Raw genomic sequence first — 534,766 nt, 5'->3', positions numbered from 1 at the left:
TCCAAATGGCCTTTAAGCCTTCTGATCCAAGGAGTTTCTTATTTGTATTTATAGCCCTAGAAACCACAGTAGCTGGCATATAGCTAATCAATAAATAGCTATTAAAAAGATAAGCGTTAAACCTGGTTTCTTAAATTTCCATCCCTTTCCACATTCTTGGGAAGAGGACTGTTTTGAGTCTAGAGCAGGTCCTCAAGTGGAGGTCAAATGACTCTAACTCAGGCACGGAACTGATCTGTCTTATCAGGCAGATCCATGTGTAAGAACCAAAATGCAAAGGGGACTGAACTGACTTGTGTTGGTTTCTTTAATTTGGTGTTTCAAGTACTCTTTTTTTATTTTTGAATTTTATTTTATTTATTTTTTATACAGCAGGTTCTTATTAGTTATCCATTTTATACATATCAGTGTATACATGTCAATCCCAATCTCCCAATTCATCACACCACCACCACCCTGCTTTCCCCCCTTGGTGTCCATACGTTTGTTCTCTACATCTGTGTCTCTAGTTCTGCCTTGCAAACCGGTTTGGTGTTTCATATATTCTTGTGATGAAGAACCAGTTGTTTTATTTGTTTGCTTGTTTATTTGTTTTGTTTTTAAATTTTCAAACCATCCCAGATGATACATGGTCCCATTTCGTGTGACTAGTTTAGGTATTATGGCGACATCAAATTGCTAGGAAAGTCTCTAAGTGCTTACTTTCAATTTCTGTACTTTTCTCATCAGCATTGGTCCACAGACTATAGAGCCCTGCTCTAATATACTTCTTTCTGCAATTCAAGCTGGCTATAACGGTTAATAGGTTTCAGGTTTACATGACCTATCTGGAAAAAAAAAACTACATATTTTCCCAAGACACAAGCTGTAAAACTTCCAGCAGATGAATTGTGTTTTCAGTCAAACTTCCTAAGCTCAAAGGTGAGACCGAGCAGGAAAAAGTTACCGAGATGAGCACACAAGTAAATCTCTGATTGTGCTCCTACAAAATACATATTTGTATTAAAGGAGTGATATAAATTATTTGTCTGTTCATTACTAGAATATATAGATGATACATCACAATTTAGAGCAAGATTTATAGAAATATGAACACTTAGGTACAGGCTGATAGTTTTTCCATATACTAAACTGCAATTATCATCAATCATAGCTTAATCTAGCTTTGATTCTTGCATTATCTCGTTCATTCTTCATAGGATCCAGTCTTTGTGTGCTAAACAACTTCTACTTCCCTATGCAGAGGGCAGGCCAATCTATCCATGCCAGCCTAGTCTAGTCCCTTGAGCAATGTTTTATATCGTAGAAGTTCCTCTCTTCCATGAGATTCACTGTTTCTCAAGTTGACCTTGCACAACACATCCAAGACAAGAAATCTTTCTAGCAATGCAGATGAGCCCCCTTTGTGTGTGTGTGTGTGTGTGTGTGTGTGTGTGTGTGTGTGTAACCAATCCATTTATTACTGATCAGGCTAGAATATGCTTCAGTAACAAAGAATGCCCAAATCTCAGTGGCTTAACAAAACAAAGGTTTAACTCTCACTCATGCTATGTGTCCACAAATAATCGGCAGGATCTCTGATTGAGGTTCCATTTGGACAGATGCTTTCATGATTACTTGGAAAAGGTTACACGTTAAATCACATCCTGGTTCTTTTTTTAAATTAATTTTTATTGGAGTACAGTTGATTTACAATGTTGTGCTAGTTTCAGGTTGAGCCACTTTTCTTTTGTGAAGTAAAACATCTTTCTTTCCTGCTTGCAATGTTTTACTTTGTTTCTGCCCCATGGAAAGAATGTAATTTCATTGGGTTATAGAATGTTCTTTGGGGTTTAGCAGGAAAAAGAAAAAACAAAAACAAAACTCGAGGATAGTTGTGCTCCAATTGAGAAAAAAATTGCCTTGACCATGAGTTTTTATGTCACCATAATCTTCTAATCATCCCTCCTTTATTGAAGAATGTCTCATTATCACTCCATTCATGGGAATATGATCCCAACAGTTTTTATGACATATTTTGATCCCTTAGAATCAATTGATTTTCTCAGATAACGAGTGATTCTTTTTTATTTCTTTCAGATGTTTACAAAATGCATTTCAGCCAAGTGAAGGATACACAGCGTTTATGCACGGGGATTGTTTCTCTCACGCTGGTTGCTAACTGGGTTTTATATGTGTTCAAGGCAGGAGACTGTTGCAGACAGAAACAAGAATCCCAAGCAAGACAAAATAATAGGGGCCAGAGAGTAAAGATGGGGAACTGGGCCAATGGTCAAGCCCATGTTGACGGACCAGATTTAGCTGAGATATTAGAGGAATAAGAAGGAAACTTACTTTATGAACTTCTTTCTGAAGAAATTCTTTATCTCACTCTCATCCACCACAGTCAGTGACTCCAGTTCAATCAACCCTTCCTTTCAAATACCTGTGGAGATGGGGGCGGGGGGTGGGGGTGGGGGGCTGGCTTCTGAGGCTTCTGAAGTGCTTTGAATTGTTTGCAAAACATTCTGAAACATCAAAATGCAAACTGAGAGCCAGCATGTTCCTCTCTTTTAAGAATGATTCAAGACTTTGTAAAATTGCTGAGCTCTGAAGTGTCATATAATCTATTAGGTTCCCATTTAAATTTCGTGTCTCATGATCAAAACATTCCCCCCTGAGACCGTGTGTGATCTGTCAGAGGGGAGTGACAAGCACATTGAAGGGGAGATGGGGTTGGATGTGTAAACCACGTGCAAGGTACTGGACGAGGTTGCTGTAAAATATTATCTCATCAGATTGTTATCATGATCCTGTGAGCCATTATCATAACCTCCATTTGATGGTGAGACTTAGAGGAAGTAACTTGCCCAGGTCACAAAGTAAAGTTGGCGTACTCTCTGAGCTCCTGGCTGGGCACCTGGCCTTCACTCCCTAGGGATTCCATCTGGTCCAAGGATTTGCATTCCATTTATACATAGTTTACTCTCAGGATCTCAGTGATCTTTCTAAGTACGAATCATGTTATATCATCTTCATACTTAAAACATCCCAAAGGCTTCCTTGTGCCTCCACAAAACCTTACTATCACTCATGAAACTCAGGTGACCTGGCCACTAACTACCTTTCCAAATGCATCTTCCTCCATTCTGCCCCTTGTTCACTACAGTCCAGCAACCATGACCACTCCCCATCATTCAAACACACCCTCTCCTCCAACTAGATATTTTTTTCCTCCATAAAATTGATCAGTACCAGAAAGTATCTTTTTCTTTTGTATTTATTCTCTAAACACTTTGCTCAAATATAAGTCCCTTCAAGGCAGAATCTTCGTCTCTACTCATACTCAAGAATAGTGATCAGCACAGAGTAGAAAATCGCTCTCCACTGACAGATTTTTCAGATGAGATTGTTTGTATATGCTCTTCCCTCTGCTCAAACACTCTTCATCTTTGCATGGCTAACTCCCATTCATCCCTCTGCTTTCATCTTAAATGTCACTACCTTGGGAGACCTTCACTGGCTTCTCCAAGATTGCTCCTGTTTTATGTTCCATAATACCCCTTCCCTCACAGCTCCTACCAAAATCTGCAGCTATGGATGAGTGATGGTTCTATGATTTGTATGTGGCTCCTCTCCCAGATAGCACTACAAGGAAGGAACCATGTCTGTTTTATCCCATGGAGAACCTGCTGGGCCTAACAACGGGCCTGGCATATAGTAGATGTTCAATAAATGTGGAAATAAAGAATGAATAAATGAGTGAGAACAGAGGAGGCAGATTCATGGAACAGTGTGGAGACTGCCTACCAACAACCTTAAAGTAAGTCTTCAATTGCAGCTACAGTCATCTAAGTGGGACTGCATGTCAAGAAGGATAGTTTTCAGAAGGACAAAAGATTTTCCACAAAGTAGCAGAGATGAAGGATGAGGAAGGGCAAATGGACAAAGAAGGTGTGGCATGAGTAGGATGACAGTTTCCTGTGCTATGCTTTTTGAGTCTCCACGTGTGGAAAAGAGACAAAAGCAGAAGACCAGAAGCAAAAGATAAAAAGGACCAAGAAAGAAGAGATGGAAAGAGGTGTCAGATTGGAGAGGCAGGAAGGGCAGGTCAAATGTTGAGGAGAAGAGATAGAGAACAGACAGAAGCTAAGTGGCTCATTAGATAGAGCAGGGTGGAGTATTAAAGGGCTTCATGGGCCCAAACACAATCAACTGACAGTAACTAAATTGTCACACTGCTTTTTCTATTGGGATTTTGCAACCACATGAGAAACCTCTAAGCTTCTCTTCAAGAGTGATAGCTGCTACTGTGGTCTGGCAGAGATGGCTGCTGGCTTCTTACGGTACGTATTCCTCCTTCCTCCTTGATAACAGTAATACTCCCAGCCAAAAAATTACATTTCTTAGGCTCCCTTGCAGAGGAATGGCCAATCATGTGTAAGGCAAAGCACTGAAATGGAAATTCCATTGGAGTTACTTAACCATGAGCTGAAGCAAGTAAGAGGTAAGGCCCACTTCCTTATCCCACCCCATTCTTTCTGAGCGACTTGATGGTTGGAGCTCTAGCTGACTCCATAGGCCGTGAGGCAGCCTTGAGATGCAAATAGGTACTAAGGAAGGTTAGGTAGGATAGAAGGAGTCTGGACCTCTGATATCCTTGTAGTCACTCTATCTACCTTGGAGTTGATTTATGTGCATTAAAATGGAAGCCTTATGTGTTGGGTCACCATTTGGGGGTTTTTCATATATGCAGGCATACCTGATTCCACCTGATGCATGAAGAAAATAAAATTTGGTTCACATCCCATTCTCAATGCAAAATCACATTCAGAGCAATGAAAAAGGACAAGCAGTGATATCAAACAGATTTACTTGTTGTTTGACCATCGGCAAGGGTCTTAACCTCCCCGAGACTCTGTTTCTTCCTCTGTCAATTATAGTTAATAATTCCTTTGCATGGCTTTTGTAAGGATTAGATCAAAGCATAGAATGTGCCTTGCACAAATGAGTAGCTCAATAGTTATAATTAAACAAAATTTCATTCCGTGGAAATAAGTCAATATACATTTATTTATTCAATCAATATTCTGAACAGTTATTTTGATGCCGAGCAGACAGAATTACAGTCAGGATTATTAAGGCAAATAAGGCTGATTGGCTGAGACCAGATATTTTGAGAGATGCCACTGGCAGTTGGTAAACCGAGAAGAAAGAAGGAAATAGCCAAAACATAATTTTTGTATTTTAATACAATTTCATGTTTGCTAAGTTAGCCATAAAACTGAAAGTGTGGCCCCCAACCTCATTTCTTGACATCTGTATCTGCGGTTGCTTCTAAGTTCCCAATCCCATGAAGTACAGCTTCCTCTGATATTCACTTTAACCTGAGTTTCAAAACCTTGGTGTACTTGATGTCTTGTTTGATAATTCTGTGTTGTGGGAGCTGCCCTGTGAGGGCATTACAGGATGTTTAGCAGCATCTCTAGGGGACCTCTTCCCCCTAGATGCCAGGGGCACCTCCTCCAAAAATCCTGACAATAAAATATGTCTTCAGACATTGCCAAATATCCCCTGGGCGGGGGGCAACTATGCCTCCACTGAGAATCAACACAAGGTGATTTAAACTCCCCCAGCACAGGGAAGTTTTGCACTGGGGTTGTATGCTTTGTGCTGGGGTTAAAACTTCACTGAGGAATAGCTTTGATTCACAGGTAGCATAGCTGCCAGAGCCCAGTTCTTCCCTCACAGCTTTTGCAGGATGCTTTCCTGAGACCTATTGTTTTTACCATCAAGGGCATCTTAGACCATTGTCTTTGAGTATGAGCTACAAATCCCCACACAACCTGACCACCTTCATTCTGCTCCCTCTCCGCCTTGCTTTCACCCACCTTCCAGCCACAGTGGCCTGCCTTCAGGTTCTGGACAGTCTCAAGCTCATCTTCTTCCCCAAGACTTCACATGCCTTGCCCTGGTCCCACCTCCCCCTTTGCTGAGCTAACTCACACTCCCACACGCTCCACCAGACAACATTAGGACTCGCTGTTGCAAGATTTCCTAGCACTCGATACTTCCATTTCATAGCACTTATTATAATTGGAATTAATGCCTTGAAAAAGATTTGCAAAAGTCCAGTTACCCTGCTTAATGTTCAACCTTGCCATGGGCAGAGCATTATGTCTGACCTGGCTTGTGTACATCTTGCCCATGACCTGGCATGAAGCAGGTGCTCAGCGAATGCTAAATGTTGAAAAGACTAATTTTATGAGCAAAAGAAATTTCAAGTAAAAACAGATGTATTTATAGGAGACAAAGAACTTACTATACTTATCACCCTATGTCTTTTTAAAGAGTCCTTACATGTCAAAGAGAGATCTGAGCAACTGCAGAGCTGGCATTTGCCAATCTTCCTTCTGTCATCTCCTCTTTTTTGTTCTATGAATTGAATTGATGGGAAAAATCAGAGACAAACACATCTGTCAGTCCTGGGAATATCACAACACAGTGCAAGTTCTGGAAGCTTCTGGAAGTGAGCCGATCCTGAAATTCACAATACGTTCATTTTAAATGTCCATCATTTGGGTTCTCTCTAAATTGGAATGTGTGAAAAGAACTCATCATTCAGTAGTGTTGTTTAACACTTGATGTTTTCCGAAAGTTCTGTGATGTTCGGTTAATAAGATCAAGGAAAATACTTCTAGGTAAGTCTCTGTGAAATTTTTGTTTCAAAACAGAGATCACCAACTGAGATGCTCAAGGTTATATCCAGCCAACCTTAGTGTTTACTTTAACCAGATTGAGGCTGCCTGGAGAATGGTAAAATCAGTTGCCAACATGGAAAACACCAGAAAATCCCACATGAAGACCTAGATTTCCAGTTTTTCACAGAAAATCACTAGATCAAACAGTACTGGGACTACCTTCTCTCATGCCAACATTTGGCTAGACTGGAGTGTCATTGCTGCCGCTTAGCTAAGAAGCATTCTAGTTCTACTGAAGCCAGGACGTCTGCTGGTTACCACCTGGCCCTTAGAGGCAACCTCCATTTTCTACCTTGTCTTGTTCTTATCACTATGAGGTGTACCTATTTTTAATATTCATCTCTGATATTAAAAGCCATGCAAATGTGAATTCACATAGGCTTTATCTATTTCAAATCACAGAAATGACATTTTTCACTTTCGATGAAGAATTGGTCTCACTTCCCAATGTATGGAACTGTGCTGTTCAATGTGGTAGCCGCTAGCCACATGTGGCTATTTAAATTTAAATTAATTTAAATCAGTTGAAGCTTAGTGGTAAAGCATTTCCTCTTGGGCATTTTAAGAAGGAATTAGATGCCATCATTACGAAAGAAGTGAAACCAGAATGCGGGTCCAAGCCAGGGTCTATCACAGGAGAAGTCAGATGGACCACTAGGCCCAACCTTGTATTCCCAAAGGCCTCAAAGATACATGCTTTGATGTCGTCTCCAGATGAGGTCAAACAGAGTCACGGAGCACACTGATAGGACAGAGAGATGATGCTTTCACCACGGAGCATCAGACATATAGGCCATCAACAAGCCCATGGTATAGTTTGAATTAATTCTTTACAATAGATTAGTTATAGAACATTTTTGTATTAGAAGTATTCATTTGCTAAATGCAGACTTTAAAATATGATCATTTTTGCCTAAAGGATTAATTTAAATCAAATGAAGTTGTTTTTTTTTTAATTGGAGTAAAATTGCTTTACAATGTTGTGTTAGTTTCTGCTGTACAATGAAGGGAATCAGCTATATGTACACCTATATCGCTTCCCTCTTGGACCTCCCTCCCACACCCCCTCCATCCCACCCATCTAGGTCATCACAGAGGACCGAGCTGAGCTCCTGTGCTATACAGCAGGTTCCCCCTAGCTATCTATTTTACACATGGTAGTGTATTCAAGTGAAGTTTAAAATTCAATGCCTCAGCCACCATAACCACATTTCAAGAGCTCCGTGGCCACATTGGCAAGAGGCAGTCATGTTGAAAAGCTCAGATAGGAAACATTTTCCTCATCACTGAAAGTTTTATTGGACATTGCAGCTCTAGAATATTTCAGGTAAATGGAGAACGTAGAAGAATAAAGAAGAACATATGGAGTTTGAGAGACGACTCATTGTATGGGTTGAATGTTGTTCACTCAGAAATTCATATGGTGAATTCCTAACCCCCAGTACCTCAAAAAGTAACCTTTTTTGGTGATGGGGTCTTTATAGAGATAGTCAAGTTAAAGTGTGGTCATTAGAATGGGCCCTAGTCCAATGTGATTGGTGTTCATATAAAAGAGGGGAAAGTTGAACACACAAACATGCATAGAAGGAAGTTGATATGAAGAGACACAGGGAGAAGATGGCCATCTACAAGCCAAGGAGAAAGGCCTGGAACAGATCCTCAGAAGGACGCAACGCTGCCGACACGGTGACTTTGGACTTCAAGCCTTCAGAACCGTGGGACAATGAATTTCTTTTGTTTAAGCCATTCAGTTTGTGGTACTTTGTGACAACAGACTTAACACACTAAGACACTCATGGTTCATTCATTTGTTGACTAAAACAGTGGCTGCCACACACTTATTCAGTACTAAAAATAGCAGTAGGCATTTGAAGGAATATCAAGATAATTGGATCCTTCCTCTAAGAGACTCAAGCTTAGTAGGGGTGATAAAAACATTATCTAAATAACTATAACAGACATAGAAAGAGATAAAGGCTTTGTGAAACTTCTTGTGGCTCCTTGAAAGTAGCTAGAGGATTTAACAGGATACCAGTTCTCCAGACCCTGCTGTAAGTGCTTATTATGATGAAGGTTAATAATAAGCTCTTCAAAAGAGTAAAATTTATTATTTGTTTTAGTGGACAATGCATGAAGTAGTAGCGCTACCCCTTCCTCCCTGCCCCAGTCTCCCCCACCCCCCATCTTTTCACAGGCTGGGAGACCCCATTGTCTTCATATTCTCCTACACAGTGGATGCAGCAGGTGACAAATGATAGCAATCCTGCTCAGTCCACAATCTGCTGCTAATGGGTCCTCACCAACAGTGCTTCTCCTTAGCAAGTCCCCAGATATCAAGTGGAGCTTTCACATATCATCCAATTAGTAGGATGAGCACTGCAGGAAGCCTGGTTATAACGAAGGCTAGGCCTTGTCAGATTTCCCTGTACCCCAAAACCTCCTGGAAGCAATAGACTGATCCTCACCAGTGCATCTCCTCCAAGGTTGTTTCATTAAAATCAAGGCCTTGTTTCCCATTACCTCACTTATTTCTAGGACCACCTTCTTAGAATTAGGACCTAATCATCATTGGTTCAACTATTGGTTTCATTTAGAAAGGTAATTCATTTTCTCATCAGAGTGTGAAAGTTTATAGTCTGACACTCATTTGCTTTTTCCTCTCAAATTCCCAGACACAGTCACAAATAATAATGTCACTTGCTTAATTAAAGTCTTGTATCCTGTTCAGCCTCTCACTGTGGGCAGCGGCCATGTCTGTCATTGTCTATGTATATTCCTAGCAGGAAGTGCATACAGCAGATGATCGTTGCATGTTGAGTGGTTGAAATAATTTTAGGAACCAAGCATTTTTCATGAGAAAAGTTTCTCATTGTTAATACGTCAGTTTTATAGACTACAAAAGGACCACCTTACTTAAGAGGATGGAAAAATGACTTCCTGCCAAAATGATCATGAAAAGCTTTGCAGAGGAGACAGTATAGGAGTAGAATCTTTGAGGATGAGGGGACTTTATATACGTGAAATTGGAAGGAACAAATGATGCAGAACAGCAAAAGCAAAACCCTGAAGGCAGGAATGCATGAAAGAGAATTATAATAAGTAAAATTGGAACAGTGAATTGTAAGCCAAATTGGGAAACAATTTTGAGATTTTTTTTTTCTGTAAGTCATAAGGAAATATTGAAAGATTTTGAGACAGTGATTGATAAGTTCAAAACTTTTTTCAGGAAAATTAATTTGGCAGTAATGCTTGAGATTGACTGAGTAGAGCAAAACTGGAAGCAGAGAAAACAAGTATGAGAGAAGGATGTTTCTATGCCTCTATGTTTATATATTGCTTTTCATACACTTGCTGTGGTTATTGTGCAGTATGGGCACATTCATCTGTCAGACTGGAGAAAGCTGACTATCATAGCATCAGAACGATGTTTTTGTACTTCATGTATTTTATGTTTATTTCCCTTCTATTTAGTATTTTTTAAAGCCTTTGAAAATTTCCATCCTGCATTAATATGCAAGAGCTTCACCCACTCTTCCAGTAAGAGTAGTGGTGATGGGTATGTCAATCAGAGCAGAGAGTTGAGTTCTCTTGGTCTAGTTTGGTGGTTCTCAACTTCAAGTTCACATTAGAATCTCGTCTACACATGTTTTGAAACCCCTCAGTGCCCCAGGCCACACTCAGATTAATTAAATTAGAGTCTCTTGCGAGTAGAACCTAGGCATCAGCATTTTCTAAAGCTCTCAGGTAATTCCAATAGCAACCAAGATTGAAAACCGTTAGTCCAGAATCTCCCTCTTCTCCTGGAAAGTCTCCATCAAGAGATAAACCTTGGAGGTCCGCTTTTGCTTTATAAATAGCCATAATGTTTTCCTTATGACTGAAAATCTGTTACTTCTTTGAGAGAACAAATGTGGACCTGAATTAAGGTAATGGTAGGAATGACAGAAGATGGCATGAATGATATCACAGTGGAAGAACTAACAAAAAAGAACTGGATTCAAGGGTAGGGAAAGGAAAGAGGTGAATCGAAGTTAGCGCTGAGCCTTAGAGCCTATATCACTAGGTCTAGCAGGGAGCTATTAACAAACTAAGAAGAGGGATGGTGAACAAGTTTTGTAGGAAAAAGATGAGCTCAGAATTGAAGAAATTGAGTTAGAGGTGTCAGCAGGACATGAGGTAGAGATGTCACACACGAATTAGATATATATGGATGAAGCTTTGGAAAGAAGCCATAACTGGAGGAAGAGATTTGGGAATCAGCCCCATTGAGGTTAGTAGAAGATACAACCCTGGATGAACTACTAAGGGGAAGGCCCTAGAAAGAGAAGAGAAAAAAGCCAAGGACAAGTCCTACTCACACTTCATCACCCCAACCCATAAAGATCATCACTTCTGTTTCTATGGTTTTTAGTACTGTGTGCTATGTCAGAGAATTTCTCACATTACATTGATCTAATAATTGTCTCCCAGCTCCATATTCAACTTTGTCAAGGGCAAGGCCATGAGCAATTAATCTTTACATTCACTAGTGTTGAACCAATGCCCAACAAATAGTTGGCCAATGAATGAATATAAAAGTGAATTAATAGAAACTATGCAGCCCAGAGCAGGAGCCACAGTGACGTCGCATAGTAGCATCCTTGTATTAACCTGGCCTGTCACCACCATGCTTACATTTTCTTACCAGCCTTTGCTCCAGTCACCCAGGGTTCATTGTAACAAATAACATTAAGCCAGGGATTTATCTAATACTTACTGAGCGCATGTTACCGTGCTGGGCAAAATGAAGAATGCAAAGTTTTTAAAAGACCTGGTTATTTACTTCAAGGAGCTTATGATCAAGCAGAGGAACAAAGCCACCTCCTCTGTGATGACTTTCCTGATACAGCCAGGCAGACCAAGGCACTCCCTCCTTCACTCCTTTAAGACTTGGTACATATTAATACAGTAGCTTAACACATTTTCTTCTGATCTTCTGATACATTTTTCTCCTTTACAGAAGATGAAACACTACTCAAGAAAAATAATTGTCTAATTCATCTTTATACCCCAATGTCTAATACACCCACATTGGACTACCTTTTGTTTCTCAGAATGCTGTTGTTTCTTCTGCTTTGGGGTATTTGCACATGCTATTCCCTCTAACTAAAATGTTCATCCTCAATTTCATCTAGTGTTAATCTATTTTATCTTAAAATGTTCAGCTGATGTATCATTTCCTCCAGGAAGCCTTCTCAGGCTCCAGGTTAACTCTGGGTTAGCTGGCCCTCCAAAATGATCCATGGCTCACAGTTCCTGTCTATGCCAGCCATATTATACTGCTTGAATATTTATACAGCATTCCCACCCATTCACATTGTATCATAAGCTTTTTTAAGATGAAGATTTTGTCTTAGTTTCATTGTGTCCCCAGAACCTAATTTAATACTTGTAATCTATTAAACTCCCTGAAGAAGTGAAATGAATGAATGAATGAACCCACACAGTAGGCTTTCAATAGGTTGCTGAATAAAGTGAATGTACAGATCTGCAAAATTCAAAGGTATAACTAGAGAAGAACATGTGACAGTGTGAAGGTGAATAATGGCTATACCATGGGATACAGATCAGGAGTAAAACAGGAGTCCAGAAATAAGGCTGATCAATGGAAATAACAACCAGTTGTGCATGGTACTCCAAATGACCTCAATAGTGGCCAATAATAATTTAGTACATCTTCTATACTTTTGATATATTTTATTGTGATCACAATTAACAATATTATTCTTGTCTGAGGTAACATCTAATGAGTATACTGATAAAAGTCTTGAGAGATCAATAAAAAGTTATTTATAAGCAAACAAGATTTTGGAAATTTTAAGCAGATTTTTAAAAATATAATGAACCTAGAAGGTGCCACAATTCTTATAAATGCTTCTGTGAATTCCATTAATTCACAAAATTCCACGAATTTTGAGTTCAAAATATACAATGTGTTTAATAATACATGTTACAGAAATTCTATGTTTAATTTTAAAATGTTAGGTAAATATATCCTCAAAAATAAATATAATTTTCCCTGTCATTATCTACTTGCACTTATCATTGTCAGACTTTATCGGTAATTATAGTGTTAATGTGTCAATTAAAGACTTCTTTGTTCATTGCTTCAAGATCATCTGGAAAACATAGTGGATTGACTTTGACTAACCATACGTAATTGTGAGATAGACTGATGAATGGATGGATAGATAGATAGATAGATAGATGATAGATAAATGAGAGACAGACAAAGGTATAATTCATTAACTGCCTCCTATGGATGAGGTACTATATTATATGCTTTGTACATACAAGTTAATCTACTCTCCATTGCCATGCTGGAAGAGGACATTGTTATTCACTCATCATTAATTAGAATACTAGGCTCAGAGCAATTAATTAATTTACTAAAGATTGCTAAACAAAGAGGTAGCTGTGGGTAGGCTTAAACCCACAATTACCTGACTCCAGAACTTTGGAACATTCTGTGCTGCATTGCTGTGTTGTATTTTAAGGCTAAAAATCTATTATTGTTGGGGTCCACTCACGTTCCCTGAATGAATGAAGCCCGATTATAGTTTTCTCTCGCTCAACCCTCCTCACTTGGCATTACTAAGGTCTTCTATTGTTGCAGTAATTGTTCTTTTTGTTCCTGTTCTGGATCCCTTTCGGCTGTTGCCTGGTTCTCATCTAATTTCTTTCTCCATCCACACCAGTCTCAGCCCACGTCCACATATGTAGGACTGCTTCCTTCCATGAGAGCTTATTACGTACAGAGAGTCCTCAGGCTGCCTGTCTGCAACCACTCAGCATTCCATCATTAAGCTCATCTTTTGCCTTGAACTAAACCGATTTTCTTTTTATTATTCCAGGTCCTATTCCTTGAATTCCTAATAGCACTGACCTGCACAACTCCGACAAATGCCCAGGACATTATTGTCCTCCAATGTCAATGGGTTCTGCTAATACTGTCTGCATAACGCCTACTGCAACATTCCATGTCTGTGAGTGCAGTATGCGTAGTGCAAAGAGCCCTGGGCTTACAGTCAGATTTCTGGCATAGATTCCAGGCTTTCCATTTCTTAGCTATGGGACCTTAATCAAATTACTTCAGCTATCTAATCGACAGTAAACCCTTCTTTAGAAAAGGATTGTTGAGGGGTTAAAGAGAATAGCACTTATGGAAGGCTCAAACACAAAACCTTACAAATATTATATCCTCAGTAAATGGTCTGGGTTTTGACTTGAACCTACAATAGGAGATTTTGTAAATCTCCATTGCTTTGGACAGAAAAAGAACAACTTCCGTACATACTGTTACTCAGAATATTCTCCTCCTCTTCTAAGAAGACCATCTCTACGTGGTCCCTACAGATGTCCTACAATCAAGTCACCTTGGCCACAACTGTTGGAATTTAAAACACTCCACTTGTTCCCTTGCAAAGATTTCTTTTTTGACTACTACTTGCTTACATATGGCTTAAAACTATACTGCAGACTACTCCCATTTTGGATACAGTGAGAAATGTCTTTAGTTTATAACAGCAACAAAAAGATGCTTTCTATAACGTTGAAATAGAAAAGATTGTCTTTCTAAATCTCACGTGAATAGAGGGATGTTGTTAGGTGTAACTAGTCCCATAGGCTTGCCCCTTGTGGTCACAATCAGAAAATATCCCAAAGGGACCAGTGGAAATGAGAGTCCAGCACAGGCAAGCAAGGTGGTGAGCAATGATGGAGCCAGTGTGCTACATGAATAATGGATCATTCGGTCACAGCTGGCTAAGGGTTTCAGTTCCACTCTTGTGGCAAAATCGCTGATTGTAACCTTTTTTTTTTTTTTTTTTTGCAAGAACTAAGTTAACAGATCAAAGAGAAATGTCAGTGGTTGTGTGACTTGCCATTAAGTGAAATCTCTTTCTGCTGAGGAAGAGCCTTGTCATTTTAGTAAAAAAAAATATTGCTGGAAGGTCATTTTAGATATGCCATAGTCCTCTGTTGACATGAAATACAGGACACAGAGGAAGCCCGCTGGGAGAAAGGAGCACAAGATTTTGAGACAGAAGAGCTGAGTTCAAATCCTGGCTTTGCCACTTACTTGCTGTATAACCGGGTACTGTTACTCAGTCTCGCTGAGCCTCACTCGCATCGTCAATCAAATGGAGATGGGAATCGCTTCTTGGAAGAGCTGTTGCAAGGATTAAATGGAAAACATTTCTGCTTCCATAGAACACATCTGTTATTTTGGAAAATACTAGTACTTTCCTCCAACCCCATATGTGTTCCAATACAGTAAAAATCAGGAGACAAATACAGATCAACCACATTCTGGCGAGTGTTCTCTGTGCCCCAAAGTTTATATATCAAGCAAGTACTAAACACAGAACTTCTCTAAGGCTTAGTGCCCTCACTTGTTAACTGAAGGTAACAAGAATAATGTGTGCTGTTCTACTTTACAGAGTTATTTTAAAGCTCTCATCAGATAATGATAGTGAACACTCTTTGGAGAGAAGTAAACCACTTCTTGCACTCTTATTTTCTCTCTTCCTTTGGTAGTTCCCGGTAGGTATCGAGAAAGACCACACAAGTCCAAACACCATGGCTCATATTCATCTTTCTTGTTTATGTTCCTCAATTTCTTGGTGTTTCTCTGCCCTAAGACAACCTAACACAAGAGATTTTCAGCCCTAAGACGACCTCTTTGGAAGGGTAGACATTCAAGTGTAATTGGCAGTCTGACTTCTATGGTTGTGTTTAGTTCTAAACAAGACCATTCCAGTTCAGACTGATGAGTACATAAGGAAGGAATCAGCCAAAGAACATCCCGATGATATCCCAGAGCATTTTAACACCCATCTCCTCCACCTACCCGTGGAAAAGATTTGTTTATTATCATTTTTCAGATGAAGGGAGCAAGGTTCGGAAAGTTTTACAGCTGTCCTCAAGTCATAGAGCTGTTAAATCATAGCACTAAGAAAGTTTGTTTATTACAAATCTTAGGTTTTATCCCCAAGGCACCCTGCTCCTTATTCTACAAGGAGAATAGAAATGATAAAAAGCATCAATGAGAAACTTCGTGGTACTATGAAGGCGAGGGCTACATTCAGGATAGGGAGTTGGGACAGAATTTAAAGTATAGATAGGCCCCGGGGAAAGAGTGGAATTGGGCTCTGCCTGGTCTAGTGGTCCCCTGTGGAGGGATTCATGCGTCAGGATGAGCAACCAACCAGAAGCAAAGCCTACCTTTCTTCTAGCTGCGTTTTGATTGGTATATGTTCTATCGTTCTCCCCACAGTAATTATGCCTTGTTCTGTGACTGTTTCGTGAGCTATCCCCCAACTTTCTGGGAAACCTGCACAATTTCATGCACCAATTATTACCCTTAGAGAAACAAAATATACCAAATATGCAGCGGGAATTACACGGGGAGTAGAAAGATCATGAGTTCCCTGAAAGGAAGTCTTTTCAAACCACTCCTTTGGACAGATTTTAACCAGGCAAATAAAAGTCTTGCAAGTTTAAGACATTCACAATTCTGTATTATTTTTTTATTATGTTTTTGTCAACCAAATGTCTCCAACCTTCATTAGCCTATGGACTCAAATTTAAACCCAAATTTTGCTAGCTGAGTTGCTTCCACTTTTCTAAGTTCATGACCTTATTTTTCTCTCAGGGATCTCTCTCCTTGGCCTTTTGGTCCCCTGTGAGTCCCTAAGATTGACTTCCATGCTGCCAGGAGCCTGTCTAATACTTTTGAGGAGGCCATTCTTTTTTTTTTTTTTTTTGCGGTACGCGGGCCTTTCACTGTTGCAGCCTCTCCCGTTGTAGAGCACAGGCTCTGGACGCGCAGGCTCAGTGGCCATGGCTCACGGGCCCAGCCGCTCCGCGGCATGTAGGATCTTCCCAGACCGGAACACAAACCCGCGTCCCCTGCATCGGCAGGCGGACTCTCAACCACTGCGCCACCAGGGAAGCCCAAGGAGGCCATTCTTGATGTTCCGCTCAGGCCAGTCACCCTCTGCTCCAGGCTCCTGGGTCACTTGTCTTCTCTCAGTGAGAAAATGCTTCTCACTCTTTCGTTCCTCTTTTCAAAAGGGATCCCACAGCAGCATTGCTCAGACTCTGAAGGTGAGTTGCAACCATTTTATTTTCTCTTCAGAGGCAAGTGTCCTTCCCCTGTGGTTGCTTAAACATTACAGTCATGGCAGTAAAGCCATCATCAAGACCTAGTCCCCTCCAAACCTTGGGTTGAGTTACTAAATCCATCTTTCTAGTAAGAGACTTTCCCCACAAGACCACTGGCTTAATCTTTGAAATTTGGTTTCTATTGCCTCTCCCAACTACCCCCTCTCCATTGTTCTCTGTGAGTAAAGTCCAACATGCATATTAATGGGGGTTCTTTCTCAGAATGCTTCTAGCCCATATTCAAACAGGCCCTTAGAATAATCACCTGCGGCCCCTCCCCAGACAACTATTTCCATCCCCACCCTAAAACAGTGGCAAATCAAAATGTTGCCTATTATATTTCAGGAAGCCGTTCAACATTATAACAATTTATGATTTTCTTCGAGATTCATGGCTTTTATGAATTATTCTCTATAACACAATTTTTACTAATCTTTTTTCTCCTAACCTCTAAAAGTATGAAAATTCAACAAATATTAACAAGTGCCTGTTTTGTGTCAACTGCTGCATTAGGCACTTTCATATATTTTTTCTTGTCGAATATTCAAAATAACTCCATATCATAGGTATTACCATTATCTACATATACAGTTAAAGACCTTAATGCTCTGAGAAGTTAAGAAACTGACCCAAAGTCATTCGGATAGTAAGACTTGTGATCTTTGTGATTTAAATGCAGTGATCTTCAAGGCCACTGTAGTGGCTTCCTTTAATGATCATACTTACAAATATTTCGTTTTGCATTTTCTCTTTTCCATCAATGAGGTCTTTTCTTATCAAGACATTGTAACTTGTCTAAGAATATCTGATCCTTTTTTGTGATCACGTATCAGTGCAAAACAAATTACCCCAAGACATAGCTAAAAACATAACCATTTATTACATCCTTCAGTTCTACAGAACAGGAATCCAGGCAGGACCCAACTGGGCAATTCTCTGTCACTTTGCCCGTGGTATTCCCTTAGTGGATGGGCTGTTCTCGAGAGTCCAAGAGAATTTGCTCACATGGTTGATCCTTGGCAGAGGTGGCTAGGAGGCTGGACTTCACTGGGACTCTGCACCAGGCCACCTGCCTTGGACTCTCCAGCATGGTAATCTTAAAAAGCCAGCCTTCCCACATGGTATTTCAGGATTCCCATAGAGGCTGTTCCAAGAAGCTGCTAGTTCCAAAAACTGGCATATCGTCACTTACACCATATTTTGTTGTTCAAAGTGGTTATAGAACCTGCCTAGGTTCAAGGAGAGGTGACAGGGATCCCACATCTCAAAGGGAGGAGCATCAAAGAAATTATAGCCATTCTTAATGAGCCAGCTTCTTCCAGATTTTCTAAATATATATTCAGAATATAAGTGGAAAGTTAATAGTTACCTATTAACTGTTAATAGTTAACAGTTACCATTTTTACTGCCTCCAGATGCTCTAAGGCAGATTTTCTCTACCTCAGCACAGTTGGCATTTTGGACTGGGCAGTTCTTTGCTGTGGGGCAGGGGGAGTCCCGTGCATTATAGGATGTTTAGCAGCAACCTCGGCCTCTACCACGTCCATGCCAGTAGCATGCTGCCCAATTGTGACAATCAAAAATGTCTCCAAACATTGCCAGATGTCCCCTGGAGGACAAAATTGCCCCTAGTTAAGAACTACTGCTCTATGGTAAGCAACACTTGGATACAGTGAAGTATCACATATAATCCTCAGTAGGGCATAAGGCAGGTACTGTAATTATTTCCATTTTATAGAAGGGTAAACTGAGGCCCAGAGAGTTTGTGATTATCCATGGTCACTCAGTAGGAAAATCCAAATCTGTCTGATTGCAAGGCCTAGGTTCTTTCTACCTTGCCATTAATCTCTACTTTCTATTTCAAAATGTCCTCTACCCAGCTAGATATCATAGGCCAGATAACCAGTTCTCCAAAGTCAGAGGCAAAACCCCAATCGCACGCCTCCAGCACCACTGAGGACCAGCTGATTCAGCAAGGGGGCATGGCTTGATTCTTGACCTGCTTTAGGCCATCTCCAGCAGAGAAGGCATTGATCCACTCGAAATTAGCAGGCGCCTCTGTTGCCGGCCCTGCTGTTTGCTTATAGAGGGAATTCAAACCTAATCTGGATCGGCGCCTGACTCTGGGCCATGTGCCAGGACTGGCATGGGAACACTGGCACACACACTCTCACCTGGTGTGCGGTCTATTTCAGGACACGTCCTCAGTTGCCGCAGCTGCAGGTGCCTGACAGAGGCAGAGCATCCTGCATCCAGCCTGGGCCGGAGATGCACTATTTCCGGTGCAGGCTTGTCATCGCAGCCTTCTTCTTTTCAGTCCTCTCACTCGGTGCCATTAGGACTTCTGGCCCCTCCCCTCCCACTGTCTACCATCCTCACCCACCCAGACCCCCGGTCAATTTACTATATTTTAGGGGAAGACAAATATACAACTGGCAATTAGGAAATGAAGGGTAGAACAGAGCTGGGGACACAAAGAGGGGACCCACACTTCTACTTGGAGGCCTGGATGACTGGTCAGGGATGGCTTCACAAAGGAAGTAAATATGCAGAAGTTTTCCAAGAAGAACAAGTGTGGGATTTCCCTGGCGGTCCAGCAGTTAAGACTCCGCACTTCCAATGCAGGGGACACGGGTTCGACCCCTGGTCAGGGAACTAAGATCCCACATGCCATGTGGGCAAAATAAAGAAGAAGAACAAGTGTGAAGAAGACTTCCAAGCAGGAGAGGACATTTCAGGCAGAGTTCAGGTAGAGGGAATCGCATCTGAAAAGACAGAGATGCTCTAAGTGGTGCCGTGTCCTGGAGTCACCCCGGTACGCTGGGATGATGAGAGCTTGAATTACAAAGAGGAAAAACCAGAGGCTGAGAATGGGGAGCTGGGATATTCCTTGTCTGTAAAGGGAAGAGCAGGGCTTTAAGGAAAGGCGTGAAAAGTTAGACTTGTACTTTAGAAAGATTACTACAACACCTCTGTACTTTAGAAAGATTACTACAACACCTCTGAGCTGTATGGTTTGGGGAGGGGTAAAAGTGAGTGCAAGGGACTGATGGAAACCCATTAGGAATGTGTTAAAACAATCTGCAGTTTAATCATTCAACAAATATTAATTGAGTACGTACCCTTGCTAGCCAGACACTTGGCTAGACAACCAAAACGGAGTGGTGAACGAGACTGACCTTATCGCGACACATGCTGATCTCCTGTGCTGGTAAGGGTGACAGATATTAAACAAAAGGCACAGTTAATCACGTCGTTAGAATGAAACAATCTAGGAAGGAGGTTAGTGGCCTATGAAAGTGGACCACACCGGATCCCGACACAGTCTGAGGGTGGCAGTCAGGGATGGGGGCAGTCTCTCCTTTATATTAGATCAGTTAGTCCCCTGACAACCTTGTGAGTTATTAGTCATCATTTTACAGAAACAAAGGCTTAGGGCAGGGAGTCAAACCTCTTCCCTGAGGCACAGTTCCCAGCTTCTGAGTAGTGACAGCAAGGTCAGAAAGCAAGGAGGGTGATTCCAAATGAGATGTCTTCACTCTGCCCGGTCATGCCAGATATGTGACCTGGAGGACTCAGGTTTCATCCCTGAGTTTAAAGGATTTCTTCTTCCTTCTCTCCCTCCCTTCCCACCAACTCTAACTCTCTCTCTCTCTCTCTCTCTCTCTCTCTCTCTCTCTCTCTCTCTCTCTCTCGCTGTCGGCTAAATTGTTTTGTTGAACTATGCGGACAGAGCCAGTCAGCGAGGTTACATGGACGCAGACATGGAAGCTTGCTGTCCCTTGCATCAGAAAGCAGAGAGTGCCCATCTGGCAACTGGCCGCAAACACAAAAGAAGCTCGCGCCGAAGATGACTCAGCTCTGGCCCTCTCAGCAAGGCTGTACCATTAGCTCTTAAAAAAGAGACCAGGCAGCTTCGAGGAGACCTCAAACCGATTCCACAGCAAGCCACTTCCCACTCGGAAGTGGTTGGGCAGACACCGCTGGCTCTTTCGTGAGCAAAATGGCAGAGTGCGTCCCAGGACTTGAGCGTAAGGCCCGCTAGTCCAGGCAGGTCTGTGTTTAGGTCAAGTGTAGCATTTGTCTCGTCACCCGGAAGTTGGCCTTGGGAGCAGGCTTGTGACTGGCTGACTCATTCTGCCTGGCCCCAAAACAGCTATTAGGTGAAGATGGCTTTGAGAGAGAGGGAGCGTTTCATATGAATGCAAAGACATCTTCCAGGCACCTCTGACAGAAGCTCTAAGGCCCAGTGGAAATGGCACAGGACTGGGAACCAGCTGGATGAACTTGGAAGCCCAGCCCAAGCCCTCCGCAGCAGTGTGACTAGCCCGTCTCGGCACCTCAGTGCCCAGTGACGTGGAGGAAGGGAGAAGAAAATGGAACGCGTTGTTATCGGGCCTCTTCTGTGAATCAGGCACTTCACTCATCTCATCTGGTTTAATCTTCCTTCCCCCCATAGAAGACCATCTAACAGATGATCCTAACACCTCCCTCCCTAGGTGTCTTGAGAAATCAATGAAATACATAGATGAAGTGCTTAGCATTACAAATCTTATGTATTGTCATAAGTATTATTACTACAAATATTAGCCCCATTTTATAGATGAAAAGCCTGAGTCCAGGAGGCCACATAGCAGTTGTTCTAATCCAGCTCTGCCTGGTTCCAAAGCCCGTCTTCTTAACTCTATCAGAATAGTGCCAACCTGCCTCTTCCCTCTTGCCGAGGGGTTGGCTAAAAGTTGGAAAAAGAGAACAAGAGGAAAAAAAATTAGTCAAAATGTTTCTTGAACAAATAATTTAACAAGAATTCAAATCATTAAGAAACTATTAATAAATAAAATTCATGTATGAATAATTTAAAAACATTTCATAAATATTTACCAATGGCTATTTATGTGCTAGTCATTGTGCTGCTATGGAGATAAAAAAGAATTAGATATGAATTCTGCCTGTTTACCTATAGTCTAGTGAACATGCAGAAGTCACTCTAGTGACAATAGGAGTAACTAATAATAATAAAATAATGCACTAACCTGCATTGATGTGCCCTATATTCCAGACATAATAATCGGCATCTTGCCTGCATCATCTCTTTAGCATTTTAAACAATCTTCTGTGATAGGAATTATTTCAGTTTTACAGGGGAGAGACCAGAGCTCAAGAGGTTATGTAACATGACCAAAATTATATAATTTGGAAGTGGGACAGAACCAAGAGGGAAACCCAGGTCTTTCTAACCGAAATCCTCCCTCCTAACCATCATGCTGCCCTTCCTCGCTCTCCCTAACCAGCCCCTCTACTCACAACTGTGAAAACAAACTCATTAGCCTGAATGGCTTTAATAAAAAAGCAGAATTATACCAATTAGCACTAATAGGGAACAACACCAAATAAAGTCATATGAACTCCCTTTTGACTTTCCAGTTTCCCATTTTGGTACAGACCTGTTACTTTCTACTGCCTCTGGTCCTCCTGTGTGAAGAAAACGCAAATCCTACTGCAGTGATTCCAGTCACACTGCAGTTTACAGAAGCCTTTGCAATGCATTCAAGACTGTTCTGTGACTGCAGGTGAGCTCCTTCCTAAAAACACAGGCCACCATCCTGTCACTTTAAACAGCCCTTAATCAAACAGTAACCATAGTTTGATCCTTCTCTAAAGGGTATATTTGAATGACATTAATGGAAAATAAAATAATCATGTCATATCTCTCTCATTCTTTTCTTCTAAGTCGCTCCAAGATATCCAAGTCAGACACAGGTAGGCTTGAAGTCATGCGAAGGATATATTTGGGGACAATATTGAGGGCAAGAAATTAAGTGTAGTTAATGGATTCTTCCCCCTCAAAATCACACCAAGGAGACAATTCTCAGTAGAAGCATTACTCTCTTTCTAAGTGTCGGCAGAGGGGGAAATATACTTTTTCACTAGATTCAAAGTATTTGGGGAGGCGGACATTCTCTCCACACTCCATCATTCCAAACTCTCCCAGATCTGGCCACAGCTTCCTACCAATTCATCCCTCCCTCTTTCATCTTATAGACACCGTACTTCAACTGCACAGAGATCCCTGTGTTATTCAACACACTGAATAGCTCTATCCCGTATGCTCCATCCACAGACCACTTCAAGGTCAAGTTCAAGGCTCAGCTCAGAAGTCACCTTACTGGTGAAGACTCCCCTGACCTCCTGGTCTTGGAAGCTCAAGGACCTCTCTCCTTATGCCCTGCTTCCCTCTGACATGGTCATTATCATTGCGTATCTGGGTCGTATCTTGGAACATCTTTCTTTCCCACACAATTGACAATTCTGGGGACTGGGCTTTAGTTAGATCTTTTTTATGGCTGTCTTTTCTCGTGAAAAAGAAAAACAGCTCACGTTTGAGTAGGGGAGACAGTCATTGAATGAGAAAACAAACCAATAAACAAGTAAAATATGTGTTATAGATTATGATAACTTGTAGACTGGAAGATAAATGGGTACTACAGTAGAGAATAAAGGAAAAAACCTACTAAGCATGGATGATCAGGAAAGAGCCCTCAGAGGAAGTAGAATTTATGCTGAGACCTAAAGGCAAAGAAAGACCCAGGCCCACAATGAGCTGGGCCAAGAACAATCCCATAGGATTGTTCCCTAGCAAATGCAAAAGGTCTGCTATGGCCAGAGCTCAGTGTGTGCAGGGGACTAGGACACCCGTGTGATGGGAAGTGGTAAGAAACAGGGAGACAGAAGTGAGACTAAGTAAGTACAGAACAGACACAAGTCCAGACCAGATCAGGCTGGACCTTGCAGCCACAGTAAAGAGTTTTGGTTACTCTAAACACAATGGGAAGGTATTAAAAGGAATTTAATGAGGAAGTGACATTATTTGACATGTTTTTTAAAAGACCATTCTGACTTCTATATGGGAAACAAATGGATTGAGGACTTAGGGGAATAAGAGTGGAAGTGGAGAGTCCAGTTGGGAGGTTATTGCTCCATGACCAATCTCAGTGTCTGATATGGGTAGAGGTGTTCAGTAAAAGAGAATGAATGAATAAATGAATGAGTTAGATTACCCTGAGGCTTCCAGAAAGACTGTGGCCAGCCAATGCTTTACCAGCTGGTTGTGATTATATCTCTTCCTTCCCCTTAGCACCTACAGCACTTGACTTATTCTGAAAAACTTCCAAAAACCACATTCTGGAAATTCCTCATTCATCTCAGGCCCAGATTTCCCATGTCACAGGGTTGTAAAAATCACCATCTTGTCCCAGTAACATTTTATCATGTCTGACATCATTTCTTGCCACTGTTCTTCATTCCTGAGAACAGAAAACAGCCTCCTATTTCTAGCAAAAAAAGAAGGAAAGAAAGAAAGCAAGAAAGGAAGGAAGAAATGAAGGAAGGAAGGAAGAAAAGAAGGAAGGGAGGAAAGAAGGAGGAAAGAAAGAAAGAAAGAAAGAAAGAAAGAAAGAAAGAAGGAAGGAAAGAAAGAAAAAGCAGGTTCTGCTCCAACCAGACAGAGAAGAAAAGGTGAAGAGAAGCGGGGGAAATTCTGATGGGGACTTTTATCCCCTTTTCAGGAAGCTGGCTGTGAGCCATAGCTGTAGTTTTGACTCTAAACCTGTAAAACCTCAGCATCCCCAGCGGAGCCAGGAGGGGCAGGCTCTTGACACGCAGAGTTCCTGAGCAGCACAAGTATCCACTTCTCCTCAGCGATCTCCTGCTTTATGAGCTGGGCTGCTCTGAAGCCTGGATAGACGCATTTCATGCCGAGTTTAGGGTGAAAGAGATTTGGCAGGTTCTATTCCCAGGGTGCTCCGGAAAAAAGACCAGGATTGTTGAACATAAGCTGTGCTGGACTCATTCCTAAACCAACAGGAATCAGCTGCTCTTTGACAGTGGGGTCTGCTAAGAAATGGGAAATTCTTCAAGGGGAACAGAAATAAAGGGAACGAAGAAGGCGCTGAGTATTCCATACCGATATGACTCCAGCAGAGCTTTTCCCCCACTATCCTCGAGCTCCTATGAGGACCATTACAAGGGACATAGAAGTAGTTCTCCAACTGACAGACTTATAAAAAATGTAAAGGCAATAAAGTTAAATGAATTTTTGAGCTAGAGAATTTAATGATCAAATAGTCCTGCTTCTCATGAGGAAGTTGACATGCAGAGGTAGGGAGTGACTTCTCAAATCTACCAAGCTATTAAGGGCACAGCAGAAAGATATCCCAGGTAACCAAATTCCAGTCGGTCCAGCCTCCTTCTGTCACCACGCATGCCCTGTATGTTTTTCCAGAGACACTGGAAAGTGATAAAGGACATTGACTCATCCTACAGACCTAAGATGGAATCTCTGTGAGACACTCACCACATCTGTGACCCTTTACAGGTTTCTTCCCAGGAAACAAATGGGAATAATATCACCTACCTCATAAATATAATAAATGAGACAATGCCTATAACGTCTGTGCCCATGTGTTCACCAAATAGTTTACTTCCTCCTGGATATTGAGGAAAACTCTTTTTCCAGCCCTTTGCAGCTGGGTGGGACCGTATGATGAGTTCTGGCCAAGAGAATGTATACAGAAGTGGTATGTCTGTTCGCTGAAGTCCACACACACACCATTTTCTTCCTGTTGTCTTTCCACAGTGACTACATTGAAGATGGCAGCATCTCAAAATAGTAGGAGCTGGATTCTTAAATCACTGTGTGAAGGAAAGCCGCCTGACCAATAACATCCACGTTGAATTCTGTGAGTGAGAAGAGAACGTTTTTGTGTTGATCCATATTTTAGAGGATTGTTTGTTACAGCACCTACTGTTATTTACTCTGACTAATATAGTAAAGACTCATTAAATGATAGCTATTATAAATGGTATATTTTGCTTTATTTAGAATCTATGCTAGCTACAGATTCTTATAATCAGAACTTATTTTAACAATACTAGGATGACCAACTCTGCTGAGAGACAACACTAGATTCTGAAGCCTTCGGTTTGTGAACCATTGAAGAATTCCTCTGCTCTGCATAATGTGCTCTGTATAATCTCATTGTATATAGCATTTTAATTTATCAAAAGTCAGCAGTTAAGGGGAGATCTCATTTTTTAAAAACATTCATTTAAGTGATTAGTAAGTTCCAGACATTGCTCTAGGTATTACCACATATGTTGTCCTATGCTAGCCTCAAAGTAGCCCTTTAAAGTTGTGAATAACTATTATTCCAGCCATGCCCACTCCCACCTCAGGTATCTTACACATTCCATTCTTTCTGCCAAGAATACTCTTGCTCCGGACATCTGCATGGTTCACACCCTAGCTTTGTTCAGGTCCGTGGCCACTCTGTCTGAAACAATGTCCCTTTGCCACCCACATGACCAATCCCCATTCTTCTCTATCTCCAGTGTACATATCTGGCTGTTCATTCTCAGCACCGTTCAGGCCTGGTGGACCAGAGCCCAGCCTCTGATGAAAAGGGCGCTTCTTAACCAAGGCCACACTGGGTTCTCATGTTCCCTCAAAATTATTATTTTAAGAATAGGAAAGAAAAATATTGAAGGTTATATAAAAAATCAGTATGTTGAAGGTTACATAAACAACATAAGCAGTAGTATGAATCACTATTTTTTAACAAAATGAAAAAAAAGATATGCCTTTAGGCAAGTACGAATGAATACTCTCAGATTTTGTTATGCATTTTTTAGACCATCCTTTAGAGATCTTGCCCCTTCTTTCAATATCTACATGTTAAAATGTTACGATGACCCTTGCTAAAATCAAGAGCTATTGCCAGTTATGTTATTGATGGATCTGGGCACTGACACTGAAAACCAGTGTCTCTCCTGAATAAGGACAAAAAAACCTGGTGATAATTCTTCTGGAGAAGTTACCAGTATTTGCAGTTTATTAAGAACAATGAATAAGGATCTTCTGAAGATGCCTGTAAAGAAAAGCAGGCACTTGGTCCCCACGGAAGTCATCCTTTTGGAGCAGGTCTGGTGACTGATGAAATGGGTTTTGTGTAAAATGTAAATTCACATTTTGTGGAAACTGGAAGTTCATTCATCTTAATCATGTGTGTTATAGTCTATGACGGCTTCCGAAAATTGCCAGAGTAGGTTTTGTATTTGATCTTTCAACATTATTGGAGGTCATGTAAACAGGATTATATGAAGTCTTTCACTGCCCATTAATGTAATTCTAAATCAACATTCTGTCAATGATGTGCAGATTTTACAGCTAAGGAAGAAGAGAGACGAGCTCATTTTTTCCTTCCAATGGATTTCCCTGCTTTTGGTTAATGCTTAATTAAAAAGAGGGGGAGATGGGAATTCCCTGGCAGTCCAGTGGTTAGGACTCGGTGTTTTCACTGCCAGGGCCGGGTTCTATCCCTGGTCGGGGAACTAAGATCCTGCAAGCCGTGTGAAATGGCCAAAAAAAATAAAATAAAATAAAATAAGAGGGAAGAAGGAAGGAAGAAGAGATGGAGGAAGGGAGGGAAAGGGGGGAGGGAGAGAAGGAGGGAAAAATTCTACTTAATTCATTTTAAGATGTTTTGGGAAATTAATCCTTTCCTTATTTTCATCTTAAGAAAAAAACTTAAGAGTTATTGAAAGGTTAAAAAAATCCATTTTCTATGAAATTGAATGTCTAAATGGTATTCTAATTTTATAATCTAAAATGTGACTCTCTCTGAACCTAACATGTAGGAGACTTATTTTTAGCTAATAGATCTAGCACGGGGAGCTAATTTTTTTTTCATGGAAATGAAAAACAGACCAAATTTCATTTATTCATGGAATATCAGCCCTACCATTAAGTGTAATTTGCTCTGAAGGATTTCAGAGCATTTCTGGGACAATACTTTCCAAAAGTCTCCACAGATATAAAAAGGAACTGCTTTCGTGTGAAAATCTTTATAAATTCTGGATTAAATTTTTTCCTTCCCCCTTATAACTCTATAGGAAATCTCCCAGAGATGTATGAGAGAAATTTTAGTGTCAAGTAAATTATCTCACTAACTTCTACAACATCCTTATTAAAAAAAATGATACGCTTCAAGCTAATAAAGTTAGAAAGAGTCAACAGATGAAGTAGAATAATCCAATGAATAGGTAATTTCCTGATCTAGCCATCTGTGATCTACAGAGACTGCCTTGTTTCAGGAGCTTCATGTTTTGCGCTCCAGGATACATTCGACCTCTAGAGTTAGACCTTCGAGGTGGAATCCCAGTCTGTCTCTTACCCTCTGTGTGACCTTTGTCCTCATCCTTAAAACAGGGGAAATGACATTCTCTACCTCTGGTTTGCGAAGAGAACTAAGTCACCTACTATATGACAATGACCGTCTCCGTGTCTGCCACACTACCCCCATTATCCTTGTCATCTTCATCTACCACCATAGCTTCAAAGTTAACCCTATGTCTGATCTTGCCTTCTTTAAATCTATCCTCGAAATTGCAGCCAGAGTGAAGTTTCTAAAAGAGAAACTTGATCATATTTTTCCATGCATTAAATAATTTAATGTTTCTTCATGGTCCGTAGAATAGTGTCCAGAGCCCCTAGAGTGGCAGATTACCCCTTTCAAAATCCAACCTTTGCTTCCTCTCTATCTTCCCCCATCCTTCTTCTCTCTTCTCTTATTTCCTGTCCTTGCTCTGAACTTTCAGCCACACAGAACCATTTGATAAGCATGAAGACTACCTTCTATTTACTTGCACTCCTCTGTACTTCCCTCTGCCTAGAACTTTCTTTCCAATCTTATCTTCAAAAGCTTGGATCAAAAAATTTCTTTTTTCTTAAAGCAGAAAACCCCAGTCTCACCAATGCACAGAGGAAGGGAAACGTAATCTGCTCCAGTGATGTTCCAAGAGGAGCAGGTGCCAATTTGCTTACCAAAGAGAGGATCCATTATGAACTCATCAGGCCTGCTGCTTTGCACATTCCCACTGTGGCCTAATTGCTTGCACTGTTAATGTAGTCATAATCGAAGCATTCCCAAAGTCATCCTGGACAACTCACAACACATCTTAAGAAGTATCTGCAGCACAGATTGAACCAACACTTTAAAAATATTGGGAAATGATAAACATAGGATTCTGTTTAATTAAAGACATGGCTGCAATTAAACTTGAAGATAATTTCTTCTTGTGCCCTGCTAAACTGTACTTGTACACATAGGCAATAAGATAGCTACTTCTCAATTAGCTTTGGTAAGTGAGTAAAAGAACAGGACAGATAGCTTAAATATACTGATAATTTCTATTTGGGATTATGGTGCATTTGGGGATACTATAGAGGTTATTTATAGGACCCATGACTACCCACACCCTGCCAAGGCTTTATCACCCCTTCTTATGAAGTCCTGGAGAGAGATAGATGCACAAGAGAAAATAGAAAATAAAAAACCAAGTGCCACTTTATTTAATTTATTTATATATGATAACTAAATATTATATTTATTACAATTAGGTGGGCTTTCACCTGAGACTCCAATTATAAGTTCTTTGGTTAGTTGGGCTGGAGACATGACTTGGATCACATAATACACAAAAGCCTAAGGAGCTTTACCTACCCTCCAAGTCTAGGCATGAATCAATCCACCGTTCTCTGGGTGACCCCATGCAAAAAGAAGACTTAAGAGACTAACAACTACAGTATATATTTAAGAATAGTAGAGAGAGTCTCATTTGGGGCTTCTTCTATGTAGAATTGTTAGATTACTACTATCTTTGTCTTTAACAAAGATAAGACAAAGAAAGAAGATCATAGCTATGTAGACGACCTTATAACAGTTATCCTGCCCACTAGTCTACATAGTCTGGATAGTGTCCAGAATATCACTTTGCCTGTACCCTCCAACTTACTTTTGCTTATAACCTTCTGGGTCAACACTCTGGCCTTGAAGCCATGGGGTAAGTCAGTTCCAGACTCTAAACTTAGTTTCTTCATCTTTCAAGTGTTTCAAGTGATGTTTAGGCAAGAGGCATCTGCGGTTCTTTCCAGCTGTGATGTTATATTATGTGACCATAAATAAACATTACCTTCTCTAAAGCAAGAGTATTAGTGAACTCCAGTACTTCTCCCAATAGCGAAATGAATTCCTTTTGGATGTAAATTTTATTTTCACAGTCCACACACTTCTATCCCTAGGCAACTCTTTTACAGGAATCTGATGAGAGAAGATGATTGACTCAGCAAACATCTATCCTCACTCTCAGAATGCCCTCAAATACTTTAATTCAGAAAGCTCAGAGCATAAAAAATTAGGAGGTTTACTTAATCTGCTTTCTAGAGAATTCTAATGAGAAGTAACATAGTCAAAAACAAGGACTAAGAATTTCCCACACGAACATGATGGGATAGTCAGCATTTTTTCACTTCTCTTCCAAGAAATCATGTTTCTAAAGTACAAATATTTATTTAAATGCTTTAAACTCTGCCACCTGCATTTTCAATATAATGCAGATATGACATTATAATCCACAAAGTCCAAAATACATATAAAAAACTGCCCAAAACTGAGATTGGCAGAAGGTCCATGGGAGGGAGAGATGAAAAGAAGCACGATGAGCGACAAGAGGGTCCGACACTGAAATCTCAGAAAGCGTCATTAAAGGTACATTTCCTAAATGCGAAGATGATGATCTAACGTGCAAAAGCTATCACCCTTCTTCACAAAAGGTGAGAGAACTGAGTGAGCATGTTTGCCGGGGAGACAGAGAAAGCTCCACTGACAAAGAATCAGACAGGTCAGTGATATTTGCAGGGATCAGGGTAACCAAGGACAAGGAGAGAGCCTCTAGGGTGTGAACGTTTTGAGGCTATTCTCCCACCCATTGGAATCACCTGAAAATAGGTGGTCTGAAAAAAACCTATTTCATTGAGAGATGAGTCATACAACAGGAACAAGGCATCATTCAAGGATACTATTGAAAACTAAGGACAAGAGAAGCAACATTTCCCAGGAGATGAAGATTTGGCATAGGAAGAAAGCTATGAACAAGCATGGCATGAGTCAAAACATATTAATAAGGCAGTTGCTGTTATTAAAGAGGACCTCGAGCCAAAATGTAGAAGGTATGATAAGACCCCAGGTAGAGGTTAGAGATGAGCTGACCTCACTGAGGGGAGATGTAGAAGAAAGAAGCAAAGCCATCTGACACACACACACGGAGAACACAGAAGGAAAACTAAGGGACTAGATATTACAGAAAATATAATGAGTTGTAAAAGATAAAAGTAAGGAAAGCAAAAAGAAGTGAGGGAAAGAAAGAGATAAAGAAAGAAGAAAAAGAAAGAGAAAGAAAGAAAGAGAGAAGAGAGAAAGAAGGAAAGAGAAAGAGGGAGGGAGGAAGGAAAAGCATTTTTAAAGAGTAAAGAAATCTATAGTAGTAAAAAGCAGTCAGGCAAAGGGGAGCATATATATATATGCATATATATATATTTATATTCATATGTAAAACACTAGTATATGTTTATGCTCTAGTATATGCATAACTAGTATATGTTATGTAAAACACTAGCATAAAGAAATTTTGGTAAGAGTCATAAGATTTGAGGGAAGACTTTTTATCAATACTAGACAGCATTTTATTTACTTTTAATTTCTGAATTACATGAATTATTCCATGTAAAGTTTTTTAAAACAGAAAAAAAGAACAAGATAGAAACATACTAGGAAGGGTGGAAAAGTAACAGGCTTAATTCAACCATTTACCTATTCAGATGTATTCAGCAAACATTACTGAATGCCATTCTATGTCAGGCACTGGTCTAGTACTGAGTATGCAACAATAAAGAAAGCAGATAGAAATCTCTGTCCTTGTCAACTTTCATTCTGAAGAGGGGAAATGGACAACAAACAAAAAGACAAATAAAAGCATATTATATATCAAAAGATAAACTATGGAGAAAAATAAAACACAGTAAGGGAGATAGAGCATGCCAAAGGAAAGAGAGGTTGCTGCCTTAGGTAGGGTAGTCAGGGAAGGCTTCATAGTTTCCCTTGAACACTTGGACACAGTGTCCCTTGGACACTTGGGCAGGGACCTATAGGTGAGGGAGAATGCCATGCAAATATCCCAGGCAGAAGTGGGGGAAACATTAAAAGACAGAAATGTCTTGGCTTTTTCGAGACTGTATGGAGCCCAGCATGGCCAGATTGCTCGAAGATAGAGGTGAGCAGAAGGAAATACAACCAGAGATTTTAACGGGGGCCAGTGTATACATGGCTTTGAATATCATTTTAAGGATTTTATCTTTTTCTCTGAGTAAGAGGAGAAAATGTTGAAGAGTATTAAGCAGAGAAGTGATAAGATCTGATTTCTATTTCATTTTAAATGATCACTCTGGGTGCTGTGTTAAGTTAGCTACTACTTAGAGCTAAAGCCGAAAGAGATAGTCACTATTTTCATTACGATAACCACTGACGGCTGCAGCTTCTTAAAAGTTTATGCAGAGCTAGAAGTTAGAGAATCGACTTCTCCAAAAACAGTGGCCTCCACTCCCTCTCCACACCTGCCTTGTCACTATAAAGGGGAGTCCAGGACAGGAGAGTGCTTTTGGGAAGTGAAGGGAGAAAGACTTCCGAATTATCGTGCAAATTATTGGGAGGGGTTCTTTAAAGAAGGGGTTCTCATTCTCTGATTTGTTACCTGCCTAAGTATAAATTTCTAGAATTGCCTCTGTGGTACCAGAAAAGCAGAATAGAGGATTGGGAAGAGATGGCATAGTGGGGACCAGCCTGAAGGACAAAAGGACAAGACAAGATTGCCTCCAAACTCAGTTTCAAAAGGTACAGAAGTCAAATCCCAAGAATTGCCTTCAGTCTCAAGAGTTAGACAGTGAAAGAGATTGGGGAGGTATGGTGTTGTCAGGGTCACCCCAGGGGCTTCCAAACCAAGAGGGTATCGGTGAGCGGTGGTAGATATAAGGAAGAGAAGCTATCAGAGGCACTTTCTTGGCACCAGCTGTATGTCTGCCAGAGCATGGCACCAAATCTTCCAAGAGTGTCAGTGAGCTAGAACACAAGTTTTGGAAACACAAAGAAAAGACTTCCAGTGCCTCTTATAAAAAAGAAGACATTTGTGTTTTCTGTCTCCGTTTATGGAGACAGAAAACTCTCAGAACTGGAGAAAACAGCCTTCCCTCTCTATACCAACTTGCATGCTGTCTGCATAACTCTGTGATTACAGTGATTTTGCATGGTGCATAGGGAAATCCTTTTTTTAAATTAATAGTACAGATAACTTGCAAAAAGGGCCCCCCCCAAAATGAGGAGATAACAAAATGGCTGAAATTTGGAAATCTGTGATCCAATTCAATGCACTTACTTGATATACCATGAAAGTGAAGGAGGGAATATGACTTTCACGAGGTCACATAGCAAGTTAGTAGTAACGCTAAGTTTAGCTCACAGCTCCACTCTCTTACTTCATTGCAGGATCTCACAAAGCTGACCAGAGAAGCAGACAGCACAGTAATCATGTGACACGAGGATGTGGGCATATTTATGTCCACAGCAACTTGTACCATCTCCAAAAAATAAATGGTCGCACCCAGAGAACACACAGAACCATGAACCAAAGCTCTGGCGCACTTACTCCACGGTGTTATAACGATAATTTACAATGCTATTGCAATTACAGCAGAATTATGGCACGCCCACCACCTAATAGACCTGTGCATAGTCTTGAGAGAGACAAATGTGCTGGCAGGTCTAGCTGCAGAAATGAGATTAAATGGCTCCCATCCCCAATCCTGCCATTGATTTTTGTAGCCCTCCCATTAACACGATACTTCACATACCACCTCGCCATCATTTCTCAGAGGTGGAGATGTAGTTTTAGAGTATAAATAACTAGACCCTCAAAATCCAAGGTGACAAATCTTACACGCCTCCCGTTGCCATGATTCAGGACATGTAAATCGGAGCCTCTTTTGAGGATGTGTGCGTGAGAAGACGTTTACAGAATGATACTGCTTTGTGTTTCTCTTTCTTTCTCTTTCCTCTGTTTGCCCACTATTGTCATTGGATGTGAATCAGTTTTATAGGGTCACTGTATAAATCAGGATCTTTCTGTAAAAAGTTAGGGGGGGACTCTTACACAATGACAGTTATACCAAACAGGGAGAGTCCCTGGCAAACAAGGGCATGTGTTCATCCAAGTTTGAGGTCATAATCCTTTATATCAGTAGTGTTGGTCTGTGCTTTCTCGTCTCTTATAAAATGCTTTTTCTATGGGTTGCTAAAAGTTGCCAAAGAGATAATGCAGTAAGAGGTAATAAACTTAATACTTACAGTGGCTACCTTTTATTGAGTACCTACTCTGTGGTTCTAAGAGTCTAGAGTAGTGATTAAGAACATTAGATTGATTGTAACAAGCTGGTAGATTGATCAACCACTCTGTGCCTCAATCTTTAATAAATAAAGCACTGGTACAAACTAGCACTCAAAGAGGTGGGCTTTGACAACTGTGTGCAGAGTTCTTTGTACGTAATACTATCTAATGCTTTCAGGAGCCTGATGAGGTCAATACCATTAACCTAATTTTTCATATGAGAACCCTGAGGGTCAGCAAAGTTAACCTACTTTGCTGAAGTCACAAAACTCTTTAGAAGTTGGAAAGTTTGTATTCAAACTCAAGTCTATCTGACATGTCTTCACTCTTGCCTATTTTACTGTCCCCCATGGTTAGTCCTAAACTAGTGCTGGCTGAACAAAAGTTGAAATGCTTTATTTAACCTAGGCTTACATACTTATTAATTTACTCACCCATTCCACACTCTTAAGGCATTTTATGTTTGTATTTACTTATCTGTTTGCTGTCGACTTATACAAACTCATCTCATTCCAGAAGATTTAGGGTAGTTTATAAAAACGCATGCATTCTGTAAAAATATATTAAGAATTCAGGAAGAAAGGGAATAAGAGTAGAGAAAAAATAAGAGGAAACCAAGGATGAGGCTGGTATTCAAAATGTGAGCAAGCTTTTACTGAGCTGACACCACGTAGGAACTGGGGATTTCGAAGTAAAACCACAAGGTCCCTTCTTTTCATAAGCTTGGGTTCTGATGGAGCTTGGGTTCTGATAAATACACAAACAATTACAGGGTACAAGGCAAAATTGGAAAAAAAGTACAAGACCCACCGGGAGCATATCAGGACGACGTGCCCCATCAAAACTGGGTACCACTCATCACAGTCTGAGAGTCTCCTAGTTTGTCTGGTTGTTGTCTGTCTTCCTGCTATGTTGTTTACAGCTGTACCTCCTCTGTCTGCCACGTTAGAAGTGCTTAATGAATGAGTGGATGAAGGAAGCTCAATGAGGAATTTTTAAAAAGTGTTTTGTGCACAGCTTGTAAATTGCAGAACTCTCTCAGTTCTGTCTGCTTCCCCTAGACCTTGGAAGTGACCTGCTCAGGTAATTACATCCTACAAACACCGAAACGAGGCAAAGATTCAAAAATAGTTCATGGAGAGTGGGTCAGTGAGTACACATCGACCCTCAAGCAAAAAAGGGGATGGACATTACTAAGGTAATAATGGTACATCTAGAAAAACTAGCATGTCACAGATGAATGATTTGCCCAACTTGACATACCCTGTAAGAGACCAGTGAGGTGTTTAAATTCAACTTCCTCTGGCTGCATGTCTGTCTACATTCCACCAGGCCTCCCTGCAGAGATGAAATTGGGCAGGAGATCTGAGAAAATACCTGGATAAAGAGAATAAGAGGGAGCGTAAGAGGTTTAGGGCACAAAGAAGGACAAAGGAAGGTGGAAAGTCAGAATATACAAACACTTATCGATTCACTTTAAAAAAAAAATTTCAGCAACAGAGAAAAATACTGTGCATTAATCAATGCATCATTAAAATGCATTGAGACAGACCGATGGCATTAGCCTTTTGAAAATTTACTAGTTTAGTTCCTTTTTTAGTTTCTTCACATTTTCTTGTCTAGAAATCTCACCGTGTGCTTTGGAAACTGGTTTGAGAATCAGGAACGAACTCTTGGTCAAGTTCTAGAAATTCCTTATTCTAAAACTAGTTTTTTTTCATCTGTAACAGAAAGCTGAGGCAGTAACTTCCCTTCCTTTGGGCTTCGGTTTCTGCTTGTGACAAGTGAAGAATGTGGAATCAGTTTTTCCCCAGGATCTTTCTAGAGCTGTCTGGACAATAACAGGAGACCTGATTCAGAGCCCAACCCTGTATCTTGTTTTGTCTCATCTCTTTTGTGTTTCTCAATTATTTCCTGCTCTTAGAAGTTGGGATAAAATAGAGAAAATGTACATAAAGCTTTAGAGTTTGAGGATCTATTTATATTAGCTTGTTTGAGGCAGGACTGTCATCTGCCAGCCCTATCTTACAGGTCTTTGCAGATCCATTGAGGTCATGAATATGTAAGCACTCTAGTAATTACCATTGGCAATAACATAAAAGAATCAGTTGTAATAATACTATTTTTGCAGAGACCTAGGAAGTAGTCTGTTTTCAAGAAAGGTTAAAAGCCTTTTCCTAGAAGACAGATTAGACATAAGTAGAGGCAGAAAGTCTGCCAATATTTTCTTTCAAACCACTCTGTAGTAAACTCTGTGGCTGATTAAGAATAAACTAATACAAAATAAAACGAATGGAAAATATAAAAGGAAATAAATTTAATTAAAATATAAGATATGGTCCCTCTTATGTGGTTGAGAAGATAGATTGGGGCCCAGAACACTAACAAGAAACAATGTAGTAAATGAGGATGTAGGAAGTACCCATTTTGTCTTGTAACTTTCATAGCAACCCTATGTGCTAAACCAGATATTGGAAGACTGGACTGGGGGGGCTTCAGTTTCTTCATCTATAATAGTGGTCAAACTTGGTACAGGGAAAGGAGACAGAGGGCAAGTTCCCTGTCCCTAAAAAGCCCCCTGATGTCAGGAAATGGGGAGTCCAGGAAGGGAGGGGGGTGGGAAGCTGAGAAGCTGCAATGTATGTGTACTTTGTAAAAGAGGCATCCCCCTCTCAGCTCTGTTTGATATTTAGTCTGCACAATTTACTTGGAACATAGGCTACGTTTTGTAAAAGATGCCAGAAACCTGTATTATGAGATTTTTAAAAATCTGTGGATTTTTAATGCTGATAAATGAATTTTAAAAAAATATCTTCTAGGTGGTTAAAAAATATTGGCAGTTTTCCGTCTTTGGACTAGATGATCTCTAACATCTTCTACTGCTCTGACATTCTAAGATGCTATGAGATGTACATTGGTATAGAAAACTGCCTCAAAACAGATCTGTAGGTCATGGGGTAACACTGGGTAGTAATAATCACAACAGTATCGTTATCATCTTATACACACTGATAAATAACCACTTGCAAACCACTTTAGCACCCATTTTGTCTTATAACTTTCATAACAACCCTATGTGCTAAGCCCGATATTGGGGAGACTTAAATTTAAAGGCTATTAAAGAGCTGGTATATGATCCCGTGGTAGGTTAATTACAAAATTAGGACTGAAGGATGTTGTCTAAAATGGTACGGATGAGCATTGTCTTACTAGGATGACTAAGCTATAACAGGGACCATGTTCTCTGCTGATATCTGGGCCTCCTTTGAACAACAAGCACACTGGGATAAAGGAGGGTATGACAGCCACTGCCCACTGAGTGGCAGGTTGCAGGGAAGTGGGTAATGGAACTTCTCTCTTGGTGTTGCCCACTCCACAGAGGAGCTCTGGTAGGGCAACAAGCCTGATCCTGCCGAGAATCTGGCATTGCTTGTGAAACCAGTTTTTGTGAGGCTCACTAGCATGGCCATCAAACAGCTGTAATGAACTCTCGTCACTGGGTTGGGCAAGATATCAGTTCTTTCGCTGCTGGGTGTTGGGAGGTCTGAGAGTCCTGGAGAAGAGGTTGGTGGAGCCAGCATGGTGGTGGTGGGCACCTGGGAGGCTCAGGCCAGCAGCCACTTACCAAACAGGATGAAAACGTCTCAGTATCTGAGCAACCAGTGGGGCTGTAGTGTAACATCCAGCCTGGCTATAAAGGACAACACACTTTTAAGTAAAAAGGCTCAAGTTGTCCAGTGATGTAAGACTACCCAGAGAAAATGGCTAGAAATCCTTTTTGTGGTTTTCTGTTTGTTTGTTTTTTTACTGTAAGGCATCATTTGGATTGACAGGACACGTGCTTCCCCCACAAATCAATACCAAAACCTAAAGGAACGAATTGATGAATTTCAAGTCCTGCAAAGGATTCTGGGTAGGATGATCACATGATCTGGTCTGCCCTGAATGGTCCCAATATCTGGACTCTCCTTTGAGTCTCAAGAATGTCACAGTTTGCATGCTAAATGCTGTAGCTGAGCTAACTCTATGCTGTTTGGCCAGCGGAAAAAAGTGAGAGAGTAACTGAGAATGAGAGGTGAGGATAAATTGTGAACTCCTGGCTGACAGGACTGTGACTTGACATGATTATGTAGGCATGAACAAGACAGATGAAAGTAGAAATGTCCTAAACAGAGAGAACCTAGAAAGGAAGCGGTTAGACTCATTGTTTTGTGAAATTTTCAAACAAAATTGTTTCTATAGAAGTTGAAAGCTAGTGACAAACAATGCCAACAACAAAGACAACAGTAGCTACCATTTAACCAGTGCTCGTTAAGTTCCTGGAACTTTGCTAAGGGGCTAGATTAAAATTGGATTTCACCCTTACAGCCGCTGTCCGAGGTAAACAAAGTAGCCCCAAGTTAAAGATGAAAAACTCTGGGGTTCAGAGAATTTTAATGACTGAACAAGGAACGAACTGGTAAAATCATGGGCTTTGCAATCAGCCCGCCTGGATGTGAACTGTGGTCCTGCCACACACTTGCTGTAAACGTCCTTTTTAAGAGGAGAATTTCTACGACTAAGATGAGAGTATCAAAAGCGTTTGGAGCTAGGAGTAGGAAAGCAGGAAAGGAGTGTCCATTTGCTTCCAGCCCAATAAAACTTTCCATTAATCAACGTATATTGAGTTCCAACCATGTGTGCAGAAGGTGCAAGTTCCTCCAGAGAATACAGAGGAAAGTATAAAACATGGTTTTCCACCAAGGAAAATATGATCTTTGGTTGGAGGGGTGGAACTGTTGTCACAGGCACTCTGGCATAGTAAGAAGCATGCCTGTCTCGAATTGGATGCTCTGAGAATGATTCCTAGCTTTGCTCATTACAAGTCACATGGCAGGGGTACGTTGCTTACCTATTCAGAGCCTCAGTATCCTCATGTGTAAGCTGGAGATGGAAATAAGGCAAAACTCATAAAACTATGAAAATCAGATAAAGTAATATAAATGTATCCTAGACACTATAAAAGGATATTCTGAAATAAACTGTTATTTTTGCAGGAAACAGAGGAAATTAAGCAAGAGATGTAAATACAACAAGCATCCAAGGGAAGCTGATTTCCAGGAGTGTTTGTCATCTCTCAATGGACTTAGTGTCTCAGTGCCCAGGTCTCCCAGCTACCTCTCTTTGTGCGCGTTCTTTCTCGCTCTCCTTTTTAATTGAGAAACTTCATTTCCTTATTCCCTTTAGCTGTTTCATAGGTCATTGCTCTTTAGCGACGGAGGCTATTTCTGCTCTTCTGTTTCCTTTTCATTCAACCATGCAATACTTGTTCCATATCTGGCTAGCTCACTCTGGAAGGGGACAGCAAATTATATATCTCTGGGTGCTTGGTGGAAGTCACTTACCTAAATTTAAATCCCCAATAACGTTTGTGGGGGGGGGGTTGTAAATAAAGTTTTATTGGAACACATCCACCACATTCTTTTATGTATGTCTGCTTTTAAACTACCATGACAGAATTGTAAATCTCCAATAACACTTTAAATACTTAGTATTAGCCAGGTCCATAAATATGTCTGAGATAACCACCATCATTTCTGTATGAACAGTGATATCCAATAAATTATAGAATCTGTGAATTGCTTGCAATACAAAGTGTTAAAGACAGAAACAATTAGTTGTTTGGATGTGCAGGTCTGAGAGTCTGTATATATACATATGTGTGTTTAGTGGAATCTTCCTGAGAGGAAATATTTCATTGTCTGTCTTCTTAGAAACAGTTACACCAGATGATGCCAAATATCACTTTTCATGGTTTTTGTCTTCATAACGGAATAAAAGAATGAGATTTATTGATTATTTTTGTTAAAATTCACTATTGTCTTCACTAGGATAATAAACCAAGGGTCTACTTGTCAAGATCTGCAAATTTTTCTCTGCTGAAGTTCCTTTCATTCTTATGCTCCAAACATCTATGTGAGTAAATGCCAAAAATGTTGGAGAAAAGGGAAGAAAGGGTTGTGATAAAAGTAGGAATAGTGTCTTTTCAAAAAGAGGATAAGGGAAGAAGAAAACAGCGGGTTTACCACCTTCCATGAACTCTGTGTAAATCACTGACCCAGAGCTACGTGTTTTTATTAATAACAGCTGCAGGCTTTACTGAACACTCATCCCCTGTCATGTACTGGACTAAACACTTAGAAAGCATTGCTTCATTTTATTCTCAATAACATAATGAAGTTAAGCAATTTGCTCAAGATCATGCATCTAATAACTGAAGAGCTTTGTCAGTGACCAAATGGGTAATTCTGCTTAATTCCATGGTTCTCTGTTAGAGGCTTCATGTGTCCACAGATACGAACCACATCCTAAGAGATAAAGGAAAATTTTGATGTCCAGGCATCTTAACACCTTTAACGTATTTCCATATTAGTTTAGATCTTGATCGAGGATGAGTATGGATACTAGTTACTAGACACTTAAATTTCCACAATCTACACACCTTACCATGGCCCACAAGGACCTGCTTGATATGAGCCCCAGCACATCTCGAGTCATAGCCTCTTCCTGTGGTAGATTTTTAAAAGACCACAAATACTTTGCAATGCCCCCCAACAAGAAGTGAAGTCATTTTCCTGATCTCTTGATTCTGGGCTGGTCTGTGACTAGTTTGACCAGTAGAATTTGGTGGAAGTGATACTGTGTGTCTTCTGAAGCAGGGCCTCAAGGGACATTGTAGCTTCTCCTTCATTCTCTCAAATACTGCTTCCACATGAAGAAGCTCAAACTAGCCTATGAGAGCCATGGCCCATCCAAGAACCAGTAGCAGCTGCCAGAGCTGTCCCCATCCAGCCCCCAGAATGACTACGGTGGCAAGACATATCTTAAGCCACTAGTTTTGGGGGTGTTTTGTTAAGTGGCAACAGATAACTGGGCTACCATCACGCTTCAGGCTCTGGGCTCCAGCCTCTCTGGTCTTCTCTCAGTTCATGGTACATGCCATTGTCTTTCCCACTGCAGGGACTTTGCATATGTGAGCCCTATACATGGAAAAGTTCCCCTCCTGTCTTGTCCAAGGTTTACTCCTTGTCATCCTTTAGGCCACAGTTTAAAAGTCACCACTAGAGAAAATCCTTTACTGACCATCTATGTACAGTAGATTTCTTATCCAAATCAGCCCCTTGCTTAGTTTTTTCACTGCATGTATACCAATCTGCTATTGGTTTGTCATTGCCTATTTTCCTCCTACCCAACTCTAAGCTCCATGAGAGGAGATAGAGAGAATGTTTGCCCTTTCCTCCATTGCATCCTGGGAGAGTGTCTGGCAGAGGGTCTCATCCACAATCCCTTAGATCCCTTTACCATTTTTGTGCACACATCTGCCCAGAGGCCTGTCACTCTCAACGGCCAGCACTTGCTTCTCTTTTTGGAGGACTGCGCCCATGGCTGCTGAAAGCCAGCTGGATTTACCTGTAATGAAGAGAACTGAAGACTAGGAATTTGGATAGCCCAGGTCAATGACCAGGGAGTGGGGTCGTGCGTATAAATACTCCAGCCCCCTTATCCCCGGACAGGACAACTCTGGGGTATGATCTACACTGCCTTCACTACTCACCTACAGGAGTGAGCAAAGTTCCCCTCCATGGGACCATCTTAGCTTATTTTCTTATTGTGTCCAAAGTAAGCGTATACCCTTGATTGGCATCCCTCCTTTCCCTGTCCCGTTTCCCCAATCTCCTGCAGGTTTTAACGTGAACACTCCCTAAAATAAGTCACTTTCACACAAATTCTAGTGTTAGAATCTGCTTCTGGGAAAGTCACCCTAAGACAGTGTGTTGACTGAATAAATTCATTGCAGCAATTCTGGATTTCTACATATTTGCTTTGCACATGGACATCGTTCACCCCACCTCATAATCGGAATCCAGATACATTCTGCAGCATCACTGGCCTTTGCAGCCTTGTTTGTGCAATTATTTCAATGTTTTACTGCAGTTTGCCCTGGTGTTTTATAAAGATGAGTGGGAAGTGCAAAAACGTAAGCACTGACACTAGCTGCTAAACAATTGAGACAAAGATAAAAACCACTCGGTGTGCTGAAAGCAGGGAATCTTTGATTATATCGGAATCCCCGGTGGACTGAAGCTGGTTGTCTGGATGTTCAATTGTGAAGAGTGAGTACCAAATTAAAGAGCATGTGGGAAATTCTGGAAATAGATCATCTGGGACTGTATTGAAAAATGAGGCTTATTGAAAGACATGGAGAAATCTTTAAAAAGTATGGAAATTATGAAAATTGGCACCAAAACCCCTTCCAGAGTTCCAAAGACTAAGAAGTTTATGGAAGCAGAGAGCAGTTATCAGAGATGAGCTTGCCTTGTGTTCCCTTGTCAAGAAGAGAAATAGTCTCATACGCAAGTCTCACCTGACAAACGTTTCATGAAATCCTGTAAAATCCTTTTAAAGTCACCGTCGCTGTCTCCTGCTGAATTCCCTACGCAGTCTCACGAAATCACCACCAGCAAGTCGTTCTTCTGCATTTTAAAATAAATTTCTTCTTCTTACCGAACGTCACTTTAAGTAAGCTAAAAAAGTAGGTTTTGGAGGCAAGCAATTGTATAAGACATGAGTTCTACTATTTTCATTTAATGTTCAAACCAATTGTTAATGTTTTAAATAATGTTTAAATAATTAAAAACTTTAGGGATGCTTTTGGATTCGTGGAACAAAACTCCTCTATAACACATGCAAAGTTTTGGGTTTCTTCAGTCCTATTCATTCAGCTTTTATATGGATTTTTTTTGGAATTAATGTATTATACATGACAGAAGAAAATTCCACAGTCTGATGGAATAATACAAATCGCAGCTCTGCCACTAATTATGTAACCTCCTGGAAGCTGATCTTTCTAGGACTCAGTTTATTCAGCTGTAATCATGCTTCCTCTGTAGAGCTGTCATGAGGATTAAGTTAGAGAAACTAAATAAAGTATACAGGGCTTAACCTGCATTCGGTGAAGCTTGATTCTCTTCCCCATGCTTCCCATCACAAGACAGTTGGTATGAATGATTTTGCAGACTATTGAATTATCTTGGCTTGAAGACCAAGTCTGAACTCCTTAGCATGACACACAAGGCTCCATGTGATCTGACCTCCACAGTTCTCCTGGCTCATCAAACTCCGGCCCCTTTCCCCACCCGTCACTCTGATTATAAAGGAGCACATGGAGCTACCTGCACCCAGGAAGTGCCAAGCTCTTCTCCCCTGCAGGTCTTTCCTCTCCAGAATGCCCTCCCCAGGACTTGGCTCAGATGAGTCATCTTCCTGGACTCTTGGAGTCCCCACTTCCTCCGGCCTGGGTAAAGTGTCCTGTATGGCCTCCCAGGACCCTGGGTCTCCCTCTAACATGACACTTGGCACTTAGTTTTTAAAATATCTCTAATGCCAGTTTCCTCCATTAGATTATAACATCCTCACATAAGAGTATTATATTATCTTATACTCACTAGTCACTCTTCTAAGACCTTTCCATATACAACTTATTTTATTATTACAACAACCAATCCTATCAGATAAGTGTTCATAGCTGCCCCATGTTAGAGGTGGGAGAAAGGAAAGGAAAAAGATGAATTACGTGATTCTCCCACGACCGAATATCTAGTAAACAACAGAGCCAGCTGTTACCTCTGTGCTAAAATCCGGAATACGAGACCAACAAGCACTCGGTGAAAACTGAGCACACAGACGGTTCAATCTCAGGGAGGAAAGCAAGATGTGACCAGGAATGGAGACCATTTTAGACCAAAGCCCACACTGTCATAGTTTATTTTTAAAAAGCAAAGAACTAGCAAATAAAGCCTAGAGTTTGGAAGAACCTCTTCCAGCGTCATGAATTGATTCTGGAATAATGGAGCGTGCACTGCCTTGGGGACCAGGAGACCTGAATCCTAATATCTAGCTGGGTGACATGCCCCTTGATAGACATCAGTCACCTCATCTATTAAGTAAGAGCAATGAATGAAGTGGATTCAGAAGCCTTCCCAAGATGAGATGTTCATGTTATGTGATTCCAACAGAGGAGTCCTACTTTAGGGACAAGGACTTGCTGCCCCTCTGCCTGTCAGTGGTCACCTCCACATCATCATTTTGTCTCAGTGTGAAATCCTGGCTTTGTAAGTTCTAAGCAATGTGATCTTGGAGGTTCCTTAACTACTGCCTACATCATTTTTGCATCTCTGTCTCCACTACTGGAAAGAGAACTGACATATTACTGCTTAATTGCCTAGTGTCTACAGAGACTTGTCCCTAGTAGGCATGGCCATGGGAGGGAGAAGGAGATTGATTTGCAGATTTTTACCAAGCCATGATATCAATACATTATTATTTAAAACAATCCTAGTGAATAGATAGATAGGATCTCAGAGGTAGTATTGTCCTCTCTATTTCCAACCTTTGAGTCAATGATTGATTGAAACAGCTGACAAAGGAGAAAATGACTGCTTGCCATCACAATTTTGAGTTCAGGTTTGAAGTGAATTAACACATGGGATAAATGCAATGTTTATACAAACCATGGCTGGAAACTATTGGCAGAATACGGAGGTCAAGTCCACTTAGCACAGAAACTCTGGTAACAATCAACAATGGTCAGTTCAAGTCCACAAAAGTACAAATGCAGGGAAAAGTTGGAGCAAGATTTAATTTCCTTTTAATTTTCTTGGCAGTTGTTTGGCGTGATATGAAGCCTAGGCTAATTTGCATACTCGTAGAGTCACATTTAAATTCCTAGCTCCTGATTTACGTTGTGTGAACTAACCCTCATGGAGTCAGTTCATTTCAGGTGTCTCTTCAGCTGCTCAAGAAAATGAAAAATGAGAGAAGAGGAGAAACAGGAGGGTAAAAAGGAGAATGAGAGGCAGGAGAAGAAAGAGAAAAAAATGAATCTCAGATTCAAAGCTCACAGTTTCAATGACAGCCACAATATCAGACTATTTTGCTCCTCGCGATGAATAAAGCCAGAATTTCCTGAGATAAGATGGACTTTATACATCTCCCAATACACACAAATATATGTAAACATAAAATATTTACCTTTCAAGGTATGCTGTGTGTGGTATTAAACTAAGGTATGTAGAGTATTACTAGATAAACACTACAAAGAATTACCAAGCTACTAATGTATAATGATTCAATACTCCCTCTGTTTTCAACTCTGTGTGTGTGTGTGTGTGTGTGTGTGTGTGTGTGTGTGTGTGTCTAAGTTGATGGATAAATGGGATCAGAAATTTGATGAGTCAAATAAAGACCCAACATCTTTTAGCTTTCATAAACTTTTAGAACCATAGAATATGTCATCTTGAGGTCAAAGCCATCATTTTAATATTAAAGAACTGAAGCTCAGAGAGTTCTGTCTTCAGAGGGGCAGAGACGGCTGGATCTTCAGCTATGGTTCTGCTCCCCTTCATACTGTAGAGTTGTTGCTGGAAGGGGACAGCACATTTCTCATTGTCTCTGCATCCAAATGAGACCATGGGATCACATCAATGGACTGAGTGGGAAAGCCAGAAGTGTCACTTCCAGGCTTTTCAGCCACCTTAACTATCTCAGGTTAAGAAACAGCTGTGCCTTTTTCCAATCTCCCTTTCCTCCATTTCCTGACTAGACACAGAGGTTCCTGAGGCCCTTGAGGATGATGATTCCACAAGATGGGGAAAGAAATCTACATCACTGAATCATCAAGTGGCAAACATTCCCTGTTAACCAAGAATACCTGTACAGAACAGTTCTGTGAGAAAAAGCAAAACAAAACAAAACTAACTTTATGCTAAACCACTTAAATGTTAGAGATTTTACTTGTTCCTGTAGCTTAATGTTGCCCTAGGTAGCAGAGGTCATTAGTACAAATCAGATTTCCTGGTTGGCCACCCCAGTATTCCTACTATTATTCAGATATGTTTGTTGCATCCATGCATCCTTGTGTTTCTGGATGCAACCCAGATTCTACTCCTGGCTGTATCTTTTTCCTCTTTATTCCAGGAACCTAGCACAATGCCAGACTCACAACAGGTTCTCAATAAATATTCATTGAATGAAAGGTCAGCAGTTACCTCAGCTGTAAAATGGGAATTGAATCTTTTAAATGCTTGAAATCAAGACACTGAATCATATGATTCTGTGAGTTCTTAATGCTCTGAAATCTGCAAAATCTCTAGTCCAATAAATCCTCCATATTCTTCTGCTTTGGTTTGTTTTCAGTTTATCCTTAGTTCTAATTTTGTAAAATTCCATTCTTGTGATTTTTTTCTGTTATCTATCTATATTTAATATTGTACAAACTGTCTGGCCCTGGATTGAAGTGGGGAGAACATACTTCTCTTTGATTTGACAAGGTACACCAGAGCAGCTAATGTTTATTAAAGAGTGGCTCATTTTTTCAATACCTTTATTATCCCCATTTCATAGGTAAGAAAACATACTTGGCAAGTTTAAGCAGCTTGTCCAATGTCACATACTTAGTAAACAGCAGAATTGGGATAAGAAGAGAGGTTCATCTGATTTAAGAGCCTGGGTTCATCTGATTTAAGAGCCTGGGTTTCCAATCTCCAGGCTCTGCCACCGGGTTGCAAGCAACAGAGACAGACTCTGTGTAATCTAAGCCAAAAAAGAAATTTGTTAGAAGGAATAAAGATGAGTGCAAGGTTTTCTTCCTCGGCTCCGAGGTGGTGCTGGATCTGTGGTTGTGTATCTTCAGGGAAAGATTCCTACAAGTGAAATTGCTAGATTAAAAGGCAACTACAGTAGGTACACTGAATTAGAGTGGAAAGATGCCTTAAAAATGCTTTAATGTGGGGAAAATGGCAGGTGTCTCACGCAGGCCTGCAAGTGGCCTCACAGATGGCATGATTTTCAGCACTGGGAGTGTGTCGCCAGGCACCACCAGATGAGGCATAAGAATTATTGAATCATAGTATCTGACCTCAGATTCACAGTTTTGTGGAGAGCCAGGGCAAGATGATTTCTGTGGTATCTCCTGGCTTCTCAGAAAATACCCCAAGCTTCTGGGAAGTAAAGTTTCAGCCATGTAGCTGACAGGGTCTTGGTGCTCTGGCCAGGTGTCAGGTCTGAGCCTCTGAGGTGGGAGAGCCAAGTTCAGGACACTGGTCCACCAGAGACCTCCCGGTCCCTCATAATATCAATCAGTGTAGCTCTCCCAGAGATCTCCATCTCAACCCTAAAACCCAGCTCCACTCAACGACCAGCAAGCTCCAGTGCTGGACACCCTATGCCAAACAACTAGCAAGAGAGGAACACAACCCCACCCATTAGCAGAGAGGCTGCCTAAAATCATAATAAGTTCACAGACACCCCAAAACACACCACCGGATGCGGTCCTGCCCACCAGAAAGAAAATATCCAGCCTCATCCACCAGAAAACAGGCACCAGTCCCCTCGACCAGGAAGCCTACACAACCCACTGAACCAACCTTACGCACTGGGGGCAGACACCAAAAGCAATGGGAACTATGAAACTGCAGCCTGTGAAAAGGAGAGCCCAAACACTGTAAGTTAAGCAAAATGATAAGACAGAGAAATACACAGCAGATGAAGGAGCAAGGTAAAAAACAACTAGACCAAACAAATGAAGAGGAAATAGGCAGTCTACATGAAAAAGAATTCAGAGTAATGATAGTAAAGATGATCCAAAATCTTGGAAATAGAATGGGGAAAATACAAGAAACGTTTAACAAGGACCTAGAAGAACTAAAGAGCAAACAAACATCGATGAACAACACAGTAAATGAAATTTAAAACTCTCTAGAAGGAATCAATAGCAGAATAACTGAGGCAGAGGAACGGATAGGTGACCTGGAAAATAACATAGTGGAAATAACTACAGCAGAGAAGAATAAAGAAAAAGAATGAAAAGAAATGAGGAGAGTCTCAGTGACCTCTGGGACAACATTAAATGCACCAACATTAAACAAGATGGACATAATTGATATTTATAGGACAGTCCATCGAAAAACAATAGAATACACTTTCTTCTCAAGTGTTCATGGAACATTCTCAAGGATAGATCATATCTTGGGTCACAAATCAAGCCCTGGTAAATTTAAGAAAAATGAAATCGGGCTTCCCTGGTGGTGCAGTGGTTGAGAGTCCGCCTGCTGATGCAGGGGACATGGGTTCGTGCCCCGGTCCAGGCGGATCCCACATGCTGCGGAGTGGCTGGGCCCATGGGCCATGGCCACTGAGCCTGCGCATCTGGAGCCTGTGCTCTGCAACGGGAGAAGCCACAACAGTGAGAGGCCCGCGTACCGCAAAAAAAAAAGAAAACTGAAATTGTATCAAGTATCTTTTCTGACCACAACGCGCTATGAGACTAGATATCAATTACAGGAAAAAAATTATAAAAAATATAAACACATGGAGGCTAAACAGTGTGCTACTAAATAACCAAGAGATCACTGAAGAAATCAAAGAGGAAATCAAAACATACGTAGAAACAAATGACAATGAAAACACAATGACTCAAAGCCTATGGGATGCAGCAAAAGCAGTTCTAAGAGGGATGTTTATAGCAATACAATCCTTCCTCAAGAAACAAGAAATATCTCAAATAAACAACCTAACCTTACACCTAAAGCAATTAGAGAAAAAAGAAGAAAAAAAACCCCCAAAGTTAGCAGAAGGAAAGAAATCATAAAGATCAGATCAGAAATAAATGAAAAAGAAATGAAGGAAATGATAACAAAGATCAATAAAACTAAAAGCTGATTCTTTGAGAAGATAAACAAAATTGATAAACCATTAGCTAGACTCAACAAGAAAAAAGGGAGAAGACTCAAATCAATAGAATTAGAAATGAAGAAGGAGAAGTAAAAACTGACACTACAGAAATACAAAGGATCATGAGAGATTATTACAAACAACTATATGCCAATAAAATGGACAACCTGGAAGAAATAGACAAATTCTTAGAAGAGCACAACCTTCTGAGACTGAACCAGGAAAAAATAGAAAATATAAACAGACCAATCACAACCACTGAAATTGAGACTGTGATTAAAAATCTTCCAACAAACAGAAGCCCAGGACCAGACGGCTTCACAGGCGAATTCTACCAAACATTTAGAGATGAGCTAACAGCTATCCTTCTCAAACTCTTCCAAAATGTAGCAGAGGGAGGAACACTCCCAAACTCATTCTACGAGGCCACCATCACCCTGATACCAAAACCAGACAAAGATGTCACAAAGAAAGAAAACTACAGGCCAATATCACCGCAATGAACATAGATGCAAAAATCCTCAACAAAATACTAGGAAACAGAATCCAACAGCACATTAAAAGGATCATACACCATCATCAAGTGGGGTTTATCCCAGGAATGCAAGGATTCTTCAATATACACCAATCAATGTGATAGACCATATTAACAAATTGAAGGAGTAAAATCATATGATGATCTCAATAGATGCAGAAAAACCTTTTGACAAAATTCAACACCTATTTATGATAAAAACCCTCCAGAAAGTAGGCATAGAGGGAACTTACCTCAACATAATAGAGGCCATATATGACAAATCCACAGCCAACATCATTCTCAATGGTGAAAAACTGAAAGTATTTCCACTAAGATCAGGAACAAGACAAGGTTGCCTACTCTCACCACTATTATTCAACATAATAGCCAAAGCAATCAGAGAAGAAAAAGAGATAAAGGAATACAAATCAGAAAAGAAGAAGTAAAACTGTCACTGTTGGCAGATGACATGATACTATACATAGAGAATCCTAAAGGTGCTACCAGAAAACTACTAGAGCTAATCAATGAATCTGGGAAAGTAGCAGCATACAAAATTAATGCACAGAAATCTCTGGCATTCCTATACACTAATGATGAAAATCTGAAAGAGAAATTAAGGAAACACTCCCATTTACCACTGCAACAAAAAGAATAAAATACCTAGGAATAAAATTACCTAAGGAAACAAAAGACCTGTATGCAGAAAACTATAAGACACTGATGAAAGAAATTAAAGATGATACAAACACATGAAGAGATATACCGTGTTATTGGATTGGAAGAATAACATCGTGAAAATGACTATACTACCCAAAGCAATCTAAAGATTCAGTCCAATCGCCATCAAACTACCAATGGCATTTTTCACAGAACTAGAACAAAAAATGTCTCAATTTGTATGGAATCACAAAAGACCCCAAATAGCCAAAGCAATCTTGAGAAAGAAAAACGGAGCTGGAGGAATCAGGTTCCCTGACTTCAGACTATACTACAAAGCAACAGTAATCAAGACAGTATGGTACTGTCACTAAAACAGAAATACAGATCAATGGAACAGGATAGAAAGCCCAGAGATAAACCCATGCACATATGGTCACCTTATCTTTGATAAAGGAGGCAAGAACATACAATGGAGAAAAGACAGCCTCTTCAATAAGTGGTGCTGGGAAAACTGGACAGCTACATGTAAAAGAATGAAATTAGAACACTCCCGAACACCATACACAAAAATAAACTGAAAATGGATTAAAGACCTAAATGTAAGGCCAGACACTATAAAACTCTTAGAGGAAAACATAGGCAGAACACTCTATGACATAAATCACAGCAAGATCCTACTTGACCCACGTCCTAGAGAAATGTAAATAAAAACAAAAATAAACAAAATGGGACCTAATGAAACTTAAAAGGTTTTGCACAGCCAAGGAAACCATAAACAAGACCAAAAGACAACCCTCAGAATGGGAGAAAATATTTGCAAACGAAGCAACTGACAAAGGATTAATTTCCAAAATATACAAGTCGCTCATGCAGCTCAATATCAAAAAAACAAACAATCCAATCCAAAAATGGGCAGAGGACCTAAATAGACATTTCTCCAAAGAAGATATACAGATTGCCAACAAACACATGAAAGGATGCTCAACATCACTAATCATTAGAGAAATGGAAATCAAAACTACAATGAGGTATCACCTCAAACCAGTCAGAATGGCTATCATCAAACAATCTACAAACAATAAATGCTGGAGAGGGTGTGGAGAAGAGGGAACCCTCTTGCACTGTTGGTGGGAATGTGAATTGGTTCAGCCACTATGGAGAACAGTATAGCAGTTCTCTAAAAAACTAAAAATAGAAGTACCATACGACCCAGCAATCCCACTATTGGGCATATACCCTGAGAAAACCATAATTCAAAAACAGTCATGTACCACAATGTTCATTGTAGCACTATTTACGGTAGCCAGGACACGGAAGCCACCTAAGTGTCCATCAACAGATGAATGGATAAAGAAGATGTGGCACATGTATACAATGGAATATTACTCACCATAAAAAGAAATGAAATTGAGTTATTTGTGCTGAGGTGGATGGACCTAGAGTCTGTCATACAGAGTGAAGTAAGTCAGAAAGAGAAAAACAAATATCGTATGCTAACACATATATATGGAATCTAAAAAAAAAAAAAAAACAAAATGTCCTGAAGAACTTACACGCAAGACAGGAATAAAGACGCAGACATAGAAAATGGACTTGATGACACAGGCAGGGGAAGGGGAAGTTGGGACGAAGTGAGAGAGTGTCATGGACGTATATACACTACCAAGTTTAAAATAGATAGCTAGTGGGAAGCAGCACACTATAATAGATAGCACAGGGAGATCAGCTCAGTGCTTTGTGACCATGTAGAGCGGTGGGATCGGAAGGGTTGGAGGGAGATGCAAGAGGGAGGGGATATGGGGATATATGTATATGTATAGCAGATTCACTTTGTTATAAAGCAGAAACTAACACACCATTGTAAAGTAATTATACTCCAGTAAAGATGTTAAAAAAGAAAAAAAAGATGAGTATAAGAAAGAAAAGAACTAAAAAGAAGCAGACGTGGATCAAAGCAGTTCCTTGAATTCAGGAAGTAAGGACTAAGGAACAGTCTCTTCTCCAGAGAGGGCTCTGGTTTGCGATGCTTCAACACCATCTGTTTTCAGCAATTGTGTTCCTCTGCTCAACCGTCAACCTCCACGGCAAGACTCTGAATGGCCTTACTCATGTCACCTGCCCACTCCTTGGCCAGGGGAGAGTGCGCACCATGAGTGATAGTCTCACCAAAAGTATAGTCATCAGGATGAGGTAGCCCCCAAAGTGAAATAACGATGCTATTACTAGAAATAGGGGGAATGGGCACTGGAAAGGCTAAACAAGAGTTATCCCCTATGGCAGAATGCAAAAGAAATATATGGCCTATCCTCAATCTGCCAAAAGCTACAGTGGCAACACACTACCAAACAGGTACTTCTATCCTCTCGCTGCACTCAGCAGAGCCCAAGTTTAAATCCCTCCTTTGTTCAATAGGATTGTCTCTCGCTTGAATTTGGGCTTGAATCTTGTTGTCCAACTTATCAGCTATGCCTTTGGGAATCTACCACACCTGTTAAAGTCTCAGTTTCTCCACCAGAAAAAAAGATGTAGTACTTAGCCCATGTGCCCAGCTTACGGGGTGGCTGCGAGAATTCTACTCAATTGTGAATGAAGAGCTTTTGGCACAAACAATAAATGCTGGAGAGGATGTGGAGAAGAGGGAACCCTCTTGCACTGTTGGTGGGAATGTAAATTGATACAGCCACTATGGAGAACAGTATGGCAGTTCCCTAAAAAACTAAAAATAGAAGTACCATACGATCCAGCAATGCCACTATTGGGCATATACCCTGAGAAAACCATAATTCAAAAACAGTCATGTACCACAATGTTCATTGTAGCACTATTTACGGTAGCCTGGCTTGACTTTAGTATTGTATCAAAGCTATTTTCCAAGTTTGATGTCCTATTCCTGCAAAATAAGATGCTACGCCGTGTAAGGCAGGGAACACATCCTCTCCTCCTCCTACATCCTGCTGCTGCAACAAGCACAGCCGGGATGAGAGAGGATGCCCCACGAGCTCAGTGCAGACAGCTCCATCTGTCAGTCACAGGAGTCCAGAGAGACCTGAGAGGGATGAAGGCAAGTGATTTGACTTAACCTCCGTGTTACTCAGTTTCCTCGCTGTAAAGTGCGTATAACAGAATCTCTATCATAGAGTCTTTAGGAAGAATAAATATGTCGGTGCACCTAAAGCACAAAGCAGAGTAACCGCCTGAGTTAGAGGCAGCCCTCAAGAAGGGAGGATACTGGGCTGGGGTTGTGAGTCCAGGTCCAGGTACCCTAAGAAACATTTCTTCACCTGTCTGTCTTCACTTTCCACATCTGAAAAAGGAAAAAATAGCACAGAGCTAGTTCCCACTCTAAGACTCTTTGTATCATTTGTATTCATAAGTCTGTGGGTGTCGATGCAGAAAAATACATCCTTCTCCTGATTTTTATATTCATCCCTTAGAAGTTCCTAACAGCCAATGCTCCAGGATTACTGGGGAGAGATTGTTGTCTCAGTAATTTGTAAAGTGGGGAATAAAGGAAGGAAGAAGGGACACAGGGAGAGAAGGAAGAAAAAAAGGAAGAGAAGAAGGGAGAAAGAGAGAGGGATGGAGACCCAGCTCTATTTAATTGGCCCTAAAAGGTTGATTTGCCCCCCCTTTGACCTGGGAATCTGCTCTAGAAAAATAGATAGATACATGATAGATAGATGATAGATAGATAGATAGATAGATAGATAGATAGATAGATAGATAGATAGATAGACATAGACAGGCAACAGATAAATAGATGGGTAGATAATGGATTGATGATTGAATGTATGGATAGATAGATAGGAGATGAATAGATGGGTGGATGGATGGATAGACTGATAAAGGATAAGTGGATGGACAGATAATGGATAGATGGATGGATAGATAAGAGTATTGACTGAAAAAAAATGCACAACCTGAACGATGAGAATTATGTTTTATTCAGTGGACTTGCTGAGGACTCAAGCCCAGGAGGCAGCCTCTCAGGCAGCTCTGAGGGACTGCTCCAGAGAGGGAAGAGGGCAGCCAGGATATATAGGAGTTGTTGCAAAAAAACAAAAACAAAGAAGTAGTCAGAACATCAAAAGATTACTGTTAATTAAAGAAAACCAGATATCTCTAGTTAATGAATTTAGTGCTTATCTATGTATGGAAGATGCATGAGCCTGGGCTTGTTTAAATCATTCCTTTGATATGTGCCTTTACTATCTAGGGCCAGTATCCTGTCTTTCTCCATCCCAAATCCCCTCAGTGTGCACAGCTGGGGGCAGCTGCAGTGGTCGATGGCTTGATGGCTGCAACATCCTTTGTTTACTGACATGGCAGGCGACATTCTTCATCTAGAATAGATAGATAGATAGATAGATAATAGAAAGATAGATAGATAGATTTTTTTTTAAGTCTTCAGGCACAAAGATGTTCTTGCCAGCATTACTTAAAGAGCAAAGAAGAGCGAACAATCCACATAACCAACATATTATGCTGAGGTAGGTTAACTTATAGCGTAACTCCTCTGCAGAATTAAATAATGTCTCAGGATTATCCAGCAACATTTTTTAAAAGATACTTATAATGTTACATTTTTAGAAACAGACTATAAAACTGAGCAAATAGTATGGTCAAGGAACCATACTTCTTTCTAATTTTTTACATTGTCCAAATATCCTCTTACCCTCTAACATATTTTATAACAATATACATACATACTGATGTGTGTGTGTATGTATTTTTTCCCATCAGGATCCAATTTAGACCATTGGGTTTGGAGGTCGCTCAAGTCAAGAGTTCAGGTTCCCCTCAGCTGTGCTCAGTGCCTTTTCTTCATTTCTCATTTAAACATGAGCTGAGAGCTGGGGATGCCAACATTCTTGCCATGGACGGGAGGAGGATGGTTCTTCGTTGCCTGGGGATTCCAGCCCCATCCATCATCCAAGACAGATCCATTCACATTCCTGAGAGAGAGAGAGAGAGAGAGAGAGAGAGAGAGGAGCATTGCAGAGCAAGCAACTAATGGCCAACTAATCAACTGTCTTAAAGATTACCAGTCACACTACAGACAAATTGATCCAGCCAGCTTTGTGCAGTCGACTGCCTGAAATTCCCCTCAACCAAGAGCGTTTGGTTTGCTCGGATGCCCTGTCACGTTAGAAAGTGACTCATTTGCTCTCTGCCTCACTCTGTGATGCAGACCCAGTTGTTGTGGGTTTTCTTTAGACTTAAGATTAAACATGATTGAGGGGAAAGGTTGGGAAGTTGTTAAGGATTAAAAATTTGGCCTAACTTCCTAATGGTTCAACTAACTTTTAATTAACACCAGAAAAAAAAAAAAAGGAAAGGAAGAGGCTGTACCAGCAATCCGTCCAGATGTTAGTTGCCATTTAGTTGTTAACGCTTATTTTTTTGTTTCACCAAAAACTCCCAAGATATATTTTGACATTATTTGCCCTCCTTTATAATTAGAGTTAGCAAGACCAGCACCTTTTAACGAGAGAATGTTCTTAAAATACCTGACATCATTTTGAAGTCTTCTCCCTTTGTGAAACCTATAATTATAACTTTCACTGTATTATGCTGCTAAGTTTATTTTAGATGGAAAAAATCCTTTGACTCTTAGTCCAGAGTCACTGAAAACAGGCTGTAAGAATGACTGAGGCTATAAAGGCACATCTACTTTTTTTTTTTTTTTTTTTGCGGTACACGGGCCTCTCACCGCTGTGGCCTCTCCCGTTGCGGAGCACAGGCTCCGGACGCGCAGGCTCAGCGGCCATGGCTCACGGGCCCAGCCGCTCCGCGGCATGTGGGATCTTTGCGGACCGGGGCAGGAAGCCGTGTCCCCTGCATCGGCAGGTGGACTCTCAACCACTGCGCCACCAGGGAAGCCCCTGGCACATCTACTTTTATGATGCAAACTTAGTGTGAACGAGGCTCTGTACTACAGGGGGAAGGCCCTGACCCTTACAAGTAACCAGCTTGTTACAAGTTACTTGTACAAGTAACCAGTAATGGGTTAAACGGTGCCCCCCTCCCCCCCAGAATGAAATGTCCCTGTTCTAAGCTCTGGGATCTATGAATATGACCTTATCTGGAAAAGGGGTCTTTGCAGATGTAATTATGTCAAGAACATCAAGATGAGATCATCATGGGCTATACGGATGGGCCTTCTATCCCATGACAAGAGTCCTTGTAAGAGACACACAGAGAAGACACAGGGAGAAAAAGGAGAAAAGGCAGAGACTGGAGTTTTGCAGCCACAAGCCAAGGACACCTAAAGCCTCCGGAAGCTGGAAAGCCGCCAAGGACAGATTCTCCCCGAGCGCATCCGGAGTCTCGCGGCCCCCTGACACCTTGATTTGGGACTTCTGGCCTCCAGAACTGTGAGTGAATAAATGTGTATTGTTTTAAGTCATCCAGTTTGTGGTAATTGATCATAACCACCTTAGGAAACTAACATACCATCTGCATTATCTTGGATGAGTTACTTAACCAGCCTGGGCCACTTTTCCCCTCATCTGTTAGATAAGGACAGGTACACCTAGCTATAGGATTTTAATTGGGATTAAAACTAAAATCACATAAAAAACCTGGTACTTAGTGGGTGCTCAAAAAAAAAAAGTAGTTGTAATTATCACATTGTTGTTACTAATACTATGAATTTCACAAAAATTGAAGGGAAGCAATAATCAGAGACCTTGGAAGGCTTGCAGCCTTTTTATTTCCTTTCCCCAAGATACGTGATGAAAGACTGGCCTGTTTTTAATGGGAGGTTTAAACTATTGAAAGTTTACATTCAGGGATTTTCTTTCAATGGCCTCACCCTATACTGAGATAATGATAAATGCTAAGCTGAGTAAATATTAAACTAAAGAAGTGGTCTAGGAAACAGGTATAATTAAGCTGGTGTTACAGTCTATTAACCCCCTTTATAGGAAGAAAACAATGGTCTTTCCATAATAGAAACCCAGCTTGAACCACAGGCTGGAAAATCTTGTGAGCACGGAGTCTAATTTGATTAGCCAGTCATGTCTCTCCTCTCCGTAAACTCTATAGACTCCCCATTTCAGAGAGAAATCCCATCTCTCTGTCTTGCTCTTGTGTCCTGTTGTTACCCTCCCTCAATTATGATCCTCCATCCTCATTTCCCTCATTTCCACCACCACTAGCCTGGTCCAGGCTTCAAAAATGCTTCCCTGGATGACAGCTGCTCTCTCCTCACTGACCTTATTCTTCCAACCTGGGCACCTCTGTAGACCACTTTCATGCAGCAGCCAATTGAGTAAACCTTTAAAAACACAAAGTACTCCCTGCAGACTCACAGCAATGGCTTCTCATCTCACTTGGAACAAAATCCAAGCATCTTGCCCTGAACTCTGCAAGCCTGACATCCCCCAGGTCTACTCGCCACCTCTCCTTTTAGCCCCTGTCTCACTCCAGCCTCCTCCTTGCTCCCCAAACGCTCTGAGCTCATTCCTTCCTTTGAGACTTCCCTTCAAGTCGTCCCTCCTTCCGATGGTCTCTGAGCCAATCCCTCCCTTCCCTATGGCTGGCCCCTCTAGATGCTCAGGTCTCACTCCCATACCACCTCCTCAGAAAAGCTATCTTTGACCATCTACCACTTTCAATCCCATCACCCTGTTTAATTTTCTCCTTAGTGTTTACCACCATCTGAATCAGTGTGTTTGTTAATTTGCTCCCTTGGTTTCTGCCTGTCTCTCCCTATACAATATAAACTTCTTAAGAGCAAGAACTTTGTCCACCTCATTTACTGCTGTGTCCCCACCGCCTAGAATGGTACCTGGCTCATTGAAGGTGACCACAAATACCTACTGAATGTTCAACAAGTACTGACTCAGAACAGTACTAAAGGATTTTGCCCCTCAGGGGATATTTGTCAGCACCTTGAGATTGTTCATACTGTCACATCTGAGGTGGGTACTGCTGGCATCTAGTTAGTGAGTAGAGACCAGAGATGCTGTTGAGCATCCTACAATGCACAGGATGGTTCCCACAATGAGGACCTGTCCAATCTGAAGGGCCAACAGTGTCGAGGTTGAGAAATCCTGACTTTTAGTCCACAAGTTGTCTACCAGACGTGGTACAAAGTGCCGACGATCAGTGCTTGACACAAAAGCTTTTAGGAGGGAGAAAACAGTAACCACAGTGTGTGATAACTGACTAATTACAGGTAGGTCCACAGTATATGGAAGCTAAGAACTGGCACATAAACCAGCCAGAAAGAACTCAGAAATTGTTTACGGAAGGGGAAGGGGGGCAGGGGACAGCCAAACTTCCATGACCACGTCCACGTACCACCTGTTCTATGATGTATACAATATTTTTCTCTAAATCCACTCAGTTTTGAACTAAATACATTTAAGATGTTGATCCCGCTAGTTTTATGTAATTGTCATTTTCTATTAAATCATTTTTTAAAGAGCCTCATTGAGATGTAATTTACATGCCATACAATTCGCCCACGTAAAGTGTGCAAATAAACGTTTTTTCCAAAAAGAAGCAGACTCACGGATATAGACAACAAACTAGTGGTTACCAGTGGGGAGAGGGAGGGGGGAGGGGCGATATAGGGGTGTGGATACAAGGGGTTATTATAGGATTATATGAAATCTTGTGTGAAACTTTTGAATATTGTAAAGCACAGTAAAATTTAAAGAGGTTTTCATTCAATTAAAAAAACACTGCTCACTCCCATGAGGAAAAAAAAAAAAGAAAGAAACCAAAACACTTTTCAGTGTATTCACAGATACGGGCAACCATGACCACAGGCAAACTGAGGACATTTTAATCACGATTAACTCCCTTTTTAAAATGCTCATCCAGATGTTTCCTGTGGGCATGTTGCTAACTAACAGTGCTGGAAAGTCCTGCCCTGGGCTTCCCTGGTGGCGCAGTGGTTAAGAATCCACCTACCAACGCAGGGGACACGGGTTCGAGCCCTGGTTCGGGAAGATCTCACATGCCACGGAGCAACTAAGCCCGTGTGCCGCAACTACTGAGCCTGTGCTCTAGAGCCCGCGAGCCACAGCTACTGAAGCCCGTGCGCCTAGAGCCCGTGCTCCGCAACCAGAAGCCACCGCAATGAGAAGCCCACTCACCACAAGGAAGAGTAGCCCACCTTCACTTTAACTAGAGAAAGCCTGTGCACAGCAACAAAGACCCAACACAGCCAAAAATAAAAACAAATAAATAATTTTTTAAAAGAAATCAACACATTAAAAACACCCCACATAAAACAACAAAAAAAGAAAGTCCTGCCCTTTTGGAGACACTGTTTGACACCCAGTCTCTGAGGTGCAGCACAAGCCAGGTGTGGTCAGGCATCTCCCGAGGCACTTGGCCTATGGTTTGGGCAGACAGGAATGAGTCAGAAAGGGCTAAGTCCTAAGGAGTAACATGATAGGGCTTTGCGGTCTGTGGAGAAGCCTGAGGTCGGGAAAGGAGCCAAGAGCAAAGTCTTTCGTTTGAGGTCTCGGGTGCCCGGATCATGGTGAGAAGGTCTGGGGAAGCATCAAAGGTTAGGACCCAAGGGTGAGAGCAGGGGTTAGCAAATGCAGGAAGACGATTATAGCAGCAGAGAGCAGAGGACTCAAGCAGGGCAGCCCAGCCCCTCTGCTCAGGCCCACCTTGCCTGGCCAGCCTCCTGGAGTCAAGGGTCCATCCCAGGTCTTCTGACTGCACTTCCTCATTCCCCTCAACCTGCAACAAGGTGACAGGTAGGTGACAATGCCGCATTCCCTAGAAGGCCAGGACCCAAGCCCTAGCTGTCTCCTTATCATCCTTTGTGTCACCCCTGAAGGTCCAGCATGATCTGTTTTTACAAGGACCCTGACAGCTCCATTCAGACAACCAGAGACTTTACAAGACAAAAATAGAACACTCAACCTTGAGATGTGAAAATACTGATAGAAACGGCACGATTTCTACATGGGCATTGCCGTCTGCTGAGAGATCAAGCCCTCTTAGCCTTGTAAGAGGCGGCACGATAGGCCTCACGTCAATACAGAGCTGGCATCTGAAGCTTTCATTTCTGTTCTGACACCAGACAGTCTGTTGCCATGGAAATGATTCTGTCACCTTGCAAATGCAGCTTTCCTTCCAGAGATGCAGAACAACCAAGCATGTCTGCATTTGGTAACCGAACACGGCCAAGGGTTGTCATTCCGCCCCGTAGAGAGCATACCACTTGCATCTCTCACTTTGAGCCTTCTGACCGCATGGTCAAGGATTTTGTCACATTAAGGTAGTTTAAAAAAAAAAAAAAAAAAAAAAGAGTAGTTTCCCCTTTACTGACAAAATCACCTCCATCAGTCTTATCTCCTCTCAGCCATCAAAAAGATGCCTGGTACCTCATTAACCTCAAGGAACCCAGCACCAACTAGCCTACTTCTGAGTCTGGGGGAAGATGCTCTTGAGATGTTTTAGAGCTATTTGGCTACTAAGAAGACATTTAGTTGTCTCCTAAAAATATTCCTTCGATACCCATCTGGTAAGACTGCTAATTCCCAGGCACAGTTCAAAAGTCATGAAGTTCACTAAGATCATCTCAGCCCACAATTTGTTTCAATGTGTTTACACACCAAGGTGACAAACTTTGTAAACCATGCTTCCAGTAACAAAGTACTAGCTGCATGTTTTCTGCTTAGGTGTCACAAGATCACTGAGGAAGATAGCACCGCTACTGGTACCACTTACCCAGTGAGTCTGGGAGAAGTCAAACCGGTGTCTTCTGACTCCAAATCCCTTGCTCATAGAACATCACACAGCCTCAGAAAACCATGGTGCCTGGCAGAATCGGATCAATGCAGAGAATATTACAGCCAGGTGGCTTTGGGATATAAACGAGGGGGGAAAAAAGTCATATTTCAGGAGAAATGAGAACTACTTCGGTGGAGGAAGCGGTATTTGATGAACAAGAGGTTTGCAAGTGGAAACCAGGAGTAAAATTCTTAGTCAGAAGGAATATTTACAGGTTTCCCCAAGGCTGGCTTCTCCATTATGGAGTGCGGAAGTTTGTCTTAAAGGCTTTCCACATTCTTTACTCCTGTGCTTTGCATTCATGTTTTGAGGATTAAATGAGTTAATCCAATAAAGTACTTAGTACTATATCCAATGTGAAATAAGTGTTAAGATGTTACCTATAAGATGGATCTGTGATTCTGACTGATGAAAATAATAGATGATCACTGAATTTCTTCCCATACTTGTCACTATTTGTTTCTTAAGAGAAAAACAAACTATTCAGGAAAGGAATGAGTTTATCTGTTTAACCTAGATTTTATGTAGTTGGTGCTTTACTTGTTGGCTGGAGAACGGGCTTCGTAAGGTCAAGGCAGTGAGCTGGTTTATAAACATTTGCATAATCTGCATAGATAGTAGGCTTTGGCCACTCCCACCACAGACTCAGATGCAAGAGCAAAAGCTTTTAGGCTGTCATAAAACCCGTGCACATTATTACCTTTAATTCTTGTCAACTGTAGCTTCAATGTTCATATTATTGCTTTAGTACAGAACAACTCATAGAATTCTTAGGACCTGACTTGTCTCCAATATGAGAATTCTCTTTTGGTTCACAAGGGGAAGGGGAGGGCCTTGTACCTTATGACTAAGACTCAAGTATCACCCCGATTTGCTTTTGCCTATCACTTCCCTTTTAGAATACAATGAAAATAGAAGAGCAATGATGATTAGCACACACAATTAATGTTAACCAAGTACACATTAACACAATCACAGATAAAGGGCCATGAGCAACACAGACGTCAGCGCTTGGTATGGTCACTTACCTCCTGACATCAGGACACCTCTGTCCTCGGAGGCTGTGGAGAACGTCTTCTCAACAGCTTCAGTCTGGAGAGAGGTTGCACTTCAGAAGGTATTGATTTTTCTACAATTTATAGAGTTCTCCAGAAACTTGCTAGTAGCATTTAGTAGATTAATCCCCTTGGATCATGAAACAGGTTCTTCAAGATCTGGTTTCCTCTTGAATATAGCAGACCAGAAGCATCATGGCAGGAGGACTTCTCAGGAAAGTCTTGACAATATCACCTAGTAACAATTAACAATGAAGGAGAAGCATTCCCATCTCAGGGGTAGGGAGTCACTGTTATAGAAGATTTGGCCTTAATAGGGGAGACACTGACTCTTTGCAAACAGCTAACTCATGTTCAGAAACAGTATAGTGTAATGCTTAAGCCCTTGGGTTCTGAGACCAGATAGCAGAGTTGAAATGCTGAATCTATAACTTAATCACTGTGTGACCTTGGGCAAGTCACACACCCTCTCTGTGCTTCATTTCCTTCATCTACAGAAAGAGCTCATTACAAGGATCAAATGAGTAAATTCAATAAATCACTCATTACTAAGAGAAATAAGTACTGAAAATCTGATCTATTATTATTTAAGCTCTGTTTAGGAACTTAGGGGATTGGCTAAGATATTCTAAGGCATTTCTAGCACACAAAACGATGCACGTACTTGTATTTGTTTGGTTTTGTTTTACATAAAGGAATAAGCACCACTTACACAGGATATTAGTAGTTCAACTAAATAAACGAATAATGGTTAGTACATCCTTAATACATGCCAGGCATAGTGCAGAGGAAAAACAAAAATAAAAAATAAAATCATATCTGCTCTCATGAAGCTTACAAATCTGGGGGTGGGAGTGGAAACATGTAATAATCAAGATAAATAAGGAAAATGGGTGGAATGTCAGGGAGTATCAAGGACTAGAGAGGAAAGATGATGCAGGGAAAGGGGGCAGGAGATCTCCTGCATTTAATCATTTAATCAACCAACTCGGCTAAACCCCTAAAGAAAGTCAGGTCTATTCTGGCCTTTTAAACAGAAATACATGTCCTGGTTTCATGGACTAAATAAGGTAATAGGGTAAATGTATACAGCTCCTGGTTGTAAGATGGGACCAACTGCGGTTGAATCGTCTGAGGTTGTGTGTAGGAAGCTCCAGCTATCTATGTCCAGCCATCCTTGGCCTGTCACGCATGTCACACATGTCTCTGTAGAGAAAGCGCCATTTTTAGACCGCTGTTTTGGAATGACCTCTTACCCCTTCCCTGAAGTTAGACAGAAACCCTCTAGCCCTGAAGGCAGCACAGCTGTTTCACCTGTGTTGATTCAGCCTGCGGTGCTCCAGTCTCATTGTATTTGCCTCTTGCAAGTCCTATGGTGCAGTGCTGGCTGGTCCAAGTTATCCTCTGAACTGCTGAACTACTCATGAACTCTACCCCAGAACCTAGGAGGGGGACGGACAGTAGCGGACTCAGGGGACTGGAATGAAGATGCCAGTAGCTACAATTTCTAATATTTTTTATAAAGTAACGAGAATAGGTATGAGACAGAAAAGATTAACCTCTGAAGATCTGCAGTCCGTCATTTGTTTAGAAAACATTAACGGAGCACCTTCTAGGTGCCTGGCACTTTGCACAGGCACTGGGTATGCAGCAGTGAAAAGATGGAGATGTTTCCTGTCTTCCCTGAGCTTCCAGACTAAGGCAAGAGAGAACACACACTGTCACAACAATATCTAACATTTGAATAGATTTAACATTTTAGAATGCCTTCCTTTGATCCTCAGATGGCCCTATGGAAATAAGTATTATCATCTCCATTTTAAGTGAAGTAATCAAGATCCCAAGACTAAGTAAGGAAAGCCAGAAGGTAAGGAGACCATTTAAGACATCCTTATAATGGGAAATTGACAGCTCCCATTATTTTTATGCTAAGAGGATTGACCTCCCAGCCCCTCTGGAGCTGAGGAGATATGGTACTTTAAAAACCAGGCAAGGGCTTCCCTGGTGGTGCAGTGGTTGAGAGTCCGCCTGCCGATGCAGGGGACGCAGGTTCGTGCCCTGGTCCGGGAAGATCCCACACGTTGTGGAGCGGCTGGGCCTGTGAGCCATGGCCGCTGAGCCTGCGCATCCGGAGCCTGTGCTCCACAACGGGAGAGGCCACAGCGGTGAGAGGTCCACGTACTGGAAAACAAAACAAACAAACAAACAAAAAAAAAAACAGGCAAAAGCAACACTTTAGCCCACACATAACATGCATGGGCCAAAAGAAAACATGAAAACAAAGAGTTTCTCAGGGAGGTTGATGTGGAGGTATGGGAGGTGAAAAGCAGAGAGAACCTATACAAGCTCCCCAAGGGTGAACCTCTCCCATGGATCACCTGCTACAGGGACGGGGGCAGGCAGTCGGGGACCCTAATTCCCAGTCACCAACCTTGGCATCACTCCCCAGGGGACAAGATCTAGTGGTGACATGAGTTTCATCCCCTGCTGATGTGAGACAAGGGAGAGAAGGAGGTGGGAGGAAATGGAAGGGAAATCCCCAAGTCCTCCATCCTATGCCAAGCCCTGGGAGAGCAGTCTGACTGTTCTCCATGGGTGATACTATCAGCAAGACACATCGATGAGAAAGCGCAGGCTTGGAGAGATGAGGCAACTTTCCGTAACAAAACCACTTTCTTGTTTACACTGGGCTGGTCAGATGGCAAATGGCAGTACACCTGGATTTCTTGAGTTTCTGTTATTCACCACCACTGGACTCTGTCTGTGGCATGTCTGCAGGGCAGCCACCACCCTAGAGGATGTTTCCACTGTCACCTGAAGGAGGGGAAGACCCTGGTTCAGGGAACACTTGGAGCCTCTGACCATGGGTAGAGCTCAGAGGAAGGGAGAAGCCATCTGCATGACCTCCAGGGTGCCAGGAGCATTCCCTAAAGTGCCTCACTCTCACCGAAGCTCAGCAACCACCAGAGCGATTAGTCAACATGATTTTAATGGAGCCAAATACCATCAAAGGAACAAGCTTCCCCTCAAGGTTACATCCATCAATTTTTCCCATGTAATGACAAGAGAGGGCACGAATCCCCAAAGAATTCACTTTGGAGTAGGAAGGGGGAGGTGGGGATTGGGGAAGTGGCGTTTGGATTTGTCTATAGCTCCAATTTCCTTTCATGAATATTTCATATAAATCCTGTATTAATCATTAAGTAGTAATGACTGTCTCTGTCTCCCCTGCACCCACTCTCTCTGTCACTCAAACATCCTTTTCTGTCTCCCATCATCTTTCCCTCCCTCTTCTCTGTCTTTTCCCCTATCCATTCTTTATGCCACATCTCTGATTTTCTTTCTGTGTTTCTCTCTCTCTCTCTCTCTCTCTCTCTCTCTCTCTCACACACACACACACACACACACACACACACACACACACACACACCCCTTTCTCTCCAGCTCCATCATCTCATCTCACCTTTGGAATCAAAACGTATCTAAAGCCACTGACTTCTTAGCCACATGTCACATATGACAAAGCCCATTATAAAAGATGTGTGGGGTGGGGGAAGAATGCCCCAGCTCCAGAAAGCCAGGAGCCAGAAAAGTCATTCTAGAAGATGCTCATATGTATGGGAGGGCTCAGGGCCTGATGGTTCCAAAGTCTTCCAAGGGGCAACCCACACAATAATCCAGCACAGCCCCACAATTTATTTTACAGGAGAGGACTACTCACTCTGGCCCAACAATTCCACTGGGGACGGAAGGGCGCTCAAGCTCTCTGTTCTCTTGGCTATAGGGAAAGTCTGCCTTTTCCTTGGCAAATCATGTCAGTATGTTTGAGAGAACCGATAGTGATCAGGAGGTGAGAGAGCAAGAAGAGAAGACAGAAAGTTAAGGGTTTATGACTTTCCTTTAAAAAAAAATGTAGGAAGGGAAAACTATGGGTGCCTTTGCATACAAAACCCATCTGAACTGTCTCCAACTTCTGATCTTCTGCTGCATTTTCCCACCCCTGTGACCCAAATGCTGTCCTTGCTCAAGCCAAGCCTCTGTGTTCAAACAATATTAAATGACCAGAAATTTCTTTCTCTTCTATTTCACCAAATTAAGTTATATATGATAAAGATTTCCCAGAAATGTTAACAAGCATTGTTTCTGAGTGATAAGACTAGAAATTACTTCAATTTTCTTTTTTATGGTTTTTTCCCCCAATTTTTCACAATGAGCATGTATTACTATTGTAATGTTAAGATAAAAACTTAAAAATCGGCAAAAATCCAATCAATCCCTGGTGCCTATAGCCCACCTTCTCCTCCAGAATCTCTGGTGACTCCCCATCACATTAACCGCTCAGAATCATCAGCATTCTTTTGTCTTTATAGCATTCACTTTATACCATTTCACTTTAAAGACTTTGGTCTTTAATTGGAGACTTTTATGCCTATTTTCTCATCTAAACTTTATAACAGCCCTGTCAACAAAGGCGATTGCTCCCATTTGACAGATGACGAAAAGGAGACTGAGAGCGATGAGTGATTTTCCTATGTTCACATATTTAGTGCCAGACTCAAGTCTCCAATTCATCCCTTCTAGACTTTTCTGGCTGCTGCACAGTTGAGAGAGTGGCCACAGGACTTTTCTTAATGGTTCTCCACTGATCCTGATTTTCAGGTGTCAGGCACTCGCTAGCTCTGAATATGCTGAACATATTCACAAGACAAAACAACATCTCTGGACTCACTGCTCTCTTAGCCCTTTCTACCTCTGAAATGAATGACCCTAGAGTAGATGCCAAACACCAGTGACACACAAGCCCAGTCCAGCAGTGCACACACTCCTTTTGCCTGGGCCTCAGCTCTATCTACTGCCCACTGCCTGGGATCCTCAATTACAGGGCCCCCTGCTGCATCATACTTGCTCAACATATGTAATCATCATGTCACTGGTGTCTCCACAGCCACAGGAAATTTAAATTGCATCTTTCGGGCCTTGATATGATGTTTCTGGACTCTTTCTCACAAAGCTCCTAAGAGGAAGCCATTTTCTCGGCATGCGCAGCAGCTACACGAATAACAGGGGTGTGGGGGCATGCCACTGTTTATAGCACAGGCACAGCTGCATCTCTGTGAGCTGCAGGTTCTCCCTAGGAGCGGGCAGGAAGGTAGGGAAAGGGCCCTCTTCGTGTGAATGTCACTCACCTCTGTGGTTTTGTGAAGACATGGGGAAAAGAATTATAACTTAGATCGAGTCCAGATACCCTGAGATGTTGGGAGTTGGTTTGTTAATATATTTAATCATCAGAAGGAAGAGAGGAGGGAAGAGAGATGCTGTCACAAGCCTTTAGGATAAACCCAAACTCCAAGCAAGGCGTCAGAACTTCTATGATCTACACTCCATCAACCCCAGCACCAGCGCTCCCCCATTCTCCTTTCCTGGTTCTTAGTACCTTTCTTAATGCTTGCCCTATGCCCCAGGCAGGCTGGGCTAAGAGCAGTCGTCTGAACAGGCTGTAATCTCTCAAGACCCCTTGTATTTGCACATGCTCTTTTCCCATCTTCTTTGCTTGTTGAATTCTCCCCATTCAGTACCACTTGCTTGGATGACACCTCCTCCAGGAAGCATCCTTTGACCACCCCAGTAAGCCTTATCTAGATTAGGGATCTCTCCTTTGTGTTCTTGCAAAATGCAGGCTCACTATCATCACTGCACCTCTCATGATACAGGGCCAGTCTCAATTATCTCCAACCCGATAGATGGTCATCTCTTTGAGGCGGGAAATTATATCTTTATCTCTTCATTCCTAGCACACTGGGTGGAATATGGCTAGCTTAATTTGAAAAATGAGGGACAGAGGGATATATGAAGGGAAAGAGGGAGAGAGAGAGAGAAGAAACATTTACTGAATGAAGTATATGAATGTTATGGATTGAATTGTGTCCCTCCCAAAATTTATATGTTAAAGCCCTAACTCCTAATGTAACTGTATTGGAGATAGGACTTTTAAGGAGGCAATTGTAATTAAATGAGGTCCTAAAGGTGGGGCCCTAATCCAATATGATTGGTGTCCTTATAAGAAGAGAGACACCTGTAGTGCACACACACACAGAGAAAAGACCTTGTGAGGACACAGGAAGAAGAAGCCAAAGAGAGAAGCCTGACAACACCTTGATCTTGGACTTTCAGCCTCCAGAACTGTGAGAAAATAAATTTCTGTTGTTTAAGCCACTGAGTCTATGGTATTTGGTTATGGTAGTCTTAGAAGACTAATACAGTTAGTGATAAAAATCTTTAGCCCCATTATATGAACAAGGAGAGAAGAAAGAGAGGTGTATGGTAGCTATGGCACTGTGCGTCCAGGTGTGCCCTCCACAGAGAATCTGCTGGGAGGACGTTCCAGCTGCTACACCCTGAGAATGCTTCCCAGCTGCTCCCAGCTAATGACTGAGCCAGCAAGGAGCCCAGAGCCAGGCCACTTACGCCCAAGGCAGGATGCCTCTAGTGGACAGTCTTTGCTCTGGGCTTCCCCGCCTGCTGGTTCAGACTACCTCAGAGTAGGTGTGTGGTCTCAGGCTCTTTGTACCCTCCTCCTCCTTCCCAGGGGCCAGACCCACACAGAAGTCTGAGCCTCTCTCCACCTACCCCTCTTCCCTCTTCCTTTCTTGCACCAATATTCCGCATCAAACTTCTTACCCATTTAATTCTGTCCTGACAGCGGCTTTCCGGAGAAACACAAACTGACAAAGCGTGTGGGAAAGGGGGCCCCACTAGTGCTCTTTGTGTTAGAATCATCACCTATTTATATTCTCTTACTTTGAGAGGACAGAGTTTTATTCTCACTGTACAAAGAAACTAGGTGTGGTGCAGGTGAGCAGCTCGTCCTGCAGTCACAAGGCTGGTAAGGGAGCAGCATCCTGTCTCCAAAAGTCAAGCACATGTGCTGTACCGTCTTCTAGTTCCCCACCTGCCTTTGGCCTCACAAGTACTGCTTCTTCCTGAGCCTGTGATCTGCTCCTTTCCATGTTGGGCATCTCTTGTCAAGTTCCCGAGGGGATGTCTCTAGTGGTTTCCACAACGTCAGGCTTCAACCCTGGTAAGAAGCCGGGCTGGTCATTCCTCGAGATAAGACTAGAAGGGTAAAGAGATGTTTAAATGGCAGACCAGGGTACAGCAGGACCTTGTGAACAAATACCAGAGCATGTGCCAAGGGCTGTGGTCAGAAGGAGACTAGCTTGCAGTCTGATGTGGGGGGAGAATAGGAGTGTAACAGGACTAATCATGGAGCCCAGAGCCACATTGCGGAGAGAATGGTTGATTCCCTACTGCCCGGGTGATATTGATGCCTAGCACTTGGCAGGCACTGGATAAAAATGCATTATAGTAATCAGACAAGAGACATAACCATTGAGTTTATCAGTATGAATTTGACTCCTGGGTTAAATGCATTCAGTCTAAAAATGAACAGTGCGTTTATCTTCTTTCCTTTTCCTTCTTTTTTCTTCATTCAGTATCATTGAGTTTTGGGGTGAATGCAAGGCAGATCTGGGTCAGGAATGGGCAGGGCTGCTCAGGAGAGTATCCTTCTGATAACTCCCTGCCAATGCTCCCTCCCTCCTGTTCTGAAGCAGTGTGGTCCCGCAGCTCCCAAAGAGTTAACTCCTGGTAGATCGCCAAATCTGCAGCCCTGGGGTCAGCACTTCCTCCTTCTCCACCTCTAAATCAATCTCACCTGAGATTTTCTGGAAGCCTCACTCTAAGTTTTCCTTTGATCATTATCTTATCCCCTGTTATAAACCCATTCTCTGTCTTGCCCCAGCAGCAGGGGATACAAGCTGTATGTTAGCGGACTGACTGGGGAGACCTTGGAAGAGGCCGCCTGCAGCTACTTTCGCCCTGCAGGACTTCAAAAGGGACCACTGTACTTTCAAACACCGTTGGGGAGAAATGCTGGAAATAGATGTAGACCCTACCTAGTGAGGCCTGGCAGTGTTCTCTTTCAGCTTCTGGCAGAGCCATTCCCTAAGGAGCCACCATGATGAAAAGAATTGGTTAAGTAAAGTGGGAGGTAGATGCAGTGAGCAGAAGTGGGATTTTAACCAGCACTGAGTGTCTCTGGGCTAGAGATTTCTCTCAACTGGGTCTCAATTTCCTAACCCATACAGTGACTAGATTACTGACCTTTTAAGTGTCCTTCAGTGTGGCGGGGTGATATATTTATTCCTGGGGAGACAGATGGATGGATAGATGATAGATAGATAGATAGATTGATTTTTTAAAACCCAGAAAAATAAATTACATAAAGACAGATGATAGATGATAATAAACATGATGATAGAGATAGATGGATGATATAAGATAAGAGGGAGGGAAGGAAGGTAAGAAGGGAGGGAGGGAAGGAAGTTAAGAAGGAAGGAAGGAAGGAAGGAAGGAAAGGGGGGAAGTTCATAGCAGAAATGGCATAAGAAGATTTAGATCCAGACAAGAGCAAGACCCAGGTTTGAATCCTTGTTTCATCCTTTATTAGCAGATTTTTACCTAGTTCCAAAATCTATGCATTATCTCAGATATTTATAATAACTTCTCTGGCTCCCAATTTGCTCAACCAAAATTAGAGAAGAACATTTCACTGCCTATTAGTCCTAAATAATATTTAGAAATTGACTTGTATCGCCTCATAGATGCATATTAGATGTAAAATAACTAAAAACTACTCAAGTAGTAGAGAAGCTCATTGGCTCTCAGAATCTGCAGAAGAAATGAGATATATGCAATTGCCAGATTTGTCTATTTAACTGCCTACTTGACATCTCCACCTAGACATCTCATAGCTATCTCCAACCTGTTCCAAACTGACAGCTTCATCTAACCCCCAAACCTCCCCTTTGTCCCCCCTCTCTCAGTGATAGGAGCTGCCATCCATCAAGATTCTTAAGCCGGAAATCCAAAAGACATTCTCCTTCTCATTAACACTCAAGTTAAGTTTTTCACCAATTCTTATCAAGTTGACTTCCAAAATATTTGAATCACCCACTTTTCAACTCTTCAATGACCCTACGTCAAGGTGCCATCGTTTTTTTCTGGACCACCTTGGGAGCCTTCTAACTGTCCTTGCTTCTACCCTTGTCCTCCCACTTCTTTAATCCGTTCTCCATACAGCAGCAGAGATTCTCTGGATGTGTTCATCGATCAGGCCACTTGCTCTCTAAAAACACTTCAATGGCCCCTTTTGCATTTCAGATATTATCCAAAGAGTTCACCGTAGCCAGCAAGGCCCCCGTGCCATGGCATGTGATGTATCACACTCCCCCTAACTCCCGGGCCCTAACCACACAGCTCTTCTTCCATATCTGCAAACACACCAAGTTTTTTCTCACTTCAGGGTCTTCGTTGCCATACTCGCCTATTCCTCTAATCTAATCCCACCCATCCCATCCTGTAGGCTGATTAGTATCTACCCATCCTCCATCGTGAACATCACTCAAAAGATTATCTCTGACTCCCTGATTAAATTAGGCCCCCAGTTACACCCTCTCTTTGAAGTCTTGATGTCTCTTTATGAATCCCTATTATAGTTTGGAACTCTGTGTTTATGTATGTGATTCCTTGTTTGAAGTCTGTCTCCTGAATCAGATTATAATGTCCACAGGGCAGAGATTATATATAGTTTTTGCTATTGTTGTTCATCACTGTATCCCTAGTACTTAGTTCCAAATCATATAAATATTTAATATCATGAAATATTTGTTAAATTGTTGAATAAATGAAGTTATTGTATCTACAATGGCTTCTAATAAAAATCAATGCTAAGGTTTAATGTTAATAATATTTCATTACTTTTTTCAGAGTTAAAGCTCAAAAATATTGGGAAAACAAGATATCTCCAAAATGAATTTTCTAGGTCCTTGGAATCACGGGATTCAGAGTTGGAGGGAAATGGAAAGTCTTCTGATCCAATCCCCAACATGGAATTAGCAGTTTTTAATTTTTTTAACCTTATTGTCCTTCATTATAAAAAGTATCTGTTAGTGATGAAATGGTGGAACTACAGGGTTTTTTTCCTTTTTAACTATTTTCCAACTGATTGTTATTTTATTACTGCCATAATGAAAATCATATGTATAAATGCATCTTCACTTCTTTGGTTTATGTAGTAAAGAGGACTGAATCTGTGTGATAAGGAGAAGGTTTGCCCAGATTTTGTGTTACTATCAGCATCATTACCATAAACAAACATTTACTAACCAGGGTCCTATATAATGTGAAGTTCTGGGTTCTCTTTATGCAATAAGGTAACTGCAGTCCAAAAAGTTTGAGGTATTTCCCCCAGGTTATACAACTGATAAAAATAACCTAACTTGAAAGTCTCACTTCAAAATCCACACAGTGCACAGGCTTAGAAACTAAGGCCAGTCCCTGAAGCAGTTTATCAATCATCACACAGATTACCACCAGGTTCTACATGCCATCTCTAGATTCTCAATTTTCTACCTACTCAGTTGCCTCTTTCCCCAATAACATTTTCTTTCTTAACAAGTTCATATTTTGTCCCATTTTTAGTGATTATAAAATCAATTTTCTACTCCAGGAAAATTCTTGCAAAATGAAGAGATATTAACTCATAATTCAATCAACCAGAGGTAACATCGTCCATTTTAATAGTCCAGATGCATAAAGTTTCAAGCTTATAATGTCATGTCTACTATAGAGATTATTTGTGGTAACATTTCTTTTCATGGAAAAAGCAGATACCAATGTTTTTGCTATTTTTGAAATCCTCAAAGACTAATCAATAACCTCCCTTGAAATGTTGATCAAACAATCCTTACTGGTTAATACTGACCAACTAATTTAAAAGTTTCAAAGGAGATGTACACAATTTTCCCAAGTTGACTTCGAAATGCTGCCCAATCAGGTTAATGTTTACATCCACAAGGTGCTCACCTCCACTAAAAACCAGCCTTCCACATCGGCCCCACAGGGAAGGACAGCTCATGCCCGAGTTAGAGGAGGGCTTCAAGATAAAGAGTAACCCAGCCGGAAAGCCGAGGTTCAAACACATCTGGTTTCCATTAACTGGGACTGCAACAGTCTCTTCAAAGGCAAAAAACATTCCTTCCTCCACACCTAAAATCTCGTGCTTCCTCCAAGATGGTAGATCCAGAAAAAGGTCCTGAATCACAGAATTGAGCTCCCAGTAAAAGAATTAAACTTTCATGCTGATTTTACTTAAGGTTTTGTTTAATGACACAAATAACACTTGTCACAAACAAAAAATAGAAAACACCACTCATTATGAACAAGAATTAACTGATATTCCAACATTGTTAATGTTTTTGAAAATATATAACAAAACGAAGTCATACTGATGGTTTCACATATCGCTATTTTGCCATCATCCTTTTTAACACTTTAAAGTTGCCTGGTTTCCAACTGAAAGGATGTATATTAATGTTGTCAATCAACCCCTTTTGACATTTGTACATTTAGACTGCTTCCAATTTTTCCCTATTATAAACACTTTAGCAATGAGCATCCTTCCGTTCAACAACTCATTCTACAGAGATTTAGCACTCCTACAATGCCAGACACAGTGCCAAAATATTTTGGTCATCTTCATAGTTACTTCTTTAAGATAAAGTTCCCAAAAGTGGAACTTTTCGTTAAAGTATACTTTTTAGATTTTCATTGGAATCGCCAGTTGCTCTCCCAGAGAAGTAGTACCAATAGACACTTCTATCATCACTACTTGAGAATATCTACTACTTCACCTGAACTTCACCAAGGAAAGCAGAAGTTCTGGCTTTAGAACAGTGCTACTGGGGTTGGTCTTTCGACCAGCAGCAACAGTATTACATGCAAATGCAAATTCTCAGGCCCTACCCCTGAGACCTACTCAATCAGCACCTTTGGTAGGTGGGATCCAGTAAGCTGGGTTTTAGCAATCTCTCCACATGATTCTTATGCTGATTAAAGTTTGAGAGCCGTCCATTTAAAGCACAAGAAACAGAGCTATGAGTTGACCAACCAACTAAATCACATCTCCCTGACTACTCTCACTGATGTCCTGTCTCAATAACACTTTCCTGAAGCTGACTGACAGCTAACTCTTCAACAGAGGCCCCGGGGGTTTACAAACTCAGCTTTGCAGATCTTTTGGCAGGAGAGTGAACTCCAGAACTGAGGTGGGCAAAATATAGGGATAAGTAGAAGGGAGAGAGGGAAGTGGTCCCCTGAAAGGGAACCAAGAGGAGAGACCACAGGGTTTCTGTGGGAGGGGCAGCAGGTAAAGCCTAGAACTTCAGCTGGAAGACTGGCTTTAAAGGTTGCTCCCATCCCACTTTTAACTCTATAATCTTGCACGACCACTTAATTCTCTTGATCCTCAGTTTGCTGTTTGGCTTCTCAGGAATAAAACATCCCATTTTGACCGTTGTTGTGAGGTTCACATACACTAAGCTATGTATTTCGAAATGCTTTGGAAACTGTAAAGCTCTATCTGCATTAGAGGGTGATGTTATTATCAGCAACCTGGGCTTAGGGAAAGTTGCCCTTCCTGTGCAATCCCTTTTCCCCATTCTGACCATGAAATTCACTTCTTCCCCAGCCTTCAAAGGCCCCATTTATCAGCCATGAGAGCAAAAAGCAAACTGCCTCCTTGGCCTCCTTTTAAGGGGTATCACTTACACTTCCCAGTTGGAATATTATCTTTCTTATCTCCAGACTGCAGAAATGCATGGCCCACCAGCTCTCTAAGTTGCATGGAAAATTACTTAGATGGAGAACCCTAGTTACAGAGAAGGAAAGAGACTGTGAAAGTTCAAAACACTGTTGAGGAAGGCAACATGATGTTTGGAGTTCAAAGACAGGAGCTCAGATCCTGACCTTCTCACTAGGATGAAGTGGGGATCTCTGGGCATCACAAGAATAATATGGCCAAAGGATAACTCTAGATTTCCCCCTTGAAAACCTGCTTCTCCCTGGATTTTCCCATCTCAGGAAATAACACCATAGTTTCTCACACCTAAAATCTGAATTATTCTTGAGTCTTTTCTTTCTCTCACCTTCCAGGTCTAACTGGTCACTAGGTCCTATTGACCTTACACAAGTTGCTTAACCTCCCTGAGTGTCAGTTGTCTCCTCTGAAAAATAAAGGATAATAACGTATCTCATCTCAGGCTGTTCAAGAATTAATTTAGACAACATCCTTCAAGTCCTTGACCATCTACCCTTCTGGATATACCAATGATCACTATTGAGTGTAAAGTGACACCTCTGAGATCCATGGCATAAACATTCATTGGGCTCAAACTGTAGCAGGCAGTATACAAAGGACACAGCAATGAAAAAGACAGGAGCATCCCTGCTCTCCTGGAGTTTATAATCCAGGGGTTTAAAGTGGATGGTGGAGGGAGAAATAGACAGAAGAAACAAGACAAATTTCAGGATGTGTTGTCTAATGAGAGACTTAAAACATGATAATTTGAGTAGAGTAGTTATGTGACTTCTTAAACCTGGTGGGCCTTAAAAGAGGGATGGCCTCTCTAAAGAGGTCACATTTAGGCTGAGATTTGAGTGACAAGAAGAAGCCAGTCATGTAACCGGGATGATGGGCTAAGATGCTCCAGACAGAGGAAACAGCCAGTGCAAAGGCCCTCAGTGCAGAGCGAACTTAGAAAGTTTAAAAAGTATCAAGAAGGTTAGCACGGCTGGAATATGGAGAGCGCTAGAGAAGACTGTCAAAGAGGGTGGTAGAGGCAGATCACAGAAGCTTTCACGAACCATGGGAAGATTTTTGAGGGGTTTTTTTTTAGTGATAAGGGGGGCCGCCAGCAAAGAGTTCTAAGCAGAAGAGTGATTTAGTCTTATTTGCCTTTTTTTCTTTCTTTTTTTTTTTTCTCTCTTTTTGGCCATGCCACGCAGCATGCAGGATCTTAGTTCCCCGACCAGGGATCAAACCTGAGCCCCCTGAGCCCCCAGCCATGCAGTGGAAGGGCAGAGTCCTAAGCACTGGACCACCAGGGAATTCCCTTATTTGTCTTTTCAAAAGATCATTCTGAGTGCTTTGTGGGGAATGCATTGTAGGTTGACAAGAGTAGAAGGGGGACCAGTGAGGAAAATATTTGCTGTGGTTCAGGTAAGAGAAGATGGTGGTTTACACTGGGGTAAAAAGGAGGAAATCAGAAGTGGAAAATTTTGGATGCATTTTAATGGAAAGTCGAGAAGACTTTGTGGCCCATTAGACTCAGAAGGTGGAAGAAAGAAAAATATCAGAGATAACTCAGAGCTCTGGCATGAAAAACTGTAAAGCTATTTCATGGGCAAAATCCAGGGGAAAGCAGGTCTGCAAAGGAAAATCAAGAGTTCTGCTTTGACCATGTTATTGTTATGATGCCTGCAGCGTCCATGTGGAGATGTCAGGTTGGCATTTAGACATATAAGTCTGAAAAAGTAAAAATTCAAGAATCATTGGAATCCCAGATTCCATTCAAGGATTCATTTCTTAAATGTATTACATATTTATATGTTTTAGACTCTTTGCCGCATCTTAGGAAAATACAGGTGAAAGACATAGTTTCTGCCTTCAAGATACTCTCACCACCATGAGAAAAAGAGACAGGTAAACCAAAAAGGATACCGTACTATTTGGTAAGTACTAGGATGGTGGTGTTTATAGGGTGCTGATCTGTATGGCCTTCAACCACGCTCTAAGCTCCTCTGGTCCTCAGTTCTGCCACTCACAAATAGAGATAAAACCACCTGTTTTTCCAGCAGTACAATAGGCACATCTCAAAGGAAATAATGTCCATGGAAGTAAGTGGAAAACAAAAAGTCCAAATTATTATCCCACAGCAAAAAAAAAAAAAAAAAGAGGAAAAAGCTGCCATGAAGAGCTTATTCACAAACTTACCAGCAAAACACAGGGCTAAATTCTGGCTGATAGGACTTAAATGAGTCTGTCTATCTAATCACTGCAGCAGGAAATGTAATTCTTCACAAAGCCAGTGTTGCTATGAGGGAATTTACATGAGACCTAAGATAGGATGGAAAAGTTCCTCTGCCGTTCCTGCAGCTGAGTGATAGGTCCTTAAAAACACTCACAAAGGACTTGGGGCTGTTTGTTCCAGACCAGCTTACTTTTGACCCTGAGCAAAAGTTTATCCTTCAAGCTTTCTACCAATGACATCACCCTGTCCGATTGTGAGAACCGTGAGCCACAGAGTGGATATGCCCTGGGTTAGAACTTTGACACCGTCCCCTAATAACTGTAGTGTGTGACCAAGTCCCTTAGCCTCAGAATTGGAACATGGTTGTGAAAATCATCTTCTAGGTAACTGTGAAGATTTAGCAAGACAATGAAAGCACGTAGCATGGTGCGTGGTGCCTGAGTGTCCTAACAGTGGAGAGAAAAATGGCATATGAGTTTATTTACTCTTCACTCACTCAAGGAGGCCACAGATGGATTTTGCTCATCCAGATATTGCCAAGCAGAATGGAGGCTCTGTGTATGTTTGTGGAATAAACAAATGGCATGCAGAATAACTACATGAAGTACTTGAAGGACACAATAAGAGACCTCTGGCCAAAAATGCCTTCCCCTGTACAAGAGACCCTTTCCTACTGAGCCCAGTTGGTGCCCAGAAGTTGGAAAAGATCAATCTTATGATTCATAATTTCAATAACACCTTTGTTTGAGAAGACTGACATTGGCGCTCAGTGGGAGAAAAAAGAACAGTTCCCATCACTATATAATGACTTCCATTTTCTTCCTCTCCTCTAACTAAAGGCAAGGCTTACTTTGACAAAGGAGATGGTGAAATCTGCTTCTGCTCTGCCAGGTTAAAAAAAAAATGTCATTTTAAGGTTCCTCTGAACATGATCAGCTCAGACAGCAGGGAAAATATTCATTGAAATAAATTGTCTTCACCTTGTAAAAGTTGAATTACACAAAAAGTAAAGGTCTGCTTAGGCTAACATTTCTCAAATTGTATTCATTGAGACATTGGATCCGTAGGATGTTAGTAGATCTTAGTGGGAAGAGAAGGCCCCATGGTACCTAGGTTTGGGAAAGTCATAAAACTACTGTAAAAGTTGAAGAGCTCTTTCTACTGTCAAGGAGTTTCATCTTTAGAATGCAACCTCCAACAGAGAGTGAATCGTTCCCCAAATTGACTGGCTCTCTAGAGCATCGTACAGGACTTTGAGAAATGTTCCCTGGAGTCAGGTGAATGGACCAGATTAACTTTCCAAATCCCTTCTGGCCCAAATCAGCTGTTCATTTCCTGCCATATAAAATTCAATTGGAAGCTACAAATAAGCTGCGAATGTTTGTATACTCTGGGAAATGTTCTCTCAACAGACTCATGACTCCACTTATGTATTCATGTAGGGATTCCTTTATTCATCCAAATTACGTTAGAAATCTGCTACGGACCAGGCACTGTGACGAAGGCAGAGAGCTGCTCTCTTAGAAAGACAGTGCTCTTGAATCATAGAGATGAGAGAGAGAAGGGAAATCCAGGTAGAATAGGATTTTAGGATGAGAGAAAGCCTGTAGAGGCAGAAGGGTGCAAAAGAAGAGCCTCCAACAGATGGAGAGGTGAGAGTTGAATTTAATTATATACATAATTGTTGAGAGATTCTTGTTAGAGGCTCCTTGCTAGGTGTCAGGAGCACAACAGTAAACAAGGCACTAGGCTTGTCTTTGAAGAGTTTGTCTGTTAAGACAAAAAGGATCGGATTTTGCTTTAGAAAGACAATTTTGGCTACCATGTGGAAGGGGCAAGACCATGACTGGGATGTAGGTAGTGTAATTCAGGCAAAAATTATAAAAGCCTGACCTACAGCAACGGCAGTGGAGATGGGGAGAAGTAGATACACTGAGAAAATACTAAGGATACAGAATGGACAGAATGAGATAAACGATTGGATTCGGAGATCAAATGAGAGATAAAAATCGATTAAGATTTTTAGAAAATTAGATTTCAGTAATTCAGTAGAAATTGGTGCCCATCCATGAGCAGAATGAACACATGGAGGGGTAACCAGTGCACGGTATGAGATGGTGAACTCAAGGTGAAGGGGGATATTCAAGAGGAGATATCAGACAGGCAGCGGAAGAGTTGGAGATGCAAGTCGAAAGTTCAAAGAGGGAGCAGGCCAGAAGGAGAGACTTGGGAGTCATCAGCACAAAGATGGTAACTGAGGCCATGGATGTAAAAGGTATGATCCGGGTAGAGTGTGTGGAGTGAAGATGGAAGAGCCTCCAGAAACGCAATCCTACTGAAATGTAGATTTTACCCAGTAAGACCCATTTCAGACCTCTGACCTCCAGAACAGTAGGAGGACAATTTTGTGTTGTCTAAGGTACAGGTTTGTAGTAGTTTGTGACAACAGCAATAGGAAACTCATACAGGTAGTCACAGAGGTCCATAATCCAAGTTGGGACCAACATATGGTGAACCCCAAGCGACCTCAACCTAGAAAAAGCCAGGTATGGGTCAGCATATGCCTCCTCTCCTAGGGGCTCCCAACTGTGTGGCTGGAGAAGATGAGAATGGCCTCCCAGTTTTTGTGGCCTTATGCTAAGCACTGCAACATACACAGTAATTGAGAGGGCAGAGCTCACATACTGTATGATTGCACTTACATAGAGTTCAAAAACAGGCAAAACAAAATTTACAAGCAGCTCATGCAGCTCAATATCAAAAAACCAAACAATCCAATCCAAAAATGGGCAGAAGACCTAAGTAAACATTTCTCCAAAGAAGACATACAGATTGCCAACAAACACATGAAAGGATGCTCAACATCACTAATTATTAGAGAAACGCAAATCAAAACTACAATGAGGTATCACCTCACACCAGTCAGAATGACTATCATCAAAAAATCTACAAACAATGAATGCTGGAGAGGGTGTGGAGAAAAGGGAACCCTCTTGCACTGTTGGTGGGAATGTAAATTGATACAGCCACTATGGAGAACAGTATGGCGGTTCCCTAAAAAATTAAAAATAGAACCACCATACGACCCAGCAATCCCACTACTGGGCATATACCCTGAGAAACAATGTTCATTGCAGCTCTATTTACAATTGCCAGGACATGGAAGCAATCTAAGTGTCCATCAGCAGATGAATGGATAAAGAAAATGTGGCACATATATACAATGGAATATTACTCAGCCATAAAGAGAAACGAAATTGAGTTATTTGTAGTGAGGTGGATGGACCTAGAGATTGTCATACAGAGTGAAGTAAGTCAGAAAGAGAAAAACAAATACCGTATGCTAACACATATATATGGAAGCTAAAAAAAAAAAAAAATTGGTTCTGAAGAACCTAGGGGCAGGACAAGAATAAAGACACAGACGTAGAGAATGAACTTGAGGACACGGGGAGGGGGAAGGGTAAGCTGGGACGAAGTGAGAGAGTGGCATGGACATATATACACTACCAAATGTAAAACAGATAGCTAATGGGAAGCAGCCGCATAGCACAGGGAGATCAGCTCGGTACTTTGTGACCACCTAGAGGGGTGGGATAGGGAGGGTGGGAGGGAGACACAAGAGGGAGGGGGTATGGGGATATGTGTATATGTATAGCTGATTCACTTTGTTATACAGCAGAAACTAACACACTATTGTAAAGCAATTATACTCCAATAAAGATGTTAAAAAAAAAAAGGCAAAAACGAATCCACAATGTCAGAAATTAGAGTGGAGGGTTATAATTGGGGTGGAGGAACAGTGTTTGGGAGTGAGCACATGGGGGACTTCTTAGGCGCTGGTTATGTTCTGTTTCTTGACCTGGGTTGTAGCTCTACTCATAATGCGATCACACAGGGATTAAAAAACATCCTTTTTTTCTCATCCAAGTATAGCTGATTTACAAGGTTGTGTTAATTTCTTCTGTGCTGCAAAGTGATTCAGCTATACATATACATGCATTCTTTTTCATATTCTTTTCCAAAATGTTTTATCACATCTTTTGTAAAGGGCCAGATAGGAAATATTTCAGGCTTTGTGGACCATACGTCTCTGTCTCAACTACTCAACTCTGCCATTGCAACACAAAAGCAGCCATCGACAGTTCATAAATGATGGATATTCCTGCATTCCAACAAAACCTTGTTCACCTAAACACGTGGCAGTCTGGAACGGGCCCACGGGCCATAGTTTGCCAACCCCTGCGATAATGTATTGAGCTGTATGTTTAAGATTTGTGCACTTTTCGCATGTATTTCACTGTTCAATATTTTTTAAGTTTAAAATCTAATAATCAAACTATAAAGAGGGCAGGATTCTAGATTCATATTACCTGGATTCGATTCCTGACGCTGCTACTCAATTGCTGTGTGACGTTGGGCTGCTTGACCTCTCTGTGCCTCCGTTTCTGCATCTATAACCTGGGGACAATAAAACCACTCACTTCATAGAATTATTGGGACATCGAAATGAGATAAAACATGTACAATGTTTAAAGCAGTACGTGGTTTATAGACAGCGTTTAATCAATATTTGTTATTATTCTTACTACTGATGTTCTCAGAAATCGTATAAATGCTGGCCTTGTTAGCCCTGGGTTACAGATGAGCGACCAAAACAGCCATCCTCTTGCCACAATCTTTCAGTGACCCCCAAACTCTCTTCAGATTTTTTAAACTAATATATGAGGCTTTCTCAGGCCTCCAAGTCTTATTTCCATACCACGTTCTTATGCCCCTGAACTTTGGGCAATGCTGTTCTATCTGCCTGGAATAGCCTTCATCTTAGTTACTTGGTAATCCCTTATTGTGCTCTTCAAATCCTGTTTAAATGCCATCTCCTCTGTGAAGCTTTTGAGTCTTAGGTACCAGGGATTAGTAACCTCAGAACTTGAACGTATGCATCAGTTATCATTTTTCTCATTCTTATTTGTCTCTGTTTGTCAAGAGCCAATACATGTCTGCTGGATGGACTGCATACCCGTGTTCCCCTGCAACTGTGAGCACTTATGTACCCTTCAGTCCCCAGCCCCTAGCACAGTGTCTGGCACATGACTCGTGTTCAATAAATACTGATCAGATGGATGAATAAATTGGTTGTTGGAGCCAGCCCCAAGGCCTGGGCATCCCACAGACAAGTAGAGCCCAGATGACGAGAAGCAGGGTCTCAATCTCACTGAGCCCCATGGAGAATTTCAGCCATCACACATTTCAGTTATCAAGGGATAATATTATAAAAGTTATAATTCTCTGGATGTTTCCATAATTATTGCTCACATTTTCCAGTCATAACAACAAATAAAATACATGCCCACAATTTCCCAGGGAGAGAGAAATACCCAATCGAGGCAATTATACTCCACATCTGCCATCCACAATTGTCTACAACTCCTGTAGAATCCAAGAACATTACATGAATGCTGGAAGGAGCCTCAGAGAACAACTAGTCCAGCCCCATCATTTTACAGATACGGGAAAAAATAACTTGTAAAGTTTTCTTTTTTCCACATCATTTTGCTATGGTGTTTCCTACCGCCCCCCAGACTTGATAAGACATGAAACTATTTACAAATATTTTATTTTACTTCTAAGAAAAAAAGAACCTGGGATAAAATTTCACCATTTGTCAGTAATGACAGTTCATGATATGGAAATCATTTTACACAGAAATGTCTATCAGAGTCATGATAGCACAATGCCCACATTTGAAGGAGAACACGGTGTTGTAGGAATAAAATAATAAATTGCTTTGTTATATCACAGGTAATTGGCAGAGGGGGAAAAATGTGTTATCAAGAGTATTCATCACTCTTAGGGGACTTTCCAGAGGCATCTAGAGTTGCCTCCTGTTCTGACCAACTCCTACAACTCTGGAAACTGGTTTCCCATATTCTGAGTCACTCACCGCTGCTGGGAAGAAGAAATGAAAAGCCAGATGAGGACTGCCAGACCCAGTCTTAGAATCCGCTCTGGAAAACAAGAGGCAAAACCTGATTAGAAATAAGGTTCTTCGTTGTCTGGTCTTATCTTGCTTCTCTCATGCCATCTCCCTCTAGTGCCCTGTGCAAACCCTGTATCCTAATGAAACCAAATGTCTCCTTTAACCTGATTTGATGGCCCTCACATGTTTCACGTTGACTGGATCTCCTTTACTCGACCATTGGTCTGGTCTAGTCACAGTTCTGAAGAACTCGGTTCAGAGTTACTTCTCCCACACGTTCCTGCAAACAGTTGCTGCTCTACAGCCCCCAGAGAGTGCCTATCTTAGAGGTCTCACACCTGTCCTGTGTATCCACCATTACTTATCTATCCCCCCAGTAGACCAGAAGCTACTGAAGACAGGCTGCGACCTCCACCTCAGTATCCAGCACACTGTCAGGGAACACAAATTTGCCCATTGAATGGATGAAGAAGTAAAGCTTTGGGGAGAAACCACATTCAAACAGGTTAGGAATGGGAGATGATATTGCAAAGTTTGCCCAATAATTTTTGAGAACACAGTCAGCTAGCCTTCGTTATAAATGGACTTCACAAAGCTTTGGTTTTTAACATCTTTATTGGAGCATAATTGCTTTACAATGTTGTGTTAGTTTCTGCTGTATAATCAGAGACTTTCATATGCATATATGCTTAGTAAATATCCAAGGGTGTGATATTTCCTAAGTACTTAGTAAAAATGTACTTCCCAACATACTCGTCCATGGAACACTGTGTGTGTGTGTGTGTGTGTGTGTGTGTGTGTAGTGCTTCTGTTAACATCTCCCAGAAATGATGCTCAGAAGTCAAATCTTTAGGGCATCCCCAACTGGACCATTTCCTTAAGGGTGAAACCATTATCAGAAAGTGTGTTGTCTTTGTTATAAATCCCATGTGCAAGGCTATAACCACTATAGCCAGTTGAGTTGAGTTAAACTCAAGAGTACTTCAAGTCAACTTTGAGGCTGAAACTCTCACAAAGAAGTTTTTCCTCTGAAGTTCTGAAAAATCCACCTGGACTTTGGACCCAGCAACACCTTGCACATTTTCCATGGAAAAACAAAAGAAATAGCTGAACAAAGTTTCCTAGCTTCTTCTCTTCTCATCTTTAGATAAGAAAAGGGCACCAGAAATAACTTCTCACCGTTACATTAACATAATATATTTCTGGGGTCTCTATATGCAGTGTGGTGAAAATAAGAAACCAAAAACCACCTTTTGAAGCCCTGCTAATTTCCCCACAAATGATATTTTTGTGGGCATAAACTTCTTGCCAATTATTTATGCATGTTTTGAATCCCCCAGGTATTTTATACATGAATAAGGTAGAAAGGCAATATGATTCCAAAATCCATTCAAAAGCCATTTACTGACCAATGACTCTATGAGTGCTGAAGGTACAAATGTCCAGTTCTAGGAGATGAGAAAATATGATCTACTATCAAGAAGGTTGCTGTACCTTTACAAAGATTAATCATAATTTTCAAAAAATAGCTATGACAGGAATGTTATCTGGTTTACCAGGACACTCTTAGCATAAAAGCACATGGTAGATGCCCAATACATATTGAGGAAATAAGTACATAAATGAATGAATATATAGACAGCATTGGAACAAATGTCTTGAGACATCAAGATCGGCCTACACAAGGCCTGGGATTTGAGAGGGACCTTGCAAATGAGCGCCCTCAAATGGACATATTCTAGATGTATGGGGAAGATGGGTGGGAATGTTCCTAAGTAAGTAGGGAAGCAGGAGAAAAGGGGTGTTCCAAGGGCAATGACTAGATCTGTTTGACCTGAATGGGGCGTTTGGGTTGGGACACAGCACTCACACTGGAAAGTTACATGGCGTTACATCTTAGAAAGACTCTAAACACCACATTATGGATCTAGAATTTTATCCTAAAGGTGAAAGGAAACCACAGAGAGAAGCTTTGACCTGAAGAGTGATATAGATAAAGGCTATTTTTAGGAAGGAAGATGTCTCATCATGAATCACAAAGAGGGAAACATTCATTGGTTAGGTATTGAATGAAAAGACCCTTTTCAATCAGAAGTCCTAGGGAACAGAGGTACAAACCACTGCTTCAGCATTCCCTTCCTGCAAGGAATTGAGGAGACAACGCCACAGAGCCCCAACTATGACATCAGACAGAGCAAGTGTCCGCTGCTGGACAGCCATGAGATTTAGGGCAAGTTACTTAACCTTGCCAAACCTCAATTTCCTCCATTGCAAAACAGGGATAAGAATAGTATTGACTTCATAAGGTTGATGGTAAGGATTAAATTAGATGATGAACGTCAACTGTTTACAAAGTACCTGACCTAAGTAGATGGTCAAAACGTAGTATCCATTAACATTAGACTTGAGATTGCAATTAACATTTCATCCCCTCAACAGGTCCTTGCTAAGAACATCATAAACCAATGAGCAAGCTTTACAGATGTTAATTCTTCAGTCTTCTTGTGAGATTTTTGGAACATGTTTTGAGGGGCTGCTGTAAATCGGTTAATATTTTTGTTCCTATCATTAATATTTTTGTCACATTTGAGTACCCATTATTGTGTAGTACAGTGATGTAATTTTTTGTGACATCACAGGCCTGTTTGTGGCCAGGCTGCTTCTTGCTATTCTAACTCCATTTCCATTTTCTGGTGACAAAGTTAGAAAACAGCAATGTCAACTCATTCTCCACGTCCACCTGTAGGGGTTGTCTAAGGTCACACAGCTACCAGCCAACGAGGGAGCAGGAACCTGGAATGCAGGTTTGTCTTATTTTCAGGATGGTCCACTCACACCCATGAAATGGCTTTTTCCATCCCCACTAAAGTGTGCCAACTAAGCAGTGATACTAAGGTAAGAGCAAGTACTGAAGCATCCACTTGAAGAGATACAGGATGCAAAGATGTTTGCTGGCATGTGACAAATCTATAGCAGTCACTTTCCAAATGAGTCAGATACACATTCTAATGGCTTCATTCAATTTTTGCATTAAATATAGGAAATCTTATACAGCAACCCACATGCAAATATTTGAAGTGGTGTTTTTACCTCACAACATTTTCCCTGCACTTTCTAATCAACCAACCAGAATCAATGTGGAAAGAGTATAGAAAACTTTTATATTTTGGTATCAGAAATTTCCACGCTGTCTACCACATCATCAGAGGGTCTCCTCCTGACATTGGTACTCCCCCGGCTGATACACAAGGCTCTGCTTTTACAGGACAGCTCCATGTTGCAGGGCACATGCCTAAATATAGATCACAGGCTCATACCTCTTAATCCCTATTAGCAGAAGTCATCAAGCACCAACCAAAAATAACCCTCAATGAGTTGGTCTTGGTTTGGTGTCAGAAGGTATGTCTGGTCAGAAGGTATGACTTTGAAACTTCCCATAAAATTTAGGAATTATTATGCCATTTTATGAATGCTCCAGTAGCCTGTCCTTAGCACTAGGTACTACAGCTAGCTCCAAGTGTATCCTGTACCGCAAAACTCAGCTTAAAATCCTCTTGGTAAGAGCTTCCAAAACTGGCCTCTACGTTCTCAAATTGCTCTGCAAATGCCCTTCCTATTCCATTATTTTTCATAATGCAGTGTGTATTGATATGTTACCATATCACTTTCACAACAGGCTGTGGTCCCCTTAGAGGTAGGAATTGTCAAATTATGTTTTCTGGAGGATGAGAGGCATCCAGCTTTGGGGGAGTTCCCACTCCTTGGATGCTGGAGCAGACCAGGTGGTTACCCACAGCAGACTCTATACATAGGCTAAGCGGGTAAATGCAAATCAGAACCAAGGAGGGTCACCACAGCAAGACCAAGGCAAGAGGGGCACGATCAGTGTTAGTTCCAAAGAAAGAGTATAAATCCAGAGGCAAAAGATGAGGATAGATGTCCTTGACCAGGGTGATGAAGAACTGGCAAGAAAGTGAAGTATGATGTGGAATGTGGTAAAAAGGTTTAGGACAGAGGGAAAGTGGAGTATCAGAATGGGAGGGGGTCATTTCCAGGGATCTTCAGCTCTCTGGTGATGGCTTAGAGATAAAGGAGAAAGTTGGCCAATGTAAAGGAGAAGGGTTAGACTAGAGATTGTTCCTTTCTGCATCTCCTGTATCTGGCACACTCCCTGGAACAAATCACATATTTGATAAGTGTTTACTGAATAAATGGATCAATCAATCATTCAAAGAGTCTTCTAAGGGTTGACCTACATATTCCAACAATAATCTCTGCCTCACTTATACAATAATTTGACCATCTTCCTAATAGCCGTTCTCATGCCTTGCTTTTATGTATCTGTGGGTCTCCCCCAATTAGATGACCATCCCAAAAAAGCAGCCAGCAGTCTTAGTAGAAAGAAGAATGCCAAACCTTGCACGAGTAAGTGTTCTATAAAAGTCTGTGGAGTTGCACTGAACAATCATGAATTTAAATGAATTGCTTTTCAGGACAAATTAGTTTAGTGGTTCAAAAGAAGAGTTTATTTTAGATCAAGGGTAAAAATAGAAACAGGAAAAAAACAGAATAAGCACATAAAATGATTTTAACATCACTAGTCATTAGAGAAATAGAAATCAAAACCACAATGAGATATCACTTCACATCCACTAGCATGGATATTATAAAAAACAAAAACGAGGGCAAAAAAGCCCAGAAAATAATAAATATTGGAGAGGATGTAAAGAAATTAGAATGCTGTGCATTGCTGATAGAAATGTAAAATGGTGCAGCTGCTGTGGAAAATGGTATGGTGATTCCTCAAAAAATTAAAAATAAAATTACCATAGAATCCAGCAATTCCATCCTGGGTATACACCCAAAAGAAGTAAAAACAAGGACTTGAACAGATATTTGTGCACCCACGTTCAACAGCATTATTTATGATAACCAAAAGGTGGAAGCAAGCCAAGTGTCCTTCAACAGATAAATGGATAAACAAAACGTGGCATACACATACCATGGCGTATTATTCAGCCTTAAAAAGGAAGGAAATTCTAACGCATGCTACAACAGGGATGAACACTATGAACATTATGCTAAATGAAACAAGTCAGTCACTAAACGACAGATACTATATGAATCCATTTATCTGGGGTACCTGAAGTATTCAAGTTCATAGAGACAGAAAGCAGAATCATCATCGGGGCTGGGGGTAGAGAGGAATAGGGAGTTGTTGTTCAGTGGTACAGAGTTTCAGTTTAGGAAGATGAAAAAAAGTTCTGGAGATGGTTGTACAACCGTGTAAATATATTTAATGCCATTGAACTGTACACTTAAAAATTATTAAAATGATAAGTTATATGTTATGTATCTTTTGCCACAATTTAAAAATATATATCTTATTAGCAGAATTTTTAAAAATTGGGTAAATCACTCTAACTTATTAGAGGTTTACCATTTTATATAGCTCCCTTTTCTCTCAGTTTTAGAAGAAAATAACTATGACCACCAAAATGCATACAATCACATACAGACCAGCACCTCAACCGCAACCGTATTCACAGACACTCACACACATATACATTATCTTATAGTAAGGTTTTTTATAAGCCAGATTGCCGATTCTAATAATAGAAGCCAGGATATCTTACCTCTTGGTTAATTATCTTCCAAATGAGCAGACAGGCTTGATTCACTCTTCATTGCAAAGGACTCCTTCTCACAGGATCTCCCACATCCTTTGTGTATCAAGACTCAAAAAGCAGAAATAAGCCTAAGGGTAAGGTAGAAAAGGACAGAGAGCATTAAGTCTCTTCCTAGTCTCGCAGAGAAAACAGGTGTTTCTCTTCCCCTCCTACAAGAGATTCCTCTACAGTAAAACTCACTCAGAGGCAGAAAGAAGCTAGAGAAAAGTCGTATAGGCCACCTGCCCACCCAAGATGTCGATGGATGTCATACGTATGACCACATTACTAAGGCAATGAGACATCTGGCTCTGGTGCCAACCAATCCTGGATACTGGATTCAGATCTATCCAAGAACTCAGAGAAGGTCTGTGCTTCTGATCATGGGTTTAATGAGCAAATAAACCAGTGCACAGAAGTGGAGGGTGGAAAGAAGGGTCTCTCAATCCCTGCTCACTTCAGAGGTTTTCCTCTCCTCCTGCCCAACATTGTCACCCATCCTGAGAAATCCAATTCAAGTTCCACCTTGTTCGTAAACACTTCTCCCAATTAATCAAGTTCTCAGGGATTTCTTCCCTCTCAATTCCTAAATAATGGATCTGAGATGCCCTTGAGAGTGAGACTTTATGTAATGGAGTCTCTTCAGAGCTTTTATTGAGTTCCTGCTCTGGTGTTTGACCCTCAGTTAGGCTGTGATTCCCTAATTAAAGCTCACTGCCCTGACTTTTCTTTCACTTCCACTTGACATCAACTACATCATAACATATTCTTGGGAATTGGTTAAGTGATTGAAATACTTCAACAACAGCTTTATTGGGTAGAAATACAGCCTTTGCAATACCATCCACTTTTAGCAGACCTTGGTACATAGCAAATGCTCGATAAATGTCTGTGAACTGACCATCTTGGGACAGCAAGGAGTACTTCCTCTGAAAATCATTTTTTGTGTCCATTAAGCAATTAGAAGGCAAAAGAAGGATGCTCATGAGCTGGCGCTCTGAGTGGAGGAGAAGACAGATGGACTCCTCCAAGGATCAGAACTGTAGGGGAATTTGTGCAATTAACTAGCATAATCTCCTTTTCCAGAGAGGGAATCTAAGTCCAGAGAAGGAGAATGGTTTGTTCAAGGTCACGGTGTGAGTTAGGGGCAGCTCTAAGACTGGAGCCGAAGTCTCAGCCATGGGGTAGGCGCAGAATCTTGTCGAAGGGTTTGTAACAGTCCTTTGGAAAACTACTTCCTTTGATCTCAGAGAGAAGTTCTCACTGAGCTATTGCACTGGAGGCATTGTGGATTCATAGGGATGCTTAGAATCTCCCCGCCTTTTACAAAGTTTTCCTCCAAAATCATTGTAATTCCAGGAGAAAAAAATAAATAATGGCGTTCTAAAGTCACAGAAAGTAGAAAGTTGTGGGAAGGAATTTAGAGTGAGGATGGTGATCCCTCCACATTTAGATATTTGCTGCATTTTATTATACTTTAAGGTAAATAAACCATCAACCCAGGAATTTTCAGAAAAGTAGAGGTCAACCACCCTCCTCTACTATGGTGTGGTTTATTTCTCTCCTTTGTAAATTATTAAACATATATGTCTCATTCAAGTAACTTTTATTCAGCACCTACAAGGTGCCAGGTGCTGTGTTAGGTCAGAAAATACAGAGATGAATTAGGCAAGGTCTCAGTCCTTGAGGAGTGCCAGAGACAGGCAAATAAACAAATAATTGAAAAACTGTACGAGGCACCATGACGGGTGTATTTAAGGTGCTTCAAACATATCCAGGCATAGAAGAGACACTCAATAAACAATTGTTGAATGAATGCATGAACTAATGAAATAACTAATTAATTAGAATTTGCCCGAGGAATTTAGGGAAGCTATTTGCACTTATTTAGGGAAGATTTGCATTTCAATTGGGTCTCCAAATAAATTTTTTTTAATTTTTTTAAAAATTAAAAAAAATAAACTGGGTCTCCATTCATTCAAGTGCTCATTCTTTTATCCATGTATTGAGCACCATGATGGATTGCTAGATGCTGCAAAAATCTGAAATGAATAAAGCAAGGCTCTTGCTCTCAATAATTACAGAACAATATAACAACAAACATTTCATTAAACATGTTTTATTCTGATCTCTGCATGTTCCATTAGAATGTAAGTTCCATGAAGGCAGGGTCATTCTCTGGCTTTCTCTCTGCCACGTTTGAAACCCTTACAACAGTGCCTGGCACCAGGTCAGTACTCCACAACTAGTGCCAGAGTAAATGAATGAGTGATTGAATGAACAGATGGATAATACATTGACGATATTGTGCGAGCATGGAGGAGTGGCATCTCATTAGCAACATTTCCAGAGCAGACGGAGGAAGAATTCAAGGACGAAGCAGAGAAGGATCTGGTAGGAGGAAAACCAGAAGGGTGCGCTGTCATAAAAGCCAACAGAGGACAGAACTTCCAAAAGGAAAAATGATTGACTTGCCTTCATCCAAGAATCTTTTTTTTTTTTTTTACGGTACGCGGGCCTGTCATTGTTGTGGCCTCTCCCATTGCGGAGCACAGGCTCCGGACGCGCAGGCTCAGCGGCCATGGCTCACGGGCCCAGCCGTTCCACGGCATGTGGGATCCTCCCGGACCGGGGCACGAACCCACATCCCCTGCATCGGCAGGCGGACTCTCAACCACTGTGCCACCAGGGAAGCCCAAGAATCATTTCTGATCAACCACTTTGGGCCCCAGGGTGGGGACTAGGATGAGACAAGCTAGGAGCCTTGGGTGCAAACTTTAAAGGGACACTCACTCTCAGAATCCTTCAAGTTCAGTGTCAGCACCTGAAAGCCACACTCCCTTAATTGTGTGTCCTCAGTGCCTCACTTGCCTCACCCTACACCCAGCCCTGTTGGGCCCAACACTGTGCCAGGGGGATAATAGTCATTAAGACACAATCCTTGCTTTCAAGAAACTCAAGCTCTGATGGGCAGACAGACCTAAGGCCATCGATTGTAATGCAGAAGATGAGTTTGGGCAGGAAGAAGCAGAAGAAGCAGGGGAATCAGACAGGGAGCACCTCAGGCAGACCATGGGCTCAGAAAACACAATGGTGCTTGAGCTGAGACGAAGAGACAATCAGAAACTCACAGCGAGAGAGGAAGGAATAGCTTTCCGGGCAAGGGAACAGCATCTACAAAAACTAGGGGGCTTGAAAGTACATAAAGTGACTTGAAATGGTGACATGGGGTAGCGGGAAGCGAAAAACCATTGGTAGTAAGTGAGGTTAGGGATGTAAACTCCCATTATTCATTCTTTCAGGCTGGAACTCCATCTTTATTTTTACAGTTATATTAGTATCTGGGGCAGTTTTCCTTGGAAACGAGGTGCTGCCTAAGGTAATTGGGAGGCCCATCAATCTGTTCGTCCTGCCTGGTCCTGGCCTCCGAGAGAACAGGGGGGAGGCCCCATCTGAGTCTTTGCTGCTCAGTCAGATGTATTTTTAGCCCCAGCAGAAAATAACGGCAGTGTGCATTTAATAAAAATATCAAGCCCTGGGAATGATCTAGTGCCAGTGTTGGAGCAACCAGGGACAGAATATGTTTCCAATTGAATTACTACTGTGTTCATAGTTATAAAAAGAGAGAGGGAGGAGGAAAATGTTAGGCTGGTCAGTTTCTCGGGAGCATTTAATCTTGGTTCACTCTAATTTTAATGTTCAAAGACACATGCGCCAACTCTGCCCTTAGGAGTTATTTCAGGGGGACTGGCCAATGCCCACAACTTGCAGTCGACACTGGGTAGCCCTACTCCCTGAAGCTTTCTTTTTTCTCTTCCTTTCTTTCCTCCCTCCCTCCCTCCCTCCTCCCAGTTTTGGCCTCCACTAGTTCTTCTGCTCACAAGCTGATGAGACACAGCGTGAACAGTTACCAGGAGGGTAAATTTAGACTGATGAAACCCAGGGATTTGAGCTCAGAAGCTGGGCTCAGGGAGGAGTGGAGCCAGTGCAGCATCAAGAAAGAGCCTAAGGGCTTCCCTGGTGGCGCAGTGGTTGAGAGTCCGCCTGCCGATGCAGGGGATGCGGGTTTGTGCCCCGGTCCGGGAGGATCCCACATGCCGTGGAACGGCTGGGCCCGTGAGCCATGGCCGCTGAGCCTGCGCGTCCGGAGCCTGTGCTCCGCAACGGGAGAGGCCACAGCAGTGAGAGGCCCGCGTACCGCAAAAAAAAAAAAAAAAAAAGAAAGAGCCTAAGAGGTACAAACTACCGGTTGTCAAATAAATAAGTCCCAGGGATGTAATAATGTGCAGCACAGGGAATATGGTCAATAATACTATAATAACTTGGTATGGTGTGTAATCTATAAAGGTATGGAATCACTGTGTTGTACACCTGAAACTAATATACTATTGTAAGAGAACCATACTTCAATTTAAAATAATAATAATTTTTAAAAAGAGACAGAGCCGATGGGAGTCGTGAGCACAGTATTGTGCTCCCCCATGGCTTCCAGGAAAAAAAGTCTCCATTTTCTAGGTCGTTATAAACTACTCCTTCCAATCTGATCACAATTTACCTCCACAGCACGGTCTCCGTCTCTTGGTCCCCTCACACCCTTCATCACATTCTTGAGCGAAAAAAATCATCATGATTAGCTGCTTCTTATTAAGGGTCTCCTTTGTGCCTGGCTCTGGTTGAGCAATTACAGAAATGAAGTCACCTCATTCTGAAACTGACATTAAGAAGCAGAAACCATTAGCTATGTGTTACTGGTGAGGAGGCTGCAGCTTGGACAGGGTAAGTCACTAGCTAATAACTGGCAGAACCTGGATTTTGGATTATTCTAGCGCCCGTCCACCCTCTGCTCATTGTCTGACCCCAATCTCCAATCTGAGCTAGTACTTTAGAATGTACATCTACACACCCCTCATATCTTACTATGCTGCCGCTTTCCTTGAAATGCCTTCCCACCCATTTTCCTAGAATTCTCCCTTAAATATCTTATTTTCTGTCCATATCTGTTGTAGCATGTATTACTCTTAGTATTGGTAATAATCACTATTATATATTCAATTTATATTGTATGCTGGGCATTGTTCTAAGTGCTTTGCATGTATTATCTGATTTAATTATCACAACATACTTGTATCATAACAGTATGATACCCATTCTACAGCATGGAAACTGATGCATAGAGAAATTAACTAGCTTGCAGAGCTGGTAAGTAGTAAAACTAGAAAAATAGTTATCATGAATTGAGTTATTACTATGTAACAGGCACTAGACTTAGCACTAAACAGGTATCTCTGCACGTGATCCTCACAGCAGTTGTACAATTAATAAAACCCCATTTTACAGATGAAAAGACTGAGGCTCAGAGAAAGTTTTAAGCAAATTAATCAAGGTCACAGAGCCAGGATGGAAACCCGGGTATGAGAACATGCCAAGCCCTTTGCTCTTACACACAGCACTTTGACTTGCTTCTGTCACTGTCTTCTCAATGAATCATCACTCCTCTTCACACAGGACCCTGGTACACACTGGGCACACAGTAAATGTTGGATGAGAGGATGAATAAATACAGGGCATCAGCAACGCGTTTCAAATATGATTTGTTTAAATGCACTGGGAGGAAAAAGAGCAGAGTAGACATGCTTGTGAAGGACAGTCTTAGGACAGAGGACACTCCCAGTGTGTGCAGTTCCTGCCAGCTGGTCTGGGCTGTCATGTCAAATCAGACTCACATGAAGGAAGGCCCTTCCCTCGGACAGATTGGTCGCTGCATGAAGAGAGGCCCAGCCCTGCCCCTCTAACCCCTCTTCACTCTCTGTCCCCTGCCCGCTCTAAGCTGGCCCTCCCTCACAAGGCCTTGACCCCAAGTCTAGGTTGTCTGCTGGCCACCTGACGATAAAGACTGGACCACTGTTTGTTCCTCGCAGCATGCCCTGGAATCCAGCTGTCCTTACTGGCATCCTTCACTGCACCCCCTTCCCTGCTGCTTTGTATCATGCCCAGGGTCAGAAAGCCATAAAGGCTTTCTGGAATAAAACATTAAAGGGCTTAAGATGAAATTTCACTAGGGACTCTTGAGACCAGAGCGTAGAGTCCCCAGATAAGCCACTGCTTCTTCTTCACACCTGTTAGTACTTACCTTTCAACTGGACTTGTACAGAAGAGCCTCAGAGCCCGAGAGAGCTGGATTCCAAACCTGCCTCTGTCTCTGCTTAGTCATTAGATACTGAGCAAGTCATTAATCTCTCTAAGCTTCCATTTCCCCATCAGTAAACTGGATATAACATCCCAAAATTACAACCTGGTTGAACGATCAGAAGATATCATGGGGAAGAGGCAGGAGAACGCAGTTTATGAGGATGCTCTTTGCAGTAGGTGTAGAATCTCAGATCCGCCTCAGGTGACCAGATATCCCAACTGGTCCAAGACTGAGAGATTGTGAGGGTGTGGAATTTTCAGGGTGAAATCTGGGGATTTCCCAGACAAACCAGCAGACATTGGTTATTCTAGTCACCTACCACAAAGGAAAATGGGAATAATAAGTGCTCCTTCCTTACAGGGTGGCCACAGGACTCTATGAAAATGTATGTAAAGTGCATGTTTGATTTCCTTCTGTTCAGCATAGTTCTTCTCTGGGTCTGCCCATTGATCACTGTTATTTTCTAAACCACAGCAGATGATGACTAAAGAAAAATCATGCTGCCCTTGATAATCCTTGAAAGAAGGTCTCCCTCCTGGGACTAGTGGCTGCGTAGGTGACTACTTTGTCCTGAGGATGCTGAGTGGTCCCCAGGAGTCCACTGGAACAGATTTCTGTGATGCTAAATTTAAGCCAACTTCACTCACCTGCTTCATGCCAATCTGGTGCCTTGCAGCTGTTGGCTGGGAGAAGGCCAAAACAGAATACTCATGTAATGAAATGACTCGGGCCTTGAGCTGAGAGAATAGAGCAAGTAAACAGGTCAACTGTTCAAGTTGCTCCCAAGAAGGACGCATGATGACACGGCATCACTTATGGGTAGAGTTCATGTCAAGTCTGCTGACAGTGCATGGTCAACTGGACCAGTGGCTGGCACAGAGAAAACACTCAATAAATACATTTTAAAATACGTGGCTTTGAAATTACTTTGACAACCTCATTTGAAATATTAAGCATTAATCATATTCTTATTTCAAATGTATATGCCTACTGATACCTCTTGTTAACATATTCTTCCTCCGAAATGGAAGAGCACAACCTAGAAAACTTTTACTTTAAAATCATGAAACCTGTTTTCAAATCCCCTGAATTGAATGGAAACATTCCTCACCTCCACTAGCACCTGTCTTGTATTCGCTTTGTGACCCCGTGTAGGTCACTTACCCTTCTGACCCTCAGTTTCCTTATCTGTAAAGTGGCAACAATAATCTTTGCCCATCTATCTCACTGGGCTGTTGTAAGACTAAAAAATCGTTCAATGCGATAATGTTAAATACATGTCAATTGTACTGGGTATGCGTGTTGGAGCTTTTTATCATTAATCTTGTTCACTGAATAAAATGGACATGAACTTGTGAAAAAAAGTCTCATTCACTGTTCATACCAGTAGCTTCATCAATTGTTCAACTCTTTGACCTTTACTTCTCGTCTCTGTATGTACCTAAAATAAGTCAGAAAAACCATAGTCCAAGGATAGAGCATGGGATTTCTAAATCAACAGAGCTGGGTTCAAATCCAAGGTCCATCACTGACTGTCTACTTCCCTCAGTAGTCTTAGACTCCTCGTCTGTAAAATGGAGATTGCAATATCTATCTTACAGAGTTGTGATAAGAATCAAATTAAGTTCTGTGTAAGCCATCCCAATAAAGACAGGTTCACAGCAGAACCAGAATTCAAAACAAGACCCTTGCTGCCCAAACCAGTGATGTGAACTTGAGCAGGGTAACTACTCCAGAACTAATAACATTTCAGGGGCCACATTGCCATTTCCTAAGCAAGTTAGCTAATGCGGCTCTTATGCGGTAGAGCCTTGGTTTTGACCTGGTATTGGATGCATATGTTAACTATCTCTGACATGCTTGGTTTGTGACAAAGCACTAGAATAGATAGAAAGATGGAGCAAGCACAATGGGTGCTGCCACTGAAAATCTTACAATCTACTTGGGAAAGTAAGTACATAGAGACACATCACCAGGGAATAATCCCAAAGAGCTCTGAACAATAGAATGTTAAGGTCTAGAATATCCTCTGAGGTCAACTTACCAGGTAGAAAAATGGAGATGAACACCTTGCTTTGGTGACTGGGTCCATACTACAGCCAACATAAGCATGTATGATGAATTGAAAATAAGAATAATAAACATCAGAATAAATAGTAACTACAGTGGCAAGAGTTAATATCTATGGCGTGCCTGCCAAGTGCTAGGCATTGTTTTTAATCATTTTATCAGTCATATTTTCTTTAATCCTCTCAGCAATCTTCATGGGTTCTACTTTAAGTACACAAAAATTGAATCTCAGAACATTATCCTGAGTGAAAGAACCTTATATCAAAGAAAACATACAGTATGATTCAATTTATATGAAGCTCTAGAATAGGAAAAACTAATCTATGTGGTTGCTTCTGGTGGGGCATGGGGGTGAGTACAGGGGTTGACAGATTTGAGAGAACTTTTTGGGGTCCCAGTAATGTTCTGTAACTCATAAGCGGTTTGCATTACATAGTCATATATATTTATCAAAATCATTCATTGTAGACCTGAGATTTGTACATTTTATTGCATTTTTTAAAATGTAAGCAGTATTGAACTTTAGACAATAATAAAAATGCTGAAGTATTCAGGGGAAAGTGTTCTGATGTCTGCAACTTACCTTTAATTTTATAAAAAAAATAAGATACACTGGTGAATAGATTGATGACTAGATCAATGGATAAATATGTAATAATGGAAGTAAGTAATATGACTGTGGTAGAATCGTAGTGATTGGTGTATGAGTGCTTTCAACATTTCTGTCCATGTGACCACGTTCATAATAAAATTTAGAGGAAAGAATGTAAATCCACAGATGCAAAGATAAATTCTCATCTTAGTTCTCACAAGGAAACAGAGAGGTTTAAATTGGGTCACAAATGGCTGAAAGGTGTGACTTCATACACCTGGATTGGCAAGGGGATGCAGCAGGAACATTTGCCCTGAGAAAACCAGGCCCCTCTCCAACAGAGGAGCAAAGTCTCACCCTTACTGCGTCACTCCTAAGCTGTGAACCTGCAGCATTAGGGAGTGAAAGTCAAGTGCATGTGATAATGGGCCCGCATGCCCAAGGAGAGGCTGATGTCACCAGAGCCTCATCTCTTGGATCATCGGAGTGACCTGTTTGCTGGGCCTGGAAGAGGGAGAGGTAGCCAAGGGCTCCCCAAGCCAGCAAATGAGTAAGCTCAGCCTTGGCAAACAATGACTCCATTCTCCAATGTGATCATATTTAGTCCTCCAGTTAGCTTTTATTTGGTTAGTTATATTCAATAATCCCCTTCGGTCTGGTCTCTGGGTAGCTTTTGTTCACAATGATGTAAACGGCCCTGCTCTTTTCTTAGAACAAGAGCTGCTGGTTCATGGACAAAGCCATGGATATAATATCATGAGGCCTGGTTATGGAGATAGAGAGATCGATTAGATAGATAGATAGATATAAAACTAGTTCTGGGACCCCATGTGAGTCCCTTAAATTACCTGGGCTCTGGTTTTCTCCAGGCACCCTGGTACTATGTAAATACTGGTCATAGATTCACTATAAACTCCCCATGAGGACCAGATCTCTATCATATTTACGTCCTCAGGGGCTAACCTAGCAGCCAACAATGCTCTCGGTGTGTAAACATTGGCTGAACAGACATGAAGGACCAGCCATCTTACACTTGCCCAGTATTGTGACTGCTGAGATTCTGAATCTGGTTTTGTTCTTTCCCGCTACATATGGTAGTCTCTCTACACATCTGATGCTTTCAGAACTATTTTTAATCCTTGCCACAAACGTATAAGGTACCCACCATCACCCTGATTTTATAGTTTGGGAAAACTGGGGCAGAGAGGAGTTTGTCATTGAGCCAGGTCTGAATCCACAGTGACTTAACTTCAAAGCCCACATCCCCTGACTTCTCACGCAGTGATGGCTGGTCAAGTCAGCGTGCATGACGGTCTCTCAGCGTTGCATCTCATCCTTTCCTCGTGGAAGACCGTAAGCTGCAGCTTTGTCCACACTTGACCAAGCAAGAAAAACTATGCGAACGCAGGCAAGGGAACTCTTCCTAGGGAAAGCTCCAAACACCCTTCGCTTCCAGCTGCCATGAAAGAACAACGAAACGAATAAATCTACTCTTCACTGTGGGCCTGCTGCAAACTGCATCACACTTGTGGGTCACCCCATCGGATGAGGAGTCCCTCCTGGGTGACACGAAAGGGCTGCAAGTCACTCAAAAGTGAGAGCAGAGGGTCCTCAGTACAAGGGGCCTGATTGATCCAGGCGCAGGGAGTACGTACTCTCTGCAGACAGAGACAAAATGGCCGCGGCCATTCATTTTCCCTGACCACGGCCTTTCTCCGCCCCACCAGGGAAAATGGGGTTCTAATCCAGAGCACGGCTACACCTGCCGCATTTGGTTTCCATGGCTGTGGCTGCCCTGAGATTACTCTTTGAAGAGGAGATAAAAGAATGTTCCAGCAGGAAGAATGATTCCTAATATCTTTATCCTTGAATGATACCTCTGACTTGCAGGAGAAAGGGAAAATCATGCAGTGATACCAGAAAGTGTATTCTGATCATTACATCTCATATTCCACAAAAACCACATGATTTTCATCTCTCCTGCCTGAAGAGACTCGGAGTGAAGTTTCTAGGCAAATGGCGTCCAGCCAGTAGGACCACTTCATCACCCAGATTGTGCCAGATGCCATGCACAGTACATCACATACCTTGTTGCCCCTTTTCCTCACAGTGACCTTCAAGCTAGGCATGCACACTGGATTTACAGATGAGGGAAATGGGGTTTACCTCTGAGTTTAGGAGAGGGTACTGGACTGTAGTTTTGAAGGAAGAACACAATTTAAATAGGCTTTGCATAAGGAGCATGGTGTCATGTAAGGGGACGATGGTACTTAGATCAGTCACTCTGGGTTTGAAGTCCACTTACCAATTGTGTGACCTTGGGCAAGTCGCGGAAACTCACTTGCAGCAGTAATGGGCATGATAATGTCTTTACCCCAGGAGACTGAACTGAATATTAAATAAGCTAATATATGGGACAGTGCTTGATATATTGAAGGCATTCAATAAAAGTCTGGTGACTCTTAATGAAGAAGAGATGGGATACAAGAGAAGGAGAAAGCAAAGCAAAGGAGGTGAAATAGCACTTCACCTGCAGTAGGTTAAGACACCAAGGAGCGGCTGAACGGGGACTGGAATGGCGTGGGGAAGAGTTTGGACTTGACCTGGAAGAGGAAATACGGAGCCATGGCAAGGTCTTGAGCAGAGGAGAGGCACGGCGAAAAGAGAGGTATCTGGAGACTTCCCTGGTATCTGGGACATGATGATACGTTTGACATCATCTTAGTTGCCCAACTGCAGTGAACATTTTTCTTCATTGTCTGATGCTTATAATTCTACGGTAGTTTTTCTCAAAGTAAGGCCAGCCAGCAGCAGAATTCCCTGGGGAGCCTGAGAAAATTATATAGTCCTAGGCCCAGCCCAGACTTAAGAATTCAGACACTCTTGGAGATAACGCCCAGGAATTCACATGCTTACAAATGCCCCGATGGTTCTGACTCACGCTGATGTCTGAAAGCCATTCATCTAAAACAAGGGGTTTCAAACTTAAAGTAAAGAAGAGTCCTCATCAGAGCCAGTTATACTATCATCACCAGGGCACTGGGTTTCCAAGGGCCATTCATAGTATAATAATAAACCAAAGACAGTTGTAGCCCTCTTTTAAATTGCCAGACACCTAAAAATAAAGTCAGCAAGGATTGTGAGTTCAAGCCTCAGAAAAGTGGCCAAAGGAGGAATTACAATTAGTAACTGACCCCCTGTTACGGGGAAGGACTTTTTTTAGGCCTGTAGCTCCTGCCAATTCAGTGGCCTAAGATACAGCTCAACTGAAGTGCTGCTTACACTACTGGCTAAACAGAGTCCTAGAAAGTGACCGTGACTCTTGCCAGCTCTGAGACTTGAAGCAGGGCTGCAGAGCCGGTGGAGAGAAGTGGGAAGAGATTCAAGTCAGGTCAACAGCATTGACTCAGCAACTCGCACGAGGTAGACATTCCAGGTAACTTGGTGGACACTCAGGTGAGAGCACGGAGGCCTGCCCTCAGGGGACTGCAATCCGGGGTAGTATAAAACCCAAGAATGTGATACTATAGTAAAAAAAAAAAAAAAAAAAAAAGATTAGGGGAACAGAGAAAAATAAGAGGTTGATTTTAAATAGGTTAGGAAGGAAAGGTTCTTGGAGGGGCCTGATGATTGAGCAGGGTCTGAATAGCATGAGTGGGATTGCAACAGGCAGAGATGAGGTTGAGCACATACAGGCAGAGAAAAGGCTACATGCAAAGAAGTAGTCAGGAAACTAAGCAGTGCTGAAGATTCTGATATAGTGGAGGTGTTGGTTTCTTTCCCAGAAATAAAGGGGCAAGAGCTTAGAAAGAGAGATTGGGGGCAATTCATGAATGCCTTGAATGTCAGACGAAGACGTGGGAACATTAATTTGTAGGCAACATGAAGAACTCTATTAAAATAACCTTGGTGACAAGATGGAGAGTAATTTACAGTCAGAAGATGTAGAAGAATTTATCAATCTTCCTTGTAGGTCGGGTATGTGTATATCCCCTTAGAGGCTGTGGTCCAGGAGAGAAGGACTGTATTCTTAGAACATCTGTTTCTTCTTCTGAGCTTTACAGCACTGGGGAGACAGAAGGCACTAAGCTAATGTTTGTCAAATTGGTCTGGAGGCAGGCAGATGAGTTTAGAGCTACCATAGTTCTCTAGGCAGCAGAGATCATGAAAGTCTTTCTTCGGGCAGTGTCAGGGGGCAAGGAGATAAGAGAGGAGAGAATCCACATTTTTCCTTTTCTTGGTTTACAGCATTAAATGACTTTCCTAGCCTAGCTCAAAGGTTATTTGATATATTGATTGCAAACACTCTGATTTCTATCCTCCTTGTGTCTATACCACTTGTAATGTGAAGTCTATACTTCTAACCCCCAAATCTGGACTAGCCTTATACACTGCTCTATAAAATAGAATATGGAGGAAGTGGACCAGTTCTGAGCCTAGACTTCAAGAGGCCTTGAGCAATTCTGCCGTTCTTTGGAAACATGCTCCACTGTGAATAGAAGCCCAGGGTAGCCTGTTGAAGAATGGGAGACATCCCATCGGATGGCATCTTATACCAGCCCTTCCCCAGCTGACACACTAGCTAGCATCTGATGCATGAGAACAGACAAGACCTGTCAAGCCCACTCAGATTCGCAGAACTGTCCAGCTGACCCACAGACTCAAAACTGGGTGAAATTAAAGGAGAAAAAAGAGCCATTACAATAAATGCAATGCATTATCCCTAAGTATTTAGATGTTGAACTAGGAAAATGTACTATGAAAGATGTTATTGGGCCAACTGATAAAATTTGAAAGTAGACTGAAAATGATTCAGAAAAAATAATATGAGAGAGGAAGGGGAAGAAAAGAGAAGAATAATGCAGACATAGCAAAATATTTTAAAAATTGGCAAACCTGAATTAAAGGTATATGGGAATTCCTTGACTATTCAAGCAAATTTTCTGTAAGTTTAAAATTATATAAAAATAACAGTGTACACAATAGGTATAATTTTCAATACTTTAAAATTAACCAAATGACTAGGAATAACATAAATAAAATAAATATTTTAAAAGTCCCCCCAAAATAATAATAATAATAAATGGTTGGAGTTTTTTAAGTGTGAACTTTGTGGCGGCTGGTAGGCAGCAATAGTTAACTGACACAGGGATCCCCTAGATGAGAGTTTTTCATGATCAAGGAAGCCAGACCCTCTCCAGTGGTACACTGTAAACCAGGTTATGAAAAGAAAAAGGAGAATTTTTGAGCATCTAGCTGAAGAGGATTTGTTAAATAACTTTTTTTTTATTCTTTCAACAGGTATGTTGACCATCAACCATGTGGTTGGTAGGCACTTAGTACTTAATTAAGTACGAGTACTCAGTCAGTGGTGACCAAGACAGGTCCCACCCATGCAGAAGTTTTGGGTGTGGTCCCTTTACAATTTACAAAGCACTTTCATAGTCACTAGTTCATTTGATTTCCACAACTTCTAGAGGAAGGCATTCTCGGTAGCCCCCATTTACAAAGGAAATGGAAGGCTCAGAAAGGTCAACTAACTTTTTTAAATGATGCAACCAGTTAGTAAGTCTGCATGTCCCACTGGGCTGGGAGTTCATTGTGGGATGAGAAGACAGTCTATGGTTGTCTCAACTCCTGGGATCAGAGCAGTAGATCCTATAATTAGATTGTAAAGGAACCAATACAAGGACTAGGCTTCAAACCCCCAGCTCTGACTCCAAAGCATTCCACTTGCTCTATAATATCAGCTGTGCCTCCCAAAGACGGCTCTGGATCTTCCCTACCCAAGTCAAAGTCAGAGAAAGGAAAGGAATTCATAATCCTCATGTTGCCAGCTCCCAGCTATAGTGTTGCATGCAGTGAGGGTGTCTGCTCAATGAAACTACAAAAGTTTAGGGATTCAAGCAGGGCAGGATCCAGGTGTTCAGCTATTTCCTCTCCCCGTACCTCTCAGCTCTGCTCTCCTCTGTCTCGTCTTCCTTATCAGGTGGACTGTCTCAGCACGATGGGTAAAATGGATCCTGGCAAGCCCAGACTTTGAAGAGCTTTTAAACTCAAGATCTAGGAGACACTTTCTCTCTAAATGTCCATGTAAATTCTTGACATTGGACTTGCCCAGCTTAGGTTATCTGCCAAACCCTGAACTAAGTATTCTGTCCAGGAGAATGGAGTCCTCTGATTGGCTACCTTTCTGTTCAGGGTGAACAAAGAGAATAAATGTCCATCAGAGTTACCAACAAATATTTTTGAAAGAAAGAAAGAAAGAATGAATGAATCTTGGATCACAATGATTCAAATATATATCTCCACTGCTAAGAGACAAGCCAACATTTTTTTCATGCATTCCAAGAGCTGAGTGTCATCTAACCAATGACCCTTCCTGGGAAGCAAGATATGGCCTGCAATTCTAGAGGCATCTGTACCCTGAGCATATAATTAAGTCAGAGGCAAGAACAGCTGGTGAAAGTAGGAAGGCATGCATAAACTTTTCAATCTAGGAATGTTGGTGAACCCTGTCATTACATACCCCACATGCTAATCTAGCCCACCCGGACTCCATAAACTCTGTGACTCTAACTGTTCTCCAGCTGAAAATGCATGAGTCCTCTTCTGGACTGTGGCTTCCCTCCTCCCTCCCTTCATTGAACACCTTTTGAAATCATCATCAAATTGAAGATTTACCAGTCGTTGGGGAAGGGGTTGATCTAGGTGATAACTAAAGGTAAAATGTTAGCATTGGGAGTGGGGGGAAGAGTAAGTTTTAAATAGAAAAACTCTATTCCACATATTCACTGTGTGATCTTTAGCAGATTACTGAACCTCTCTGAGCCCCCATGTCAGTAACAAAATCTGCCTCCTATGGTCACTGTCATTAGGAATACAGCAGGCCTAGCCTGGAACATGACAAGTGTTTGATCAATGTCAATCCTCCCCTTCTTTATAGCTATGAGATGCTCTGAGTTTGCTAATCAAAGAGAGTTAAAACAAAACCAATAAACCAAAAACTCAAAAGAAAAACATGAAAAGAATATCTTTTAGAAATGGTCATCTTAAAGCAAAAGCAAATGACATACCTAATTGTCTAGACTACTTATTTACCTGCTAGGTGTGGAGATGCAGTTTTGGGTAAGCACAGACAGGCTCTAGGCTCAAGGAGCTTAAAGTCTCGTGGGTATGATTGTGATCCAATAAGGGATACCATTAATTTGAAAGTATAATTGCACTTCAGCTAATGAACATTACACTTAAACTCTTGCATTGTTATTGAAATTCTGGACATTTTATTCTGTTTCTCCAGATAAATTATAAGCTAAGCTAGGGAAATTTTTTTATACTTTCCACATTGGAAAATAAGTGCAAATGTTTTTAAGTGATTTGAAAAGAGAAGTGGGGATGAGAAAGGAAGTGTTCTTTCCGTTTTTCCTTTGATTAACAATTTTCCTGTGACTAAATGCTTAAAATAAGGATGGCCAAGATCTGGGATTCTTCTTTTAGCATAGCCACCACATCACAGTGCCCATTTAAACAAACCACAGCACTTTATCATGCCTGCTTTTCCATCTGTAAAATAGACATTGTAGTACTTACCCATCTAAATCTCATTGTGAATGCTTGTGGCCCATTTGAAAGCAGGGATCTTATTTTATTCATTGTGTTCTCTGCATTGAGCAATTTTTGGCGCACTGTATAGAGTCAGCGCATGACCATGGCATAAACAACACACATTTCTTGTTTCTCTTGAGCTGGCAGGTTGGATGTGCTGTTCTGATGTAGTCTGTGCTCAGCTCATCTGGACCGGACTCCCACAGGCATCACTAATCAGCTAGTGGGTCAATGGGGGCCAGGGGCTCTCTGGTCCAGGAAGCCCTCTGTTGGGATCACTGTGTTTTGCTCTTAGAGACGATGGGATCCTCTGAGAAAGAGAGGGTTAGCAGGGCAGCTTTAAACTTATTTAAAAGCACTAAGAGCCATCCTGGGAAAGCTACTCCAACAGACAGGTCCACATGAGCACAAAGACAAACGATAAGAAAATGGATGTTCTGACTCCGCATTCCTTTATGTTCTGCTGGAGGAAAGAAACAGCCTTTCTAGAGGGCGACTTGGTGATCTATGTCAGAACGCAGCCTGGCTGCTCATTTGAGCTTCTGGTTGAAAAGTTTGGAGAAAGACTAGGCGGAGAGTGGTGGAGGTGGGGAGAGAAAGGAGGAGGAGAGGCGTGGGAGAAGGGATGGGGGCGTAGGCAGTGTGGGAGGTAGAAAAGTGAGAAGGTATCCTGCATCCTAATGTTCCCCCCATGCCTCCATCCTGAGCTCTTCCAAAGACACTTGACACCCTACAACTGAGCCATGAGTCTCTCCTCACTTCCTGGAGAGAAGAAAAATGTGGGCAATTAAACACTTAGGTAGGAATCCAGGTGGGGCAAACACAGGCTGACTCCAGGTCATCTCCAGCGGATGGGGGTAGAGGGCAAACTCTGTGGTAAAGCCCCAACCCTCCTGGCAAGGAAAACAGTTATTGAAACTTGCTGAGCACTGAGTATCAAGGACAGGTCATCCCGAAACCATGAAGTGGGTGCATAATGTAACTGGATTTCTTAGCTTCCCATCTCTGAAATCTCTGCAGGGAGAAAATAAATAAATAAATAATTGCCTCTTTTTTTTTTTTTTTTTTTTTCCCTCCCTTATCTGTTCCTGTGTCTGGCTGCTGGGGTTAGTAGCAAGCTCTCCAGAGTCTGGTATGTGTTCTCCATTGTGTTCTTTCTGTGAAGAAAATTACAACGTGAAAAGGAAAGGGGGCAGAGAGGAACATTACATTCTAAACAGTCTCAGGGAGATAATTGCAAAGTCTGCTTTGCTCCCTCTTTCCTCCCCCTCCCTCCTCGGCTTCTCTGAATTTCTTCCGCCTCTAGAATCTGGTGAAGGAACCGCTGTAGAAACTGCGGCTGCAGGTGGACCAGACAAGCTTTAGCTGGTGCTTCCCCGTGATGTGACGTGCCAGCTGTCCCTCCTCATATTCCTGGAGCAGCACGGTACCCACCCCTTGCTGCCCTCAGAGGACCATTTAGAAGGTTGTATTTAGGGAAAGATGGGCTGTTTGTTTATGTTCTTTTTCTCGGTGGTTTGGGTTATTCCTTTAGTTCTCTGTCTGCTTGGCCATGATTCAGTTCAGGTGGGTTCAGGAATTATTGTGTAACTACTTCATTGTTCTGGGCGTTTCCAAGTACACAGTATCTATCAAATATTGATTCTTTTCTGTGTGTTCAAAAGCACGTCAAGCATCTATGTCCCTGCTTTCATTTAATCCCCACAGCCATCCTGGAAGGTCAATTGTGTTCTAATTTCCAATGTAGGGATGAGATGTTGGGTCTCAATGAATTCAAGTCGTTTGTCCAAGTTCACAGGTGAATAAGTGGTATAGCCAAGATTTGAACCTAGTTCTGTCTGATTCCCGACGTCTACGTTACCACGTGCCCGTCCTCACATCCCCAGATTGATCAAAGACGGTCCCAGTCCTCCACATTCTTAAAGTCATAAGAAAAAGAAGGCAGACACCTTAAATGAAGGTGGTTCAAGGGGCAGCAACGTGATCCATTTCTTCCCAATGAGATGCAAGCAGAAGAGGTTTCCAAGGGAGCGAAGGACCTCCCCAGGGTCACCTAACTGTAGATTGAGGTTAGAGGAAGCAAACCATAGAGTTTCTTCTAGCACAGAGATTTAAGGAATTGTGATTACCAGGTCACTTAGAAATGCTTGAAATCGTGCTTAAAGTGGTCATTCTCCCTGCCCTCCTGAACACAGTGTGGAAGAAAATGCCTCAAACAAAAAACAAAAATAAAACAAACCCAAAAAGAACAATCTTGGTTTTCTTTTTTCCTTCTTTTTTCTTTTTTTTTTTTTAATCTGAGCACTGGGTTTGTTGGGTCTGTATGTCCCCATTTCAAGGATGAGGAAACTGAGGCTCAGAGATACTGAGTCACCCAGCAGCACCAACATCACTTACCAAGGGACTCGTGGGAAATGCACATTTTTGAGCTCCACCCCAGGACGACTGAATTAGAAACTCTGGTGTTGGGGCCCAGCATTCCAGATTTTAACAAGTCCTCCTGGTGATTCTGATGCAGCTAAAGATTAAGAACCACTGCTTTACAGTGGTTGGTAGCTAATAACAAAATCCAGTTGTGTAACCCTACATTTTAAAATGTCGCTGCTTTAAACTACAGATGTTCTGAATGCAGCTTAATTTTGACCTTGGAGAAATCAGTTGCAAGAGTAAGATGCCAGCAAACTTTCAGAAATCTAATCAGCTATGCAGCTGGTGATATGCTGGCATTTGGCGTCTGGCAGGAAGAGCAGGCTGCTGCATGAAGTACAAAGGTGTGGTTAGGAGAGGGTTTCTCAAGTTCTCATCCCTTCTTTTTTGTTTGTTTGATTGTTTGAGAAACACAACTTCTTTGCCTCTTTTTTTTTAACATCTTTATTGGAGTATAATTTCTTTACAATGGTGTGTTAGTTTCTGCTGTATAACAAAGTGAATCAGCTATACATATACATATATCCCCATATCTCCTCCCTCTTGCGTCTCCCTCCCACCCTCCCTATCCCACCCCGCTAGGTGGTCACAAAGCACCGAGCTGATCTCCCTGTTCTGTGCGGCTGCTTCCCACTAGCTATCTGTTTTACATTTGGTCATATATATAAGTCCATGCCACTCTCTCACTTCGTCCCAGCTTACCCTTCCCCCTCCCCGAGTCCTCAAGTCCATTCTCTACGTCTGCATCTTTATTCCTGTCCTGCCCCTAGGTTCTTCAGAACCATTTTTTTTTAGCTTCCATATATATGTGTTAGCATATGGTATTTGTTTTTCTCTTTCTGACTTACTTCACTCTATATGACAGTCTCTAGGTCCATCCACCTCACTACAAATAACTCAATTTCGTTTCTATTTATGGCTGAGTAATATTCCATTGTATATATGTGCCACATCTTCTTTATCCATTCATCTGTCGACGGACACTTAGGTTGCTTCCATGTCCTGGCAATTGTAAATAGAGGTGCAATGAACATTTTGGTACATGACTCTTTTTGAGTTATGGTTTTCTCAGGGTATATGCCCAGTAGTGGGATTGCTGGGTCGTATGGTAATTCTATTTTTAGTTTTTTAGGGAACCTCCATACTGTTCTCCATAGTGGCTGCATCAATTTACTTTCCCACCAACAATGCAAGAGGGTTCCCTTTTCTCCACACCCTCTCCAGCATTTATTGTTTGTAGATTTTTTGATGATGGCCTTTCTGACTGGTGTGAGGTGATACCTCATTGTAGTTTTGATTTCCATTTCTCTAATGATTAGTGATGTTGAGCATCCTTTCATGTGTTTGTTGGCAATCTGTATATCTTCTTTGGAGAAATGTCTGTATGCTCATTTGGGGCTGAACTAAGTGAGGTTCTTCCCAGCCATCAATGTATAATAAGCCTTGTTAGAGGTGTTCTCTTTCAAGGGCCTCGTACTGAGGAGAAACCACACCAGAGGTGAAGTGACTTGCCCAAGGTCACCCAGCTGCAGAATGAGGTTGGAGAGGCAATCCATGCAGTCCCTTTTAACACCAATAATGAGTCTGACTGCCAAGTGGTTTTAGCAGATGCTGAAACACTGCGCTCAGAATGATTACTCATTCTGCCTCCCTGCAAGGATTGTCACACAGCTCAGAAGAAAATGCCGTCAAAAATCAAAGAACCACCTTCGAGAGGGTTTCTTTGCCTCCTATTTTTAAAGCTTTGGGTTTGTTGCTTTTTTAATGTTTTCAAGATTTTTCAGTGGTAAAGTGATAAAGTGGTATTATAAAAGGACTTACAAAATCCCTTCAGAGCAAACAGAAACTGAGCAATGTTCAGTTTCATAGCAATCAGAAACTGAGCAACGTTCAGTTAGTCCAGAGTGGAAGGAGTTAGTTGCAGCCTCATTGCTCTCTGTCCTTCTGCATCTGCATTTGCTGGTAGCACTGACACCCCTCTCACCCCAGCTTCACCTTCCTCTCCACTCTATCCGCCTTTCTGCTCCACTTCACTGCAATTTCTCTGCAGCAACTACCAGTGATCTGCTACTCCAACCATTCACTGGTTTTGAATCCTTCCCCTGTGTTTCCTCTGCCTTTCTCATCCTTCCGACTCTATCTCCTCCTAGAATCCGTATCCTCGGCCTGACTCCCAAATGCTGGTGACCTCCAAACCCTTCAGGTTTCAGTCCACACTCTTCTGGGCTGGTCCATCTGCACATACCAATATCTCAAATATATATCAGTCATGCGCTGGCTTCTTTTCTCGACCTCAGACTGCAATATCCAACTCTTTGCAGGACTTCTTTTTTTTTTTGCGGTATGCCAGCCTCTCACTGTTATGGCCTCTCCCGTTGCGGAGCACAGGCTCCGGATGCGCAGGCTCAGCGGCCATGGCTCACGGGCCCAGCCGCTCCGCGGCACATGGGATCTTCCCGGACCGGGGCACGAACCCGTGTGCCCTGCATCGGCAGGCGGACTCTCAACCACTGTGCCACCAGGGAAGTCCCTGCAGGACTTCTAAGTATTTCAAACTCCACATGGTCCAAACTGGACTCATCTTCACCTCTCCAAAAGCTGCTCCTTCCATGTTCCAAGACTACACGTACCACATTGTTAAATGTCCAGTTACTCAAGCCAGGAACTAGGGAGCCATCGTTAATCCTTACTGATTCTCATAAGCATCACCTCCGTAACATACACACACAGCACAAACATATACACACAAACCAGACACATGCTTTCTCTCTTACACATATGTGCACACACGTATACATGCACACACATAAAAAACATACACATGCATCATTCATGCACACACAGGCACAACCACCCATATGCTTTCTCTCCTACACACACATACACATGCACACACTTGAACCCACACACACATATAAGAACCCACACACACATAAACCCCATATGCAGTCAAAGGCCAAATCCTGTCACTTTTGCCTCTGTATCCCCCCCACCTCTCCAACCCTGCTACCATTGCCCTTGAGCTGAGACCCACGTCATTGCTTACCTGACTCCTGGGAGAGTTTCTTGACTGTTTTCCCTCCTTCCTTTGAATCCAATCTCCATATGACAGCCAGAGGCACGTCTCTGAAATGGAAATCAACCATAATTCTCCCACTTTGTGCATTTCCACGTCACCTATTGCCTGTAGAATAAGGTTAAGCTCTTACTCATGGCCATTGCAATCCTCCCTGACCTGACTCTGAAGTCCCTTCATCAATTTCCACAAGAAATCATCCACCAATGAACACCTGGATACCCTCAATTACTTCACTGAATTCAGGCACAATTCATGTCAATAGAAAACTAGTAATTAAAGAAAAAACCTTTGGTGGAAATGCAATCTATGAAAGAGAGATTTGGAACACATCATTTCGTCATACCAAACTACCCTACCCTCCAATGCCATAACATTTAACTAAATTGAATGACATCAGTGAGAGAGGGTATGCGACCATAATAAAGAATTGGGAAATTCTTTATGCATTGACATGGACATAACAGTAATTTATTTAACCAGCCCCCTACTACTGAAACTAAAGGTAGTTACCAATCTTTCCAATCAATATTATTAGAATATCGGTGTGTCTGTCTCCAGGAGAAGGGATTAAAAGAAGGGGGAGCATAAAACTGGGAAGACCAGTTACAAAGCAATAGACCAGCTAAGAGACCAGCTGGTGGCAATGGAGATGGAGACGAGAGATATTTAAGGACCTAGAGGCCTTGGCCTTATGAAATTTAATGTTAGGGAAGAGACACAATAATAAGGCGTTCATCTGGAGGCGTTCATTTTGTCCACCTGCTATACCCTTGAGGGTGTGTCAAGCCCGGCAGATTCAGTGTGGAATAAACATGCAGCCAGTCCCCACCCTTATGGACTTTTTAGTCTAAAGAAGAAAGATAAGGGAGTATTTCAAGAGGAGCTAACCCAGTCTGGTGTATGGGGTGGGGATGGGGGCTGGTCAGTAAGAAGACGCACTAAGCAAGTGGTTCCAGAGGTAAGGAAATGACCGACTCCATGGTTCTCTAAGTGTGGTCCTGAGCAGCTGCAACAGCACCACCCGGGAACTGGTTAGAAGTGCACAGTCTCGGACCCCACCCCAGACCTCGTGAATGAGAAACTCTGGAGCTGGGCAGAGCCCACAGTCTGGGTGTAACAAGTCCTCAGGGCCATCCTTACATCGTTAGTTTGGGAACCACTGCCTAGAAACCCAAAAGATGCAGGACCATCTTTCCTTGGCTGGTGACAGTCTAGAAAGGCTTAGGACAGGAAGTGGCCTTTGAGCCAGGTCTTCAACGGAGAGTGAGAGTTCTCCAGGAGGACACGCAGACCTGGCAAGGAACATTCCAGGAATTCCAGGTGTTTGCATTTCTGAGCCAGCTTACAGTATCACCACCTTCGTATTCTCTAAATGAATTTACAACGAAATCAGGGGAAATGACTTATGCACAGTTATTCATTGCATTTTGCAAAGAATTTAAACACTCATCAACAGATGACTTCTTGAATATACTCTGAGTCATACATATACATGAGTTCTATCTCCCCGTTTAGAAAAAGAAAGGGCTGTATCTACTAGTGTGGGGCTGAACTTCAGAATACAGTAGTGAGTACAAAAAGGAAGCTGCAAAGTCATGTGTATATCATCCTACTTTTGTGTGAAAAAATATAAATGTGTATGTGCTCAGAATACTGCAGAGAGACACAGGAAACGGGAAATGGGCTCTCAGGTGGAGAATGTAAGGTGGAGGACAGGAGTGGGAGGGAGATTCTCACTGGATACCACTTTGCACCTTTCTATTTTTGATCTATCTGCGTAGATTACCAATTCAAAGAAATGGACAAGGTATCTCCTTTCAGACATGAACAAGTAATGGAGAAGGAGACGTCTTTTCCGAGGGCCCCCCAGCTCCCAAGAACCGTCCTCCTACCAGTCTCACCCCTCTAACACCTCCTGGGGAATTTCACAGATTGGGGTGTGACAGGGAGTGGTGTTCAGTGTTATAATTACTGCTTTCAGTACCTATTTTTTTCTAACAGGATGTGCCGACTGGGGCCAAAACCCTGTGCCAAAGTAATAGCGAAGTTGCTGTTCGCGGTAGTCCGTCTGAGTTCCCGGTATTTGGGAAATGGTCACTGAATAGCACCGGCTGGGGTGCAAGAGTTGAGGGGAGGACCCCAAGAACCACTGTGGTGGGAAGGGGGGGTCCACGGGGGCTCCATTCAGAAAAAGAACAATTGGTGGTTTCAGGCAGCTGAGGTGAGGGTAGGCGGGAAATGAGACGGCCTATTAGGGAGAAAACACTGACCCTTGCCTCTATCCAAAAAAGGAAAAAAAAAAGTGGTCTTTAGTGCACAGTGCTTCTTCCTTTAGCAGCTATTTGGCACTCTCAAAAAAAAAGGTTATCTCACCATCTCTTGTCTGCCTCAACTTCCTCACTTCCCTGGAAGGAGAAGGAAGTCAGCTTTATCAGGTGCCCAGCATACACCCAGTTTATTTTAGGACCCCTTCTGGCTATCACAGTTAATCTTCTCCAAGCCCCTTCCAGGAGAACACTCCCCTTTGCAGATACGGAAACTGAAGTTTAGAAGAGCAGCTTGACTTGCCCAAAGTTACAAGGGTGGACCCATGATCAGAATCCAGTTCTGACGCCACAATCTCTGCTACACTGACTCTATGCTACCCTGAGCTACAGAAAGACCCCTTCTCAGGCTCGGAAATCACTCATCCTTGAGCTACATGGGCCCAGACTTAGACCCCCGGATTTGAAAACCACAGTTGAAAGCAGCAGAGAGCACAGTAATATTTGCAAGAAGACAAAAGAATTCACCCAAGTAATCTTGTTTAAGACAGGGAAAGGATTCCTAGGATTTATCTGCTTGGGTAACCATGGTTTGTATTTGCTTCTGTAAAAATACCGGTTTATCAAGTCAATGGACTTGATGGCAATCTCCCTCCCGTCCATCATAAGAGTTTTCTGTTTGCACGTTGCCCAGCAGCCAGGTCTACACAACTCCCCAACTGCATGAGCTCTGTCAAGATAAAAGCTGGTTTGGAAGGGATGTGACCTTCTCTAGGGTTTAAAAAAAAATCTTGCAGAGGGCTTTACACTAAAAGGTACCTTGACTCCAATAAGATAAGGAGTTTCTGGGATTCGTTTGTTGAATCGTCCAGCAAGGTTCATTGAGGACCTACTACCTGCCAAGGATACCAGGACGACAAAGAGATAGTTCCAGTCTTTACAGTCTTTTACAGTTTAGACACTGAGAGACAAAGTCTGAAAGAGTTGCCTCAACAAACGCTAGAGGGTAGGTGTGCTAGAGTTGGTCTCCTGAACAACTGAATTTTCATATAGGTCCCATCAGGCCTGCTTGCTGTCTTTCTTTATCTAAAGGTAGCCCTGAAATCCTTTCTCAAACTTTCTCAAGTATTCTCTTTGGAAAGAATAATTATATTAGGTGTCTGATCCATTCCAGGGAATTTAATCACTGTGATCTTAACCAATTGCCGGCTCTTAAAAGACGGGAAATGTGACCATTAACTTCCATTTACCCAAAAGTCAGGGGATGGAATAGTCTCATTAATTTAATAGTCTGGTGAATTTAAAAAGACTAGAGATAACAAAAGATGGATTTCTAGATTTCCAGAATACAATAAAATGTAATACATTTAACTTCATATGAAATAAGAATGCTTTACAGCTTAGAGAGGACTCTGAAGAACACTGCCAAAGATGATACAACAACGCCATGAGGGAAATAACAGGATTATCTGCATTAGACATAGAAAAGCTTGGAGAGATTTAATTATGTTTCCCAGATCACCCAGCAAATAGGAAGCAGAACTAGAATCTGAGCTGTGTCTCTTAACTCCTCACTCAGTGAGCAATGTCCTGCCCCACATTTTTGATCACTCTTCCTTTCCACCCAAGGCAAGCATTGCCAACATGGATGGACAAACTGAACTTAAAGACAATGAGCAAACCATACAGAAGTGCAGTTAGTCATCTGTCTTAGTATAAAGTAAATGTGGAATTTATTATGGAATACAGATGGTTTATAAGCTCCTTGAATGCAAGGGCCATGTCCTGTTGACATTTGTATGCCTAGAGCTCAGCACAGAGTGAATGTTTGTTGAATTCGACAACTAACGTGTTACTATTCTATTTGGATAACAAAGTGTTTGGGGGGAGTCCTGAGCTATGAGTCAACTTTCTTCCAATTACTCTATCAAGTCAAATCAAATCAAGAGCTCATACTTGGGCTGAAAATATTCCTGAACATAATCCTTTGCAACCTTTCACCTAACAACATCATCAGGTGCTGTCAGGAGATGTCTCCTTGAGAGCAATAAAAGAAGCACTAAATGACATCAGGCTGATGAAATCAGAGCCTCGTCTAGATCAGCCATTGGGTACCAAACCAAGGATGGATGTCCTTAAGAGAACCAGAAGATCAGACTAGAGTTATCCCCAGCCTCCTGTAGATGCCCTCGGTCATGGAGGCCTGACAAAGCTCCCATGAGGCCATAAGACAAGACTACATTTTCAGAGATGACCAGTTACCCGTCCTTGCTGTTGCCCACTGACCGCTGCTCATGCCTGTTGCCCACAGCCCAGATAGGTCAATGCAGATGGGAATGAATGGCCAAAGGCTTGGGTTTCAGACGGTTGTGGTTATAAAATCTTGATTTTGCTAGCTGTGTGACCTTGGGCAAGTTGATTAGCCTCCTTCAGCCTTAAATTCCTCTTTTGTAAAATGAATGGGCACAAAGATTACATGAAATAACGTGTGTAGAGCATCCAACACATAGTAATGGAGCTGAATCTCATATGACAAATAGAAGTTACATATAGCTCAAATTACCCTTGAGACTCCCTTAAATTGCCCAGAAAGGGCCATATACATTTTCTTTTATATTTAATCTGCCACAATAATATAAACATATAAATATATGATGTATACAGTAGTCAGTATGTATGTAAAATATATGCAGATATATAATTTTACAGTATTATAATTATATACAAAAGAGTATGTAGCTGAATTTGCATGGGTTAAATAGACATATGGGAAAACTCCACTCTAAATAGAAGCTGAGCATTTATGATATTACTGTCCTGGGGGTAGTAGAAGCAAAGAAACATAAAACTACTAATAATAGTGAATTAAGTGTATTCCCTAATCAGGGTTCTCGTCTAAGCACTGTTTCATTTTTCTTCATTTGATCTTCACAACAATCCTACAATGTAGTTTCTATTAGTATCCCCATTATTAAGATGAGGAAACTAAAGAACAGAGAAGTTAAGTAACTTAAATAAGTCAACATAGAGTCTGGCCCACAAGGGAGATTGTGACCTAGTTAAATAGATGAACTAAAACTGAAATCAATACTCTCAGTACATAAATACTTACAGGATGACAGCCTGGAGGGATAAAAATGAAGGACAAAGGAGTGATACACATGGCGCTTCATAAACTTAGGGTCTCAAAGCTGGAAGGGCCCTGAATGCATCTGTTCATGTAAGGGAAGGAGGGTTCACTGCGGGGTCAGCAGTTCAGAAAGGACATTCTAAAGGTGAGACCTAAGCTGTGCCTTAAAGGATGGTGTTTCCTAATCAGGCAATAAGAAAGTGGAAGCAAGAGTACGTATGTTGATCATGGGGTGAAAAACTGGAGACAGGCACATGACCTCTTGTTTAGTGGATATATATAGAAAAGCCTAGTTGTAGCTATGATGGGAAAGGATAGAGGTGATGTGAAAAATAGACCAAGGTCATATTATGTTGGTCTCTGGGGTAACACTCCAAGGAATTTGACTGTGGGCCTTAGGGAGCCACTGAAGACTCCTGAACTGTAGAACAAGAAGATAAAAAGGATATTTGGGGAAAATCAATTCTACTCCTAACCTAACATGTTTGGGCCATCAAACTCGATGGGCTGCCCCTCCAAAAGACACAGCTAAAAACAGTTCCGCAGAGGTCATTTTTACTCAGCAAGCACATAACTAAACAAATATGTCTTCTTTCAGGATGAATCTGGACTTTCCGAGCCCTTGGGGGACATCTTCATACACAACCCACGGGGCCTCTGCTGAATGTCCTTTGTACCCTAATGACAAAGCCATTCCTGGCACTTTACAGTGATGTTTTCTTTTTAACGTGCCTGGTAAATTAAGTCTCCTGGAAAACACCTTCCCTGAACCTTCTCCGCCTACACTTAATTCTTTACATTTTCACCGCTTCCCCAATTTGAAGTTATATGTATACTTGGAAGATTGTTGGCAGTGATGTAAACCTTGTCTACAGAGACATCCTGACTTCTGGTGCATAGAGATTTCGTAGTAAAATAAAGTGTTTTGTCCCCAATGTCTTCTTAGTCTACTCATCCCACTTTTAAAATGATCCGTTGATTTAGGCAAGTTTATTTTGCAAAGCTAGGAACACAAAAAATTTAATCAAATGGAGCTCCATTCATTTTAAAGAAATTGAAGGTAACTCAGCATTAAAGTGGCTCCTGTGTTGTATGGCAGTGCCTAGTGGCAAAGCGTGATGTTATAATCGGCCCTGTTTATTTGAGAAGAAAAAATGTAAATCCTTTGGCCTGGAATTTCAGGTTCTTTATGTCTGATTCCAGCCAACAAGTCAAGTCTTTTTCTCATTGCTGCCCTTCGTGAAACTGACTTGACAAACAAAACCATTGTCCACTGTTCTTCATGGAAGCCCAGCATTTGCCAAGCTCTGTGCACCTGTTTAATCTAGTCCTTCTGTCGGGCATGTTCTCCAGGCTGCCAGTCTCATCTCTACACATGCAAATCCTTCCCTCATTCTTTCCATTCATTTAGTATCCACTGTATGTCAACTTTCCATTCAGTTCAGCATTTACTGCAGTAAGTATTCTGCCAAGATAAGTACAGGGTTGTGGGCGACAGCACAGAGGAGGGGCATTAGGCAATCAGGAATGCCTTCCTGGAGGAGGTGATGGCTTGGTTGAAACCAAAGAAGTTAGCAGTTAGAAACCATCTCCCTTTACTCTGAACATCCACAGCATTTTTCTTGATCTTTCTTAAGATGCCACTGTCTCCTTTATATTAATAGGGTTTTTTTTTCATCTATTTTATGACCCCTGCTACACTGAGAGCTCCTGAAGGACAATATCTGTGCTGTTTCATCTTTGAATCTTTTTTACAAAATAAGTCCTCGATGGTGGGCAGGAACACAGACTTTGGAATGAGCAAATGAGTATTAAAAAGGCAACTCCACCATTTATGATCTAAGTGACCTTGATTGGACTAGTTAAATTACCTCTGTAAGACTCCTTTCATTCCCACATGTAGCACAAGCAAAATCTCAATAAGTGGTAGCTTTGAATTTCTGATACATAGTCAGTGATTATTTACTTATTTTACATACTTCTTAGCCCAGTACACAAGAATAGCCCCATGTGAACACGTACGAACTTGAATTATTTTATTCTAGTCCAAATCTATGCATATAAGCATAATCGCCATATTAATTAAAACTGTATCACAGATATTTCTCTTGCAAGGCAGATTTTTTTCTGACCCCAAAACTAATAAAGAAACAGCATTTAAGGTTGAAAAAGCTAGTGCTTAATCATATACCACCTTCTTCAGGGTTTATCAATCACTAAACAAGTAAGCCTAGTAAGTGATTCATTGCTGTCAAATGCAGGTATGTGTGGCAGGAGAGGGAGATGGTGTGGGATGGAGGAGTCATTTAATCAAAGAAAGAAAAGGAAAAAAATTTAAAGAATCCAAGCCTAGTGAAAAGTTAAAATCACGTTATTCTTTCTAAGCGGCGACTGTGGTTAGTTCTCAGTTTAGATGGTGGTGCTTTTAAATTACCCAAGATACAGGAACACTGATCGAAGAAAGGAAATCCCATTAAATATTCTCAAGTTAACCTCCTTAATTCAGGCTAATAGAGAGGGAAGGGCAGATCATGAATTTGAAGTGTTTTCCAAAAAATGCCATTGTATTACCTTCAAGTGCACACGGGGACCTCAGCTACCTCACTACTAATTAAACAGATTCACGCTGAAATTCCCTGGATAGAATATATACTAGATTAGAACACTGAGCACACAATATGTGCTATACCACTCTAGGGGGTAGGGGAGAATACACTCATGAAAGAGACCTAAGGTCTTCCCTGGCTGGGTGAAAGGCGTTCAAATACCTAACTTCATTTTAAGATAGAGTGAAGTAACACAAAATGGAGGAAAACTGCAGACTGTATGAGCTTCCAGGATGGAGCAATTACTGTAGTTGGGAGTAACCAATTTCCTATTTTAGAGGAGATACCATTTTAGCTGGGCTTTGAAGATGAAACTCACAGGAAAAGTTAAGGCATTCATCTTTGTTGAGTACTTACTCTGTGCCATGTATTTTATATGCTATACTTCATTTAATTCTTACAGGTCTCTAAAGTAGTTATCCGTATCACACTCTCATTATAAAGAATTATAAGAAGGTGCTTCCCCAAGGCCGCACCACCAGAGAGTAGGCCTCAGGATCCTAACATGGGCCTGGATGATCCCAGAGCCTGCGATTTTGCCTCCCCTTTTGCCTTGTAGTTCCTGCAAGTCAGTATGAAGTCAGCTCCACGGCAGACAATGGTTAAAACCATAGTACCAGAGTCTCTGTCCTTGTAGGCAAAAGAGTGAATGACTGAAAGCCTTTGTAAGCAGTTCATTCCTGTAAGTAGATTATTCTCACTGCCAGCACTGCTTATACTATTCATTACCCAGTATAGATTAACTAATTTACAGCTAATTTATACAATGAATAAGGATGATTGGAGTGAATTGAATGAATATCTCTCTCCTCAGAGACAGTGTAAAGGTTAGCTTTAGCCCAGTTCAAGGCGAATTATAAAACATTTTACAAAATACTGAGTTCATCAAAGGTCTAATGAGGTATTCCCAGGGCTTCGATTAGGGCATCAGACCACCAGGTACTAACAGAGCTGATGTCTGTGTGAAAGACCAGGGAAATATAAGAAAGCATTGTTAAAATGTGGGTAGTAGAAATCTTAAAGTGCTTATAGAAATAACAACTCAATGCCTTTCCCCAGTGGAATGGCTAAGTAATTGTATTTCCTCCATACAGTGAAGTGTTAGGTAGCCGTTAACTACATCATTGGACACTATTTTTCCGTCTTTTCTACAGTCTCCTTCTCACCTCTCCAAAGAGGAGTCTTTGATCCTTTTACTAATCTACTCTCACCCATTTAATCTCACGGATTTTAACACCGTTCAACGCTCAAAACCTCCAAATTTATATCCCTATACCTCTCTCCTGCACACTAGACTTATATATCCAACTTTCGGCTTGACATCCCCACTCAAAAAGGTCTGATAAACATCTCAAACTTAACATAGTCCCAATTGAATGATTCTAGAAGTACTGATTTGGGTCTTTCCTTGCCTCCTGTCTGCATCCCTGATCTGTTCCTCCCTAAGTTTTTTTCAGCCTCAGTTAATGGAAACATCAGGCATTCAGTTGTTTTAAGCTGAAGGAACTTGGAGTCAACCCCTGACTACTCACTCTCTCTCATACTCCACATTCAGTCCATCTATCTCTACTATTATCTCATCTACTGTCAAATGCTATACTATCATCTCAACCTATAAAACAGATGCAGAAAAGGAGCACTTCTGGCCACATTTCTGCTACCACCCTGGCCTGAGCCACCATCATCACTTGCCTGTATTTCTGCATTGCCTTCAACGATCTCCCTGCTTCCATTCTGGTCCCCTACATTCTATTCTCACAATAACCTGAGGGGTGATGATGGCTCTCCATCTCAACAGAGTAAAAGCCCAAGTCCTTGCTAGTAACTGTAAGGCCCTACATGAGCTCATGAACACACACACACACACACACACACACACACACACACACACACTTTCCCTCTGTCCTTATATCCTTGCCATCTCTCCCTTGTCAACTACAGTCTAGCTACACTGATCTTGTTGCTTTCCCTAAAAATGACACACAAGTTCTCACCTGGGTCCACCATCACATAGATTAGTAGGCCTCAATATCCTCACCTACTAAACAAGGTAATTGAACCAGATGATCTCTTGGGTCCCTCCACAAAGATATTATGACTTTGTAACTGTTTTCATCTGCAAAAAGTGAAGACCGTGAAACCCCAAGGCCTAACGATGGGGCAATATTATGAGTTCTGACCAATGGCAAAGAAAAATGTTCATTTCCATATCTCTTCACCATTGGCTCTGCAAATCAAAATTAGATCTAATAAGCCATTTTTATAGTGAGAAGTGGAAAATTAACAATGGTCTATGGGAATAGTATTTAACTATCGATATTAACTGTTATGGTCATTGTTACTGTATTATAATAATAAGGAAAAATATTCTGTTAAAATGCTAAGGGAAGGGAGGGAAACTGTTTTACAAATACTATTATAATGAAAATGTGAAAATAAGTAGGAAGATTTATAAAGAAAAATCATCAATGTGCTAAGAGTAACGGGGCTAAAGTCATGGAATTAAGGGTGATGCTTTTTTCTTTTCAAACTTTTCAAACTTTTCTACTATATGGTTTCTACTATGTGGTTTACTTTATCACCAATATAAATAATGAAGATGTGAGTGTTATGTGTATTTAATCTTTTAAATATTTAAACCGGGAGATTTCTCTCCAGCTAGAAAAAATACGTTATATTCTTTCAATTACTGGGTCCATACACTACAGGCAAATTAGACACAGTGTTCTTTGAACAAGAACATGGTAATAGGGCTTCCCTGGTGGTGCAGTGGTTGAGCGTCCGCCTGCCGATGCAGGGGACATGGGTTTGTGCCCCGGTCCGGGAGGATCCCACGTGCCGCGGAGCGGCTGGGCCCGTGAGCCATGGCCGCTGAGCCTGCGCGTCCGGAGCCTGTGCTCCGCAACGGGAGAGGCCACAACAGTGAGAGGCCCGCATACGGCACAAAAAAAAAAAAAAAAAGAACATGGTAATAAAAGATTAACAGGCAATTTCCCTACATTGATGTGAATCAGCCATGCAGTCAACTCAGTTGGCAGCCAAGAGCCAAAACACATGGACTCGGGTATTTTCTTATCACATAGACAAGGTTAGTGGCGGATTCAAATTGATGGACGCGCTCAGAGGCCCTCGGAGGGATTCTGTATTCTTTTTCTTTTCAGTGATGCCAAGATGCTATTCTTAGGTAAGCCTCATCATTCAAGAATATTCACTGAGTCCCCCAAATTGCCATCCAGTCTATCCAGTACGTTCAATCTGTATTATGGATTGAGGAATGTAGAGTCCAAAGTTGTAGATTCAGGGTTTTTGATACAGAAACTCTTTGACTTTGGCCAGGTTACTTAATCATGGGTCTCAGTCTTCTCATCTATAAAATGGGGAAAGTAAGACCTTTGTCGCTCTTGAAGAAAGAAAAAAGGAAGGAACAAGGGAAGGAATGTCTTCGAACTTATGGGGTTGTTTTGTGCATTCAATATTATAACAAGTTAGCATAAGATTGGGTTCACAACAAACACACAGAAATTCAGTCCTTTGTCCATTCAACAAGTGTCTATTAAAAACAGGACGTGCCAGGTCTATGCTAGGAGATGTGGATACAACAGTGAACAAAGCTTATTCCTCTGCTCTAAAGACGTGTCTAGGCTGGAAGGAGAATTCAAGGAGAAAAAGACTATTACAATCCTTTATGATATTCATTAGGTGCGCAGAAAGCATAGTGTGACAGGGGCAGAGGTGAGGATGGGATAGTAGGGTGATAAATAACCTCTAAATACACTAAAAATTGTTTTTAATATCCACAGTAACTTGAGTGTTCATTAAATGCCAGGCACTGTTCAGAGCTTATCAAAACTTTTTACTTGTGTTATCTCATTGATTGTATTCTATTATTAATCCCTATTTTAAGATAATTGAGTCACAGAGGGGTTAGGTAACTTTCTTAGAATCACACAGTTAAGTAATCATTGGAGCCAAGATTTGAAGCCGGGAAGTCTGACTTCCAGTGTGCATTTCTAAGCACCATGTACACTGCCTTCTCCATTGGCTATTGTGTTTATCAAGTGAGGTAACAAATGTAAAGTTTATAGAATACTGCCTGTCACACAGCAAGCGTTCAATAAATGTTAAGTAGTGTTAGTAATAGCAGTAGTAGCAAAAGCAGTAAGAGTAATAGCAAAAGTAGTAATGAAATAGTAATAGCGGTACTCATAGTACTAGCAGTGGTAGTGGTAGTAATAATAGTAGTAGCAACAGCAAAATATAAAGCACTCTACAAATGCCAGTAGTTATTATTAGTCTGGACTCAGACGCATTCTAAGAAGGAAGGTGAAAAGTGTTCTTTACTTCTGTGTCATATGGTTTCGCTCTCATGAAACCCACTTCTTGGTACAGAAGAAGGACCCACACACATCATACAGCTGGCAATTTAGAATAAAAACTATTTAAGTTTCAAATCCAAAAGTTGCATTTCCAAGAACCAAGTTATTTGTGAAAATGTCATCTTTTAGGGTCAGTGCGGAAGAAACATAATAGTTAAGTCTTATGAGCACAGTTAGCACACCCAAAGCACTATAGCAAGCACATCACAAGGACAAGGTCATTTATTCCTTACAAGTGCTGTGTGAGATAGATACTGATTTATCCCCTTTCCATACATGGGAACACTGGGGTTCAGACAAGGTAAACTGTTTACTCGAGATGACACATCGAGTAAGTAGACAAGCCAGGATTTTAACCCAGAGCTGTTAATTCTGCTCACCTGGCCACTGGGATGAGGGTAAAGTACAACCCAGGTGGAGATGGATCAGACTTGGACAAGGAAGAAGACAAGCCAGGGCACACAGAGAAGAGGGGCTGCTGGGGCAGAAGGCTGGATGGAGGTGCATCCGCAGAGATGCGGGCAGGGAGGAGTGAGCGGGGCCAGCTGTCAGGCGGGAGCCTGGCCCTGCCCTCCCAGAGCTCCCCACCCAAGAAAAACCACACAGAGAGACTCACACGTGTTTACAATGTCTTGTTTTGAAGTTGCATTTTGTTTTGTCATCTCTGCCAAGGTGTACAAGACAGAAGACAGAACACTGAGAGAGACAGCTTTTGGTTTTTATTTGGTTTCTTCCAAAGTGCTCCTCCATAAATAAAACTTTTTTTAAATGCTACTTTGTGTTTGGGACAATATTTGGGGCCACATTTATACACCCATTTGCCTCCCCCCCCGATTAGTACTCACCTGAAGCAATCACAGAAGCTTTAGAATGACAGTCACTCATTCAATCAACAAACATTTATTGAGCACTTACCCTGTGTCAGACCACGTGCCCGGCAATGTAGACATGGCAGTGAACCAGAAGAAGCACAATCCTTGCTCCCCTGGAATTCACATTCTATTTGGGAGAGGTGGGCGATAAATGTGAAACCAATAAATAAGATGATATCAAATTGAGACACATCCTTGGACGGATATTAAATAGAGTAACATGAAAAAAAGCTATTTGGGTAGAAGGTGTATAATAGGCTGGGTGGTCAGGGTTGGCCCTGAGAAAGTGATGCTTGACCTGGGAAGGAACAGAAAGAAGGGGCCCTCAATGTGAAGGTCTGAGGCCAAAGGGAGCCAGGGGGAGGGAACAGCTAGTGCAAAGACCCTAATACTGACAAAAGTTTGGGGTATTTGAGGAACACAGAAAAAACCAGTTTGGCTGGACCACAGTGCATCAGGGAGAGTATAGTAGGTGATGAACTCCAGGAATCAGATCAGAAAGGAGCTTGTAGACATGGTACGAGGAGCTTGAATTTGACTCGAAGTGCTGTAGAAGCCATTTGAGGTAAGAAGTAAGCAGTCCAGAGAAGGGGCTTATTTTTACTGGGGAAAGCATCTACTTGACAACTGTGTAGAGAATTGATTATAGGGGGCAAAGGAAGGTGGAAACCAGTGAGGAAGGTATTACAGCAGTGAAGGTGGGTGAGGATGGAGCATGGACTAGGGTGTTTGGGTTTATTTGGAGCAAAGCAGAAAGGTCTGAAAAATGTTTTCAAGGTAGAGGTAAGAGGTCTCACTGACAGGGTGGATGTGGGGAGGATAAGAGAATTTGTCAAATCCAGGAAGATCCCTAGGTTTGGCCCTAAGGGACTGGATATGTGGTGGTGTCGATCAATAAAATGTGGAAGTTGAGTGAAGAGGCAGTTTTGGGGCCATTGGGAAGGGAAGTGAAGGGTTCAGTTTGGGCATAATAGGTTAGAGATGGTTATTAGACATCTAGGTAGGAATGTCAAGTAGGCATTTATATGCAGGAATCAATCCACAGTTCAAAGGATAGGACAAGGCTGGAAATAAAGATTTTGGCCTTTTCATCATATAGATGGTAAGTCTGGCATGTGACTGGATAATCACCCTGGGGGGAGAGAGAAGGGGAAATTAGGTTCAAACCATCTCAAGATGGCCACTGTGAGCCTCAGTGTCCTTATTTATAAAATAGAGGTAATAGCTGACACCCCGAAAGGTAGTTTTACAAATTAAATTCTATTTGTATATAAGGCCCTTATCTGTATGACCCCAAATCCTTGGTCCAGTCCAATGTCATACTAAGGTCCCAGAAAGGCCAATTTCATAAAGGTTAGGCTTTCTAAAGAGACAGAGATAATTAGTTGATTTGCAAAGCCAAGATCCTGTGGTCCTGAGGTCTCCACCCACCCTGCTTTCTTTCTTCTTTCTCCTTGACCAACTGCATCTCCAACATGTTTTCACCTAGCACACAAACATGCACATTACATTTGGGCCATTTCCCCTGGGCTGCTGAATCCCAGGTCCTCAGGAAAGAGAAGACCTTCAAGAGTGCTGACCTAATGGCACATGACCCCAGGAAGTTGTAACTGGCATGGGTGAAGCCCCATTATACAATGTCAAGTGGCAGCTAATCCCCCTTGGCTGGCATAAGCAATGGCTATCCTTAGAGCTCGTGGTTGGTGCCCAGTAGGGTAAGTGTCAGGCAAAGGAGTCTTCAGTCAGTGGGATCCTTGAGGACACCACCATGTGTGTGCCCTGAGCTACCCTCTCTGCCACACCTCATTGTCCAAAACAAAGAGTGACAGTGTCCACAACAATAATAACTAACTTTTATTGAGCACCTATTCTGTATCAGGCACTTGTGCAAGCACTTTCCACATATTACCTTATTTAATCCTTCCAGCAATCCAGGAAGGTTGATATTATTAGAACTCCCAAGTTGCACATGAGCAAACTGAGACTCAGGGATGATAGGTGATTGTCCAAGGTCAAACAACTAAGAAGTGATGGAGATTGAATGCAGGTCTGCTCTCAACCACTATGCACTATCATCTCTTAGCAGTATACAGTATTTACCCTTTTCAGTTTACATTAGCAGCACTGACCTCCCAGGCTTACAGTGGGAAGAGCCCTGGATGAGGAGTCTGGATGAATTATAGTCTCAGGTCAGTTACTGATGAATGACGTGGCCTGGAGTAAGTCATTTACCTTCTCTGAGCCTTAGTTCTCCTATCTTCAGGGCAGAGAGAGTAACCTCTGTCTCCTCAGGAGTACTGGGAGCACACAATGTGATAACTGACGTGAAGATCATTTGCAAAGTCTCAGGGGAGGATTGCACATAAAAGATTATGAGGAAATAATGGTAATGGTGAAGATATTGATGCTGATGATAATGGTATACACACACATAAGAATGAACACATCTCAGAAGTCTCAGAAGAAGTTATTAAAACAATTAGAATAGAACCTGGCCCCTAGATAGTGTTCAATAAATATTATTAAATAAGTAAGTAATGAAGAGGAAAGGGAGAGAGTTGATAAAGGAGAATTCAGTAGATTCAATGCTCTTCAAACATTTGGGTTTAGAAATGAATCACCTGAATATGCATAAAGTTGGGGTCAGCATAAAGTTCAAGGTTCAAGGTGTTAAGAGCAAGATAAGGATTCTGTACCTCTGTTCAATTGTAACCTTCTGGGACTTCAGGAAGGCTCCACCATGGCTAAAGAACATCCCCCCATCTAGCAGTTAGTATAGTGTTTAGCACACAATAGTTTCTTTAAAATGGTATCTTTTCATTATCTCCCTTTTCTTCTTTCTCAGTGTCCCTCCCTTCTCATTTCCCTGCCTTTTCCCTCTCTTCTTACCTCTCCCTTTTTCTTTCTTCCCCCCTTCTCCCTCTCCTCTCTCTCTTTCTCTCTCCCTCCCTTTCTCTCTCTCTCCCTTTTATATATTTTCAGACTTTCCTTCAGTCATTTCCTCTTGTCTCAAATTTTTTTCTCTTCTTTCAGTCCCTCCATATTCTTTTCTCTCTCCTCTTTCTTCCTAGATCTTCCTTTCTCTTTCATCCTCCTCCAATCATTTTCCCTAACCCACTATGTAATAAACATTTTTCTTTGTCTTTTGGGTATCCACTAATATGTGAATCCAGCAAGTGCTTTCCTCCCAAGTTTTGATCACATTAGGTAAGAAGTTCAACCTCATGGGCAATGCAGAAAGACTTCTTCCAGGCAACCCAGCCATTGTCATCTTTGAACAGCTGAAGTCTAGTTGCAATATACAATCCGTAGATCCACACATCGCCAAGGGCACCCTAAAAACCACTGACATGATCAGGGTCACTGTCTCCATTAATACAGTAAAGAGAAACTTGTCAGTTCCAGGAAACGTGTGTCCTTTTGTGTTGCTATTAGCCTGTTGTTTTAAAGAACCAGCTATGTGGAGTTTTGTCTCCCCCTCTGAATTTTGACCCTCTGGAGGACCCTATTCACATTTATCCTTTCATTTAATTCCCACAACAACCACATGGGAGGACCCTACCACACCCCTGGCTGTGATTTAGAGATAAAGAAACTCAAAAGAAAGAAAAGGGAGGGAAGGAAGAAAGGAAGGAAGGAAGGAAGGGGAAAGAAAGAAAGAAACAAAGAAAGAAACAAAGCAAGAAAGAAAGGAAGGAAGAAAGAAATCTCCAAATCACATATTTATTATTTTATAATCACATATTTATTAATTTATTATGAAGAGAACATAGAGTTCAAGGCCATGTCCCCTGACTCCAGTGGTGCTGGGAAGGCACAGCTGAACCCCCAAATCCTTATGTAAATTTCTGAAAATTCACCATCAGAGTTATTCAGGATAAAGAGAGTACAGGTTAAGGTTGTAAAACCAGATTGATCTGGGTTTATTTCTTAGCTCTAGGACTCACTAGCTTTGTGACCTTGGGCAAGTTATTTAGGCTCTCTGTGTCTCATTTGTCCCAAGAAAAAAAAATTATCTTCCTTGTAGAGTTAAATGTTATAATGCATGTAAAGCCCTTCTCAGAGCTCCTGGGAAATAGTCAAGGAAAGTTAGCTATTGTTACTGTAAAGTTTTGATCCCTGGAAAGAATGGTCCCTTAAGCCACCATCAGAAGAGAGAATATGAGGGGTCAGGATACAGACTGGAGGATGCCCAGAGATGAAGTTGAAGCAGAGTATCCTCCCACCAGCTCATGGACAAAAAGAATCAATTGAGGAGAAGCAAGCCCCCATGGTCCTGGTGTCCAATTTTCTAGAAATCATCCCAGTGGCCAATACCTAAAGGCATCTTGTCTCGCATAGGTTTTCTGGAACATCTCACTAGAGCTAATGACAACGTGATCCAGGCATCCCTGGGCTCAGAGACAGTCATCTCAGGGGCTCGATGAGACTCAGCCCTGGGGAGGCCTGGGTTGCACCAGGTCTTCCTCCTCCAGGGCCTCGGGGTCTTTAAGACAGTTACATAGTGAGGTGTCAAAAAGGGGATGGCATCACCAGGCCTCATTCTCCTGTTGACTAGGAGGTGGATTCAGTATCTACGTTCATTCTCTACAAAGCCTACAGATACAACTGGGGGTTAGACAGGAGATCAGCTACCTCAGACACCCTGTGAAAAAAACACAGGCTCTGGATGTTAGAACTAAGGAATGACCTCATACTCTTCACATTTCATATCCCTGATGGTGCTTCCTAGACAGGGACTCAGAAGAACCTCACAGCATTACGTGGTAAGTTAAAGCCAGAGGTTCAAACCCAGCACAAAGTTTAAAGTATTCTTGTGGGTTCTTCAACACTATCCATCACACTTAAGCCTTTTATTCCTTTAGATTATTAAAGCTACTATGAGCAAGACATTATGGTAGGTATTGAAAAAACAGAAATGCACCATCTGTCTTAGTTGGCCAGGAGGATTGTGGACGATAGAAATGGCTTGTTGGCTTGGTTTCTCTTTCATACTATTCTGAGAAGTTAAACTGATCTCCAGAGAGACATGTGTCACCTCTCCTTAGATCTTTCCATGACCCTACTTCTGTGACTCATTCAAAAGCTCATGGAATGGGCCTTTTGGAATATTGGCAGTTGCTTTTTGTGTAATTGTCATTCTGTTCAAGGTCAAGATATAATGTTCCTTCCTTTCCTTAGCCCAGACATCACCATGTTTGGCCATTGTAAGGTTGACCTCCAGCACTCTGTTAGTTTCATTGAAGCCTTTACTCATATTCTTTTTTTTTTTTAATTTTATTGGAGTATAGTTGATTTACAATGTTTGTTAGTTTCAGGTGTACAGCAAAGTGATTCAGTTATACATATACATATATTCATTCTTTTTCAGATTCTTTTCTCATACAGGTTATCACAGAATATTGAGTTCCCTGTGCTATACAGTAGGTCTTTTTTGTTATCTATCTTATATATAATAGTGTGTATACATTAATCCCAAACTCCTGATTTATCCCTCCCCACAATGTTTCCCCTGTGGTAACTATAAGTTTGTTTGCAATATCTGTAAGTCTTTCTGTTTTGTGAATAAGTTCATTTGTATCATTTTTTAAATTAGATTCCACATATGAGTGACATCATATGATATTTGTCTTTCTCTGCTTGACTAAACTTCACTTAGTATGATAATCTCTGTTTCTTTGTTGTTTATACTGGGAGTCAGGAAAAGGCAAAGAACCTCAGAAAACCCCTATTCTGCCATCTTTGAACCAATCTTGTCATTTTTAAGTTAAGTAAATGGGTCCAGAGATACAGAGTCAAGACGCCCCAAGCAGCAGTGCTGTACCAAATCCTGGTGTCTTGGTTTCAGCTGAGTGCCGGACAGCAATGATTGGGAAGGAGGGCTCCCTGGCTTGATGCCGTGATGATAACTCAGAGGCAATGCTGAGAGTGCATTGCCTCCAGCGGTTTACCCCTCACTCTCATGGCTGTCCCCAAGAGACCTCAGCTGGTCTCAAACACTAGGAAATGTAGTTTGTCCAGTAAGTTCATTACATGTAATTTACTATCTCATTTGGTGTGGAGAATCAAATTTGGTGAGAGAATTGTGGTCCAGTCAATTAACATTTATTAAGATCCATACTATATTTGATTCATTTATTCATTCAATATAATTTGTGTCCTTTTCACACGGGAGAGGCAGCAGCATGTGGTAGTCTTAGAACTCCAGATTTAAAGTCAGGCAGCTTTAGTTTGCCTCCTGGACCGGTTATTAACTAGCTATTTGATTTGGGGTAAATCCTTTAATCTTTATGAACTTGACTTTCTGCTGTATAGAACTTTTTAAGTAAAATCATGGTTAAATAATTCACAGTGGGCTTCGCTGGTGGCGCAGCGGTTGAGAGTCCACCTGCCGATGCAGGGGACGTGGGTTCGTGCCCCGGTCCAGGAAGATCCCACGTGCCGCGGAGTGGCTGGGCCCATGGGCCATGGCCACTGAGCCTGCGCGTCCGGAGCCTGTGCTCCGCAACCGGAGAGGCCACAGCAGTGAGAGGCCCGCGTGCCGCAAAATAATAATAATAATAATAAATAATTCACAGTACATGGCACATTAATTGTAAATAATAATAATAATGTGTGCTAGATTAGGACTGGACTAGAGTATTTTGTATGAGCAGGCTATTTCCTATCTTATTGAGGAAGAACATTTGAGAAATCCTTCAGCTGTTTATTTTGCATCTGAAACAATGATCTGTTAGTAAAAGGGCAGTATGTTTGCATGTGTGTCCTACTTGGGCCAACACACATTGACACAGATGAGTTTCACTCTTGCATCTGCTCAGTCTTGTAATTTTTTTCTCACTCACAAAAAGATTTTGACTTGACCATGGTGTTTCCAGGAAATCATTTATAGTAAAAGGGCCTTCTGGGACATCATCTATGCCTTCATCTCCTTTTTGCCAAATTGGAGTTTATAGTCCATTGGAGTGGACTCTTGTAGTGGTAGTGTTTTTCTGCTATGCGCATCCTGCAGTGAATTTACATCACACACAGGAAAGATCACCTCTTCCAATCCAGCCGCCAGAAGTAAAGAGGAAGTGAAATGAAGTCAATGGATTATTAATGTGAAAAGTTAATGTGAAATATCAAGATGTACAATGTAATTTCATATTAACTCCCCTTTTAAAACTGTATTCTTACATAGCAAAACCGTAGAAAAAACATACATTCGATTCATAGTGGTAAACTCTAGAAAGTGGGGCTATAAATGATTTCTTCTTATTATCTCTTTTTTGGTATTTTCAGAAAAGACTCAATATACCTGTGTTTTTTGTATGATAAGGAAAATAGCACGGTAAAAATTAGGTTTAAAAAGCACCTACTGAGTGTAGTACCTGGCAAATTTTAGATACTCAGTAGATGTCCAGTGATGTAATGAATGGTCCACGATCTGGGCAATTCCTGATGAGCTGACAGTTCAGCTGCCCCGGCATATCGATCATCCTGGCTCCACCACTGAGTGATCTCTCCAAGATAGCAAGAGAAAGAGGAAGGAGAAAAAAATGGAGAAGAGAATGGAGGAAAAAGATTCAGGAATGAAGTGCAATAAGGGACAGGTTACATCCCTTGATCATAGCATATTGTACCTGGAACACATGCTATGGAAAATGGACCCCCATTTCTTGGGCACTATGCAGGCATTTCATGGAGAACACAGTCTCCCACACTTCTGCAACTCTCATCATGTAGATGGGGAATTACCCTGACCCATCACAAGTGTAGTTAGTAGCAGTGATTTGAATCAAGGCCTCCTAACTCCAGCTCAGGGTTCCTTCTGATAAAGAAGTACATCTGTGAAATATATGAGTATATATGCAAACTTACTTTAACTTAGGAGCTCAGAAGGGTGATGGGAAATCAAAAATATCAGGAAGAATCAGAACACTGAAGAAAAAGAAACTTAAAGGCATATTTATGAGCCCCAGTTAAATATATACAACCTTCAGTCAAAAAATATTTATGAAAGGCATGAATGTTTTAGGAGCTACAAGAGAATCAATCCACAAAGATGAAAGAAGTAACTCACCCAGGGCAGAGAGCACCTCATCAGCCCAGATACAACAGAACAAAACAAAACAAAAAAAAAAACAAAAAAAAAACCCCAGAGAGCTATTTAGCAACAATCTGTTGCAGAAGAATCTCCATTGTGCATTTAGGATGTCATTCATTGCTCCGCTGAGTTCTTGTGTTCAAAGAAATAAGGCAAGGTCTATTTCTCTTTCCTAAATCCCTGGATCCTTGCCTTCTACCCACCCCAACCAAACCCCTACACTAAAAGACAGAAATTGGTAGCTGACTACATTATTGACTCAAATCCCCAAAATTGTACTCCCAAATGCCAAAGGGATGATTTGTACGTACACCTGATGCACCTTGAGAATATAGTGTGCAGTCAATGGGAAGGAGAAGAATTGTGCCTCCCACCTTACAATTCTCTACTTAAAGGCAGTCCTTTTTTCAGAATACTTTTTTATTTTTAATTCAGGAACAAGACACTGAATTTTATCCAGGATCTCAATGCACTTCATGGATGTTATCTAGAGGCCAGTATTAGTTTTGTCTGTTCTTTAGACCCTTCTTGTACACAACAGTTTAAATAATAAATAAAAGCTTAACGTGATATGGAGGGTTTACATTTTGACAGAGATAAAGGTCAAAAACAGAGGTGATATTCATTCCTTTCCATTCCAGGCATTAGTTCTCTGGCTGGGGAATGGCTTGGGAAAGGCCGTAAGAACTTTGGAAGCCCTTGATCCCACCTTTCTGAACCTCCGTCTCTCCCGCTGCATGGGCACTGACTGACTGTACAATCTGAGAGACAACTCTAGGCAGTGATTGTAAGAAAATTTTAATCCCCTGGAAATCAACTCATCAAAAACATGAGTTAATTGAAATTTAGGTTTTGATCTTCCTTTTATTAATAAGTGATAATATTCATTAAAGTATCATTATCTGCTATTATAAACAGATTTCAAAAATGTGTATTGTCCCAAACAGTAGAAAACTTCACAAATGTAAAAGCCAAAATGGGTGACATCGATCAGCCGTGGTCCTCTTCCTGATTCCAGGAAACAGGTTCCTCCATCTCATGGCTCCATCATCTTCAACATGGGGCTCCCCAGGTTAATGGCTCATCTGTGTCTGCACCAGGCTGGTCAACAGGGAAGAGCATGGAAGGGACCATGAGAAATCCTTATGTGCTGGACCAGGAAGTGAGACATATCACTTCTGATCACACTCTGTTGGTTAGAGTTCAGTCACATGACCACACCTTATACAAGGGAAGTTGGGAAATGTAGGCTGTGTGTCCAGGAAGAAGAGGAAACAGGTGAGTTTTATTGCTAGACAGTCTCCATGACAATAGGAAAATAAATTAACATCAGCACAATAACAACAAAATTGCAGTTTCCAGAGTATACCCTGGAGGCTACAGAAGTGAGACCTAGTCTCTAATAACTACATCTTCAGTCCTACACAAGATCTCTGTGTAGAATAAAGATCTTGTAAGCTTTTTTCTTCTCTAAGAAAATTTCATCACCATGATGGGAAAACTCCTAAGAAATGAAAACAAAGATGTATTTTAAGGAAGAAAAAGAGTTTCAGCATCAAGAGTTGAAGGAGAAAAAAAATCATTGAAATATCCCTAATTAGTTTGAAATTTTAATTTACCAAAAGGTACATTCTCATTCAAGCTAGTTAATTGGGGGGTTACCCTAACCAGTTAATAAGCCATGGTTATTAATAGCGATATTGTAGTATTCATTATACTAATGAATTCCTATTTACATATAGTCCACCTGAGATTAAATAGAAGCTGAGGGAAAGGAAGGAAGGAAGAAAGAAAGGAAGGAAGGAAGGAAGGAAGGAAAAGGGAGAGAGAGAGAAAGGAAGTGAGGAGGGAGGAAGGGAGGGAGAGAAAAAAGGAAAGGAAGGGAAAGAAGTAGTTCCCCTCTGTGTCGGTGTTTTCTCCTTCATTTGTTCACTGGACAACTACACTTAGCTTTGAAAATCAGTCTCCCCTGCTCTAATTGCAATGACAAAAAGTAGCTCTGAGTGAAGAAACCCAAAAGTATTTGAAACCAGGTTACAACTCCCCTCAGTAATTTGGTTCTATAAGAAAATATACATGCCAACAAATTATCTTCCACTCCTGCAAGAAGAGATCCAGTTCTTTTGGGAATCTGAATTTATTTCAAGAGTGGGATGGGAAGGAAAGCACTCATTTAACCAGTTTTTAAAACAGATTTCATGACTATAAGCTTGAAAAAAGTCTCTGGCAGAAAAACACCTTAACTCTAATCGAAGCTAAACTGATGTTCTTGATGTTGGAGGGGTGCAGAGTGAAAGACAAATGGGTTGTGCTCCAGTGTCATGCATGTCTGTGAAAAACCAAATACGCATACTAGCCTGTCCCCTTCAATCTGAGCCATCATCCAAGAAATGCAAATACTGAGGCTCAGTATCAACTGATATTGATTAGAGTAAATGAAATAAATGCACTCAAACATCACTAATGGAAATACAATTTGGAAGGTAGTTTTTTTGGAAATTTTGTCAAGGTTAGATGCATTAATATTTTTCAAACCAATGATTGAATTTCTAACCTCATTTCAAAGGAAATGCTCTTAATTTCAGGGGGAAGAAGTCATATATAAGATGTTTGTTGGGCTTCCCTGGTGGCGCAGTGGTTGAGAGTCCGCTTGCCGATGCAGGGGACACGGGTTCGTGCCCCGGTCCGGGAGGATCCCACATGCCGCGGAGCGGCTGGGCCCGTGAGCCATGGCCGCTGAGCCTGCGCGTCCGGAGCCTGTGCTCTGCAACGGGAGAGGCCACAACAGTGAGAGGCCCGCATACCGCAAAAAAAAAAAAAAAAAAAGATGTTTGTTGCAAAGCTATTTATGACAGCAAATGCCAACAATGGGATAGTTTCAATCAATTTGGCATATAGACTATAATGAAGATATTTGAAATTATGCTGTAGTTTTGGTCCTATGCAACTTATTACCCGTCATGAATCAGTAAACTTGTAATTACTGAATATTTAGAGCTCTTAGTGTCAAAGTAATTGAGACCTCAGTCTTTAGCTTTAAGTGAATACTTTAGTTTGTGCTTTCTGAGCGGCTAGAATATTGTATTCCTGTTTCTAGGTTTGGGGCATTTTAATGGCATTACATTTGGGAATGAATGGAAATTGAATGCCAGGATCACTTTGAAAATGACGTCATTTTACAAAAACTTGGAGACAGGCTTAAAAGATAATGTTAAGCGAAAAAGCAGGAAAGGAAAATTGTTGGTAGAGTCTGGTAACAAAAAAATGAAATAGGAATGAACATTTTGAAATAGGAAAAAAATCCTATTTTTTTTTCCACTTTCCTTCATCTTTTCAAAATTTCTTCAAAAAAAATTAACATTTTCTTTGAGAAAAAAGAAAAGATATATTATATGTATAACTTAAAAAAAAAATTACCTCTTAGGTCTATACCTTCCCATATCTTGACTGCAACTCTCAAATTGTAACAATCATGTAGGTTACACGAAGCCTGATATTAGCCAGGCGACTGCAATACCTCCTAAGAAACTGGGCGGGCCTCATTCCCAGAAGCAGTGTGAGCCCTAAGAGGGACGGATGTCCATGTAGCCAATCAAGTGTCTCAGGTCCACAACCACTTCATATGGAGCAAGGATGATGACACTGAACACAAGCAAGAATTCCATTCTTCCTCAACTCTGCAGCTCTCCTTTACCCTGGATCTAGAAATGACTTCTCAGGCTGAGGAAGTATAAGGCGGCAAAAGGACCAGAATCTGCCTCTCCCACTCCTCTTTAAGGTGACTGTACCACCGATAAAAAGACAAGCTATTAGAAGGCAAGCTGAGTCAGGTCTCGTAGCCAGCAATCTCCTTATTGCTCTTGCGGGCAGAATGAGGTTTTGTTTCTCTTTCGGTGACAGCGACACTGAGCCTATCTTGGTCAGGGCCTTCTGCATCATCCTAAAATGACTTTTTTTTCTTTCTCCTGCATTTAATCGTATTCTCTGCCACTAAACTTTTTAAGAAGCGGTGCTTAGATCCTGTTGAGCTGGGCATGAAAGAGCCCCTTTGCTCCCAGGGTTCTGATGGAGGAGACTTACCTTTAAATTGTGAAGAATCTCAAGGATCCCACTTGCCTGTGATCCCACTTTAGCCTTAAGTTCTGTCTCCTCCCCAGAATTCAGATATAGGGTTGGGCTTGAGGAGGTAATGGTGCAAGTTGACCGTGTCACTGGGTACAATGGTATTTCCTGAGAACCAACTTGGGTGTTCGGTAGCGCATTAGCTGCTGGATTAGGACAGTGGAAACATGCTTTAAACAAATTATTCCAATAAGTTACTAACTAATTAACCTGTCCAGAATGCTATAGGAGTGTCTCACAGGGAGACATACCTCAGCCTAAAGCAGTGATTTTTTTCAACCAGGGACAGTTTTACCCTCCAAGGGGACATTAGGCAATGTCTGAAGACATTTTTGGTTGTCACAATTTGGAGGAAGGTGAGGACAGGAACGAGAGTATTACTGACCTTCAGTAGGTAAGAGCTAGCATGCTGCTAAACACTCTACGATGTCAATAGTGTCTAGGTTGAAAAAACCCTGGTAATTTTCAAACTTGCCCAGTTTCTGATTCAGGAGGTATGGGGTGAGGCCTGAGAATTGCATTTCTCATAAGCTCCCAGGTGATGCTACTCTCTGTTGGACCAGGAACCACACTTGGAGAACTCTTGGTCTGCATTTTCAAAGAAGTCATCCCCAGAAAATGACGTGTAAAGGCCTAGCGAGCATTAGCTGAAGAAAAAGGGAAAGATAAGCTTTTGCATGCAGTTTGTCCAAAAACGCAGGAGTAGGAAGTTTTGTCATGTTCAAGTAGCTGAAATAAACAAACATGGGGTTGAATGAAGCTGGAGAGGGAGCCAGAGAGATTGTGCAGGGCTATTGTAGAAGCATGGTCTCTATTCCATTGAAAGCTATGGAAAGGCACTGAAGAGATTTTTAGCAGGGGGTTGGGGAAACTTGACTGGGCAGTTGGGGTGAAGAGTAAAGTAAAATATGTTGCCTGTAGTTTAATATAATAAAAGAGCATGGCCTTTGGAACCAGACAGTCCTGAATTTCAATTCTAGTTAAGCCTCTTTGCTAGTTATATGATCAAGGGCAAATCATTTAACTTTCTGTGAGCCTCTGTTTCCTCTCTGTAAAATGGAACCATTCAGACCTACGTCACTAGATTGTTGTGAGAATAAATGAGATCATGTTTGTAAAAGTGTCTGGCACACAGGAAGGCTCAACAAATGTTAATTCTCTTCCATTAATCATCAACGATGAAAGGATCAGGGTCTCCTCCAGAACCTAATTTGCATCTCAAAAAGCACACAGTAAAGCATGATGTCAACAACACAGGTCTGTCCAAAGAGTGCTTGTATCACCTGTGTGTGCCAAACGTATGTCAGGGCCTGCTGCTGGCAAGTTTAAGGGCAAATTAGGCAACCACCAACCCACGCAAAAAGGCTGCAAAGCTAATGCTAGGTTTGCAGATACCATCACAGAACTCAGGCCAAAATTACCTAATTTATTGACGTTTGCATACTTCCAGAGGCTCTTTTACCAGGTCCCTTATTGTTTTGTAGCCTGACAATGGGAAGGAGAAACAGTGCTTAAAACCACAATAAATAATAATAATACTTAGCACTTAAATAACCTCCGCCATCTTCAAAGCCATTCACAAACACTCACAAATTAAGACTCACCCAGTCCCAGCCTTGGGAAAGTATCATTATCTTGGTTTCTTCCATACAGCACAGAGGATGAGCCAGTAGAGTTGTCCAAATTCTGGCCACTTGGCTTGAGAATCAGCTGCTTTAATTCAATCCAGGCATCACTAGTGGGCCCGTTCTAGAAGAATCTGGGCATTTCTTTGGATCATAGAGTAGTACAGAATATTTGATGAGAAGAGTAATTCCACTTTCCAAGAATCCTTTAAAATAATAAATAAAGAAGGTAGAGGAAATGCTTGGAGGAGATGCGTAGGTTTATGGCATAGATTGTGGTATGGTTTAACTTCATCAAGTTGTAAACATGTGTAGCTTTTTGTATGTCAATCACACACTCAGTGAAGTGATTTTAGATAAAAGAAAAAATCCCTTGTGAATCTAATTTTGCACAGAAGTACCCAGCACAATCTGAATTAGACTTAACTGGAAGGTTGGCTTTTTGGCCAACAAAGTGCTGTCTCTGAATCCCCAACTCTCTTACTCTACCATCTCCCAGAAAACTGAGTGAATGTCAGGATTTTTGCATGTGTTTGATAATTATATAATTAATAATGATAATATCTCAAAGTTTCCTCATCTGTAAACTAGAGATAATGGACCACAGGGTTCTTGTGAGGACAAAGTATGAAGAATGCCAGGGTGGCAATCAACACAAGAAAGCTTTCCTTATCATTGTTGTGGTTGATACCATTGCCATTATATTTTTATTATTTTCCATATATTTCCCATATGCTGTGTCTTACAGGGTTCATCACAGTCCTCTTGTAAAGGTAAGCAGGTAATATTACCCTCTGTGGAAATGTGGGCTCAGAGAGAGAAAACAGACTCACCTAAAACCACAGAGCTCATCACTGTCAGAAGAGGGAGGAGCCCACGTGCTGTCTTTATATCATCCCTGCTTCATTCATAATTCCTCTCTTCTTTCTTCTGTGCTAAGCACTCCATTCCATTTTCTCCTTCAAATCCTCCACCCACAATATTTAATCTCACTTTTACAGGAAGCTCAGCATCTGAGAAGTTAAGTAAGATGTACAAGGTAGCGCTAATGTGGACCTTAGGATCTGGGTCCAGGTCTATCTGGCCCTAAAACCTGAGCACTTAATCAGTGCAATAGACCAGAAAACATAATCTACAGAAAAAGACTTTTTAAGTCTAGCATGTTTGCATTCTCTCCCTCTACACATTCCAGGCAAAGAATGGCATCTCTTATTTTTGCCCCCGTAACTCCACAGCAACTCTAGACATTTATTGAGCTCCTATTATGTGCCATACACTGTACCCAAGGTCTATGGAATATCTTCAAGGATCTTGTACTCAAGAAGCTTCATGTCCAGTGGAAAAGGTGAGCATCAGCTCTTACCATTGCTTCTCAGAACCAAGATTCAGAAAGGATCATTCAAAATGGCCATGGCTACAATTCTGGATCTCGGAAATGCCAACCATCCCCACCTTCACCCCTACTCCTGTGCTACCAAGGGCATGATGATTTAGAAACAGAATCAGCCAACTGCATAAGACGGTCCTCATTTGTCTCAAGGTATAAGGTATTTGTTCTCAAGGAAGTCCTGTATGCTTATTTCAAAGTGGATTATGTTTTCTAGTCTATTGCACTAAGTGCTCAGGCTTTAGGGCCAGATAGACCTGGACCCAGATCCTAAGGTCCACATTAGCGCTACCTTGTACATCTTACTTAACTTCTTAGATGCTGAGCTTCCTGTAAAAGAGAGATTAAATATTGTGGGTGGAGGATTTGAAAGAGAAAATGGAATGGAGTGCTTAGCACAAAACTGGGCACATGGTAGGTCTCCATACATAGCAGCTATTGTCATTACTGTTACATTATTGTGCTATTGTTGTTATTATTAAACCTCTATTCTTTACACAAAAATTGTATTAAATCCGAATGCAAAGTTTGGCAATGATGCTGCTAATATCTCTCCTATAGATAATCTTAGTGCAAACTCACTGGTTATCAATGAAGTCCTTGAAAATAATACAACTATCCATGATATAGTTGCAGAGATTAAATTTTTTTAATTCTTTGTGCTTTTTGGCAGAACTGCAAAGCTCAGAAATAAGGAGCCAACTCAAAGGAACGGAGTTGTTAGAATGAGAGAGAGTGGAAATCCCAGCTCTGCACCTTACTAGTTGTGTGATCTTGGGGAACTCAACTCTTTAAAGACTCTGTTTTCTCTTTTGTAAAATGGGGACAATAAGATCAACTTCCCTGGGTTATTGAAGAGCTAATAAAATAATGTGTGGCATTTTACAAATCCTAATAAAATACCTATGATTAGGTTTTTACTGTTCTTAAAACATGGATGGCTTTAGGTAAAAAGACACTGGAGAATAAATTAATAACTATTTTATAAATATAGTTATATTGTAGATAAACTCTTTTAAAATAGATAGACAATTGCTGATGGAAAAAATAATGGAAGGGCTGCTTGTAGCAAAAGGGTGGAAAGGAATGCATCATAATCATTAAATGCCTTTTGTGTGCCATACAAATAGCATGATATTAATTGCATGATATTAATTGCATGATATTAATTGCATGATATTAATAGCATGATATTAATTGCATGATATTAATTGCATTAATTGATTAATAGATCTAGACAGAACTGGGTTCAAATCTTAGTTCTCCTGTTTCTTGGCTGTGCAGCTTTAGATGGTTACTTAATCTCTCTGAGCTTCCTGATCTATAAATGAGATAACCAATATCATCTACCTCATAATGTTTTGGTGAAAACTTAGGGCATGAAAAGTACTTACACTGTACCTGAGAAATATCAGGCACTACATAAATGTCCCCTTTATTTTGACTCTTATACAAAAAAGAGGAAAAACAACCTAGTTAAAGTTCTCTATGTCTTTTAAGGGGTAGAATACATTTGTCTCAGGCAGAGCAGCAGTTACAAGAGTAACATCTGAAGATGCTACACTAAGTGAGAGAAGCAGAGGCATGGAATTGAAATCCTCAGTGCCTTTATATCAGAGAACTGCAACAAAGAAAGCAGAATCAAGGCTGGGTCCAACATGAGGGTAGCAAGACACTATACTGCCTGAAATGTCACTGCAAGCAGGGTGATCTTATATCCCAGTCTGCCCAGGCATTACAGTTATCTTTTGATACATAACCAAGCACCCCAAATTTATGTCTTAAAAGAGCATAATTTTGTTCAAGCATTTGCAATCTTGGCAGGGCTCTGCAAAAAGAAAGGAAGGAAGAGGAAGGAGGGAAGGGAGAAAGGAAGGGAGGAAGGAAGGAAGGAAATAAGAAGGAGAGAGAGAGGAAGGGAGGAAGGAAGAGAAAGAGAGAGAGGGAGAAAAAAAGAAAAGGGAGGAAGTGAGATAGGGAATAGACGATCGGTTGAAAGATAGAGATAGATAGATGATAGACAGATAGGTGATAGGTAAATAGGTAGATAGATAATTGAAAAGTTACAGAAGGGCAGAATTGGCTTGAACTCAAGAAGAAATTCTGAGGACTACCCCAACTTTGGTGGGCTCCAAAGGAAAGAATTCCTCTAGGGACCAGAGGTTGAATAGTGACCTCTGACATCCCTTCCAGCTCTCAGATTCTGTGACCCTCTCCAAAGAACAGACGTGGTGGTGATTAACATTCCCTTTTTCCCAAGATGGGTGGTGCACGCTTTCATCTTCCAATGTTTATAAATGCCTTTGAAGGTGGAATGTGTCACATACATACTAAGAGCTATTATTAATATGGTGCCCAAACACCTCTCTCCACGATAGTCAAAGAACAAAGCATTAGGGGTGCAAGTAAGCATGTGTGTGCACACACTCCAATTGAGGAATGTTCTTTATTCTCACCCTGCCTTGGGAGAGGCAGGATATTTCACAGAGGCCAGAGATGGAGCAGAATCAGGGACATGCAAGTGTCGAAAGAGAGAATTCGATGACAAGCTTGGAACATAATTGATCAATGCAGTTATCAATGCAGTTTTTATTTCTCCTATTTGCTATAAGACATGAGCTAAGCACAATAGAAAATGTAAAAATGTCATGGATACAAGGTCCTGCACTGGAGGACAGAGACATTGAGTCAGTATCTTCTGAAGTCTACTCTCAGAAGATAGACTTAAAGGCCAGTAGACCAAGTCCCAAATGCAGATAACCCACCAGGACTGAGCAAGGAGAGATCTTGTTTATAGAACACCAGGGGTAGGTCATCTAAAATTTTTGCTGCAATTGCAGAGGTCATGTTTCTAAAACATTTTTGTTCATGAATACTTTAATCCCATGAAAGTTATTAACCCCCTTCCCAGAAAAATACACATGCAAATGAAATCTTGCATGAAGTATGTGTGGAATTCACAAATTTCCAAAAGCTCTGTCTTCCCTGGGCCCTTTTCTGTAGGTCTTGTGTAGCTGTATACTCTAAATTTTGAAATTATCTAACTCTGATCAGATTCAAAGCAGACAACAGATCTCCACCTCCGGATTCTGGGCATCCAGCTCAGTGCCCGGCAAGTCATGCACCTAAGATAAGTGCTTGTTTAATAGATAAACACGGAATTAAAGTATTTAAAAGAACAAGGAATCCTCCTTTAGCTGTATCTCTAAGGGTCTTTTTTATTTGTTTTATTTTTGGGTTGTTTTTTAATACTTCTCAGGCATTTGACCACCATAGGTTAGCAAGCCAAGAACAAATAAATGAATAAGTGAATCACCCAGAATTATTTCAAGAACAAAGAAAGGTTGAAACATTTGCTCTCTTACCCCCAACACAGGATGCAAACTCTGTCTTGAAGAGCTCTAAGGAACTATGTGTAAACTGCAAAATTCACACCTAACATGGCAAAATTGAAGAAGTCTGTTTTCAGAAATCCCAGAAAAATAGCAAAGCAGAACAAGTCAAGCCCTTGATCTATCTGAGCAGAATCAGCCACGGTAGACTTCTTAAACTTTCAAAGGTTCCTCCATCGTGAAGAAATGGGAGTAGGTTGCGCTTAAATTCACCACCAGCTGTAAATGTTGCCAGGATAAACCCTTCAACAAGACAAGCGCCCCTGGCAACCATTCACTGGAAGAAATGGATCCTATCACTCAAGCAAGGTCCTCATTTACAAAAGTCAAGATGGCCAGAGAAAGAGAGGCAAAGACGAGAGAGAGTAAACGATTGAGGGTAGCAGGGCGAGAGGGACAGAGGAAGCCTTCAGGTCAAGTCTTCCGGCTTCCTCTCTTTCTAAAGTAGTCATCCGCTTTCAAGAGGTAAATAAAATAACACCATATGGGTATGACATTATGCAAATGAGAAGTCGGAGAGAAGACACCCTAATAGCTACTGAGAGCCAGATACCCAGATGGGAAGCTGTGCGGTGTCTCATCTCCGGGGGCCCTCACTCCGTGCCCAGCACCTTTGCATGCTGGTCCAGGACTTCAAGCCTTGAGGGCTTCCAACTTCCGGCCACCTTGAGGGGCTTTTTAGTAAAGTGCCACGAAGATAAAATTAGAAACCGGGCTTCCTTTTTTTTCCCGTCACTCTATTAGTTACACATAAATCAGCATCAACTGAGAAACACGCCCTCCCAATTTTCAATGACAGACACAAGAGTAGGCTGGGTTTTAGCCACTACCTCCAGGCTGCCTCTCAGATCCTCTCCACCTGCCACCCCCAAAACAAAAGAAAACCATGCCCCTCACCCCAGCATTCTCACCATTTCATCTGTTCCCTCTTCTTTCTAAATGTGTGACCCGTGGAAAATAGCTCAACTTCTTTGACCCTCATCTGTGAAATGAGAATTAAAAAAATCTCTCCACTACAGGTACACAAAAAAGATGATCAACATCGCTAATCATCAGAGAAATGCAAATCAAAACCACAATGCGATATCGCCTCACACCTGTCAGAATGGCTATCATCAAAAAGAACACAAATAACAAATTGTTGGTGAGGAAGTGGAGAAAAGGGAACCCTTGTGCACTGTTGATGGGAATGTAAATTGGTGCATCCACTGTGGAAAACATTATGGAGGTTTCTCAAAAAACTGAAAATAGAACAACCCAGCAATTCCACTCCTGGGTATGTATCTGAAAAAAACAAAAACACTAATTGAAAAGATACATGCACCCCAATATTCATAGCAGCATTATTTATAATTGCCAAGATATGGAAGCAATATAAGTGTCCATCAACAGAAGAACGGATAAAGATGTAGTGTATATATACAGTGGAATGCTATTCAACCATAAAAAGAATGAAAATTTGCCATTTGCAACTTGGATGGACTTGGAGAGTATTATGCTAAGTGAAATAAATCAGAGAAAGACAAATGCTGTATGATATCACTTATACGTGGAAGCTAAATAATACAACAAACTAGTGAATATAAGAAAAAAGAAGCAGACTCACAGATATAGAGAAGAAACTAGTGGTTACCAGTGGGGAGAGGGAAGGGGTGAGGGGCAAGATAGGGGTAGGGAATTAAGAGGTACAAACTATTATGTATAAAATAAGCTACAAGTACAACATGGAGAATATAGTCAATATTTTATAGTGACTATAAATGGTGTATAACCTTTAAAAATTGTGAATCACTGTATTGTACACCTGTAACTTATATAATACTGTATAGCAACTATACTTCAATAAAAGAAAAATATTCTTAAAAAGGCTGTCCACCTGCAGAGTTGCCCTTATAACTGGGTGAGGTTTGGCAGCAAGCTGGTCACCAACTGCTTAGTGAAGATTGTTGTATGCAAATCATCATGAGTCCAGTTGGTTTATAACCCCAAATTCAGCCTCAAATATGATCCCCAAGGGCAAGGTCTTGTCACTCACTATAGGGGCTTTCAGTCTTGCAGGTGATCAAAAAATGCTGCAGATGCCAGAGATGGGAATAAAAGATTCATTGATCCTTTTCTTTCCTCAAGGCTGCTTTTTGTGCCATTTATGTTTATTGAGAGAAGAAAATGAGGGCAGAAGTTTCATAAGAGTTGTTTTTTTGTTGGTCATTTTGTTGTTTTTTTCGTAAGGGTCAAGGCTTTGTTCATTTGTATGTGATTTACATTTGCTTTTTGGAGACCGTAATTTTGTTAAGTTAGCCTGAGATGGAGCAGGGTGAATCATGGAACCCGCAGCATCTATGCAAAGCCTGCCTCTGACAGGTGAGGTCTGCAGGACGTCCTGCTCAGCTTCCTCAAGTGTGACCACACTCAGGAGATGCTCCTTTGTGAATGTTACTAGATGAATGTTATTGTTCTGCTGTAAAGTTTAGAAGTGTATTTTAAATAATTATTGATAAGTATTGATACCTGTTTTCCATTTAATGTAGAAAGAGCGACTTTTCTTCTGTCATATTTCTATTTAGGTTTTTAAAAAGTTACTCTAAAGAAAATATAAAATGAACAGTAATACAGATGGTATCCAACTGAGTCAAAAATCTTGAACTGGTTCTCCAATGATAATTTGTATTTGAGAAACCATGGGTGAGTAGAGAAAACTTTGAAGAAAAGAAAAGCTATCTGGGCTCCAGTTCTAGCTCTAGTGATTTTTCTGTGAAAATGTAGGCATACCATATTACATCTCAGTTCACAGATTTTCCAGTCAGTGACAGTGAGGATGATGCTACATGATGGGAGATAACTTCTTCTCTCTCCTTCATTCCACTCATGAAAAGCATCCTTATTCTTTAAGAGTTACCCTACCCAACGACTCTTTGTTCAAAAAATGTATTAACTAACTTATTGTGGTGATCATTTTGTAATGTACACATATATCAAACCATTATACCTTAAAATTATGCAATGTTATATCTCAATTTTATCTCAGTACAGCTGGAAAATAATTGTTTAAATATTTTAAAATACACACACACACACACACACACACACACAGTAAGGGGTTGAATGACGATATGAAAGACTTGCTTTTCCAAGAAAAGCATACCATCAAGTTTCCAGAAAAGAGGAATTTGTTGGAAACCCATCACCCTCTCTTGTAACATCAGTCTCGATCAGAACAATATCAGTTTTTATCGAGGAGCTGCCATTTAGAGCAGAGATCTGTAAACTACAGCCCATGGGCCACATCTGGCCAACCACCTGTTTTTGTAAGCAAATTGTTATTGGAACACAGCTACATTTGTTCAGTTACATATTTTCTATGAGTGCTTTCATGCTACAATGGCTGAAGCCTGACTCAACTAATACAATAGACAATATAACTGGCTTGCAAGGCAGGAATCAGTCACCTCCAGCCTGTGAATTCCTCCTAATAAAGAAGAAAGCTGAAGGGTCAGTAACGAGGGGTAGTTTATTCGGTGCACGCCTCCTCATTTTGCCTGTTTGACATTCATGAACCAATGCGGTCAGAGAGAATATTACAGCTGGTATGGGAGCAAGATATATCATAGGACCTACCCCCATTCATCAGAAAATAAATCCCCACTTGTAAATGTTTTCCTAATTCCATCAAGATCACAAAAGATTACTAATACTACAAACCAATGTTATTAAAATGATATTTAACTCAGTAAATTGCATGAATGATCAGTAATGCTGAAAACCAATATCTTAAGCCCTCAAAGGACCTGCAGTTTGACTTCTGAGTCTAAAAGAGGCATTAAGTCTACGCTTAACAGCCAGTGAACCCAGGGAGGGGATGAGAAGGTAAGGAAACTGGAGATTCGTGAATAAGACTCTGAGTAAGTGAAAAAGAAGACTCTTTGACTCTTCTTAAGTCTTTGAGGTTGCACTCATTGGGAAATTGCATTATTGGTCAAGAGATATTCACTCTCCTTGCTCCAACACCATGGACAGGGCATAATTCCCAGCCTCCATGACTGGGCTTGGCCATGTGACTTACTTTGGCCAGTGGGCTGCAGGTGGGAAACGATAGGAGGTCAGTTTCAAGCTTTGTGTATTTCTAATCTATCTCTCCCACTCCTGTATTCTCCGTGAGAAGTGGATGTCCAAGTGTCTGCTGCTGCTTCAGCCTGGGTCCAGGAATGAGAGCCACGTAGAGTACTTCTGAACCTGAAGTGCAGACAAGACCCAGTCCACAGACCGAACCTGACCAGCAGGCCCATAAGCAAGAAGTAAATCTAGTAGTGAGAGGCCACTGATATTGGGGGTTATTTGATGCTACAGTAAATCTGACTAACACAGGTCACTTCTTTGCCAATGAGGCTGTGGAAATGGTACGTTTATTATCAAATTTGTAAATTAAACACTTATGAAAGCTTGAACAGTAACTAAATGCCCATTATTTCATTTTGCACATAAGGAAGCTGAGATCGGAGAGTGAGTTGCCCAAAGGCTCTAACAAGTCAGTGGCAGAGCAAAGAGAACAGGATTCCTGCCTTGTAATACCTAATTCTTACCCTGGAAGTTTGAGGATCTGAAAGATCTGGTTTAAAACCCCACCTCTGCAAAGAACTAGTGCATGCCCTTGAGAAAATCATTAAATCTCTCTAAGGCTTGGGTTTTCCATCTGTTATATGGAGATAACACTACTACTACTTCAAAAGATAGCTCTAGAATTAAATTAACACAGATAAAGAACATGGTACAACATGTGGGACAATGAAAGCATGCAATAAATATTAGCCATTAATATCATTATTATTATTACTGGATCCCCAAAAGATGGTCATTTGGCCTACTTTTTGAAAATCAACTTTATTGGGGAAAAGTATGCATGCAATAAAATGTACCCCTGTTAAGTACATGGTACAGTTTGGTGAGTTTTAGCAAATTTATACATTCATGCTATCACCATCACTATCACGATATAAAACGTGTCCATGACACTAGAAAGTTCCTTTCTAACCGTTTAAAGTCCATCTGTCCCAGCCCCAGTCCCAGGCAACCGCTAGTCTGCTTTCCACTAATTTGGGATGTCATTATAAATGATTGTTTCCTGTTCTAGACTTTTATGTAAATGGAATACTGGTATATGTGTTTTGTGTCTGAATTCCTCTCCTCAACGTATGTTGAGATTCTTTCATGTTGTCGAGAATATCAATAGTTTATTCTTTTTTATCGTGAGTAATATTTACCATTGCACGGGTATATTACCATTTCTTTATCCATTCACTTGTTAACAGGCAGTTGGCTTGTTGTTCCATTTGGGGGCTATAATGAATAAAGCCGCCCTGAACATTTGTGTACAAGTCTTTTTGTGGACACATGTTTTAATTTCTCTTGGATAAATATCTAGGAATAGGATGGCTGATTGATGATATGTGAGTGTTGATCTTTATAAGAAATTGTCAAAGACCCCTTCAAAGTGATGATAGTATTTCATGCTTTCACCAGCAAGGCGCAATAACTCCAGTTGCTCACATCCTCACTGATACTTGATATGGTCAGTCTTTTTAATCCCAGCCACTTTAATAAGTACATTGGTAACTTTTTATGGTTTAAGTTTGCATTTCTCTGATGACAAATTAGGTAGTGTATCTTTTCTGATATTTATTTGCCATCATTATATCTTTTGTGAAGTGTCGGTTCAAAACTTCTACCCATGGAGAGAAAAGGGCAGGTACTTTATAATTATTATTGAGTTGTAAGAGTTCTTTATATATTCTCGCTATATATAGTTCTTTATATATATTCATATATATATGGCAAAGGGCTTTTGTTTGATTTTTTATATATATTTTACTTTTATATATATTTATTTTTATGTATATTTATTTTATATATATTTTATTATATAATGTATGCCATATATATATATATATAAAAAGAAAAGAATATTTTTCTCCAATCTGTACATCCAGCCTATTTTAAACATACTAAGGAAATGTCATTCTCCTCCAAGACAATTCTGAAGTTTGATGGCTCTATGTATTAGGAATCTTGGGCTTATGTAGAAAAAAGACCATTTCTTTATAGCAAGGATTGACAGACTACAGGCAAGGGCCAAACCTGGCCCACAGCTTGTTTTTGTGAATAAAGTTTTATTGAAACACAGCTATACTCATTCGTTTACATATTGACCGTGTCTGCTTTTGTGCTACAAAGGCAGGTTGAATAGTTGCAACAGAGACCACAGGGCTTTAAAGCCTAAAGTATTTGCTATCAGTCCCTTTACTGAAAAAGCTGGTCAACTGTTATTTTATAGCATTGGCCTGTTTGTTCTAATGCAGCTTTTGGATAACAGAAAAGAAATCTGTCACCTCCTTCAAGGATTTAAGACAACTTTTCTGTCTCCCCTTCTTTTCTTCAGGCTTAATAAATATCTCTCACCTTTTCCCAAAATAGGTTTTCAAGCACCAACATCATCTTTGCCTTCCTTCAGCTTGTCAGTTCCTATTAAATTGCCAACCCCAAAGCTATCATAGTCTTCCTTGTGATCAAATCATTACAGGAAATGGGAAAACCATCTACTCCTTTAACTTGGACTACACAGGTTTTTAACAACCTCAACCTATGGCTTCAATTAGAAATGTGGTCAGTTATAACCCCAAGTGTTATTCTACTGAGAGAGATCTCCCCCAAGATTCTTTACTCATTCGCCCATCAGTTCATTCAACAGACATGTGAAGTGACTCTTGTGTTCCATGCATTGTATAAATGGTTATTTAAATCCAGATGCAAGATGCTGGATTCATACCTGTTCAATTCTATGAACTATGACTCGCATTCCAGCATGTCATCTATGGCGTGGGCTATTGTTAAGATTATCTGTTATTCTGCAACAAACTGCTCTAAATGCAATGTGTAAATAAAACGGTAACAATTTACATAGTTCATGAATATGCAATTTGGACCAAACTCAACAGAGAAGGCTCATCTGTTCTATGTGGCATCGAGTAGGGTCCTCAGGCACCTCTCTCTCCACGTGGTCTCTCCAGCATGGCCAGGGTAGCCATCCAAAAGCCATGTCCTAAGAGACAGCCAGATTGAAGCTGCATCACTGTTTCTAGCCTAGTGTTATAAATGACTTAAGGTCGCTTCTCTCACATTTTATTTGTCAAGGTGGCCATAAATTCCTGCCCCATTTCAAGCCAGAGGGAGAACTAGACTTCACCTCTTGATGGCATGTGAAAGAAGATGTAGACAGGTCTTAAAACTGCCACAGCTACCATCACTCTAATTGGAATGATGGTTCTCAAACCGGGGCCATAAGGAGCTCTGAGAGTCCACGAACTGAATTGAGTTTCTCCACTGTAAGGACAGAACGTTAACATCTATTCTCCTAACCATCCCTCTCAAGAAGTAAATATTTATTTCTGTGGATCTGCGTCCACTTAGGAGGCTCAGAAGCAAAAAAACAAAGCATTCCACTGGCCTGTGTAAAACAGGCTCTTTCAAGTTACTTTTCTCCAGTCTGGAATCTGTGGCCTGGAGCTCAGCCTCAGGAAGACGACCTTGATGTCTTTATGGTTAAATTCAAAGAGGAGAATAAATGTTCCTGCTCTCCTTGGGCCTCTGAAAGATGCCGTGAAATTTTGCCGATGTAACTGGATAAAAGGAGCTCTTTATAATACGTAAATTTTGCCAGCACTGTCTCCTTAGACATCTTTTCAGGCTGGCAGAGAGGTAATGCATCCTGAGTGCATTTAAAGTGAACTGGGCTTTTCTATTTTTAACTAGCATTATTTTTTTAAATGTTAAATATGAATCCTATTACATTACTCAAGGAAAGGTGGATGGAAGTTTGAAATAGACCCCAGAATTGTTAACTTAGAAGCAGTGAGCGTGCTAAGGAGTAGAGGCACGTGAATTTTGAAATTAATATCCCAGCTCCAATGACATCAGTATGAAACCTGAGGAAATCATGTAACCTCTTTGTGCCTCGGTTTCCCCACTGGTCAAGTAGGAAGAAGCCAATGATAAATACCAATGTTCCAAGTGACTTTCAATAAATGTGGAGGGCAGAAATGCTTCGGGATTAACTTCTACCCTCCGGGCCCCAACAAGGAAAAAGAAAGTGCAAATTAGAGCAAACGTGGGACTTAGAACTAAAAATTCTGCTTCCAAATAGCTTTATGTAACCTCTCTGAGCCTCTGTTTCCTCATCTATAAACTGCAGGTGGCCATCCTTGTATGGCCCATATCCCAAGGCTACTGGGCTAATCAGATGAGATAATGCATGCAAAAGAGCACCATAAACCGTAATAGCCTCTGCATCTGCATCTGTCAATGGCAGTGTTAGAAAAAAAAAAAATGTGCGAGTTGATCAGGTTCTAAGGTAATAATATTGAGAAAGTGGGAAGAAAGGGCAGGAGTTGGAACTCAGCTGAGCTCTCGCCTTTTGGTCTGAAGCGATAAAACAAAATATCTGGAGCATGCAGTGATGTGATTACTGGACATGTATTCTACAAGACAGCAGAAAGGGGAGAGGAGGAAGGGTAGGGTTAACTCGCTCGGATGGAGGACCAGCTCTATCCATACCAGGCAATGGTATGAATCCCGTTGCCTGGTTCGGATCCTGAATACAGCACTTCTAAGCTGCAAGACCTTGGCAAGATAATTAAACATTCTGTGGGGCTTCCCTGGTGGCGCAGTGGTTGAGAGTCTGCCTGCCGATGCGGGGGATGCGGGTTCGTGCCCCGGTCCAGGAGGATCCCACATGCCGCGGAGCGGCTGGGCCCGTGAGCCATGGCCGCTGAGCCTGCGCGTCCGGAGCCTGTGCTCCGCAACGGGAGAGGCCACAGCAGTGAGAGGCCCGTGTGCCGCAAAAAAAAAAAAAAAAAACCATTCTGTGCCTCAGTGTTTTCATCTGCAGAATTGGGTTAATAATTGTGCCTCTCCATGGAGTTGTCGTGAAGATTATATTAGTTACTGCAAGTGCTTAGAACTTGAGTGCTTCCGATGAATACTCAGTATATGTTATATTTATTCATTCATTTATTCCACTCCATTAACACATATCTATTGAGTGTTCAATCTGTGCCAATCCCTGTTTTAGGAACTGGGCGTATAGTCATGAGTAAAACAAAATCCCTGCCCTCAAGTAGCTTGGAGTGTGTTCTAGAGCATTTCCAGAAAGACAACAGATGAATTCTTATACAGGATGTCAGTTCAGGGCTCACCTGGCAGTCCAGTGGTTAAGACTTCACCTTCCAGTGCAGGGAGTTCGGGTTTGATCCCTGGTCGGGGAGCTAAGATCCCACATGCCTCGTGACCAAAAACACCAAAACATAAAACAGAAGCAATATTGTAATAAATTCAATAAAGACTTTAAAAATGGTCCAATCAAAAAAATCTTTAAAAAAATGTATGTTAGTTCATGATAAATACGATGGATAAAAGTAAGATGGGGTACAGGGGATATGAGATTAAGGGGTTGCAATTTCAGGTAGAGTGGCCAAGGAGACTTCCTTGATCTCTGATATATTGAACATGTAGGCACAGGTACGGTGGGCTGCCCAGATACACCTCAGGATGTAGGCACTCATCCCGCCTACTACCAGGACCTCTAGCTGCTGCTGCAAGACTCAGTCAAAGAGAGCTTTCATCCCAGACCATTTCTCAGAAGGCAGCCTGCATCTATGACCGGCCAACATGGAAGTACAAAAGCCTAACCATTTGTCCTCAGCTGGGACAACTCTGAAGGGCCATCCCAGCTCCCTGTGGGATTGCTGGACATCTCCATTGAAACTGCATCATGGTACAGCTTCTCCCTCTGCCCAGTCTAGCATCCCTCCCCATGTTGTCGTTGTTTCTGAGCTCACTCCCCAGTTAGCCTCCTCCACACAACCCTCAGAGACCTAGACTCTCTTTCCCAGGAAATCCGACCTATGACGAAAGCTAAGTAACTCGTACAATATCTTTCAGCGTGAAGCGGTGGAGCAAGGATTTACCCCGGGGCTGCCTGCCTCTGTGGTTTGGGGCCTCTCCTGTTGTTATCAGCGGTGGTGCACATTCCATTCTGTTCCAGCCAGTGAGGCAGCAGGAAACTTGGAATTTCTTGGAATTTCTGAGCAACCCAGAGCACGAGGGTGGGTGTAGCTGTGGATAAGAAAAGGAGAGGAGGTGTTAATTTCAAGAGCAGAAGACATTAAATTGAAACCCAATGACGATGAAAATGCACCAACACATTTTGAAAAGAAACTTGTGATATTTTAGAATTTGACTCATTTTTTGCTATAGATTCCTAGTGCTTTTGTAATAGATGTACAATGGTTTAGTTTATATATTTGAAAAATAAATCTCTTTCCAACTAAGTTCTAGCTTTAGTTTGGTTTTCTATCAAGTCTGTTTTCATACATTTTAGAATGCCATTTATATCTTGGGATGAAGTTACTTTGGGGAGCCCCAAAATGTGAACTTCCTCCTAATCTCAACGAAGTACTTATTTTTATATCTGGATGCCTTGAAGGATACCTGTCTTTGGTTCAGCCTGCATCCCAGACACAACAGGTCCAGAAGCTGGCAATACGGTAAGTAGACATCCCAGGCTGGGAAAAGGAACATAGAAATTCTTCAGGTGTTGGGAAAGTCTTCCTGAAGCAGTGTCACAAGCCACTGGAGAGGAATCTAGCAGACAAAAGAAAATTAGTCACTGTAGTAAAATCTTATGGAGAACAAAAACCAATAAAAACATCCAGGACCTGAGGAAAAGAACTAATTCCAAATTTACATAATTTTTTATAAGTACTTTGGACCCACGCTAGATGTATGTTTGCAAACTGCATTCTCACAATACCTCTATACGGAAGGGGATATTAAATTTACCTTAAAGTTGTGTAAACTGAGATTCATGGCAGGTAAGTGACTTCCCAAAGTTTATACTTGTGAGTTGAGAGTGAGTATTTCAACCCTGACTGGCCAACTCCCAGTGCCATGCCCAAAAGCAGGAATTCGTTTTTATGATGGTTGGAAATACAACTCAGGGAAAAAAAATTCCAGTTCTTTCATTGTCCTACTCTTTCCTGCCCTGAGATGCAACATTGTAACCCTTGTTAAACCTGAGCCAGGCAAGTGGATTCACCCTCTCTGGAGGTACAGTTGTTCCCTTTATCTGTGGATTTACTTTCTTCGGTTTCAGTTATCCATGGCTAACCTTGATCCAGAAATATTAAATGAAAAATTACAGAAATAAACAATCGATATGTAAATTTTGTGCCATTCTGAGTAGCTTAATGAAATCTCGTGCCATTCCACTCCATCCTGCCTGGGATCCCCAGCCATCACCATCATCTGCTCCTGGCATCCAATCATCAACATCGACACAGTTCAATGATCCAGGATCACCCGAAACAGATGATCCTCCTTCTGAAGTATCATCAGAAGGTCGACAGGGGGCTTCCCTGGTAGCGCAGTGGTTGGGAGTCCGCCTGCCGATGCAGGGGACATGGGTTTGTGCCCCGGTCCGGGAGGATCCCACGTGCCGCGGAGCGGCTGGGCCCGTGAGCCATGGCCGCTGAGCCTGCGCGTCCGGAGCCTGTGCTCCGCAACGGGAGAGGCCACAGCAGTGAGAGGCCCGCGTACCGCCAAAAAATTATAATAATAAAGAAGGTCAACAGTATCCTAACACTATGTCATAATGCCTACATCATTCACCTCACTTCTCATCATAGGCATTTTATCATCTCACAACATCACAAGAAGAAGGGTGAGTACCGTACAATAAGCTACTTTGAGAGAGAGAAAGAGGCCACATTTCCATAACTTTTATTATGGTTCTATTTTATTATTTGTTGTTGTTGTTAATCCCTTACTGTGCCTAATTGAGGAATTAAACTTTATCATAGGTATGTGTATAAAGGAAAAAACATGGTATGGTTCAGTACTATCTGTGGTTTCAGGGCAGCCACTGGGTTTCCTGGAATGTTATCCCCCATGGATAAGGGCCAACTACTGTATTTGTAAAAACTAAAATCTCTTTTGCTCTCCCAGAATCTTTTAGACCTCCACTGTGGCATTAACATCAGTGGATGAACTCTGCATTAGCAGAGCTGACACAGAAAATGTTACAAAAATTTTAGTTGCACACCCACCTTTAGACAAGTTCCAGCCTCCCCTAGAGCCAATGAAAAGATACATTGGTTCTAAGAAATGATTAAAAGAGAGGCCTAATGATATCTCTACTAATGACTGAATTTTACTTATGCAGTGTTGGCCTCTTTCCATTTCAGAATCTTGGATGAATGTCTAAACCCTGGTAATGCCTCAGAGCAAATGTTACCTAATCTCAAACTGAAGTTTATAAGCATTCAATGGAATCCTATCCGGCGGAAGTATGAATTATTTTTATCTTCTGTTTTCCTTGAGTAGTGTGTCCTTGAACACTTAATCTCTCCAAGCCTCAGCTTCCTCATCTGCTAAATGGGGAGATCAATGGTCGTTCCCTTATTATGCAGGGCTAATGAGAGCAACAAATGATCCCTTTGGTCTCATACTGGGTGTCGACTGCTTAATGGAAACAAATTCTAATCATGTTCCCTCCCCACTTCCCCATGCTCAGCAGCCTTTGGGAGTTGCCAGTTGCCCAGAGCAACCACTTGAGCTTGGTCCTCCAGACTTTTCACGAGCTGGCTTCTACCCCCTGCCTCTCCAGGCTCCACAGCACAACCTTCCTTCTCACCACAGTCAAAGATGCCATTCCTGAGACCCTTTACCGACTTTCACTTTGCATTGCTCTGTCCAGTCAGCTTCCTCTCTCTGAAAACCCCTTGCCCTTTCCTCTGTCTGCCTGGTGAAGTCAAGTTCATAATTGAAAACCCTACTCTCAAATGTTCCCCTAGAGAAACTTTCCCTGCCCCTCCCTGGCCAAGCCCTGAGCTCTATGGAACTTTGTCCATACCACCAGCCACGACCAAAAGTGTTCTGGCCATACTCAAGGTTACCCCCTGGGATTAGCAGAATCACGATCCAGCAACTCAGGTCTCCTGGCTCCCCTGCTCTCTTTCCACAGATGCTTCTGTGAAAAAAATACAAAATTATTCTAGGAATTGTGGGAGACTCTGATGAATGCCCAAGACACTTATTCCATGTTTTACAGAGCTAATCTACCCAGTCATTCTAATAAAATTGTAGAAACGCAATTGACCAGATCCTATGACTCACCCATCGCTGGCTCTGGCTCCCTCAGATAAGGCAAAGAGAGCTGGGTACGGAGCTTATCCAGATAACGAACTCAGGGGCTGTAATTCCATCAAGGGTCTCTGATAGTGACAGAAACCCCCAGAGCAGGTTTCTGTGGTCACAGGAAAGACCACCTCCGTGAAATCATTAGTCCCTGCCATATTTGGCTTTGATTCTGACAGTGACAAGACTCACCAGATAAGCCCATTGGCTGCAGTAACAGATTGGGTTTGGGCAGCAAAGCTGTCCACAAATGAAGGATTCACTTTACGTCAATGAAAGCACATGCATCTCCGTTTAGTGGCGCCTTGAGTCCACAACCTCGAAATAGAATTGCATCTCCTCCAACCAGAAAACCTTCCTGTATGCAAAAATTGAAATACATCAGGATGCATATAAGTCACAGGGAGAGAGCTTTGGCTGTTACATCCAACTAGCCATAAATTCTCATCAGGTATGGGATGCCAAGAGAATCTGTAGGCAAAGAGAAAGTGGGAACAAAGTGATGACTCTGCCTTAGAATAATAACATGGAGTCTTTTGCATAACATTGTACAACAATTATCTTGATAGAGCCTCACAAAATCCATCAACGTAGGTGAGTAAGCAGCACAATTGTCCTCATTTCACACATAAGAAAAATGAGGCTCAAAGATTCTGAATGAATTTCCCAAAGTCACGCAGAGGAGAGGCTCAGGGCTAGAAACAGTCCCCAGTCTGACCCTTTTCCACTCCACTAAACAGCTTTCTACCCAGGGGCTTTCATGCACCATCAAATAGAGAAAATCAGAACCACTGAGCTTCTATAAAAGAAAATGGAAAGTACTACATTCCAAAGGAACCTGGTTGTTTCTGAAGCTATCAGGTGATAATATTTTGTATTATTAATAATAAATCCGGACTAGGTTTTCTTATCCAGACTTTTGGTCTTCACTCTCCATGGAATGTGTTTTACTAGGAAGAGAATATAATGTATCTGGAAATGCATGGGATTTGGCATCAGAAATGGATCCAAACACTAGCTCTGCTATTGACTAGCTGTGTGACTGAGGACACGTTAATTGCTTTGAATCTGAATTTCCTTATCATGAAAATAGGGATGATAATAGATTCATCAGAGAAAAAGGGTAGGAAGTAAACAAAACAGCACGTGAAAAGTGCTCAACAGGGTGTACCTGGCACATAGTAATTCCTCAAAAATGTCTGAATCTGGAGAAACAAACTCCTTCACCACATCACATCTGCTAATGATGAACAGAGCACTCACAAGCTCTTTTAAAGAGTGGCTTCAGGCAGTGCGGCCCCACCAGGGCACTGCTCTTTGCTCAGCATCTCACATTTTGTGAAGCAGGGGCACGTTCACGATGAGGGAATCAAATCATTGTCTTCAGATCTCTGTCATTGGGCGAGGAATTAAATCAGCCTTTTCATCCACCAGCAAAAGGGCAAGTCTTTCTTTTCTTTATTAATGGAGTTGCTGACTTATTAGTTCACATGTCCTAAGCATCTGAAATAAACCCCAATACTGGGAAAGTGCTAGATGTCAGTTAAAATTTTGTGAGCACTGCTAAGTGCCAGTCTCTCTGTAAAGCACTTCCAACCACATTGGCACATTTGAGCCTTGCAGGCATCCCTACAAGCAGATTCTCTCCATTTTACAAGTTAGGAAGTGGAGGCTCAGAGTCGCCCAAGGTCACACAGCACCTGCAGTAGCTGAGCCAGGGTTCCACCTCTAATGTTCTTCCTCTTTCCTTTAGGACAAGGGGCTAACTGCCATACGGCTGCCAAGTCTCCATCAAAGTCAGCATCCAACAAAAAGTACCAAGAGTGAGCAGGGACAGTTGAGAGTGAGAGAGGCCCCCATCACTGACTCACGACCAGGGGGAATCCGTGTCAGACCTTCATGCCCTCTGCCTCTTTACTTGTGAAATGGAACAGTACCTTACTTGGTTTAGATTTAAGTCAGTCTCAAATTACTAAGTGGCCTGATTCATTTCAGAATTTCGCATGTGTAGTATGTTTCCCAGAAAGCCATTTGGAAGACTAGCCTTTCTTTAGGTTTGCTTTTTATTATTTTACTAAGAGAAAAATCTTCATTGTTTTCACATTCACCCAAAATTTATGAAGTGAATGCTATGTGCCTGGCATTCTAACTAGGTTCTGGGGATAGAGAAGCCAACCAGAGAGACTCCATCTCTGCCCTCACAGAGCTGAGAGTCTACTGGGAAAGATTGGACTACTAACCACCCAACTGTAAAAGTGATTATATAATCAAAATTCTGATGACTGCCCCATTTAGAATGCAATGAGTGCTATCAAGGGACATACCACAATCTCGGGGTCAAAGAGGGCTTCCTGAGAAAACGATGCTTCAAGGGAAAGCAGAAGGATGAGTACAAGTTGGCCAACTGAATGAGGGTAGTGATACTCCAGGCAAAGGAAACAGCATTGCAAAGTCATAGAGCCAAGAAGGAGCAGCTCTTCTTTGAGGAACTGAAAGGAGACCAGAGTGACTAAAGCACAGAGACCCAAAATGGAAGGAAAGGATATGAAAACCGGGCCAACAGAGGGACGGCATTGCTTTCAAAAGCACTCATCGGTAATGGCTTTAGTCATTGTGAACATACATACTCGGCCCCACGCACATGCTCTTGAATATAGCTGATATTTACAGATGTTAGACCTAAACAGAGGAAGGGTTCAAATGATGAACTTTTTTTCTCCCTCTGTTCCTCTTCCACCTTCTATTCTTCTTGATCATGATCCTACTTTCTAAGTGTGGTAGGAAACATAGAGACAAGGAATTTCCTAAGAAACTGTAGGTGTTCAAAGGGTACAAAGTTCCAGTTATGAGATGAATAAGTTCTTAGGATGTAATATGCAGTGTGATGACTATAGTTAACAATACTGTGTTGTTTACTTGGAAGTTGGAAGAGAGTAGATCTTGAAAGTTCTCACCACGCACACCAAAAAAGGTAACGATTTGAGGTAATCTTATTGTAGTAATCACTTCACAATATACACACAGAGTGAGTCATGACGTTGTGCACCTTAAACTTACACAATGTTATATGTCAATTGCATCTCGATAAAGCTGAAAAAGAAAACAAAATTCAAAAACAGTGAAAAAAATCTGTTTTGCACAGCCTCACGGATGTCTCTAAGGGAACACGGTATAACCTTGAGCAAAAGCAATACATTTCAGGGATTTTCCCTTTCTTCTGCAAAACTGGAGCGTTCAAACATCTCCGAGCACTTACAGGATTAAAGGGGGTGAGGTACAGAGATCTACTGAGTGCAGTGACCGGCACAGATAGCTATGTATTAACGCCCCCTTCTTTCCTACCCACGTGAGGTAGGAAACAGGAAAGGTGCGTTGGTTACGTGGGACTAACCGCTGTAACAAAGAAATTCTATGCACAATGGCTCAAACATGAGAGGAATTTACTTTTTGTTCACTCATGTCTAAAATGGGTGTTCCTGGCGGATGGCCAGATCTCTTCTGCACACAGTCCAGGGACCTTCATTCCCTCTCAAGTCTCCATCAGGTTCTTCTGCCTCAAGTTGGCAGAAAGGATAAAATGTGAAGGAGTACTGCCCGCACATCATTCAGGCTTGACTATCAGGGCCCTGTTGCATGGCCACACCTAACCGTAGGAAATCAAGACCCGCAGGATACCTGGGGGAGGAGAGGGAACGGGTGTAAGTGACTGGCCAGTCGTCTTGGCCACCCCACCAAGATGTGAGGGAGCCCTTTGTTACTAGCCTAAGTAAATTAGCGCACCTACAAGTAGGTACTACACACCTCCTTCCTGCAGCACTTCCTTGAAGTCTGGGGCAGGTGTGGCAATAGCAGTGAGTAGCGCCATTATGTTCCTCCCAACCTGGAGGCTCCTGAGAGCGTATATGCAGCCTGACTTCTCCCTCTCCTTATCTCCACAAGCACCCCATCATCGGATTTGTTTGCTTTTCTCTCCTAAAATATGTGAAAATCCTTCCTCTTCCTGTGATTACCTCCACTGCCCTTTATCTTTACTCCCCTGATTCATGGCAACAGTTTCCTTACTTCATCTCTAGCCAGACTGGCTCCCGTCCATCCCATCGATTTCGGACTCCAGTCCACCCTCCTAGCCGGGGCCACCAAATGCAGTTGACACTGGCTTGCTTTAATCCTATTTGGCACATCGAAGTTTGCAGGATAACGTCCAAAGCCTCTAACCTGACAGCTGACAGGAAGCGGCCCTGCCTCCCATATAGCCTAATCCTTCTCTGAGTCCAGCCTTGTACCTACCTGTCCAGCACATTCTGTATGGTGTCCTGCACACAGCCACCAGGCTGTTTCTCTCCTCCAAGGCCTCTTTGCTCCTGTTAACCTTCTACTGGTATGCATGTATTTAAAGTCCATCCCAGGCATCCCTAACTCCTGGAATCCCCCTGTGACCTTCACCTTGCTCCTCTGTGTTCTCAAGATACCCTTTGTATATATTTCTTGCTGAACTATCACTGTAGTGATAATGTTTATTGGTATTTCATCCACCCATCCCGCTATCCCTGAAACTCCAAGCAAGTCAACAATTTTGAGAGCCTTGAATGTCATTCTGAGGGCTTGGAGGTTAACCCTGGAATGTAAGAGGAATTGCTGAGGATTTTTGATAAAGGGAGCAATACAATATAGTCAATATTTTAGGATAAATCTAGGGGGAGACCACAGGTAGATTATGGGAAGGACTAAATGGATGCAGGACTACTTGTATGGAAGGGAGAAGACCAATTCAACCAGATGTTATCTGTGTGACCTTGAGCACACCACCTCTCAGAGTCTTGTTTTATTTATGAACAAAGCGGAAATAATAAATCATGCCGAACCGTCTCACCAGGTCAATGTGAGGTCACTGCGGAATAATGTATACTAAAGTGCTTTATAAAGTCCAGTGAAATTATTAAGGCTAGTGGTTAAAATCCAAATAAATCCAAAGTGAGACATGCCTACCATGTCTTCAGTGTCGAATAGAGTCCCTTCTTGAAGTCAGATGCGTCCCCGGACTGCCCAGTATTCCCCTGTGCAATGCGAGGCTAAAATTATCCCTACTTGCCTGTCGCCCGTGAGCTGACTTCCAGTACCTGAAGGGTTGTCAGGCGAAAGAACGGGATTAACTCCATAGAGCTGTGTGACGGTTTCCAGGAGACAAATACTGACTCAACCTAAGGAAAAACTTTCTAACTGTCAGAGCCGCCCAAAGGCTGCCTGGGGCTGGGAGTGCAGGTGGGCCGTGAAACCCTTGAAACTAGAGATGATGAAAACAAAGCTGGGAGACCATGGAGGCAGAGTCCACACATCAGTGAGGTTTGGACTGGTCGGCTTCTAACTGTCCTTCCAATTCTAAAACCTCATTGTCTGCTGCCCCTGGGGACGCCTCTATAACTACGTGTGTTGCTCACATTGTCAGTTTATGACACGAGACAGTTGATTTAGAGTTTTCTCTCCTCCACTAGACTAGGGTCATCCAAGAGGCAAGGACTGAGCCTCCTCTAACTTGAGATTCTCAGTGCCCGCAGCAGCTTCCGGAGCACAGTAAACCCTCAGTAAGTGCTGGTGGAATGACTGGATGGATGAATGAATTATGCTGGGGGTGTTGGGATGATGTCTTTAAGTTCCGGCTAAGATGAGTATTTCATAGTGAGGCTTGTGTGTGATGATGTTGGTCTAGATTGATACTTTCCAACTTGGAGTCTTTCAACTCCTAGAAGTCCTATTTTCAGTATTAAGAAAAAAGCTAATAAAAGTCTGGTGTTTGTCCATGTTACAGAGTGCCCCAAATTCGAAACCACCCAGTTTCTCTGCATTTAGCTGGGAATTTATCGACTTGGTGTGGTCACTCTTTATCTCCTATAGCAAACCATCACACCGGAACTTCAGACGTATCATCTCATTTAATCTTTTTGTGAAACCTGTATGTTAGGGCATGCTGTCTCTAGCTTATAGACAAGAAGATAGGGGCTCAGAAGGGTTTTGTGACTTGCTCAGTAATGGAGGTTTAGAGCGTCAGAGGCAGGATTTCGACCCAGTTCTGCCTGGCCTCTAAACTCATGCTCTCCCCACGTAATACTCGGCTTCGTTTCAGAGAAGGAGGCTTCTCTGATGTGTGTGTCTTTCACTGAGGTGCTTCAGATGGGGGTCAGTCTTGGCCATTAGCATTTCCTTCCCTTTGGTGAGAACAACGGGTGTTCTCATCTTCCCTTCTGACCACTCAAAACCCCCTGAGTTTAATGAGAAGGCAGACCCACCAAATTATACCTGACCTCATAGATTTCCCACCTCACAAACCCCCAACACCACAACCCCCGCTTCCAGCTGAATCTCCTTCTTACCCTCAGATGTTATTACATAGAAGAACATGCAGAGGTCTCCCAGGCCCTCTATTCCGGACCTTATATTTTTCTCGTGTTGACAACTTAATACATGTCCACACTTCCTTTTATGGGGAAAGATAAGACTCTGATGGTAATCAGAGCACCAGGGTAGGAAATGCCACATTCCTCCGTGTAAATATTTGACTAAGCTTTCTCCAGGCCATGCATCATTATGCCGAGCCCCCAGAAAAACTTCAGGTCCACAGATCTGCAGGTGAGATACCTTGGCAATGAATTATGAGAGGGCTTGTTTAAAAACCACGGCCAGAGCAATGTATTTCTGGAAGGGGTAAGGAGGCCTGCTCTACGTGACCAAAAGCTGTTCTGAGAAAGCCAAGAATAGAGGCTGGGTCTCAGCTGGGCTGGAGTTTCTCCTTCAGTCAACTAATCCCTGAAAAGAGGGACCTGTTTGGATGGTTTTTAAAGAAAGAAATGACTGCAACTATGTAGCTAATGTCCATGTAAGTGAAAAACCGGAAGCAACCTGAAGGTCGATAAAGAATTACTTACATCCACCAATGCAGTGGGCAAACAATAATAAAAGTATTGATAATCATAGCTAACATGTATTGATTGCTGACAACATGCCATTATAGGTTCTTCTCATTTAATCCTCACAACATTCTCCTAAGGTCTCTTAAAGTGTTCATTATGCCATTTTACAACTGAGGCAGAGAGAGGTTGAGGAACTTGGCCAGGGTTGCACAGTAAGCAAGTGATGGAGCAGAAAACTACACAGACGTCAGAAATTCTATTATAAATGAATATTTGTTGACTTTAAAATATGCTCATGATATTAAAGGGAAAAATGCAGTTTCCCAAATTGTGTGATTCCATTTTTTTAATTATGAGAAATGGAGAATGATGGCTACTATTAAAACACAAACACACACACACACACACACACACACACACACACACACACCAGAAAATAAAAAGTGAGGAAACTGGAAATGTAGAGAAATTGGAACTGTTGGTGGGAATGTAAAATGGTGCAGCTGCTGTGAGAAACAGTATAGCGATTCCTCAGAAATATAAAAATGCAATTATAAATTTTTTGATCTTTACATCTGGAAACTATATATTGTTGCTGCAATAATTTCTTCTTATATTTGAGACCAGATGTGTTGGTCCTAAAGGATGAAAACATTGCCATCAACATGCTGTCCATCTTCATGGAGGCTCTGGACAATAATCTATTTTTGACCTTATAAAGGTAGACATTACTCACACCCAAATTGTGCGCTGAAGAGCATATCTTGTGCACCTAGTCATCAGAGGCCAAACTCTTCTATTGCAGGCATTCAAAAAATGGCTTTCCCTATTTTTCCTTTTGTTGCCTGTGCTTTTGATGTCCCACTTTTTTTTCTAATGGCCAACCAATTCTAAAGTTCAGCTTTCATGAACATCATTGAAATAAACACTTCTGTGACAGGTTGTGGCTCATTGCAAAGCTGTTGTGAACAATTCCACTTTGGGGTATATACCCAAGAGAATTGAAAGCAGGATCTCAAAGAGATATTTGTATATCTCGTAGCAGCACTGTTCACAATAGCTCAAAGGTAGAAGCAGCCCTAGTGTCCATCCGTGGATGAAGTGGTCTATACCTACACTAGAATATTACTCAGCCTTAAGAAAGAAGAAATTCTGATACAACGTGGATGAACCTTGGGGATATTATGCTACGTGAAATAAGCCATTCACAAAAAGACAAATGCTTTATGATTCCACTTATACGAGGCATCTAAAATAGTCAAATACACAGAAACAGAAAGTAGAATGGTAGTTGCCAGAGCCTGGGAGGAGGGGGCATAGAGAGTTATTGTATAATGGGTTCAGAGTTTCAGTTTTGCAAGATGAAAAGAGTTCTGGAGATTAGTTACAGAACAATGTGAATACACTTAACACTAACGAACTATACAGCTAAAAATGTACCTGTAGTTAAGGTTCTTTAAAAATACCCCCATAACGAGAGAAAAGCAGTGAGGGAGAGTGGAAGCTGGAATACAAGGAAAGGAATCAGTTGTCTGCAGAGGAACAGCGTTCACCATGGCTTCTGCAGGTACCAAACAGGCAGGCTTTGTGCACTCCTCAAATTAGGCCCATATGCTCAGGTGCTCAGCCTTTGTGAGTGAGGGGCTTACAAGGGGCCTGAATAACCAGAAACAGGGGGTCTTCCTCCATTAACGTGCGTGGATGGCAGGAGTAGGGAGTCAGAACTGTCATTCTGAGCAGAAATATACATTGCCTGAGTGAGCGTCTACAAAGAAGGTTGAAGGTCTTAGAATCCAACTGGAGGCAGAAAAAGTTTGCCTGCCCCTGCTTTAGGGTGTATGTGGTATTTTATCTGAGGCTGATTGACGCCTGTCATTTTCCTCCCCAGATCTCCAAGATGAAGTGGTGTATGTAAAATGGCAAGAACAGCTGAAAGAAGGAGGACCTCATATTCTAAAGCAGACCTCATATTCTAAAGCAGATCATCTTTTACCAAATTCCTTCCACCTTTCTTTATGCTAGTGAGTGGTGTCAAGTTCTGCAAAACCAGAGTAATGTGGTTGTCAAGTGGCAGGCGGTTGGGAAACTTATTGGTTTTCCACTGGTAGATAAATTTGTTGTATCCTAAACACAGAAAAAACCAACATTCTAAGAGGCCAATCACAAAGAGTCACAGTGTATCTGAGTGGTTAACCCTGCGATACTGAAATGACTCACCGGGGTCTGTGAACTTACTACTATTGATTTCACGGGTTTAGGTCCCCATTCCATATTCATGGTACTCTGTTAATTCTACAAATACTGCTGAAAACTTCCATGCCAGCGTTAGCTGCGGAGGCTCTTGATTTGCCCTCACATTTTTAAAAATATTTTTTTGGCCACACCATGGGGCTTGCGGGATCTTAGTTTCCTGACCAGGGATGAACCTGTGCCCCCTGCGGTGGAAGCGCAGTTTTAACCACTGGACCGCCAGGGAAGTCCCACCCTCACATTTTTTTTTTTTAACAAATTAAAATTTTTTTATTTGGTTAACATGAAGAGAGGGAAACATCTGAATGTCTTTTCTATCATGAATATATATATATTTTTTAACTTTTTATTTTATATTGGAGTATAGTTGATGAACAATATTGTGTTAGTTTCAGGTGTACAACAAAGTGATTCAGTTATACATATACATGTATCTATTCTTTGACAAGTTCTTTGCCCAATTAGGTTTTTTGGGGTTTTTTAAGAGCCTTTGGCTTGTCTCAGCAGCTGAAGATGCTGTGAACGTTTCTGCTTTACTCCACAGTCCGTGGACTCAACCTCCAAGCTGTTGATTTGTGTCAAAGGTGCTAAAGAACTGTCGAGAACAGAGTGCTTAGCTCGGTCTGGTGTTTCTAAGCTTGAAATGGAAGATGGGAGGCTTTCTGGGTATTTCAAGAAGAAAGGGACTTAGTACAGGGAATTAAAAGTTTGAACAGTTGTGGTACGGGTTAGAGTCATGTCAGTAGGGAAATCTTCAAGGGCTGGAATCCAGGAAGCTGCTACCCCCGCAATCCAGGCAGTAGTGCTGAAGTGGTGAATTCTCAAGAAAATGACTGGGAGGAAGCCATTGGCAACATCCCGCACGTACTGACACCTACTCTTTGACAGCTGCTGCAGCAGATAAGAACTTCTCCTTCTCGGCCTTCAAAACACCATCCCAGCACCTCTCCTTAGCAGAATCTAACCCTAACCCCTGCCGGCAAAATTCTAGGGAATGTGCTTCCAGGCTAGCTTCTCCCATGCAGAGGAGAATGTAGAAGGAATCAGGGAACTAGGTGGGGTTGATATTAAATAACCCAGCTTTGGGGGAGATTCAGGAAGACTTCCTAGAGAATACAGTACCAGAGACCGGGTTTTGAAAGACCAAGGTTGGCCAAGGCCTGGCCTTGGTCAATGATTCATCAAAGGAGTTTCCCTTTCTAGGCTGCAAGAGCCTGAATTAGGGAAGTACCATCTTCCCAAGAAGCGCTCGTCTTTTGCAACCAAAAGAATAGGTAGCTATAAATAGCCTGAGTTTCTCACCATTCTGTGTTCAAAATGGATAACTGCAAACAACTTCCTTCTAGAGGAAAAGATTTAGGAATGATAATTAATGCATCAAACAGCAATACCTTCCTCATTGGAAATGTAAGTGGGGGAGGATTTCTCTCAGAACATGTTTCATAGGCAGTTTGGAGTTGTGTCAAGAGAAAGAAACTGTCAACTACGGTGGCCGTCAGTGCAAGGCACAGAGTGAGATCCTAGCCTCTCCACCTTGACCTTGTCCTCCATCTCCCTGGTAGCCCCCTCCTAACCCTCCCAGAGACACATCAGAACTCTCCAGATCACCAGCCCACTGACTGCCCATCTTTCCCTCAAAGTTTAGATTGACAGAAATATTGAAGTGCTGGGAAGGTAAAGGTATGCATCAATTAAACACCTACACTTTCCCTTGCTACATTAGATGCGTTATGTACCTAATGTGTTGAAATCCTCTAAGGGACCTCTGAGAGAAACCTATTGCCCCCGCTTTCCAGATGAGGAAGCAAAGATCAAGAAAGGTAAAAATAATATTTCTGAGGTCACACAGCCACTGCTCTCCTCCAGAGAAAAGAGTGAGACCCTCATTCTTCTACTATAAGTGAATCCTGAGCTCCATGGAGTGTTCCTGGGTCACACGGAGGTTGAAACATCCTTACAGCTTTGCAAGACTATGGAGAAGCTTGAGCTTATCCCTTGTCCTTCCCCTCCTTCCCCCTTCATCCCAGGAAAACGTGGGACAGCCAGATCTCAACATTGTCAGTGACATTAGCCACAGTAGGGTTCCACTTCCACCCTAAGCTCTCTCTGTATCATTTTCCCAAAGACATGAAAAAAAGAGAGGGCTCCTTTGAGACTAGAGCCCATGTAGATATTCAAAATTTCAGGTCACATTCGTCTCAGGGAATTTAATTTTTTGTTAGCTTCTTTATCTTCTACTGTTTCTTTATGAATCAAGTAAATACTTATCTGAGTTAGGAAAAATAGAAGATACATGTACACCTAAAGAAAACTAAAATCTATAAACACATTACAAGGATGAAATCACAGGTCCTCTGTAAGACAATAAGTTCAGCACTTTACTTTTCTTTTGCACACACCATCTCATGTACTTCCCAGTCTTTTTTAATAATTCTTTGAAGTTTTGGGATCCAGCTCATAGTTATGACACTATTATTTTATATATTATAAGCATTCTGCATCCTGAATGAACTTCAGGCTTTAATTCCTTTTTATAACCATAATGGTGACATTGAAGTTTATCTCTTCTTTAATTGTTATCACTGCTCACTGTGAGTCCTTCTATATGGTGACCATCTAATTCTGAGCTCTTGTGTTTCATTACTCAGTTTGCAAATGTGTCTTAAAGAAGTTTTTCAAGGAGGGACTGCAGATAATATATTTTGTCTCCTTTGCACATCCAGTGATATCATCCCATTCACTGCACACGTGAATATTCACTGGAACATATATGGAACATTCCTGGATCACATCCTTTGCTTCTTGAAACTCTATAGATGCTACCAAATTATCTTCTGTCATTTAGTGTGCTGGAAAGAAGACGAAGGCTAGGTTAATTTTTATTAATATGAAACAACCCCATTGTTTCACCTCTGCATATTTACGGGATTTTGTATTTATCTCGGGAGGCTAATCCTCTCACGCCAGGCTACATAGATTTGAGGCTCTTATTTTGGGGTTTTCTTGAATCAGGGCTACTTGTTCCTGCCTCCCATGAGCCTTCTGCGCCTTTAGCTCAGCAATGCTAACTGGTGTCACACAGCTCTACATTTTCTGGCCAACATTTCTGAAATCTCACTTATTGTTACTCTCGTCCTTTCAACCCTTTGTCTCCTTTTCCCTAAATTCTGAGGGACTTTCTCAGATATGTCCTCCACACCCGTGGTAAACCTTCACACAGCAGGAAATGGCGATACTGCCCATTGAGCACATATATTTTTCTTGCTTTCTCCCATCATGATTCCTCCATCTAATTGCTTTGCCTTTTTCCCCTCTAGATCTTTCCTCCAGACATTCTGCTTCCATTTCAGAGAGACCTTCATGCAGTATGTGGGAGTACCATACAGTTTTCTGAAATGACCATCTGGATTCTGTGATAAATTGTTCTCAGTATTTCTCTACCTTATTCCTCCCGCCCACCTTTTTGGGGGGCAAGATTTGTCATTGTCCCCTTCTTTGTATTGATAGTGATATTGTTTGTTTTACTCATCCTCGGACAGGACAAGGTTGGTTTGTCAGTGTTTGTTAAAGCCAGGAAGAGTGATTTGCTCCATGCATGCCCTAAGGGTCAAATTCTCTTCTCCAGTTCACAATTTCTGCTCACAGATTTCAGTGCACTCCTTGCTTAATAGCTGGCTCTCCCCTGGGATGCCATGCATTGAATATGCTTCCCTCTTGCTCAGATCTCAGCCCAGCCTCTGCTTCTCAGAGACAATGCAGGATGGGACCAGCCCAGCTCCTGCCAGGTAGAAGCCACCAGAGACTTCATGCCTTGTCAGCTACTTCACAGCTTCCGCAGGGTCACTTGCCTCCCCACACTACTTCAGTCTCTCCCTATTTTCTGTTCAGGCTTTCCTGTGATTCCCAGCATCTGGCTGGACTGGGAGAAATGGGAGAAGAGGGGGAGATAATACTATTTTCAAGGACAACTCCTGAGAAGGGGAATTTTCTCATGAAGGAAAGCAAGAGCATGCCATATGCTGGAGTCGAGGTAGCTGATCCTCAGTCCAGATCCATCTACCCCATGATGACCGTGAACCATTCTAGCTTCTGTCATCAGGCTGTACATTCAGTCTTAGCATTCCATCTCATCTACGGTTTTCACAAGAAGAGCCGAACGGCTTAGCTTCCGGACCCACCAGACAGCTATCATTTGGAACCGGAAGTCAGCAGGTAGTTTACTTCAATCTTTTTCCATTTCCAAGCAGCTATTCATTCAAAGGGTCAAAAATATGTATAAGCCCCAAACTGAAGTCCGTGGGGGCCTGTCCTTGTCTCCTCTACACAGTCTGGGTGAAAACTTGGCAGAGCAAGAGAAAAAAGGTGACAAAATTTTAGTTCAGTTTGGATTCGTTTATTTTATTTTGTAAATTTTCTTCACAGAATCTTTCAAACTGCAAGTTTAGTTTTCACTCAACCTCTCAGCCTCTGTAGGCTGTCCCAGTGGAGGGCTCTCCACTACTCTGCTGAGTGCCCCAGGCCGGGTCGGTGAAGTCCCTTTTCTCATAGCCAGTCATACAACCTCCAGAAGTGCTTTCTCACTTAGAGGCCCGCAGGCTTCTTCCTGGGCAAGGTGGCTGAACTGGAGCCCCAGAGCCAGAGTCTGTTCTTAGAGAAGGGGGATGGAATTCCCAGTTACCTGCTGTACACAAAAGCATCTTTAGGAAAGATCCCATTGAAATCCTGACACCCAAGCCAAGCTTTGAGGAATCTAAGGTGAAGCCATGAGGCTATCTGGGAAAGAGGGTTCTAGGCAGGGAGAACCACTGCTGGGAGCTTCTTAAGGAAGATGCGGGCCTGGCACACTTGAAGCTCAGCAAGGAAGCCAGTGTGGCTTAAGTCAAGGGAGCCAAGGGTTGGGATGGTGGTACCAGGGGGCATCACGCTGACGGCCCAGTAAAAACTGGAGGACTATGGCTTTGAGTGAGTGAGATGGGAGCCTTGGGAGGATTTTGGGCAGGGGCGTAACACGATATGACAAATAACACTAAACAAGAGTTATCACACTTGCAATGAAAATAAAATACTGGTGAGGCACAGAGGACTCAACGGAAACAGGAAGAGCCACTGGGGACCAGCTTTTTCTGTGGCTTCATGCTGAGATGGTGGGATGAACAGGAGACACACCTAAATGGCCGGTGGAAGGCCCCAGAACAGGATACTTTGTGGGACCCTAGAAGAAAACCCATGTCAGATCAACCAGAAGCTTCAGCCAAGCTCTCAGCCCATGCCCTGCATCCTCTGATTCCAGAAGAGTGTTCAGAAAGAAACATTCAGCCTGATCAATTTAACTAAAAGTAACAAGGCAAGACCACCTGATCAAAGACAAAGCCAAAAAGGAATAATAGTATCTTTCCACATTGGATCAGAGCAAAGAGAAGATCTGGGCAGAGCTCTCCATGCTAAGCGTGAGAAAAAAGGGAAGAAAATGGCATTTCAACTATGCAAGCATTCTAGAACACAAAAGGGAAAGGAAAGACAATCTGCAAAAGAACAATAAAAAACTCAGTATGAAGTCATTTATACAAGACTCAAAAACAAGATGATGAAGCAATATGCTGGGTTGAAAAGGCAGATTACCAGGTTAAGGAAACAATTGCAGGTCAAAGCAGCATCCTTATGGATCAAACAAATAAATGTAAACCGTGGAGAACAGACTAGGCACAACTAAAAATTCAAACGACAAAAAGAAAAGGCTTTAGCACCTCACAGTGAATGCAAAGGAAAAAGATAAATGAACAAATCAGTTACAGATGATGATAAATAGACTTCAAAGTTGGCCCACATAAAGAATCATTTATATTTTTTAAGGAGAGCAACTAACAAATGGGAGAGTGTTTCAGAGATGTCATTTCATATATATTTGTGATACTAGAAAAATACTAAATCTGCAAATCATAAGAAATTAATATACTAGAAAAAAACAGTACAATTTACAAGGAGGCACTGAACTTATCCTGATCAACATTATCTATAGAGGAAGACTTTATCCAGACAGATAAAAAGGGAGTGAGGTGGGATCCAGCTGGCCTCAGACTTCACCACAGCAACATTCTTCGAGAAGAAATCAGATTTATGTCCCAAAGCCCTGACTAAAGGCAAATGTAACTCAAGAATATTAAAACTGAAGACATTCTGAAACATGAAAGAACTCAGAAACTATATGAGCCCTCTTGCAAAATATACTGGAAGACTAATTCAATCGCAAGATGAATTTATTAAAACACACACCTCTAGAGTGAAGAAGTTATAGTTCAAAGAACTAGTTATGGGGATCACATTCATTTAAATAAGGTTAAACAACAGCACAACAGCAAAATTTTTGATTGCCGAACACAATGTGTTATCAATCATTTTAACTTTAAAATTGTAAAAGTAACAAAACTCAGGACTAAAGAAAGGAGGTGGGAGAAAGTCAGAGGATGAATCACTTATCTTTTTCTATTTTATTGAAGTATAATTGATGTACAATATTATAGAAGTTACAAGTGTATAATACAGTGATTCATAATTTTTAAAGGTTATACTCCATTTATAGTTACTAGAAAATATTAGCTATATTCCCTGTGTTGTACAACATATCCTTGAAGCTTATTTTATACATAATAGTTTGTACCTTTTAATTCATTACCCCTCTATTACCCCACCCCTTTCCCTCTCCCCACTGGTAACCACTAGTTTGTTCTCAATATCTGTGAGTCTGCTTTTTTTTTGTTATATTCACTAGTTTGTTGTATTTTTTAGATTCCACATAAGTGATATTATACAGTACTTGTCTTTCTCTGTCTGACTTTTCACTTAGCATAATGCCCTCCAAGTCCATCCATGTTGCTGCAAATGGCAAAATTTCGTTCTTTTTTATTGCTGAGTAGTATTCCAGTGTGTGTGTGTGTGTGTGTGTGTGTGTGTGTGTGTGTGTGTGTGAATGTATATCTCACATCTTCTTTATCCATTCATCTGTTATGGACACTTGGGTTGCTTCCATTTCTTGGCAATTGTAAATAGTGCTGCTATGAACATTGGGGTACATGCATCTTTTTGAATTAGCATTTTTGGGCTTTTTCAGATATATACTCAGGAGTGGAATTGCCAGGGAGAAAATATTTGCAAGTAATATGACTGATAAGGGGTTACTGTCCAAAATACATAAACAACTCGAACAACTCAACATAAAAAAAACAAACAACCCGATTAAAAAATGGGCAGAAGACTTGAATAGACATTTTTCCAAAGAGGGAATGCAGATGGCCAAGAGGCACATGAAGAAATGCTCAACATCAATAATCATCAGGCAAATGCAAATAGAAACCACAATAAAATGTCACCTCACACCTGTCAAATGGCTATCATCAAAATGAACACAAATAGCAAATGTTGGTGAGAATGTGGAGAAAAGGAAACACTCGTACACTGTCAGTGGGAGTGTAAATTAGTGCAGCCACTGTGGAAAACAGTGTGGAGGTTTCTCAAAAAACACTTTATCTTTTATAGTAGGAGGTTATTTTTAATTAGTATTGCCTGAAAAATTGGAAGATGTATATTAAAAGAGGAAAATGAAACATTTGATCTCATCAAGTTTTTACTTAACCCTACTTAGAGAGATATTTGAGGAAATACTATCACTGGCAATGGAGGAAAAAAGAAACATGATCTAAATTTCAGCAGTTTCTTCAGTTTCACTTCAGTTCATTTTTCTTTAGTTACAATCAAGTGTAATTACACAACGTTTTTATTTTAAAAAGCATTATGATCTCTAACTAGTTAGCTAGCTTTTTATCTACCTAACTAGCCTTCCATTCTTCCAACCCATCCATATACGCACAGGGATGTTTGGAATGAGGTCCACCAGAGTTAATGTTGGTTATTTCTTGCTGGTGGAATTCTGAAGTGATTTGCTGATTTCTTCTTCATACTTAAAAAAAAATTCTTTAAAATTATTTTATTATGAACATTTATCATTTAATAAGAAATAAAGTTGTGATATTTTAAAATACATATGTTGGGAATTCCCTGGCAGTCCAGTGGTTACGACTCTGTGCTTCCACTTCAGGGGCACGGGACTAAGGTCCTGCATGCTGCACAGTGCGGCCAAAAAATATTATAATAATAAAATAAACTAAATATGTTTACTTAAGTCTTATATAGTAATAAGTCAATATTTGATGGTGTTCTGAAATCAGAATTATTACTCAAGAGTAATTGATGTATTGAGGGTTTGCTATATATGCTGAGCACACTGTAAACGGGCCTCATATAGACAATGCTATCTTTTTTAAACCTCACAACTTCATGAGCATGTCCCCATTTTAAAGATGAGGAAACTAAATCTCATATATGTTAAGTGATGACATCACTCACTTCCAATCAGCTGAAAAGGAGCTCAAATCCATGTTCTTAATTCCAAGTCCACTCATTCCTTTATCAATTTTGTACAGAGGCCCCACTCTGTCCCACATATTATATACGCTCCACTATGGCACAATCCCTAGACTTCTTCCCGAGGACAAAGTTAAGCTTTTCCTCTTTAGACAGTTAAAGAAAAGTGCATAAGAAAGATTTTACAAAAGAAAGATTCAGAGACCCTGATTCCTAAACCATCCTGAAATGGTACCCTCTATTAGCTTGCCTTTTATCTTCTCTTCTCTTTTATATTCTCTTTGGAGATGATATCGTGACTGATTTTACATATACCTTGCAGATTTATTTTATTTAAAATATAAAATACACTGAAATTGGGACCAGGGTGTTTGTGTATGATTCTTTCAGGTGCACGTGGATACCTTGCGTACTTTCTGTATGTGGCTATATTTCACAATTTAAAAAAAAAAAAAAGAATTTTACAGCCTGTTAGCAAGGTTTATCAGCTTGTTTAACTCAATAAATTAAATATTGACCTGTGATAAATAGTAAAACATAGATGATCAACCATATTTAGATAAATGTCTATAGGACAGTGTATTATTTACCTATTGCAATATATACAAAATACCCCCCAAATTACCACTTTAAGCCAGCAAACATTTGTTTATCCCACAGCCGCTGGGTCAGGGCACCAAGCGCAGCTGAGCTGGCTGCCTCTGCTCGCTCTTTCTCACACACAAAAGCCAGAATTCGTGTGTTGATGGGGCAGCCATCATCAAGCTCGACGGGAGAGGAGTTGCTTCAAAACTCACCCATCTGGCTATTGGCAGGCCTCAGGCCTTTGCTGGCTGTGGATCAGAGTCACCAGTTACTTAACCACAGGGATTTCTGGATAGGTCTGCTCACAGTACGCAGTCTGCTTCTCCCCAAATGAGCGATCTCAGAGAGAAGAAGAAAAGGAGACTCAATATGAAAGCTGCAGTCTTTTTATAACCTCATCTCAGAAGTTATGTTCAATTGCTTCTGCTTTATTCTGTTCATTAGAAGTGAGTTACTAGATCTAGCCCTCACTCAACAGGAGGGGAGTACACAAGGGAGTGAATGGCTGGAGGTGGGGGGTCAAGCTAGAGGCTGTTTACCATAAGCAGAGACAAAAAAGCCATGTACAAAAATGGTAGCAGTAGCTGCCTCTAGTAGTGGATCGGAACTATGGGTGCTCTTAATATTATTTTTATTGTTCGCCTTCTTTTCTAAATTATCAATGGTGCAGAGGTAGAAATGGTTGAAAGCATGGGCTCTGTATTTAAATTCTGCTTCTGTCATTCACCACCTGGATAAGACAGAGCCTTACTAAGACTCAGTTTCCCCCGTGCCTACTTCTCATGTTCTTGTGCAGATCGATGTAATCTGTCTGAAAAGCACTCACAAGTAGCACATTTTAAGAGCTCATTAAATGTGGGCATTTATCACTGATGAGTATATAATTTTTGAAATATGAAGAAGAAGGTGGGTAGAAGTTATAATAATACAAAAAATTATTATCCCATTTATGCTTTCACTTATTTTCATTAGCAGGGGAGGGATACGAACACATAAAACACAGGAAAAGTGAGAGCAAATAGTATAAGCAAATGCTAAATTATGTAGATCAAACCACAAGTGAAGTCATTAAAAATAAAGGGAAAATGGAAGATGGAGCAATTGTGGAGAGGAATGCATTTCAGAAGAGGCAGGGCAGGCTGTGGAGAGGCTGATGGGCAGGATTAGAGGATCTGAAATTCTGGTCAGTTCCTCATTTACTGAGTGCCTCCTCCATGCCAGCCACTGAAGATGCAGCGCTGAATAAGGCAGAATGTCTTCAGAAAACTCACAGTCTAGAAGGCAAGGACATCAATAAGAGATCCTTTCAAAGTATTTGGTGACTTCAGAAAGAGAAATAAGCATTTAATCAACAGCTATTTATTGAGCAACTACTATGTGCAGGCATTATAGGAGATACCAAAACCCACTGTCCCCAAAGAGCTCATTGCATAGTTCAGGAGATGGACAATTAAACAGGCAATCTCAAGGCAACGTAACAAATGCTGAAATGAGAACAGCATCCTTTTTTAAAGAGATTACATGACATGGAAGAGCAGAGGAGTGGTTCAGGGAGTCAAGGAAGGTCACATATAAGCTGAGACTATGTTAGCCAAGCCAAGCATTTAAAGAGAGAGTTCTAATTGAAGGAACATCCTAAGCACAGGGTTCTGAGACAGCGTAGAGAAAGATGACATAACTGGGAGACAAAAGGCTGGCAGGCTTAGGCAGGTTAATCAAGGCCAGATTATGGAGTATTCAGAACTGCAGACAACAGAAAATAGAGTGCACGCTTAAAATTTGCAGAGAGCAATGACATCGTGGAGGCTCTATTTAAGGAGGAACTTGTGTTTCCCTCAGAGGAAGTGTGGATAAGTGGTGAGCTCAGAGTCTGGAGAGGAGGTGACCTTGACCTCAGAGGTTCATTTCACCTGGAGTGTTCCTCTCAGGATGACTCCCTTAAATTCCAATGACATCTGATCTGGAAGTCCATTGTAACTCCGTCTAAGCTCTGCAGAACCACGTGATGCTTGAAGAAACAAGTAGTCTCATGCGTCGCAGACAGTGCCGGAAAGAATGACAGAGAAGAGAGAGCTTTCAAAACAAATAAAAACACACCAGGACTCAGCTGGGGTCTTCGTGGAAGGCATATTCAATGGGGGACGTGCCCGCAAAAGCAGAGTAGAGCCAGAAACAGGATGGGAGAAGTTCTTAGTTCCCGCCATAGTGGGACAGCCATCTGATTTTACTGTTCTGGAGCAGGGTGACGTTGGGCTAATCCCCTAATCTTTTTGACCCAAGTTTCATGTCTGTAAAAGATAATAACCTCTATTTCAAAGGACTGCTGGAGGGATAAAATGAGATTATCTCTATGAAAGAACGAAGAACAATCCAACGGTAAGGTAATTTTACTATTATTTTTAGATAGGGAAGAGAGTATCATTCTTAATGCTAGAACTCTGGAGTTTAAGCCTGGGTTCAAATCCCAGTCTGGCAATTACTAACTGTGTGATCTTAGGCAAGTTCCTTAACTTCTCTGGGTCTCCAGTTGCTTGCTCATAAAATGGAGAAAATAATAGTAGCCACTTCCTAGGTGTTTTAAGAGACATAAATGATTAATTCATGTAAAATGCCAAAACAATGTAGATGTATAATGAACTCTCAATAAATATCAGCTAGTAATAGTAGTTGTTGTTATTGTTGCTATAATAGTAGCACCAGTTGTAACAGTGTTAGTAGCAGTAGTATTTTTGGATTCTATGACCCTGATTTTTATGATACAGATGGGAATAGAAAAATAACATATTAATGCAAATGAGATTTAATTAGCACCTCAACGTAAGTTCATGTATTTTGTGTTTTTCAAATCTAATAGCAAGGCTGCAGCATTATTTCCAGATTAAATTTGAGGAAATAGACTTGAAGAAGTTACATGAATTTCTTATGATCACACACCCAGAAAAGGCTATGCAAGGAGTTGGCCTCAAGTTTCCTGATGCTAAATTCAGTGTTCCTTCTGACAAGATGAGCTGTCTCTCTTTGCTATGTATTGCATGCTTTAAAAATAATAATTTTCAGGCATCTCAGCAGGAATTTCCTTTAGGTTGAACTAAAATCAAACTGTATGGTATTAGCAAGTATTGCTGTTCTTTCTACAAAGCTTTTGTCCTTTCTGGTATTGTCTTCCAGCTTTCTCCTCTAGGAAGAAATTTTCAATTAGCCATTAGCTTATGTCACAAACATTTGTTCTTAAATGCACACATTCATTCTTGTAAGTGATTAAGGATGATGGGTATACAAATATATAAGTACATAAATGACAAGCCAACCATGTACATATGGTAATTTAACTTTGAGATGACTACCATGTTTATGCACTTCTATCAGGCTGCCTACTTTTGATGAATGTGCAATTTCTTTCCCACAATTTTATCACTGCCAGTATTTAAGTAAATATTCTAAGTGCAGGACTAGAGAAAACCGTCTATGCCATCCAGATAATTTGCAGCTGGGAAAAATAAGCAATAGGGTTCTGTTTAGATTCTGAGTCTGGGTAAGTTGTTGCTCCCCACAGGTGTCCAGTGATTTGGAATGTGCCACCACTCTATGACCACCCTGAACGCACCTGATCTCATCTGGAATGTGCCACTGAGTGAAAGAGCACTGATGCCAGATGGGAGTATAAGACTTAGGATGAAGTTCAATCATTTGACTGAAAATTCCCGAGAATATTTCAGACATTATCACAGATTACGGAATTTTAGAGTTACTTAAGTAGACAGAGTGGGTACAAAATCTAGCTAAGTGAGATTAACCCTGGATAAAAGAAGAGGAAGCACACTCCAGAAAGCAGGAACTGGATGAAAAAATAGGATGGTTCTGTACAGGAACCCATAGGAAGTTTGGTGTTGCTGAAGACAAAATGGCAGAGATGAGGCAGAGGTGGGCAAATGTCAGGTGGTAGAGGGTCCTGAATGCTACACAAAGGGGTGTGAACTTTACCCTGAGGCCACGGAAGGTTTTAGGGAAGAAGTGGCACAGCTCATGTGCATTTCAGGTCAATCACACCAGTGGAAATATGAAGAGGATTTGGCAGGATGGTGTCATGTCAACAGCAGGCTGGAACTCCCAGCATTCCTTGCTCTTCACTCACAGCTGAATATGTTCTGAAGCTTTCTGAGCACTACTCTCCTCCCTCCACAGCAAGGAGGCTTGGAGAGGATTCTGGGAAGTCAGGAACATTCTGGGTTGTCAAGGTCAAAACTGAAAAACCATTCCTGACCAAGAGCAAAGTTGAAATGTTATTAGGCTTCCTAGAGGCCAATGCTGAGGGATGGGAGCCCTTCAGATATAGTGTGAAACCAGAATTGAGACTCTGGGTGGCCATTCACTTTCCTAGTGCTTTGTTGCATCCTTCAGGGTGTTGGCTGGAGCTGAGTGACCGCACAACCGTGGGTTTTGCAAACCTGAGCTCCTAAGTTTCTTTCCTCAAGCTGCCTCTTCCCTGTACCTCATGCTGCAACTTCACCCTTCTATGAACCTCTGACATCTCAGGGTTTGAAGTAAAACTGAAAGTTCCAAAAGGACCACAAGAGACCTTTCCTCCCCAAACTTCTCCTGCCCAAGTATACCCTTTTCTTTTTACTGCATGTCTGTTTCACAGATGTTGGGTTTACTCTGAGTCTGAACTTTGTAGTGAAAGGATGTGATGCTTGGAGTCCAGGCACTTGGGTTTGATTCTGGTTCGGCAGTTTTCTGACCACCTGAACTGCCAATCCATTTAACACATTGAGTCCCAACTTTTCCATCTGCAAAATAGGAAATTAACTAGATGATGCCTGAGGGAGCTTTGAGCTCTCTAATATTCTGTGATTGTAAGAACATCCTGTTACCCATCATTGTCCTGGATGCTGAGGAAAAATAAAATGAAACAAGCCCCAAGCCCACCATCACCTTCATAATATAGCCGTGACACCGATAATAGGCAGATATGCAAATGATGTTGTAGGCAAATGCTCAGGACATGGAAAATTCTTCAGCTCTATTGTCAAGTGAGAAAAAAGGCTACAAGGAAGTACAGTGTGATCTCATTTTTGTAAAATAAGTAAATACATAGAAAAAAATACCCAAAAGGTGATCTCACAGTCATCTCTGGTCATGAAATTTTCTGTGTTTTTGTTCTTGTTTATTTTTATTTTATGATTTTTTTACAAAGAAGGTACATTATTTTTGCAATAATAAAATAAATCTTATAAAATAATAGGAGTATTATCTGGAGGATCATGGATCTATTGACCATTCTTATGAGGAATTAATGAAAACTTTCCAGATGGCCTGACATTTATTCTAGAACGCGATGGTCAAATAAGAGTAATTCATTTCTCAGCAACCCCTCCATCCATCCCTTTCTTTTCTCCTGAGTACGTGATATGGTTTCTCATGAATAAGCATTGACCTCCGCCTCTAAAGTATACACTACTTGAAAGCAAAAGACAATTCTCCTGGTTCTCCAGTATCCTCTCTGAATAAATACCAAGCATTTGTCCCACAGAATATACAGAGTAAATAAACTTGCACTTACGATGCGGATTTTTTTGAAGGCAGAGATGTTGATTTATACTCTGCTCACGCTTGTGCAAAAAATCCTCCATCTCTGGTTTCTCAGTGGTTGGTGCACCAGTTTCCTGAATCTAAGGTCATGAGTTTACTTCCTGCATCACTTAGCTTCACTGTCTCCTTCTGTGGCTTGGACCAAAATCCCAACAACATGTGGCAGTCACTGCACTGGGAAAGCTGAGTAGAGACAGAAAAATAAACCAGCAAAGTACAAGGGACCTAAGATGTGAATGGATGGTTCTATCCTATGAGGTATCATGGAGTTATTGGGGTAGAGCAGAGGTAGAAGGAAGAATGGAGGGAAGAGAAATTAGGGAAAACCCCACTTCTTAGACCTAGGCTAAAACAAGATGAAATCAATCTTGGGAAAAGAGCAGTTGTCTGCTGCACTGCATCTCTTTAAATACCGTCTATCTACATGCCAACAATGCCCAAATTTATGTCTCTAGCCCAGACCTAGCTCCCAAACTCCAGATTAAAATTCAGCTCTCAACTTGATATGTCCACTTGAATACCAAACCAACCTCTCAAACTCAACATGTCCTAAACCAAACTCCTGATCGTTCCTATCCAAGCTTAGGCCATTTGCTGCTTCTCCATCTCAGAAGATGGCAATCAGCTTTCCAGTTGCTTAGGTGAAAATCTAGGAATAAAATACAGATGGCCAAAAAGCACATGAAAAGATGCTCAACATCACTAATTATTAGAGAAATGCAAATCAAAAATACAATGAGGTATCAGCTCACACCGGTCAGAATGGCCATCATCAAAAAATCTACAAACAATAAATGCTGGAGAAGGTACGGAGAAAACCCTCCTACACTGTCAGTCGGAATGTAAATTGATACAGCCACTATGGAGAACAGTATGGAGGTTCCTTAAAAAAACTAAAAATAGAGCTACCATATGAAGTAGCAACCCCACTCCTGGGCATATATCTGGAGAAAACCGTAATTCAAAAACCACATGCACCCCAATGTTCATTGCAGCACTATTTACAATAGATAGGACATGGAAGCAACCTAAATGTCCATTGACAAAGGAATGGATAAAGAGGATGTGGTACGTATATACAATGGAATATTACTCAGCCATAAAAAAGAATGAAATAATACCATTCGCAGCAACGTGGATGGACCTAGAGATTGTCATACTGAGTGAAGTAAGTCAGACAGAGAAAGACAAAAATCATATGATATTGCTTATATGTGAAATCTTTTAAAAAAGGAAAAAAAATGGTGCAGATGAACTTATTCGCAAAACAGAAATAGAGTCACAGATGTAGAAAACAAACTTATGGTTACCAGGAGGGACAGTGTGGGGGAGGGATAAATTGGGAGATTGGGATTGACACATAGACACTACTATATAAAGATTAGATAACTGATAAGGACCTACTGTATAGCACAGGGAACCCTTCTCAATACTCCATAATGACCTATATGGGAAAAGAATCTTAAAAAGAGTGGATATATGTATATGTATAACTGATTCACTTTGCTGTACACCTGAAACTAAGACAACATTGTAAATCAAGTATACTCCAATAAAATTTTTTTTAAATAAATAAAATAAAATCCAGGAATAGGAATTACCTGTGCTGTCTCTCATACCCCACATTTGTCAGGAAATACTCTTGGCTCTATCGTCAGAAAATATTAAAATTCAGCCATTTCTTACCAACCCACCACTACCACTCTGGTCCAAGCCACCATTATCTTTCACTTGCATTACTGTAATAACCTCCTGACTTTTCCCCTCCTGCCTTAACCTCCTACGATCTATTCTAAGCACAGCAGCCAAAGTGATCCTCTTAAGATACACATTATTTTATGCCTTTCATGCCCTGCTCAAAATATTGCACCGGCTCTCCATTCCACTCAAATAAAAGTCAAAGTGTTTTGTAGACAATGGGTCTGCAGACCCGATGTGATATGGTTCCCACTAGTTCTCTCGCCTCCTTTCAACCACTCAGCTTTTACCACATGGCTCTCCTTCCCACTCCTACACAATCACCCACTGCTTACTATTCATGTTTGTGTACATCTTATCTAACTGTTGAGTAATAGGAATAGCTAATCTTTGAAATCTCATATTTGCATAGCAGTTAACAAATTACTTCCATATATAATATTTCATTAAATCCTCACAATAGTGTTGTAAACTAAGTGTTCCTTTTCCCTTTTTACAGGTAATCAATTTAAGGCTCAGAGAGGTTAAGCACCTCACCAAGCTTCACATGGTTAGTAATTGGTACACTTGTATTCAAATATAGGTCTGTTTGACCCTAATGGGTGAAAAGAAGACTTAAAGTTGATTGATTCCTCTTAGATTAAGGTCCTTTACTTAATAATTTTATTTAATCTCCTTAATCTATCATCTTCTCTCCTTCCGTTAGGCCCTACTCCGTTACGCAAGGTGTCTTGTACGTAGCAAATGATCATAAAATGTTGATAAGCATCATTGTCGTCCTCATCATCATCCTCATCCTTACATTACAAACTCTATCTTTTGAGCCCTTGCTTCAGTCTTTATGGGTCATGTTCTTTTTAGTTCTTCATTCATGAACTAAAGAAAGAGACTTGTGGGCAGCAAGGATGGATAAATTCGGTAGGCAATAACTGTCTGTGTTTCTTTTTCTTCTTTCTAAAAATTGCTACCTATTTGTTCCCACTGTCTGTGACCATTCCCAAAGAGATGCTTGGTTCATTGAGTTCCTACCTAATTCCCTTCCCACCAGCAATGCAGTTATTCAACTTGCCAATTGTCTGTTTCCAAGTGGCCTCACAGTTCCCATTTGTAAAAGTCAATATGGTCTAACTCATCATTATTCCCTAAATGGTTCACTTATATCCTGGGATATAATTCCTTTTCTTCCTTTTCAGAAAGTGTTCAAAGCTTGTTCAGTTATCTAGTCAACAAGTATTTGTTTAGCAACTAACATAGCCCAACCTCTGATATAGGAATTGGGAATAGACAAAGAGACAGGTCCTTGGCCTTCTGATGGTGTAACAATGGACAAAGATAGGAACTGAGGAAATTTTAATCTGTACCTAGGATATAAATATCTGAGATTTACCTAGGAGATCAATCAATCTCCATTTTACGGATTTTAAAACTGAATCCCAATTTTTAAAAACAGTTTTCAGTTTTTTATACTAATTATTTTTATCCCAACAGGCTTTAAGTTTTTAAAAGATCATGTACCCATTTTTTAAAATACTATTTTTAAGTGATTTTGATGGTTCACAGTTTTCTTAATTGAAGATGCCAGTTAAGGCTTCTAATTAGCATGAGGCTGTGTTGCTACACTAAATTGATTTCATTCCAGCAAAATTAGAAAAACTTGACATTTTGCTGAGGCTGTGCATTACTAATAAGTTTAAATATATTTTTTCTATTATAATCGTCACAATTTGTGTGTGTGTGGATTCCTGGGGATTCAGGGAGAACAGTTTAAGAAAATCTGCTAAGATAGGAGAATAATGATGCCAGCATCAAGACCAGGGCCCGAAGTCTTGTTGTCTACCCATATTTCTCCATTGATCATTCATTCAACAACCATTCCTTAAACCCCAGCTGTGCTCTGGTTTCTCTGGTATGTACTGTGATACAAAGAGCTACAGAAGCTCTCAGATAAGAAGGAGGCTGAGAATTGTAGGCTTGTGAGTAGTGAACCATTCAAAGAAGTCAGACTAAGTGGAGGAATAGTGAACAGAAGTTTGGAAGAGGTATGAAGGGATCTGGTTTTAAGAATTTAACTCTATTTCTGCTTTGTTTCAGAACTTTTCTCTTTTGTTGTGTTTCTCCTTTTAATTATTGTTCAAAATTCTTTATACCAGCATGTCATAGTTTATTCAACTTGACCCCATCATTAGATATTTGAAATTTTTACACTGTTAAAAATAATATGTATGACCTTCATTTATTCCATAAACACTTACTGAGCATCTACTAAGTGTATGACACAATTCTCTCGTATGTGGTTAGGAAGTTGATTCAGGCAGAATGTCTGAATAAGTTTTCAGCCTAGTAGAATATAGCTAGATCATTAGGTAGATCTACTCATGCCATAAGAGGAATTGCACGAGTGCTGTAAGAGATGCCCAGTTACACTTCTAGAACAAATGATTCTATAATTCAGGGTCAGTGAATTATAAAAGACAGGAAGATTAAATTAGAATAGTTAGGGCAAATCATTCAATGTCTTGAGCTCCAAGCTAGAGAGCCTGTGCTACTTTTAGAGATCAGTGGGTTACCATCCATTAAGGCATCATAGAATAATGGTTAAAAGAGCACAGATCCAACAATAAAACGTTTAAATAAATCATGATATGTACAAATAAAGGAACACCTTGAAGCCATTAAAATAAGTGGTAGAAGAATAACTAGTGGCTTGAAAAGGATTTATAATACTATCTGCATAGAAATGTCAAATCATAAAGCAATATATCCAGTATGATCCCAATTTTGTATCAGAAACAAAATATAGAAAAAAGCTGGAAAGACAAGCTCAGCAATTTCTTCCTGGTTATTTCAGAGTATAGGGATTATGAGGGATTTCATTTTTTTCTCTGTGTTTTGCTTTCTTTTTTCCATTTTTTCAACTGAGCACTTAATACACCCCTAATTGTTCAGTATTTGGATTGTTTCCAGTTTCCATTATTGGAAGTAATGGTTTGCTGAACATCCTTGTACATAAATATTTGTATGCGTACCTGTCCATTCATGTTAAGTGGAATTTGGGATCATGAGGTGTGCCCACAGGACACATGTTAGTTTGGTATTTAAATTTTTAACTTAAAAAATAAAAAATACATGGACTCTGGAGCCCGACTCCCTATGTTTGAACGTGAACCCCACTGCTTCCTAGACTGTAACCTCCAGCAAGTTACAGTAGTTTTCTGTGCCTCATTTCACTCTTTTTAAAATGAGGCTATTAACTGCACCCTCCTCATGGGGTCGTTGGGAAGATTAGAGGCATTATTTCCTACAAGGGCTTAGAGCAGTGCCCGGCATATGGTGAGTGTTTAATAAATGTTAGAAATCATGGATTTTTATTGTTGATAATACGATAACGAGTTTTCTTATTTTGTTTCTCCCTGGTGCTTTTTTTTGGCGGGGGTGGGGGATTCATTTAATCTTTTCTATTAGGACAGTATCTCATACCTGCCAAGTAATCTTTTACTCTCATCATTTCTTCCTATAACCACTTTAGAAAACGCTTTTTAAGGATAATCCCCAGGTCACACAGCATACAAACCATTTGTTCTTCTGCTCTTGATATGAAAACTTATTTTTTTAATATTCTTTCAACTATCCAAACACTAGTCACAACATATTTTGGCATGGAAGTTAGTTAGGATGTAGTTCTACAATGTCAAAATCAATTTTGAAAGAACACTGGGCTCCCTAAAGGATTTCAAGCTTCACTTTTCAAGGGAATATTACAGCTTGAACAAGCATTTGTTCCCAACATTTCCCTCTGGGGCCTTACTGAGATATCAGATGAAAGCAAGAGAAGGGGTCTTTTTTTTTATAAAGTAAAAGACGTTCCTGCCAGAAGCAATTACTTAGCATGGAAGAACGCATCCTTTAAAATGTGGGGGTTTTGTAGAGGATAAACCTATCACACAAAATGTTCCGTTAAACAAAGCCTTCCTTGCAACGTGAAGCTCCTTTAGGATCCAGACTATTCTATACGGTGGCAAAAGAAATAAGCCCCTTCCAGAATCCTTTGCACCTCCCTCCCTACATATCTGTAACTGATAGAAAAATAATACGTATGCCTCACAGGAAAGGAGTACTGCAATCAGGATACCTTGTGTTTAGACCCGCTCTGCTGCTAATTACATGGGTGACATTGCACTAATGGTTACAATATAACTTCTCTGAATTTCCATTTTCTATCTGTAGAAAGGAGGCATAGAATCAGCTGATTTCCAAGTTCCTTTCGGTCCAACATTCTAACTTGCTTTTCCTTCTTTTGTCATTTCCTTCCAGACTTGGCTCAGAATTAGGAATGCATTAAATATTACAGCAGAATTCCCCTTAGCGCTTGGAGAGAGAGGGTGAAAATTCCTAGGCTAATATTTTCTTCCTTAACACACAACCCATATTTACAAGAAGCTATTAGGCGTCAGATACTGTTCTGTGGTGGAGACACATCGTGCACAAAATAGAAACAGTCGAAGTCCTTTGAAGTTTACCACAGCTCAGACAGTGAAGCAAGGGATGACAATTAAATTCGATAGGTGCTCTAACTTCGAGGATAGCCAGCTTTGAGATGCTGTGATTTTAAAGCTGGACCAACAGGAGAGAAGATTCTCATTGTACCGAGGTGTCAGTTTCTTCAGTCAACCCTCCCTGGCCCTTCTCACAATCTTTAGTCCAGACTGAGGAGATGTTCCACCTCAGGGCTCCCACGGCACCTGTGCTTACTGCCATCTGACCCTTTAATACATTGCTTTCACAAGGTCTGTGGATCTGTGTCTACCCCAATAGACAGCAAGGACGTCAAGAAGTAAGACGATTTTCATTTCATTTCATTCCTCCACCTACTTTAGCATACAGCACAGTTCTTGATGCCTAGCTGGGGACCAGAAAATGTTTGCTGACAAGAATTAAGAAGTAATCCATTTACCACTTGAGAAAAGCTGTGATAGGTGGTGGGACTCAGGATCTAATTAGAGTCTGATCAGCCCAGGAGTCAAGGTCCATCTCTGGCCAACATAATACCGTCTTACATAGAAAATGTCCAAATAAAGGTAATTCTTTGATTATCTTCATTCTCATGTACAGTTTTCTTTTACTGCTCAGGTATCTGTAATTCCCACGTTTAAAAAGCCATCTGGGAGCATGACATTAGCAAAGCTCTATGATTTCTCTGCAAGAGGTGAACACAGGTACACACAGAATAACTTGACATTTCTCTGGCTTTTTCTGTTCAGTATTGGGGTCTTATCAGCAAGGGGTCCCTAACTCTCATTTCAGGGTGCACGTTTCTAATAAACTCAATACAAGTCCAAAATTAACAGAAGTATTTTAATACAGCTCTAAAGTATTGGCACCACTGTGCTGATTGTCTAAAAGCAGACAAGCCACATTCTGATGAAGTTCTGGGGTACCCCTGCCAGGCAACCTCTTTTGCCAGCTTGAATCAGAAGGAAAACTTTCTGAGTGTGCAGCTGGCTTGTTGTCTGGGGATCTGCGGGTGAGTTATCAGCTAACACCTTTGCTTCCTCCGCCACCTGGCCCTGATCCATCTTTCCTCCTTTTATTTCTTCAGCTCCTCTCGCTCTTCAGAAGCGGAGTCTCTTTGTTCTCTCTGAAAGCCCAGCTCTCTTCCACCTCCTTGGCTTTACGTGGAATGAACTTCTGGCATCAACACTCTTCCACTTTCCAAACCATCTTCACTTATTCAAATCTTTCTCGTTTCCAAGGTCCAAATCACATAGCAAATGCTCCAACATGTCTTTTCTGATTGCTCCAGCTTAATATAGCCTTTCCCTCCTCTGAGCTTTATACGGAACCCTCTATTTATACATATTCTTCTTATAACTTCCTGCCTGGTGTTCTGGGAATTCATGGACTGGCCTTATCTTCCCTGCTAGCTGCAGGCTCACTGAAGGATGATTCATTGCTGTATATTCCCAGCACCCAGTACATTTGAGACTGTAGCGTGGATTGGTACTCCCACTCTTGGATTTCTCATTCTTCAAAATAATAGACGAAACTGGGGTTTGAAAGGAGTGAGGGAAAACTGAGAGACTTGGTGGCTATAGAACTTCCTCAGATTGCATCCTTTGTTCCCTCTGGTCTGCGCTCAAGGTAGGCTGATTCTTGGATGGAAAGCATTCAATTCCAAGGAAACAGTGTGAAAGAAGGCATAAAGATGTGAGGAAGCATTGACTCCTGTAAACTGTGGAGTGACTTGAGTGCTGAGTCCACAGTGGAAAAGGAGATGTAACTGGAAAGGTAGAGAATCTTCAGATGGAGAGCTACCCAAGGATGTTAAGCATGTGTGCTTCTGAAAGATGACCCTGAATGTGGTTTGATTAAAGACTAGGAAGGGGCAGGGCAACCAGCTAAGGGAAAGTTCATTGCGATTCATTGACAATACAATTTATTTTGATTTACCCTGGGGTGGAAGAAGAAGAAATGGTACATTTGGAGAGCATGCAAACACCTTTTTGACAATTAAAAAGACTTGCAAAAAACAAATGAGCTAACTGTACATGGAAGCCTTCAAAAAACCAAGGCAACACACAAATGTAGGATATGTATTTCCCCAGGCTAAGGGAAGAAGGCCACTTCAAATTAAGCTCTGTTTCCAGGCACATCCTATTTATTCATTTTATTTGCACAGTGATTTACACCTATTTTTATTTGCCACATCCATTGTTCCCTAGAAAATGAGGAGGACAAAGGTACTACAGAAGCTGGCTGAGCTAAGAGAGGGGAGCAAAGCACAGACCATTAAATTCAAAAATGTATTTTAAACTAACACAACATTGTAAATCAACTATACTCCAATAAAATTTTTTTAATGTATTTTAAAGTAAAAAAATCCAAAACATACTCTTTTCTTTTAACTCTTCATACTTATGTGTCTCTGGGTAAATTTTGGTTCATTTCCGTCCTGGGATTAATGGCCGAATTCAAAGTAAATAACTAGTGTTCACTGAAAAAGGTATTTCCCTTCATCTTAGTTCCTTTTTTCGTCTGTTTTGGATATTCTGCCTTCTTGGGGCTGCCATTTTGAGAGTTCTAAAAATAATATGTAAAGAGAGATGATAAGTGGAGAGAAATTCGAGGGGAGGAAGGAACCCAGAGTTGGTTACCTTGAATTGTGCCCTTCTTCCCCCTTCACTGGGCAGAGCACTTGATGAAGAGCCACAGGACTGACATTCTTGTCCAGGGTCTTTTATGAATTCTCTAAAGTCCATTTTCCTATATGATAAGTGGGATTAACAATAATAACAGCTAACCTTTAGAACCCTTTGCTCTATAATATATCTCAGGGGCCAGCAGCTATAGTTTGTAGACCAAATTAACAAATCCAGCACACCACTTGTATAGCCAAGAGCTAAGAATGATTTTTACATTCTAAATGATGGGGGTAGGAATCAAAATAATAATGATGTTCTGTGACATGTGAAAATTATGTGAAATCTAATTTTGGTGTCCATAAATAAAATTGTATTACCATACAGACATAACCATTCATTTATCTATTGTCTACAATGCGTTCCACATTGTCCTAGTTCAGGCTGCTATAACAAAATACCAGAGACCAGTGACTTAACAGAAATTTATTTCTCAAGGTTCTGGAGACCAGGAAGTTCAAGATCAAGGTGCTGGCAGATTCAGTGTCTGGCGAGAACCCTTTTCCTGGTTCATATACAGCTGTCTTCTCACTGTGTCCTTACATGGTGAAGAGCAGAGAGAGATTAATTCTTTGTCTTCTTATAAGGGCACTAATTCCATCAGGTGGGCCCCATACTCATGACCTCATCTAAACCTAATTACCTCCCAAAGGCCCCGCCTCCAAATACCATCACATTGGGCGTTTAGGGTCTCAACATCTGAATGTTGGAGAGACACAAATATGCAGGTCATAACACACTGCAGTGGGAGAGCTCAGTAGCTACAACAGAGACCACATGGCCTGCAAAACCTAACGCATTTACTATCTGATCCTTTACAGAAAATGTTTGCTGACACCTGCTCTATGCTTTCCATAGTCGTACTAGTGAGTTTCCCCCATTTTCCCATTTTACAGGTGAGGAGACTAGGAAATAGAGTGATTTCTCTAGTTAACTATTACACAGGTAGGAAGTGGACTCAGAATCCATACCACCCAGGTAGTCAGACTCCAAAATGTTCATTCTCCTACTCTATACAATGCTGTCTTCCTACTCTTCTGTGTTGTTCCCCAAAGCAATCATTCAAAATCCCTTGAATGAGTTTGAAGTTGAAGTCCATGGGCTCTGAGAAGTCTTCCTCCACTACTTCAGCCCCTATGACTCGTTTTCTCTTCCTAAATTTTCATATCACTTTTGGTTCCATATTTGGTGGCTCTTAGCCACCCACTGCAGTCACTGTGTTCCTCTCCCAGTAGATTGTGAAACCCATTGAGAACAGGTGATATGCCTTTATTCTTACACCCCTGCCATTAGCACAGCGCTGACTTGTGACAGGAGCTCGAAAACTGCGAGTTGATTGAACAAGTGTGACTTAATAGGTGAGCATGACTCTTCTCCCCTCTACTGAAGTAAGATCATTTAGGCCAGGGATCAAAACCTCAGCTTCCTATGTTTCTCCCCACAGGGAAGAGAACAATTCTAGTTCCCAATGGTCCACTATTAGAGAGTCCCTGCACTGATTGAAAATGAAATTAAAGATGCTATAACCCTCGTTTATTGACAAAGGTGTTTGACCCAATCCACTGAGAGGGACTGCCTGCTTTGGGGCCATTTCAGGGTTTTCTTCTCAGTTCATCCTTCCTATTGCTAGCCGGGTCATTTCTGTTCTCTCTTCAAGAGCCTTTATTGACTCACCATTATCTACAGAATCAAGTCCAATTTCCTCAGCTCGGCAGTCAGAATCCTCATGCGTTTGAGCTCAACCAACTCTCCAGCTATGTCTTTCCCTCTGTTTTCTCACACCCTAGATTCCTCAATATTCCCCAAACCGCTATCCTCTTCCTGTGACCATGCCTTTTGACCATGCTGGTTCTCACCCACACGTCTCCATCCACCAATATCTTCAAATGCTAAATGCCATGTTGAAATGCCACCTCCTTGAGGACAAGGAATATGCCTCAGTCATCTCCACTTGTCCTATAGTGTCCTTAACCCAGCAGCTGCACACAGTAAGTGTTCAATATTGGCTTGTTTGCTGTTAGGTTCCAATCCTTTATCCATCTACCTAATCTCACCTGGATCCGTTATGGCTAGATAGGGGTAGGGGCACCGTGTGAGGGCAGGGAAAGGAGCAAAGGCTTCTCTGTCTTCCTCAGGCTCATTCACTCATTTCATCCAGCATTTATTAAGCACCTACAATGTGCCAGGCAACATGCTGAAATTTTACATTTATTATCATTCTGTCACTTACATTCCCATGTGAGAGGTACTATTATTAGTTTCGTTAGGCAAAAAAAGAGAAACCTGGGCTCAGAGAGGTGGTGCAAATTGCCCAAGGTCACACAGCAAATTTATGTCTGATCATAGAACAAACCTATGGTCTTTCCATTATATGTCATCACCCTAAGACAAAAACCCTGACAGCAAGGAGCTCATAGACTTAGAAAGGATTTGAGTTTTATAGCCTGTTCATTGATATATTCATCCATTCATTCTACAAATATCGCACCAGGCATCGGGACCACAGCTGTGAAGAGCAAGCAGGGGTCCTGCCATCTTGGACATTACATTAAGTGGGAGATGTGTAATAAACAAAGAAATAAACAAAATAATTATAGACTGTGATAAGTGCTATGATGAAGGCCACCATTTGTGGTAGACTTAGGGCAAGGTTCTTTGAGGAACAGACGTTAAACTGGAGACCTCAAGAACGAGAATGAGATTCGTCATGGGCCAGGAGGAGAACTTTCAAAGTAGCGAGAACAGCTAGCGCAAAGGCCCTGAGACTTGCAATACACTGGGCTGATTCGCAAAACAGAAAGGAGGCCAATGTGGCCCAGCAAGAGAGATGGGGGTGATGCCAGGTGAAGTTGGAGGGCTGGAAAACCGCCATGTGACTCCATGTTGTGGAAAGAAGCCGTCCATCCGATGTGATCATAAGCACTTTGTGAATGGTAAACACCCCACAGAGGTAACTGATTAGTACAGTTCTAAAAACTCGAATCCTGGTGTATTATTCATCACATTTTTAGATTTTAGAGAGGTAATGTAGTGAGTATAGAGAAGTTACGAAATACCTTAGCAGGGACTAGAGTATACCCCATAACCAAACACATTAATATTTCTGCAGTGAAGCATGTGAATACCCACACTAAGGGGGATAAATAAAGGGTACAGATAACTTCGTGGCAATTCAAGGCAAGTGTTACTGACAAATAAGTTTGTCAGCTCAGTTTTTACCCAAAATGGGTGACAAAATTTTGCTTTTCACAGTATATTAGATTTCAAGGTTATACATAAGGGATGGTGAATTGGTGTCGGTCTCATCCCTGCTCTTCTCTTTTCCTCTCTCTGCCAGAAATGCTCCCTGCACAGCTGCTTGGGTCCTTACCCACCTTGTTAATCTTCAAAGCCCAGGTCAGGTGCCACCTCTGAGAATCCACTCCTGTACCCCATTCCCAGGGGAAGTTAATTTTTCTGGCTCCTAGCTTCTTCTGTACATTGCACGAATAGCTGTTGCCTTGTCGAGCTGTACTGTAAGTCTGTATCTATAGCACTGAGCCCTTGAGGGCAGCAAGCACGTCTCACCCACCCTTAGTCTCAAGACTGAGCACGGTGCTCCACTCAAGATGTTGCTCAAACATTGCTTGCCGAATTGAGCTCACTGACCTTCCACCAGGTCTCCCTTCCTTTGGCATGATTCTTCATCAACAGCGTCCACACACTCTCTGTTTTATCTGGATAAGACAACTGCTTTGACATACTCAAAAATTCGGCTGTGGGGCTTCCCTGGTGGCGCAGTGGTTGAGAGTCCACCTGCCGATGCAGGGGACACGGGTTCGTGCCCCGGTCCAGGAAGATCCCAAATGCTGCGGAGTGGCTGGGCCTATGAGCCATGACCACTAGAGACCCTGGCTCCTTTATTCAATGGCTCTGACATTTTCTAGGACCTTGGAGTTTCCACTGGACCCTCTGCATCCAACCAGCAGGCAAAGGATGGGAGAGAACATGAGAATTTCCTGGCAGGGACAACAGATCTGAAAGGGATATTCACCATTTCTGCCCATTTGTTATTGGCTGTAACTTGTTTACACAACCACATCTAACTATAAAGGAGGCAGGAAATTTCATCCAGTGGTATGCTCAGAGGAAGAGGAAGGAGGTCTAGGGAGTGTCTGGCTAGTCTCTGAAACAATCTCCATCAACAAAACTTATTTTTCAATGGGAAAAATAACCTATTTTCTGTTGAAAGAAGGCAACCACTGTTCAAACATCTAAGAAACAACCATTTTCTTTGACTCTAGAGTCAAAATCCTAGTGCAGTCCCTCAGTGATCACCCAGGCAGTATCCCATGATGATGACATATTTCAAGAATGCTGTACGTTCAGCAAAGCCTACAGACACTTCCAGTGCCTCCCTCTCGTCATCTGTGGATTACCTCCTTAGAATTCTTCCCTTCCATCATACATCGTTTTGGATGATCTGCTTCTTGTCCAAACCCTTTGGATAACTGGGTCCATTTGGTCCGACTGGAAGGCAGAGAAGCAAACTGACCTCAGTGACCTTTCCCATCTAAAAGAGTGATGGGTGTGTAAAGAGGCGGAAAACATAGGAAACCCAAGAAAGTAAATCATAATTCATTGAGGAGGTAAAACAAAGGAAGTTCATGTGACTTATTCACATACAGATTTTTTTTAATTGTCAAATGAGGAACTCTACAAACCTGGGTGGGGTTTTCAACATGATTGGTCTAGCTGAAACAGAGGGGGAAGTGAAAGTCAAGGGACAGAATGGAACATTGATTTGGGGTACAAAACCTACACTATCACAAATGTTTGGGTTTGTTTTTCAAACACCTTAAGATCTGTGTTGCAAAGAGAAAACCTCTGACAATCTGGTGGGTGGCCATGAAAACGTACTGCTCAACTCTTCCGCGATGAGAAGCATAGTTGACTAAATGCCCTGTTGCTGGGCCCGCTACTGCGTTCGTGCCAAGACCACACACACCCCCCCAAAGGATGCTCCCTGCAAATGACTGAGGATGGCAAGGTGACTAGCCGCAGCCCATTTCTGCAGGACAGAGAACTGCTGTCATGGGCAGTTTGGGCTCAAGGACTCCCACTGGCTAGCCAAATACTAGATTTTAGATGTGCACTCCGATGTGAGATTCTTTCTCCCCAATTCCTCCTTCCCCCTCTCCTTTCGCAGGTGTGAGACCTGCACTGGGGTCTGAAAGCTCTCCCTGCCTCCTCTACTTCCTCCTCTTTCTTCACAGGTGTTTCCTCCAACAAATCTCTTGGGCATTTCCTCCTGTCCTAGTGTGTGCTTCTCAGAAACCAAACTTCCACATTAGTCCATTCAGATTTCCAGGTGATCCAGTCAGAGATATTTTTTAATAGCTCCTCTTACATTTAGTGTGAATTTTATCCAGATAGTTGGAAAGAACTGATCATAGAAAGACAAGTGTTCTCACAGTCCTTGACCCAAGGAATTTCTGGCATCTGAAGAAACTCTCCTCTCAGACCCCGCTGAGTAACAGTAATAATAGTTACCACAACAAAATCCTCTCATCTTTACTCTGCAGTAACCAGCTAAATTATATGGGTGGGTACCAAATTCTCACTTTAGAGGTCAGAGGTCCCAGAATGCTGAGGTGACTTGATGAAGTGACCATGCGTTAGTGGACAGCACGGTGAAGACCGACATCGTCCAGCCCCTGGTCCTCTATGTCTCCCATGCTGCCACATTACATAACCTCATCTTTCACACCCAACCGCAGGACGGAATCAACTCAGGAAACCTGAAGTGGCCATTTGACTGACATGATTAGCCAACTCAACCTAAAGAAGCTCATTTACGCAAAACAAATAGACATCAATTCCATGGGTATTTTTCAACCACCCTTAGTTGACTGGTCAGAGTCACTCTCAGCAACCTGAAAGGCCCCATCAGGTTCTGAATAGAATCCCAGTGCCCAGAACCATGCCAACAATACAGATGTATTCTTTGCCTCACAATTATTGGACTGACATTGGGGTTTCCCAAAGAGCAATATCTGTTTTTCAAATATGACAAAGTTACAGCTGTCTTTGTAAAAGCAGCTCATTTCGATGGCAGACTGAAGACCATACATGTTGTGGCAAAAAGCAATTACCGATAATAGCATTTATTGCACCCGTACTTTGCTGCAAACACTGCGCCAGAACACCCTCAATTATTGCCCCATTTTGCAAATGAGAAGATTGAGGCTTGGAGATATTAAGCAACTTACCCAGTGAGTCACAGCTAATAAGTGATAGAGATGAGATTCAACTGAGATTAGACAATCACTCTATCATTCTATCTCCTTCCCAAGAATACTCTAGAATCGAGCATAAAAGTGCCCATTTTGACCCAATAATGGGGGCAAACAAGACTGAAATCATGAAAAATCCAGGAGAATCACCTACTTAAAAGAAAATATTTTCTACTGCTTCATTCAAACTGGATGAACTAAGTGATACCTAGAGAGGGTGTTCAGACATTTTGAGCTATGAGCTCAGTGGAAGAGGTTTATAATTATCTCATTAAATGCTTAATAAACTAATGCTTCCAAGGTGCTTGGTGACTTCAAACCATCTCTCTGTAATATTTTCTGCAGATCTCTGTGATTTTGTTGACATTCTAATAGATGAGCTTGAAAAGCCATAGGAAATTGCCCAGAGAGAAGATGAAAGAGAACAAGGTACCGTGATTTTTCATTTTGCTGAGAATGGTCTTGGTCATGCCCGTGCAAGCAGGCCTTGAATGTACCTTCCAGTCCTCTCCTTGACCACAATGATCAACCCACACCAAAGGCTGCAAATGAGCACTGTCATAGGTCAGATTCATTTCTTACCATGTTACCAAATTTAGGAGGGCTCATCTTCAGACAGGAAGAATAGCTCCAGGACAGCCAGACTCAGAGAAATGAGGAAACCAGAATAAATGAGAAAAAAGGCCAACCTAGTCAGTATATTCATCCATTACTTTATTCATTCCCCAACAAATATATATTGAGTGCCTGTTTTAGGTCAGGCACTGCGTTAGGAACTGTGAACAAAACAGACATGTTCTCTAGCCATGAGAAGGAAAGAGAGATGCCAAAGAAAGTACTGCCTGCCCCATGGCCATGACCCTTTCCTTGTTCCAACCCCAGTGGATGAATCACGATGCTTTACAGCTAATCATAGTAACTGCACTCGCCTTGCCAGAGACGGGTTTGGGGCTAGACATGTGACATGCTTCTGGTCCATGGCACGTAAGGAGGAGGACTTCTTGGAAAGATTCCCTCCCTAATACATGAAAGGAGCCCTTTTCGCACACATTCCCTCCTTTCTTATCTGAAACGATGTCTTAAGAAGAAGACATGATGCTTGAAGCTGAGGCAGCCATGTTGCAACCATGAGGAGAGTCATTGTCAAAACTCTAAGGACGGAAGAACAGAAAGGTGTGCAGTGCATGGGCCCTCGGTGATGTGCATCAGAGTCTAGCAAACATGTGATCAGCTCAGATGGGCTTAATCCTTCTTAGGATGTGTGACGTGTCATGTTTTATACATAATTACAATAAAGAAACGTGAAAACCTGTAGCCTCCATTTATTCCAGCTCTATTTTGTACCAGGTGATGGATAAGATGCTTTTCACAATATCTTTTTTCATCAGCACAACAGAGGTGAGCTGATGCTCACAGGAAAAAGGTGAGACAGCCACCTCCTACTTACCCACACCAGCTGCAATTTTTAATCTCTAGCATCCCTTCCCCCCTTCTTCTGTTAACAGCACCTCAGTTTTCCTGTGGGGAACCACATTCCATGTAGTTCTGGATGAACCATCAATCATGGTATCCTGGTCCCTCTGCCACATATCTGACACTTAGTAAGGCCTGAAAAACTACTAACGGCCTCTCTAAAGCAGACTTGTCTTGTTTTCTTGACTCCATTTTATATATGTTTATATGTAAAAAATCTGTCCTCTTCCAAAGACTTGACTCATTTTTTTTCAAGTGGATCATTTCTTTCATATCTTTTCTAGGAAACCACTTACTCTAAAAAGATTTGCTATATAACAAAGTTTCTACCTGAGAGACAAGTAAAGTTCCGGTCTCCCAAATTCCAAGTTTTCTCTCCACAGACTAGCTCTGGAGGTAGGTAAAGAAGGTACACCATTACCAGGGAAAAAGGAGTTAGGAAATATGTGGGGAGACTCTCCCCACTCACACTTGTTAGAGAAATATTGTAAACAAACGCAAACTCTGAACACACAGATTTCCCTGAAAGTGCACTGTCACTGCCAGGAAAATATCGCACGTGTTTAACACTGGAAAGAAATGCAGAGATAAGCTTTGCCTAGAAAGTTCACGAATATTTGCAATCTGTTGATGTGGCTTACTACGAACTTTTAGATTCACACTGCTCAGACTGTATGGTGCAGAGGCTGGCAAAGTATAACTCGAGGGCCAATCTGGCCTATCCCCCTGTTTTTGTTAATATGGTTTTATTGGACCACAGCCAAGCCCACCTGTTTAGATATTGTTTATGGCTGATTTTACACCACGATGGCAGAGTTGAGTCTTTGTGACAGAGATCATTTGTCCTGCTAAGCCTAACATATTTACTCTCTGGCCCTTTATAGGAAAAGATTGCCCATCGCTGGTCTAGTTTAACAATATCAGTGATGATGATCGGTTATTGAACATCTGCACTGATCACCACATTTTGGTCTCAGCCCCTCTGAAACAGATACCCAGTCTCATTTTCCCAAAACGGAAGCAAAATGAAGCATAGAGACCTTTAGCAACCTACAAAAAAGCAACACAGACAAAGCAAGGACCCAAGCCTAGACATGTACATTCATTTACTAATATTTGTTGATCAACTGCTATGTGCTGGGCATGAACCAAGTGCAGAGAACACAGTGGTAAAAAAAAAAAAAAAACACTGCACCACTGCATTGGGAATTCCCTGGCGGTCCAGTGGTTAGGACTTGGTGCTTTTACTGCCTGGGCCTGGGTCAGGGAACTAAGATCCCACAAGCTGCATGGTGTGGACAAAAAAAAAGTGCATATTACATATGGTTACCAGTTGTATGAGAAAAGCTGTGAGAGAAAAGTATAGGGTAAAGGGTATTAGAGAAAGAAAAGTGGGGGTCAAGTGTAAGTAGGAGGCGGGGTGGGGGTGGGGGTCGTCCCTCAGGCTGGATTTCCAAGATAGCAGAGCCTGCAGTAAGCTTACTTGCAAAGGCTTTATTGGGAAGTGGAGTCCAGGGCAGCGAGGCAAGGAATGAGGGAAAGCAGATGCAAGGTGATGTTTACCAAGCTGGCACCAGCCTTGCAAGAAAGTACAGCCAATGGCTCAGACGATGGGCCAGATGGGAAAACTTGGACAGCTTGTCCAGGAGAAGGAAGGGAGATAGATGTATCTATTGGCTCGTTCCCTTCTCCTGCCTTCCCTGAGGAATGCTGAGACAGCCTGAGCTGTTAGGAGGCCAGGTGATACTCAGAAGGTTGGGCTGCCCATCAAGAAAGTTGCCCCAGCACAGAAGATCAGAAGAGGCTTAGAAAATCTAGGAGACCCACAAAGTGGATCAGTCAGGGGCCAAGGTCAGGGAGCCTCTCTGAGGAAGTGACGTTTCCACTTGAAACTTGAGAAATGAAGTGAATGAAAGGAAGGAAATGTTATAAAGGCTGAGGTGAAAGGAAGTGCAAAGGTCCTGAGGCAGGGAGAGATGGGCATATTTGGGAAACTGAAAAAGACTTGGGGCTCAGAAGTTCCACTCCACAGATCCATATGCCTGCTCTACCACTTACTAGCTGTGTGACCTGGGGAAGTTTCTGAACCTCTCTGAGCTTCTGTTTCCTCACCTGTAAAACGGAGATCATACTTGTTCCTATTTCAGAGAGAGATCGTAGAATTAAACTAAACATCATGCGTTAAGTACTTAACACAGTGTCAGGCTCATAAAAGGCAAACAGTAACGCTAGCCATTGATTTTATTATTATTAATACTACTACTGTTATTACTTACTCTGACCTATTGAATTAAAATAGCTGAAGATGGGCCCTGGAATTGGCATGCTTAGAAAACCCCTGTGATGATTTGTATTACAATTCAGTCTTCTGTAAAAGGTTTGTGCATAAAAACCCTTGCCACACCTCCCTGCAGGGCCAGTGAATTTCTCAATTCTACTGTTAGGTTTGGCCCATTGGATTTCTTTGGCCAGTGGACTGTGAGCCACACCCTGCAAAGGTCTAAGGTGACTCTGCCTACCTGAGGTTGCGTTCTTAGACTCTTGCCTTCAGCCAGAACTGCCCATTGTGCTTTGGGGCTGTTCCTTCCAAGGCAGTCACAGATCAAAAAAGCCTATGGAGGACTTCCCTGGTGGCAAAGTGGTTAAGAATCCACCTGCCAATGCAGGGGACATGGGTTTGAGCCCTGGTCCGGGAAGATCTCACATGCTGCAGAGCAACTAAGCCTGTGCGCCACAACTACTAAGCCTGCACTCTAGAGCCTGCGAGCCATAACTACTGAGCCCAAATGCCACAACTACTGAAGCCCATGCGCCTAGAGCCCATGCTCCGCATCAAGAGAAGCCACCGCAATGAGAAGCATGCACACAGCAACGAAGAGGAGCCCCCGCTCAGCGCAACTAGGGAAAGCTCACGTGCAGCAACGAAGACCCAAAACAGCCAAAAATAATCAATCAATCAATAAAGCAAAAACAAACAAACAAACAAAACCCTATGAAACTGACCCATAATCAACACACAGCCTGAAGCAGAGGCCCTGCTGACTGTAGGCATCATGTAACATGAAAAGAAAATAAATTTTAGTGATTATAAGCACTGAGATCTAGGGAGTAGGGGGGTTCTTTGTTATGCAGCAAAACTGATAAATACACTCCCTACTGATTCTTTTATGCATGAAATTATGAAAATATAAAACACCGAGGCTCCGCTCTGGGCTCTTAGGAGAGCTTCTTTTTCGCAGGGACAGATATCTGTGCAGAGACTCAAAGAGATACACGTATGTATTGAGATGGAGGCGTGGGAAATGATAGTATCAGAGAATTAGCTCTCCTAGCTGACGTTCTCAAATACCCAGAGCTAACATGAATGCATTCACTCAAATCTCTCCAGGCTCTTTTGTAAAGGGGGCAGCCCCTTCCTAGCTTTGACATACACCCCTCCTTCTGCACATACCACCTGGGTGATTTCTGTTCCCTTCTAGGCATCTTGAGATGCGCATTTTCATTTTCTGCTGACAGCAGAGGGCACTGGATATGAGTGCCTTTCTAAGCTGTCATATGGATGCTATATTTTTTATTGTCATAATTAACACTATCATCATTATCATTGTCATCATCATCATCAGGCTTGGCCCACAAATACATCAAGATGTGTACATCAATTTGTTGCGTGTGAATTAGTCTGGGGGATCAGAGTCCTGAGCCCAAGGTCACTGGTCAATCACAACCAAAAGCCCTAGAGAAAAAGAGAACCTGGCAGTGTTTAGGATCTGAAAGGGAACGTCAGCAGAGCTTGCTGACCTGGTGTGAACCAAGTATCCTGAATAGGCACTTCACAAAAACCCACAGAACTTTGCCCGCTTAGAGTCTCCACACTGTTCCACTGACACTCACTGAATGACCACACCCAGTGCCTTTCGATGACTCTGCAGGGCACCATGCCACCACCATAGCTAAGATGATCTTTCATTCTTTATCAACATCACCACAGTTATGTTTGGTTTTGTTTTTTAATATTTATTTATTTGGCTGTGCCGGGTCTTAGTTGCGGCATGTGGGATCTAGTTCCCAGACCAGGGATCGAACCTGGGCCCCCTGCACTCGGAGCACAGAGTCTTAACCACTGGACCATCAAGGAAGTCCCCTCACTGCAGTTTTACAGGCTCTCTACAGTGTTGTGTTTTCAGGTTTTCTTATCTCCTGAGCCTTTTTTACACAATCCCTGTTCTTTTCATTCTTTCCGCTATGCTGTCCAGGCAACTGGCTTTTCTTGCCTGCTTCCATGCATGTCACAGACTGGCACACTCCACAGCGTTTGCTCCAATTAATTCTTTGTTTTGTTTGACTTCTAGCCAACAGCCAGCGACTCCCTGGTTTTACTCCAGGTTGCTCAAATAAATAAACTAAATGTTAATGTGTTGCTCATTGATGATAATTAAGTACAGAGATGGGATAACCAGAAATAATGTTTTTCTAGGCGTCCACAGTAGCACAGTAGTGGTATTGGGTTTTGGTTTGGTTTGGTTTAGCGAGGGTGGTGGTGGTAAGGATGTCCCTTCTTTAACATTCATTATCTCATTTGATTCTCTCAACAGCCTGGCAAAGTAGACAGGACAGGAATTATTATCTGTATTTCACAGATGAGGAACCCAAATTGAGAAAAATTACATGACTTACTTGCCCAAAGTGACACAGCTCAAAAAAAGCTAACTGTGGGGCTTCCCTGGTGGTGCAGTGGTTGAGAGTCCGCCTGCCGATGCGGGGGACATGGGTTCGTGCCCCAGTCCGGGAGGATCCCACATGCCGCGGAACGGCTGGGCCCGTGAGCCATGGCCGCTGAATCTGCGTGTCCAGAGCCTGTGCTCCACAATGGGAGAGGCCACAACAGTGAGAGGCCCGCGTACCGCAAAATTAAAAAAAAAAAGCTAACTGTGGCTAAAACTCAGCCAACCTGATTCCCAGGTCAGCCAGACTGTTGTGAGTGGCTCCATTTCCCATCAGGTGGAATAATAATAATACTTTACATAATGCGTTATATACACGTTGACATTTTCTGGATTGCTTTCCATTGACCTGCAGTTGTGTGAGATGCTCTATAAGAAAAAAATTGTGGTCAAATACGTCTGGACTATGTTATATACTATGTCCCCCTCTGTATTTCACCATGTTGATTAGTACATGACAGCCCCTGAGAAGTCCTGCTGTACACGACTTAAACAAATGTATGACCCAGAATTCTCCGAACATATTTGACCATGAGGAGGTAAGAGTGGAAGCAGAGAGACTACATCCCAACAATACAGGCAAGAGGTTGGGGATATCTGAGCGAAGGGGAATGGTAGCAGAGGTGCTGCGACAAGTAGATTCTGGAATATTTCAGATGCAGAGCCAATCGGGTTCACTGGTGGTAAAGGGTAAGAAAATGAGTGGAGGCAAGGATGACCTGGAGATGTTAGGTCTGAGCAAATAGATGAATAGAATGGCCACTTCCTTAGAGAAGCTCTCCCTGGACTAATAACCCCGCCTTATCTTACAGCAGCAGACCCCTTGCCTTCAGAGATTGCACAGTTTAATTTTATCTTTGTGGCTGGGATTTTTACAGTGGTTGAGCTTATAGTTTTTGGCTTACCACTGCACCCCAGTGTCTAGCACATTGTAGTCAATAAATATTTGCTGAATAAATGAATGAACAGAGGCTACCATGTAGCAGCCGCTTAACAAACTGTAGCTACCATATTATTAATCTACCTAGTATGTAGGTCTTATTAACATTACTAGTTGATTTAGTATGAAGTGGGGTGTTGGAGAAAGGTGCGAGAGGAGTGACTGCTAATGGGAAGGAAAAGAGGGTCAGAAGACCCAGTTCTTATGGGAGCCCTGCCCCTATATTTCTGTACTTGGGTGAGTCCCTTCCCTTCTCTGAGTCAGTTCTTCCACCCCATTCAACAAGGGGTAGAACAATACGATTTCCATCAACTCTGAGCCTTCCCGCCCATGAGTCTAAGTAGAAGCATGACCTGTGTCCTCAGGAATGTGCCATGTAGCACCGCCCAGTACAGACCATGTCTGACCAAATGGCCCATCATCTAGTAGAGCCTAAGTCCTTTAGCACTGCAGTCACCAAGAGGACTTCCTGGAGGTTTTCCTTCCTCCTCCTTCCAAGAGCCTGAAGTAACGGATGAATATGGTGAGATTCAGTGGAGGAAAAGCCTTTTCCTGTTTTCATTCCTCTCAATCCAATGGACAAGCCTGCAGTAGGAGCTTGCCTCTTTCCTGTCCCCAAAGAAGGACACTTGAGCAAAATCCATTGCTCCTCTAGACCTCGCTATGCTCTGAACCTTACTTCCTACATCAGAAGTAGTACTTCTCTTCTCTTCTAGATAGGAATACAAAAAAACAAAACAAAACAGAACATTTCCCATCTGAACATTTTTTTGAACCATTCTCCCAAAAGGCTGGTGTTGGGTTCCCAGATCTGGGCAGCTTGCATGACCAGTGGCCTCACCGTAGTACACGCAATGGGTCTACACGATTTCACTCGCTCTATGAGAGCTCTTCCAGACAGGGCTACTGGGCAAATGATGTTCATCTTCAGTTCGTTCAATGTTGTTTTTCACTTGGTTGCCCAGAGCAAACATCTACCCTGAGAGATTCTCCCCCTGGGGACACTCTGTCATTGCTTTCCTTGGTGCAGATGTTTTAAGAGTCCCCCAGTGCTAAGGCCTTGCTTGCCTCTTTCTTTCCCCAGAAGAGGTCACTACTTGATTAAGAAAACAGTAGCTTGACCCCAGCCCTCAGTCCCCCCACTGCTATTTAATGAACAGTTCTTCTCAGCGGTTAATAACCAAACACCAACAGCTGCCCAATCCTTCCTAATATTCTCATCATTGATTTTATTATCATTGTTATTGTGAAAAATATTCATATCGCCACATCAGTCTTGCTTTGCATAGATCCCAGCATGACGGTCATTTTATTTCCTCCTCAAACTGACCCTCGTGGCTACTTAGCCTAGTTTACAGGTGAAAAGACCGAAGAACAAGGAGATGAACTGGCTTACGTAAAGATTATCAACCCACATCTCCATAACAAGTTCAGGTGTGGAAAGAAAAGGCATCAGAGTTTCATTGGCTGAGCCACCCTTCTAAAGGCAGGAGAGAAAGACTGGAACATGGCAACATTTCAAGGTGAGAAGTGTCACCCTATGAAGACAGAAGGGAGGTGATCTGAAAGCCGGTGGCTTAGCTGGAGAACAACCCAGCATCCTTTCTGTTTTCAGGATTCCCAGAAAGTAAACAGCAGAAGCCCAGCTACAAAGACAATGGCAGCAGAAGAACCCACCTGGCCATCATAGGGATGGGATCAAAGATCAGGCTGATGAACCGTGGATTCTTTGTCACTGAATGAAGTGCCTGAAATGCATGGTTACATCACTGTCAGTGATGGGTTTCCAGTAACATATAGAGGAAAAATGGGGTAGAGTGGACAGGTAGTGATTTACTAGAGCTGTACCAGAGACTCACAGGAACAAGAGGCTTAGAGAACAAGATCATAGCAGTCTGGACGATTAAAGAAGAGGAAGCTCAACAGTGACCTTAGAGGAAAAAGGAAGAATGCAGCTGAATACCACCATCAAAGTTGACCTAGTCGTATTTATTTCTAAGTGACCATTTAGCCTCAAAATCTCAGAAGCAACAGTCATACAGCCAAGATTCCAAATCTGAGAAGCAAGGTCCCAGAAGTATCCGATGGGCCAAGCCCTGGACATTTGCTCAGCTCTGGTGACCTAGGGATGAGGGTTGAGTCTATCCTCTCTGACATCTGTGGCGGGTGAAGGGCGCTTCTCTCCAAGATTACAAAAAAGAGATTCCATACCGACAGAGGAGGAGGTTGGATGCTGGACAGCTCCCTAAATGGAAGTCTAAGAGAGCTCACCACATGTGAGGTTGATATGCACCCGTATAAATCCAATGGTTCTTCCAAAGTGCCCTAGAAACTGTGGCGCATTCTCGCATTCATGGTCAATATCGATAGTATCTGTAATTTAATGAGTACCTACTATGGACTGAGCAAGGCAGTAAGTTATTATCTTACACATATGATCACATTTGATTTTCACAACAGCCCTGCAATGGTTTTTATTAATTCTATTTCACAGAAGAGGGACCTGAGACTCAGAGAGACAAGACAACTTTTCCAGGGTTACAGAGTTTACAGTTAGAATTACAACCCAGATCTAGACATCTATGCAGAACCGCAGCTCCTTATACTACCTGATCCCATGATCTCCTGGCTAGACCAGGTACCATGTGTTTCCATAGCAAGAGAACTTTGATGGAAGAGGAATGAAGAATCCATGGCAACCAAGTTGGAGAAGACACTGTTGATAAGAGTTTGAACAAAGTGAGCATCTGACATCATCCCCCCAAATGAGAGGGAAGTAATAAATTACTGGGAGAGTTCCATCAGTACATTATTTCCAATGTGTATGTTTTATTATTTGATTCAAACGATAAATAGGCAAGTGTGTGTTGAGCAAGACACTGTATTGTTAGATCCTACGGAGGATGAAAGAACATGTAAGCCAACATGTTTCTCTGTTTTCATTCAAACGCCTTGAAATCTCATTCTCTTCCTATATGCTTAAAAAGGTAACTAGCAATTTGAATTATATTGGCTCAGATATGAAGTGACAAGGGTCCCAAGGAAGGAGACTCAGCGCAGTTTCACAAAATAATTCACATCTGAGCTCTCCACTGAACATTAGGTTTGAACAAGTGAAATAGAGATAGGCTGGCATATACCTAGAAGAGATAATGGTCAATGCAAAGGCAGAGAGAGATTGTTCCAGCTAGAGCTGAGAGTTGATGATATTATGGAGTGAGAGAATTAAAAAGCAGGTTGAAATAGGTATTTGCAGAGATTTTGAATCTGAGGTAAAGGAGTTGACATTCATAGTAAAAGCGAAGGGAATCTGAGGGAGGTATTTGAACTAGTCAGGGACATGTCCAGCACCAACTATAGTGCTCGGAACCTGATACGTGTTTACTAAGTGGGGGAATGAATGAATGCTGTGTACAGGATGTGCTGACAAGGAAAGAGAAAAAAACCAAGGACACCAATTAGGATCCTATCACAATAGCAGCCTAGATGATATAGGTAGAAATAGAAAAGCTCTAGAAAGCTTGGAAGCAATGAAAAAGACATCATAAAAGGAAAAAAGAGTTATTCTAATTCCAGCATTATTTCCTGAGCAGAGTTTACACCAAGAACAGAGAGGGAAAAAATCTTCAAATAACCTCCAAATTCAAGAACGCATAATTCTACCAGCAGAGCTAAAGATGCCTGTGCATATCTCTGGAAGTCCAGAGATTGAGTCAGGAGAAGAAAAGGAAAAGCAGAATTTTTAAAAAAGAAAGTAAAAATATAAAAGCTAACATGCTAATTTTTTTTTTTTTTTTTTTTCCGGTACGCGGGCCTCTCACTGTTGTGGCCTCTCCCGTTGAGGAGCACAGGCTCCGGACGCGCAGGCTCAGCAGCCATGGCTCACAGGCCCAGCCACTCCGTGGCATGTGGGATCTTCCCAGACTGGGGCACGAACCTGTGTCCCCTGCATCGGCAGGCGGACTCTCAACCACTGCACCACAGGGAAGCCCACACATGCTAAATTTTAAAGCTAATGTTTCACCTTTTTGTTAACTGGGTAGTTGATATTCAACTTACCTGTGGTGAATAAACAAACACAGAAAGACAGGTCTTATTATGCCCATTTTGCTGATGGGAAAACTGAGGCTCAGAGACTTGACTCCAGGAAAACTGATTCTAAATCCTGGTTGTTTTCTTTTTTTCTATTTTCCCACATGGAAAAAGAAGAGAGGAGATGAAGAGAAAGAGAAATAGAGAGAAAGAGTCAATCCTAAGAAGTCTCATTGGTAGATGCCTCAGAAAATACATGGTGGGGCTGTACCACAGTGGGGACCCATGTTTGAACCTATGCTAAACTTTTCTCTTTGCCATTGGTATGGATAACCACTTACTTACCTAGGAGAGTTAGCAGTGAGTGATAATCATTTTCTCTCCTGAGAGTGAGTAACTTTGCTTTTTTAATGCAAAGAGACTTCATATATGTAGTTGGTATTGTTTTAACAAGTCTGTGTTGGGTCAATAAACATCCACCTTCTCCAGTTCTCCTCCCTGCATCATTCAGTCATCAAATTCCAGCAGATGCCAGGGAGCTGTCACCCAAGCCAATAAGCCCCAGAATGACGTAAAGCTACAGTCATTCTCATCAAACAAAATCTTACCACTGGGAACAAGTCCCAGAGCTTCAGCAATTTGGTTTCTTGGGAAGAGAAAAAAAATGCTAAGTTTTCCTCCCTGGAAGGATCAGAAACCTGGGAGAAGTCATAGACGGTGTATTCTTTATGCTTAGCATCCTTCTTCATGATACAGGACTGACCAAGGGGATGAAGAGATTTTGTAAAAGCTTTATGAGACCCAGTGAAGTACAAAGGCTCTGAGCCATAGTCGCCTTCACAAAGACCAGCTGCTGCCATCACCTCTCTAATAAAATAAAGTTTCAATAGAAATGTCATCCAGATTCCTTTCTGTGTCTACCAGGTCTTGGGTGGCTCCAACAAGTTATGCATCTTCATTATGATTCATTCAGACTCACCAAGTTCTGCTGACAAGCGGGAAATGATCCAGAGTTAGCCTCCACCATAACTAGTGACTTAGAAATTGTTGCCTGAAAAACGTGCTTGAGTTTAAAGCCACAAACAGCTGCTTACACTCCACTAAAAGCTCACAAATGTGACACCTCTTTACCCGTGGCTTTTCTCCAATTCTCTGCCAACACCACCTCCTAGCCTTGCTCCCTAAGAAAATGGCTTCTTTCTGAAACCAGAATCCAGCTCTGGGATGTATCTAAACTCTTACAGACAGGAGCTGCCCAAGAGTATGGAACAGTGAACTGATACACAAAAGATGGGTTAAGATCATGCCGGGACATTGCTGTCCACAGCCCTCTTGGGTAGCTGAAGCCCCAGGGGAGTTGGTCCCTGGTAGATTCTTCTCTTTGCCCTCTGTCATTTCTTGTGTGTGCCTAAATTATCCTTTCTTATATGTGCCAAAAAGTTTTTTGGTTTTTTTTTAGATTGGGAAGGGTTGTAATAGATTATTTGAGGAAGCCTTTTTCAAGGACAACTAGGCAGTACTTTTCAAAAGCCTCAAAAAGCGCATGCCCCTTAAACCAGAAATGCCACTACTGGATTTATTCTATTTTAACAATTAGGCATGAAAATGTACAGGTATAAGGATGCTTATTACAGCGTCATTTATAATGAAGGACACTTAGAAACCACCCACATATCTACAAACAGGGGATCTGTTACGAACAATGAGGTATATTCATACTATGTAATATTCAGCAGTCATTCAAAATGGTATAAAAACTCTTTTCATTGATCTGGCAGGAAGCTTCTGATATATTTTTAAGTGGAGAAAAAACATGTTAAAATAATAGTTGGAGTCGTATTGCATTTTTTGTTCAAAAATATAACACACTGAAATAGTCATATATTCCTAAGTGCATATATTACGAATATAATAAAAACCTGTGGCATGGTGGCACTGGGGTAGCTTGGTGTATAATTATTGCTACAGTGATGGTATTGCCCTAAGATTTTGCATACCTGGATTTAGGTAACTCTAAAGCCCTGAGAGAAGAGAGAGGGTCTTTTCAGAAGTAGGTACCATCCTGCCTGCTATCCGTCTCCCGGGAAAAAAAGGGCTGTCTCTCAGAAATTAAGCATTAAAAAGAGAGATTTCCTTCTTTGGTCTTTTGTCCCTGGAACAGTCCTCAAAATTTTTTGCGACCCATAACACTTGAGAGTGAACTAGTCAAGGGAGGAGTATGTCCAGGTGTTCTCAGTGCTGAATTCTGGGTCATTTGACCATTTAGGAGGTAGGAAAATCTTTTCTATTTTCCATCTGTTCTGGGGAGTCAGTATAAGTGATAGTAATAACTACCATCCGCAGGGCCAGGTGCTTTGTATCTATTATCCAATCATCCCCACTGCTACATGTGAGATGGGAGAGAGCATCCCTGTGTCACAGGAAGAAATGGCTAACATTCCTGAGAGTTTATGTTAAGCCAGATACTCTCCTAAGACCTCTACTTAAATTCTCATGTAATCCTCATAACTACCTTTAGAAATAACAGTATCACCTCCACTTTACCACTGAGGAAACTGGTGAAGGGCTACAGAGAGACGAATAGATTTCCCAAGGTCACACAGCTTGTTTATGGTGGGGAATTGGGATTCAGATCCAGGCAGTATGGCCCTTGAAGCTTAACTACTAAGCTCTCCTCCCAAAGGACAGAAACACGAGAAGGAGGTTTATCCCTATTCGGGTCAAAGTGTTGAATCAAGAAACAGAATAACGCTGGAGGCCAACCTGATGGTGGCAGAAGGATTAAAAGGGAAGCTACGCTCTCCAAATGGAAAGTCAAATCTCCCAGGGACATGGATGCTGGCCTGTCCTTCACCACCTTGCCACCCCCAAGACTCTCCAACCAGTGCTAACTTTGGGCAATCTGCCTTCCATTTCATTCTTTAGCAACATCAAGAGGAAGCCTAGATCTCCCTATGAGATGGGTTTATTTAGTCCATCTGATACACATTGCTGACCCAGAAATAAAGTGAGGTGCTAAGGTTACGAGGCTAAGGTGTTCCCAGCCTCCTGGTAAACATACCAAGAGACCAAATTATGGACTGAGGCAGACATGTGAACAAGGGTCTACAGAGCAGGGAGGAGGGCCACGGCAAGCAAAGCCCATGGACACCTACCTCTCTGTCACAGGCCAGCAGGCATGAATCCCAGCATGTTTTCAGGCTTCTTGCCACTGCTGGAAGTGGGAAGTACTTGGTCTCACCACTGAAACAAGCTAAGATGTCTGAGGCAAGGATCCCTTAGGGGATCCCCTGAGACCCCAGATAGATATCCCATGGGGTCATCATCAGCTATTCCTCTTTCTCCTTGACAGTCAGAACAGTGACAATAGCCAAAATGGCTGAAAGGAATCAAATAAACCTGAACCACAGACCAAGGCTGCCTTAAGACCCAGTACAACAGAGTTCCCCCCCCTCACTCTATGCATCACCGCTCCTAAAAGCTCTTTCAACAGGATCTATATGCCCAAACATACACACACACGACCCACTCCCATCCAGTGAAACACATCCGCTCATGCATGAGCACAGATTCTCCTGCAGCAAATATTATTTTAAAATATTTGAGGCCAGTGACCTGCAGGTCTATTGAATTTGAATTACTGAAGCAGTAATTTTCCTTTCAAGCCAAGATCAGATGCTGTGTCACTGAGTAAGAATCACATGTGGATGGTGTCAAATTGAGCCCAGCGTTCAACTGATCCATAATCGTGTTCGCTAAGAGCATTTAGCCTTCCGGCTCCAGCCTCTCTGATGTCTGTCTCAGAATTGTGTCAGGAGCTAATGGCAGAAAAAGAGCCAGTGTCACTCAGCTTAACTGGACAATCATTAGGACTTCCTCCGATAAAGGAAGTAAGCAAGGGAGCTACAGCTGACCTCCCTGGGGCTGTCCAGGGGTCTTGTGCCCTTACACAGGATAAATTACCTTACACAGGATAAATACATCTGAAGTTGCCCAACTTCCCAGCCTGATCTAATTAGTAAACACCTTCAAAGGGATCAAGTGCCACACACAGCAGAGGTGGGTGAATAAATATTTAAAGGGCACATCTGTGTAGGTGGAACAGGGAGAGGAAAACAGATTAGAAACAGATACAAGTTAACTTTGGGAGCTAGCTGTGTTGTGTAATTGTCCTTGACCTTTGCCCCCACACTGGTCAAACTTGCCCCTTCTCCAGGGTTTCAATGGGACCTGACTCCCCAGATACTCAGCCACCCAGTCTCCAGAAAGAACTATCCCAAGACACGAACTCAACCTGATCTAACCCTGGTCACTCAATACCACCATTGTTTTGGAAGTGAGAATTGAATAAAATCTATTTCAGGGTCCGGAATGGAACAGTGCTATTCAGCAAACTCTTATTAACATGCAAGTGACAGCTAAAATCGTTGTTGTTAAGCCAGCAGTGATTTAAGCTAAAGGACTAACACTCCAAGGATGGCATTTCGGGTAACACCAGTAGTTACCAACTGCACCTCTGAAAAAGATCAGCCCCGCTACACAATTCCTGACTCTTCATGCTTTTTCAGTGGCTTGTGGCCAATTATCACAGAGCTCCCTACCACACCGTGCTAGAACAGCAACTAATGAGACCTCCTGGGTTACACAAAAGCTTTCAAAGAATCAAAGTACATGGCTCACAAATGAACTATAATCAGCTCCACCTCCCCTGTCAACATTCTGGAACAGCAGAAACATTTTCATAACTGGATTTAAGCCTAAGAGCCATCCTTGGACTTGAAGTTCAGTTCTCACGAGTGGATCATCTGGGTAGACCAACAGAAGCTTCTTAATACATTTTATTTGCCTTGTCAGAGGCGGAGGGTGGAGAATACCATTCACGGAGCACCTGCTGCACGCCAGGCACGATGCTGGGTGCTGTCTGTTCTTTCTCTCGCTTAATCCTCATGAAACACCTGCAAACTAGGTGTTATTATCCTCATCTCACAGAGGAAGCTGAGGCTTCAGTACCTCAATGGGCTACATACACTCCAGTCTTTTGTTTTGTCTTTTTGTTGGCTTGGTTTTGGTTTTTCTGTGGTACCGTGTGTACATTGATCATTCATTCAGCAAAATTATAAAATCCTTGAAGGCAAGAACCTCATCGGTCCTCTTCCCACTAGATTTGCAACACACAGCTCCATGTTGAACCCATATTCTTTCATACATTCATCCATTCAACATATATTTATCAGACACTAGGAACAGAGCAGTAAGAATAAAAAAAGTGCCTATTATTACAAAGGTTATATTTTAGCAGACAGAGACAACCAATCAAGCAATAAGCAACTAAGGAAGGAAGGAAGGAAGGAAGGAAAGAAGGGAGGGAGGGAAAGAAAGAAGAAAGGAAGAAATAAAAAAGGGAGGAAGTTATTTATCCCAAAGTGGTAAATGTCATGTAGGGAACTGGGATTAAAAGATGTAATGGAGAGAGGCAGGTGGTACCATGGATTGGACACTCAGGACAGGATTCTTGAAGGAGGTGACCTTTAAGCCGAGATCTGAATGACAAGAAGGAGGAAGTCATAGAAGACCAAAGGGTAGAGATTGCAGCCAAAGGGACCTCAAAAGCCCTGAGGTGGACGGGAGATATAAGGACACAAAGAACTGGGGGGGAAAAAAAGGCCAGTATGGCTTGAGCAGGTGAAGGTGTGAGGGGGAGAGTTACACAAGATGATGTTAAAGAGACGGGTAGGAGCCAGATGACACAGGGCTTTGTAAGTCAGGGTAAGCCTCATTCATCAAATATTTGTTGAATGAATAAATACACAGGTCTTGGAGCACTATAGGAATGTACAATAAATACCAACTGCCTTTCAGGAATTTACGGTTTGTCAGAAAGAGAAAGAAATCTACATCCATTCATCTAAGAAGTATTTACAAATGCCCTAGAGTGTGCCAGGCACTGTGGCAGACAGAGGGGGTACCTGAATGGATAAGCCATGTTCCTTGCTTTCAACCAGCACATGGCTTTAAGGAAAGATACAAGACCACAGTACAGAGCAGCAAGTTCTTTAATTTAAGGAAACGCTACATGAGCACATGGAAGTCAACCATCTAACCCCGGGAAGAGTCAAGGAAAAAGCTAAGACAACATATGAATTACAGCCAAGATGAACAGTTGAGAGGATGAGTTGGTCGCTGTAGGCTGGAAAGGTCAGGAAACTTCCCAGAGAGAAAACTGGACTTGAGCTGGATCTTTGGGAATGAGTAGAACTTGGATGTAAGCAGGAGGGGCTCCCGGTTGAAGAACAAATGGGCACAGGTTAGAATCAAAGGTCAACACCTTGGTGGGGCATTCGAAGCACCCCATAGCATCTGTTGCTCCTAACCTACACCTTCTCTGCACACACACAGACACACACACACACACACACACACACACACACACACACACACACACACACTCTTACCCCTCCGGCTCATCTTCCCTCCCTGCTGAAACACAGATGAAATGATCTGCTAATCATTCCCCAAATTGCTTAGCCTCTTAGTCACTCTGAAATGAAAGTCTGATCCCCATTCCAACTAAGAAGACCATGTACAGATTCCTGATGGTTGAATATCCCGTGGGTAGGAGACTCCTAATATAACCACGTGTTTCACTTTGGGACAGTTCTTTTTCTCGGCAAAGGGATCCGTCCTTAAATGCAGTGGAAGTCTGCTTCCTTGATGCGGCCATTCCTTGATTCTTTTTTTTTTTTTTAATTAATTAATTAATTTTTGGCTGCGTTGGGTCTTCATTGCTGCACGTGGGCTTTCTCTCATTGCAGTGATCTGGGGCTACTCTTCGTTGCAGTGCACTGGCTTCTCATTGCAGTGTCTTCTCCTGTTGTGGAGCACGGGCTATAGGTGCACGGGCTTCAGTATTTGTGGCGCACGGGCTTCGGTAGTTGTGGCTCGTGGGCTCAGTAGTTGTGGCTCACAGGCTTAGTTGCTCCACGGCATGTGGAATCATCTCGGACCAGGGATCGAACCCGTGTGCCCTGCATTGGCAGGTGGATTCTTAATCACTGTGCCACCAGGGAAGTCCTGCATTCCTTGATTCTAATTTTAATCTCAGAAGTATTTTTGGTCACCTAAAAATGCTGGGTAAAAATCAATATTGAAACCATAGGAGCATACAGGAGTAAGCATCAATCTTTCACTTATGAATATATGGGTTGCCCAGTAGGGCTGTGTTGCGTGCTGCAGGGTGGTGAGGGTGTCTCTGTTCTACATGTTCTTCATCCTCTTCTGGGACCAGTGGGCCAACCGGGATTTTGTTATGGTGGTGATAACAGAAGTACAGAAGAGTGAGTCCTCTAGAAGCACTCTAACTTCTGCCTACGTTTCATTGGCCAAAACAAGATACGCATCCAAACCCAAGTACAAAGATAGTGCTCAAGAGAACCTACGCTCTGCCCACCATAAGGTGATGGCAAGAATAGATGCAATGGGATAAAAATTGCAATCACAGAAGTTATAAGGAATCCATCCCACTTCGCCCACTAATGTCAATTCTCAGAAGGTATAGCATATGTTCCTACAAATATCCTCACCTTCCACTTGGTACGTCCTCAGAAACCTTCTCCTGATCCCGACCTGCAGACGTTCTAGTGTGTTAGCATCTCTAGCTAATGTTGATGGTGATCGGATGTGGTCGTGGTACTGTCTTCCAGCGTGGATTTGCCAGTGCAGGAGAGTGGGTGCATCTGTAAGGATTTGACGCCTAACAAAACACTCCCAAAGCTAGCTCATTCTTGTGGAGGTCAGCGAGGCAATTCTTCCAGTCTGGGCTGGGTGTGGTTGAACTCCTCTGGGCTCACTCATATATCTGCAATCAGCTGGCAGATTGGCTAGAGGTTGGTTGGTCCAGGATGACTTTGGCTACGACACCTGGGGTCTCTTTTACATTGTCTGCCTTCCTCCCGAAGGATAACCAGGACTTATTCACATGCCCATATCAGAGTTCCAAGAGTTGCAGAATGCAGGCAGCATGCTTGCGGAATCGGTTCCAGAGGGCACGTCACTTTTGCCACATTCTATTGGCCAAAGCAAATCACAGGGCCCACACAAAACCAAGAAGTAAGGAAACAGACTTTACCTAATATGGGAAAAGTTGCAAAGTACTTTGGCCATGTTTGCAATTTCCCCTTACAGGGGTCCTCTATACCATATGTCCATGAATGCATTAAACGTAGCCAAGCTTACCTTAGGTTTTGGTCTACACGGCACTATTGACTTACAGAGTTAGAAGTCAGTTAGCAAGTTCAGACTTTGAGCCATGAACTGTTGTCAAGTAAATTCATATTACGTTTGTATTTATGCTGTTGATCTGAACCAAAGTATAATCCTTTGCATTCAATTTAATCTCCTTTGCTTCAGCCAGCTTTGATCCTTCCATAGCCATTCTTGTAACAATCCTCTGTATAACTTTTTAAAGAACTTGCCAAATTCTGAACAATATCGTCATGTATTCCCTTACCATATCTGGTGTAAGCAACAGCTGTTATCTTAACAATTGGTTCTAACAACAAGTTAAAGACAGGGGTGATCAGTTTTCTAATCTTGCTGTATATTCAATGGCAACCATCATACTGGCTGGGCGCACAGCTGGTCCTTGGTTACCACATGAAGTCACACAAGGATGAATCAACATTCAATATAACACAATTCCAATGGTTAATCAGTGGCTCTTCGATTATTTTTTCAGTAGAGTCCTTTTTTTAAAAGATGAACTATTAGATGAAAATCCAACTTGAAAAACAGATAAACATGGGACTACTTTAGCTAGAAGAGGGCACATTCCTGAAGCTCTTCCTACTCAACTTCTCCCACCTCCATCACCATCTCCCTTAAGGGATCTGAGGCCTCCTTGGAACAAAATTTGAAAACCACTGGATGAAACCAGTGTTTTTGAAATTTGGCAAACATGGCCCTCAATAAGTAACGTATTTTACATAGTGACCCAGAACACACGCACACATAGATCACTAAATCAACTGTTTCTCAAGACAACTTCACCATCAGTTCAATATATTCTATGATTTCTATTCCTTTCATTTCACTTTTGGAATATTGATCATGAACTACTGTCTTGATTTTACAACCCACTAAATAGATCATGTCCCACAGTTAGAAGCCACTGGACTTAGTGACTTCTTAAAGAGATCTTTCAATGTTGAAACTCTATGGGTCTATTTTTCTAAAGCTTTCATACCCTCAATGTCCACTGTTTATTCTCAGGGATGAGAGAGGCTGGTGATGGGCACCACCAGAAAGAGCAGAAGTTAAGTTCTAGAGAAGCGATAATAATGCTCCCAAGAGTAAAGGAGACCACGTGCTCTCATGGACACTAATGAAATCAGTAGATGAGCTTGTGAGAAGAGTTTACTCTGGAGTCTGACTTACCGGAGTTAAATTCCCAGTTATGCCAGCCTGGGTTATTTGGGCTTACTTAATCTATCTGCATCTCAATAATTACCTCCTCTGATATTTAGGTCTAATAATTAGTATTTACCCTTCAGGGTGGTTAATAGCTTAAATAAGATAGTGCATATAATGCATGTAACACAGCCAGGTACACAGTGAGCGGTCAGAGTTCCTTAGTATTAATAAGGGAGTAGATGGCTTTTTTTTTCCCAAAGGAGTGGGTTCGATAACCAAGACAAAATGTGGATTGATCTCTCTCCCTCCCCCATTTTAGTAGTCAGAGGGATCTCTGTTCAAATTTTTGCTCTGCCACGTGAGAGCTGTGGTCTTAACAGTGGTCTGGGTTGACTCACACTTTCTGAGCTTCAAGACCCTCAGCTGTGAAATGGGAATAACAGAACCTATCTGACAGAGTTGCTCTGAGGATAGTTGAAATAATGAATGTAAAACAACTGGCACAGTGTAAGAGCTCAATAAAAAGGAAAGAGACACAGAGAGAGAGAGAGAGAGACAGAGACAGAGAAACAGAGACAGAGAGAGACACAGAAGGAGAGAGAGAGAGAAACACCCTGACAATATTTGGCCAAAAAAAGGTACTTTGAAAAGCAACTGTTCATATTTTGAAAATGATTGAAGAACATTTCAAGTTGTGTAAGGAACATCCAACCATAACCAAATCATATTGGTTTTCTTAGCTATGATTTAGTGCTCTAAAATGCAGAGCCCTACCAGAAAGTTCCAGCAACATGCAGTCATAAAATTCGTCACTCTTTGGGGTGTGTGTGAATGTGTGTGGTGTTTGTGTGTGAGAGAGAGAGACATCTCTTTGGATCAGCAAACACAGCTGTCTCCTGTGTGCCACAAAATCTGTTGGGGTTACATGATAATTTAGGCAAGTCCCTTCCATCAGGAAACCTATATCTCAACCTCAATCAATGTCTCAACCTCAATCCTTTCTTTACTGAGCACTTTCTATGTAGCAGGCACTGGGCCAGGTACTTTACAGACATCCTTTTACCTAATCCTCAGAGCAACCTGGTCACATAGGATTTGTTATTCTCATGTCACAGTCAAGAATCCCAAGGCCACATAACTATGAAGAGGCAGAGAAGCGTGAGTTTCCCTAGATTCCATACATGTGGAAGCAGGAGAAGGCGTAAGCTGCAAACAAACATCTGATGCGGTACTTTCGACTCGTAAGCTGTGTTCTGTCTCCAGTTCAATGCCGGAAGAGGAGCATTTCAAAGACAAAGAATGGAAGCATGAAGCAGTTAGCAAGAGTAAATTGTCGGAACTGCTGGCAGCAGATAGGCCACGAGCATCAGGCCAGCAACCCGGGGTGTCTCTGATGTTTCTGGGAATAGAAGTTTATCTTAAACCTAAAAAAAAAAGAGGCAGGGCAAGAATGTGAACTCAGATCTCTCTATTAGAGCCTAAGTCCTCTGTAACATCCCAGTTCTACTCGCATGGATTCGTAGATGTAGATATAAAGATCACGAGATGTAACATAAAATACCAACTGCATGGTACATCTATGTGCCTATCCTAAGTATAGGGTAGTGGTTAAGAATGTGGGCTTCAGACTCGGCCAGACCTGGCCTCACATTCTTGCTCTACCACTTAGCACCTCTAAAGTTCAAGAGAGAGAGAAAGTCAGATGGATACATCACATAATAGAAAGTTTATGTAAACGCACACATACACATATACACACTCACAATAGATTCACTGCGGAAGCGTACCTTAGAGAACATCCGATACAATGTCCTTACTTAGCAGTTGAGAAAGCCAACACTGGCTGGAAGGAAGACCACCAGGGAGGGAGCACTGGGGGCATCAGACCCCCCACTCCGGTGCTCTTTCCAGAGCCACACCCCAGTCTACTTCCCTCTATAAATGTGCTCAAGTTTTCAAATGGTGACTCCCCAAATCAAAGGAAATGGCCGCCCCAGATAAAGCAGATCTTTGCAAAGAAAGAATGTCCATCGCATTCTGAGATTTTCCTCTATCTGCCCATTTGCAGAGGTCACAAGAGGGGCAGGGGAATGATCTCATGACATGACTCCTGGGTCTCCACACCCAAGAATGCAGGAAGGTTTAAATACATCAGACTGCAGGCAAGAATGCAGACAGGCTCCCCGACATGTTCTGTGCTTTTTGTTTTTTTCCCTGATGGATACCATCAGCTGTCCTGTTGCTAAGAGACGGGAGTGGGTGGGAAAGGCCAACAGCCATATTTTTCAAATTTATCTACAAAACCGGTTGTGCCTCTGCTCTCTCCAGGGATTCGGCTTTCTTAAGAACAGGATATTACAACCCGACAGACAGAGAGAGTGAGAGGACTCTTTTTCGAGAAATGGACGGAGCTTTTCCTGGACCTTCAATGTCATCCAGCAGAGTCCTGGGAGCTGCCAATTACCGGTCTGATGCAATGTTTGGGAAAGAGCCGCAGAGTACACATGACTCAACAGAATATTCTGATTTACATTCCTATCTCTTGGGAAGTTTCACTTATCAGCACCAACAAGTGCTGCTGGGTCGGTAAGAGCTCTGGGCTGAGTTTGTCACCGGAGAATTAAAAGGAATTAAAAAGACAAGAAGAGGTTGTGGGAAGGTGAGTATTTGAATCACTCTGGGACTTTCCTTTTTGGTTACATTCCAATCGGACAGACCCAAACCTGGAAGAGTTATTCTATTGCTCAATGTCAAAAACATTCGACTGGAATGCAGGACATGTGAACTTGGACACCCCCTGCAGCTTCCCTGTGTGGCCCAGTAGGCTGCATCCACTCTAAACACACTGGTCAGGAGAGCAGAGGCAGAGCCCAGGGCACATTTCATATAAAAAAGGCAGGGACCCAAAAGCTAAGCTCTCAACAGCATTCCTCCCCCTAGGCCTTTGTACCGACCCACAATACACTCTGATGAGCCCACAGAGATGGAAAAGGAGCCCTTGGGAACAGGTTGGCAGATTTTTTGGTCCTTAGAAGAAAGCAAGAATGTGAACTAACTTCCTCCTTCTCTGGGTTTATACTTGGCCATACGAGCCAGAAAAAAAACTTTTTGTTTGCAAAAAGAAAAAAACAAAACAAAAAAATCTGCTACAATCGCTTATTGCCAAAGAACTCTAAAAGCAACATATAAGGGCACCTAATTCCCCATTCTGCCCCCTGCCCGTGGACCCCTCCCACCTTGGCTTAAATAGTCAAGGGAGCAATCCTTGTCACACTAGTATAAATGAGAATGTAACTCAATGTATCCAAAAAACCCATTTAGACTCTGCAGCATGTTCCAGAGCTCAGTGCCCCAGCCGCTTGGCAGAACCTTCCAACTAACTATATACAAATCACAGCATCCTCCTTTCCACCTCTAAAACTAGTACAGAAAAAAAGGAAGGCATCACAAGCTCTGTGTCATCAGCAACAGAGAACAATGGAGTTGAGTGCAGGGTGCAGTGTGTGAGGGTCAGGGATACACAAGTTCTAGAAAATAAAAATAACCTAAATCAAATGCTTACCGTGAAAAGGCAGATGGCAAGAACTTGATGGCTGTATCCTATTTAATTTTCACAACAACCAATGAGGTATCTACAATACCTTTTCAGATTTGCCACTCCCTAGGACAGACTAGTCAAAATAGCCTTGGAAGTCCCCACTACACAGAAGGTGAAAACTTACTGCTAAAGAGGGGTGATTATCCAGGCCAGCTGTCACAGATGATGCAATCTTTCACATAGGACAGCAATTAGCTGAAATAAATCCCAAACCACTGTTACCCTCAATCCCTAATTGCCCATCTGGGTTTGTGGTTTTTGTCAACCAAAAAGACACTTGGAGTAGCAAGTGAAAGGGCTGTTCAAAGAAGATTTTAGAATGAAGTGAAGCGTCTCTTTTTGGAAGACTGACAGGTGGGCAAGATACCAGGCAGCCAGCCAAGGAGTGAGACTAAAGGCAGGATGTCCAGAATTGAGCTGGTTGCCCTTTAACCTCTGGAGCTGGGGAGAAGGAGGTGGGGGTGGGAGGGGTCACGAGATTGGACTGCGATAACACTGACCTCAAGACAGATCCCACTGCTGTTTTGGTTATGGACTGACGGTGTGACACGGACATTTTACTTATGGAGGCATCAGAATGCAGTGACCTGGGCACCAGCCACCATGTTTCTCCCACACAGTCTATAAAACTCATTGTGTAAAGTCATTTCCCCCTTGTGGGAAAAAAAGGGTTGAACCAAATGATGGCATTCAAAGCCACGGTTATAATCTTTATCAAGTCATTCATGAGTTATCTATCACAAGATAAGGGCTGATCATATTGACATATCATCAATAGATAAAACAATGAGTCACACTGATATCTAGATTTATATTTTGAGAAGGCAATAAAAGAGTGTTTCAGATTCTCCCTTGCTTTGCCCAGAACGTAAAAACTAATGCCATTCTCACAATAGATGCCCCTTAAATAGAAAGATGCTTTGTCATGGGTGGAAGAGAATGGTGATCACTGCGAAGTTAAACTTTAATATTGTTTACTGAGGCTTTAGGAAAATGGCCAAAAGGAAGTGGTCAGCATCCTATTCCTAGCACCCAGCACAGTGCAAATCACGTAGCAGTTGCTGAGTAAATCAGTGGCTCAAAGGAACTCAATTAGACGGAGTAAAAGGAGATCTTTCTCCAATGAATATTTGGGATTTTGTCCATTTAGGACAACTTGAGCCAGTCAATCCATCCAGGCCATGACTTTCATCCCCACAGTCTTGCCCCCTCATCCTGTATTTCCTAGGTTGGTTAATGGTGCTTCCCCTCTATGAAATGCTCTTCCCCCACATTGGCGTGGCAAACTCCTACTCCTACTTTGAAAACCTTCTCAAATATTCCCTCTACTGAAAGCCTGTTCCTGCTGCAGCTCTAAGGACAACTGATGGCTTCCTCTTTTGTCTGCACTTTGATATATAGCACAGAGCACAGTGCCTGGCAGACAGAGCCACCTCAATACATTTTGATTAATAAGCAAATGAATAAATAAATGGTCAGCAAGAATACAGACAACTGGGGCTTCCCTGGTGGCACAGTGGTTGAGAATCTGCCTGCCAATGCAGGGGACACGGGTTCGAGCCCTGGTCTGGGAGGACCCCACATGCCGCAGAACAACTAGGCCCGTGCGCCACAACTACTGAGCCTGCACATCTGGAGCCTGTGCTCCGCAACAAGAGAGGCCGCGACAGTGAGAGGCCCGCGCACCGCGATGAAGAGTGGCCCCCACTCGCCCCAACTAGAGAAAGCCCATGCGCAGCAACGAAGACCCAACACAGCCAAAAATAAATTAATTAATTAATAAACTCCTACCCCCAACATCTTTAAAAAAAAAAAAAAAAAAATCCACTGTTGTTCCCTGCTTTAAAAAAAAAAAAATACAGACAACTGAAGTAAATCAGTCTACAGCAATTAGATTCCTACGATGTATAAGGCACTGTGCCCCTGCCTTTAGTTAGAATCACATTTCACAGAAAACGCCTTGGAGGAGGTGGGTAGGGGAAAAATCTGGAAAATGAAAATCCATGTAGCTTTTGTTGTACTCCCGACAGCCCTCAGACTATTTGGATTGAGCCCAATTAATAACATTCTCTAAAACTGAGTATCCAAAAGGGACATTAACGCCAATATCACCCCTTAAATATTAACCATGTTAAAGTACAGTATCCAACACCATCTCTGAAGGACTTCTACCCACGCTCAAAAGAAAAGACAAAGCCGAAGCAACTACCTTCCTCCTCCGGAGACAGTATATGTTTTCAAATAATGTTGGTCATTTTCACAAGTCCCTTTGACTCATGGAATTTGTCATCCAGACACATATTTCCTCCTGGGCCTGTCCCATTTCCCCTTGGATGGAGAAGGATCATTCTAGCCAAAGGGGCCAAGCCCTTCAGGAGACAGATCTGGTCTAGGGTAGTAACCTCCAAAGCAGAAGCCCAAGGACCAGAGCTAGAAGAAGTGGTGGCCATGCAGAAAAGTCAGAGTATCAAGGGGCTTCCAGCCATTTCCAAATTCAGTGGGCATCCACCCCACACAGGAAAGTTGTGGGGAAGCAACGGAGACAGTGGGACCTCTTCTTCTCTTTGCCAGCATTTTATTCTCTTCATGAAAGTTCTGTGAACATTCAGGTCACAGAACATTCGTGCTTCTGGTGAGGAAGTACATATGTCTGAATACGTACATTTCAAATCCCCAGGAAAATGTCGTGAAGGGCACACATGAAACTTGTCACTGTGCTTTTCTCTGGAGGGATTGATGGGTGACCAAAAGGAATTTTTACTATCTACTCCAGATGCTCCTGCCTAGTTTGAGTTTTCTTCAACACAAACACCTATCAATTTTGAAATTTTAAAAAATTAATAGGGCTTCCCTGGTGGCGCAGTGGTTGAGAGTCCGCCTGCCGATGCAGGGGACACGGGTTTGTGCCCCGGTCTGGGAAGATCCCACGTGCCGCGGAGCGGCTGGGCCCGTGAGCCATGGCCGCTGAGCCTGCGCGTCTGGAGCCTGTGCTCCGCAACGGGAGAGGCCACAACAGTGAGAGGCCCGTGTACCGCAAAGGAAAAAAAAAAAAATTAATAAAGTTGTCAAAATGGGGATAAATGGTCAGTTTGGGACGGTTTGACCTCAAAGGCTTTCTTTCTCCCTGGCAGCTCTGAGTTTCTGTTCTGTATGATTTTCCCACCCTAGTCATGGAGCCTCTGGGGGCACAGATTCTCTTGCATTTCAACATTTACCAGATCTCTTAGGAGGGAATGGGGGGCTCACAGGGAAGAGAAGATGCTGGCTCAAACTGGTCCCAGCACCGGGTTGAGTCTTTCATGATCTCATTTTGACCCTCCTAAAACCTCCAGAACCTATGTACTACTGGCTGCATTCTGAGGATGAAGTTCAGAGACTTCATTAACATGCTCGGGCCACACAGTGACAGAGCAGGAATTAGAACTCAGAACTGCCAGGCATCCCAGCTCCTGCTGCTGCAATGTGCTCCTCGCTCAGTTCTAATGGCCACCGTCCCTCAGCTTCTCCTAGGAGTCCTGGCCGGCCAATGACATCCCCACTAGACCAGTCCTGGCCTCTCCACTCACCCACTCTCACATCAGAAGTCACTCTTTCCAGATGAGTTGAGAAGGAAAATGCAAAGCTCATGCATTTTACTACCCCTGGGGCTCCGGCGTGTGAAGCCAGTGCGATCAGCAACTTCTCACTACAAGGCTTATTCTTGGACTTCCTCATCGTTCATGGTATGATTTGAATGCCCATGTTTCTCATCCACCTGTCTGCTCCATAATAAGTTCACTCATGTCCAAAAAAAAAAAAAAAGAAAAGAAAAAGAACAAGTAGAGGACAGAGGAGACATGACCAGTATGAAAATGTCTGGGGGGTTTTAGTCAAAGTTGGTCCAGAATGAGTCAGCAGGGAGATGTGGATGACAGGAGAACAAATTTGAACTTTAGCAACATTAAAAGGACTAAAGTACCAAGAACGGAGAAAGTAATCAAGCTCCTTTATGTAGCACGAGGGCAAGTTTCTTGAGCCTCAGTTTCCTTGTTCGTGGAATGGAGCTCATGACAAAGAACAAGCAAGTAAATTGCTTAGCAGAGCCCATAGGAATCCCTCCAGAAACAAAGCCCTCTTTCTCATTTTCTCAACAACATTAAGAGAAGGTACTATTAGTCTATTTTACAAATTAGGAAACGAAGGTGACAAAGCGGCAGAAAATGACTAAGACCAGGTCTGCCTGACTCTGAAGTCCGTTTTCATGACCACTAAGCTGTACTTCCTCCTCCAATAGAAAATTTAGAACAAAAAGAAAATCCCCAGAATCTCATGACCCAGGAGATAAACGCTTTGACTCTTTTAAACACTTTTAGATTTTCTTCTGCACATTCGTAACTATTATTGTTCAAAGTCGAACAATAATACGTTCTATTTTATAACTAGCTTTTTTACATTTGCCAGGACGTATTATAACCCTACTTCCAGGTCAATAGACATTTATTCCTGTAGTCATTCTTGATGGCTCCTTAGTATCTGTTCATATGAACGGTGAACATGCTGTAATCTACTCAACCACCATCACTGGTATTTAAGTGGTTACATTAAGTTTTTCACAATGTAACCAACGCTGCAGTAAGCATCCTTGTAGCTAAGTCTTTCTTTTAACTATTATTGTTAAGGTTGTATAGAAGCACTGGGGCTGGTTCTAGGTTAGCAATTGGGTGGATAATGAGACTTTATGCCCTATTCCCTGAGAAAAGTGTGGAGGGACTGACGGGTGTCATCCTACCTAGAGAGGTCAGACTCCAGAGGCAAGAGTGGGAACAGGACCACCGTCGTCCGATGGCTGGGGAGGTGCCTTTGGCACCGCGACTGAGCTTTCTCTAGTGATCTTGAGCGAGTAGGACCACAGGGCAGTAGAATTGCGCTGACTGTGCAAAAGCACTTCTCCACAAACTCAATTGTCAAAGGACGTGTTAATCAATCTGCCTCAAGAAATGACAAGTTCCCCAAGATGTAAGAAGCTCAGTTTCATGCTGACCTCCCCCATTCCTCAGGGATGTTATAGAAGAAAGTAATCAGTCCTCGTTTTAGGATTGCCTGAATTTGGAAAATCTAAACTCCGTCTCTGACTTACCAACTTACAGTTAAAGTTGGGAACCTACTAAAAACCAGGCACTTTACAAACATATCTTGTTTAATTCACAGAGTGCTCTAATAAGGAATGGAGCGCAAGGAGATAAACTAACTTACTTCAATGAACACCACTGGTAAGTCCCGGGAATTCAAAGTTAGATTTTTCTGATACTAAAACCCTTGCAGTCAGATATAGTGATTAAAAGAAGATTAAAAGAATGGCTTTTAGAGGAAAACAGACTTGGGCTCAAGAATATTCCTTCACTTAATAATAAAGTTTGCATACTTTGTTCAGTAAAATATTAATTCTTCTCTAAAATGAACCCATCTGTGTTATCCATGAAGACTTTTGAGCTCCCCAGCTTCCTGAGACGAAGTCTGTAACACACTAATACACTTCATTCATTCATTCGCTGCTGGGCCCTGGACTAGGTGCCGTGACTGTAATGAATGACCAATATGGTGGTAGAGCCTGGCCTAATGGAGCTTCCAGCTTCGTGGAGAAGACAGATCCTAACATGGGACAATAGTCAAGGGTGGAGAGGCTACTGTAGGGAAAAGCAAGGTGCTGTGGGAACACATTGCAGGCACCTCACTTTGTCAAGGGGAGTGAGGGTACGTTTCATAAATGGATGTTCTCTAAGCTGATCCCTACAGGAAGAGGAGGTGGTAACAGAGAACAAGGTACTGGGTGAGCAGAATTACTTAAGGGATAAGCATGAGGGAGTGAGAGGTCATGGTAAGGCTGGAAAGCTTACCATGAGCCCCTCAAGCTTACAGCAAGAGCCCCTGTAAGTTCAATTAGACTTCACCTTGAGGGCGATGGGGCTCCACAGTGCAGGGTTCGAGCCAAGAAGGAATAGAAAGAGATTGACATTCAGAGAGCTCACTGGGGTACATGAGTGGACTAAGGGGGGCAAGCCTGGAGGCAGAGGCTTCAGGGAGAGCTTCACTCCAGAGCACCGGGTGCACAGAGATTTTCTTTCTGAATTCTGTGTAGAGCTTAACATGTTCGTTTCCACTAGGATGTTAAAAGGCCAAACCAAGAAATATTTTGGTGTCAGACTCCTTTATCCTTCTTTGGTTCCACAATGCTTAAATCATAGCAATTCCGAAGACTCCCTTGGTAAACAGAGCAGAATGTTTCCAATTTCTGGTCCCAAAGGTACACCTCCACGGAGCCTCAGCCTCAAGCCAGTGCAGGAGATGGAGAGGGAGGGAAAGCTGGAAGAATCAGGAAAACCAGTTCTTAATAATAATAGGTCTCCTCCATCTAATAACAGCTCTGGTTCACAGAGCACTTTCACAGACATTCTCACAGTCAATGGGGAGTCGGGGGAGGAGGGAACCGGGCAATTAGCATTAGCCCCACCCTTTCAAATAGGCCCACTGGAGATTACAAAACCGGTGAGTAGTGGGGCTGGGAATGCAAGTTTCATGACTCTCACTTCACTGCCTCAGCTCCCTCCCTTAGAGCTATTTTTTGGAAGGTGAGAATGGTTGTTCGACAGCGTCTGTGTGCCCATTACCTCCTAACAATGGGGAAGTCAAGGCTAGGAAAGGACGCCTGAGTGGATGGGGCACAAAACAGGACAGTTTTGAATGCCATGGGCAGGGGATTCGTGCTCTCAGTGTGTGTCCGGGCTGGGGGCGAGCTGGATGTACCAGAGGCAGGAAAATGCTAGCATGTGTCTATGCCCAATGGGATTGCGTTAGGGCGAGGAATGGGGAAAGGAAAGAAGAGTAGGAACTCCACACAAGAGTCAGGGGCTGCTGGACGGATGAGCCCTTCAGCAGGGTCTGAAAGCCCATCTGGAAGGCAGGAAGCAAAAGCAAATTCCACAAACAGCCCCACCATTTTTGAGCAAAGGGCATTCAGGTAAAGGGTGCTCGCTCTGGCGCTTGTTCGGGTCACCAAAGAGCTGATATGAAGCAAGACCCGAGGCTCTGTGTCTGGACAACCCGGTTGAAATCCACAGAGCAGAAACTAGCTCACGTGGCCCCGCCAGCACTGGGGTCTGGCAGCTGACCAGGAAGCTGTGAAAGGTTCCTGTTTGGGGAGCAGTTGAGCCGTGTCCCTCCCACCCCCAGAGAACCACAGAAAGGAATTTTGCAAGGCTGATCCACAAACAGCCACCTAGGAAGGAAGGAGGGAATGGTTTCCCAGGATCCTGCTGGAGACCCACATCAAAATGGCCCTGTGGACAACATTCTGAAGTGGGGCAATTCAGGGCACATGCATGTCAAACCACAGGCACCCTAGGCACTTCCTGCAGACCTACCATACCCCAAATCCTACGCAAAGCCCTTTATGTTTAACCCCATTCAATCCTTACAACACCCCTGTTCTGTGTTGAGGAAACCGAAGCCCAGAGTGGGTTAGCAATCTGTTCAAGGTCGCATAGGTAATGAACTGCAAAACTGAGATTTTCTGGGAGGTCTAGAAGCTCAGAACCCATGTCCTTTCCACTCCCCACAAAACCTTGTGAGTTTGTGTGCTTGAAATAGCACAGCAGGGAGAGGAGAGGAAGGGGATGTGCAGCAGGGTGGACACTGTGTCTTAAGCCACCACCCTGACTCACTCCCCTTAATAAGCATCTAATGACAGCTGAAGTGTCTGCCTTGGGGGAGTGGGGTTTCTAGAATAGTACTGCGGAGGGGAATCCAGACTGGTTGTGACTGGGGCATGAATCAGCATGGTGACTTCCAGGTTAAAGAGGAAGCCTTAATTAACAGCAGCCCCAGATGCAAAAAGAACAGTGTCAAGGCTTTCTGACAAGCTTAGGACCCAAAGGGACTATATCTTGGTTTCCTGTTTCCAACTCCAGCCTTATTTCAAACCACTTCCTAAGATGCAAACTGTTCGTAACCAAGCCTTCCTACAGTTCACCAATATGAGGACCCCCATTCAGCCTCTGCTCTTTCGTCCTGCAATGGTCTCCACTGGGAACGCTCTTGACCTCTCCTCTGCCTCTCTAAATCTGACCCATATTGCCCGGGGTCGGGGTGGAAGATAAATTAGAAGTTTGGAATTAACATACACACACTACTGTATAAAAAATAAGCAACAAGGACCTACTGTAGAGCACGGGGAGCTCTACTCAACATCTTATAATAACCTAAAGTGGAACACATATGTGTGTATGTGTTTTATATATATAACTGAATCGCTTTGCTGTACACTTGAAACTAACACAACATTGTAAATTAACTAAACTTCAATTAAAAAAGAAAAAAAAGCTGAACCCAAGTCTTCCTTTCCACAAGCTCTAGCAGACCTAGCCTAGTACAGAAGAGTGAGTCCTCTAGAGTGATTCATTTGGACAACATCTGTTAAGCATCTGCAATTCCTGGGCACCATGGAAAATATTAGGATGCAGTGAAGGAAGACTGTCCCCGCCCTCTTTGCCTAACAGGAAGGGGAAATACATGGCAACAGAGCTAATAAGAACAACAATAAGAGCTTGGAAGATGCTTCAATGTTACAAAATGCTTAACTTTTCTGGGTTACGGAGGGTTCAGGAAGCCTTCCAGAAGGAGGCAGCACCCCAAAGATGTTTTGAATGGTGGGTGAGATAAAGGAAAAACCTTTTACTCAAGGATTCAAGAGATCTGTGTTCTAGGTAACACTCTACTTCTGTCTGTGCTGACCTGGAGCAGGTCATCCCACCTCTGAAACTCATGAAGGGGTTGGACTGGCACAGCAGCCAACATCTCACTTGCTTGAGCTCTGGTCTCCATACTGACTGACCGCCTAATTATTGCTCATCTCACATCTTGCATCTCCAAGTCTCTATTTCCTTGTATGTAAAATGGAGATGCTAATAACCAAACCTCGGGACTCTAGAAAATTCAACAGAAGAATGTATGGGAAAGTGCTTCGGAACTGTTAATATGCTGTGTACTGGAAGAGACTGTGTGGCTGTAGGTCATTTCTCCACTGGATGAAGCTTCTCTATGTCTTCTTCAGGGGGTCTAGTTCAAGGATGGACACACCATATAAGCATCATAACACCTGCTGAATTGAGCCTTATTTTTCACACGCACACACACACACACACACACACACACACACACACACACACACACATTGCTATCCCTAAATCTCAGAATATTTTCCTCCTTCATTCCTATAAAAACTCTGTCCAAACCTCACTCTACCCAAATCCCCAGCAGCATCAATCCCACCATAGGACACTTTAATTCATCCCTTCCTTTTGGTATTAATTACAGTAATTGACTCGCTTCTCTCCTCCTCACCATGACTCAGCCACCTGCCTACCACGTGTGAGCACCATTTGGGGGTCCTACCTTCTGAGTGTCCCTTGAGGCATCTCAGACCTCCCGTCCTTGCCGGTGTACATGGTTGGTGAAGCTGCCGTGATCATCACAACCACTTACTGAACACGTGCTCTGTGATCAGGCTCTGTGACAGCCTCTCACTGACCCTCACAACAGCTCTATGAGATGGGAATTGGGATTCCCACTTGACTAATAGTAATTGCTGTCACAGAATGAACTCTTATGATGTGCCAGGCGCTGTACCAAGTGTCTTATAAATATAAACTCATTTTAATCTTGGCTACAATATGATGAGCAGCTGTGTTTTTAGTTCCATTTTACAGGCAAGGATACCAAGGCACAGGGAGGTTAAGTAATCTTCTCAAAGTCACAAATTTAGCAACTGAGGAGCTGGGATTCAAACCTGGGACTCTGACGCAAAGTCATTCTGTAACGTGGCCAGTTAGACGAGACCTGACAGTGACCTAAAGGCAAGGTTCACAGTAACAAGATAGACATTGTTCCTGGGTCACACTGAAGGCTGCAGCTTATTTGGGGACAGCTATCTCTCTGGGGTCTGACTTTGTCCCTTCTTTGCCCTGATGTGGCTTCAAGGTCACCTCACTAAGGAGGCCTTTTGTTTCTTTGTCACAAGCTGCTAATTCCAGATAGTTATAAAAGGCAGGGAGCAGATGTTAGCCACATGCGTACCTCTGCAGCCCAGTTGGACACCACTCCGTACTCCACTTGTTCCTTTCCACCTGCCTCTGATTGCAGAAAGGCCGTAAGTCAGTTTCAAATGCACGTGACAGCCTCAGCCCCTTATCAAATGCTGAGTAAGTGTCACTGTAACCAATAGCTATAAAAAAGTATGTATTTTATAAACTTATATTAGAGAGATCCTTAATATGACAGACTCTCTTAGCAGTTTGCCAAAACCTGTTACCTCCTCTTCCTGGGCACACAGGATGACATTTCCCAATCTTCCTGGCAGTTGGTTTTGGTCATGTGACCAGGCTATAGCCAATAGGAACTGAGATGATATGATACACAATGCTTCCTTGTCTGGCCCCTAAGAACCTTCCTTGGATGCTCTCCTCCATGCTCTTTTTGCTTCCAGGTGACTGGGATGGGGGTCAGCGTGATCTTGGAAGCCATGGGATGTGGATGGCATGTAGATGGACGTAGACTCAGAGTCTCTGAATGCCCACATGGAGCAGATTTCCAAGCTGTCACTCCTGGGAATCACCCTGACACATACTCAAATCCTATACTTCTTAAAATGCATTATATTTACTTGTTCATGAATATCTTTACCCAGTAGAGCATAAACTCATTGAGGACAGGCATATTTAGATCCTCACTGCCTAGTAAAGCACCTGGCAAAAAGTGGTACCCAATAAAGGCTTATTGAGTTATCAATATCAGATGACTTTATTAAATTCATGAGCTGCTTCTTGTTTTTTGTGTATTCTTCTTGGTTTTGTTTTGTTTTGTCCATAACCCTGATTGGGGAGGTGTTCTTGGGAGAATACAATAACTATCTCATACCCACAGGCAGATGCCTAAATTTCATCCTTAGAGTATCATCACTTTGATGTAAAAATTTGAACTCTCCTTACATACAAAGTGACCTGAAACAGTAATGCTTTAAGCGATTGAGTCATTGATACCTCTGTGTGAAAGAGAAACCAGAGTCACTTTTGTAGAGGACCAGAGAGAATTGAAGACCCTTAAAGAAAGAGAGGTTTCTACTTCCAGCCAAATAGGAGTAACAGCGATAGGATTTGCTTTTCCACCTGAAATAAGCAAAAAGCAGACAATGAAATAATGATTCACAAAACCCTGGACATCAGGCAATGGGCACGATACCTGAAAGCTGGTGTGGAAGTAAAGAATATTGGCCAAGGAGGCAAAAGACCTGGGTTCTAGCTCAAGTGAGCCCCGCAATCGCCCCAACTTACCGCCTTGAGAAAATTTCCAGGCCTTAGCACAGGAAGGAGGAACTCAGTCAGAGCCCAGCAACCAGGGTGAGTTGAAGAGATGAAGCTGGAAGTCCAGTAGAACAATGTGGCTAGAACTCACAGAACCCAGAACCAGACAGGAGAGAGCTGCACAAAAAGACATCTTCCAAAGTCCGCACTGTACACTTATTTGAATGGTTAAAATGAAAAAGACTGACCATAGCAAGGGCTGGCAGGGATGCTGAGGAACCGGAACTCTCTTCCATGCTGATGGAAATGTCAATGGTATGAACACTTTGGAAAACAAAGTGTTTGGCAGCGTTTTTAAAAGGTATCCATATTCCTACCATATGACCCAGCCATTCTACGCCTAGATATTGTCACAAGAGAAGTGAAAGCCTATGTCCAACAAAGACTTGTGCAAGGATGTTTGTAGCAGCTCTGTCTGAGATAACCAAACATTGGAAACAGCCCTTATGTCCATCAACAGGTAAATGGATACAGACACTGAGATACAGCCCTATGATGGAATACCATACAGCAGTAAAAAGGAACAAGTGATTGATATAGGCGACAACATGGATGAATCTCAAAATAATTATGCTGGTCGAAAGAAGCCACACATACGAAAGGGTATATAGTGATTAACTCCATTCACATGAAATTCTAAGAGATGAAAACTAATGTACAGCAACAGAAAGCAGACCATTCGTTGCCTTAGGGATACGTGGGGAGGGAGGGGCACACAGGTAGGGGCGGGAGGAAGGGATTATAAAGGGACACAAGAAAACTTTTGGGGTGATTGATATGTTCATTATCTTCATTGTCTTGATGTAGAGAGGTTTACATAGGTGTAAATACGTATGTCAAAACAGACTGTATACTTTAAATCTGTCAGTTATACATAGATAAAGTTGGGTTTGGTTTTTTTTTTAAAGAAAATAGAGATGTAGATGTCAGTAATAATGAAAGCTCCTCAGTCTTGCATAAAATGAGCTCTAAGAGACACATCTGCCCTATGATTCAGTTATCCCAGGAAAAGTCTCATTCAAGCATTTGCTGGGACCTCCCCAGAGGTGGCTGATATAGAAGAAAAGAATATTAAGCAAGAAAAAAAAAAAAGGCCTGGTTTCTAGCTCAGACCCCCTTTTACACACTGTGTGTCTTCGCGTGGAAATGCCGTCATGAGTTGATGGGGCAGGGGCCAAGCTTTCATAGTGGGAGGCAGCAAGACATAACAGAAGAGCAGGGCTTTGCAACCTAGATTCACCAGGATTGGTTCTTCTACCTTGTCATGGAAGAGAAACGACATAAAAGGGTGTACAAAGCCTAAGTGCACAGTGATGAATTTTCACACCCTGAGCCCCCTCTCCCAAGTGACCCGCATCCAGACCGAGGGTCAGAACATCATCAGGACCCCAGGAGCCCTCCTCGTACTCCCTGTCAATCATTACATCCACCCAACAAACCTCGACTGGATTTCCGCCTCCTCCCCATTAGCTGTGTGTCTTCTGGTACATTTTCTCATCTATAAAGTGGAGTTAATAGTGCTAATTTACAAGTTTTATTTGTTAATGAAAGAAGAAAATGAAATAACATGTTTAAATCACCTAGCCCAAGGCCTAACACGTCAGAGGTGTTTCATACCTAGGAGCTCCCTTCCCGAGAAGAAGCTTGGAAGGGCCGGATCCCAAGGGGCAGGGGAGACTGAGTGGGGAATGCCTTAGCAGTACACCCCTGGGTGAGTCACTTAGCCTTGCTGGGCCTCTGTCTCCTGTCCTGCACAATGAAGGCCCCATAGATGCTGGGCTCAACATCACACCCCTCCAGGGCACCTTGCTCCGAATGCAAGGATGGAATAAGACATGGCCTTTGCTCCTAGTCCTGATCAGCCATGAGTGGGAACCCAGTTTCTGTGCAATGGTGTAAATAGACGTGAATGCACCAACGGGGAGACCAGCGTCCCCTTTATCTGACTGCTCATCACATACACCAGAAAGCTTTTAAAACCAGAGTGTCGCCCCCTCAGCCTCCCAAATCAGAATGTGGATGTGTTGCTAACCCCAGGGGATTCTGGTGCTAACGGTCTGCAGGGTGCACGTGGGAACCGCTAGCGAAGGAGTTCCAGTGAAAGCTGTGCTGAGCCCAGGACATACAAGTAAACCATTGCTTTTTAAAATACATCTCTAAGACCAATTTGCTTCCTCTTCATTTGCCTCTTCCCCCTAACACGTGCCAAAAACGCACTCTCACTAGTTAAGAATGTCCAGGTGTTTGAGCTCCAATCAAGCAATTCATTTCTTCTTTCAAACCAGGGTCTGAGTTGCCATCTCTACTGAACATGGGCTATCAGGAATGATTTCCCTGGTTTTTTTTTTTTGTTTTGTTTCTTTTGGCTGTACCACGCGCCATGTGGGATCTTAGTTCCCTGACCAGGGATCGAACCCGCACCCCCTGAGTTGGAAGTGCGGAGTCTTAACCACTGGACCGCCAGGGAAATCCCGATGATTTCCCTGGTTCTGACAGCACCTGATGGTGAGGTGACAAGTCAGTCCCAGGGCCTCCTCTGAACAAACAGCCACCCAGCATGGAGAACAAACTGTTCTGTCAACCGGCAACCAGCACGGATGACACCTACACCTGTGGTCACGGTGCTGATGGTGAGTGACACCCATCATTGTGGATGTCTATAAGAGCCTTCCCAAAGAACGGACCTCTGCATTCCATTTCCAGCCACAATTTGTGCAAAATAAAGATTAATAATTAATAATAGTAGTAGCAATAGCTAGCATTCACAAGGCATAGACCATATGCCCAGAAATCCTTGGGCACTTTGCATATGTTATTTCATTTAATCTGTGTTACAGATTGAATTATTGGTCTCAACTCTTTATCCCTTTTTTTTTTTTTGCTCTTATCCATGCCCTTTGCCAGGTGACTTTTTAGTTCTTCTCCCTAAAGATGGAGTGTACTTCCCTACTCCTTCCCCTCAGACAAGTCTAGACTAAGTCAGCCAACCCACAGACATACGAGTAAGAAAAGTGGTTGTGAGCTGGAGTCACCAAGTATTGGGGTGATCTGTTACATAGCAACAACTAACCAATTCAGTCCCCTAGAATGGACCAGGATCCAGTTCTGAGTGACTTGGAAGGTTTTCCCCCCTCCCAGCTGCCATTCCATAAAATTTCTGTCCCATTACATCACAGATCAGTGGGGGATTCTGGTCCAGCCTGCAATCTCATCTCATATGCAAATGTAATGATATCTGCAAAAGGAAAACCCCATAAAATACTCACTGCTAAAATGATGTTGGATATAACTGAATCTTGCTTTGATTCAGAGGCACCTCAGCATTCTGATGGCTCAAGGCCATTCATACAAACAGCAGGTGTGGAAATATTCAAGGTATGTCATGGTTCTTATGTATCTAAATTTCTTGTTGAAATCATATGGTATGTGACAGAAAGAGAGATAACCAGGCCTCATTTGCCTCCTGTCAGAAGTATACAGCCCCAGTAACATAGCATTCTTGCCTGAAAATCAAACCTGAATCCACTGAAGTGCCTAAGTACCATTTACAGAAAACAGAGTAAACCACAGGGATGCAACCTGAAAATCTCAGACAAAGCAGACAGCTCAGTTTATTCAATAAACAAAGTGTGAGGAAAGGGGGATGCTATGGGCTGAATCGTGTCCCCTCTAAAACTCGTACGTTGAAGCCCTAACACCAAGTACTTCTGAATATGACTACCTTTGGAGACAGAGTCTTTAAAGAGGTAGTTAAGTTAAAATGAGGTCATTAGGGTTGACCCTAATCCACTATGGCTAGTGTCCTTAGGAGACATTAGGACACACAGGTACAAAGGGAAAAAACCATGTGAAGATAGGAGATGACGGCTATCTACAAGACATGGTGAAAGACCTCAGAAGAAACCAAACTGCCAACACCTTCATCATGGACATCTAGTCTCCAGAACTGTGAGAAAATAACTTTCTGCTGTTTAAGCACCTCTCCCACCCCAACTCACCCACCTGTGGTACTTTGTTACAGCAGCCCTGGCTAACTCACACGGAAGAGGAGACTCCATGATAGAAAGAAAACTACGAGACATATCAACCAACTGCAAAGGATGGATTTCATTTAAATAATGATTCAAACAAAAAACTGAATCCCACACACATATTTGTTGAGCACATAATAGGTTCTCAATAAATATTCAAATGAATGAATTCATGTTTGTCCCTTATCTCCAGAGCTGGTGCTTGGTGCCTTTTTATGGAACTGAAATCAGCCTCCAGTGATTTCCACGACTGGTCTTTCATCCCAATTTCTGATATCACCCAGAAAAAATCTTTCCTCCCTTCCCAATGTGAACCATTTTCTGTGAGCTGTGCATCTCCTCTTTCCTACCCTCAACACCCTTGCTCCTTCACCTGTTTCCATCTCTGGCCACCAGACCCTCCCCCATCAACATGCTGGCCACTCACCCGAGACAGCCCAGGTCCTACTCCTTTCTCAGGAACTTGCTGCTCCCTTTGTCAGAGACCATTCCGGCCCCAGGTATCTGCCCAGCCTACGCCTTCATGTTTTTCAGGTCTCTGCCCAAATGGTGCCTCTTCCAAGTGGTTTTCCTGACCTTCCCTGCTAAAAAGAGCATCCCCAGCCTCTCTAGTCCTTCTGCCTTTAGCCTGTGTTGCTGCTTTTATTTTGGCCGTGTCACCCATGCAGCATGTGGGATCTTCGTTCCCCAACCTGAGATCGAACCCGTGCCCCCTGCAGTGAAAGTGCAGAGACTTAACCACTGGACCGCCAGGGAAGTCCCACTGCTTTTCCTACAGCACACAATATATACACTTATTTACAGCTTTCCTTTCCGTCCACTAAACCGCAAGCTCCCTGAGAGCAAGGATTCTGCGAACTCCCGCTGCATCCCCAGTACTTAGGACAGACTCTGTCGCATGGCAGGGGTTCCATCAATAGTTCTGAATGAATAAGTAAATGACAGCTGTTGTTAAAGTGGGACTTTCTGGTTCCCGTGACAAATATCTTTTCTTATTTTCCTTCTTCCCTTTAAAAGGGCTCAGCAAGGAGCCTAGCAAAGGAAGCTCTGTCAGCTGGCCACACTGCCCCTTCAGCACCCCCCTCCCTCCAGACTGCCCAGGCTGCAGCTGGACAAGCCGGCAGCCACTCTGTGGCCATCTGCAGACCTCCAGGCCTGGGGCAGCTCGGCCATGGAGACAGCAGGGCTCCATGGGGACACATGATTCAGGCGGACTCACACCACCAGGACACATGCGACTTTCTCCTGCTGAGATTGCTTCTTTGCATCTGCCCATGTGTACTTTGGCTTGCAAAGCCTCTGTTTACAAATCTGGGTCAAAGAAGGACAGGAATCCCAACAACATGTGATTTGCAGAAGCCGGCCATTGCCTCCCGTTCCTGCTTTTTCCTCATAAGAAGGCAGTGCGTAGAAATGTTGTCATCAGGTTGACTCTGAAGCCACACAGACCCAGTTCATGTCCAGCTGTCATCTTTATTTACCATCCTTGTGACTTTGGACATGTCACGTAACCTCTGTGAGCCTCGGTTTTTTCCATCTTTTAAAGGAAGGTAATGATGCACACTTGTTATCAGAATTATAACCAACATATTAAAGACAGCTGTCCATGGAAGTCCTTCAGAAATTTGACATTATTATTTACATTTCCAGTGTGTCATTTCAGGCAGAATCCTGGAGTTGTCCTGGACTCCACTCTCTCCCCAGAACAACTGACCACCACTGGAACCATTCTACCTCTTAGTATATCACGAATCCATCTACTTCTCCCTCTCCCTGTGAGGGTCCCCACAGAAGACTGGTCGTTACAAGAACAGACTCAGGAGCTGTCAGCCTGGAATTTTAACCATGTCTCCATCACTCTCTAGCTGGGTGATCTGGAGCAAGTTACTTCTCTTCCGTGGGACTCAGTTTCTGAATCCGCCAAATGGGGATGACAATGCTAGCCGCGGAGCAAACGCTGTTGATGGACTGCTTTAAAGCCTCTCCCCACCCCCTTCCCCTCCCGCCTCATTGCCACCTTCCCTGTGGGAACTTGGAACCCAAATCTCAAAGTTCCCAGCCCTCCTTGTAGCCAGGGGTGTGTGTGTGTCTCCTTCTGGCCCAAGAGATACAAGCCAAAGTCGGCCAGTAAGTGCTGACAGAGCTTGGGATTGAAATGATCATATTGCTGTCAATGCTTAGGAACAGGCTTGGCAAGCGGTGCATAAATGCTTGGGGTATGAAGGTAGAAAGGGAGAAATTGTGCATGAGTCAGAATTCAGCAAGAGGGATGAGGTGAGGGCTGGGGTGCTAGGAGAATGCTTCAGGGCGGTGGATGGTTCTAGAAGAGAGGATAAGAGGAGGGTGGACACAGGACGCAGGCTTTGTCCAGGAGAGGAAGAGCATGTGTTCAGGCATACTTGAGCTCTGGGCCTGGACACTCCCACCCCAAGCTGCCCCAGGACCATCTCAGAAGAAGCCTGTCCCTCGAGGGAAGCCAATGAAAGGGTCGACTCCAGGGACCCACCATTCATCATCAGACTTTGAGTGCTGATGAGTTGGTCTCCACATCGCCTGGTTTACAGAGAGAGCATTCCAGTCGCCGTTAAGTGTGAACAGTGTCTTTCATCTACACTGCCCGGCAGCCTGCTAGCCAGACAGGGCAAAGCTTTGTGGGTAGCCCCAGGGCAGAGGGCTGCAAACAGCAAGGTCCCCTGGGCTGGCCTGGAAGAGCAGTAGTAACCAGAGCCCCACTCGGGAGGTGGGAGAGGAGGATGGGAAGCAAACTGCCGTGTCTGAAAGCCCCTCAGGTACCCTGTCCCCAGCGACAACACTGAACCCAGGCCCTGTGATGGCATGGAGGTCATGGGCAGCAAAAAGAGAAGAGGAAAGTTCCCCATGAAGGGATCTGCTCTGGCCAAAGAGACCTCTCCTCACTTTCCTGATTCTGGGGGGTGCCTCCCATTCACCCAGCCACCCACGGGCTAGAACTACAGATCCTGGGGGAGAAGCCAGTGAACAACCAGGGGGAACTATTCCCCTGAAAGTGTGGCTCTGAGATGCTCCACTGGGGTGACTCATCACTGTGCAGAGGGTGTGTCCAGAGGCTGAGGCTGGGCCGGGCTGCTGCTTGCCCCAGCTTGGAGATCTCTCAAATATGTAAAAGATTCTATTATGCTGGGCACTCAGTAGCCCTTCGGAAAACATGCTTTAAATACCTCCAGTGAGAGGGTGGGGAGAAAGGGAACCCTCTTGCACTGTTGGTGGGAATGTAGATTGATAGAGCCACTATGCAGAACAGTATGGAAGGTCCTTAAATCTAAAAATAGAACTACCATACGACCCAGCAATCCCACTACTGGGCATATACCCTGAGAGAACCATAATTCAAAAAGACACGTGCACCCCAATGTTCATTACAACACTATTTACAATAGCCAAGTAACGGAAGGAACCTAAACGACAGACGAATGGATAAAGAGGATGTGGTACATATATACAATGGAATATTACTCAACCATAAAAAGGAACGAAATTGGGTCATTTGTAGAGACGTGGATGAATCTAAAGACTGTCATACAGAGTGAAGTGAGTCAGAAAGAGAAAAACATATATATTAACGCATATATGTGGAATCTAGAAAAAGTGGTACAGGGGAACCGGTTTGCAGGGCAGAAATAGAAGCACAGATACAGAGAACAAATGTATGGACACCAAGGGGGGGAAGCGGCGGGGGGTGGTGGTGGTGGGATGAATTGGGAGATTGGGATTGAACTGTGTACACTGATGTGTATAAAATAGATAACTAATAAGAACCCGCTGCATAAAAAATAAAATAAAATTCAAAAATAAATAAATAAATACCTCCAGTGTCCAGTTTCTTATGGGCTTAACCTGCAACACGACCATGGGGAGTGTTCTTTCCAAAATGCAAACCAAACGAAGTCGCTTTGCTACTCAGAACCTTTGGTGGCTCTACTTTTAGGATGAAATTGAAGCGTAGCCTGGCAGATGCTCCCCCTGTTTACCTCTGTCTTGTTTTTCTTTGTATGCTGGACATCCTCCACTAATTTCTACCCCCCAAACACTCCACGACACTCATACCTGATTGCCTCTGTATGTCATTTCATTCATTCATTGAACAAACATTTATTAAGTAGATACTGGATTCGTCTATGTCAGCTGCTACGATACAATGTTGAATGAGAGGGACTTGCTGTCTTCAAAGACCATAGCATTGAGTGCAGGAGTTCCCATACCCTGCAGCACATCAGAATCACCCTCGGGGCTTCTTAAAAGCACAGAGGTATCCTGGGATGGGAAGAGATGGGAAGGAATCAGCAAGCAAAAATGTTACAAAAGGAAGTGGGAGCTGAATTCTAATTTCTCCTGATTACCTTCCTGGGAATCAATAGGATAAGTGGGGAAAACTGGGTTTTCGAGCCAAAAAACTGGTTCAGAACTCAGGCATCTGTATATTCCGACTAGCTGGGACATTCCACCTTTATACCTGTTGCCTGGTGAAAGTCCTAAGAGTCTCCCCTTGCACCCTCAAAAGTGCCCTGGTTTGGATAATAAATTATATGGTCACCTTATTCTAAACTCAGCTTTACCCTTCCTACTTGTGAGAACTTGGGGAGATTTTTAAAACTCCCTGAGCCTCAGTCTCACGGTCTGTGCCCCAGGGTGAGCGATAGTGTGTTAAAGTGTGTTAAAAGGTGTAAGACGTAAATGAGGTCATGGCTGCCGAGTGCCTGGGAGAGTAGGTGCCTTATTCACAGAAGCTGTTATTATTCTCTGCCTTATAGGAAGTAGCCCTCATTTGCTCTGCATTGTTTCCTGACAAATGAAATGAGACCTTAAAGACAAGAACACATTCAGATGAAAAATAGAGCATTTATAGTCGTGGAGAGAATGGACTTGAGTCAGCAAGACATTGCTCAGATAGTTGCTGGCTGGGATGGCAAAGTTATCTTGAGTATCTCTGTGACAATATTTAACCTTCAGCTCGACCTTCTAGAAAGTACGGCTGTACCACCCTCCTCGTTGGTTGAAATTTCTTATAGTGTTGGATCACATGCCTCCAGTGGGCCCAGATGTAAGCTATTTTGGCATCTGGGGCCAAGCAGAGTTGACAGAGAGACTGACACATTATGTGTTCCGGTGGCCATCTGCTCAGCCCCACTCATGACTCATCAGAGGGTGAGAAGGACCTGTCTGCACAGTGATTCACTGATGCCCACCAGGAAGCCCTCTTTTTAACGTCCTCTTTCTGAGCTCCTCAATTAGCATTTGAGGCCAAAGGGGACCCAGAGGAGAGGGAGGCAGAAAGATCTGCCAGCTGGATGGAGTGTGGTCTGACTAAGCAGCTGTGGGAGACAGGCAGAGAGAGAAGGAAACTCTGGCACAGCTGGACCCCCTGGGTGGAAACTTACAAACAACCGGAAAAAAGAATGCTAATAAAAGCCCTCCAGAATGGCAAGTATTCATAATATTGCAGAGCTCCTCAAAGGTTAAGGATCTCGGCCAAGGACAAAAAAGAAAGGCCAGAGCTTCACAGAAATCCAGAAATCTCTTTGGATGAGTTTGCATGAAGGAGTAGCCACATGAGCAGATTGTTTAAAAGTCTAAGTATATCCGTCGAAGATGAAGTAGATCAACGTAGAGATGGTGCGCGGAGAGCCTGGAATAAAAAGCCAGGATGGGAATTACCCAGCCCTGTTCTAGAAAGACAGGTGCTGCGGCTGGCAGCTACTCAAGTCCCTAGAATTATTCTGCGTTCTCTGGTGTGGGTCTAAAAGAAGTGATTCCTTTTCCTAAAGTGTGGTGGGCCAAACGATTAAGGCATATACACAGAAAGAAAACTTATTTTAGTGGTTACGTATTCACTTATACCACTCGTAATATGGAATGCATCATATCACGTTATTTTTCTTCGCACACAATTAAGTCAAAGGATGCAAACTTCTTTCCCCAGACACACCAAGCCCTGGAGCCCTTGCAGTTCTCTGCCTGAAGTCTCCTCTGGCCAACCTTCACCCACCCAGCTTCTGCTTGCCTTGCAGGTCACACTCCAATGCCTCTTTCACAGAGAGAGGCCTTCCCTGACCACCGTGTCAAACATGGGTATCCCCTGGTGGTTCGTACTCCAGTCTGCTGTCTATTTCTTATAAAGCACTTCCAGGGTCTTGTCCATATCTCGGTTTACTTGATGGTTATATGTCTCTATCTTCTAGAATGTAAGCTTCACAAGGGCAGGAACTCTTCTGACTTATGCTTGCCTCAATTCCCAGCATCTTACCATGGGACGACCTCCTAAACCATGGTCGAATTTATGGCCATGAGAGGGCCCTGCCAGCTAGAAACTGGCCCTCGCCATCTACCTCTACAAGGATTAAATGATGAGCCGCTGCAGCTGCTGACATTCAAAACCCCCTGAGAGGAGTTCAGGGTAGAGATCAGGAATGAGGCCCTCTGTGCTCTGGGAAAAACTGGAAGAACAGGTCTTCAGATAGTAGATATTTTCAGGAGAAGATTCTATGAGCCCAATTCTTGCATCTCGTCCTATCTAGAAAAAGCACTAAAATCTTCATGGTGACGTTTGCTCCTCGTAGCTAGCAGCAGCGTTCTTCAAAACATATGTGCTCGATTCCATGTACTCTCCCTTCACCAAAATCACATATATACAGACCTTCCCCCCTACCTCTTTGGAGCAGTTTCTGAGAGCTCTCTGAGATGCTGTCTCCTGAGCTACAGTCCTCATGTTGCTCCAGATAAAACTTAACTCACACACACACACACACAAAATTCCCAGCATCTTGCCCATTGGTTGGCTCACAATAGATTATCTAATAAATATTTGTTGAATGAAGAGCCATCGAAATGAACTATGGCCTTAATAGTGACATTCTTCCACAGGAGAAAAAAGTCCGAGTTGTGGCTAGAGCATGGCGAATTGTGTGCCACCTTGGATATGGCCGTGGGAGGATGTAAAATGTTTGGTGATAATTATACCCCTCTCTTCTCTGGCTGGGCCGCAGACCTGGGAGTTAAGTAGGGACAGACTGTTTGCCTTTTGGTAGTAAATATGGATGGGGGAACATGGCTTAGAACTGAGTCCAGAAGAGGCTAACTGCGCTTTCTCCTTCTGATGGGTTCACTCACCCAGCTGCAGCTCTAAAACTTCAGGCCTTCCTCCATCCTTCCCTCCCCTCTTATCCCTCCATCACCCTGACTCAGGGTGAGGCCTGCTCCAGTGGGCTGACCTTACGGCAAAGGTAGGAGGCAAGAGAACACATGTGACTCTGAAGAGACAGAAACAATGAGTAGCATGTCAGTGGCGGCCAGAGCCCCAGTCCCAGCCTCACCGGTCAGAAAAGCCATTCTGTCACGGAAAGAAGCAAGCCAGGGTAGAAGCTTCCTCTCCAAATTCTTCTGAAATTGTAGAAGTTCCTATGTGGAAATGGGTTAACACAGGAATGGCTGGAAAAGAGAACGGTTCTCCATAGAATCAATGTCATGGTCATGCATGTGTCTGGGTGAAAAGGGAAGTCAAGAACCACCCTGAGCAACCATGAGCCTTTGGGTGTCATGGATTATGTCTTTCACCATTACTTGGATACCACTGGCCCTAGTGTTATCTCTGTGCCTAGAAAACTGTAGTGGTCAGTAAATGTGTGCTTAACAATGTGTGCTGAAAGAATGGAAGACTGTATGAATGATTAAATGTATTACAGATTGAGTAAAAAAGAATGGAAGACTGTATGAATGATTAAATGCATTACGGATTGAGTAAAATATGCATTATACATCGGTCTCTTACGAATCTGGTTAATTTTAATCTAATCTTAATTCCTGATCACCTTAGGCTATATACCCCAAAATTGAATTCACAAATATTCAAAGGCAGGGAACCAGAACCTAGACAGCAGTGACCCTGCTCATTTCTGGCCACATTGTAAACCCTCTTGGAACAACTTTTAGCGCCAAGCAGGCTGAATTAGAGCGAGTGGTCCACATCATTTGTGATCAACGAATAAGCTATTTCTATCTGCTTCCCACCTCTTGAGCAGGGGTTCTTAACTTGGGTCCACGGATTCTACAAGGGTCAGGGGACATAATTCTGGGAGGGTGGGGGGACTGTGAGTTTGGATGAGAAAAATATACAGCTTTATTTTCACTCACCTCTAACTGAAATTTGACATTTTCATTACTTGTGAATGTAGGCAACAAACCCCGGTGTATAAACAGTATCTATGATTTTATCAACCACAGAAATCACAGATAATTTCCTATCGTATGTCAGCTGTTGCAGGTACAGACAGACCTCGTTTTATTGCACTTCATAGATACTGCATTTTTTTACAGATAGAAGTTTTGTGAAAACCCTGAGTTGTCAGATGACGGTTAGCATTTTTTTAGCAATAAAGTATTGTTTAATTAAGGTATGTACTTTTTTTTTAAAGACATAATGCTATTGCACACTTAATAGACTACAGTATAGTATAAACGTAACTTTTATAGGCACCAGGAAACCAAAAATTCATGTGCTTCACTTTATTGTGATATTTGCTTTATTGCAGTTGTCTGGACCCGAACCTGCAATATCTCTAAGGTGCGCCTGTATTCACATCTACTTCAAAGTCACCTTAGTTATTGGACCTCTCAGATCTTATTTAACACCTCCATAAATAAATGCATACTGTACTCGTGTAGCCAGGCCTCTGGGGTGATCCTTTAAGATCCCATCTCCTGGTATTCACGCCCTGGATAATCCTCTCCCATGAGTGTGAGCTGAACCTAATTACTTGCTTCTAGTGAACAGAGGATGGCGAGAGTGAAGGGATGCCACTTACGAGGTGAGGTTATAAAAGATGGTGGCTTCCATCTTAATCCTACTTCTTCTCACTTACTCCTTCTCCTGAAGCAGCTGCCATGTTGTGAGTTGCTCTACAGAGAGAGGAAGTAAGGGTCACTTCTGGTCAACAGTCAGAGAGGAACTAAAGCCATCAGTTCAACCTCCCATGAGAAACCAAATCCTGCCAACAACCAGGTGAGTGAGCTTGGGAAGCAGATCCAACCCCAGTTGATCTTAAGATTACTGTGACCCTGGCCAACACCTGGATTGCAGCCTCATGAGAGATCCTGAACCAGAAGACTCAGCTAAGCCATGCCCAGATTCCTGACCCACAGAAACTGTGAGAAAATAGATGTTTGTTGTTTTAATATGTGTTTGATGCTCAGTGATGGTAACAAATATAGTTACCTATCGACTGATAACTATATCTCAGTATAACTAGTTCTTTTTGAGGTGGGGTCATAGGCTTCACCAACCTGCCAAGGTGGTTCATGCCACCCAGAGGTTAAGAGCCCCTGCCCTAGACTCTGCTTTAGAGAAGACATGGGTCCCGGAAGGGGTATTAGGTTGTAGCTTACATCTGAAACCACATCCTTCTGACCTTGGAGGTAGTGAACGGAAGGAGAAAGGAGAACCAGGGTGGGTGGGGTTTGGTTCAGCTGATACGGCATCACAGGTTGGAGCAGATGTTCATCAAGACAGCAAGAGAGGGCTTCCCTGGTGGCGCAGTGGCTGAGAGTCCGCCTGCCGATGCAGGGGACACAGGTTCGTGCCCCGGTCCGGGAAGATCCCACATGCCGCGGAGCGGCTGGGCCCGTGAGCCATGGCTGCTGAGCCTGCGTGTCCGGAGCCTGTGCTCCGCAACGGGAGAGGCCACGGCAGTGAGAGGCCCGCGTACCGCAAAAAAAAAAAAAAAAGACAGCAAGAGATGCCAAAGGGAGACGAGAGAGCAGAGAACCCACATGGCAAGTTTGTGCCCAGAGTCGGAAGGGTGACAGAACAAAGGGCAGACGGAGAAGCCAGGGGTGGAGCCAGGTGTGTTAGACCTTGCGAAAACAGAGCTCACCTGACTGTGCAATGCAGGAGTCCCCAGGGAATGCTGTGTCCCGAGGTGCTTTGGTCTGGTGTTTTTAAAAGGCAAGGCCAACCAAGAAAATATAGTTCCATCTCTCACCGAGAGTAGTAATCCCATGCTATGTGATTGGCATTTGTACACTACTCTCCCGCATTGTAACCAAAGCCTGCCTTTTATCTAGATGGTAAACTCCTCGAGGGCAGGACCCCCATGTCCTTGTTTCCTTTGTATCCCAGAGATCGATCACAGTATAACTTTTCATGAATGACATATCTGCTAAGGGACAGCGCTGGGCCCGGGAACCAGAGATGAATTGGGTTCCATGTCTGTCTCAAGTTGTTCATAGTCGAAAGAGGAAGCCAGATAAATACAGACATTGACATTAGAAAGCCGTAACTCAAACATGAGCTGCACTTCTGACTAGGTTTGGTGGCTCTCCAGGCCTTGGAAGGGAGTGACACTCATTTCCCTAATTTGTGGAACATGAAACGAGATGATATGTTTAAACTGCCCCACACAAGGCCTGACATGTCACAGGAACTCCTACCTTGCTTCCTATTCTCATACTGCTTCCAGTCTTCTGGCCTCAAGGTCTCAAGGGTTTGTGTGAGATCTGATTCCTGTGTGGGAGCTGTGGCAGACTTCCGAAGGTGGGCCCCTCTCCCAACAGGCTTCCTTTCTCACTGCCAGATGCTATTAAGCCACGTGCCATGTTCTGTGAGTTCTCAGAGGCAGGGCCATGTGGAACTCATTTTCGTCACTCCAGCAAGTAAAAGAGCGCTGCCTCCTAACAGGGCCTGTTCAGCACATGTTTGATAGCTGATTGAAAGGATAAATGAGAAATCCTCGAAAACCCTCCAAAATGCTCTGCAAGGAAGGCCATCATGGGGCTTCCCTCGTGGCGCAGCGGTTGAGAGTCCACCTGCCGATGCAGGGGACGCGGGTTCGTGCCCCGGTCCGGGAAGATCCCACATGCCACAGAGCGGCTAAGGCCGTGAGCCATGGCCGCTGAGCCTGTGCATCCGGAGCCTGTGCTCCGCAATGGGAGAGGCCACAGCAGTGAGACGCCCACGTACAGCAAAAAAAAAAAAAAAGAAAAGAAACGTCATCATGAACTGGGGAGTAGGGGCTTTGACCTGGATCTTAAAAGTGCGGAGGACTCAGATGAGTGGAAGGAAGCTGGTGGTGGTAGAAGGAAGACACGGAAGGCTGCACACCAGCCTTAGAACAGCGGTGACCTCTGGGCAGGAAGGAGAGGCATGTGATGGGGGGGGGGAGAGGACCACAAAGGAGCTTCAGTGGCCTCTGCCAGGTGTCATTTACAAAAACAAAATGAAACATCAGAGGCAACTGTGGCAAAATGCCAACATGTGTTAAATTGGAGTGATAGGTGCAAGGGTGACCGTTCTATTCCCTGTGCATCTTGCTATGTTAGAAATAGTTCATGATAAGAGAGGAAGGGGAGGAATGGCATGGGCAAATGCAGAGAGATTGGAAGATTGTGACAAGTACCGAATAGGAAAGCCCTGAAGTAGAAGACTTCTTCCACAGACTCTATAGACATGGAGTGTCCCCATAGAGGGGAGGGAGCAAGTTGGAGCTGTCCTTGGTCCTGAACCAAAGCCACCCCCTTGGTCACTGCTATTTCTGGTTATCCTGGAACACTGGGGGTTTCTGCTCAATTCCCCCAGTGCTCATAGGTTTCTTTGGTACCCTCCAACTTAATATTTTTAAGTCTGATTTTGCCCAGTTGCTGCAAAAACAGAAGTGTAAGACAAGAACAGGGGTGTTTCTCAGCCTAACAATAGTGTCTACTACTGATCGAGTTCTCATGAGTGCCAGCTTCCATGATAGTGGTTTCTGTATGTTGTCTCATATTGTTTTAATTATCCCCATCTTACAGATGAAGAAACAGACACAGAATGGTTGCAGTCAGGCAGCCCATAAACGGCAGAGTTGAGATTAAAGCAGGTCGCATAAGTATATGTCCCAGGAATTAGCTGATTACTCCTTGTGGCACATGCAAATAAGGCCTTAGCTTGGAGGAAAGTATCCCCAGGAAGTCACTGTCTCAGTCCTTTCTAGATTCTTTCCATCTACAAAAGCAGGATCGTGGATTCCCTAAAAGGACAATGTAGGTGAAAGTATCCCATAAACTATCAAGTCCTCTACAAATGCTGGCAGCTCTGTCTCTGTTTGTTTTTGATAGTAGCGGTGATAGTGAGAATTATAAGCCTTCTGCAGATGTCAACAACGTAAACCATATTCTACTTCTATTGCTCAGGGAAGTAAACCAAGGCCAAAGGAAAAAAAAAAAAAAAAAAGAAGAGAGAGAGAGAAAGCCCCAAGTTGGAGTGGGACCGATCTGGATGGATGGCCCCATTTTAACATGTATTAGCAGTGTGGTTGTGAGACAGTCATTTGATAGCCACCCAGTCTCAGTTTTCTCCGCTAAGAAGTTGTTATGTCAGTAAGGTTCCCTATTTCCCAGAGTGGAAAGGTAGCCTAGGATAACTACGGTGACTCTATGAGGGGAGGGCAGCTATCATTTACCGAGTGCCTGCTGCCTCATGCCAGACATTGTGCTAGGCGTTTTATGCATATTAGCTTCAGTCTTCATAATGGCCCTAGGAAATTTATTATTATCTCCATTTCAAAGATGAGAAAACTGAGGTTCAATGAGCCCTTAATAGCCGTCAGCTAAGTCAGATCCAACTTGGCTCATCCATTACCAGACGGCACTTGAGGAGCTGGATGACAGGGACTGGTAGGTGGGAGGTGGCTCCACTCGTTAATTTTTCCAGAATCTAGGCAGATACTCCCATGAGCAGGTCCCATTCATAGCTGGAGCCCAGGGGAGAGAAAGCCTGTCATGACAATGCAGTTTACCAAAATACCAAATTCCAAATATGGTGGAATCCAATCTGGCTACCCTGATCCTCACTGTAAAGCAATTATACTCCAATAAAAATGTAAAAAAAAAGGGCTTCCCTGGTGGCGCAGTGGTTGGGAGTCTGCCTGCCCGTGCAGGGGGCGCGGGTTCGTGTCCCGGTCCGGGAGGATCCCGCATGCCGCAGAGCGGCTGGGCCCCTGAGCCATGGCCGCTGGGGCTGCGCGTCCGGAGCCTGTGCTCTGCAGCGGGAGGGGCCCCAACAGTGAGAGGCCCGCAAAAAAAAAAAAAAAGAAATGTAAAAAAAAAGAAACAGAGCAGCTGCCACTGGCCCTCCTCTGCCTCTCCTCTCCCCTAGTCTCTGGATCTAAGGAAAACCTGCTCTCCAGGCTGGCGCGAGCCCATGCAAGGGAGCTAGGCTCCCTCCTCCCCGCTCAGAAGCAGGGGAGGGAAAGGGAAGGAATTGTGCCAAAGGTCACAGTGTTCCCGGTCAGTGTGTTCCAGCTTTGAAGTCAGAATGCTGTCAGTGCCCAGGCAAGAAAACCGCTTCAGGCTGCTCCACCTGCCAGACCTCCAACAAGCTCCAGCTGGGCCCCGGCCTCCACAGCAGCTGCACACTGCAGGGAGGGCTGTGCTCACCAGAAACCCCCTTTCCAGCCCCAGCAGCATCCTTAGGAAACTGTGCCTGCAGAGACGGCCAAGCCATAAAGCACACAACAGCCTCACAAATGTGCCCAGGTACCTTGCTCCCATATCCTCTGAAAGTCAGCCACGCATGACTCCATCACCAAATTCCACGGGGAGAATAAGCATTTCTACATTCTCCAGCTCTCTCCTCCTTCTCTCCCTTGACTCATAGCTTCTCTTTAATTTGTTTAATCCTACACCCCCAAAAAAAGATTTATTGTGAACCCACTATGTACCTGACACGGGTCAGGTAATGGTTAAGGTCTAGTTATGAAACCATAATTTTCCCTGTTCTTGTTAGAGTTTATAGAGGGAAGAAGAAAAACGAAGGAATTAATTAACAAATTAAGACAAATTAAGGAATTAAACAACAAATGAAGGAATTAATACAGAATTAAGAGTTGTGATCAGCACCATGAAGGAAGGAGAGGAAGGTGCTTTGGGAGAGAAGAGCCATAGGGCAACCTGAAAACTGGAGGCCAAGGAAGCACTCCTCAAGCAGGAGGGAAATGAAGTTGAGGACTGAAGGATCAGAGGAGGCAGCCTTGTGAGGCCAGCTTGAGAGTGTGGTGAAGAGTTTACCTAAGTCACAGCATGTGCAAAGATCCTGAGGCAGGAGAAAGAATGGCACGTTTGAGAAACTATAACAGTATAGCATAATGGGTAGATGTGAATCCAAGATTAAACTGTGGGACCCTGAAGGATATACCTGAATTCTCTATACCCAGTTTTCTCAAGTAGCGTCAGGTAGGGATTCAGGGAGGAGACACATTTGAGCTGATTAGTCTGGGCAGATTAGAAGATGAAGAACCAGATGGAAAGTGTTCCAAGTGAGAGGTACTTCAGCAGACATCCCAGGTCTCACAGTTAAAAGGAATGGAGCAGCAACTGGAACCCAGCCTATTAACTTAAATGTGCATGATTCTTAAGTTTCCTCCAGAATCGTGGTGCACGGCAAACACTGTGTGTGAATGGAGTGGCACTAAACCACAGGTACGATACTGTGCCTGTGTCCTCTCATCACTTACGTGTTCCATTGCCCTCCACACTTCACTTATAAAATTCAAGATCAAAGATAAAATGATTGAGAATTTCAAGCTGGCCATGGCAGAACATTACACCAAGCATGGAGCTCAGCTGAACACAGGGCCCTATATGACATCCCCTGGCTGGATACACCTGAAGCCAGCCCTTGAAGAATGATACTCTAGGCAGTAGTCTTGACTATAAACGTTTAATATGGCTAACTGTTTGGATTGTATTAAAAGATTTAACCTGTCCAGGTATAATGTTAATCTTCCTAGAGATTTTTGCCCTGTGGTTTTTCATATCAAATGGTAGTAATGGGTATAGACTTGAAAGCCAGGGGAAAGTTCTCATAGTAGAGCTCACGCTGGCTTAGGTAGAGCCAGATTCAGAGCCCTCTTTCATCACTGAGTAGCTCAGTAACCTTTGGCAGGTGGCTTAGCCTTCCAAAGTCTCAATTCCCCATGTTGTAAAACAGGGGTAATGGCTACCATATCATAGAGGAGCTGCTAGAATTTAAAATAATCTGGGCCACGTCCCTGCATATAGGGACACAAAGTTAATGAGGGCTATTGTTCTTTTTAATTCAAAAAAAAAAACAAAAAAACCCCAAAAACTTAGGTCTCTGAACTTCAGATGTCCTGGTTACTCTTAGGACCCCAGACACTCCCCAAGCTGCTTTTCACCTGCAAACACATATCTGGCAGAAGAGGCAGATTTGTTCTATGAAGTAAAGTGAGGGGTTCAGTGGGTCCCTAACACAAGCAAACATGGTTCCAACTCCAACTCCATTCACTGCTTCACCCTGAGCGAATGACTTCACCTCTCAGGGTCTCAGGTATCTCATGGTACCTGGTAGAAGGTACCATGGTAGAAGAGGGATGATACTGGGACCTACTTCGGGGAGCTGTTGGGAGGATTTCGCGGGCTCTATGTGCCCATTAGCATGCTGCTTGGAACAGAACGGTGCTCAGTCATTTATTCCATGCCACAGTTTCCTTTCTGCAAAGCGGGGATACCGGTAGTCCCTACTGCATGAGGTTGTTTTCTGGAACAAATGAGAATGTCCATGTAAAGTGACTGACACGGTGCATGGCACATAGGGCGCAGTGAATGTGAAATGTGAACAATGATAACAGTGGGTAGTTATCACATCACTGACGAGAGTGGATATAACTACCACAACTCTCTCTTCTACTCCTTCCCACTGCATGGGGTATCTCTGACGATGCCCAAGAGCATCTGCTGGTCCAGGGCTCATTTTCAACTTTTGCTGATGCCGCTTCGGCACCCCTCCCCCGCCAGAAAATACAGTTTACCCAAGGACTGAGTCTATTTTCGTTTCTAAAGAAGGAAAACAGATGCACGTGCCAAAGCACAGACTTCTTCAAAACAAGACAGAGCCCGAGACAAGGTCACGGCCCTGGTTTTCAGAATTAGGAGGGAGGTGTACTTTCCAGTAACCTCTTGGTGGAAGATAATAACTGCATCTCTCAACCAGCAGTTATATGTCAAGGTCACTTGTCCTCATGTCTAGCACAGAGGGTCACAGGCTTCCCTATTTGAAGCTGGAAGATTATCCGGCTTCAAACAACATCGGAACATCAGCCGTTGTCCCTGTAACCTGGCGCCTTCCGCCCTCCTTCTGTAACGAGGAGCCATTATGAACAGTTTGAGTGCCTTACGCAGGCCACAAGGTGACCACTGTCTGTGCACCTTTCAGATAAACCTCTAGTTTCTCCCAACCCAACTCAGGCTCACCCTGGCTAGCTTAGTTTTGCATTAAACAGACGCTTCTTGTGCACCATGTGCCAAGCATAGTGCTAGACGCTCAGAGATGGACCGGTTGAGTAAGATGCAATCTGTTTTCTGTAAGCCAGACTTTAAAGAGCAGATTTCAATATAATGTGTTAAATGCACTGAGAAAGAAGAAAAGAGAGCACCATGGAAACCCAGCAGAATAGAAGAGGGGCTTAGCCCTGCGTGGGTTCAGCGTAAACTGGAGAAGGGATACCCGATCTAACCAAGAAAGGAAATGGCTAGTTTTCACCTGTTACTTTGCTAAGTCATTCACCTTACACACGTGGATGAAGTGACCCTTCCTCCAAACCCACTCATATTCTCTGGCAGCTCCTCCAACCCTCTCGCATCTTAGCACTCAGCACCTGGTTCCACAGGTACACATTTTATTGTCTAACTCCAGACTAGAAGCTCTACGGAGGCAGCAACCGGACCTGCCGTATTCTCTGCTGTGGTCACAGCAATTAACATGGTGCCTGGCACAGAGCGGGCGCACAGTCAACACTTAGCCCATTGAATAATACATCTTGTGATGACCTAGGCAATGGTGATACAACTTAGAAGAATATGCCTAAATAAGTAATTAACAATAGAAGTTGACAAATGTAAATACTAAATGAATGACACAGACTGTAGAATGTTCAATTCGGTTCAATTAAGCTCAATCCAGCAAATACTAACTGTGTCTTCTATGTGAAAGGAACATTCTATGAACAAGAGAGGATACAAAAATATATCAGAAAAAGGAACCCCTGCCCTCAGCTTACTCAGTGTTATCCTAGAGGACAGGATACAAAGTGCACAAAATAAAGATCGACATAAATTGGAGGCTGTGAAGATTCAAGCAGAGGGACATGAGGAAAGACTTCAGAAGATGATCAGAATACATCTTAAGTAAAGCACTTCTTCCATGAGGGTTCAGAGTGAGAAGAGATCATTCCAGAAAGAGAGAATATCAGAAACAAATAAGAAGGAAGCTGGAACATGACTGGTGCTTTCTACAAAGTCCAGTTTGATAGTCGTGTAAAGACAGCGTTTGGGAGTACAAGGACCTTGGCCTCAAGTACTCAGTGACCCAACCAGCTCTTCCAGGAAGGTCCTACATCCACAGTGCTGGAGCCTCATGACCCCAGACCTTGATAGCCATGCTGAAGCATTGATCCCTTTTATTTCTTGCAGCAGGGAAGCAGCACAATCAAAGCTATGTCTTAAGAACACTTACAGGCATCTGTGTAGTGGATATACGCTGCTTTTGTCTGCCCAAGACCTCTGCAACCTTGGAGGACCTTCCCCTCCTCTGTTGCAAATGGTCCTAATATAACTTCAATCAGAGTAGCCCACCCCAACCCCCAGGCTCAGGAGTGGATACAAGGAGCCCCATCACAAAAACCAATCCCACTGCAATAAAGACTTGCCCAGTGGTGGTGGTGTGACTGAATGGAGACCAGTAGCATCTTTTCCTGGACTGATGCACAGACATCAGGAAAGAGAAAGACATATATAAGTGGGTAGGAAAATATAAAGGAGCTCCATCGAGGGGAGTCATACAGAGCTGGGAACAGCAATGGAAATGCACCTGAGATGCTTAGAGGAGAGTGAGCGAGCAAATATGGATGGATGCCGCAGAAACTTTAGGTAAAGCACAATGGGCCAGACGCTCAAAGAAGGACGATGGATTCCTGCTTTGGTGGACTTGGATGCCAGGCTTAGGGAACGATTCCTTCTCAAGTGCATGATGAGGAACCATTAAAGGTTTTTGACAAAGGAGAAGGACTTCCACTCTCTGCCTCAGCAGATCATAATTGTATTCTTCAGAAAAGTGTGGTGAAGTGGAAATAAGCATAAGCTGGGGTTCAGGCAGTCCATTCCAATCCTGGCTCTGCTCTTTCTGTGTCATCTTGGGCAACCACACCACAAGGGTGAGAGCAAGGGAGAAAATCAGAGCTACATCAGGAGGTGCCCCATCTCCCACAGCGGGTATTCTAGAATAGGGGTTGGCAAACTACTTTATCTTTGTAAACAAAGTTGTACACACTGTCTGTTTACACGTGGTCTTGCACGCAACAGTGGCAAGACCAGTAACAGTGACAGAGACTGTATGACTTGCAAAGTCTAAAATAAGTACAATCTGGTCCTTTACAGGAAACGTTTGAGGCCCCTGCTCTAGAGTCTTATGGAATAAAACTTGATGTAACAGGATGGGCAATGGGCAGGAGGAGAGAAAAAATAAAAATGACTTCTTGATACACATAACAACTTAGGAAGGAGGGAAAGCTAATGGGATTGGCAATTCTTCCCAGACTTAGGGAAAAAATTATTTTCTCCTGACAGATAGACAATGGCAGTTGTATTGAGAGAGAAAGAGGACTGAGATAAAAATGGAGAAATGCAGATGAGAGAACTGGGTAAACTGAAGGCACTGCAAGAACCATGGAGACACGAGAAGAAAAACAGAGCCATAGAGGAGAGAGCCAGGCAGAAGGAAGGCACGAAGGAAAACACCTATGATGAGAGAGATGGGAGCTTTAATATATATACAAATTATACTTAAATATTGAAATATTATAGGTACATTTATCTATACGAATACTTATGTTCATTTATATAATGTAATTTGTATTTATATAATTTATTTATATATTTGTATACGTATGCACATCTGTATCTATATCTCTATATAGTCTGATACTTATCTATAGATAAATAAGTATATTTATCTATAAACAGGTAAATATAGATATCAGCATAGATAGATAAATAGATCAGCATATGTGTGTGTGTGTCTGTATGTGTCTGTGTGTCTGTGTGTGTGTGTGTGTGTCTGTGTGTGTGTATGTGTGTGTGTCTGTGTCTGTGTGTGTGTGTATGTGTCTGTGTGTGTGTGTCTGTATCTGTGTGTGTGTGTGTGTGTGTGTGTGTGTGTGTGTGTGTGTGTGTGTGTGTGTGTGTGTAGAGAGAGAGAGAGAGAGATGCTGGTAGCTCCTCTCTGGGGTTTTGGCAGAGTGTCAAAAAAATGACCTTAACACAAAGAAAACTTCTTGGGTAGAAACATCAGAAACCCATTTCTTCATTCCAAACTGTCCTGCAATAGATAATCAGGATGTATTGACCCAAAGGGTAACCATGTTGACAGAGACGGAGACAGAATCAATACAACGTTTCCATAGCAAAGTTTGCAGAACACTGAGGTAAATAAGAGTGTGTTTTCTGCAGGCTTTTATCAGAAATGTCTGCTTCAGGTTTACAACGCTTCCTTCCCAGTCTGTCTCTTTCTAAGCATATAAAATGTGCTTTTAGGGCATGTCTTTACTGATTGCAAATAGCACAAATGGGAGTAATGAGATTTCTAAGTTCCCCCCACCTCCAAAAAACAAAGCTATTTAACGATTTTAGAGACAGGAAGAGGGGCCTATTATCCTCGAGAAGAAAACTCCAGTCCGCCTCAGAAAGAGTCGCAATCCCTTTCAGAGTGCACACCATCACCCAGGACAACAGTCTGATAACTGAACGGCATCAAAAGTCTTGACAGAGCTAGAGGAGAGGGCTCAGGATAAAGGGAAAGAGAGGGAGATACGGGGGTCCTTCTATGTCACTCACTACTCTTACTCTGGAATGACCCATAGCGCCTGGCATGGATGCAGGCCCACCAGGATTTGAATTCCAACTCTGACACACGGGAGCTGTTCGATCACGGGCAGGAAGTTCCTTAAACTCTCCTGGCCTCAGTTTCATTTGCGGAAGTACAGATAGTTTCCTATAGTTGGAATAAGCAGCGCTTGTGGGAACTTCGCAGGAGACAGTGGTGATGGTAATGTAAATACAAAATAATAATAATAACAACAACCATCATGTCCTGAGTGTATCATTTGTGTCAAAAGCTGTTTTAAATGCCTTTAAATATGACTCATTTTATTCTCACAACAAACTTAAGAAGTGAATTATTACTGTCATTAGCTCCCTTAGAAGACGGACACTCAGAAAGGTTAAAGCGAAAAGGCCAAAAGTAGAATCCGGAAAGCCCAATGTCAGGGTCTGTACTATTATCTGCTGTCTCTACAATGAGGTTGGAAAAAGAAGCAGGAGTTAGATCATTGCATTAATTTCCTAGGGCTGTCATAACAAATTACTACAAATAGAGTGGCTTAAAATAACAGAAATTTATACCATCACAGTCTGCGGTCCAGAAGTTTGCAGTCAAGGTGTTGGCAGGGCTCTGCTCCCTTTGAAGGGTCTAGTGGAGGATCCGTCCTTGCCTCTTCCAAGTTCTGGTGGCTCCTGGCAATCCCTCCCTTCCTTGTCTTTATAGGTGCACCACTCCAATCTCTGTTTCCATCTTCATCTATTCTGTGTCTCTGTGTGTTCTCACCTCTTCCTGTAAGGACAGCAGCCATTGGATTTAGAGACCTCGACTAATTACATCTGCAAAGACCCTATTTCAAAATAAGCTCACATTCTGAGGGTCCAGGCTGACATAAATTTTAAGGGGACACTATTAAACCCACTGTAATCATGAAGCCCATCAGTTCTAATCTTATCTCGTAGAGGCTTAAAGTGACAACAAATTATTATTATTTAGTCAGGGCTCCTTGGGTTATAAGTGACAGAAACTCAACTCAAATTGGCATAGGCATAAAAGGAATTTATGGGCTCAGGTAACTAAAAAGTTTGGGTATAAACTTCAGGTATAAAAAAGGTCAGACATATCTACTTTCAGGAACCCAAATGAATGCCTTATCTCATCTCTCACGTCTAATTTCTCTTGTGTTGCTTTCTCTGAAGCAGACTCTTCCCAAGAGATGGCAAGGTGGCTTCCATAGCTCCAGAAATAGGATTGAAAGGACAAATGGCCAGGTCCACATTTTTATTTTATTTTTATCTGCAGTTATTAATAGTGCAAAGTTAGTAAAGATTATATCCTATCTTCTCATCAATTCCAGATGAAGGACATCTTTTTCCCTACGTTTCTAACAAAAGTCTAGGGAATGAATCACAGTGGACCAACGTGGATCACATTACATTCTCTAATCATTGTAGTCAGAGGAGGGGATATTCTAATTAGCCTGAATACATGTCCACCCCACTCAGTCACCACTCCTGTGGATGATTCCAGGACGGTCCCCCAAGGAAAAATTGGGATATTGGACCAGAAGGTAGGGTAGGTACTGGATAGGCAAAAACAATACATTCCAATCATAGATTCAAAAGAGGAGAGTGACAGAGTTGAATAAACTTGAGTTTGCAAAAGAAAGCATACAGGTGTTTTCTATTACGTTCAAACTTGCATCTCTAAATCAATGTGTTGCAAAGCAAATGGCACCTGAACTTCTATAGCACAATGGTCAGCAACATGTTACTCAGCATTGAACCATCAAAGCTCCTCCAGGCTCATCTACACATCGCCCCAGGAAGACTGACTTCTCCTTGCAGGCAAGGATTACGGTCATTATTGCTTCTTTGTCTACTCCAGCTCAATTGCATATAGAACCCTAACCTCCGGAGCTTACATTTCACTTGGGGACACAGCCTCTATGACTTACACAGGAGACAAAGAGAGATGAAATGAGACCAAAGTCCAAAGAAGGGACTCAGCCTAGCAAGATGTCTGAACTAGACAAACACTTCACCCCACCCTGCACGTCTTAAATTTTTCCCAGAGTCAAATCCAATTAGAAGAAATGGCACAGGAATGGAATGGTCACATGATTCCTCCTGTAGATGACTATTACAAAAACCCGATTTAAAAACAAACAAACAACAACAACAAAAAACTATTTAAAGGCTTTGGAAAGCATCCAAAAGCAGAAGCCAGAGAAGAGTTTAATTTTGAAAAAACCACAACTGTAAGGGGAAAGAATTGGGAATTTGTGGATTTCTGACCCGTAGGTGCTCCACAAGCCTCAGGGCTACAACTGTGAAAACCCGAAGCCTCTGTGACCCAAGGTGCCAGAGATCAGAATATAGGGCTAGGAAAGCAGGTGAAAATTGAAAGAGGAATTCCTGGCAATGAGAGAACCGCAGAAGGAATGAGATGCAAATACTGAGTGTAATCTCTGCCCAGATCCCTGGCTGACACTAAACCCTGCATTTACAGAAGAGATTCAGAGGGGCCAGGAAAAAGCGTGAGGAGATCAGGAGGAAGCCTACTCTAAAGGTAGAGCTGCAACGGGTGAGATCTGTTTGTTTTGTTCTCTAACTCCGGGGGTTTGTTTTGTTCTTTAACTCCGTGTATGCCCAATTTTGCACAGCTTGGGTAGCAGAAAACTAAAGTTTTATGGGCTTGACATGGCAGGAAATAGAACCCGAGATTAGCAGACAAACTAGAAAGTAGGGGAGAATCATAGAAGAAAAAAATAACTACTGAAAGTGTGAGTCCCATTGCTGCCCAAATTCTTGGCAAATAACCAACTTACACGGGCACCTGGGAGACCCCCAGAGAGCCACACTAAAAGAGCAGCAGTGGGAAGCCATAAGAATAGAGCAAAGGGCTTCCCTGGTGGCGCAGTGGTTGAGAGTCCGCCTGCCCATGCAGGGGACACGGGTTCGTGCCCCGGTCCGGGAAGATCCCACATGCCGCGGAGCGGCTGGGTCCATGAGCCATGGCCGCTGAGCCTGTGCGTCCAGAGCCTGTGCTCCGCAACGGGAGAGGCCACAACAGTGAGAGGCCCGCATACCGCCAAAAAAAAAAAAAAAAAAAAGAATAGAGCAAAAATATCAGGTGCTACATACCTTTGAATCCAGGCAGGTCGAGTGCTTACTATAACAAAACTCCAATAATCCTCCGAAGAAGACAACATGATACAGATTTACTATTATGTATTATCTACAATGTCCAGTTTTCAACCCAAAATTACTACACGTGCAAAGAAACAGAAAAGAGGAATGCATACTCAGGAGAAAAAGTCAGGCAATACAAAATGTCACTGCATGGGAAAGGATGTTGTCATTATCAGACAAAATTTCAAAATAAGGTATTAATGAAGGAGCAGATAAAGAATGAAGAAAACAACCAGCGAAGATGTAATATAAAGATCAATAGAAACTCTCCCATCCACACAACAGAGATTTAAAATACTGAGGAAAAGTAAACAGAAGCTCAGAGACCTGTGGGACAATGTCAAGCATGATCCAACACGTGTGTAATTAGAATCCAAGAAGAAGTAAAAGACAGAAGGGGGAAGAAACTGATTTGAATAAATTATGGCCCCAAACTCTTCAAACTGGGTACAAATAGGGTAGGGGAGTGAGCCTTCTCTGTATAAACTCAGATCTCCATCAGGATGGAATTAGCCTCAGGAACATTTGACTCAAAGGCTCACAGCTGAAAGATTATCTTTTAGGTCATGGCCACTGCTTTCCGAGGGAAAAGCAATCTGGGAGTCAGAAAATTCTAACTTGGAAAGCTCACGTCATTCCCTTTTACCTGTTATGTGACACTGGTTGAGTTAGTCCATGTCTCTAATCTGTAGTTTCCTCACCTGAAATATTGAGGTCATACTATGTAGGACATCTTGCCATACTGTCCTGAAGTAGCATATGTGAAACATATATAGTTGAGTAATTTTTTTACTAATATATTTTATCTCTCCCACCAGAATATAGATTCCAGGAATGTGGGGACTTTTTCGTCTGATTGCTCACTTTTATATCCTCAGAACCTAGAACAGTGGCCAAGGTATGATAGGTACCCAATAAACACTGGTTGGAAAGAGACATGCATGACTTTATCACGATGAATGAATTGCCAACAGAGAGTCTGGTTAGTGCAGACACTCCATGAATGTTATTTTCCTGCCCTGTTTTCTTTTCCTCCCACATTCCAGGAAAGGCATCTACCAGTTACTGTGAGACCAAGTTCACAGCTCTGGACCCATTCTCATCCCAGTCAAAATAACATGATTATTTGGCTGAGGGAGACAGGAAATGACCAATAGCCACAACTAATGACACAGTCCCTGGCCAGGAAGACAAAAGAACAGCTTCTGTGCAGTGTAAGCTGCAAGGAGCCACAGGAATGTGAGACAGAAACATTTTTTAATGATTATTTTTACTAAACTGATACAGCTTGCCTTCCAGTTATTCTTTGATAAGACTGACACTCAACGCATACGACTCAAATGTGATTTAGTCAGCCTGAATTCTCCTTGCTCCTACACCCACTTCTTCTGGGGAAAGGGATAAGTCATACTCAACAAAGGAGAGAATTCGAGTTCCTCATCCTTAGGGTGTTACAGAACTTTTCCAGGACCTGATGAATATTATGAATCCTCTACCCAGAAAAAAATACACATACAATGTTTTGCATACATTTTTAGGGGGTGGAAGGACCCCATCCTTCAGATTCATGAACCATGTGGTCTGAAGCAAAGTGCTCCATTTTACAGATGAAAATACCAGGGTGCAGAGGGGAAAAAAAATCTAGCCCAAGGTCACATAATAAGGTCACTTATAAGAAATAGCTACAAACCGACCCCCGCCCCTGGTAGCTTCTAATATCAAGACCAATGTGATTTTCATTACTCAATAACTATTTTGGTTTTTTATAAGCAGCCAAAATACCTGTAATCATCTCTGATGAGTCAGGTGTGTGACTCAGCCTGTTAATATCCATTTTGTCGGGGAAAGTATGAGTAGAAAATAATGACATTAGGGTTTGTACCTGAGAAGAATGCAGATTTAAATCTTGACCCTCCTCTTAGCTGTGTGTTCTTGACTCATTAGTGAGCATTTCTGAGATCGTGTTTCTCTTGTCTGGAAAATGGAAGTTAAGAGAACCTACCTCACAGGGCTGTTGTCAAGATTAAATATGATAATGCTTGCAAAGCATTAGCTGTTGTCAGTAGTAGTAATATTTTATAATTTTAAAGCCGTTTTCAAAATGGAAGTACACAATATTTTGAGTGATGACAATATCATAGGGATAAGTGTCCAGTTATCTACAATATAACTAGTCAGTTCATACGAGCACTAATCTCATAATATTTAATAGAAAGAGAATGTTTCCATCAGGATAGGCTGTTATCTCCTGAACCAAATAATCTTCCAAGGCTTGAAGGCTTGCAAAATTAGAGATTTACTTCTTATTCACGTAACTTGCCCACCAGAAGTTCCACAGTGCGTCTATTCCAGGGCCCCGCTGTGGAGCAGATTCTATCTAGAACATAGCTGGGCATCAGGTCAGAAGGGAAAGAAATACATGACAAACCGCACGCTGTCTTCTGCCTACTAGCAACACATATTGCTTCCACTCACATGTCACTGGCCAGAGCAAAGCCACATGGCCAGGCTATATATTCATGGGGTATAATCCCACCTCCATCATGGTTTACAGATCCCAATTTGTGAACCATAATGCAATCTACCTTGGTCGATGGGAGCTGCTCTCTGCAGAGACTGTCCTAGGTAATGAAATGTGACTATGGAGCTGAAATACTCAAGTCTAATCAAAATGACCAGGTGAGAAAAAAAACAAGAGTCCTCAGAGGACATAGAATAAAAGCCAAAACCAAATGCAAATGGTCCCAACTAGGCAAATGTGAAAGAAGTTGTTTAGTAAAAAGACCATAGTCTGCATGGAGGCTAGAAAAGGGGGGCGGGGTAGGGCAGTGTAAACCATGAATGTCACCATCACCGCTCGGGAGAGAAGGTTCTTAATCATTTGGCAAGAGTTATCTTGGTGTGCTTGGCAGGCACGTTTTTGCCGTGGTGGTATCTGTAAGTGGGGTCATAATAATACATGCCTCTCAGAGTGTTCATGGGAATCATTAAGTGAAATAATGACTGTGATGTGCTTAACACAGCGTTTGGTTCGTGTGCTTATTAAATGCTAGCTGATGGGGATAGAGATAGAGACACAGACATAGATATATTTCCCATCATATTTGGGGTCTGGACCCTGCAAGACTGTGAGCCTCTGTCCCCAGCTGACCCTGGTGCTGCCTTCTGTCACCAGAGGTGGCCTGGCCTGGAGCCCTGACCTCTATATCGTGCTTTAACATTTGCAAAGTACATTCTCGTCCATTTTATTCCCATGTAATCCCTACAAGTCCATACAGCCTGTAAGTGGCAAAGCCAAACTCCAATGCTGATTTCATCTGAGGCCTTTGGGCTCCAAATTCTGTGCTCTTTCTCCGAGGAAATTCTGCCGCATCCTTTGATCTCTGTCTCTCTCTCTCTCCCCTCACCCTCTCTCTCTGCCATAGTTACTTCAAAGGGACAATAGTTGAAAAATAATGATACTCAGCCAACCCGTTTTTCATTCAGGGTGTGCATCTCCCTCTCAACGCTCCGGTGTGTCTGACCCAAGATGTGACTGGCTTTGGGTGGTTTGGGTCCCAGTTCTGGGCTCCGTAGGCCCTGGCACAGAAGGTTGGGCCTGCTTCTCATTGTAACAAGGTTGCACTAATTAGCTGCATTTGATTTTGCATATGGAGAGTAAATGCAAATGAATGCAAAGCAGTATGCAAATCAGCAACATCCTGGCTCCCCAAAAGAAAGAGCCTGCGATACTGATGTCATGACGATGTATATTAATAGTCCGTCCCACCAAGACATGCTGTTTTTTCAAAAGGGGCAGGCGTTCGGGTTTTTCCTTGCGGGAGGAACAGTGGTGACTTTATATTGAATTCCAAGTTTATGATCCTTGACAAGAAGTCTATTGGCCACAGTGCTATGTTCTCTATAGAAGATTCTTGTAGGCAATGGGGTTTGTTGGAAAGAGGCACAGGCTTGGGAATGGAGCCATATACCTTGTGATTCAAAGTCCTGTTCTTTGCCTGGTCTGAGACCTGAGTCTCAGTCTCCCCAGCTGTACAATGGGGTTAACCAACCTCCTACCTACAGACCTGTCGGTGAGGACACAATGAGACAAGAGGCGCCTGACACACGGTAGGTGCTCAGTAAGCGCACATTCCCTGCTTCACACTCGTTCCTTCCTCCTTCGGAAGTCTAACTTGGCAAATAGAAGTAAAGAGGCTCGTCTTCTAATCCTTGCTCGCCCTGCATTGCTTGCCCTCCCCCTTCAGGATCTTTCTAGTACAAAGCTGTATCACAGACCAATCATTTTTAACAAAGGCCCTATGACCTCTTAGAGTCCTCCAGACGTGAGTAGATGACTCTGTCCTGTGCCCCAAAGTACCATCTCCTGAAAACAATAGCAGCTTTTCTTACAAAGCTGGTGAATTCCTCCACTTTCCAGATCTAGTTCAAGCATCGCTGTCTCCTGGAAGCCTTTCATGGGGTCCCTGAGAGACGAGGGGCTCCCGTCTGTGCCCCCAGAATGCCCGGTGTCCCCTCCACGGCTATGTTCTGTTACTGCAGCTTGCTAACCTTTTACCCTAAATACACTGGTTGTTTCTCACGATGGGGACTATTTCTGAATCATTTTTGCAGCCTTAGCCCATGGAACAGGGCCTGGCAAAGAGAAGATGCACAGTATGTGTGGGAGGGAGAGGGGGAGGGAAGGCGCGGGGGAGGGAGGATAAAAGGAAAGAGGCATCATCACATACTTAGCTGGAGCCAAGCACACACACATGCAGTTACTCCTAACGAAATCCTGACTCAAATCAGACACATTCTGGAAATGCATGAACACCTGAGCTTGCGTTCCCTGCCACCAAGTCCCATCCCAGAGCAAAACGAGGCCACAGGGACACACATCTGCTCTCAGGCAAAGGCCTCACTCCCTCGCAGGCAGTGTGGGGACAGAGGGGCTTCCGTTTAGGGCACCGAGCCTCCCAAACCAACCTCATCCCCTCAGCTGAACATCTGAACGTTCTCGCTATATGTTGAGGATTCCTATTCTGTAACTGGACCCTCGAGCCGGATGCAAAATAAGTGATGGCTCTTGATCAAAGTGCTCGAGGCCCACCCATGGGGAGCATGCGCGTGCGCACACGCACACACCATTGCCACGTGCACACGTAGGGGTGCTTGTGTGTACACAGACCTACCTTCATACTATACATACGTACATCACGCAGACTCTCGTGTGTATGCACAGACTCACCTTCATACTATCCATTCACAGACACGTGACACGCGCACACAGACACAGGCACATATAGGTGTGCTTGTGTGTGCGCACAGAGCCGCCTTCACACTGTACAAACACACTCAGAGGCACATATGTAGAGCTCCTTACAGGCGAGAGACACACGCTCGGAGACTAGCTTTATCTTCCTCTTTGGTTCCAAACACGCAGGCACCGCTCTTGACGGTCACTGGCATCTCTGAAACTCCCCAGAAACTACAAAGGCAGCCCCAGAGCGCCCCGCCTGCTCTACCTGCCCAAGCCCGTGGCTTTCGGCCTCTTAGGGCTCCACCCCCAGGAGGCCTCTGGCCCCCCTTTGAAGGCTGTTAATAAATAAACTTCAGGGCCAAAAGGCAGAGGTGTCAGCTGAGTGACCTGGGTGACTAACAGGAAGGAATCTATTTGCCACCCTCGCCAGCATTTTTTCATGATGGCTCTGGGGAGACTGAGTCTCACTTTGCAAGTGAAGAAACTGAGAGATGAAGTGAGACGCCTGGGGCCACCAGCAACATCCTCCCGGGGCCTGGGGCCGCCTTACTCGCTGGCTCTGAGCTCTTTGCAAAATAAGCTCTTAGGAAGACAACAATGCAAAGATCTAGGGTGAGATTTCTCAGCGCCAGAGGCTTCTGAGAACCTCTCCACAGGAGCATCAGGGGAGGACACGCACTGCCCTGCCCTGCGGGGAGGATAAAGGCTCTCATTCCACCCTGTTGCTGGCGGGAAGCTCAGTGGAAGGAGGAAAGGGTAGAGGAAATTGGGGAGCAAATGAAGGAGAAAGAGAAGGAAAGGGAGAAACAGAGGGAAAGAGGGAAAGACGGGAGGAAGGGCAGGCAAGCGGGCAATTTACCTTAGAGGGAAGAGTGGGCTCTCCATGGAAACAAAAGTGCCTGTGTGTCTTAAGACGCCGCTAAAGAGGAAGATTGTAAATTTTCCACCCAGGAGGCAGGGATGATTGCCGGGCTTTGACAGCTGAATTCGAAAAACATTCCTACCCATCACCATAGATCCCGGATCCCACCTAGGCCAGGTGCTGTGGGGACGATTAATGGCAGGCCTCACACACCCTATTTTATCTTAAACGTTCCTCTTAGACAAATAATATTCTGGGATCATTTTCTCTCTTCCTCCAACTGAAAAGAAAAGAAGGGAAGGGGAAGCTGGGATGAAGTGAGAGAGTGGCATGGACGTATAGACACTACCAAATGTGAAATGGATGGCTAGCGGGAGGCAGCCGCATAGCGGGAGGCAGCCGCATAGCACAGGGAGATCAGCTGGGTGCTCTGTGACCACCTAGAGGGGTGGGATAGGGAGGGTGGGAGGGAGGGAGACGCAAGAGGGAGGAGATATGGGGATATATGTATATGCATAGCTGATTCACTTTGTTATAGAGCAGAAACTAACACACCATTGTAAAGCAATTATACTCCAATAAAGATGTTTAAAAAAAAAAGAAGGGAGAAACAGAGAAGAAGGAACAGACAGATATGGGCAAAAGGTGTGTACCTGCCATGACACCAGGGAGGGTCTTTCATCCAGACAAAGGTGCTGGAGGTGGACGGACTTAAATCTGAAACTCAGCAGCCCTTGCGCCGAGCAACAGGGCCAGGGGTCGCTCTCACCCTCTGACCCTTTTACCTGGGAAGAAGAGGTAATTTAGCCCACACTCTCATGGGATGGTTCTACACACCTGGTTTATATACGGCTTCTGTGAAAGGGCATGGTGGAGAGTCAGGTGCAGTAAGCCTGCCTAAAATGCCTTTCCTTCCCTTGCACGTGGAGCCTATATGGAAACATGCATATATGAAAGCACCCCCTACTTTCTTCAAGGTAGAAATCCCTCCTTCCCCAGAGATAACTTCTCTCCTGATGTGCGGTTTCTCATTCCCTCAAACGAGAACAGCAGTCCTTACAGTCTGCTGTTTGGGAGCAACCCCGTCCTGGTATATTCTCCGTTTGCCCCCAGTCCCAGCCACATCCATTCTCTGTGACCCCCAAAAATGGCATCTCCCGGTCTCCCTTGCCTTCTGGTTTCTGACCAGGCTCAGCCAGTAGGAGGGCCTGGAAGGAGACTGGTGGGAGGCAGAGAGAGAGATTGGAGTACTCACTTCTCCCCAACTCCATCTCTGCTGCGGTTCTGGGCTTCTGAGGTGGCCCCCCTGATGAGACTCCAGCCCCCCACTGCATTCCTGTAGCAAATGCTACTGCACTGCTGTGGAAACTCCCGCCTTGGTAGTTCCTAGAGGCCTCAGTACTTCTTGTTTCCTTAACTCTTCAAGGTTGATTGTATGCTCGTAACAAACCACCCTACAACTTACCGGCTTGAAACATTAACCCGTTTTTTAATTCATGATTCTGTGGGCTGGTGATTCGAGCAGGGCTCAGCTAGGAAGCTCTTCTGCTCGCAGCCATCATGGCTGGACTCACTGATACATTTGTAACCAACCGATGTTCACCTGGGAGCTGACTGGCCCCAGATGGTCTCACTCGGGTATCAGGTGGTTGCTGTTGGCTGGTGGTTCGGTCTTTCTCTCCATGAGGCCTCCAGTAGGCTAGTGTGGGCTTCTTTTCGTGATATCTGAAGCATTCCAAAAGGGTGAAAGCAGAAATTGCAAGACCTCTGGAATTCACTCCAAGTCAGTTTTGCCATAATCTATTCGTTCAAACAAGTCACAAAACCAGCCCAGATTAAAAGGGATGGAAACTAATTCCGCATCTGGATGAAAGGAGCAGCAAAGGAAGAATACATAATGGGATGGGAGATATCTGTGGCCACGAAACAATCTATCACACCTGCCACCTCTGTAAATGACTCTTTCCTTTCCTTCTCTTTAGAATTCCAAGGGCGCCTTCTGTTTCCTGCTGGGACCCGGACTGGCACAATATATAACATGATTTATGACATCATACTCTACCTCATCCTTCTTCGAAGTGCTTTTTATGCTTAACATTACGTTTTTGAGATTCATCTGTATTTGCCACACGTAGCTCTAGTTTATTTATTTTCACTCCTCCATCATGCTCTTTGTAGGAGTTTATTTTGTCCATTCTCCTGTGGATGGACATTTAGCTTAGCAGTTTTTTGCGTTATAAATCCTACATTTCTCCTTTGCACACGAGAGTTCTCTGGGGAGTGTAGTTAGGAGTAAAGTTGCTATAGTGTGAGACTGCCACATTGCTCTCCAAAGTCAATACGGTCTTTAATAGAACAAATAGAATCTGAGAGCTGAACGAAGTTGAAAAACTGGGTTCATTTTACATTATGCAATTAGCTGTGTTTTGCAGAACCGTAGCAATGGCTGGTTGGAATGAACCTCCCACCCAATGTAAGAATCCTTTCAACAGTGTTCCCAGGAGATGGTCAAACAATCCTTGCTTGAACTCTTAAGAATACACAGGGGAAGCTTGTTACTTTAACTGTGATTCCCTCTGCAGAGCAAGAATAATTTTGGAAAAAGAATAATCCTTTCCTCTTGCAGTACAGCCAAAGCCCAGGGTGTATGGCCTAAAGGAGAAGCAGCAAGAGATGATGAAGTTAGCAGATTTGGTTTTCAAAAAGTCAGCCTACCTGCAGTGTCCAAAATGGAGGCAGAGGGACCAAAGAGAGAACAGTTACGGTGACCCTGTGGGGAGATGATGCTCACATGAAGAGATATTGAGGATGGAGAAAGGAACTGGCTTTTGGTGGTTGAGGCTGGGATCTGACATAAAACTTCCATTTGGTACTCAAGTGCCCTGCTCACCTCCTTGCACTTTTGTTTCTTTATCTGTAAAAAAAAAAGGGTAATGATAGTACCTATTTCATAGGGTTGGTATGATGACAAAATGGGATCTTACATTTAACCAGCTTAGTGTCTGCCTCATATTGTGTGCTCAATAAATGTTGGCTGTTCTTCTCATTGAAGAACTATTGTCAAGACTACAGAAGTTAGGGTAGGTTAAATTGCTATCACTGAGAGACCCAGAAGTGCATAGGGTTGAAACGCTGCAGTTTATTTCTTATTCCCATGACGGTCCAAGGAGAGCGTCTTGGATGGCTAGATAGCTCTCCCCACGTGGCGATTTAGGGCCCCAGGTGGCTCCGTTGTCACCTGGGACCTTGTTGTTCTCTTCCAACAACCTGAGGAAGCGGAAGGAGGTCCGTCCACTTATTAAAAGCTCTGCACCTGGGTGTGGGCACCGCACTCCTGTTCACACACCATTGGCGAGAAGCAGTCACGTGGCCACACCCAGCCTCACAGGAAGCTGGGAAATGCAGTCACTGGCTAAGAAGCCCCTTCTCTCTCCACGTCAAGCTGTTGGTATTGCAGGCTGTAAGAGTCTTTCTTGTGGGGCGGTCTTGTGCATGGCAGGATGCTGGGTAGCCTCTTCAACGTCTATCTCCTAGATGCTAGTAACACAGACACACCTAGCTCATGGCAAACGAAACTATCTCCAGACATTGTCAAATATCTTCTGGGGTGCAAACTCACCCCCTAGTTGAGAACCACTGCTCTACAAAAGAAGAGGAAAATTCTGGGGGGGGGGGGCAGCTGGCCACCCCTGGAGGAGAGAGAAAATTCAAACTAATAGCCTAGCTCAATTCCTTGTTCCCTCTAGAAGGTGAGCTCCCCAAGGCAGGGGTCTTCTGTATTTTGTTTACTGCAGAACTCCCATCTCCTGCACCCAGAGTAGCACCTGACCCCTAAAAGGCAATCAATACATAGTTGTCAACTAACTGGATGTGCTCTGTAGACTGGACCAGCATTCACCATTCAAACATACTTTGGGTGCTTTCCATGAAGCAAGCCCTGTGCTTGTAAAGGATGCCCTCTCTCCTTGTATCAGGAAATATCATTAATAATAATATTAATCATCATTTTAAAAGCCCAGACCCACTGGAAACAGTATGTCACATGGGATCTGCCCACCCCGACCCCACCTCTGGAGATGCTGAGCCCCTGGTACCTAAAGGAAAGAGATTCCAGCTCAGGCTGCTGTTTCACGGCTGCTGATTTCATCTTCCTGAAGGACCTCCCAGTGCCCGAGCTTTGCAGATCCCCCTGCTATGCCTGATGCCAAGTTATTGCATCCTCTGGCATTGGGGCCAGATTTGGAGATGATCAACATTCATGTATTCATTCAACAGATATTTATTAAGCTCCTACTACGTGCCACCCATGATATTAGGACCTGGATTCAGAGCAGTTAAATCCAGTGGGGAAAAGAACTTTTTTTTTTTTTTCCTGCTCTCAAGTTAGTCACAGAGATACAGAAAAAGTAAATAGACTTCGAAACAGGAGTGGTAAATCCAGTGGGACTGGCCAGGAAGGGCTGACTGAGATGAGTTTCCAGTGTGAGTAGTTGGGAGCTCAGCAAAAACTTTGTTAAATGAACGAATGAATAGGTGAGAGACAGGGACATCCAAGCTGAAAAACACCAAGTGCAAAAGCAGAGAGATGTGCAAAATCACCAAAACCGTCAGCAAGGAAATAAGTTGCTGTGGCTGGTGTGTGCCAAGGTTGAGAGGGTAATACCAAGAGTAATGATGATAACAGAGAGATAGTTGGCACGTCTCGACAGTTTCCCATGCGCTTGGCACTGTTCAAAGGGCTTTAGGCATATTATTTCATGGAATACGTACAACATTATTAGCCCAACTGTACCGATGGGAAAACTGAAGTCCAGCGAAGCTAAGAATTTGCCCAAACTTGCACAAGTGGCAGAGCTGGGATTCCGACCCATGCCAGAGACTTCACTCTTCACCTCTGGATCTTGGGGAGGGTTTTGCATTTCACAGGAAGTCTTTTGACCTCAGTCTTGCAGGTAATGAAGAAGCCAGGAAAGGAGGCCACGCGGTCTTTGCTCTTAAACACCTCACATTCCGCGAGGAGAAACAGGCACGGGCAAAAGCCTTTAGAGTCTGCACAGGCCATGACAAGTGCTGGACCACAGGCATAGACAAAGAGGCCTGTCTCCCCCACCTCTGCTCCAAAATGAGGGCAAGTTGAATGTTCATTTGACTAACCGATGAAGGCTTCATGGAGCCGGTGTCACTTGAGTTGAGTCTGGAGGGAAGAGAGCGCATTCAGGCAGATGTCACCGTGTGTCCAAAGGCATGAAAACTGGAACCTGCAGGTGTTGGAGGCGTCTGGAACAGTCTGGAGCAGCAGGGTGGGGAGAGGCAGGAACGGCATATTTTCCACTTGGAGCTTGTCTGTGGCCCTGAGTTCAGGCTTTAGGCCTTGAAGAAGCAGTAGCCACAGGGCTCCTCCACTGCTGGAGAGGGTGACCCTGCGTTGCTTAAGATGGTAGAAATGAAACTCATGCAAGAAACCCCTACAGAAATGCTACAGGCTTTCAAAGTGCTCAGCAGCCGTTCAGCTGAGCACCTGGGCCCCGTAGAAGGCAAGGCTGCCGGCAACCGAATGCACTGATGGACCCAAGAAACGTTTCTTTCCTCTTCTCTTTTTTCAATTTGTACAGGAAAAAAAAGTCCCTTGAATCTGGCTAATATGAGAAAGTCCACTGAGAGCACTTGAAAAAGCAAAAGATGAAGGGGGAAAGAGCCTGAGATCAAGTCCTAGCCTGGCTCTGACCAGCTGCATGTTCATCGCACCATCACCTCCTCCTGAGGAAGACTACATTTCCCAGCTTCCCTTGCAGTTGTTTGGGGCCACGTGACTGAGTGTTGGCCAATGGGGTGTGAGCAGAAGGCAGGAAAGTCACTTCCGGACCTCACCTTTTAAAACATCCTACAAGACCCTCTTGCCTTCTTTCTTCTTCCATGGCAACTCTGGGGACCACAGGCTCCAAACAGTGCATGGATGGAGGAGAGCCAACTAACGCCAACAGGACTGCAACTTGAGCAAGAAATACATTGTATTTGTTAATTCACTAACATTCCAGGGTTCCCCTGTCCCTGCAACACTGATTCTCCAGTGCTTCTAAAAGTGTGGTCCACAGGCCTCCAGCATCAGCTTCACCTGAGAACTTCTCTGAAATGCAAACTCTCCAGCTCCATGCTAGACCTACTAAATCAAAAGTTCTGTGCATGGAGCCCAGAAACTCTCTTTGGGGATTTTGATGCAGCCAAAGTCAAGAGCCACTGGTTTACTCTATATGCTACCGTGTGGCCTTCATCTTTTGAGCCTCAGTTACCCCCTCTGTCAAATGGGGGTGAGAACGCCTCCCCTTGCTGAATTCAGGTGAGCATTAAACGTTACTACGTGGTGTGATATGTATAAAGAATCCAGCTCAGGAGCCCACACACGTTCCACCTACAGTCCGGAACCAGATGACTTGGGAGAGCCACACAAATAGTAGGTGGGAGTCCGCCTTCTGCCACTGTGAGAGGCATCCTCTACGATGGCCCCCAGTGATCGCACCTCCCAGGATCCAAGCCCTCGAATAATCCCCTCCAGTGTCTGGGCTGGACCTAGTAAGTCGGGTCCGATGAACCTTCCTTCAAGGCCCACGGGGAGAATTCTTTGCCTCTTGCCGTGTCTGGAGGCTCCAGGCATCCCTTGGCTTGTGGCTGCACAACTCCAGTCTCTGCTCCATCCTCACATGGCCTTCTCCTCTTCTGTCTTCCCTTCTGTCTCTTGTAAGGACACTTGTCATTGGATTTAGGGCCACCCAGATAACCCAGGACGATCTCAAGATCCTTAACTTAATTACCTCTGCAAAACCTATTTTGCCAGATGAGCTCACATTCGTAGATTCTGGGATGTGGACGTACCTTCTGGTGGGGCCACTGTTCAACTAACCACACGGCCCAAAGACAGGGATGGGTCTTATTCAACATTATATTCCCCTGGTCAAGTCACCCTGTGTAGTGCTTGACCCAAATAGGAATTTGACACAAGTTTGTGAACAGAAAGGCAGCAGAGCATTTAAGTGACTGGGCTTTAGAATTAGCTAAACCTCTATTCAAACCGCAACCGCTTACAAACGATGTGACGTTAGGCAAATTACTTAACCTCCCTGAACCTCAGTTTCCTCCTGTGGGCATTTTAATAATACGTATCTCATGGGGTTATTATGAGCATTAAGCTAGTAAGTGCAAAACAGCTACACCATATCTGGCACCTAATGGGGATGCAAAATGCGAACACAGTGCCTGGCACACAGGGGTCCTCAATAAAGGCTCGCTATTCTGACTAGCATGTTGATGATTGACACGGCTGTGGTTCCCACTCTCACACACCTCCCAGCCTTTTGCTCTGACTACCACAGGGGCCCCTTCCCGTGCTCAGAGTCCCTGGGGTGATCCAGCAGCCCTCCTTGGAAACAGCTGTGGATAAATAACCCAGCCCTGCCCTCCCACCCGCAGGCCCCCTTCCCTTCCCACCGCCTGGCTCGCCTCCTCCAGTGATGTCTCCCAGAGCAGGGCTGGCAGTGAGCTCGCCTAGGCCCCTCATTGTTATTCCTGGCACGAGGTAATCCTGCCAGCATCCTCAGAGACCCGTAAAAATACCCGCAGTTTGTCTTTCATCAGAGCAGCTCAAAGCCCCATGGCATCCGCTCGAGAAGACAGTGCTCCCAGCTGAGTTCTGGGAGCCGGCTACTTCCCAGGATGGTCTGGTATTTGCAAGGCAGAGGGAGCGAGTGTGAACTGAAATAACCCAGCCCAGGCACTGGCATACCCAGGCTGCCAGGGAGATACAAGGCTTAGTGTATGGAGAGCTCCTCCCTGGAATTTTCTGGATGTCAATGCTCCGAGTCACACACGAGTGGGTCTGCATTCCCACTCGGCTACTGAGTAGCTGTGTGACTTTGGGCATTTCACTTAGCCTCTCTGTGCTTCAGTTTTTGGCTCTGTAAAACAAAGTGGAGATGATATCCACTTCCTAGGTTTCCTGGGAGGGTTAAAAGGGATGGTATAGGCACAGATAGAAGAAAATATTTGCAGCACATATATCTGACAAAGGGCTTGTATCTAGAATGTGTTAAGAACTCTTGCAACGCGCTAAGACAAACAAGACCCTTCCCCAGATGCGGGAAAGACATAAACAGACGCTTCGCAAAAGAAGATGTATACAATAACTACATGAAAAGGTGTGCGATGTCATTAGTCATCAGGGAAATGCAAATCGCAATGATGAGATACCACTTCACACCCACTAGAATGGCCAAAATGAAAAAGACTGTCAATATCAAGTGTTGGTGAGGATGCGGGAGCAATTGGAACTCTCACACACTCATGGTGGGAGTAAAAAGCTGATATGACCACTTGGAAAAAAGGTTTGGAAGCTGCTTATAAAGTTAAAAATACACTTAGCATATGACCCAATGATTCCACTCCTAGGTATTTCCCCAAGACACATGTCTATAAAAAGGCTTGTATGTGAAAGCACATAGCAGGCTTATTCATAATCACCAAAAATTTGAAAAAATGTCTGTCAATAGATCAAAGGATAAACGGAGTGTGGGCTCTTCAGGCAACGGAATATTAGATAGTGATAAAAAGGAACAGCTGCTGGTATTCCTGGAGGAAGGCCATAAACGCTCCATGGAGTAAAAGAAGACAGACATGAAAAAGCAAAACTTTCATTCGTAAGTTCTAGAAGAGAGAAACGAAGCTGCGGTGACAGAAATCAGAGCAGTGGCCCCCTTCGTGTACAGGTGGGGAAGGAGGCTGAGTGGAAGAAGGCCCAGGAAACGTTCTGCAGTGATGGAAACATCCTATGTTCCTGTATCGGGGTGATGGGTACATGGGTGTATACATTTATCAAAACTCACCAAAATCTATACTTAAAGATCTTTGCATTTTGCTGTATGTAAATTAAATCTCAACACAATTGGAAAGGGACCATGTGTGTAGAAAAGCTCAGCAAGGGGGCCAAGTGGAGAGACAGGACTCAGTAAAGGTCAACTACTATCAGAAAACGGTAAAAACAAGTAAAAAGCATGTGAGTTATTCAACTGTATGTTGGGAGTTCAACGTGCTAATCTGGATTCTGACCTGAGAACCCCATCTGAGATGTGGCAAACCTCACAAAAAGGCACCATGGGCTAAGCCTTTTGTGCCCAGCTCCCCACTCTTCCTTTCTTCCTCCTGTGAACAGAGAAACAGAAAAGGAGTGTTTTGCTGGCTGAAGATGCTCTTCTTAGAAGCAGCGGGGTGGACGGAAAGGGTACCTTTGGGGGAGTGGTGAGAACAGGCTTACTAACTATAAAGATACACAGATGCCTCAGTGGGTCCACAGCCCACACGGTTACATCCAGGGTTTCAGAGATGCCCAAGGCAGCTGTGGAAATGAGTTTGGCCCAGCTGCTTAGGCAGCGGGCTCTTGAAGACAGGACAGTAGCCAAGGTAAGAAAACTGGCTGAGGCCCAGCTGTCCCCCCAACTCCCATCCAATCCCAGGCCAACTTTCCCCATTACTGGCCTCCGCTAGCAGGATCTCCCTGCATCCCTCACTCCTCCTGGACTGTTCCATCCTCACGATATGGTGGATGTGGGCCTGTACCCGAGCAAGGAGACGTCGCTCCCAGCAGAGCACATTGGCTGTTGTACTCTAATCTGAGGCCTCTAACTGGACGCCCTTCGCAGTGGCCCTGGAATCGCCTGGAGTTGCTGCTGACTCTGCCCCCAGGGGTCCTCATCTGTTCGACATGAGAACGACCAGACCAGGAGCTCTCCCGCCCCATAGCTCTGAGATTCCTCCCTCTTCTAGCGCTGTGGCCTAAGTTGCCTCCCAGGAGTCCCGAGGGTGGCATTGAGTTGCCGAGACCGTCGGCAGGGCCTCCATGCCCAGGCTGTGTGGTCCACCTTCCAGACCTCCGAGGCCTGGCTGCAGCCTTGCAAGCCACAGAGATGCCCATATTTGCTTAAAGTAGTTGCCCACAGCATCTTTTTTTTTTTTTTTTTTTTTTTGCGGTACGCGGGCCTCTCACCGCCGCGGCCTCTCCCGCTGCGGAGCACAGGACCCGGACGCGCAGGCCCAGCAGCCACGGCCCACAGGCCCAGCCGCTCCGCGGCACGCGGGATAACCCCGGACCGGGGCACGAACCCGCGCCTCCTGCATCGGCAGGCGGACCCCCAACCACTGCGCCATCAGGGAAGCCCGCCCACAGCATCTTTTAAAGAGAACACTCTGCATTGGGAATTACAGCAACAGAAGGAGGGAAAAATAAGATGTTCCTATCATCCTCTAGCAAACAGGGCTGCTGGCTGGAAAACAGCCCATATTTTGGGTGCAAATCACACTGAGGACTTAGGAGGCTTGGGGGAAGCCATCTTCGTGGGAAGCGGCAAAAGTGCCCCCCTTTGGGGCCTGAAAGAAAAGACTTTGTCTCTATCTGTGGATCAAAAGTCAGAACAAACCGCCCTGAATTACTAAACCCGGAATACGCATTTGTTGTTACCGTTGTCGCTGTTTTGAAGGGGAAAGGAGCTGCCATTTCATTTCCACCCATGACTTGCTATGTACCCAGGGCCGGCTGCATAACTAGCAAGGTCCACCAGGTGCAAAATGAAAACGCAAGGCCTCTTATTCAAAAACGAAAAAGAAAAGCTTTTTACTTTATTCTGCGATCTCTGTCTTTATCGGCTGTGGGGCTTTTATTTGCTAGTTCGTGTCCTGTGCCCTCAGGCCGGGGGTACTTGCAGGGGAGCGCAGCCCCTCGTAGATGTCCACAGCTCTGCCCGACCACCGGGCCCCTCCCCGTGCCCAGGTCCCCACCAGAAGCAGAGGGCAGCTGCCGGGTTTGGCCAGGGCAAGGGATGGGGCGGCCAGGAGCCCATCTTCGGGGGTGAGAAGGTGACTGGGGCAGGACTTCACTTACAAAGCACACATTCGAAGATAAAATTTATTGAGAATTTCAAGATGGCTCTGGCAGACCTTTAACCTCCAAACGTCGACCTCTCTCATCTCTGTGTCAGTATAGCTTAAGATTAAGACCCTGCCAGCCAGCATGGGTTCAGGGCTTAGCCAAGTTACTGATCTTCCCTATTTATAAAATGAGGATAATACCAGGACCCCGTACATTAGGCTGATTTGAGAATTAGATGACCTAACAAGAATTGTTAACTCTTGAGACGTCCCTGGTGGCGCAAAGTTTAAGAATCCACCTGCCGATGCAGGGGACATGGGTTCGAGCCCTGGTCCGGGAAGATCCCACATGCCGCGGAGCAACTAAGCCCGTGCGCCGCAACTACTGAGCCTGTGCTCTGGAGCCCGCGAGCGACAGCTACTGAGCCCACATGCCACAACTGCTGAAGCCCATGCACCTAGAGCCCACGCTCAGCAACAAGAGAAGCCACTGCAATGAGAAGCCCGCGCACTGCAACGAAGAGTAGCCCCTGCTTGCCGCAATTAGAGAAAGCCTGCGCGCAGCAACAAACACCCAATACAGCCAAAAATAAATTAAAAAATTAAAAAAAAAAAAGGAATTGGTAATTCTTAGAACAGCACTTGCCGTGCGCTCCACACTTTTATGTGCTGTACAAGTAGGAACTCATTTCACCCTCATAACAAGCTGATGGGTAGGTTGGTACTGTTCCCACTTTACAAAAGAAGCAGCTGAGGCACAGAGAAGTAAAGTGACTTGCCCAACTCCACACAGCGGGTAAGTGGGTAAGAGGCGCGGCCAAGATTTGAACACATCCAGAATATGTGCTTCTAGGTCAAGACTCGGCATAGTTCAAGGTCCCTGGAAAGTGAACAAAGGTTATTGTTCCATTGCACGTACGCCTCACAGTGAGTCAATGAGGTAGGGCTTTATACTCATTTGAGATCATTTCAGAGAGGACATGGGAGCTCAGAGACGTTAAGACAGTTACCCCAGGGCCCTCAGCAGTACTGACTCCAGGAGAGGAGAGGAGGTGAGCTAAGGAGATGAGGAGAGATGGTGAGAGTTGGGCCTCTGGCAGAAGGGACTTGCACGATGCATTGGAAGTTTTGGTGCGGGCCATGTGCTCTAGATATAATTGGAAGGCTTGAGTTTGAGGGGTATGAAAGAATTGGGTGTTGTAGCCTCACGATGCTAAAACCCTAGATCATCAGCGCAGGACAGCAGCACAAAGATTATTGAATCTGAGTCCTGATTTTATGATCGGGGACACTGAGGCTGGAGCAGAGATGTGGCTAGCCTGATGTCCCAGAGTCAGAAAGCACAGTCCCAGGAGCAGATAACCCCTGGCCGGAGTGCTTGCCGGGGCTGTAGGATGTCCTGAGCACATACCAAGGGTCCTGGGTCCATAAATCCAACAGTCAAAACCCCTGCCAACAGGCTACTCCTTGATAACCACTGACACAGCAGTCCCAGGCACAGTGAAATTCTTATAAAATAAAGTCCCTTGTTACTAATAAGGCAATTTCTAGTTAGGATGGCTTTTTACAGTTTCAAAACTTAGCTTAAAAAACCCCACTACTTTTTAAGTCAGACAGACCTAGATTTGAAAAGGGCTCCACCACTTAGTGGCTGTGTGACCTTAGGCAAATTACTTAACCTCTCTGAGTTTCAGTGCTCTCATCAGTAAAATGTCTCTGAACTGAGATCACTTCATAGTGAATGAAGATCTCTGGAACAGATTAAATGAAAAAGGAGCTACAGAGGGTAAAACTGCCTAGTTTGAAAGCTGGCACATAGTAGGTGCTCAATAAAGGCCATTCTGTCTCTGTCAGAATCCAAACCTACATAGCACGTGACAGACGAGTCTCAGGGGACATGTCAATTCTAAAAGGACTTAAAAGTCTATCAGCACCATTTTTTCAGCAGCATTTGCTCACTTCACGTCTCTGTGTCACATTTTGGGAATTCTTGCAATATTTCAAACTTCATCGTCATTATTACATTTGTTATGGTGATCTGTGATCAGTGATCTTCGATATCACTATTATAGCTGTTTGGGCATTTCATTTTTTGGCAGTGATGTATTTTTTGAACTAACTTGCATTTTGGAGGAACATAACGCTACTGCACACTTGGTAAACTACAGTATGGTGTAAACATGACTTTCATATGCACTGGGGAAAAAAATAAATGCATAAATAAAAGGACTTAAAAGCACCCAACAGACATCTCCATCTAAAAAGCCAGGGAGGGAAAACACAGCAGAATTTGGAGAGGTCCACCATTCGTCCTGACCCAGGAGCCAAGACTGGGAGGTCCTGGTGACAGGAGGTGGGGAGGGGAAGTTGAGGAGGAAAGGGAGTGTGAGAGAACTGACATTTTTGGAGTTTCTTTTCTATTTAAGGTTCTGCTAACCCGTTGGTAAAACTCATTTCTGGTTCATGTTCTTAGCAGGAAAACACATTCAGGCTAAACAGTAAGAATGGACCCTGGCTTGGAAAGTTCTCAAAGGTTCTCACATCTCTCTGGCGTCTACTGCAACTGAGGAGTGACATTGGTTAAGCAACTCAATTTGAATAATTGTACACTGAGGATTTCCAGGGGAAACACCCAGGGCAACTTTCTGACTGGGGATCTTATGACACAGATGGATTTAAATGAAGAAAATCTGTAAGTGTGGAAGATTCTCCCTGGACACAGAGACTGAGGACATGCAGCGAACAACACGGACACCCCAGAGCATAGACATTCTATTGGGGAGGTTTCTAAAAGAGAATAGCACAGGGTCATAAGCACCGGGTAGAGAAAAAGTAAAAGGTGTTACAAGTCTCTAACCAGCGTTGTGGTTGGGAGTCCAGGCAAGCCCTTCAAAAAGGTAGCATTTAGGTTGAGAAGCAAAGGATGAAAGGGCTGGGTATGGGCTTCCCAGGGCTGCCATCACAAAGTACCACTAACCGAGTGGCTTAAAACAGTAGACATGTAGTCTCTCACAGTTCTAGAGGCGAGAAGTCTGAAATCAAGGGCACAGAAGGGCCATGTTCCCCCTGAAACTTGTAGGGTAAGATCCTTCCTCGCCTCTTCTAGCCTCTGGGGGTCCTGCCAGCAATCCTTGACATTCCATGGATTGTAGAAGCATCGCTCCAATCTCTGCCTCCATCTTCACCTGGCCTCCTCCCCTATGTGTCTGTGCCTTTCTTATCAGGACACTGGTCGTTGGGTGGAGGCCACCCAACCAGGATGACCTCACCTGAACTGGATCACACCAGCAAAGACCCAGTTTCCCAAGAAGGTCACATTCACAGGCTACGACTGGAAACTGTCTTGTGGGGGTGACCCAGCTCTATGGAATGCAGGGAGCAACACAGGTGTGTGAGCAGCCAGGAAAGCCCTGAGCTGGAGATGGTGCCTTTGGGGACACGGAGAGGCCAGCGTGCCTAGAGCACGGTGAGGGGAGGGAAAGCGGTCCCGGCGAACTGGAAAGTGGGAATGGAGCACATCATACGGTCCTAGGAGACGGGGAGGAGCTTTTCAGTCTCTGAGAAAGGCCCACCTTTTCCAGCTCATGCTGGAGGGGGCCTGAAAGAGGCTGACACACCGCAGGCAGGGAGTCACGGCCACTGGTGTTTTCATAGTCTGATGCACCACACCTGTGACTGGCCTGCCACTCTGGAGAACCAGATGTGAGGCAGAAACCTTCTGGCAATGATGTGCTCTCTGCTCTGGAAAACCAGAGGCTAAAATTGTCCCGTTTACTGCACAGTTGCTGCCTGAGTGCATCCTGACAGGCAGCCGGGGAAACCAGAAAATGAGAAAGTGTCCTCCTTTGCAAAAATTACGGCACCTTGGCTATATATAAAAAAATATATTTTGGCCTTTGAGAGAGATATATGCCATATATATATATATATATATATATATATATATATATATACACACACACACACACATATATATATATAATGTCTATCTTGATATATATGCTATATTTATGGCATTTATTGAAAATTTCAAGTATATATTAATATATAAATCACATATATCTTATCACTTTATATATATATATATATATATATATATATATATATCATATAGACCAAAAGGTTTATGCTTGAAATAAAGGTTTGTTTTCTGTGCGGGCTGTCTTTGGTATTTACTCCACAAGTATTTACTGAGTGCCTAGCATGTCACAGATGCTGTTCCAGGCAGCTGACTTTCTAGTGGGATCGGGGAAACCAATGGATCAACTCAAACAATCGTAAGGCATATTAAAGGCTGCCGAGAGCAACAGAGGAACATCCAGCTAGGGAAGAGAAGAACGAGCACTGCAGAGCGTGGGGACTTTGGGTGTTAAATACAGCGGCCGGGGCAGGCCTCACTGCTGGAGACGGCTGGGCACACCTGCGGAAGACCCGGAGAGAACAGTGCGGGTGGGGAGAGAGACAGCAGCTGCGGAATCCCGAGGCGGGGCTGCTGGGGTGTCTGTGAGACGATGGGACAGGATGGCATGGTGAGATGAGCTAGATGGCAGGAAATGGAATATGACTGGGGCAGCAGAGCTGGGTCGCACGGACCTCGTAGACCATTGTAAGGAACACGGCTGCTACTCTGAATAGGATGGGGACTGGTGGCGGAGGGCGGTCGAAGCAGAACACGGCTGCTACTCTGAATAGGATGGGGACTGGTGGCGGAGGGCGGTCGAAACGCGCTGGCTTCTGTTTCAAAGGGTCACCCTGGGCTGTTTCGAGCATGGATTGTAGAAGGGCAAGGGCAGAGGCAGGGAGGACATCAAGAGCTGTCGCAATCATGCGGGCATGAAATATGATGGCTGGCGCCAAGGTGGGGCGGTGGGGGGTGAGAGGAGGTGGTAGTCTGGGTATATTTTACTGACGGCCTGGATATGACGGGTGAGCAAGGGAAGTCTAAGGTTGACCGACGCCAAGGTTGTAGGCTGAGCAGCTGAAAAGCTGGCATTGCCATTCATGAAGATGGAGAAGATCACAAATGGGGAGACGGGGAGGATGAGAATTTTGCCATGATGGCTAGACACCCAAGTGGAGATGGGCAGGGAAGCAGCTGAACGCCCCAGTCCGGAGGCCGGTGGAGAGGGAACACTTGGAAGGTGTCAGTGTAAGGAGGACACAACAACCCTAAGACCAAAAGAGCTCTCCAAGGGAAAGGGTGAGAAACAGGCAAAGGGGCCCAAAAGGAGTAGCCGGGGGCGAGAGGAGGCCATCCAGGAGAGTGGAGACCTCGGAGCCAAATGCGGGAAATGTTACAAGGGAGGACATATCAACTGTGTCAAGGACAGGTGAAGGTCAAGTCAAAAACAGACTCGGAACAAACCCTGGAGAATTTTGGAACTGAGGACGAGGGGCCTCCTGACACGCATGGATTTTCTGTTCTTCTTACCTCTTGCTCCAGACACAATAATTACTAGGTTATCTTAAGTCTGAATCTAACCTTAGTTTCTGTCTGTCCTTCCCACTAGGAGTCCACTCACTCCTAGTGTTATAACGCTCCCGGTGTTATAGGCTGAATTGTGTTCCCTCAAATTCCTACACTGAAGTCCTCGCTTCCAGTACCTCTGAATGTGACTGTATTTGGAAATAAGGTCTTTAAAGAGGTAAGTTAAAATGAAGCCAGTTAGGGTAGGGCCCTAATCCATAAGAGAGACATTGGAGATTCTCACAGAGAAAAGGCCACGTGAGGACACAGTGAGAAAGTGGCCATCTGCAAGCCAAGGGGAGAGGCCTCGGGAGAAACCAAACCTGCTGACACCTCTCTTGGACATCTAGGCTCCAGAATTGTGAGCAAGTAAATTTCTTTTTAAGCCACTCAGTCTGTGGCATTTTGTTATGGTGGCCTAGCAAACTCATCTCACTGAAAAATAGGAAACTATTTTTTTTGCTTTACATCTCTGGTACTAACACAAATCATGGCCCCCAGAGCAAATGATCACTGAATAAAAGGGCAACAGGGCTTTTGATTTCCAACATACAGTGATGTGAATAGCTGTATTCCTTAAGATTAGGTTTGGCTGTCAAACAAGATGGAATGTATTTTTCCTTCAGGTACGTGAAGACAAGAGGGAGGGAGTCCAGGACGAGCAAAGGAGTCCTTAGTTTTTGAGATTCTTTAATATCGTTATGCTACATTCCACCTCATGTTTCAATAGAGCTGCTTACGTGTCAACCGTCACTTCTCTATTCTAGCTAGCTGAAAAAAAGAAGGGGTGCTCCCTCCTTCCCTCTTATTAAGAAATCTTCAAAACACACATTCAGGACACTTGTGCTTCTGTTCCATTGATGAGAAACTAGTCACATGGCCATACCTAGTAGCAAGGGAGGCTGGGAAATTTCGTCTTTATTTTGGGCAGCCAGGTGCCCAGCTAAAACCCAGGGATTCTATTATTAAGATGAAAGGAAAATGTAACCCTTCCAGGTACTCTTCCATGAGTTCTCCCAGTAGAGTGTTGTAACCAGCTGTCTCTGGCACAGCAGCCCAACCAACCTTCCCGAGGGGCCTCTCTACACAGCATCCCAGGGAGCTGGCTGGAAACCACTGGTCTAGACAAGCAAAGTGAGAATTTCCTCTGCAAATGAGATGTGCCACCTCCAGAGGTCCTCACTGGGAGCCAGTGGCAGGAAGGAGGAAACTGGAATAAAAACGGTCTTTGCAGCCTTCCTGAGGGGATGCACAAAAAAAATGTATGTGAAGGAGGGGGAACACTGAGAACAAGCCTCTCTTGCACCAGAGATGAGGTGTGATGGGACCTGTCCTGGGGCCAATGGACCACATCACCAGCCAGGATGCAAAAGAGGGAAGAGATGCTGAGGGAGGTGGGCGGAAGCCCTCTCCAGCTCTGGACATCTCCCCTGAGAGACCTGCCAGCCTTCTTAAGCGTGTCTAGGTGCCGGCCATCAGGAGGCAGCATGGCTGTATCTCTGCAGGCCCCACGGGGGCTCGGCTGTGACAGCTCTTGGAACATCAGCTGTGGAGGGCCTGGAAGGCACGCCTCCTCGAGCTTGGATGTGAAGCTGTCGGTGCCACCGGGGAACCACTATGAAAGCACTCCCGCCCGGGCAGCTGACGACACTGCACAGAAACAGCAGAGCACACTTCTAACAGGTGAGGTTAAACACAGCATCCAACTAGGACAGCCCAGGGTGGGAATGGGTTTGAGATGAGGTGCAAAGAGCTCTGAGCCTGGGGGACCTGACTTGTTTCAAGTTCTTGTCCGCCACTTTCTAGCTGGGTGACCTTGGGCAGGTCACCTCCCCTTGCTGAAGCTCAGTCTCCCAAACTAAAAGTGACAAGACTGAATCGCATCACGCCTGGGGTCCCCAGTAGCTCTGGGATTCCAACTCCAGCTCCGAGTGATTCTGAGTTACAGCCACAGCCAGCCAACTGGGAAGGAATGTGGGCAGGAGGCGGGAGTGGGAGGGACACACCTGTGAGTTCTTCCTGGCATCCCCAGCTCTCCATCTTATTATATTTTTCTCTGCCCCATTTTCCAGAGTCCTTGGCCTCATATCTCCTTCAATGCTCCAAAATAAAGCCTGTCTTCTTGCATTCCCAAGTCCCAGAGGCTTCAACTCTTCCGTCCCCAACCAGAGAGATCAATCTCCACACAGCAGCCCGAGTGGCCTTAAAATACAAATTACCCACAGAAAATCCCTTGGTGACCGTCCACTGCTCTTACTGCAAAGCCAGTCTCCCTACTGGAACCTACGAGCCCAGCATCACCTGTCTCCTGCCGACCCCCCAGCCTCCCCACAGGCACCTTGCTCCCTCCCTGTTACCGGTGGCCACACCTGCCTTCTTCAGTTTCCCAGGATGACAAGGTGTTTCCCATCTCAGGGCCTCTGTCAGAATATCTTCCCCGTTCCCTGCAGCCGCTCCTTTAGGTCTTAGCTTAATTCTCACCTCTGCAGAGAGGGCTTCACTGAATGCCCATCTCAAGTGTGTTCCCCTTTATCATCTCTCTCAGCCCTGTGTTTACTCTTGGTGTATTTACTTATTTATTTATTTTAAAGTCTTTATCGAATTTGTTACAATATTGCTTCTGTTTTACGTTTTGGTTTGCTGGCCATGAGGTATGTGGGATCTCAGCTCCCTGACCAGGAATCAAACCTGCACCCCCTGCATTGGCAGGTGAAGTCTTAACCACTGGACCGCCAGGAAAGTCCCTCTTGGTGTATTTAAACGCGATTTAGTGATCTATTTATTTTTCATCTGTTGATCTAGTTTGGGTCTGCATTCCCGACTGGACGCACACTCCAGGGGAGCAGGGATCTGGTCCGTGACTAGGTACAATACTACCTGCTAAGTACCCAGCACTGGAGGCACTCACAGGATATTTAAATAAATGCATAGTTGCATAAATATTTAAAACGTTTAACAAAGCATTTGTAAAAGAAAGGACAGAAGAGAGGAAGGGAGGGTGGGAGGGAGGGAGGGAAAGAAGGAGGAAGGAAGGAAGGAAGGAAGGAAGGAAAGAAAGAAGGAAGGAAGGAAAATTTGAGGAATTTGCAGACTCAGCACTTAAGCCCCAGTCTTTCTACTTCAAATCCCACTTACTTTCCTTGCCTCCATATTTCCATCAATCAATGAACAAACCAGGACACACGTAACACGACGGTGGACATGGAAAACCAGAAGAAGCCATTAGCAAAGTTTTTCTGTAGAAGAATATTTAATTATAGAGAATGATACTTACGACACATTTTTAACTAAAAGCAAATTAGAAAGCTGCATGTTTTCTATGTGTATACCTACACATGGTGGGGGGAGGGAGGGAGGTCTGGGCAGATGGCAATAGAGAGAATACCCATAAGGATGTGCCCAGCTAGGAAACTAGGTGCTGCCAGCTTGCTGGTCATAAAGGAAGTCTCTCCAGAGAAGGGGTCGGTGGATGAAGGGTAGCCCTGCAGAAAACATTTTCATACTGAGCACCTACTGTGTGCCAGGAACCGTATTATCTCTAATAAAAGACCCGACCAGGCAGTTATCATCATCACCATTTGAAAAAAGAGGGAAACGAGGTGCAGAGTGCCGAGTAACCTGCCCAAGGTCACACACCTAGAAAATGGCCTCTCTGCCTTCACTCTGCCCACAGCGATTTCCAGCAGCTGGCGTGAAGGGGCCGCCACCGGAAGGGCGGGTGTTGTCAAAGCGCTGATGGTGCGGTGGGGAGGGAACGAGGGTGATTTGAGAAGCTCTCTATTTCCATCGGCAGCTCTTTTTCCATTCTCACCTCCTTCTGTGCCATGCGCCAAGCCTGTTGATCACAGAGGCACCACCCCACCTGCCCAGTTTTGAAAGTGCACTGTTCCCCGGTTTCCAAAGCTTCCAGCGCCGTTCCTTGTGATGCTCTAAATCCAGAGGCTTCTCCGCCTCTTCCCAGGATGGGAGGGTCTCAGTCGCAGCCCTGGTACTACCGAGGGGCCAAGGCTGAGGAGTCGACCACACCCCACCACCTCCACCCTTATCCTCTGTTTGGGGTGAGGGATCTGGGAGCCTGTTGTGCTGTCCTTGTGGAGGAAAAGGAAGAAAAAGATCTGCTGACTATGAAAAGGTAGCAGAACAAGGGTGCAGCCAGCATGGCTCAGCTGGCACAGTGGACAGGAATCCTTTCCAGTGAAAACTGCAGAGCGCTTGATAAATGCCACTCAATCCAGGAAGATCCCTGTCACCACTTCACAAAACCAAGGTCCCGAGAGGCTCCTAACTGTGGGTCCTGACTCTCAAAGGGAACGACAGACAACATGTAACCACGGATCTTTGAATCTCTCTCTCCCAAACTGACAGATACATGAGTTATTGTATTATAAAAATAGATGACTAGGTACTATGTTTTTCGGGCACCTGACACATTAGCTGATTTAATCTCCACAACCCCCCAAATTGGTAAGTATCACCTTTGCCATTTTACAGGTTGGAAAATTGAGACTAAGCGAGGCTAACTACAGTGTCCTAGGTCATTCCATTCATAACAATGGAAGAGTGAATCAGAGACTTAGCATCCTTATGTATATTATATATGTAATATTACATGTTATGCCACCAAGGAACCGTAAGTGTAGAGCGGCTGCTCTGTACTGAGCTGAGTCCACAGCCAGGGTTAAACCCAGGCTGTTTCGTGCCACAGCCTTTATCCTTCAACACCTCCACGTGCTTACGATACTCCTCTAGTGTCTGAGAAGCACCCTTGGGGGACAGAGTTAGTAGGAGAGAGAGATGGAGGAAAAACGTCTGTCGGAGGCACACCAGAGTCCCTGTTACCTCCCCAGATGAGAAGACAAAGTGCCTGCAGGGGGAGGGGTGGGTGAGTGAGCCTGCCGTGTGACACGGGGACTGGAAGATGATTCTGAGTAAAGGTCAAGTTTTTCCAGAGCGAGAAAGCAGGCTGAAGGGTAGTGGCTCTCTCCACAGCAGCACCGGCTTAGCAGGCTGCCAAGGTGAGCGCTGAACTTGGCCTGGGATACGGAGTTGTATAATCATCTCAGCCCTACCGGGTCACTCCAGAACACCAGGGCAACCTTCGTACCAGAAAACAGGCTCATGAACGCCTGCCACCTGGGACGGTTAGAGGAGTAAACAGAGGAGTCATCGCACACCAGGAACCCCCTAACACCATCCCTGTCCTGCTGGGCTGATAATAGTCATGTACCAACATTGAATCACGCACATACAAGTCAGGCATTTGGTCTCAGAAGCTTTACGCGCACTATCTCTTAAATCATCCAGAAAAGTCCCTGAAGCAGGTGCTAAAATCATCCCATTTTACACAGGAGGAGCCTGAAGGTCGAGAACTTGCCTCGGATCGTTGAGCTAATCCGTAGTGGAGCTGGGATTTGAACCCAGGGAACCAGATTCCAAGAGGTGCAGCCATGGCCTCTGTGCTGAAGTGGGGCAGCTGGGCATGTGGCAACGGGCAAAAAGATCTCAGATCCCGGGATTCTGTGGAATCAGATCTTAGCTCTACCACTTCTAGCTGGAGCTGAGTGACCTCGGATTAACTATGTTCAGTGTCTGTCGTCCCATGGGTAGAATGCGAATCCTGGCTCCTCGGGTGGGGTATATAAGCAAAGTGGCTGCTGGTAGTTCCTTCGTAACTGGTGCCTGGTCTCATGGGGGCACATAGCCTCTGCCACCTCCCAGAGTAGAGCGTGGATGTTCTCTGAACCTCAGGCTTCTCTTCAGCCCCCATAAGGAATCACCCCACTCTCCTGGGCTGCACTCTGTTCAGTGAACTCCCAACTAGAGCTGCAACAAATGACCCCAAAGGCCACCCCCAAAACATGTTGTCTGATCAGCCAGCCCCAGGCCTTCCTCCCTCTCCTTCAAAGTCAGCCTTTAATCCCACCCACCCTCTTGCCAGTTTGATTATCCCCCTTCCACCCAGGGAACAACCAAGGAAATTTAAAAGGTAGAAAATTCAGCTGAGCCAATGTGGCTAATTTCTAGACGTTTGGGCACACAGTCTGGTGAGAAGAGAAATAGAAACCCTGAGTTCACCAAAGGCAGACGAAGACAGTCTTCTGTGGAGTTGCCCAAAACTATCTGAAAGCAAAACCTCCCATCGGGCCTGCCTTGGAGGTAATCGATTCCACAAACATAGAATTACCAACCTCAGGAAAGACCCTGTTTCCTTGTCAGCAAATCATGCTGCCACTCCTCCATTACCGTCCAGGTCCCCCTCTCCCGGGGAGGGGAAGCGGGGGGCTTGGTCCATGCATAGAACTGTGTTTCAACAGAATTGCTCTCCTTTGTAGTCCTGACTGTTCTATTATATGCATTTTGAAAGCATTATTCTAAAAGGGCGTCCATAGCTTCCCCAGTTAGTCAAAAGGGGGTCCATGGCACCAAAAAGAAAAAAAAAAAAATCCCAAAGCTCTCTGAACCTGGCACGACCAGACCCTAGGAACTCACGAGTTCCCTGTCCTTCATGAAATAATTCCCTGAAGGTTTCTAATAGGTTTACAGATAGCACCACGTTGCCTCACCTTTCAGCATCCCTGTGGAAACCTCCTGTTTTGTCTGCAGATGTGCATAACCGAGAGACGGGGAGAAACAAAGCAAGGATGACTCTATCCTGATATATACATACATCCTTTTCCAGTGACGCCCCCTGCCCTGAGAAGCCTGATTGCACGTATTCCTCACAGCCTGCAAATTTGGGGAAGGCAGGAGCAATGCTGAATCTTATATCCCAGCACCTGAAACAGCAACTAGAAAGGGCAAGTCTCTGATAAGCGTTTGCTGAGCACATGAGAGAGACCAGCCGGGGAGAGGGAGGGTTTTACTGCACACAGTTTCTTTCCTCGAGTCCATGGGAAAATTTCCCCTCCCTCGGGCAAATCCCTAGATGTTTTCTCGCCGCCTCAGAGGTCTGTTCAGAGTTGGTCGTGGCCTTTTCTTCTCACCTGGGCCACGTGGAGGACAAGTTGGCATAGGGTCTGCCTTCTGGGGTCAGGGGCTGGCCGTGCCTTCTCACCCACACAGACGGTTCCTCTTTCCCCTCCTCTGAGCACCACACAGAGTGAAGACTGTTCTCGACCAGGCAGAGAACCGGGCTTTGCACAACTGCTATCCAGGGAAGACTCTACGCCAGACCCGGAGAGTATGCATTCTTTTCAAGCGCACGTGCAACCTTCTCCAAGACAGACCATGTGCTGGGCCATAAAATAAGTCTCAATACATTTCAGAGGACTGAAATCATACAGAACATCTCTGAGGACAGTGGGGAAAAAAATTAGAAGTTAGCAAGAGTAGATACGGAGAAAATTTGAAGGAACTCTTGGAAGGAACTCTCTCGGTGCTGGACACAGCCTAGGTCGTCTATCATTTCTGCCCCGACGTCTCTCTCCACCACGGCTATGATCCTTCGGCTGCAGCTTACTGGGAACGTCAACTGCCAGCCAAGGACACGGCTGTGGCCCCAGCCTGGCACTCGCTGCCCTCTCTGTGCAGGGAGCTGGGACGACGTGTTCATTCCGGAGCCCCCTCTGAGCCCCTCGACTTTCACCAGGTCCACACTGAGACAGGAAGGTCTCCACCGCTGCCCAAATGGGGTCCCCCCACTCTCCACTCTTAGGAGTCCCCGCCTTCTCAAGGGGCTGCCCGGGTGTGGCCCGAGAGCTTGACTTTTGCTCTATTTACTCAGAATGTTCTCTGGCAGATAGAATCCATTTTGTTTAGGGAGTTTAACTAATACGTCTTGAGGAAGAAATGAAGCAGCTCATCGGAAATGCCTGCTTTCCTTTGTCTGCCATCTTAGAGGGTTCCTCTGAGATCAGCAACGTGGTTTACCAGAAGGCGACTCAACAAGCCAAGTCATTCCAGGTAAATGGCGACTGCGGCCCTGACATCCTTTGGGCTGGGAAATAAAGTGGGATCTGAATTTCAATTAAGGGTTTACGTGAGCTTTTCAAGGCTGATGATCTGATCCATGTTTTTAGTTCATAATATAAATGGGCAATTGCGGTGCTCACAGTCCACTACCCGTAGGACCCAGAAGGTGGAGGAACCTCTTATGGGCACAAAGGAACAGGGTTTTACTGAGAAAAGGCTGCGTGCAGCATCATTTTTCTACAAATCAAGGTGAAGACCACTGAGACAAAAATGAGTGAAAAATGATGTCCTTAATGAAAGCACACCTGAAGAGGTTGGGGCACGATAAAACCTCCTCAGAACTCAGTCCGTGGGAGGTTTCCAGTGGGATTCCATTGAGAGAGGGGAGTTCAACAAGATAAGAATATAAGTTCAGTTTTGTCATATTCCAGCTGTGGAGATGCGAGCAAACGACTCCACCTCAGTTTCCTCATCTGTAAAATGGGGCTGATGGTAAAAGCACCTACTTCCCAGGCTGGTTGTGAGGACTAAGTGAGGGGATGCCTCAAGATACTTTCCAAGTGCCTCTCACGTAATAACAATACCAAGCCCTTACCATGAGACTTAACCAAACGCTCTTCATTTCAAGACAGTCCTGGGAAGTGGATACTCAGGTTATTTCCAGTTTGTAGATAAGAACATTTAAGCCTGGGAAAGCTAAGAAACATGCCCAAGAACACACGCTGTAAGTCACAGAGGTGGGATTCAAACTCAGTCTAACTCCAGAGCCTCAAAAAACTTCCAGTCTAATAGGAGTGACCAATAAAAGCCACCAACGCCAGGAGGGCCACCACGCTGCCCCAGGGACAATGCACTGGGATCCGAGGACAGTCAGGAATCACCCTGTAGGAACAAGGGTTCAGGTGCCCCATTAGGGTTGGGCCTTGAGAGGTGCTTTGGTTCTCACAGGAAGAGGAGAAGACAAGAAGAGCCTTATGGGTGGAAAACTCACAGTGGCAAAGGCAAGGTAGGTATTAAAAGGAATTCCCTGTTTGGGTCAGGCTGGAAAGACAGCTGTGCTGAGAGACCTGGGCTACCTGGAGTCTCATTTCCATGTCTTTGCAAACATTCTGATCATTACAGCACTGTGGGTAAGGGCACAGGCTCTGTGTCTGATGGACTAAGTGGACATAATAAAGCTGTGTGACCCTGAGCAAGAGACTTAACCTCTCTTGTCCTGAAGGGGGCTCACCTTTCAAATGACGGTCAACATACCAACACTCCGGGCAGCTAGACTGACTCCACGGGGCTCCCTGTGTAAAGGCTTAGCCTCAAGCCTGCTAGCGCTCTGATGCTTCTTTGCATTTCTGCTCTACTTGATGCGGCCTCGGTCTCCTCGGCCGGCCTTCCCACTGCTCAGACCTCTTCTGCTCCCTGGCTGACATCCCTTAAGAAACTACTACTGAAAGTCCTAGAAAAGAAGAGACTGCAAAATCAACGAGAAATGGGGCTTGGTCTATGACTATTGCTCGAGATGAGTTTCCACTAAAAAGAACTTATCTGCTCACAGCCAGATTTAGGGATCTGACTCATCCCTCTTAAATAACTGTGATGCAATGTTATTTGAACTGTAACCATTTGACAGCTGCCCAAGGAAGGTACTTTCTGCCTGGACCACAGGTTGTCTCTGTTAATTTTTAGAATTTAGCATATCGAATGGGAGGGCCGATGAGAAACTTTCCTACAAAGGCAGATTTGCTTTAAGCTCTCCTCTCGTTCCTTGTAAACTCAAATTCTGGTGTGTGTGTTGAGGCGGCAGTATCGTTCAGTGTCCAGGCTTAACTAAGGTGTTTGTGTTACTCACTCTTTGAATCAAAGGTCCTAAGATATACATCTTTCAAATTTCAGCATCTCCAAAGAATGTTATGTGTCCTGCAACCAACGGCATTCAGTAGGTCAAGTGGAAGCATTTGCTTCGTTCTTCTTTGTGGCACACAAATTAATCGTGAGCTGCATAATCGACAGCATCTCAGAGGTGAGGAAATACAGCATGTGCTGGGGACCACGCTAGGAGCAACCACCACATAAACATATTGTCACTCCTAACTTACATCTGAGATATCTGATGCCTAAAATATTTAAGAAAATTTTGCTTATGACCGCCTAGTACGTAGGAGAAAGAGCACGGACTTCTTGTTACTGTTGCTGAACACAAATTACTGCAAAACTTAGCCTCGTTAAAACCAATCGTTTTACGTGACTCATGAGTTTTTGATCAGGAATTTGGGAAGGACTAGGCTTTGGTTCTCACTTGGGGTCTCCCATGTCCTCGTAGTCAGATATTGGGCTCTGGTCATCTGAAAGTACAGATGGTCTGAACATCCAAAGTGACAGCTTGCATGGCTATCGGCCAACCCTGGGTGCTGGCTGGGAGCTCAGCTGAGACCACAGACCAGAGCACCTACAGGCAGCTTCTTTCGTAAGGCAGTCTCCGTGCTTCCCCAGAAGCAGTATCCAAGGAAACCTGAAGATGCTGCATGACCATTTGTGACTTGACTGCCTGAACAATTACCAAGACTAAAGGAAATGATGTAAGTCCCGGGTCTGGACTGTCATTGGTAGAGAGTAGAGGAGTGGATGAGTACGTAGACTGAAGGCAGATTCCACAGGATTTGGCAATGGACACATCTACCAATTGACCCTTAAACTACAGGAACATGATAGGTTTCCAAAAATCGCTTAGTCATTGCCTGAATTCAAATCCAGTCTCTACAGAGGGTGGCAATGTGGGTAGTAGAAAGTGGGAAAGCCCCAGGTGAAACCAGCCCCCTCACGCACTGGCCAGGGGGCTTGTCCCTCCTGGCACAAAAGGGCCTGGACTCCCGGCATCACCCCTTCCTTCCCATCCCCAGCCTCCCAACCGCCGGCAAGAAAGATGTGAGGAGATGCAAAAGAATAAGACACTGGCTGGAAAGACCCTTTCAAAAACAAGTTCAAAAATGTCTACAGCCTTCTAAAAGGGCTGTCAGGGGAGACCCACACCCATTTGCATGGGCGAGTCTGGGGTAATTTGGTCTTTTACTCCATGACCTGACTTGGTAGTCACAGCCCCTCCTTCTTTACAAGTCAGTGTTCTCTGAGGAACCTTTTCCGTCAAAAAGAAACCACCACTGTTGCTGGTTTGAGAGACACTTTAGGGGCATCTTCATGCTCCATGAGTCTTGGTGGCGACAGGGTCAGTGTTCTGCTTAAGGACCACAAGTGGCCCAATAGATCAAGGTCCAAACCCAAGACTATGATAGTGGCTATTTTTCTCTCAAAAATTTCTTTAACAAACATGTGTGTAGCCACTTACTATGTGCCAGGCAATGTTCTAACCATTTTATAAAACATTTAGGGGCTTCCCTGGTGGCGCAGTGGTTGAGAGTCCGCCTGCCGATGCAGGGGACACGGGTTCGTGCCCCGGTACGGGAAGATCCCACATGCCGCAGAGCGGCTGGGCCCGCGAGCCATGGCTGCTGAGCCTGCGCGTCTGGAGCCTGTGCTCCGCAATGGGAGAGGCCACAGCAGTGAGAGGCCCGCGTACCACAAAAGAGAAAAAAACAAACAAACATGTAGTCATTTAATGCTCCTAACTATCGTACAAGGGACGTACGGCTATTATCCTTCACCCAATACTCAGCACACGTTGAGTGAGCATTGTATAGATCAGGACGGTGAGTCACAGAGAAGCTAAGCGACTTGCCCAGGTCATACGGCTTGTTAGTGGCAGAGCTGAGATCAGAACCCAGAAACTCCGGCTCTGGAATTTAGGCTCTTCAGCACCATATGAAGCTGTCCAACACTGTGCTTTGGTGGAAATCTGCATATCTATGAGAAATGCTTTCAGCAGCAAATAAAAGACAACTCCACTTAAGAGTGGCACAAACAAGTAGGAAGCGTTTCAGTAACAAAGTCTGGAAGTAGTAGTCTTCTGTCTTGGGCTGGTGGAACCACTTAAGAATCCTGTCAAAGATCCAGACTCTATCTTTTCCCCTCCACCATTTTAGTCTGTTGACTCGTCGCCTCATGGTTGCAAGACGGCTGCTGTACCTCCAGGTATCGTGTCCAAGATCCAGGCAGGAAGAAAAGATAAGAATGAGCTCCCCCTGTGGGGGGGGCTTTGTCTTTTTATTTGGAAAGAGAACCTCTCCCTAGCATGCTTCCCCTAACAAAACTAGATAACATACCTGCCGTTACTGTATTTGGTTTTAACCAATCTTGATTCATCTCATGAGGCTGGGATTGCAGCTTCCCTGAGATCTGGGGCCTCCTTCCTCTCACCTGAACCTATCAAGGTTCTGTGCAGCAGAGAGGCAGTGGCTACAGAGGAGACAGCAGAAAGCATGGGCCACAGGTAGGTATTACTATCCCCATTTTACAGACAGACTCATTGAAGCTAGAAATCACAGGGTCAAAATCACATGGCTGGCAAAACGGCAGCCCCAGAATACTAACCCGGGTCCATCTGATTCTAAATCTCGTGCTCTTGACGATGGCCAGGTACACTGTGGAGTGGACTCAAGACTGGAGGGATGCAATTTGGCTTTCCACTAAGAGCTGTGGAGCCTTGGGAAGCCACTCAACTTCCTTCAGCCTCAATCTTCTCATCTCTAAATTGTAGCTAACAATGGTACCTAACAAGAGAGTGGCTGTGATGGTGAAATGAAATAATACACGTCAAGAGCCTGACAACACTAAGCAATCAGTAATGTTGGGTCTTTTTTATTGTTGTCACTATTATTGCTGCTGTTGTTGCTTTTGTATGCTGTGAGACTTTGTAGCCACAATGTACTCTATCCAGATGAACACACCACTTTGAGAATCTCTGGGGGACACGGTAGCGGGTGGGCTTGAAAGTGAGGAGAGGGTGCTCATTATATCAGTACGTATAGATTCCTGAGTCCTGAAACTTGTTTTGCTTGCATTTAGGGACCCAGAGTCTGGTCACTCAAAATGTTGGTCCACCAATCTACAGAGCATAAGAGTTAGCTTTTAGCATTCTTTCTGCCAAGAGTAAAATGCTGTTTGGCCAGAAGCACTTTGCTTCCCATTTTTGGACCTCCATGTTTTTATCTGTGCAGTGAGTTGGTTTTTCAAAGTGTCATGAACATTCATTGAACACCTATTGCGTGCCCTATACCATGGAGGCCTTGGAGGTGCAGTGATACCAGAGCCAGATGTTGCTGTCAGGAAACTTAGAGATTTAAAGATCTTCAAAGTTCCTTTCAGTAATAACACTCGATGACCTTAATCCGAATGACATTAATTGTTTTGAGGATTAACTGTGCTAGTGGTATTGTAACTAAAATCGCTGAACAAATGCTCAAGACATAAAGCTGTGGCAGCTTCTTACAAAGTGAAAATAGTCTTACCGTGTGATCCAGCAATCTTGCTCCTTGGTGTTTACCCAAATGAGCTGAAAACTTATGTCCACTCAAAAACCTGCACACGAATGTTTATAGCAGCTTTATTTATAATTGCCAAAACTTGGAAACAACAAAGATATCCTTCCGTAGGTGAACTGATCATTAAACTGTGGTATAGCCAGACAATGGAAATTATTCAGCACTAAGAAGAAATGAGCTATCAAGCCAAGAAAAGACATGGAGGATCTTACATGCATATTACTAAGTGAAAGAAGCCACTCAAAAAAGGCTACATGCCCTCTGATTCTAACTCTGTGACATTCTGGAGAAAGGAAAACTACAAAGAAAGCAGAAGATCAGTGGTTGCCATGGGTTTGGGAGGACGGAGGGAAAGATTGATAGGTGAAGCACAGGGCATTTTTAGGGCAGTGAAAATATTCTGTAATGGTGGACACCTAAAATTATGCATTTGTCAAAACTGTAAAGGTGGACACCTAAAATTATGCATTTGTCAAAAACCCAGAACTACACAACACAAAGCGTGAACCCCAGATGTAAACCATAGTCTTTGGTCAATCGTAGTATATCAATATTGGTTCATAAACTGTAACAAATGTACCACACTAATGCGAAACGTTAAGAATATGGGGAATGGTGTGGGGGGGTGAATATATGGGTGCTCTCTGCAGTTTCTACTCAATTTTTTGTAAACCTAAAATTTCTCTAACACATAGTCTATTTACTTAAATATAGATATAGATAGATTTTAACAACATTCATATCTTTGAACCAGTGATTTCACTTCTGAGAGTCTCTTGAGATGTACGATGTAGTAGAAGGAAGGCTTCATTTACAGAAGGGAAAAAATGAAGTAACCTATGGTTCATCACCAACAACCACATGGACAAAAGCAAATGAAAAAGAAGTAGTTGAAAAGGTTTTGAAATAACGTGAACAGTGCTTTGCCAAAAAAGGCAAATGGAAGAAAAATGCAACGCTCCTTAAGATATTAACCACTATGGAAAAATTTTGCATTAAAATAACACCAATGTTTTATAGTACACTGATAATGAAAATTTCTATGATGCTACCAAAGGTCATGACAGTACGGTTAGCTTAGCTTTTTTAGTCTTCTCCCAACTTCTTATACGATTTTGATATTATTATTATTATTTTAAAACAAAGGTCTATGAATCTGCTAACTGGGAAAGAAAAGACAAAAACAGGCGGCAAAGCCAGCCAGCTAATAACAATAGCACCACGTCCACCTCCACCACCATTTCTTAGGAGCTCACTGCATCATGGAAGCCAGGGTTCTTGGTACTTTGATCCGTTGTTAACTCATTTGGGTAACTCACTGAAAGTCACAGAGCTGCGTGGCCCTTCCGGGACATGCAACCAAAGTAGCTACCACCTGAAGCTCTGGCTTAGTCAAAAGATACTATTGAGAGCCAGAGTCAGTTGTTACCCTAGGCACACAAAGGCAGATGGGAAATAGAAGTTCAGAGGCCAAGAGAGGGGTTGAAGAACCTATTCACTCACTCACCCACCCAGAAAGCCTTTATTTACTGCTTCCTAGAGGCCGGGCACTGGGGATGCACTTCCAAATAAAAGGAAACCTCTGACCTTTAAGAGCCCGCAGTCTAGTCTCCCCACATCCCTGTATTTCCAAACTGTGATACTTCTGTTAGTGGAAAGGCACACTACCTGTATAAAAGGCTGGATGGAATAACAGGCATCAGCTGGAACTGTTTCAGCGATCCTGGGCATGCGGTCACCCTAAGTCCCCCCAACGAAGTGCAGCTCCTGGAGGGCAGGAAGCCCCCCCACAAACCACAAGATGATAACTGCCCCCCCTCACACCTCCCATGTTACCTCACTTAAGCTGAATGTGGGGGGTCAGGGAATTTATTTCTGACTCTCCCTCCCACCCTACCTCCACGACATCAAGCATTTCAGATCAAGGATCTGTGAATCATAGGTCAGGTTGACTCACTTCTTAAAGTTTCCACATTGTGAATGACAGCGTCACTGATCAGTTGAAGGAGGATCAAATCAGTGAGAGACAATGCAACCTGCTCTGCATTTATCTGCAACAATGGAAACCAGATTCACAGTATTTTATTGAAAAGGTGGGGGTGGGGGGCGGTCAGGGTCGGGGGGAGGGGGTGGGCAGCTGCTGAAAAATTTGCAGCAAGTGAGGGTTGGTAAATGGAAACCACCCATCATTCCTTTGTATTATTTCCTGTAATTTAAGATATGTACGGTATTGATGATATTCTTTCGTTGTGCTCTTTGTTTTCTTTTGGTTCACGTGGAAAATGTTTATGTTAGGCTTCAGGAAGCTCAGTTACAGATTCAGAGCCTATAAGATTATGTTCTTCCATTTAAGAAAGGGAAAGGGAAGGAAGGTAACAAGGGCTGAGCACCTACGCAGAGTTTTCTCATAGAAGACCCAGCAGTGCGGGAAGCAGAGGCTGGAGAGGTGGAAGCACCTGCCCCGGGAGCTCTCAGGAGAGCATCACAGACCGGCCTCGTTCCCATACAGACCTGCTCAATCAGGGAACGCTTAGCCCAAGGGGTGTTCAGAAACAAAAGCTCACAGTAGAGGTGCAAAACCATGTTGGGAACAGGAAAACCAAAGCCCCAGAGACCTTGTGGGCTAGGGCTCCCACGCAGCTTTCACACCCATTCACCCTGACCTTTCACCTGCAGAACCCCTGCTCTCTCCAGACTCATGTGAAATGCCAAGGGGCCAGAGCTCTCGCCCCACGTGAGAAAGCCTTCCTGGGACCCCCAGGGAAACCGACTGGGGTGTGATTCAGCCCCTGTGACCCCTGTGGTCCTGCATCTCCAAGCAGGGGAATACACGATCAACCCAGCCTTGGGGCTCAGGGGGGAAACTCTATTGATGAATCATGGCAGTGCAGAACCTTCTCTGGGCCTCCCTGGGAACCCACTGAAAGCCCTGGTGTGTGTCACCAGGGGCCAAGGCAGCTGCACGATTCTCATGTGAAACGAGACCATTTCATGGGTTTTGGTGGTCTCTTAAGATGCCTCATCAATTCATGAGATGATCTATCCGCAGGTGACAGGGCTCAGAAATGTCAGGTGAAACATTCACAAGTGAGTGTGTTTTCTTAACGTTTTTACAAAGTGGATACTTGGCTAATTTGGAATCATAATATTAATAGATGGAAACTCAGAGAAGGTTCGGGACTTGCCTAAGGACACAGAGCTGGAACTAGACAAACCTGCAGGTAGAACTCAGGGGTCCATAACCCCCTTCCCCAATACCACCCTGCCTTGCTTAGAATGAAAGGACCACACAGAGCAAAGGAAAAAATATATACATTTTAATTGGGTAATAAAGTAATAAGAAAGAATAGTAAGACCCGAAGTCAATGCGTTCCTGGCAATCATGGATTGTCCATGACATCTAAGAGCTCTGGGCCAAATCTCTATTTTAAAATGTTAAAATATATTTTAATGAAAATATAATAAAATATATTGAATTAATTCAAATGAAAATTTAAATATAGTTTTAAATATCCCCTTTCCCATTCCGACACAAAGTGGCATGTAAACTAATATATTCTGTAGGTCAATCTGGTGGTACTGTCTAAACCCTATTATTCAGACTCTAAGAGCTGAAAGAGGTTCACTGAGCCCACTGTACAGATGAGAAAAGTAAGGTATAGGGAGAGAAGATGACCTGCCCAATGAAACCCAGTCGGCTAGGGGCAGAGCTGACTCCGCCTCGAACATCACTCCCATATCCAGACCTGTGGAATTCCCAGGGCCGAGAGCACTTCCCGAGCTTCTGCAGACAAGGGCATTCAGGTGCCTCCGGCAATCCTGAGCATCTCACATGATTCCGTCCACAGGTTTGGCATAATCTCCAAGGCAGGTGGCTGATTTTCATGAAATGTATTGTAGCTACCAAAAGACAGCAGTGGACATGGTTAGTCTGTCAATGTGTACAGGAGAAGGGATCCTGAACTGTAATGAGCATGGAAGCAGCTAAACAGTGGATTCATTTGGTCCAAATAAAAGATATTATAACTACACAATGTAATAAAACTACGTAGCAGTTACAAAGGGTAAGGCAGGGGCTTCCCTGGTGGCGCAGTTGTTGAGAGTCTGCCTGCCGATGCAGGGGACACGGGTTTGTGCCCCGGTACGGGAAGATCCCACATGCTGCGGAGCGGCTGGGCCCGTGAGCCATGGCCGCTGAGCCTGCGCGTCCGGAGCCTGTTCTCCGCAACGGGAGAGGCCACAACAGTGAGAGGCCTGAGTACCGAAAAAAAAAAAGGGTAAGGCAGCTGAAATGGATAGCACTCCTTGATATATGGCTGAGTTTGAGAAGGCAAGTTGAAAAAAAATCTGTTTATCAAAAACAGTACTCTGTGTGTTTTGTGTGTGTGTGTGTGTGTGAATGCACTGGAAAGGTCTGCAAGGATGTGTTCCAAAGTGATAACCTAAGCAGAGGGGATGAGGAAACAAGACTTGGGGCCAGTGATCAAAAAGGACATTAGCCTTATTTGGAAAGATTGTTTTTCCCCAAGGTGAAAACATTCAGTTACTAGTTATATAATAAGTGATTGATTTTTTAGAAAGAGAAAAATAGAAATAGGATATTATTCATTCATCTATCTATTCACTCAAGTATCTGAGCACCAACTACGCACCAGGAATAAAACAAGATGAAAAATACAGCCCCTGCCCACAAGGAGCTTATACTCTAACGGGTGAGCGGGGAGGTTTGCTCGCTTGGTATATGCACAACCAGGTATGTTATATGTGCTCTGGTGAAAGAAGAAAACAGCACAGAGTGGGGAAAATAAAGTGATTTCCATGTTTCACGGCAGATCCAGCAGCTGAAACAGAGTCATCAGTAAATTCTGCCAAGACCCGCCATCTTGAAACAAAAGGACCACGACACCACTTTGCAAATGGACAAACCTCCGGTAATTTTAAAAGAATCTCAACTGTCTTTGACTTCGGTTAGAGTTCACAGAGGAATATGATAGTACCAGGAATAGTTTATAGGTCCCCAAAATTGAACCTTCTTCACAGAGGGAGATGGTTTTGCTGCTTTTTAAAGGCACCGACTCTTTGGCTGTGTTTATCAGTACATATGGTTTACGCTGCTAGGCTGGAGCATCCACTCATTCTCCCATCCGCCAAAATTGCTGTTTTGATTTGAAATTCCAAAAATAACTCATGAGAAGCCTGCAGTGTGAGAGGAAGATGGTTGCACACAGCTCCAGGGAGGAAAAGAGAAAGCATTTGATTTGAATTACCTAAGAGCTGAAATTGGGTGCAAATATCTCCTTGTAACAACTGCTATATAATTAGCCAACCTAATGGAATCCTTTCAAAACCAAGGCAGTTCAACAAGGAAGTTTAATTGAAAAGAAAATTTCCAGACCAACTATTCTGTCAAAACCACATTAAATGAAGATAGCTCAGCACTGACCAAATCACCAGTAAAAGGTATTATGTGTTTGGGGAGAGGGGGTGAAAGGGAGGGGTGTGCTCTCCTATATGAGGGAAATGCCGTGATGTTCTAGGCTCCCTTTTCCAGTTTCATGTGTCTTCTAGTCACCGGGCAAAAGGATTCATTTCTCTCTAGGCCAGTGTTACTGCTGGGACCATCCCCTTTGTGAAGTGTTTCCCAGTCTCCTGAAAAGAAGAAGCCAGGATAAAAATCTCGGAGATGAGGCTTCCCTGGTGGCGCAGTGGTTGAGAGTCCGCCTGCCGATGCAGGGGACACGGGTTCGTGCCCCGGTCCGGGAGGATCCCACATGCCGCGGAGCGGCTGGGCCTGTGAGCCATGGCCGCTGAGCCTGTGCGTCCGGAGCCTGTGCCCCTCAACGGGAGAGACCACAACAGTGAGGGGCCCGCGTGCCGCAAAAAAAAAAAAAAATCTCGGAGATAAAGAGGGGGAGAGAAGAGAAAATGACACTCACCATCCAAACCTGTTCATTAAGAGCAGACCCCTCCCATTCCAGGAGGACCATACTCGTCCATGGGCTCGTGGGGGACCACAGTGACAAGAAATGACCTTCACACTTGGACTTTCACCTTTGGCACTTACTAGCTGTGTAACATCTGCCAAGTTGTTTAACGTCTCTGAGTAGCAGTTTCCTCATCTAAAAAATAAAAAAAGGATTACACTTGCACACCTCAGTGGATGGTGAGGAAGACGAACTGTGACAATGTACATGAAACCGCTCCCTGGGGTCGGAGCTGGAATCTGTGCACGAGAGACCTAGCGCTCCATGGATGGGGTCTGGTACCGCGTGCTGGCGGGGTGGGAAGGGCCACCAGGTGCTTCCTTGGTACTCAGGATGGGCTGGCCACAGACCAGCAGCAGCAGCAGCGCCTGGGAGCTCATCATTAGTGCAGAATCTCAGCCCCACACGGATTCACTGACACAGAATCTGCGTTTACTAAGGGCTCCTGGAAGTTGATGTGTGGCTCAAATTTGAGGAACAATGGCCTCAGTTATCGCTCGGGTGTGTGATTCTGCACCTGGTGACCCGAATCAAGAGAAAGTGTTCTTCAGGCTGCCCTTTACGGGGGAGAAGCGGGTTCCCCAGAGGGCCACCCGTGGTGTGAACCATTTCTGGACTCTGCCCCCCCAGCCTTCCTGCCTGCAGGGGGGACATAAGGCAGAGCCCAGAGCCTCCCGAAACCAAGGCGTTCTCCACCGACCAGGCTGGACTACTCTGGGGTCCAAAGCCATGTTATCATGGATGTCCCCATGTCGTCACACATGCCCGGGGAACAGGCCCTGTGTGCCTTCGAAGAGGACAATGGCAATAGCTGGTAAGAAGCGAATGGGCGTGGAGGCCTCAGGAGGGTGGGAAAGAACGACAGACCATGGAGCAATAAGACACAGATGCGTCCAGTAAAAAAGGGAACGCTAGACACACACGGATTGTCTTGTATATGCATAGACCGTCTCTAGGACGACAGACGAGACTCTTCTGACGCTGACTGCCTCCTGCAAGGAAGACCTGTTGGCTGGGGAAGTGGAAATTGAGGGGGACATTTTACTTTCATTGCATATCTTTCTGGACCTTTTGACTTTTTTCAGTGGTGTGACTGTATGCCAAGGAAGGAAGGGAGGGAGGGGAGGAAAGAGAGAAGGAAAGAAGGAAAGTAAAGGGAGGGAGGGACGTTCAATTAAAAAAAAAAAAAAGATAGTTGAGTCACTTGTTACACAGGGTTAGGTTTAAAAGTCCTCCCAGGAAACTCAGGCCGTTAAGCCATCTTTTTGCTTAAAGCCGCACCACTTAGCCTGCGACCCTTTCTTCAGGCTGACCACACACCCAGCAAGCCTATGTCTGAAAATGCTCAGAAATGGGGAGGAATTCAGCGAGGGGACGTCCTGTGTGGCAGACCTGCTCGCCCCTGACTCCATCTCCCCAGCCCTCAGGCTTCTCTGCAGAGCGGGGTGTTCACCCTGCCTATTTGCCTCACACCAACAGACACTAGAGATACCCCACTCTCTAAAAATCCCAGCGGCTCCTGATTCCAGCTCATTTAGTTAGGCAAGGAAAAATCTCTTCCAGAAGATTCTTAAGCCCTGGTTTCCAGAGACCTCCAGTGACTAAAATGGAGTCGGGGGACATAACGCTTCTACTTTGTGTGAATGTGTACGTGCAAATTGAGATAAGAAACAAAATGTCAGGTAATGTGGAAAACCCTAATTATGGAACAAGCAGCACTGGCTGGGCTCAGTTCTTTTTGTTTGTTTGTTTGTTTTTTGCGGTACGCGGGCCTCTCACTGCTGTGGCTTCTCCCGTGGCGGAGCACAGGCTCCGGACGCGCAGGCTCAGCGGCCATGGCTCACGGGCCCAGCCGCTCTGTGGCATGTGGGATCCTCCCAGACCGGGGCGCGAACCCGCGACCCCTGTATCGGCAGGCGGACTCTCAACCACTGCGCCACCAGGGAAGACCTGCTGTGTTTTTATGGTTGGTGGCTGGAAGCTATTTCTTTACCCAAAGTATCACTGGGTCTTCAGCTGAAACGTTATGCTACTGATTAGGAGAGTAATGATGGTGTTCCCTTGAGCCATGTGGCTACTGATGATGTCTAGCTGGATGGATAAGGGGCCAGCTCTCGAATCAGAAACTCTTGGGTTGCGTCCCTGCTACTCGTGGCTGTCTGACATTTGGTAAGTGGATGTCTCTGAGCCTCTGGTTTCTTCGTTTTTTAAAATGGCCACAACAACTAATATTTATCAAGTGTGAGCTGTGTGTGTACTCTAAGCCAGTGTTATTCTAAGCATTTTATCAACTCATTGAGTACTTGTAACATACCATTGTTGTTCTTGGTGTACAAATGAGAAAGTTGAGGCACAGAAAGGTTAAGTATCTTGCCCAAGGTCACACAGCTAATAAATGTCATCACTGGGATTCCATAGGTGGTTTGACTGGAGCCCGTGCTTTAACCATCACAAAAAAATGCTCTCACGAGGCTGTCGGGGTGTGTGTGTGTTTGTGTGTGTGTGTGTTACAAGATCATAAAAGTAAAATGCTTCCTGGGCTACCTGACACTGAGTAAGTGCTCAATAAATTACAGAAGTTAATCATTACAAGTTAATTTCTTTGGTTAAGCACAAACACAAAGGTTACTACAGCACACACGTGGCTGATGATGAGGACGCTGCTGCCTGCGATGGTACTATTCCTGGACTGGTGTCCTCCCCACCTGTCCTCAGCTAGCATTCTGCCTTAGAATCACGGCACAGGCAGGAACAGTGGCGCTCTGCCCTTGAGTCGCTATACTGACCTCTTCTGTGGGGAGCTCGTACACAAATCTAAGTAGGGGCAGCTGTGGGGGACCAGGTCTGATGTCCACTTGCCAAGAAGAATGACAGATTCCGAAACGAGGGGCCCAGTTCTAACTCCAAGGCTGTAGACACGTGCTTCTGAAATTCTCCACAAATGGTTCATCACCATTTGGCAGCGTGGCAATGTGCACTCAAAAAATTGGCACAATTAGAGATCTGGCGTGGAAGACTCTACGGGTGGCGGAGTAACTGTCCGATGCTCTCTTCATCCTCACGCAGACAGTCCCTGTTCTGTTCGGGTCCTGAGCAGGCAGCAATACCCACAGAAGAGGCATTCCTATTACCTCTGTCAGAGGCTGGCTTAGGAGGACATCTGGCCCCATCTGGCCAATGAGACATAAGGGGAAGTCAACTGGAGATTTCTGGGGACATTTTCTTCCCTAATAGAAGACAGAGAGTTGCAGTGAAAGACCCCCTTTTCCTGCCTGACATTCTTCCTGATAAGGTGACGACTGCAGCAGAAAAGGGCGTCTCAGAGAAGCGAATCCTGTGCCCAGATGTGCCTGAGCCATCAGAGGCATCCTTCTGGTACAGCTGACAACACCAGGTGCTGGGAGGGACATGGGGAAACAGAAACTCCTGAGCACCACTGGTGGAAAGGCAAACAGGTACAGTCATTCTGGAAAACAATCTGGCAGCACTTGTGAAATGAAGTCTGAGTGGCACAATGACTCACCCATCCCAGCCCTGGATCTGTACCAGAGAAACTCTCCCACAGGCCACCCGGGGACAGATGTGAGGTGTTCATCACCGAACCTGGCTGGGTTTCCCTAACGGCTGTCAGCAGGGGCCGAAGGAGATAAACAAGGCAGGACCTACAGCAAGGGGAGGGCAGACACAGCCCCTCACATGAGCTAGGTGCACACAGACCAACAAGGATCTAAAAAAAGACAGTACTGAGTAAAAAGAAAAACAGAGGGAGATCTGTAACAGAATCCTGTTTGTCAAAATGAAAAACAGATACCTAATCAGAACAGAACAGTAGGTACCATCTGGGGCACGGAGCAAACACGCTGGCAGTAGTAGGAAGGAGTCTGACAGTTTCTTCCCAATGGAGAGCTGATCTCTCTCTCTAACTTCCCACAATCCCGGGAAGGATATAATGCCGTATGTGACTGTCACATCGCAGATTGTCACTGCTGTCCTTAAGGTGGCCTCCTCTTCTGCGCCATGATCCCCCAGAAGTCTGGGCAAGGTTTGGTGGGACAGAAATGCCATGTGTCCCTGAGCGCCATTTTGTTTCCAGTTTTGCCCCTAAATGCATCAGGTTCTAAAAAAACCCCTTCCCCGCACACCACCCCCTTCTCTCCTCCTGGAACATGTCTTTCAAATACATTCCCCAAATAGGGACACAAGGTCAAAGTGATGCTTTGACAACTCCTGGCAAATAGTTTTGCCCAAAGAACGATATATGCCGCCACTAGCCATGGAGGTTCCTTACCAATTCTTAGAATGAATTCCAAATCCTATCATTCTAGCTCTTGGTGACTTGCGGCGAACGGGTCGCCACAGTCACACTGTTCTGGTGAGCGCCACTTCCCCCCACCCCCGACTTCCCTGATGCTCTATTTTCCTCTTATGAGATCTGTCTGCACATAGAGTGACCGCTCTCACACAGGCAGTTCTGAAGAGCGCAGTGGGCTAATGGGAAAGTTAGGGCGGGAGGGGCAGCAGCCTAAGCCCACCTGGGAAAGAAGGAAAATCAGAGGAATAACAACGGAAATGTTTGCATGAAAAACTGCAATTTAAAAGTCCTACATTCACTGAGAAAGTAACTCTATAAAATCTCTGCACATACCTGAGGGATGGAAGGGAACGTGCAGGAGTGAGAATCAGAGCTGGAATGCAGTGGATTACGGCTCTGGGGTTCCGGGCATTCTTTAGAATTTTTCTTTAACTTCCCTGGTGGCTCCTGCACCCCTGACTCCATCTCCCCAGCCCTCAGGCTTCTCTGCAGACCGGGGTGTTCACCGAGCACTCCTCTGCCCTCAGTCAGGCTAATTCCTACACCTCCCTCCCAGCTCAACTTCAACATCAGTTTCCCTGGGAAGCATCCCCCTGCCTCCGAGAGCTGATTCGCTGCCTGCTCTCACCCTACCCAGACATCCTGTGCTTCTCTGGTCCCAGGGTCTGGAACAGCGATGGCTTGAGCTGGGCTGCTTCAACGCTGACCTTTTGATTAGAAGCTTAGCATTTCATTTCAGGGAGTGGACAGAAACACCTGGACGGTACCAGCCATGGCAGGACAGTCTGGCCTGGGAGAGGGGAGAGCCAGAGTGGACTGGAAAATGAAGAGAGGGAGAGATCCTTAGATGATCTGGCTCTGGTTTCTCCCCTTCTACTCCCTACCCCTGCACCACTGATCCAACCAATTCTTTAAAAACTTGTTTCTCAAGTGCCTGTTATCGCCAAGACACTGTGATGCGGAATTGCAACACCAAGGCCATTCTTTGAGTGTCAAACTTAGGTAGGGAGTCAAAGCTTTGACATGAGGAATGTCAGATAACCGTGAAGAATGGAGTGAAAGATAACAAGACAGTGGAAGATGGATGGCGTGTGGGCACTGTATGGTCTGGGGGCAGGAGGGCAGGTCCCTGCGGGCTGCAAAGGGAAGTCCTCTGAGAACCCAGATGTGAAGGATGGCCATAGGGTAGGGGAGTGGGTGACGGGCGGCAGCACTTGGGAGGTGACGGGCTGGATGCGGGGAGGGGTGTTGCATGCTAACGTCAGGTGAGGAGCCCCTGAAGTCTAGAACAGAAAGAAAACATCTGGGCGTCCTGGGAGGGTGTGTTAGGGCCAGAATTTTGAGGACCTTGAAAGCAAGGCAGAGGAATCAGTGCCGGGAAAGACAGAGTGGGGACTGCAGACAGTCCTGTGGCCGACGAGAGAAGTTTATGGGGAGATGGGTCTGGGGGCAGCCCTCAGGGCGGACTAGAGAAAGAACTCAGTTAGTAAACCCCTTTGAAGGCACAGCAGGGAGGGAGGCGCAGGGTACCGGCCCTTCACATCCCATCTGCCAGCATGGCTGCCATCACCCACCCATCACAGCACACTTCCCCGTGACCCCAGGTAGGACCTCAGAATTTTTTGCCACTTGGGGATCCTGGCAGCCCCTACCGATCCACCCAGGGTGACGGGTCAAATGTCTTTGCCTCGCAGGTCCTATCAGTCAGGTGACGTTTTGGTGCGCTAACTCACATCCTCAAATTCCAGCGTCTTAAAACGGTGAGGGCTCACGGCTCATTCAGGCTGTATGCCCATCAGAGTCAGAGACGGATGCCAGTGCCAGCACCGCCCAGACCAGGCTGACAGGGCAGCCCCTCCTACACTGCTGGGTGCCAGGGCCTGATGGGGGTGGGGGAGAGAGAGAGAGAGACAGAGACAGAGGGAGAGGGAGAGAGAGAGAGAGGTACCTGGAAAGTCCCTCACTAGCGTTTCACGTGAAGGCCAGAAAAGGCAAGTCCGTCTGCTTGCGACGCGTTGGCCACAACTGGTCACAGCAGGCCAGGCAGTGGAATCCTAATCTCCAAAAGGCAGAGAGTCAGAAAAAAATGAATGTCCTGAAGCAGGTCACCTTTCAGAGAACGTGGAATTTACTGTCCATTCATTCAACCAGCAAGAATTTATTTTAGGGCTTCCCTGGTGGCGCAGTGGTTAGGAGTCCACCTGCCAATGCAGGGGACACGGGTTCGAGCCCTGCTCCGGGGGGATCCCACATGCCGCGGAGCAACTAAGCCCGTGCGCCACAACTGCTGAGCCTGCGCTCTGGAGCCTGCGAGCCACAACTACTGAGCCCGTGCCACAACTACTGAAGCCCGTGAGCCTGGAGCCCATGCTCCACAAAAAAAAAAAAAAAAAAAGAATTTATTTTAACGTGTTTAAAAGCATTTATGAAGTGCCGAACACCCTCAAATACTGCCATTTCCGTGGGTCCTTTTAACAACCCCACGAGGTAGAAATCCTTATTCTCAGTTTATAAATGAGAGAGATTTGGGGCTCAAAGAGGTTGAGGTGCTCAGATGGTACGGCCTGGACCTGGCTCCACAGTCCAGGCTCTCCTCCCAACATCACAGTGATTTCGCACAGCTCCCAGGGGAAGAAGGGAGTGATTCCAGAAGCCGTAAGGCAGAGTGGGTAAGACAAGGGTTCTAGAGGCAAGTCATCTGGGGGTACATCCTGGCTCCACTCCCTAGCCTGCACATGGTCGTGAACAAGCTACTTATCGTCCCATGCCTCAGTTTCCTTTTCTGCAAACTGGCCCAATACTCATAGTACCCGCCGTGACAGTGCTGGGACCACTAAGGGGGATGATGCACGTGGAGCCCCTGAAGGCATCTCTAGCACAGAATCAGTAGCCAACCAAGGCCAGTTATAACACTAACATGTTCATCTTCCTACAGGGACATGGAACACAGCTCAGAGAGGACACAGGCTTTGGAACCCAGAGACCGTCTACTTTCCAATATGTCACCTGGCCTCCGAGGTGACGTGCACTGCTGACAGGGCTGCTGGTCTATGCCCAGGGGGAGAGGCCACCCAGCACTGGAGTAAGTGCCACCCTGCCTCGGGGCGTGCCCTGCACCCTCCCTCCCCTTCTCATTAGCTTCTTCTATTTCCTTCCTAGTACTTGGCACTCCCTGAAAGTGTCTTCCCGTGTGTGGAGATCCGTCACCTTGCTAATTGCCTGTCTCTCCAACTAGGAGCTGAACCCTGCATCTGCCTTGTTTAGAGTGTGGGGCACCTAGTAGGGTGCTCAGCAGGTATCTGTGGAATGAATGGATCAATGAATAAACGTAAGTTCCCTGAGGGTGGCGGCTATGTCAGCTTTACATCAGTGCCCCCAGTGCATACGACACCCAGCATGTAGTACTGCACAAGGAGCTACAGAGAAGCCTTTCAGCTCTTCCTGCCTCAGCTTCAGCGAGTGATGCGGCCCTTTTTCCCCTGCTGGGGATTAAGCTGAAGACTGGCCTTGCCACGTGCAAAGTCTATTTATTGTTACAGTTTTGACCCTGAGACCCTCGTTCCCTTCCTTCCCTCCCCTCAGGGCTTGGGACTGGATATCCGACTGGCCTGAGGACAAGACCAAATGCAAGAGAAGCCAGAATGAAAGAGACATGAGGAAGAGACCGCTGGGGGGATATCACAAACCCACGCACACTTGTGCACACGCACATGGGTTGTGAATGCTGGCTCTAGTCTGGATGCTTCAAGGAATTGCCGTGTGACCATGGGTGAGTCAATCTCCCTCCAGGCCTCAGTCTCCCTGGTGGTAAAACCTGACCATCGAAGAAGAATTTTTTTTTTTTTTTTTTTTTTTTTGCGGTACGCGGGCCTCTCACTGTTGCGGCCTCTCCCGTCGCGGAGCACAGGCTCCGGACGCGCAGGCTCAGCGGCCATGGCTCACGGACCCAGCCGCTCCGCGGCATGTGGGATCTTCCCGGACCGGGGCACGAACCCGCGTCCCCTGCATCGGCAGGCAGACTCTCAACCACTGCGCCACCAGGGAAGCCCCAGAAGAACATTTTTTAAGGGTGCCTCCAGACTGAAAATGCTAGGAACAAGAAATCACCTAGGGCTATACTTCTAAGAGCAGGGACCATGGGATTGGAGGTTTTTCATGGCTTCCGTAGGCCTAGCACACAGCATATCAAATATATTAAACCTACCCAAATTCCACTAAAAAAAAAATTCCCCTGTAACTGCAAAAGTTGAGTAGAACTTGATAAGCTGCTATAAAGCTACATACAAACAGGTAACACTATTTCAGTTTTGCAGCTTCCTTTTTATATTTTGATACTAATAATTGTATCTGTTAGTTTTCTACCTTGTTTGTAGGGGCCTGAAATACTGACAGGTCCCAGGCACTCTGCTTATGGTGCTTTCCTAGTCAAACGGACCTATCTGAGATGTTTGGTGAAAATGCCTTTTTCCAGGCATCACCACTCCCCGACCCCCAACGCCCCCTGCCAAGACACTGAATCAGAAAATCGGGTGGAGGAACCTAGGAACCTGCACTTTGGCAAGATTCCCAGGTGATCATTTGCAAACTAAAGTTTGAAAACCACTGCCATAAAAAGAAGCTGAGAAAAGGACCTAGGGTAGGTAATTCTGGAGGACAAAGGAAGGTTGTGAAAGGGACCGAAGCAGGGGAGGCGAAACAGAGATGACAGGGCAGCGGCTCCTGTTTTGCATGTGTGCACATCGCTTCTGCCCACGTGCGCCCTGCGCGTTCCACCAGTGTAAACACACTTTGCAAAACCCTGACTCACCCTCTACTGAGCCCCTCCCCTAGTCCTGGAAAAACGGATGCTCACACTCAGGCGGCCTGGGTCTGCATCTGCTTTCAAGATTTGCGGGAAGAGAACGTTTCCAGCATATTGACTACAAGGCTTGAAGACCGAAACCACCGCTGCAAAGCGCTGGTACTGCAGGAGGATGTGTAAATAGTGCTGTGACCCAGCTGTTTGCTGCCATTGGTTCTACCTTTGGTTAGTGACAGACTCTGGCTCCAGCAGTCCTAACTCACTCACGGGGAGGGAGGTTTTGTTTAATGTCGAGCCACACGCACAAGTGCTACACAGGTGCTTGTGGGTGTGCGTGAACACACACACACACCAAACATTATCTGCGGGTGTCTTTAAGTTTCTGCAGTGATTAGATATGTAGCCCAGTCAGCAGAAGTCATCTGGACTGTAATGCTGAATGCTAGTTTCCAAGGTATTGGGAAGATGCCAGGCGAAAAGGGGTTGGCAAAGGAGTGAACTGATAGGAAGGACCGAGTACCGTGCTGGGGTTTTCCCATATACGTTTCATATCAATTGATCGGGGAAAGGATTATCAGTTCCATTCTTCTGATGAGGAAACCAAGACATAGAAAAGATCTGTGACTTGCCCACCATCCTGTAAGATTGAACTCTGATCTGGCTAACCCCAAAGTTCATGTTCAATGCGTTATGCAGTGCTGCCTTAAAATTCATAAGCCGCAAGCATGGCTGGGACGGAAAAGGAGGGTCTGTTTTAGAGAGAGGGCAGGTGAAGGAAACTGATCTCTCCAATCAGTGAGAAAACCAAAATAATTCCTTAAAAATTTAATTCACAAACAGGGCTTCCCTGGTGGCGCAGCGGTTGAGAGTCCGCCTGCCGATGCAGGGGACACGGGTTCGTGCCCCGGTCCGGGAAGATCCCACATGCCGCGGAGCGGCTGGGTCCGTGAGCCATGGCCGCTGAGCCTGCGTGTCCGGAGCCTGTGCTCCGCGACGGGAGAGGCCGCAGCAGTGAGAGGCCCGCGTACCACACACAAAAAAATAATAATAAAAAAAAAATAATTCACAAACAATAAATGGTCTTTGGGAAAAATAAATCACAGATAAGCAATAAGAAAAAAAACCGCAAGTAATCACATCCTCCCCCAAAATAATGGTGTTTATATTGTTTATATTAGTTTCTTCTTCCCACCAAATAACATACTTTTTCTATCCTACAAATAAAACGATACAAGTTTTGCAATTTTATCAACAATTTTATAATACCGATTTTTTTTTAAACATGGGTAATTAGCGATGCCTATCCAATCCTAATCTTCTGTGAATTTATGTCAATCCATATTTCTTCGCAGATTCTGAGAGGGAGAGATAAAAACCTTTCACTTCGTTGTTGTTTGTTTCCTGTTGTCTGTTCATCAGCCACTAATGCATTTCAGAAGGATTAAACAGTGTTCTGTCTAAACCCTTTGTTCTGCTGGATGATGCAGCCTTAGAAAACGTACCAAAAAAAAAAAAGAAAAAAAAAATCAGGTTGGTCTCTTCCTCCCCGTAGATGAAAATGGAGCATAGGTTTTTGTACCAACTGAGAAAATGATCCAAAAAAAAAAAAAAAAAAAAAGATCTTAATACCAAAGGGAAATGCAGCTCTAGTATGCAGAAGGGTCTGAGTCTGGATCTCCCACTGCCACCTTCCCCCACTGCAGGGAACAGCCCTCCAAATGCACCCCAGGCCCCCCTTCCAGCCATCCCCAAGTTTGGAGAGTGAAAAATAACCTCCTTTTCTCCCCCCCCCCTTGATGTTAACGGGGCTCCCTACTGAGACGCAGTTAATCTCATCAATTAAGAGCCTTTTACAATTGGCCTTGCCTGCCAGGCGCAGGCTCTCTGTCCAGGGAAGGTGGGTAAGATAAGTCATGTCAGGACATAATTTATGGGGTTTTTTCCTCCCTCCCCCCCCCCCCACCCCGCACCTAGGTTTTTGTCATTTGTATGTTTTTTTTTTTAATTTAGGCATAATTAACACTCAGTGAAATGTCCAGATCTTAAAGGAACAGTTTGATGAGTTCTGACAAATGCATATACCAAACACACTAAACCACCAACTAAAGATACAAAACATTTCCCTCACCCAGAAAGCACCCTCTGCCCTCCTCCCAGAGGCAACCATTGGACTGATTTCTAGCACTGCTGATTAATTCTGCGTGCTCCAAAAATTCATATAAATGGAATCATGTTATGTTTAAAGATGAGCATGCATGATGAGGAAGAACAGGCAGGTCCTGGTGGAAACGAAAAACAGCTGTAGGCGCTTCGGAAAACAATCCGGCAGTTACTCAAAACGTTACCCAGACAGTTACCATATGACCCAGCAGTTCCCCTCCCAGGTATGCACACTCAAGAAAGATGAAAACATACATCCACACAAAACCATGTACCTTCAGAGGAGCATTATTCATAATAACCAAAAAATGGAAAAACCCCACGTCCATCAGCTGACGAATGAACAAATAAAATGTGGTACATCCATACAATGGGACATTGTCTGGGCATAAGGAGGAGTGAAGTACAGACACAGGAGATGATGTGAATGAACCTTGAAACCATCATGCCAAGTGAAAGAAGCCAGTCACCAAAGGCCACACGCTAAGCTATGCGCCGTATCTCATGTAAACCTCACCATCTTTGTGCGAGGTGGGTCACGTGATAACTCAACTGAGAAAGTGAAGATTTAGGTGAGCGAAGCAGCGGAGTCACAGTAAATCCAGGTCTTCCTGACTTAAACCCTTGCTTCTGACCATTATAAAACACTGTGCTGGCCACCAGGACACAACAGGGAACCAGACCTACTCAGGCTCAGCTCCAAACATCACATATCATGATTTCATTGACTTGAGACTTGTGTTCCAGAAACCAAGGGCTTGAAGGAGGAACAGCAGAGGCAGGTCACAGTCCACGGGGAGGGAGGGCCTCTGAAGAAGGGGCATGTGGGCTGAGCCATGTGTCTGGCGCTTTGCCAGGTGCTGAGAGAAGAGGGTCCTGCTGTGGATGGCTCAGGACACGGTGGTCTCCCACATGGTGGTAGAAAGAGAAACTGTCCAAACGTCCTGAAGTGGAATGTGGCAAACTAAACAACCTGAAGAGCCCTTGTTTCACCCATTCTATTTTAAGGGACTCTATCCTAATAAAATAGGAAAATATAGTTGTAAAGATTTAACGATGAGCATCATTTATAGCAGTGCAGAAGCTGAATTCATAAGCAAGCGTCTGTCCCAGATGCTTAAGAAACACTGGAGGGTCTCTGCCACTTATGGCTGAAACACAGTGAAGCTGGGTGTCCCAACACTCAAACAGTGATGAAGCAGAAGTGCATGTGTTGATGTGGGAAGATATTTATCGTATATTTAGTAAAAGAGCTATTTACAAACTAATGTGTATGTGTAGACAGCCACACTATTACAAGTATATATATGTGTGTGTATGTATATATATAGATATGTATGTGTGTATATATATATGTGTGTGTGTATATATATAGATATGTGTATATATATATATAGATATGTATGTGTATATATATGTGTGTGTATATATAGATATGTATGTGTGTATATGTGTGTGTGTATATATATATTATATATATATGCATACGCTTTAGTTCATTTAATTAGTCACCTCTTAGTGATAACAAGGGTTTTTTGCTTCTTCCTTTTGTTTGTCTGGGTATCTTCTGGAGGAGATATCTTGTGCTTTGTAATAAGAAATGAAGGAAAACTGGTGCCCAGAGAAGAGTCAAGTTCTCCCAGAGTGGTTTGATTGGTAAGAACCACTGTTCATTTAATTTATCCGATGCATCTTAGGAAGAGGCCGTCACAAGTCTGTGTTATGCACTGGAGGATGGAAGGAGGTGAAGCAGAGAGAGCTCCCGTTTCACGGGGAAGCTGGTCACATAAACACATCAGTGCAGTCAGTGGTCAGATGTTCTACGATATTTGCAGAGGGGACCCCAGCTCATGAAGGACGGAGTGATCTTTCCCCCTAATTTGAATGCAGACTCGATTACACTTCACAAACTCACCCCTAACGATCTAGTAAACAGAAGGAGTCCCGGTAGCTGTGATGAGACTAGTGTTTGGACTTAAAGCTAGGCCGATGACGCTAGCACATGAGCCTCTGTTTTCCTCATCTGTAAAGTGGGTGACCTCTCCAGGTAGCCACGAGGATCGGCTGAGCGCTCCACAACAGTACAGCCCTGCACAGACAACAGGGAGGATTTAACGCCGAGATCTGAACCCCTTTTTTACAAGAGTTGACAACCTGGAATGTAACTCGTGATGAATGCCAAAGTGTGGGGAAGAAAACATGTTTACCGCTGAAAGACTGAACAGAGCAAGGCAGTGAGCACCGTGATTCCAAGTCACCGGCCTCAGCCGGGCTCACGCCTAATGTGCCTTCCAACTCGGCCCGCGTTGGAGCAGCTCCTGACTTTTGGAATGTGTCTGGAATCCCAAGGACAGTCTGTACATTTTAAATTAGAAAAAAAAAAAAATTCTCTGCAAGGTTTTGTTCACATATGCTAAAGGGAAGTATTTAGGACCTACAGCCTTGAAAATAAATCTTACGTAACTCACCTCTGGGATAGGGAAAAAAAAGTGTTTTCCAGTTAGGTGAACAGGGTTTGAATGCTGGCTCCGTGCCCTTTTGTAGATTATTTATTATCTCCTAGCTTCAGGATGATAATATCTTTCCTGCAGGGTAATAATCAGAGCGATGTGTGTAGACAGTGCAGATGTTCAATAAATGGTAGTTGTTTTTTTCTTAGTGGGGAGACTCAGGGAACTAACAAAGCCATGGGGTAGCATCACCCAGAAGCCGTACCTTGGGAGAAATCAGCTCATTATGAAAGGGGAGGAGGCCCAGGGTGGTCTGGCTACCCAGAGCTAAGGCTGACCTCAGCTCAGCCTGGGAAAGGTGAGGCCAGGATAGCATGTCTTTCTCAGGGATGTGGGAAAGCTAAATTCGACTGCAAATCCAAATGCAAGGCCGGCCCTGTGGTCTGTGCCCCTCTGAGATCCTGGCGTGCGTGAGTAGAATGCACTAGGCTTTTCTGGGAGGGGAAGGGAGCGCGTCTTCACCAGAGAGTGCAGACGGTACCATTAGGGGCAGCACCGGGCAGCTGGGAGTGCAGCGGGTAGCAGAAGCAGCGAGGGGTGGGTTTCCATCAAATCACCCCCGGGCGACTGGTTAAATATTCAGAGTCTGGGTCTACTTCTTGGTTTCAGGAGGGCTCGTGTGGGGCCTGTGAGTAATCTGCATTTCACCAGGCCCCATAGATGCTTCTGACACTCCCCAAGGGCATGGGAACCGCTCCCGGGGTAGAAGAGGACCAGGCGCTGGTCTCAGAAGGCCTCGGTTCAAGACGCAGCGGGGCGCCAGCTCTCAGGTCCAGCTGTAAAATTTCTCTGTAAAATACTGGGACTGGGCCCAGGGGAAGGCTGGCTGGGACGTCTCTGCAGGCTGCAAACGTATGTATAAACAGGGAAGTATCAGTATGAGCTATGCACTAAATTATATATATTATGTGTGTGTGCGCATATATATATATATATAAAACCATATATTCACATATACATACACACACATGCTTTCATATATACATATGCATGTATAATGCACAAAACCACATGTGTGTATATACATGTCTACACAAAGCCAAGAATGTGTATATAGACACATATACACAGAATTTCATATATATATATACATGTATACATACGGATACACTATGTATACATATATATCTCTATGTGTGCGCTCATATTCACATATATATACATGTACAAGTGTATACATACACGTGTATATACACGTGCAGGTAAAGGCACACACACACACATGTATTTCAACTAATCCTCATGTATCTACTGTAGTACTAAGAGCCCATTTTCCTGAAGTATCTGAGGCATGGAGAGAATAGGAAACTTGCCTAAGGTCACAGGGCCAGTTCGTGGTAGAGGCTGGATCTGAAACAAGGTAGACTGGCTCCAGAGTTCCCGTGCACCCTCACTAGATTAGAACAGATAACCCAAGAGGTTAAACAGAGGACAGACCGAGAGTCATAAACTGAAATGTACAACTTGCACCCTGGGGTAGGCCATGTCCAGCGATGTCTGCCCAGAATTCCTCCCATTTCTGTCCATTGAGAGTTGGAGTCAATTTCTCCTGCCCGTGTACACACACACACACACACACACACACACACACACCCCATAGCCTGGCCAGTTGACACATAAAAGTAACGCTCACACTGCATTTTCCCCACTCTGTATCAGTTAGCCCTGCAAACCTGAACCCAACATTCCCAGCCCACAGTCACGATTTACCGTCATGAATCACACAATTAGCAAAACAAATGACAGTTGCAGTTAGAGCCTGTCAAATTGAACCGTGGGGTACCTGAAGCATGTGGCAAGAAGCTACCAGCCCCGCCAAAGCCACGTGGCGAATATACCTAGAGTAAAAGGTCAACAGGCATGGTTGAAATGGACCATCTCTGCTTCAGTCAACAGGTGACAGTAACAAAGACGGCAGCATGGGACATCTACTTAAAAGGAGGGAGGGGGACTTCCCCGGTGGAGCAGTGGTTAAGAATCTGCCTGCCAATGCAGGGGACACGGGTTCGAGCCCTGGTCCGGGGAGATCTCACATGCTGTGGAGCAACTAAGCCAGTGTGCCACAACTGCTGAGCCTGCGAGCCACAACTACTGACCCCGCGAGCCACAACTACTGACCCCGCGAGCCACAACTACTGAAGCCCGTGTGCCTAGAGCCCATGCTCTGCAACAAGAGAAGCCACCACAATGAGAAACCCGCACACTGCAACGAAGAGTAGCCCCCGTTCTCCACAACTAGAGAAAGCCTGCGTGCAGCAACAAAGACCCAACGCAGCCATAAATAAATAAATAAATAAATAAAATGTATTAAATAAATAGAATTTATTAAATAAATAAATAAATACATACATACATAAAATAAAAGGAGGGAGGAAACCATGGTGAGTTCCAGGACCTGGCTCTAGCCCCAACTGGCTGTGTGATCTTAGACCATACTTCACCTCTCTGGCCTCATTTCCCCAGGTAAGCTTGGTGATGTCCAAAGAGCTATCAAGTTCTTTTCATGATTCTCCTTAGTTTCATCTTAAGCATTGGTCATTGCCATAGCGTTTACTTTTGACTGGGAAGGGAAAGAAATCCAGCAAACTCTACTTTGCCACTGTAAGGAAACCAGGGGACAGAGGGTGTCACTGACCTCATGGTAACACAGTAAGTCACTGACAGAACCTTCAAAACCCAGGAACCCCAAACCCAGGCTATTCTCCTCCTATGGTTAATACCACTCTGCTCCTACACTGGATTCTAAGTTACCTATATAGGAATTCACACCCTCCCACGCCTCTGGACGTGTCCTGCAGCCACCCAGCAGTTCCTCAATTAACGCAGGCTGGTGAGACATTATCAGTGTCACTGGATTTTGTTTCCTTGCCCCCGCCAAAGCCAGCTGCTTCCTTCAAATTGGTATCAATTGTGCCAGGAAGTTTCTTTTTCCCTGCAATCTGTTGTCAGAGGGATCTGTCAAATGAAGGACGGAACCAGCTGGGCACATGGAGATACCGGCTGGCCGCTCTGGACTGGCTCATCCCAGCCCCATTGGTCGTTTGGCCAGTGCCCTGTGCTAGGGGCTCTACTGACTGATAGTGAGGACAAAAGGAGAGTCGTTACGATATTTAATCAGAAAGCACCATCATCATCCTAAAGAACCTCTGGTCTGCTCCAAAGCCAGCTAGGAAACTGACCTCACCCCCTTCCTATAAGCCCACAGCCTCCAGTCCATCCAAGACCAAGGGATGCAATATGTCTCCTGGGGGCAACATGTCCAGGAAAACAAAGCTTTTCTGAGGATCTGTGTGGACATCGGATGGGACTACCTCTCACTCATCTCACAGATGACGAAACTAAGGCTGATCATACTAACATGTATGTATACAAGTACACAGTGCGTACAAGGTCCTGTTCTAAGTGCCTGACGTGCTGTGGTAGGCAGAATAGTGGTCCCCCAAAGATGCCCATGCCTGAATCCCTGAAATCTGTGGCTACATTAGGTTACATGGCAAAGAGGAATTCAGGATGCAGATGGAAATAAATGGCTAATGTGTTCACCTTAATATAGTGAGATTATCCTGGATTGTTTCCGTGCGTCCAATATAATCAGCAGTGTCCTTAAAAACGGAAGAGGGAGGCAGAAGAGAAAGCTGTGACTAAGGAAGAAAGGCGTCAAAAGAGGTCATGTGGCTGGCCTTGAAGACGAGGGAAGGGGCCATAAGTCTAGGGACGCAGGCGGCATTTAGAAGCTGGAGGAGGCAAGGAAACAGACTCTCTCCTGGAGCCTCCAGAAAGAACCAGCCCTGTGTACCTTGATCTTAGCCCAGTGGGACCCACCTTGGATTCTACCCTATGGAACTGTAAGATAGTAAATTTGTGTTGTTTTAAGCCCCTGAATTTGTGGTCATTTGTTACAGCAGCAATAAGAAACTAATATGTGAACCAACTCACTTTATTAATTATAATTTTTATAATAATTTCATGAGGTGTTATATTAATCACTATGACTACAAGAATGCTGCATTAACAGAATACCGCAAACTCAGCAGCATACAATAATAAGCATTTATTTCTCACTCACGTGTCTGTTAGTCAGCTAGCAGTTAGATGATACAGGGAAGGTCTGTCTGAGCTTGGCTCCGTGCTAGGTGTGAATTCTGAATCTGCTCCAAGTCTCTCATCTTCTGTGGGTTGGATACTACCAAAGGCATGTTGTCATGATGAAAGGCACACAGGAAAGCAAGCCCAACTGCATCCACACGTTTCCATCCTCCGCTCCAGTGATATTGCTAACATCCCATGAACCAAAGCAAGTCACATGGCCAAGACCAAAGTCACAGGGTGAAGAAGTGCATTCGCCCACCTTGAGGCCACGGCAAAGGAACGCATGTGTTAATGTTATTATGGAGGAGTGAAGAACTGGGACCAATAGTTCAGTCTACCAATGACAAACACTACTGTCAGCATCCCATTCTACAGGTGAGGAAACCAAGGCACCGGGTCATTAAGAAACTCATCCATGATCACATTGCTAGTAAATGATGGAGTCAGGATCAGAACCCATTCTGCCTTCAGAATGGGCTTACACTTAACTAATCGCTGGAGCAAGGGCCCTATGACTCTAAATGCCCCTGTCTCTGGGTCAGGTCGGGGCGTCATCCAGGGGCTGCAAAGATCCCCAGAAGTGAGAGAAAGACACTGGGAGAGGGAGGTTCCCAGTAAAATGCAGTTCTTTGCCACAGCGTCCAGAGACTCAGGATGCTCTTGGGGGCCCTTCCATCTCCTGGCATGGGCAGGGGGTCACCAAACTCCTCTCCCTTGGCCCTGTAACTGTGTGTCAGTGAAAACTCCAACTTAAGGTAATGACACACTAAGGGCAGAAGAGAGGGGAGGGGATGCCTGAAGTCCAACCCCCTCCATGTCCTGCAGCACCTGAGCCTCAGTCCTTCTCCTTGTCACCCCAGCCAAGATCTCCCCACTTCTGGCTGAAAGCGGGTGGCACACACTCTAACCAAAACCGAGAAGCCCTCTAAGACAGCAAGGCAGGTAACACTTTTAGAGCACACACTATAGGCTCTCAGATTTTCCTTTCCTATCACGCAGGCGACTGGCACTGCTCCCAGCCTGAGCTCAGAACAGCAAGGCTCAGTGAAGTTGAGGGATTTGCCGACAGTCACCCAGTTATTGAATGGGGGTGCCCACACTGCAACCCAGGTCCCCTTCTCTTTACCATGCTGCCAGCCCTGCACCCAGTGCAGAAACTTCAAGGAGCACCTCCCTGAGAGATGGGACCGTGGCCCTTTGATTCGTGCACTGCCCATCCACCGAGCGCCCCCGGGGAAGGCCCTGGCAGAGGGGTCCAGAGCTACTGCACTTTGGAGTCCTGGTTTTACCATCTACTAGATGGGAGAGCTGGGCCACATTACTTAAGCTTCCTGTGCTTCCGTTTCCTCACCTGTAAAATGAATGAAGGCAATAACAGTATCTCGGGGGTCCCTAACCCCCAGGGCGGTGGACCGGTACTGTTAGGAACCAGGCCACGTAGCAGGAGGTGAGCTGCGGGCAAACGAGCGAAACTTCATCTGCCTCTCCCCATCGCTCGCATTACCGCCTGAACCATCCCCCACCACACATACACCCCAGCCCGTGGAAAAATTGTCTTCCACGAAACCGGTCCCTGGTGCCAAAAAGGTTGGGGACTGCTGCTGTATCTAACACCTCAGGAGGGGCTTCTGAGGATTATAGGGTTTGGTAAAAATGAAGCACTTACAACAGTGCCTGGCATATGGCCGGTGTGATAAAAGCACTAGCTTTTATTGTCGTAACTGCGGTAGACAAAAATGACTTCATCCTCGCCTTTACAGGATTCCAGCCTGGTGAAGGAAAACAGATGTGAAACAAACACAAATAAACATGTCATTACAGATCACGCTATGAAGGAAAAGTGGAGTGAATGGGAGGAAACAACAACAGGACAGCTTAAGGGTCAGAAAGCACTCACCACACAAAGACGGAGGGAATGAGCATTCCAGGTGGAGGAATGACACGTGCAAAGGCCCTGGGGCGGCAGGAAACAGGGTAGTTTTGTATCACTCAGCAGAGGTTGGTGAGGCTGGAGAACACTGAGTAAGAAGGAGAGCAGCTGGGCCAACTCACACAGGAGCCCCGTAGGGGTTTTGGTCTTTATCCCAGGAGCAGAAATGGGAAGGCTTACGTATGTTGTGGGTCAGACACAAGTGGATTCCCACTTAACAAAGTCATGCTGGCTGCTGAGTGGAGAATGGATTGCCGAGTGGTGAGATTGGATTCAGGGAATCAAATCTGGAAGCTGTTGTTGTGATCTAGGCAGGATGACTTGGATAAGTGTGTTGGTGGTGGAGGGAAGAAAAAAACTCAACTGAAGCCCCAGGGGCCTGAGGCCCATGAGGAGAGAGTCCAGAAGCTGTGGCCAGGATGGTCAGCTGGCTGGCTCTCACCCACTGTCCTGGCCACGGACAAGCTGCCCTGCGTGCTCAAGGCACCATCCTGCTTAGCCAGCTTGGAATGTTCTAGAACATCTCTCTCAGTGGACTTTACTTCTCAAGGCTTTATGAAGGTCCATGCTGAGAGGTGCTGGTGACCTCGGAGCTGACCCCCATACCCTTGGCAGGAAGGGAAGCCATAGTGGGGATAGTGGGAGACGTCTGAAAATCAGATGTACAACCCGACAAGGTCAAGAGTGGTATCTTGAAGCGGGACCTCATCGTCTTTGACCCATCTCAAGGGAGGCATCCTCTCCTTGGGCACAGAACTTCTCCCACACCCCCCGCCCCCATCCAACACCAGGCTCTGAGCTACCTTCAGGGAGGGGCCCATGTCTTTCCAGATCTGTGGTCCAGGCCTGGACAACCATCCTGCTGGAAGATGGCTCTGTGAGGGCAGCTGCCAGCTTACACCTCCTTGTAACCCCAGTGCCTGATGTATCGCGTGCACTCAATCGAATTACGTTCAACGAGAGAACAGATGACTCTCTTCCATTCCCTTGGAGTCAACTTCTCCGTCACTAAATCGATGGTTCCTGTGGCCAAGCCAAAACCATGCCCACTAGTCAACGGCTAATGCCCTACAGGGACCCACATCACGCTAGGAAGTCAGCATGGGCGGAAAGAGAAGAGTCCATTCCTGCTGTCCAGACGCGAGGACGTCAGACACCTTCCAACAGAGGAAGATGCCTTGGGGGTGGGGGAACCTAAAGATGGAAGGGAACTTGAGCTCAGGCGGGATCTGGATACAGAGGGACAGCCCGTTAGACAGAGGGGAGCCTCCACTCACCGAATACCTGCCATGAGCCAAACCCCAGCAGGAGCCCGTAGACAGGTTCTTCCCACAAGAGCCCCGGCACACGAGCTAGCAGCCCACGTCACGGCAGAGGACGGTGAGGCTCAGAGTGGTGAAGCAACTTGCTCGTAATCACAGAGCCAGCCGCCGGTAGAGCTGCGGTTGAACACAGCCCTGTCGGTGGCCAGAGCCCATGGACCCCATAGCCATCCAAAGAGGAAGAAACGTCGAGAACAAAGCATAAAAGTCAAAGAAAGACGGCGGCGGGTTCAAAAGACAAGGAGGCGACCTGCTTACCAGGACCAGTGTCCCACCCAAAGCTGACCAGGATAAAATCACAGAGAGGGGGTGAAGGTGAGGTGGACCTTAAAGGCCACGCTAAGAGGTTAGACTATTTTCGCATGGAGAGGGACATGGTCAGAGCTGTGCTTTCAGAATTTGTATTTGGCCATAGGGAGGAGGAGAGGTGAGGGACAGGAAAACTCGGCATGCCCGACGCGAGGCCCGGCACGGGAGAGGCAGGGCAAGAGAGGGAGGAAAACAGGAAGTGAGGCCAGCTGGAAGGAAGCAGGAGCAGGGCCTCTGGCTGGAAGGGGTCCAGGGAGAGAGGGAGAAACCACTTCCCCTCTCCTTTCTGATGAGGGCAAGATTATTACTTGAGAGCAGCGCAGGACTTCCGAAAACACAGGACGAGAAGAGCCCTGAGCATGTGTCCCCCACAGAGGTCGCGGTACCCAAATCACGTGGTCACTCTGACCACCTCCGTCTACACTGGAGCTTCATCCACACTGAGCTCTGGCCTCAGACCCTGGGGGACCCAGCAGTGCCCCTTCCTCTGGCATCTCAGGGCCAAAGACAGGCACAGAGATCAATGGAACCCAAAGGCAAGTGGTGAGAGACGGAAAGAAAACTGGATGAAGAAACCAAGGTGCAGAGAGGTAGACAACTTGCCTGATGTACAGCGAGTGCATCCCAGAATCAGGATTCTAACGCAGGCTCCTCTGTGTAGACCTTGCCTGTACCACTCAGGGTCCCAGCAGGGAGGAAGCAGAGGAGTAAGCGCCCTGACCTCACTCCCTTCCTGCCTTCCCACTTGCCAGTGCCTCCTGAACAGAAGCCCGAGGGCAGCAGAGCCCCGTGTGGTACCCATCCTGCTGCATCCACACAGGTCGGCCTCCTGACGGGGACGTGGAGGTCGCCCAGCACCTCGTCACTCCCACAGCCAAGTCTCTGGTAGGTACCTGGGCCTCAGCTGCCTCCACCCTGCAATCCACAGGGCCGGCGAACGGCCTGGACTCAGCAGCCGGAGGCCGCCTGCCTCTCTGCACAAGGGCAAGATGCCTCACATGCCTCCACCCCAAGCTGGTCCAGCAGCATCAGGCTCTCTCCTTCCTTCCTCATTCACACTCCCGGGCCCTGCCCTGTTTCTATCATATGCAAAAATCTCAAAATAGCCTACATCCGTTAAGGCAGGCCATTGGGAGTGGCTGTCTTGAGAGAAGAGGGCCAGCTGACGCCACTGCAGCCCAAGCCGCCCACTCTGGGCCCCGGCCTGCCCCTCTTACCCTCCCTGCCAGCCGTGCACATGAAGGCCTGGCTGCCGGTAAAAAGAAAGGGCTCCTATCTCTGATTCCACAGGGCCTCTGATAAGAAATGTCATCCCTTGCTGTGTAATATTACCTGGCCGGATAAGAATCTCTATCATGCTCAAACATAGGCTGGCTACAGAACACAGAGCCCGGCGGCGCAGGATAATTTATTTGCTTAAGCTGAAAGCCCTGGGAGGCTGAGAGAAGTGCACTGAATAAAAGAGGAAGCCAAATTATAACCTATCTGACTTGGAGTTAGGACTGTTGCCCAGGGAAGGATGCAGCACCTGAGGACAATAGTGGGCCTGCCTCACTTTCCTCCCGACCCAATAAGCATTTTCACCTTCCTCTTTCCTCAAAGGGCACTTTCACCTATGTGATCGCATTTAATCCTCATGACAACCTCAAGAGAAGCATTCTTAGCCTCCTTTTACAGATCAGGAAATTGAGATTCAGCAAGGTTAAGTAACGTGGCCAAGGTCACATGGGCAGCCACACCGGCGCGTGGAATCAAACCCATCGGGTCTGACTCACCAGCCTGCTGTCAGATCAGGAGTCCGCTCCCAGCTGCTGGGTCGCTTGGCTCATACAATAAAATTAATCAATTAAGTCAGATCGGCCTGACTGACAGCGTCAGCTACATGTTATCATCTCGAAGGTCCGTTTCAAGCCTCTCCCCTCAACCCCTCGAGTCTTTGTAATCTGGGGAATAATGAAGCCCGGCAGAGCATAGAGACTCAAGCGGCGGGGGTGGGTAGGCCAGGGACGGTACCCAGGAGAGGAGAAGGGACAGCCGGGGCTTCCACTCCAGCCCATGTGTTTGAGGGGCAGGAGGCAGAAGGACACTGTGGGAAGAAAACTCCCCCGTCCGTTCATCATTCATGCATTCACAGATACTAATGGGAAGGCTGTGGTGTGCCTGGATCTGGGCTTGGCCCAGGTGATAATATCCTTGCACATGGACAGATCCTGCCCTCCTGGAGGGGTCTGTCTTCTGGGACTTACAGATCAACAGAGGCAGGAACCACAGACTGTGTTAAGTGTGGACATACAGGCAGCTGATTTGGGAGTGGTGGGTGCGCATCAGTGGAGCCGTTATGTCAGCACACTCTACACACTGTGATATGCCCTCCTTCTTTTCATTTTTTAAAATCAACATTGTTAAGGACGACAGTGGTGAATAGAACTTCAAGAGTGTTCCGTATCACTTCGTAAAGCCACCCATTCTTTTTAACAGCTGTGGAGTACTCCATTTTATGAAGGCATTATGATTTAATCAACCGATCCCCAACTGAGGAGCATGTAAATTGTATCTCTCTGGGGGAGACGAATAGATGAAGCAGAGAGGACTATTAGGGCAGGGAAACGATGCCATACGATACTACCATGGTGGATACATGTCATTATACAGTTGTCATAGAATGTTCAACACCGAGAGTGAATCCTAATACAAACTATGGGCTTCGGGTGATAACGATGTGTTGGAGAACGTAGATTTGTCAGTTGTAACGAATATACCATTCTGGCACAGGAGGGAGACTACACCATTCTTGCTAGTGAGGGAGGCTGCATGTGGGGACAGAGCATATATGGGAACTCTCTATACTTTCCACTCAATTTTTCTGTGAACCTAATAATAATAAAATCAATTGATCAGGCAAATGTGCATTTAGCTCAAAAATCTAAATTCCATTCTGTGTTCTTTTTTTAAATTTTTTTCTATTTCTTTCTTTATTTTCTTTATTTTTGGCTGCGTTGGGTCTTCGTTGCTGCATGCAGGCTTTCTCTAGCTGTGGTGAGCGGGGGCTGCTCTTCATTGTGGTGCACGGGCTCATCGTGGTGGCTTCTCTTGTTGCAGAGCACAGGCTCTAGGTGCACGGGCTTCAGTAGTTGTGGCTTGCGGGCTCTGAAGCGCAGGCTCAGTAGTTGTGGCGCACTGGCTTAGTTGCTCTGCGGCATGTCGGATCTTCCTGGACCGGGGCACAAACCCATGTCCCCTGCACTGGCAGGCAGATTCTTAACCACTGCGCCACCAGGGAAGCCCTCTGTTTTCTATTGACTATTTTTCTCCCTAAGTTTGGGTCAAATTCTTCTGTTTCTTTACATATCCAGTAATCCAATTAAAAACTAGGCACTGAAGATAGGGATAGGGGATTAAGAGGTACAAACTGCTACATATAAAATAAATAGTCTACAAGCCTATATCGTACCGCACAGGGAATAGAGCCAATATTTTATAACAACTATGAATGGAGTCTAATCCGTAAAAATTTTGAATCGCTATGTTGTCATCCCAAAACTAACACAATATTGTAAATCAGGGGTCCCCAACCCCCGGGCCACGGACCACTGCTGGTCCGTGGCCTGTTAGGAGCCAGGCCACACAGCAGGAGGTGAGCGGCGGGAGAGCGAGAGAAGCTTCATCTGTATTTACAGCCGCTCCCCATCGCTCACGTTACTGCCTGAGCTCTGCTTCCTGTCAGATCAGCGGTGGCATTAGATTCTACTGTGTACAGCGCATGTGAGGGATCTAGGTTGCGCCCTCCTTGTGAGAATCTAATGCCCGATGATCTGAGGTGGAGCTGAGGCTGTGATGCTGGCGCTGGGGAGTGGCTGCAAATACAGATTATCATTAGCAGAGAGGTCTGACTGCACAGAGACCATAATAAATCAATTGCTTGCCGACGCATATCAAAACCCTATCAGTGAGTGACAATTAAGCTGTATCTTACAGACTAGACTGGACATAAGCAACACACGTCAGGTGTCACTGTCTCCCATCACCCCCAAATGGGACCATCTAGTTGCAGGAAAACAAGCTCAGGGCTCCCACTGATTCTGCATTATGGTGAGCTGCATAATTATTTCATTATATGTTACAATGTAATAATAATAGAAATAAAGCGCACAATAAATGTAATGTGCTTGAATCATCCTGAAACCGTCCCCCACCCCGTTCCGTGGAAAAATTGTCTTCCACGAAACCAGTCCCTGGTGCCAAAAAGTCTGGGGACTGCTGCTGTAAATCAAATATACCTCAATTTAAATAAAAAAAAAAATAAAAATTAGGCATTGTACGTCGATAAGTAAATAGAGAAATAAGTAAATAAAAACTGTCTCACTGTTTGCTATTTCAAACAATGTTGAGATGAAGATCCTATTCACATCATCTGCAACTAGGCATGTATTTCTGCAGAATAAACTCTAAGAGTTCACCCAGCAACTTTAAGCTCGACTTTTCCTGCCCCCTTCACTGTAGCCGTGGCAAAGTCTCACACTGGGTCTTGACAGCTAGGGGCTCCCCGTGTGCCCGCCCTCTTCAGAGCCTGGGAGGGCTGTCCTAAAAGCACCTGCCTCCTCCTTGCTGAGCATCTGCTGCCGTTCCCACAACAGCACATGAGCAAACAAACAAACGTCACTCGGGCTGCTGAGACACCACTCCTCTTGCTTCTGCCTTGTCTGGCGCGTGGCGGTTGAGTTCAGGAATCGAGCTGGACACTAAACAAGACACCTACCTCTCTTCACCCAGGCTGCTCCCAGAACTGGCTGGCTTTCTTCTTTTTCTTCTGGGCCCTGAGATGTTCAAGAGTGCAGAGAGCCCAAGGCTGGAGAGAAGCAAATCTCCACAGGAGCTCGGAACTCCTCTGAAACCTCAGCCCGGCCTGGGAAAACACAGTAAATAATGTCAATTATGCAATGTGGAGCCCGAGGCACCCTGAAGAAAAGAATTCATTACAGAAAGAAAAATCCTCTGATATTCAGAAGATAAAAAGAATATGTCTTCGTGGCTGAAATAAAATGGAACCTCAGGTAAAGGACGTCATCCTACACATGGGAGGCTGGCCATCCACTGGCAGATGCCGGGTGAGGAGAGCAACCATGAGTGAGACAGTCCCACTCCTCCAGGAGCTCGTGATCCCCAGAGGAAGGCATCACTGACTCTTCCTTCGTAGATGAGAGAAGAGGATATTTGAGCTAGGTATTGAAGAGCAGAAGTGCACCAGGCAGAGAGAGGTGGGGAGCTTTTCAAACACTATTAACAGCATGTGCGACATGGAGTGTGAAAGAACGGTCTGCCAGCGGTCAGACTGTAAGGGGAATCCCTCACAGGCCGTGCTAAGGGCTTGCCCTTCCCCCACAGATGTGATGGGGACTCCTAGAGGCTCTTGAGCATCAGGGTGACAGATGAGATCGAGGCCTCAGCATCACCGTGAAGGATCAGCTGGTGACAGCAAATTCTCAGCCGAGTGCGAACCAGTTCATCACAGAGCAGAGCAACAGACAGAGTGATTAAAACAGCGGCCTCTGGAGCCAGCTCTCTGTCTTCAAACCCCAGCTCTGCCCCTACCAGCTTGAGCAAGTCTTCTCATCTGTGAAATGGGGATGACATCAGCAGAGGTCTCTTTGTGCTAGAACAGGGTCCAGTGCACAATAGGGACACAAGACATGACATCTCTGGGACTTCTCCATGCCCCTATTCCCCTAGCGTCCTCATTCAGCACTGCCAGTTCTTTTGAAACGCAAGCGGCCATCAATCGGAGCAAAGGCGGGCAAGGTTTGATTTCGGAGGGCTGGAACTCGGTCTGAAATAGAGTCTGGGAACTGCTAGAACTGTCAGCTTTCCCAACAGCCCTGTAACAGGGATGATCTGAGATCGTGGTTCTTGACGCTGCTTCACCGGAGAATCCCGGGGGGAGATGTTATAACCCCAATGCCTGGGCTCCACTCCTGGCTAATTAAGTCAGAATCTTTGGGGGTTGGGTCCTGGCAGCAAGATATTTAAATTCCTCAGATGATTCCAATGGGAAACCACGTTTGAGAACAACTGATCTATGAGTCAAACTGAGCAGGAAAGGGAACGCTGGCAGAAGGAAAAGTGCTGCCACCCCAAGCTGTGTCACAGCTACTCGGCCCTCCAGGCTTCTGTTTCCTCCCTGGCTGGGTGGGTGTGACGACGCCTGGACCCTGAACACCTCACAGGGCAGTGGGAGGCCACCCTGAGCTAACAGACTGAGAATGCCCACGTCACTGACGTTGTGACACACCCCTCAAAGCTCTTCTGGCAACAGAGAAGGGCCCCGCACACCAACGATGCAACCAGGAAGGGAACTAGTGGCAGAAGCACCGGTTAGGTGTGGAGAGCTAGTAGTGGCCCTAGGTCCTCTCACTAACCAGCTGTGTTAATAGCAGTCCCACCTTTCTGAGCCTCAGTTTCTTCAGCGGTTGACTAGGGATGAGTCCTGACTTACCAATCAGACAAAGGGAGAGTGGAGTGCAAGGCAGGAGGACGTAGGTTGAGCTCTGAAGGGTCAGGTTCACGCAGAGCATTTTGATTTAGCGTTTTCTAGGTCTTCACTGGAACGTGAAAAGTTCTGGAGAGAGGAAATGCCCCCTTCGACAACTGTTGTGACTGAAGGGAGTTGGGGAGACGAGGGGCCGTGGAAGCTTCCTTCGGGGCAGGCTAGCGGGGAGCCCGCCAGCGTCCAAGTAGGGGTGGGTGATAGGGCAGCAGGGCAGGGTGGGGCCGAGGGCTGCCCTGGCCGAGACATTCAGATAGGAAGTGCTATCTGGGAACAATGGAACTACTGTACCGTTGTCCCAGCCTGGATCTGACAAGAGGGGATAAGACTCCAAGAAATACATCCCCCAACAGCTGGCCAGCGTGGTCCCGACAAACGATGGGCCCCTTTATTTGTTCATTCGTTCACTCGTTCGTGTGCCCCGCACTAGTGCACATCAACCACGTACCAAGAATTGTGTTAGAAGGCGGGGATGCCGCAATGAATGAGGCTCGGCCTGCAGCCTTAAGAGGGACAAAGATAAACAGGGCAAAGAAAGAAGGAACACTTAAGTATAACACCATGTGCTAAAGCACAACAACGATAATAATAAGAGCCACAGCTTAGTGACGGCCAACCAGCACCAGGGTCCAAGCATCCCGGCATTTTCTATTCAATATCTCAGATCCTCAGTGTCTTCTCCAAGTAAGAGTTCTTGTTCCATTTTACAAATATGGAAACTGAGGCTCAGAGAGGCTGATTACTCGACACAGGTCACACAGCAACTTCAGAGGCTGGGCTCGTATCTGAATTCAGGGCAGTGTTCCTTCAGCGCCTGGGCTCTTTCCCCATAGCTGCTGTAATCCAAAGAATCACAAGATTACAAGACAAAGTATCCTCCCCCATGTACCTCTTACACGCACCGTCCCCTCGTTTGGAGAAAACAGTTTAAAAACCATAACAAGCAAACAAGGAAAAAAAATGAGGCATGGCACCCAGCCTGGAGTTATTGCTCAATACATGCTGACAGACAGAGAAAGACAAATATCATATGATATCATTTAAATGCAGAGTCTAAAAAAAAAAAAAAACAACACACACATGAACTTATTTACAAAACAGAAACAGACTTACAGAACGAACTTACGGTTACCAGAGGGGAAGGGTGAGGCGGACGGATAGATTGGGAGTCTGGGATTGACATGTACACACTACTATATTTAAAATAGATAGCCAACAAGGACCTACTGTATAGCACAGGCAACTCTGCTCAATATTATGTAACAGCCTAAGTGGGAAAAGAATTTGAAAAAGAATAGAAACATGTATATGTATAACAATCACTTTGCTGTACACCTGAAACTAATACCGCATTGTTAATCAACTATACTCCAATATAAAATGAAAAGTTAAGAAAAAAAATCAACATGTCCAATAGTTCAAGGATGCTTAAAAAAAAATACATGCTGACAAATCAGAATCCGACTATAAGAGCATCTGAGCAGTGGGGCAGGGGTGTGAGGTATTTGGGATCCAGCAGGCCTGGGTTTGAATCCCGGCTTCAGTATTTACACCTCCCTGAACCTCAGTTTACTCATCTTAAAGATGGGAGCAATAAAACCTTCCAAAGGACAACTGGGACGAGGTCCAGAAAATGGAGACAATTTCCTGCCCTTTAAGATCCCTGCAAGCCCCGCCTCAGCCTTGGGTGAAAGAAAAAAGCAAGTGAAAGGACAACCAGGAGAGACACTGGCATGTTTTGGAAGCTCCCACCAACTCTGGAAACACCGGGAACTCGACATCTTCCACAGAGTGCCGTTCCCCTCCCTTGGACTGGGCAGCCCTCCGGGAAAGGGCACGAACTCACTTTAATTCTGGCGCCGCACCTGCCCACCGGCCTGGATGCCACCTAATCTTCTCAAGACTGCGCCCACTGATGCCTGAGTACTGCTCAGAAAGCTGGGGTACAGCCAAACGGGGGCGTCCCGGGGCAGGGGACAGCTGCTGCGGGAATGATGACCCCTATTACCTTTAGTTAACATTTACTAAATCCTTACTGTGTGGCAGGCACTACACTTAGTTTTTCTGTTTTTTGTTTTACCGGCAGGGAGGCATTCATGGTTTAAATTAGAATTTAAACCTTTAGATTTAAATGATTCCAGACTCTTCAGCTGCTGGTAGCTGGGTGATCTTGAGTAAGTCGCTTTACCTCCCTGTGCCTGAGTCTGGGCCTGGAGGTCAACTCTAAAATAGAGACTCATCTGTTCCACCCTTATTTAGTAGGTACCTATCCACGTTCCAGGGACTAAAGCATTAAATACAAGTAACAGAGATCTCGGCATTTGCAGGGTTCGAGAGGGGGCGGGGGTGGAAGACAGTGAACAAACAGACAAATAAACAAGTAAGTACATAGGGGGTCAGATGGTCATATGATACGTGTTGCAGAGACCAATAGAGGAAGAACGGGAGAGGGAGATGGGGGTGGGGGGTGAGGTGGGTACTGTTTATACAGAGTGGCCAGGACGGCCTCTCAGGTAAGGAGACATTTGAGACACGTGTGTGTGTGCATGCACGTGTGTGATGTTTACTGAGCACTTACTATATTCCAGGTAGCCATTCCAGGGTTAGGTTAGGTGTTTCACGTGGATTGACTCATTGTACCCTTTCCAACATCCCTAGAAGGAAGACGGCGATACTTTCCCTACTTTACAGAGGACAAAACGGAGAAACATTATTTAAATGACTTGTTCAGGTGACCCAGGTGATTAAAAGCAGAGTAGGCTGTGGGCCTCTGAACTGCACACACTCATTCTTCCATTCCTAGAAAGCCGTTTGCCAGCAAGTGATGCTCTGTGGACGGTTACTGTGATCACCATCAAGATGCCTACGAGATAAGAAGCAGAGGATGAAAGGAGAGGGAAGCACAGCTCCTGGCACAAAATACACATTTGAAACCCACTTGGAAAATAAAGGCGCGGTGACTGGAGACGCCTCGTCCTCTCTGTCTGTCTCTGAGAGACACAACACCTTCACTCCCTTTTTTATTCATCTTTACTTAACTTCCTCGAGAGAAGAAGACCTGAGGTTCTGCATCCATTTTTAGGCTGACTTCCGACCTGCAGCTTTGTGCAAGGTCCTGATGGCTTCCACACCAAAGGCAAAAGCCACCCATCAAACTCACGACAGCTCCTCTCCCTTCTCAGGGTCATCATTCCAGAGCCAACCTTGGGGGTTTTCTGCTCAAGCCACAGCCTCCAGCAACGGGGAAAAGGGGAGGACGGGCCGCCGACGATGGTTCTGCAAGGTCCCAGGAAGCAGACATGGTAACATTCCGAGGCGGACTCCTCCTTTGAAAGACTGGCATCTGCCTCGGAGATTCTCATCCTCCAAAAGGCCAGAAAGAGCTCCTTTGTAAAGACTGTTGAAGAACCTGCTTCCAGGGAGCCTCCATGATGCGCTTCTTCTCTGGTTTCCCAGTGGACTGGAGCTCCCAGAGGCAAGGTCTCAGGAGTTTGCCCCGTACACCTCGCATCTGAGTGGATCCAGAGATGGACGGATGCAAGGGAAGGAGAAAAGGGAAAGGGAGGGAGGGGAGGAAGGAAGGAGGTGTGCAGTGGAGGGTGAGCAAAACAAATTCTATGGCACGACATCAGGGGAGGTAGAAAGGAAAGGGGAAACGGATGAAAGCAAAGTGTCCATTAATATGGAATAGTTGAAAAAAAACCATGGAATACTATGTGGCAGTTAAAAAAGAGTGAGGTATGTGGACACACAGAGAAAAGCTACAAGTTACATTGCTGAGTGAAAAACGAATACATTGAAATAACTGATTCCCTCTAGATCTGGATGCCACAGAGTCCATGGAACCAGAGACAAGACTGGTGGCTAGATCTGGGGTTAAATCCCAAGGAGATCAGCTGACCGAGTCCACTGCCTCAGCGGACATTTCCACCCACGTGGAAAGGAAGGCCACACCTCTCCTCTAGGCCTCTAGGCAACAGTGATCTCATGACCCCGTTTCTAGTCTGGCTTTGGTCCCCCGGTACCTTGAAGGCAAAACAAATCAAATGAGCAACCTTCCGCTCCTGGGCCCCAGCCCGTGAAAATCCACAAAGAACAGCGCGTTTGCACGGAGCTGCAAACTGAAAACCTACGGGCTCTTTCTGGCTACAGGCTCCACCCACAGGATGTGTAAAATATTTCTCAACTAACTGCCTACATCTAAAAATTCAGGAAATTTCATTACAAGGTCCAAAAATGTATTTGGCAACCCTGGTCCCACGCAAGACAACAGCTGGTTGAATGCTGAGGGCAGGGTGGTCCTTTATTCAAGGTATGTACGCTCCCGCTGGCTGGAGCCCCATCCCTCAGAGACGACCAAGCCCAAACTCAACCCAGATGAAGATGCCACTGCTCAGAAAGGTGAGAAAACTTGCCCAAGGTCACACAGCAAGCCAGGGGTAGGATGGGAACTAGAGCTCAGTATTCCTTACACGAAGGTCTGTGTCCCTTCTACCTGCCAGGTTGCACCTCTTCTCATTTAGAACCAGTCACAGCCTTAGGAAGTAGATAATCCATTTGACATCTGGCTAGAACAAGGATCCCGGTGTCACCTTGAGTCCGGAGCAAATCCAACTCAGGCAGAAGTGACACCTCAGGCGACACAGGGGCCCCAGCACACGGCACCATCATTAGCCCAGACCTGATCGTCACCATCGGGACGCCTCTTGTTCCATGTTATTCTTTGCTTCATGGTTTCCACATCCAGAGGAACAATACTTCCCTAAAAATCAATTGTCCCCAGCAACCCACCTACACAGGTCTTGGAAAATATAGGTTAAACATTCTGCCTCATGCACAAAAAAACAAGGAACAGAGAGGGCGAGGGAAATTCATCCCCACAGTCCTGCTCTTTTCATTATTCACCCCAAAGGCTTTTTAAGTCGCCAAGTTCAAATAACCCTGTTCCTTGGGGCTGCAGAACTATTTTTACCAACAGTTGCCAGAGAGGAGGCTCCAAAGCTTTTAATAGATGGGATTACTGGGTATCAAGAGACACGAAATGGCTTCAAGAGGCTGGAGGTTAGGGGAACTGAAGATGGGTTGGGAGGAAGATGCTGGAATAATCCGTTTCTGACACAGGAGAAGGAACAGCTGATTCCATTCTGCTGTCCAGAACTGTGGAGGAGCTGAGACACAGGAATTGCGAAACATCAGTCAAATAAATAAGTGGCTCCACTGGGACCATTTCCCAACCTTCCAGAACAAATAAGGAGATAGATGGGTCTGGTTTTAAGAAGAGGCAGCATCCAGTGATGGAGGATGGCCGGCACATAGTAAGTGCTCAGTAAATGTTACATACACATACGGTTTCTGAATCTCGCCACTTGGGATGGATAGCCCAGTGGACCAATCCTCTCTATCCACATGTGCCCTCTAGGTGTTCACGCCCAGTCTCAAGGCTTAAATGACGTGACTCCCAAAGAGGTACCTAAGTACTTATCCCTTTACTCCATGTCCTAGTCTGGGCTTTCCAAAGAAACAGACAAAGAAATAATAGGGGAGAGAGAGATAATTTTAATGAATTGGCTCACACATTTGTCGTAGAGGCCGGCAAATCCAAAATCTGCAGGGTGGGCCAGCAGGACGGAGACCCGGGGAAGAAGTGATGCTGCAGCTCAGGTCTGAAGGCTGTCTGGAGGCCGAATTCCCACTTCCTTGGGGGCCTTCAGTCCTTTTTCCCTCAGGCCAACAACTGATTGGGCGAGGCCCACCCACAACATGGAAGATAATCTGCTTCCCTCAGAGTCTACTGACATAAATGTTAATCCCATCCAAAAATGCCTTCACAGTCATATCTGAACTGGTGTTTGACCAGATGTCTGGATACCTAGCCAAGGTGACACACGAAATTAGCCTTCACACGGCAGATTCATATAGCCAGCTGCTTCCTGAATATCTCCACTTATATGTCTAACAATGCCTGACTAACACCTCAAACATCATGATTCTACCCCTACCCACCACACTTCTCCACTGATCCCCCATAAGAATAAATGGAAACTTCGGTCTCTACTTGCTCAAGGTGAAATCTTGGGATCACCCTTTTTCGGATACCCTGTAATCCAATCCACCAGCAAATTCTACCTTTGTGATATATTTACATCTGATCACTTCTCACAATCGCCTCTGCAACCACATGGCCAGGCCACCATCATCCCTTCCCTGGATTTCTGCAGTAGCCTCTTAACTGGTCCATCTGCTTCCACCTTTGCCACTTTCAGACCATTTCCAGCACAGCAGCTAGAACGATCCAGTTAAAACACAAGTCAGATCTGCTTTGAAGGCTCCAATGGCCCCATTTCAGCAGAGGTAACAGCCAACAACCCTACCACGACCCTCTCTGAATTATTCCATCTCTGAGTCTTTCCTGCTCTTTGTGGCTGGACCACATTTCTCCCCGGGGGTGAAACGCCCACCTCTCAGTTCCCAGGTGGGGCACTTCCTGAAGCCCAGCCAGCGCCCACCGGAGCCTTATAAGCCAAGTAATGACCATGAAGACATTAGAGCATTAACCTGAGGACAATGCTGGGGGACAGGGGGAGCCGAAGGGTATTAACTGAAATAGAGGAGGGTACAGGCCAGGTTGTGCGTCTTTGAAAGACTCCCTAAGGCAGCTGGTGTGGATTATTCTCTGAACTGTGTTGTAAAAGAAGAATTAGGTGGTGGCCAGGTAAGCAGTGGGAGGACGGGCGGGGGGAAGGGAGGAGAGGCGAGAACTCGTGCAGGTGCGCAGCATCTTCTAAGAGCACCTGCCCAGCGGCTGCTACCGATTCACACACCCGCAGCCAGAGGAATGAGGGAGCAAAGATAGAAAGAAGATGCGGTATTTGACTGTGGCCAGGAGGAAGAAAGCCTCCCGATGGCCCAGAGGAGGGGAAAAGCATGGTGCCGAGTGGACGGCAGGGAGAGGGGACTCATTCTCCCTCCCCACCCTCCTGAGTCCCTCTCCCTTCGACAGGACCTGAGCGCCAAGGCTCGGATGCTACAAGGTCCCTTCTGTGTCCTGAGCCCTTGTCTGGAGACTCTGGGGGAGGGAGAGGGCAACTGCCATCCTTCATCCTGCAGAATGGTAAGTGGACCACCCAGGACCTGCCCAGCTACGCAGCAGGGCGTTTCGTCACCCGGGGCAGGTTCCCTCCCACTGCGGCCGAGGGAGACCAGCTCTCACCACTTCACAGAGGTGGCTCTCAGGGAGCAGGACACAGCTTGTTCCTCTCAGCAATAAAGGAGTTTGCCCCCGACGGTCGGCTAATGGGAACTGTCCATGGATACACGGAATGATCCTGAAAGGGCCTGAGCCAGGACTAAGCAGGGGCTCAGGGCTGGTGAGAGGGTGTCTTGATTACTAACAGGGTCCTGTAATTCCAGAGACCACCACCCCTGAGCCCAGGAAAGCACGTGCCGCCACCGGTAATTCTCTGATGTCTTTTTGTTTGTCATCTGCACACCCCACGTGACCGCAGGCCCTCCCGGCAACACCCTTGCGCCCAGGGAAAGGCAGGTGCGTGGAAAGCGCTGAATAAGTGCTGAACAGTAACGCTGCTCTAGGCTGCATGGGGAGAAGACGGGAAGGAGACTCCTGGAGAAACCTGGAACTCAGAGGAAACTTCTTCCGTGGACATGGATCCAAATCCTTGATTTCAAACAGCGAGATGGAAGCTTAGGCCAGTGACTACAGCTGCGTCTCAGGATTCCTCCCTGGCTGGGAAGCGTGGGGAGAGCCGGGGTCAAGCTATTTCTCAACCGGTTAAAATGTCTACCAGAGACTGCACACGAAGGCCCTCAAATACCAAGCTTCCTTGCTGGACACTGGGCAGAATGAGATCAACTCAGCCTGGTGACACAGATCAGAAACGCCAACTGGCCGATATTCTTACGTAAGACAGCGGAGAAATGAACACTTAACAAAATGTGTTTAGTTGAAAAACTCCCTCGCGGGGAGGCAGGACCAATAACAGGGATGTCTGGAGTTGCAAATGTTGGGACTCGCCAGTTCAAAGAAGTGGCTCTTTTCTTTTTTTTTTTTAACATCTCTATTGGAGTATAATTGCTTTACACTGTTGTGTTAGTTTCTGCTGTATAACAAAGTGAATCAGTTATACATATACATATATCCCCATATCTCTTCCCTCTTGCATCTCCCTCCCTCCCACCCTCCCTATCCCACCCCTCTAGGTGGTCACAAAGCACCGAGCTGATCTCCCTGTGCTATGCGGCTGCTTCCCACTAGCTATCTATTTTACGTTTGGTAGTGTGTATATGTGTCCATGCCACTCTCTCACCTCGTCCCAGCTTCCCCTTCCCCTTCCCAGTGTCCTCAAGTCCATTCTCTACGTCTGCGTCTTCCTGTCCTGCCCCTAGGTTCTTCAGAACCTTTTTTTTTTTTTTTAATTTTTGGATTCTATATATATGTGTTAGCGTACGGGATTTGATTTTCTCTTTCTGACTTACTCACAGAAGTGGTTTTTAAAGGAGGGTGATTTTGCTCTCCACCCTGCCGGCCCCCAGGGAACATCTGCCAATGTCTGGAGGCATCTCTGATGGTTATGACTGGGGAGGGAATGCTACTTGCCTCCAGTGAGTGGAGGCCAGGGATGCTGCTAAACATCCTATGGTGGGGAGGACCCCCTCCGGCCGCAAACAACTGAGAAGTATCCAGCGCCAATGCCAAAACAGTGCTGAGGCTGGGAAACCCTGGACCCTAAAGGCAGTCAGGGAAGAGTGCACTTAATTCCAGAGTTAGCTGTAACGTCTCTCATGAACACCCAGCAGTCATTGCAATAAAAGGCGAACTCCTCTCGCTGCAGGTGATCTGGCCCTGCCCTCCTCCAGGAACTGATGCAGCCCCTCCCCGCTTCGCCCCGCACTCCTCCCGCCCTGGCCCTCTTGCTGCCCCTCTCCCCTGCAAGGTCTCTGCAGACGCCTTCCTGCTCAGGGGAGAAGCCTTGCCTCCTTGTCCCCAGGTGCTCAGGAGGTCCCCTCACGTGGCCATCTCTGCCGAGCCGCTGAGCCCAGGGTTCTCTTCCCCAGCACTTTACTTTCTCATCAGAAGTTGCAATTACTTGAACTGTTTATTCCCACGTTCCCGTCTCTTCACTGCACTAAAGACTTTAAGATCCCTGAGGGCAAGGGTTACAGCGGTCTTTCACACCCTGGTATTCCAGGGCTGGGCACCGCAGACACCCGAGGAGTATTTTCTGCACGTCTGAATGGAGGCACGATGGGACTGCTGTGGAGTCGAAAGGGATAGTGAATGGGAAGGGTGCTGTCCAGTCCCACGTGAAAAATAAGTCATCCGGGGGCTTCCCTGGTGGCGCAGTGGTTAAGAATCCGCCTGCCAATGCAGGGGACACAGGTTCGATCCCTGGTCCAGGAAGATCCCACATGCCGCGGAACAAATAAGCCCGTGCACCACAACTACTGAGCCTGCGCTCTACAGCCTGCGAGCCAGGACTACTTAGCCCGTGCGCCACAACTACTGAAGCCCGTGTGCCTAGAGCCCATGTTCTGCAACGAGAGAAGCCACCGCAATGAGAAGCCCATGCACCACAACGAAGAGTAGCCCCCAGGGCTCACTGCAACTAGAGAAAGCCCGCGTGCAGCAACGAAGACACAACGCAGCCAAAAAACAAAAAATAAATCAAAATAAATAAGTCATCCGTGTGTGTGCGCCAGAGGCGGTCCCCGGGCGAGCTGTGCTGGTGGTCAGGAAGAGTTGGAGGAACTCGTTTTGCTTTGGGCTCTGTTATGGGTTGAACTGTATCCCCCAAAGAGATACATTGAAATCCCAACCTGTAAATGTGATTTTATTTTGAAATAGGGTCTTTGCAGATACAATCAAGTTAACCATACTGGTTTAGGGTGCCCTAATCCAATGACCGGGGTCCTCATAATGAGAGAGATGCAGAGACTCACAGACACACACAGAGAAGTCCATGTGAGGATGGAGGCAGAGCTGGAGTGAGGCAGCCACAAGCCAAGAACCCGAAGGATTGCTAGTGACACCAGGAACTAGGAAGACACAAGGAAGGGTCCTTACCCTACGGGTTTCAGAGGAAGCACAACCTTGCCAACACCTTGAGTTTGGAATTCTGGACTCCAGAACTGTGAAGGAATACATTTCTGTTGTGCATGGCAGCCCTGGGAAACTAATCCAGGCTCTAACACCCTGACAGGATCCTTTGGAAGAAGGGAAGAGTCAGCCAGGATCCCTGGACAAAAACGCTCTTCTTAAAAGTCATGAGGCTGGGACTTCCCTGGTGGCGCAGTGGTTAAGAATCCGCCTGCCAATGCAGGGGACATGGGTTCGAGCCCTGGTCCGGGAAGATCCCACATGCCGCGGAGCAACTAAGCCCGTGCGCCACAACTACTGAGCCTGCGCTCTAGAGCCCATGAGCCACAACTAGAGAAAGCCCGTGCGCAGCAACGAAGACCCAACACAGCCAAAAATAAATTTAAAAAATAAATAAATAAAGTCATGAGGCTGCCCCTCATTCCCTGGGTGAACCGCCCTGACTCTCCCTCACCAGCCTAAGCACAAGACGCGCCAGAGACTCTAGCGCCACCTGAAAATCCGGAGGCTGGGTGGGGTCTGCAGCCACTGAGGGCTAGTGAATACGCAATCCATACGCAGTAAGCACTCAGTAAATACCGACGGACGACCGACGGACCAATCAATTAGCAAGATGGCTGAGCACAGAGGCAGCATTCCGAGGTAATTAGCCACTGCCTCCCCGTTTACCATCAGCGGGGATTTTCAGATGGACACCTAAGAACCTAAGCTGCACTGTGCCTCTCCGTGGAGCCTCTCATTCATTCTCCATCCAGGGGGCATCAGGACAGTTGCAGGGCTTCTCTGAGGGCCGGGGCCGAGATGTCATGGTGGAGAAGCATGGGGAGCAGCTAGCCCAGGAACACATTACAGTGTGTTTTCCCCTCCATGAGTCATTTCTCACTTCATTTAATTACAGAAACGCAGAGGGGCAGGTACCATGATCGCATTTTCAACTTGGAGGAACTAAGCTCTGAGAGGTTCAGAGATTTGCTCAGTGTTCCGCAGGGGGTAGAAGAGAGTGACAGCTTCAAAAGCAACACTTCCCACTCCACGCGGATGTTCCTTTTCTCTTGGACTTGGCTAAGCAAGCGGGACGCGGGACGCGGGACGGCGGCTCCCTCCGTGATGGCGGGGAGGGACTCCTGCGCTGTTATGACCGCAGGACCACAACACGGAGGAAAGAAAGCGGGAGGAACAACCCTCACCCACACGCCCCATCATGCCATAGCACAGACACGTGAAGGTCCCGTAGCGGCCTTCTGGTCGCTAGCGGTCATCTGTATGCACGTGCATTTTCATTTTCACATCGTGTTCATACGAGATGATGGGCTTTGCTTGTATCACCCAGCCTGTTATTTCCAGGATCTAAAAATGCTCATTTGGCATTTAGTCAACCAATTTTATTTTGCACCTGCTATAACCCAGGCACCATGCTAGGCAGTGAAGACAAAGTGGTGAGCAAAAAATGGGCACTGTCCCCACCAAATGAGCAGGGGAAACAGACATTAATTCAATAATCAGGCAATTCAATTACTAGAAATTATGGTAAGTCAAACAAAGGGAAAGTGTAGAGTCCTAAGACAGCTGGTAAAATGAGAACTTCGAAAATGATAATTTTGGGCTTCCCTGGTGGCGTAGTGGTTGGGAGTCTGCCTGCCGATGCAGGGGACACGGGTTCGTGCCCCGGTCTGGGGAGGTCCCACATGCCGTGGAGCGGCTGGGCCCGTGAGCCATGGCCGCTGAGCCTGTACGTCCGGAGCCTGTGCTCCGCAGCGGGAGAGGCCACAGCAGTGAGGGGCCCGCGTACCGCAAAAAAAAAAAAAAAAAAGAAAAATGATAATTTTAAGGATCTTATAATATTATACTAGGTGGGTAATCATAGCTTATTTAACCATTCTCCATTTAATCAAGTTTGGTTTCAACTTTTTATTATCCTAACTGAAGTTACCTGGAAATATCTGGAAGTGAAATGTCATGATGTCTATAATTTACTTGAAACTATGTTAGAAAAAAAAGAAGTAAATAAAGCAAATGTTTATCATTGTTAAAACTAGTCAATGGGTGCTCACTATACTGTTCTCTCTACTTTCCTGGATGGTTGAAATTTTCTATAATCCAAAGTAAAAAAAAAAAAAAAAATCATGATTTAATAGACATTTTCACAAAATAGTTTTTTTTTTTCTTCTTTTTTTTTCCTTCTTCCTTCCCCTTAGGATAAAACTGAGAAATGAGGTAATGGACTGAAAATACTCAGACGCTATCAAGGCCATTTCTGCTAACAAAAACCCACTCCCGGCATTCTACCAATTTCCAGGCCAGCACGTTTATGTGTGCCTGCTGTCCTCCGGCCTCATTACAGCAATGGATGGCAGTGTTTAAATTGTTTCCTCATTTAATTAGTGTAAATAGGCAAGATCCACTGTACCTCGCATTTCTTCCGTTCTCCTGTGAGCATCTGAACTGCTTCTCATAACCTCAGCAAGTTGCTCACAGGAGGTGGCAGAGTGCAGTGAAGAGGACAGGCTTGAACGCTGCTCCCCCGCCCTTTAGTTGGGTAAATGCTTAGGCACATACTTTACGTTCCAGACTCAGGGTTGCCTCGTCTGAGAAACAGGGCTGAAGAAGAGGTGGGGCTTCATGGGATGATCTGTCGGGAAGCGCCTGGAACAGCCTCGGAGAGAGTGGACGTTCGGTGAAAAGCGTGGCGCCTTCTCATTCTTGAGCCAACGGCATCCCTCTTCCACCAGCCAACAGAACCTCACGGCAACCCTCACCTCCCTTCCCAGTGTGAATAGGGGCGCTGCTCTCTGTCACCTCGCAGGCAGCATCCCGTGAAGCACATGGTGCAGAGCCAGGCTGCTGGGATGGGGCAGAGAATCGGGGATGGCAGGGGCTCCCTCTGTCCGAGGGCGCAACTGGCCCGGTTGGTATTCACGCTAAAAATGCATCCAAGTCTACCCTCTGGACAGACTCATCTTACAGCCTGGAGGCTTCTAGGCTGGCCCTTCACTCTCCAACCCTTCTGCTGATGTGGCCTCAGGAATGCCAACAGACTGTGACAACAACGCAACACCAAAGGCAAGTGTGCTTCCAGGTGGAGGGAAAAATACCCTACAGCAAACCAAAGCAACCCTCCCCCCAAATCTATTATGAAACGAAAGAGCACGAACATCTGGGATCACCTCTTACTTGCTGTCACCATGAGCACGTCAGTCCTCTCTGTTCCTCTGTTTCCCCAAGTGCAAAGCAGTGAGAATGATTCCTCATCTCCAAATACATGTGCAAGATTAAAGGAGAGAATGGCATGATCCAGTAAGAGACCAACAGACAGATGGGAGAACGATGTGTAAAATGGGCATGATGGCTCCGCCCTCCCAGGGGTGTGGCCACCGCAGGGGCACAAGGTGCCCAGCACAGTGCCGGCCCCCAGAAGTGCCTGGTTCTAAGCAGCCTTAGCTCCTCCCACTATCTGGGGTCTCCCCAGCCTCTGCACCACTGGTGATGGCAGCAGCTGACTGGCCAGGAAGAGAGGGGCCCAGACCGCCTATCATCGAGTGAGAATCCCAACAGTGGGTCTGCAACTGACAAACCAACCAGAGCAGCAGCAAAGGCAAATGTCTCCGAGAAGGAACCCGAACCCAGGATGCCTGGATGCCCTACAATGACTGGCACGTGGCAGGGGCGAGATACACGTTTACTCAGTAAAAGAACTTATGTCTCTTCAAGAGTCGCTTAAGAGGAAAAGCGGGGATTCCTGTGAATTGCAGGACTCCGGGAAGGTCAGGAGCAAGTGACTGTTCCGAAGAAATCAACAACTTCTGAATACCTATGATCCTCCATCAAAAGGTTACCAGTGGGGAGAGGGGTGGAAGGAGGGGCAAAATAGGTCAAGGGGACGAAGAGGTACAAACGACTAGGTATAAAATAAGTAAGTTACAGGGATGTAATGTACAGCACAGGGAATAGAGTCAATATTTTATAATAACCTTGAATGGAGAATATTCTATAAACATATTGAATTACCTTGCTGTACACCCGAAACTAATATAATACTGTAAGCCCGCTGTAATTCAATATTAGAAAGAGAAAGGCTCCGCCCAGGAGGCGAGGGGCAGGGGCCAAAGTGCTGAGAGCACCTACTGCCTTGCAGGCCGGGAGCTGTGTGTGCACTGTGGTCTTCAGGCTTCACGTAGGTAGAAATTATTATCCTCATTTTACACAGGAGAAGCTTTGAGAAGTAACATGCCCCAAAGCCCCTCAATCAATAAAAGGTGGAAATGAACTTGAACCAAGGCTTTGGGACTCCAGGGCTCTTGCTCCTAATGAATCACTGAGCCACGCAGGCCCTTCTGTCACCAGAGAACAGCAGTGTTAACAGTCATCAGCTCATCCCATAATACGGCAACAGCACGTATTACTTTCCTTTTGCTGCCGTAACAAATTACCACACGCGTCATGGCTGAAAACAGCACAAGTTTATCCCCTCACAGTTCTGAAGGCCGGAAGAAGCCCTCAACTGCTAAAATCAAGGTGTCAGCAGGCCTGGCTCTTCCTGGAGGCTCGAAGGAAACTACGGCCCCTCTCCCACTTCTATAGGCTGCGAGCACTCCTGGGCTCCTGGCAGCATCACTCCAATACCTGCTTCCGTGGTCACAACGCCTTCTCCTCCTGTGTGGTCAAATGCCCCTCTTATAAAGCTGCTTGGGATGACACTGGGTCCACCTAGATCATCCAGGATAGTCTTCCCATCTCAAGATCCTTAACCACATGACACAGTCCCTTTTGCCATGGAAGGTGACAGTCACCTGGCAGGGGGAGCGGGGCGGGGGGAAGCTAGGATGTGGATATCTTTGGGGTGCTGTTACTGAGCCAACCGCGTGTGTTGACTTGTCTTTCTCCTGCACTGTGTATCACTCATCACCATGTTCCTAGCATAGAGCACGGTGCCTCCCATATAGTAAGTGCCCAGTAAACACAGAAGGACAGAAGGCAGGGAAGAAAAGGAGGGCCCAGGGAAGGGACACAATCCTAAAGATCCCACATCATGCCTGAGTCCCCACAAGTGCAAGTGGGAGAAGGTTCAACTAGCAGAAACGCGTCTACTGGGAACACTTACGAAGTGCAAGGTGTCGGCACCTTGCTGGCTAGAGGATGGAGATCCCCAGTGCGTAGTGTGTTGGTTCCCCAGCCCCTGTGTGTTCCCACAACTACTGCTGCCGAAACAGCAGGCCAGCAAGCAGCGGGTGGCTCTTGTCCTGCCGACTTCCTGGGAATCCAGGCAGGGCTGGAGTCGCCAGCGGGCTTACTGCTGTGTCCTGATGAAGGTACTTTTCCTGTAAGAGAGGGAAGCCTCACATACTGTATCCTTGCCACAAATGCTTTTGTTGTTCCCTCGCCCCCAAGAGATACTAAGAACGGTTCCTTTTCAGAGACCAGATGATCACAGTAATAGTTACTGCTCACACCAGGGCTTCACAAACATCATCTCTACTCTAGTCGACACATCGGGCAAAATAAATGTTTCTACGTTCATCATACAGGTGGAGAAACAGAGGTACAGGGCAGAAGTAACTTACTCGAAATCACCAGCTCAGAGAAGGCAGAGGAAGAAGTCTATCAAATTCTAAGGCTGGGCTCTTTCCACTCAGACACACATTTGCCAAGAATGAGGGTTGGATTGCATGCGCGGAGCCACGGGCTTTGTCTGCAGACGGCGCTGGGTGTGACAGTCAGGCGACTCAGCCTCCCAGCCAGAGCCGAGCGATCTGAAGCCCAAGCCCTTGCTGAACTGGGTGAGGGTGTCCCCGCTCACACAGTCCCACTGTGAACACAGAAGTCTACTCCTCGCGCGCTCGGCGCTGGGGCACTGGTGACGCTGAGACAAATAAAAGAGTCACCGCTGCGCCCTTCAAAGGGCTGGGTGGACACACACAGGGATAGACCAGAATGGTGCTGGAAGTGCCACCTGGGTCAGAACAAAGCCCTAGAGGTCTGGTGGTCCTAAGCGGAGAGGCAGCAACTCCAGCTAGGGGACAGGAAAGCCTCATGGAGGAGGGGGCTCTGCAGCCAGGTGTAGAAGGTTGAATAGGAGTTTTCCAGGAGGAAGAGAATGCTCATTTTGGCAGAGGAAAGGGCATTCTCTTTATAAGCCTTTAGTTCACTGGGAAAAGTAAATAAATACCTGGGTTGATGTCTGGCACAGAGTAGGAACAGAGAGGAGGGGGCAGGGGAGAGAGGGAGCAGTGTCTCTTGTTTTTATCGCCCCTGTTCAAGGCTCTGCACTTTGCTTTTATGAGGCCTAAGTCGGGGCAAAAGTGCTGCAGACGATACCAACGTCAAGCTCGTAGCTCAGCAGAGGCGGGGAGGTGGGTCTGCAAAGCAGATGGCTCCCCAGCCTCTCAAATCCGACCACCCAGCCATCACCCTCAGCCGGTCTCCTTGGCCTGGGACGGCAGGCACGAGCGTGGAGAGGCGCCCAAGGCAAGCGAGTGGAGAACAGTGCTCCTTAGGGAACAGCCTCCAGGATTGAGGTCGAAGACTGAATTTGGCATTTTTTACTCCTTGGGGCTCTGCCATGGGTGAAGCGGGGCAGAGGGGGAGGAGGAAAAAGCTCCGACCCTACCATGAGGAACTGATTACTCAGAGGCTATTTTCAAAGCCAGAGCCCCGACTCAGTTGCCAGCCTTGAGGCTGGAAATGTAACTGGTGAGGCCCTAGCCTGCGTGCTGCGGCTAATCAGTGGCCGCAGGGCCTCATTTCCCCATGACACTGACATTTCGGGAGCTCCTCTTCCGAAGGGCTCCCAGGGTTACAAGAGGAACCCTCTGCTATGTTCTAGCCTCTGGGGCAGGGAGCGGGGCAGGGCCAGGGGGAACTTTGTGGGAAACCAGTGTCTTGCCACAACCCCTTGGAAGAAGAGGCCACTGCTTTTCTGTCCTGCAGCTTCTTTCCTCCCAGCCCCGATCCTCACAAAAATGCGGAGTTTGGTCTTATTAAACCCATTTTACATACGCGAAAGCTATAGCACAGAGCAGGGGAGGGGGTGCTAGCTTTGAGGTTAATGCTGTATACACCTGTGCAAGGTGCAGGCCATGAAGAGGCCCAGAAACACTCCCCCACGCCTTCCCACCCCCGTAACAAAAACCAGGAAACAGGGTGATAAGCTCCCTGGCAGTTCCTGGGTGTTTTCATGGTATTTGCGCTGGTTTTTTTGCAGCTTTTGTCTTCTACAATGCACTCAGCTGGTCAGGCAGCCCCTGAGGGCATCAAAGGCCCCGCCGGCAGCAGATACAAGAGCACGGCAGTGCCAAGGGGCCCGCCCCCGCCAGCTACCAGCCACCCGCCACTCAGCCTGGGAGATTCACAAAAAGGAGGTGTCTGGTCTCACAACTACTCCAGGTGTGACTTAACCCTCAGCCTTGAGGTCTGTTCCAGAACAGCCCGGGTGTGCCAACCCCAGGTGGTACGGGCAGGGGCTGAGGTCCAAGTTGCCTCTGGACCAATGATGGTAGGAAGATCACGGGCAACTCGATAGGTCCAGGGAACTTGACCTCTGCAAGTGATGAAAGAGGTCAGAACAGCTTTGTGGCGAGGGCACTGCCTCAAATCCAGAGTGGAGAGATCCCTGCTTCCACAATCCAGTATTCATTACTGAGCACCTGCTCCAGGCCTGGCCTTGGACATGGGCCTGGCCTAAGAAGTACACAAGCCAGTGAAGGGGCCATGAGGAAAGATAGGTTGAATGCAAGAAACGGCATCAAAAAAGAAGTGGAGGACTTCCCTGGTGGCGCAGTGGTTAAGAATCCACCTGCCTATGCAGGGGACACGGGTTCAAGCCCTGATCCAGGAAGATGCCGCAGAGCAACTAAGCCGGTGCGCCACAACTACTGAGCCTGCGCTCTAGAGTCCGAGAACCACAACTAGAGAAATCCCACACACAGCAACGAAGACCCAAAGCAGCCAAATAAATAAATAAAGGAAGGAAGTGGACTTTATTCATTCAGTCGATAACCACTGAGGCCCACCACATGGCAGGTGCTGGGGAGACACTGGTGAATGAGACAGACACAGTCCCTATACTTATGGAGCTTAGATTCTTGCTAACTCTGTCCTGGGCAACCACAAAGACCTGCCCAAGTGTCTGGGTGTCAGCTGTGCTCCAAGTAGCTGGGTAATCTTGAGGGACTTTTGCTGCTTCTCAGTGGGTCAACTTGCTCATCTGTGAAATGGGTATCACACGTTTGTATTATGACAGGCCTCATGGCCTTCAAATATGGTCCTGTAGAAACATTTCATAACAGGAAAAGTGTTCACCGTATGTTAGATGGCAAAAGCTGGTGACAAGTACTTTACTTTTCCAAATATATGTATATGCAAGAATATATGTGTGTCTGTGAACTATTACATATATCTTATAAAACTGGCTATTCCGGTATATATGTGTCTTAGCCTGCTTCAGACGCTTTATAACAAGATGCCACAGACTGGGTGGTTTGGTAATCAATTCTAAATAACAGAATTGATTCCTCACAGCTGTAGAAGCTGGGAAGTCCAAGATCAAGGTGCCAGCCAATTCAATTCCTGATGAAACCCCCTTCCAGGATCACAGTCAGCCACCCTCTCCCTGCGTCCTCACATAGCCTTTCCCCTGTGCTCTCAAGGAGAGAGAGATCAATCTCTCCTTCTCTTTTTATAAGGGCACTAATCACATCATGAGGGCTCCATCCTTATGACCTCATCTAACCCTCATCAACTCCCAAAGGCCCCGCCTCCAAATGCCATCCCATTGGGGGTTAGGACGTCAACCTATGAATTTGAGGGGGACACGAACATTCAGACCCTCACAACATGTCTAAGTACGCGCATGCATTAAGTGTGTGTACCCGTGTCTGCACCTATCTGGGCAACAGAACTACAAGTGGTTTTTAGTTTTTCCTTTTGCTTATCTGAAGCTCCTAAATTGTACAAGGAAGAGGTATTGCTTTTAAAATTACAAAATAAGAACAGATGACCCCTCATTCTCACGTGGAATAACAGGACCCGGTGGTACAGGGGATAAGGCCTGGCCTCTGGAGGCCAAGCTGGGCTTGTGCACAGCCTTCTGCCCTCCCTGGGGCTCAGATGCTCTCAACAACCACAGCTACCATCACCACAGTGATAACATGCTCCAGCAACTATTTATCAGACACGACACGCTAATTGACTGACAGCACTTCTTTCCTCCTCACTGGGCGTCTGTGAACTAGGTGCTCTCTTCTCCCTGCTTACAGAGGGGAAACTGAGGCAGCGGCAGGTAAGCCCCACAGCTGGTGATGGCACAGTGAGGCGCTCAACACAGGTGGTCTGGAGCCAAGGCCTGTGCTCTACCCCCCACCCCATCCTGCCTTTCCTTAGAGAGCTCAGAGCCCAGCCCGGCTGCTCCTGTTGCACCGTCTTCCGGGGGGACCAGAGGCCGCGGGCTAGACGGAGGGCCTCACTTCTGGGCGGGGGCGGTGCGGCCTGAGAAAGGGCTCTGGGTTCCGGGAAGAGCCCATCCGGCAGGCCCAGATGAACATCCCTGCCAGCCCAGGAGAACATCCGGGCATTTCTTGTTCCCATGTACACGGGCCTCAGAACAGCCAGGCCCAGGGAGCCAGCTCGGCGGGAAGGGGCTGCCTGGGCCCTGGCACCAGCCCCGGGCTGTGTGCGCTTGGCCAACTCTGTTGGCTGCCCATCCAGGCTTCGACGGGGTGGGCAAAGCGAGCTGGGGGGGCCGGGCTGGCTGGGTCTGCCTGAAATTGAGATGGGAGAACAAAAGGAGGCCGTGGTGGGCTGGTTGGGCTGAAGCCACGGCGGGAGCCGGGAGGCCGAGGAGGGAGGGCTGCGGGGCGCGGCACGAGGGCCAGTGGGCCCTGGGCAGCCGGCGGGGGCACGGGGGCCTGGGGGCCCAGCGGGCGGGGCCCTGCACTGCAGGAACCGAGGCCCGGGAAAGGCACCTGGGCAGTGGCAGCCAGTTCAGAGCCACGCGCTGTGCCCGTCCGGACCCGTAGGACTCGGTGTCTGTGCGTTTCAGAGAATTCACACGTCTCTCCTCTCGGGCCCGCGTGCACTCCCAGCCTCTAGGAGCCAGACACGCAGTAGCACTGAGCATCAGCTGTAAGCTAGAAAAAGAGGGCTCCTGCCTCGGCTGGCTTGCGCGCTGGCAGCTCCCGCTGGCCCGCGGAGGTGGGATCCCAGGGTCTCTCCAGGATGACCACCGGGTAGAGCCCCGGAAGTTCGGACCCCATGTGGGACCTAGAGACAGAATGCCTGCGCTCCCCTCCTGACTCCATCACCGACTGTGAGCCTGGGCGTGGGACTTACCCCCAAGCCTCAGCGCCAGGAGCACAGTCTATGCTCACTAAGTGTGGCTGGCAGGCGCACTGGCAGGTGTGGGTAAGCCCGCGACGTAGGGCTCCAGTCACTGGCCAAAAGCTCTTCTAAGTGCCTCCTGCCAGCTCCTGGGGGAATCACCGCCATGGCGGCTGAGGGAGCCTGGCACTGGGCACCCAACCATGGGGAGCCGCTGTAGTTGGCGCAGGAGAACACACAGGGGGAAGGAAAACAGTCACTACAGAGACAGCAGGCAGCTCTCCCTCGGCCAGACGGGCCGAGTGGGAACCACCAACTCACAGCCCCAATTTTTAGCTGGTTCCAAAGACACAGTCACACCTGGCCCCTCTGATGGCCTTGTGCTCCTCCTAAAGATGAGAATCATGCATGAATGGAACTGGAGGTACCATGCACAGCAGCATGTGATCAAGAGTCACAACAGGGGCTCCCCTGGTAGCGCAGTGGTTAAGAGTCCGCCTGCCGATGCAGGGGACGCGGGTTCGTGCCCCGGTCCGGGAGGATCCCACATGCCGCGGAGCGGCTGGGCCCGTGAGCCATGGCCGCTGAGCCTGCGCGTCCCGAGCCTGTGCTCCGCAACGGGAGAGGCCGCAACAGTGAGAGGCCCGCGTACCGCAAAAAAAAAAAAAAAAAGAAAGAGTCACAACAGGTGACCCTTAAAGAGAGCTCAAGGTGATCAAAGACGCAGAAAGAGGGGCCAGGAGGCAGGACGAGAGGAGCCTCAGGGCACAGGCCTGGGAGGCAGGGGTCTCACATTCCACTCCAAGCTCTGCCAGCTCTTCCATGGGATGGGGGCGGTCACATCCCCCTCGAGTATCTTCTCGGCTGGTAAGCGAGGGGACCGGAGCAGGGGACCCACAGGGTCTCTCCTCCCACACCACAGATCCATGATGCTGGACCAGAGGACGGCGGGGAGGCTGTAAAGAGAAGGCTGATGTCCGAGCTTTTCCTGCGAAAGGACCAGCAGAGCATCAGCAGCTCTGGGTGCGGCTCCAGCCCTGCCAGGAGGTGCGCCTGCATGCTCACCCCGCCCGCCTGCCCTGGCACATCTGTCTCAGCGGGAGCAACGGGGCACGTGGAGCGGAAGGGTGAGGCACTGGAGGCAGAGACCTGGGTCCAACTTCTGCCCCCGGGTCCGCAGTGACTGGCACTCGGGGAAAGACATTTCAGCTCTGGGGCCCCTGCTTCCTCGGGTGTGACGTGAAGGCAAATACCTGCCTCCAGGGACTAAATGGGACACCACGCACGGTAGAGCCTAAACAAAAAGCAACTCAGGGAACCGTTCATTCCTTTCTCTCTATTCGACTTTATTGCGGGGGTGGGGGGGTGGGGGGGGTGGCAAACCCCCTGGATAGAAAACCCATGTCTTCTTTAAGGTCCCTTAATACTGAAGAGTGAATTCGAAAGAAGTCTGGATTTTTAGAGGGAAGATCTGGCTTCCAGTCTCTGCTGTGGTGATGCTTCTTCTACCTGTGAGGCACTGAGCAAGTTGCCTAAGGTCTCTTGGCCTCAGTTACCTCACCTGTAAAATGGGGCTATTAATAATGCTTCACTCGCAGGGTGCGGAAGACTCAAGGTGAGCAAAAGTATGAGAAGGTGCTTTCCAAAGCATAAAGCTCTCAGCGTATTGCTTGCTGCAATGTTCTGTCTCATCAAGGCAGAAACCCTCTTGTTGTAAGTGGTGGCCTCAGAACCAGCCTCTCACATGGTTCTACCAGGAAGGGGGCTGTGCTGAAACTCTGGGTGAATTTAAATAACTCCTAATGTCTAATCCAAGGCAGGCAGTGTGTCACCGGGGGTTCCTGCCAGAACTCCAGCAAACACTGGCTGACGTGGCACAAGGTGGGCCGTTTGGAGAGGCCTGGGGTTCTGCCGGAGGGGGGCCTCTCTTCCTCTGGGGCTGAAGATGCCTAATGCTGAAATCCTAGGCACCTTGCCAGTGTTTGTTTTGTGCACGCTACCCGGGCCTCCCGTTGTCTCGCCGGAGTGACATCAGGTGCTGGTGGGATTATTACCTGCTTGTCAGGTAGTTGAGAGAGGGAGATACAGAGAGGGCAAGAGACAGCTCTTCAGAGAGGTTGCCAGCCCCAGCAGCTGGCCCCCGAGGCCCAGAACGACCAGGGCCCAACGGAAAGCATCCTTCTTCCCCTCTCCCGACCCACTGAGCAAACACACAAGGATGGCAGGTGCCCTGGGCTCCCTCCACCTCCTGCCCAGCCAGCGCTAGCCTGAGCCGAGGCCCGTGACCTCCCTGGCACTGGCCCCGTCTCTGAGCAGGAGAACCGGCAAGTCAGTGCCAGGATGGCGGCTCCCCTCGGTGGGGTGGAAACGGCACACGCACAGTGGCTCTGCTGTTCTATATTGTGTATTTAAAGGAGCTGATGTGGAACCCAGGAAACTGACAACGCCTTCACAGGAAACCTATCAAGGCATTTCCATGATTCCCGCTGACCCGTGAGATCTCAACCCGACACACGGAGGGCCCTAGAAGGGGTGTCAGGTAACTTGGTCACAATGCAGAACCTTGGGCAAGCCACGCCCCTTCTCCAGGTGGGACTTCCTGTTAGAGACAACGAAGGGTTTGGCCTGGATGCTGGCTAAGGTCCCTGTGGAGTGTGATGGGGTTTAAGAGAGGCCTGCTGTCAGGCGGCCCCGGACATCTGTAAAAGCACCTGCTGCTACCTTCTTAGCTGTGTGCCCCCGGTAACTCATTTGATGTCTCTGAGCTGAGTTTCTTCATCTTTAAAATAGGAAGGGTGATTCCTCTCTGCAGTCTTGCAGTGAGAATCAAATGAGAAAGGTCAAAAAGTGCCTGGTGGGGAGCAAATGCCCAAAATATGGGGGTTGCTATTTCTCTAGCTCATCCACGGTCCGTTCTTAAACTGATATCTGTGTCAAATCACTTTCCCCCTGAGGAATATAACAGGCTTGCCTTGGGGTTTGGGGCCCGAAGGACCCAGTGGATCGGCAGAGACTCACCCTTTAGCTTCTTCAAACTAGAACCTTGGCTACTCTATTCCCCAACACACACACACACACACACACACACACACACACACACACACACACACACACACACACACACACATGCTTTCTCTCTCTCCCTCTCTCCCCTTCACTCTATGCATATCCACTAATGGCACCTCTGCTACTACAGAATACCAAGTGAATGAATAGGGAAATGGCAGTGATCCCAGCCGATTAGAGGTGCTCTGTGCAGAGGGAACAGGCAGCCGCTTGTCATGTTCACGGAGGGGTTACCTCATTGATCCCTATCAGATCATTCAATCATTCAACAAGGATTTAATGTATCAGGTAATGCATGCGGTACTAGGCAACCCCTGCTCTTGTAGAACTGAAGTCACCTAATAGTCATCATCGATTTCCCAGTCTATCGATCACCAAAAATTACTGCATAACAACAAAACCTCAGCGGCATAAGCACTAGGTGTTCATGCGCCAGGGTGGTCAGGCAGGCGGCTCTGATGATCTTGGCTGGGCTCACTGAGGGGTCTGGGAGTTGACTGTTGTCAGCTTGTCTAGGCTGGTCTCAACTAGGATGATTAGAGCACCCTGGTTATGTTCTATGTATCTCTCACCCTTCTCCTGGAACCAGAAGTCCAGCCTGGAAATGCCCTTCCCGTGGTGATGGCAGAGGTCCAACGGGACAAATGGAAACACTTTTCCAAAGCTCTCCTTGCAGTGTGTCTGTTAACACTTCCTTGGACGAAACAAGTCACATAATCGAGTCCAGAGACAGAAACAGAGGGAATGGGTGAGGAGTTGGACCATTCAGGAAATCAATTCACCATGTTATTTTACAGAGAGAAAAGAGAGGGCGTATATATTTATGTTACTTACAGAGAGTTACTGAGCTAAGTGACCCAGTCAGGATTTGAACCCAGGCTCTTTGGACTGTGCTAAGTCCTGTGCCACTGCCACCAGAGCACGGGCCCAGAGGAGAGGAGAGGATCACCAATGAAGCGAACCTGATGGGAGATCTGGGCCAGGCCAGGGAACGCTTCGGTGCACCTTAGGTATGGAAGGCCTTAGCAGATGTAGTGAAATACCTACCTTGCCCAAGAATGGACGTTCAGGCTGAGAACACACATAGGCTCTGGCCATCAAATGCTCTCCTCACCCAACACAGAATGAGGGCAAACAGCAGTGAGTCAAATAGCTGGAATCAGCCCTACTTGGGCGAGTGGCTAAGAATGAAGCAGTCTCACGGAAAGGAATGCAATCTTCCCTGCATTTCCAAGCTCCAAAAATCCGGGATCAAGGTCGAGCAAAGCTCCATGTTCATTGATCCACCTCTTCTCCGTCCCCACCCCAAAATGTCCTGGTTTTACTGGAAATAAGGAGAGTGGCAGTGAACCCCCTCTGCATTGCAGCTCTGCTGCCTCTGCTGGGTTGAGACGAGAGAGAAAAGGCCAAATAGGGATCCGAGCTGATACCCAGCACCTGATTCAGTGGTTCTGGGTTGGGGCCCCGGAAACAGTATTTCTCATCAACTCCACCGGGTGACTCTGGCACAGGGATCCTTCAGCTCACATTTTGAACCCCTTCTCCCCGTGACGGGCGAAGAAACGCAGCTGTTAAATCACTCCACACCCCACAGAGATCATCTGTGCTCCAAGCTCAAAAGCGTTCACGTTCTAGGGGGAAACAGACGGAAGTAAATGCATGTGCGCACACACACACTCCCAGATGTATACAGAAAGAGGGAAAGCTCTGTAATAACAGAAGCCAGCAAGCACTCACTTCACACGGCAAAAGCACCGCTTTGAGCCTGAGCTCGTGTTATCACATCTAAGCCTCACAGTAATTTTGTGAGGCAGGGGATTTTTTTGGCGCCATTTTTCAGGTGAGAAAAAGAAGGCACAGAGAAGTTATAAAGTGTCCAGAAGTCCAGAGCCAGTAAGCTGCGGAGTCAGCAGGATTTCTGACCCCAGGGCCCAGGTTCTCAAGCAGGGGCTGCAGAGACGCAGAGGCATTAATTCTGCCTGGCGGTGCTGTCTGCCACCAGAAACTTGAGCCTGTCCTCTAGCGCGCTTAAAGAAGAGAAGAGAATAAAGTTCTCGAACGTGCCTTACAGCCGCAGCATCTTAGAGCAAAACTGCTGAGGTCATGAACTACTTTCTCCGACACCTTTTCAATGGGAAACGGCTTCATCGTATTACCTGTCATTTTCTGCCCACCTCTTCATGCTGGCTTCCTCCACCCTTTCTGTGGAGTCACCATCTGAAGAGGGGGCCCCATGAGAGCAGCGGTTACCCCTGGGCCTACCGTGTGCACCCAGGCGAGGAACATGCCTTCCTCATGCTAGGACCAAAATCTCCCTTTTGCAAACATGGAACTGAAGGAGACTCAGAGAGGTTAAGCAACTTGCCCAGGGCCACACAGCCAGTCCAAGGCCCAGCCCTGTATCTGAACTTTAGTCTCATCTAATCTAGAGCCAGAGCTCTTGCCTCCTCTAAAATGTGAATCATGCTCCCATGTCAAGGCTCTTGGGGATTTGAAGAAAACGTCGAGACGTAAGCTGAAAGATATGATGACCATCTTTACTGGAGGAAAAGGAACTTCCTGCGTAGTTATTAAAAGTATGAAGGGGGCGGGGTAGGACTGGGAATGGGAAATCTGCTGCTTCCCAGCAGAGGGGGCATTTTGGAGCCAAGAAGATGCTATGTTCTGGAAGGCACATTCCAAGGCAGGGTCCCTCTCCCTGCAGCGGTCAGTGCCCAGGGCCACGGCGGAGGCCCCTAGGGCCGGGCGCCGGCTGTGGCTCCGAGGAGCGCTTGCTGCGGACGAAGCTTCTGAGGATGCGGACGGGCTTCCAGCCAGCAGCCGACAGGACAGACTCTTTGGCAAGCTTCCCTAGGATGGAATATGGGAAGATATTTCCCCTCCCTACTCCATGTTTCCTCAGCTTGGGGAAAAAAGAGAAGAAAGAAAGAAAATGGGCCCCCTTGTCCCAACAGAGGATAAGAACTCACATGGAAAGTCCACAGGCCCAGAAGGAAACGCTAAAGAAAACATCATCCATCGTTTCCGACTCAGGCTGCTGCAAATACTTCACGTGGCCGCTACTATCTGCCCTGGTGTGGGAATAGCAACATTCAGAGTGGGGTGGGGCAGGGCCTGGTCAGTGGTCCTCCCTGCGGAAGAAGAGATTCCAGCCTCAGGATGAGGAGTCCCGGGGCATAAGTCCTTTGTCCCCAGTGGGGTTCGGTGGGATTGCAACCTTGGACTTGGTCATTTCACTTGGGACACATCTATGAAACGGCAATCGTCTCTGCCAGGCCCACCAGCCTCACATCCCTGTGAAGTTTTAAAAACAGCAACAGGGCTTCCCTGGTGGCGCAGTGGTTGAGAGTCCGCCTGCCGATGCAGGGGACGCGGGTTCGTGCCCCGGTCCGGGAGGATCCCATCATGCCGTGGAGCGGCTGGGCCCGTGAGCCATGGCCGCTGAGCCTGCGCGTCCGGAGCCTGTGCTCCGCAACGGGAGAGGCCACAGCAGTGAGAGGCCCGCGTACCGCAAAAAAAAAAAAAAAGCAACAAACAATGAACTACAGCAACCATGTTAATGATGTTCACCCAGGGACAAAGAATTGTTCTCCCTCTGATGAGTGGGACAAAACGGTGACTGCAGAGGGAGGTGGTACAGCTTAGGGGACATGATGCTGCAAAGTTCCAGAACCAAACCACCTAGGCGGGAAACTGGGCTCTACTACTAACTAACTGTGTGACCTTGGGTAAATCACTTAACCTCTCTGTGCCCTAGTTTCCTCATCCATAAAATGTAGATACTAATAGTCCCAACCTCAGTGCATTACTGTAAAGGTTCAATGACCTAAGGACTAATGATGATCAATACGTGGTCAATATGTGTTAGCGATTATTATAAAATTGGTGACAGTCATACTATGTCGCTTAGTAAAATATTATTCGTTAATGTTTGGGCCATCTTTGAATTCAGTGTAAGCCTCCCCTACAAACAGAAAAGCTGTTGCTGGAGGAGTGAGCTAAAAATACTTCACATCTCAAGATCTTAGAGGCATCCATCTGAAGACAGTACAAAACGAATCCACGGAATACTCATTTAAGGGGTATTTTAATGAGCAATTGCAGGGACTATGCCTCATAGTGGGGACAGGCCCTCAGTGCTCCGTTGCTTTTCCCCTTCATTCTGGACCCCCCTTGACCAGGTAGAGAGCAAGGGTGATGTCATTTTGTCTCCAGCACCGCACTGGGTGCTGGGGGAGGACAGGGGAGAAAGGTCCTTCTAAGGCACGTACCATCCGAGGGGGAGATGAGCCTGGTGCGTCACGCCTCTAAGTGGCGGTGCCTCTGGGGGTCCTGCGAGGGGGGCAGTGCTGAGATGGCACGGGAGCAGGGCCCTACAGGGCTGGTAGACCTGTGAGACGTGGGGCTGGGAAAGCCTGAGCTTGCCAGGGGACAAGAGCAGGATGCAGATGCACAGAGGGAGACCTGGGAGGCCAGGCTGGAGAGACACGCTTCCGTCCTGACGAAGGACTATGAATTCTAGGCCTCGGGGTCAGCGGGAACAGGAAACCACGGATGCCTTCACTGGGGAGGGAGGAATGCAAGGCAAGCCAGGCTTCAGGAAGATGCGGCTGGCGGCAGTGTAGAAGGTCGCTGGGGAGAGGCCGGGCCTGGGATTGGGAAGCTGCTGCAGCATCGCAGGGGGCCTGACATCGGGAGCTGACCCCCGTGCTGTGACGGGAAAATCCACCAAGGGGTGACTGGATGGCAGGAGAGATGAACTGTTTGGAAGACGGTGGCATCACCTCATTCAGGAGAGCCAGCAGCTGGGCTGGGGTACGGCGCCAGGGAGACACGAGGGCTTACGGGCTTCCTGAAGAGAAGCAAACATCCTGGAAGTCAGAAAAGAGGGGCCTAGAACTTGTGTTCCCAGCCACTATGACTCTGCGTCAGTTTTCTACAGCTGCCTTAATGAATCACCACAAACTAGGCAGTTTAAAACAAGATTTGGAGGCAACGTTAAGTGTCTATCAACAGATGAATGGATAAAGATGTGGTACACACACACACACACACACACACACACACAGGAATATTACTCAGCCGTAAAAAAGAATGAATTTTTTGCCATTTGCGACAACATGGACGAACCCAGAGGGTATTATGCTTAGAGAAATAAGTCAGAAAGAGAAAGTCAAGTACTATGTTTTTGCTTAAATGTGGAATCTAAGAAATAAAGCAAATGAATGAATATAACAAAACAGAAACAGACTCACAGACACAGAGAACAAACTACTGTTTACCAGTGGGGAAAGGAGTGGAGAGCGGGGCAAGACGGGGGAAGGGGATTCAGAAGTAGCACAGGGAGGTCGGCTCGGTGCTTTGCGATGACCTAGAGGCGTGGGATGGGGAGGGTGGGAGGGAGGCTCAAGAGGGAGGGGATCTGGGGACTCGTGTATGCATACGGCTGATTCACTTTGTTGTGTAACAGAAACTAACACAGTATCGTGAAGCAATTATACTCCAATGAAGATCTACTAAAAAAATAAAATAAAACAGAGGATGTGATGTACAGCACAGGGACTACAGCCACTATTTCATAATAACTTTATATGGAGTATAATCTATAAAAATATTGAATCACTATGTTATACATAGTGAAACTACTATTAGTTGAAACCAATATTTTACTGTAAGTCAACTACACTTCAATAAATTTAAAAAAAAAATGGGGGGTCAAATTCAGTTCCCTGTGGTTGTAGGACTGAGGCCCTGTTTCTTTGCTGGCAGCCAGCTGGGGGCCACCCCTAGCAACTAGAGGCCTCCCTCTTTGCACATGGGTCCCCACTTTTAAGCCAGCAGAAGCCCACCAAATCTTTGTCACACTTGGAATCTCTCTGACTCTTCTTTGGAGGTATCTCTCTCATCCCATTCAGAGAAGGTTCTCGGCACAAGCCAGGATAATCCCCCTGTATCAGCCCACTGATTACTAACCTTAATTACATCTGAAAAGTCCCTTGTGCCATGTGAAGTAACATGCTCACAGGCATAACACCAGGGGTTAGGATGTGGACATCTCCTGTCTACCAGGGCTTCTCGACAGGAAACTGGTAAACGTCACACACAGTAAATAATAAGGTGTGGTCAGCACGATCACAGGCGGTAACTCCGGGTTCTAGGGAATCCTGGAGAAGAGGCACTTTGCTACCTTGGAGACCCAGAAACGGAATATCAGGAAAGGCTTCCCGGAAGAAAAATGAGATTACCTAGTGGAATATATAGATGAACAGTAGTGAAGGGAAGTGTCACCCCCAGACTTGATTAGCCTACGGATTATGAGAATAACGTGTTTAGAAGAGGCCAGAAGCTAGAGTAAACTCCAAGGAAACACCCCAGATCTGAGATGTGGACAGTATCGCAAGAGCCAGCCCCCCTGCACGCTAAGAGCTGTTGTTACTCTCCTCCCTCCTGGTGGGGTGATTCTGCCCTTCCAAGAACCTTCCAGAAGTAACACAGTGTACCTCCAGGGAAACCCCACTACTACACAAGGGAAAGGAGCGAAGTGAGTCTGCACGTGCCGGTAGGGGCAGAGGTCTGCGACACAGGAAATGTAAATGATATGCACATCAGCGTGCACGACAGGTTTCCAATTTCCCAAAAGAAAAAAGAAAGTGATCACTCGTGAGTATGCGGGGCCTTGTGGAAGCCAATGGGTAAATGTTCAAAATGGTTTTTAAACCTTTGGTAGCCTGAAGTCGGCCGTGGTGGGATTTCACCACAGATATCGACAAACCTACAATTCAGGGTTTTTATTCCTTCCTGAAAGGTTGAACAGTGCACCCCTGGGTTTGCATAAATTACCAAACTAGTAACAGGGATCATCTCAGGAAGAGGCGCGATGGGTTTCAAGGCGGTGTTGGTTACTTTCCCTTCCTTATATTATTAATTGTAAAAAGGGGTGCGATTAAAGAGATTTTTAATTTTTTTCATTATGTTCCAGATATTAAAATAAAGAACATAAGACAACCCGCAGCCTGCTACAACCCCCTTTTTCGAGGCTCTCTGCCTGGGCTGTGGCCTCAGCATCCTGAACACTGCACCTGCTTCCAGCTGGTCCAGGCACTGTGGGCTCTGACGTTCGTAGGCAGACGGGAGCCACCGCCCAGCGATGACGGGCTGCTCCTCGCTGACCGCATGCTGGGAACCGGGCAGCCCAGGCCAGCCAGATGGCTGAGGTCCTCCCCAGGCCCTCGGGGGAGGCTGAGCACGCCTCCCTGGGAAAAGCCTTGACCAGCTACAGTCTGAGCCACGGACCTCAGGCCTCATCTGCTACAATCATTATGAATCATACGCAGATAATCAAGGAACAAGAAGAGCTTCTCCAGGGCCCGCCAGCTCTGCTCCCTGGCCAGCCCTTCCCCTTGTGCTGTCAGATCTAGAGGATTTTAAGGCAGCAGGGAGGTCCCTGAACTGCAGAGAGCAACCCTCACCACCAGCCCAGCGGATGTGAAGCTTTCTCATTTATCACGCTCTCAGTAACACACTCATCATACCCCATGGACCTTAGATGTAAGAAGGTGGGCCCCTGTTCAGGAGGCTGGATGGAGACCCAGTCATAGACTAACTGAGGCTCCCCCGAGCAGGCACTCCCTGGTTTACCCCGATTTCGCGGCTGTCGCCTCGTGGACCACAGAGTTTTCCACCTGGAACGTTTCAGGGGGATCTTTCCCCTGGCGTTTCTCCAGGACTCTCTTCCTCTGTGACTTCTCAATGCAATGAACAACACAGAGTGCCATCACATGCAGTGGTGGACACACCATGACACGCAGCCATGATGTGGGATCAGCTCAGAGCCGGACTGCCAGGGGCTTCCAGGAGCCTAACAGGGGAAACCAAGGCACAGGCGGACGGCTGTCCATTTCCTGGAGAGCCTCCACTGACCCGCACCCCCCAGCCTGGGGGCCTGGCACACGGCACCTGATCATGACATGACTGCTGACTGTGGGCGATTTTATCTGACCTTCCGCAGCATCTTTGTCTTTCCTTATCGTATCATCATGCATGCGAACAACATGCATCCTGTCCTTCTCCATAACGTAGCCATTATTAACCATCATCGCCATGTTTAAAGGCCCAATAATGAATTATCTGCACGTGCACCAGCTCCCTCAGACACTCATATGCCATGACCCCGAAGCTCTTTTTCTGATTTTTCACTGTTATAAATACCACTACAGCCAAGATCTCTGTGCACGAGAAAACAGGATTCTGAAAAGTTACCCTGAAACAAATCTACCAGTTTTTGACTAATACCAACCCCCAGGATACCTGCAGCTCGTCACGTGCCATGTCGTCCCCGACACTGGGAAATGAGAGCACCAGAGAGCGAGCTTCTGTCTGGCAGGGGACAGGTGACCAGCTGAGGATGACTGCCAGTGTAAATGAGAGAGTTGGTGCCCGGGTTCTATCGACTCGTGCTGAAAAAATGAAGGAGGCAGCTAACACAATTCGCACTGTATCATGAACTAGACAGCAGGAGTTCTAGGGTGTCGTGAACCTACCCAGCAACACCTGCCCTGGCGTCACCACTGCCCTGGAACACACTGACATGGCCCAGGGGATGCCCATACACAATGTTTGGAAAATCAGCACTCAGGGAGCTTGATATAGGGTCAAGAGGCCGTAACTCACTTGGACTCCTGGATTTGAGGCCAGCTGGGTTTGCACTCACCCTCTGGGAGTCCTTCAACCGCTCTGAGTCTCTGTTTTTCCATCTGTATGTGGATGGGGTGATGACCTCTGAGGTCCCCTTTCTGATACTCTACGAGGTTCTGGAACCCAAGAAGATGCCAGCTGCTGACCCAGGAAAGGCAGGGGCCTGGTGTCCTCACCTAGACCAGGACCCTTTGCATTTCCAACCTCCATAGCACGGGAGCTCTGATTCGAGAAACCACCACTGTCTGTGCAGGATAACTACTCCGTGTCACCCGTGTGCCTTGTTGAATTCTAAGCGTCCTGAGGGCAGAATATGGTGTGACTCATCTGTGCCTCCCCCACAACCCTAGCTGTGTGGTGTGTATGAGAATTCATGCTGTATCCTTTGTAACGGCAAACTAAAAAACAATCTAAAAGACACCAGCAAAGGACGAGTTCACATAAATCATGATCCAGCTACGGAAGATGACAGTTAGCTATCATCCTTATGACGGAGATCTAGCCCTACTAACACAGAAAGATACCCACCACGTATCCTCCAGGGATAAATTAATTACAGGACCACAGGGATGGCCCTGGTCGGCCACGTGCGTCGTTTGTGGAAATCCCTGGGTCTTGGGATCTTAGGTGAATTTTTAAACTTCATCCTTTGTCCGGTTCTGAATTATTTCCTTTTTTTTCATAATCAGTAAGTATCCCTACCTAGCAGTGTCTGAGGCAGGCGCTGGCAAACTTTGGCCTTCAGGCCAAACCTGGCTACCATCTGCTTTTGTTCAAGCCGCAAGCTAAGAACGGTTCTTACATTTTTAAATGACTGGGGAAAAAAAATCAGTAGAAGAAGAGCATTTTGCGACGCGAAAATTATGTGAAATTCATTTCAGTGTGCAGAAATAAAGGTTTACTGGAGCGCAGCCGTGCCCATTTGTTCTGTGCTGTCCACAGCTGCTTTTGTGCCACAGTGGCAGAGTTTAGGTGCCCCAGAGTTTGTGCGGCCTGCAAATCCTAAGATATTTACTCCCAGGCCCTTTGCACAGAAAGTCTTCCGACCCTGGCCTAAGATATCCCCTGCTCTGGAAACCTTTGCCACAACCTTCCCCAGAATTGCAGCTCACTGGGGTTCTACGTCTCACACTTATTATCATATATTCAGTCAATCCTCACTATTTGCAGATCCTGTACTTGTGAATTCACCCACTTGCTAAAATTTATCTGTAGCCCCAATGTCTCAGCATTTCACGGTCCTTCACCAACATTCCCAGAGAGGCAACAAAACAAAAGAGTCTCCTGTTGCCCATTCCCAGCTGCGGTCCACCAAGGAGATTCTTGCAAGTGGAGTGACTGTATGCCACTTTCAGGACAAGGTGTATACGCATCTCTACCTTCCCTTCCCCCCTCTGCCAGCTCGATGGGCATCAAAGTCCTTGACGAGTGGGAGACCAGCAACATGGAAGAGGCCTGAGTCTTCCGATCAGTGCATGAAGAAACACCACCCACTGGCCAGGAACGTCCTCCCTGGGCTGTCATGTGAGTAGGAAATAGGCGTCTTTCGTGCTGAGCCTCTAGGATGTTGAGGTTTATAAGCAGAGTTACTCAAACGAAACGCTGCCACCTTTTCTTTTTTCCTTCTTGAATGAGGAAACTGAGGCTCAAAGTGGTAGACTGAACTTGACAAGGTTACATGGCTGGAAAGTTGTAGATTCCCACGAGTTCCTTGGAAAGTTTCTAAAGGCAGTGCTCTTTCCATAACACCCAGCTGCCGACATGCTAAGAGCGCTTTTTTTTTTTTTTTGATGTGGCCCATTTTTAAAGGCTTTATTGAATCTGTTACAATATTGCTTCTGTTTTACGTTTTGCTTTTTGGCCACGAGGCATGTGGGATCTTAGCCCCCCCGACCAGGGATCGAACCCACACCCCCTGCAATGGAAGGCGAAGTCTTAACCACTGGACCGCCAGGGAAGTCCCGCTAAGAGCTCTTTAAGTGTTCTGAGAGTTCGAATGAAAAAGGGTTCAGGGGGAAACATTCTAAAAAGTACAAAGCACTCTAGAAATAACCCAGTCGCATTTGTCATCAGCTTTCCTGTCCACCTTCCCTTTTCTTAGTCAGGTTCAGTCCATCCAGAATTTCATTTTCAGTGGAAACAGAGAAAGCGATTGTGGTAGCAGACATCACCAACCGTTCTCAAAGTCTTTTCATTACTTTGAAATGGGCTAAAAAAGCCCATCTTCTCCACCTACTGGGTCCCCACCCCGTAACCCCAGGCCTGTCCTGGCTGTCAGGCTAATTATGAGTACCGCCCACGGCCAGGCATGGCCAGGTGGCTTCACAGAAGCCAAAGAAGTTATCAGAAATGAGGACTGGATTTGACAATGAGGCCAAATGTGCAGACAGGGGCATTTCAAGGCCCTCACTTCCCTGCTCATAATTAGTCAGCTTCTAGCAATGATGAGAATCTGAGGACTTTGCAAAACAATGACCTTCTCGGTCACTCCAGTGAGGAAGGATCCTTTCAGCCTCCATCACAGGGCTCTAAAGTGTGAACACTGATCGAGAGTTTCACAATATTAGCTGACCTTCTGTTCAGAGATGAGGACAAACTCCCAGAGAAAAGGTATTTAGTCTGTCCAGCAACTCTTCGTGCATTCAGTGCGCACTTACTGTGTGTCAGGCCGTGACCTAAACCCAATGGAGGCAGTTCCTCAGCTTGAAAACCCAGGGCTTAATGAGAGACACAGACATGTTTGTCTCGGGCCCACATATTTTCCAGGGGCCACCACCCCTTGGGTCCCCATTCTTCCCTGGAACAACAGCGATCACAGCAGCCATGATGGTCCAAACCTACGTGCACTTATACGTCTGTCTTTCCCAGAATATTGTGAGGGTTTCTGTAAAGGTCTTTTCATCTGTGTGACCCCAGCAAATAACACAGATTTTCAAAAGGGTTGCTTGGATTGAACTGAGACAAATGAAGGAATGATGGAAGCACACCGGGAATACCAAAATGAACAAAAACACATTTCCTAAGCCCAATGCAACGATTCTAGATTAATATGGAGGGTGCATAGGTAATTCCAGTAAATCCAAGAACATCAGGCATGTAAAGAAATAAGGCAGGAGAAGGAGTTAGTGCTGGTGGGGGGGGGGTCTCCCCACAATGACTAGGCATAAATTAGGACCATTTGTTACCTATTCCACAGCTTCCGGGACCTGCCTCAACATAGCAACCGCTGCACATTATTATAACCTCTTGATCAGCATCTTCCCCCTTCAAAGACAAAACTCCCCAAGGAGCAGAGACTGCTTCTCTCTTGTCCATTCCCCAGCACCCAGCAGCGCTCAATAAACATTTTCGGAATGGATAGACCAAGTTAGAGACACAAAGACACATCGTAATTCCATAGTAGACGTATAGATATAGATCCCTAGCCATCTATCTATCTATCATGTATGTACGTATGTATGTTCGTATCCACAGTGGTGATATTCTTACACATGGGAAGAAGCAGCTAACTCTGCCATGAAGGAAACATAAACAATACTATATAAACACACATAACATGTAGCTACTGAAATGATAATCACAGCCCATCCTTATACAGCCCGAGCTATTCACTGGGTGTGGTCCACAGAGGTAACGCTCACAGCAGCCTCATGAGGAAATCGGCAGTATTATTCTCATGTTACAGAGAAGGGAAGCTGCTTTCCCAAGGTCACAGAGCTAGTAACAACAAGAGTTACAGTGTGACTTTACACGGTACGACTTTACATGGTGTCCTGCCAGGGCATGACCTCTAACCAGGAGAGCTGGAGGGAAGGAGAAATGAAATCACTTCTGCAGAGCAAAAAAGCAACCGGCACAGAACTAGACGGACCCTGGGAACAAAGCAGACCACGGCCTTCACACCTCATCACAATAACCTGCTTGCACAAATCTGCCCACACCAACACCAATTTGGTGATTCTTAACCATCCAAAGAGATTTTTACAAACACTGATGCCCGGATCCCTCCCTAGATCAATTAACCCTAGCCTAGGGGGCCGGGAGAAGGGATCAGATCCCCGTGTTCTTTGCAAGCTCCCAGGTGACTACGGTATGCAGCTGGGGCTGAGAAACTCCACTGCCTTCCCAGAAGCACAGAGCAGGGCTCTGGCAGGAGGAACTGCAGAGAGATTGCTGGAAATCAGGCATGAGTACAAGAAAGAGTGACTTCACTGCTGGACTAGTCAGTTATTCAATTCACCTGCAGTTGTAACGTTGTGGCCAAGAACTTCGTGCACACCCACCAGTGCCAAGAGGATGGGCTCGCATTTGCTTGGAGAGGAGGCCCACTGCCTCCCAAACCTAAGGCTCTGCCCAGTAAGGAGCTGGAGACCTGGCAAAAGTCCCTCTGCTCTCCAAGCATCAGTTTTCTCATCTGCAAAATAAGAATAATCATGCTTGTTTCAAAGGGCTCTTGTGAGGATTAAAGGGGATACGGAGGCTGAAGAATGTACTAAGATGAAACACAAAAACAGGAAAATAACATTCTAAGAGAAAGTGTTCTCACTGTCAACTTGGAGGAAGCTGGAGAGACACCTGGGTTCAAGCCAGGCTTAGCCTTTACTATCGAGTCAAGAAATCACTCTGCCTCTCCTGTCATCCATGGTATAGCAATGGCTCCCTTACTCATCTCCCCTTGTTCAGGAAACTCGGACTGGGCATCAACCATGATGTTGTTCTATGAATCAAATGAGATAGTACATATGAAAATGCTTTGGAAGTTGTAACATGTTCTACAAATGAGAGGAGATGGTTCTTGTTTGTAATGATTAACTATGGGCTCCTAGAACCTCAGGGACTATGGGGACCTTAGAGGGTCACATCACAGTGTGATGCTTGGATCCCTCTCCGTCCCAACGTGGTCTCTGAAGTGGACACCTCCAACCATGATACCCTGACCACTGTCTGAGACAGCTCATTCATCCACAAGGCTCCATTTCCTTTTATTTGGTTGTTATCTGTCTGCCTGTTCTTTCCTCTTCCCCATCTTGGTTCTAATCTTTGGGGCCATAAGAGATACATCTGACCTACTGCCTTCCTCCCAGCCTCTCATTATTTGGAGACAACGATCATGGAAGTCCACCTCCACCTCTCAAATTCCCTCCAGTCTTCTCTCCATGACGCTAAGGCAGCCCTAGTCCCCGTGTCTCAGTCAGCTCAGGCTGCCATAACAAAATATCATAGACTGGGTGGCTTGAGCAGAAATTTATTTTCTTACAGTTGTGGAAACTAAAGTCCAAGATCAAGGTGTAGGCAGGTCCAGTTTCTTCTGAGGCCTCTCTCTTTGGGTTGCACACAGCTACCTTCTCACTGTGTCCTCATATAGTGGGGGGAGAGAGAGAGAGAGAGATCAAGCTCTCTACATCTCTTCTTATTCAGGGCGCTAATCCCATCACAGGGGCCTCACTTTCATGACCTTATCCAAACCTAATCACCTCCCAAAGGCCCTATCTCCAAATACCATCCCCCTGGGGGTTAGCGCTTCAACAAATGGATTTGCGGTGGCAGGGGTGTGAGGGGATGGTGGAAGGTAGGGGCGGGGGGAGGAGACACAATTCAGTCCATAGCACATCTCCCCAGAAGGGTCTCTTGCTAAGCAAAAGCAACTCTTACTCAGACACTGAGTACCCACAATGTCTACAAAGCATTAGTTATATATGCTGAGGAAACAGATATGAGTCACCTGCCCTTAAGACACCAGAGTCCAAAGAGGGTCACTGTCGACATGTAAGAGGTCTCTGCACCATAAGAAAGACTGGGCCACAGACTGGGGAGAGGAAGTTCAAAAATAAGTCAGAGAGGTCACAGAAGGAAGAAAACATAGCCCTGCCCTTTGATTAACTTTTATTGTAGAGGTGATGACTCCTGAGCTGAAATCAGGAAATCCTCATCCACCCATTATGGACGGTGCACGTTCTCTATGCCAGACCCGGTGCTATGAGCTGCAACAGCAGCTGTGAGCAGAGCAGGTAACCCAGCCACCCTTACAGAACTGGGATTTGTTTTCAGCTATGGCCCTGGGATCCTTCAAGGCGGGATGCGTCATGCCAAATTGCTCTGCACCCCTCACCCCAAGCTAAGTACCTAGCCCTGAGTAGCTGCTCAATGACGCAATCTCATGGAACAATGAGGGAAAACCAAGACCACGCTGAAGCTGACCTTTATCATCGGAGATAATAAATCAGTACTTGCTGAAGGATGGGCTCGTGCCCTCCTAAATGCCAGAGACCCACTCGCTGATATGGAGAGCCAGGGGTCCTGGAGCGCTGAGCCATCCAAGCCACTCTGACACTGTTCTCGTGAGGACACATGTAGACAACCAGGACTGACTTGGCCTTCTGATGACTTGCCACCGAAACCCCAGGTCTTGAGGACAGGTTACATTTTGTACGGTCTGAGTCTAGTGGAGAAGCTGGCTGCTGCGTTGCTGCCCACTGTGCTGCAGGCCTTGGGAGAGGTCTGGTGACTGCAGCCCTGGCGTTAACTGAAGGTAGGACAGAGTATAAAGACGTAAAAGCAGCCATTTGGAGGTCACGGAAGCAACTGTTGCCTTCAGTAAAACTGGGCTGCCTCTAGCTATTGCTGTGGAAGTGGAATCTGAGTTTAAGACGCACATCAGCAGGGTGGATCCTCGGTGAGCAGGAAGTATAAAAGACCTTCCACTACAGGGCACTAGCTCCGCCCAACTGCAACTTCTACTTTGGGGTTCCTGTCAGTCTATCCCAACACTTAGTGAGAGATTCTTGCTGTTCGGCCTTGAGAACACTTTGATCGTTTTTATCAGTTGACTTTCCTGAAATTGCACTGTGTTGAGCGATGATTCTTACTCAAATCTATTTCCTGTGCCAGAATTTTATTGACAAGAAATTCAGAAAGATTAGACGCCCAAATCCCCAGCACGTTACTTGTATGTTTTCAGTGCATTTTCATACTAAAATAGTTTATACTAATACTCATACAAACATTAATTTACTACAATATTAAAATATTTTATACTAAAATACCATACTTTTTAGTTGACACAACATTGGGGTGCCACAGCATGGTTCTTCCCCTTTGGTCATTTCAAGCAATGAAGACAGGGCCTGTATAGTCATGTGCTTGTATGTCATGTTTACACTGCTGACATTCACATACAGAGACATCAGGATTGGCAAAACCATTGCTTTTGTCAGATTTGCCAAGTGTTAGGAGATTTTTTTTAATGTATTTCTCAAAATCTCATGTTGTGCCGTTTTATATATATATATACATACATATATGTATGTATGTATATACATATATACATACATATATGTATGTATGTATACATACATATGTATATATACACACACACATATATATGTATATACACACACACACACACACACACACACATATATAAATCTATTTTGAAAAAAATCACAAAGCTCTGGTTAAAGGTTCATTTAATAACACGTATATGTCTTTAACATCTACAGACAAAAAAGTCTCACAGTTCAATTAATGTTTTCCCTGTGGTGCAATGTGACAGGGAGGACCTGAAAGAAACAATGAAAAGAGGCTATTGAATATGTCTAGTATAAGGGGACCTGTGTTTTACCCAGAACTTATACAATATGCCCTTTAATGTAGCAAATATTTTTAAAAAGACGGAGATACTTTGTTATGTGATGATTTTTTGACTGTAGCTAAACCAATTTTTAATCACAGTTTCTGAAAATCTTGTCATTTCTTTTACCATACTTATGGGAAGATGATTATCGTTTTTGTTGAAAGATTGAAGTTTTTCCTCTTATTTTCCATACCTTCTGGTTAAAAAAAAAAAAAGTGCCTCTGTTAATGAAGTAAGCACACACCTTACTTTTTATTTTATATTTTATATGCTGTTGAGCTGTGTAACTTAAAATTGGGATCCTTGATTATGAGCTTGATTATGTCATTGATAAAATGGTGACGTGTCTGAGTATTAGTTCAACCACAGATTTATAATGTCTGGGAATATGTGGCTATAAGTTTGTGGGAGAAATAATTTGGCCGTGTTCACTAGCTTGCACCAACCTAGTGCAAGAGCGTATTAACTACCTAAGTGAACACTGAAATGGAAAACACGTGTTGGACCGACATTAGCTTCTGGCTCCTAGATGGACCCGGCTGTGGATTTCAGGTCCCCAGCCCACCATGAGCCCCTACACCTCATCAGGTGGTGGGAAGGAATGATGACATGATGCCTGGGAGAGCTCAGCATTCTGCCCGGCACAGCAAGGGATCCATAAAGACACTTACCCACAAATATTTTAGTTTTTCTTTTATCGCTGTCATTATAATCATTACTGAGGGAGACACCCCGACAGAAGAAGACAAAGGTACTTAGAAGGCAAAACTGGAGCTGGTGTTTAGGAGCTGCAGGAGGTGACAGGGCAGCCCAGAGCAGAAGGAAGCAAACACAAACTGCTCTGGACCCCAGGAGGAGTCAGAGACAGGCAAGAGCAGGAGATAGTTCACTCAGGAGCTAACTAAGTGAACATGCTAGAGCCTGTGGCAGCACACCTTTTGGGGGTCAGTTTTCTCACTGAGAGACTGGAAGAATGTTCCCTAGTACAGGCCTCCCTCGGTATCCTCGGGGGAATGGTTCCAGGACCTCCACAGATACCAGCATCCGGTGGTGCTCACGTTCCTGATATAAAATGGTGTAGTGGGACTTCCTGGCGGTCCAGAGGTTACGACTCCGCGCTTCCACTGGAGGGGGCACGGGTTCGATCCCTGGTCGGAGAGCTAAGATCCTGCATGCCGTGTGGTACCCCACCCCGCCAAATAAGGGAAGAAACTTCCGCAGACCACCTGGTCCAGGCCCCCACTGATTGGTTCACCTAAAACACACAATAAAGGGCTCATTTCGGAATGAGTCACTATCTCATAAAGAAAAAAAATGGGTGTAGTATTTGCATTTAACCTACACACGTCCCCTTGTATACTTTAAATCATCTTCAGATCGCATATAATACCTAATACGATGTAAATACTATGTATATAGTTGCCAGCATGATGCAAATTCAAGTTTTGCTTTTTGGAACTTTCTGGAATTTTTTTGTGCAAATATTTTCAATCTGCGGTTGGTTGAATCCACAGATGCAGAACCAGAGAATACAGAAGGCCGACTGTAGTAGGGAGGCTACATGAGTCAAAGTCTGTAATAGCTCGTGGCACACAGTCGGCCTGCAAGACATGTTATTTTTGTTCTTCTCCATGCTTGAATCAAGGAGCATCTGCTCTGAGATGGGAAAACAAACCTATACATAAAGATAAATCTATCTCAGTGAAATTTTACATTAACTACAAAAGGCTAGTGATCATTACAAATTCCTGGGAGAAACTGATGGTGGTTCACTAATTAATCAGGTTTAGAGACATCAAGCACCACTTAACGAATCATTGCTCCTTAGAGGAGCAAATATGAGGACGGTCAGGTTTCTGATTTACACTCCTCTGGGGAGACCGAAAGGATACACGCTTAAGAATAAAGTTCTCTCTGAAGTGTTCCAGAGTGAACAATTTCCAGCTTCATTGGCTAAAGGTAAGATGAGTCAGCTGGCACCGCTGTCTAGCAGCACGGTCGGCAGGCTCCCTCCATGTCTGTGTTAAGAATCAGAAGCGAGAAAGCGGATAGTGGGGCAAAACACGGGTGAGTGTCCACGGGGTAAGACTTTTTTGCAGGGCACTGCCTGTGGAAGAAAACGCAGCAGAAATTGAGGTGGATGGAAGACATCAAACCGAACGTTCACCGGCAGAAGTGCACTTCCCCACACAAACCACATGCTTATCACTTTCCCATTATAGTATTAAAACATGCTGCTTCTTTAAAAAAAAAAAAAAAAAATCACCAAGTTCCCACTTTCTCACACCTTCCAATTACATTTCCCGGAAATGTCTGTTAACAGGAAGTTCATACCTTCTCAGAATTTCATGTGCAAATATGCATATGTACTATTTTGTTCTGTCTTGTCTTCACAAAGGTGGGCTAATTCTATACCAAAAATACTACAACTTTTCTCCTTCAATTAACTGATTATGGACACCTTTCCATATTAGTATATATAAATTCATCTCAATTGTTCGTATTTAATTTCTTTTTACTTTTCATTTTGAAATAATTTCACACTTACAAAAAGAGTTTGAAAGTAGAATGAATTCCCACAGCCTTGCAACTTCTCAGTACTGATACCTTATATAACCACATTATAATGATCAAGTTGTATCAGGAAATTAACATTAATATAATCCTACTGTTTAACCCAGAGACATTACTCAAATTTTACCAATAATGTCTTTTGAAGCCAACCCAGGGTCACACATTGCCCTTAGTCATCATGCCCCCTTAATCTGGCATCGTTCCTTAGTCTGGCTTTGTCTTTCTTTCGTTTTTGAGGAACACTGGCCAGTGGGTTTGCAGAATGTCCCTCAATTTGGGTTTGTCCGTATTTCCTCTAGATTAAATCCAGGTTACCCACTTCTGGCAAGAATAGCACAGAAGTGATGGCTGACTCCAGGGCTGGGGCAGGGCGAGCACAGCATGAGCCTGGAACATCTCGTGGCACCGGAAGGCAAAGCAGTGCTCAAAAAATGATGGGGAAATGTCAAAAGGACATAGAACCCAACTTGAAGGGCATCCCATCCGCCGACTCTAGGAAAATTTGAGGAAAAAATCGACAGTCATGGATTATAAGCAATATAATAAAATAAGAATTTATGAGTTCACACTGATATCAATCATTGAATGTTTTTAATGGAAAAAGAAAGGAAAGTTCTTCCTTACATTAGAATTCCAACTGATAAGTGTGGAAGCGATGACGGAGACAGACACTGTTTGGCAATAACAGTAATACCAGTTTCAGGCAAGAATTTGCAGTGGAGGCTAAACTTAGGTGAAAGTATGGTGAGAAACATGATATTTATATATTGATAGTAACAGATGATCTCCTGATAAGATACTAACTAATTATAAAGGGAGAAATATAACTTTATGGTGGAGAGACCTAGCAGACACCACTCTCATCAAGTGATCAAGGTGAACATCATCGGTCATGGGACCAAGCCAGCGCCATGTGCTTCCTGATCTAGCCTTCAAATGGTCGCAAAATCTCAATTCTTCAGACTGCTGAGTATGACACTGTTAAGCAGTGAGGTTGTCCTCCAGCTTCTGCTACTTTCTCAATGCTGTGAAAGAACATTTTTTGAAATGTGTTTTCCTACTTCTAGAGGACAGACTCATGGTGGGGGGGAGGAGTTGCTGGGTCAAAGGGCACACACAGTCTAAACATTGAGAAGTTGTGTCAACTCTCCCTTCAGTGAGGCTGGTTCAATTCATCACCGCCCAGCAGCACAGAAGAAGACTCACTTTCCTTTGCCAACAACATTCATCGCTCCAACCTGCCCGAATGCCTACCACGGGAGCAAAGGAAGCCGGCTGTGGCTGGGGCAGGCCCTGGGCAGGTGCAGTGAGAACAGCAGGAGAGCTCGGAGCACCGGTGCATCTGGACAGGAAGGGATTTTCTGAGGACAAGGTCAGGGCTCCAGGCCGAGCAGGAGTCAACAGCAGGCATGTGTATTAAAGATACCAGAAAAAAAAAAGCCGACAAGGCCCTATCTACCTGCAGGATGCCATACAGGTTTGCTACTTGAGAATGACTTAAAAAGCTTGAACTTGCACCAGTCCCCTCTTGGCCTCGGCTGCAGACTTCAGTTATAACTCCTAAAAGTCTCACAGGGTACAGATGCAGTCACGAGGCTTCCCAATCAAACTTGTTAATGATAATTATGAATTTCTGGGTTGTGTTTTACAAACTGCTTCATGTCACTTTATGTAAATCACATCAAGTTAAACTTTGAGGAAAGCATTATTAACCTTTAGCGATAACAGAGAGCAGAAACTTAGATAGAGAGGGAAAGGCATTGCCTGGGGTTGCACAGCGGGGGGATGAGAGAGGCATTTGGTATTTGGAAGCCTAGTTCAGAGTGCATCGGGAGAGCAGTGGTTCCCCCCGCCCAGGCCTCTGCCCCTTGTCCGGACGGCTATTGTACTAGGGGCGTACATGCATTAGCTCATTTCCTCTCAGCCACCTAATGACACAGGTACCATTATTAGCTCCATTTTGCAAAAGGGAACAGCAAGATTTTGCCCAAGGCCTTGGTAGCAGTAAAGGGCAGGCTTAGGACTCCCACCGGGTTTATGTGACTTCCAGGCCCACGCATGTTTCTGGAAGGGACCACACTACCGGGCCCCTCTCTACGCTTATACAGACCTTGTTTAATGCTGGCCCTGCCCTGGGCCATAAGCAGCAGGGCAGTAGGCAGCGAAGGGAAGCAGGAGAGCCTGTGCATCTCACCGCCTGCCTCCTCTGAGATGAACAAAGGTAGGAAAGTGAAGAAGGGTTGGCACCCGGGCTAAAGCCCTCCCTTCTCCCCCACCCAATAAACCCAACAAATACAGTCGCTGATCACCTGCTGTACACATGTGGGCTGGATCCCACAGATCTGCTTTACGAGCTAGGCTGAGTCAAGACAAGCCACGTACAAAAACCAAAATGATGGCTGAACTGCAAAATGATGACATTACTAACAGTGAGTGCAGATGAGACACAGCTGGATGGTAAACACAAGGGCTGAGAAAGAGAGAGAGGGCCCAGGAAGGCCTCAGACACAACGCCGTCTAGAGCCACCTCCAGGACTAAGGATTTCCCCCCTCAAAACTCTCCCACCCTCCTTGGGCAGGGGCAGGGCAGCCGTTGCTGGAGGGCAGGGAAGAGTGAGATCTGGGCAGAAAGGAAAACTGCTCACAGCTACTAAGCATCTACTTAGTGACCTCACTTACCCTCCCAAACAATTCCCTAAGTAGGCATTATCTCCATGAGGTAGAGAGGTAGAAAGCGAGGCTCAGAGAGGGCATTTAGCTTGCCCACGGCACCCAGCTACTGATGATAGAATTTTAAAAATAAATATAAAGGAATAAGAAAGCCAGAATAAAAACGAGGTGTATGTGGCACTAAAGTTGGGATCTATCCACCAAACCAGACTTTAAGTTTTTCTTGTAATTCATAAGAACCAAGGGAATCTTACTGTATAACAAAATCCAGAAGATGGGACCTGCGATAGATTGAATTGTGTCCTCCCCCAACTTTATATGTTAAAGTCCTGATCCCCAGTGCAACTCTATTTGGAGATCAGACCTTAATGGAGGTAATTAAGGTTCAATGAGGTCATAAGGGTGGAGCCCTGATCCCACAGGATTAGCGCACTTATATAAGAAGAGACACCAGAAAGCTAGTGCCTCCTCTCCCATCCCACCCCCCACCCCTGCCTCATTATGTGAAGATACAGCAAGAAAGTAGCTGTCTGCAAACCAGGAAGAGCACTTTCACCAGAAACGGAACCAGCTGCACCTTGATCTTGGACTTCCCGGCTGCCGGAACTGTAAGAAAACAAATTTTCTGTTGTTGAGGCCACCTGATCTATAGTATTTTGCTACGGCAGCCCAGGTTGACTAAGACCCGGGCCCTCCATAAACCAGACCAGTGGACTGATTGGTTTGTTTTTAAACTATGTCCTCATCACTCATGATTGAGGATAGCCCCCAGTATCTGTGTATTTGTTTATAATTTATACACAGAAACACCCATATTATTATAAAGCATACGACATTTTACAGGAAAGAAATAAACAAAACTAGAAGTTGCAACACTTCTTCATATCCTTGTTGCAGGTTGAACTGTGTCCCCCCACTAAAAGTTATGCTCAAGTTCTAACTCCTAGTACTGGTGAGTGTGACCTTATTTGGAAATAGGGTCTTGGAGAAAGTAATCAAGTTAACATGATGAAGTCAGATTAGGGTAGACCTCATTCTTACAAGAAGAGGGCAATCTGGACCAGGTGCATGGGAGAGGAGTCTATGTGAGGATGGAGGAAGAGATTGAAGTGATGCACCTACAAGCTAAGGAAGGCCAAGGATTGCCAGCAACCACCAGAAGGCAGGAGGAAAGGAAGGATTCTTCCCTAGAATCTTTGGAAGGAAGGCAACCCTGCTGACACTGTGATTTCAGGCTTCTAGCCTGGACAACTGTGAGAGTATGTATTTCTGTTGTTTTGAGCCACCTCACGGGTGGTACTCTGTCACAGCCGCCCGTGCAAACTAATATATACCTCCAGTAAGTCCGCCCAGCTCACAAAGGCCAGCGTTTGACACAGCTGAGCACCACAATGATCACGATCGATGAGAATTCCCGAGGAATATCATGATTTTTAATCAGTCACATTGGACCCTGAAAATCACAAAGTTGCATCACTGGAGTGACAAAAGGACTGCTGACGTGTCAGGTCAGGACGGTGAGTTCAGAGCAAAGGGGAAAATCATGGCAGAAGAGCTGGTTTGGAGGCACACTGTTCAGTGAACGGCTCAACGTGGGAAGGTAGCAAGAGAGTCTTGTGTCCAACGGGGGCCCTGGGGGAGTCGGAAGGGTCCAGGAAGCATGGCAGAGGCAGCCTCCTGTAGGGCACTGGCACAGAGGAAACCCCCCAAGAAGCACCCAGCCCACGTCTTCTCCTCCGGCCAGCCTCACTTCCCCCTGTCAGCATAGCCCTGGTTTATTTTGACAAGCTTGTTTCCACGCAGCAGGCGCACACACCCCTGCAGACACAGAGAAACCCGGCACACCCTGGGGACCGGTGTTCATTGTGGAAAACCCAAAGCATCATCTCCAGACGCAGCAGGCTGTGGAAAGGGGCCACTGGCAAGCCCCCCGGGAGTGGCCCGTGGTTGTGTGCAAGCAGCACGAGCGGGTGAAGCCGGCAAGCAATGAGCGTAAGACGCAGGGCTTCCGGGCACGTGGCTGCAGGTGGGTGGTGGGTTTGGGGTGGGGTGGGGGTGGGCGGCGGCGGGCCGGCAGTCTGGGCCTCAGAGCGACAGGCTTGGAAACCTGCTTTGTGCTCAACTGAGCGAGAACGGCAAGGGTAGGAAATATAGAAATAACAGCTCGCGCATTAATCAAGGCTCAACATGGGAAGAGGAAGCATACCCGCTGAATTTCAGATAAAGAATGAACCGTTTACTGAAAAGACAGGAGGGAGAGTCCGAGGTAGCCGAGAGGTAGAGAGCAAGCACACGGGGATGGGGCATGGGGTAGGATTATCGGAACTGAGAAGTCTGGGGGACCCCAGGGAGCCCTGCTGGGGATGTCATCTCTAGAGCAGCCAATGAGGCTGGTTCCCGGAGTAGGGGACAAAGAAATCCCTGCAAACTGGAAGCAACTATTGCTATTGGGACCAAGTGCTGCTGGCAGGGGAAGAAGTATTGCTACAGTGATATCAGGAACGAATAGAAGTGAACAGAAAGGGGCAAGACTCCCCCAGCTCCCCAGCTTCCAGGCTCCCTGGAACAGTCAGATCCGGCCACGCTAGGCCAGCAGTTCTCCAGCACCATGATCAGCGGCCATGGACTGGGCACCACCCCGTTTATACTGGGCATGTGAGTCCAAAAACTTAGGAACAACTAGTCAGGCACAGACCCCGGACCATCAGGCAGGACGCTGGCCTGAGCCGGGCGGCCAGGTCGGTATGTCACACCAGGTGTCCTGGCTCTTCATCAGCTATGCACGCCTTCCAGTTGCCCACCAGGCCCACGTCATTCCTAACATTGCCTGCCTGGTCCCTGGAGACAATTGAGTTTGAGACCCCTGGCCAAAAAGGAAATGGGGTAGGGGATTCTGCATTGTATGTGAATTCCTTCATTTGCATTCAGTGTGTATCAGGTTCCAACAAGGCAGGGGCGTGTGTCTTGTCCACTGCTTTATTCCCCCAACAAACTCTGAAAGTGAATGGACGGACCTGGCTTTGGTTTTGGGAGACTGTGCAAGGCACTGCCTGCGAGACGCAGTGCTTTCCTCAAGGATGCGGTCTACTTAGGAGCAGCAGACAGGCAAAGAATTTTTTTTAAGTGGGTATATTTCTGATGGGGTAAGCCCAGGGGACTCTAGGAGTGTGTGCGGGGAGAGGGTATAGTGTGAGGATAACGTGGGAGGGGAGGGAGGACAGGACAGGCTTCCCAGGAGGACAAAAGGCACACAAGGCCTGCGAGTGTGACAGCGTTCTGGTCTGCAAGCATTCTGGGCAGCACATGTTTCTGAGTTTCTGTCCAACTGTGTCCAACTCTTGACTTCTGCTCACGAGACTACACTGTCCACAGGGAAAAGTCCAGTGTTCTCATCCCACTGCTCTCTGCCCATGGGGACTTTTAGAACTTACCATTCAGTACTTCCTCTTGCCGACCAACATGGGCAAAAAAATGTCTGTTCAAAAGTGTACGGAGTAGTAATGGATTAGAGTTGGAACATCAGTATGAATTCATGGTTAGCTTAACAGAGATACGATGGATACCTATGGAAACGATTATACACATGTGTATACACATGGGTTAGGACACTCACACGTATTTCATTCCTCTGTTGGCTGAGAAGACTTAGAAGCAGTGATGCCCCAGTAGCAGTGAACACATCTCACACCCATACGTTGCTTTCTAATACCATGTTCCAATAAAGCAAACCAGGCCTCCTTGGAGAAGTGGCTGATTCTAGGTCTGGGGGCAGGAAATATACAAGATGAGCCTGGAGCACCTTGTCATGCCAGAAAGGAAGGAAATGCTCAAAAAAAAAAAGGAAAAAACAACCCCCCCCCCGTCGCCAGGCAACAACGATGGTTGTATATCAAAAGGACCCAGGAGCCAACTGAAAGAGCTCCCAATGGCCAAAGCTGAAAGAACTTGAGCAACAGAACGTGGCTCAATGTTGCTTTATGAGCAACATAAAGTCATATTGAACTAGAATCCAAAGTCTATAAAAATATCCACGAGTCTGTATGGATATAAAGAAATGGGGGAGAAGAGACAAATCTCCCAAGGAGAATTCCAAATAATTTGTGTCAATACTTCGCATCAAGGGGGGGCAAAACGCCCCACTCCAGAGGTGTGACGTCCTTCCAAGTACGGTGAGGAAATGGGGCGGGGGCAGGCATTTTCATGGTGGAGAAATCTAACTAACAGTAGCGTAGCCAGGAGGTCAGGATTACTTTACGTCTGCAGTCTTCCTCCTAAGATGCATCATCTCAGACTAATGATGAGAAAAACATCAGACAAATCCTAATAAAGGGACAAGCTATACAATACCCGACCTGTACTCCTCAAAACCATCAAGGTCATCGAAAACAAGGAAAGTCTGAGAAACCTTCACAGCCAAGAGGAGCCTAAGGAGACATGACGACTTAATGGAACACAGTATCCTGGACGGGACGGCGGAACGGAAAAAGGACATCAGGAAAACATTAAGGAAACCTAAAAAACAATGTATAAGTTGTAGTCGATAATAATTATTCACCCATATTGATCACTACTTGTAACAACTGTGCCACACTAATGTAAGAAGTGAGCAGCAGGGAGAACTGGACGTGGGATATATGGGATCCTCCCACATACTTTGAAGACAGTTCAAAATTGTGAACTATCTTCACAGTTTTTCAGTAAAATCAGAAACTGTTCTGAAAATAAGGTTTGTTTTCAAACATGTGTGATGGAAGTGTGCGGGGGAGTGGAGAAATTATGACACCTGGACTATTTCCTTCCATTTCTGCCCCTCCTGATGGCTGCTGTATACGGTTCCCGTTAAACTCTGAAAACATTCTATCAATCCCGAAAAGGCAACTGGCGCGGATGTGAAATGTGTAAGCTGGGAGGGACTGACAGACCAGGGCAGCCGTCCGGCACTCTGCTTTCAATGAGAGCTGAGGAAAATGAGGTTCAAAGCCTGGAAGCAAATGACCGATGAATTCCTCAGCTCAGCGCCCGTGGGTGGAGCATCTTCGGTGACTCGAGGAGTCACAGACAACCGTGTCATTTGGTCCTCAGAGCAAGAAACCGAGGCTCAAAAGCACCTAGAGCCTGAATCCCAGCTGGCAAGGGGCTGGCAGGTGGCAAAGCAGAGAGATCTGGGCACGCATCTCCTTTCTGCTCCCTGTGCAGCAGCCCTCCCCCCACCCCGCCCCCCATGGCCGGTGGCTTTCCCAATTCCCGGCCACTCCAGCAGGGGCGGTGCTGATACTCAGGGAAGAGACCAGCTCAGGGAGGGTGACGCTTTCGATCGGCGTTTTCCTTTCTACTTTGATGAAACTTTTCCTTAAGCCAACATTTTTTAAAGGCCCTCCCACTTCTGATTTCCCACGGAGATGAAGCCAGGTGCCTCTGCTTTGCAACAGCAGAAGAATGCCCCTCTGAGCCCTTGCGGCCAGACATTGTAGGATGCTTGGCCTACAAGACTGAGGGTGGATCCCTCAGTCTTAAGGTTTCATCTTTGGAGGGAGAAAAAAAACATCCTCCAGATGCCTTGCATCCCACGATGGGTACTTTCTTCATAAAGGCACCCATTACAACGAGCTCCAGGAAAGGGACAGAACTGACGACGGAGCAGAGAGGGGCAGCCAAGACAAAGTCCAGACACGCCTGCGGATCACGTGGCAGGTAGTGGGGGAGCAGGTTCAGATGCCTGGATTCAGAAGAGCCACGCTCATCTGTGAGGTCCACCACCAACTAGCAGGGAGCTCCCGGCAGCACAACTGCTCTGAGTCTCCAACTCATCCGTCTGTGAAATACAGGAGTCCTATTCTGCTCAGGCTGCTATAACAAGATATCACAGACTGGGTGGCTTAAACAATGGAAATTTATTCCTCACAGTTCCGGAGGCTGGCAGTCCAAGATCAAGGTGAAGCTCACTCAGTTCCTGGTTTGCAGAAGGCTGTCTTCTGGCTGTGTCTGCACATCTCAGAGAGCAGAGAGAGACGTTACTCTCCCGTGCCCCTTCTTATAGGGCATCAATCCCATCCTGAGAGCTCCACCCTTAAGACCCGGCCACCTCCCAAGGGCCCCACCTCCTGACACCATTACACTTGGGATTAGGGTTTCTACATCTGACTTTGGTGGCGGGGGGGGGGGGGACACGAAAATATAGTCCATAACGGGAGTCCATAAAGCCAGCCTCCGTCTCCGGATTGCCTTCGGGGCCATAACAGTGGTGCGTCCCTCCTTCCTTGCAGGTACCCTGCAGAGTGGCACAGTGCAGGTTCTCCGTAAATAACCAAGGGATAAAAGCAGAACGGAAGAACGAAAAAGAACTTTTATAAACTCTAAAGTCCTAAGCAAACAGTGCTCAGTTTCCCCCAAATCCCAGAACAGACCCGGGAGCCCTTGACGAAAGAGCATTGTGTGCATGATTTCTGACTTTCTAACCCCAACTCAGGGTCCAAAAGTGCAGGCAATCCAAGAAAACGTTCCCCAAGCATGTCCTGGACGCCTGTCACGGTGCCAAAAGCTGGCGCGAAAGAGACAGCAAGACCCAGAGCCTGTTCTCCAAACATTCCCAATCCAGGGAGAAGAGCTGGTGTTCAAACAATCCAGGGAGAAGAGCTGGTGTTCCGGGGGTGGCTCGGACTCCCAGCCTCTGCGAAGCCCATCGCGGGCACCGCCGAGAACGCTCGGTGTCTGCTGGTGTGACAGAAGTTATCAGAAGAAGCAAAACTAGGCACATTTTCCCCTAGACTTCTGAATCCCTCCTCTGCATTTGCCCTCATGTTTTGACATTAATTGAACTCTGTCTTCACTACTAAAAATAAACTCCAGGTCAGATGCAATGAGCCAAAAACCTCAATATGAAACCACAAGAAACAGTAATAGTAAAATGGGCCAGTAGCAGAGGAGTTTTGAGAATCCGTTTCTGTTTCAAGGGTAGAGTTCCGAGTGGGTCGGGAATTCTTTCAGCAAACACTCCGGACGCTGAATAAAGCAACCTTGACACACGTAGCCTGTGGCCAAAGACCAGGGCTGGCTCGTGTCTGAGGACAGGCAGGCAGGTGCCTTCAGACACCCTCTCACCAAAAGCTAGAGAGGGCTGGCTTGGGAGTACCAGGCAGGACCCAAGAGATGTTCCCAGAGGGAGGCGGGCCCAGGAGAGGAGTCCAAAAAGGCAAGGTGAGCGTCAAAGGGAAGAAGGCAACGCTGCGCGCAGGTGCGAGGAGGGGCCGGGATGCGACAGAATTAACACAGTCAGGAGCCAGACAGGTAAGGAGGTGGGAGAGAAGCAGATAACAAGGGCTCCCTCTCGCTGAGCATCTCCTCAGGCCAGGTTCTGCAGCTGAGAAAAAGAGGCGTGGAGAGCTATAAAGGACTTGCCCAGGGTCACAGGGGGTAGAGGGAAGTGCAACTGGGGTAACGTCCCGGTTACGGCAGGAACAGTGCAAACAGTCCCAGGGGTGGGAAGGGTGTGGAGGCCTGCTGTTGGCGTGCAGCCCAGGTGAGCTGATTTCTAGGCAGGGATGAGGGCAGACAGGCTCCCAGTGGGAGAGCAGTGCCTTTAGAACAAGCAGCACCACAGGCACAAGCACAGATGTTTGGGCTTTTCTCAGAACCCCTAGGACAGAGCAGCCCTGACCGGGGACGCCTTCAGGTCTGCGAGCCTCGGATTCCCGGCGTCTACTCCTGCTCTGTCTGCTCCCAGCAGCTGAATTCTAGGGAACTTCCTCTCCCAGTAGCCCCAGACAGACCTGCCAAGCCTTTCCTCCATCAACAGAACGGTTCTTCCAGCTTTCAGATTCTCCGCCCCAGTGACTGGACTGCTATCTGCCGTTTTCCCGGACGCGGGAACAGCTCGCTCCAGCCCTGCAGGTGCTACCGGGAGGGAGGGAATTCCAGAACAGGTGACTGCACGTCCACGTACACACTCCTGTGCCCCAAGCTCATGGCCTGGACCGGGAGCGTGGGCTTCCGAAACAAAACTCAAGGACTGGTTGAGTGCTCGAGGGCCCAAGAAAGGCATGCAGCACTTTCACAGGATGGCCTGAGAGCTGCGCTCACTGAGGCTGCCTCCTGACACCAGAATCAGCAAGTAAGTAGATGGTGAAATAAAAGCGAATGGCGAATGTGAGCGTGCAGGGCTGCTGAGCGCCCGAGGACGGAAAGGCTCGTCAGCTCAGCTCCTGGTAGGTCTTCTTCATATGCCATCTTCCAAGAGTCTCAAGGGGCAGCACCCTCTCCCGGAAGCCTCTCGGAATGGACAAGGGACCCTCCCCAGGCCTCCCAGATGCCTGGTGAATCTGGAGAACCCTCTGTGTGCCAGGGCCGGCCGCCACGTTGACCGAAGGGCAAGGCCTCGTGCCCTCCGTCTCTGTGGGTCACATCAACACGGGCAGGAGCACATCAGCACGAGCCTCGGCCGCGTCCTCAGTCCTACCTCCCTAACTGGCTTCTCACCAGCTCACACTTTCTCACCCAAGTTTCCACCCTCGAAGAGCTTTCCAGTGTGTGGTAGGACTCATTTTTCCTTTTTCCATCATGTTACTTATCATCTCAACGCCTTGCTGAAGAAAAAGAAAATGTGACCGACCTCACTCTTGGCTCTAAATCTTCAGCAACTTTCTCCCTTTGGTTCCCACTCTGGCTTTTTCTCTCTATGCCCTCTTTTTCAATGATTCATTCATTTGTTCTTTCAATGTCCACAGTGGGAGGCCCAACGCTGGGGTATTAAGAGTCCTTGCTCTAAACAAACTCACCAGTGACTGGGGGGGGAGGGGGGGGACGGGCAGGGGAGGGCAGGAGAAGTCACATGGCACACAAAGCCATGCCTTCAACGGCCGGCTACAGCCCAGTGTGGGGAGGAATCAACTCTGCTCAGGTGGAGGGGGCTGTGCACGACCGAAGGCGATTCACAAGCCGTTTCCCAGGCAGACTTGGTGGCAGGGGAGAGGCAGAGACAACAGCAGAGCAAGGACTGGGAAAGAGCCTGCTGCATGGCAGGACCTCTAAATGGTGTAACTAATGCATTGAAAACAAACAAACAAACAAAACCCTCTTCCGTTTGGGAGCATTTCCTCCACCGTGAAAGGCAGAATGGTAAACTCTTTATCTCCACCATCTCACTCAGCACCCATAACATCCTCCTGGGGCACTCATAGGACCCCAATTTTACAAATGAGGAAACTGAGGCCTGGGGAGAGGCCGAGGCAAGTAGCAAAACCAGGAAAACCGGGGTTTGCCTAAAGCCGTCAGTTTTAACCTCTCACCCTTTACCCCAAGCAGCCTGAGACGTGGCAGCCGGCGCGCGCAGTGCAAGCAGGCAGGGAGAGAGGAAGAGGTCACTCCTGGATGCCCCCGAAGGCCTGCTGACCTGATCACGTAATCCCAGCAAACTCAGCCATCCTCTCCCCAGCGTGGGCTCCACGCACCTCAGCAGGACGGCTGGACCATCCCCACCTTCTGCCAGGGGGGAAAGTGTGGGGCATCCACCTAGGAGATGGTGGACTCCTTCCTCAGCTGGGGACAGAGGGATTGCCCCCCTGGCACAAGGTCCAGGCACTGAGAACCGGGTCCTGTGTATCAGGGTTATGGAAAGCCAGCTTCCCAAGCACAGGAAGCTGGGCCGAGCAGTCGAAAACCACACCCCAAGCTGTGTTGCGCGAGATCACCAATTCCAACAGCCATCTTTGGTTCCATAAGGCTCAAGAGGAGAGAATCCCTTACCTTGACTCTTCACGTCCCATGACATTCCAGCTTTAGTTCAGGGAAGAACAGTTTTCAAGTCCCTCTGGAGTACTGAATGGATACGTATTCTTTTTTTGTCAGATTAAAGGCACCTAAATCCCAGGTGGAGCAGGATGCTAGAAACACACAAGAAAAGGGAACTATTAGTGTCACTGCTCACATGAATGAATTTGGTAATGAGAGATTTCATTCATTTAAAAAATAAGAAGAGCATATTTACTCTATGCTAAATGAGAAGCATCTGAAGAGCAGGCATTTACTGAGCAGCTATTATGTGCCAAGCACTGTGTTGGACATTTGACCACATGAAGCCACTTGACCCTACGAGATCGGTCTTGGCAGCCGCGGGCCACAGAGGGTCAGGTGTTCCTGACTCCCAAGCCCCCCCTCCATCAATCATGGTCCCCTTCCTTCCCCGCTAAAGCTTTTTCATTCATCTCATTCCAGGAATTCTGGGTAGAGGGGAAGGAGAAACATACCCAACAACTTAATTCTGAGAATGGCCAGTCCCTGGAAGCCCAACCCATTCTAGGGACGGTGGGGAGTACGTGAATCATGGGAGCTGCATCAGATTCACTTGATTGTAAGCTTTATCTGCCCTCAACACTGTCATGTAGTAACATGGGATCAGTGGACACCATGCGTTACTCAGGAAACCAAAAACGTAGCCTCGCCAGAGATTCTTATCCTAACCGCTAATGGAGATGGCTTACATGAAGAGGCCAAAAGGGTGGAGTGGTGTGGGGAATGGGACCCGGGGGCCGCCCCTGGTTTACCAGCTCTGGGAGGACCTCCTAAAATCCCCGGAAGCAGGGCTGAACGCTCAGCTGGGTGGGCGCAGACACGGACCCTCTCCTCTCCTTCAAGGGGCGGTGCAGCACCCACAGAAAGCCACACTGTCACATTTACAATGGGGTGATCCTTTCCCCTTCCAGACCTCCCTCCTGCCCACCCCTACTTCCCGCAAAATCTCCCGGCATCGTGGCTGCCAGATCGTCAAGGAGATGAGGCTCACTGAGCAGAGACTCGGGAGACAGAAGGCTGACAAGTTCTGAAGGGGGATTTGCCCTCAAGTCTGGGAAGAAGCAGAGCAGCACACAGGCTGCTCGCTCAGCTGAGAGAGAGGAAGCCAGACAGTTCAGATTCCCCGCCATCAATTCCCTCTCTCTCCTCCAGGAAAAAAAAACTTGGCCCCGGTTCGCCTCTCTGAAGCTTTCTGATTGTCACATTCCTCCCTTGGATGCGTTAGCATCACGGACCGACCTACAAGAGCTCTGCAAGCCCCAGAGAGTTCCTGTCTGCTCCCATCAAGCACTGGTTTAATCCATCCGAGTCCCAGTTCCCAGCAGGAGAGGGCAAATCCCCCCTCCCCCAGAGAAGCCCCCTGGACTAGCCATGCGCTGAGAAAGATGCCACCCTCAGCACATCCACGCTCCCTCTGTGGGCAGCCTCCCACGCTTCTCAGACATTTTGACCAGGAAAGCACTTTTTGCCTCATTGTCGAAATGCATTCGCTTCATTACCCAAAAAAGGCAGCAGCCCAGCTTCCTGGTTGACTATAGGCTCTTGTCAGAGTGCCTGGCTTGGCATCCCAGTTCTGCGACTGAAAAGGTCCTTTGAGGAGCCTGCACGAGCGACTTCAGCTCTCTGAGCCTCAGTTTCTCATCTTAAAGGTTTGTCCTTAGTGTGAGGTGAGAATCTCCGCAGAGCTTAGCTCTTGGCCTGGCGCCTTACGAACACTTAGAAACGTCAGCTGTCATTAGTACCGCACTTAAGTAAATGCCCGGGCCCTAAATTCTTTGTCTCCTCCCAATAAGGGGGGGAAAACAAGGTCTCCCCTCTTCCTGTCTCACCACCATGACTTGTTCAGTGCGAGGCCTCAGTACACGGGGGGCTAAGGGAACCAGCGAAGCCAACGCAAACAGCACTAAAAGCTGAGGTCTGCGTCACAGCTACTCAGCTCCAGGCCTGGCTGTGGCTCTCACGTCTCAGTTTATTCATCTGTGAAATGGAATGGATTATGACACTTACCCCATCTCCCAGATGTGCTGCCAGGATTAAGTGAGATAGTGCACACAAGAGCTGCTCTGTAAACTCTGAGTACTAGGAAAATGTAATATCCTCCCGACCTCAATGAGCACCTACCAGGACCCCAGGAGGTCAGGTCACAGGTATGAACTGGTGTGCAGGCTCATCCCTATACCCCTTCTCCTTGTAAGGAGCCTACAGCAACCAGAAGGTCAGCTCCTACAGAAAAAGAGCCTCTCTCCAAGGCAGCCAGACCGACTAATGTCTTTAATTAATGTTTTAAACCATATGCACGGAGCAATGTTCCATGGAAATTAGGGAGCTAAAATTTCTAACTTTCTCCCAGGGGTCGGCCCAGCCAGAGAGAGGCGCGAGGCCAGAGCACGGGGAGGGGAGGGCGGCCTGGGCTGGCCAGGGTGCGAGTGGGAAGGTTACAGCCCTGCCTCAACACACGGAGCCTGACAGGCCGTGCGGTCACGTAGAGAGACAAGCCAGGGAGAAAGGAGACTGGCCGGGCACAGGGTGACAGGACGCGCACGGCTGCTCCTCCCAGGAATCTGGCAAGCGCAGCAGAAGAGGAAGCGGGGCGGCAGGACGACGCCCAGCAGGTAGCATGTGCCCGGGGCCTGGGCCTGAAGGGAGAAGGGGCTGCTGCTCCTAGACCTTCCTGCCTGACACGCTGTCCAAAGGACAGACTTCCACCTGCTCTGTGGCTCTCGGAGATACTCTACACTTGAATCTGAACCAAGGGGGCCACGGGCTTTCATAGGGATGCTGACAATACTTCCCTGACGTCTCCCCGGACGGAGGGAGATCACTGCTGGGGCCCAGCACTGTGCTCTGATGAACGGGGAGCCTGAGTGCCCACGATGGGCAGGTCCCAGGGAAGCGAGAGGCGGATGGGGGCCCAGACACCAGCCCCCTGGCCGGGACCTTCCTTGCTCTGCCTATAGCATTTCAAGCGTGTCCCAGTTCCAGAGCATCTACTCCTTTCTACCACCTGAAAAAACGGGCTGTACCATCTTCCTTTCTCCAACGAGAAGGTAAGGGGCACAGAGCGTGACATACAGCACCAGTGATTAATCGCCAGCTCTGCTGTGAGCAAGGCCACCGTGTCACTGGGCAGCCGGCCCAGACGCCACATGGATGCCGCCTGGGCAGCAGGGCCACCTGGGCACACTGATGGCAGCCAGGACCAGCCACCCCATACAGGGCCCCGGGCTGCTTGGCAGGAAAGAGTGAGCCAGCCATGAAATAAGCGACCGCACGGGGACTCCTGACCTGGAAATCATCAAAACGCCACCCGTTCAGAGCAAACAGACCATAGTGGTGGGCTGCAGTGCCTACAGGAACAGAGGACAGGACAGCTTCCCCCAGGAAGCCCCCGAGAGTAGGCCCTGGCCTTGGGATGTGTTTGTTCCCCCCAGAGAAGGCCCCGGAAAAGGACATAAACACAGGTACTGCTGTGCCTCTCCTGGAGGGGCAAAGCTGGTGAAGGCCCCAGCCCGGCTCACACGCTTGCCCCGGGTTCTGTGAGATCCAGCAGGCCAGAGCGCAGAGGCAACACGTGCAGACTCAGAACACAGGCTGCCTGGGTCAGAGCTAGTTCCCACCAGTCAGCACCCGTGCACCCTGGGCAGTCTCCTTAACCTCTCTGATCATCATCTGTAAATCAGGGCTGGTGAGAGCAGCTACTTTCCGAGACTGGGGTGGGGACCACAGCAATGTACGTAGAAAGTACAACGCGATGTGTGGCTCAGGGTAAATGCTTAACACTTTTGTTATTCTCAGTGTCTAATCGCTGTCATTATTCCTGTTGCCTAGCAGGCAGACTGACAGTCCTGGATTTGAATCCCACCTCTGCCACTTCCTGGGAATGTGACCAGGGACCAGTCACTTGGCCTCCCTATGCCTCAGTTTCCTCATCTACAAAAGATGGACCAGCCACGTGGCACCAGCAAGGATTACAGGGGCACACGTAGCAAAGCAAGGGGGACAGTATGAGCTTTCAAGGATGAAGGCCCTGACCCCAACTGAGGGGCATTCTGCAAAGCGACTGGCCTGGACTCTTCCAAAATGTCAAGGTCAAAAACAGCCGAGGAACTGCTCTAGGATAAAAGGAGGCTGAAGAGACATGGCCACTAAGCACAGTGCTGACCTGGAATCAGAAAAAAACAGTCCTAAAGGACTGTTATTGGAGCAACTGATGAAACTGTGCATGGCCTGTGGACTAGATAATACAGTTGTAGCAATGCTAAATTTCCAGCATTTGATCATTACACTGTGGTTGTGTAAGAGAATGTCCTTGTTCTTAGGAAACACACGCAGAACGTTTAGGGATAAAAGGGCAATGTCTGCAATTTACCCTGAAATGGTTCAGAAGAAAAATTGTGTGCGTGTGTGTGTGTGTGCGCACGTGTGTGTGTGCAGGGGGCGGGGCGCAGAGAGAGTTAACAATCTGTGAATCTGGGTGTACGGTAGTTCTCGTATCATCGTTGTCATTTTTTCTGCCGGTCTGAACTCATACCCAAGTAAAAGATGCCCAAGAGCTGGGGGTAGGGGGGTGCGCAGGAGGGTGGTAACAGGCCTAAAGGTCTAGTACAGACCGTCCTTGCAGGCGCAAACCGTAAGCCTTTCCCACCAAAACCCAGTCACCTGATGTCTAAATGTTATGATTTATTGTGTAGAATGCTACAAAGGATAAGGCTGAAGTTGAATTTGAACTGCCACCCCTCCTGCCAAGAAAAAGAAAGACAGATGAGGGCTACTTCTCGCCCCAGGGCCAGGCTTGGGGGGCCCACATCCTTGCCCCGCAGCGGGGGGCGGGGGGCACCCTGGAGGAAGGGAGAGGCAGCATGGACCACAGCAGCCAAGGCTGGCTTTCGCTACGTGCCAGGCAGTGACATGAGAGCTGTCTGCATCTCGAGTCATTTGATTCCTCCAAGAACCCTCCAGGCAGATTCTACTGTTATTCCCCTTCCACACTGCAGGAAACTGAGGCTAGAGACAGCCTCCTGCCCGGGGTTTAATCTGGAGCACGAGTGAGCTGGGATCTGCGCCCAAGCTACAACCACAGGATTTCCACAGGCAGCAGGGAGGCAGGCACTCCAGGCCAGGGAGCACCCAGCACCAAGCCCAGCCCTGCCCCTGAAGCCAAGGCCCCAGGCCCCATAATGCTGAGGTTCCAGCGCAGCCACAGGGGGCTGAGATCCAGGCTCCCCGTCCTGCGTTCTCCCCTCAGGCCACCCTAGCACTGTACGCATTTGATGCTCGACACCTGTTTTGAGATGCGTTCACAGAAACACAGCTTCCTTTTCAAGGAGTTTCAGCAACGCAAACTGTGTGGGGAGACCCAACACACTGGGGACATCAGTGTCATCAGCGAGGAGAAAACTGGGTCTGGGGACAGAATGGGTAGGGGTCTTCGATGAAAACTCGTTTATCCCTTCTGTGTCTTGTCTTGTGAATGACTTACCTCTTCAAAAATGTTTGTTCACTTATTTCTTTAATACGAAGTTAGGAAAGGAAATCAACCCAGTTCCTGTGTTAAGCCTGCTCTGAGTGTGAGCCATTCCGCGCTGTACAATGCCGCGTCGCTGTACACAGCTGTCACTCACTACACATCCTCCTATTTTCAGGGGTGGAGGGACCAGAATGATTAAAGACCCAGAAGGAGCAGCCCAACCCATTACACTTGAGGGTGCTAAGATCCGGTGGCCAAGAGACCAGCCCGTGCCGTTCACAGCAGAACCCCAGAGCTGCTGTGAAAGCGAGGTGGGAACACCACCTAAAGTAGTCCTCTCCCAGTTTTCCAACTCCAGTTCCAGGAACTGGGCGGTGCTCTCAGCCCTACCTCCACCCAGGAGGCGGGTGGGGACTCTTGGGATGGCCATGTTACAGCTCAAGAAACAAAGGCACGGGATACGTGGGAACAGTGCCCAAGTCCTCCGCAGGGGAGAGGCTGGTGGGGAGTGCAGCTCCGGAAACAGTTCCTAAACCCTACCCTTCCCCCAGGAGGGAGAGTGAGGACCCACCTCTGTCCCATGAAGAAAGGATCTAGAGTCAAGAGATTCCCGGGTTCCCAGCCAAGCTCCCCACAAAAGCTGAAAGCATGGGGGAGACAGCATTTGACAGCACTACCCCGTGTGTCAACGGAAGAAGATAATATCTGTGAAAGTGCTTTGTAAACTGTAAAGTGCCGTGCAGATCCTCCCATCAAAGAGAGGGTGCATTGGTACCCGGGGGAGGAAGAGGCTTCGGGAGGGTCAGCCTTACCAGGCAGCTCTCCCTGAAGCATGGCAGCATTTCACCTCCTGACCTTCTACCCCAAACTCTCTTTTTCATACCTGCACTTACATTCAACTTTCTCTCACGAACATCCTCCCACCGCCCCTCCCACCCCAGGGGTGTCAGATTGTTAAATCAACCCCAAGGTAAATAGTTTTCGATTCTCCAACCCCAAAAACCTCCCTTCCTGCCACTGCACTTGGGTCTTGTCACCCAGAACATCAAAGCCAGCGTTTTCGGTAAAAGCCTTTCAGATCACTTGGGTGACGTGTGAAGATAAAAACAACCTGCCACATGCCAGGCTGTGGAGCACACCTTGGTGCCCAGTGCGGAGGTGAGTGGGCTGGGAAGAAACGGCGAGCTGTACTGGCCAACACTTTGCAGGGAGTCCAACGCCCTGCCCCCTCTCCAAGTCCACGTCCGCTGGGTGACCTTGTAAGTCCCTTCCCCACTCGGGCCTCTTGCCAAGGAAGGGGTTGGATGGCACAATCTCTAGGTTGCTTTCAGCTCTAAAATTCACGGATTCCATCTCACCCTCCTTGCTCAGAGTCTCTACTTCCTGAACTGTAATGACAGTTGATTTACATACAGGAAAATAAAAGCAACTACGAGGTCGCTCATACACTGGGCTGTAGTTTTTGGTGACTCACAAAGGAAAGCATACATGTTTCCACTCAGCTCAAAAGAGTGGTCCCTGCACTCTCCAATTACTCAAAAGTCACTAGGCCAATGGGAGCCCTGGGGAAGTTCCAGGCTACCGGGAGTTCAAACGTCAGTGGACGTAAGCTCAGCAGGGAATTTCCCATGGCGGACAGGTGCAGCAACAGGTGGGCCGGAGGGAGAGTCCCCTCCCTCCCTGAGAAAAACAGCCCTTACCCATTCACTCTCCATCTCGATACGTCATCTCCTAGGGAGCCAAGGAAACACCGGGTCCAACACTGGGCCAGGGCCCACCTTCCAGGAAGTCACACCCCAGAATGAATGTCCCCTCTTCCAGGAAGCCAATGTTGAAACCACCACCCTCCCCAAACCCCATAGCTTATAAACTCCATAAGCGCAGCAATGGGGGCTGGCATACAACAGACGCTAAAAAATTCATTGCTAAAATAGTAAATACTTGCTGGATGACTTAATCGTGCCGTTTCCATAAAGCTTAAGTAATTCCATCCCCCAAAATACTGGGTGCCTGTTGTGTGCTGGGTACCGGGGATAGAATGGTGAACAAGGTAGACATAGATCCATCCGGCCATCCCCCAAAGCAACTGCCCAGCGTGCTGGCAGAAGATGACCCTCAGCTGTCGGCCTTCTTTGGAGGCTGTCTTGGCTGTAGACGCTGCCTTGCCCAAGGCGGCACACCCTCCCGAGGGAGCCTTCAAACAATAACTGATCAATTTCAATTCTGGGCCATTCTAAAAGGCCATTCTAGCGCCAGGGCTCCCAGGGGGTTGGCTGGGGTCTTGGTTAGCCATCGTCACAGCTCAGCTTCTCCCTCTGCCCCTTCTTGATTTCTTCCCCCTCAGTTTCACAGCTGTTGATTCCAAAGGCACCCCACAATAAACATCCCACTTACTAACCTCAATCTCAGCATCTGCTTCCCAGGAAACCCAACCTACAGCAAGAAGGTTCTCGTGATTGATGACCAGGCCCTGTGCCACCAGGATGAAGGGTTTGGGGCCAGGACAAGTGAACGGACCACCCCTAGTTGGGACAGCCACCTTATTGACAGGGATGCCGAGGCTGGGCTCAAGGCTGTGATCAATGAAGGAGAGCTGTGAATGAGCAAACACCTGTAGCAGTCTTAACATGTGATGAGTCCCAGGTCCTTGAGGAAGAGGTGCATATGCTTCATCTGTGTTCTCCCGGCACCCAGTACAGGAAAGGAGCTCTGTTGAATGATTCAGTGATGACTGGATGGACCAATGGATATATAAACAGACATACTTGGTTGAACGAGAAAGTCACACCTAAAGCAGCTAGACAACAAATGAAAAATAATGATTCTGTATAGGTTACATTACGTCATCCATGTAAGCATTTCTCATGGTGCTCAAGAAATATTCACGATGAAGATGACAAGAGAGCCACTCACAGAGAACTCCCTAGAGAAGGTGACCTGCAATCAGCAGCTTGAAAGAAGTGAGAGAATGGAGGAAAGCACATGAAACAAGAGAAACGAGGCATTAGCACTGGTCAGCTAAGTTCTGACTGCTCGTCAGATACCTGGTACATAACCACTCTCATCGTGGGGCTGCCGTGACAGCCCAGGACGTAAGATAGGGGATGCCTTCCGTAAACATTACATCCATCACCGTGTATGTGGGCTGTGATGTTCCCATTACCAGGGGAAGCAACGTTGATGCAAGGTCCTGAACACAGTACTGCAGTTTGGAGACTTAATCCTACAGGGACAGGAAGCCATCGAGGTTGTGAAACAGAGGCGTTAGGTGACAGCTGGGAACCTAAGCTTCAGAACTGGTGCAAGATTTCTTCAATCATCCATCCCTTAGGTTCTGGACAGTTGCTTGGGATGCCTAGGCTGCCGTGTTCCCGAAGCAGATGGGGACTTGGGAGGCGCCTAGAGCCTCCATTCTGAGACAGCAGCCTCAGAGGCAGAATCAACACTGGAGAACCCCAGACGCCAGCCTCAGTCCCCCTAAGAGATGTACAGACCCTGGGGGGCCATCCTCAGCCAGGCACCCACCCAACCCACTGACAGTCCTCATTTCTGAGGGTGATGCCCAGGGAAACAGACAGGAGCGCCGAGGGAAGGGGGAATAAATAGACAAGAGTGAGTTGTGAGGACAACGGGGAAGGGGTGAAATTTACTCGGGAAAATTATGAAACGGGTGATGTCACAGAGGCTATTTGTTCAGCAGGACAGTGTATCCTAGAAAACACAGAGGACTCTGGCCTATTACTCATCCCTGAGCTGGGAGCATCTAAAAGGCTAAATGCTGGGGCCATCACAGGGGGTAGGCAGAGGAGACCCACCTCCAGGGCCAGCGGGATGCTGAGTGTCAGGCTGTACAGATCTCAAGAGGCAGTAAAGCCCAGAGTTCAGGAAGACAGGCTTTGCTGCCGAGCGATCAGGGTTGGAACTGAGGCTCCACCACTTCCTTCCTGCACGACCTGGGCTAGGAAGAACCCACCTCCCAGAGCCTCTGCGATACAAACCTACCAGAGTGCCCACAGGGACCGAACAGCACCTATGCAAGGCACTGGACGTATAGCGAGCACCCAAAAGTGACGCTGCTGTTACTTAATCATCGGTCACAGGCATACGTAAGAACCAGCTGGTGCTACCCTTTCCAACTGCATCCCACAAATCCCTTGGGCTTCAAGAGTCTCCTGTGAGGCCCCTCCTGGGGGCTTAATGGAGTTGAGGAGGGGGCAGCATGGGGACCATATCCCCATTTTGACTCCAACAGCCCTGCTTTAATTGTTATCTACATAAGGCCTGCACACAGACTTCAGCTGGGCCGAAGGGGTTTGAGGGCTTTAAGAAAGCGTGAAAGCTTCGAACATTCATCCTCTTACTTTACTAAAGAAAAAAAATGAAGCTTCAAGAATCAAGGGGCGGACTTCCCTGGTGGCGCAGTGGTTAAGAATCTGCCTGTCAATGCAGGGGACACGGGTTCGAGCCCTGGTCCGGGAAGATCCCACATGCCGCGGAGCAGCTAAGCCCGTGCGCCGCAATTATTGAGCCTGTGCTCTAGAGCCCGTGAGCCACAACTACTGAGCCCACGTGCTGCAATTACTGAAGCCTGCACGCCTAGAGCCCGTGCTCCGCAACAAGAGAAGCCACCGCAACGAGAAGCCCGCGCACCGCAATGAAGAGTAGCCCCCGTTCGCCGCAACTAGAGAAAGCCCGTGTGCAGCAACAAAGACCCAAAGCGGACAAAAATAAAATAAATAAATTTATTTAAAAAAAAAAAAAAAAAGAACCAACGAACTCATCTAAACTCACACAGCAGGTCAGCGGTAGGGTAGGGAAGGTGCAGCTGGAGACCCTGAATCTCCCAACAGTTAGTTCAAAGGCTGGGGTTGTTGGATGCGTCCTCTGAGGTCTGCTGCTCGGGGGGTATGAGACTCCCACTCTGTGGGCACGGGGGCGGTGACCCCCCAATGCCTTGGCACCGCAAGTGCAAGTCCACAAGTCCCGACCCTCAAAGCCTGGTTCAAAGAGCGAAAGGAACATCAAGTGGAGAATCCGATCCCAGGCGGAGGAAAAGCAACCCCTCCACTTCCCAAAAGAGGGACAGTCTTCCTCAGATCACTCTCCAGAGCTGGGCTCAGGGCGTAGACCCGGGGGCCTGGTAAGAACCGCCCCAGGAGCCACTGAGGCAGAAATGGGACTCAGTCCACAAACGTCAGGGATGAGAGAGGCAAGAAACTAAAGAGAAGAAACCAGTCCCTTCCTTGTCAAGAAATCACAGCCCCCAGACACTTGGACGGGTCTGGTCCGAAGTCACCCATGGGTTTCTACCTGCCCACATCATAGGGCCAGCCAAGCAGTCATGCAGCTTCTCCAAAGGCAGGGAGGACAGCAGAAGAGCAAGACTTCTCACAAGTGGAAATGCTCTCCCGTGACCACAGGTCAACTGTCAACCCAAGAGTCAGCACAAAGGAAGGAAACCCTGGCATCGAAGAACAGATCAATCCTACAGAAATCACTCATAACGGCCACGCGTCTCCAGTCTCCTCAGCGCTGGGTGCCGGTGGGCTTTCCACGTGATCACCAATCCTGAAACACAGCTATAGTGTCCCCAAGTGACAGATGGGTGAAATGAGGCTCACAGAGCTTCCTCAACACACAGCCAGATTTGAACACATACTGTGTGGAGTGTCCTGTGTTTGTAGCCAGATCTACCTAATAAAGCCCTTTCCCGAGTCCCTCACCCTTTTTTCCCCACACTCTTGTTTTTTTGGGGGTTTTTTTGTTTTTTTTTGTGGTATGCGGGCCTCTCACTGTTGTGGCTTCTCCTGTTGTGGAGCACAGGCTCCGGACGTGCAGGCTCAGCAGCCATGGCTCACGGGCCCAGCTGCTCCGCGGCATGTGGGATCTTCCCAGACCGGGGCACGAACCCGTGTCCCCTGCATCGGCAGGCGGACTCTCAACCACTGAGCCACCAGGGAAGCCCCCCCCCCCACACTTTTGTTTTAAGAACATTAGGTCTGTACGACCTTGTTTTATTCAACAAGAAAAACACAGGTTGTCCAGCATGGGTGGGATGCAAGCAACAGTGACACCACCCGCAGAAACACTGTGGAGGGGATAACCTTGGAGGTTTCTTGTCACTCTAAGATTCTCTAAGTCTAAACTGAAATTCCAACTCCCATCCAATTATTCCCCCTGAGTTGAATGTAGGCACTCCTACAACCCCCAAAACATAAGCTTTGCTCTTCCTTAGGGACAACAAGGCTCTTTAAAATCCATCCTGGCATCTCCCAACTGGCCTCAGGCATCCTGGGGAGGAAGGTTCCAGCTGGAGAGCCAGACGAGGACTCCAGGCACCCGACGACAGACAGGGAGTGCTAAACAGGGCTTGGGGGAGCCTCCCAGCCCCACAGGATGTGGCAAGGTGAAGAAGAGAAGAATCAGAGAAAGCAATCTAGAAACACAAACAGCACCACAAATAAAGCGACTTAACAGGAAACACTGAGACTTTTCTTCATTTCTTTTTTGAAGCTAGGAAGCCCAAAAATAGTTGAAAGCCATGTCGCAGAGCTTTCCGAAGACAAATCCTGCCTTGTTCAGTAAACAAATCTATGGGGACAAATACGAAGTCTGAAGTCCTGAAGCCCACAAGGGCAAGTTCAGATCGCGCACAGAACTCCACGGTGCACGTGAGGAGCGGGGAGTTTCAATCCCAGCCTCCAAGCCCAGGAGCCCATGTGCCCATCAGCAGTTCACACAAAGGCTCAATTTTGAAGCTCACTCGTTTTAAGTAAAGGCCGCGTTGCAACTGGCTCAACTTGAAGGCGTCCACACGGAAAGTCACGAATCTGGCTGGAAGAGCAGCCCGCACCCGCATTCCCCAAGACAGATGGTAAACAAGCAGATGAAACAAACACAGAAAAACAATTGGCCTCATTAGGGATAAAAAAGTATGAAGAACGTCAACAGGAGACTGTTCAGCATCAACTGAATTATAATGTTTTTAAGCTAATGATACCGGGCGTTGATGAAGTTGTAGTGAAACGGGCATGGCCACATGTTGGTGGGACTAGTGTCAAAAACCTTATTTGAGTAGGGAGACGCAAGAGGGAAGACATATGGGAACATATGTGTATGTATAACTGATTCACTTTGTTATAAAGCAGAAACTAACACACCATTGTAAAGCAATTATACCCCAATAAAGATGTTAAAAAAAAAAAAAAAAACCTTATTTGAGAGTAACTTGGCAATATGGGTCGAGAGTCATAAAACTGTGCCTTTTTACTCAATAATCCTTCTGCTGAGAATCTGTCCAGAGGATTTTCCAAGAACAGAAGAGTTATATGCAGAAAGCCGCGCAAAGCACCCTTAAGTGTCAACATTACAGCAAACTACTAGGAACCTTCCTTTGGCACAACAGAGGACTGGTTTAGAAGATGATGTATCGACTTGGTGAACTTCTTTAAAAATGGTCATTAGTAAGGTGCTTGAACAAAATGGAAAAATGCTTAGGATATAATGTCAGATTACAGAATATTCCCTACACCTATGCCTGTATCAAATCCTAAGTTAATGTATGGACACACATATCAGATATCTGAATGCAAATCTGATTGGTCAGGGGAAGGGTGGTTAGTGATTTCATTTTCTCATCCATTTCTGTTCTTGGGAATCACAGTGCTGTCTGTGCAATAAATGACAATGATCTCGATGATGATGATGATGATGAAGATTTTTATTGGTCAAACTTCAATAACGTATGGGAAAGGAGTGAGTGGAACTCTGCTGCACTAGAAACAGCACCCAGGGTATGAGAAACGATCAAACCCAGAGGCATGTGAGGATACACGCAAAGAAATGCGAGCTCTAGGCAGAACATGGAAAACGTAGACACCAACGGGGCCACATATCAGCAACGTCGGCCGACAGCATCTGATCATCTCAGCTTTCTGAGAGTCAGTCTGGCTCTTCCCCGCCATGCCCACAGCTCTCAAACAGGAATAGAAACCCCTGGATCTGTGTATATGCAAATGTCCGTCTTCCTAAAACACAAAACCCTGCTCATTTAAATACTGAACTTCCTCAGCTAGGTATTTCTCAAAAAGGCAACTTAGACGAGTTTCTACACGTGGTGCTCCAGGTCTCTTGGAGCTTTCGTTTTCTGTAGGGTAGGATCCAGATGGGATTTCCAGAGCCACAGCGATCTCAGTGCACCGCTGTCCCCGCCCACAGTCCGGGCAGGGGCGGTTGAGCTAGCGGTCAGCACTTTGAAGTCCCAGGTGGACAGCCCAACTCCAACCCTACCAGCCCTGTGCTTCTGGGTACGTATTTCACCCTTGTGACCTCAGGTTTTCGCATCCATAAAATGGGGATTTTTCCAGAACTTTCCTCAGAGGGGCACGGTGAGGACTGAGAGAAATACACACACTCAGCACAGCGCCTGGCAGCCAGCCGGAGGCACTCACTCACTCCTGGCTCTCACCATTACTCTCATTCCGGAGTCACCTCGTCTGATAGATCCGTCTGAGGTCTTCACAGACCACGTGTGCCTAGGTGGCAAGGGAGGGCACACTTGTAAGTGACCAAATGCAGCTCAACCCTGGCTGACATTCAGATCACCTGGTTGCTTCAAAACGCCCAGACATCCCGGTCCCTCCCAGCGCAATTATCAATATATCCGATTCACTGCGGGTGGGGCGCTGGTACAGCTGTTTTGTGAAGCGGAATCCACTGTGCCACTGGCCTGGGGCACATCTAACTCAGGCGAGAGCAACCAGTGATTTCTCTTCCAAACCCCCAAGCCCGAGAGCGCGTGAGGCAGGAGCCTTTCTTCATCTCTTTAGGGCATGGTTCAGCAGCTCCTTTTGGAACCATCAAGCACTCTCTGAGTGACAGGCAGATGGCAAGGAGTTGCCCGGCTCTCTGCCCTCCTGCTCGGCCTGGTGACTTCCTGCAAGGCAGTGGACTGGACCAGCTGAGCGCCTGCCCAGCAGAGGCCACTGGGAAGCACCTGCCCAGCGCGGGCAGTGACACTGATGGGCCGGCAGTAAACACAAGTCCCCGGGCGGTCCCTGCCCAACCTCAGCCTCCTTCCCATCATCTGAGAACTCCCTGTGCGTCCCTGGCGCAGTGACAGCAGACAGGCCTCCGGGAGCGGCACTGATTTCAGAGGGCGCGAGCCCAGCATCTCTGGAGGAGGCGGGTGTAAACTGCAGGAGGACCACACCTCTGAACCTGAGCCCCCGCAGACCCTCATCTGTGAAACGGGCAAAGCCCTCCCAGCAGAGGGGCTGGGAAAGTGCCCCGGGCCAGGCTCTCAACCAACGTGGCAGGCGCTGTGGTTGGCATGAAATGCCACTGAAGGGAGATACGGGGGCCACTCTTCCTGCACGAAAGTCAACACTCCTCCCCGCAGCACGCAGGCTTCCAGCCTTGTTGCCTCCACCTCGGCCCCAGAGGTGAAGCGAGAGCTGCTGAGGAATCTGTAGGGCTGCCCGGGACGAGGGTGCCCTCCCTCCCCAGAGAAGGGAGCAGCACCACGGCGCTCAGTCTTGCTTTGCCTGAGAGGAGAGGGGCTCGCTGGGCCCTTTGCAATACTCTGGCCTGCCTGGAGGTCTCACTGCAAGACTGTTCAAAGGCCAGGCCACTGCTCTTCCACCTCCATTCTTAAAGAACCCTCAACAGACTCTGCCTGGGCTTCAACCCAAGAGCCCCCATTTTTATCACACTGACAGGCGGCTAAGAACCTTCCGTGACTTAGCCACAGTAACACCTGGAACCCTCTCCGTAGGCTTTTGGGGTTGACGCTACTCTTATCCCCATTTTACAGATGAGGAAGGTGAGGCATGAGAGGGCAGCTACCTTGCCCAAGGTCATGCGACAGAGCCGGATCTTGGAGCGTCGTGGGTTCCAGAGGCCAGGCTCTCCCGTGCGACACTCCGGTGCCCTGGTTCCAGGGTTGTTCCTCCTTTGATTCCTCCCTTCGGTCACCTACATTATCGGGCCCCTGCTCTATGCCAGCCCGGGGGTGGGGCGGGGCGAGAATCTCCATGGGTAAAGACACAATCCACCCTCTTAAGAGCTCACCTAATCCAGATATCCCTAAAGCCCTCAGAAACAACCCCAGACAGATCGAGAGCTCGTGAAAACCCCTCTAAGCAGTGAGGAGTGGGGCCACCTCCGCAGGGGCTGGGCACAGGGTGGGGGCCACGGGGATGGGCTTCAGGGGGCAGCCTGGGAGGCCGGGCAGACCTGGGCGTGAATGCCATCTGCTCGCAGACACGTTATGAGCCGGGCTCGCCCCTGTCTGGTCCTCCTCTGCAGAGCAGGGATGATGAACGGACCCCCCACCCCAGAGCGGCTCTGAGGGGTAAATGAGAAAGCGTCTGCAGAGCGCTCACAGTAAGCCAGGGGGCACGTCTGCACAACCAGATGCCAACCCGAGGACTAGAGCCACAGGTGGTCCGACTCAGAGGGCTGCTGGGCTTCTGGGTGGGGCGGGGAGCCCTTGAGAGATCCCAGAAGGTATCTGGGAGCGGTCTGCGCCTGAGAAGGATGGGCAGGTTTTAGGCAGGTCAGAAGCCCCCACGCCGAGAAGAAAGGCGTGAATCAGGGTAAGGAGGTAGGAGAGCCAGAGGATGGGGCTACCACCTGGCTGAAGCAGACTACAGGCTGGAGACTTGAATGACGAGTATAGGGAAGAACGGCTTTCAGCGGATTTCACAACAGACCCCATGACAGTATAACTGCCCAATGATAATGAATGACTGAATGAGGGAATGCCAGGTCATATCAGCAGAGGCAAATAAGGAAGGTGCACTTATCAGCCTACAACTGCAGGCCCTAAATAGAGTCTGGGAAAGCCCCTGCCTGGGACAGAATGGATTCCCTTCTGTGTTAGGCTCCTAGGGGCTCCTAGGTAACAAATGACCACAAACCAGGTGGCTTAAAACAACCAAAAAATCAATTCTTTCACAGTCCAAAATCAAGCTGTCAGCAGGGCCATGCTTTCTCAGAAGGCTCTAGAGAAGCATCCTTGCCGGCCTCTTCCTAGCTTCCGGTTTGCTGGCAATCCTTGGTGTTCCTTGGCTAGGAGATGCAGAGTGCAATCTGCCTCTATCCTCACATGGCCTTTGTCTGTGTGTGTGTGTGTGTGTGTGTGTGTGTGTGCACGCGCGCGCCCTTTCTCTTATAAAAACACCATGCACTGGACTCAGGGCTCACCCTACTCCAATATGACCTCACGTTAACTCGATGGCATTGGCAAAGACCCTACTTCCAAACAAGGTCACACTCACAGGTACTGAGGGTTAGGATGTGAACATACCTTTACGGGGTACACATTCCACCCACCATACCTCCTTCACCACAACCTCCCAGATATGCTCCCCTGGCCAGCTTTCTCCTAAACCAGCGTCCGGGTTAGCTGTCACCTCCCAGCATCTTCAGTTAACAGGGACACATTACAGTCCCTAACGCAGAGTCCCTGACGGAGCAAGGACACACAGCATATCTGTAAGACCAGAGAGGCTGCACGTGCCAGCCTGGCCCTCATGTCTGGAAGTCTGAGCTGCATTCACAACAACAAACCAATCTGAAGCACAGAAGGGATGAAAGGGTTTTCAGTGAAGCCCCTACCACTGTGTCCCCAGACCCATTCTTCTCCTCTTAATGGTATTTTTTGAAAGGGGGCCACCCCACCCCACAACGGGCCCCGAGCTCTGCACTCAAGAGGCACCCAGATCCAGGGTGTCTGGACAACAGAGGTCCCCAGATCTGCACCTGTTAGAAGGGACAGTTGAACACAGAGCCTGTTCCCTAAGAGAACAGGTGGGCAGGTATCACAGACAAAGGTGTGTATGCACTCCTGGGTGTGCATGCGCTCCTGGGCGTCTGCAAGAGCCTCTGCCCGGTTTCTGAAAGATCCCGGACTTCTCCCCAGCCGCCATTTGGAAAACTCCATGGAATCCGTTTGTCCAATCAGCCAGGTAGTCCTTCCACAGACATTTCTCAAGCCCCACTCTCCTGCTCTCCTGTGTGTGACTGCTGGCCGGGCACAGACGTGAACAGAGGAGGACAGCGTGGAAAGTGACCAGGCACTCCAAGGTCAAGGGATGCCAGGCCTGCCAACCCCAGAGCAGCCTCACAAGGAAGCGCCCAGGCACATCCACAGGCATCAATAAATGTTAGTTGTGGCAAAGAGAGCAGGCAGACTTTTTTTTTTCTTTTTTGGCCACACCACAGGGCATGTGGGATCTTAGTTCCCCGACCGGGGATCGAACCCGCGCCCCCTGCAGTGGAAGCGCAGAGTCTTAACCACTGGACCGCCAGGGAAGTCCAAAACGAGACTTTTCTAGTCCATAAACGAGGCCTCCACGTGCTCACAGATTTCCCATCGACCCTGCTGTGTGACCTTGAGCGAGTTTCAGAAGCCCCGAGCGCGAGCTCCTCTCCTCGCCCAGATGTGTGAACCTGAGATGGAAAGGGGTCTTGCAGCACGTGGCACTTTTCCTTTTTGTCTTTATGGAACGTGTAGCAGTGACCAGGGAAGCTGCCCCTTCCTTGGGAGATGTCTCCAAGTGGGCAGGGAAGACACAGTGTGAACCCTCCCTGAAGTGGCCTCGTTCTTAGCAGGGCCACAGAGCATGCCCTGGACTCAGCCAGACCAAGCCGCATGTCAGGGGCTGGGCAGGGCCACGTGCAGACCCTGTGGTTCCGTCCGGATCACACACCTTGTGGTGAACGGCCCACCTTCTCAGGGCGGCGCCCACCCTAGCCTCTGCCATTTATCTTCCTTTCCACCAATAGTGTGTTTCAAGCCTACTTTGTGCCCCAGATTGGGACCGGGGGGATGGGGGGAGAGGGGAGGAGACAGAGACCCAGGCTTCATGGACTAATCCCAGAGTCCTCCCCTCGCTTGACCCCTCCACCGAGCCCGCTGCGAGTGGACCTCCCTGCCTCCTGATTCATTGCCCAGTTCATTCCTTATCTCCCACTGGAGGCTTCAGGTCTGGTTTTCCATGGGAGGAAAGGCCCTGCCCTCCTTCTGACCTCTCCCTTTGTCACGGTGGGTGGATGCCCATCTCTGTAAAAAGCACACAACCAACAATCAGCCCGGGGTGATGTCCCAGGAGCCTCCAGAAACAAACACTCATTACCCGAGGAGCTGTCAGTGCCACCCTCCAATTAGCCTGCCAAAGCTGGCATCCAGCGGCCTACCGGGGGGGGGGGGTCCACTTCTGGGGGTGAGGGGCCTGGGGCTCGGGCTGGGTCAGCCAGCCAGCATACCTGCTGTGGATCAGGGACCTGTGATGGCGGGAAAGGAGTCTGAGCACATCCCAGGGAGAGAAAGGAGGACGACACTCTGATGTCCCCACCAGCAGGGTTTACCTGCCGTGAACCAAAAGAGACAAGGTCAAACTCAACAGACAAGGGGTTTCCATGAAAGTCCTTCCTACACCGTTCTATGCAGCCACGAGCCAAGGAATGCCTGTAGCCAGCAGAAGCCGGAAGAGGCAAAGAAAGATTCTCCCCTACAGACTCCGGAGGGAGCACGACCTTGCCAACGCGTTGACTTCAGAATTCTGGCCTCCAGACTGTAAGAGAATACATGCCCAGGGTTTTAAACCATCTAGTTTAGAGTCATTTGTTTTGGCAGCCATAGAAAACTAATATGGGACCCTCGCCTCCAGCGTAGGAAGGAAGCCCGTGCCAACTCAGGATGGAGGTGTGAAGCCCAACAGGGTCGAGAGCATCCTGAGAACCTCCATCGTCTGATTCCGGACCCATCGGTGCCTTGGGTTGTGGGCGGCTGTACCTGCGAGCTGAGAATGGGGCAGGAAAAGACACGGCCACCTTTGAATGAAAGAACTGCTGCCCTCCGCTCTGACGTGGAGAGCGGGCCCACTGTGGGGCACAAGGCCCCCCGAGTCTGGAAGGATAACCGGAGAAAAAGCCTCCTGGCAGACGCTGCTATCCTCAGACCCGGCGCGGGCATAACTTTCTCCGTCCCCCTCTGCCACCCCGACTGCTGTGCTGTGCCCTGCTGGTCCCACCGCCCTGCCCCTTACACCTGTGGCTCTCCTTCCCCAATTCTGGCCCGGTTTTCCCCTCCACTGGCCGTGAACTCCTTGACGGTGGCGACACATCCACTCTCCACTGGCCCCCTGCCCTCGACGAGAGTTACTGGAAAGAGACTCCGAAGATGTTTTTAATCTAACTGCTCACTCCACGTGTGTGCAAACTGAGGGCCAGAGAAGTGGAGCGAACGGCCAGGACTGGGCCAGACCCAAGGCCTCGCTGCCTCTGCCTCCAGCCAACCGGACTCCTTGCTCGATCAGCTTCCTCCCCAACAGATGGTTCCCTGAAGGGTCCCCAAGTGCCTAAAAAGGTCTGGCGCACGGCGGGGGCAGGTATGCACCCGCTGAATGAACATTTCCTGAATGAACCCAGAACTGGGGAGACGCAGGGAGGGGGTAGGAAAAATTGGTCTTAATATCGTAAATGCTGCTCAAAAACAGGGACAGACTTCTGAGTGGAAAAATAACGACTAGCGAAGGGTACTACTTCCCTCTGGGCTCGTACTTCCGGGAACTTCTGGGAACTTCTCTGCCACGTTTTCCTCTGAGAAGGCAGGAAAGGCTGAGAGGAGCAGGACTGAACGCTGTCCAATAACAACTGTGATACAATTCACTGCATTCATTCACTCACCAAGCATTTACCAAGTCTTACTAGGTCCCAAGACCAAGAGAGGCACGAGGGGCCTGGAGACGGCAAACCCCTCGCTGCCGGCACAGAACGCACAGTTGAAAGGAAGAGCAGACAGTTACCAGGACTCTTCTAGTGGCGCAGTGGTTAAGAATCCACCTGCCAATGCAAGGGACACGGGTTCGAGCCCTGGTCTGGGAAGATCCCACATGCCGCGGAGCAACTAAGCCCGTGCACCACAACTACTAAGCCTGCGCTCTAGAGCCCGTGAGCCACAACTACTGAGCACATGCACCACAACCACTGAGCCTGAGCTCTAGAGCCCGTGAGCCACAACTACTGAGCCTGAGCTCTAGAGCCCGCGAGCCACAACTACTGAGCCCATGCGCCACAACTACTGAAGCCCGAGCGCCTAGAGCCTGTGCTGTGCAACAAAAAAGAAGAAAACGCAATGAGAAGCCTGCGCACCACAACAAAGAGTAGCCCCTGCTAGACGCAACTACAGAGAAAGCCCATGCGCAGCAATGAAGACCCAATGCAGCCAAAAATAAATAATTAAAAAAAAAAAAAAAAAGACAGTTACCAAAGCAGATGGTAAGGGATGGAGAGGAGGCTAAGACCCCAGGACAACAGAGAAGGGTCAGCCTGGCGCAGGGGTGGGAAGGCTGCCTGGAGGTGATGGCAGATCCCAGAACTTGAAAGACACCTCCATGAGGAAGATAGACCTTCCAGGCCAGGTGAGACCCCAATTCTGAAAGAGACAGAGAGGAGCAGTGAGCTGGGTCAGACCTGGATCCCACAAGTCAAAGGTCCACACTCTCCCCTGACCACCCCAATGGAGATCAGACACCAGTCACCCAGCTATAAGTCTCAGCCTGTTCCTCAGTAAAAGCAGGACACTAAAATGGAGAAGAACTCCCATAAGACAGGAAAAAAAAAACAAAAAAAACCCAAGCCTGGAATTCAGGAGATCCGTGTCCAAGTCCCTAAGAGGGCCTTTGATCCTTAGCCCTCTTATCTACAAAGTAAGGTCAGAGAAGAACTAGATGATCTTCAATGATGCAGCAGAAGTTAAAAAAAAATCAGTGAGTTAATTACGCCCATCTCAAGGCGCTGGCTTAAGGATGAAGAAGGAAAATAAGGGTTAAAAATCCATCAAACTGGATACTATACACAGAGAATCCTAAAGATGCTACCAGAAAACTACTAGAGCTAATAAGTGAATTTGGTAAAGTACCAGGATACAAAATTAATGCACAGAAATCTCTTGCGTTCCTATGCACTAATGATGAAAAATCTGAAAGTGAAATTAAGAAAACACTCCCATTTACCACTGCAACAAAAAGAATAAAATATCTAGGAATAAACCTACCTAAGGAGACAAAAGACCAGTATGCAGAAAATTATAAGACACTGATGAAAGAAATTAAAGATGATACAGATAGATGGAGAGATACACCACGTTCTTGGATTGGAAGAATCAACATTGTGAAAATGACTCTACTACCCAAAGCAATCTACAGATTCAATGCAATCCCCATCAAACTACCACTGACACTTTTCACAGAACTAGAACAAAAAATTTCACAATTTGTATGGAAACACAAAAGACCCTGAATAGCCAAAGCAATCTTGAGAAAGAAAAACGGAGCTGGAGGAATCAGGCTCTCTGACTTCAGACTATACTACAAAGCTACAGTAATCAGGACAGTATAGTACTGGCACAAAAACAGAAGTAAAGATCAATGGAACAAGATAGAAAGCCCAGAGGTAAACCTACGCATGTATGGTCACCTTATCTTTGATGAAGGAGGCAAGAATATACAGTGGAGAAAAGACAGCCTCTTCAATAAGTGGTGCTGGGAAAACTGGACAGGTACGTGTAAAAGTATGAAATTAGAACACTCCCTAACACCATACACAAAAATAAACTCAAAATGGATTAGAGACCTAAATGTAAGGTCAGACACTATCAAACTCTTAGAGGAAAACATAGGCAGAACACTCTATGACATAAATCACAGCAAGATCCTTTTTGACCCACCTCCTAGAGAAATGGAAATAAAAACAAAAATAAACAAATGGGACCTAATGAAACTTCAAAGCTTTTGCACAGCAAAGGAAACCACAAACAAGACCAAAAGACAACCCTCAGAATGGGAGGAAATATTTGCAAATGAAGCAACTGACAAAGGATTAATCTCCAAAATTTACAAGCAACTCAATATCTAAAAAACAAACAACCCAATCCAAAAATGGGCAGAAGAACTAAATAGACATTTTTCCAAAGAAGATATACAGATTGCCAACAAACACATGAAAGAATGCTCAACATCATTAATCATTAGAGAAATGCAAAACAAAACTACAATGAGATATCATCTCACACCGGTCATCAAAAAATCTACAAACAATAAATGCTGGAGAGGGTGTGGAGAAAAGGGAATCCTCCTGCACTGTTGGTGGAAATGTAAATTGATACAGCCACTTTGGAGAACAGTATGGAGGTTCCTTAAAAAACTAAAAATAGAACTACCATACAACCCAGCAATCCCACTATTGGGCATATACCCTGAGAAAACCATAATTCAAAAAGAGTCATGTACCAAAATGTTCATTGCAGCTCTATTTACAAGAGCCAGGACATGGAAGCAACCGAAGTGTCCATCAACAGATGAATGGATAAAGGAGATGTGGCACATATATACAATGGAATATTACTCAGCCATAAAAAGAAACGAAGTTGAGTTATCTGTAGTGAGGTGGATGGACCTAGAGTCTGTCATACAGAGTGAAGTAAGTCAGAAAGAGAAAAACAAATACTGTATGCTAACACATATATATGGAATTTAAGAAAAAAAAATGTCATGAAGAACCTAGGGGTAAGACAGGAATAAAGACACAGACCTACTAGAGAATGGACTTGAGGATATGGGGAGGGGGAAGGCTAACCTGGGACAAAGTGAGAGAGTGGCATGGACATATATACACTACCAAACGTAAAATAGATAGCTAGTGGGAAGCAGCTGCATAGCACAGGGAGATCAGCTCAGTGCTTTGTGACAGCCTGGAGGGGTGGGATAGGGAGGGTCGGAGGGAGGGAGACGCAAGAGGGAGGAGATATGGGGACATATGTATATGTATAACTGATTCACTTTGTTATAGAGCAGAAACTAACACACCACTGTAAAGCAATTATACTCCAATAAAGATGTTTAAATTAATTAATTAATTAAATAAAAAGCAAAGAAAAACCAAAACAGACAAACAAACAAAAAAATCCATCAAACTGGAAAGCAGTGCAAGCGAGGGTAATGTGACAAACTCCAAAACGCATGGCAGGCACTGTGCTCAGAGTTCTACGTTCACTGTGTCCTCTGGCCACGCAACAAACATGTAAGACACAGAGATGCTATGATTATACCCATTTCACAGACGAGAACGTGGGTTATACTGTCAGCCACCACTGAAGCCAGGAGTCAGGCCTGGGGCACGGGGACCCCGGAGCTCCCACCACTCCCTCCTACGAGGACTAGATAGTGAGGCTAAAGAGAAACAACACAGGACAAGAGGAAGAGGTGCCGTATTCGCTTTTCCATTTTGTAAAACGTTCCTTCATGCTGTTCAGTGTTTTTTTTGTTGTTGTTTGTTTGTTTGCGGTACGCGGGCCTCTCACTGTTGTGGCCTCTCCCATTGCGGAGCACAGGCTCCGGACGCGCAGGCTCAGCGGCCATGGCTCACGGGCCCAGCCGCTCCACGGCATGTGGGATCTTCCCGGACCGGGGCACGAACCCGTGGCCCCTGCATCGGCAAGCGGACTCTCAACCACTGCGCCACCAGGGAAGCCCCTGTTCAGTGGTTTTGAGGAGAGAAACGCATGCTGGGTGAGGGGCAAAGGGCTCCACCCAAGTGGCACAGACAAGGCTACAGGTCTTCAGTCTCAGAGCTTTCAAGGCAGCAGCCAGAAAGAACCTAGCCTGGCCAGTGCCCTGAATCCTGGGCACGGGTCTCACCAGCCCTCAGCAGCTCGCCCGCCACTGCGCTGGGGTGCAGCCCCCTCCGTGGTCCAGCTCAGATCCACCCCCGTCCCAGCTCCAGATCTACCAGGTCATCTCCCCACCACACACACACACACACACACACACACACACACCAGCATGTCCTACGCAGCAGCGTGTGGCATCAAATCCGTGTAGGGGCTTAAGCCAAACACGTGGCAGCACATTTAATTCCATTTCCCGTAAACCCCCAAGCTCATCCCACACCACCTTCAGGGGATTCTGTCTCTACTGGGTCTCTCCCATCCACTCCTATCTCAACCAGGTGAGGCCCCCATCACCTCTCACTGCCAGCTTCAGCCCCCACTCTGATCCTGTCTCAGTCATGCAGCAAGGGTAATAAGCTTTCTGAAACGCCAGCTTCATCCTCTCACGCCAGCGCTTAAACTTGGGGAATCTCTCTCCGCTGCCCTCGGCACAAGGTCAAAATGGACTTTCCAGGATTGGGTCTCTGTTTCCAATTGCCTCTTCTCTCCCCCGCTCTGACCTAAAGCACTCCTCCTCTCTGGGCTACCTTCTTCTTTCCCTGACCACCCCAAGTCCACACGGTGCAACCCTCTGTGTGCTTAGGGCAACGAATATCCTCAGCATTGCCCTTGAACCGTCTGCTGTGTTTACCCGATTTCTCATCTAAAGCTCCCCTGACAGGAGAACCAATGTTCCCTAAGGGAAAAGAGAGGGTCCTACTGATTTCTGTACTCCCAGAACGCAGCATAGTGCCTGGCCTGTAGTATATGCTCAATTAAACTGTTGCATAATGAGGAGCATTCAGCATTTTGAGGAGTCCCGGGAATCGAAACAGTGATACCTCCATCAGGAATAAAAAATAAATAAATAAAGGAAAAGGATTATCTATGCCTCAGTTTTTGCATCTGCAAAGTGGAGACAGATTCCAGAAGCTGGTGGACAGGAAGGAAGTACCTCAAAGCAAGCCCTGCAGAGGCCTCCATTGATAAGTGTTCTCTTTCCCTATCGTTAGCTTGCTGATTTCCCTATCAGGGTGCCTCCATCCAGAAGGCTCCCGGGTGTCAGGCTCTGCCACAGAGATCCTATCTCCTGCCAACTGAACTTCAAAAGCATCTTTATCGGGAGGACCCACCTCAAGGAAGGTCAATTCCTAACTTCTCTGGGTAATCCTTTTATTCTGGGCCTGCCAGGCACACCCAACTCAGCCTTATCTGCCAAGTCCCCAAACTGCTGTCCTTCCAGGAAGGGTGTCTCTTATCTGCAGACCCCCAGAGGAGAGAGACCAGGGAAGAAAATGGAAGGGAGCCGCCCCCGAGGCCCGACCCTGGTTCCCCGCTGCAGGCCTGCCACGCCAGCTGCGTGACCCGCATCAGCCCATCTCTCAGGGCCTCGTTATTCCCTATTTTCTCCTTTGGATAAGAAAGGGGGTGGGTTCAAGGCCCCTCCAACTCGGAAACTGCATTAACAATAATTTCAGGGGCCAGGCCGGACAGGCAGGATTGATGTCGTGACTGTCTTTGTTAATCCCTTCCAGTGAAAGAGGGGAACTGTTAGGCAGAAAGAGATCAGGGATTTTTCTAGGAATTGTTATCCTGGGTTGCTGCGGATGACAGCATCCCCGTGTGCAGGACAGCCCTTCCAAGGCTCACTTGCTGCATCCGGGAAAGACCAGGACAAGGACAGACACACCAGAGAAAGCCAGCATTAGGGACAGTTACATGAATGCCAACTCCCTGCTCCCAGAATTCCTGAGTTCGGTACAATAAGAATTCTGCAGGGGCTTCTGTATGTTGGCCTCGGGGCAGCAGGGAAGGGGTGATCGCCTGGGAGAGAAGCAGGAACGTGGGCTCCTGAGGGGCCAGCTGACCTGGCTCCTAACTCCCTCTTTCCCACCTGGCTTGTTCTCAGCCTCCGTGAACCTCAGATGCTGAGCAGCTTGACGGAGGATGTCTGTAACATCTAAAGCAGCGCCTGGCATGCAACAGATGTCGGCTTCCTGTCTCCTCTCCTTAAGGAGGAAGAGCTCCTTTGAGTGCAGGTACTGGGTCTTGTAACGTCTGTATCTCCAGAATCGAGTGACACTCGGAAGACAGCAGTTGCTTAATAAGCGCTCAGTAAACGCACGAATAAGATGAAAACACAGACGGGAAGCCGTCTGAGGAATGATGTAAAACGCACTCAGTGGCTGAGCGCTCAGCAGACGCCCCCAGCCCCTCCGGCCCTTCCTCCTTTACAGCCTCAGGGTGCCAGCCTTCCCCACTCCGCTGAATACTTAGCCTTCAGCCTTCAGTGCAGGGCAGCGGCAAAAATGTAAGGACCCAGGCCAACTGCTGGGTTCCATTCTTCGTCCTGCCGATTACAAGCTGTGTGACCAGAGACAACTTCCTGAGCCCTCAAGGTCCCCATTTCGAGAGTACCTCCTTCACAGGGAGTCACGAGGACCCCGTGAGTTAATACATGCAACATGCTTAGAACTGGGCCTGGCACAAGGGGGCCCATGCCTGTACCTACATAACCATGATTCCTACAACTATTATTCAGTGAGGTAGCAGGTAGTCACAGTTCGGGAGTCACTGAGCAACGGAAGGCACACAACCCTAATTCTAGATCACAGAGGTCAAGACACACTTGAACTTTAAACTTGGAATCCTAAATCCTTGGGTCATATCCTGGCTTTCCCCATGCAGCCTCTGGGCCTCAGTTTCCTCATCTGGAAAACAGATCTATAAACCTGCTCTGCCTTCCCCAAAGGGAGGATCAAATAAAACAGAAAGCATAAAGCTTTCTAAGTTGGGTACCAAAGGTGCTAAGTAATTATATTTATTTAAATGAAAGAATTACAGCCTCGCTCACACTTAGACCAATTGGCCAACGAACCACTCTGTCCGTTCCTGTTTGAGCGATTCCTCGCCCATCCGCCGAGCCCCCAAGCCTAGTCATTCCCATTTGTCACCACACCCCTTCTGGAAGGTGCAGTCTGCTCTGATCGCTCAGCTGGGCTTCCAGCGCCAGGGAATTAGAAACCGCAGCCAATACCTGAGAACAGGTGCGCCCGTGGATCGCACAGCTGCTCCGACCCCGGGGCCTTGCCTAACGGGACAAGGAGCTGCAGGGAACCTGGGAACGGCAGCCCGCACCCCGCTGTCTCCGTCCTGCCTTTGACACTGCCTGCCTGCGGACAATTTTGGGGATCACAGCAGCAGCAACTGCACAACGCATGCTACCACCCCTGGAACAAGACGAGCTCAGGTCTAACTGTGGGCCAGAGCACGGGCAATGAAGCCAGGCTGCCTGGGGTCGATTCCCCTACTGCTGCTACCGTGTAAATGCTGTGTGGCCTTGCACAAATGCGTCAGCTTCTCTGGGGCTCTGTCTCCTTAGCTATAAAATGGGGGTGCTAAGGGCTTCCCTGGTGGCGCAGTGGTTGAGAGTCCGCCTGCCGATGCAGGGGACGCGGGTTCGTGCCCCGGTCCGGGAAGATCCCACATGCCACGGAGTGGCTGGGCCCGTGAGCCATGGCCGCTGAGCCTGCGCGTCCGGAGCCTGTGCTCTGCAACGGGAGAGGCCACAACAGTGAGAGGTCCGCATACCGCAAAAAAACACAAAAACAAAAACAAGATCCTGAATATAGTTCCCTGTGCTACACAGTAAATCCTGTGGCTTATCCGTTTTACACATATAATAGTGTGTATCTGTTAATCACAAACTCCTAATTTTTCCCTTCCCCCCGCCTTTCCCCTTTGGTAACCATAAGTTTGTTTTCCCTGTCTGTGAGTCTGTTTCTGTTTGCTTTTGTTTTTTTTTTTTTATATATATATATATATATTTTTTTTTTTTTTTTGCGGTATGCGGGCCTCTCACTGTTGTGGCCTCTCCCGTTGCGGAGCTCAGGCTCCGGACGCGCAGGCTCAGCGGCCATGGCTCACGGGCCCAGCCGCTCCGCGGCATGTGGGATCCTCCCGGACCGGGGCACGAACCCGCGTCCCCCGCATCGGCAGGCGGACTCTCAACCACTGTGCCACCAGGGAAGCCCAGTCTGTTTCTGTTTTGTAAATAAATTCATTGGTGTTATTTTTTTTAGATTCCATATATAAGTGATATCATATAATGTTTGTCTTTCTCTGTCTGACTCACTTCACTTAGTATGATAATCTCTAGGTCCATTCATGCAGCTGCAAATGGCAATATTTCTTTCTTTTTTATGGCTGAGTAATATTCCATTGTGTATGTATCCCACATCTTCTTAAACCATCTGTCTGCTGATGCGCACTTGGGTTGTTTCCATGTGTTGGCTATTGTAAATAGTGCTGCTATGAACACTGGAGTGCATGCATCTTTTTGAATTAGAGTTGAATTGACTATTTTTTTAAAAAGCCAACTGAATACACAAAAAGGAGCCTCTACAAAAAGGGGGGGTTCTAGCTTAGGTTCAAAGAAGACCCTGTCTTCCTTCTTTTGCAGAGAAATATGGGACTTAATGAAAACAAATTAAACTTATGGGCTGTGGCAGAGAAGATGGGAAAGAGGCAGGCGGGCTTTCCCCTGCCGTAGCTCCCTGCCTGTCCCTGCACAGTCTGGAAAGACAGACCAGGCTCTGTCCAGAGCAAACACTGTGGCCTGCCGCTCCCACTGTGCCAGCCAAGAAACAGCCTTTGATGGCGTTGGACAGAGGACGGGCAGCTCATTTGTGGCCACAGCTACCGCCCCAGCGCGACCAGCCTGGCTCAGCATGGTCCTCCCTGGGGGACAAGTACTAGGGCTCAGCCTGGAGCAGCTGAGTGCTGAGGCCAAAGCCGGGGCTCTCCCCGCTTGAACATGGGTCCCAGACATCCTTCTCATATTCCCTTTTAACTGTACTGCAATTGCTGACTCACTTGTCCACACCCGGAGCTCCTCCAAGACACTGTCCCAGGCAATCTCTGTCAAGAGGTGGCACAGTGCTGTGTGTAAATTCACAGCTATGGAGCCCAACTACCTAGGTTCAAATCCAGCTCTCGCATAAACTAAGGAGGAACCTTGGGCAAGTTACCAAGCCTCTTTGAGCTTGGATTTGCATCTGCAAAATAGTAACGATGATTAACACAGACTCGTGCACATTTCCCAAATCTAAGAAGCTCTCAAGAGCAATATTTTATGGTAATTTTTGAACCTTCAACTAACATGAGGCTACTTATTTTTTTTATTTTTTGCGGTACGCGGGCCTCTCAGTGTTGCAGCCTCTCCCATTGCGGAGCACAGGCTCCGGACGCGCAGGCTCAGCGGCCATGGCTCACGGGCCCAGCCGCTCCGCGGCATGTGGGATCTTCCCGGACCGGGGCACGAACCCGTGTCCCCTGCATCGGCAGGCGGACTCTCAACCACTGTGCCACCTGGGAAGCCCCGAGGCTACTTATTGATTTTATTTTTTCCACTTAATATGAAAATTAATATGTTTAGCTATAGAACTCTTAGATTGGTTGATGGCATTGCCCCAGATACATGGTGTATTAATTAGTCTTCTAGGGCTGCTATAACAAAATACCACAGACTGGGGGCTTTAACAACAGAAATTTATTTTTCTCATAGTCCTGGAGGCTGGAAGTCCAAGGTCAAGGTGTTGGCAGGGTTGGTTTCTCCTGAGGCCTCTCTCCTTAGCTTGCATACAGACACCTCCTCACCGTGTCCTCACACAGTCTTTCCTGTGTGTGCACATCCCTGGTGCTTCTTTGTGCGCCTAAACTTCCTCATGAGGACACAGACAGATTGGATTAGGGCCCACCCTAACGGCCTCATTTTAACTTAATTACCTCTTTAAAGGCCCTCCCTCCAAATACAGTCACATCTGGGGCACTGGGGTGTAGGGCTTCAACAGATACATGGCAGATAATGGGCGTGAGACACCGTTCAGCCCATAGTGCATAGTATGACATATATGCCCTGTGCTGCCCTTCTCAAATCTCAAAACATCACAAGCTCAGACACACCGCCCGCCCAACACGATCTGAATGAGAGATGGAGAACTCGGAGACCATGCCCGTGGGGTCGTGCCGAGGCGGTCTGCTGGCCCAGGCCACGTGTGCCACACCGCCCACCGGGAGGGGCTCTGTGGGGCCTGAGAGCACAACATATGTACAAGTGGCTGCACACTGAGTCTGAGTCACAATGAACACACCACCACAACTAGATATTAGCTCATCGAAAACGTCTCTGCCACTTACAGTACAGGCATTGCCAGGCCCCTTTCGCCCCTAAGAATGATTCCTTAGGATTATTAATATTTGCAATTTGGTGGGTGTTTTCTCCAAAGCCCTGCAGCCAACGCCCTTGGCCAAGCTTTGCCTTTATCTATGCGTCTTCTGCAGTTAGAATTCCACCGGGAAGGAGAAAGAGTGTGCCAGGTGGCTTTTGACCACCTATCCAAGCTGAGCTATTGTCCAAAAAAGAGAGGAGGGTGGGGGGAGAGAGAGAGGATCCCAGTCATCTAAGAAATCCACACAGAAATGGTCTCACAGTGCCAGGATAGGGGAATGTTTCATCCCTGAAGTCAGGCAATCTGTGTTTCAGCCCCAGTTTTGCAACTCTGAGCTAGCTCTGGCTTCCTTAGCTGTAAAATGGGAGCAAATTACCTGCTCAACCTATGGTGAGTTTGGGAACAGTGTGGCCAGTGATGTTCCTGACAGAGCAAACACTAGAACAGTGTCTGCAAGGCTGGTTGGCGTATACGAAACGCATAACAAATGTTAGTTATTGCTAACTGTTCCTCCACCCATCTCCACAGCCACTCTCTGATAAAGGTATTTTTCACAAAGAGCCTGATTTTTGCAGATGGAGACAGCAGAGGTGGGGTAGGGTCAGGTTCCCAGGGCAAGTCACAGCCTGGTGTCTCCAACTTCAAGGTCCACCTGTCCATCCATTTCATGCAAAGAGTCAAGCAAAGGCGTTCCTCTTTGGGGGTGGTGGGGTGCAGTGGGGTGACCTCCTAACAGATCAGGGCCAAGATTCTCCAGAACAAAAAGGACAGAGGTGGCCCAGCCCAGCCCTCACAGCAAAACTGAACAACATACTGTCACCATCATCTCAGGGCCAAATTCCAGGAGGGCCCTTCTCCTCTTCCAGTTAAGGAAAAGCAGAGCAGGTATGACTACAGCAAGGCATGACCCAGTAAATACACATCCTGGGAGTGGACCCTGTTTACCTTTCTAAGCCATGTGACCTCAATTGCCTCGCCTGAGAACGGGAATACACATACATCTTGCTTCATAGGATGGCTGTAAGGGTCGAAGGAGTCAATGAATAAAAAAGTTAAGCACAGGGCTTCCCTGGTGGCACAGTGGTTGAGAGTCCGCCTGCCGATGCAGGGGACACAGGTTCGTGCCCCGGTCCGGGAAGATCCTACATGCCGCGGAGCGGCTGGGTCCGTGAGCCACGGCCGCTGGGCCTGCGCGTCCGGAGCCTGTGCTCCGCAACGGGAGAGGCCACAGCAGTGAGAGGCCCACGTACCACAAAAAAAAAAAGTTTAGCACAAAATTAGCACCCCAAAATGTGCCAGCTCCTTCTAGGACAGCGCGTTAGCAAAGAAACCGGCAGGTCTTCAAGATGCAAAGGAAGCATCAGATAAAATGCATAAGGAAGCAAGGGGGCTGGAAGGAGGGAATGCGCTTTGCATCCTGGGGACATTTTTGCTGAGTAAGCAGTAAAAACAGCATGCGTTAATACAGCCCCGGAGCTCAGGGAGCTCAAAGGGCTGTAACAGACATGATCTCACTGGGATTTTTTTTTTATTAGCTTCTAAGGCAGGTTAACAGGTTCCTGCATCTCTGCCGAGACAGTGAAACTGCCGGCTCCCCAGCCTCCCCTGACACGGTGAGGCAGGGGCAGCCTCTCGGAGCCTGCCTGAGCGGCAAGGACCCAAGATCTGTCTCCTGATCTACGATCTGTCACAAGCCAGGCATCACAGAAGGAAATTAATTTTTTAAAAATAAACTTCCTAGAGCAACACGACAGAAATTCTGGGTTTGTTTTTCTAAAGAGCAGAGCAGGGAGGGAAGAAGGGAGGTTTGGGCTCAGCCCCGGGGTTAATCCTGGATGCGCTTCCCAGTCTTCAAAATGGGGCAAATAGCTCTCCCCTCGTGGGGCTGTGCGGAGGACCCGTGCAGTGAGGACGGTCCAGGCACGTGACCTCCCAGGGATGGGGCTGTGGCTGCTACCGCTCTGTTACACGCCACTTGGTTTCTCCTTCTAGGAGTCTTCACTCAGCTCTGGTTTCAAGACCAGCTGTGACACCCTGCTGTGCCGCAGATGTCGGCCCCCCGCTGTGAGGCTACCTTCCTTTTTATTATTCTAAGACTGCATCGACTCCACACACTGGCCTCGCCTGGGCTTCCTAGCTGAGTTCTGCTCCCGAGGCCACCGCTGGGGCTCAGGTCGAATGACTACCACAGCCCCGGACATCTCCGTGCAGGGAACCCCCTGCTTTGGGATTACTGAGCCCGGGCAGCGTGGTGGGGTGGAATGGGCAGGACTCCTCTCTGCGGAAGCCTCAGTTCCCCTGTTGGTAGGCGGGCGCTTGAATCACCGTGTGACTGCTCGATGGAATGAGATCACGTCTATGAAATGTTTCCTACCCGGGAAAAGTGCTGAGCGGGCGAGGGCTCTGTCAGCCATCCTCCCCCCATACCTTCTCGCGAGAGGATGCTCACTGGGGACGAGGGGCTGGTGGGGGTGCTCCAGGGAGCCCATGGAGGGAACCTGGTCCCAAGGCTGCAGCCCGAGCCTGGGATGTGTGCAAAGGGGACAGGAAGGAGGGGCCCAGGCCCTCCTGGGTGGAAGGCGAGTCCTGCCCAGGTCAGTGTTTACTCTCTCCCCTAAATGACTCGGCGGCCACATCCTCGCCCTCCGGCCAGCTCTTCTCCCAAGAGCCCCGTGAGCAAGTTCGCTGTGTGCGCTTGGTGACCACACAGCCCTTTCCCTGGTGCCCATCTGAGAAAGCAAGACGCTCCGCTAGCCCCAGGTCCAGCCCCTGGAGGCAGCGTGCAGCAGCCGGCAAAGTTCAGGCTCTGAAGTCGGGGCACCGGCCAGGCCCGCTCACTCGGGAAACTCTGCTCCCGTTTCCTCATTACAGCACAGCCCCGTGGCTGAGGCCTCGACAGGCAGACCGCACACACGAGCCAGGGGACCCAGAAACGCCTGGGTCTCAGTGTCCCCGTCTCTGAGACAGGCATAATGGTAACAGCATATGGCTTTGCAGGCTTCCTGGGAGTTAGGCCAGGTACCTGGCACACAGGAGCACCTAAGAAAGGTGACACACTTGCTATTGTTAGTATTCACGAGGCTGAGCTGGCATTCCCATCAGTAAGAGGGAGATTAAAGGCGCACCTGCCCCCAGAATTGATTAAGAGGATTAAATGAGAAGATACTTGTAAAGTGCTTAGCGCGGTATCTGACACTCAGTAAGTGCCCAGCAAATGAGCGCTCTAACGATTCAAGTTGGAGGGGAAGTCCACGTCCTCCGCATGAAGTTTTTCCAGGAACCCGGGCTGTCGGAGGAGGGGCTGGCCCCAGCTTGAACAAGGAGAGTCTCTCTGGCCAGTGACTAAGGCTGGGGCAGCAGGATTCAGCTGCTCGGGCAGGGCGGGGTTGGGCCGAGGCCTCGGCTGGCCCACATTCAGGGTGATGCGTTTTTACCATAAGGCCTGGGTAACTCCAGAGCTAGCACTGGCCTCCCAGTCCCTGGGGCCTGACGCTCACCGGCCAGCAATGAGAGATGCTTCGTAAGAGAGGCAAAGACTCCACAGCCCTCAAAACTGCAAACGGTGAGAAAGACGGGGACAGAGCTGGGGAGGAGAGGACAGATTCACAGGCGCATGGCATTTGATAAATGCCACCCTCTGTTTGTTTAACCACCTGAGGTGATATGATAGCATGGCAGGTCTGGGTGCCAGGCTGTTCTGGGACAGGAGCCAAGTCAATTAAGACCAGATATGGGGGGTGGGGGGAGAAGGGGGGTGCAGGATAAATAGTGAGAGGAGGCTGGTGGGGTTAACAGTGAGGGAGGAGCTGGGACCCAAAAAAAGGGAGGGGAGAAGAGAGAGAGAGAAAGAATCACACACACACACACACACACACACACACACACACACACACACACACACACACACACACACGGTTCCTGGGATTCACACGTCCCAGACTCGCTGCAGAAAACAGAAGTTCCAGTCAGTCACAGGGGCATCTACCTTCAACATGTCCCACTGGCCAGGCACTCCTGTGCTGAGTTCTTCATGTACATTGTCTCGTTTTAACAAGAGCCAGGACAATACAGAGTGATCAGGTGTGTGGGCTCCAGAGACCAAATAGGAGTGTTCAAATGCCAGCCTGTCCCGCTATGTGCTGAGTAACATCAGGTAGGTTAGTTAACAGCTCTGTACCCCCACTTTCCTCATCTGCAAAATGGGAACAATAATATTTGCCCCTCCACCCCTCCAAAGGGTACACATGTAAAGCAGGCACGCTTTGCCAGGCTTTATAAAATACAGGGGAAAGGTCACCTTGGGACTCAGAAAACGTCACTCAACTGTGACCATTTTCTTTTCTTCTATATCCTATCACCAGGCTCAGCATCTGGTAGGCACTCGGTAGACATGTGATATTGTCCAGAAAGGTCCAGAAACCCACCCCAGGCATCAAAGCTACTAAGAGGCAGGGCCGGGTGAGGCTGTACCTGACTCCATCATCCTTCCAAACGTAATCAGGCAGCGACTACTATGCCCACTTTAGAGGTAAGGAAACTGAAGCCCACAGATCTGCAGGCTCACTGTGTGCCTGGCCTCGGGCTGAGCAGGAAAGAGGAAGAAGAAAACACAGCAGAAAGAGCAGTTACCAAGGACAGACTATAGGGTTTCAGGACAAAAGAATTTTTAAAGGGCTTGTTCACAGTTGTATTATATTTTAGCCCAGATTGTCTCAACCAGCCTTTGAGGAACAGTAATTATCACTTTGCTTCGATCAACTTCATTTGCCACCCCTTGCCCAATTCTTTTCCAACAAGGGAATATAAGTGCGACATTAAAAGTCAGACGTTCACGGTTCTGAATCCATTCAACCCAGCTGTGTGGCCACCTACCCTCTCTGAGCCTCTGTTTCTCACGTGCAATTTGAGCAAAATACCCACCACGTGAGAGGCTTTCAACGACGGGGGCACCCCTTGTCATAAACGAGAGGCACATCGTGAAAACGTGACCACGGGTTTAACTCTGTGAAGCCACTGTGAAAATGAAATCTACATGTTAATAAATATTTATTATATAAATGAATAGAATCATTTCCAGAGCTTGCTGCTTGGAGAAAAGTGGAGAAAAAGGAATTCAAGAATAAGGTGAAAAGGTCAGAGGGAGAGAGTCATGGGGGTCATGGGTCAAATGCAGGCTGAGCGGTGGCAGTACGAGACAGTTGGGACTTGCTTTTCTGGGATTCCAGGGATTCCAGCAGCATGGGACCAGCCACAGGCACTTCCAGATAAAAGAGAAGCACTGTTCCCAAACTCTGACCCCTGCGCACTGGCTCTGGGGACAGACTGCCCCTCCATACTCAGTTTTCTTGTCTGTAAAATGGAAATAACGCTATTCCCTGCCTTATTTGTACAAAGTACTTACAAGAGAATCGAGCACACGGTAAGTGCTCAACAAACGTGAGGTATTCTTATTACTATTTAATGTTACAGCCATTATCCCTCTGTGGTCTGTTTTTCTTTCCTCTTCTTGGGAATCGGCACTTTCTCAGAGACTAACGACAGTGAACGAAGTGGTGGTATGCTTTACTGCTTTGGTAAAATCAAATAAAGGTCGCCACTGTTTCTTCTCTATTCTGAGTGACAAGGTTACCTGGGAACACCCGGGAGACTTAAAGATGCTTTCTTAGCATTGAGTTCATCTTTCTACAAATCCTTAAGCCTTTGCTCCTTTCCCCCACTAGCCTACAGGCCCCACAAGGCCAGAAAGCACATCTACGTGCTTGCCATTACGTTACAGTGGTAACGTTAGGTACTCAATAGAATTGGTGGAATAACTGGTGCCTAATAATCGCTCCACAAGTTTGGGTGAATAACTCTGTGCAGGAAGGCCAGTCACCATAAGTCCTCTCCATGCACATCTGGCCTCTAAATTCAAGCAATGGCAAGCCTGTACACGGCAGCCTAGCAGCAATTCAGGCCTGGGCCTGCACCAGTGTCCCAGCCAGCTGTGCCCCCGTGCAATGCAGAGATGGCCTGCGCCCATCTCCATACACCTTCGTACACGTCCATAGGGATCACTCTCTCTTTCCCCTTTCCAATCCACTGTGAGGCTAGCAGCTTTAGTCTTTTAGTTCAGGGAAACAAAACGAGGCCCAGAAGTTTCACGGATCTCTCCCTAGCGCCACAGAGTTGACAAAGGGCAGCAAGAGTCCTGGAAGCCAGTCTGGATCTCAGGTCTCTGGCTTCCACATTCTGTGCTCAACAACATGCTAAATAAATGTGGACTGGTTGAAGGGGGAAAAAAAAAAAATGAATGAATGTAAACAATGGTAATAGTTTCCTAAAGAATCCAGCCCTCTCTGCACCTAAACGGTAGAGAAAACTGCTTAGCGGTGCGTCCAAAACAGACACTTCTTAGCAACAAAATTGAACTGGGAAGGGGAATCATTTCAGATAAGCAATGAATGCGCCCCGCCCATCTTCCTGGGGATCCGGAGGTGGGGTAGGCAGGAGGGCTGTGAGGACGCAGGCTGCCTTTGGGGCCCTTCTTCATGGGGCCAGGGCACAAGGTCAGGCAGTCCGCCTCCTGGTCATAGGGGAAACTACCAGAAACTACATGTCACCCATCAGATGGGCAAAATGGTGAAAATCTAACATATCGAAAGCAGACGACAAGGGGAAAAGCGGGATCTGGTGCACAGCGGGTGGGAATGTAAATCGGCATGGTTGTTCTGGGGAGCAAATCGGTACCATCTGTAAAACGGAGAATGTTCATCAGCTTCTCAGAGGCAGCAAGGTCACCTCTGGGTATAAACCCAAGGTGCGCTCACCTGTGCCCAAGGGAACACAAGAGGGTCCCGGCAGCCCTGTTTCTACTACACAGCGGGGTGGGGTGGGGCCGGGGGTGGGGGGAGAAGAGAGAAAAGCCATCAAGCACAGCATCTCTCAACAGCAGAAGGATCACAGATGCTTGAAGAGACGCTCCACAGCTAGTCACTGTGCATTCTCTTCCCGACTCTCCCCCGCAGGCACTCACTCGCCTGCTCCAGGCTCATTTTCAGCTCTTATCAGCCTCCTGCCTGCCCTCCAGGGGAAAGCAGAATTCACATGTGAAAATAGAGCGCCAGACTCCCCGGAAAGCTTTTCAGTGTCTTTTGCCCAGGAGAGGTTCCCCTTACAATGGGCCCTGGACCGCAGTCCTGAGCCCGGGGAGGGGAGAAGCCGATTTCATTCCACTTAACCCGATTTGCAGGGCCCAGAATATGGCTAATGAGCCCACGCCCTGAAGTCATCAATACCACTTTCCAAATCAAGTTACCAAATTGGTCTTAAAACCGCTTCAAAGGGGCCGGGCTGGCTGTTCTCAACGAGGCATCCTGCCGGCCATATGGCCACAGCTCCCGCGGCCGGCATCCCCTTCCTCGGCACCAGCGGTGCAGGGGACAGGCTGGCTGCCTTTGCCTCCGTTTGGGAGCCATCCTTCCTCTGGAAGCCTGATCCACCAGAATGGAACTTGGGTCCTCATAAAAACCAGGGACAGGGACTTCCCTGGTGGCACAGTGGTTAAGAACCCGCCTGCCAACGCAGGGGATATGGGTTCGATCCCTGGTCTGGGAAGATCCCCACATGCCGCGGAGCAACTAAGCCCGTGCGCCACAACTACTGAGCCTGTGCTCTAGAGCCCGCGAGCCACAACTACTGAACCCACGTGCCACAACCACTGAGCCTGCGCTTTAGAGCCCGCGAGCCACAACTACTGAGCCTGCATGCTTCAACTACTGAATCCCACGTGCCTAGAGCCCGTGCTCCCCAACAAGAAAAGCCACCACAATGAGAAGCCCGTGCACCTCAACGAAGAGTAGCCCCCGCTCGCCGCAACTAGAGAAAGCCCGCGCACAGCAACGAAGACCCAACGCAGCCGTAAATAAATGAATAAATAAATAAATAAAATTTTTAAAAGTACAGTTATTACTTGAAATGACTGAAATGGATAAAAAGAATAATATAATATAGTGCAACTGCAACTTGCCTCAGGAAAACTAAGGGGAAAGTTCTGTCCTGCCAGTGTCTGGATGATGGTAATAAAAATGAGCCCGGGGAGACCGGGCCTGGTATTTGGCAGGAAATCACCCACCCTGCAGTTAAGTTAAACTACTGAAAGGTTTTCAGAGTGGTGGAGAGAAAGCTGCTTCCCCAAGAGGATAACTCTTGTCCCACTATCTGGGCCTGTCACCTGAGGGCCACATCTCTCCACCCCCTAGACTTCCACAAAATGCAGCGTTCAGGCCTGGCACAGCTGGGAGGCTCCTGGACCCTGGCATCATGCGTCCCGATTGCGAAGGCCAAAATATTTTGAATATCACCCCCAGAGACCAAGGGAGAGGTGAAAAACAGTGGTTCCCGCAGAAAGGTGACCTTGAACTTACCTAAAAGGAAGGAAAAGCTCTCCTTCCTCGGGGCCTCAGAGGGTCTGGGAAGTATGTGGCAAATGCACAGACCCTTCGACTTGGGCCTGAGTTCGTCTCTATCATCTCTTATTAGCACGTGGCCTCGGGGATGCCATTTCACTTCTCCAGATCTCAGTGTACCCCGTGGTAAAATGCAAACCCCAAGAGGGCTGCCTGAAACCTGTGGATTCAGCCTCCACCTGATAAGAACCACCATGATGACTGGTATGTACCAAGAACACCAGGGCACCTTGGGACACGGCTTCGAGGAGTGACATAGCCGCGGAAACAAAAGCAAACCAAAGTCAAGTGTCACAGAGCAGCAAAGCACTCCCGGGGACTCTGAGAGTCCCCCCTACCCCCAACCTGGCTCAGCCTCAAGCCACCCCTGTCCACCTGTGCCCCTCCTTCCGTCTCCTCTGCCCATGAAGCACGGTACACCTTCCCTTCCCAGCTCAGTGTTCAGAGCCACAGCGCTAGTGGGGAAGGGCGCCAACCCAGCCCCTGCAGTGGGGGACTCCTAACACATGTTGGTTAAATGAGAAGGAAGGTGGGAGAGAAGAGTCACTGAGCAGCTGAAACACACCAGCTCTTTCCTTCCTATAACCACAAAGCCTTGGCAGAGACAAAGATGAAGCAAGAAGACCCCCCTAGTCCCCAAAGCCCAATCTAACCTCACCAGTAGAGAAATTAAACAGCAGAAAAGAGAAGGGGCTTCTAAGATACCACACAGTCCTGAGTCACTCAATACCCCCCGGCCTCAGTTTCCTCATCTATCAAATGGGCACGATGTCCCCACTGACTGCCTCACTAGGGGGAGGGCCTGCTCAAGGGAGATCCGTATGGGAATATCCTTCGTGAACTGTCAGGTGCGTTCGACTACGCGATGACAGTACCACCTAACAGAGGCCACACACCTGCTGTACGGAGACCCCAGGAAGAAGTCACAACAGTGCAATCAACCCAAGGTGTTGCGTATTTGCACAAATAGCCTGGAATTTTCATTCATTTCCAGGGAAGTTTCAATCTTTCTCAATTTTGCAGCTCTGAGAACAAATGGCCTTCTTTTTTAAAGGTGTCGTTTTTTTTTCCTTTAAACACGTTAAGAAAAAGATATCAGAACCCCAAAGGAACCTTACATTTAACCTCTGTGTAATCTGTATTGCTGGGAGCTTTCAAATATATATATTTTGGGGGGAGCCACAGGATGGAACCGCAGGGTAAGACCTTTCGTTCACATCACAAGCCCCTCAAAACTCTGGGGGCATCTCTTGTTTTCATCTTGAAGAGCTGCCCTTGAGGAGCAAGCGATGGATACGGCCGTTCGAAATGAATGAGGCTAACCTCTGGCCAAGAAGAAACACAAGGCGATTGGGGCTTTTCCATCCCAGGACGGGACCTCCTCAGGGGCCCAAAGGCACGCACAGTCATGTTTTTTTTCTGGAAAGCACCGAGGTTTTCAACTTCGCTCACGTTTGATCATCGCCCTCTCCTCTCAGCTCCAGCTGGTAAAGCAAGGGCGGCACCATTTCAGGAATGACGTCAGGAGGCCAAAGAGAACACTGAAGCCCAGCCCCTCCCCAGGCCTGTGCAGAGACACAATCCCTCTCTGAATGGTTCTACTCCTCTCAACGCCCCAGGGAGGCTCCTGGAGCTGGCTGCAAAGCCAGGGATTTCCAGGGACCTCAGCCTGGAGTGAAAGAGGCTGGTCTTGGAAGACGCAAGACAACAGCCAAGAGAGGAAGAAAGGAGAGACTCTGGTTACTTCATCATCCATCTCCAAAGGGGGCTATGAACCGGACGCAGCGGGGAAAAGGTCACGGTCTGGAGTGACAGAAGCGCCGGGGTTCAAACCCCAGCTCTGATACTTTCCCGGTGAGCAAAACCAAAAGTGCCCTACTTTTCGGGCTTTCAGGGTTTGAACCGTAGGTTACAACGACCTGGTCTGATGCTCAGAAAGATTACATGGGATGATGTGGCCAAGCGTCCCAAGATCTGCACTCAAGACTTGTCAGCTGCCTTGTGCCTGCTATCCCAGCGCTTACGGTTTACTTGGAAAAGCCAAGTGGGTGCCCGTTACAAAGTGACTGAACCGGATAACTGAAGATTATCACCAGGCCAAAGATGCCGACTCCAAGCCCACGTGGGTCGGCCACTTCAGTCTGGACTTAAAATGCGGACAGGGAGGGGCTTCCCTGGTGGCGCAGTGGTTGAGAGTCCACCTGCCGATGCAGGGGACACGGGTTCGTGCCCCGGTCCGGGAAGATCCCACATGCCGCGGAGCGACTGGGCCCATGAGCCATGGCCGCTGAGCCTGCGCGTCCGGAGCCTGTGCTCCACAACGGGAGGGACCGCAGCAGTGAGAGGCCCGCGTACCGCAAAAAAAAAAAAATAAAAATAGGGTCAGGGAGTCGGACAGTAGTGGTCATTTTCCCGATCTCCAAATTCTTTTTTGTGCAAAACACTCCCGAGGTGCATGTATGAATGCACACGGGGTGATACACAGCCAGCGCTGCTCACCTGGAGAATGAATCCGAAGGGAGAAGGGGCTGTCCTGTGGGGCAGGCGGCCCGCAGAGGCGGGAGCTAAGCCAGGTCACAAAGGAGGATATGTTCCCAGCAAAGGTGTGGGGCAAAGACCCGCTCAGGCTACATTCACGGTGAGGCCCCCCTGGAAAGGCCCCAAGCCGCGCCCTCACCCAGAAGCTGGAGAGGAAGCAGCCTTGCCCTGCAGGCTGCAGGCGATCAACTGCGCTCACTGCCTTCTGTGGTTCTGAGGATGGACACCCATGGGGGCGGGCAGTAACGTCACCGGGACCACGGCTTGGGGGCCCGGCCCAGGCCAAAGGCCGGGAAGAGGCAAAGATGCAGCAACACGCCAAATTCAGAGCACGGCCGGCGCCAGGGCAGCCATAGGAAGTCAGAGGCCGCACCCAGCGGCCCAGCCTTCCTCCTTTCTGAGAAAGACCATCAAAGCACAGCACAGGCGCTGGCTGGGTGGGGAGCTCCGCACCACAGAGGACAGCTCTGGCCTGGGCAGGTCAAGGCTTCGGTCCTGTGTCTGAAAGCAGTGTCTGCCCCGTGCTTTACTCCCAGAGCAGTGGTCCCTCGGACCCCCGCCTCACCGCCTTCACCCAGCCATCTGGCTGCCCCCTGACAAAACCCTCCTTCCCGGGCCCGCTGCTCCCACCGACCCCCTTTCAGAATCATCAGGCTCCCAGGTAGTCACCCCAGTTCTGGTCAAATCCACCTGAACCAGGATGATCGTAACAGCCAAGCGCGTCGGAGCACACACTGCCTGCTGGGCACTGTCCCAAGCTCCTTGCGGAGGGCCTGACTTCCACGGATGTTCACAGTGACTCTTCGGAGTAAGTACTATGACTGCCCCACTTTACAGGTGAGAAAACCAAGGTTCGGCGAGGCAAAGGAACCTCCCCCTGTCATGCACCCAAAGCCCACACCACTGGGCCCCGCACACCTCACCTTCCCCTGCTCTGTGCGCCAGGCCCCTGGGTTTAAGTGCGACTCTGACGCTGCTTGACCTCGGACAAGATGCGCCACCTCTCTCTGAAGCTTCGCTCCTCCCTCTACGACAGGAGAGCATAACGACACCTGCTCTGCGCCTGGCTGCCTCAGCACTGATGAATGAAGGCACCCACAGCACACAGTAGGTGCTAGAAATGGCAACTGCTCAGTGGGTACATAGGGGAGAGGGGAGAGAGACATACACACGGAAAGACAGACAGACAGGCAGGCAGACTGAGCTGGCCTTTTGAAAAAGACAACGAATTAACCCACTCTTCAGGTGTCTGTAGCAGCCCACAAACACCCGAAGACACCCACTGCTGGGGGAAGCCAGCCAGCACCCAGATTAGGCTGTCTTCTTCCTTCCCAAGAGAAGTGAGGCCCAAAAGGAAGAGAAAACTCAGGAGGACCCAGCTGGATCGGACACCAGAGCATCCAGGTGCAGCAGTGAAGACAAAACAGAACAAAATACCAAACTGTCCAGTGTTGTTTTTAGCCAACCCCAGCTGGACCCCAGGGCAACCAAAGTGGAGAATGTCTAAGCGACGATCAGTCCCACCCCAGCGCCGGGTTCTCCGATAAACTGCTGACGAGGAAACGTCAGGAAGTCAGGGGCTTCCCAACCTCCCCGAAGAATTAAGCTTTCCTGCTGGAAAGCCATTAAGGGGACTTGCAAACTAACACTGCAGAGATAAGGGAAACTGAACTGCTTGAAGGAGGCAGTCTGGAACCACCCCGAGCCCAGACCTTCCCCGGGGAGAGGAGGCTCAGAGGAAAAGGTCCAGGGGGCTCAACCTCTCAGTGGGAGCCCACCCCGATCCCACGCGCCCCCCCAGCCTGGTGGCTGTATGCAGATGAAGGTGGGGCTGTCCTATTTACTGCCCTTTGCCAACACAGGTACCTGCGGAAAGCAGGTCTCCAATAAACTTCTCTTCAATCATTGAATAAGCAAGATCCTGCCCCCCCCACAAAAAAGAATTGCATGCAGTTACTGCCACCCAAGGGAAATGCCCCCCAGGAGATAAGGGCTTCTCTGTCCCTTGGCAAATGTAAAAGACACCTCCTCAGTTGCATTCAGCAGACAGCCAAGACTGGTGCAAAGGAGACCCGCCAAAATGCAGTGAAATACACGCCATCCCCCGCAGCTGAATACGAGTCCGGTGATTTCGAACGCTCCAGGGCACCACGGCTAACGGAGAGCTCGTTCTGGGTCTGGACTTAGGGAAACTGGGCAGGAGAGGCTGAGCCACTGTCTAGACAGCGGCAGAGGCGGCATTTGCACCTGGCTCTGCCTGTCTCTTCCTCGGCACTGGGAAGCATAGCCAGCCCTAGAGAAGGCAGGAAGCAAATCAAGAGAGAAGGCCCTCGGGCTCAAGGTGACCACACGCTGGGCAGGTGTCTCTAGAGGCTGCCCTCACCCCAAGCCCAGGAAGACCTCTTCTGGCCTGACGGCATCAGCACGCCGCCCATCTCCTGCATCCAACCCATCCGCCAGGCAGAGTCTCTGCCCCGCCGGAGTGCTGTTCGCAGGGGACTGTGGTCACAGGGCTGGTGTCTCTCTCCTGGGAAAGCAGGGAGCAGGCCTGGGTCCTCTTAGCCCAGGATCTAGTGGTACCCAGCACACCAGAGGCACTTAATAAATATCAGTGACGTCGAGCTACACAATGGATCAATTCCCGTCTATAAAATGGAAGGAACAATTAATCACCTCCAGGGTTGTTGGGAAGATAAAATAGCCCATGAAGAGAACTGCTAACTAGGGTCCTCATTGGTATAAATACATCCTTAATTTCTAACAACCTTTACGGTTGGTAAACAGAAAGAGAAAAATTAAAGTTGCGATAACTTAGCACAATTTCCCCAAATGCACTGGGGGTAAATAAACATATATACATACGTATGTGTGGGCACGTGTGCGTTTGTGTGGTTGTATGTGTGCGTGTACGTACATACTTATCAAGACAGAACTGCGTGCACGTGGCTGTTTTTAACTGACAACAGGAGAAGGGGCCTAAGATGCAGCTAGCAAAGCTGGACTCGGTGCTCATCGGGGAAACTGACCCCAAACAGTGAACCTGCACAGACTGAATTGGAATCCGGTGACGTGCCCGCCGAAGGCTGGGACTCCGCCACTCTTGTGGGAGTTTGATGAAGCTGGTGCTGGGAGAGGAGTGAACAGGGCTGCCTGTCTTCAGGACTCACCTTCCAAGTCTTGCAGGATGGAAAGGAAACTCGTACAACGACACTTTTGACATGCCCTACTGTTCACGCCCACTTGAGGAAATCCGCCTCAAACCACCCCTTCGTCATTCCTTCATCCCTCCGTTCATCCCTCGGCCAGGAGACAAGCAGAGAGGAAGGAGGGAAAACCTAAACTGGACACTCGATTCAGTGCACACCTGTCAGGGACGGGGGAGGAGCTGAAACACGGCCTGAGCTGCCCAGCATCTGCACGCGGGCGTCTCCCCACACCTGCGGCTGGACCTCCACTTGCTGTGAGCGCTAGAATCTGGGGAGGTGGGCTGTGGGCGCGTGCCGTTCCCAGCAACGACGCAGGCCCTGCTCCCCGCGGCCCTTCCCAGCAACAGCCCTGGACTGGCCACAGCCGAAGGCCAGGCCCTCCACGGGGGTGTTCCCGGCAATCTGGAGCACATTTGACACACGAAGCCCCGGGATGTGGCAGGAGAAGGAAACCGGGCACAGCGGCCCTGCCAAGTTTTCCAAAGGAAATGAGTAACCCGTCGTTAGGCAGTTACACATCGCCAAGCGAGGAAGCGGCATTGTCTGGGGACCAGCCGAGGGCATTACATAACAGGCACTCCCCCTTGCACTCTGGCCATGGCCGTATTTGGGGATTGGCAAAGGCATCTGATGAGCACCTCTACCCTGTGTAAACACCGGCTTTATTAGGGTGGTGGAGAGAGGTCTGGACCAGAGTCCTACTTGGCTCAGTGCTAGGAGTGAAGCTGACTCAGTCTCAGCAGCCCTCATTCCACCGGCTCACATCCGCTGAGCGGCCATGCAGCCCAGTGGGTAAGCCAGGGTTCAGGGGCCAGGCCACCAGTCTCTACCCCACCACCTGCCAGCTGCGTGATTTGGACACGTTGCTCAACTGCTCTGTGCCTCCGCCTCCTGAAGCAGGGAAATCCTTGCACCCGAACCCCAGGGCTGCTGAGGATGAACTGGGATCGTACCTACATACACAGTGCTCAGAACAACGCGTCACGCCAAAGAACTTGCAACGCTGTTCCAAGTGGGGTGCTGGGGATAAACAGCATGCTGCCTGCACCTCTGAAGACAGGTGACAAAATAAAAAGTAAAATGAAGGGTCTTGGGGTCTGTGGCAGACTGGACAGGGTCTACTGGCTGCATGTGGAGGAGCAGAATGGTCCCTTCCCCCGGGCACTTTGGAAAAGAAAATGGACAAGGACCTCTTTGAAGTAGCCAGCAGAGGAGGGAGACACGTACATAAGAAACACTAGGTTCTTGCTGGAGGCGTTGGAAGATCTTCAAATTCATTCCAATTCAACTGGCACAGTTGGTCATGGCCCACGATGCCACGCTTGAGGCGGAGAGAAGAGGCCCAAAGGGAGTCATCTCTCCGTGGAGTCTGTAGATCCATCTACTGCTCTGTACATGGTGCCCGTCACAGAGGACGGAGTGACCCACGATGCCCTTCAGGTACAGTCACTGTGTCGCTTCCTACTCACCACCACCCGATTAGGGAGATACTATCACACACAGATGCGCAAATACGTGTGTGCGTGTACACACACACACACACACACACACCACACACACACACACACACACACACCCTTTATTTTGAAAGATGAGGAAACCAAGGCACAGGGAGTTTAGGTTAAGCTTTAAGGGTCAGAATTCAAATCCAGGTCTGTTTCACTGTCCACTAAAGGGATTTTTCCTCCTCCACTGGTTGGTTAAATTATTATTATGACTGCTATTATTTTGTTGAGAGCTCCTTTTTTATTGAGATATAATTGACATATATTAGTCAAAATTATATTAGTTTCAGCTGTACAACATAATGATTTGCTGTGTGCAAATATTGTGAAATGATCACAAGTCTAGTTAACATCCACTGGCACACACAGTAGCTAATATTTTTTAAATAATCACAAACTTAGAGGAAGGTTGGGAGTAGACTGCAGATCCTTTTTCCTTACACCGTGTGGGAGAAAGTGGCTGGCTGACACCCCATCTCCCCAGAAGACTTTGTTTTTGTTTTTGCTTTTGATTTTTTGCGGTATGCGGGACTCTCACTGCTGTGGCCTCTCCCATTGCGGAGCACAAGCTCCGGACGCACAGGCTCAGCGGCCATGACTCACGGGCCCAGCCGCTCCGAGACATGTGGGATCTTCCCGGACCGGGGCACGAACCCGTGTCCCCTGCATCGGCAGGCGGACTCCCAACCACTGCGCCACCAGGGAAGCCCTCCCCAGAAGACTTTGGCGTGTATTTCCTAAAGCCAGGATGTTCTCCCTAGAACCACATTCCACCAGCAAAATCCGGAAGCTGACACTGATACATAACTAACATCCGGTTCTCATACCCCATTCAAGTGTCACCAACTGTCCATAATCAAATGTTGCATCTACTTGTCACACGTTTTCACTTTCCTTCAATCTGGAACTGTTCCTCCATCTTTCCTTAACTCTCATGACCTTGACCCTTGACAGATGATAAGGCATTTATTTAGTCTGAGCGCGTCCCCTCCACTTGGGTTTGTCTGATGTTTCCCCTGCTTAGACTCGTGGTACGCATCTTCATTGACTCTTTTTTTTCTTTTTTTTTTCCATAATTGCAAAGCAAGAGCTGGAGGGAAGATTTCCTGGATGAAAGTAAATCCTCTAAGTCGACTGTGATCGTGATGACAACCTTCACCCCATCATTTTTCGCCAGTCAGGGGGTAGCTTATGACTCAGGGAGGGATGTGGCAGTCTGCAGTCTGGGGAGGGACTACGGTTTCTACACAGCCACGGAGATGCTGGCATCATTTACTCATGCCAGCTTTGCTTACAAATAAAAAAAAAAAGAAAGAGAAAAAGAAGAGAAACCTCAGAGTTCAGCTTAAAAAGACCTTTCATGCAGTGGCAGGATGCTCCCTTTCCCAGCCCCTGCCTCTGTTGCAAAGTACAATACGTATGTTTATCTTGCTTCTAAGAAGGGGGATATTAAAATACTTGAGGATTTTCCCCTCCTAGCCCTGGCATGCTGGCTCCCAGTGGCTTCACGGCCACATACAATGAAGTGCAAAAGCAACAGTCAATTATGGCTTTCGCAAACACAGGGACCTTTCCTGAGGCTGGAAGTCGCATCACTTGAAAGGCTGACTTTCTTCAAACTTCCAGGAACTGAGTGGCCCAGAGCCCGTCTATTTAAAGGTCAGCCCAGCAGCCCTGCTGTATTTGGAGGGCTGCCGCCAACACGAGCTTATTCTCAGCCCCTCTCTGCAGCCACCGCAGCGGGCCGGGCCGTGAGCAGTACTGTGCTCCTTTCAAAGGGAGGCGAGCAGCGCCAGCGACAGGGCCAGGGCCAGAGAGAGAGGGAGGTGAGAAGTGACCGGCCGCCTCCCCCTTCGCGGGGGCAACTGGTGGTTAAACGAGTGAACTCCTCCACGGCTGAGCCTTGAAAGCAACGATCACAACTCAGAATCAAGCCTCGGTCCCAATTCCCAGGGACATAATCGTCCTTTTTGGCCCCCTTTTAGCTCAGCTCTCTGGGCCTGAGCTCTGGAGGAGCAGATAGAGGACAGGCAGCAGGAAGTGGCCCCTGGGCCCCCTTACAAGGTGACCAGAGGGACCACAGCCCGTCTCACCCACCGACCATGTACAAAACCTTTTGAAAGTGTTTAACCCTTAGCTGGGTGTTAACTCACACAGCTCTGCGTGTATTTAATTCCACGTGCTCGTTTGGTAGCTGCTTACTCTTCCCACTAGCTGCAGGCTGGATTCAGAGGTGACAGGTATGGAGAAATCACCGCTGACACAGCATCTGCAATGTGCATGGGGTCCTATGCATGGGTGGTGGGCACGGCTCACCGGCCCAAAGTCACCCAGCTAGTGAGGGGCGGGGTCAGAATTCCAATGCCCACCTGTCTGACTCCAGAACACACTCTCCTATTTCATCATACCCTCCACACACACCCCACGTTCGGGAAGTCAGGTCCTGCTTTGCTGGAAAGTATTGATCCCGCCTGCCAGGCACCAGGGAGGGCTTCAAGGAGGAGATGGCATTTGAACATCGCCTTCAATGGGGCTCGGGGAGAAAAGGAAGAGCAGCCCAGGAAGAAAGTACGATGTGAACAAAAGCAATGAGACCTGAAAAGGGCCTGGATGGACAGATGATAACTGGCTGCTGAGCCTGAAGCCTGGAGTGGGTGCGGGAGTCCAGGAGTCCTTGGGGAAACTCTCCTGGCCCCTGTGTGCTGAACCGGGACTCTGCCCATCGCCGCACTGCACTGTGCTACCCATATAAGTTACCCTGAGCCTTGGGACAATGCCGAGAAACAGAGATTACCAGCCAAGGCTTGGAGAAGTCACTGCAGCTGATTACCTGGTTACAGGGAGGCAGGGCTTACACCTGACCCAAGGCCGTCCTGTGCCAAGGCTAGTTAGCTGCCCATGTGCCTTCTCAAGTGTTTCTTTTTTCTTCCTTTCTGCTGAGGTCATTGTGGACACAGGAAAGGATGCTCGTGGGGAATGAAAGGGGGGAGGGAAAGAAAGGAAATAGAGAGGGAGGGGAGGGAGGAGGGGAACCACGCCAGGACTATGATTCAGTGCAGACCTTTCCGAGGGTCCGATTAGCCTGAAAAGACTTTGAAACCCAAACCAACAAAACCAAACACTCGGGGAGCCAAGCCAGGAAGCTCAGGCAGAGAATCTCCAAGACGAAACGTCCTCTGAGGGGACCCTGGGAGGGACTTTGTCACGAGGTAGTGTCTTAGGCTGCACTCCCCAGAAACAGATCCTGAGATGGAAATTCCTGTGTGTGAGCTCACGGGGGAGTGTGCTCGGGAGAAAGGGAGCGAGGGACGCGGGACGGGCAGGGGAGGGGGGCTCAGTGAGGATGCAGTCTCCTCAGCTGGACCCCAGCCTCAGCCTGATCCCACGGGGAGCTCTGGTGCGTAAATGGTACAACGGAGTTCACCCCACATGAAGCAAGGGGGCCAGCCTTTTGCACCCCTGAGTCAGCAGGGGCTGGGGCCGGGGGGGCGAGCAACTTCCTGGATGAGGCAGCGAATCTCCAGAGAAGGGGACACCAGACCGCGACCTTTAACAGCTGGGGGGTGAGTGTGCCGGCCTGGTAAAGGGGGCCCAGGCAGGACACCCACAGCATCCATTACAATTCGTCATAATTAAATGACTGTGAGATGACCAGGAATGATAACAGGCCCCGTTTTTTTTTAACATTTCCTGCAGAGTTGGGCTGCCTAAGCCAGAGGCTGGGCCTGGGCTGAATCAGCCTCTCGAGGGAATGTGGAAACATCTGGGATTCTGATAGACACCGAGGGTGAGCACAGCCCTGGGACAAGAGAGCTGGACGGAGACGCACGCCCGGAGGGAGTGAGACAAGAAGGCTGCTTTGGAAAGTCAGCTCTCTTCTCTGCTCCTGCCTCCTAAAGAGGGTCAGCACGTGAAATCAGATGAAACGGGCCGAGAAAACAACCTCATTCTCCCACTCTCCCGCCCGCAAAAATCTAGCAGGATGGCCTATGAGACGTGTGGAGATCTGTCCAAGAGATTACAGGGTCAGATATTTCCGACGAATTACCAGATGGGCTTTGACTGTAGGCCTGGCATGCAGTGAGTGCTAAATAAAAGCCGAGTGGCTCGTCAGCTGGACACTTTTTAACCTCCACCTCAAGTGAACTTCCTAAGCCTTTTCCAGAATGGCAGGGAGCCTCATTTGTGAATGAGTTCTGGCTTCATCTCATGATTCTGAATCGGCCGCATCTTGATTTTTTTTGCAACTAAAGAGTTCTGTTGTCTGCACATGTCCGACAACAGACGAGAATAAGCAAAACGTGGTCTGTCCATACAAGGCAATATTGTTCAGCCATGAAAAGGAATTTAGTATCGATACATGCTACTGCTTCCAAGGATGAATCTTGGGAACGCTGTGTTAAACGAAACAAGCTAGTTACAAAACACCACTGTGTAGTTTGAGTCCATGTGTATGAAACGTCCAGAATGGACAAATCCATGGAAACAGAAAGTAGATGAGTGGTTTCCTAGGGTTGGGGAACTCGGGGGTGACTGCTAATAGATACAAGATTTCTTTCTGGGATGATAATATGTTCTAAAATGGTTTGTAGTGACGGTTGCCCAACTCCATGAATATACGGGAAACCACTGAATTGTACACTTTAAATGCGTGACTCGTAGGGTATGTGAATTGCATCTCAATAAAGCTGTTACTAAAAAAAAAAAAAGAAAGAAAAGAAAGGAAAAGTTTTGCTGTCATACGAAGGAATGACAATAACATCACCACCAATGATGGGTTCCGGCCACTGTAAGGAACAGTGGTGGCTGTTAGCCGGTGGCCCCTGAGTACAGCGTGCTGGGTCTGGACAAGTCCCCACACACACCCTCCCACCCAAGAGAGAGAGAAAACGGCCCCTATCTGCAATTCATTTGGCCAAAAGGCTGTCAGAAGGGCTGCTGTCCCCTGCCCCACAAAAAACTCTGATCCGCCCAATCCGATGCCACTGAACAGGGACAACACAACAGCCAGCCAGGAGCTCTTATTGTGTCTCCTGCCCCGAGCCGCTCCTAAGCAGTGGGAGTTAAATATTTATAAAGCAGCCACTGTTTATGTAATGTTCAATCTGGACTTGCGAAGCCCGACGCAGGGATGTGCTGAAGAGACAGCCGATTACACAACACAGGGAAGCACCAGGCCGGGGAGCCCGACACTTACCAGGCCTCCGGCCTCACCTTCCAGCCGGCCTCCTCCTCTCTCCTCAAAGTGCCGGCGGGTTGGGAGCGGTCTCCAGTGTTTAGTCTCCTCTTCCCCAGTGCCCACGGCAGAAGACAAAATAGCCCTTTTCCCCAAAAGTTGCAGGTCGCATGGCTCTTCCTGGGCTGTAAGCAGCTCCTGAGAAACTGGGGTGCCGTAGGGTCGAGGTCTGCCTTCACAGACCCCACCATGCAGAAAGGGTCGGGGACTCCCAACTGGGCTGGCGGCAAGCACGTGCAGACGAGGAACACGTTATGAGGCCTCGCCAGGGTCGTCCTCCTCGCGCTTGTCTGATGCCCGGTACCAGGCAGCCCCAATCTGAACACCGGACGGCAAAGGCACGTGTTCGGACGCAACTCCTGGGCCTCTCGTCCCGTTTCCACCTGCCCCGCCTCAGCTGCCCCCGCTGCGAAAGACGCCCAAAAGGCCCACCTGCCTTCCAGAGTTACTCTGGAGCGTTAATAAGACCTTTTTTTTTTTTTTTTTTTTTGCGGTACGCAGGCGTCTCACTGCTGTGGCCTCTCCCGTTGCGGAGCACAGGCTCCGGACGCGCAGGCCCAGCGGCCATGGCTCACGGGCCCAGCCACTCCGCGGCATGTGGGATCTTCCCGGACCGGGGCACGAACCCAAGTCCCCTGCATCGGCAGGCAGACGCCCAACCACTTGCGCCACCAGGGAACTCCAATAAGACGGTCCTTTAAGGCATCATTACTGCGATGATGAGGGCGACCAACACCACCTGCTTCTGACTCCTGGCTCTGCCCTCACCCCACTGCGACCTTTGGAGAATCCCGTCACCGTCCCAGCCCTCTTCAGTGGCCTGATCAGCACGTGGGCATAAACAAGACAGGGGGAGGAAATGTTCTTTGCAGGCTACAAAACGCTGCCCAAAACACATGTGAGGTGCTCTCGGCACTGCCGGGAAACTGAAGGATTGGGGAGGCGGCCACTCATGTTTCCCAGCTCTGGGGCCCCCATGACTCCTCTGGGGCCTGGACACTCGGGAGAGTGGCGAATACACGGAAATCACACTGCCAGCTGCACCGGGGGACAGCTTCACCAGAATCTCCAAACCGCCTTCTCCATTCATTCTAGGAACCCGCACCAATCCTGCTTTCCCCAGGTCGGTCCAGAAGTGAAGGGAGAGGGAGGGCCAGCCTGCCGCCCTGTCCCTCTGGTGGACAGCGCTGGGCCCGGGGGACACGGGTGTCCAGGGGTTCTCCCCTGCACATGAGCCAGACACATAGGGGGGTCTCTGATGAATGCAGCGATGGGGGAAGAAGGAGGCTGAGAGGTGCAGAGCAGGAAGGGAAGAGGGAGCAGAGGAAGCAAAGACCTGGGGACCTGGGACCGAGTGGAGAAGAGGACCCAGAATAAAGCCACTTGAGGTGAAGCCACTTAAAATAAGGTCCAGATATTTAGGGCATGTGTGTGTCATGGGGGGGGGGACTTTATCTCGAAAACACAAACTGCCCACCATCTGCTTCGGATTCCCGGCTCTACCTCTCATTTGGCTGTGATCTTGGGCCACTCATGTCGCTTGTCTTATAGCCTGTTTAGGGGGACGACTTTATCTTGAAAAAGGAAACAGTTATAAATATAAACTATTCTATATTCATAAGTTAATTTATCCTTTATACATTATAAGCGTATAATATATCGTTGGTAACTTAATTCTAAATATAAAATAAGCTTCGTCTGTCTTATACTTAAACTTGAAGTTGTCATTTTAAACTCTGCTCTGAGTGTCAGGCCACCAAAACAATGAATCAAATCAACTGTACTTCAATTTATTTAAAAAAAAAAAAAAAAAAAAAAGAATGAATCTGACCCCAAGGCTATTTTAGCACATGTTTTCTCACAAAATACAAAATTCCTTCATCCCTCATGATTAAAAGGATCGTTTGCAATAGACCTTTGGGGACTCTGTTAATGTTCCCAGGCCTCTCTTAGTCTTTTGGATTTTTCAATCACTCTCTTATTTTGCCTAGAGGGTCAACATCGTTCCTTTCTCTTCTCCACTGTTAGGCGGTCTGATTCTGCCGGGCTCCCTGAGGCCTTCCCAAGGGCAGGACTCAAGTCTCTTCCTGCTTCTCTTTCCTTAGAGCTTATGGCTGAGGTCAAGTACCTGATATTTACCCTTCAGTTCCATCTACAGTTCCCCCCTCCCCCACCCATCGTGAGGTCCCATGAGGGCAGGGACTTGCGTCCACTTTGCTAGAAGCTCCCTGTGTCACCCCTGGTATATCAGACACTGGATCAGTGCCTGGCACATAGCAGGAAGGGCACGTGATTCAAGCAGCTCGCCCACAGCACCTTCTGCATCAGGAAAACCCTGCCGTCTGGGCAAGACGTGCCATTTCTGGCGGTGGATCCGCTCCGGATAGAACAAGCCCTGTCACCCGACTCTCCCAGTGCCATGTCACTGAACAAGTGGGCAACCATAAACAGGACGGACACTTAGATATTTTACCAGCTGCACATGGATGAGCCGATCGAAAGGCAGGGTCTTTCGAGATGCAGATGGTCTTTCTTCAGAAATACATACTCACAATTCTACAATTTCTGATTTCCATTTCTTTAAAGTAGTGCAAAAGTGACTCATCTGCAAAACATATGGAATACAGCTTCCTTAGAGTTTTACAATATTTTCTTCCTATTTTTTACAGCTGTTTTGCCTCTAAGTGATTTGGTGACAACTTTCGAGCGAATCAACGTTTTCCGTTTCTTCCAAAGTACTAAACTTAGTATTCATGCAACAGCTCAATTCTCATCAGTTTATATAATATGCAGTTACCAACACAACTCACTTTTGGCCAGCGCAGGAATCAAGGGGTGGTAAAGCCTTGCCGGCACACCAGGATCGATAGCTGACATTTCACGGGTGTTACAGAAACACTGTTCTAAGCCTTCACGTGTATTAACTCACTGAATGCCATAATCACCCTGGAAGGTAGGTACTAGTATTAGTCTGATTTTACAGATAAAGCATACAAGCACAGAGGAGTTATTTAACTTGCCCAAGGTCACACAGCTGGTGGGGCAGAACAAAGCTTTGAATAGGGGAAATGGGGCTTGTGAGTAGCCCACCAGCCCCGAGGCTTCCGTGAGCCTGGGGTCTCACTCAGTTTGCTGTGCAAAGGGAATGGGCAGCGAGGGAGCCACATGGAGGTCAGTTAAGAGATGCTGCTACCCTTGCCCTGGACTGACAGATGTTTACAATGTCTGGCAATCAGCAAATGACTGATTATCTTCAGATGTGGGTGGGTGGGACAGACATGAGCGGTGAGTTTATGAGCGCACAGTTTCATGTTATGATGACTTCTGCTTCCCTGGGCAATCTGTCTGCAGGAGCACAGATAGGGAGGACTCCTCAACTTCTGTGTGGCCGGAGTGTGAATGCTAGTAGGGGGAGGGTGGGGCACGAGTTGAGGCTGGGTTCAGAGTTAAGGGCAGATGTGTCAGGCCAAGGGGTTTGGATCTAACCCCGTCTAGAGATGCTCCTTCCTGTGCGGGGACTGGCCAGAGAATGCTCCCGGCCTGCGGAAGCTTCTGGCAGATGGCCTGAGAGTCAGAGACACCCCCCCCCCCGAAAATAAAAAAACTGCTGGCATGCAAGGCAGTGCAGGAGGAAAGGGGAGAAAAACCAGAAAACGGGATGGTGAGCTTCTAGGTGAGGCCTTGTGGGCTTTCTTCCCACTTTCTGACCTTCCTAGAGACTCCTGGGGCACCCACACTGCTGGGCCTGGAAAGGCTGACCCACACCTTAAAGAGGTAAGGCTCGGAGAGGGTGAAAACCCTGAAAAGAGGCTCTTCCAGGCGGAGCAGCGACAACGCATCCAATCTTCAGGCTCTCAGTTTAGTGTCCTTTCCACTGCCCTGTGCCACAGTCTCTAACTGCGCCTGAGCGGTGACAGGAAGGCCCCCCTCAGACAATTTCACAAAAGGAGGGAGAAGCACTCAGTCTCCAAGGGCCACCTCCTGGAATCCAGACAAACTGACAGTGTCACTAAATAAGTAACTTTCCAGACTAGAGAGTTAAGAAGAGGGAATGGCTTTTGCTACCTGATTCCCTTCCATGTGATAGAAGAAGTCACCTCTCCTCTATTTCCTGAAATCATCAGCATCAAAGAGGAACTCAAGGGGCTACCCTGGTGGCGCAGTGGTTGAGAGTCTGCCTGCCGATGAGGGGGACACGGGTTCGTGCCCCGGTCCGGGAAGATCCCACATGCCGCAGAGCGGCTGGGCCCGTGAGCCACGGCCACTGAACCTGTGCATCCGGAGCCTGTGCTCCGCAATGGGAGAGGCCACGACAGTGAGAGGCCCGCGTACCGCAAAAAAAAAAAAAAAAAAAAAGAGGAACTCAGGGACCTTTCTGCTCCTCAGTGGGCTGAAAAGGGGCAGCCAGTACATCCTGTGTGCTGGATGTAGATGATGCCATTTAGCTTCATCCTTAAACAGTGCTCAAGAGCTGGGTGAACAGAGGCTCAAGGTCAAGTGGTATAACTCATAACTCGTGCCACCCAGCTAGGTAGGTGGTTAACCCATTGGAGGAGAAGATTCAGAAAGGACATGGCATCTGCCTTCACCAACTTAAAAGCTGTCTGTGAGAGGTTTGTTGCATCAGAGGGCCCCAAGGATCAGAACCCAGAGAGCTAGGACAGAGCACCCACGCCCTGGGAGAGGGAGGACCATTGGAACTGTCAGCACCATCTTTCAGGGGCAGTGAGTACCCCGTCAGTGGAGGTAATCAAGGGCTGATGGGACAGACAGGAAGCCAGGTTACTACAACTGGGGATTCAACTTATCTCATGGGTGATTAGATGGAACTACAGCACAGGTTTGGTTTTTTTGTTTTTTGTTTTTTGTTTTTGCGGTACGCGGGCCTCTCACTGTTGTGGCCTCTCCCGTTGCGGAGCACAGGCTCCGGACGCGCAGGATCAGCGGCCATGGCTCAGGGGCCCAGCCGCTCCGCGGCATGTGGGATCCTCCCGGACCGGGGCACAAACCCGCGTCCCCTGCATCGGCAGGCAGACTCTCAACCGCTGCACCACCAGGGAAGCCCCAACAGCATAGGTTTTATGAATGAATCAAGTCTTAAGCATTTGCTCCTTACATCAGGAATGGACATGGGAAAGATATACAACCTGGCGTGTTTCAGAGACTCAAATTACATGGCCTAACTCTTGGTTGGTTTACACACACACACACACACACACACACACACACACACACACACTCTCCCCTTCTCTGTCTCCCTCCCTCCTTCCCTCTCTCTCTTTCTCTGCAAAGCCAGAAGAGTTGTACGGGTGGCATACACAAAGACTCCTTTCTTCATCGAGCCATCTGCCAGTCACTTACGGGGACCTGCGACGTGGCGGGCGCTGTGTGGAGAATACAGTGAAAAATGCAAGTCCCAGTTCCAGTCCTCTAATGCCTAGACCACAATGGGTCAAGTTCATCAATTAGGGTATAAGCCAATGAACACTTCTGAGAGTCTCCTGGGCTTCAGACGGCGCATACGGTGAACTGTAAAGACCACTAGAGTCGGCGGTAATATTATCCCACTGACACGGATCAGAGAGGACAAACTTCTAGGTTCACTCAGTGAGTAAGTGGAGAAACCAGCATTCAAATCCAGCCAGCCCTACCCAACTCCAAAGGGCACGCTCTTTCCACGGTCCCGCCAGGAACAGCCATACACAAGCTGCTACCGACGGCAACCCCCTGTCGCTCCACCAGGAGAGTCAAACTTGCCCTGCGGCCTCCACTAAACCATCCGTAGCCGGCAAGGGTCACTCTGCCGTTTCCTTTATACTTTACTATTGGCCCAATTCAACTCCAGTGGCACTGCCCACCCCGGATGCAGGCCAAATATAAGCTGGGCTTTTGATAGCAGAGATGAAAGGCAGGGTTGCAGTGAGCATGAGGTCCGAACAAATGTCAGCTGCTTTCATCAGGAAAACCCTAAATTACCCACCCTCACACATGGTCTTTCATCTCCTACCCGGCAAGCAGAGGCTGCTTATTAGAAAAGCTGCCTTGTCCGCACTCTCCCTTGAGGGGGACGGGGTTGAGGGGTAAATGCCGGCGTCACCCTCGGAGTCGCTGCACCCTCAGGATCACTCTGAGGGGTGGCTGGGCTGTGGGAAACACAGGCTCCACTCTGCCCTTCGCCACAGGATGCTGACACACAGGACAGACAGGAGGTCTGTCCGGGGCCCGGCCGCCACTACTGCTTGGGGAGGGAGCTGCCAACACATGGCCGTCCTGGGGCGGCAAAGCCACCGCGCCTCCTACACGTAGCCCCAGGAAGTGGAGGGCTGGGACCGCAAACAGAAATGCACAGGAGGGCCGACCGGCCCCTCTTTCTTCCTTCTTTCTTTCTCTCCCTCTTCTCCAGCAAAGCCGGCAATTGAGAATTCCACATCACAGATTCCTGTGGCCAGAGGGGGCCACTTGAGGTCATCACCGACACTGCTCCCCCACATCGAGACCAGCCTGTCCTGGAGCTGTGGCAGAAGGAGGCCACAGTCCTCGGAAAGGATCTCAAGAAGAGGCTGCAGGCCTCCTCTGTTGCTACCAGAGCAGGGCTGCGCCTTTCTGGACCACAGCACTCATTACATTTGCTTGTCCTCTTTTAGGCCAGCTTCTCTGTCCCACTCATGCCTGTGAGCGTGTAAGGCCAGGGACCCGGTTTTAATCTCCTCTGTAGCTTCAGGACTTGGCATTATGCCAGGTCCAGGGGGGCTGCTTAGTAAAAGTGGGTGGGTGGGTGGATAGCAGACGGTGCGTACAGGCAGAAAAGGGAAAGAGAGACAGAAGATGGGGCTATGGAACACGCCCACCGTAGACGGCCAGAATCATGATGAACTTTGGGGCCAAAAGGGACTTGAGAGATCCTCTAAGCCTCACCCCCGTTCCTCATGTGGCAGATGTGAAAACTAAGACTCCAACACGTGTGGCCTTGCAAGGTCACATGACTGAGGGTCAGCCACCCCCAGTAACACGCAGGGCCTCTGGGCGGCCTCAGCTGGCAAGAACAAATGCGATCCATCCTGCTGTGAGAACCAGGATGACACTCACGCTCCCCTGACTTGCGCGTGGAGAGGCACTGACACTGCCTCCATGTCAAGCTCCTTGCTCCTAAAAGTGTGATGGAATCAGGGCAGAAGAAATGTAGGTCTCCCGCCGTTATAAGGGAAGCTTCAAGAGACAGCCCGACGACGCCCACCAGGAATGCCAGTCCTGCTTCTGTCCTCGTCGGGGTGAGTGGGGACTAAAGCAGGGCACTTCGATCTTCCTCCATTCCATCTCCCTGCAGTAATTCCTGCTATGGAAGAAAAAGCAGCCCAAATCCAGAGACCAGGACGAAATCGCCCGTCTGCAGCTCGGTTATGAATAAATACAAGCATGCCTCGGAGATACTACAGGTTTGGTTCCAGACCACGGCAATAAAGCGATACGGCAATAAAGAGGGGCACACGAATTTTTTTGGTTTCCCAGTGCACACAAAAGTTACGTTTACACCATAGTGTAGTCTGTTAAGCATGCAACAGCGTTATCTCTAAAAAAAAAAAAAAAAAAAAAGATGTACATACCTTAATTTAAAAATACAAAAGAAGGGCTTCCCTGGTGGCGCAGTGGTTGGGAGTCCGCCTGCCGATGCAGGGGCCATGGGTTCGTGCCCCGGTCCGGGAAGATCCCACATGCCCCAGAGAAGCTGGGCCCGTGAGCCATGGCTGCTGAGCCTGCACGTCCGGAGCCTGTGCTCTGCAACGGGAGAGGCCACAGCAGTGAGAGGCCCGCGTACCGAAAAAAAAAAAAATACAAAAGAAAACCAAAAAATTACAGTTGTAATCATCCAAAGATCACAGATCATCATAACAAATATAACAGCAATGAAAAAGTTTGAAATATTGCAAGAATTACCAAAATGTGACACAGAGACATGAAGTGAGCAAACGCTGTTGGAAAAATGGCGCCGACAGACTTGCTCCACGCAGGGTTGCCTCAAACTTTCAATTTGTAAAAGACGCGATATCTACAAAGAGCAATAGAACGATGTACGCCTGTACCGACAAATCAATTCACAACTATTTCCTGACGACCTACTGTGCGTTCAGTCCTGGGCTGAGTGCATGCAAAGGATAACTGTAAGTCTAACTCCTGGACCAAGCCCACAATTGAGGTCCCTGACTGCCTACTGCTCATCATTGAATTGTTTGTGCAACAAATCATTGTCGAGCGCCAGCATGGACCTGACCTGCACGGATGACCCAGGAAGGACATGAGGTAGGTGTTCTCATTCTCTCCCATTGCACATTTAGGGAAACTGAGGGTTTAAGAGAATCAACCAGGATCACACAGTAGAACCATGACTCAAACCCTCGTCTTCCGTCTTCTTTCAGCTACAAATCTTTGCCTCCCTGTAAGGGATGTGAGGAGTCCACGTTAGAAAATGATCCCTGTAGGCAGGTGGCCAGAGCAGGCTGGACCTCAAGGGACCTGGCTACGTGGGAAGCAAAGGGCAGACATCTCACAAATGGACCTAGAACTGAGCTCCTCGGGCTCAGTGCAGCCCGTCCCATGGGGCTTAGAATCTAAAACAAACAACACGACACAAAAGCCTGGTCCACTTGTGTCTGGGCCACTATAAACTGAGTGCCCTAGCTGAAGCTCTACTTTCTCATCTGCAAAATGGTTATAAAGGGGCCTGTCCCTTCTCTATAGAATTCAGTGGGATCAGGTGTCAGACACAGTATTTGGCGTGAATCAAGGGCCCATCATTTCCTCTTTTTACCTAAGGGGACCTGCAATGCCACCATATTTGTTTGTTTTAACTGAGGTGAAACTCACATAAAATAAAATGAATCATTTTAAAATATACAATTCAGCGGTGTTTAGTGCATTTACAATGTCGTGCAATCATCACCTCTAGTTCCAAAACGTTTTCATCACCCCAGAATAAAACCTCATACCCACTAAGTTACCCCCCATCGCCTCCCACCCCAAGCAACCACCATCTGCATTCTGTCTTTATGGATTTATTCTGGATATTTTCATATAAGTGGAATCGGAGAGTACGTGACCCTTTGCGTCTGGCTTCTCTTACCTAGCATAATGTTTCCCAGGTTCATCCGTGTTGTAGCATGCGTTACTACCTCACTCCTTCTTATGGCTGAATAATATTTAATTGTGTGTGTGTACTGTGTCTATAGATAGGTAATGGAACATATATTCCACTATACTCCATTATATATATATTCCACTGTGTGTGTGCATGTATATATAGATATATACATGCACACACACTGCATTTTGTTTATCCATTCATTTCATCCATTGATGGACATTTGGGTTGTTTCCACCTTCTGTTGTGAACAGTGCTGCTATAAACATTCAGGTAGAGTTTTTGCGTGGGCATATGTTTTCAACTCTCCTGAGTAATACCTAAGAGTGGAATTGCTGGGCCATACGGTAATTCTATTTCACTTAACTGTCTTCCACAATGGCTGAGCACTTCTACATTCCCACCAGCAACTCACAAGGATTCCAATTTCTCCAAATCCTCGCCAACACTTGTTTGTTGCTGTTGCCGTTGTTTATGAAAGCCATCCTAGTAGGTATTAAGAAGGGATACCTTCTTAATTTTTTATTTCCATCTTTTCATGTGTTTGCTGCCCATCTGCATATCTTCTCTGGAGAAATGTCTATTCAAGTCCTTCATTCATTTTTAAATTGGGCTGTTAGTCTTTGTGGCTGAGTCCTCTGTTATCTTTGAGCAAAGATGCGGCTAACTCCTATGCTGCCCCAGGACTAGGGATCTGGTGGTGACGGGCCCCCCAGACAGGCAGAGGGCAGGAGAGGACGCAGACGCTGGAGGCTCGGGAGAAGGTCCAGGGAGAGCAGAGACGTGGTCAAAACGGCCTGGGAAGCGGGACCCGCAAGGAAGCTTAGAGCAGGACAAGAGAGGGAAGACTGTGGGCGGCTTAACCCCCTTATTGGGGCTCACTCTGCTTGGAGTGGCTGAGGAGCTGATTTCAAGGAATCGGTGGCCAGCTGGGTCCCATTTCCAAGGCAGAGAGAAGGAAATGTGCGCCGCGGGGAGAGAGTTAGGCCGAGCAGAAGGAAATGCTTCCAGGCTGGAGAGCTTTAATGAGGCCCTGAACCTGGCAGAATCTGCCAGCACCTGGCACAGAGCACAGAGGGGACCCACCCAAGCAGCTGTGCCCTGAAGGGGTCTCTCAGGCCGCCATGCCCCGTGGAAACACCTTCAACAAAGAGGCGGCAGTGGCCACAGTCACACATGGCCCGGGATTCATCTTGACACCCCGTGGCTTGCCAGCACCAAAGGGCACACACGGGGCCTAGCTCAATGGACCACGTTTTCTGATCATCCTACATGCAGGGGAAATCCTGGCTTGAATGGAGGTGCTGGGGAGCAGAAGCAACGAGGACACTGTGCTTGACCCTGCGGGACTGACGGGGAGGACGCTGGGGAAACCACCCACTCCAAAACAGCAGAGCACAGGCACCTGCACGGAAAGGCTGGCTGGACGACGTGACGTGAGCTGAGCCTCCGAGTTAGTTAGGAAGAAAGGAGAGGGTATAAAAGTGACCCTGTATCTGGAGTCAGTCCGCCTGGGTTCAATCCTAATGCCGCCTTTTACAACTTGTTGAGTTCTGGCAAATTCCTTAACTGCTCGGAGCCGTCTTTCCTCATCTCTCACAATGGGGATAATCCGACTTCTCTGGTAACATGGGGCAGAGTCAGCTCCAGAAGGCTGGATGCCCCTCTCTGAGTGCAGTGCTATAACCCAGCAGAGTGTCACCTGCAGGACTCTGCAGCCTCTCCCTTGGTTCAAATCCCCACTCGGCCACCTAGCTGAGGGATCTCTGGCAGATTACTTAACTCCCCTGAGCCTCAGTGTCTTCATCTGTAAAATGGGAGCGGTGATAATAGTATTGATCTCAGAGAGTAGTTTTGTGGGTTTCATGAACTGACACGTGTAAAGACGCCTGGGAACTGCTCTAAACTTTAGCTATTAGGATTATATAACCTTCAGTGAAACAGACAATCCTTCTTCCTAAACTGTCTATGTGTTTAGTATATAGATTTCTGCACAGCGAGCTGAGTCCCAGCTCCAAACGCTCAAACTGCGGGGTCACAGAATTGAAAAACAGGCGGCATCTGAGGAAACGGACTCTCCCCTCGAGGCAGTGAAGAGATGGCCAAACGCCCGAGGCTCACCCAACCGGGGGCACTCAAATCCAAGTCGCCTCCAAAGGCCAGCTGCACCCCTGCCCCCTCCCCATCCGCCAACGTCCCGCCCCGAGCCGCGCCCATTCTTTATCCATCCTGAAACCAGCACCGCCCAGGGACCTGCGGTGAGGTTCAGTTAAAACAGTTTATGGGAAGGAAAGCCGCACTTTCTGTCTTCACCGAAAGATAAGAGGAATCTGAGACCCGGATGGAGCCAGGAGGTCCCGTGCAGCCCCGACCCCGGGTCACAACAGACACACTCGATTTCCCAGAGCAGGACAAGCGCGCTAAGCACACCCGCAGATACACAGCTGGCGCTGGGCAAGTTGCTTAACCTCCCTGGGCCTCAGTCTCCTGTCTGTAAGACAGTGAGTACACAGGGCTTGTAGTCGTGACAAGACAGGGCCCCAAGCAGCGCCCGGCTCGCAGGAGCCTGTTCCTTGGGACCGTCGTCTCCCTGGGGGCTCCAGCTCCGTACTTCACAGCGGCTGCAGTGGTCATGGTCTACAGCCCTGCAGAGCCTTTGCCAGGCCAGCAGGTTAAGCCTGGCAGCCGGGAGCAGCAGCCACTCTGTTGTGCGGGTCCGGGGCGCAGCGGGCAGGAGGCAGTGTTCCTGGAGGTGGGGGGATGTCCCCGAAACAGATGCACCTGGATCCACTCAGCTGACACACTGCCCGAAAAAGCAATGTCCAGATCAAAGGACACTGGCAGTCAACCAGAGGGAGGAGTTCCTGAGAGGAGCTGGGCAGACGTGGAGCCCAGATGGGGAGGTCAGGCAGTTCCGGGAGTCCTGTCGGGCCCCCGCCTCATCCCACACAGTGCAGAGCCGGCAGAGGAGCAGGTGGGTGTCCGCAGGTGCTGCCCCAGACCCTCCCAGTGCAGGCACTGGGACTGACAAGCTGTGGGAGCCTGAATAAAGCCCACATCCCCATCCCTTCCAGAATCCTCAACTGTGGTGTCTTTGTCAGAGCTTCTGCAAGCAAGCCTCCCCCACCAATATGTTAGCACAGAAATGCCTTACAATGATCTCTAATGCCCTCCACCACACACACACACACACACACTCTCTGTCTCTCTCCCTCCTCCTGGCAAGCTAGTACAGTGATTAACAGCACAGGCTCTGGAACCAGACTGCTGGGGCTGGAATATCAATGCAGCCACTTTTCAGCTGTGTGACCTCAGACACTGTACTCAGCCTCTCTGATCCTCCATTTTTCTCATCTGTAAAATGGGGCTAATTATAGCACTGCAATCCTAGGATGATTGAGGGAATTAAATCATATAACAGATGAGGCCTGATGTGCATTGCCCAGGACTTAATAAGCACTAGATGAATGTTAGCTCTGATTATTTGTTACTAATCTAATTACTATCATCAGGGAGCCATTTAATTTCACTCATCTGACTGGTATGGGCTTCATAGGGTATCAGTCCAACAGAGATTTACCAGCGACAGAGAACAGTTAAGAAACTAGGGAGGGGGCTTCCCTGGTGGCGCAGTGGTTAAGAATCCGCCTGCCAGTGCAGGGGACATGGGTTCGAGCCCTGGTCCGGGAAGATCCCACATGCCACGGAGCAATGAAGCCCGTGCGCCACAGCTACTGAGCCTGCGCTCTAGAGCCCGCGAGCCGCAACTACTGAAGCCCGCGCGCCTAGAGCCCGTGCTCTGCAACATGAGAAGCCACCGCAATGAGAAGACCGTGCACCACAACGAAGAGTAGCCCCCGCTTGCCGCAACTAGACAAAGCCCACGCGCAGCAATGAAGACCCAATGCAGCCGATTAATTAAATTAAAATAAAAAAGAAAAGAAAAGAAAATAGGAAGGGATTATTAGACTTCTTTGTCGACCTTCTTCAAGCATGACCATTTCAGGTCAGGATTTCACACCTGCCCCACAAAACGGAGGTCCCTACCCCCAGTCTGCAGATCAGGACACCAAAGCTCAGAGAGGCCCAGGCAACAGAGCAGGTTCCAAAGCTAGGAAATGTGTTAAGGAACAAAAACCAGCTTCAGAAGCATCACCCCGTTGTGCATGTTTTCATCACTCCACACCTCTCAGCACCCCCATCACCCCATCGCCCTCCCCAAACAGCCAGGGGACACCCACACCCCGCGAACCGCTCCCCCAGCCCTAACGTAGCAGAGCTGGCCTCGAGGCAGGGTCGAGATTGGACATGGTGCGCGGGAGCCTCGGGGCTGGCCCCATAAGCACAGCCTCTGCGCCCCCCGCCCCGCCTCCAATTAGAAAAACCTCCTGCCGCTCTCAGTCTCGAGCTGCAGGCACAGGGTGAGTCCCAGCCTCGGGGACAATCCCAGAACAACAATCCTAGAAGCGAAAGAGCTCGGAGGGCCCTGTTTCTGTCTGGTTCCAAAATCCTTTGGCCAAACAGTTTCCCCGCAACCTCTGCTCCAGATGGCTGGTCACTGCCTCCCAGAGGGTAATCCCTGTGTCTCTGCAGGGGCTGCCCATTGCCCGGCTTTCCACCATGCAGGCCTCCCCATTCCTGGACCCCCATACCCGACCCCACACACCAGGCCCCCTAAGGACAGCACTGACCCCCAGCAGAGCTCCCAGCGGTTCTGAAAGGTCCATCCCGCCCACTGAGCTCATAAATGAAAAGCAGTGTCCATGGGTCACTCCCCAGACAGCTCCCTCCCCATATTAAATCTGCATGCGCCAGCTCAGGAAACCATCCCGAGTGTGGGAGGGTAGTACTGCTCCCATTTTGCAGCTGGGGAAACTGAGGCTCGGAGAACTGCCCGGTCTAGGGTCACCTGCTCATAAGTAACAAGGCCATGGTGCAAACGCAGGCTTCCTCACTCTGAGACACACCATTTTATTAATCCCCTTTTATACTGGTTTCCTGCCATCTCATCTGATTTAGGGAGGGGGAGGCATGTCCTTCTCAGACCAACCCTGAGAACACAGCAGACATTCACTTACAACCTCTGACTGGTACACAAGGGGAAAAGCAGCCTGCAGGATCCCATCCCCTTTAAATCTGAAAAGTCCCAACCGGGTCTCTGGAGAGCTCTGCATTCATCCACAAACACGAACTGGCCCCACGTTAAGGGCTTTGAGTACAAGGTGAGCCAAAACCTTGTCCTCCCACCAGAAACGCTCCCAGGCTCCTGGCAGAGACAGACCCACGCGGCAGAAGCATATCAGAGAAAAGAGCACACAGGACAGAGCAGCTGGCTGTGCCAGGGGAGCCAGGAGGCCCTGCAGACCCCCCAGCTGGGCTCAAAGCCAAGACCAGCAGGGACTGGCAGAGGTGGAACGCCTCCCAGAAGATCTGCCATCTCCTCTCACCACCGGTGATGGTGGTGCCCTTCACCCCCTTGTGACAGTGGCCCTCGGACAGTGGCGGCTCTCCCATCTAAAAATTCCACCTGGACGTTTTTAACCAGAAGTCCCACCTCGGATTCAGAACTGCCTGGAACGCTACAGGACTGACAACGCACAAGTCACACGGACCAACTCTCCAAACTGCAGACCGCCTTGAAAACACGAAGCCCAGCTCGCCCGAGACCAACGGTGTGTGGAAGACGGAAGTTTGGTTGGGTTTCATGGAGTCGTAGCCCACGTCGCCTCAGCATATTACCCAGAAGAAAAAGAAAGGAAAGAGGCAAATGCCAAAAAGATGAAGCAGCCGCAAAATGCAGATAGACAAGAGCCTGAAGGATGCGGGGCCACAGGATAAGTGAAATGGCATTTCCTCCTTAGTCACTGGCAGGCACGGGCCCAACTCCAGGCCGGCGAGGCCGCTGGAGCCACGTGAATCGGCCCCTTGTTCCTGGGAGAGAAACTGAATCCGGAAGAAGCTGGGGTGGAATGTGCCCATTCCTGCCCCATCTTCCTCTTCCTCAGCTCCCACCCCTCCCCCCCCACCCGCCCCCTCCAAACACCCCCATATTCCCCATAAACCCCTGCCTCGGAAAATCCAAAATCCATGATCCCTCGGCTGATAACTTTGAAAAAAAAAAAAATCCTTTAAAAGGCAAGAACTCCCAGAAAAATCCAAAGATTTCACATTATCTTCCTGCAGCCCAGGCTTCCTGACCCAAATCTGGTCATTTGAGTCATCTCCTAATAATCCAGGAGTCGTCCACTATATGACCTGAATTGTCTGCTGTAGGGGTTTTTTTGTTCCCACAGTCCTGCCTGCCCCACCCCGTCTCCCCTGTGGCCATGGGAACAACATGCCCCCAGCAAGCCAGCAGAGCCAGGGTTACAACTTCCTGTCCTCCCCAAGTGCCGGCCAGCAGGTCGTGACTTCCGGAGACACCGCGGGAGAACCAGGGACTGTAAATAGAGCAGGCTAGTGTCACTCCCATCAGGCACAGAGAGCCAGGCCCCCCGCAGGATCCCCTCTGTCCATCTGGGACCAGAGTCCTGGCTTTTCCCGCGATGCGTTTTGACATTTCTGGGACAGGGAGCAGGCAGCCTGGGGAACCTGGTCAGGTCCCAGGGAAGGTCAGAATCCCAGCTTCAGCCTTACTCGCTGGGTATGTGAACCCATCTGAGCCTGCGTGTTCAAACCTGTGATGTTAGATTCGGATAGCATTTACACCTGTCGGGGTGGCTGGGAGAATTAGTTCCATCTTGGCACATCGCGGGAACTCAACAAAGGGTAACAGATACCCAAGCACTGTACCATCAGTGCCTACACATCGACCCCTGCTATGCCCACTGTGCCAGACGTGACCACTTGACAGAACGTTTGAGAACAAGACTCAAACATTATACCATAGAAGCATCAGGAAAGCACTGGCTTCTCCAGGCAGCAAGAAAAGAGTCCTCCCCTTCATGCCCCGCATCCTGACACCTGGGAGCACAGGACGCCCGATGTGTCCGTAAGTGTTTCCTCACCTACTCACCACACCACAGTCTGCTTAGCCTGAGCCTGAATTTCCCCTAATTTCCCCTTTCACCATTATTTGTGTTGCTATCGAAGCATTTATCAACCTCAGGAAGATGCAAAACACCAATGCTATCTGAATTCAAACGCAATGTCAACTTGGAAACCTCAAAGCCACGTGGAGGTGGTGCTACCTAGGGAGCAGATGAAGCCTCAGGACGGCAGTGCAGCAACCTGTGGCAAGGCTGAAAGTGTGCCTACGCCATGCCCTGCGTCCCTGGGGACACCTACGCGTGTACCTGGAGATGTGTGCAGGGAAGCTCACCCCAGTGTTGCCTGTGGCCGCAGAAACCTGGAAACAGCCCAAAGTCTACCACGAGGGGCGTGAAGGACCAGCCACAGCGGCGGCATCACCCAAACATAATGAGGGGTGAAAGGAGCGAACTGCAGCCATCACACCCTACATCACGCCACTTCCACAAGAATTTCAAGTATCCAAAGGGTGCTCGAATGCCCTCCAGACAGACCAAGTTCAGAAGAGTGGTACTTCTGTGAAGGGAAGGAAATGGAATGGGAGAAGAGGCCCTACAAACGTCCAAACGTCCATTTTATCTCTAGTTTGTTTGTGTTTTTTTTTTTTTTTTTTGCGGTACGCGGGCCTCTCACTGCTGTGGCCTCTCCCGTTGCGGAGCACAGGCTCCGGACGCGCAGGCTCAGCGGCCATGGCTCACGGGCCCAGCCGCTCCGCGGCATGTGGGATCCTCCCGGACCGGGGCACGAACCCGCATCTCCAGCATCGGCAGGCGGACTCTCAACCACTGTGCCACCCGGGAAGCACTCATCTCTAGTTTTTTTTTAATATCTACAAAAGCAATGATCCAAAGCAAACACGCAACATCACGTGACACTTGTTAATCCTGGGGGTGGGAACAGGGTCATTGATAAGTGGCCCTTTGTGGCTTCTTGGTTTGTGTTTCAGATCTGGATGACTCACATCATGCAAAGAAACCCCCAAACGCAGCAGAGTCACCGAGAAGGACGGAGCGGAGCAGAGAGCTGGGGGCACCCAGAGCACCCCCAGAGCACTGCTACTTTAAAGGGGGCCGGGGCTGCCTGCATCCCGAACACGCCTCAGCGGTCCAGTGCCACTTGGCCTTAACCCTCTGGCATGTGCTCGACCCAGTCACCTCCGCCCCCTTCACACTCCCTCCCCAGGAATCAGGCTCAGCCACCAACGCTGGGCTCTGCCACTCAACCAGACACGGCTACGCTGCCCAGCCCTCAGGCACCTTCCCAGTGGTGACTCACCCGGTCCTCTCAACAAGCGCACGAGGGGCACAAGGCAAGGACCGCCCCTTCAGTGAAAGGCGCGGAGCTGAAGCCTCAGAGAAGTCCGAAGAACAGCGTGAGCTGACTCAACGACTGGAAAACAGGACAGTCTCAGAAGCAATCCGCCTCGCAAATCTGGCCCAAGTCCGGGGTTTACTCTGCGTCAGGTTCCGAGAAGGGGGACTAACCACCAGCTGGGTTTTAGACTGAGGTCATCTAAATTTCACAATAACCAGCTTCACAGAGGAGGCGATGAAGGCCCAGAGAGGCCAAGCATCCTCCCCAAGATTACACAGCCAGGAAACACCAGATTTTTCTAACACACCCCCATCACCTCCCTGGAGCATTTCTCCATCAGGAAAATTCGCTTTCTGACGAGCATCCTCATATTCCCCGAACATGCAACAAGGCGTTTCCAGGGCCCCTGGGTGAGCAGAAAGCTGGGGACTTGTCCTGGCTCATGTTTATTTGTTTACGTCATCGACGTCATCGTCATCGCCAAAGCCAGTCCTGAACCTCTGAGTGACTCAGAGACCTCACCGGGAGCAGCTGCTCTTTGGCTGGAGCCAGATAAGCCTCCACGGGGGAGATGGGGAGGCTCAGGGCCGTTCCTGGTAACTAGGTGGAGCCGACCCCCTCTCCCCAGAAATCCCCACCCCCATGCGGAGTCATAGACGGTAGCAGATAGGTAGACGGGAGGGAAAGACCCCACTGCCAGCAACTGCCCTGCAAAACCAGCTATGAGCATGGCTGACACTTTAACAGGACCAAGAAAGGGGAACCAAGCTTCCCCCCACCACCATGGGTGCCAGGAAGGGGACAGGTGAGAAAAGAGAGCAACCAGGGCAGATGGGAACGCAAGCGCAAAGCCAAGGCCCCGAAGCTCCTCGGGGGCCCACCATAGCCACCCGAGTCCCAGAGTGGCAGACACAGACAGAGCTGGACTCCAGCCTCCAGCGTCCTAAGCTATGGCACGTCACTGCCTAGCTCTGGCCTCCAAAGCCTTTTCCCTGAAGGTTCTATAAAGCAGAGGCAGACAGCATCTCCTGAAACTGCAGCCACCCACAAAAGCGTGTTCTCTTTATCCTACACCCCTAGTCCTAACTGAATAGAATGTATGGGTTCTAATGTCAGAATAATGAAGAAAATGTTCCCCCTTTTTTTTAAGGCAGCCGAGTCTCCTTTCAAACTTCTCACACAGCCCCTCACTCTGCCCCTCCTTTGGAGAAATTGAGAATCATTCCCCAGCTTTCTCAAATATGCTCCCCTTCTCCCCCGATGGCCTGCCCTGCCTCTCACATTAGCCAGGTTAAACAGGCGCCACAGGGAAGAGGCTCAAACTCACCCACGCTGACCCAGGCTTCCAGCGGCCAAGGCCATGGCCCTGCCCCACTGCGTGAGAAATTTTTTGTGTAGTAGCTATAAACCTTCCATTGCCTCCAAACCCGCTCAGGGATAACAGGGTGTTGGGGAAAGGGTGAGAGGTCAAACAGAGACCCTCCTGGAATCTGCCCCCTTCATTAACTTTGGAATTCCGCAGGCCAGTGTTTTCTCAAGCCTTTTTACACTAAACACTCACCCAGGAGGAGGGGACGGCCATTCTCACACTTCAGGCTCCAGCTGAAAAAGCCAGGACCTGGCTTCCTGGGATGAGGGAGGGCCAGCAGCAGCCCCTGGGCCCCCACGGGGAGGAGCTAACACTGAAGGAGCAAATACTCAGGTAAGAACTAGAGATTCAGTGGTGTTATGGTCCTGACTTTGCCTATGATGAACGTGAGGCTCAGAGAGGTTTAGGAACTACAGCAAGGTCACACAGCTATGAAACAGCAAAGTTTCACAACCTGGCTGTGTTTTGCTCCAAAGACCGCCGTCTTCCAACAACTGCAGCTCTCAGCCAAAGGAGGGCAAGGATCTCCCAGTCGGTCCCAGGCACCCTGTGAGGTAGGATCTGGGCGCCCGGGCCTGCCACTCAAATTAGCACTGAGGCCTGTGTGTAATTCCAGGGCTGGAAAGAGCATCCAACACTGAAAACACTCCTGTGAAATGACACCCTGAAGAGTCACCAAGATGACCCCTTGCTAACGCTGCAGCCCCTGCCACAATGCACGTGTCTTTAGGTTGTACTGTGGGTCAGAGCATCAGAGGATGGCACGTAATAAGCCTTCAACAAATGTCTGCTATGCAAACGGTAAGAGAACCAGCAGTGTGAAGGTCTTTTGGATTTTCCGTAAAACCCCAAAGAAAGTACCATCCACATGCTGCTTAACGAGCCTCATATAAAGACTACATCTTGTAACAAGTTTTCTTTAGTGTTTATATCCAGGAGGAGTCTCTCACTTTCAAAGACAAACAGGTTTCCTTCATTTATACCAAGGGGCAAACTATAGCCTGTAGGCCCTTTGCCATTTCTTTTTTTTTTTAATTAATTTATTTATTTTTGGCTGCACTGGGTCTTCATTGCTGGTGTGGGCTTTCTCTAGTTGCGGCGAGCAAGGGCTACTCTTTGTTGCAGTGCGCGGGCTTCTCATTGTGGTGGCTTCTCTTGTTGCGGAGCACAGGCTCTAGGCGTGTGGGCTTCAGTAGTTGTGGCTCGCTTCAGTAGTTGTGGCCCACGGGCTTAGATGCTCCATAGCACGTGGGATCTTCCTGGACCAGGGCTCGAACCCGTGTCCCCTGCATTGGCAGGGGGATTCTTGACCACTGCACCACCAGGGAAGTCCCTATTTCCAGTTCTTATAAATAAAGTTTTATGGGAACACAGCCATGTCCATTCATCTACATACGGTCTATGGCTGCTTTCCAGACACAAAGGCAGAACTGACTAGTAGTGACAGAACTGTACAGCCCACAAAGCCAACGATATTTACTACTCAACCCTTGAGAGAAAAGGTTTGCCAAGCCTTGAGTTAGACACAAATATAATCTAGTCAGTGTGTCGTGCTAACCAGGAACTCAGAGCTAAACTTACTGTTCAATATTAGTAACTCACGCATCCTCAATGGTCTTTATTTCCATAGGTCTGTATGTTTTGATCCTCTAACTCCATTTTAACACTTGATTTAAAAATAGCGAATAATCCCTGAGTGCTGATTATATGTCAGGCACTGAAGTAAGCCCTTCAGTATGATCTCTTATTTAATTCTCACAATAAGCCCATAGGGTAGGTAGTATTTATCCCCTATTTACTGAGGAGAAATGAATGAAAAAAACATGAATGAATGAGTCATGGATTGATTGCATAGCGGTGATATTTACTACTTCATAATCCAATCCCAGAGAGTAAGACAGGAGTTGATTGGAAAACTTTGGTGCTCAATAAGTAGAATAGAGTTGGCAGAGCTGAGATCAGCTGACTTTGTCAATTCGAGCAGAATTATAGGATTACAAAGCACTATCATTCCGAGATTCTTTTTGTTTTCAATCTAGTTTCAGACTGAGCTGTGCAATCGTTTCATCATGAATCTTCTGGATTTAGGGAGGATCACAGTGGACTAAACAGCACAGTGACATAGAGCTACTCAGGTCAGTCTGAGGAACACTCTGTCTCCAGTGATGTGGCCGGGGCCACACAGCCAAAGTGCCACCAGTCGAAGCAAGGACATGTGCTCCAAATTTAGTGCTCTGCAGGAGGGCTGTGTCCACATGTTGCTACCTTAACATTTTTGCAAAACTGACCTTTTTGTAACTTACATAACTACATCCTAAGCAGTAATATCCGAAAAATCACACGTCTCCTATGCCAATCATGGTCTTTTTCTAATTCAAGTTAAAATAAATATAAAACAATTTTTTTAAGTTTGCCCCTCTATAACCTAGAGGCACCTTGTACACCTCACTGCACTCTTGAGAACCACAGGCCAAGCAGGAGCAGGGAGGCTGAATGCTGACAGATAGGAGGGCATGCCAGCTTCTCCGCGCTCTCCTGAGATAATCTTGGTAGTTTTCTGGATCTCTCTGAACCTCAGTTTCTTCATGTGTAAAAGTGGGGTTCCACCCACTTCCCCAGGTTGGAAGATTAATCAAGCTTTGATAAACACCATCCGTTAAGCAACCCCATGGCTGTTCAGTGACAAGCCTGGTCTCCAGACTCAGCCTGTGTGGACCCCAGGAGCCCAGGCCCCGCCACGGGAGAACAGGTCCAGGCTGCTAAGCCATCTCCAGGAATGCTGGTTGGGGTGTCCGTGGAGGTGGGGGGTAGCCCTGCATCCCCCAGACCCTCCCCCGTCAACTAGAATGTGTGCTATCAATCACCACGAGGGCCTATCAGTTAATTAAATTTTAGAAAAAAAAGGTCGGGCATGCTCTAGCAGCAGCCTGGGGTAACAGGGCTCAGAGAAAAATGGGTTCTTCCAAGCAGCTAAAAACAGACTTGTGAGATGATATTAGGCCAAGCAGAAATGCGAACTGGCCACACAATTGCAAAGGAAAAACTGGAGGAGCCGATGTGGACCCAGAAAATGGCAGCATAGCAGCAGCGCCAGGCCCACCAGGACCGACAGCACCAGAGGCATCCTGGCTTACACCTGTCTTCCCAGAGCAAGTGCTGCTGCCTTCACTCCCAGGCTAGAAGAGAAATTAGACAGTCTCCCTAGCAATGAGGATACCAAGGCCCAGAGAAGGGAGGCGATCTGCCCGAGGTCACACAGTCACTGGGGGCTGAGAAGGGAGTAGAAGTTGTGTCTCTCAGTTCCAAGCTGCGTGAACCAGCGGCTTTGGAATCAGTGAGAACTGTGTTCCAATCCTGCCTGTGTTCCCTGGGGGAGACCTGCTTTGCCTGTCTGGGCTCCCAGTTACTTCAGCACTAAAAGAGACTGTTCTAGTGCCCACCCCATAGGTCTGGTCTGGGGCTGGAATGGAATAAGGTCTGACACGTGCCCTGCACAGCACGTGGCTTAACAAATGGCGATTATTCCTACATCTGTGCCCGCAGGGTGCAGCCTCGCAGACACGGGGCAGCTGCTCGGAGCAGCCAGAGAGGGGGGAAAGCGGGCATCTTACTTCTCGCCGTGACCATTCTGTGCCTTCTGGTGCCCGAGCCCACCCACCCCCTCCCGGGAGGAGCGTGAGATAACCCAGACCACCACAATGGGGTTATTCTAGGGAGTAACTGATAAAAGGAGAAAAAGCAGGGCTGCGGGCCATGTGATAAGTGAGGGCGCAACTCTGCAGCAGGAGGGCGCGGGGAGATGGCAGAAGACATGCGAGGGGCCTGGGAGGGCAGAAGCGGAAGGGGCAGTGCTGTGCCTCGGTGTCCCCACTCACTTGCCTAGCTGAACCCCTCACGTCCCTAGGAAGAGCTCTGATGGCCATTGCAAGCCCAGCCCAACCTCCCAACCCTCCAAGGACCCCCAGACCCTCAAGTGTCCACCCCGGAGGACTCCTCTCCCTGTCCTGCTTGGTCGTGGACAGCAGCGAGCATAGCAACTGTCACCAATTCCTCCCAGCAGACCGTGGACCCCTGGGGGCTGTACTGTGACCCCAACCACACCTGGTCCTGCCGCCCAGCATGAGGCCTGCTTCCTCCATACAGGGAGCACAGAGTTCTTACTGAAAGCCTGTCTCTCCCAGGTGACAAAGAGGAACCCCGACCTAAGGACCCCAGGAGCATTCCACAGCAGGCAGTGCTACACACACACACACCACACACACACGCACCACACACAACACACACACACACCACACACAACACACACACCACAAACACCACACACACACCTCACACACACAACACACACCACAAACACACACACAACACACACACCACAAACACAACACACACACCACAAACACACACACATACAAACACACCTCACACACCACACAAACCTCACACACCACACGCACACCACACACAACACACACACCACAAACACCACACACACACCTCACACACACAACACACACCACAAACACACACACAACACACACACCACAAACACAACACACACACCACAAACACACACACATACAAACACACCTCACACACCACACAAACCTCACACACCACACGCACACCACACACACAACACCCTTCTCAGCCTCCTGCTCTGCCTTCTCTTGGATAAATAGCCTTGGGCAAGTTACACAGCCGCTCAAAGCTCTCAACTGTAAGATGGGCACACTGCTGTCCGCCGGGGGAACTGCTGGGCTGACCAAGTTACACAGATGCTCAAAAAGCGTGTCTCCCTCTAGTCTGTCTTTTCACAGCCGCCGAAAGAAATCACAACCTGATTTCTGTGAATCACCACCTGATCTGATCGACTACGATGCAGTAAATAAGAGGCCTGCTGTGTGTTTAGGCTGTGAACAAGGCACACAGGTCTCCTGACCTCAGCTTACCTCCTAGGGTGGGAGAAAGAGAGGAAATCAAATACCTTGCCTAAGTGGTTATAATATCACGACGCGTGGCGGAGCCGTGGACCAGGACAGCGGGGAATAACCAGAGGGCCACTACTTCCACGAGGAGGTCAGGGAAAGCCGTGCTCACAAGTGCCGTCGGGTCTGAGTGGAACCGGAAAGAACGCAACCAAAATCGAACCCCAGGCACCGCCCCTTGTGCCGTCCTGGCAGCCAAGTGCCAGGTGGTCCCAGGTGGCCTGAGCGCACGGGGCACTGGCTGTCGGAGCCGCCACTCTCCTGTGGGCAGCACAACGCTAAGGCAACATCCCTCAGAGCCACCAACCTCACGGCTGCCTGGTCAGGACAGCTTGTCAACTGCAGAACTGCCGCAGTCCTCCGTCGCCGGGCCCAAGTCCGGCCACTCGCTCCCTCTCGCGGACAGAAGGCCCCTTTCCCTTGCCTGCTGCCGGCCGGCCGCTCGGCCTTCCCGTGGGCTCTGGGGACGGGGACCTTTGATCAACTGTCCACGCCAACCAGCAGTTCCCAGTTCAAAGGCCAGCACAGCCCACCTGGCTCTGCTCAGAAAGACTTCCAAGGCCCAAGCAACACCCCTCCTTCCTGGAAGCCTTCCCCCAGGCAGCTGTGAGTGACCTTCCCTACCACGTGCTGAGCATCTGCTGTGCGCCAGACACGACACTGGGTGTCGGCACGTGCACGACTATTTTGGGACCAACACCAACCCTATGAAGGACGACGATGAGTCACCCCCACTGAGTAGAGAAGGGCAAGCAATCCAGGAGTCCCTTGTCCCGAGTCACTCCACAGACACGATTCACAGATTCCAACCCAGGCCCGTCTGGCTCCACAGGAACCCAGCGGTGCCTGCAGTGTCTTAACTCGCCAATGATCATGTCCTCATTCACCCTTTCTGCAGCAGGAGACGTGCCAGGCACTATACAGTGTCTTGGAGACACAGAGCCACACAGAAGAGGCCCCGGCCTTCAAGGCACGTATGATCTGGTAGATGAGAACAGACACACGAACCGGGCAAATCAGTAGAGGGTGACAGGCACGATGACAACATCAGTGACGGCTCCTTGGAGGCAACTTTCCATTTCCATCTGTCCCACACACACACCCACCATGATGCCAGACACACAGAGCGAGCTCGTTAAATGCCAGCCCCTTCTGAGAGCCGGCCACGTGGTGGTGACCTCGCACCTGAAGCCCAGGTGGGTGCTGGACAGAACACGCGGGAGATACGTGAACAAGGAGAAGGTGGGCCTTACGTTTCATAGGGAGCCCCCAAGGGAGCTGGCAGAGCCCCAACCGAACATTCCTGTCGGCAGCAAAGGCAGGAAGCTTCAGTCCTCCGTCCACCAGGGGCATCCGGGCTGCAGGAATCCGCGAGGCACTCAGCCAGGGCCTTCCCAAAACCACCTTTAGCATCCAGAAATGGGGCGGTGTGTGTCATTGGAGAGAGGGCTTCCACCAGCGTTATTCCTCAGGCGGCCGAGAATCACTGTACATCCACACGGCTCAGAAAAGCCTTCAGGGAAGCTCCACGCAGCTGACAGGCGCGGCCATCACGAGGGACCATCTTTTTAATTCCGTTCTGGTCAAAAGATCAAGCCTGGGGATGGGAAGGAGAAAAATCGACCTTGTTACAATCACGGACCCAGAGCAGCAGTTACTCTTCCTTCCTTATGTTTGACCTAAGACGTTGAGAGGGGAATCACTAAAAATAAGGCCCTGCAGCTCTGACACTAAAATAGAGGTGAGGCCAGAGACCGAGGGGGAGTGTCCTACAGGCACCAGAGCCCTCTCACCAAGGGAACTTTCTACTGCTTAGGGTTCCTCCTTAGGAACTATCCAAGTAGGGCAAAGGGGCTGAGGTACGCCCGTTATAAAGAGGACAGAAAGTTCCGGAAAGGTTAGGTGGCTGGCTTAGGGAGTGACCGGCACAGCCAGGCCTGGCACCCTGCCCTGGGCTCCCCTGCAGGGCCCAGAGGTCCCAGCTGAGGGGGTTTGGGGTCAGCTGGTAGGAAGTAGTTCTCTGTTTTCTTTTTAAAGATAACCGCAAAGCCTTGGCGTCCTTCCAGGCCTTGTCCTGTGCTATGAACGTCTTCAGGGGCAGGGCCTGGGGCCTGTTCCTTTTTTATTCATTCCTTCAGCAACTGCTGAGCGCCTACCAGGTACTCAGTACTGTTATAGCTATATGGGGAGACCTTGGTCTCCTAACCCGGAGTACTTAACTTACTCTAAAGATAACTGAAAAACAAACAGATGTGGGAGGGAGGGAGACGCAAGAGGGAAGAGATATGGGAACATATGTATATGTATAACTGATTCACTTTGTTATAAAGCAGAAACTAACACACCATTGTAAAGCAATTATACCCCAATAAAGATGTTTAAAAAAAAAAAACAACAGATGGATCCACAATGCTTAGGGGTGGGGGTTCAACAGCCACCTACCCACCCATGATAACAATACCTGCCCTTACGGAACAGCAGTCACCCTGCTAAAAGCTCTGGCCCCCATCTGATACAATCCCCAGCCACCCTGAGACTCCTGCCCTTATTTTCCAGATGAGGAAAGATAGCCATAGACAACTAGGAAGAGCAGAGCCCGAATCTGAGCCCAACCTGTCTCCTGAGTCTGCGCCCTGATCCGGGATGCCTACCCGAAGGGCCGTGGCTAAAACTTAGTTCCGGACGTTCCCCTGCACAGAATCCTCATTTAATCCTCACCACAACCCTACGCGTTATAGAACATTCTCATCTGACTTCAGAGATGAGAAAGCTGAGGCCCAGACAGCTTAAGCCACTCGCCCAAGGTCACACAGCTAGAAAAACCACAGAACAGGGATTTGAAATCAGGCAACCTGGCTCCAAAGCCCATGAGCTTGACCATTACGCCAACTGTCATCAACAGCAACCACTGCTGCAATTACACATTTTCCAATACTTAGTGGTAAAAGACAGCACAATTCATGAGCCTACAGTTCTGGAGGCCAGAAGTCCAACACAGGTCCCACTAAGCTAAAATCAAAGTGTCGGCAGGCTGTGTTCCTTTCTGAAGGTTCTAAGAAGAATCTGCTTCCTTGTCTTTTCCAGCCTCTAGAGGCTGCCCACATTCCTCGGCTAGTGGCCCTTCCCTCCATCTTCCTCTATCACAGCACCTCTCAGCCCGTTTCCATCATCTCATCTCCTCTAACTCTTCTGCCTCCCTCTTCCACTTTTAAGGTCCCATGAGATTACACTGGACCCACCCAGATGATCCAAGATAATCTATCTCAAGGTCCTGAACCTTAATCTTATCTGCAAAGTCCCTTGTGACAAGTAAGGTACCATATTCACAGGTTCTGGGGATTAGGACATGGGCATCTTTGGGGGTCATTATTCCATCTATCGTTGCAGCCATGCCAAAGGGCATCCATCCTCTGTGTTACTCATTCTTCAGCGACCAGAGGTCAAAGAGTGAGTCCCCTTGCTCCATTTAAACCGAACTGACACAGCTTTTAGACCCAAGAGAAAGATGGATTCAAAAGGAAGCTTAAATGTCTAAATGTCAGGCCCCAGGACAAAAGTACAGGAGAGTGGCTGAAACGTTAGAGTTGGAAGTCAAGCTACCAAATTCACTAGCTATGTTACTCGGGGGAAATATTTTTCACCCTTGGTTTCCTCATCTGTAAAATGGGAGTAAATCACATCTACCCACTTCTTGGCAGTGCTGTGAGGCTGACATGAAATAAGCAACATAAAGCACTCAGCACGTTGCTGGGCACACACTCAGGGCTCAGGGTCAGCCCGTATTTCACACATCAAATGGAGGCGGCCTCCCACCCATCGAGGGTGGTCTGTCCCAGGACCCCGCTCACAACCGCCCCTCTTTCTTCCTCGGCTCCGGCCCAGGAGCAGCACCGCACCAGAAAGTTAGGACCGGAGTCGGGTCGGCTGAAAGGGGCTGCTTACGGCAGGAGGGGGGCAGGGATTTACGGCACCAGCCCCGGTTAATGGCAGGGGAGGGAAGGGGGCACACAGTCTGTTAAATGTTTACTGAGGCCCACAGGCAAATATGAAGCCCAGTTTGTTTTGCTGGCCTTGGGTACATTAAAGCTCTGTCACCTGGGGAAGAGTTATTCCATGGTCTGTTGGGTATTACTGCAGCAAAGCGGTGGTCCCTGACCAGGGGCAGGGGCAGTGCCGACGTTCTCGCATGAAGGCAGCTCTGCCACGGACTCCACCTGCGAGAACTTAGGATGCAGGGCGCTGCACATCACGGCTTCTAGGACCATCAAACAGCAACCCTTCTCCCTCAGGGAGCAGTTCTGTTTCCTCTGCTAGGTGACTCCTTTTGGGTCATTTGCTCTTCCTGTAATGGATTAGCCAAAATAAAAAAAGCCAGGCAATACCCAGGACTGGCTTGGCTGGGGAAGTGGAATTTTCATACAAGCCGGTGCACAGACATTCTGAAGAAAGAAAGACAAACAACCACTTTGGGAAGCTGTTTTGCATTATCCACCAGAGCTGAATATATGCTTTACATATTCCACGCTTAGGTATAAACTCACAGAAATGTGTACCGATGTTCGCCAAAAGATATGCTGTCGGATGTTCATGGCAGCGCTACTCATGACAGCCACACACTGGAAACGACTCAAACGCCTCCCGGCAGGAGATTGGATACTACACACACACACACACACACACACACACACACACACACACACACACACAGGAATATTACAGAGCAACGAGAATGATCTACAACTGCACGTAGCATGTGAATACATCTCACAAATGTAATTTTGAGAGAAAGAAGCCAGACACAAGGGAATGCATTGTGATGTCATTTATATTAAAAACATAAACATGTCAACCTAATCTATGGACAAGGTTATCTGAGTGAGGGGGGGAAGGGACAGTCAGTGACGGGAAGGGGTCAGGAAGGGGCTTCTCACACGCTGGTAGTGTTCTATCCATCCCGGTGGCAGCTACACTGGATGTCTTATCAAGCTGTTTTATATGCTTCTGATATGTGTGCTTTTTTATGCATGTAACCTCAATAAAAAGTTAAGTAACATTTTTTTTTTAATGTCTCCCACGCAAGTACATTTGCTGGAATACTGAAGACGTGGCAACACCCGCTCAGGCCTGGGAATGGCCCCTTCTAGGTCTCTCTGCCTTGTATTTTCATGCCCTGCTGCCTTACAGCTGACCCTGCCCCAGGGAGGGTGATCAGGAAAACACTTCACAAATAAGCTCGCTCTGGCCTAGTGGCACGGAATTTGACATGGAATTGCCCCACAAGAAAATACAGCCCCTGGCCCGATTCTCTTGGTTGAGTCTTTCCCCTCTTAGCCTCTGCCTCTGTCAGGCCCAAATACGTCACTTCGTTCTTGACCGTCCCTACCAGGTATTTCCAACAGCTGACCGCTGCCCGGTAGTGAACATGCTGAAGAAGAACAAGAAACAGCCTGCCTCTATTTCCTACCCAACACCAAGAGAGCACCTTTCTAAAATACCAGCTTCCCCTAAAGATGGGACGCACAGAGGAGTGCTCTGGGAATAGGCAGGCTTAAGGGATCCTGGGTTGGCAGAGACCGGAATGCACAAAGCCAGGTCACGCAGCCCCCGGCGCCGACACTGGGAGAGAAACACAGTCTCTCTGACTGTGATGGTGGGAGCCAGAGAGCGTGTCTCCTAGTGGGTGCCTGCCTGGCTTCCAAGCTCTCTCTCTGCTTCTGGGTCTCCTGGACTCCGGGTGTATGTTTTCCCTCTCTTGCAGCAGTGATCAGTCAGAGTGTTCATTTTAGTAGGAGCAAGAGTCAGCAGATGCTGACCGCGCCACCTCTGAAAGCTGCCGGGGCGGGGAGGGGGGCCAGCTGTGGGGAGGAGGGACCGGTTCCCCAAGGGGAGGATCCAGTGGGTAAAGCTCGCACCATCTTAGCTGGCCTCGCTCTCTCTCAGGTACGCGAGACTCCATCAACACGGACGCTACCACGCAGGTGTCTGCTTTATCTTTTTCTGAGGAAGGGAGTGGCGGCAACTTCTCCAGCCGTGTCCGTATTATCTCTCAGTGATGCCCCGAGAGCTGGGGCCTGCCCAACTGGGGAGATAAATCGAGATTTGTCCCCAGGGAAAGCGGCAGCTGTCCGACTGCTGACTGACTCTATTTTTGCTTCGTTTCAGTTTCTCCCCAGTGTGTGCTGGGATGATACGGATCAGCTGCCTTGGAATTTCCAAGCCTTCCAGCCCATGCTCCCCCACTCGCCCCCATCCCACTCGCCCAATTCCTCATTCAGGGGATGGGGGCTCGGGGGCCAGATAAACCCGGGTGGGAATCGCAGTGGGGTCAGTCGCTCGCTGGCCACGGGCACAGCCCTTAGGCTCTTTGGAAGTGTTTCCTCACCTGTTGAATGAAAACGAGGAATCGAAACGCATGTCCCCTGGGGTTCATATGTGGAGGAGACTGTATACAAAATGCTCAGGGCCCAGACCTGCCCACGGGGGCTCCTGACTCAGCAGAAAGTCAGCATCACCTCAACCGTCCTGATCAGCCAGTACTGTTGCTTGGGAGATGCAGACTGAGCCCCGCCCCACTCATCAAAGTCAGCAACGGACTGAAGTTCCTCTGCACTGAACCATCTAAGGCCAGGTACCTCCACCTCCACCTCCACCGATTAGAGCCATTCTTCAAAAATTCTGACATTCGGGTCCAGCCAGGCTCCTGGAGACCTGCAGAGCCCTTGAGAACCCCGCAGAGGTTCAATAAATGTTGGCTGGAATAGTTAAGTGACTAATCATAACTGCACATTGAATGCTCACGATGTCCGGCATGGTGCTAGGAGCTGGAAATCACATCAGTCAAGAAAGACAGTATCCCTACCTTCAGGGAGCTCTCAGGCTACACCAAGAGATCCAGAGATATGAACGGGCAGATGGTGCATGGCCGCAATCGGATATGCTGGTGATGGCCGGGCACCCGTGGCAGGGCAGTGGGTGCTCAGCAGAGGAGGAGAGGCTGGACCACACTGAATGTGAGAGGCCCCAGCATGTCAGAGCACAAGAAACCTTGCAAATAATCCGGTTCCTCACTGAACAGCTGAGAAACAAGGCCCAGAGAGGTAAAGTGACTTGCCCAGGGTGGCCTAGCTAAGACCTGCGCGATGCAGAATAAGAAGCAAATCTTGAGCGAAAAGGGTGGGCTGGGCACACGATGCCTGGGAGAGGCACTGCTCCTGAAGCCAGCGTGACCAGAGGCCTAGCAGAGCAGGGCCATACCACCTGCAAGCTCGCTCCAAGAGCGCTGGTTGTCTTACGCTGTGTAACCTCAACAATGCTGTGAGGTAGTAAACTTGTTTTCAAAAGGGGACACTGGCACACAGCAAGCTGTACGCCCAAAGCCATGCAGGAGTCGGAGACCCTGAGATAGGAGCCCCGGCGCTCTCCCTCCACAGCCTTTTTTGCCTAACCACTAGGCTGTCCTGCCTTAGAAGGGGGATATGGAGGGAAAGACCGGGGGCAGGGTGACAGGATAAGAAGGTTCTGGAAGATAGAGCTGGGGAGGGCTCTTGGGAGTTTGGTCGCTAGAAAATGCAACGAACAGAGACTCCCGAGGCATCAGTATCCACTGCCGGGAACTGACCAGAACGCCCCGGCCCAGTGACCTGTCGGTGGGTCCCGGGCTTTGCTCTTTCCCCGAGGTAAGTGTCTCCTGTTGCCCACAACATGCTGCTCCAGAAGGTTCCTCGTCAGAGTGGGACGTTTGCCCATCACATCATTCCCACCAGGCTCAGGGATGACAGGGTGGGAGTGCGGCAGTGGGTCTCCCCAAAATAACTGACCCCTGACTGCTCCTCCCCACCTGCAGGTGAGAAGACAAATGGTCCTGGAGAAACCTGGGAGCAGCGCCCACCCAGGTAGAACGTGATGACACCTCACTTGTCATAGACTGTCCTACAGACACACCTGTTTGGGGGGTACAGCTGTCTTGATTACAGATCCCTGGGATTACTTCACAATAGCTTTCTTTCTCATTAACTAGACCAGACCAGAGAGAAATAGCACCAGCAATTGTAAGAGAGACAAAGAGGCAGGCAGACAGACGGATGGATGGAAAGACAGACAGCAGGGTGGGCGGGAGGGAAGCCGTGCCCAGCAATGACCAGCGTTTTACAGACAAACAGACCAGGGTGAGAATTCTAGCTCCAGTGCTTACCAAGCAGCTGTGAAACCTTGAACTTCAGTTCTCTGAATCTACTTGCCTCCCTGCAAAACAGGTCCTGCCTTGCACAATTAGGCGGGAAATTAGAATTAACCTATACAAGCCCTTACACATAATAGGTCCTCAATAAAAGAAAACCTTCCATTTAATCAGCTCACCTCCATGGTCCTTTACACCCTGAAGGTCATTAAGACACTGAAATGAACTGAGAAAGCCATGAACACTTTCCTTCTACAAATGACAAGCCTTCAAAGTCTTTTTTTTTTTTTTTTTAAGTTCCTTCTGTTTGCTTTTGCTCATAAAGAACCGCAGGGAAAGGTCAGCAAAGACCCAACTGTCAGTCAAATCCCAGGAAGAAAGGGGACAAAGGGCCACGGAACTGAGCCACCCAACAGGGACTAAAGAGACAGTTCTTTACAGGACAGCGGAACTCACCCTTGAAGACTCCAAAGAGAGAAGCTCTAGGACGCATTATATTCTCCAAGAAAGTAACTCTGAAGGAGAGTCAAGATTTCACACCCTGCCTGCAAAGAGCTTCTCATTAAAGCAACGCGGCTACAGGAAATAAACAGTCCACTGAAGGACTGAGCCCACAAACTGCGGTGGACGTGCTCCAGGACCTCAGGGAGCCCTGCACGGGATTGGAGCTGTTTTCATGGACGGATCATGGGCAGCCTGAGAGGTGTACAAGTTGAGTAGAAGGGAAAAGAGGCTCAGGGTAGTGGGAGCGGTAGAAGGAGGAAGACAGGAAACAGCGTTTATTAGTCGCCAGTCACAGAAGAGGCTCTTTTTAATTCCCCCATTTAATCCCCATTAATGCTCACAACCCCAGAGACAGGTCTCAAACCCCCAAATTACAGAAATGTCAGCAGGGAGAGGGAAGGCATCTTGCCCCCTGTTGCACAGCTCTCAAGGGGTGGAACTGAACTCGGAACCATCAGCCTACAAGCCTCCTCAGATCCACCATGACACCAAACCCTGGCCTTGCTTTAGGATTTGGGTCACGTTCCTTCCCTCCCCAACCCGTCTCATGGCTCCATACATCCCATAATCATCACCTTTATTCCAACTCCTCTTATTACCTGGATTAGCTGGGCTTCCGGGAAGGTCACGATTGTGACTTTGGAATGCATTTCTGACTTTCACGGAAAAGGTCTTTCCTTCAAGTCACATGGGCACATTTCACTAAGTAAACTCTGGGGGCGAGCTGCCTGCCCACGGGACACTGGGTAAATCCAAAGTGGCAATGGTGGGACAGGAGGCAGAGATGACAGAACAAAAATCCAACAGACTGGGTGTGAGGTTCGGGAAGTGATCACCACTGTGCTGTCACCCCAGCACTCCACGGAAGAAGGGAGTCGTTTAAAACATCCAGCGACTGACGAAGGAAGCGGAGCGCCTTGCCCCTGCCTCTCCTTCCCCTGCACCAAAGGCAAGCCCCTCTTCCACCCCATCCTGTCGGCATCCGGGGTCAGGAGACAGAAAGTACACGGGCAACAGGAACATTATCGAGGGAAAGAAAGGAGACAGAGGGAAGGAAGGTAGAAAAGGAGGAAAAGAAAATTTTAAAATAAGCAGCAGAAATTCAAACGCATTAAAAACATATCAGAATCGTAGTCCAAATAAAAACCCTGACTTGGGGAACTTAAGTCTCCAGAGCTCCGTGGGAACTGAGTGGCATGGCATCACAGCATCCGTGGCAAGTCAAGTTCAACATCGCACACACGCACACACGCACACGCATATATACACACACACGCACACGCACTGCTGTGTGGGGGGTGTACGTGGATCACTCCATATTTACCAAGTGCCTTCACAGTGTGAGTTGAAGTACTAGGCTCCCAAAAGGTTTCTCTGGGCCAGTGGGTCTCACACCTGAGTGTGCCTAAGAACCACCTAGGGGCTTGTCACAATACAGACCCCCCCAAGGTCCACCCACAGCAATTCTGACCAGTAGGTCTGGGGAGGGGTCTACTCCATAGGTCCCTCAGGTGACAGACATGCCGGGTGATAGTGATGTGAGGCGACATGGATGCAGGATTATACAGTGATGCAGGGTGATGCGTGATACAGGGCGATAGTGATACAGGGTGATGTAGTGACGCAGGGATGCCGCAGGGCTCACTGGAGAAGCTCTCTTCCTGGGGGGCTAACTGCTCTCTCTTCAGTGTGAGGCATCTGAGATAAAGTGAGGCTGTGAGTGGTTGTTGCTGGGAGGGAGGGAGGGGGTTACCCTTACCGAGCACCCTTCTGGGCCAGCCACGAGCTGGGCTCCTGGGGCTCAGGGTCTCGCTTTGTGCCCACCCACCCCTCCGAAGCAGTTACTGGTGCATCTTACAGATGAACAGCTAAGGCTCACCAGGGTGGCTTGTCCAAGGTCACCTAACTAGGAAGTAGCAGAACTGGAAACTTCCTTTTGTCTCCGAGGAGGGAAAAGATAAAAAGGAAAAGGATACACTCTAAATCCTGAAAACGTGGAGTGGTTTAGAGGAGAGGAAGGAACTGGAAGAGGAAAAAGGAAAAGGAGAATAGATGCCTGAGCACTTATTCCTCACGACGTCTGGCTGGAGCGCTTCTAATCCTTTAGACGGGCTCCAGGGAGCATGCAGCCCCAGCAGACCCCCTGGACCCCACAAACCATAGCAACGGGAGGAGAAACAGATCTCAGATGGTTCAGGAGGGGACGCTGTGCAACCAAAATACTCTGATTTCTCCCCCAGTCACCACAGAAAACTCAGTACAGCTCGCAACACATCTCATCACTTGCTGCTTCCTCTTACAAACACACAGGCACCCAAAGGGTCATGTCGAAAGAAACCCGCACGTTGAGCGCCCAGCGGCACCTCGGCATAAGCCGTGAGAAGGACGAGGACCTTCCTTTGAGGGTGAACAGGATCATGGGACACGTCTCATCATTTTGCTTCTCGGTCTCAAACCTGCAGGATGACAGTCAACTGCTTCACAGTCAGGCTGAAGGTAATGCCCACGGCTAACATTTACCGATTGTCTTCTAGGCAGCACACACCTCAAATTGGTGTACTGAAAAAAAACCGCAAAATCTATAACACAGGTGGTAATAAACTGAGCTGGGATTGAGGTCCCAGGGTCCCAGCTCTTAAAGTTTCAACTTTAGCTACAGACACCCCTGCAGTCTGAGCACACTGGACATGTCACTCACTGACTCTCCCCTGGGCCTCTGCTTCTGCTGTCTTTCCAACTGCTCAGCCTTCTTGGTGAACTTCTACTCATCCTGCAAAGCCCTTTCTCTCACTGTGCCTTCCCCAATCTTCTCATCATCCCCCTGTGCCTTACAGCTAAATCCACTGCTGCCCCTTCCCCAGCGCTCCCACCGCATAAAGGCAGACACCATATCAATTCAAATCCCAAGCCTGTCACCTCTGGCCCATTTGCTCCGGCTCCGGCACAGTGACCCAATATGCGGAATTGGCATGCTCTAAAAGCACACAGGCCTTATTCTCTCCACGGCCCTAGTCCCACACTGAGCTGCCATCATTTGTATCTGAGCTTTCTCCATTACAAAGCTGTGGGTAAGCAGCTTGAGGATAGCAACTATGTTATCCTTAAATTCCCCGTTTCCCAGAACCCAATCCTGCAGCTGCTTAGCAGCTAGTAGCTGCTCAATTAATGCTCATGCTGGATAGTCATCCACTGTGCATTTACTGCAAACCTCCTGTGTCAGTCACTGTGCCTGGCCAGAATGATGGAGACTGTTTGTTTAACGGAGAGAAGGCAAAAAGATTCCAAAGGAAAAGTGAACGGTTCTGAATCACCGACTCACTGAAGGAGTGGAGCAGAGAGATTCTGGAAGGGAAATATCCCCTTGGAGACTCAGGCTCTGGAATCACAACAGCCCACTTGCATCCTGTCTCCTTACTCACTGTGCACACCAGGAGGCTTATTTATTAGCATTTGGAAGCTTCACCTTCCTCCGCAGAAATTAACACCTGCCCTTACAGGGCTTCATAGGGCTGCTGGGAGGATAAAATGAGATAATGCAGGCAAAGTGCACGGCAGGGCCCGTACACACAGAAGGTGCTCAGCACGTATTAGCCATTATTACCAGCTCCAGCAGCTCAGTAACTGAAAGGCAGCCAATGGTTTCTCAGCAGACAAGAACACACCTGAATGACAGACATCATTCTTCACACTTCCCGAAATTCAAAGGTATCTCCCTTCCGTTCATTTTCCAAATTAGCTAACGATGAGAAAGTGGTGTCCTTCAGGCAATTCAAGGCGCCAAGTACACACACGTCGTGCTTACTGAGGTGTGTGTCGTGGGCACTTTCGAGAGTCTGCAAAGAGGAGCGTGCATTGGGCCGGAACCTGCCCGGACTCCCTCCAAAACCCTCAGGGGGGCACGCCTGGAGCTAGAGGCAGGCCCAGGTCTTGCAACACCACAGCCGCTCCCAGCTGGACGCCTGAGGCTCCACTGTCCTTGCCTAACCGGGGTGGGTGGGAGAGCAAAAGCCAAGCGAGAGGACAGGGTGGGGGAGGAGACGGCGGCCCCGTGCAACAGGTCAGAGAACGGATACTCTCACATGTCTGGATTCCTAGAAGATCAGAAGCAAGGGGCAGGGATGGGGACAAAGAACGCTTATTGAACCCACAAAGGACCAACGACAGCCCTGGACAGAATTTCATCAAACGTCTCCTGTAACTCTCACGAAGTACCTTGGAGATGGCAGGACTTTTCCCTCATATGAGACCTTTAAGAAACTGAAACAGTCACGGCAGGATTCCAAGCCGGGGTTTTCCTGACTCCTTTCGTTAACGTTCTCTGCCAAACTACAGGGATGACATGACACGGGAAGGTCACTTCCTCCTTTTTACGTTTCTGTAAGTTTGTGGAGGCCATTTTTCAACAAGCATATATTAATTAGGAAAAGAATTCCAGGTGTTTTGCTTGGTTTTCTTTCTGAATCCGTATCTGGTGCTAGAATTTGCAGATATTCTTCTCTGGGTACCAGAACAGTTCTTGGCTGTAGGTCCAAAAGCACCAAAGAACTGTATCCTGATCATTTCTTTCCATGACCCACGCTGAGGGGCAGTCACACCCTGTAACTGATCTGAGGGTCTCCGCCTTGGGACAGATAAAGCCTGGGGTCCCTGGGTACCAGGAGTCTAGCACATCCAGCCCCCAGCAACAAGATTTCAATCAGAGACGCCATCAGCTTCTGCGGTGTGAAGCAGCAGGTAGCTGGGCAGGGCTGATCTGAACCAACCTGGCCCTGCCACCAACGCGCCGGACCTCATGAGCCAGGACTGGGAGGGAACAAGGGCACAGGCATGAGGGAGCGTGCGGGCTCTTCCCCAGCTCTGGGAAAAGGCCGTGAACCCAAAATCACCTGAGACCACGTTTCCTACCCTGTGAGACAGGATTGCTGTGGGGATGGCAGAAGCTAAAATTCAACGCTTCCCCAAAACTCTTTCACCCCAGTGACCTGCATGCCCAAACACAGGGGCGGCGAGACACTGGAGAATTCCCAGTGCAGGAGAATTCCTCTCTGCCCCTTAATGTTTATTTGATTACGAAAATGTTGATATCCACTGCCCCTCTCCCGTTTATCCTGAGGCTGCCATCCCCTGGGAGCACTCCTGGGTGTCCAATCAGCAGAAGGGCACTTATATACGCTAACACAGGCCACAATGCAGATGGGTGGTACCTGCTATGCGGCGTCAATTTCCAACGCCCTCTCTTCCCTCGTGGTGGGCCTGAAGAAGCCCCCATCTAGCAATAACCATTCCTCTTCACTGCATATTTCTGCTTTGCTCTCGCGATTTTTTTTTTTAATTTATTTATGGCTGTGTTGGGTCTTCGTTGCTGCGCACGGGATTTCTCTAGTTGCGGTGAGCGGGGGCTACTCTTCGTTGCGGTGCGCGGGCTTCTCATTGCGGTGGCTTCTCTTGTTGCGGAGCACGGGCTCTAGGCGCGCGGGCCTTAGTTGCGGCACGCAAGCTCAGTAGTTGTAGCTCGCAGGCTCTAGAGCGCAGGCTCAGTAGTTGTGGCGCACGGGCTTAGCTGCTCCACAGCATGTGGGATCTTCCCAGACCAGGGCTCGAACCCGTGTCCCCTGCCTTGGCAGGCAGATTCTTCACCACTGCGCCACCAGAGAAGTCCCTCACTATCATTTTTTTCTCATGGAGGACATAGACAGGGCATGGCTACTCGACCCACCTACAAGATGATGTGGAAGACAGTCTAAGAGGAGAGAAACTGATCCAGCATTTTATCCTGTGGGCTTCCTGCCTTCCCCAGTCACCGGACAGAGGAGGAAGGGGACGAACAGGGGGGAGATAAGACTCCAGTGGTTACAGGGTTCATAGGGAACGCAGCATGCACAGCTACACTACTCCTCTCTTTGCAAACAATAGTAATAAATGCTAACATTCTCGGGGCACCAACAACTCACCAGGGCTCTACGAGCATCATCACGTTTAATCATCACCATGACCCAGGATGGGTTTGTACTTTACGAATAAGGTTACCGAGGTCCAAGGATGCTAAGCCACTTTCTCAAAATCCCATAGCTAGTACGTGGGAGAAGGAGGTTCCTTTAGTTAAAGAGGATATCTGTGTGGACAGCTCAAGAGCACCCAGAGCTGCGGCCAGGGAGCGCACAATGAAATCACCAGCTTCACCTCACGCTCCGCCTTTCCTTCATTCAGCAAACATTTACCAAACGCCTGTCCCTAAGGGAGAGAGTTCTGCCTGTCCTCCCGGCCACCTTCTCCTCACCTTCTCCTTCAAGAAGGGAGGCTGGGGCTTCCCTGGTGGCGCAGTGGTTGAGAGTCCGCCTGCCGATGCAGAGGACGCGGGTTCGTGCCCCGGTCCGGGAGGATCCCACATGCCGCAGAGCGGCTGGGCCCGTGAGCCATGGCCGCTGAGCCTGCGCGTCCGGAGCCTGTGCTCCGCAACGGGAGAGGCCACAACAGTGAGAGGCCTGCGTACGGGAAAAAAAAAAAAAAAATTGACAAACGTTCTCAGACTTTCGGGTCATGGAGTTACAAACCAGGTCCTCAAGCTCTCTGGGGAAACCAGGAGGGAGGCTATCTTAACAGAAAAGAGCTGCCATTGTCTCACATCGGCTTTGTTCCTCTGACTTTCAATGTTAGTCAAACGCTATAAAGCTTAATACCCAGTAATGAGACTTAAATAATTAATGCTTGATAGCATTAGCAACATCCTGTTATTTAATAATAAAGAATAATAATGTCAGCTTCAATGATTTACTAATGAGTGCTTAAATAATTAATTTTAAGATGTACTATGCAACCTGCAAGTTTGTTAACTCATTCACTGGACTTCCTCCCAAATCTGGCCCACAAGCCTCTGGTCACTCTCATCACTGCCGTCAACACTGTCCTAAGTTGCTTACAACTAAACTCCGTCCACCAAAAGCAACTCCAGAGCAACAGCAGAGTATGCTCTGAAGACACTGCCTTGAGGCAGTGCCTATGGGAGGGTTTGGGGAAATTTTAAGCCATTCTTAAAGTCTAGTAAGCTTTTCAAAAGGAAAGAGATGCCACTAAAAAAATTAACATGTGAAGAGGAAATAAGGCCAGGATGCACGAGTATATATGCAAGGACCATTTTTTTAAAAAGAAACTGATTCAAATTATGGGCAATTAATATAGTTAAATGAACTATGATACATCTATACTATGCCCCAAATTCTGGAAATACTGAGAGTCTTTATTTCTGGGTGGCAGAACTAACATTTTTAATTTTCTGCTTTTCAGAGAGAAGGTCACAGACCCAGGAGCAGTACTGCCTGGTCATTTCCAGGAAGCGACCCTGTGCCCTCAGCCCCTCACCTAACCTCTGTGCCTTGCAGCACCGTCTCCCAGGGCTGCCACGGGATTAAATTAAATGAGTTAATATTTGCCAAGGGCTTAGAACAGTTGCCTAGTGTATAAGAAGTGCTACATAATTCTTCGGCAAACAAAGAATTATTTTATAATAAGGAAAAAACATTATTTTACAAGTCAAGGAAAAATCTACTGGTGGATGACGACAGTATCACAGGAACCTCAATATAATGCCATTGGGACTGTCATGGCTCTTTTCTTACAGTTTCCTTTCACAATGGTTTGCGGTGGGCCTCCCACCCTCAGGGAAGGCATAGTTTAGATTCACCAGGAAGTAGCACAAGGTAATTTGATCGGGGGCGGGCGTAGTTGACCTGGGACCTCTGGCACATTCACATCAAAGGAGATGCCCCAGGAGGGGTGACAGCTCAGACCACCTCCGTTTCATGCCTTAGGACTCCCCAGGCCCCTTTTCCACTCTCCCCAAGCACCCCAATCCCCCCAGCACATCTGCATAAAAAAATGAGACTGTAGAGCCTCAAGGGCAGGCCCCCGAGTTCATTTTTCACCCGGAGCCCAGGCCAGCCGAGAGGGCATTACCATCCCAATGGCCCGGCCTTCGCCAGAGCAGGAGAGGAGAGCGGGCTGGAAATGCAGGGAAGTAAGTGCTGGCTCAGCAAAGCCCTCCCAGCGGAGCGTCCTCCACAATCGCTCATTGTCATTCCGGCCAGGTGTCTGCTTGCCGCCGGCCAGCCCCAGGATTCGGCAGCGGGGATGGGGGCGGTCCAGGCAGAGGAGCGGATGGGTCGGGTTTGCATATAAAAGAGCTGCCAGAAAGCAGTCTCGGCCCCGCGAGACCTGTCCTCCCCACAGCTGAGATTCTGCCGCTTCACCTTCCCTGACGACTTGACCTTGGCTGAGGCCAAACACGAGCCCGGGCGGCGTCCCCAGCCGTTCCTCACGTTCTGGGTGACCCAGCCAGCTGCTCCGGGCAGCTCTGGAGCAGGACCCAGGAGGGCACCTGAGGCCAGCCGAGCCAGGCCCGGGGCAGAGAAAGAGCCACTCACTCGGGACAGCCTCACCCTTCAGGGGAGCAGCCCCACTCCACCCCAGGACCCGTCAGGCCCAGGTGATGATGACCCCGGCGCTGTCCTGGCTTGGCTTTAAAAGGCGTTTAATGGCATCCTATACACTGAACCCACCCCTGACACACACACACACACACACACACACACACACACACACACACACACACACAGTATTAGTGAGAAACCCCTCACAGACACAATATGCCTTCTTCTTAAATGGCCTCACTGAGGCAAGGCTCGGGACCTGCATTCCAAGAGTGGGACCGCCGGGGGCCAGGGTCACCTCCATCCAGCCCCCACTGCTGCCTGAGCACCCATTCCTGTGGGTCAGGGCAGGAAAGCAGACAGGCAGCGGGGCTGCTGGCCACACACCCTGGACAGGCAGCTCAGCAGGGCCCCGGCAGGAAAGACTGAGAAGGTGCCAGGCCCTGAGCCTAGGCACAGCCAACCTGCTGGATGGACGGGCTCATCACCTGAGCCTAGTGTGCACCTGTCGAGCACTCCCGAGATGCTTTAAGAAATACTCTAACACCCCAATAAAGATGTTAAAAAAAAAAAAAAAGAAAGAAATACTCTAACAGACCGACAATTAAAACTTAAAAGAGCAGGGCAGGACGGGGAGGGGTCCCTCCCAGCACCTAACGCACCATTACTCCATTCTTCCCAAGCTGCTAGAGCCAAAGGCTGGGCTGTCAGAGGGAGAGGTGATGGGCATTTGGCCTTTACACAAGCCCTTATCACCCGGATCTCAGCACACCTGCTTAGCCAAGCCTTCCCCGCCAGGTCACCAGGCAGGCCTCGGCGGACCCAGTCCCCGATGATCATGCCCAAATACAGGGTTGTCTGCCAGTGCCACACCCCAAAGGACATTCCCCTCTGATGGTCCCCAGCTCCCACCCCCCCAGGAAACAAAGGGTGGCCAAAAGTGCTTTCTCCATCACATTAGCTTCCCAGGGCTGTCGGAACAAATGACCACAAGCTCCATGCCTTAAATGCAACACAAATGAACTAAATACAGTTCTGGAGGTGAAAAGTCCAACTGGGGGCTCACTGGCTTGTCAGCAGGGCGACATTCCTTTCTGGAGGCTCTGGGGGTGGGGGGTGGGGGAATCCCTGCCTGATGGTGTCTTCCCCCATCTTCAAAGCAGCAATGTTACTTCTCACATCACGTCACTCTGACCTCCTCCTTGCCTCCCTCCTCCACTTTTAAGGACCCTTGTGATGACACTGGACCCACAGCAAAATCCAGGATAACCTCCCTATATTAAGGTCAGCCTTCATTCCACCTACAACCTTAACACCCCTTTGGTCACATAACATGTAATATTCACAGGGATTCGGATGTGAACGTCTTCGGGGGGCAGGGGGTAATTATTGGATTATCCTCCCAACTACATCCATATCTATGTCAGGCCCCAGGCTGCTCTGTGCCTGAAAAGCCCCCAGAAAAGAAGCTCCACAAAAAGAAACCCCACAAATCGCTACCTACCCCCCACCATGGAAAAGCCAGGTCAGCCCTGATCCCAGCGGCTCTTCAACGGTTCCAACCACCGCCCATCCCGAGGGTCTACATCCAACCTGTGGTGCAGTGACCCCCCTACGCCCACTTCACGGGTGAGGGAAGAGTGGCAAGACACACACCCAGGGTCATTCAGCTCCAAGGAGCGGGCCTGGGAGTGCAACGTGGGGGTCCGGCCCACAGGGACCCCAAGGTCTCAGACGGGTCCCGGACTTGTGAGTTCAGCCTCCTAGCAGGATCCCTTCCAGCACGGGGGCAGCCTTGCCACTCTTGTCTGGTGCTCTGGTGGCCCTGAGGACCTCCAATTTGAGTTCTCACTGACTCTGCTGAGAATTTTCCAACGTTAGCAATTTTCTGCCACGTTCAACGTGTGTCAATTACGGAAGCGGGAGGTGGATGGGGAGAACAAAAGTAAAGGCAACATCCACCGGGCACTTGCTAAGTGCCAAGAACAGGCATCCAGTCCCTGCATCTGCCCACAAGCCCTGAGAGGAGGCCTAGTTAGTTCCACTCTCCCGAGAGGAGGCTGGGTCTCCCGGAGATGGGTACCAAGCCCACACTCACACAGAAGGGGATTGGCGGCACCCCGATTCCAATTCCAGCTGGCAGGCTCTCTCCCCTCCAACCCGAGACCTCCCCCAGCCCTGGCCACCCAGGAACCAAGCATTCCAACCTGGTTACCCGACCACCCTGGAGACTTCCTCTCCCTCCCCACCCGCACTGCCAACCCCCAGGCCACCTGCGGTTCCTCCTGCCAGCAGGATGGGCCCTGGAGTGGTGGAACCAGAGTTCTCCAGTGGGTTCATGCCTCTGCTCATGACGAAGAAGCTTCTTTCTCCTTCCACGGCAGGCCCGAGGAAGCCACGTGGAGTACAGGACTTGGGTGTAGCCAAGCAGAGGGTACAGCTGGCTGTCACTGGGCACTCACCTAGAAGCCAGTCCCAACCTTTCCCCTACATCTTGCTCTGTCCTCAATGAGCCAAAACAACCCAGAGGGACTGACGCCAGTGGGGCGCGGGGACAAGGCCCTGCCATGCCAGCCGACCTTTGCTCTGCTCACCCAGACATCAAAGCCAAGCTCTGGCCACAGATGCAAAGGGTCCTGGGAGATCCAGCTCAAAGGTGGCCCAGTCGAGCTCTGAGTCGGCCATATCCACACAAGTCATTTTCCCACGCTGGGTATCCACTTCCAAGCCCTGCATGAGGGGCTGAGGGAACACATACGATGCAGTAAGAGCCAAGGTCCCTGCCCTGGAAAAGATTTGAGTCTACGGGAGGAATGTAAACAAATGTTCCCAAAGCATCCAGTGCGTTAGAAACTGCCACCAATGCTGTGAAGGAGACGCCAGCTCACCCCCATCAGCAGTGGATCTGGGGGTTCCAGGGTGGAGGTCTTTGAGGAGCTGACGTTTGCAATGACACCTGAAAGTTAGCAGGACTTTTTATTTTGCTTATGAGGAAAGGAAGGAAGAGAGAAGGGAGAAGCTCTCTGGCAAATACCGCTTAGGGAGGAATATTTAAAATTGGCAACAGCCCAGATTAATGAGACAGGCCCCCCTGCATTCATTTGCAAAGCACGGTTTTGCTACCACAATCAGATGCAGATTTGTAATGAAATGTACCCCGCAGAAACGAAGGCGTCATTTCCGTATGCCTAACAAAGAGTCCAGTGGGACTCACCAGTGCCCCATCTGCAAAATCCGCAAGTTGGTAGAGACAGATCTTACCACTCTATGAAAAAAAAACCCTGCTAAACACGCCAAAGGAAATGACCAGTTGAGAAAACACAAGTAGGCAATACACATGAAAAGCTGGTCGATCACAGCAGTAGTCAAAGAAAAGCAACAAGAACACGGTTTTGTTCTGGGTGTTTGCCGATCACAGAGCTCCACGCCCGCTATGGGGTCCCTCGCGTGAATTAAGATGCTCTCACTTCAGAAGGCTGCCTCAGTAACCCCTAGCACCGTCTGCGGAGCGGCTGTGGGGGAACTATACCTGGAAAGTTATGCCGCACTGTATCAAGACTCTATAAAACTCCTCAAACCTTTCGGGGGGGGGGGCTCTGCCAGGAAAACAACCAGAGATGTGTGAAAAGGTTCGTGCATTATACCAGGCAAAGCAGAAGGAAATACGAATGCCCAGCAGTCCTAACTTGGCCAAAGATGACGAGGACAGCAATACCGGCAGCACGTGCTCTGGACGAACTTTCCTCACCTCTCCTTCACATCAACCCCACGGAGAAAGGGCTGTGATTATCCTCATTTTACAACAGGAGCAAAAATGAGTGACAGAGTACCTTTCTTGCACAGGTACATGACGACACGTGGGAAAGCTGCTCAGAACAAGTTTTCACGACTGAATGACACTGGGAAAGGGTCAGGATGTAATGTTCAGTGAACAACGTCGAGATGTGAAACCATCGTAAGCGGGAAGCAAGAGCGCCAGATGGTAAGAGCAACTATCAGGATTATCTGTCATCTGTATTTTCCAACATTTCTACAAATAAGCAAGCTCGGTTGTGGGGCGGGGGAGGTTTGTTTTCCTGTTAATTCCCCCTTGATTCTGAGACTGGGGCTTGAGTGAAGGTGGACCTGAAGGGGGAGACTCAGAGCTATTCTGCCAGGACACGGCCCACCTCACCCCACTGGGGCACGTGCTTCTCACGGCAGCTGCTAACTCACCAGGCCGATGACTAGAACTATGGACAAGGGCAAGGATGCAAATGGAACTCACTTCTGGAAAGGACAGCAAAGGAAGTGAACTAATGGCTATCAAGAACATACTGTGTGCTGGGCACTAGGGTGACAAGGCAACAAAGATGTAATAAACATCTGCAGGTGGATCTCTGGCCTGAGTCCATCCATGCCTTACAGTTCTATCAATACATAGCAAGGTCTGGGGGCCTCCATACTCACCTCTGCCTCCTCTCCCTGACCCTCATAGGCCTCGAGAACCACGTCATCCTCTGAGACTCAATTCAAGCAGTTCACCAGCGAAACCGTCCCTGGGCCACCCACACTGAACCCTCACTCCCCACCATGCTCCAGTATACCACTGTTAGTACTATTACAGCACCTACCTGACTGTGCTATGAGGACTTAGTTATATGCATGGCTTCCCACCAGAACATGACCTCCTTCAGAATAGGGACCTTGCTGGCTCTTAGCCATCTGTGCATCTCCAGAGCCAGGCACAGTGTCCCATGCATCGTAGGTAGGCAATGACTATTAGATGGCTGGGTAGCTGGGTAGAAGGATGGCTGGATGGAAGGGTGGCTGGGTGGAGCGAAGTATATACAAGGATGGTTGGAAGAAAAAAAAGCACAGAAGGGTGGAAGGAAGTGTAGAAGTATAGATGGAAGAACAGATAGAAGCATAGAAGAAAGGAGAGAGGGAGGTAAAACCATCAGAAAGGGATGAAGTAAGACATCTCTGTCTTTGGGATGCCACTCGGGATATGCCACTCTGTCACAGAGAAGAAGGAAGGCGAGGTGACATATCCACAGCGGCATCAAAGTTCACATCTTGCCTGTGGGTCATCGACGGCCATCAACATGTTTCAATGGGGAGGGCACTCTGCAAGGAGTTCGCCTGCTCTTGAGAAGGTCACACAGCAGGAGAGAGAGACACCGCCACACAGCAAAGTGATGAACTCGGCAGGAGAGTGAGAACTCACACACTAGTACACGGTCATCAGCCCCTCTTCTACAAGACCACTCAGCCTGGCCAGTCTCCCCCGTGTACGTCCCCTCCCACTCCTAAAGCCCTTGAAATCCTTTCCCTAAATGCCCCTAGCTGGGATGCCCAGACCTCTCTGTGCCTCCCGAAGGTGTCTTTGGGGGGCAGCCCGTTCCTGGTCCCAAAGCACACCCCAGAGCCCACAGCGGGGAACCTGTTCCGCCAGAAGGAGCTCTGCGTCCTATAGCACCACTTCCACTGCCAAAACCCGTTCCTCCGCTCTCCGCCCGGCAGCCAGTTCCCTTCACAGGGCTGCCCAGTGGTTCCAGTAAGTCGTCCTGCCCAGATCTGCACACACCGTTCCCGCAGCCCCTGGGGCACCACCCGTTCCCATCACTGCTGGCAGCTGCCAGACAGTCACGGGGCCCCACGGGAAAGGAGGTGTTCACGGGTTTTCTGTCACCAATCGGTTTGTAGGGCGGCTTTAGTCCTGGGGCTCACCACACCCAGACGATACAAGCTTAAGGAGAGGGAGATGACACATTGAAGGTGGGAAGAGAAAGCGATCTCCCCTCAGGACCTGTAACTCAGCCCCTCTACTTGTAGGGACGAAGAAAGAAATGATGGCTGAGGGCCTCCCATGTATCGATACCAGACACTGCATCTGTGAGAGGCTCATCCAACCGCCTTTGACCTAGGTACTATCGCATCCATTTTACAGATAAGGAAACTGAGGCTAAGGCAGGTTACCAGACCCAAGATCAACCTCATATGACTCTACAGCCCAGATCAGACTTTGCACCAATGCCTCCCAAGTTCAGCCTTGCCTGTCTACTCAATCCAGACAGAAAGCACAAAGGTACTGAACAAGACCCAGTGGGGAATCGGATCCGTGTGAACAGTCCACATGCTAGCTGTGGACATTTCTGTCCCAGCCTCAGAGCTTCTTATGCACTACGGCTTGTACTATACTGGCCACAGTTATTTAGACAGTTATTTAGACTGGACAGTTATTTAGGAGCAGTAGTCCAGGATAGTGGGAGGAAAGCAAGCTCAAGAGACAGAGACTGGGGCTCAAACTGTGACTCTGCCACTGTGTGACCGTGACCGAGTTGCTTAACCTACATGTCGATCCTTAGTAAAGAGCCTGTACCATCACGCCTGTATGGGTTGGCCAGCCAGGAAATGTTGGTTCTTATTTTTTCTTCCACTTTCCAATAAGATAAGGACCCACACTTAGTCGTTCTGTTTGTGCTAAGAATGCAAGAATACAGTTAGGGCGTTGGACAGCCATCACCTGAAATTGTGCAAAATGAGGGAGCCAACTGCCAACAAGCATGATAACACTGGGAGGAAAAAATACTCCGTTTTCCTTCCATTTAAAAGTGCCATTGGGATTCCCTGGTGGTGCAGTGGTTGAGAATCTGCCTCCTAATGCAGGGGACACGGGTTCGAGCCTGATCTGGGAAGATCCCACATGTCGCGGAGCAACTGGGCCCGTGAGCCACAACTACTGAGCCTGCGCGTCTGGAGCCTGTGCTCCGCAACAAGAGAGGCCGCGATCATGAAGAGGCCCGCGCACCGCGATGAAGAGTGGCCCCCGTTTGCTGCAACTAGAGAAAGCCCTCCCACAGAAACGAAGACCCAACACAGCCAAGACTAAATATATAAATAAATAAAAGATGACTATTAATTAAAAAAATAAAATAAAATAAAAGTGCCATTAAAAAATGAATCTTCAGGGCGTCCCTGGTGGCACAGTGGTTAAGAATCCGCCTGCCAATGCAGGGAACACAGGTTCGAGCCCTGGTCCGGGAAGATCCCACATGCCGCGGAGCAACGAAGCCCGTGTGCCACAACCACTGAGCCTGTACTCTAGAGCCCGTGAGCCACAACTACTGAGCCTGTGCACCACAACTACTGAGTCTGCATGCCACACTACTGAAGCCCGCACACCTAGAGCCCGTGCTCCACAGCAAGAGAAGCCACCGCAATGAGAAGCCCGCGCACCGCAACAAAGACCCAATGCAGCCAAAAATAAAATTTAAAAAAATTTTTTTAAATGAATCTTCAGGTATAGTAACAGGAGAAAGAGTCAGGAGTGGTCGAAAAGGTCACAGAAATGCTCTATATCAGATTTCACTCAAATTCATATGACATTGGCTACCTCGTGTGGGCCAGCACGGTTCTAGAAACTCGGACCACCATCATTCCCTTACAGAAGACTGCACTGAAACTTTCAGTCAAGACCAGAAACCCCACTTCAACATCTGGCCTTTCTGCCAATACATCTGTCTTCAAAAAGCATCCACTTCAATACCACTCCCCGTCTCACTCACGCACCCACTGCAGGAGAGAACCTCAAGCTAACAGAGACCTCACAGCCACCCTGCTGGCCTGAGTCTTCTGGGGTTTTACACTGTGAAGATAATAACTGAATCCAGATCCTGGGGCCTTTACAGGCAGCTCCAGCCAGGGTGGCGCTGGGAAAGTAGGACCCACCACCCACCCCAAGTGAAGCCAGAAATCCCAGTCTTCACACGAAATATATGGGCTGTTACGGTGAGTGATTTCAAACACAGGCCCAAGAAAACCCTATCGGAGCAGCCCGGTCAGCCCTGAGCATCCTCGCCGGCTGGGACCACCCAGGGCAGGAAGACTGGAAGGCCTTACCTGCATCTCAGGGGCTGACCTGAAAGCGGTTCTCCACCTCACCTGGGGAGCTCATTACAAATGCAGATTCCATTCCCCTCACCCCCATGCAGATGTCCCCGCCCCCTCCCCCTTCCTGGGAAAAAAGGGGGGTGCTAGCACCCTGGTCTAGCCCCACTTCCTGTCTTTGTGTAAGGGATAACCGAGAACAGCAGAAAGAAAAGGACGCTCCCAAAGCCTCCTGACTAAAGAGAGGGTACATCTAGAACCTGAACCCTAGGGGGATTCCCCAGCACCCTGCAGCCTCAACATGGGTGTCCCCTCAGAGTCAAGGAGCTACTCAATCTCCTCGCACGGTGCCGCATCCCCGTGCCCGCCTCCCAGACATAGACCCTTGGGGGTCCGTCACTGTCAAGGCCTACAGCTGCTTTCTCCATCCCAGTGGCTGAAGTCCACGCCCCAGCTTGCCCTCAGGGCTCAGGCTGCAGGCTGAACCTACAGTGACAGCAGGACTCCAGATGCCACTTTAGTTTCCACTAGCTGCCACTATTAAGTGGTTTCCTGCACTGCTGACAGCTGCCTTCCATGGGGAAGACTACAGCAGCTAAGCGGCAAAGGAGAGAAGAAAAAAAAAAGGAAAGAGAGAGGATGAAAGGAGCACACAAACCAATGAACTTGAATCAGAGAATCTAACATAGAACTGAGGTCTGGGGTCAAACTCCAGACGCACCGCTCTCTAGCTCACGGGCCCTGAGCAAGTGTCCTCTACTAAACCCTCAGTTTCTTCCACCAGAAATGGGTATAAGGACAGAGCCTGACATCTTTGGACAGGAATTAACTGCACACAGCACAGCCAGTGCCAATACATAGATGTTACTGTCTCACCTGGTCCCTCACGGGGGTGGGTTTTCAAGGTCATTTCAAGATGCTCGCAAAATACGCAAGACACAGGAGATTTGAACACTCCTCCTGTGGCCCTGTCATGACAGGTGACCCGGCCGTCCTCCCCCAGATCTTGCCTGGTTCGCTCCTGCCCCAGCTTGCTAAACCTGCCCACGCTTCCTTCCTATAACTCAGCCGCTGGCTAGAGTCAAACTCCTGGGTTCTGGATCACGAAGGAATGCAGCCGATCCTGCGAGGAGGACTTGGGATGGGGCCTGTAACGGGGTGGGTGGGGCAAGAGAACTCGAGGGTGGCCAGCGGCACACTGGGTCAAACGCCCATTCGGGCCCAGGCAAGTCCCACAAAGGACTCGCTGTGGAGGACAGGGCTGCAGGGTGACTCAGAGGCCACACTTCAGGACCGTGACTCAGCGGCCCGGTGCAGAACTGGCTGGCCCATCGCCCTAGAGCCACCCCCAGGAGCAGGGGGTCCCATGCCAGGCAGGCTGGGGAGAGTCAGTCCTGAGGAATGCCCCCTGCCCGCCCACCTGTGCCCACAGCTGGCAACTCATGCAGCTGGCATGCCAGGGTGGGAGTGGGGGGCCCCCACGTGACCCCATCTCCCTGCCGCTGCGCCAGGGTAAACAGGCGGGAACGGGAGCCCTGCTTCCCGGTCACGGGGCGAGGTCCTGCCTGCACAGGGCTACTGGGATCGGAGGAGGGGGGCGGCCCGCGGGGCAGGAAATAGCCGGGATGCCCACTCACTGGCTTCTGGGGCCGTGCAGGGAGGTGGGGGGCGCCAGGACAGAGGAGGGCGGGGCTGGAGCATGCCCCTGGGGGACAGTGACCGCCAGCAGCGTACATTAGTCCGATGCTGTTCAGAGGCTTAACTAGCATCCGCTCCTCTGTCCCTCTCCGGATCCCTCTCTTTCCCCTCCTCCTTCTCCTTGTGTTCTCTCCCTACCCGCCTCTCTCTCACTCATTTTTACAGTTCAGTCATAAGCATTTCCCTTACAGAAAGCCTCTGCCACAGCCAGCAGCCCCCTCCGACTCACCGTGGGGCCTCCCCTGCAGCCCCCTTAGGTAAACCCAAGCCTCTACCGGCAGAAGCCCCTACACACCATTCTACCCCCCAAAATCCTAGGTCAATCCCACGCCACCTCTTCCAGGCAGCCTGCCAGAGATCCTCAAAGCCAGCCCTTCCCTTTCCCTGCCTGGCCTCCTACTGGGACAACTCACCTACTCACTCTCACTAATGCTCCGCATTTCCACTGCTGCTAGTTCTTTAGGAGGTTCCATGTGGCTTCCTCTCCTGGAGCCCAGGTCCCCCAGGACCCACTGTCCTTCCACTGTGTACTTCTAGGCTCTGGCAACAGACGATCTTGCCCATGAGAGATGCTCAATAACCTTACGCCCCCAACTTTTTCCAATCAGAAATCTCCAGAGCCTTAGAGAGAAGAGTGTTCATTCTCCCTGCAACTCTATACCCCCAGAGTCACACCTGGTCACCGTTGACTGAGCACCTCTCCACGCAGCTGGGCACTCACCACACCAGACGCCGCAGAAGCGGAAAGGGCCAAGACCCAGGAGCCCTGCCCTCAGGGGCCCCACTGTCCAAGAGGAGCAGACCTGTGAGGTCAGCTGCTATGGGGTTGGGAGGGAGGAGAAGCCAGGGCAGGTTCACTAATAGTAATAAAGGTCCGGCATCATCAGCTCACATCTTACTGAGCCCTTAGTTTGTGCCAAGGGCTTTACCTCCCTGAAAGAACTGTCACAATTCCCTCTCTCACAGATGAGAAAGCTGAAGCCCAGAGAGGTTAATATCACACTGAAGATCACACAGCTGAATTCGAACCCAGGCAGGCTAGCACCAGGGGCCATGCACTAACCACTACACCTCACTGCCTCTTGACCCAAAGCTTCCAACAGATTAATGACATGACATATCTAAATGGGAGGTAAACGGGAGCCCGGGCGACCAGGCTGCTGTGAAACATGGCGGTTGGCTGGGACCGTAGCACAAGCATGACCATGTGAAAGAAGAAGAAGGTTTTCCTGAAGATGAGGCAACTGAATCGGAAGAAAACCTTAAGTTTGGCGAAAGATTTGGATGCCTTTCCGAAAGTTCCTGACAGCTCTGTAGAGACTTCAGCCAGTGGGGGGTACAGTTTCTCTAACAGCGTTTACCACTATGGCTTTATTAACTATAATGGAATTTTCAGTATATCAAGATACATAGAAGAAGAATGAATATGAACTAGACAAGGATTTTTCCAGCAAATTGAGAATCAATATAGATATTACTGTTGCCATGAAGTGTCAGTATATTGGAGCAGATGTATTGGATTTAGCAGAAACAATGGTTGCATCTGCAAATGGTCTAGTTTATGAACCAGAAATATTTCATCTTTCGTGATAGCAAAAAGAGTGGCAGAGGATGCTACAGCTGATTCAGAGTAGACTGCAAGAACATTCACTTCAAGATGTGCTATTTAAAAGTGCTTTTAAAAGTACATCAACAGTACTTCCACCAAGGCGGGAGATTTTGTGAGACTATTTACTAAGAATTTACTGTGACATAATTTTAGTATTGGTTTACTCCTCTGAATCTTATATTTCTTAGAGAAAACGTAATCATTCTGTGTGATGAGATGTCTTTTTTTTTTTTTTTTTTTTTTTGGCCACACCATGCGTCATATGGGATCTTAGTTCCCCAACCAGGGATTGAACCCGCACCCCCTGCAGTGGAAGCGCGGAGACTTAACCACTGGACCGCCAGGGAAGTCTCAAGATGTCTTTTTCACTCTTAAATTTATGGCCTGTGATATTGATCAGGATTATCCCAAATATTATTTTCATTTAATTTTTCTCTTTTATGTGTGTATGGTATACCTTCATATGAAATTGTACTAGGTTTTAAGAACAAATTAATTTCATTTACCATTATGAGGATGTATAAACTTTGGTTAGGAATTTCATGTTTTTATTTCACTTTTTGTCTCTTTTATAGATTAGAAGAGCTGATATTTGGAAATGCTATAATCATGAAAATGATCATTTAAATTTAAAACCATACAGAGGTTTTACATTTGCTTAGGAAGAAAATGTTATTGTCTATTTGGAGTTAAGTGGCATGCCCTTCCCTTACTCATTCTTTTTCCCAACGCTTCCTCTCCCCTAAAGTACCAGAAACAGGATAAAACCATGTCTTTGTTGGACCAGTAATTCTTTACTTTTAATTTTTCTTCTCTCATTAGACTTAGTCCTCTGGTTAAATTTGAATAACCTTGAAATTTTATATTTGTGTAAATAAAATATATATAATAATTATGTAATTTTTTTCATTTTGTAGATGGCTTTTTTTTTTTTTTTTTTTTTTTGCTGTACGCAGGCCTCTCACTGTTGTGGCCTCCCCCGTTGCGGAGCACAGGCTCCGGACGCGCAGGCTCAGCGGCCATGGCTCACGGGCCCAGCCGCTCCGCGGCATGTGGGATCTTCCCAGACCGGGGCACGAACCCGTGTCCCCTGCATCGGCAGGCGGACTCTCAACCACTGCGCCACCAGGGAAGCCCCTGTAGATGCTTTTGAATAAATGTGTAGACTTCAAAAAAATAACTAAATGAACCGAATTTAGATAACTCACAGGAGCCCCAAGCTTCCTCGTGGCAGGGACAGTCGTCCAGCTGGCCAAGCCGCCAAGAGCCTCTCCAGCGGGCCGCTGGGCTCACAGCCCCTTGCAACAGGATGCAGGGTTAGTGCGATGTGGTTTTGCAATGCCTCCCAGCTCTGCCTGGAAACTGCAGACCTGCCCTGTGCCAGCTGCACTCACCGCTGCTTCAGTTTGGGATCGTTCACTGAATAAACACAACTAACCACCACAATCACTGCTGCTGTGATTCAGCCCCAAGGATTCTAAAGTCAGAAATCAAGGCAGCCCCCTCAGTGCCCCTGAGCCTGAGTATGGGCTCCCTAAATCACAGATGGTTGGCTGACAGGCAACCCAGCTCCAGGTCATCCTCGCAAAGCACCAGTGGAGCTACAAGCCCTTGGGAATCTAGATGAGCCCTCACCTGAGCGACTGCACTGACTCCACACCTAGGACGGCGAGAGTAGAGACGGTGATTACAGCCTGGGAGAGACGGGCTGGAGAAACCTGATAGGTTCCTCCGATGCGGCCAGTCCACAGAAGAGCAGGGCACAGAGCCCAGGAAGACCACTTGTGCCAACCTCACTCCTGCATGGAGAAACCATGGTCTAGAGAACCTAGTGACCTGACGCGGAATGAATCAGGTCTCATCTCTGCCACTCCTGACCCCTGGTCCAAATTGCCCCTCCTCCAAGGCTGAGATGAAATGACCCCTGCCTCTTAAACTGAGCCCTTCGCTCCCTGGCCTGCGTCCTCTCACTGGAGACAGAAGAGGCCACGTCTCTGCTCTGGATTGGAGCATCGTGGACTGGATGGCCGTCACCTGATTCTGCCCTGAAGCCTGCAAGGTGCGAACCACCATCTCCGGCAGACAGATGAGGCCCATGACGGGGTCCTCAGCGGTCACGTAACCAGGTCACACAGCTTGGGGCTGGTCTGGAGTAGAAGCTCAGGAATATCCCACTGCATGACCTCTGTCCTTCCCACACAACCACAGTGCATCCCAAAGAAAGTGAAAAACCTCCGCGGAAAGGTACCCACTCCCAAACACGTTGACCTGACCAACACGCACAAAAAAGTCCGTAAATTATTCACAACACCCTTATTCACTGTCACCGACCCCCATAAAGGTTTCATATTTAAAATTTAGGAGACATTCCCCAGTTTTTTGAGTTTGTTTTTATTCCTCTGCCTTCTTGCTTTCATATAAAATGTTTAGACTTTTCTGAGAAGGGATAGTTAGGGAGTTTGGGATGGACATGTATACACTACAATATTTTAAATGGATAACCAACAAGGACCTACTGTATAGCACAGGGAACTCTGCTCAATATCTGTAACAACCTAAGTGGGAAAAGAATTTGAAAAAGAATAGATACATGTATATGTATAACTGAATCACTTTGCTGGACACCTGAAACTAACACAACACTGTTGATCAACTATACTCCAATATAAAATGAAAAGTTAAAAAAAAAGAATATAGGGGAATACTTCCAAATTAAAGTTCTGTTTCAAAGCAAAAAACAAAAAAAAAATGTTTAGACTTTTCTGGAACAGCATGTTCTTACTTTAAGGCAAAGAGATTACGACCCACCGATAAGTCTACACAGAGACCAAAGGATAAAATTCACATCATCTGTCTTACAATGCTCAGCCCCATGTGTAGACACGATGTAATTATGTGCTTTGAAAACTACCATGAGCTCCACGAAGATTAGGCAAAGCGACTGTTCTCGATATTCAAAGCCAGCTCTGCACCGGTCCACACCATTGCTACGTGTCATTAAGCCAAATCACAGGGTCTGGTAACCTATATAAACATCAGGTGTTTTTATTAGTAGTTATCTTTTTTAGAGTCCCTGAACCAGGAGCAGTGGCATCACCACCGAAAGCACCACCCGCGTGACCCCAACAGGTACACACGACCAAGTTCCACGTCAAGGTTCAGATGTTGTATCAGGGAAACCGGAGAGATTAAAAATCTTTGACAAAGTAAAGGTTCCTTATCAATGTCAAACTGCTGCTCCCCAGTTACCTATTTTGTAAACTGGATGTCTGACCATCAGGTTCCCTTCAAAGGAGGCACAAGCTTTGACTAACTGCCCGTTTAAAAAGTTCCCAGGCCTGGGGCTTCCCTGGTGGCGCAGTGGTTGGGAATCCACCCGCCAATGCAAGGGACATGGGTTCGAGCCCTGGCCCGGGAAGATCCCACATGCCGCGGAGCGGCTGGGCCCGTGAGCCATGGCCGCTGAGCCTGCGCATCCGGAGCCTGTGCTCCGCAGCGGGAGAGGCTGAAACAGTGAGAGGCCCACGTACCGCAAAAAAAAAAAAAAAAAAAGAAATGGCACTTTACCTCTGTGGTCTTCCTCCCCAAAACCCATAACCCCAGTCTCACCTTAACAAGGTCATGAATTTTTAAAATAAAATGTATGATAGATAATACACTCAATATGGTTCAAAATTCAAACGATGCCCAAAGACCCACAGTCAAAAGTCACCTGCGTGCCCCCTTCCCTCTCTGCCCAGCCGCCCCCCTCAACACTCACAGGCTTTCACTCGTGTTAGTTTCTGGGGCCTCCTTACAGAACCGGGGCAAATATAAACTCTTACAACCCTGCCACACATGCACATGTTTTACACAGCTCACTATTCTGCTCCTTGCTTTTTTTCTCAACGACACATCCCAAGATCTGCCCGCGTCATGCACACAGCACTTCCTCACTCTTCCACACCTGGTCCACTGTGCCAGGGCCATCGTTCACTGAATGAACTAGTCTCCGACTCACAGACGTTTGGTTTACATTTAGTCCTCTCTATATAGAGTCCATATAAATGCTCCTCTACACACACCGTGAATAATCGTGTGCACTGTTCATTTCACACAAATATCTGCAGGTACATCTCCAGGAAAAGCATCCCCACGTGAGGTTGCTGGGTCAAAGACCACGCGCATGTGCAGTTTGGATAAGGAACGCCAAAGTGGCCCCCGACGGGGCTGGACCCACGCAATTCCCTCCGGCGACGGACGCACGCGGGGCTGCTGCTCGGCAGCTCTGTCTGCCATCCAGGACGTGACCAACTTGCGCATTATGCGATCTTCATAGGAAAAAGTGGCATTTTTCATTTCCATTTCCATTTTTATGACAGGGTAGATGAGCTTATGTTCAGGTCCTATTCGATGAGATTCCTCTTCTGTGAAGTGTCTTCAGATCCTGGGCTGCCCCTCGGCCACGGGCCAGGCTCCGTAGGTGCTACACATCACATGGGCTCAAGTTGTGGAACGCAGGCTGAGGAAGCCCAGAGCGAGACTGCAAGGCTAAGAATCAGGACCGTTCCAGAAGGGAAAAGCTCAGCCGTGGCTAGAGTGGCCAGGGAAGGTTTCACATCTGGAAGGTGGGACGTGGCCAAGGCCTCCAAGTTTCTTCTGTTCCTTGGAGAGACAGGCAGAGAGAAAAGGACCTCACTCAGAAGGAGCCCCACACAGGTAAACGCGCCAGGGAGACCTGAAGAGACAGCAGACTCTGGGGTCTGGTTAGAGAGAGGGAAAGACTAAAGGCAGCACGGATGCCGGCCAAGGCCTCGAAGTCATGCCAAGCAGACCACACAGCTGGGTCTCACAGTGCAAGTGGAGGGGAGCGCAACGCAAACGTCCTTTCTTTACATTCTATTGGTATTTTGACAACAGTTACTGTGTTCGCTTTTATGACTGGTTAGTTCAGTGGCTTTTAAGGCTTCAATCACCTGAAGAGCCTTTAAAACACACCTTGCAGCCCTGAGTGGGGTCCGGGATGTGTACTTGGCAAAGGGTCCCGGGTGGGTGGACATCTCTAATAAAGGACCACTCCTGGCCCCAAGGTTGACAGGGGTGGGGAGAGCCCTACCTGGGCCCCCAGGGAGAACAGGATCTTTCAGAACCTCAGGTTAGATGGGAAGGTGAAGCTTTGACAAACAGGAATGACCTTTCCTCAAGTTCTGTTCAGGACAGAAAACCACTGGTGCTGGAGAGACGTCCACACTGGAAAGCTCTCTCGCACTCATGACTCTGTGCCATGCCTTGAGGCTGTGGACTGGGTGGGAAATGGAACATTCCGTTCCGCAAATATCTCAGGTCCGCTAAGAATTCTGCCCCAGACCAGAGACACCCTGGGCCGTTCCTCTGCGTATCTGATGCATTATTTATGCTCCTGCCAGCGTCCGGAGTGTGCTGGGTCACGTCACTTGTATAACCTCCTCTGGCAGATGGAGGATGGCAAGGTTGAGTCAGCTACGTGTGTGCTCACGGTCAAGGGCTAGCGCTCTTCGATTTCTAGACTCAAATAATATCTTTGTCACGTCATTCCTCTCCCCCCCAGGATACAGCTGGTCTAGGATGTCAAATGCATCTAGACCTCCTCTTCCCCTCTACCTTCTCCTCTTCACCCCAGCCAGTCCACCAAAGAGACAAGCCAATTATCTTGGGGAGTGTCTGCTCAAAAGCCCTGAGGGTCCCTCTAGTCCCTAAAAACTCAAGATCATACTCTTCACTTAGGCCGTTAACGCATCCGTAAGCCAGCCTTATGCTCCCTCCCCAAGCTCATCCCCGACAGCTCTTACTCAGCCCATCAGCTCCAAGGAAAGGGGTCATCTCAGCACCCACAATGAAGCCTTTCCTTCTGTCCTCCAGTGTCAAGCCCCCTCACAACACACACCCTCCACGCGCTCTCCAGACCATAAGAAGAGCTCAATTCCCATCCCTCCTTCTTGATGAAATCTTTCCCCATCATTGCAATCAACACCCCACACAGAGCACCTGCCAGGTTACATGCACCATCCCAGGCAATGAGATGCCTATGAAACACAGGTTCATCCCCATGGAGTTCAGTCTAGTGGATGAGACAGACATTCTGACGCAAGGGGATGAGAAGGGCTCTGTTCAGTTACTACAGGCGGCTATCAAGTCTACCCCAAGTCTGGAAGTCAGGGAGAACTTCCTGGCGGAGGCAGCACTTGAGTTGCTGCATCTTTAAGACGCAAAGAGGATTACGTTGCAGGAGGGTTATGTGGCTTGTAGAAGTAAGGGAGGAGGAGAGCTCAGTTCCGAAGGCCCCGTGGGTAAGGGAGAAGAGAGAAACAAGCCGTGTGCACGGTTGGAGCAAAAGCGCCAAAGAGCAGAGATTGCTCCACAGTTATTATTCAGACCAGTCGTGAGGCTGCAATTAGCACTGGCTTTCCCAGGCAGCTTTCCTATTCACAGGGGCACCAAATTCAGCTAACTAATGCAAATAGAGCCTCTGAATAACATAGACATGCATCAATAATTCAGAGGCCAGGAGGCTCCCCAAAAGAACCATGAAGACCATCAAGAGTCCCCCGCCCAGGGCTTCCCTGGTGGCGCAGTGGCTGAGAGTCCGCCTGCCGATGCAGGGGACGCGGGTTCGTGCCCCGGTCCGGGAAGATCCCACATGCCACGGGAGGCTGGGCCCGTGAGCCATGGCCGCTGAGCCTGCGCGTCCGGAGCCTGTGCTCCGCAACGGAAGAGGCTACAACAGTGAGGCCAGCGTACCACAAAAAAACAAACAAACAAACAAACAAAAAAAACAAAAGAGTCCCCCGCCCGGATTTAGCAGCTTCAGAAGGCATGGCCCTTGAGGCAGAGCTCTGGAAAGAAAGGGGCTTCTCTCAGGGAATCTGTCCCAAGTTCCGCATGAGGATCTCTAAGTCTGCCCAGGAAGATGAGCAATTCCGACCTCGTATAAAAAGCGAGCATCACTCACGAAGTGTTTGTTTGTTGAACACCTGGCCCATTAGAAACCTCTTCCAGCCACATCACCTGTTTTCATCCTCACAGCAACCTGAGTGGTAGCAGGGTCCTGCCTGTGGCTTCTGCAGACCAGGAAGGCGGCACTCTCACCTGAGGGCGTGTTGGACGATATGACAGAAGGTTCCAGAGAGAGGATTCTGACCTGGCCCTTGAGCCCTTCTTGCTGTCCAGTAGTGAATCTAGGACGTCTGGAACAGGGCAGACCCATGGAGGCCACTTAGTCCAGTTCTCCTCGGTATCCAGTGAAGGACGGGTGGCCAAGCTGGGTCAAGATGCCGATGCTCTAAGATTGATTAATCAACTGGGGGATGAACCAGGTCTTTTCTGAAGCGAGAGGGAGCACTCATGCACACCAGTTCCTGTGGACCCAGCTGGGCCCCGCATAGGTGACCTTCCAGGGAGCTGGGTCTGGGAGCAGCACACTGTGACTCAGAGACATGGCCTTTCCACGAAAAGTCAAGAATTGCTGCCCGGACTGGGGCCTTAACAAATTCAGTGTGAAGTCCCGTCAAAGAGCAAAACAGTTTTCCAGCTTTTGTCTTAAAAACCCAAAATGGATAAAAGGTCACAGGAAAGCCATAAAATTCCAAGGATGTAAACATAAACCATGCAACTTAAAAAGTAATAAATAGGGGACTTCCCTGGTGGTCCAGTGGTAAAGAATCCACCTTCCAATGCAGGAGACCAGGGTTCGATCCCTGGTCAGGGAACCAAGATCCCACAGGCCGCGGGGCAACTAAGCCCATGCGCCACAACTACTGAGCCCGCGTGCCTCAACGAGAGGGCCTGCGTGCCGCAATCTACAGAGCCCATGCGCTCTGGAACCCACGCACCACAACTAGAGAGAGAAAACCCGCGCGCCACAACTCGAGAGAAGCCCGCGTGCCGCAACTAACACCCAACGCAGTCAAAAAAATAAAAATAAAATAAAAAATAAGGAAAATAATAAATAAATAAAATATTTTAAAATAATAAAAAAGACTAATAATAGTTAATTTAAAAATGTTTAAATGCACTAAAATGTTTAATGCCTTTGCAAATAAAAATGCAGGTATACATCTCCTTGGTCAGACGGTAGGGTACAAAAATGTTGCTGTGATAAGGAGCACACAGGGTCTGGGGTCAAGAACTGGCTTCTCCATGGATCCCACTTCAGGCATGGTGTCCAGTCTCTTGCCTTCTCATCTGACCACCTATCAAATGGGGCCAGCAGTATCTGTTTCCCTTCCTCCCAGCCACTGAGAGATGGATAAAGATCGAATTCTGAGTTGAAAGGAAATTCACTGAGCATGTACTATGTGCCAAGCACCTCGCCTCACTCCCAACAGACCTAGATGGATATCATCCCCATTTTACAGGAGGGTAGACTGAGACTCAAGGACATTAAACACTCGGCCCCAAACCATCCGTTCCCGGGGCAAGCTCTGGGGGATAAAAAAGATGAGAAAGAGGATTCCTGCCAGCAAAGGGTTTCTGGTCTACTTGGACACAGTGGTAGAAATGGACAGAAAAAGAAGTTGTTCGAGGCCCAGCCCTCCCTCCTCACTCAGTAGCCCCCTTGAGATGGACCCAAGACCCACAGGCGTGCCCTCCCGCCTCTGGGCATCCTGTGAGAACCAGCTGACCAACAGGGACTTGGCTGCTCTTTGGCCTGAGAAGACGCCAGGCAACGCTTCATGCCTGGCTGGGCTGGACCAGCCTCCCACGTGGGCAGGGCCACTTCGGGGAACTCAACCAGACGAGAAGGCCTCCGTGCGCCCAGCTCTGGGAGCGGCAGGAGTGGCCAGGGCTGTCCCACCAAGGTGTGGCCAGTGCAGTAAGCACACGACCTTTGTCCCTTCAGAGTCTGTCTACCAGCATCCCACACTATTTTAAGGCCTTCTGAGATCCAAACAGGATTCCGGGCTCGCCAGGGACAGTCTGTAAAAGTTTTCCACTGGAACAAAGATTTCAATGCTGTAACTCAAAGCATGACTTTACAATGGGATCTGATTATCAAGAGCTCCAGAATATCCTCTTTCGAGACGCACTGCTCCTTTCTCCTTCCTGTCCTTTACGGGCTGGCAGGCACACAGCACGTAGACCAGGCAAACGCCTCACCCAGGGGTTTGGAGGAGGACCGGTTTCTCCCGGGGGTCGGCTCTGGGGTCCCAGCACTCATCGTAAGGGGCCTCTGTCCACACCCACCACAGAGACATTATTGTGATGGTAGCGTTGATATTTAAGCACACCTGCTCCAATCCTGCACTGGCTTCCCACTTCCTTCCAAACAGAGCCCGAAGGCTGCCCGTGGTGTGGACCCCCATCCCCCCGACCTCCCCCCCGACCCACCTGCTCGTTCCTCTCCAGCCACGTGAACTCCCCACTATCTGGGTTATTCTCCTGCTGCCCTCTCCCCACAGCTCCAGTCCGGGGCCTACCCTTCTCCACAGCACTCTGTACCAAGCAAGCCTACGGGCTCCATCCACCACCCCCGATGCACCGGCTGTCAGCTGAGTTCAGCCAATGGGAGGCACCAGCAGGAGGCTAGAGGGCGGAAAGAGGAAGTGTTTGGGGTAGAAATTCCGGGACCCCCCCTCCACGGGGCAGAGCCTGGGCCCTACCACACTACAGCCCTGCCAAGCGGCCCCTCCTCTGCCGCCCTTGCCGGGGCCGGGCCTGCACGATGCTCCATGTTGGTTCTTAAACTGCCAAACCTCTGTCCACGGCCCCTTCATCAAACCCTCCTCAGCTGAGCCAACTGGGACGCTGCCTCATGCAACCTCCTCATGCCTGGTCTGGGCATCTCCTGGGCTCTCTGCCTGCGGTCTTCCCCCAGCTACTGGCCGATTCATTCCCCAACTTCGTTCCTGTCTCTGAACACCTGCCCCTCTGAGCCGTCTCTCGTTTTCTTTTTCTCCGTAGTGCAAATTACTTCCTAACATACTCTAACTCCCACCCCCTCTAGATTTAAGTGCCATCAGAGCACGAACTTTGTTCCCAACGCCAAGAGCGGGGCCACGTGAGTGTTTCCTACTTGTTGAATGAATCTGTTAACGGACACTTACAAGGCTGAGCTCGTTAGCTGTGGCCATCACAGGACGAACAAGTATTTACCGAGCACCTGCTGCATGCCAGATTCTGTTAAGATGCTACGGATACACGGTGGCCAACACAGTAACACGCCAGCCCCCACTCAGAAGAGCATCTTCCAACTCTGGCCTGCTCAGTCCAACCCTGCCTCTGAAGGTCTGTGTCCAGATCTGGAGCCTGAATGTCCTTGTAGATTAGCTAGCTGCCTGCAAACACTCAGCCTGCCTGATTGTAAAGGCACAGAACTGCTCTCCCAGGCCATCTGGACCTTCCACTAGGCAGCTGACTTCAGATGTTTGCAAATAAGCCAGGGTGGGGTGGCGCGGGCGGGGTGGGGGCGGGGGAGATCTGATTTGAAGTGGGAGCTCAGGTTACTCTGTGTCCTGTGCTGGCTTCTAATGACTTCGGGATTGCTGAAGTCAGGTGTGACAGGTTCAAATCCCTGCCCCGCTACTCACCAGCTGCATGACCTCGGGCCAGGTACCTTACATTTCTGAGGCCTCAGTTTCCTCATCCGTAAAATGGGCAGAATCATCTTTAGTTTTCCCGGAATGACCATGAAGATTCAATACTCTTGACTGTGAAAGGTCTGGCACAAAGCAAAACGGCACCAAAAAAAAAAAAAAAAGCAGCAACAGCTATCATTATGTCTCTGAAGGGTAAATGCTGGGATAATTTCCCAATGCATTATTTTTAATAGCATGCATACATGGGGTGGGGCGGGAGAGGAAGTTCCAAGCTAAAGAAACATTAACTATATTTAGTCATTCCCAAAGACCTGGTTCTGTGAAGTTTTAGGGATATAATTCATGAGTTTGAGAAACCTGCCTTTTAAGGAAAAGATAGCTTTTCCCTACTTTGAGGTGTCACCCAATTGTGTACAGAGGCGGCATTACAATCAAAGGCATCCTGGTCTTATATAAAGGTGACAGCATTGTGAGGACATACATGTGGTTTTCAATACATGCCATCACTTCAGGAAGTTAAAGATCTGTCCCAATTATGGACCCACTAAAATTCATGCATGGAGCACCCTGCTCCAGGTTTAATTCTCACTTGCACTACACGCCCATCTGTCGTGGGTCCTCTGCTCAGCACTGTCCTCATCCTGGGACCCAGGATGCAGAAAGAGCCACCATCTGGAACCCTCCGCCCACAGTAGCTGAGGGAAGAGCATATGGGACGCTTAAAGCTTCCACCAGGAAGTGACACCCATCTGCTCACATTTGATTGGCCAGAGCATGTCACATGACCCAGCCTCACTTCAAGGAGGAGGGATGCAACCCCACCCATAGAAAGAGGCGCAGTGATACAGTGATATTGAGCAGTGATACAGTTTTCGACAGGGACCTTTTTTTTTTTTTGCGGTACGTGGACCTCTCACTGTTGTGGCCTCTCCCGTTGCGGAGCACAGGCTCCGGACGCGCAGGCTCAGCGGCCACGGCTCACGGGCCCAGCCGCTATGCGGCATGTGGGATCTTCCCGGACCGGGGCACGAACCCGTGTCCCCTGCATCGGCAGGCGGACTCTCAACCACTGCACCACCAGGGAAGCCCCAGGGACCTTTTTTTAATTTCTCTTTCTAACCCGGCTCACCTAGCACAGTGTCTGACAAACTGTCAAGACACTCCGAAATGTTCCTTAAATAAATGAACAAATGCTTCTTTGTGCTTGACCTTCAGTGCCTGCTTATGAGACCCACAAGAAAGGCAGACCCATCACTGGTACATTAACCCAGCAGTTAACCTCCCAGCCTGTGGCGGCGCCTCACTGCCTGGGTTCAAATCACAGCTCTGCCTTTTATTACCTGGGTGACCTTGGAGGAAGTTAGTCAACTTCTCTGTGCCTCATGTTCTTCATCTGTCAGATGGGGATGGTGCTAACAGTACTTAGAACATAGGGCTGTTACGAGGATAAAATGAGTTAATTGACAGACAGCACTTAGAATTGCACCTGGCATGTGGTGCAATTTATAGAGTGGTAAACACTCTATAAATTAAAGCTATTATTATTACTATTATCACTGGAGGCAGGTCTTGTTTTGATCCCATATGGTTTGAGCTGAGTCACTTGCTTTAATTCCTCAATAGTCCTCCAAATGACAAACCTTCAAACTACATGGCCCCAATACTTTCCAAGTACAGGCCCACTATGGACATCTGTCTACAGCCTCCCGAGACAACTGCTTTGGAAAGGACCACCCTCCGTCTCCAGGCAAATTATGACGCAATACATAGTTATATACACATTGTATGTATATACATATTATTAATATATTTTATAATGTTAATGTATTTTAAAATATTATATATATACACATATATGTTGTGTGTATATATACGTGTGTGTGTGTGTGTGTGTGTGTGTGTATATATATATATAAAATATTACATCTGATATCCACAACCCCACCCAAAACAAAGCCAAGGAAGCAATACATGGACCCATCACACCCGGCAGCCCCACACTTAACGAATGCTGGGACCCAGTGTGAATCCTGGCTATGAGCAAGTCCCTCCCCTGGGCCACCCTCACCTGTAAAGTAGGGATTCTTATCCCACCGCCTCATAGGATAACTCTGGAGTAGACAAAACCAAAGTAAAAGGAAGGACCATTTTGCCCAGCACACAAGAGGGGCTCAATCAATATTAGTTCTCTTTTCCTCTTTAATAAAACAAAATGCTTGACATGGAAAACTCAGGAAATTTTACAGGAATAATATAAAGTTATCTGCAGCCTCCTAAAAACAATAAATCAAGGGCACTTTTCAAAAAGTCCATTTTCCAAGAGCAATAATGGTTCATGAGGCCATGATGAAGTTTCTAAACTTCCCCTTAATTTCCGGTTTTCAAAAAAAAAAAAAAATGTGCTTAAATGATAAAATGTCAGCAGCTGAGGTGTGTCCACCCTCAACCTTTTTTGATTCTTTCCAGGTTAAAGGTGTTGTTTGAAGCCCAGTCCTTCACCAGCAAGGCCTGAGCCCAGCCTCTTCTCTCCCACCTGGTGGCCCCAGCCAGATGGCATCTCCTTAGTCAGCTCATCCATGGCTCGCCTGTGGGTACTGGGTGGTAATGACGGCTGCCCTGGGGAGAAGGGCGTTTGTCAGTCGTGAAATGGAACAATACTCCAAAGAGCTCTGGCATTTGCCAGGCAAATAGTAACTCAGCCTCGGGAGCCCTGGCTTCTGGCCCCGTGGACTTGAGCCCACTTGAGTCTGTATTGTCCGGTGTGGGACAGGCTAGTGAATGCTAATTGTAACGTGAACCAGCCATGCCCACCTACCCCTCCAGCTAGAGGACTTCATTGCATCACCTGGCATGGAAGCTTTGTAAAAAGGGAGCGAGTGAGAGGACCATCTCCTCTCTCTCCTGCCTCATCACAGCCTCCCTAAACATGGTGCAGGAGTTAACTGTCGAGACCCTGCAGCCCTGGTGCCCAGGTTCGAAGCCAGGGCCCCCCTGCTTACTGTCTGGGAAACAAGTTTCTTAACTTCTCTGTGTTAAGTCTTCTCCTCTGTAAAATGGGCACATAACGTACATGAAGCAGTGCCTGACACAGTGCAAGCGCTCAGTAAGTTCTCATTATTTTATGATTAGCAATTAGCATTTTTCCCTTCATATCCAGCCTCTAGAACTGTCTAGTTCTGGTCCGCTCCAGTGGGGACATCCCATTTTCTTCCACAATGAAGGAATTCAAATGCAGTCCCTCAAAAGTTCAGACGACATGGTTCAGCCTTGACCTGACCCTCTATAATCTGCACTCAAGCATTCATTCATTTTTCATTTGTGCAAGAATATTTATTAACCACACACTAAGCGTCAAACGGCACAGAGAACAAGAAGGTCAGAGCCACAGCTTCTACCCGCTAGTGGAGGAGACACAGCAAACTCAAGAAGCAAAAAACATCAATAAAAGTTGTTTGAAGACTGTGATTGGTGCCATGACAAGTAGCAGCAGCATCTGGTGATTCAGGATAACAGAGCCTGGGGAAGGGGCCTATGGGATGAAGCGGTCTGAGCAGGTGACCGAAGTTGAGATGAGAAGGAAACAACCTTTCAAAGAGCTGGGGGAAGAGTGTTCCTTCCGGGAAGAGGGACCAGCGAGTGCCGTGTCCCGTGGCACGTAGCGTCGGGTGTCAGGGAAGCAGCAAGAGACCGGGGTGGGAGGGCAACTAGATGAGGCTGGGTGATGGGCAGGGCCGCTCAGGGTTTCCTAAGAGTGAGGGGTTGCCAGGGGGAGGCTGGGGAGGGTTCAAGCGGCAACATGACACGACTCTGCCTGCTCAGACGTGTAGAATGGGCTGTAAAGAGGCCAGGGTGTAAGCAGGGGGACCAGTCAGGTAATAAACTGCATACGGGCAGTGGAAGATGAAGGTGGCCTGCACTGGGGCGGGTAGCATCAGAGGCAGAGAGGAGGGGACTTTGGAGGGAGAATGCTCCCTCAGGATGGGACATGAGATCCTTAACTTCGGTGTTCCCTGTGAGCCGGTAAGCCATCCGACGCACGCTCGGGGCTCACCCTAGAGCCCTGCGTGCGGGACCCAGCCACCTGGGTTGTAACAAGCCCTCCAGGTGCTTCGGATGTCCACTCAAGTTTGAGAAGCCCTGGACGGGAAGACTGATAATATTAACCAACATGCAGTTGTGTCCCCAGGGGAATGCCTTCCTCTCCCTCTAGGGCCAAGCAAACCCCAAGCCCGGTGGCCAAGATACTGAGATCCTCAAGGTGGTTTCTAGAAAATAATTTGTCCACGGGGTCGATGTCTACCTACCCCAGCTGGGGCCAACCCTGGCCAGGCCGGAGGGCATGGGAGGGACTGGGCAGGGGGAGCAAGCAGAAGGGAGCTGGCATGACCAGCTCTGGGGGTCCAGAGCAGAGGGTAGCCGGGCCAGGAAAGGCTCAAACTCCCCTGCAGCCACTGTCATGGCGGCCACATTCCAGTCCCAGGAGAAGAATGCCGGCAATGTCTCAGAGTACCGGGGCAGGGTCATCCTGAGGTACAAAGGACTACAGAGTGCCTGCTGGTGGACCAAAAGTGACCTATGGAATCTGACTGAATCCCTCAGCAAGCCTTGTAGCCCTCGCCCACTTATTCCCTGGGGCTCAGCAGGGCCCAGTGGGCGATGGGCAACTAGCAGGTAACAGAGTCAGGACCCAGAGGCGCAGAGGCCAGAAAAACCATTCCCTTCGTGGGCCCTGGGGTCAGACTTCTCTCAAAGACTCGAAAGCATTCCATTTTCTCCGCATTCCTCTCAACCTCAGTGGCATTAATCATCCAAGATGACGCGGCGAGGCAGAGACCAGGGCCCAGGGAGGCCAAGGGAATCACAGAATGCAGCCTCTTCTCTCCACTTGCATGGTCACCACCCTGAGCAGGCCACCACTGCCGTCACCTGGAATGAAACAAATGTGGTTTCCCAGCTCCAGGACCCGCTGCTTCATCCCGTCCCGCCTCGTCTCCAACCACCAATCCTGCCACACACCTCCTCCATCAGCTTCTGCTGTCTGGCCGTCTTTCTGTTCCCCAAGCAGCCAGGCTTGCTCCCATCTAATTTGAGGACTCTCTCTCCAGACCTCTGATAAGGGACAACCCTAAAGATACCAAATGCTGTCATGTGCCAAAACATTATCCGCCATAATATGCAAGGCACCTCTACTGGGTTCCATAACGCGCCCCCCCCGGCAAAATGCATATGTCCTCAGAACCTCAGAAGGGGACCTTATTTGGAAAGGGTCTTTGCAGAGTCATCTGTTAAGGTGAGGCCACATTGCATTAGGGTGGGCCCCAAATCCGGTGACGGGCATCCTTATAAGAAGAGGAAAGAACCCAGAGACACACACAGGGAGGAAGCCGTGTGACGACGGAGACAGAGACTGGAGGGATGCAGCCACCAGCCACGGAACGCCAGCAACCCCCAGAAGCTAGAAGGGGCAACGGAAGACGCTTCCCCGGGGCCTTTGGAGAGAGCGTGGCCCTGCCGGTACCTTGATTGGGGGCTTCTGGCCTTCAGAACTGTCAGAGAATAAATGTCCGTTGTAAGCCGCCCGGTTTGTGGTAAGGTCTTAAGGAAACTAACCCAGCATCTTATAAACATTCTCTCCAGTCCCTGCCCCAACCCTGCAAAGGCAGAATTCTCATTCTCACCCTCCAGGTGGGAAGCAGATGAGCCTTGCTCAAGTTCACACGGCCAGTAAGCGGCAGAGCTGAGCTCCAACCCCAGTCTGACCCCAGAAAAAACGGGTGCTTTGCACTGGGCTGAAGGGTCACCCTCTTTTTATAGAACGGAGGCCTGCGAAGCAACACCTGAATGAACGTCCTGCTTCCTTCAAGGCCTCCGGAAGCTCTTCTGTCAGAAAGGGTTTCTGGGAAGCTCTGGGTACCAGGGAGAGAGGAACTGGCTACCCACTGCTTCTAAGAACAAACAACGGCAGATGGAGGCTTAATTCTGAAGTTGTAACATAAATTTTTTTGTCGCTGAGACCATCCCATCTCATGTACATGCATGTGTGTACGTACACACACACAGACACACACACACACACACACACACACACACACACATTGAAAAGGTTTCAGGATAGGCAGTACGCAGTAATTATTTTTTTGCTCATCAGAGAGTCCTTTGTAGTCCCTGGCCTGAATCATTATTATTATACTTGGTTCAGATGCTAACAAGCTTACCTTCTGAACAAGCCTTCTGGGCAAAAGATCCAAAAATCTTTAACTGGTTGAGGCGCAGAACTTGGAAGGGCATCTGGCGTGTAATTATTTTTACCGGGAAAAAATAGCCCATCTTGTCAGCCTTCCATTTTGAGCTGAGACAAATGGGCCACAAGCACATACATGAAAGGGTGGGTTTGCTGGGCCGTGCACGCATCATCCTCACGCTAATCCACGAGCCTCATCAAGATGAATGATGGACTGTCCTTAATGTCCCTCCCTCCCCACGTTTCAAGGGAAACTTGGCCTATCTGGGCTCCCAAAACCACCACGAGAGGTTTCATGCAAGTTTTCTAAAGCTTCTGTGAAAACAGAGCTTGTTTTCTTTATCATTTAAATTGCAAAGTACACCCCTGGCTGAGGAGAAACACAAACACCACAAGGCTTGTGCTGCCACACAGAAGGGAGGGAAAGCCAGATGGCTTCACTGTCCCCGCGGAAAAGCAAAAGCCCTGGAGGCTACCGCTTCTCCTTCTTCTTCTTCTTCTTATCGATAATACCCAGCATCCTACAAGAACCTCTCCCTCAGGAATGTCACAGCCACCCTGGACCTCAGTTTCCCTCATCTGTAAAACAAGGAACTAGACAAACATTCAGAAGCCCTCGGCCTGAGGTGCCCATGGAGAAGGAAGAGAGGAAAAGGCTGGCTCTGCCCCGCTCTGCTGAAATGTGCCTAGGTGTGAATGGCCCCAGAGCACTGTCACTTCTTAGCAAGGGTCCTCTCTCTTAGGAAGTGGACATCCAAGTAGTGAGAGGCTCCACCACTGCCCTGCCCACCTCCGACACTGGGATCAACAGGGCCATTTTCAACTTAGATGGAAAAATAAAAAGTGGACCTAGAAATGCTTTCGTGTTTCGTGAATTGGTCATCGGGCAGAAAAAAAGCTGCTCACCAATGGACTAGATGACCTCCAAAAACAACAATGAGCCTAGCCGCCGGGCTCAGCAGATGTGACAACAAAGGAGCTGGGGGAATGAGGGAGGGGCTTCAGGCTGGGGTGGACGGGAGATCAAAGGCTTTGGGGAGGGAGGAAGATAGGGGTTTTCAGCGTTCTGCTTCTGCCCCACTGACGGCACAGAGCAAGATGCTCCTTCGGGACTCAACTCAAATAACCCCTGAGATGCACAGTCTGGGGCGGGCAGGAGAATCCACCCTACATGCCAGAAAGAGAAGGGAAAAGAAACTTTTCCAAGGAGCTGCCAGCTCCACGCATGGGGCCTGAGGGAGCAGCTCAACCCTGCCGTGCAAGCAGAGAGGCCCTGAAATTCCTGGAACAGAGCTTGGTTCAAAGGAGGGTAGGGAACAGGCTGCACAGACTTCTCCTTCCATGCTGGGAGGCGCCGGGGCAGGACCGGCTGGGCAGGAGGAAGCCAAGGCCTCCAGCCTCAGGCCTGCTCGGTCAGGCCCGGGGCTCCCCCCACACACAGGCCACCCCAGAGGATGGAACAGACGGGTGGTCGGCCGCCTGGGGGGCGGGCGGTTGTCTAGGACGGGTTGGCAGATTCTGGAAGGCAGAAAGGGAGGCCAGCCACGGGGCGGGAGCCAGTCTGTGTGAGTGGAGGAAAGCCCTCTGGCCTGGGATTCAGGGGACGTGGGCTCAGGACAGCTATGAAACAGATTTTCTAAAACTCCTAGGGCTTCTTACTAATGCATTAGGAAGCAGGATGGCATTCAAAGATCTTTTACTACCCACTGGTCTTTTAAGAACTTGTTTCTTATTGATTGAAGAACTGATACATACAACTGGTAAAAACTTCCAACTAGTTGAAAAGACTCATCGGGTCAATGCTAAGCTTCCCTCCTGCCCCCGTGAGCCTCCTGAGAAGTAGGCGCTATTACCATTTTTTAGTGCACCTTTCATGACCTAGTCCAGGCGTGCGTCTGTGTGTGTGTGTGTGTGTGTGTGTGTGTGTGTGTGTGTGTGTCTGAGAGAGAGAGAGAGAGAGAGAGAGAGAGAGGTCTTCCTCTTACACACAAATGGAAACAGAGAGGAAATTCCAAAAGAACAACTCACCATCTGGAGCCTGACTTTGTCATCCACCAAATGACAAACCTGGATGGTTGCCTCCTGACCTGGAATAGTCCAAGCTACGAACCCACCTGCCACGAGCCATGGGCAACCAGCTTGAGGAGCTAACCTGCAGCTTGGTTGGACTCAACTCTGGGGCACTCTCAGGTCTGCTGGAGTGCACTAGTAGCTAACTAGTAACTAGTAAGCTAACCTTTACTGAGCGCTCCCCAGGGCCAGGGGCTGAGCCAATCAAGTTACAGGCCCCACCTCGCCCAGCCTTCCATCCACCTCAGGAGGTAAGGACTGGTATTATTACTCCCATCTCATAGGGTTAAACAAAAAACAACCCTAAGGTCCAAGAAGCAAAGCGACTTGCCCAAGGTCACGTAGCTGGTAAGTGGTAGGTAGCTATGATGCAAATGCACTTCTCTCCTGTACATCGTTTTGGGGGACACACATAACAGGGGGAGAGCTGCAGGCCATGTGACATAGGTATTTATCCCCAGTGAGGCTGGCTGACTGCAAGGAACACACAACCAGCGCAATGTGTAAGAGGCAGAACCTAAACCCTTCGGTTTTGCATCCAAGCCCCATGCTTTTGATTATCACTAAAGCAGCCTGAAAACGGAATAGGGTAGGGCCCTCCTTAGCCGCCGGATTTATGTTAGCTAGTTTCACCCTCCAGCAATCCTAAAGTAGGTGTCATAATCTACCCTTAATCGATGAAAAAACAAGGCTGATGGAAGCTGAGTGACCTTCCAAAGTTCTCTTAGGGGAGACTGACAGTGATTGGTTCTCAGGCTCAGGCCAGAATTCTCTCCACTGAGCCACAGCAAACCACAGGGCATAACCTTCACTGCAGGTCTACGAAGCTGCTCCCATCTCCCAAGCAGCAAAGTGTGGCATTTAAGGGAAACCCAAAATCATCATGAGAAGCAATGACAAACACGAAAGAGCTATCCCCTTCCCCTCAACAAGACCCACATCTCGCCCAGAAACCCAACTTCACGAGAAAGCAACTCCCTGAAGGGGAAATGTCAGTCATCATTTTGTAGCTGCAATGCAGCAAAACCAAATGGGAAAGCGACCTAACAATACGCATCAAGAACCTTTGACTTTGTCATTTGACTTCTAGAAATCTATCCTAAAGAAATCCGAAAGACGGAAATAGCTTCATTCGCACATGTGCACACCTACATACACACACCTGCATACACACACAGACAGACACACACACACGAACATGCATCTCAGCACTACTGTGGAAGAAAATGACAGGGAAATATTCTTAATACTCAGGATTACAGGTAAAATTGGGAAAATGACAAACTATCCTTGTAACGGGATGTTACAATGTCATGTTGCCTGAAAAATGATACTTAAAAGCCTGCTTTTAACACCATGTGGATATACTTCCATTAAGCGAAAACTCCAATAAAAGTGTCAACATTAGGTGATCTCACATTCAGAAGAAATACACACAGAAAAAAGAAAGGAAATGCAGCAAAATGCATTAACATTATTTTCTTCCTTATACTCTTAACATTTCCCAATTTTTCTATAAGACAAATCATCCCTAAAAAAATCAGCATTATTTGAAAGAAATGATGGCCCATGCTGCTGGATAAGATGAGCAACGGGTGTAATCCGAGATGGAGAGAAGAATTTGCTTTCCTTTTCAGAGTATGCTCCTAACAAGTTACATGGTCCTGCAAAAGAAGGGAGCCAACGTAGAGACTGATGGGGGGATCCAGTAAGAAGTGGCTCAAGCCTAGAAGAGCCGTGGAGAGCAGAGAAGGGGAGTCCAGGAACCACATACACCACGGCAGGTCTGCAGGAACCAGACACTGGGGAGCAGGGCGCAGGGGGGTTCCCAAGGGAATGACCTGAGAAAGGGGGGCGGGGGGGGTGGGTGTTGGGAAGCTGACTGAGGGTTCAAAAAGCAGCTGCTCTCGGGATAAAGCCAAGTCGTTCAAGACAAGGAGGCAATTTCAAATCCCAGGACAGAGGGTGCTCCAGACAGGACGCCTGGGCATCTACCGCTGATGCAAGGGGAAGGCCATTCAGAGGCGCGATGGCACAAACCCTGTTTACCAGTGTTGCGACTTTTAGAATGAATCCTGCAAGTAAAGCACAGAAGTCTGAATTATGGGTGTATTCACTGCAGAACTTGGAAGCCTGCCGTCCGTGTCACGGTCTAGCTCGGCGCTGTCCGATAGAAAGGCAAGACACATAAAACGAATTTAAAAGTTTCTAGTAGCCACGTTAAGAAATCACAAAAAGAAAGAGGTAAAATTAGTTTTAATCATGTATTTTTACTTAACCTAATATATCTAAATCTTATCACTCCAACATGTAATAGGAATACTTATTAAAGATATTTTACATGATCTGTTTTGTACTAAGACTTAGAAATCTGACTCACAGTTCACACTTACAGCACATTTCAATTCGGACTTTTCCACATTTCAAGTGCTCAGTAACTACATACCAGTGACCATACGGGCCAGCACAAGTCCTAACCTCTCTGGCCTCTATATTCGTATGTTAAAAACAAGGATGGACTTAACCTCTGTCTTCTTTCATTGTCAACTACAGTTCAACAAGCTTTCATTGACTGTAAGCGTTAATGTTTACACAGCCCCTTTCAGATGATACCAAACAATGCTTCCTCTAGTTCTTAAAAAGTGCTTCGGAAACTAGAGGCTCAGAGTGGTCGTGGGCTCAGCTGAAAGTCACACAGCCAGCATGAACCAGAACTCAGGCCTCCTGCCTGCAAATCCAGTTCCCTTATCTTCACTTACCGTTACCACTCTAGTAAATGGGTCCCTTCTTCCCTCCCTCCTCTGGGGACCACAGGCAAGTTGTTGAAATGTAATGAGCCATTCTGCGCAGCAATGTTTAAAGAGATGCAATCATGCATCCTTCTCGCTTCCTGGGCAGAGGAACATCTGGAAGTTTAAACCACTCAACAGCTGGAAGATATTCTCATCCTTAAGAAGCGTAATTCATTACGCCAACAATGAAAACCAGACTGTCAATCTGGTGGGTGGGGTGCGACTTTACAGCTATCAGTTTCCTGGCTGGGAGGGAGTGCGTTTGCCCTGGGCCCCTGGCCTACTAGAGTAAACGCAGTGAGTCTGCTGCTAATCCCCTCGTGCTGATGAAGTTCCAGGCACCAGAGGGAAGACGGCCCAAGGGACATCTGTCTTCTGATCCCGCCTCTGCCCCTTCAGCTCACCTTGCAGGGGCTTCCCCCCACCGCTGTGCGATCCGGGGGACCCTTAATAAACTTCTCTCAATGCCCCCAAGCTCTATCCTCATCTCACATTTCAATCAACGACCTGGAGCCCTGAGGGAGAGATGACCTCAAGGCAGGAGAGCAAACCAGTTAGACCAACAGATCTGAAAAGCAGGCTACTTGGCTTCGCATCTTGGCTCTGGCCCTGCTACTTAGTAGTTGTTACCTTGGAGAGTCACTTACCTTTCTGCCTCCGCTTTCCCGTCTGTAAAATGGGGAAATTAATATAGACTGTTGTCAGGATTACATACACAGATTAGATACAGAGGCAGAGTCCTCGGAACAGAGGCAGGTAAACAGGTGGAGCTATTTACGTGAGAGCCGACAGGGGCTGGCAGATGAGAAAATCAAGGGAGGAAGTGATCGGCGTCGTCCTGCAGGGACAGCAGGACTGGACTCCAAAGCTAGACTTTTAAGAAAGGAAGCAACACGCCTATCAATGTGCTTTTCAAACTGGAAAGTACTCAACACCTTCGCTCAGTCAGCCCACGTTCCCTGACCCCCCTGGAGGCTAGAGGCCCAGCCCTCGCGTGCCTATGCGGGGCCCATAACCAGTGCTTACTGAGCACCTACGACATGCCAGTTCTGGAGGAAGCCATTAAGGTACAAAATCGCATTCAACGCTCACAACAAAGTATCTAGTTGGTACTACTTATGTTCTAGTTTTACAGATGAGAGAGCTGAGACTCAAGAGGGTAACTTCTCCAGGGAGATCTGAGACTGTTGAAGGCAAGTGGATCTCAAACCGATGCTGTGCAAACGAGAAAACCGCGCTCTTCTCCATTACGCTGTGTTTCTATGCTTCTCACGCAGGTGAGCGATTATTTGTGGCTTTGGGTGACCCTCTGTGACCAAGTATCAGAATGATTCAAAACACAAGGCAGAGCCCCCGGTTGCAAAAAGCCCAGGCTCTGGATCTAAGCCATAAACGAATGAATAAATCTTGCTGATGAAATGGGTCCCTCTCCTGGAAGAGGGACCGGCTTGCCCTCCTCTCATAATTTGGGCCTAAAGACTGGCATGCGAGGCAGGCGGCAGTGCAGGAATGACGTGGCTACATTTTCCTCGTGGAGGCTTACAGGCCAGGTGAGACCTCTTGGGAGCCCACTCTCTTCCGCTGCCATCAGTTTATCTGTTTCGGAAAGGTTTATCCTGGCTGGGGGTATCTAAGCTGAAGGCCACTGTAAACACTGGAAGAGGTGCCCGGCATTCCTACATTCCATGCAGAAAAGCTTGGGAAGTATGGATGGGAAAAGGGGGAAACCCCGCCTGGGCAGGCCAAGATGACCTGGCAGAGGGCAGCGATCCAGCTGGACTGGGAACCTGCCTGGAATCCTGGGCCCACATGGAGGGGAAGGTAATCTGCACCAGGGTTGTTTCATGACCATTCTGGGCGTCAGTTACTACCCCAGCATCAGTCTGGGGCAGGTATAAGAGATCCTTAACCGCCAACAGGGAACAATGCTAACAGCAGGGAGGGCTTATTCAGGGTCTGTTATCACCCCACCCCGGGTCTCGCACTATCTCATTTAAACTTCAAAATGATGCGGGGCCTTTTGTCCTCCGTTCCCACCTGAGGAAACGGGCGGAGAGAAGTTAAGTTCATTGCACCAGGAACTAAGTAACAGGATGAGGCAAAGGCAAGAGTGAACCCGCGGCCGTCCCATTCCAGGAGCTACACTGCTCACCATCACACCAACAGCATTTCTTTTCAGATTACTGATGAGGGTCAACAGTCCGCAGCCGAAGACATCCCTTCCGATTTTGAAAGTCTGATCCCAGGAAAATCCAAAAGCAGCCTGGGGTCCTACCACCTTAGCCAGAAACTCTGGCCCTTGTGACCACGCGTACAAGAAGGCTCACAGCAGCTCTGCTTGTGTGTGGTGGGAAAAAATTAAAAGAAAAAAAAAAGCCGCCAACGACTCACATGTCTTTGGAGAACGGGTGAATAAACTGTGGTCTGTTCACACAACGGAACAGATGACGGCGGTGAGAAACAGACCACATCCACGTGGACTTATCAACACACGCCGAGTAGGAAAGCACGCCGCGTACGGTGTGGAATTTTGTAAAAGGTCAAAAGGAAGAAAAGTAACGTCACATTTAGCGGGAAAAAATTTTAAGCAAGGACATAATACACACCAAAATTCAGGAGAACTCGGCTCTAGGGGAGAATACTAGGGGTTGGTAGTGGGAGAGGCTAGAAAAAGGACGCAATTCATTCCGGGTCACACCCTAAGCAGGGTGGGGGACTCACAGGAATTCGTTTCCTATGATGCTCATAATGCCATCTCCTTTTGTAGATATCAAGAGAATATCGTGGACTAACTGTTGAAACGACACGAAATTCGGTCCCCAAATGATTAGAAAATGTTTACTAATCATTTGTTTCGTGGGAAGCACGACTCCCAAATCATTTATTTTGTGGGAAAGTGACGTGGTGAGTCGGAACGTCCACGGTGGGTGCACTAGGACCCCAGCTACGCTGCTGATGGCTGCATTAGTGAGTGTCTACCAGGCTCCAGGTTGCTGGGTGTACCCCTCCGCTGCTGGGAAAGGGGGTAAGTGCATCCAGCTGGTAGAGATGCTGAGAAGATGAACAAGATAACACAGCTAAGAGCTGAACTGAGACACCAACCCAGGGTAAGCACTGGCCATGGGAACCCAAAGGATGGAGCCTCGGAGCAGTACGGTGAGAGGTCAGGACACGCGCGCTGCCACTCCTGGCTGGACGGCCCTGGCTAAGCTTGGCACAATTGTCTGCACCTCACACCAAAAGCACAGACGACAAAAGGAAAAATAAATAAGTTGGACTTCATCCAAATTAAAACCCCCTGTGCATCAAAGGACACTTTCAAGAGAGTGAAAAAAACAACCCACAGAACAAGAGAAAATATTTGCAAATCATCTACCCGAAAAGGGATTTATATCCAGAAAATATGAAGAACTCTACAACTCAACAACAACAAAAAACCCGTTTCTTGGGCTTCCCTGGTGGCGCAGTGGTTAAGAGTCCACCTGCCGATGCGGGGGACATGGGTTCGTGCCCCGGTCCGGGAGGATCCCACATGGTGCGGAGCAGCTAGGCCCGTGAGCCATGGCCGCTGAGCCTGCACGTCCAGAGCCTGTGCTCCGCAATGGGAGAGGCCACAACAGTGAGAGGCCCGCGTACCGAAAAAAAAAAAAAAAAAAAGTTTCTCCAAAGAAGATATACAAGTGGCCAGTAAGCATATAAAAAGATGCTCAGGGAATTCCCTGGCGGTCCAGTGGTTAAGCGGTTAGGACTTGGCACTTGCACTGCTAGGGCCCGGGAGCTGCCAAAAAAAAAAAAAAAAAGGATGCTCAACATCATTAGGGAAACGCGAATCACAACCACTATGAGATGCCACTTACATACATACTATTATAAAATTAAAAACAAACAGAATAGCAAGTGTACAAACAGACTGTAACAAGTGTTGGCAAGGATGGGGAGATTTGGGAATCCTTGTGCATGGTTGGTGGGAATATAAAAGGGTGCAGCTGCTGTGGAAAACAGTATGCAGTTTCCTACCTGTCAAACATAGATCATAAGCCCCAATTCACAGGTCTGTTGTCAGACTAAAATGCGAAGATTATTTGCATTCATTCACTCAGCCAATGACCCTTGGGCTGGACAACGGGGAATACAGGAGACAATAAAGCGAACAAAAATTCCCTTGAAGCCTGTTTTCTATTGGGGGTTACGGATTCCAGGCAAGACAGGTAACTCAGACTGGACTTTAGACTGTGGCGGATGCTAAACAGGGAAACAAAACAGCTCAGAGGACTGGGGATGTATTGGGGTGGGTGAGTGACACTGAAGGTGGAGAAGCCACACGGAAAGTGATGACAGGAAGGGGGCAGCCTGTCGTACGTCCCTGAGCTGGGCCAGGTCACAGGCTCATCCCGAAGGAGACCAGGACTTAACGGGAGGGTTCTGAACAGGACTTACATGATCGGACCTAGATTTCATCAAGACAATTCTGCTGCTGGGAGAACTTAGTGAACCACGGAGAGCCACACCAATGATCATTTATAATGACTTGATTTCCCCAAGAAAGCACAGATTGACACTGGAAGGTAAAAAACTGGGCAAAGTCAGGTGCGCACTGTGACCTCACAGAGAAAGCAGCATCGGGGATGAGGGCATTCTGTGTGTTCACTCATTTAATCCTCTTAACCGTCCTAGAACAGCAGGGCTGTTACTCCCATTTTACAGATGAAGAAACCAGGAGGTACAGAGATTTGAAGGCCATGCATCTATTCAGTGGCAAAGCTGAGGTTCCAAGCAGACAGTCTGGGGTCAGAGTTTGAGAAGACAGAAGCACCCATGCTGCCTAAAGCTTGCCAGCCACTTATAATAATGACCAGAGCGAGAGAGGAGAATGCTGGTCCAGAGACCTAAACGTCTTCCTCGCCCTCGGAGCTTCTCTGTCAGTCTGCTCGTGGCCCTCCCCAACCCCACTCTTACTCACCAGTACCAATTTCTAGGTATAATTAAAACGGGTTTGTGACGCAGAAACAACAAAACCTGGAAGCCTTTTTTTTTTTTTTTTTTGCGGTATGCGGGCCTCTCACTGTTGTGGCCTCTCCCGTTGCGGAGCACAGGCTCCGGACGCGCAGGCCCAGCAGCCATGGCTCACGGGCCCAGCCGCTCCGCGGCATGTGGGATCTTCCCGTACCGGGGCATGAACCCGTGTCCCCTGCATCGGCAGGCGGACTCTCAGCCACTGCGCCACCAGGGAAGCCCTGGAAGCCATTTTAATGTAATTCATATCACCTAGGACAACTGCTACTTTCATTTTCCCCTTTTCTCTCTCAATCTCCATCCAGAGATTGTCTAGTTTAGAACCAGAGATGTGGGTTATCATAGCTAAAATTTGCTGCCAAAGTCAAACTGTCCTGCCCTTTTTTTTTGGGGGGGGGGGGCGTAAAGAAGAGGGGGATGGGAAAGCAGGGCTGGGAATAAAAAGAAAGTTCTTAGGGAAAAGGATTCATTTTTATACTTCCTGGGTATCTGAAGTTAACAGATTGGTTAATGGATTGGTTCCAAACCTAGTCTTTGCACTCTGACCTGGGTTCCAACCTGCCTTTTAATAGCTGTGTGAACTTGGGCAAGTCAGTTAACGTCTCTGAGCCTCAGTTTGTCCCATCTGAAAAACAGGGCTGATAATGGTTCCTATCCCATAAGGTATTGCTGATCAGTATATGGGGTAATGGAAGGGAAGCCCTTGGCACTGTGCCCATCACACAGTGGGCTCTCACAGAACACCAGCTGTTGTCAGTAATCATACTATTGTTATTAGTACAAATCCTTACAACCAACCAGAAGGAGGAAATAGTATTCCCATTCCAAGATAAGAAACAGAGACTATAGCCCTTCTGTAACAGGTAAACCCCTCTCCTTCTGCCACCCATTACCCTATCGCAAGGCTCACCTCCTCTAAAAGAAGCCTCCCAGGCCAGCTGGACCTCAGTCATCAGCTGCTTCATCCCCTGAGAACCAGCATCACCCTGTCCCTCTCTGACAACCACGACCTCACCCTGGTGTCGTCGCCATGTGCAAAAGCACACGTCTGTATACCTGCACTGGACTAGGGGGGTGGGGATCTCAAGGGATTCCCCAAGTGTAGCTACAAGCCCTAGCACAGCACCAGCAAGTGAGACGCACAGTAAATCCCGGGTCATTGAATGTCACTGTTCCACTGTGATTTTTCCGTGTAATCAGTTCATAGTTATTATCTACATGGATTAATATGGACAAGTTCTTAACGGTGGCACAGAGTCAGGGCTTAATATCTCTATGATGCCATTTTATAGCTAAATAATGCTCCTAATAATGCTAAATAAAGAACGTGACGCTGCACTATAACTGCATTAACACCATATCATCACTGTCGTTGGTTTTGCTCTCCCTCTGCATCTCTGAAAGGTAAGGATGGATCTTCCAGACTATCAAATCCACGGTTCTTTTCTAGTTCCCCAGAGCCTTGCTCAGTTTCAGGCACATATTAAGCTCCTTGTTGAATTTTGCCTCCACAATGTGAAGACAGATAACAAGATGGAAAACACGGAACAAAACAGGGTGGGGCTTTTGCTTCCTTCTGGTAGCTGATTGGCTTGTTTCTTTAAGCAACTTTGCCACAACGGCTCACCGTAAACGAAGAGAAATCTGAAAGTCACGCATTTTCCCCCGATGGAAATGAGCAAAAGCTCACCAACTTGGAGGGCAAAAGTCATGAGCTAGCCGGAAACCACCACTGCCTAATAACAGCTGACCAACACTTTAGGAGCCCAGCAGGATACGAAAGGTCTGGCTTCCCCCCCCCAACACCCCCCAAAAAAGGCCAACATGTGTTGAGGGGGTGGAGAGGGAAGGGGAAAAGGAAAAGAGCAGTTAACAGGAAATGATTAGTTTTCCAGGGACACACAGCCTATCACAAAAGCATGCAGGGGGCTGAAGAAGCAACTCAGAACAGCATTAAGTGCAAACAGTTCTAAGAGAAAAAATGTTAATGCCGTCTATGCGGGAGGCGCTCTATTGCAGCACCCAAGTCAATAAGGGTTTAAGCAGGGAGCATCCACCAAGCCCTGCCGGCTCCCTGCAAGGTGCTGGGGTCACAGAAAAGCACGGCATGTCTGGAAGAGCTTGTGCAATGGGACAGGGAGAGCCATAAGCAGGGGCTGCAAACTGCTGGTCCCAGGGGCCACGTCGGGCCCACACGTGTTTTGTTTGGCCTGTGAGCCTTCTTTAAAAATCTGAATTGAAACATTTGAAAATCAGGAGAATTTTCATTAAAAAAAAGAATGATACCCAGCTTCTCTTTCAAAAGTAGAAGGTCTGGCAGCCGTGAATCTCCTTTCTGGCCTGGGGAAATGGGGAGGCGGAGAGGGGGAGCTGGAATCAAAGAGCAGCCGCCTCTGGTCCAGAGAGGGGACCAGTTGTCGGCCAGTCCACACCCTTCCTACCTGGTGCATTTATATCATCTGCTCGTCTTCCTAAGCAACTGAGTTTGCAAGCCCTGTTGGGAATCCATGGCCACAACACAATACAACAGGATGTGAGTTGTGATAACTCAGGGTGCATGGAGGGGATGAAGGAATGTTTCCTGAAGGAGGTGACCCCTAGGCTGAGTCATAAAGCATCAACAGGAGTTAATTAGAGGAGGAAGTGGGAAAGGAATTGAAACCTGTCCCATCTCCCCAGCTGGGTGAGACGTGACTGTCAGAAGTGAATCCGTAGGCACCCACCCTCTCCACAGAATAACGCCATTCCAAACCTTCATTATTCAAAACCGACACTCACCAGCTGCCTCTAATCAGACAAGCCTCCCTTCTGATCCAAGCAGAGGCATCCGTCTGGCAGAAAGCACTCAGCCTGGAGGGTTGGTGAGGGCTGGGTCCTTACCCCAGATACACATCACTGGGTTCACATCACTCAGCAATTCAATCAATACTCATGAGGGTCTATTATACAGCAGGTACTCGAACTAATAATGGGAAGCCATAAAAGCTTTTAAGTCGTTGAGTCTCAGGATCTAGTTTGCCCTTTTAAAAGCCAGGCGTGGGAGCAGGGAGACAGCTGGGGCCGGTAGCGGATGCTCTCCAGAGGGTGTTCTGGCGCCAGTGATGCCGGGTCTCACTGCTGGACCAAAGGGGAAAGAGCTGCATAATCAAGGGTCAAGGGTGTCAGCAACGGCTCAGGTATAAAATGTGAAAACCGTCGTATGCTGCTGTGTAAGCCGTGGCTGCGAGACCACCTCCACACGTTACCATGACTGATACAGTGATCTCCCCTATCCTTTGGCACCCCTCGTTTTTTTCAAAACCCTTTGCAGGGAAAAGTGGGATAAGTATGTGGGGAATGTCTCTAGCTGAGAAAGCACATATGGACTGTCCAGGGAAATGACAGGCGAGAGACACTGCCTTTGGCCAACCTCGAGGCGTGGCGAGAGGACACGGGAACTCTGCACCAGGCAAAGGCCAGGGGCAGCCCCGAGCTCCCCTTCTATTTCAAGAGCACTTCCTGGGAGGCCATCTCCTCCCAAGTGTGCTGAGGGGAGACCGGCGCTGCAAGGCTGGTGATCCGGATGCAATGACATTGAGAAGCACAGCGTGCGGAAGAAGCCCCAGGTCTCCACCGGAGGTGTTCTCTGAGCGTCAACGCGGCCAGGACAGTCTGGCCTTAGCCTCATAGGTTGTTCTTGGACCGAATGCAACCGTCTGTTTTGTAAAAAGTGATACACCACAAGGATAGGAGTGATCTCTCTTTGAAGTCTCTCAGTGAGAAGATTGGCTAAGTGACCCAAAGCTGCCCCTGGCCCCAGTTGGATGAATGATTACTTACGTGGACTGTGGGATAAACCCCGACACGATAAATGCCAGAAGGGACCCCTGTTCCTACAGCTGCTCTCCCGTAAATTTCAGGAGCTTCCCACACAGAGGCCCTTTTCTTTTTCCTCTTTCCTTTTGAAAAACAGGAAAAGCCAAGCATCCAACCAGAGGGTCACTGGTGTATTCTCAGCCACATTAACTATAGAATGTTCCTCAGTGACCCCAGGCCCAGGACACCACATGTGCACAGGTCTCCCTGAAACGCCACTCTGATCTCGTCCCTGCCCCCGTTCAAAACTTCCCACAGTTCCCAACCGCCCTCGGGATAAAGTCCAAGCTCCTCACGGGGACTGGAAGGTCCTCAGCTACCTCTTCAGTCCCACCTGGATCCCTTCCAACTTTGCCCTCCAGGCAGAAGTCCTTTCTCTCCCCAAAATAAATATTGAATTTGTCCTCTTCTCCCCCTCTCCACTGCTAGAGCCAGGGTCCAGAGTCCTCATCTGCATGGCTGCCACACGGCCTCCAAACGGGCCCAGCTACCACTGTCAACCATCCAATCCATTGTCTACCGAGCAAAAATGTCAATCAAACCAGGCCTCCGCCCCACTCAGCAGCCCACAGAGGCCTGGACTAGTGCTTAAGGCCTCCAAGACCAGGCACCTGCCCACCCTGGACCCCGTCCAGGTCCTGTGTCTCTCACCCTTGGACATTCACTCCACTCCACCCACAGGAGTCTCTTGACATCATGAACTTCCCAAACTTTTTCCTGCCTTGGGTCCTTCATGCATGCTGTTCTCTCGGGCTAGAATACCTCCCCCCAAACTAGTTTTTTTGTTGTTTGTTTGTTTGTTTGCTTTGGTGGCATGTGAAATCCTAGGCATGTGGAATCCTAGTTTCCCGACCAGGGATCGAACCCGCACCCCCTGCAGTGGAAGCTCGGAGTCTTAACCCCTGGACCGCCAGGGAAGTCCCTTCAAACTAGTTTTTAAAAGAAATTTTAAAAACCCAGAATTTACAACCATGAACGTGTTGTCATATATACACACGGTCTGCTTTCCTTACTATATGTTTTCAGAATGCAGAAGTGATATATGTGCCTATATTCTTCTTTTATAAAACATGAAAGGTAAAGTTAAAGTAGCCTTTGACCGTCACCACCAGCCCCATCCTCTCCTCCCTCCCAGGAGGATGAGAGTGCATTTGATCTAGATCCTTCCAGTCCATTTTCTTTTAGACATTCACACCCACCTCGAAGTATCCTTCAACAACACATAACATGAGCTGTGAATTCTCAAATGTACCGAGGCGTGGGGCTGCACGTATGTTTTGATTTCATTGCGTTCTGCCAACTGGTCTCTCAAGCAACCCCGCACTCACCAGCTGAGTCAGGGGACCCCATGCCCCACACAGCCTCCCCAAGACTTGCGTCAGACTTCCTATTTTGGGCACGTTTTAAAACGTGAAAAAACGTGCCCCAGAAACAACGCAAGTGTCCTTCCACTGGAAGATGGATAACAGTGGCATATCCAGAGAACAGGACACTACTCTGCAACCTAATCCACCCAACGACTGACACATACTACGTGGAAGATCTCACCTGCAGGAGAGAAACCAGGCTCAAAGAGCTACATCCTGGACGATGCCATTTACACACAAAAGGCAAAACCAAACCGTGAGGTCGGGGAAACAAATCTGTGATTGTTAGAAGCTGAGGGTCAGGGAGGGGGTTGACTACAAAGAAGCAGGAGGGACTTTGGCGGGGGATGGAAATGTTCTGTATCTTCGTGATGATGATTACATGACTATGTTACACAGCTGTGCGCATTTATCAAACCACCTAGCGCTGTCCACTAAACAGGGTGGACTCTAGTGTCTACAGATCAGACCTCAGTACACCTGCCTATATTAGGGACATTTGGAATCCTTTCACAGGTACTGTCCATTTTGCTTTCTTCTTTTGAGAACTGTTTGACTTTGGGGAACTCTTTATTCTTTATTATTAAAGCTGTTCTTTTTTTTTTTTTTCTTAGTCTTTTTTTCTTTACAATACAGTCATATTTATCAATCTTCTCCTTTGTGCTTTGCTCCTTCTCTGGTTAATTTCCCCCAAATCTTCGTGTCTCACTCGAATGTAGGATTTCAGTGTGAATCCCCTCACCTCATACACACTATCTTCCACATTATTCGATTTCATATTCTTTCATATTCCTGACAGTAGTGTTACTTTTTGGTGTATGTTTGTCTCCCCACTAAGAAATAAGCTCCTTTAGAACTGGTACCATACCTGTTGTGATCACTCCTGCACATCCAAGACCTTGAACAGTGCTTGGCACACAACAGGCATCCCACAAATATCTGCTAAATAAATGGAAGTTAAGAAAAAGCTAATACAGGTGCATATGATGTATACGCACACGTGTCTAGCATTTAATACACGCTATACGTAATTGTTCATGACATAGCGTATCATGGACAGCAACAGACATCACGTGTCTCACCAGATAACAGCAAATTTAGCTTCAGTGCAAATCTCATGAGTTACAATATTTAACTAAAACTTTTAAAATAGTGAGATGTGGGGCTTCCCTGGTGGCACAGTGGTTAAGAATATGCCTGCCAGTGCAGGGGACACGGGTTCAAGCCCTGGACCGGGAAGATCCCACATGCCGCGGAACAACTAAGCCCGTGCACCACAACTACTGAGCCTGCGCTCTACAGCCCACGAGCCACAACTACTGAGCCTGCAGGCCACAACTACTGAAGCCCGTGTGCCTAGAGCCCGTGCTCCACAACAAGAGAAGCCACCGCAATGAGAAGCCTGCACCCTGCAAAGAAGAGTAGCCCCTGCTCACCACAACTAGAGAAAGCCCGTGTGCAGCAACGAAGACCCAACGCAGCCAAAAATAAATAAATAGTGAGATGCTCTGATGCAATAATCCTAGGACAGGGGGTTTATCAAAAAAAAGAAACGAAAAATAGAAAACTTACATATGTAAGCTATATGTAGCTCTATTATGAGCTAAGCATTGCAGAAATATCATCTACCCAATAAAAAATGACATGGACAAAAGCATATGTAATAATATTCAGGAATGCTTACAACTTAATGATAACTAAGAAAAGCCAGGACACAAACATATTGATACATACCATAATTACAACCTTTTTTAAAAAAAAGCTACAGTAAAGACAAAACAGTGATTGGATTTAACTCAAGAAATAATACTTATCTTTATAGACTTTTCCCCCCAGAATTTTAGAGATAAGCTTGTATTTTTTTCATCGGAGGAAAGATAATTCCAATTTCCCTAATTACAGTTCTGTCCACCCAGGGCCATTTCAGGTACCTCCCTCCGAAGAGCCATCCTCTATTACATTTGTTATCCTTCTAAATGTAAACCTGGGAATTTACTCCTGGTTACAATCCCAGGGTTGGCAGGACCCATTTAAATCACTTCTGCTGGTCATTAAGTGGCCAGTGGGCCAGCAGGTGGGGCTGACCCACTGGCCACTCCTGCCTCTCCCACCTCAGGCACAGTCCCAAGGCCCAGGGTCCTCAGCTCTCTGTTCCCTGTCTGCAAGGCCCTCACTAAGACTGGAGACCTATCTCCCACGTCCCTCCTGCTCGAGCCTTCTCAGCCACACCAGACCTAGTTGCCTGCAGCTCCATTTCCACCTGTCTTCCCTGCCTCCCAGCCGCTCTGGTCAGCAGTCGTTGCTGCGCACGGGCTTCCTCTAGCTGCGGCGAGTGGGGGCTACTCTTTGTTGCGGTGCACGTGCTTCTCATTGCGGTGGCTTCTCTTGCTGTGGAGCACGGGCTTCAGTAGTTGCGGCACGCGGGCTCAGTAGTTGTGGCTCATGGGCTCAGTAATTGTCGCGCACGGGCTTAGTTGCTCTGCCTCATGTGGGATCTTCCCGGACCAGGGCTCGAACCCGGGTCCCCTGCATTGGCAGGCAGAATCTTAACCACTGCGCCACCAGGGAAGTCCCCACACTGGGAGCTTCTTGAAGACAGGGATGGTTCCTTATTCCGTGCAGAATCCCCTGTGCCTGGCCCTCACTCACTCACTCTGGATTCACTGAATGCTCATCACGGCCCAGGCGTTGTCGTAGAGCTACACTGCCCAATAAAAATGGAATTTGAGCTACGGGTCATTTTAGATTTTCCAGTAACCGCATTTTTAAAAAAAAAAAAGGAACAGGTGAAATTCATTTTAGTGATGTATCATATTTAACCCAATATATCCAAGATACCATTTCAACACATAATTAACGTTAACGAATTCAGTAATGAGATATTGGGTTAGCCAAAAAGTTCATTCGGGTTTTTCCTTAAGATGTTACGGAATATATATCACTTTTTTTGTGTTAAGTCTTTGAAATCCGACGTGTATTTTAGTACATCTCCATTCAGACTAGCCTCATTTCAAGTGCTCAGCGGCCACATAAAGGTAGTGGCTACCGCATTGGATAGGGCAGTTTTAGATGCCTGGGGATACAACAGTGAGCAGTCCAGAAGCTCCTGTCCACCACTACCAGCCTGGACCAAGCACCTGCATCCCCTGCAGTTGGACCCGGGTGCCCTGACTGCTGGCCTAGATTTAGTCTCTTCTCAACACAGCAGCCAGATTGATCATTTTGAAAGCTAAGTCAGAGCAAATCAGCTTTCTGTTTTAAACCCTTCAGTCGCTCCCCATTTTACTGTGCACAAGACAGAGTCTTTTAGAAAGGCCCAGAGACTTCACGTGCAACGCCGCTGAACACTGCTCTGGTTTCCCCTTCCACCTCTGTCCACCTAGCTCTCACCACTCCAATCCGTTCTTCATCCTGCTTCTCCCTCTCACAGGCCCACCCCTGCCCTCAGCCTCGAACCTGGCTCTTCCCTGGGCCAGGAACACCATCCTCTAAGACTAACCCCTTCAAGGCTGCTCCAGTAACAGCTTGTCAACAGAGTCTGCCCTGAAGCCACCTTAACACTGCAGCCCACCCCAGTCCTCCAGACCCTGACTCTGCTCCACTTGTTCCCATAGAACACATTACCCTCAAATACACTGTGAATGTCCTCAGTTTATTATGTCTGCTGTTCCCAATGTCTACCTCAGCTGCAATGCAAGCACCATTTGTGCAACATCTTTCTTGTTCCTTTCCGCCTTCCCAGCACCTAGCACCCTGCTTGGCACAGAGTAGGCATGCAACAAGTATGCGTTGAATTGATGAAAATGAATAAATGAATGAATGAATGAATGAAGCCCTCAGCCCTACAGAGTCTACAATTTCAGGAGAGAAGACAGATATACGGTATATCAGGTAATGATTAGTACTGTCTCAGTTTGTTCAGGCTGCCATAACAAAATACTACAGATGGGGTAGCTTAAATGATTGAAATGTATCTCTCACAGTTCTGGAAGCTAGGAAGTCCAAGACCAAGGTTCTGGCCAATCTGGTTTCTGATGAGAGCTCTCTTCCTGATTTGTAAACAACTACCTTCTTGCTGTGTCCTCACATGGCCAGAGAGAGGAGGCAAGCTCCCTGGTGTTTCTTCTGATAAGGGCACTAATCACCTCACAAGGACCCCACCCTGATGACCTCACCTATCCATAATTACCTCCCAAAGGCCCCATCTCCAAATACCATCACACTGGGGGTTAATATTTCAACATATGTATTTTGGAGAAACACAAACATTCAGTCCATGACAAGTACTATGGACAACAGTGAGACTCAGGAATGGAAATGGGAGTTAGGGAGGTTGCTATTTTATGAGGCAGCCCCCAAAGGAAGGCAATAATTATAAACATAGCAACCACCACTTACATAGTCACTACCACACAGCAGCCCTGTGCTAAGCACCTTACATCTACTAATACAGTGGTGTCAGGAGTCAGTGGAGTTTTTGCCTGCGCTGCCTCTATCCGTTCCCCAACTCCCTGTGGGGACCACCCTGACCCCACTGTGTGGCCTGGATAGAATGGAAACTCCAGGTGGACAAAGATTTTTGTTTCTTTTCTTCCCTGCTGGATCTCCAGGAGCTAGAACAGTGCCTGCCACCCAGCAACTGCTCAGTAAATGAATGGCTCAACCAATCCATCTTAAACAGAGTAGCAAATGTTAGGGCCAAATTACCAGGGAAAGGGAGCCCTGAAGAATAACCAATAATAACAATCATTTTTACATCTTCCTCAAGAGCTTACTGCCACTGTGCTAAGTGCTTTGCATCATCCCTGGGAGGGGGAAACTATTCTCCTCTCAGCAGCAGCGAGAGCTGAAGTAACCTGCAAAAGCAGGCTGACGGCACTTCCCTGGTGGCACAGTGGTTAAGAATCCGCCTGCCAATGTCCTGCAGGGGACATGGGTTCGAGCCCTGGTCCAGGAAGATCTCACATGCCACGGAGCAACTAAGCCCGTGCGCCACAACTACTGAGCCTGCGCTCTAGAGCCCACGAGCCACAACAGCTGAGCCTGCATGCACAACTGCTGAAGCCCACATGCCTAGAGCCCGTGCTCCTCAACAAGAGAAGCCACCGCATTGAGAAGCCTGCGCAACGCGACGAAGAGTAGCCCCGGCTTGCCGCAACTAGAGAAAGCCTGCGCGCAGCAATAAAGACCCAACGCAGCCAAAAACAGAAAAAAACTTTATATATACATATAAAAGCAGGCTGACACCTGAGGGGCACCCTCTGATTCCTGTCCTTTCTGAGACCTCTCCCCATTTCTATCTCTTTCTTACATCTATTAGCCAGTGTTTTGTTCAGATGCTTGCAAAGAACACTAGTGAAGTCACTGCCATTTTATGATCTATGTAACCAGAATGTTACCTTTACGCATTACAACGTATTCAGAAACCACCACTCCAAGCAGCCACAGGAAGTAATAAAACCCAATAATTTTAACAGTAATAATATTAACTAACTCTTGCTGAGCACTTACCAGGAGCCCAGGCGCTGTGCTGAACACCCGCCAGCTGTTCATCCCCTATTTCCTCCTCATAGCCACCGGTGAAGCTGGTGCTTTACCATCCCCATTTCATAGGCGAGTCAACAGGCCTACAGAGGTCAGGTAACTTGCCCCAAAGGAACCCAGGTCTGCACGGCCCCTCAGGCGACCCAGGTGCCTTCTGCCGCTTTCAGTCTTCCTTCCTTTCTTCCCTGTCCCTTCCCTCAGGGCAAACCCTCTGCTTCCCACCCTGTCGGGCTGTTTCACATCTAAGAAGACAATGACTGGAGACTGGGCATCGCTTGTTTCCTTGAAAATAAAGCAGTTCTTGACAGCCACCTGATCCAACAAAGTCCCAGGGCTGTGTGAGCCACCAGATGAAGATGATTGCCAGCATCCCCCACCCCTTCCCCGCCCCCTGCTGCTCCCAAGAAATGCATGGTCCAGGAGGGAAAAGAGGCAGGTCAACAAATAACCCTGGGGCTCGGACTACCCACCAGGCACCAGCAAAACAACACCCCATACCCCTGCCTGCCCCCCTCAGAAAAAAGAGGAAGAGAAAATAAAAGAAAAACATTCAGAATTCTGGAATTAAAAAGTGACTGAGACCATTTTGGCCTCGTGTATGTGAATCTTGTGTTTATGGGCTGGCATTGTTTTCGTTTTTAATGACAGGGTTGGGAGAGGGGCCACCACAATCCTTGTATTGTTAGGGCTGCTACAGGACCAGAACACACGCAGGAGAGAGACAGGTACTCAGATAGTTTGGGGGGCGGGGGCAGGGGATGGGGGGGAGGGTATGTGATCATTTGCAGAAAGAGCTCTGTCTCCCATCTGCTCTGAATGTTCACAGTGATTATATGCTGGTCACAAAGCCAGGCAGGACGCCTGGATGTAGCGTTTTGCAAATGCCCATAGATTTCACACCAAGACTGAGGCTCTGCGCAGGCTCCCCAGACCCCCGTCCAGAATCTTCCAAACGCTGCAGCCCCCCCTCCCATGGCTTCCTGACCCCAGCGTTAGTGGAACGGGCCGGCAGCCAGAGCAGGCAGTGTCTTCACACAGGGTTTGGGGTTTCCATCTGTGCCGGGTAAGGAGGGCAGGCTGGGGAACACACTTGATCCCTCCCGCTCCAGGCCGAGAAGCATCCTTGCTTACTTTTAGTTTCACTGTCCTCTAACTTCTAGGAGTGGTTAGAGAACCAGGGAGCCAGATGGCCCAGGTCCAAATCCCAGTGGCTCTACCACTCCTTAGCTGTGTGACCTGGCGGTGAGGGTAGGGATATTTTTAATCTCTCTGAGCTGTGGGTCCCCCATCTGCAAAACAGTGATAATAATAATAATAATACCTTATGCGATGGTTGGGAGATTAAATGAGATAACATATCTAAAGCATTTAGAACTGAGTCTGGCCCGTCATAAGAACTCCATCACTGCTAGACATTTTATCATAACTGCCTTGGTGAGGCTATAGCGAGCATGAAATGGGAAGAACATGCTTGGCCTGATATACGATTTCAATGTTACTATAGAAACTACTTCTATTGTTGGGACCTCCCTGGCAGTCCAGTGGTTAAGACTCCACACTTCCACTGCAGGGGGTGCGGGTTCGATTCCTGGTGGGGGAACTAAGATCCTGCATGCCACACGGCACGGCCAAAAAAACAAAGAAAGAAACTATTATTGTTATCATTTACTATTACTGTTATTAGATCCTTAGATTACTGGGGACCAGAAAAACGGAAGAGAGAGAGGAAGAACCCGTCAAAGGACCCATTTTAGCAGCATTCTCCTGTAAGGCCTAGAGTTTCTGAGGTTTTCTAGGGAAGGGGTAGAAGTGACCATCAACGGAACTCATCTACGGTCAAAATTATTCCACGTTGTTGCTCTGTTTCCATCTTGATTCAGGGTTTCCCCCCACCCCGCCGCAGACACAGGGTATATAAAGGAGGAGTCCTGGCCTCTTACAGAGATTACAAACCAGCATCCGGAGTTTAAAAAAAACAAACAAAACAGGGAGAATGCCATGTCTCCAGCCAACTAGGAAAGGAAATACAAAGTAAAAAGCTCGAGCATCCAGAAAGCCATCTGACATCTAACACAGTGAAGTGCGGCCATTCGTTAGCAGGCCCGCGGCTACCTCGCCAAAGAATATGGACCAGCAACTATCCCAGGTCCTCACTTCCGCAGGAAAGGGTCAACACCGCCACTGGTGTGACCAAATTCAGGGAGAATCACACAAAGAGGAATAAAGGAAGGCTGTCTTATCGTCCAGGAGGTTCTTTCGTTGAGCTGTCCGAGAAAACTGTCCATCCCGGGCAGGCAGAAGGCCCTGGGACACAGACTCCCAAACCCAGCCTGCCTGCCTGCCATTTAGGAGGAAGAAAAAGAAGCTAAAAGCACAAGAGATCAACTGGATATGGACGGTGAGGAATCACCGGGTTTCAGACCAGCAATCACAGAAATCAGTTGCGGGGCTGGAGGGGGCGGGAGGGGGTGAGTTCTGATATTTCAGAGCTGAGAAGAACTCCCTCTTTCCAGTCCAGAAAAGCTCCAGCCCTGGACAGAAAGGACAAACCGGACAGCATGGGGGAGGGACGGAGAGGAGACGGAGGAAGAGAGAGGAAAAGCAACCAGAAAAATAAACTGATTTCTTCTACTTTTCAGGGGAAGCCTGGTTTATGCAAAATTCTGCACTCAAAGTCGGCAAAGCAACAACAAGAATAAAAACCACGCTTAACCAGGCAAAACAAAAATGTGATCACATAACAAATCCCCCCGGGGAGTTCACTGGGTACAGCATTATGACCGGCCCTGCACCCACCGAGCCTTTCCATCACCAGACCCATGCATGGAATTCCAGTCGGACCCTCGTGCCAAGGCCTCAGACCACGAGGCACTCCTCACCTCCAAGATGTAACTGCTCCCAGATACTGGAGACCAGGCCACGAGGCTCTGCCCAGCCAGAGATTCTGTGTTTGTTCTTCTGCTGCTTCCAGGAAGGTTTTTCTCCTAATAAATCTTTCAGGAAGTCCCACTCAGAGTTCAGAGGATCCATACACCCCCCTTCTCCACTGGTTAGAGCTTTAGAGAGATTCGCTGTGACCACAGGACTGTGTCAAATGAACAAGCCTCAACTTGTCGCTGCCAGTATGCAAAAGAGGCCTGCGACACCCTATGACAAGCAGCAGAGCAGATGCAGTCCCTACCTCCTCAGAGCCCCGCCCAGCCACCGCAGACAAACACACGTTTCTTCAGGGTTTTCTCCAGCAACTAAACAGCTCCAGTAGCCAGGACGCCAAGTGGTGGGGGAACGGAGGGATGAGACGGGGCTGCCAGCCTCTCTCTGGAGAACAGAAGAGCAGAAAGGAAACACCACAACCTCACCCTCTTCTCCCTAAAACCCCTCACAAGGGATTTCCTCTCTTCTCCCAACTTACAGAAGGGCCTGAAATCAGGGGCTCGAGTGAACACAAGAATATTCCATGCCTGCCAACTCTCAGGAAAATTCATGGTGTATCCGCGCACCGAACACATGCAGCCTCATGGCTGCCCTTCCCGAGAGTCTACACTCCGGACCACAAACACTGGCATAAATAAGAGCACATTAGCCTAGGGAGGGTAAATCTAACCAAATCAACAATCCATGCCAAAAGAATTACCACGATAGGGGTGGGAGGGCCCCGGCAAATCAGTAAGTGCAATGCAAAAGCTGAGAAAGTTTCAAGAAACAGAGTTGCTGAGTTTTCGGAAATCACCTTGTAGGGGTTAAGGGGGAGGAGACGGTCAGAGGATGGAGGTCGCATCGTATGGTTCACAGACCTCTCGGTTAGCAAAAGGGGCCTCCAGACCGTCTCTGCGGATCCAAACCCGTACCGACGGGAGGGGGTCTATATTGGGAGGTTAGATAATAACACGCTTTTCAGCAAGAGCACAAATCCAGAATTATCTCCCTGCAAGGGCCATTTGATGTCACCCTCTTCCCCTCCCCCCACCCCAAACGCCCAAACTCGCTGCCAGTCCAGAGTCTGGGGATGAGAAAAGTGCACGGTGAACACACCCATTGGCATCCGAAAGCTCCTTCCTTCCGTCCAGTTACTCACCACGCATCCCGACTCGCAAGGCCGAGGCTTCCGAGTTTCCAGAAAGGCAGAGAACAGAATTCTAACTTACTGGAAGGTGGATTCAACCGTGTCTCCGCAGGTCACCGGGGCCGCCAACAGCCTTTCCGCGTGGAAATCCACTCAGGGGGTTCCGGGCGCGTGCCGGGGCCCACCCTCGCTCGCGGCCCCTCGCTGATACTCCGGGTCCCGGCCGCCCGGAGTCCGCCCGGCCCGCGGGCCCATGTGCTCGGCGGCCGCACGCGCTCGGCCCGCTGGAGCGCGGGGCTGGAGGGCGGCCCGTGACGTCACGGCGGCTCGCGCTCCGGGCTGCGGGGGAGGGGAAAGCGCGCGCCGCCCGACTGGCCGCGTGCGTCCTCGGCCCCAGCGCTGCCCGCGCCCCTCAGCTCCCCGCCGCCCGGCCCGCCGCCCCGCGAGCCCCTCCGCCCGCGACCGGAGCAGCTCGGGGCATCTTGCCGCGGAGGGCCGCGCGCGGAGGCGGGGAGGGCCTGGGCCGCCGGGGGCCCAGACGGCGCGGGGAGGGCACGCTCCGCACGGGGCTGGGGAACCTGGCCGCGCTCGCGCCGCGGCCCGAGAGAGCCAGCTCGAACCCCGTGGTGATGCCCATTCACTTGCGTGCAGCTGTTTCAGCAGTCCTGCTCTCTGCCCCCCCCCACCGCCCCGCCCCCAGGGGTCCTGGAGGCAGCGAGCCTTCCCACTTGCCAGATGGGGAAGGCGAGTTTGGAGAAATAGGTGAACCAGGATGCTCTGAGATGGGAGCACTTCGCGCAGAAGACCCCTGGCTTAGCTCTATCCCTAGTGATCCTGGCGCCTCCTTGGGTACCACCAGCATCCGCGGGCCTGGTAAGAGGGGCGCACGCACCTTCCCACCTCCTTCGACGTCTCCAGCTGTCCCCCAGGGCTGAGGTTGGCAAATCCGTGCAGAGGACCGGCTGTCTGCACCAATCCCTCCACTCCGGAGTATTAAACTACCCCTGTGAATGCCCAGTAGTCTCCCCCAAAGGAACAAGAGAACCCTGGCCTCCTGCGGGGAATGCGTTTATCTTGCTTTCTCTACAAGAGCCCGGGACCGGACCGAAGCGAGGAGCTGCCTCCGTTCAGTTCAACATCTATGGAGCACTTAGGGGAACCGGGCGCCCTGCTAGGCGATGGGGATACAAGCCGTAGAAGGAGGTCACAGTCCGGTGAAAAGACAGACACACAAGTGTGTGTTTTCAACATTATTGGAGTGAAGGCTGCCTCTCTGTCCCCCACCCAGTGCCTTACCTCCCCTATCATTTTAACCCACCCAGTGGCCTTGGGCCCCTCCCTCCCTCCCCTGTCTTATGCAGTTTCTCCTATTCCAGTGGCTTCTTCCCAAAGTGAATGGCTCTCCTCTCTAGAAAAAGAAAAAAAAAAAAATCTTCACGTGATGCTCCACGTACCGCCTACTACACAGATTCATTTATAATCATGGAACACTTGTTCTGTACCTGGCTTCCTGCGAGGGTCTGGACAGGTCTCTGAGCTCCAGTTGTCAAACCTCAGCATCTGTATAGGCACTGTAGGAACTGTGAGAATTTAGCCCTTTCACTGCTTAAAAATTCTCCCTGGAACCGACCTCTGTCACCCAGGGGGAAGCCGGTGTGCTCCTGCTGTGTGCCCACAAGCCAGGAGAGGTCCAGCTTCCAATAGCAACTTCAATTCCATTCCCTGAGACCCTAATCTGGCTACAGTATCCTTCCTGTTAGCTGTCTGCCTTGGGGCCTCTCCTGGATGAAAAGATGCCTTGACCCAGGACTCATCAACCTTGACCTTGACTCTGCTTGCCCTCTCTGGATCCCTGAAGCATTAATCTTAAATTCACATTTTTCCTTTTATAAATTCCTCTTTAAAATAAAAAAAATTCAGAAAAATTACAAATAAAATATCTTAGGGTTTCCCTGGTGGGGCAGAGGTTGAGAGTCCGCCTGCCGATGTAGGGGACGCGGGTTCGTGCCCCGGTCCGGGAGGATCCCACATGCCGCGGAGCAGCTGGGCCCGTGAGCCATGGCCGCTGAGCCTGCGTGTCCGGAGCCTGTGCTCCGCAACGGGAGAGGCCGCAACAGTGAGAGGCCCGCGTATCGCAAAAAAAAAAAAGAAAAGAAAAAAAACTCTTAATATTCCTACCATCCAAAATTAACTATCAATTACATTTTGGTGTACCTGTTCTCAATTGTTTTTTAAAAATCGTTTTCTTCTTGCAAAAGGGGTACAATACATGTACATTGTAAAAACTTAAAACTATGCAGGAAAATACAGAAAATCAAAATTTTATCAGCCAGAAATAACTTTCATAAATATTAGATAAATCCCAAACATCTTTTTAAGCATATTTATTTATTTATCGAGATAGGTGCAGGGTTGACAGACAGAAAAAATACATTTATTTTTAAATCTTAATACCTTATAGTTGCTATTTTTTAATTTATTTCATTTTCTTTTAATAGAAGACGAGGAAGCCAACATGAAGCTGAAGGAACTGTTAAACTTTAAATCTTCCTTTACCACGTGAGAGATAGTGCTTCCTAAATAATTCAGCAACCAAGGTTCAGAAAAGAGATGAGGAAAAAGAGGAGAGTGAAGTCATGGTGTTTTCTTTGTAGATCTCTCCACTTTATTTATTTATTTATTTATTTACAGGTATTTCTCCAAAGATGACATACAAATGGCCGACAAATATGTTAAAAGGTGTTGATTATAGATATCTCCATTTTAGAAAGCAGGCAACTCCTTGCTCCCACCTGCCCTTACTTCACCTCCTTTGTCTCTTAGTTTTGTTATTGTTTTTAAATTGCCACCCTCCATTCCATCACTGAAATGCCCATGCTCGTTTAGTACTGGGTCTATAATTATACAATTTCACGCTCATGACCAGTCTTTCCCTTTTCTGCATCTGCTTCCTTATCTACAAAATCCATGCATTCTCTTATTACACATTATCGAGCCCCGATCTGCTACCAGGCACGGACTAGTCCCTGAGACTCTGTGGGCAGTGAGACAGGTAAGGACCCTGCTCTTGAGTGGCTTACATTCTACTGAGAAAGGACAGACAAGCCAACAAGCAAAGGAACTTCAACAGTGATAAATGGTACTGAGATTCGTAAATCTGGGTGAAGAGCTAAAGGGGAAGGGGGCAGGCGGGGAACTGACTCTACACCATCTCAGTAAGAAGAAGCCATGCAGACTGGAGAGTGTTCCAGGCCGAGGGAACCACAAGGGCCAAGGCCTGGAGGCATATGAAAACAAGATCATCAGTCATTCCACAAAGGTGCATGGAGTCAGACAGGCAAACAGTTGCAGCCATCCTTCTCTATTGGGGCAGGAATCAAATGTCTTCAGCTCACCGTTTCATCCACTGCTCCAGCTCGGTAAATACATGTAGAACCAATGAGTGAATGAATGAACGGACATCCTGGATCTGGTGGCTGCAGAATGAGAGTGGAAAGATGCCAGGTAACAGGTCCCTCTGCCTTCCAATCTCTCTGCTCTTATAGCCTCTAGGCAGTCTCTCTAGGGAGTTCCCTGGCGCTCTAGTGGTTAGAAGTCCGCGCTTTCACTGCCAAGGGCCCTGGTTCAATCCCTGGTCAGGGAACTAAAATCCCGCAAGCCGTGCAATGCAGCCAAAAAGAAAAAAAATAGTCTCTCCAGGTTTACCTTAAAAAGGAGCAGATTTCTCCCCACCGCTCCCAGCCACCTAGTATCTAACGGTCCCTGTCTCCTTAGCTTTTTCTTTCTCCTAGAATATCCTTCTTTAAGGGTCACCTGTGCTCTGTCTTTTGTGGCTTGAGCCCAGTGTCTCCTCTTCCATGAGCGGTTCAGAGAATACTCTAGGCTGCATCTCCTTCTCTTGGTAGGACTCATGGTCACGTTGGCACCAGCCCTGCCTGGCAACCTCCAGTGGTTAGTGAGTCAACCTCGCCTCCCTCTTCAGCCTCTGAACAGCCCTCAAGCGGAGACTTTGTTTCAACCCTCATTCCTCAAGTCAGACAGGGAAAATGAGACCCAGAGAGCTCACTGGTCTTGACTAAGGTCAGACAATCAGGACGTAGCAGAACCAGGGCTTAACACCAAGTCAACTTGCCTGGGTCCCCGACAGCTCACCTGCCTCCTGGTGAAACGAAGCCAGGATGGGTTGTATTTCAGGCAGCAGAGATAGAGAAAGCAGGGTCTCAGTGAATGGACACTTCCGGAACCACACGGATCATCGCTAGCCTGTCACCACCCCAACAGGGGGAACTGGAAAGAACATGTAATTTGATGTCAGAAAGACCTGTAGTTATCAGTTATCAGGTGACCCTTAGTGAGTTGCTTAATCAAAGTCTCAGATTTTAAAACATTGATTATTTTCATTGTGGTAAAATACACATGACATAAAATTTATCATTCTAACCATTTTTAAGTGTACAGTCCATGTTGTTGTGACACCATCACCAACTCTAGAACTCTTTTCCTCTTGAAAAACTGGAACTCTGTATCCATTCAACAATAACTTCCTATTCCCCCCTCCTTCCATCCCCTGGCAACCACCATTCTACTTTCTGTCTCTACAAATTTGACTATGCTAAGCATCTCAAATAAGTGGAATCGTGCAGTATTTATGTTTTTGTGACTGGTTTATTTCAACTGAGCATAATGTCCCCACGGTTCGTCCACGTCGTAGGAAGTTTTGAAAGGTCCTTCCTTTTTTTTTGTTTGTTTTTTGTTGTTTTCGATACGTGGGCCTCTCACTGTTGTGGCCTCTCCCGTTGCGGAGCACAGGCTCCGGACGTGCAGGCTCAGCAGCCATGGCTCACGGCCTTAGCCGCTCCGTGGAATGTGGGATCTTCCCGGACCGGGGCACGAACCCGTGTCCCCCGCATCGGCAGGCAGACTCTCAACCACTGCACCACCAGGGAAGCCCAGGTCCTTCTTTTTTAGGCTGAATTATATTCCATTCTGTGTATATGCCACATTTTGTTTATCCATTCATCAGGCTGTGGACATTTGGCTTCCTTCCGCCATCTGGCTATTGTGAATAATGCTGTTATGAACATGAGTGTATAAATATCTCTTCAAGATCCTGCTTTTAATTCTTTGGGGGTATACACCCAGAAGTGGATGGCTGTATAATATGGCAACTCTAGTTTTAAATTTTCTAGGAATCACAGACTGTTCAGGTGTTTTAAATAAACTTTTTATTTTGGAATAATTTTACATTTTCAGAAAAGTTGCAAAGATAGTGTAGAACCTTCCCTTATCTCTATCACCCAAGCCCCATTATTATTAACATCTTACATTACCATGGTACATTTATCAAAACTGAGAAACCAGCATTGGTATTGTACATCACTAATAACTAAAGCCCAGACTTTATGTGGGTTTCACCAGTTTTTCCATTAATACCCTTTTCTGGTTCAAGGACCGCATCTACAATACAAAATTGTTTAGTCAGTATGTCTCCTCAGTCTTTTCTGGTCTGATTCTTAGACTTTCCTTATTATTCATGACCTTGGCAGTTTTGGTGATAATTGGTCAGGTATTGTATGAAATGCACCTCATTTGGGGTTTGTCTTATGTTTTCCTAATAAGTCTTCGTTTTCTCATCAGTAAAATGGGGACATACCTATTTCACAGGTTATGTGTAATTAAATGAGCCATCATAGTTTATGTCTCACCAACATTGACACCTAGATTGCCTGGTACACTAAATCCAGCTACTTTTTGAGAATCTTATGAACTTTGATCAAAACTGATCATTTACCTGCATTTAAGTCAGTAGTTTAAAACCCTTCTTATCAGGGAAATGCATCACAGTGAGATATCACCTCACACCTGTTAGAGTGGCTGTCATCAAAAAGACAAGAGATAAAAAATGCTAGCAAGGATGTGGAGAAAAGGGAACCCTTGTGCACTAACAGTGGAAATGTGAATTGATTCGGCTATTACCGAAAAAAGTACAGGTTCCTCAAAAAAATTAAAAATGGAACTACCGTATAATCCTGCAACCCCACTTCTGAGTATACATCCAGAGGAAATGAAAACAGGATATTGAAAAGATATCTGCACTCTCATGTTCATAGCAGCATTATTCACAATAGCCAAGATATGGAAACAACCTAAGTGTCCATCAGTGGATGAATGGATAAAGAAGACATGGATATATACAATGGAATATTATTCAGCCATGAGAAAGAAGGAAATCCTGCTGTTTTTAACAATGTGCATGGACCCTAGGGGTATTATGCTAAGTGAGATAAGTCAGACAAAGACAACTATTGTATGGTATCATGTATATGGAATCTAAAAAATATGAACTTACAGAATCTGATAGTCGAATGGTAGTTACTAGGGGCTGAGAGTTGGGGGAATTGGGGAGATTTGGTTCAAGGGTACAAATTTGGCAGTTAGAAGATGAATACGTTGTGGGGATCTGATGCACAGCATGGTGACTATAGATAACAATACTGTATTGCATACTTGAAAGTTGCTAAGAGACTAGATCCTAAATGTTCTAACCACAAAAAAGAAATGATAATTATGTGACGTGATGGAGGTGTTAGCCAACACAGGGTGGTAATCATATTGCAATATATAAGTATAACAAATCAACACATTGTACACCTTAAACTTAGAAAATGTTGTATATCTATTATATCTCAACTTTTTAAAAAGTGACTCTGGGGAAAAAAAAACACACTCTTCCTCTTTACTAAATTTCACAGAGGACTTGTTTATATCACAAATGAATCACTCAAGCGCCAGAAGATTCTTGACCTATACCTTGAAATAATAGTTAATCAAAGGCTTCCCTGGTGGCGCAGTGGTTGAGAGTCCGCCTGCCGATGCAGGGGACACGGGTTCGTGCCCCGGTCCGGGAAGATCCCACATGTCTCGGAGCGGCTGGGTCCGTGAGTCATGGCTGCTGAGCCTGCGCGTTGGACTTTCCTTCTGGAGAAATAGTGTCCTTATGAGTTGGTTCAGAATATGGACTCTGGAGTCAGACACACCTGAGTTTGAATCTATTAGCTGTATGACTTTGGGCAAATCCCTTTAGCTGTTTGTGCCTCAATTTCCTCATCTATAAAATGGGTCCCAAAAGAGTAGTTTCATCACAGAATTGTTGTGAGAATGAATTGAAACGATTCACATATAGCACAGTGTCTGGCACTTTGTAGGTACCTGAAAGATATTAGTGCTTATTAATTTCAACAAGGGTTGTCACACAGGGCTCATTGCATATCTTTATAGGTTTCAGATTTATTTTCTGGTTAGTAATGTACAAATGAATGTTTATTATGCAAAATTTGAGAGTACAGAAATGTAAAGAACACCAAAATTGTTCATAATCCCACTACCTGAAATACCTATTAGTAACATTTTGACTTATACTATTTCAATCTTTCTTAAAGGTATGCTGAATTTAAGCACATGAATATGATTTTGTTTCTTTTCTTCAAAATTAGGATATCACATATGCTTCTTTATAACCTGCTTTTCTTTAACTCATCTTCATATCCTGAACATTTCCCTAGGGCATTAAATCTCTGTAATTAAATATGCTTTCAAATACTTGTTTAATAATGCAGCATGTGTATCCAGCATAAGAGATTTAACCCTTTCTCTCTCCCTGAACAATTAGACTGTTTCCAATCAATCATTCATCGTTACGTGGAAAACTGACATGGAAATTCTGGACATGAGCCTTACTGGGAACCTCTATTCCATTCCATAGACTCCATGTTCTGAAGTAGACTTGTGGGGTCAGTGAGAATGAGGATTTTTGAAACTGCCCATTGACAAATTTTTCATCAAAAAGTTTTACCTGTGAGATTGCACATTTCATTCCACCCCCAAGACAGCATTCTTTTCTTGTG

At 46.5% G+C, this 534,766-nt stretch overlaps 3 long non-coding RNA genes and 1 other non-coding gene across 20 annotated transcripts; 1 reads left to right on the top strand and 3 right to left on the bottom strand.

The window, feature by feature from the left end:
- Window positions 1–132,712: 132,712 nt before the first annotated feature.
- On the bottom strand, window positions 132,713–152,617 carry LOC105747765 (uncharacterized). Of its 10 annotated transcripts, none has more exons than XR_007472604.1 (7): window positions 151,699–152,617; window positions 150,504–150,561; window positions 146,517–146,686; window positions 137,657–137,883; window positions 137,474–137,537; window positions 136,011–136,198; window positions 132,713–133,031 (listed from the first exon to the last, which is right to left on the bottom strand). It is a non-coding gene; the product is annotated as an uncharacterized LOC105747765 (long non-coding RNA). The 10 variants fall into 10 exon arrangements; XR_007472603.1 differs by lacking the exon at window positions 137,474–137,537 and having other exon boundaries at window positions 151,699–151,783; window positions 152,470–152,617; XR_007472602.1 differs by lacking the exon at window positions 137,474–137,537 and having other exon boundaries at window positions 150,504–150,566.
- A 381-nt stretch (window positions 152,618–152,998) lies between these two features.
- On the bottom strand, window positions 152,999–525,973 carry LOC117199656 (uncharacterized). 8 transcript variants are annotated; one of them, XR_007472596.1, is made up of 18 exons: window positions 525,679–525,964; window positions 489,429–490,008; window positions 458,336–458,679; window positions 381,861–381,997; window positions 325,276–325,422; window positions 299,039–299,221; window positions 295,060–295,153; window positions 266,109–266,307; window positions 264,859–265,118; window positions 264,047–264,178; window positions 263,391–263,673; window positions 254,680–254,887; window positions 179,411–179,622; window positions 175,761–175,923; window positions 174,063–174,189; window positions 158,615–158,788; window positions 155,891–156,169; window positions 152,999–155,531 (listed from the first exon to the last, which is right to left on the bottom strand). It is a non-coding gene; the product is annotated as an uncharacterized LOC117199656 (long non-coding RNA). The 8 variants fall into 8 exon arrangements; XR_007472597.1 differs by having other exon boundaries at window positions 489,429–490,002; XR_007472595.1 differs by lacking the exon at window positions 489,429–490,008 and having other exon boundaries at window positions 525,679–525,961.
- On the top strand, window positions 180,277–404,660 carry LOC125961639 (uncharacterized). The gene is made up of 2 exons (XR_007472617.1): window positions 180,277–180,318; window positions 404,571–404,660. It is a non-coding gene; the product is annotated as an uncharacterized LOC125961639 (long non-coding RNA).
- Window positions 200,144–200,216, bottom strand: TRNAR-CCG (transfer RNA arginine (anticodon CCG)). The gene has a single exon. It is a non-coding gene; the product is annotated as a tRNA-Arg (tRNA).
- Window positions 525,974–534,766: the final 8,793 nt, after the last annotated feature.

This window comes from Orcinus orca, chromosome 17, assembly GCF_937001465.1.
Source record: "Orcinus orca chromosome 17, mOrcOrc1.1, whole genome shotgun sequence".
NCBI classification, from domain to species: Eukaryota; Metazoa; Chordata; class Mammalia; order Artiodactyla; family Delphinidae; genus Orcinus; species Orcinus orca.
This window is presented reverse-complemented; position numbering and strand designations above follow the sequence as displayed.